The sequence below is a fragment of the Catharus ustulatus genome, chromosome 2 (genome assembly GCF_009819885.2).
Source record: "Catharus ustulatus isolate bCatUst1 chromosome 2, bCatUst1.pri.v2, whole genome shotgun sequence".
Taxonomy (NCBI): Eukaryota; Metazoa; Chordata; class Aves; order Passeriformes; family Turdidae; genus Catharus; species Catharus ustulatus.
Genome location: NC_046222.1, coordinates 109,069,354 through 109,570,346, shown reverse-complemented (window position 1 = coordinate 109,570,346; position 500,993 = coordinate 109,069,354). Strand labels below are relative to the sequence as shown.

At 39.8% G+C, this 500,993-nt stretch overlaps 5 protein-coding genes across 14 annotated transcripts; 4 read left to right on the top strand and 1 right to left on the bottom strand.

The window, feature by feature from the left end:
- Positions 1-21,051: 21,051 nt before the first annotated feature.
- Positions 21,052-102,813, top strand: MAP7D2 (MAP7 domain containing 2). Of its 6 annotated transcripts, none has more exons than XM_033051068.1 (17): positions 21,052-21,136; positions 66,437-66,514; positions 69,687-69,850; positions 76,627-76,741; positions 77,653-77,751; positions 79,656-79,766; positions 84,048-84,172; positions 85,242-85,369; positions 93,013-93,245; positions 93,614-93,740; positions 94,962-95,166; positions 95,826-95,930; positions 97,101-97,154; positions 97,772-97,850; positions 98,524-98,710; positions 100,352-100,631; positions 101,195-102,813. In XM_033051068.1, exons 1-16 carry the CDS (start codon positions 21,094-21,096, stop codon positions 100,599-100,601), a joined length of 2,103 nt encoding a protein of 700 aa, XP_032906959.1. In that variant the 5' UTR covers positions 21,052-21,093; the 3' UTR covers positions 100,602-100,631; positions 101,195-102,813. The 6 variants fall into 6 exon arrangements, with proteins under 6 accessions (XP_032906959.1, XP_032906958.1, XP_032906961.1 ...); XM_033051067.1 differs by having other exon boundaries at positions 84,024-84,172; XM_033051070.1 differs by lacking the exon at positions 77,653-77,751.
- Positions 102,814-112,175: 9,362 nt separating this feature from the next.
- On the top strand, positions 112,176-150,460 carry BCLAF3 (BCLAF1 and THRAP3 family member 3). Its single transcript, XM_033052261.1, has 12 exons — positions 112,176-112,203; positions 126,588-126,659; positions 129,334-129,912; positions 130,256-130,918; positions 133,204-133,382; positions 134,067-134,181; positions 134,371-134,434; positions 135,281-135,399; positions 137,100-137,214; positions 140,856-140,951; positions 145,270-145,425; positions 147,156-150,460. Exons 2-12 carry the CDS (start codon positions 126,619-126,621, stop codon positions 147,183-147,185), a joined length of 2,157 nt encoding a protein of 718 aa, XP_032908152.1. The 5' UTR covers positions 112,176-112,203; positions 126,588-126,618; the 3' UTR covers positions 147,186-150,460.
- A 2,748-nt stretch (positions 150,461-153,208) lies between these two features.
- On the top strand, positions 153,209-365,799 carry SH3KBP1 (SH3 domain containing kinase binding protein 1). 4 transcript variants are annotated; one of them, XR_004416976.1, is made up of 19 exons: positions 153,209-153,584; positions 176,746-176,903; positions 230,093-230,216; positions 258,941-259,047; positions 266,753-266,876; positions 272,081-272,155; positions 282,019-282,215; positions 304,334-304,409; positions 311,169-311,263; positions 328,310-328,411; positions 332,794-332,845; positions 336,620-336,700; positions 339,093-339,255; positions 343,874-343,959; positions 354,866-354,975; positions 356,274-356,399; positions 359,378-359,649; positions 360,266-360,486; positions 361,035-361,098. XR_004416976.1 is itself a non-coding variant. In XM_033051162.1 (19 exons), the coding sequence occupies exons 1-19, from the start codon at positions 153,581-153,583 to the stop codon at positions 363,264-363,266; spliced, it is 2,058 nt and encodes a 685-aa protein (XP_032907053.1). In that variant the 5' UTR covers positions 153,210-153,580; the 3' UTR covers positions 363,267-365,799. The 4 variants fall into 4 exon arrangements, 3 of the variants coding, with proteins under 3 accessions (XP_032907053.1, XP_032907054.1, XP_032907055.1); XM_033051162.1 differs by lacking the exon at positions 360,266-360,486 and adding an exon at positions 363,225-365,799 and having other exon boundaries at positions 153,210-153,584; XM_033051164.2 differs by lacking the exons at positions 153,209-153,584; positions 360,266-360,486 and adding exons at positions 154,438-154,697; positions 363,225-365,799 and having other exon boundaries at positions 176,746-176,877.
- Positions 365,800-379,233: 13,434 nt separating this feature from the next.
- Positions 379,234-465,678, top strand: MAP3K15 (mitogen-activated protein kinase kinase kinase 15). Its single transcript, XM_033052336.1, has 29 exons — positions 379,234-379,549; positions 407,862-408,001; positions 411,342-411,365; positions 420,080-420,273; positions 422,394-422,562; positions 423,844-423,950; positions 432,272-432,442; positions 433,304-433,416; positions 434,425-434,584; positions 435,190-435,340; positions 435,722-435,829; positions 437,182-437,231; positions 439,724-439,819; positions 441,187-441,274; positions 445,386-445,519; positions 447,680-447,807; positions 449,487-449,617; positions 449,911-450,016; positions 452,412-452,569; positions 455,750-455,933; positions 458,371-458,548; positions 459,202-459,376; positions 461,075-461,260; positions 461,665-461,770; positions 462,937-463,147; positions 463,971-464,083; positions 464,245-464,342; positions 464,446-464,522; positions 464,987-465,678. Exons 1-29 carry the CDS (start codon positions 379,234-379,236, stop codon positions 465,099-465,101), a joined length of 3,987 nt encoding a protein of 1,328 aa, XP_032908227.1. The 3' UTR covers positions 465,102-465,678.
- PDHA1 (pyruvate dehydrogenase E1 subunit alpha 1) lies at positions 465,607-480,406 on the bottom strand. 2 transcript variants are annotated; one of them, XM_033052337.1, is made up of 12 exons: positions 480,233-480,401; positions 479,001-479,015; positions 477,528-477,596; positions 476,012-476,185; positions 475,258-475,384; positions 470,358-470,449; positions 469,914-470,006; positions 468,575-468,730; positions 468,321-468,392; positions 467,601-467,668; positions 466,678-466,786; positions 465,607-466,040 (listed from the first exon to the last, which is right to left on the bottom strand). In XM_033052337.1, the coding sequence occupies exons 1-12, from the start codon at positions 480,296-480,298 to the stop codon at positions 465,876-465,878; spliced, it is 1,206 nt and encodes a 401-aa protein (XP_032908228.1). In that variant the 5' UTR covers positions 480,299-480,401; the 3' UTR covers positions 465,607-465,875. The 2 variants fall into 2 exon arrangements, with proteins under 2 accessions (XP_032908228.1, XP_032908229.1); XM_033052338.1 differs by lacking the exon at positions 479,001-479,015 and having other exon boundaries at positions 480,233-480,406.
- Between the last annotated feature and the right edge of the window lie 20,587 nt (positions 480,407-500,993).

The following is a 500,993-nucleotide window of genomic DNA, read 5'->3' as shown; positions in this document are numbered from 1 at the left end:
CATCCCTCTTGACTCTTCCCTTTGGGGCAGCTTGCACAAGAAGCTGTCTTTCCCATGTCTCCTTCAAATAACAGTGGTAAAACAGCAGCTGCCAGCTAAAGCATTGCAAGGTTGCTGACTCTAAAGCTATGAAAGGTGCTCCATCTGTAAAAGTGTTTCCTAGATAAATTTTTAATTATTCTTGTGTAACTGTGAGAATTGCTGCTGGCTTTTTCCTTAGAGTGCAGAATTGAAAGCAAGGATACAAAAATTAATCTCCCACAACTAAAATACAAACTTTGTGTTCTCTGTTTCCCACTTCAAGGTTTTTTCTGTGATTAACATTTTGAAAAATTATTTTTGTCCATTGTTCTAAATCTTCTCTCTTCACCTTACAGTAGGGGCAACTGTGCATTTGCTTGGACATCCCTAATGTTTTTCCACCCTAATCCTTAGATACAGTCCAGGCACAGCGACTGAAAAAACGTGTGTGAGAAACACCTCTTGCTTCCTTCTCAAGAGGAGGAGCTGGTAACCCATGACTGCTGAGCTCTGTGCCATTTATTTGTTACTGCTGATAGGTTGTGTCATGGCTGTGCTTTGCATGTGCCAGCATGCACGTCTGAAGTACTGTATGCTAGTGCCATACAGATATGTGATACATGCCATAAATCTTATATGTGGTACCATATTATACACACACACACTTAAATCAGAGTATACATAGAACCTGCAGAGGTTAGGCTGGCACAGGGGTTGCTGTGTCCTCTGGGTGATGTCCATGAATGTCAGTGTGCTGATGACCAAGGCTGGCAGGTTGCTCTGTGTGGTATCCAGCCACGCTCCCACCAGGTTCTTCATAATAAACTGGTAGGACTGGTGGCATATCTGTGTGTGAAATAATGCTGGACTGCTGCTCCCTGAGACCCTTTGGCCATAAGGTAAGTCCTGCTCTCAGGTGAATTGGGATGTCAGCAAGCTCCAGTCTAATCCATAATTATTTGCTGGATATGAATATCAGAGTTCTCCTATGGTTTCCTGGAGGACTCAAACCTAGCTTTTCATCTGTGGACACTGCTATCCTATAGGCAGGTTGACGGCTTCATAGAAGACATAAAATTATATGTAGCTTATTAAAAGATATGTAAGAAGAGGGAAGTATTATCTGAAATAATTTTGCATTTGTTCATTTAAACTTGAAGCCCATGGGTGGCTCTTCTGCAGGTACCTGTTGGCAGTGCTTTCTCATTTTGTTGCAAAAATGAGTCTTCAGAACTTATTTCTCAGGCTGTGATTGCCCTTCCTTTTGGAGAAGGAGAGAGAAGTAAGGAAGCCTTGGCTTCATTATATTTTTAATCACAGCAAGCAAGAGTCAGAGTTCCCATTGATTAATTCAGGTTATAGCTTGTGGTATCTTGCCCATCAGATTGAATGCCAGAGCTCAACACTGATTATAAAATGCAATCACAAAAATTATATTTGCAATTGCAAATAAAGAGGCAAAGTGAGAACTGAGTTACTTTCATATAGTAATTGCAGCTGTTTAGTGGGACAAAAAATACTTTTAAAAAATGCACAGATGAGACTTGTTTGACGTATGAGCTGTTCTTCATGGTTTTTTCTGTGTTTGTAGAGAGGACACTTGCACAGCAGTTTTATTTATATCCAGGCTGCCGGCTCAAGGAAGGAAAGCTTCAGCAGAAGCTGACAGTCTTGGGGCCTCTTACTGCATCACTCACTTAGCAATGCATTCTCTTTTGAAGCCTTCTCACTGTGTTTTGTAGGCACTCGTTTTTCCCTCCTGCGAAAGTGGGTGGCTTGTCATTGCGTGCCTAGGCTGTGGTAGTGTAGGAGTCTGTTCTGGCACCATCACCTCTATTCCTTAACCAGCCCTACTCTTCGTTATGGTTAAATTAATGAATTTTATTCCCAGTTGAGGAAAATGATCAGCTAAATGCTTATGTGTGCTTGGCCTCTGGAGGGAGCAGACAAACAAAAAACCAAACAGGATCAAGCAGGGTGCCTCAGCATCTCAGTAGGAAGTTTCTAGTCCTGGTTTTCAGGGACTCTGAGGTGCTCATGTCTGCAATAAGTATTAGTATTGCCAGCAATGGAAATACTTGAGCTTTTTTTAGGGTTTTCAAAGAAGGTCACCTTCTTCCTAAAGAAGCAGCTGATTGAAACGTGTTCATATGAGCTTAAGGTGCACCTCTGGCACTGGCAGCAGCACACGATGGATGCTGCTGTTTCCAGCTGGAGTAAATACAGCGAACAGCAGCAGAAATACTGAAGGATCCCCATGGGACACCCAGAACTGTATAGCTTATATGTGTTCCACTGTCAGTGGTGCTGGCTGTCAGGGAGGATTCAGCCCTGTGCCAGTCCTCAAGACAGTGACAGGACACTGTGGGGACTGTGTTTAGCCTCTGTACTTGGAGAGGAAAGCCAAGTGCTGCACAGGGCTTGAGGAAACAGCTTCTGACTTACAAGACTTTGAAACTAACCGTAGGAGACAGTGGTGAAGGGTGGAGAAAGGAGCATTAACGAGGTCTCTGAGAAGAATTTTAGTCTTTTGCTTCCTGACCCAGTAGAAAAATCCACCCTGCTCATGAAGATATATAAAGAAACTACAGTGATTAAAGCTGTAGTCTTGAAGACTTGTCAAGAAGCCCAAGACCCTGAAAAGGTGTAGAAGACCTTGCTGCCTTTTTACCCACTGGACAGTTACTGTCCCAGCTTGCCTTGGCAGGTTGCTCTGGAACACATTGGGATGTTAATAATGAGCTGTTGCAGCAGGTGCCTGGCCAGAGGGAGTCTTGCAGCAGCTCTGACACAGGGACCTTTTTGTCTTGAAGAAGTGACAATATGCAGCTAGATCATAAGCTTTGCTGAAAATGGCAGAAGGAGCTGGTGCTAAGTAACTGTGTGATGGAATATAAAGAGATGGATCTTCAGATCTGATTCTGGCAGCTGTGTTAGTTGAAAGTATCTTAAAAGATGTCCTAAGACCCCTTGGTGTGTTGTCCAGCCTTACTGTATTCCTCTTGAGTGACTGGGTCAGAAGGAATGGGCACCTGTGGTTGTCGGCCACATCCCCTTACCAGCAGCTATACAACTTCCAGCCTAGTAATGTGTCTGGATTGCTGCTGTTAACCAGATTATGGGCAAATGAGCAGAAATCTTCCCAAAACAGGCACCAATTTCACAAAGGTGTTGGAAATGTGCAACAGCCTAGGAACTGTTTTGTTAAAAATGTGAGTGTGCCACCTGTAAGTGGAACAAATACTGTTACTGGTGTATTGCTATACTAGTGAAACAGTTGCTGAAAAGTGGAAAAAGCCAGTATTAGCTTGTGCTTTTTTGTATTAAATTATGCTTTCATCCTCAACAACTCCCATCTCTGCCCCTCCTCTCCCCAGTTTGAATTGATGCTATCATATTGCCAGAGGTATGCTTTGTCCACAAATGTAGAAGGAGGGGGCTTCATGAAAGGTTTTAAACTAAACTGATGTAAAGCTACTGTTAAGGATTACAAAGTCTAGGTTAACTGTAATATTAATATTTAGTGTAGGATAATACAGAAAAAATGGTTTCAAAGAAAGAGAGCATAATATAGCTACCAGTAGCTGATCGTGTGTGTTTACAGGCAGTTTAGGTTAACCTATCAGTAGTTACATAAGCAGATGTTAGAGAATCAAGAAACACTGAAGATCTGTGTCTGGTCTAGGACATGGGGAGGCACTTAGAGGAAACAGTTTGAGTGCCAAGTGGCCAATAACTTCATATTGAGAAGACAGCATGAGTGTTTCTGATTGCTTGTGTAGATTGACATCTAAATCAATTACAAAAATAACAGGGGGAAGGAAGAAGAGTATGACACCTAATAGTTTCCTTCTTTATTACCAAGCCTTCCTTATTAATGGTTTTCAAAATATTATTTACTCTTGAACAGGTTTTGTGGATTTGTTTTGATGTGTACATGCCTAAAGAGGGTAAGTTGTAAACCACTGAGCATTCCCCAAACAAGAATTTTGAGAAATTTAAACTTTCAAGGTAATTTGGGAGTTACCACTAATCCTCAGAACAAACTGAAGAGCACAGTATGTGAGGAGAAATGAGATCCAGTGGAGATCTATCAGTCAAATTCAGATTAGGGGCTCCTTCCTGTTTACATATTCTGTAATGTTCTTCAGTGTAACAATAATGAATGCACCTAGCTTGCACAGCTGAAGTACTATATCTATGTGATCTCTTCAGCAGATATTATTATATTGTACTATTTACTATTCAATAAAAAGAAATCAGAAGCTGCAGAAACCTTTTTCTCTCTTGGCCTAAGCTGATTTAACAGTAACCTGGGAATCTTTGCAACAAATTTCACCACCCTAATTCTTCTGTGAAATTAGTGCTTTAAAGATACTGAAGTTAGTTTTATGTTTATTGGTATAGAGTTGGTACTGACCCTGGGAAGTCAGTACTTGTGTTACTCTATTTCTCTCTGGTTGTGTTGGCAGAATAATATTGCATTGGTATAAATGGCAGAGAAAAAGATGAAACTGACATTTATTAAAACAGGAGAATTTCTGAAACTGTAAACATTTTAACAGTGATCACTGGCAAGACAATAAATTCAGATAAATGATCTTTAGGTCCTTCCCTGGTCAATACTCATTTTGAACTTCTGCCACAGTGTGTACAATACAAGTCTGTGCAGCACAGCCTGAACAGCCTGAGCCATCTCAGGGCAGTTTAGTTGTTTAGTTACTAAAGAAAACTCTTTTTTCTGCTTTTTTTTTTTTTTCTTTTTTTGCAAACCTCTTTTTAATCTGGGTCACTTCACTGCTCCATTTGTGTTAGTGCCAGCCAAGCTGAAGGAAAATTGCACTGAGAAGAGCAGGAGCTGGTATAGCCTCTGGGGGCTTTGAGGAAATCCTGGCCTCAAACAGCTGTTTGACTCACAGAATTGCATAGGTTGGAAGGGACCCCTGGGGGTTGCAAGTCCACTGTTCTGTGCAAAGCAGGTCGAGTTAGAGCAGGTTGCTCGTGGCTTTGTCCTTTTGCCTTTTTAGTGTTTTCAAGGTTAGCGGTTCCACAGCCTTTCCGGGAAATCTGTTCCTGAGTTTGAAAACAAATAACTTCCTTGCATCTCATTGGAATGTCCTGTGCCCTGAGTTGTGTCCATTGCCTCTTGTTCACCCATGATGTGCAGCCAAGAAGAGTCTGGCTCTCTCTTCCCCTCCACCTTAATTATGTAGTTGCAGAAAAGAACAAAATTTTCCCTCATCATTCTTTTCTCCAGGCCAGGCTAGTCCCAAAGTATGAATGTCTCCCAGTATCATGCTCCAGTTCCATCAGGAATCTTGTTAGTCATCTGCTGCTTATTTTTCTCCTCTTGGGGAGCCCCAAAATGGACACAGTGCTTTGGACCAGTGTCAGCATTGCAGTGTTCTTCATTGCTGAGGAAAATGAAACTCACATCTGAACCAGGCATCTGGTGTGTGATTTTTTTTTGTCCACTGCTGAGCTGTTGAAGCACTTGATCTGAATCACAAGATTTGAACTTGACTCCAAGGATCTGAGAACTCCTGACTCACCTCCCTGTTAGAGAAGATAACTCAGCTATTGACTGAGCAGAAATGGAAAAATACAATAGGGAAGTGTCGCATAAAAAATGTAGAGGTACTCTTTTTTCATTTTCTTTTTGAATTAGCTTATATCTTCAGCACAATTAGAAGTGCCTGTAACTACTGAAAACTGCACCACAGATTATGGTACTTGTTACTGTCATAACCACAAATAGATAGATCTCAAAGTGTTTAGAAATCTTGGAGCTAAGCTTCAAAGGTGTGACTTATATCTACTGAATCCCAGCTCAGAAAAAGTAAATTCTGCTATAGAGAATAGGACATATTTCTCATACCAGAAGGACTTTCAAAGGTGTACTTGCCTGAGCTGTGATGTTCTGGGGTTATTTTTAAGTTCATGTTTAAACAAAGTATTTTTCTTAAGCCTATAATCAGTCTGAGTGTTCATTCTCTAGGATCACTTGTTCATCCTTTAATTTAATTAAGGCAGCCTTTCTTCTAGGGAGGTGCTTTCTGAGGAAATAAGTGCAACCGCTGGAATAATTTAATTGTTGTTATTCTGAGACTCTCTCTGTCCCAGCCCTGTTTTAAACTCCCTCTCTGTGTCTATATGGATTTGATGGGTGGATTATTTGTGGATGAGAAATTGGTTGGATGGTCACATCTAGAGGGCAGTGTTCAGTGGCTCAGTGCCCAGATGGAGAACGATGTCAAGGGCTGTCTCTCAGTACTGGGACCAGCTAACATCTACCTTGATGATACAGTGGGGTCAAGTGCACCCTCGGTGAGTTTGCAAGCTGAGTGGTGTTGTTGCCACACCTGAAGGATGGGATGGCCACCAGAGGGACCTGGACAAGCTCAAGGAGCGGCCATGGGAATCTCATGAGGTTTAACAAGACCAAATGCAAAGAGCTGCGCCTGGACTGAAGCAACCCTGGTGTCAACAGAGGCTGGGGATGAACAGATTGAGAGTAGCCCTGCTGAGAAGGACTTGAGAATACTTGTGGATGGAAATCTGGATGTAAATGGGCAATGTACAGCTTGCAGCTCAGAAAAACAGTCCTGTCCTAGGTGGAATGCAAAAGCAGTGGGGGGCAGAGAGAACTTTACCCCCTCTACTTTGCTCTGTGAGACCCCACCTGGAGCACTGTATTCTGCTCTGGGGTCCTCAGTGCGGGAAAGGCATGAATCTGTTGGGCCATGGGAGAGCCATGACTACAATCCCAGGGCTGAAGTACCTCTCCTTATGAATAAAGGTTGAGTTTGGGGTGTTCAGCCTGGAGAAGAGAAGGCTATGAGGACACTTTCTGGCAGCCTTCTGCTTTTAAAAGGGACTTAAGAGAAAGATAGAGATGAACTTTTTGGCAGAGTGTGTTGCAATAGGACAAGGGATAAGGGTTCTCAGTTGAAAGAACTTAGTTTTAAACTAGCTATATAGCTGAAGTTTTTTACGATGTGAGTGATGAAACACTGAACAGTTTGCTCAGAGAGGTGTTGGATATTTCATCCCTGGAAACATTCCAGATCAGGTCAGACAGGGCTCTGAGCAACCTGGCCTAGCTGAGAGTGTCTCTGCTTAGTGGGGGGTGTGGAAGGGTGGGTTTGAAATAGACTATTTTAAAGTTCTTTTCTAATTCAAACTACCACCTAATCCAAAGGTCTATTTATTTGCCTTGGTGTCAGCAGCCCCTAAAGTCATGGTTTTCTATCTGCAATACTTAAGACCAAAGATTCTTCACCTCAATATTCTAAGTGAACAGAATTGAAGAGCCCTTCCATGGCCAAGCACCCACTGTCACAGACAGGTGAGTGGGAGCAACAGTCACTAGTGGTTCAAACAGCACCAGCTCTTACTGAACTACTGGATTAGGTATTGCATGAGACAAGGTAAAGGGAGATTTCTACTGCTTGGACTTCAACAAAAGAATAAAGGAGATCAGACAATGTTTCAGTCCATCCTCAGGTACTTCACTTTTTCTCCCCAGGTGCAGGAGTCGGCATTTTCCTTTCTTGAACTTTACAAGGATTTTGTTGGCCGATTTCTCCAGTTAGAGTCCCTTTGAATGGCAACACACTCATCAGATGTATCACCTACTCCACCCACTTTTGTGTCATCTGCAAAGGGTGCAGTCTGTCTCATCATCCAGGCCATTAATGAAGTAGTATTAGCACAGTATTAACTCCAGGGTTACACCACAAGTGTCTGACCTCAATCTTGAGCTCATGCCTGAGATCACAACCCTTTGAATACAGCAGTTCAGTCAGTATTCAGTCCATCCCACCATCCATTGATTTTGTACATGTTTTATCACTTCTCTACAAGGAAGTTATGAGAGACAGCATTGAAAGCCAACACAGATAACACCTACTGTTCTCCCTTCCTCCACCAAGTCACTTGCATGATCTCATCACAGGGGAGGCATAAGCTCCACTTTGTAAGTCAATCCTCACTACTCCCCAACATCTTGGTCTCCTTCATGTGTTTAGAAATCATTCACAACGTCACTTCCCCAGGGTCTGAGGTGCCCTGTAGGTTCTTGGATCCTCCTTTTCACTCCTCTTGAAGAAAGCAGTGACATTTGCTTTTTTTCCCCAGTCCTAAGGAACCTCCCATGATCACTGACACCTTTTAGAGATTAATGAGGGTGACCTCACAATAGCATCACCCAGCTCTATGCTGTTATAACTTACATAATTTAAATCTACAAGAAGCAAGACATTCCATGAACTGCAGGATGGAAAAAAAACTCATCCTTAGTTGCACTTGATAGTGAACTTTCACCTTTACAATTAAGGTTAGTTAATATTTGATTAATATGTTTACTCAAGTTTTTACATATATGACATACCTAAATGCAGCTCTGTGAAACTTCTCTAAAGTTAGGTTATCTTCCATGTCACTTAGGTGCAGTCCATCAGATACATTCTGCTTTTAATTTCTCCAGGTATGGCTGCTCTGCTCCTCCCATTTAGATACAGCATGTCCTACCATTTATCCACTGAAACTTGGAATACTGGACCCAAATCAAATCCACAATACAAGAAGTAATTCCGATGTATGGCATGTATGAATCTATACTACCCACTGAGAATGAGGGGAAAAGATTCACAGTTCTAAGTAAAAGACAAGCAGGTTACTGCTCCCCCAAAAAAACCAAGTTCTCTTGGTTGTGGGATCACTCTGGGAATCTACTGGTCCGAGATGTTATGGAATCCATATAGTTCACTACAGAATGTGTCTATATAAAATAATTTTCTACAGAACAAAGAAGTTAGATACTGCTTTGATAACAGAAGGCCAGAGAGAGGCTAATTACTTTTAGTTTCAGACATGTTGGAAGGAGCAGCTGAGCTTATATTCATATTTTAATGTGGAAGAGGTCTAACTCAACTAAGTTGGAAGGGCAAATGAGTGCCAGGGCAAGGGGATATGGAGCAAAAGTGTGACTTGAAAGCCTTTCCTTAGTGGAAGTCTTGCTACATAAAGTAGGTTGGTGAGAGATGTTACCACAGTTAGGCAACTCACCAAGGTGTTTCCCTTATACTGAGTCCTCTCTTTCCAAACAGGCTAGGTGACAATCTTTTATTACCACTCATGAAACCAAACAAGTTAATAAATAGATTATTAAAATAATAGGCTTCATTAATAGGATGTGCAAACCTGAGACCTGCTGTGAGATCATCAAAATATTAGCTGAAAGGTACCTCTGTAGGCTGTTTTTTCAGTTGGACCAGGCCAGCACTAGACTATGTCAATCTTGGCTTTGCCCGAGTCTTGAAAAGCCTCAGTGAGAGAGATTCCTCTGCTCTTCTGGACAGCCTGTTCTACTGCCCAGCTACTCCTTGATTTTATTCCCTGATGCTCAGTCTGAACCTCCCAAGCTGTAAACTGTGGTAATCGCTCTGTCAGACCAGCTGGCAGTGATAAGAAGAGTTCAGCTCTGACATTTGTCTAATGATCCTTCAAGCACTTGTAGGCTGGCGCTACATTACTTCATAGCTGCTTTTCTATCAGCTAAGTCCAGCACCTTCAGCCTCTCCTCAGTAATTTTCTTATCAGTCCTCTGCTGAACATGCTTTAATCTTGCTCTGTCTCTCTTGATCAGAGGTATCCAAAACTATTTCAGGCATGGCTTCACCAGCACCCAGCAGAGATTATCAGTAAATTCCCTGTGACATGCTGGCCATGTCTCTAATGCTCCCCAGTGAGAGCCTCCTTCCAGAAGAGCCATAGGTTGCAATGGATACAGCTGGTATCATCACCAGTCCTTTATTTGGAAGCTCTACATGCCTTCCTCTCTTAATGAGCTTCTTACCTTACAACTCTCACTCCTCCTCTTATTGACCTCTCTCAGGTAACTCTGACTCCTTTTCTTATAGGCAGCTTCACACAGTACTGATTCCTTGTCTTACAGGCAGTTCCACATAGCTCTGACTCCTTCTCTCCTCTCTGCATGACTGGCTAAACCCAAGCTGTCCCTTTCCCAGCCACCTAACCCTGACTGTCCTTCACACAACATCTCATCATGGCTGTCTTTTGCACAACTGCATGCGCCTTACCTGCTCACACCCAGCAGACTCTGAACCTCAAGCCCCAACCCAAACTGCAAATGCTTGTAGCTAGTAGTAAGCTAACCCTCTTTTATATCCCCCAAACTGATTGAGCAGGCACAGACGTTTCCACTCCTTGGTAATCATTTCAGCTGCAAGTCATTGGGAAAGATTCCCTCCTGCACTATCCTTTCAACCTGGCTACCCATAGGTTCCTGTTCACCCTGGTGTATGCTATAACCCACAGGGTTGTAACCTTGCCAGCCACTTCCCACTCTGTACCCATACATGAGGCAATTCCAGTGGTTCCAGGGGCAGAACTTCATACTTCTTATAAGAATCATGACATTTCCATAATCCTTAAGCTTTTCAGGTACCTTCTGGTTCAGCAACCTGAGTTTAACCAACAACTGCTCCCCAACCTCAGTCTTACCTGCTCAGAATGAGCTCTGCATTGCAGCCAGGTTGTTGATGAAGGCGCTGGATATGGGTGCCAGTATTGAGCCCAGGCTGCTCTGCTGATTACCAATCAAATATTGAGTCAGTGATTGCTATCCTTACAGCTTCCAATTCATCTAAACAGGTGGTTTGTCCAGTCCATGCTTCTGCTGTTTCCAGAGGGGAAGTGGGGGAAGTTTTTGTCAAAAGCCATAATCAAACCAAGGTATGTTGCAGCCACCACTCTGCCCTTGCCCACAGGCCCAGACATTTCATCACTGCAGGCACTCAGCAGGTCAAACATTGTTTGCCTTCCTAGGCTGACTCTGCTGATTATGTGCTCCAGATCTTTCCACTGACTGAGATGTGGCTGGCCCATCCAGAGGGCAACCCTCCAATCCTCAACCCCTTCCAACCCAAACCATCCTGTGATTCTATGATTCCCATCTTCCTTCTTGCCTTTTTTTAAGGATGAGGATTGATAGTGGCTTCAAAGTCAGGCCCACAAGGTCTCCCAGTAAGCTTGGGGTGGTTCCCATCCAGCCCAGTGCGTCTGAGAGATTCTCTAACCTCTTACTCCTCTGTTGCTGGCTGCCCAATTCCCTCCCCAGCTGTGTCTGTACAGGCAGGAGTTGAGGAGCTGGCTTTGGCTCTGAGGACAGAGAAAAAAAGCATCGAGTTCATCAGCTTTTTTGTCAATACCTGTTGTCACAAGGCCTCTGTCTAGAAGTTCATTTTCCCTGAACTTGCTTCTCCAATTAGCAATCTCCAGAATTTGCTTAATTCCAACCAGTGCCCCTTGGCAGTCTCAGCTCCAGCTGGGCTTTGGCATTCCTGGTTTTGACACTAAGTGCCTCACACTGTAGTTGTTTTTGTGTCTGTCAAGTGGTAGTGATTTACTTGGGACATTAAAGTACTTTTTTTTTTAAGTTTGGCTAATCAAAATCACATAGAAGAGATGGTCATTCTGACTCCTGCACGCTTTTGTTCCGATAGGTCAAGATTTATTTATGAACATGGAAAAATTGCTCCAACTGCAGAAGCAATTGGCAGCTAGCAGGAAGACAGGAAAAAAATGTCTGAAATTATAACCTAATTAAATGTGATTAATACAATATCAGTAAAAATGAGTGGGATTCCTTTGTTTTTTAAAGAAGAAAGGTGCAATTTGCTAGGGAAGACCAACAGATGACCTGTAGGAAGGCTTAGGGTTGGTCTGCCATTGGAAAACATTCTTGGAAGAAGATCATACACACACACACACACACAGAGTAGTTTGAGGTCTGGGCTGGGATCAAGGCTAATTTGATTGATGAAAGCTTAAATTTTAAAGTAGGGAACAAAGCTGGAAAAGGTTCATTTAATCTGCATGATGATAATGTCGTAAGAAAGGAATATCAAAAGGTCAGAGGAATGAAAGTGCCAATACTGATACATGGAGTGGGAAACTACTGGGTAAAAATCAGCCTCTTGTGGTGGCCAGCATGAAGGTATTGGATTGGTAAAACAAAACAGAAGATCCAAAACTACTGTGTCAGAACGCAAAACTTGCTAACACAGATACATATGGATGATTAGCAATTGTAGCTGGAATAATAGGCTGGAATTACATGCATAATTTAGGAAAGATGGAGCAGGAAAAAAGATGGTGAAACAGCATTATACATTAATGACTTCAGAGAAAGGAAAGGGATGGTGTGAATAGCAGAAGTCACTTTTAAGTAAAGATTGTTTAGAAAAAGTTAGAAAAAGTACTGTACTGTACTGGAGTATCAGAGAGCCTGCAATATCCAAGAGAGCCTGGGAGTTGCATTTAGATAAGGGTGTAGATGTCTGTCATGTCAATTGGAAAAGAAAATAAGTACCTTTAGTTTCTCTATAAATATGGAGAAATAACATTGTAAGAGCTGTTTCTGAAAGTGCTAATAGTGCTACACTGCAGTGAGAAGATATGCAAGAGTGCTATGAAAACTTTGCTATAGTTTTCATATTTGTTGAAGAAATTTGTAGAATTATTGAATATTTTTAACTACAAGAAAGTAATTTCCATTACTTCAATATGAAATTAAAAGAAATTCTGAAATGTCAGAATTCTCATTGAATAGAAATGCTGGGTTTAGCCATCATAATTTTCCAATTTTTCCCAATTAATTGTGATAGTTGGATTCAGTTGTATCTTCAAATTGAGCTTGAAGACAGAGTCATAAATATCACAAATTAATTTAAAAACAAACTTTGAACATTCTAATATGCAGTAAATATAAGAGGGAATTTAGAAAATACATGCTAATTCTGATTTTCATTGGGAGGTGAGGGAAAGCTAATGAGCTAGAATTAAGAAAATACACAAAATGGCTACAAAAACAGCAATTATACATTTTGGACCATCCTCAACACTATTTTCACAGAATCTCTCATGCCTATTTTTACTCAATAACTAGCTTTTTATTTTGGTCTCTCTTATGTTGTCAGCTACAGAGGTTTATAGACATGTACCAAAAACATACACTATATTTGCTGAGTTGTAATTCCTATAACATTCAAATCTAGAGGAAGCAGCCTGTTCCATGATTGGATTGGCAGTGAGGCAGAAAATGGATGCTTAATTATTTGTGAGAGTGATCTTTAACCTGTGGAATTAAGGTAAGCTAATGTTTGATTAATATCTGATGTTTATTCAAGTTTGGCACACATGACAACTATCTAAATGCATCTCCATGAGATTCTCTGAAGTTGTCATTTTATCTTTTTATCATATCGAGTTAGGATTTTTTATCAAATGTTTACACATTATAAACTAAAGTAACTGATTTTTCTCTTCAGAGACAGACTAATTTGTTATAGCTGTGTTGAAGACAGTGGAGCTCAGGCTGAAAATCCATTTCATTCTTGATGAGCAAGTTTTAACAATACACCCTCCCCTTTTGTGTTACAATGCTCAGTATAACATTTTATACTAATTGATTTCAGATTCAGCTCAACCATTTTTCAAACGCTGCTTGCTTAGAAATTATTGATCTAATTTTAATAACCAGGAGGCCTTCAGACTGTAACATCTCCAGGCACAGCCTGATTTATCATGCTTTGAAGCAGCCACAGAATGACTGGGACCAGCATTGCTTCCTCTATGTCTGAGCGTGCCAAGTCACATGGCACACTCCTTGTCTGTGGAATTTAAGGAAGAATGAAAAACTGATTATAAGAGTAAATAAAATCCTCATCTTTTACAAACTTGCTCTCTTTCAATAAAAGCAATCAGAATCTGACTTCTACTTGTGTATGCTGGACAGGTATTAACTATTTTCTTTAATTACATCATAGATTCCTAAATGGTAAAAATTCATGAATGATTATGATTTTTAAAATCATTGAAAATTAGTTATGAAAGCAGACAGACTTCTCTCCTAGAATTATCATGTCACTCCCAGAGTAGATAGTGGATAGTGGATAGTGCTCAGAGAGGCTGAGGCACTGACCTTACCAGGCATGGAGGAAGTGGTGAGCACAGAGCATCCGAATGGTCTCACTGTGAATGTGAGGCAACCTGGCTGTGCAAATGCAGTGCATTATGTAATCTCAAGACCACATGACTTTTTGGGCTACCTGATCTATATATTGCAGAGGTTTTGCATCCCCAGGTGCTCTGGTTTAGGGAAAATTTGGGAGGAAACTTCCAAAGGGGTCCCTCCAGAAAGAAGATTCAAGCAGCCCTTCCCTGTACTGGTTCAGGAAAATATTTCCTTGGAGAAAAGTGGAAGAAAACTGTTTATTTAACAAGCAAAGTATTCACAAGCACAAAAAAATGAATAATATGAATCAATAAAACCTCTTGTTGTTCTGAAGAGATGGCAAATTCAGAAAGTAATTTTCATGGAGTGTAGCTCAGTTTGCTCAGTCTCTCTCAGTCCCTCCTGCTGGAAAATGCCACATCTCTGCCCTGGTGGGACACAGATGTGAGCTCCCCATGCTTTTCTGGGTTTGTGGTCCAGAGCAGGGCTGATCAATCCCAAGAAAAAGAAAAGCCAGAGTCTAGGGAACTTCTCTGCCTCAGCTAGCTAAAAAAATACTAACTGAAAGTAAAGGAGAGCTCTCTCCTGCTGTCCGTGCTGCAGACAACACACCGAGAGAGAGCTGAAGCTCTTATCTCTGCTTTTGAACACAGCCGTGAAAAAATCCACCGCCTTCCCTTCTCCCCCACTTTGATCTCAGATCTAGTTTTTAAGGTGGAAAACTTATTTCTGAGCTAAACAGATGAATGGGGATACAATTCAGCATCATTAAGTTACCCCAGGACACCAGGGTAGTCATGATTTCCCTTCTCTTCAGAGTGACTGAATTGATCATACTTGGGATGCTAGTTTAACCAAAGAAAGTGAAAAACTCATTCTCTACTGACTGACTGACATTTGATGCAGTACAATTATTATTCAATTATAACTAAACTAATTAGTTTAATTCTATTTTAGGCATTCAATCAGGATAGAAACATCTTAAGATTTGATATTCCATAAACTTGAGAACAGTTCATTGTCAATCTGAGGTAGGAACATTCCAGTCCATGCCTCTCTCCTATACAACTAAATCCTTTCCTGCATATTTATTTGAGGTACTGCTGAGGGAATATTCCACTTCCCGGCAAAGTATCCTAGTGCAGTTAAACAAAAATAGTACAAATAACTGCAAATCCTTCAGGCAAATATCAATCACTTCAGCAGGTGCTGAAGAGAAACAGAAAAATATTTCTATGGCTGCAGGGCAGACATTCTTCCTTTCCAAAGCAAGACCTATCTCCTGCCTCTCCCAGTAAAACTAAGACTGTGTCACATCCTCTTAAAGCATGAAAAGCTGACAGAGCTTTTGCCTTTTCTTTGCCTAATACTGCAGTAAATAACCTTTAGTTGCTTCCCAGAATCAAAAGCAATCAAGAACTCATTAAAATCTAACTTGTTCATATTCCCCAATGATGCCTGCCCACAAATCTGCAAAGAAATTAGTAACACAGCTTTTAGGATTCATGGCTCACAAGGTTTTGAATCTGGAGGAGAATAGCAGGTATTTGATGGCAAATATTTAAGGACTTATTTACAGGAGAAATAATATATATCACTCTTTCAATGAAGTATTGATAACAAAGTATTCAGTTTAAATCAATGTGAAATAGGTTTATGCTGCATTCCACTACTGTTTATCCCATTATCATGCTCAGCAAAGCAGGGTGTGTATACAGGGCTATGTTTGTACATGACTTAAAATGCCTCTGCTGTCAGTAAATAACAAAGGACAAGGTGATGAGAGAGTTCCTCTCTTGCTCTATTTTCCCTTGTTTTTGTGAAGATCAACCCTGTTAATGCCAACCTTTTCCAAATCAAATAGCTATGACTGAACTTCAAAGGATGAAAGTATGAGACAAGTGAAAATATGCCCCTAGTTCAAGGCTTTTGGGGAGTACAAAAAAAATCACATATGGCATAGGATATTGGAGTATGTTATTTAACAATTTAACATTTAAAAATGTTTTTTAAAATCTACTTTCACATGAAGGATAAATAATATACTTTTCACATGTCAAATAACAAATACAAAAGCAATCCATTATGATTCATCCTAAAAAATATTTTAACACTAGGCTGATATTATTCACTGAATGACAGTTCTTAGATATGGAAATACACAAAAATAAAGCAGACAGATGTAGTTCAGGTTTTTCTGGACTGAGTTGCACATTGTTCCTGCTCTTCCATCAGGGACCCTAAAAAGGCAAGTTTAATTTCTGTGGGTATCTGTGGCTTCTTGAACTGTGACAAACAGAAATTGAAGCCATTTCACCTGGGCAAATTAACTATTTTTTATAAAAGTATTTTTGACTAACAAGTAGAAGTCCTTCATAAATACAACCATGAGTTCTGATTTCAAAACTGTGGTTTTGAGACAGAGCAGCATTTTGCTGTTGGTATCTACCTTCAAGACTGCTACCATCACCATGTTCTATAGAAAGTCTCAAGCTACTGGAAAAAAAAATTTTCTTTGTTATCACAATGATCCTCACTTTATTGACTCAGTACTCATTATTTTTTAAAGGTTGATCTTTTGTCACAGAGATTTCTTATCATCAATTACTCCATGACTGTTTCTGTTATTTCATAAAACCATAGAATTTGAGTTGGAAGTGACCTTTTAGAGCTCATCTAGTCCAACCCCCTTGTGATGAGCAGGGGCACCTTCCACTAGCCTGGGTTGCTCAAATCTCCAACTTGGCCTTGAGCATTTCCAGGGACAGGACATCTACAGCTTCTCTGGGCAATGTGTCCATGTACCTTACCACCCACCCTTCCAATAAAGAATTTCTTCCTGATACCTAATCTAAACCTGCCCTCTTTCAGTTTAAAGCCGTTGCCCCTTGTCTTACCCCTCTGTTCCCTTGTAATCTATTTTAGAGGAATGCTTAAGATGCTGAGTTAATTATTTCAACAATCAGGAACAACTATATTTAGTTATACTCACCACCTTTCTTCAGTTTCTGGTACATGTGCTAAAACACTCTTTCTAGCTTCTGAGTCATGTTCTGTTTATCTCAAAGAACACAAACTTACCTGATGGAGTCCTCTTCAGATGACTTTGCACTGCATGTAAAAATACTTTGGTCTGAGCACTGAATTTCATCCAGAGGTTGTGAGGCACTGGACTTCCAAGAGTTTCAGAAAATGAAGGATGATTTTGAAATTAAAGCAGACAAATAGTGCCTAGGAGATGTGAATTTACCATCTCTGACACACAGTGTTTGCATGACACTGTACCAGCTGCTCCAACTGAAATACCCCAGGCAGCCATTCTACTTGCCTCACTTTTTTTGGGTACTCAAATTCTCAGCTATTGATTCAAAATGGCAAAATACAGCAAAAACTGTGGACAAACATAGACTTATAACATTGTAAATTTGGCTAGTTTGCTCAGGACTGACTGTTCTGTTTTCCTTCAGAAGCATTCCTAGGATGAGATGGCTTTGGTTGCATAGATACCACCATCTCAAAAACACTGAGAAAAGAAGCCAAGATTTTCAAAATTAGTTTACACTTTTGACAGTTTTTATTTGAATGTCTGGTGGCAAAAGGTGGCAAAATTATCAGTCTCTCCAGCTTTTTTCTGTTTGCATCTTGAGTTGACTATAAGAATTTACTACTCTGCAGATTTACCTCTGAGCTTCTCATAGGCTTAGGTTGACCACCATCTACTATAGCTCATTTGCACAGACCTATTTAAATACAGCATCTCCTGAAAATGTGTGGTAAGAGAGGAAAAATGTTTTCCACAAAAGAAGTCCAAAGTGGTGTTAATTTTAACAGTGCATGACACACCTTAAAAGAAAGAACAATGCTTCAAAATACAATGTAGAACAAGTGTTATCAGAGCTTCATTCATAGCAGGAAAAATGGGGCTTCAGATGAAGAAAGCAGAATAACCAAAGTGTCTGCAATAAACACTTTCCCGAATGGAGTGCTCAGTGTGATGTGCCTTACAGAGATTAAGTTGTGTGTTGGGAAAATTCCTGTGCTGCTTTATAATTTTTGCCAGAGAGCTGCTGATCAGACTGGCAATGCCCACCAAACACACAACTTCTCCCTGCTGCCTCATTGCCCTTGCAGGCACTGCTGTGATAATTCACACTCTTAGCCCAGGAGGTGAGGAGAAACTTTCCAATCCCATCTCTCAGCAACCAAAGGCTATAGGACTGTGTAAAAGTTGTGTAATCCTTCCCCTATCACTCAAAAGTGGACCCTCCCATTGCTCCTGGTGCTGTGCAACCTCTAGGATGCTTTTCTTCTGCTGATAGGAAAGGAGATTAAAGGAAGGTGGGCCGTGAAGAGCTCGGGAGGAACATGGTAACATCTCCAAATCTAAGCATGCAGACAGCGGGGAAAGCCCTTTTTGTTGCTACAGTCAGGAAAATAATCTTGTTCTGTGAACTCTGGGCAAAATTAAACTGCTCATAACTTCCTTTTAAAAGGTTGAATATTAAAAAAATTCCCGGGGTTCCTCTGTCATAAGGAAGGATACACAGACATGCCTGAAATTAGCTCCTGATTCCCAGGTGTAAGTGCATATCAAAGCTTTGTAGATTGTAAGTAACCCACTACATCTAGTGCTTAAAGATCTATAAAGTATTTACAGTCAAACCTGAGCAAGAGCAGTTATGATTTTGTTTCTGAGGTGCTGGTGGATGCACACTGTATTAAATCCACTATTCCCTGCTTTGAAACAACCTACCAGCCTCCACAACATAAAAGAATTTACAAACCACTACAGACAACTCCAGACACATTACCTTCCGTTAGCTCTTCCTTGTGTGGAAAATATGATAATAGTACTACTTCAACTTAGAAGGCTGTTAGAAAGTTAAATTTATGAATGTTTTGAAGGAGTTATGAGACTACCACAGGAAAGTCATCACGGAAGTTAATTAACCTGCCTTCAAGGCAGGGTTTGAAGAATGCACAGAGAATATGACATGAAAGATTCCACTTTACATGATGAAAATGAGGACAAACGTTCAAGAACTATACATTAATTAAAGACAATCTTGTATTGAATGAGGCGGGAGTCTTGTGGAAAAAAACACTCTGCAAAGGTAATTTAAAAACTGATTCATATCACAAACAACATACAACATTGTAGGGGAGGGTTTTGGCTTCAGAGCTCTCATGTTTTCTGTATAGTTCCCTTAAGTTTATTTTAAAATACCTTTTTTTTCCTTCCACTGCATGACTCCCAGTCTGAATGCTGTGAACCAACTATCAGAGGAGATGACAGTTGTAGGAGAGCAGTTCTTTCTCCATGTGACATGCTGTGCTTATGGGCTTCATGACCATTTGAGAGCCAGCACTGGTGGGCTCATGTTCCTTGGGGCAGATTCTCCAGTGCCCTCATCCATCCCTCTCCTGTCACTGGCTACTGCCTGAACACCCACCCTGCAGATACCCTCATTCCCCTTTCTCCAGCTTCTGCTATAATCCTCCACTTTTTCATACCCCACGTCCATTCTGTGCTGTCCTATTTCCCAGCCCTGGAAATTCACCCTCTCAGTTTCCTTTTCCTCATAACTATGCCCATGTATCTTGCACTGAGACCAGCTGTTCTTTCCCTTGTGTTCGTCAGACAGCAATGGGCTAAAGATTAATTAATATTACAGGAGATTCCTCCTTTTTTTGGTTTGTTGCCAAAGGAGCCCCTGGAAATTAGGAGAGACAGCTAGAGTAAGACAGGTGGGAATTTTCTTCTGTAATATGACCAAAACTTTAGACAGGTAGAATAAAAAGTGGAGCCCCTTGATGTAGGGTTAGCAGGAAAAACAGCTGAAATGAAAACATCACTTGACACTTTTTTGGCAGAGTTTTAAACAATGCAAATTGAGTATTTAATTGATAAAGCAACACTAGGAATAATTATTGCTATGTGCACCAGAAACCCTAAATCTGTGTAGAAAAACTTCTATTGGGGTGTGTGAATCCAAACATGAGAAAACCACTTGAATGTGTAGATGGAAGTATTGCTTCCCAGCACCCCAATAGAATAATTGCCACTTAGAAATAATGATCTACTAGGAGACACATTAGGAATATCAAAGTAAATGCTGTCCTCCTCCTTCTTCTCATATTGACTATGCTCTATACTTGCAGATAAAGAATATAATGTAATGTAACGTAATTGCTTGGCAAAAAGAAGAAAACAAAAGGAGTAAGAATGTAAAGTGGAAGGATTAACTATATCTTACATTTAAATTTTGGTAAATTGGCAGTGAAGATGGGTCAATAAGGTTTTTGGCATCTAACACCAGTTCTGGCAACGTTTTGAGCAGGAGCTGCCCCAAAGCCAGACGCGCTGGGGCCGTGTGCGCTCCGGCAGCACTGCTGTGTCCCAGCACGGCCCGGAAACAGCAGAACCAGGGATGGGGGAGCAGAAGTACACAAGGTGCGTCTTAAAATTTTGGGGAGGGCAGTTCAACCACTAGTACGTGAGTGACGAGGAGAAACAAGGATTATGCTAATTTCTCCCCTTCTAAAACCGAGGACAAAGCGGTCCTGCCGCTGCAGGGCCAGCCCGGCCCGAAGGGACCCCGACCGCAGCTGAGAGGGAAGGACACGGCTGTGCCTCTCGCCGGTGCCAGCGACTCATCCGGGGCCGCACGAGGCTGCAGACAGCGGCGCAAACACCTGCATGGAAAAATCTGGGAGAACGGCCGGATCCGTCCAGAAAGCCGGAGGGCGCGGGCTGTTCGGCTCTCGGGGATAACCCGACTGAACGCGGCCGGGCACCGAAGCGCCGGCCGGCCCGAGCGCGGCCCAGGCGGAGCGCTGAGGGCGGGGCGCGGCCCCACCTGGGCAGCGGGCCCGCCCCGCCGTGCGGGCCCGGCCGCGTCCCGCCCCTGCCGTCCCCTCCCCTCGCGCGCCGTCAGGTGCCGGGGCGGGCACTGCGCCTGTGCGGCGGCCGCGGGCACAGCCAGCCCAGCCGGCCCCGGCGGGACGCGGCGGCGGCACCGGCGGGGAAGATGGCGGAGCCGGGGGCTGCGCGCAGCCACCCGCGGGCCACAGGTAAGGGATGGGGCCGCGACCCCCGGGGTGCCGGCGGACGGCGGCTCTCCCGCCCGCATCCCGCGGCTCTCCCCGGCGCCGTCCCGTCCCGTCCCTCGCCTCCCTCGCCGGCGCTCCCCGAGCCCCGGGGAGGGTCAGGCGGGGGTCGCTCCCTGGCAGGTGCCTCCCGGTCCGGCCGCCATCTCCAGGGATGGGGCGGCCGCTGCCGGCCGGAGCCGCGGCGGTGCCGGCGCCGGGCGGCCGCTCCCGGGGGGACGCGGAGCGGGTCCAGCCCGCGGCGCCCGGCTCGCCCCGTCCTTGCCCTTTGTGGTGCGGGAGGTGTTTGCCATGAGGTGGCTTTTGTGCCGCCGCGATTTCCCCGGCCGCCGGCGCTGCTGCCGGGGCGGGCGGGCGGCAGCTCGGCTGTGCCCCGAAGTGCAGAGCGGGGAGGCAGCGATTTGGAAAGCTCGCTCTCGGCGGTGCCTGGGCCTGCCTGTGCCGGTGCTGCCCAGCCCGGGCAGCAAACTGGTTGAGCGGGTATCGGGCGTGAACACCGCACGCCGAGCCCTTATATAGGCACGGCTCCTGGTTAAGGTCCCTCCTCGCTGCTCAGCGAACATAACTTTTAATTTCCGAGGGTGAGAAGGGTGTGTGAGATGCGGTGAAGGTTGTGCTGTATGTGCGGAGCAGCACCTGGCATGGGATCCATTCCCCCAGCACCGTGAGATGTTGGGGCCAAGGCTGGTGGTCGTGACCTTGGCTCTTGGCTTCACATGGAGGTGTTAGGGTGGGTCTGGCTGCTCCTTCTTCACATGACTTCCCCTGGGCTCGAGTAGGAGATGAGCAGTGATTAAGGTGTTATGCAGGTGCTCATTACACTTTTACCTTAACTATCTGGTGTGGAACCTCTTGTTTGTGGATGGTAAACCATCTAAACCTGGTGCATAAGAGGGAATTAATTTCCCCGTTTGTCCTAAGCCGCTGTAGTGACTAAAAGTAGCTTTACAATTGTTTGGGAGATAAAGAAGGATTACTCTCCCCAGTTTATGGAGAGGGAATCTGAGACTTTGACTTCTCTTAGGTAATACAGTGTGAGGAGCCAAGGAAGGAGTGGGAACACCTGTGTTTGCTGTTCCTCACCCTTCTCCACACGCTCAGCAGTTGCACGGCTTTTGCTGTAACACTGTTGCTGTTGAGCAGTCAGGCACTTCTAGGGCTTGGGGGTCTCAATTTTTTAGTATTTCACATGGAAGACGGGAGGAATTTATATTGTGAGGAATTTTTTTCACCTCTTTTCTAAAGCATAAGGAATTCTCCCCAATGTTCACTTGTTCTCTTCCTAGGCATGTTTATTTTTGTGGGTTTTTTTTTTTTAGTTTATACATTCTAACTTCAGAAATAAATGTTGCAAATAACCTTGTCTTTTTATTGACCAGTACATAATCTATTTTTCACCCTGTATGAGACTGGGAAATCCATAGAAAAAGGTAGCATGTACTATGATTAAAGATGGTAACAAATGGGTTATGTGTTGTAGGGCATGGACAGGCACAGACAGATGTAATTACTTGTGGTCAAGCATTGACATTTGAACACTAATGCCCAAGGAGGGCAGCACAGAGTGGTCTTGGCCAAATTCTTTATTTTAATTGTCTGCTGGAAGATAATACATGATATAGTGTAAAAGATTGTGCGTGTGTGGTATGTTAGAGAGCAGTATGGATGGGATTTGGATTTCCTGCAGCAAAGAATGAGGCTCTTTTTTTTGTGAGACTTGGCAATTTTGTAACAACCTCAACAGCTACTAATGTGGAAAATGATGCTCTCTTAATTCACGTTTGTATGTATGTCTTGGTCCTGGAATCCTTGTCTTGGGATAGGAAGAATCTTACCTCTCTGTTCCAGAGTAAAATGCTCCTTCCTACAGTGCTGTCCCCCAAAGGGGTGCTGCCCCAACAACAGGCAGTGACTGTAGCTACTGTTCCCCTTCCCAAACCTTGTGGTTCTCTGGCAGCATCTGAATTTTGACCTGTAGGATCCTTGTAGTGCTGGGGGAATTGCTTGGATGGGAGTGCAAGCAGAGCAAGGCACTTCAAACGTCTGCCCAGACCAAACTGTAACAAACAAGCCTGCAACACGGGGATTTTTTTTTCATCTCTTGATTACTAGGGGAGAGACTATTGTTAAATTGTTTATAATTCTGCAGACAAGGAGCAAAATTCTGTGGCACAAGAAAATAATATTTACAGAGCTCGATTATATATCCCTTTGCCAAAAATCAAAGGCGTGAGGCAAACAATAGCCTGAGAAGGCACTGTAGGAATCTTTTTGTCAGGGAGAGTGTTAGGTGACCAAAATGTAGGCATTATTGCTGCTGCTGTCTATAGTAAAGGTAATGACTAAAGATCATTTGAAGGACAAGTGGCTCAGTATTGAATCTCTCATCTTCCTTTTTACTGTCTGGTGAGTTTTGCTTAATGTATGTGCTAGGAGGTTAAATACTGCACACTTTGAGTTTCAGAGTAAAATGTGTTTGTTGGTTGGTTTTTTTTTTCCTTATAGAAAATATGATCATGCCTAAAAGAATTTAAGGGGAAAAAATGATGTATTGTGCTGTCTTAGACTATATATTGTAAAACCAGTCTGTGTGAAAGGAATTAATGTGTGGATTCCTTTATAAATTCTGTGTTGGTTTTTTTTCTTGATCTCATTGCTTTTCCAAGTGATTTCTTATATGCCAAAATGATTTAAAAAATGTATACTTACAGTCTTCTTTTTGTACTGTACTGTTTTCTCTCATATATGGACACTCACAGTTGTTCATCCCCAAGGTTCATGTACTGCTTTTCATGTGATGTTACCGTTTGCAAATCTTGGCTTTAGTTCAGGGCAGTTTAGTACACTACATCCTCTCGAGGTTACTGTTTTGGTATTTTAAGTATTGTAACATTGGCTTTGTCCTTAAAAAAGGAAAAGTCAAACCACTCTCCAATAAAGTTCATTAAACTGCAGTGAAGAAAAATGTCTTGTCTTTGAATTCCAGGACTGCCAAAGTAAAAGGAAGGTGTATCACTTGAAATGCACAGGTTAGGAAAGTGAAGCATCTGAAAACTTTAGTGTTTATAGGACAGCTTTGTGTAGTGTCACATACCTCCATTTCCTTTGGCAGCTGTGTATCCATAGCAGTGGAAAGGCATCAGGAATATTTTTTTAACATTAGATAATTATTTCTAGATGTGCTAATTGAAGAAGCATGTATATATTTCATGTAAATGAAGCTATATATCCTGTGTGATGATACTCTATGAAGATTTATGTAGCAAGGCTTTTTAAAGTGCCATGAATAAATAAAATACAATTATAACTTTATTGGTTATCAGTCATTCAGTGTACGTGGACCAAAGCTGACAGGGGAAAGTCTTGAAAAATCGTATGTCTGTCATTCACTTACAAATGCTTTCTGAGGCTACAGAATAGAGCAAGGCTTTAAATTCTGTTCAATTCTGGTGATTGGGAAAAAAAAAATCTTATTTCCTTCTTGTGTGTTTCACCTTTTCAGGAAGGTCCCAGTGTCAGGATTATCGAGTAGCTTGTTTGACTTTTCATTTTAGTTATCTTGACCACTCCTCACGAAATCAGGTTTTTGCACCAGGGCATTGCAGCTTCCAACCCTTTGTTTGTGACTGGCTCAAACTGTTGAGCAGATCCTAGAAACAGTAATCCTCAGTTTAGATTCTACATCAATTATATGATACTTTTTTGGTTTTTTAAAGATAGTTTTATGAATTTTTTATAAGTAACTGGAATGTACAGGTTGGAGAGAGATGAAACTGATCAGGAAGCTAATGCAAATTTTGGGAATGTTAACTGCATCTAGTTACTTGTATTACACACTCAGATTTAACTTTCTTGTAACCTCTACTAGTTGAGAGGGAAAAATCTAGATTATATCCTTAAATAGTGGAAGGAGTAGTAATGCTCAGCCAAGGTTATTGGAGTAATCAAAAGCAAAGTTCAGTACTGTAACAAGGTTTATTTTAATCTGCTTGTCTTAGGTAATTTTATGGAATTTCTGAGTTATTTTGCTGTAATTGACTCGTGTTTGGTATTGTCATCACTTGAATACATAACTTGATACATTACTGGTGTATTTCCTATGCCTGGAATTACCCTGTGTAGGAACAAGGTATGTATCAGTTTTGCCAATATACCTGTGTTCAAACAGCTTGCCCAGTGAAAAAAGGGGCTTGAAATCTTGGGTAGTCACATTACCCTGGACTGACTTTAGATAAGATATTTAGAAATACCTTTCGCTGTGTCTTATCTCCACAGTGATTAATGATGATGGTGTGTCGTTGTGTAAAGATAAGAGATAAGTGGGTTTCACAAAGTGGAAATCTATCTAACCATTAAAATGGGGAAAAATCCCTCGAGATTATCATTGTGTTGTTTAGAAGACTGCAATGCATCAACCAGATTTTGTCATTCAAATAATGCACTATTGTTTTTCTTCATTTGTGTTGTGAAGCTGTCAAGATCCTAAAAACCCCTAGCACTCTATGTGGGTCTGAACGTTCTAAGAATCTTAGTAAAGTACTTTTTGTTGTAGTTAAATAGTAATCCAAATGTTTCATATAGAATTACTTCTGGCTTTGAGTTGTCCTGTATGTATGTACGTATGTAATGCACGTGCATTTCAGGCTTTTTGCAGTTGTAATGAACTAATATATTCAAATGCTTGTTGGTCACATCCTTAGTTTTCTAATTTTCTCCTTGTAACTCCTACATGCATTATCCACAGCAGTTGCACTTTCATGTAACTATTTAATATCTATGCCCTCTGTGATCTGAAGTTTTGTGAAGTATTGTGCTTTTCATTTAATGTATTATTTGTGTGCATGTCATCTTTGTTTGCCAAATTCCAGATCAAACTGTTTTGCCCTACATTCTGGGACGTCAATTTTGCTTTTGCACTTGAATGTCTGAAGGTTTTTGCTACTTCTTTCATGTGTTTGTGTCTGCTTTCCTTTGATCGAGGGGGAGCTGATTACTCTTATAGTATTGAGGTGCTGCAGACAAACGTCTACTTTGCTGAGATTGATAAAGCAGTTCTGTGATCTTTGCATAAAATTCACTTACACAGCAGGTGTTTGTTTTTATAGCAGCTTTTCAGTGAGAAGGTCCAAAGCAGTGATGAATAGAAGAAGTTCCTGATGTTGTGCGGGGTTTGCACAGTTGTGTTGTGGTAGCTGTTTGCTTAGGCATGAGCTTGCTTTAAACTGTTATTCTGCTTGCCAAAGTTTGTTTTTTCTCTGTGTTTTCATGTTGCTTTTCTTGACATAAAGTTGCCAGTAGCAAACTTCTGGTATTAATGTTTCACTTACACATATTTGTTTCTTTACAATGTGTAAAAAAACCACCTTTGGTGTTCCAGTGTTACATGTATGTGCTTTTTGATTGCACCAGTCAGAAAAGCAACTTTGAATTCAATTTCTACTAATGATTTAACAGAAGAGTTGATTCCTGTGCATCATGTAATATTATAACTTTTTGAGCTCTGTTTTTCCTTACAAGAGTGAATGCACATTTGATGCAGTGTTGGACATTCAAATCTTTTTCTAGTTTGTGAGAAATCTAGAAACTAATTTTTCTGTATTTTGAGTAGAGAAATAGTTGAAATTATCCAAGTTTTCTAAGTCAACCCCTTCAGTAGTAATTATATGTGTAGATTTGTATTCCTGTGTACTTGCATTTGCCTTCCAAGAGGAAGTCAATGGAATGTGTCTTAACTTGGTGTGATATGATGATCATTTTAGTCTGGAGTGTCTTCTGCATTGTTACTTCATGCCAGAGCCAGTGGCATTGTTGGCTTTGTGCATGGCAATACATGTGCTTGCACAAAAAGGAAAATGGATTTTATGCCCTATAACCTTACCACCATCACAGGTGTGTTGTACATTCAACCAGTTTAGAAGAAATTATATGAAGCTCCATAAATCTAGTCTTCTTTGCTAAATACTTTCTCTCAGACACTTCTTTCTCCTAGTAGTGATTTCAATAAATGAGTGAGAATTTATTGCTTCAACCTGAGATTTTGATAGCATGGGAATGGGTGTGTTAGATAAAAATACATGATACCATGTATCAGTTTGTGGATGCCAGTGTAAAAGTATCACAAAAAATCATCTAGAAAATAGTAGTAACACTATTACAGTTAGTACAGTTTTGTCTGTTTTGATGCCAGATGCTGGAGGATGCGTTGTGGTTTTGTTTCATTTGGGAAGATCTGCATGTATGCCTTGCTCAATCCATGTGAATTATCAAATTACTTGTCTTGTGCCAAGCAGAAGCCATCAAGGCTCTGCTTTATTTCAGAAAAAAATGCTCATTCAAATATTCATAGCTTGAAATTAATTTTGCTTGTGGGTGTGGAATACTGAAATTCTTCATGTGGCTAGGATCAAAAGAGAAAGATAGAAACTTTCCAAAGGTGCTGTGGCATGCCTGGGTTTGTAACCACAGCAGGAGTGCTGAAGGGGTGCAGGCAGAGCTCTGCTGCCTTCTCACTTAAACAATAGGTCAGGTGAGAGCTGGAAGAATATTCCAATTTGAATAAACTAGCCTTGATTGTTGATTTGGAATAAACTTTCGATATCCAGTTATACTGGGAGTAAAATAAACTTAATTTTGAAAAAACTCCAGTCATGTGAAACAATTTTTTTTGAATGCTCCTAAGTTTGCTGCATGACAAATCACCCAAGAAAGGCGTTTCCTTTTCTCTCAGAAGGGAAAATAGGACAATATTGCATTGCTTATCCACACATCGTTATTGTGATTTTTTACATATTTTAACAGATTTAGTTTCCCTTCCCTTGGGAGGGTGGTATCAACAAATGGCAAGTGCTTTTCTTTTCCTATTGCTGGTGACTTACCTGCATCTTGCCAGTTTTCATTCCCTTGTTTGTGTTGAATGTGGCATCTGTGTGTGCAGACCCACTCTGTGTCGGGGGAAAGATACCTCAGGGGGAGAACTGGAATGTGCTGTTGGGCCTCTTAAAATGTTGATAAATAGTGAGCAAATTTTGGCTTCCAAAATAAATAGTGGATGAGCTAGTTCTCCTTTCCCTCTCCTGAAGGGAAGGGAGAGAGTAGGGCTTTACTTTTGTGCTAGTTTCTTGACTTTTGATATCATACATCAGCCACAGGGCATATTTTCCCCATATGCATTATGGTCTATTAATAGATGTAAGTATTTCCATTATGTTTCCTGGATTTAGTGGCGCTAAGTGCTGTGGTTACAAGTAAACGTGGCACTCTTCAATAGTCAGAGGAAGTGGTTTTAATGGTGCAGTGAAACAAGAGCGTGACCTTCCGTTGGCACAAATGAGTTTTTGATGAGGTTCTGGATGTGGGTGCTGTGTTGCAGGGTTGTGGGCCAGGATGTGTTTCATGGTTTATTGAGGCCAGGTTATGGCACTGAATCAAAATATTTGAGTGCTGCATAGGGAAGAAATTGTTTAGAGAAAGTATTATGGAGAAAGGTTGCTTTTTTATGGCATTATCAAGTTACAGAATGAAAGAAAATTTAAAACAAATAACTGCACAGATTGAGGCATTTACAGATAATGGAAATAACTTGATTTTCATAATAATTTTTATATTCTGTGGGCAGTTTTGCATCTCTTTTGTGCCTTGCAGTATGTTTTCCCTGGTTTGGGTTGGGTTTTTTTTGTCTCTGAGGTTTTTGTTATCCGTGTTCTTATAACTGTCACTGCCTTTATGCAGTCTTCCTTTAAGTCTCCTGCAGACAAAGGATGTCATAAAAAGATTAAGTAGCCTTTCTTTGAATTTTAATATATTTAATCTGTGATGAAGTTGTCCAAATCATGTGTTAATGGAACTGAAAGTCATGTTACACAGTACAAGCACATCCACTTTCAGATGCAATTTTTGTCATGACTGGTCTGTTTGAAGTGCTGAAGATGGACTGAATACTCTAAGGGAAGTCTTCATGCAACCTCCTTGTAGTGAGTGCTCCCTAAAGCATAGTGACAAGCTTACAGCCCATGTAGCAACTGAAAAGGTGTTTAAAATAGCACGGTCATGCTCCTGGAAGATCACTAAATTCTGTTGCTAAAACCCCTGCACTGTGCTATTGATAAAATGATACCCTACTAGGATAACTCTTAAGATTTTAGAAGTTTTTTTTTTTTTTCTCTCTCTCTAATGGTGTTTTCTTCCTTCCCTATTGTCATCCACTCACTCCTGCCAACAAGGTCATAAGGGTTGACCACCTTAGTGAGAGAAACAGTGTCTCTCTCGCTGCTGTCCTCTCTGATGCCTAGAAAAAGGTGTTAAGGGTGGGGGGTAAGATCACAACAAGCATCCAGTATGCTCCTAGAGTCCCTCAAATTATGGTGACAGGACTTAGATGTGTATCCAGAAGACTTGCCTATATCTTCTGTATATACATATTGCCATGCTCTAGTCTGCTTCTTGCTCCAATTCCATAATAACACTCAATACAGTAATTCTTGCTCTTGGTGCCCCAGCAGAGCCCACCCCATTCCATTCAGCCTAGGAAGTGGAGAGAGAGAAAAGTGTGGTGGAGGAGACTGAGCTCCTCAGATGGGCTCCACTAGGAACTGACCTCTCACCAGCCCACCTGCCTCCTGCAGTGGGACCCCAGAGGGCTGAAGCAACTCTGAAATTTTTCTTGTGGCAGCTGCAGGGGAGTCAAAGAGACTATGAATAGGAGAAAGGTGGAAAGGAAAAGAAAATGCATTCCATGGTATTTAACCTCTGCTTCAGGCATAACTGTTCAGAAATAGAGAATCACCATATCAAAGAGTTCTTTGAAAATCAAAGGTAACAAAAACAAATAGGTTGAGGAATGTTTTCCTAGTCTTCACAGCAGCTCTTGGTAAACTGTTGGAGTGTGATGTATTTCCTTAAGTTATAGACTTGGAGAAGTAGAGGGGCAAAAGTCCTCAAGATGGTTTGCTAATGGCTATTTTGCACTGAAATAAATCCAGGTATCTCCTGGTGATGCACACATCTTGAGAAATTCTGGTCAAAACTTCCATGGTATAAAGTAGTACTTGGAATCTGTAATTTTCCTATTCTGACCTTCATCTCCAATGGCTGATTCTGAGCAGCAATGTTTCAAGCTGATTATATTATACAGTCCTTCATAAATTTGTACAACTGAAAAGCCCCAAGAAAAAACATTCTTAAAGGATTATGGAAAACTGCTCAGCAGGTAAAAGCTAGCTTTAATTCCAGCATTTTATATCTGAAAGCATTCGGCCACCCCTGTATGTTTCCAGCTGTGTAATCTAGTCCATTACTTCATACCTTGACAGAATAAACCAGATTTGTTCTTCTTGGGTATCATTCAGTAAAAAAATATAGTTTCACCATTGTCTGACAGATGCCAAGGGCTGTTATTGGGGAACAGTGAAATAAATAAATATGCATATTTATTTGTAGGTAGAGTGACATTCTTTGTGTATATAGTTTGGGGTCTTTAGGAATTTCCTGTGTCAAAGTTTACACAAACTGGTAAGAATTGAGGGTGTCAGGTTTGTAGAGGAAAAGATTTTCAGTGTGCATCATCTAACTCTGCTTTGAGGTGGTGATACAGGATTTGGCTTTTGGTTCTGGATTTAATGAAGCATGTTACACTGAAGTAATATGCCCCTGAGTCTTCAAATGTTTTATCAGGAACAATCTCTTCATCTTCTGCTGCTAACCAACTGCCTCCTTTTGATTCAGAAATGTTTGGTGCATCAATAAAAAAGTACTAAATACAAAGACAAAAATATTTCTTTCTTACCAGTTAGATGGTCCTCTTGCCTATGCACAGGAGCAATACCAAAATGTTTGCTTGCTTGTTTGGGAGAAGTTAATTTCAAATCTTATTTGTGTTCTGAGGTTAATAAGTTTGGGTGCTGATCTACTGAAACAAAAGCGGGATTTTTTTATTAGTTTTATTTTGGTTTTTGTTTATTGCATTAATCCTCATTGAGGTAGAGAAGGTGGGTATAGCTGGCTGCTTGTGATGGTACACTTGTAATTTTCCTTGTCCCATTGCCTGTTAGCCCAGATGAATCCATTCTTCCTTCTACTGTCAGCTGAGGCTTAGAGAGCAACCTTCTTGTGTGTGTGTAGACCTGTGCTTCCTTCTTCCCAACTTTCTTCTAACACACACAGGGATGTGGCTTTTGCCTCATCTGACTCTTCCTGCCCTCTTCCAAAATATTTACAGATTTCTATTTCTTCAGCCAAGTCAACCTACTCACACCTCTCCTTTTTTTCCCTTGCCATGGGTAGGCAGGTTTTTCAAGCCCTGACTCTGTATCTTTTGATTTGTATCTACATGTGAAACAAAATTCTACAGAAGAGTGCAGGATTCCTGTGTAAGTGCTGACTTTTAGGCTGAGTATTGGTGACATGGAGCTCCATATTCTGCACAGCTACTTTCTGTTACTTTCCTTGTACAGGTGTGTCCTGAACTTTGCTCTGCCCACAGTTATTCCATGTCTAATCAGCCCTGGCAAGGAGCTCTACAGTCAGCTGCCTTTGCTGAGAATCCTACCATGAATGTGTCTTTCCAGTGAGGCAAAGGTTGTGGACAGATAACTTCTTCTTATTAGACCAACCAAATACAATCCAAGCAAACAAGATTCCCTGCCCGTGAGTCTGAAGAAGGAGCAGCTTGGTTCATGATACGTGGAAGTGGAGAGGAGAAAAGATAAGATAAATGGATCCCTAAGCACTGAGGTTCTGAGGCAGCAGCTGGTTCCTGCTCTTACAGACACGCAGGATGTTGTGGCCCAGCCTTGTATACTGTGATCTTTTACTCTGCTCTAGCTGTGCTGTAGGGTGGCAACCACTGCTCAAGGTAGTTCTGGTCAGCTCAGTTCAGCTTCTAGAGAAGCACTAGACAAGAGGGTGGGAATTAAAGTTCAAATGTCTAATTTACTGTGGAAAGTATTCTAGTGTGGTTCCTGGCTTTGCTGGGTGAATATTTGCTATTATGTTTCAAGAACTGGCTAGATGAAGTTAAGACACATCTCTTGGGGTTTAGAAGAGTGTAGAACCCATTGGTGGGTTTTGGTTTTTCTGTGCTTATATCCAAAACTACTTTCACCTAATGAAGCAACCCTGCTGAGTCATTTTATTAACTAGAGTTGTAATGGCGGAATTCCAGATTAGCAAAGCGAAACAAAACTGGTGTAAAAAATAATTAAATCAAAAAACCCAACCCAAACAAAAATCCCTCTTTGACATACCTTTCATATTTAGATATATACTTAATGATTTTTAAAAGTAACTTAACGAAGAGAGAATTGCTGACGTGTATCATCATTGTATGCAGTTTTCAGATTCCTTGTAAATGCTGGAGATAGCAATCTTTTGAATGCACTCTTGCAATAATTGCTAAATATTAATCAATTTCTAAGTCTAGTAAGTTCATTTAAATAGGCAGGCAAGGCTCTTTTTTCATGTACTGCTGTTAATTTTTTCCTACATTTTTCACCTAGGTTTGCACTGTATAGTAAAGATAAATAGCACTACTGGTTAGCTTGCATGGAAAAACATGATGCAGTCTCCACTCTCCTTGTTTCAGACCTTCCTTTGTCAAGGAAAAATGTCAGATGAAAGCTTGCTGGAAGAAGTAAAAATGTCAGCCATAGCACTTAGCCAGCTTAGGTTTTTTTGTTCTTGATATGGTGGGATTTATGGCACCAGGCTGTGGGCACATCTGGAGCTAAATGAGCAGGCAAGCACGTTGCTGTGGCTCTGTTTGCAGGAACTCTGCTGTTACAGGCTTCTGCCATTTCTTTAGTAAAAAGGAATTTAACTGTGTCAAGCGTATTTGTATCACTAAAGCAGTGGCAGCTTTGCTGTTTTTCTCTAAGATTTTTCTGGAGGATGCCAGAGTTTAGGAGAGAGTAAGAGATCCTGCTGCCACCTACAGCATCAGCAAATACCAGATCTGTTCTGAGCACATACATGATGTCCTTCAGTGTTTCAGGATTTAAGTTACCAAGATAGTTAGGGTTATGCAGTAGTTTTCTGGAAAAACACCTTTTCTTTTACTTTGAGCTGTGCTTCTCACTGGGAGCTATAACTGGAACCCACCATCAGAACCTTGCATGCCCAAGGGCAGATTTTTTTCAGCAAATTTGAGGGGAAGAGAATTTGAGGCCAAGTACAACTGCTTAGTTTCAGATTAAGAGCTTTCAAAGTAATTATAAAAATGTTCTTGTTATTTAGCATTGTTTTATTTGACTTGACAAAGTTCAATACAATATAAATAAGGGAGGGGAATAAGGTCATGTTTTGAGTGTTATGTAAAATATCATTAAGTTTTTTGCCTTTGAAAATAGGATATACTTTAGACTCCTATACAGATTGCCTGCTAAGTATAGAGAGCTATCAGCTCTTAACACTTTGCTTGTAGCATGAGGGTGTTGGCTTTTTAAAATGGCTGGCAGAACAAATTGCAGACAGGAGGAGTGAGGGGTTTTTTGTCTATGGTATAGACATGTAGGAGATAGTTAAATTTTGGAACAGAAAACTGTTGAGAAAGGTGGAGATTTCCCTTACTGTTTTCATGTCTCATATTTTATCATATAGCGAGATGAAAGGTGTTGTAGTTTCATTTGACTGACAGAATGAGAGTAGTAGTTAAATAGTTTGGGGAGAGGAGGTTTTTAAACTGTCCTCATACAAGTGTGTGGAGACAGCGGGTGTCTGCAGAGCAGTGTGTGTCGGCAGGGATAGTATGAACAGCCCACTTTATTTTAGGAAGAGTTGGAAGGAGAAGGTATGAAACAACTTTTTTTGAGAAGGAACACGAAGCTGAAGGTAACTGAATGCTTAGAGAAGGTGATAAGGGAAGAAACAGTAACCTCAACAAAGGCAAATCTACTTGATTTCAGGAAGGTGAGGAGGTGTGAGGTCTCCACAGTTCAAAACTGAGACACTGAACATCCACATGTCTTGTGATGGACCTTGTGTTGGTGTATAGGCAGCTGCAAGGCTGCATGGGTTTAGCCTCAACTTATTATAAAGATGGAAAGCCTTCAGTTTCAAAAACCTGCATTTGAAATACATCATGAAAACATTAGTAATCTGATTTTTAAGCCTTTGTTAACACTACTGTAGACTGTCTTAAAACATGACTGACATGAACCAGAATTGAGATAGCATGCCGAGGACTGACAGCTCCAATGCCAGTAGTCAGGAAAGAATCCAGTTTTTCTTTCTTTTTTCCTGTAGAAGCTTCTAGGTTCTTCTGAAAACAAACAAGGTCTCCACGTATACTTGAGTAAGTTCTGGCAAGTTATCCAGTGATTTTTCTGGGCAACTGCCTGTTCTCTGAAGAACATTGTCAATGAGGGGAAAATAGTAGGAAACTCACACTGATGTCTTGTGTGGGAGCAACAGAAAAGTGTATTATTTGGTGCTACTTATGTGTAGTATGTTCCTTTGGTAGCTGATGCTACTAAGACATGGCTGTGGTTATGTTTATGTTAACAATAATGAGCAATTGGTGTTGTTTTCCTTAATCCTTTTTATGATGCATTGATTTTTTTTTTTCTGCAGTCTTGAGTATCTACTGTAAAAAATCTGTATTAGTTGAAGTCACTAACTCATGACATTCGTTCTGATGTTTCCCTTTCTGCTTAGCTTACTTATTGAGGTTTGAGTTTTGTGAGGAACACACATTTGCTGATCAGCAACCTCTTCAATCACTTGAATTTTAAAAAGACAAAAAAAAAGGAGTTGGGAAGAGGAGACGAGACATTGGAAAAAGGTTGGGTATGTTGTTTTGTTTTCAGAGATGCTGACTTAAAAACAAGAATGAAGCTCATTTTAGTGTTGAAGCTCTGTAAAACTATGCAGAATAAATAATAAGACGCAAAAGTGAGCAAACCCATGCTTAATGAAGAATGACATACATTAATTAAACAATAAACAGGGTCCATATACATTCTCAATCTGTGAAGAAATGTTATTATTAGAGAGTAACTCATCAATTTTCATTGTAGTCCTGTTATATATTTATTTATAAATGTAGAAATGTAAGGAGTTTGTGTATTGATTTTTGTCTTTCCTTTAGTCAAATCCCTGCTTTTATGAAAGGATCTTTTAAAAGGAGCATCCTGCTGCTGTTAGGTGATCCTGGAAAAGGAAATAGATGTATGAGGTTACATACCAAAGCATCTACTAGATGCATTGACTTGGTAATCTTTAAATCCTGCATATAAACAGAGAGAAAAATGCTGTTCAGTAAAACTATTTTTTCGTACTCTTTGTAATTTTTCATCTTCTGGTAATAGATTTAACTTCTGCAGTTTTTATGTGCACACACACATATATATATTTATTTGTACTTGGAATTCCTCTACACAGATTCACAGGAAAGAAAATGGTGTGCATCCCTTTGGTTCAGTGGGATTTATTGTCGTGATGGGAAAAAGAATAATGGGATTAAGATTAAATAAAGGTTTCAGAATTTTATGTTGGCATTACTGCACTACTGTTGTTTCCTTGTGACCTTTTGCAAGAATTGCTCTTGCTGTGCTTTCATTAAACTACAGAAATTCTGAACTCTCTTTGAGTTTGTTTCTTATCTCTGAGGTTAACAGGGCATGAGTGCTGTATATTTCATGCTGCTCTGAGCATTCATCTTGAGCAAGTGCTGAACCTGAAAGTGTATATTGGAAAACTGGTACTATTACTGTGTTAATGAAACTCTGCTAAACAGTACCTGCTAATGAACATTTACACAGATTTGTCACAGGTGAAGAAGATATTGTCAAGTGGAGATTTGTCAGTGTTACATCAGGAACTGGGTTCACTTCATCTATTTTAGGCATTCTGCTTAAATATTTCAGTTCTGATGAAATCAGTTTTGAGGTTGTTTTATATCTTTAGCAGTCCAAGGAGCTAATTAAGAAATTAAATACCAAATATGTCAGTTCCTTTGCTAAGATGCTTTAGCTAGTTTCTTCCATTCTTCTCAGTCTTTTCTGTCCTTTCATTTCCTTGAGGTCTGTTTCTGACAGTGCAGAATTGCTGCCTTCATTCAGGAACCCAAAGTCTGATGGTGCTATGTAGAGTAATGTGCAATGGAATTGACAAATATGAGCTTTAGATAGTCTAATTGTTAGAAGTCCTGATTTTAGAGCTCTTTTATCCCTAGCTGACAATTCATCATGAAATGTTCCTTCCCTGAAGGGATCTATGTTCAGCTGCTTAATGTTCTTCATTTGTCATCAATAAAAACAGAGTTTTGAGAGTCCACTCCTCCCCAAAAGAAGTTTAAATAAAAACTTCCTCCTTTGCAGTGTCTGCACTGCCATTTTTCAGCTGTTAATAAACAGGCAAATGAGGATGGTTGGTATTTTGAAAATTCCTGTAGAAAATCCTGCCATTCCCTGTACATGGCCAAATGTCTCACTGTCGGGAGAGTGCACAAATTACATTAGTGTGCACAATTAGGTTCTCTGCAGGAATTCAGCTGACATCTGTCTACCCTGGTTGTCTTGGGCTCCCTTTGAGTAGAGTAGAATAGGCACTTCTAAATTCCTCCCTCAGGAGGAGGTGACAGGTCTGAGAAGTGCCCCAGCTCTCTGTAGAGTGAGTTAGAGGGAAGCTGAGAGCTGCTGGGGCTCAGAGGTGAGCATCTGTTTACTTAGGCAGCTGAAGTTAGGCTGAATCTCACCCTTCCTGGTACACTCGAGGTGCTGTACCTATCCTAATGTAAATGAGGATACAATTTGTGCCCGCCATCCACTTCATGATATGCTGACAGCTGTAGCAACTGCTTTACTCTGCACTGCTCAGGCTTTGAGAATGCTCAAGAGGCACAGGAGGGCTGGTTATGGCCCCTCGTGCACTGGTGAAGCTGCTGCCTTCGAGCCCAGAGGCAGGAAGACGGGTGCTGCATACGAGTCAGGTTTGCCATTTTTGTTGCAAAGCTGAAGTGCCAGTCTGCTCTGACATTTTCCCCTCTGTAGCAGTGTGTTGCTACTGGTTGGCAATTCGTGGAGCCACAGCTCAGCCAGGGCCTTTCTCAGAACTCTTTTGTTGACTCACAAAGATGTAGTCAGTTGGGCTTTTGCGTGGCAGCACTTTGTTCCAAGCTGCTGTCTTACTTGGTACACCTATGGCCTTCCCTGGTGAGTGACTTGAAACGCCCCATGTAGGCAAGGGAAAGCTACTTGTGATCTGTGTGACTTGTACGATGGGCAGGATGTGGCCAGGCTGTTGGTTTGGTACCACTGAGCTGATTGTTGATAATCATTCAAACCACTTACCACTTCATTTAAATCTCTTCTTCATTTAAGAAGGCAGGCAAATTTCATAGGATGTTCTCTTTCAATTATAGATGTGTTGATTGTCATGAAGATATGTCAGGCTCTTGCTTCTCTGGCTCTGAAAGCTTATTTTAATCATCAAAAGAATTACTGTTCCATATATACTGTATATCACTATAACCTTTGACCATTGAGGTTACAACACGCGCCACTTAAGCAAACACTGTGGTGTTTTAGCTTTTTGCAATATAGTAATTAAATAGAAATGTGGGATAGAGGTTATGAGAATTGCCAGTCCCTGTTTTAGAAAACTGTGTAAGGTAAACCCATATATACACAGATTCCCGTGAAGTCTGTCATTCAGCGAAGCATTTGGGATGAGGTTTGAAAGTATTTTTTAAAAACTCCAAAAATCATCAAGCTTCAGGCTTTTTATTTGAGTTTTATCTTGATTATACAAATTGTTTATCTGTGTAGGGTATTGGTCGTCATGAAGACTTAGACTTAACATACTGTATTAATTCTGTTTATTGGACCTTGATATTGGGTTCATATTTTGCTTATTATGTGCTTCCTGGTGAATGTAAGATTACTTTCCAGATAGAACTAGAAGGCCACAGAATTAGCAAGCTGTGTAGCCCTCTGCTTTGGAGATGAAGCCATTACTGATGCTCCAAAACTGAATAAATGAAACCTCTTTCTGCATAATTTGCTAAATACAAGTAGTATTTAATCTTTGACCACTTTTCCTGCCTGAGCTGCCTTATGTAATTTTTAATACCTTATTATTATAGCTGTAATCACTGGGGAACAGGGACTGCTTTTTATCTTGTGCTTCTATTGCATAATGCAATTCTTAGCCAAATATTAAAGACTCTGAGCATTTTTTTCCTACAATAAAAAATAATTTTTTTCCTCACAAAGGAAAAACAAAGTCTATCAAAATAGTATTTTGTTTGAATCCTTAAAATATGGTTAAATGACAGAGTAAAGGAGTATACTGAAAATAAGGGAACAAGGGGGAAAAATATCCAAACAAGACCATGGAAGAGAGGGTAATGTCTGGAAAGTTTAAAAAAAATTAAAATTGCAAGGCAAATATTTTTGAGGAGCAAACTGGCAAAGACATAAAAAGAACAGTGAACATGTCACCCTTCATACAGACCTTGCCAGACTTTGGTAGATTGCTAAATAGTCCATGTGTGAAGGGAACAGTCAAGAAACATAAGGCTGTATCACTGAAGCTTAGTTACTTGCTTTAGTGTTGTGTGTGGAGAGCTTAGGGGTGTTTCTTGTCCAAGTCTTTCTTAAAATGGAATATACCCAGATCTCTTGTTTAAATTATATTTGATGCTAAAGGAAATTAGCCTTAATACAAAGGTTTAAAAACTCTAGAGAAGTGAAGAATGAAAAATGAAAGTTTTCAAACATAAAACTGAGTAGGCAAAATATGATACACTGGGAAGAGCCTATGAACTTTCTGTAAGGGAATGTATTTTGTACAACTGGGCTTCTCACAAGAGGTCAGCAACTAGGCAAGGTAGAGTGATCCAGAAGAAGGAGTATGCTTGGCTTTTCTGAAAAATGTTTGTAGAAACCTTAATCAAAGACGCTAAAGATCTTGAAAGCTCTTTACTGTCTGGTGATTTCATGATTGAGGTGAAAAAATGTGTGAATACTGTGATAGGGTTTTCTGTTGATAAGGTTCTAAGAATAGTCATGTAAAGAGTAGTCACTAAGGTTTGTTAGAAAAATGAGTACCAAGTGACTGAGCAGTAAATGGCAGATAAATTTCAGTGTCCATTGGTACAGATAGGTGTCAGGAGTAATGCCTGTGGGAGACAATTTATAAACAATGAGGGGTTTTGAATTACCCAGTAACATTGGGGAAGGCAGTCTCGGAGTGGGGACAGTTTGGGGGGGGGTGACAGCCTTCCCTGCAGAAAGTTCCTGAGCTTGTGAGGATGGATTTGGCTGGGATCTTCTCAGATCCTGTGTCCTCACACTTAGTGAAGCTGCCTATAGCTGAGAAAAGTCTATTGTTTTAAGTAGTATTAATGATCATTCAGAAGCTGATTTTCTGTGGAGGTTTTCTATGCAATACATCTGCATGAAAGTCTTTTTTTAAAACCAGTAATTAAGGGTTTGTGATAGAAGTATTTCCTAAATATGATGTATTATTCATTTTTAGAGATAAGGTTTATCAGTCATGTTAGAATTATTGATGTCAATTTTAAATAATTTAAAAAATTGATCTCTCTACAGAATTCGGCATGTGTGAAAAGATGCCCATTATAAATGCCTTTAGCCATTGTTTACACTGTGAAGTCTCAAATCTATTTGAAAGGTAATTTTCTGCTGAATATATGCAGCAAGGAAAACTTTATGAATCCTGCCTCTTGTAAAATCGACAGGTCTACTCTGTAATTCTGCTTTTTTTCTTGCACAGATTAAACATCCCATTTCATCAATATATAACCATAGTGTACCCTTGCAGAGATTTTCTATTATCTGTTAAAGCTAGGAGTAATTTTGAGAATGAAAATTTAATTTATAGAGAGTATTGCCTTGTTTCTTTATTCAGTATTTTCTGTTTTATTCAGATATAAATGTAATCCTCTATACCAAAATGAATTCATTCTTAATGGTTTATGTTCAAAGAGACAAACCAAAGGGACTTCTAAAGATGCCCTTTAAAATCCTAGGGTGGATTTAATCAAGACTAAAAAACTTTTTTTCTTTTCTTTTTTTTAAAGATTATGTTATTAGTAGTAGTTTGTCTCAAAACATCTGCAGTAATGCTGTTTCTAGAACATATATTGTCTGGTGCTACTGAGCAGAAAAGCATGCTGTTTGTCCTGTAGATAATCAGATGATCTTGCAATTGTGTAGTGGTATAAAGTCAAGTCAGAGTTCTTGGGTCTTGTTTTTCGCTTTAGAAGGCTATTTATTCTTACTGTGTTGACATTTTAAATAAAGCAAATGGTGTTTCTGATGGAGTTCAAGTATCATGACTTTTACTGTAAATGAGCTAGTTCTTAATGAAGTTCCAAGATAAATGGAGCTAATGTATTGAAGACTTAGCACAGTCCAACATTTCCATTTTCCATTCTTGATTCTCCCCCACATCAGTTTCCTGCATGTAAATTTGCACGCATGACCTAATATGCTTTTTCTTCTGTCTCTCACCTTTAGAAATGCAATCATGTATTCTATTTGCTTGTTTTTCATCCTTGTCAAAATTACCACATCTTTATCTCCTCTCTGTACTCTTATGTATGTCCTGGTTGTCCGGAACTGGTCTCTGCAAAGGAAAGCAATCCATGCATGTCGCTTCTGTGCTTGGCTCGACTGGTTTCAAGTTCAAATCAAGAGCATAGCTTGGCTGTGCTACAAATCTACATGCTCTCTTTAAACTTTGAACTGTGTTTTATGAAGCAGTATCTTATTGAAATCTCATTCTTACGTGCCTATTAGATGGGTATCTTATTTTTTCTTCAAATAGTCCTGTACAGAAGAGTACAGAAGTTAGCTTCTAATTCTTACATCAGTCGAATGAGATCGGAACATTGTGTTAAGTACTGGCATCCCTGATTGCATTTTTGCTTGTTTTGTGAATGCCTGTTCTGTCAAGACAAGGAGAAAGGGAGATCCCTTCCCTGCTTTGCCCCCTCCAGGTGGTGTATTTCATTTGTCTCCCTATGCTGCCCTGAGACAGCCTTTTGCCTAGCCCTGGTTCCTTGAGCTTGGCTATTAGCCCATTTTTTTTACTAACCTTAGCCTGAAGCTGTACAGTGTGCTTTAAGTTTGGCTCATTTCATGATGATGCAAACTATTTCTCGTACTTTTCTTTGTTGACCCACAGAAGAATTACTGTTAACAACATGCAAGAGTACATTGATATCAAAGAACTGAAGTTTTGACCCTTGAAAAGGGGCACAGTGCTCTGAACCCCTCTAGGCCTCTAGGATGTGCACATTAAGGGAATATTCACTGGATTACTCTAAAAGATTGACTGGCTTTGTAAGGTATTCTGAACTAGGATTTCAGTGACTGCAGAAAATACAAGCTAGAAGAGCATGTAGTTAAATCCTCGTAATACACTAACTTGGTCTTCCCACATATACTATTTGCTGCTGTTTTTCTTTGAAAAAGCTTTTTTTGCCTCTGGAGGCTTTCAAAATTATGCCCTTTCTTCCTATGTTCCATATGCCAAAATAGTTAGCTTGGTCTGGATTTTTTTTGCGCACAGATGATGGGGGATGTTGCTGCTTTATTACATGCTCCTCAGTGTTCTCAAACAAATAAGATAAATAAGTAAAATTAAATGTCTCAGTTGCTCCAAGTGAAAGCCCTTCCTCATTTTCCTGTAGAGCCAACTGTGCCCTTGATTTTGATTCACACAATGATGTTCTTAAGCAAAGACCAGGGCAGTGATTGTCCCTCTGTACACTGACGAGGTTGCACCTCAATGGTTGCGCCATTTCCAGACCCAGCACTACATGAAAGATGTTGAGGGGCTGGAGCATGTCCAGAGAAGAGCAGCAGACCTGGGGAGGGGTCTGAAGAGAAAGCCAGTGAGTAGCAGCTGGGTCTCTTTAGCCTGCAGGAAAGGGGGCTCAGGGGAGACTTTATCACTCTCTAAAGGTACCTCAAAGGAGACTGTAGCCCGGTGGGGGTTGGACTCTTCTGGCAGGCAACCAGTGACAGGAGTAGAGGAAATGATTTCAAGTTGTGTCAGGGGAGGTTCAGGTTAGATATTAGGAAGAATTTCTTCACTGAAGGGGTTGTCAAGCACTGGAATGGGCTACCTCATGAAGTAGTGGAGTCATCACTCCTGGATGTGTTCAAGAAATGACTGCTTTAGTAACAGGGTAGTGTTCTGTCAAAGATTGGACTCAGTGATCTTGAAGTCTTTTCCAACCTGAACAATTTTATGATTCAATGAAAAGGACATACATTTGGATGGATAAAGTTAAAATACTGCAACAGATTAAATAGTCTAAAAAAAAAAAGTCGTATTCAGGCATAGCATTGTATTTAAGTGTATGATTAATCAGGCACATCAGGTTGTGTGGCTTAGGTGTGAAGTTCCCTTATTTAGGCAGGTCAACACTTAGCTCCTAGCTTTAAAGAGCTGTGATGTCACTTCCCTCCCATGTGTCAGACAGCTGCCTGCTCCAGCTGTAACCTGCCAAACCACTCCAAGGCAGAGGTGATGGTGCAGAAGTGCTGTAGTGTTGGGTGTGCTGCTTGGGGTCCTTACTTTCCTTACACTAGCAGTGCACAGGGTGGCCCTCCCACACCTCTCTGCCTTGCTCAGGCAGGGTGCCGTCACCTTTCCAGGGCAGGCAAGGAGGTGAGGGATCTGCTGTCTTTGTGCAAACGTAAAACAGAAATCCCCAAATAGGATCTGCTGCTTGCAGGCTTGAGCTATTTTGGTTAGGCACACTCTGGATTGCGTGTACCTACACACAATTCAGTAATTCTGTTCCCAAGGCCAAATATTTCTACTTGAAGCTATTTTGGTACAGTGAGTAGGATGAAGATTTTCTTACTAAGCTTTAAAAAAATAGTCAGAAAACAACCTAGTATTTTCAAATACCACACTTGAGTGTGTGACAGACTGGCTGGGTGAGTAATCTACATAAGTTATCCACAGAGTACTCATCACCTTGGTATTGGAGTACTAAATCATGTGTGCTGTAGATTCAGTCTCTGTAGGGACTCTATTGGCTTGTTTGCCTCTCGGGTGCCAGCAGCCCTGCAGTGTAGCTGCACACTGCTGTGCCATTATATTGAGTAGGTAATTCTTCCAAATAGATTTCAGAGGGGCAGTCTGAACACGAGCCTTGCTGCAGCAGTGTGGAGGTTTTTCCAGCTGTCAAAGGCAGCAAGCTGTCCTCTTGGAGACACAACTGTGCAGGTGGCCATTAATGGATCTCTGCACCAGCACAGAACCTTCCTGATTGGGGCTGGGGAAATCTAGCTGTACAGATGCAGTGCAGAAAACAGGCACATCTACAGACCTCCCTCACTCCTGGAGCACACCTGACATGTCAGGTCTACAGTAAGTCTATTTTTGCTGTAGAAGTTTAAAAGCAGAGCTCTTATACTTCAGGCTGCAACTACTTACAAAATCCCATAACTATGTCTTGGCATGGTAATGTCTTAATTTCTTTTAAATAAATTGACTCCCCAGGAAAAGCTGTTATACTGAGAATGAGCTTCATTTGTCATTTACAAATAAGTGAATTTCATAACAGCTTGAATGCCTTATGTTGAGCTGTTTATTTCTGATTTAATGAAAGAAATGGAAGACATTTCGTGGTGGGTTTTTTGTTTTGTTTTTTAGTTGCATAATTTGATAAACTAAATATATTTTAATAATTATGAAGTCAGAGACAAGCTCCTGTTGCCCAAATCAGTATCCCACATGTTGTGAAACAAATAGGTGTGATCCACACTTCCTCAAGCCTGTTGACTAGGCCATGAATATAAAATTAAGATCCATTCCACTTGCAAAAAATTGGGTATTTTTGTATGGAAATTAGATTCTGAGCACCAGAAGGCAGTTATCAAAAATATCATTTGCTCTGCTGCCGTAAGCTGGCCCAGTTCCTCTCCTGTGGCTTGGATCTTGAAATGGAAGTAATACAGTTCTTCTCACAGTGCTGTGGTTCCAATCAGATATGTAGTTATGCCAATTATCACTACTTAAATGTGCCTGGTTTTGATTGCCCTATTGCCCTAGGAAAATAATGCCCCAGTATGTTGGTTATTTTTGTTACTGAATTTGAAGCCACTGTAGCATAGAAGCAATAGCATCCAAATTATCTCCTCTGCTATAATTATGTGTAGTAGATGAGAGCCTAGTACTACTCACTGCAAAAGGGAATTTGTTCTGAAATTTACTGTAAAGTGCTATGAAAACATTCCTTTAGCAAAGAGGCAATTTTCTTTTTCAAGGACTGTGTGCAGGCTCACTCCAAATTAGCTGCATTAAGGTAATCACAATACTCACCAAGTAAAAACAGTGTATGTTTTGTGACAGATGCTCAAGGGCATCCTTTTGTATTGAAATGATGGCTGCCGAACTAGTGACTGAAAGAACACTTTTGTTGTGGGTGGGTTTTTGGTATGGGTTTTTGGTTTTTAAAACATTTTTATTCTGATGTTATTTATAAAGGAACAGATCTGCAAAGCTGAGTGTGTTCCTTCATCTTGCTTTCAGTGATGTAATGCAATAATGTGAAGCTTTTAATTGGCCTGTAAGTTGGGACTGTGCTACGTGTGTTAGCTCCTTTTGCTCGATGAACCAGTAATAATCTCCCTAAATTGTTCTGCTCACTCAGTTCTCCCAGCTGACAAGGAGAGCCTGCAGAGCCTGCAGCCTGCCCGCAAGGACCCCCGAGCCAGAGCCATTCCCCTCTCCTGATCCCATTTATCAGGGGAAAGTTTTTTTACATCTTTACAAAGCTTTTCTACTCCAGCAAGCCTGTCGCTCTCAGTTTCCGAGCATTGCATTGAAGTGGCTTTGGTATCCAAAGACTTACTTTGAAAAGTGGTGTATGGAGTAGAAATTATGGTTGTTTTGTTTGTGTAGCATGACAAGATATTGTTTAGAAGGTGGCAAATAAGGCTTTAAAGCTTGAAAGCAGAGATTTGAGGACTCAGAAACGGTAGCTTCATAGAATTAAATGTCTTTGCAGATGAGTATAGGTGGAGTGAAAAATGGAAGAAATATTGGTAAAGGGGGTTCAGAGACTGTCAAGTCAAAACAGCTTTAGCCAAGGGTGAGAAAGTGAGATGATTTTCCAGTTATAAACTCCATAGTTATAAACTTACTGATGTGCTATATCTGAATGATGTAATAGTTTCCATTTATAATCTCAAAGTTATTATCAATGATTTTTGTATTTTATGACATACAAAACACTTTAGAAAGAAATACACATTGGACTCACTGGCTGTATAAGTAGAAACAAACTGAGAATTCTGCCCAAGGAGGCAAACTTGAGAAGATCCATTTGATGTTAAGGTTATAGTTCTTCCACTTTAAAAAGTCATCTGTACCTTTCTACCTCTCATGGGAAACATAAAACCAGAGAGAGTTGGGATTCTGACTAATGCCACAAGATAAGCCACCTTTAGTCATAATAAAAGGGATGCCCAGTACATCATCTATGTATCCTTTAATCCTTTTAGATAAAAACATACTAATGTTTTAGTTTGGGTCAGGTCATTGCAAGGATATTCAGATATGCCAAATACTTGCAGATTACTTCAATATCATGTTGGGGTGTGTGTTAAATTTTAAGAACTAATCAGAAGTACCTTGTAAAAACTAATTCAGTCTTTGCTTTAAGGTAGTTCTTGTGTACTGACATTGCTTTCTAATGTTTTAAACTTCATTTTTGCCATTTCCTTGTTCCTTAAGCAAATATCAATGCTTATATACACCTGAAGTGTAAGGCAAGGCTTGCAGAAAACACTTCAAATTAAATTTCACTTGTTTTTCTGATAACCACATTTTTTCAGTCATAACATTTCAATTGATCTTGAAGAGATGGTGTTAATATTCCCTTTTAATAGCTTTAACTGTTATAGTTACAAGAGAATTATTTCTTGAAGAGTGTTTAGCTAGGTATAACAAATTAATGTTGTTTCAAATATCCTCCTATATACATTTTGATGAAGGTATGACTTGGAAGTTTAAAAATAGAGACGTATGCATATTTTAGAATCCGATAGAACTTGATTTTATGGAAGTGTGATATTGGTGTGCACTTTTTATACTGGAAATCATGTAATCTAGAATTTTGAGGCTTAAAATTCAACAGATGGTTTCTAAAATCCCTATATGATTTAGGATCAGTTTGGATTTTAATTTTGTAGCTGAATAATAATCCCCGAGTGAAGTTTGAATAATGGAGGGATCATAAGGAGAATTCTTAAACATAAAGTAAGAACAGTTTTTCACTTGAGGATTTATATCCCATTTCTAAACTTAAGCTATTTTTATTGAATATTTTATTATTGAAGTAGTACTGAAAGCTCTATATTGACATCTGGATACTGATTAATAACTGACATTTTTTCATCAAATATTTCTGGACTAATTTGGTTCAAAAAGAAAAATAAACCTATTTTCCCAGTCAGTTGAGTACAAAACATGTTTCTGATTCTTGTTAGGGAGCATCTAGATAAAGTTCTGTAAAACATGAGCTTTGAAATATTTATATTTTAATACTGTATAATTCATTTGTTTGATTGATTCTCTATTTTCTTCTGTTGGAAAACAAGTGTCGGGTGTACTGGAGAAAATTATGCTTGCACTTCTCTTAAATAAAATTGACAATAGTACCTAATCTAGTCAGCTACTGTAAGGAAACAAGTGTTCTTTTCTACTGGGGTTTTAAGTCTGTCCTGTCTTAATGCACACTGATGAAAAAACCAGCAGTGTGCTTTTGTGTTGTGTTCCAAACATGCAAAAATACAAGAATTCTTTCTTCTAATTAGCACAACTGGCTCAGATGATTTTGATGCTCCTGACTAGCTGCTGTCCTGCTTACAATACTCCAGGACCCTGCTGCAGGTCTGTTACTGGAGTTTTAAGGAAGAACATCCACTCTTGTTTCTGCCCTTTTAATCTGTGCTGCAGCCTGGTCTTCTGCTCCCATCCTTCTTTTGCCCCAGTGGGTATCAGCAGGCACTTGTTTTAATTTTTCTGTTCTTTCTGTTGGACACCGAGCATTTAACCCGGAGAAGGCTCAGGAGGACCTCATCACCATATTCCAGTACTTAAAGGATGGCTACAAAGAGAAGGGCAGCTCTGTCTTCTCAAGTAGCTACCTGTAGAAAGCAAAAAGGAATGGTACCAAGAGAGGCTTTGTGTTGATAAAAGAATTTTTTTTTATATAGTGACAACAATAATCACTGTAACAAGCTCCTGAGGGACATTGTGGAGGCCCTGTCACTGGATGTTTTCAAGACTGGATTGGACAGGATGTTAGATAATCTCATCTGGGCTCCCTCTCTCATGGAATATTGGACTAGATGATTTTTTTGGCAATGCTGTGATTGTATGAACCTACAACCCTTCAGAACACAAATTCTAAAAAGCAACAAGCCAATTACCTATTTGCAGTACCAAAACTGAAGTTTTGGAGTAAGAGCTGACGTGTGATTTTTGTAAGGAAAGCCCATGTATGGTTTCTCTGGGAGGCCTGGAGCTTCTCTGGACCAGCCTCGTGGCTGGCAGAAGTTGTGGCAAAGCCCATGGACGTGTCCAAACCACCTTCCCTTGTGAATGGAGTGGTTGGGTGTGAGGGAGAGACTTCGTGATCCTGAAAAATGTCTCTCTTTCTGGCTTCAGGCTTCTCAAGCTTCCCAAAACAGCGAGCACGTGTGGGGTGTGTGGGTTTGCTTGCAGCTGGTGTGCTGGAGTGTGCCAGCCTCCTCTGACAGCAGAGTGCTGCTGGCACTGCTACTGCCCTGCCAAGGATGTCACATCAGCTCCCTCGGGAGCTTCCTGGGGCAGTTTGTGAGTCAGGGGAGGGGTGTGGGATGCTGGGGTGCAGGACAGTTGTGCTGAAAGCTACAGGGGCTGCAGGAGCAGTGTGCTGGATGTGGCAGATGGCATTGTGTTTGAGGAGTAAGGTTTTGAGGGGAGGCAGGAGCTCAGGCAGATTTGTGCTGAGAAGTGGGAAGGTGTGAGGCATGCTAGAGAAAGGGTGTAATGCATAAGCAGAGCCTGAAGGCAGGGAGCTCGTTTTGATGTAACTTGAATTATTTCAAAAAGAAGGGGAAAGGTAGGGAGAGGACATCTTTATCTATGTCTTGTTCTCTCTTTAATCATAAGAGAGGAAAACTGCTTAGAATGAGGAGAAACTGCAGAACTCAGCATACTGGTACTCTACAACCAAACTCCATGAAGGTGGAAACAGGTAATGATCCCAGTAACACTGAAGTGTCTTCTCAGAGGCATTGTGTGTATATATATATATTTCTCAGGTGTATATAAATACAACTCGTTTTCTTTGATAAATAAAGTCTAAAAATAAGCATAGTGTAACACTCACCACAACTAAGCTTAATGTGTGTATTGTTCTTTACACATTAAAATTCTTAAGGGGGCTACACCACGCTCAGTGCTGCCCATTTGGCCAATTCCCCATCTGCCATGTGCAAGGAGATTGTGGCAATGGTTTTTCCATTGATACTTGAGAGAACTTTCCTACCCTTAAGACTATTTCCAAGCCAGGATGCTCATGATTTTCAAGGTTAAATAAGCCTGCCATGAGATCTACAATGAATGAACAAACACAAGAGGTGTTTGAAAAGATAGATGTTCACACAGCACTGCTATTTATCACTCTGCTTATAGAAAACTCTTCCAGTTTTCATGGTTTTTGTTTTTCAATTTCTGTCCTCCCCCTTCAACCATATATATGTATGTGGGAGGAATCTTATTTATCTAGTCGCACATAAATCTTTCTCTAAATCTTACTATTTACTCTTCATGCTGTAAATCAATCTAAAATGGCTGAGTAAGAGCTAATCCAGCGTCTTTGGCTCTTCATATAACAGTCAACATTTCTGACAGAATTCTGCCATCAAGAAAAGTAATCTTAATTTAATTATGTGCTTACTATATAAGGTGTATATATATTTTTTCCTAGAAAGACAGTAGGTACAGGGTGCTGCTCACTGATTATTCTGTAGAAGTTAGCTTTGTATAAATCAATGTAATCGATCTATTAATTTTTCACAAAGTGTGGAAAGTGCTTAGAAAAAAACCTGCATCCACTTCCAGTGAGAGAAAGGAAGCTCAGTTGCCAGCATCACTATCTGCAGATGTATTTGTCTGAAGTAATTTTGAATGCAACTGAATAGCCTCTATTCACACATTTTTTATATTCATGAGAGGAGGGAAACATACATGATCTCTTCAAATAGTGTTTAGGAATGTTGTCTTTGAGATTATCATGCTATTTGCTTAAGTGGTTTTCAGAAACATCCTTAAGAGCTCCTCTTCAAGTGAGAGAAGGAAATCATTGTGACTTGTCTGCAGCAGTTATAGACAAGACTCAGGAGAGGCTGTACTTTACTTTTTATTCAAAATAAACCCTGCAGAGTGTTTTCTGAAAACAACTGTATTACAGTTGAAAAGAAGAATTATTTTGTTTCCCTGCTGTTGTTTTTCTCAGCTGCACTGTGCAGGATATTGTCTCCCATCTGCCTAGATCTTTATGATATTAATAATGAGAGTTGTTTGCAAAGCAGGCTGATTTCATTTTCATGTTGAATGCTTCTTTTCAAACTGAAACCTTTCATATTTCCTCCTGGCTCTACATTTATCAATTTCAAAACTTGCTGTGTTTGTATGGGGTTGTCCTGTTTTGCTTTCATTAATATGTGTATCTTTAACTGGGTTTTGATAGACCTATCACCTTGGACTTTTACAGCTGCAGATTTTATAAGGCAGGTAGCCCATATCTTTTAGCTGAACTGCCATGATGGATTACATGGGGTAGGAATCCACCCTTCAGCAGATGACTGTTCAAAACACCCTTCATCCTAAGTCTTGCTTTTTAAAGTGGCAAAATAAAAATACTTCTAAAACCTAATTATTCTCATTGACCTTCCAACCTTCCCCCGTTTGAGGAAATGTTGATGAGGAGTATGTCCAAAAACTTAGGAAGAAGGTGAGAGGTTAATACAAAGCAAGGTGGGGGAACCCAAAACCTAGCTGTGTAGGTTTAACATTTTCTTTCCCCTGAAATTGTTTTTATCTGATCAGCTCTCACACATGAAGCAGGAGTGGCAGCTGGTTTCTTGGGATGTGCATTGTGGAGCAGAAGAACTTTTCCTTCCCTTCTTTTAGCAGCTGGTGGCCGCTGTGCAGTGAGTGAATGGATGGTTTGCTGGCTTCTGGTTACCTGTGCACCAGCAGCCATTTCTGTGTGTTAAAATTGTTTATTTATAAACCTCTTTGATGTGTAAAGTATTTGACCCAGCAGGATCATAGGCATGGGTTGTGGGCATGTGTTAACTTATTAAGATAGAAATAGAGGAATGTAATAATACCAGTTTAAACAGTTTTATTTTCTGTCAAAAGTACTTCACACTTTATAATCTTCTTTAAAAAAGACGAGAGAGAATTAAATGTAATGATATACAAAAACAAAATCTTGTTTTGTTTTAAACCAATTCACATAACAGTTGGACTTGATGAGACATTTATGTTCAGAAATACCTGAGACCTGGTACACTACTTACTATTGACATGGCTATTGTTTTACCCGGTGGTTATCTAGTGGTCAGACTAGTTATCACCCTATTACCTTTTTTTTTTTGTTGTTGTTGTTAATTGTTTTTTTGTGTGGTGGAAAATCATCCTATTTTATGTCAGTGATTCTAGGAAGCCAGAAGGTGGAAAAGAACATGGAGGTTTCTGTTGTAGTAAAAAGGATGAGGCATAAAAAGGAGCCTGGGAGAAAGTCCGTGTTTGCTGGTCCTGTGGTTTTACAGGGCTGTTCAGTGATGGTGTGCAGCCTGAGCTCTCCGTGTACAATGAAGGAGGTCCTGGGCTGTGAGCATCAGAGATGTGGAGCTGGGCACTTCGATGCTTCTCTCATGTGAAACAAAGGAGTAATTCAGAGTTTTGTGCATTGGCAATAATGCAGCACAGTTTCTGTTTCTCCTCTAGCACTGCAGAGTGGGCATAGCAGTGCCATGCCAGTAGGGTGATCAGCTGAATCCAGGGACCCAGCTGGGATGGGCTGGAGATGGGGCTACCAGCAATGTAGCCCGGAGGGACAACCAGTCTGCAACTTCAGTTTGGATCCATCCATATGGCATTGGCCCCTTTTCCGTGTCTTCAAGGGGATGGTGTCCTGTGTAAAACGTTTTTAATAAAAGAGCTCATATGGAGGGCATATGGGTGCAAGGTAATTTCAGTGTCTACCCAAAACTCTCAGGCAGTCCAGCAGATCTGTTACTGGGTGGGTGGTCAGGGTGCTTGGACCCTGGCTTTTGCAGGGACTTCTGAGACTGTGGTGTGTTTTAGTTTTTGTTTTGTTTGCAAATTCCTTTGGATTAACCCCTTCAGTTGTCCAGTGTCTGTGCAGTTTGTAAACAGTATAAATTTATAGTTAAGGGGTTACCAAGTAGTTTTTCAATACCTTGAGCAATTATTTATCACTTAGTAATTTAGTTTACTTTGCATAATTCATGGGAAATTATTTCAGTCAATCATATCAAACTTACCTGCTACAGCCCATTTATTTCGGAGGTAGAACATAGCAAAAGGACATGTTTATATGTTGTAAATCCTAAATAACTATATTGCAAACAGAAAAAAAAAAAAAAAGCCAGCGATTAAAAAAGTCTAACTCGAATAAACTTGATAGATTGCTGGAAGATAAAAAAGTTAGTTAATTGGTAATTGTATAGTATTTCCACAATTATGTTGCAGATTTGCACAGGTTTATCCCTGAGGAATAGCTGAGAAGATATTATTTAAATAAAAACTTATTTAGTTTTGTAGGATCCAGAATAGAAATTGTTTTAAATAATTGATGAGGTTCTTGGCACGAGGAAAGTGTGTGTCTCTCCTGTGTAGTTGTAATGCCAGCTCTGGCAGCCCAAAAGGTGAACAGTCTCACTGGAAATCACATTAGCGACATTAAGGGAAAATATAAGCAGTAACTTATAAATAGATACTTAGACACTGAATTACTGAACATGTAAGATTTAATGGTGCAAATGTCAGGAACTGAAGTACTATATAAAACTAGAACTTTCTTAACTGGTTTTATGACATGAAAAGAAAAATAGCAAAGAGCATAGTTTGTGATTTAGTATTGATATTGGGGCAGGGAAAAGTGATGAGATAGGTCATTACAAGAATTAAAACAGGATTATTTTACTATTTTTTGGTGCAAAGTTTTAAGCTTTTAAGCATAAAGCCCTACGTTTTGGTGCCAAATAAAGCTACATTTGTTTTATTTGCAGGATCAGTCAGGTTAAATTTTTTGCCAGTAATTGTTTTATTAAAACCACAACTGCAACACATCAGGAAAGACAGAGAGGGAGGAACAAAGAATAAGAGAAAATTAAAAAGTAAATTTTAAATAGAAAATACCAGCTAACCCATATACAGGCTAATTGTAGACTTACAAAGTCTAAACACACATTAGAAGGAATTAAGCCAGCTAGTCTCCAAAATGTATAATTACGTTGTATTACAAGTAGATAATTTAATTGCTAAATCATTATTCAAGTGTTTTCAAAAGGAATTAGACAAAGTATTGCCTGCCAAGCGTATGCAACCTTCAATTCCTTGCATTCATCATGCATTTATCTCTATTGAAGAGCTTTCTTTTTATCCCCATGAACTCATCCACACCACGTGTTACTAGACTATGTCATAGAATTAAATAAATCTGTGTGCCAAAAAAGAGTCAGGCTGTGTGATTAGATTTGGTGGATTCAGTGTGGCATCTCATACAGGAGAAGGATGAGTGGAAATTCAGTCATCTTCAACCTTAAGACATTTATGCTACCGTTCACTTGTGCAAATAATTATCTTTGTATCCTTTTAGAGCTCGATATGTTTCCTGCTAATATTTTTTTCAAACTCATCTGTCAACCTCCACTTTTTTAGCTATACAGTGATGTTTTGATAAACTGCAAGCACTCAGTTTCTCATTCTGCTTTTTATACATATCCCAAAAGACATTGCCACTGAAAATTATTCTGCCATTATTATTGGTCAGTTTATCTTGTCAGTTTAACATTGTGACACTGGATTAAGCTTCTTTTACAATTCCTGTCTTATATGTTGTCTTTCTTTAAGCCTATCAGCTTAAATGTCAGGCAGTTAATTAGATGAATATCAGTATAGCATAACATCATGTCTTTTTCCTGAAATATTTAAACTGTGTGTTTAAATTTTTTTTGCTTATTTTTATTGTTACCTTTATTCTAGGTGAGTTATTCAGAAAATGTGCAGAAGAAACTAGAGATTTTTCTCTGAACAATTAGGTTATCAAAAAACATAAAATGCAGATTTCTGTATTTGTTCTTTTTAGAAACTTCCATGAGTTTTAATAGATTTTTTTTTTTTTGAGTTCTTGTGGATTTTCTTTTTACCCAAGGCCGTCATGTTGTGAATAGCTAGGGCCTTGAAGACAGAAAGCCTTTATTGATGTAGGGCATTGTATACTTAATATGCTGTATTTCTGGAGGCATGCAAATGAATAAGGATTTTGATGCAGGTTTTAAGTGTCTTGTTACAGTTTCAAGAACTCAGTTGTCTTTATTTCTTCAAAAAGAAATTAAATTTAGAGGATCACACCTATTTGTCCATCCTTCTTTCTTCTTACCAATAATTAACTTTTGAAACCATCAGTCAACTGCAACCAAATTTGTCCTAAAAGACACTCTAAAGGGTACTATGTTCCTGCAAAGATGATAAAACCAGGTGATGCCACAGAATGCAGTAAAAGCTCACCCCTATATTACGTGGCCTAAAATTCACCACTTCCAGGAGAGAATTGTTTATGAATGACCTCTCACCTCTGAGAACACTTCAGTAGAGAATCTGGTGTCAAGGCACAGCCCTGTAAGAAGTAAGGTTTTTCAGTGCCTTGTAGAGGCTTTTTTTGAAGTCATTTGTTTGAAGAATATAAATTTCCAGAAAAATAAAAATCTGTGGGCCACATTTCTAACTCTGCCCTTATTTATAAGTGAGAACAGAAATTTGCTTTGCAGGCTGCTACCAAATCATGTGCAAGAGTATACAGAGGCAGAACGAATAAAGTAATAAAAAAATTTTACCTTTGAACCAAATAGCTTTTCTTATACTGTGAGACATACCCATGAGGACTTCTTAATGGACGTCTGTCATTTTGGACAAATATAAACAATATTTTTTTCTTAAAACATTTAAAATCATGTTCTGCTTGTTTTGTGCCCAGAAAGCATCTGGACACTGATGTTGAATTACAGTAATTTCACGACTATAAGGCGCACCCTTTTGGCTAAAATTTTGGTCTGAACCTGGCAGTGGCCTTATTGACCGGTGCACCTTATATAATGTACAAAGCTGTGAAATTTGCCAATGTGGAACTGCGAGCCATGAGCCGAGCTGCGAGGGGGAGTGGTGCCATGGGAGAGCTGAGCCACAAGGCGGGGCAGGAGCGGGTGGCCGCGGCCGGCAGGAACCACGCGGGGTGGGCGGGACTGGGCAGCGCCTGGCCAGCAGGAGCCACGCGGGGAGAGAGGGAGAGATTGGCCCCCCGCCACCCTGAGCCGTGGGCAGTCCCAAGCCGCCCCAAGCCCGGCGCGGGGGGCGGCGGCGAGGCCAATCTGAGCCTGCATCGCCCCGGCAGGGGAAAAGCGGGGCCGATCTGAGTTTACCTGGCCCTGGCAGGGGAAAAACAGAGCTGATCCGAGCCTGCACGGCCCCAGCGGGGGAAAAGCAGGACCCATCCAAGCCCGCACGGTCCCGAACCACCTGCGGTCCTAAGCTGCCCCGAGCCGTGGGCGGCCCTGAGCCACCCTGAACTGCAGCAACCCCAGGGTGTGAGTCGCGGCAGCCCCGAGCCACCCTGAGCCCTGCCTTGCCAGCTGGGGGCTGGCGGGAGTGGTGGGCCCTGCGCATGGGGAGGGTGCTTGGGGCTGCGTTTAAAGGCTACACCAATCTGTTAAAATGTTTCCAAAATCGCGGCATTCCATTACTAATTTGTTACTTTGTTGCGCGTGGCACGGATCTTCGCGGCCAAAAAAAAGTGCACCTTATAGTCCGGTGCGCCTTATGGTCGTGAAATTACTGTACTGACTCTAGCACTTACATGACAGCTTTGGACTTTGTCCTGAATCAAGTCAGTCTTCTCTAGATGGCTGAAGAACAACAGAAGTACTCCAAGAAATGTTGTTCTATAAGTACCTGTATCTTCTTAAAAAAATACGTGCTGGGCTGGTGTGCCTGGTCTTTGAAATGACTTCAGGTAACAGTGAAAAGAAAACACTGTGCTTATAGAGTGTCTGTGTATGTGCAAGGGCCTGTTTGTGTCTAAAGACTCCAAAATGCTCGTGCCTTGGGAACCAGCTGAGTCTCCATAGTTCTCCCTGGTGCCTGCAGTGCCTGCTCCTGCTCAGAACTTCCCTGAGCAAGGGCAGAGGCAGAGTTGTCACAGCAGGGAAAGCTGCATGTTGTTGACAGGAATATTAATTTTATCTCTTGTCTTGTTCCTCTGTGGGCCCTGAAGGTCACAAAAGAAGGTAGGATACACCAATGCAAACTGGAGTTTTCTTTCATCCTGTGTAGTGTTGCCACATATCACTGCAAAAGTTTAGATGAACTTTGACAGAAAATACTGAATACAGGATCTGATCTCTGTGTTAAGCACTCCTTACTGCAAAGCTTAGTGACCCATTATGTTTTAATTGGCCTCTCCTTTGGCCTAAGTGTGCTTTCAGGCCTGTATTCAGTGTATGTTTTTATCTTTGCATATAATTTAGGAACTTTGCATACAGTTTAGTCACTTTATGTTCTGATTTATCCTTTATTTTTATAGATTTTTGTAAACCTTTGTAAATGCTCCAAATTCTTACCCAGGAAAAACCTCAATCTTCCTTTTGAGACTTGAAAAATCAGTGGATGTATAATCCACTCACCTTTCTTGTGTGGAAAGTTTGAGTTTGGTAAATTATCTTTATTATTCTATAGATTAAGAGCTCCATGAATAATGTGCTTTGTGTTCTGAGTTTGCATAAGCAACTAATGCAATTTATGGCTCGAACTCAGTGAATAATCCTCTGGGAAATGACAGATTAAACAAAGATTTATCTTCTGCAGCGGTAAAAAGGCAAACTTAGTCTTTTTTACATTTGTTAAGGTATTGAATCTCCAAATAAATTCCACTTAGGAACATTGGTTCATCTAACTCTTTCAAGGGATGCAGAAATGTTCAGCCTTATTTATGTATCAATCCATCTCCATGCTGTCTCTTGCTCTTGAAAAATAATCTTCCAAGTACTAACCTAATAAGCCCAAGGTCTTCCGTTCCCATAAAATGCAAACATTGTCAGAAGGGAGCAGGGTTTAGACCTGGGGGATGGGACCCAACACGTCTCAGTTCCACTGTTCCCTCACTGACCAGGACTCCTTCAACAGGCTGCACCAGCCCCATGCATAAATGAGGTTGCCTGGGTCAGTGTTAAGGCAGTCTCTACTTTGGGATATTTCCTAGACTTCTAGAAGCTCCAAGTAATTCAGACCCTTTAATATAATTCAAGGGTAAGGAGTTGAAAGAGGTTCATTTTGGAGCCTTGCCTTTCAGGAGACTTGAATGGTTTCTAACAGAGGCAATTAACATTTTCTTTGCAATATTAAATTGTAGGACCAAGAACAGTCATAATAAATGATCGTACAGAGATGCATACATTATGTACAAAAGGATGTATTTAAATGTAATATTTTTTGCTCTCTGGGGCAGAGAGGTTGCCAGCACATGGTCAGGTCTCAGCAGCATCTTGCAGGTGAACTTTCATGCACTGAAAGCTTCGTGCTTGGAATTCCTTGAGCGTCAGAAGCTCACAGCTAAAGCCCAAGTAGAAAAGTAAGCAGAAGTCCCAACAAGGACATGTTGGCTCTTGATGGTAAATCTAGAATAATTAGATTCTCAGATGAGACTGAATGTATAAATTCCAGAGGGAAAAGTTAATGTTCTGGATTTAAAACGGTATTTGGATCCCACCATTAAATTATGTGCTTTATTAAGAATTACATATATGGGCCAAGACTGGCAAAACCAGGAGCTGTGTGGGATACACTTTGATGAATTGGCATTGACCATAAATATAGTTAAAACTGTATGTTCATACATGAAATTATAAATATGAACTATGTTGTAGTTCTACTAAAATGCAAGAAAAACCTTTAAAGCAAACATTTAATTGTTGAAACTTTTCTTCCCTATGAGGATTTACTGTGCGTGTTCATAGAATAAATTGTTTTGATTTTAATAGTCAATTTTGATAGGTGTTCTCCCTGAAATAAATTACTGGGAAATATAATTAGTGTGAAGCACAACAAAAGCAAGATTGTAACTGTTGGTCCTGAAAATAGCCAAGTCCACAGAGGATGAAGTTCACTCAATCACGTGTGCTGTGGATTAATCAGCTTTGCTTCTTTTTATTTTGGAAACTTTTGCCAAATCACAGGGAAAATGTGCTTTCTACATCTGATGCTGGTAGCTGCTTCTATCTGGAATACACTGTTTCAGCCATGCCCAAGGAGTGGGTAGAGCAGAGTGGAGGGTATTTAGGATAGTCCTTGATAGCTGCGTGTCATGTTAGTAAGTTGTCAACACTTTGATAGAGATATATATATAAATGGCAAGTTGCAGATTAATTCTTCTTTTGTTAAGTGCTTTATATTCACTTTGCTCACCACAAAGAACAGAACAGAAACATCCTGAAGCTTTCCCCAAATCTCCACTAATGGAAGACAGAGTATAGTGGTAGATGAAGGTAATGTTAAAACTTAATTCTACTATGTAGGGAAAAAACATGGTAATAAAGGACATGCTGGCAACACCTCATGCCTCCCTAAGCATTGTTAGGGGCCAAGTGTGTTGTCTTGGTTCTCTAACTGTATCTTTGTTGCAACTCAGAGCAAATCCCAAAGCACCAGTGTCTCTTTCGCAGTCTCTATTAAGTTAGACTTGAAATGAAAACGCTAGTAAAAGGGGTCTGCAGAACCATCCCTGTACATACAAGTGCAGTGGACTGTGCTGTACAAATTGCCACCTCTGAGATGCTCATTCACTAAACCTCTGTTGCCCAAGTGTGAGCCTTTTAGAGTGTTTTATCATTTCTTCTGTGATTAGTCTTAACAATTTTAAGGACAGTTTGTGAAAGCATACTGACAAATCCCTGTCATTTTCACTTCAGACTCGAAAAGAAAACTTTCTGGCTGAAGTTGGTTTAGAAGCAAGCTGTGATTTTTTTTTTTTTTTTTTTTTTTTTTTTTTTTTTTTTTGACATGCTTTTGTTTGGGTACCTAGACGTGGAGGTTAATTAACATTTTGATTGTAGGATTTTTAAAAAATCTTTATTGGCTGCCCCATCTGCAGGCAGTCACTTTGCTGCAGAGATCCATGGCCTACAAAAAGGCCACAGTGGAAGGCAAGATGCACAGGGACTGCTGAGGCTTCCTCCAAAATGCTGTCCTGTGACCCTGAGTCAGCTGAAGTTAGAGATTTGCAGCTGCTGTGGGCTGGTGCTGTGAGAAGGAGCTCTGGCAGCACAATAATGGCCTTCAGCAGTGCACTTCAGTGCCTTGACCTGGGCAGGTTGACATGTTCCAGTGGGAAAATCATTCCAACTTCCCTCTTCTCCGTGAAGCAAATTTTAATGCTGGATGGCTTTGGGGGTGTCTGGCCTATCTGGAGGCAGGACAGCCACCCAGTGCAGAAAGAAAGGTGACTGGGGTTGCATGGCCAAAGAGCCTGAGCACGAAGACAGGAGCTCAGCCCAGTCTGCTCTAAGTTACCTGGGTGCTCAGCTGGGAAGCTCTCTGTTTTCTACAGGTAATATTTGCAAGTACTGGCTCCTGCACCTCTTGGTTTTAGATGTGCAGCTGGGGGCACTGCTGCAAAGTTTGATTAAGTGTTCAGCAGGAAAATGAACTGTGCTGCACCTCAGCCGCAGGTCAGCTCCTGCCTGAGGGCTGTGCAAGGCTTCTGCTAAAGCTCTTCCTACCTGGACACAGGAAAGCAGCTCAGTGCTCCCTTTGCTTTTGCTGTCTTTGTGCACTTCAGCTGTCACTGGAGAGTGCAACACAGTGGTGACATTTGAAAAGCCACCAAAGCATGAGATCACTATTCAGTGCCACACACCAGCAAAGCCAATTAATTTGAACAGGAAGTGGGGTTTAATGTGCATTTGGGGATTAGAAGCTAGCTGGAGGTGGGAGAAATGGATACTTACAGTTCCCATCTGGTCTGCTCATGCTAAAAATATCAGAATTTCCCAGTGTGATGCTAGTGTTTCACTAAGCTTTGGTTATCTAATACCTGATAATCAATATACAACATCAGCAGATGTTGATACATAGATGTGTATTGTCAATTCAGAAACACAGTTAGAATTTAATTGAGCTAGATTACACTATAGACGTGAATACAGCTATAATTTTTCATGTGTGTTAAATCTGGGAGAAAGACACTGTCAAGCACTGGTTAACCTCTGGACTCTTTTCTGCCTGGCAGATTACAGAAGCCCATAAATTAAACATCAGTGTAGAACACACAGTGGACACAGTGCTGCTGACTACATCTATGCACTATAGATTGAAAACTTTTTTCTTGTTCATTTTGGTAACAAAAATTGTTACCAGTAAATGGAATTTCTTTCATTTTGATGTATATGTTCCTAAAATGAAGCCTGAAGTTCAGGTTGAATTTACTGTGATGGTAAAACAAATTTATCTGATCCTAAAAAGTTTCCTTTAGATCATTTAGGCAAAGTAACTGTGAGTTGAGGTTTATTGTCTTACACTGAGGCATTTTATTGCAAAGTAAAGTGAACCAGGCAAGCAGTGTCTGCAGCATTTATAACTCCTCTCCTTCCAAAAAATGAATTTTCCATTCAATTTGGTAGTGCATGAGCGATAAGAACTTTTTTTTTTTTTCCCCAGACTTGGGTGGGGTTAGCATGGGTTTCCTGATCCTAACAAGGTATTTCCATATTTTCTGTTTCAACACAGTCATTTTGCTGAAGTCAGTGAAACTAGTCTGTGCAAGTTTATCAATGCATAAATTGTAAATACAAGTTGGGGCTATTCCTGATTCAGGAGATAGGTAGTAAGTAAATGAAAGAAGAGAAATATTTCAGTCATGTGGGGAAAAAAGTGTATTTGAAATGTTTATAGCTTTGGGGTTCACAGGTTTGCTTGTTGTTTTAGTATAAAATTTCCAACTAGTGCTACCTGGGCAAGCCCTAAAAGTTTCAAAATGTTAACTGTGAATTGGAAACAATATTTTTGGTTTTTTTGGTTTTTTTATCTTTTCCTTCTAGAAAGTTGCTGGACAGGCTATAGAAGGGAAGATCCTACCTATAGATGCCAAATGGGTCTGGGGTCTAGTGGTGTTTGAAAAATACAGCTGTGAATGTTCATGTGTGTTAGATCTGTAAGACACTATCAAACACTGCTTAAGCTTCTGGACTCCTTTCTGCCTGAGAGGTTACAGAAGCACATGAATAAAACATCAGTGTAGAAAATGTGGACACAAATGCTACTGCTGGGTATGGACTATGTGGGGGGCTGTCTAGCAGGGACCTGTTCAGTAAACTAAATAAATAATAACACTAGATTAATTATCTAGTGTTTTCATAAGTAAAAATGTTTTGCTAATGTATCTTACTATTCTCTTGAGTGCTGTTGAGGTGCATCTGCTGTGTCTGCTTGATGCTGAAGTCTCCTTTGGGGCACTATTAGGGCTGCACACACATTTGTACACAATCCCATGGAGCTGATTAGGTGTCTGTGGACTCATGCAAAACTAAAAAATCTGCATTACTATTTTAGCAATTTTTTTCTCCCCATGCAGTAATTAGGTTATTTCTGTTAATATATGTGATCACAAAATGACCTGTATATACTCTATGTACCATTTCAAGATTATTTGGCCAGTATTTTGGAGCAATTTCACCCTAAACTTAAATAAACATACCAGTAGGATATATTTTGATACTGCAGTTTTTGTGTAAGTATGTTTTACAGCTGAAGTTCTTGATTCAAATGGATAATCTGAAAATCCAGGGTGGGGAGCAGGAGCATAAGGCAGGTGTCCTAGTTGTTTAACCAGAGTGTACAGTCCCTGAGAGTGTCTCTGTTCTATCTGCCAGGCCACCTCTCAGACAATTAGCCTGGGGTTCTGAAATGTCACTGTGTTTGGAACTGTTTGCCTTTAATTACTTCATCCACTTAACATCTTTATAACAACAAATAGCCATCCTGGTATTTTAATTAGATACAATGGAAAATGCTCCTTTTTCTTTTCTGGTTGTGTTTGAAATCCAGCCTGGCAAATATAAAAATAAAATTAAGTATCTGAAACTGGGGAAATTCTGATTCTTTGTATTAAATTTTTTGAATGCAATAGAATAGAGGACTTTTTTAATTTTAAAAAAATTGCCAAAAAGATAATTATCAAAAAGGAGAACTATCCACTATCTTACTGAACCTACCTGCAAAGCTCTTGTGGTGTTTGCATTTTACCTCTACCTGAATGCCACTCAGCTATATAATACTTAAAATTTAGGAAAAGTGCCTTTTGGCCATAGAAACTGCCATTCAGGTACAACCACATGCAGCTTTGTGAGTATTTCCCCCTCAAAGTACAGTTAATAGCTGAAAAATTGATCATTTCTTTGTTCAGAAATACCTAGATGGAAACAGTGGCAAGTGGAAAACGTCTGTTCGTTATTGTCTCAAAGAACAGTCCCAAGGGACACAAAGCAGGTTTTAGGGAGCAAAACGTCAGTTTTATAGATGATTATGTTATTTGAAACAGAGTTTGCCAGCAGAACAATGGGTGTGAGTAGAGATATCTCAGGCTCATCTGGTCCTAGGCAAGGCCACCCTTTGGCAGAACAGCATCCAAACCGGGAATTTCACTAATTCAGCAGCATCAATGTGAGATGACATACTGTGGCAAAGGTCTAAAAGTGTTAGACAATGTCAGGATAGAATGCACAAAAGTCTGAATGTGTTGCATGTGGTCATGCAGGATGGCCAAAGGTCTCAGTGTGTGAAGCACTGTTACACAGAGCTGGTTTCAGATGCCCAGGTGACTTTTCTTCTGTCAGGGTGCCCGACAAGGGCTTTGATATCTGCTATGTATAAATATATTGTGAAACCAAATGCCATGGGGTATTAGAGAGGACAGATGGGGGGGTAGGTTCAATGACAAACTGGAAAAAGTCAAAATGAATAGAGACCTTACCTACTGACAATTATTCAGGTGTGAATTTCAGGAGAGGAGGTGCCCAAGCAGCCCATTTGTCCTTTTGAAATGTAGTCTCAGCTTCCAATAACCTAACTGTCCTGCTTGAGTACTTGCTTTCTCACTGAAAACAGGATATGGTTTCAAAAGACAGCGCTTGCCTTGTGTCTCATCAGGAGAGGACAGCCTTCCCCTGTCGTGGGCAACCTGCAAGAGGCTTTCACAAGCAGTATGTAGAGCAGAACAGTGTGTGTGGACATATTCTGGTGCTGTTTCATCAGTCTAAATAGGTTTGCCTTGCCCATAAAAAAGGGTTGAAGCAATGATTAACATGTTGGGTTTTACTTCTGTGATTATTTATTTTCAAGTAACGTAGAAGTATTGAAGGAATCCTGCAGCATTAGCTGTCACCTTATTGCTGCAGGTGTGCTGCTGACATTCAGACTGGTTCTACATTATGGTCTTTTTCTTTAGAAATGCTCATTGTAGCAAAGTCCTGATGAGCAGCTGGCCCTCCTCAATCAAAAAAGAGGCACAATCACAAGGAATTAGCCCAGTGCCTAAGTGCATGCCTTTCAGATTGGGGACTGTGCAGGGGGGACTTTTGGGGTGGGGGGCTGGGAGATAGAGTAAGAAGTAGAAGCAATTAGTGTGTGTGCATTTCCTGAGAGTAAAATCTTTGATGTTATTATTTGAGCAGTTTCCTTATTCCTCTGCAAGTCCGGGAATAAATGTTTATTAGGAAATTTTCTGCCACTATCCCCTTGTATTCATTACTCTGGTTGGCAGAAGAACCAGCCTGCATTTACGTCCTGACTCTTAAACACGTTGTTAGCTGTTCCCTGCCTCTCCAAGTGAGGGATCAGAGGCTTAGCTGTAAATATGAGGAAGGCTCAGGATAAAGCTGCGGATACAGACTTAACCCGAGGTCACAGCTCAGGGAGGGCGATTTGGCCGCGGGTTTTGCTGTTCGCGCAGACCTTCTCCTGCCCTCTGCCGGCAGTTCCGTGTCACGGGACACTGTGCAGGGTCGGAACTCTCTGTGCCAGCCTGCTGCCCTCAGCCTGCTGCCTTCAACCTGCTTTGCCAAACGGAATTGCCATTCCTGTAATTAATGAATTCATTGCCACAGGTAACTGCTGTGCCCACTGCATTTATAATGTTATATGAAGATACATAAAGTATGGCAGTTTTGGCTATTGAAAATCATCCCGGGGTACAAGCTATCACCCAGGGATCAGTTTTTCTGTCCTTCAAAACTATATTTATTTTCTGAAGGCAAGCAAGTTTCTGACTTTTGGCAGGTATGCTGATTTACAAAGTCAATTACTTTAGTTAAGAAATGCCAGCACTGAGGATGTCTGTGCTATTTTAATGCTACTCTTGCCATCTTGTGTTTGATGCCTGTATGTATTAGAATGCAGTTTTCCTCCACTGGTTTTTTTGGTGAGGTTTTTTTTTTATGTTGGTGTATTGCATATGTAATAAATAGTCATTCCATGTATTTGTAGTTTCACCTGTGACATAGCCAAGTGTGGAGTGCTGTTCTCCAAACAGCCTTCCAGTATTATTTTGTCTGCTTTTCAGTTTCAGAAGAAATGAAGCAAGAAGCACTGATATCTTTGAATTTGGTTCGACTTTCATGAACTGAATGAATAAGCAAAGGGACCTAACAGGAAAAAAATGTAATTGTAAGAACAGGCGCAATAAAGATTGTACAGACTGTTTCAATTTGGATACATTCTCGTTTATTAAATATGTGATTTTACAGCCTTGATCATCTTTCAGTATTTTCAGAATTGGGTTGAGATATTGAAATGCTTGAGAAAGCCAACTTGAAAAATAGTGCATCAACTTTGGGTAGCAATGGGGTTGTAAGCAAGGCTTTGAGATCCATTTCTACCAGTTGTGTTTGTGAAGCAATCTAAGCAGAGATGAGTTAGCTGTAATTGTATTGATAGGCATAATGGGATGCATTTTTGCTGGCGGGTTTCTGAGGTAGTTACTGTAAGCAAGGAGAGTGATGAGAATCAGTGCAGGATTTTGTGAACACAGTTCATGGACATGAACTCTCTTGCTGTTCCTCTCCATCCCTCCATTTATCCCCATTCTAGTTTCTGTACATCTCTCCATCTGAGTTACATCCTGTGCCACAGAAGACTTTAACTCATGCTTTTGCTTGTTTCTTTCCCTTTCTCCAGCCTCCTTGTTCCCAAGCTCAGTCTTCCATCTTTGGGCTCTTGATCCGTCTGAATTTCACATCCCTCTGTTGCCTCTAGCCTGAGTTGTAGGTTTCATGTTTGTTTGACTTTAAGACCACTGAAAGCCTTTCCACTGGAGCTGTAAAATACCTAGGCTGATTCACCTTCTTGGCTGCTTACTGTAGGCCCCTTCAAAGCAGTTACAAACCTTTGCCGTGGTTGCTTTACTGAGCTGCACTTCTTGTCTCTTTCCTTGTCAAATCTGAAAATAAATGTCAGCCAAGCAAGCAAACAAGTGGACTAGTATGGAAGTAAGATGAGTCCTTGGTAATAAATAAATAAATAAATATGTATTTGACCCACAAATTTAGTTGTAATTAACCAGCTGGGAGCTATAATCACATTTTCCAGGGGCCTGGCTGCCTTCAGGTAGTCACAGTCTGTGTGTGCTGAGGATTAGAGATGGTCTTTGAAGGTGCTGCTTGGGGAAAAATCAAGCTGTTATTGTAATGGGGGACAGCTGAGACCCTACCTTTGTCACCAGGGGTCACTGAGGCTGGTTTTCAGCCTTCTTACAGAACTGTGCATTTTATAGAAAGGTGCTTCCTATGCAAAATCCTTGCTCCCGCAGACAGGATGCCTTTGGAAAGGAACCTGCAAGTGTGACTTTTCAGGAAGGTAGTTGGGGTTACAGTCTATGTAATTTTTTCATTCCTGTTTATCTGATAAAAATAACAAGTGCAGTTTTCAGAAGAAAAATGAAGGGGACTTAATTAGAATTCAGTAACTCAGTAGGAAGCCCAGATAATGATTGCAAATGATGTAAACTGTGGTGTGAGATGCCATGCCTGTTTGCACTGCAGCACTGCTCAGACCTCAGGAGATGCTGAGAAGGGAGGCCACTGGAGGCCCTGTCAGATGTTTTAAGAGGATGCTATCCCCTGGATGGTCTATCAAGGCACTCGGTGGCCTTACTCCTGCTGTTGCAGAAGGTCCATCTTAGTTCCCTTTGGTGCTTGTTGCAGGGCATGCAGGCAGGTGACCCCAAGGCACCTGATGTGTCACACTCTGCCTTCTTCCTTCCTTAAACTGGGCTTTTCAGCTGCTCATGCTGTGCAAAGAACTGGGGTGTCTGGATCCAGGTACAAAACATCCTTAGGCAACCTCCTCCCAAACAAGTATCCTACTTTTAGATACCAACTCCAGGAGTAAACAAAGTTTTTCCTGCCTGGGAAAGAGGGCAGCTTCTGTAGCCTCATCCAGCAGTAATTGCTGGTTGTTGAAATGCTGAGTGAGCAAGGGAACTGGTGGGCTGTGGTCAGCCATAAATATGAAGGCTGGGATTCCTCATAGCTGCTTACAGCTTTTCTCTTTCTAGACAAAAAATTTAAAATGAGCTTATTAACAAAGATAAATGCATGTTAATTGCATCCTTACGGCTTTTCCCAAGGAAGTTTCAAATTTTGAAACAAGCACTAACAACATGCTTGTTTGCTCTGAGAAGAGGAGTCAGGGATTTGCACTGAGGAGCTGTGCTTGGAGTTCAGCAGTAGGTGGGAGATTGTGCTCAAGAGGTACCCAAATCCCTTGTTAACCCGCCTGCAAACAAGAGCAAAATTGTTTTTGTTATTGGAGTTGTTAAATGCAGCAGTTATGATTTTTTTTTATGGATTATTCTAATTTCTTTTGGATCTTCTTTAGTTGTGCTAACAGCTTTTAAAGGCTTTTTGTTTTCCCTCCCTCTCTCCTCAGCTATTGATGGATTTCTAAAAACTGATGAAAGACAAAGACTGGCAAAGGAAAGAAGAGAAGAAAGGGAGAAATACCTTGGTAAGTTGGCGGGAGGTATATGTATTATTTATAGATACATTTTAATAGGCTTAACTAACTAACACAGCATTTTTTTGTTCTGAATTTCAATCTTGTTGTTCAGTCTGTTCCTGGTCTTTATCATTTCTTTTAACTTAAAAGATAATAAATAATCTGTCTTTCTGCATTTCCAGTCAAATATTTAATATTTTATATTTACAAGTTGACTTGTAAATGTCAAAAAAATGATCCTGGTGAAAATACCAAATAAACCTTGAATATGACTCAAAATAATATGTAGGATGATTTGGTAAAGCAACCTCCATTTTAATCTGTTCAGTTTTAGCCATATTGAAATATGTAATAGAGTTGTTAAGTACAGCATTAAAACATGTACTTTTCTCTAAGTTGAAAAATGGTAATCTTTCAGAATGATAAAAAACGTTATTCAGTTCCTGAATAATGAGCAATTTTGTTTCAGATTTTGTTTTAAACAATCAGTTATTTTTAATCTATTAATATGACCAGGGAAATGTTGAGAGAATTGTAAAATACATACATAACAAGTATAAATATATATTTAAGGGGAGTGGGTGTATACACAATTGAAATATACACACACAGATATATATATGTTTCATAAGTGAAATTTTCTGTTCAGCATTGATTTGGACTTCCTATATCTCTCTCTGTATATAAAAATGTGTTAAACAGTTAACTTCACTTTTCCTCGTTGTAATGAGAAAGGTCCGTAGCACTGTTCCTGGAGGGTACCTGACAATAGCTAGCAGAAGGAATTGTCAGTGTTTTATGATTTTTGTAAAATTTAAGATAAACATGTATTTTGAGGAAATGTCAACTAAACAAGTATGGGCAGCTGTCAAAGAATCATAGAAAAATACTGGTTTTCTTGCATTAAACAAACTGTTGACCATTTCTTTGCAAAGTCTGGGGCTTGAGACCACAGACTCAACATTTTTAATTACCATGGGCTTGATCAGTGTGATTCCTTTTGGTAGTTCTGGTGAAAATCTACTGCTCTTTAGTACTTAATTTTGCCTGAGCTTCTGTCTGTCTGGGACTTACTTCTCTTCCAGATACGCTCAGTCTAAGCTATCTCTTCTTTCCCCCTGATAATCCATTCTTTTCTGGTTCCCAAGAAAGTGATATGATGATTAGATTGGAGTAGAAGAGATGAGAAGGAAACTGAAACCTGGAGATTTTGGGAGTGGTTGGCCCAGGGGATTTGGAAGGGGGTGTCTGCAATTTTCTCCCAGGCATCATATATGCCTCCTGGAAACATATTCCTTTAGAGTTAAGACCATTTCTGTAATGGGGAGCTTTGGATTTTGGTCACAGTTTGACTGTGAGAATTTTCTTTTAGAAGTTCAGAAAAAAGCAGCATGTTCCCCCAAGGGTCAGATCTTTAAGCAGCCAACAGGTACTATATAGCAATATGAAGGAACTTTTTCACTCAAGCCAAAATTCATTAATCAGTGGTTTATCCTCCCTAAATTAAGCAACAAGAATTGTACTTGTGTCCATGATGACAGAATTGTTTACTTCTCTGTCCAGAATCAGTCCCAGGTTTCACCTACTTACTCAGAAGGTAATCTTAGCACAATCTCTAGACACCTCACATTATTTGTGCTTTTTATGAACTCCAGCATGCTTTTTTCACCTATTCTACCTGACTAGCAGTTGGAATAAATAATGCCTGGTCACTTCTTATCCACTGTCTCTGAGGTGACTTTTTCTGTTGACAAGTCTCAACTTCATGCATTCAATCCAGGTTCACTGCATCACTGACACTCCCCTCATACTTACATACTTGTCTTGAGTGAGGACAGTGAGTGGATTTTCATAAGAAAAAAGGGGAAGACAACATCAACTGTAATTCTAACAAGAATAAGCTAGAAAAGCAGTGTTCTGGCAAGCAGGCTGAATTTGAGGAAGAATTGTTGTAGAAGGATTCTGTATTCAGGGGAAAGAAATGGAATGGTGGTAAAGGATCTGGGTGTTGGGAGGGCTCTGGCTTTCACCCAAAGGAGTGAGGATGGAGTGAGGCTGAGAGGGACTGGAAGTCACAGGTGTGGTTAAAGAGCCTGGGGGCAGGAGCTGAGGAGGGAAGGCTGATCTGAGAAGTGGCATTTGGGATGGCTGGACAAGAGCACAGAACAATGGGAAAATATGAGAGAGTTAGAAGGGTGATCACATGCTGCACAAGGAAATAGGAAATGAAGAAACACGGGCTGAATAAGTGAACAGGAAGGACTAGCTCTTGTATAAGCAGTGTTAATTCTGGCTTTCCCTGACTTTCGAGTTCTTAGCTTGGCAATATTCCTCCTTTGATATTGGTTGTATGTGTGTTGGTATGTGACACTACAGGCTTGTGTGTATATAGGCATGCTTACTGAACTCCTCTTTCCTGCTTTTTTATGGAATACACTTGCATGGGAAATGGATTTTTCCTCTCAGTTTGTCACATTAATTCCTGTTACTTGTTCTCCTTTATACACCTGAAGCAACAGTCCAGTGTGTGTTGTTGCAGTCTGAGTTTATGAAACATCAGGGTAATGTCCCATGAAGATTATTGCTCCAGCTGGAAAAAACAGCTGGGCAAAACCTCAGTAACAGAAGTAATATTTTTTTCATGTGAAGAGGCAGAAGTGGGTAAAGATGTAGCACTAAACCATGAGCTGAAAGATATATTTTCAAAACTTCATAGAAAACTTAGTGTCTGTTGTTTACATGTGACTATGTTAAAGGCAGCTCCATAACAAGAAGCACAGTTTTAAAGACGTTCTAAGGGCTTCTGCTTCAACATATACAGCTGATTTTCTTCAAATCTTACTAGGAGCAGTATGTCTGGAAAAATAATATGGCTTTAAGCTTCAGAGGGGTTGAAAGCAAAATATTAAAAAATTGCCAAACTGTTCTGTACACTGTTTTTACATAGGTACGGGATACAAGCTGGCACCTTGTGTACAAGGGCCTCCCTATTTATTTATTGAACAAATTGCTTAGATTTACTAATAATTTCAGCACTTCTGGGCACTATATGTTTAATCTTAATGGACTAGACCCCTGTGTACTTGTATTTGTGTTTTACACTGTTGTTTAATCTTACAAAATAATTTTAAAATAGAAGAAAATTTGCATGATGTGAAATGCACCTTTTTCTCTGCACAAGCTGCTAGGGAGCAGCAGATACTGGAGAAGGAGAGAAGAGCAAAACTTCAGTATGAAAAGCAAATAGAGGAGCGCTGGAGAAGACTGGAGGAACAGAGGCAGAGAGAGGAGCAGAAGAGAGCAGCTGTTGAAGAAAAGCGGAGACAAAAGCTTAAGGAGGAGGAGGTGAGGTCCACTGGGAGATGTATGGCAGCACTGAACATGGCTGAATATTGACACGCATTAAATGACTGGGGGTGGGGGCAGGACAGGAGACATGTGAGCAATTACTGCAGGAACTGCAGACCACATCGCCACAGCTGTAAGTAGTCTACTACTGTACATCAAAAACACTTTCCAAAACAATTTTTAAAAAATTTTTATCTGATCTTCTGGAATAGTTATCTACTATTGCTAACATATCTGGGACTCTGATTGTCAAATATAAAGCACTAGCTTTCTAGAAGGAAGACTTTAAAGATGAGTGTTTCCAAAAAGGGAAAGATTCTTCTTACTGTTCTGCTTACTGTCCAGGAAATAGAAATGTTTGTGAAAAAGATGTTCTTCCATTTTTCCTCAGTGACAGAAACTCAGAAATTTGTACTTAAAGCAGTGAAGAATCTAGGCTGTTTTCAAATTCTAACTTAAAACAGAATCACATATTTTGAACCATCTTCATGCCCTTCTTCTTTTCTATGCTCCCTGCTGAGATCATTTAAGGTTCTTTTTTTGCTCTAGTGAGTCCAATTTCTGGTACAGCTCTCTGAATGCAGGGTGTGTGTGTACATCTCTGCATGACATTATGTGGAGAACACTAGCACTGCTACCCACAACTGATAAAGAATTAATGACTTTTGGAAAAGGGGGCAGTGGTTTAAAAAGAAAAAAAAGCCAGAAGAAAATATTTCCTCAATTCCTAGGTAAAAAAAGCTTTAGAAATCCACAGTTCTTAACCTCTATTTTTCTGCTCCTGTCCTTTCATCAAAATAACTTTGCAAAACAGGTAAAACACTTGTGCATGATTTCACAATAACATACAGCTGTTCACTGAATTTTTTGATTTTTCACTTTGCTTGAAGAGAAGATTGTATGTCATTCATTATTCAACTTAAACCTACTCATTATGGTTTCTATGTAACGGCTGAGAATTAATTTTAAAATATTTTGTTAAGTGGTTTGTTTCAAGTTCTTTTAAGAAAAAGAGAAAGCAGAAACAAAGGGTGGGAGGTCTCTTGCTCATGGTAACAGCATTGAAGTCATGTGCTCCTTCCCCAGCATTTCCTGCTGTAATAACCTTTTGCAACTAAGCAAAATCGATTCCCTTTGTGAGGGCTGTAAAGGAAAGGGGCAAGTACAAAAACATCCAAAACTCTGTCCTTAAAATTTTCAGCAGAGCAGGTCAGAAAGGTGGAGAGGTGCAGGAAGAGCACATATCTGCCATCTTTCCCTGCATTCATGGTTTGCCTTCGCTGAAGAAATGAGAGCAGAGTTACTGGATGTGAGAGACTCTGACAGGTCAGAGTCAAAGCAACTGTTTAGTAGAGGCTGACCCTCTCCAGTTTTAACACCAGTTTACACTGACTGGGTACTAGAGTACCTATTGTACTTGCTCATCAGATGTCTGAAATGACAAGAGGGATTTTCTTCCTTGCTCTCTGCCATACTGGTAGTATTTTATATTTTCCTTGAAATATTTTCCTTGTTTTTGAACAGAGCAGAAAGTAGTGCACTTTCATGATAGGAAGAGGTTATATAAATCTCTCTCTACAAAATATTGTTGTTGCATCTGAAAGAGTCTGAGAGGAATAGATCTTAGCAAACTTATGGGGATTTGCTGGTTCCTGTATCCTCTGCTTGACTGTTTTGCTTGCAAAGGGCTTCTTAAAGAGGTGACTAAAATTTATTTTGCTTACTTTTCCCCCTCTACAATGCCAGATAAGAGATTATCGTTTTAAAATCTGTCTTGGTAGGAATCAAGGTATTCTATCAGAATTCTTTGGGGCAGCTGGAGCTTGTTGCAGAGTACAGTGGAAGTGTCAGATTCTTCAGAAGGAACTCAATAAATAATGTTTACAAGTTATTCTGTGTACATTGACTGCATCTTTCTTATCTACAGAGGTCTTCAGTATCACTGCCCTTCCCTTTGTATTACTTTCAAAGCTGCCCACTTCTTTTAGTAAAAGCAGTCTTTGAGCCTTGAGGAAAGCAGAGTGTTGTTCTACAGAAGTGCTTTTAAAGTTTATTTTAACAGGGAATTGGACAAAAGTAAAGCTAGTCCTTTTTAAATTGAAATAATTTTTCCCTTCTCCTGTCTTAAACTTCCATGTGACTTGGAAATACCCTGTAAATAGATGTCTAGCCTAACATGTTATTGGGAAGTGATTGCTGTGGTGCATTTGCACTATTTGTTACATTTGTAAAAAGTATGTGCTTAGACACAAGAGAGTGAAAATCTCTCAAGATGTTGTAGCTTTAATTACTTACTGTACTCCACTCCAAAGATGAAGCCAGCTGATAACGTCAGGAAACAGCTACTTACATATAGTGCTTATATAAAGTGAGGAGGAAGAGATGGTTTGGGGCTCTTTCAGATGTTTGTCTTGCAGATATAAGGAGATTGCTTTAGAATCATTTGCAGAAATTATTTTAAGTCCTAATACTTGAAACAATTTTTTCCTTGTGTCCTAGTTTGGAGGACAGGTGTCTGCTAAGAAAGGCAGGAGGCTCTCTTTGAAAATGGAGAATGTAAACCCCCCTCCCTCCAAATTATAATTTTGAAATCAAAGGACTCTCAGGCAAAAATATGAGAATTAGGAATAACAGTTCTTTACTAGGGAAATTAAAATAGAAATACAGTACTACAAAGAAACAGACCCCAAGCCCTGACAAAGAGTACAACCTGACACCCTGTCAGGCAGGGTGTTGGTAGCAGTCCCATTAAATGGTGGCTGCATCCTCCTGCAGTGACAGATGTGATTCAGTTGGAGCAGTGCTCCTGTAGAAGGTGCAGTTTCCTTCTGGAGGCACAGTGGTGATGTGGAGAAATCCGGTTTTCCTCTGGAGTCTAGTGGAGAAAGGGGCTCCCTTAGTGTCCCCCACACCTCTGTTTTTATCTTGGTAAGAAATGTTGGGCTCTTCCCCCTGGCTGGAGCAACTTCCAATGGGATGCAGTAATTTTATCAGTCACACAGTGGGACTCAATGGCCATGAGCAGAAAATGACTCCCTGGAGGAAGGATGAGTTGTGAAAAGATAAAGAACGATGCCCCCTTGGTTTCAATGGATGGGCCATTAGCATAATATTTGCCACGGAAATAAGGATCGCTGCCCCCACCCTCAACAGATGGTGATAGAATAGATACCTTTGATCACACCCTGTATTGTAACCCAAGACACCTTGTCATGTCTGTGTTATATTTACACAGAGAAAAGGAAAGAACTTAGTTGTGAGAAAACAAGCCATTTGACTCAGTTTTGAGAGACGGGTTTTTGTTTTTCATTCGGACAGTACAAGTGCTTATTCTATTGCTGAGGCTGAGGAAAACTTGAGTAATTGCATTTTGGAAAGCAATGTATATTTTAGATGCTAGCAGTAGATGGCTCTCTCTTATGGTTTTTTTCCATTCTTAGTTTAATCTACATGCAGTTCTTGTGCCTTATAGGGCTTTTTGTCCGAAAACTCAGTATACCTTGACAGCAGACGTTGTTTCCTCTGTCTGTAGCTGTTAGAGTTTCCAAATGAGATCACATGCATAGTCTGATATATTGTCAAGAAGGTGCTTCATATGTGATGTGGACTGGAAGGGTTTTCCACATTGTTTGCTGATGAAGGAAAGCTTTGTCTTGTGGTTTAGTTTTCATCATGGAACAATTATTAATGTATGAGTTGTTTATGCTATGCTTGCTTATGTCTTATTTTCTTTAACTTTTTAGTTTTGTGCCAACTTAAAATGTTTTTTTAATAATTATCCTTTCTTTGCAAAAAGCAGCCTTCGTATTGTTCTTTATCAAACCTATATCTGCAGAGGTTTTGTGAGTTTTAATTATGTTCTGTAGGCTCTAATGAAAGGCTCTTTGCAAATGAAAATGAATAATCCTCTCCAAATAATGTAACTGAAGATTTTAACCTCAGATTGTAGGTAGCATGGGCTTTCAAATGTGTATGAAATGTCATTTAATGTCTTTAATCTATTTCAGCATGCATTTTATTCTTGAAACAATATTTTGATAGTAGGTGGTATAAGTGTATTCTGTGGTTTACTTATTCAAAGCATCATTAAAAAACCCCAAACAAGACAGCAAACAGAAATAATTGAAACATGACTGCTTTAATCTTATCTTTTTTGATTAATGGATAACAATATTAATTAGAAATGGAAAAAAAGATTCTGTGTATGAGTATGCTTTAATGAGAAAGAAATGGGGGGGGTGATTTTCCTTGGTAAAGAGTGTGGGGAGAAAGATAGATTGGGGCAAGCTGCATAGTAGAAGAAAGTGGTGAAAAGAAGCACACTGCAGAGAACTGGTGATGAAATAAGTGAGGTTTGGAAAGACTAAGAAAAGGGAATCAAACAGAATTAAGTTAGAGAGGTGGGAAGCTAAAAGTAAAAAACACAAACTTGTAATGCAGAACCTGCACACACAGGATGTGAAATTTGTATCATCAAGTAGTAAGAGAAGAAATAAAGACTAGCAAACTAAAGCAGAGGGCTGACTTCAGATTCGAGAGAGTGGAAGATTGTTTCCTTTTCTCAGGCAGGGTGTGTGCAAGAAGCAAATGGGGTATTCAGGGCTGGGGGAGGTTTCTGTGCTCTTGCAGAAGAGGCTGCGCTTGAGCCTTGTGATGCGTCTTCATTTGCTCTATAGGGAGAAGGAAAGAGGCAGAGCTCTCATTTTCATGCCTGCCTGGACACTGATGGCACTGAGTAGACAGAGGAGGGGGATAAAGGGGAGAGGGGGGCAGGGAAGCAGCTGCCTGCTCTCAGTGATCTTTGAATGATGTTACCTGATAGAGCGTGAGCTCACAACACAACTGAAAGATCTTCCTGGAGACAGCAGCAGAAATTGTAACAGCAGGGTGGGTCACCTGGCCAAAAGTAACAGGGACAGGAGAGCTGGGACGCAAGAATTTCCTTTTTTTTCACCAGATTAGAGTGAAAATTAGAGGATAATAGAATATTTTATAGCACAAGGGATTTGTAATACTATTAGAACAGAGCTTAAAGATTAAAAGGTAGTGGCTTGCTGTTGATACTGATGGGTAACTGCTAACAAGGTTGGATGAGGTGGAAGAAATGAGCTCAGAAATACATTACTGCAAGTCAGGGTGGTAGAAGAGATTCTTCAAACATGTGGAAGAGGCAAAAGTATATTTTAGATAACCAGAAGATGATGAGGGGACATCTGGCAATGTAGAAAGTCAATCACCAGGGTCAGAAGTCCAGGAAGGTAAGACAAAGTTTACGTGTATAAGAGTATGGAGATGACTGGAGGTGCCTGATGTTAGGTTCTGGTGTGCTGAAGGAGCTCCATCAGAGACAGTTGACTCACCACCAGTGCAAAACCTGAAGGAAACACACTTGAACAAAAACTGAAATTTTTTTTGTAAAATACCTCAGGAAAGCCAGACAAAAGGCATTAATCAGTGAGAGAAAGTAATCTGGCCAAGAGATGTATGAAGGGTTTTTCACACAACTTATCTGAGCTGCCAAAAGATGTTGGAGTTAGGGCAGGGGATTGATAAAAATCAAGATGGGTATGATGTAATCACAGAAGCCTGCAGGATCCAGCTTGAAGTGGGTAAGAGTAGGAGTTTTATGCTAAACTGAAAGGACATGGCAAAGGTAATGAGGAATAGCACCAAAAATACTAATAGGATCAAAAGGCTAAAACTCGCTGGGGCAGGAGCTGGAGGCAGCAAGAGTAGATTTATCTTTCACAGTAGGGGTTGGGCTGCTGAAATGTGAGGGTGAGGAGGTTGCCAGATGCAATGAGGTACTGGGAGGAGGTAAGGAAGAGGCTGTTAGATGATGGAATTGTGGGTGGGGAAGAAGCACATTTTATCTGCTTGAAAGGAGGAAAAGAAAAGGTGCAGGGATCATTGCCACTACAATAAATCACTGAGAAACTAGCAGAGGGAGGAGGTGGGAATGAAACTCAGTGGAGGTCTTTGAGAGTCAAGAGGTGATGGAGAGGGAATAAAGTGACCATACTTAGCTGTAACTTAAAGGTCGAGCAAGATTTTGGGAGAGAAAAAATTAATTTCATTCTTTCCCCTGTGAAAATCCTAACTCATGGAGAGGAACATGGGGGTGGCAGGGGGAGAAAAAATAAGTCTTGGAGCAGTAAGATGTAGGCATGCACTAAAATAAATACACAGAAGAAAAAAAAAATCAGAACGTCTTAAATGCCTAGACTTAAGGAACATAATAGAAGAAAGGAGGGAGTTTTTGTAAAAATAAATAAATAAGTAGGGCATCCTACAAAGTAACCTACTTTGGGTTTGAAGTGATCATTTATCTGAGTGACTAGGTGGAGCCACTGGCATTGCAGCAATTTAACCGTGCTCAGAAAGGGATGGGAAAGAATCCTGATGTCTGCATAGACAAGAAGGAGTTAATGCTTGTCGAGCATTATTCTTATACAAATTAAGTCCAGAGCACAGCAGCAGCCTCACCAGCAGGAGCAGATGCTAGGCAGTGATGCAACCTGTGTTATTTACTTAGGCCTCTGTAGTGACCTCAGTGGCTTGCAGACAAAGGATACACATATCTGGAGGTAAGTAGCATGCTGATACCTTCTTTATTCAGGTCTTTTTCTTTTATTGTGAGCAAGCTCCTGTAATCATCTTGTGTGGAGCAACAGGGGGACTGTGTATTTTTAGCGTGGTTTCAGAAGGCGGGGGAAGGAAGCCCCCAAAGAACTGACTGAGATTTGTGTCTGGGTTTGTACCCAAATTACCAGGAACGTTTAGAAGCCATGATGCGCCGGTCCCTCGAACGCAGCCAGCAGCTGGAACAGAAGCAGAAGCGATGGTCGTGGGGAGGAGCACTGGCTGCAGGCTCAGGAGGCAGAGATGGTAAGTGAAACAGGCTGCCTGCATTGCAGATCTGGAAGTGCAAAATGCATGAGACTGTGGAGATAGTAAGTATGATGGGTTTGTAGTTAGGGTGGTGCTGCCTTGGGGCGTGAATAAGTGCTTTGTAATTGCTTGCCGGGCTTCCTCTCCCTACCTTCAGTGGAGACAGGTTCCTCCTAACTTTAGGAATACAGATTATTTTAATAGAGTAACCAGAATCTGTTTAGAGGTTACTAAATGCTAAAATTAAAATTGATGCACTGTCTCCCTTATAAGCTTCTTCCACATTGTCTTCCCGCGCACACAGTTAGCAAATGTAATATTCACCAAAGGACTGAGTGCTGTCTAAGGCTTGCAGAAGATGATCTGTTTTTGTTTGGTACTTCTAAAAACCTGATGGGAATGTCTAGATGACTATGCAGCATGTGCAGTTTAAAATAGTTTGGTTTTTTTCCCCACGTACATTCTGTTACTGCTATTTTTGCTTTGGCTTCAGAGGAAATTCTTTTTATTACATAATGAGTCATGTGCTGCTTTTGTATTTCAGAAAGATGTGTGTTTTCTCTTTTAAATCATACAATTTATTTGAATTTGTCAGGTTTGAATAAACTAATGTTATAGGGAAAAACATCCATGTTTGGGTGTTGATGAAATACGACAATTACTCTCTTTTAAACAGTGTGTAAGTATACTTAACTTGAAAAAGACAAACTCTGTTTCATATCATAGTTTTCATGATACATCATTTAAAAAGCTAGGAAATTAAATTATTATAATAATAAGAGAAGTCTCTTATGCTTTGAGAAAGAAACCAGTTTTCTTTGTGATGCAGTTTGTGCTTAATTCCAGCTCCCCCAACTTATTCAGTAATTTCTTTCACCTCTTTTTGCTCTGATTTCTCTGCTGTATAGGTGAATCAGAAAATACCCCACCCCCTGTTCTAGGTTTAGCTGCCAACACCCTTCCTCCAGACCCTGTGACCTCTACTGCTCCTGCTGATTCCTTCAATGGTATTTCAGAGAATCACAGTACCATCGTGTCTCGTTTATAACTGTTCTAATCACTGTAATCCATCCACTGATCTTGTTCTCCCTAACCACTGTTTTCTTATCATTTCAGTCTGGTACTCTACAGCATTACCCTTAGTGATGTAGACCAGTGTCTTTTAATTTCCTTTTAATTTTGCCATGATGGAGCAGTGCATGCCTCACATTCCAGCACAGTAGAGGCATTTCATGGTTTTCTCCGTAACTGTGGACTTCTGTTGCTCAGATTCTCATGTTTGTTAATTCTGCCGGGTGCTCTCTGTATGTGTGTATAATTGCACATATATTTGACAGTTCTAATGGATGTGCACAGGTGCTATTGAGAAAAATTTCAGTTGCACAGTAAGAAAATGTGTTACAAAAACCATGTTTCATCAATACAGCCCTCTTTTCCCATCTCAAGGGCCTTTTTCTGCAGTATTTTAAGACCAAATAATTTTGGTATAAACAGCCATGTTATGTTTTCAGCCTTCTGAAATGAATTTTGGCCAAGCTGGTATTTGTAGCAAACTCAAGTGGTTGACTTTGTTTAAGTAATCATGCTTTATATTGTTCAGTTATCTTTTTTTTGCAGGGTTTTATTTGTGGTTTGTTGGGGTTTTTTAAATTATTATTCCCGTAAAAGGACTCTGAAGTAGATGAGTCCTCTAAAATTACAAATGGATTGCATATAGGATTTCTAATCTTGGTTGCAAATGTACTTGGGATTTTGAAAAGAAAACACAGCCTGTGCTTTTGAGAAGTAGGTTCCTTCTGTCCTTCACAGGAGGAATTGAGCTTGGCTATTGCTCCTGCAGAATTTACAGTAAGTGTTCTGCCTATGATTTCACAGAACTATTATTTCTGTGCAAACAGATTCAATTTTTTTCCTAACTGTTGTTCATGTGCAAAGGTATTTACCTGTGCAACTGACATTTTGCAACATACCAGCATCATATGTGCCTTTTTAAAAAAGCAAATGTAGTGAATTGTATTGTTTACTGTAGTGATGGAGGCAAATTTTGGAAGCCCCGGTAAGGCAAAGATTAGATGGACATAATAGGGAATGCAGTGACTTAGAAGGTGCAGAGTTAGGGCCACATGCATGTCTCTAACTGAAAATATTTTTGGTTTTGAAAGAAATAAAATTCAAATGTAGGGGACAAAGCATCTGTGCTTTTAGCTTCTGCGTATCAGATAGTGATCATCATGTACTAGTACTGTGTAGTAATACCTAAGTAACATTTCTCTTTCATTCACTTGAATAAATGCCAACATAGGAAATGGGTATTGAGCTCAAACAGACTTTGTCATATGGTATTTCAGAAGAGCAGGAGTCTGTTTTTTTTTTTAATTCTTCATGAGCACAAAAAGATAAAACCAAATGGCTGATACCAGCTCAGTCATTAAAACAGCGAGGTCTCATACAGATACACAAATGTTGGTTATTTCACTTTCTTATTAGAGTAATATCTGATGTGAACCCTAGCTCTTCTAGACTGAAGTTAGAGGGGAGGGGGAATGAAGTTGAGTTCAGAGCTGTCATGTGTGCAGATTGTTTTCTTTGGGTAACTTCATGCTTGTTCTGGTATTGAGTGTCTTGTATCAGAATAGTTTCACTCGTTCAGACCTGATATATAATTATTTATCAGTGTCAGTATTAAAAATAGGCTGTTGTGAAACTGGAATGTTAAATTCACAAGCAGAAATGTTGCATGCCCAGAGCATGTGTCGTAGGGTTTTGGTCCTAAGTGTCAGAAAGGGCTCATCTCATGCCAGTTCAGTTCTGTGATCAGTGCAAGGGCCACAAGTACAAATGCAAGGTTAATTTTTGGAGTTTATCAGCACTGTGGTGTGAATACAAATATCTTCAATGCGTTTCTCTGCAGCATGTGACAAACTTTCAGCTTCTACAATGAATCTGCCAAAGCAAATGGAGTCGCCAATCAGTAAACGCCTCTCGTCCTCCACAGCGGCCATAACACATTCCCCTGACAGAGGCAAGTGAACGTGCTGGTCTGCTGCCAGCATAAACTCCTTCTGCTTAAAGCACTTCTGTCCATAGAGCTTTGTGGTTTGCTTGTTCTGTTATTCAAAGGAACTCAAACATCTGAGAGATTCTGTATTAATAACATGGTTCTGCAGCCTGTCCCAAGGCTGTGCTGCTGTGCTGGAGATCATAGTCCAGCAACAAATGCCGTGGGCTTTTCCTTTCCAAATTTTGACACTCCAGCAAACAGGGTTGTGCAAGCTGCAACTGTACCAATTTGCTATAACTGTACTGCTTGTGACCTTCTAGCAAAATAAGGGAAAAAAAGCAAACCAAAGGGGTGGCCTAGCAGTAGATGTGGGATGTTCCATAGGCAGAGGCTCTTCTCCCAGATGAGTCACCTGGGAGATTTCAATCTGGTGACCAGAGTTGTAGAGCCCGTTAATTTCTTATGAAACTGATCCTCAAGAGACTCTGCAAAAGATGATAATCTTGTAGGATTAGTGATTGCTAAACACTACAAAGAGGACTGAAGGGTTTATCTCACTGTGAACTCTTTGGATTTCTTTAGGTTTATTTTGTGTTTGCTTTTTTTCCTTCTATCCCACTTTTTTGAAAAGTCTAATGGGAAAAAATTATTTACTGAAACAAATTACTATGAAGGCTTGTTTCTAGAATGAAAGAGAAGGTAAATTTATTTTAATTTTTGAATTGCTTAAGCTTATCAGTAGCTTTGAGGTTATTATGACAGATAGCTATATATACATGCAGTAGGAACATCTATAAATATGTCTTATATAGTTGACACTTACATTTATGGAGTAGGAAGTAATGCAGGCATATTGTATAAATAAGACTTACGTAACATGGTGAGATGGCAGATTTCAAATGCAGTCCCAGCATGGGTGGCACATTAGTGAGCAGCTGCACTGTTCTACCAAGTGTTTTACCTTTCCTACTGGGGAAGAAGACAAGCCTTTTTTGTGCTGAGTCATGAAAGCAACCATTTTGCAGAATGGACCATGCCTCTGAGTAAAAACAAAATACAACATAATTTTAACCTAATTGTGTGTAATGTGTGAGTGGGAAACTTAAAACAATGGAGAAATTAGGAAGTTCTTTTCAGAGAGAATGAAAATTATCTTCAAGTATTTTAAATCTCAAAAAGTTTAGGTTTTTTTGGTCATTTCATTAACCATTTCATCATTTTGTTTCAGTTATTTTAATTGTAACATTGTTTTATTTCTTTGCATTTTAAATTTTATTTTATTTGCTCCCATCCTTCAGCTCACCGCATGCATCTTAGTCCAATGGAAAACTTTATTGTTTCTCGACTGCTGACTCCCACACAGTCATCTTTAGCCAGAAGCAGAAGTACATTAATGCTTTCTGAGCAGTACAATACTCCAGGTAAAAATGTGACTTCCTGACTTTGAATCCACTGAGCTATGTTGTCAGCTGCATTTATGTAGCTGCTGGAAGAAACAGAGTACTGTGAAACAAATGACAATTTACAGGGTAGTACAAAATCAATTATGAACTAAGCTGTCTCAGATAGCGGTGTATTTAAAATCTTTGAAAAGCAGTTATCTTGTCTGTGCTATTCTGAATATATATCTGTTTTAGAAAAAAAAATTAAAACTGCAGACTGTCAAAAAAATGAATATATTAATTTAAGAAACAAGATTTTAGACAAGGATGTGACAATTCTCAGAGGCTTTGATTGATTTATTAATGTCAGCCCTGTCATACCCAAATAGTATGTAGAAGAAAAATCCCAGTGCACCACTGAGTCTTAATTATTTTTACCAGGGTTCCAGTTTCTATCTGTTCAATATCTTTTTTTGCCTTTAACTGTGTGACTGTGTGTATGTGACACCTATCTATATATAGGTGTACATATACATATGAAAAAACAGATAGGAAGGTGTCAGTTCCAGAAATTATTGATCTTTAAGGGATGATAGCTACCATTCCTATGTGCAAAGGAAATACTAATAAAACCATTATTTTGCAAACATCTACAAAAATAATGTTTCCAGTCCTGCTAATACTTAGGCAAGTGCCTGACTTTGAGTAGTTTCTGCTTATAAAGGCGTACCTGGTCATAGCATTGGCTGAAACAAGACAAAAGTTTAACAGCCCTTTTTACTTTTAATAGAACAATCAAACAAAAAAAGCACCCCAAAGTGTGCAGCCAAATGCCTGTCTGTGAAAGGGAACACTTTTCCAAGATTACACTATTTAGATGATAAAAGACATCATCTTTACAATGAGTGTTTTCACACATCTCGGTTAAAATAGGTTTAAGTTCTGCATCTGTGCTTTTCATGCAAAGCTATTTTAAAGTGAATTGCTAAGTAAACCTACTTTGCCTTTTGTGTTACTTTTCTGTTCAGTGCATAGGGACACTGATATTGAATGCCTCTAAAAGTGCTTCCCTTGTTTACATTAAAAACAGTCTCTACTGGAAGCAGAAATGTGCTCGTGTAGTACTTGAGAAAGTTCCCAGTTTGCTTTCTGCTCAGGGACCAACTGCCAAGAGTGAGCAAAACCCAACTCAAAATTAGATCAGTACATTCTGCTTAAGATTTTGAGCCGAATTGCTGAGGCCACCTATGTGGCCTGTCTTGTGTTTGACATCAAAGAAATCGAAAAGGATGACTTTTGTCCTTTGTCACTCATTTTGTTTGTAAACTCTCAGGTTTATCTCTTCATCACAAGGTCATTAAAGTAACATGCTGACATGTCTGACAAGGGTGCAATTTGTTCTGCAAACTGCTTTTTCGTTGTGCTGAAACAGGGCAGCTGATTTTGGGAACAGCTTTTTGAACAAGCATCCTCTTGTCATTTCCCCGACGAGGCAATCAGGCTGTAGCACAGGTTGCAAACGACAACCTCGGAGGCATTGACATTTTGTCAGTAATTGCCAGAAAATAGTTGAGGGAGATCTCCCATTTGTCATATACTTCTCACCATAGAAGCAGCTTTGTGAACAGGGAAGAGAGATCTTCCTTTCCAAGAGCTCATACTATGCCTCCTGTCGTTATGCTGGGGTCAAAATTGCTCTGCTACTGCATTTTCTGTAAGCTTAGAAATGAGGACCCTCAGTTTCAGACTCTGCAGCAACACATTATTAAGGTCACTCAAAGTCAAGGTATTAAAGCAAACAGTTTTACTGGATGCATAATTAATTCTTTCAACGGTTGAAGCAAAAACATTTATCTTAGACACCTTTTATGTTTCTGAACATTTTTGTTAATATACAGTGACCTTATGCCAGTTGGCTGGAGAGTGGGTCAAAGAATACAACGGTCCAGTTAAATTTCAAAGCATTCACAAAGGCTCCATAAAAAATTTATTAGGGCTGCCTCCAATAAAAAAATTTCAAATGTGACTCTCTTTACAATAGTGCATAATTACTGCTTTTTCAAAGTCAATATCCCTCTTGACTTTCGTTAACTAAAATTGGAAACACCCTATCACTTGATTGCAATTAGTGTCTGTCTTATTGATAAAACATGTACTCTGTTGATTGTTCTATATGTATGTGAAAGTTTCATCTTAGAAGGCAATATGAACAAAATCAGGAGTAAAATATCCCATTTTAAAAAGTCTTGTTCATATTGCATATAAAAAAAAAGTTGCCCTGTAAGCTGTAATGCATGTATCACACTCAAATTGATGTCTCCCTCAAATAACAATAACTGAAATACCTACAGAAGTATTTAGTTTAAGTTTGTATTGGGGTTTTTTTTTTGGTTTTTTTTTTGTTTTGGTGAGGTTTTTTTGTTTATTTTTTGTTAGTTTTTCTGGTTAAATATTATTTGGGAAAGTAACTAATGTATTTAGGAGCCTTTGCATGTGTAGGCTTTAAAAAGGATAAAAAATCCCAGTGCTTCTGTCACCTTTCCTGTTTTGCAGTATGTGTTCAAAAGTCACCCAACTAGCATTACCTGGTTACTCTTTTTATCATATGCAAAGGAAGGTGGACCTCTTAGAAGAAAATACAGTTACAGTATTAGGTGATTCAAAAGGTATATGAGTAAAAGAACAATATTTTAGAGATAATTTCTTCCTATGAAATGTTTCAGTTGAGACATTTTTAATAAATATGGGATCGTGTTGAATTTATTATATGTGATATTGTAAAACACTAAAAAAACCACCTTTGAACGTTTAACATAAAAGTGTGCTGTTTTCTCCCTCCTTTACTTCCTCTATCTGTGCTCCCTTTTGCTCTTGCTATTGTACTATAACTCTTTAGTATTCCATATCTGTCCTCGTGTAGCACCAGCTAGTCCTCTTAAATCTCCCTACAAGCCTTCCCCCACCCGAAGCACCGACAGGAAGAAGGCAACTTCACCCTCCACTGCCAATGCCATGAAAGGGGCACCTGCAGCTGAAGTTACTCAGGTGAGTTTGTAATGGTTTTGATTTCACTGCTGGGTAAATTGATGCACCTTCTGCTTGTTATCTTTCCCTTTACATGAATACAAATGAAGTTGTTCCCTGCTACATGAAACAGCAGTAGAAAAGTAATCCCTGCCAACACCTGTTCCCTTTGTGCTCCTCTTAAGCAGCATTTCAATATTTTTGTCCTTATGGGAATCAGTGTTAAGTGCTGGTATTGGAACACCAACACCCCTGTTTTCAGAGAACTGAGGCACTGAAGTGTATGTTTTTGGACTTGCTTGTAACTTCTGGGAATGTGGATGATAAATAATATTCCCCCCTGAGTATGACTATCCAGTCTTGCTGGTTAATGAGTCAGTTTCATATATTTTAGAAACTCCCCAAGTGTATTCATAATGCCTCTGTTTTACAGCAATTGCTTTAACTCTTTCTGTGGACATTTTTAATGCTGTTTGCTTAAAAGATGCGTTATCGATCCACTGTACTTTCCAGAAAAGAAAAGGCAAGTCACTCACTTCACTGAGTCTACATAGTTTAAGGCTTGCTTTAAAAAAAGTCTGTGTTAGGGCTTTAATATTCACATAAAGTCCTGTATCTAGTAATACTAAATGATAGGGGGATTCATGCCATCTAAATTAGCTGCAAGTGAGAGAAGCAAAGATTTGTGTAGTGTCATTCTTAGGTATGATTCAGTGCTACATGCAGCAACATTTCTGTGAGATGCCTGTTTGCACTGCTGATCATGTCTAAGCAGGGGCATATGGATGATTTTGAAGATACTATCCAGTGCCACCACCCCTCCCAAGCACTCTTGCAGAGGCTCTGATGTGTATTACTTATCTGAAATTCGCGTGCCCTGCACACACAAGACAGGAGTGGGTGTGTGCTATGTCTGTGTAAAATAAAAAACTATAAATAGCACCTCAGTTGTGAGCTGCTGTTTAAAAGGCTTTTACAAGTGTGCCACACAAATCTCTTTATATGCCATCTTGCTAATAAACAAACAATCAAATGCATTTTTTGATTTATTGATCCTAATTATGGAAATTAAAATGAACTGTGCTTCTAGACTGAGAAGATAAAGAAGGAGAAGCGACCTGCAACACCTGGTTCATCATCTGGTATGGGATCTCCTCTGAGAAGGTCTGATTCTCCTGCTGCCATGTCCAGAAGATCTGCTTCCCCTGCAACACCTAAGTATGCCTTTCTTATTAGTGGACTAATATCCTGTGAATTTCTCATTATCTGTAAATAAGGCATAGATTCTTGAGGAACTTCCTTTGAAGTGTTGTATAAAATCTAGTTAATGTTACTGACACACTCATACACAGATGGGCAAGAGGAGAGGTGTAGATGACAAATCTGGTATCTGTAATATTGTGTTAGTACCCACTAGAGACAGTTCTCTCTACTTTTCCTCAGTCTTGAGATTACAGTGCATTTCATTATTCATATGAAATTTTACTTCACATTTATTTTTAAATATGCTTTTTTGTTGTTTGATTTTGAAGAAACTGCCTACTGTGAAGAAATGCCCTCATCAAAAATGCTAACTAGAAATTCCAGCATTTAATATATGCATTTCCTATTGTTGGCATGACCATCTGGTGCCATAAATACACTTAACTATGTGTCATCTAAACCATTGGTTTTAACCTTTGCTCATTTGCAGACCTCTGTGGTTTTGTTGCTTATTTTTAATTTTATTTTTTAAAGCAGAGCTGTGCATCTCTAGCATATCTGGGTTTACTGGCAGCAGACCTGCTTTACTTGATTGTCTTTTGCTGAAAACTGTATTATGTGTACCACAACTTGAAACTCAAGTCTAAGCAAATGGGTCTCCAGGTTTCTTAGAACAGAGTATTAAGTCTGGCTCTAATGTACGAGTATGCTAACGTAGTCCTGGTCTACAGTACTTGTCTAATTTATTTGGCTGGTTGATTGGTTTGGGTTTTTCCCCCTAGACCCTGTTTGTGGGTGCCACTTCTGTCTTGAAAATTGTCTTATTTATTTATCTTTTTAAATCTGAAGCTGGCCGTATTTTGAACTAGGCTTGATGATCCCCTTTCTGACAAATTTCTTCTGCTTGAAAAACCAGCTGGTGTTCCTTTTCTGTTTCAGCTCTGAGGGCATAGCCCTTTAGTGGGGTATGATTTTGTGTGTGAATCTGATGTTAGACAACATAAGGAAACCATCTGACTCTCAGTATTCTTTCTGGTTTAGACATCCCCTTGCATGTAACTGGAACTGCAGTTCTTGGTTTGTCTTTATAAGGCTACAAATTCTCAAACTTCCAATATTGTATATTTAATATCATCAGGTTCTTGGTATGAACTGCATCCATTCTGTGAAAAACTGAATGAAATGCAACGTTAATGACAATCAGCTTTCTTATTGCAATGTTGAGCAGATCATTGTCTAGTGGCACTTTGCAATGTAAAGTAAAACAAAAGTTTGAGCTCTAAGACTGTATATCATTCTGCAAGTACTAATACTCCCTGTTCAGAATGCATTTTTCAATTTGATCAGCCACTATAAGAGACAAACCAAAACACACACCAAGAGACACATTTAGTTAAGCAAAATAATTGGTGGGAAATTAATTAGCTGAGAGTCAAGTGTTTCTTGCTGGGCAGACGAAGGTTAGTGTAGACCATCAGAGAGATGAGAGATGTCCAGTGGTTAAAAGAAAAAGTTCTTAGGAGACAGCTCTTTAGTGCTTCATGAGAAAGGTATGCCCAGTCTTAATTTGTAGCACTAATTTCCATAAAAGATTAGGAAATTATGGAGAATTTTTTTTTCCCAGAGGTGCGTATTATGATAACCTTTGTACACTAAAATGTTCTCATGCCTATAAGGAATACTGTTTTTAGAAGAAGCAGCAGACGCTGCATGAAGGAATTAAGAAACCTGCTGGTGTGTTTCTTTATGATTGTGAGCCACAGCAGTGATTCCTCTTTTTTTCCCCCTCCTTCTTTCTCAAGGGAATCTGATTCTGACCACGGTTAGAAATGTTATTACTGAGCATTTAATCTTAACGTGGCCCAATTAGAACACCCATCTTGACCTTATGAGAGATACAGTAAATAGAGCTTAAATCCATGTTTATTACTGATTGCAGAAAGAGAGTTCTGCTTCAGCACTTTCAAAACTTCCCCTCATAATTCTGAAATAAAAAAGTGCCCTAATGACCATATTGTGTTATTATATATAGACGATAATAGTGATAATATATGCATTTTTTCATGCAGCTCAAATTGCACTGGTAATTTTCATTGAGGAGATAAGATTATACAGTCTAAAGGAAGGTTCCAAAAGCCTTACTGCCTGTATTAAAATCCACTGTCCAGCAAGATCATTATCTGACATTTAAGTATTATTTAAGTATAGGTATACAAATACTCATTCTCCTTGCAAACCTAACGGTCTTTTATACATTTAATCTTTCTCCTTCTAGCACACTATATGACTGAAAAAATACCTTGGAAGAAATAAGAATATGTATTGTACAGCATTAGTAGTTAGTGATCCTGCATAGCACCTTAACCTCTAAAGCTGTTGAAGAAAGGATCAAGTATGACCAGTGATTTACATGGCAATTAGGCAATTTTCTAAAGAGTATGTGACTTGACATTCAAATTTTCTTGGTATTGTTGTAGTTACTAGTTCTTCACAGTTGTCATCTTGGTTTCTGAGTGGCAGTAGTTTGTCTTCTGAATATGTTATTTCATTATTTATTAAATAAAAAGCTCTTTTTTATCATGGTAAAGTAACTGAAATGGGCTCAAACACGGCAATAAAACTTCAGCCTAAGGAGACACAGTGATTAATGGCAGAAGAGAGTTGTAGTAATTACATAAATAAAATACTAATCTTTTGAATGGGCAAATTTTACCAAGAAAGCAAAAAAGGTCAGCCCAAAAACATAACAGCTGAGATGAATGAACAGACATAGATGTAAAAAGGAAAAAAGGGGAAAAAACTAAAAATATGCTGAACGATAACTAAAAGTGGGGAAGGAATTCAAAACTTGATGTTATTTGGAAAAGTAAATATATCAAAAACTGTCATAGAAATAAATGCAAAACTATTGTTTTGAATCTTTGTGGATCTGAGTAAGCTGACTAAGATGAAAGTTAATGGATTAGAGAATTTAAACAATTGAAAAATTCTTTAATTTTTTTCAATTGTTATTGGATATTGATGGTGTAAAGTACTCCTTTTCTTGAGATCTTTTACAAGATCAATAATAACAGGATGAGGGGTTTGGGTAATTTTTTGTTTCATGCTTAATCTTCAAAGATCTATATATTAATCGGTTTATTCTTCCAGTATCCCTCAGAGAATAGGTAAGTGTGCTTTCTTATGGATCAGGAAGGCAATAAAGCCAATGTCCTTCACGTGTCTTTGGGTAAATAGTCCCTAAATAAATCAATGGCACCTGACTGAATCAAGGAAGTAGGATTTAGTTGTAAGTGTCTTCAGATGAACAATAGCATAAGCCAGTGAATAAAAATCGAAAGCTGTGACAAGCCTCTCTGTCACATTCTTTTGCCAAAGCATAACCTCATGAGAGAAGGAGAAAGGGTGAGGGGCAAGGTGACTGCTGAGTCGTGCTGCTGATGGGTGGTGGTTCATGTTTCCTTTCTGGATCCCAGGCTGGGCATTTTCTTGCTCATGGTTTCACTAACTGAACCCCTCACCTGGTGGTTCTATTGGGTGACAGCCCCCTGTAGCCTGGGGGAAACATTTTTGACATCAGAAATGTTCATACTCAGTCAAATTGCAGGATACTGATGGAATATGAACATAGACTAGTACAAAAAAAGTGCCTCCCAAACTCATAAAATGTTTTAAAATGAGTTATTGGAAAGGTGTCTGTGGTGAATGCCCCACAGAAGTAGCTTCTGTCCTGCAGGACCCATTTTAGATTTTATTTTGTATGTACTACATTTACTACTCTTGGTTTTTCTTTTGACTTGTAAAGATTAAAACAATGGATAGAATGTTGCATCAAGAGTATTTGAGGGATTTTTCAGTAGTTAGCTAGATAACCGGCCAGTTCACCATTTTGAAGCATCTGTAATAATGCAGCTATTCAAAAAACTATTCTACAGACCTATACTGAATTTCTTCTCTTTTAAGAAATGTGAAAGAGAAATCAATTTGGCTTTTGCTACAAAACATCAAAACTAAGGGTGAAAAAAACCTCTTTTGAGAAAGTGTCACAGAGCAGAAATGTCGGAACCCAGAAATAGCTTGTGATCAGAGCGATGTCAGAAAGTAGGCTTGAGAACATGCAGGTCCTTGGTGTGGTTTCAGCAGAGTTTTGTTGAATTAATGGAGAGAAAGTGGAAAAATAATGCAGCTCTGGCATTGCTGAAGATTTCTGATTTGCAGTCAGCCTCATAACCAGTGACCTGCCATGTCAGTGCTTTTCAGGAGACCATGCTGTTCTCTGCCCTGCTGTTTATGGCCAGAGCTGGATGTGACCTCTGATTTGTGTGCTACATGTGTTTTATTTTCTCTGCTTAGCAAAAAAGTAAGCTCAGAACCCCTCATATGCTTTTTCTGAGACATTTTTCTGCAGAATGGACTATCCCTTTTGCAATGACATAGGAGCTATTGTAATTAAGAATCAGTGGATTCTCACACTGATAGATGTTCTAGCAGTGCATGTTGTAGCTTCTTTCATGCTGCCCCCATGTCAGCTCAGGGCAGTTAGGTGAGAAAACTAATGTCTTCTTGGAGAGAGGAAGGTGCTTCTGTACTCCCCTGTAAAATCCAGTTACTGAGAATGAGTATGGTGTCTGACAACTGACATGTACCACTTCTTGGATTTTAGTGATTTGCCATCTTAGTTCTCTAATCCTTATCAGGCATAGTTCTGTGTTTCCCACTTTCTTATCATGGTTTAAACCTAAACAGGCCCCTATACAAGTGATTATAAGGGGTTTTTTTTCTTAATAATTCCTTTTTTCTGCCTTCTCAATCAAGTTTGGCTCTTTCTGGTGTTCAGCAGCATAACTTAAATACTATTTAGAAGGAGTGTTTTTCCAGTAACAGTTCTGCCTGTGACAAGGAATGTTAAAGATGCTAAGTTGAGAGTATGTTTTAAACACAATGGGGAAAACAATAATACTTTCTACTGGTATCCAGTAAAGGATATAAAAATTCTGAAAAAAATATTCTTATTCCTGATGGACTTCCTCAGCTTTGCACTCCACACGCTGCACTATTCTCATCCTTGCAGTATCAGCCTTTTCTATTTTTCTCACTTTTAGCTACTTCATATGAAACTCTACTATTTTCTTGTTGTTCTCATCTAAGAGCCTGTAGCAGTTTTGGTAAAAAAAAAAAATAACATTACTATATGTCTAGAAGTTCAAAGATGCTGTACCTAAGTAACACATTCAGCACATGTTTCTAATCCACCAGCTGAGTTGTACAGCCAGTCTGCTCTAATGCCTATGCAGTGCAAGATATGTGGCTCCCATGACTAGACTCCTTCCTACTGATCTCTTTGATTGTCATGTCTTTATTAGAGAACAATTACTTCTTTACTAATACTGAGAATGACTCAGCCTTGGTTATTAGACTTTTTTGCTCCTTCTGTCACAACAAGTAACATCAAAAGCATTGCAAGGAGCATGTGGTAAAGTTGGAAATGTGAACCAAAGCAAGAAGGGACTCTGCTTTGAAGAAGTGTCTAATTAGCAAGAAGCACCCTCTGTGCTGCAGAAAAACATGAGGAAAGCGTTTTCTCTTTATTTATGTTTTTATGAAATGCAGTTGGAAGTGACTGCAATGATGAGACACCTGTGAGATGTACCACGTGTAGGTGGGGCCTTGAAATCTGCCTTTGCTTTCAGAAGGACCTGGAAATCCATTTATGTCCTGAAGAGGAATCTAAGACAATGCTAAAACCAGATTTGGTCAACACAACCAAACTCATTGGCTTCTCCCATTGCTGTTTTTTTCAAGAACTCAATCAGACTTGCCTGTTCACCTCTTCCAAAGCCTGTTTCTGCCATGGAACAGCAGGAATCATGGGTGGCAGCAGGATAGGAAAGGATAGGGACCTTGCCCACAGCACCACATCCCACAGCAGGCAAAATAAGTGACCAGGATCAACCAAGAGCCCAGCAACAAAGGCCTTACTGAGGCAAGTCCAAGGGCAAGCCAGGACATCATGTCAGGATCAGCAGGTTAGGAAGCCAAGAGGAACAGGCTTACCTACAGCTGAGCTCAGCCAAGGACCAAGGGCGAGGACCTGAGCTGACAGGGAGCTCCTGTGCCTATGGGCTGGGGGTACCCGAGGTGAACTTCCAATTTACTTGAGTGCTATTGCCCCTACAGCCTGAGGGCTTTTGGAGTGGTGGCTTTTTCTGTGGTTGCTCTTCAGTGGGAGTAAGAAAGCAGGGATGGTGCAATACTCTGCAGTGTTTTCCTCACCACAAACCAGGCAGCTCTGAGTGAGCTCCTTGTATTCTCATGTCTCAGCCTCTTTCAAATGCAGTCTAATATGGTAGAAAAGAACCCTTTTTACTACAGAATTCATGAGTTTGGGGAGAAGTTGAAAGTTGAAAGATGTGTTATTTTTATTGTCTGCTCTGTAATGCAAATGCTGTTCTGGTTGTAATAGTCTCTGACCACACAATACTATAGTTAGATCTATACAAAACTTGCCACTCCAGTCCATTCATTTTCTGCTGTTTTTCATGCTTGTGGTCTGCCAGAATGAGTGTATAGTCCAGAAAGCATGTTATAGTATATGAAACTCTATATTGTGTAGATGAAAAAAGTGATAAGGGATAATACGTGTTTATCATAATTGCATATCCAGGAAGAAGGTTAGAAATACATGTGTAATGTTCACTTTAATGTAAGATAATTTATTCTAATGAGACTCACATAAATCATTATTTTAAGATTGTAATCTCTTTATTCTTATACTACTTAGTCACACATCCTAGTCTTTCTTAACGTTACAAGTGCTAGTTACCGGTGTTACATAAATAATGAAAAGTGTTTGTGTGTAGTTTTATGTTTCCTGGTGATCTGTTTTCTTTGTATGCACCAATTTTCAGTGAATATCAGGTATCTTTACCCTTCTACTTCCCCAGAACTGACTTCAGGGTTATCACTTCTCCTGAAGTGTGCAACAGCCTGATGAGCAGTAGCTGCATTGCTGCTGTGCATTGCCATCACCAAAAGTGCAGTTTGTGAAAGGCTGCAGAGGCTGAGTTTGGAGTTGTATTGGTGCTGAAAAAAGCACTAACTCAAACAGTGTTGCTGACAATATAATGGTTTGATTAGTTCTGTTTCTTTCTGTAGTACCCAGCCTTACCTTTCTATATACTGGTATTTGGTGCTTTTTTGGAAAATCAGATACTATTAGAAAAAGACCACAGCTTGGAAGGTGGTATTCATATGAAAGCAGCACTCTGTAGCTCATTGTAATTTTTATAGACAGAGAACAGTCGTAGCTTTGGTTTACATGTTGAGAAGGACTGTAGAAACAGTAAAGTTAATGGAATTTTTTTGAAATGGATGACTAAAATCATTGGTTTAGGTAGTCCACAATTTTCTTCTCTCACCCAGACCTTAGATAGTGTTATTGGTTTATTTTAATGAGAATTTCCTGTAATTGTGTGAACTTCCATGTCAGTTCCATGCATTTTCATTTCTGAATGTATCCAAGTGGTTCTTTTCAGTATTGAGCAAAACAGCTGATACTCCTCTATAACCAGAGACAAGAAAAAATGAGAAATGTGAAGATGCAATTTGACTCCAAGCTGTGTAACATCTGGCCTTGATTTTTTGTTTTCCTTCATCAGGACAGTTGCAAAGACTTACCCTCAGTCTCCTAAAAACACCAAACAATATCCAGCTTCTCCTATAAAGCATCGTGCCACTTCCAGTCTCAGCCAGGAAACACCTAAAAAGAAAGCAGATAAGGAGAAGGAAAATGCCAGTCACCTGAAGTCCCCAGGAGCACGGGCTGATGATGTGGGCCAGGTGGCTCCTGAGAAGCACGTGCCTTCTGCTGGAAAATCTGAGAACAGTGAAGGTGAGCCTTATTGCAAGATGTTAGTGCTAGATACCATGGGTTCCTGAGACTTTAAACAGTGATGAGCTGTTCCTTTAATGAAGCTGCTCAGTCACAGGCTTATGAGAATGTGTAAAGATACCCACTGGAAGCTGTGACTACAGTTTCCACTAATGTACCAAAAGCACTTGTTAATGAGGATGTGAAAATGCTGACATCCAGGGATGCCCTTAGCTATTCCATCTTTGCTGAAAATGCTGAAGTGTGCTTTTAAAAAGGTGTCTTACTCCTCTGAGCCAGGCCCATTTCAACCTTTGTACTAACCTGGAATTGCTGGGCCCTCTCTTTTGTTCCCTGCCTGACTTTCCACCCTTGGTGTCTTCTTCTAGGGAAGATCACAGCAGGAACCAGTGATGCAGAAGAAGCTGCAAAAATTCTAGCTGAAAAAAGACGACAAGCCCGCCTGCAAAAAGAACAAGAGGAAAGGGAGAGACAGGAAAGAGAAGAACGAGAAAGGTCTCTCTATTGCTTTGTGAAAGTTATTACCTAATAATTTAACCTGTACCACTGAACATGCTTGAAACTGTGGTAGTTTTGGAATCATGTGGGAGCTTATGTGTATTTGTTAAATTCTTTAATCTCAGACTCATATTTCATTAGTGTCTTTTGCATTCAGTATAATTAGTGAAGTTAGAAAATAGTGATTTGGCCTCTTCAAGAACCCTGAATAAACTCTTGCTTTTCCAAATACTTCAAGCATGTCCATGCTGAAGTGCACACTGCAGTCTGGACATACCTGAAGTATTTTATGTTCTGAAAAAATATTTGAGATGGCTTTAAATGAGCAAGATCACATAGCAGAAACAGTCTTGCAGCAACAGGATATGCACTAAATGGCAAAGCTCGAATCATTCATAATTAACCTGAAGTTCATCTTCCTGCCCAACTCTGCTGCAGGCATTGAGGGCTCTGAGTGTGGGCAGAATGAAGGTTGCTGTGTCTGAGCAGTGAAGTTCTGGCTCTGTTTTGGGAGCCGGGTTTAAGGTGGTTTTCCACATGGGATGCTGGTTGCAAGTGCCAGCAAACCGTGCACTCCCTTCAACCCCCTAATAGTAAATCACTAATTCTGCATGTCTAGATTCTGCTTTGGGTTTTCTTATTAAAAACCCAGAGTGGGTGGGGTGAGAGTGGAATGATCAGCTCCTGCCACTTACAAAATGCTTCTTAAGGAGCATGATGTCCCTGAGTGGGCCAGGGAACAACGCAGGCGGAATTTAGACCCACTCCTTCCAGTATTCCACTGTGTTTTGGGACATTTACTGCTACTGATCCCACCTGTTTATCTTCAGATGAAGCAAAGGATAAAAGACCTTGCTTGTTCATAGATACCAGCATTCTGGATGTCAAGTACAGGGGAAGGAGGTTGTCTTTGTTTGTGAAACTTAATTTTATTATTGACACTCTAATTGAAATTGGAACAGAAATGTTGACTTTGATCACACGTTTTTCAATGGAAATTGTAACTTTTATGAAATATTTTAGGCATTAAAAGTAAGATTGGAGTGAAAGCTTGATAGCAACCTGAATTCTGAGCGTGTGCTCAATGCCTTCACTGTATCCTGGCATCTTTCATGAAAATATGTGCTGATGTATGTGTTATCAGTTACTGATGTACATACAAAAGGATTCATGCTAAACATGATGAAGCCTTTTAAACCTTCTGTTAATTTTTTGCAGGCTTGAAAGAGAAGAGCAGAAAAGAAAGGCAGAAGAAGAAAGACTTCGTCTGGAAGAAGAAGCTCGTAAGAAGGAGGAGGAAAGAAAACGCGAAGAAGAGGCAGCTAGAAAAAAGGCAGAAGAGGAAGCCAGGAGAAGAGCTGAGGAAGAGCAAATGCTAAAGGAAAAGCAAGAAAAAGAGCTCCAAGCCAAACTTGAGAAACAGGTATAATCTCAAACAGAAATGTGAAATTTTTATACATGCAAAAAATTTACTTAATATTTGGTAGTCTGCCTGAAATAATGGCCTGTCGAGATTTTAGTGGGTCTGGGTCTTCAAAGAGACAAGAGCAGTTGTTGGTTGCTGTGAAGTTGTTTGTTGCATGAATACATCAGTCGCGAAGGCAAAGAGTTCAGAGTATTAAAGTCTAAAAGTTTTCTGGCATAGAGTCCCAAGCAGAAGCAGCAGCTAAAAACACAATTCTAAAACAATCTTCCTACACTTCTCAGAACTTAATTCTAAAGCACAAAAGTAGTGTCCTTACGCACAATTTATGCATATAGTGCTCTCTGTTCACGTAAATGGTTCTGTTTTATCTAGAAATGCAAGCAATGTTCTACTGTTTTCATTTTGTCTGGAGCTAAGTTACTGAACTTTAAACTAGGTTTCAGGGCTTTTTACTCTCTTAAGGCACTTAGAGTATATTCCTACTTACTTAAACCTAAAACTTACACTTCTACTTCATGTCTGTGTGACTTAATAGATTTTCATTTCTCTAAAGGCTTTAATTCAATCCCTGCATTCTTCTCTCTCTCTGAGGGACTCAGGCTTCTATTTTATACACTCCAACAATGGCCCTAACATATTTTACACATTTTGATTAGAGGGAAGAAGCAGAAATCAAAGCCCGTGAAGCAGCTGAACAGCTTCGTCTTGAAAGGGAGCAAATCATGCAGCAAATTGAGCAAGAAAGGCTGGAGCGGAAGAAGGTGGGTATTTGCATCTCAGGATAATGATTTCATTTCTTGTTTAAATACATAACCCAGGAAGCACCCAGTAGTATCTACTAACAATAATCTGGAGGGATTAGAGGTGAATAGTTACGGAAAATTTAGTATTTGTTACTTGCCTGTTAGGGGAACATGGACATCAAAATTCGTACAAAGTGGAATTGCCTGAGGCAAATGACTTTCTACAAGGCACTGAGCAAACAAAGAGTCAGCCTCTACCTGAAAAGTTAAATGCCTGACAAACAAGGCATGACAAGGCAAATGTCAGTTGCTGCCCAAACCAGGACATCACTAACTACTGAGAAATATGAGTGACCTTGTTTAAAACTTTCTCAACAAAACCTCTGTGTCATTAATTGAGAAAGTTTGTGATGAACAGACAGTTTTCCCCCACCTGGCTGTCTCTGGTTGCATTATGCAAAGGAGCAGGATTGTCTGGCCAGTGCTGTGCACAGAAATGGCTGAAGCTGCATAAATTAACTTTGTTTACAGCTGTGTGGCAGGAAAGAGAACAGCTGCAGAACCCTTGTCTGATTACAAAAGGTCATCTATCCATGTATGTTATTCCAATATGTTCTAAATTGTTCACCACTGAACTGGAAGCATGTTGCAGTTGCAGATTAGAATATCAAACCAAAGTGTTTTGCATTTCAAATAATCTCCTTTTTAATGAAGAAAGAAGGAAAACAAAAGTATTTTAGGGTAATACCCTAAACATTTCCAGCAAGAATAACTTCAGATAGTTAATTTTGCTCTTCTATTCCAAAAATGCTACCTATTTTAAAACGAACTGTTTGGAAATAGTCAGAAAAGCAACTAGATTAAAATAACCACTATTGGTTTTAAACAAATGCCTTGTTCCAGAACTGAGCATAACTCATAACTGCAAACACCTGGTATTAAAATACTTGTTTCTAAAGTGCATCTGCTGAGAAAGTCATGTTCTCTAAGATCTGATAGGTTAAAGCCAGCTTCAAGATGTTTTCTATCTTTAATTTTTTAAAATTTTCTTATTTGTTCTCCCTTTTCCAAGATAGGCAGAGGGGATGTCATGACTGTAAAGAAAAGGTTCTTTGTCCTTTTTTCCCCTTTCTCTTGTGTTACATATTCTGTCTGCCATCTCATCCTCAAATTTATTTTGATTTATAGAGAATAGATGAAATAATGAAGAGAACAAGGAAGAGTGAAACCCCAGAAATAAAGGTATGAAACAGTGTGTGGTTGCAGGATTTTTTTGTTTTGTTTTATTATCATATGTAGAAATTAAATTCTAGGGTAGTTCCATGATAGTAAGTGTACTTAGGTACATTCTAGACCCAAATTTTAGATGCATTTCAAACTGAGAGTGACTGTTGCTGGTGGCACAGTCACAGCTTTTATACAGCCTTTGCAGGTAGGATAATTGTCCCCCTCACTACCTAGCAAAGAGCAATAGCCCATTCCTGCATGCTGGAGCTGCAGTGTTTGCTGCTGTTGATGCATCTTCTTGCTTTGTACCAGCCAGTGAATTAGTTACTGAGCTCTCTTTGTTATGCCTGTCAGGAATGTGGGTTTGAAAAGAAGGCAGTTGTGTCCAACTAAGAAGTGACAGGTTCTAATCTGCTGAGGAAACTGTTTGTTCAGTTACTTACAGAGAATGTTTTCTTTTTTAATTAAAAAAAAAAAGCTATGCCTAACTAAAAAGGAAAAAAAAAGCCCTGTCTTGCTGTTGGTGTTTGTCACCCTCTGGCCCTGGGCAGTCTCACAAGTTTTGAGTCCAATCAGTTCCGTGAAGGTTACAGTCCTCCCTCTAATACAGCTGAATCATTGCTTGATTTCAGAAGGAAGAGCCAAAACTGGAGATCCCCTCAACTTTGAATGTGGAAAAGCAACCAAAGGCCCTTGTTCTCAACCAGCCAGGTAAAAAATGCCATATTTTTCTGACCTATTTTCACAGTTGAATCTCTTCAGATTTTTTTGATCTGAGGCAGAGCACTGTGTATTATCATAAGTTCTTTGCTTTCATCTCATAAAGAACAGCTCCATTTGCATCAGTGACAAATGTTAGAAACTGCAGACAGCTTTGCTTTGCCACTTAAGCAAAAGCAGAATAAAGTTTCTCCTCCATTTTAGTACCTGATGTAACATTTTTGTCAATTAAATGTTCTAATCTGCCAATGTTTGATTGCTGCAGCCTACCTTCAAATTCTGTAGGTAGAAAATTCTTGCACATAACCAAGTTTTTTATAGTATGACTCTAAATCTTACATTTAATTAGACATAATAAAAAAGAATATGTATCTAGAGGACTATTAAATAAAATTTGCATATCTGACATTTATCTATATTTTGCTTACTTCCCCAGGCTAAGGTTTTCAGTATATGACATAAAACATTCTCTTCCTTTTTCCTCTAATTTAAAAGATGTATCATAAAGAGCAGTTTTGGAGTGGAATAGAGGGATGACAGTATAGTATGATGAGTAATGGACTAAAGCAAGTCTACTGCATTGTCAGTCTCTACTCAATCTATAACTTACACCTATTTAAATAACAAAGTTTCTACTGTCATAATTTCTAACTTTCTTTTGTAGAGATCAATGGATTGGCAACCTGCCTGAAAAATAAAAGCTTAGAAAGTGCTGCTTCTGTAATCCCTTCCCAAGATGTAGTTGCTAATGGACTGAAGTCAGTTTCAGGACTTATTCAGCTGGAAGCTGTTGATGGAAAATCTAACAGCATGGAAGATTCAGCAGATGAGGTTCAGTCCATGGATGTGAGGTACAGACTGGATCTACCAGCAGGATTGTGGAATTCCTATGAGATGTGGGATTTTGAGGGTTTTTTTTGTTAATACTCTACTGCTTTCCTTCTCATGTCCCCCCACAGGCAGCTGAGTGTGCATTGGGTGTTCTGATCCTGCCAGGAAGCTCCTGGCTGTTTGATACAAGAGCCACAGAACCTTATCTCACTCTCACATATCTGGGGGAGGGAACTCTGAAATCCTTCCACAGTCCTTACTTATGAATGCCATACAAGTTTGCCCAAATCTTTCAGTTTTGTGAAAGCAACCACTGCAGATATACTGTTCTGATGTCACCATTTTTTAATTTGGCTGCATAGCTGTGATGCATGAGCATTTCTGCCTCCATACAACAGAATAAAGAAAATAATGGATGTAGAATTTTAATTACTTTACAAGTAGAAATGTATGGAAATCAGTAAAGAACTCTGGTTTCAAATACTCTCACATTTTGATGGAAGGACATGCAGAAAAGAAGGATTTTTAATTTTTAATTTTTTTTATTTACATGTTTATATATATGTATAGGCAGTTAATTTAAGGCTGCTAAGTCAAAGCTAGGTCTGAATTTTTATACTGTGCTCCCTTAATCAGTAAGCCAGCTGAACCTCTCATACTGTCTCAGTATTTCCAGAAAATATACATAAATATCTAGAAAATGTCCTGCTGGCACTGACCAGAAGACTGTAGCCCATTATTTGGTCTCAGAGAGTGTCAGTAAGAAGAACTAATGAGGGAGAGCACCAGAGCCTACCACTTTCTGGAATCCAAGATCACTATAGTGTAGCCTTAGGGATATTGAGGGTACAAGTTTGCCTTGGCCTTTTAAGTGGCCACTGGTTAACATGTTTGTTGCCCATGAGTTTATCCAACCCTGTTTTTTTTTACCGGCTGATGTTTGTGTCTAGGACCTCACCTGGCAGCAGTCTGTACAGTACAGTCTCACTGGGTAGAATGTGTTCTTTGATCCCTGTTAAACCCAGTTTCTTACTGGGGACGTTGGACACCCCTTATATTTTCTGTTGTAGGATTTAATGCACAATAGTTTTGCCCTCAACTCATCCACCACCACATCATGGTTTTAGAAATGTCTGTGAAAGCATTCCTCTGCCTTCTGTTCTCCAAACTAAAGAAGTGAAGCAGCTGGTTGGTTGCAGCATTTCAAAGTTTAATTAGGGGATTTCTATCTCTGAAGTATATCATAATGTCCTAGGACATGACTTTTTATTTTAGTTTTGAGATGTATGTGCTTTGAGTAAGTGTTTGCAGGATCAGGACAATAATGTGAAATATGCAATAAACATTTAGGTAAAGGAATGGTGCAGGGGCTGAAATAATGATCTGTAAACTCAGTTCGGTAAACAGGAAATGAGTGTTCATGTCACACAGCTACCACAAACCCTAATCATTAAGGGATATAGGTTAGGTATGGCCTTCCATCCTGAACATGGCAATATCTTTTTTCTTTGGATTAGGACATTCTCTAGGTAAAAGCTTTTGCTGCAGCTGCCTTAAGATAAGTGGTAATTTCTGAACAGTCAGAGGTTTAATTTGATTGTTGCTTAATGAAAAGTTATACCCTCTTAATCTGTGTCTTTCTTCCTTTGTGTTTTGTGTAGCCCAGTTTCAAAAGAAGAACTTATCTCTATCCCTGAATATTCACCCATGAATGAACTCATGCCAGGTGTTTCTTTGGACCAAAATGGGACGAGTAATGCCAAGGCTCTTGAAGACCTCTTGGATTTCACAGGCCAAGCTACCTACTCCAAGATGTCCAGTGATACCCTTAGCCTAGATGACTGTAACAAAAACTTGATTGAGGGATTTAACAGCCCGGGACAGGAAAATACACTTAATTCTATCTGTTGACAGCCTCGCTTTTCAGCAGAACAGATACAGGTACAGTATTGTGATAAACATCTTAGGTATGATAAATTGTGATTGCTTGCTAGCTTCCTAGAATATTGCAGCAGTTGTACACAGCAGTGTGGAGAGAGAAAGAAAGCTGTTCTCCTAGGTATTTAAATTCAACATAATCTTTGAGATTTGCAGCTGCCTGTAAATTGGCATCATATGCAAACTGACTGTATCATAGCAACCACAAGTATCTGGTAAATGGAAACATTTCCTTTAGGCATCCAGAATTTCTTTATTAATACAGTACATTTCCTGTATATCTTTGGAGCCTATTTGCATTAAGAAAACTGTTAAAAGTGGGGCCAGTCTAGGCCATGGTAGTTATTGCTGCTGCTTACTCTTTTCTGCTGCTGTAAAACTTGCAGTGTAGAATCACATACCCTGAAAAGCCAGCATAGTAAAAAAACATAGTAGGCTTCAGTGACAGTTTCAAAGTACAAAACCATAGTCAGGTTTTTTGGAAGAGTATATTCTCTAAAATACAAAACTGAGGTAATGTAACTTGCATAACTGACTTAATATTCTTCTCTCTTTTTAATTGACAGAGGTTACAATTTCTGGAGGATATATATCCCTGTGATGCTACTGGCAGTAAAATATGAGCTTGTCACTTGAAAAAGCTTCTGCAGTCCTTGAACACTGGATTTCAAATAATCAGAGCTGAATATAACTTGTCTTCCTAGGGAATATATTGAATAACCGGCTGCTTTTGGTAGAAACCAATGATGTAGAGCCTTGATGTTTCAGGGAAGACAGAGTGTGCATTAGAATTTGAGCTTTAGCTGCTAATAAAGCACTTATTTCTTCTTTAATTTAAAATTCATCTCAACACTTCACTGTGATTTTTACCTGTGCATTTTATTTTTAAATAATTCTTTCCTAAGATTGATCATACATCCATTTAGACATCTTTTTCTTGTAAATAATGATGGGGTTTGCCCACAGTGCATTGAAACAAAATAATATAATGTACTTTAGTTTTGTGCCTATCTTTTTTTGTCTTTAATAAGGAGTTATTGGCAACTTTTATGAGGTGTGTAATTCAAAACTGTAGCTGAAGAGGCTTGAAAAACATAGCTGCTGGAATCAAAAGAGCCTTCTTATTGACTGTGGAGTGTGGGAACTATCCCTTTATGATGATGTTGACACTTTTAGTCACTAGTGGCACTTACTGGTTAATATTAATTAGTCTGGGAGCAACTATCAACTGTGTTTAAAATCGTATTTGTGTAACACTTGTAAGCAAAGTAGGCAAAATGCCAAGTGTAACCCCTTAATATATATGTAGTATAGCTGTAGTAGATCCGAGTGAGTGATCAGGAGGGTGGCACATTAACCTTTGAATATGCAGACACTTGATTGATACCAGCAGGCTTTCTATCACACAGAGAAGTATTTTGTCTTCCTGTAGGCTCAACAAAATGGGATTTGGTCAGCAGCAAAACAATATGTGAGTGTCAGAAACACAAAGGCCAAAATGCATGCCAGGAACAGTGGGGGCCCTTAACGTTCTGTAAACATCTGTGTGGAACAGTCCACATCAAGATGGACAAGGTCAGGACGTCATGTGCCATACAGTGTTAACTTTATTTCTGTTGGTGAACCTTTATGCTAGATCAAATGCTGCTTTGAGGACATTATGTCCAGTCCCTTATAAGAATAAATTATAAATACAACTCTCTTTGGACACTAACACAAAAGACGTGAAAACTTGGGGGGAAGGAGGTGTTTTTCTTTTTTGTTTTTCTTTTTTTTTCCCCACATGTAAGAGTTCATATAGCATAGATTGACCTCAGTTGTAGCACCATTCTTGTGCTCTTAAAAGTCAGCAGTGGGAAAGTAATCAGTGACATGATGTACAATGCCTAAAAAAAATCCTACCTACAACAACCCAGCTCTATTTATGTTCGTGTACTTCAAAGAAATATTTTCTTTTGACTGTGCAGTAAGCTGTAGCATGGTACTGTGTCTTCCAAATTAGTCCTTCATCTATTTCCTAAATAATAAACAAACAGAAACAGTTTGTTTTGCTGTAATACATTGTGTTTGACAAATGTCATATTATATTTTATTATGGTGTCATTGTATAACCTGTAGATTTCTGTATTTGCATGACCTGTATAGCATGTATAAAGGTGAAATACATTTTCATTTATGACTCTAACTTGTTTCTTAGCACTTTTTATTCCCACAACAGTATGACTGATTTAAAAATACATGTGTTTTAATTTGTTCTGAGGTATTTTCTGAAGGAGTACCCCAGGATATTTCGCCATTGTTCCCACTGCCATACATCCATTTGCTTTCTGAGGTCCTGCCAATACACTGAGGAAGTGCAGGCTGGTGGCCAAAGAGCCTTAAGATGAGGACTCCAAACTGTGGCATCCAAAGGGCTAGTGACAGTATAGGGGCCAGTTTGCAGCCCCAGCCTCTGCTCTCTGGCAAAGAAAATAAGCAAAAGAAAACTTGAGAGCTGTGGTAAGTAGACATTGTTTTGTTAATGTGCAAGAGCTGTTCTGTAAGGGTACCAGTAACAAAATGCTGAACTTCACTTAAAGTTACATGTACACACTGCTACTTGGAAAGTAACCAGCCTGGAGCTGCTGTTAGTTCTCTAGTGAAATGCTGAGGGGAAGTTTTTTTAATACATTTTTTTAAATCATCACTTCAGTCAAAATTGCAAATGAGACAATCTGGTTTTATGATGAAGTATATCAGTGCTTTCTATGGTGACAGTTCATTTCACTTGAATTGATGCCTGAAACATTCATGTTATTTGTCCACTCAATTATTTACTAAGATTGAAGGAAACAAGATGAGTATTTGTGAAGAAATTGCATATTTACCTTAATATTCACTTTCAAATGTAACTTTTCAAATTTGGCTGAAAGGTACTCTCAACTGAGGGGTTAAATTGGTTCTTTTTGCTTTTGATGATGTAACTTCTTCATAGCAGCACCATCCCAGTGTTTGCTGCTGTGAATCAAGACTGTGCAATGACCTTTACTTTGAATTTGTCAGTGCTCTGCAACTGCAGCGAATGATCACTAGTGATTCACACAAGTCCTTGATAGAGCTTTTCTGCTGTTATTTTGTATAACTATTAGTAAGTTTACAAAAGATAAATAACACCTCTGAGGTAATTGGGCATCACAGTTTTCTGATCAGGTTCAACACTTTCCTTGGTGTTGCCCTGGGAAATGGCATCCAGAGCTTGCCTTGGGCCACTGTGAAGGCTCTGAACAGGCCTCTTGTCTTCCCAGGGATTTAATTTCAAAATAAAATTGGGTTGGTGAGGGGGGGATCTGGGCCCCCGGGTTGTATTTTCGTCTGGTGATAAACAGCTAGAAGCAGGGGGAATCATCCTCTCTCCTTTAATTGTACAAATGAGATATGTGCAGAAAGCTGCAGAAATAGCACAAATGGCTATTTTGGCTGTCAGGGTGGGAATCTTCCCTCAGACATAAAGACAGCAGAACCTTTCCCTGCTTCCCACATCACCTCAGTCCCAACTTGACAGCATCTACAGCTGAGGTGCCCCTGCCACCACCCTGCTCCTGCTCCATGCATTGTCAGTGTGGCACTACAGCTCTCCTACTGCAAGGTAGCACAGTGGCTTTCAGCATTGATCATGCTGGTGGGAGAAGCCTGAGATTCCAGGATAACTGGGCTTCAGTGCTGTACAGCAGCCTGGAAACCCTAGAAGAAGATATCCTTCCCATTAAGGTTTAAACTGTATTAAAATGTAGGTAGTTCAATATTCAAGAGCTGAAATCTAGACTGAGGTTTATATCCTGTTTTCTCTAAGCCTGCCTGTGTCCTGCACAAGAGGGAGACTGTCCTGTAAGCAGCACAAATGAAGCTGGTAATATGCCACCCTTTTTCCTGATTTAGTGACCGCTGGGACTTCTGCCTTACCTCTCTTCTCCCTCCCTATTCAAGAACAAGGTGGACACTAAAAAAAGTCTCTTCATTTGTTTTCATTTCAGGATAATGTTGTTCAGGTATTGGTTGCCTCCAAAACCAGCATGAAGAGTGATGCTTCACCTATGCTGCCACTGTTTATGGGTGCACAAAGAGACCTAAAGGGCATTTATCTGACATTGGGGATGTTGATTTTCAGTATCAATATTAAATTCTGAAAAGTGTCTTATTACTGCTGAGCCGCTATGCTAAAATCTGGAAAATATATTGTATGTTGTGACTGAATGCAATTTTCTCTGGATTTTCTTTTTGATCTTCAGTAAAGCAGGTTTTAAATTCAATCTCTCCAGGATACATACACTTTAAAATAACAAAACTTAAAATACTCAGACACATTTTTGCTAGTACAATAAGACCAGTCCAGAACACCGGACTGAGCCAGAATGTTTATTTCTCCCCCACTTTTTTATCACATCAATCATCTATCTTACCCATGTGATGTCCTACAGCTGAAGAGTAGATGATGTTGTTCACTCCAATTGAACGTGTCTGTTGAAGCATGTGAAGTGGAAAAGTCCTCAAAATTGCAGGCAGAAACTCTAAGAGAAATTATATTTAAGCTTTTAAAATTATTACCTGAAGTATAAGAAAATGGTTTCTTGATCACCGGAATTTAGATACTTGTTTTCTCCCCAGTAGCCTTGTTTCCTCTGCAGCTTGTATATGATTTACAGCATTTTGATTATTCAAGACTGAGCTTAGTAATGTTTTTAAACTAACAGATTTGGTAATTACCTGAGGCCTGCAATTTTCAGGATCAAAACAGAGGCTCTGGAAGATAGCATGTCATGTTCACTTGGGAGTTTTACAAAAATAGATGTGTATCCTTGGTATTATCAAGCCTTCATGATTTCCAGAGAAAAACCAACTATGATGCAGGAGAGATCTGACTAATAGAAAGAGCAGTAAGCAATGAACTGTGTGCTCTAGGAAGTCCTTTCTTTAAGAATAAGTTTTTTAATTGTTACATAAATAGCTTAAAATAATGCCTTGGGCATTAGCTTTTATATTTTCAGCAGCTTTGCATACTACTTTAGATCTTGCTGTGCCTATAAGGAATAACTTGAAGTCCACTGTAATTGTAGGTGATTGACATTGTACAACAAAGGAACCAAGGACATAAAACTGCATAACTGAAGAAAAAAATTAATATGTGTAAGAGATATTCAGAGTCAATGAAATTACTCTGTCAATATCTTATGTTTTTTTTTCTAATAGCCCCTCTCACCAAATTCAGTGAGCAGCACAGTATGCAGGATCAGGGCAATACCTGTAGAACCGTATTAACATGCACACATGTCCCTTTTCAGAGTAACCTCTCTTTTAAAATACAGATGGCAGCATTGTCTGAAATACAATTTTTAGCACCTTAAATATGCAGAGCTGTGGGGGTTTATACCACTAAATTCTATGGAGTACTTCTAATTTTGCTGGTGTGAAATCTCAATCAGGAATAATTTTTACTTTTTTTTTTTTCTCTTTCATATCAGTTTAAATACAGAAATTCAAAATGATACAAATTCTGCCCATTGCCTGCTGAAATGGGCTTGTTCTCTGAGTTCCTGGACAAAGACTGCCCACACCACAGCTGGCAGAGAACCAGAAGTCCAAGGAGTCTTTCAAAGACTAATTGTGTGCACTGGTGTGTCAGGGACAGCACTGAAACCCTTCTGGCATTGGCAGCAGGTACAGTCCTGGTCAGATATGGCTGAAACTTCCCCAGCTGAAGACTGGTTCAGAAGTTCTTCCCTTTTGGCAAGCAACATTTGTATTTCTAACCTACAGTTTTATAAGCTTAATTTATGCCAATTTTCTTGGGCCAGTGTTGGGCTTTGGGGCAGGTGTCCTGTAGCAAATGAAATTGCTGGTGGATTTAGCAAATAAATGAGCTGATGAATGGGTGGAGGTCACAGTCACTGAAGAATGCTAAGACACTGCACATATTTACTACCACATAATTACTATTGCAATCAGTATCAGTCATGCCCACAATGTTGTCTCAAGCTGGACATTTTGAAATTTTCTCCTCAGTGAAACTTTCATCCTGCTGTTTTACTGCAATTTCTCCTGTCACCTTTTCAAGACCTGACTCTTGCACAAGCAAAGCATTGCAGCCTTTTTGTGCCTCTGCCTTCCTCCTCAAATTCACCTGCTGTGGTCTCTTGGATGATAAGCTCAAAGCCTTTGTTTTTAAAATCCTCTTACTGCACTTATGTCACGCATTGGTATTAGTTCATTCACCGAGATTGTTTTCACTGGTATTTTGCCAAAACCCTACCAAGTTCACACGGGCTGTATGCCCAGCAGCAATGGCACATTTTCATGTGTTGTTGCAGGAAAGCCAGGATAACTTTATAAATAAAACACTGGCTTTGTTACGTCATGAGAGCCCAGGCTTGCTGGAGGCTCTCTTTGAAGAGTAATGTGGTGATGCTATCGGAGCCAAGTCATGCAGTTAGTCATCCTCTCACATTCCTTCAGGTTCTAATTAAACAATTACTTTCCAGCTTTCCTTAAATTTCAAGGTTAAAGAATGTACGATGTATTTCCTCAAAGAAGAGCGAGTTAATATTTGTTGCTTTGAGCCTAAACTGAAAAAAGTATCATAGTTCCACAGGATACCGTAAAGAAAGTCCTTATGACTGAATATGGGGGTTATTGCTTTGTTCTGGATCAAATTCTTTTCTTGTCTGCAAAAGGTGTTACAGATTTGAAGTTCCTTTGACAAATAACCTCAGGAATTTACTTAAACCCCAGTGTCTAATTTTTTTATAAATTGAGAGAGAGCTGATGCTCCTTTGCTGGGGATTTAGAGGTTTAGCTAATTTTGTTCCACCAAATGATAGAAATATTTTTTATTACTATCATTAGAAGAAGCAAATGACTAACATGCCTGCAAAGAATTAGGCAGCTCACGCATTTCATAACAGGAGATGCACTTTGTGGTTTGGTGAAAGCATTTTGAGAAAAAAGTGCCTGATTGCACTAAGGGCTAGGGATGGGTGAGAGGAGGAAGAAGAAAGTATTAATGTGAAACTCCCTCAAAAGCAGAGATCCAAGTTAATGAAGCCATGCAAACCTAATTAGGAGGCATAACAAGATAGTGAAGTACAAAAGAAAACATTTCCCTTTAGGTATTATGAGAGGTTGCCTGTAAAATCATAATTTAACCTTAGACAGCAGTTCTCGATGGTGGATCAAGATCATCTTGTGGGTGTTGACTCCACCAGACCCTCTATCACTGCTCCATGATGCCTTTTTGCTTTCAACTATTACCATCTACAGGCTCTGTGTGCAGACACCAAAACGAATTGTGTATGACAACCAAGCCAAACCACTCCTACTACAAGATTTTAATGTCATTTATCTGGTGCACCTCAGTGGAGAGCAGGTGTTCAGCAGCAGCTGCTGTGGTGGTCAGCCCTGGCATTGTAGGGAAGTCAGGTGATGCTCCCCAGCACAGCCTGGGGAGCACATTCCTTGTTCTCTGCCTGCTTCTGTGCCTGACCTTGCCAGCAATCAAGGAGGTTTTTTGTTTTTGTTTTTTTTTTTTAATTAGCATAATATGGTTCAACAAAGGTCAGTGCCAAGAGTAACATTTTACATGGAAAATGAAATACCTCCCTGAAAGAACAGATCCATAGGATCAGTCTGCTGTCAAGGGCTAGTTCCTGCTTTTAAATTTTCGGTAACTTCCATTCATCATTTCCAAGTATTTAGCATGCAAACCACAGCTGTGCTCTTTCCAAAGGGAATGTTTACTAAATTAAGCATTAAAGGAATATGAAAGTGATTCTCTATTCTAATGATACTTAATTAGAAATAAAACATGGAAATAGATTGAAATAATTAGTCTTAATAAGCAGTAATTGCCAAGTCTTGTGCAATAGAATAGCCTTCCCAATTTAGAGGTGGAGAATAATGATGCTGTGGAGCTACTAATAGACACTGATTTAAATATTAATTTAACTTGTAAAGTATGTGTGAGTTGTTTTTTACTTATACTACATGGTCCTAACCACTGAGATCCTCATGTATCCATCAGGATAGTATCTATCCTGCTATCCATAAATAGCAGGGTCAAGACCATCTGAGGCAACATCAAGTAAATAGGTTGATAATGGAATTTGATAATTTATTTTATGTTATGTAGAAGTTCACCCTGTACACACAGAGGCTGTCTGACTGTACTGAGAGCTCAGTTTTTGTTTCAAGTCTGCTTAGTTTTAAGTCTCGGTGCAGAGATAGCCCTCTACATGTAGAAGTCAGGCAAACCATTACACTAGCTGCAGTAGCAAATAATACCAAATCTTTTTGACTGTTAGCTCAACTTTCTGAATCTTGATAATGAAAGCGATGCCTGGAAAGGCTGACCTGGAACAGAGGCTAGACAGAGCAAAAGGGATAAAATAGGTATTTATTGAAAGGATACACCTTGGGCAGTGCAAGAGCCTGGCCGGGGCTACACCCAAATCAAATCCAAGATGGATCCTGGTCCCAAGTCTTTTATAAGTTTTGGTTCATTCTACATATTGGGGTCAATTATCCAACCATAGCCCCAGGCTATGAAGTATCAGCCCCCTGGCTTGCCCCTTTCCCTCGTCATTGTTTCTACTTTTTGGGTATCAGTTGTCCTTGATTCTCTAGCTAGAAAGGGATGGTTTTGTCTAACTATCTTGTGAAGAGAACTTACTAACAACTAATATGAAGTTTCAGAGTTATACACCAAGCAGCAGAGATTCTGAAAAATATAAAAGCTATTACCCCCCAAGGCATCAAAAGGGTGGCTGCCTATACAGTGATTAACCCACATATTGCCCTATATGTCAAACTGGGACTGCACCTTATCTGTCTGAGCCACACTGGCTGGACCAGGTTTTTTGGCAAAGTGCAGATCAGTGGCATCTCTCTCCTCCAGTCTCACTTTCTCCATCTAAAGCTGATTGAGCCACTCATCCTGAACTTCTATTAACAAAAAATCCAGTACAGCCAAGAGGAAGCAAGTATTGTTTGGTGCAGCTTGCCACTGTAATTCTGTGCCCTATAGATCAGTAAATTTTCTGCAGTCCATTGTAACTGGGAAAATGCTACAACTGAATTTTTAAAATAAGCTTATAATTTTGTATGAGAATTTCAAAGTGTTTTGGTGAATGTAAGAAATTCATTTATACAGCAGTCATGTGGGGCTCCTTGTATTTGAGTCCACAGAGAACTGAGCAGGGTCTTGCAGACAAAGACAGCAAATGGATTGATAGCTGTGACAAGGGATCCCTCAGTCCCACCTACAGCTTCTAGGCTTGAGAAGACAGAAAATTGAAGATAATGCACTGCTGAAAGATCAGTCCTATAAAGGAGAACAGGGAGACATCAGCAGCTGAAAGTCCAAAGGACAGCCAAAGTCGGCAGCTCACACTGACCTTCAGACTGTAAAGAAATTGAGACCATACCTTTGAGGGGACCAAGAGTAAGTAACTCTTTCCCTCCACACTATATTCAGTGAATATAACGTAACTCTGGTTAGGGAATGGCATGATGACAGAATAAATGCAATACTATGGCTCTCAGCTGGATCAAAAAGGTCAAGACTGTGTAACACAGAGTGATGAGTCTGGTTCTTTTCTTGGCTTAAATTAAATTGTTAAAAAAAAAAATGTTGACAAGGTTAACTTGGTAAACATTACACCAGATCAGATATCGCCTGCCTTTGCAATTGTAATGATAGTGTATCAGGTATCACCCATCTTCCTCTAGCTACTGTAAAAATACAAAACCAACATCAAAACCATGCTTGGGCGAAAACAAAACTGTGTGCCTGCATCTGTGCTGAATCAAATTTATGTTAATGAGTTGATCTGACACTGCACCAAAGTAGTATTCGAGATCCTTGACCAACAGCCTTGGATGCCAATGCAATCTAGATAATATCAGTGTCTCCTTGGTTTTTGTGAGCTATAAATCTACTTCTGAGTGGTTTTCAGCCATAAGAAGACACTTTGTTTTGAAAGGGTTACATGTTCAGTGTGTGAGTCTGTTGTTTATAGCACCTGAAGGAAAAACTGACACAAACCTGTTGGGCCTGCTGGCTATCAGGACTGGCAATCGAGAATTAATGCATCCCAGCAGCCTAAAGAGCCTTCACACCACTGGGACCAATCTGATCCCAGGCAAGGAGAGTGCTGCCATCCTGTAGTGCGTGTTCTGACAGGAACTCCAGGAACTTGTAAAAAGTCTTGGAGAGCACTATCTGACACCTTGTGGGGTGCCTTGACCCTCCCAGCAGCAGCAGCCTGGGACAAGGGAGCCATGGCTGCCTCCCCTGCGGGCTGGGGGCCGCACCACGGTGGGTGCAGCTGCAGGGCCAGACCTCTTTGCTCCCACCTCTCCTGCCTGACCCAGGACAGTGCAGCCAAGAGCAGTGAAAGGGCCAGGACTGAGACGGCTGCCCACAGCTCCTTGGGGCCTGCCCCACTCCAGCCATCCCTGGCCCTGCACAGGAGCTGCCAGCTGCTCCTTGGACCCAAGGGGCAGTGAGAAGTGTCCCAGAACCACAGAATGTTCTGAGCTGGAAGAGACCCAGAAGAACTGAGTCTAACTCTTAGCCCTGCACAGGACAGCCTCAACCATCACACCATGTGCCTGAGATCATTGTCCACACGCTTCTTGGACTCTGTGAGGCTTGGTGCTGTGACCACTGTCCTGGGGAGCCTGTTCCAGTGCCCACTTATGCTCTGGGTGAAGAACCTTTTCCTGGTATCCAACTTAAACCTCCCCTGACAGAGCTTCAGGCCATTCCTGTCACTGGGCACCACAGAGAGGAGATCAGTGCCTGCCTCTCCTCATCCCCTCACGAGGAACTTGCAGGCCACAAGGAGGTTTCGTCCAGCCTGAACAACCCAAGTGACCTCAGCCACTTTTTAAATAGTTTTCTCCTCTAGACCCTTTGACATCTTTGTAGGCCTTCTCTGGACACTCTCTGATTGCTTTATATCTTTCTAATACTATGGTGCCCAAAACTGCCCCCAGCACTCGAGGTGAGGCCGCCCCTGTGCAGAGCAGAGCAGAGCAGGACAATCCCCTCCCTTGCCCGGCTGGCGATGCTGTCCCTGATGCGCCCAAGACACGGCTAATCCTCCGGGCTGCCCGTGTCACGGAAGGGCTCTGCTTCCCGCAGGGCATTCCAGGCGAGGGGCTGCTCAGAATTCAACACCCGCAAAGGGCCAGGGCACGCTGTCCCCTGCGCGACCGCTGGCCGCGAATCAACGGCTGGGACGGAGCTGGGCAGCGCCCACCCAAACAGCGCAGCGCGGCTCACGGCAGCTCCCCAGCGCTCCGAGTAAGGGGCCCCGGTGCGAGAGCGGCGGTCAGGGGGCGGTGCCGGAGCCGCCCCCGCCCGGCCCCGCCCGGCCCTCCCCTTCCGGGCCGCCCCCCGCCCGCCCTTTCTCTCCGCCGCGCCCGTGCGGAGCAGCCGCGGCCGGCGCGGCCGCCGGGACCCGCCCCGCCGGCTCGCCGGGCACCTGCTCGGGGCGGAGCGGCGGCGGCCGGAGGAGCGGCGGGAGCGGCGCCGCAGGCGGTGAGTGCTGCGCTGGCGGCGGCACCACGGCCGCGGCGGGGCCTGGTGAGGCCCGGCGAGGGGGCGGGGGCCGGTGCCGCGGGCAGGGGGAGCCGGGGCTGCCGTGGTCATTGTCCCCGTCAGCGCCGCTGCGGGCCGGGGTACTCGGGGCTCCGCCTCGCCCGCCGAGGGCCGGCGGTCGGCGCGGCCCGGCCGGCCCTGGGGAGGTGAGTCGCAGTTGCCGCCCTCGCTCCCCACTCTGGCCCGGGCGCTGCTGGCCGGTGGCAGCGGAGCTGCGGGGACGGGAGCTCGGCGGGGGTTGTGCTGCGCCCATCCGTGACGGGTCTGCCGACGGAGGGGAAGCCCGGAGCAGCGGCAGCCGGAGCCGCCTCGCCCCGCGTGTGTGCATGTATGTAGAGAGCGTGTGTGCTCGGGGGCCGTCAGGAGGTTTGGGAGGGCCGGGAACAAAGCCTAGGGCAGGGACGCACACCCAAGTCGCCGCGGGGCTGTCGGCCGTGCCCCGAGCCGTGACTGTTCCAGAACACCCGTGTTGCTGCGAGCCCTGTGGGCCAGCAGCACCGCAGAGCTGAGGTCGCTGCTCACTGGTACTGTAAGGACACCTTCGAGATTAGCAATGCATAAATACCAGAAGAGGTTAGCAGTGCATAAATACCAACACTCTCTGTTTCCAGTAATTTATATGTTGTCACACGCAGAACCACACCAGTTAAAGTCTTCATAAAAACTTAGAACGGTACAGATTTTGTATAGCAGTCGTAGCTCAGTTTCAGTATATCTTTGGTTTAGCTTAATGCGTTTTCCAGATTGAATCAAGCCAAAGCGAGATGAATTGGTGCTGATTTGAACAAATCTGTGGCTTTTTTGAGACTTCTTTAAGTGATTAGTTGCTTATGCACATTTTTTCCATCCATATCTGAGTGGGCGGTTGTGTCTCATAAAGAGTTGGTGATAGCAGTCTCCTCACTTGGCTCAACTCCACCTAAACCAGCAACGCCTAATTTCTGCTGCCATTCTTAAATGCCCCAAGTCACTTATAAATATAGTTTAGATTCCTGAGTTATAAGGGTTTAAAACAAAGGCTGCTCAAATTGCTGGGAGATTTTAATTACCTGCTTTGTGTGTTTGTGGACCTGAAGGAAAAGTGAATCTTCTGTGAAAGTCTTGCTGGGTGTGGATGGCTGGAGGAAGAACAGGGAAGAGGAAGCCAGGAAGGGAGGGGAAGAAATATGCAAAAGACATGGAAGGATCTTAGGTGAAGGATGTTGAGTTGTGGCAGCCTGATACAGGGCTGGACAGAGATGGGCCCTGTCTTTCCCTTTGAGGGTTTTTCTGATTTTTTTTTTTTTGCTTTAAATGTTGGTGTTGATGAGGTGAAATGAAATTAATTAACTTCCTTTAGTGACACACCCTGTTATCCTGATAAACTGCTGTCTATCTTGAGTGTCCATGCACTCCTCCACATCTGCCTTCAGCAAAAGAACTGGTATTTCTGCCACTGCTTTTGTAAGAGTCATCAAACTCACTCTCCTTGTGCCTGTGCTGGGACAAGATGGGCTTGATTTTGGTGCAGTCTTGGCTTGTGGGTGTTCACCTGTCAGGAGGTAACATAGGCTGGGTTGGTGTTGCAGGCAAGCTGGTGAGGGATGTGGCTGCACACAGTTAGGTTTGCTTTTCCTCTCGGGTGGCAGCAGGTGCTTGCTGTTTGCAGGGAAAGAAGGAAACATGCCAGAGTCTTCCAGCAAAGATGCATTTCTGTGGTGTGACTGGGGAAGGCAGCCTGGACTTCCCAGCCTCCTGGCAATGCTGCTCTGTAGCACTACTGATACTGAATAAAGAAGAGTGTTATTTTGGTTTTCTGGTGGTTTTGTGTCAGTGGTGTCTCAGGAGCTCGAGACAACCACCTGTGTAGTTTAAAAGTCTCTGTTACCCAGCCCGAGAACCAGAGAAAGAGTCAGGAGTCGTGTTCTGTAGTTTCCAGAGGTTGTTTATTTTATCTTATCTAGCAAATTCTTTCTCTGACCAGCTGAGGTCTGTTCAGCAGGTCAGTCCAAGGCACACTACAAACTATGTGAACATTATTTACAGTTATCTTCCAATACCTATCACCTATATTGTACAGTCTAGTTCTACTCTAAACCAATCTAGAAGTGCCAACATCACCCAGAAGATGGATGCCAAGAAGGAGAAAAAAGGACAGAACGTGCCCAAATTCCTCCATCTTGACCCTGGACCCCTATTCTAAAAAATCTTAAAAATTTACTTTTTTGCCTTGTAATAAAGTAATTTATGCTCTTCTTATTTTTTGTGTCTTGGAACTGTTCATGCAAAGGTGGGAATTTTTTCCAGGGGTTGAAATCAAAGGCACAGGGGTCTTGGGCTCTGTGCCAAGGCTTCTGAGCCCCCTGCCAGGGTCTCAAGCCATCCAGGGCAGCTATAGAGATGTCCTGGGTTCCCACAGTTTTGTGACACCAAGGTGTAAAAGCAGAGATTTCTATCATGGTTTGTATGTTTTGGAGAGCTCTCAGTAGGCTGGAAGTTATGGTCCATCTCTAGGGCTAGCACAACCAGATTTAACATGCTTCTGTTGTTCCCTCAGAAACTGGTTTGGCAGATGTGGCTGGGTACAGTGCTGTCACATTTCAAGCTCTGTACTGAACAGATGTTAAAGGCCTCTAATTCAACACATTATAGAAATGGCTCGCTAATATATTTATGGGTTGAGTTTTCTTTGTGTAAAAAAAGAAGTTTGAGAGTGAAATACCTTATTTATTATGTGATACAGATTTATCCTGCTCAGTCTTTCCAAGTTGGCATTCTCATCTGTTCTTTTGCAAAGGTGAGGCATTGCCTGCTAATTAGTGTAATTAAGTGGGTCAGTTTTAAATGAGAACTCTCTGAAAAGTTTTATATGCTCTGTAGACCTACTCAGTTATTTTTATTCCTTTGCTCAAATATGCAAGCACAGGAAAATGAATATTTTCCGTGTGTTTCAAACAATTACAGTAATTTCATGAATACAAGCCGCAGCAATTTGACAAAAATTTTGGTGGAAACCTGGAAGTGCGGCTAATAGTCGGGTGCGGCTAATATGTGAATAATTTTCTGACATTTACAACCCCAGACGTGCCAGCCAGGGCGCCGAGCCAAGCACCTGCCAGTAAAAGCCGCCATTCGGCGATTGTTACAGTGTTACTGTGTTGCCTTGGCTCCCTGCAGGCAGCACGGGGGGCGGGGAGAGAGGCGGGAGAGCTCTCTTCTTCCCTCCTCTGCTACAGCCCAGGGGAGGACGGGTGGGGGGGCGCCGCCATTGCTGCGACCCGGGGAGCCGACGGGGGCCCTGCGCCATCATTGCCGCGGCCCGGGGAGGACGGGGGGAGTGCACGCCGCCATTGCCACGGCCCGGGGAGGCGGGTGGAAGCGCGCGCCACCATTGCCGCGGCTCGGGGAGCCGACGGGAGCCCCGCGCAGCCATTGCCGCGGCTCGGGGAGGAGGCGGTGTGCTTTGTCCCCGCCCGCCGCCGGCGCCACGGGCGCGGGAAAGCTCCGTCCCCGCCCGCCGCCGGCGCCACGGGCGCGGGAAAGCTCCGTCCTCGCCCGCCGCCGCTGCCGTAGGAGCGAGGGAAGCTCCGTCCCTGCCTGCCACCGCGGGGCAGCACCGACCCGGGATGACCAAGCCCAGTGGCAGCGGCGGGTGGCCCCAAGCGGCAGCACCGGGCTGGGCCACCTGGCCCCGTCGGCAGCCCCTAGCAGCCGAGCCTGCACAGCCTTAGCTCAGCCAGTAAACCCCGCCCTCCCGCGGTTCTGTTACTAATTGCACGCGGGTCCTCGCTGCGAACGACAGAGCGGCTTATATTCGGGTGCGGCTTATCTATGGACAAAAACCGAAATATTTGCCAACACCCAGAGATGCGGCTTATACTCAGTGCGGCTTGTATTCGTGAATTTACTGTACTTGAATTTGTTAGGTGGCCTACTAAGAAATGCTGTATGTTTAAGCTAGGCCTGTACTTTCTGTAGAAGGCTTTCATCCTACTGTGAGTGTGAAGGGGAACAGTAATTTTTTTAATCTCCATTTGTGTAGCAAGCAGAGGAGAGTGATGCCCACATGCCTCACTAGCATGAGGCCTGGTTGTCTGTTAACAGTCCTTGGCACTGGGATGCAACCTGTGTCAAGCCTGCTTTCCCCAGCTCGTGCCAAAGAAAAAGGACAAAGCTGAGTAGGAGGACAACTTCTAAAGCCACAGTCGATGTGGTTTTGGTAGGTTGAAGGGATGCTTCTGCTGCTGGGGAGAGCCAGTCTCTCAGAGTATTGGAGCTGCTCTCCTAGAGAGAGCAAGGAGTGCACACATTCAGCAGGAGTGGTGCTGCCTCCTGCCATTGCTGCCCTCCATTCCCAGCTGCTCTGCCGCAGCTGCTTGGGGAGGTGCTGTGAACCAGATCTGGAAACTTCTTAAATATAGCATGCCATGAGAAGTGAAGGGGGGAAAAATGGATTATCTCTCTGATGTTGGTGATGGCTGTGAGGCTGCAGTGACCTCAGACCTGCCACAAAATATTGTGGAGATGCAAAACATACCTGTGGAGATGTGGAAGATGTTCCAAGAGTGATTAAAGCCCAGGAGAAGGAATCTGTCATCATAAGGAGCCATTGTTGAATATCAGAGGAATGTGAGAGAGCTGAGTATGGAAATTTGGCTCTCAGTCATTTGCATTGATCTGTTACCTGCTGAGTTGTCTAAAAGAAGGAATGGTTTAGAAATCACTCAGCCAAGTTCCATTTGTCTCAGCCAGGTGTGTACCCTTGACTTAAACTTAGCTGTTCTAGCTCATAGCTTTCAAAGCTGTCACATGTCCTTCCCTGAGGTGGTGTGCCTTGAGATGGGAGTCACCTCCATGTGCTGGCAGAGATAACAGTGGAGATAGTACTGAAGCCTGTCTAGGAAGCATTGACTACAGGAATCCTGTTGCAGGTTTGGAAACATTGAGACTGGTTTGCTGGGAGGTGTTTCTCTGCTTATATACTTTTTTCCTGGCCATTTGGTATTAGAGGTAATAAGATTTGCCTTGAAGATGAATGGGCATGTGAGGCTTGTGTTCTGCTTGGATAGTGGCTGGAATGGGCACTGCATGGGACAACCTTTGAATCAGCTCTTACAACCTACACAGTGGAGAAGTTGCCAATTCTATACTTTTCATTTATCAATTGTGTAAATGACTTTCCATATTGCAGACCTAAAAAAAAAAGAAGTCTAAATTGCAGCTGAGCTGAGCTTTTAATTTGATTGTATTTCTGACAAATACTTAGTTATTCTGGTATTGAGAGTCTCAATTCCTGGCTTTTCTTTCTTGACAGACACTGCAGTGTCTTGGGTTGCAATACAGGATGTAACCAAAAGTATGTATTCTATCACCATCTGTTAAAACAGGTGGGGCAGTGTTCTTTATCTTTTCCACAACCCATCCTTCCTTCAGGGAGTTATCTTCTGTTAACAGCCCATCGAGTCCCACTGCATGACTGATAAAATTACATCATCCTATTGTAAGATGCTCCACCCAGGGGGAGGAGTCAGGCATTTCCTAACTAGCTAAAAATCTGAAATTTGGAACATCAGAGCAGCCTTTTTCCACTGGATTCCAGAGGAAAACCAGACCCTTCTACATCATTACTGGACCTTTGGAGGAAAACTGCACCTTCTACAGGAGCACTGCTCCAACAGAACCACATCTGCCACTCCAGGGGGACTGCAGCCACCATTTAATGGGACTGCTACCAGCACCCTGACTGACAGGGTGTCAGGTTGTATTCTGACTCTGTCAGTGTTTTGTTGTTTTGTATTACTGTACTTTTATTTTAATTTTCCTGGTAAAGAACTGTTATTCCTATTCCCATGTCTTTGCCTGAGAGCTCCTTAATCTCAAAATTATAATAATTTGGAGGGAGGAGTTTTACATTTTCCATTTCAAGAGAGGCTCTTACCTTCCTTAGCAGACACCTGTCTTTCAACTCAAAACAGATTTTGGTGCTCAATGTGGGGCTCAAGGGCATCAAGAGCATCAAGAGAAAAAAGGAGTAACAGTTCTTGAGTAACCCAGTTTTTGTGTGCTGGATGTAGAAACCTCATTAGGCAGCACCATGTGGTCTAGCTTACCCTGGTTTGGGTGGCATGTGGTTGTAGCTGTATTTCTCCCATTTGCAGGCCCTTATCTAAACATGGCTAAAATCAAAACTGTGACTGTTACCCAGTTTGCTTTATGGGGTAATAAGGTGAGGAATTAATGAATTTTTAACTTTCTCTGGAAGGTGGACACATGGATTCATAGCTATCACACTAACTGTATGGTTTTGGTACCTGTTGTGAGGAAATGACACCGGGGAAAATTTTCTTCCAACTCTTCACCCAGCTTTTTGTGTCTACCCCACCAGTTTTTGAAGGGTTCAAATCTTCTCTAAATGCTAATGATATCATACTGATGTTGCTGACATGCCTGTTCTATTTAGCATTCAGAGATAAGGAAGGATTGGCTTGGATAACCACCCTGATACCTACCCCAGGAAATAAGGATGCTGCTGCAGAGCCTGACACTACCCCAGAGACTAGGGACCCTGCCCCACAGCCCACCCCAGAAATAAACCACCTGGAGTGGATGGGGGTAAGGGAGGAGAAGATATGCCAGGTGCTGAAGGAATACACCCCCCCAGGTGGGGAACTCTCCCCCTACCTTGAAGAGGGACAGTCTGATGGTGCAGCAGTGGAACCTACAGACGTTATAACCGTCCAGGTTCCAGCTGAACTGCAAAGGCACTCACAGCCAGCAACAGTCACCCCTGTGGAAACTAAGAAGTCTATTTAAAGCACCTAGTTAATAAGGATAAGAAAGGAGGGCCCTTGCAACCAGCAGGGGAGCGAGTCCCTGTCTTATGAAAGTCTCCATAATCTGCAAAAAGACATTGTACAATGGGGCTGTGAGACTTTTGTGACTTGGCTACTTCGGGTCTGGGAGCTTATGGGAACAGGTGTGCAACTGGATGGTACTGAGGCGAGGAATTTGGGACCTTGACTCAGGTGTGGATCAGGTATTTGTAAGAGAACCAGGGCCCCTTTCCCTCTGGGAGTGGCTTTTAATGAGCATGAGAGAGAGAGGTTTGTCCACAGAGAGAGAATGCAAGAGCACCACCATAGAATGCATTGGAAGATCCTTGAGAAAAGGATCCAACAGCTGAGAGAAGTGGCAGTATTGGAGGTACTCTTTGGGAGGGATGGACAGCATGACAATGACCCTGACAAGGTCAGATGCACAGGGCGGTTGCTGTGGAATCTGGCAAACCTGGGATCATCTCAATACACCACCTTCATTGCAATGATTAATGCTGATAACAGCTAAGAGATGGTGGGCTCTGTCACCAGCAAGCTTAGGAATTACAAGAGTATGATCAATGGCCCCATGCAGGCTCATGTCTCTGCTGTGGTTAAGGAACTCAAAGAGAAGTTTAAAGAGGAGATGAGGGAGGAGATGAGGAAGATTGGTGCAGCACCAGTGTGAGTTACACACCCCAAAGTCAGAGCCCAATGTCCCCCAGCTAGGGAGAGAGGGTACACCCCACGAGCTCACCTGTGGTTCTTTTTGCATGACCATGGGGAAGACATGGGAAAAGGGGATGGGAAACCCACTTCTGTCCTGGCAGCAGGGGTGTGTCAACTCAGGGAGGGAAACACTAACCAAAGGAGTTCTACTAAAGTGAAGGTAGCCTCAACCTCCCATAATCAGGGTATTACAGAAGGGAGGATAATCTGTCAGAACCACTTGAAAGAACCTCTGCTATTTATGCCCAGGAAGGAAATAATAACCAGGGCTAGAGGGGCCCTGCCTGTAGCCGGGAAGAGGCGTGGGATAACAGGGTCTGTTGGACAGTGTGGGTCTGATGGCCTGGCACATCAGAACCATAAGAATACAGGGTATTAGCTGATACTGGTTCACAATGCACCCTAATACCATCAGAACATGTGGGGGAAGAGCGTGTTTCCATTGCTGGGGTGACGGGGGGATCACAGGAATTGTCTTTGCTGGAAGCTGAGGTGAGCCTGACAGGGGAGGGGTGGCAGAAACATCCGATTGTGACTGGCCCAGAGGCTCCGCACATTCTAGGCATAGACTTTCTCCGGAGAGGCTATTACAAAGACCCAAAGGGATACAGATGGGCTTTTGGAATAGCTGCTGTAGTGGCAGAGGGCATTAAGCAGTTGAACACCTTGCCTGGACTGTCAGAAAACCCATCTGCAGTGGGACTCCTGAAGGTGGAAGAGCAACAAGTGCCAATTGCCACCTCAACAGTGCACCGCCGGCAGTACCGGACGAATCGAGATGCCGTGATCCCCATCCACAAGATGATTCATGAGCTGGAGAGCCAAGGGGTGGTCAGCAAAACCCACTCACCCTTCAACAGCCCCATCTGGCCCGTGTGCAAGTCTGATGGAGAATGGAGATTGACTGTGGACTATCGTGCGTTGAACGAAGTGACTCCACCGCTGAGCGCTGCCGTGCCGGACATGCTGGAACTCCAGTACGAGTTGGAGTCCAAGGCAGCAAGGTTGTATGCCACCACTGACATTGCCAACGCATTTTTCTCCATTCCTCTGGTAGCAGAGTACAGGCCTCAGTTTGCCTTCACCTGGAGGGGTGTGCAGTACATGTGGAATCGTCTGCTCCAGGGGTGGAAACACAGCCCCACCATCTGTCATGGACTGATCCAGGCTGCACTGGAAAAGGGTGAGGCTTCAGAACACCTGCAATACATCAATGACATCATTGTGTGGGGGAACAAGGCTGTGGAGGTATTTGAGAAAGGAGAAAAGATCATCCAGATTCTGCTGGGAGCTGGCTTCACCATCAAGAAAAGCAAAGTCAAAGGACCTTTTCCTGGGGATAAAGTGGCAAATTGGATGGTGTCAGATCCCCACTGAGGTCATCGATAAGATCACCGCGATGTCTGCACCAACCAACAAGAAAGAAACACAAGCTTTCCTAAGTGCCATAGGCTTTTGGAGAATGCACATTCCTGACTACAGTCAGATTGTGAGCCCTCTCTACGTGGTCACCCGTAAGAAGAACGATTTCCACTGGGATGCTGAGCAGCAGCAAGCCTTTGCCCAGATCAAGCAGGAGATCGCTCATACGGTAGCCCTTGGCCCAGTCAGGACGGGACCAGAGGTAAAGAATGTGCTTTATTCTGCAGCCAGGAACCATGGCCTGTCCTGGAGCCTTTGGCAGAAGGTGCCTGGGGAGACTCGAGGCCGACCTCTGGGATTCTGGAGCCGGAGCTACAGAGGGTCTGAAGCCAACTACACTCCCACAGAGAAGGAGATCTTGGCTGCCTGTGAAGGAGTCCAAGCTGCCTCAGAGGTGATTGGGACGGAAGCACAGCTCCTCCTGGCACCCCGACTACCAGTGCTGGGGTGGATGTTCAAAGGAAAGGTTCCCTCTACCCACCACGCCACCAACACCACATGGAGCAAGTGGATTGCCCTCATCACACAATGCGCCCGTATTGGAAACCCGAATCGCCTTGGGATTTTGGAGATAATTACAGACTGTCCAGAAGGTGAAAATTGTGGTCTCACTGACGAAGAGGAGCAGGAGCAAGTGACCCGGGCCGAAGAAGCCCTGCTGTACAATCAACTGCCAGCAGAAGAAACACACTATGCTAATGTAGTGGTTTGTATAAATTTCCTGAAATAACTCCCTGTCATGACCTGGGCAGCCTCCTTTGGACCTGGCAAGGACCGGTTGGTGTCTGATTTTAAATATTGACCCATTGTTGCACCAATGAGAAAGTTTATTTAAGTTGTATTCTGACTGTCAGTGTTTTGTTTTTTTGTATTACTATGTTTTTATTTTTATTTTCCTAGTAAATAACTCTTATTCCTATTCCCATATCTTTGCCTGAGAACTTCTTAATTTCAAAATTATAATAATTTGCAGGGAGGGGCTTTACATTTTTCATTTCAAGAGAGGCTCTTACCTTCCTTAGCAGACACCTGTCTTTCTGTTCTGGAGTGACTTTTGTCATGTTGAATTGTATCCCCATTCATCTGTTTAGCCCAGAAATAAGTTTTGTACCTTTAAAGGCTGGATTTGGGAGTGAAGGGGGTGGGGGAAGGAAAAGTGGTGGAATGTCTGAGGTGGTTGTTTTCAAAACATAGAGATAGGAGTTCCATCGCTTCATCTCTGGGACTGTGTTGCTGTAATGGACAGTGGGAGAGAGCTCTCCTTTGCTTTTAGTTAGTGTTTGACTAACTGAAGCAAAGAAGTTCCCCGGACAGTTTTTTTTTTTCTTCCTGGAATTATTTGAACCTGCTCTGGACTGGGGACCTGGTGGAGCACTGGGAGCTCACACCTGTGGCCACCAGGGCCTGGCCTGGGCAACAGCATTTTCCAGCACCAGAGGGATTGATAACAGACTGAGCTGAGCTCCCAGCCACAGGAGAGAGACTTTCTGAAGTTGTCATCTCTTCAGAGTGGCGAGAGGTTTTGTTGTTTGGTATTGTTAATATTTTTGTGCTGGGCAGTGCTTTGCCTGTTGAATAAACAGGCTTTTTCCACTTCTCTCTGAGGAAATTTCTTCCTGAACTGTTTGGGGGAGTTTGCTTCCTGGGGGCAAACCTCCTTTGAAGGTTTTCTCCCAAATTTACCCTAAACCAGGACACAAGACATACGGCAATACAGACTTTGGCGTGTCTCATGCAGCTTCTGATTGATCCCCACCTAGAAGGCAGTCACTGAAAAGCTTGGAATTGCTTCTTATGTTTTTTGGGGACAGTGAGAGGGAGAATAGTGATGTGGGTAGTTTTTACAGTAGGAGTCTATCTGTCTTCCTGTTGACTGTGGGACCCAGCCTATGAGACCTGCTTGTCCCTCTCTCCTCTGAAAGGTTTGTGGTGGTGGTGGTTAGGCAATCCCTCTGAAAGGGGTGGCAGATGACATCTCCTTCACTGCAGGTGAAAGGCACTGAAGGGCACCTCCCTGTTGATGAGCACTATCAATATTGATTTGCTCTTTGTGTGTTTCTTCCATGATCTGTTCCATGAAATGATGGAAAGGCGCTAAAAAGTCATGTAAAGCAGTCCATGCATTTGTGGTCTGTTCCAGGAGAGTTAACTGCTGCTATTCAATCTGTGCTGTTACCTGCAGGGTTTTAGCTGTTTGGGGCTTACTGATTTTGGGTACCCTGCATTAGAAAGAGCTCCAGTTCCCTTCTGTGCAGCTAGATGATTGCAATAATTTGTGGTTTCTTGTTTCATGCTGGAGAAAGTCAAGAGATAGATGATTGTTCTGTTCAGGAGAGCAAGTAGTTAAAAATCTGTGGCCTTTCTGAAAGAACATGTGTTCAAGTTGGCACATCCCATACAATTTCTGGTCATTTTTGAGTTACTTGTTTCAAGATACTCCTTTCAGGTTTGTAAAATAATTTTGTACTTGTCAAAACACTAATATCCCAAGGGTGGAATCAGAGGAGAGCTAGTAGCAGGCTTGAGGCCATTTCTCCCAAGAGGGAAGTTGTCTGAGTCAAGTTCCAAAAGTCAAGGGAAAGAAAATAAAAGGTGTGAATCCCATTAATATTTAAAAACTATCTAAGCACAGTTACTGGTAATTCTTCCACTGAGTCACTTATTGTTGTAATGTAACAAACACTAGCAGCACTCCGAACCTAATAATGCTACTTAGTTAAAAAATAGTTCTTCATGTTTTCATAGTGACAGTGTCTCCCAAAGTACAGCTGAGCATCTTGGAGAAATTCAGAGCCCAGAGCAGCCAGGTCTTGGCACCTCTGCTCCATCATGACCTGCATTTTCAGAGGCACCTGGATGCCTGACTTGGAAACTGTAGGGCCTTTACTTGATTCAAGTAATTCTGCTACAGGCAGGCTTGCTGCCTGATACCATCCTACAAAAAACTTGCTTTTGGTATGGAACCATATTGCTGGTCTAGCTGAGGTGACTTAAACCTGGATTTAGTAATGTTTACAAATTCTCTGTAGATTAATTGGTGTTAACAGTGGGAGTCTTGTTGGGGGGAGTGTCTGCTGCCTTTATATGATGTGTTTCTCTGTGAGGAAATCGTATTGCGTGGGTCATTTTTAGGAGGTGTGTTAGGTGAGCACTTCTTTCCACTAAACAAAAGGAATGTCATCATTGGAAATTACAGCAGTCCTCCTTATCCTAAGGCAAGATCCTAGGACATACTGTCAGAGTCTTTCTCACGCTTTTAGGCATGATTGTTTAGCCAGTCTCAGAAAGAAGAAGGAATTGGTTGTTATTTTGCTCAGTTTCTGCCTTTATCAGTCTGGCAGATCAAGTTCTGTATGGATGATTGGGTGGAGTTTAATGGTACTTTTGTCTTTTTGGAGTTTACATACTCATTTGAAAATTAGGAATCAAGTTCAGAACTGAAGGGAAGGTTGGAAGAAAGAATTTGGTCAGCATTTAAAACACTGTCACTTCTGAAAGTTTACCACAAGAGATGGTGGTAGTGAATCTTTGAAGCTTGTTGGAGATGTATCACATTTTTAAAAGTGTTACCCACGGATTACAGTTTTGTGTTTTATTTTCTGTTTGTTTGTTTGTTTCTGAAATACTGCTTTGTAAAGCATATTTTAATGGGTGAAATACAGGAAATTATTTTGATCACAATATTACTTTTATTTGAAAAATAATGAATACTGGCATTGGAGCATGATATCTAATTTTGGCTAGTATGACTTTCAAGTAAGCAGAGGGCTTGAAGTCAATTCATGCTATCTAGTCCTTGAATATATGTCTTTAGGATCTAAGAGCCAGTGATAACTTCATATTTGAGAGTTAAGAGAACAAATGCTTTGTCTTGTCCTTGGGGTACTTTGGTATTGGATTCTTGTTGCTTTGCTATCCCTTGCAGCAATTACAACTTCATGCTTTGTTACATGAAAAGATTGTGGAGCAAAAAAAAAATTTTAGAGGTTTTTCTTCAGAACTCAGCTGTTGCTACATCTTGCAAATAAATGTCTGGTCAGCTTACGGTGCAACTTAATGAGCAGTTTCTAGTTTAGAAGATGGCTTGACTAATGCCTGCCTGTGGGGTAGGCAGCAGAAGTGTGCTGTGATACTTTGAGCAACCAGTGTGACTGGGGGGTGCGGGGTGCTGGGTCAGGCATGTGGGTACACACTACTTCAGGTCATGCCTTAAAGCTTGTGTGGTTTTCTCCCTTTTCAATTTCAGTTCATTAGGCAAAGGATACAGTTAAAGGAATTTTTTGAGCACTGGGAGTGTCAAAAAGGCCATAGTTTGCTAGCTCAGACTGGTTTTCTATCTCTGAGTGTCTGAACAAATAATTACAGAAAATACCATAGCATATATAGAATGGCATTGACCTGGGTGTATTCTTTCAGTTTCAAGTGGTTGGTTGTTCAGTAACTTTAGAGCTGTTGATAGATCTGTTTTTGCATCTATATTTCTGACCTTTAAAGCATTTTGGGATAATTAAAAGCTGTAGGCATGAGTATGTGGTCCAAACTTCAGTTTTAACCCAGTAATCATTGTGTTTAATCATTTGTGTTTGCTAAATAATGAACAATCATTTAATTCCTGTTCACCATTCACATTACTGGTGCGTTTGTATATACTTACATCACTTTTTTTAAAGGTCCTAGGTATTTTTTTTTTCTTTCATAGCTTTTATGAGAAGGGTTGCCAGGAGCTTTTTCATAGTGCATTCAATTTATATTTAATGTGTGTCTAGTTAGTGGGTTATTAACAGGTGAAGTACAACAATGAAAAAAAGTGATCTTTTGTATCTGGTTTGGTTTGCATGGAGTATGTGATGACCTAGCAGTTGTGATGGAGTAGTTAGCTTGCAAGAAGTCTGCAACCATGTAAAAATTTTGGTGTATATGACAAATTTGAAGTTCTGTGTATATGAACCTCAGGATATATAAATTGATGCAAAACCATTTTCCTTTAGAAACTGTATTTTTAAAGCTGTCTGTTTCTCCCCTCTATCAATCTACATCATTCGGCACATACTAATTCATCTTTCATTGCTGCAGCTTGCTTATGAGTTTATTAGCATTTGATAGCAAGTTAAATAGACAGCATTACAAAATGGAAAGAAAAATGAAACAATGATCAAATATTTAAATCTTTATAAAGAAAACATACTGCGTTTTAAGATCAGCAACTAGAGAAAAAAGGTTGTTTACCTTAAAATTGGTATTAGAAGTTTACCTTTGAAGCAAAACATGCTAAGAATAGACTTCACCCTAACTTTGAAGCTTCTAGTACTAACTACACTTGTTAAAAAAACTTCCTGTTGCAATTTGTAATCAGACTAGTAAATGATATAATTTTTACAGCTTCAAGAAACTCATAAACACAGGAGAGAAGATGACAAGATCTAGATCGAGATCACCACGATGGAAACCAAGGTAAATATCTACAGCTTGTGTTCTGAAATGTAGCTCTATATAAGGGTTTATAATTAATACCTAAAACCTGCATTAAAGAAAGAAAATTGCATGCAGAATAGCAATTTGTGAAGTGTGTTTTGTAATCTGTAGTTTGTTGTACAAGCTGAGCAACTACCATTTTTTTCCCAATTTAAGATTTTATTACAATTTCTCTTAAGCTGGAGGTGTTCAGTTTTTGCAGTCTGCCAAGAACCTTGTTCACCTTTTGTATTTTGGGATTTATGACTACCTTAAGCAAAAAAATCCATGCTCCTAACTAGTTAAGGTTACTTTTACTCAAGCAGCACCTTGTGCACTGAATATCTGTAACTCACTTTTGTTTCGCTTCTTGGCTTACAGGGAGGAGCTGTAAAAAAAATCACCTAGTTGTTGTTTTTTTTAAAAAAAAAGCTTCCTAGTTCTAACACTTCGGACTTTCTGAGGTTTGGGGCTGATCTGTAAATTGATCTTTAGCACAGTTAGACATGCCTTGCAGCATAACACAGAGTGAAAACATGTGGAAATGTGGGAGTTGTTGCCCTTCTCCTTGGACATTAGCCTAGTAGCGTGTCTTTGACATTTGTCACCAGCATAACATCCAGCTTACTTCATGCTGGGAGTTACCTGCCTCATTTTTAAGACTTGCAGTGTAAATTTGAGGTGCTAAAACCAGGAGGGTGGAATATGATATCAAGTGAAATTACTGCTGGTTTTGGGCATCTCTTCAAAACAGACTAAGCTGTGATAATCAAGACCAAGGAAGTTTGAATAACTCAAAAATGTGTGGGTTTTTTTTATTTACTTCTTTTGTTTTTAAAAAGAGAAATCCTAACTATGTCCACTAGACTGATAGCTGTGAATGTCATTTGAGTAAGGGCAGCCCCAACTCTCATTAAAATGCAAACCCTAACCAGACCAACATGGGATGGCAACCGCAGTGTGGGTGCTGTTGGAAATTGGCCATCATGGTTTTAGGAACATCTGTGGTTCTCAGTTTGAACTCATTTGCAGAAACGGAGTAAATAGTTGTGCCAAACTGTTCATTTGCAAGACATGCACAAAGGAAGTGGCTTATTTCAACTTGTTTTTTGTTTGGGGTTGTTATGGGTTTGTATCTTCAGAAGAGCAAAGCAGTTGTTAGTTGCTGTGAAGTTGTTTATTGTAAAGGCACAGCAGTCTCAAATGGCAGAGAGTCCCAAGTGTTACAGTTTATGCTAAAAGCTTTTGGCATAGAGTCCTGATTAGAAGTAGAAGCTGCAGCCTGATACAGAGTCTTGAGAGGCAGATGCTCCCTGGTCTGTCTTCTGTTCTTTTCTTCTTTGATAGTAGTGATGATGATGATGGTGGAGGAAGAGAGCGAACAAGAGAGGAGAGGGTCTCTCCCCAGTGCACGACTTCTTATTTACAAATTACCCAATGGACTAAAAACACAAATCTGAAGCATTTCTTCTAAACCCATTAGAATTCTGGTTCTATAATATGAAAGTTTGTGTATAATTTGTGCATATAGCCTATCTGTTCTGTCTGAAGAATGTAAGCAATATTCTTACTATATTTTTATTATGTCCAGAGCTATGTTATTGAGCTCTCACTGCAGCTTGTTTTTGAAACTTATTTTTTGCACTAGATTCTAAGGCTTTTGCCCTTTAAGACACTTAAAACACATACTTGCTTAAGTTTACACCTCTATTTCATATGAGTGGCTTAATATAATTTAATTTCTCTAAAATCTTTAATTCAATTTCTGCATACTGTTCTCTCTCTGAGAGACTCAGAGAGGCCTCTGTTTTTCACACTCCAACAGTTTTTTGTATTTTATATGAAAGAGTGTGTCAAGAATAGTGCAGTGAATACCTGAATACAAACAGAACTGTTACAATTGGGATTACTTTCTGGTTCTTGTTACTGGCCTGTGTTGGTTTTTCTTTATTTTAAGGAGATTTTTGCTAAAAATAAGAGACTGCCATCATTTTTTGTAACTGTAGATGAAAATGCAGAGCTGAGTGATGCAATTGAATTATTAATTGCAAAAGCTGCAGTAAGTGTGGAACTGTGTGTGTATACATGTGTGAACATGTACATACAATTATCCAAAAGGCTAAAGCATCTTTCTGAAACTTGTTTTTTTCTGCAGGAAAAAGCCTACCTGTATGACAATTTAAATATATTTTGTAATGTTTCAGTCTTTCAGTTTTGAAGGTTGTTTTAGCATGCAAAGAAAACCTGAAAAGGCATTTCCTCCCCTTTTAAATTTCTTTATACCTTTTTCCCTTCCCTTTTTCCTCTTCACACTGAAAAAGATGGGGAATGCTTGAGAAGTGTAAAAATATGTATAACAGTTGTTCTCAATGTAGTGGAAACTTCATGTATATGAAATTATTTTTAGTTTTAAGTAAAAAACTTCAAAGAGACAAAAATGATTGAGTTACTACAATTTCAAGTGGGTATTTTTACTATGAAAACTTTCTACAGTCTAAAAAGTATGCCTGGTACTCAGCCAGAAAAATGCCACTTTGATATCTTGATGTTAGTTTTTTTACAAGCTGATTAAAATTATGTACTAAACTCTACTTCCTTAGGAAATAGATGTTCTCATTAAGAAATTGATTTAATTTTATGGAACTACTCAAAGTGGATTTTATTTTTGCTTTAGGTCCTTATCTCCAGCTTTTAGAACTCCAGAGCACCATAGGCAAAGGCATGCTCACGTTAATTATGACTGCGAATATAAAAGCTTTCGTAAGGACCCCAAAAAGTCTATGTCTTGGAGAACAGAGGATGAAAAGTATGGACAAAGCAATTCCAGGTTTGCACCTCATGGAAATAACCACCAGAGAATGTATGAACGTAGGTCACCTTCACCAAACCTGAAAAGAATTCCCGTGGAAGATGCTTACAGTCATAAGCCCTACAGAACACATTCATCTGAAAGGACTGAAAACAATAGGAGATGCCAGTTACCACCAAAATACTCGGAAATGCCTTATAAAGAGCATGATCGTCCATTTTACCAGCACAAAATGGAGGACAGATACATGTTTGATCATTACAAAGTCACTGGAAATGAAAAAGGAATGAAACCTTTTCATAGACCATTAGGGGGTTCATGCAAACTTGAAAGAAAATGGCATGAAGATGACTTGAGGCACCAGAGGTTACATGAAGAGAAGTATGGTCAGTCACCCAGAAGAGTTTCTGATGAATTTACGGCAAGGAGCTCTTTACAGAAGAGGTATAGGAATAAAATAATTAAACCCTGGGTATTGTGGTGTAAAGCCTCAAGTGAAAGTCTGTTTTCATTATAGTTGAAGATAACCACCTTGAAACACCTTGGCCACTTTGTAGTTTAATTATGGGCGACTGGTAATAGTGAAGTATTTGTCTTTTAAGTAAATCGTATTGCTGGCTAGAGTATGAAAGGATAATATTTCCCTCTTAAGAGCCCCTGCACATCTGTACCTTGGCGCGAGGGATTATGGGTTAACTTGCCACGCATTCTGCTGTCCAACATTCTGCACATATAAGTTCTCACTTTCTTCTCTAGTGCAAGTGTAAATTGCTTTATGTCAACACAGGTATCCTGAAGATCACGATTACAGAGAATATGGGCACGCGTCTAAAAGGGCTAAGGAAATGGAGAGGTATGACGGTGGAGATGTAGCAAGGAATTCCAAGTGGAAGCAAGAACGTTCTTTTCCACCCTGCCAAGAAAAGGAGGAGCAAAGATACCCGGGTGTGCAGTCCCACCGGTCAGCCGAGAGGGAATACTTGGGGGGGTCTGTCCCAAAGATAGCCTATGAGTACAGTCACAAACGGCGCAGGCATCCGGACGGGGACAAGGCTTTTCCAGACGACAGAGCTCAGAAGTACGTGAAGCAGGAAGAGCAGAAGTACAGCTCTTCCAAGAGTGCCCGGAACAGCAAAGAGCTGGATTACTTCAGTGGTGGCAGAGCGAGGCGGACTGAACGGCACATTGAAGAACCTGTTAAATACAGTTCAAAGAAGGGCTGCAATGCTTGTGTTAACTCTTCCAAAGCAGATGTTGAGCTGAGATCTTTTAAAAACAAACTGAATGAAAGAGTGAGGAAAGATGGGGAATTGAGGAAAAACGTAGATTCCTCCAGTAGCCAGCGTGATGCAAATCATACTGTTTCAGATGTGAAAATGTCAGATGCCAACTGTATGAGAGAACATCTCACAGTCAAAGTGGATATGAAGAAGATGGTGACCAAGTACAGGTATTGGTTTTCTTTCACCTCTGCTTTCTTCCTGTCTCTTTACAGTTTATGAGCATTGGAGGGAAGCATTGTTTCTTTAGGATGTAACCAGGACAAACTATGATTGTACCTTTTTAGTTTTATTTCTTTTAAAATGGCAACTTTTCTGTCTGGGCAAGTTAACTGTTTAACTCCTATTAAAATAAACAAAACCAACTAACCAACCAAAAGCAACATTTTATGCAGATGTAGGAAGTAGAAAGAGTAGATATGCCCAATATCTGTAGTTAGTAGTTGGTTGTGATAAGTAAACGTGTTATTTTTATTTAAAAACAAAACCCTCAAAAAAACAGAAACCTAAATGCAGAAAAGCCCAGTCCAGTGCTTTAATCTGAAATACGATGGCATTTTTTAAACTGTCTTCCCATCTTTTTTCTAAAAATCAGCTAACCTTTAAATGCATAAATCTCAAGCACATATTCAGATATTAAAGGTATCGAGTTCAGTAAAACTGCCACAAATGAGAGATCTCTGGGTTGTCATTTATTGTTATAACAAAGTGGCAACCTGTTGAGGCATCAGAGCTGAAAAGCAGTACAGTCTGCTTACAAATGTATTCTGTGTAATACTTGTGTTTGCATTTAGCATTCCTAGTGCTGGCTGCAATGGAATAAAAAGTGGCAGTACTGTGAAATTTTAGATGGCAAGTACATGATAGGGAGCAAGCAGCTTGGTTTTGAGAGGTTCTTGCAGGGTTTTCTGGTTTGTTGTCTTGCTGTTAGAGGCCAGAATATCTTGTATTAGTAGTAATTGCTTTTGGAAGAGATTACCTTGCTTTCCAAAGTGATCAGCCTTCATTTTAAAGGTATTCTGCCTCTTGTCCCAAGTAAAACATCTATATAAATTTCCTTCTCTTTGCAGTATTTCAAAAATACGTAATACAGCAGAGAGTTACAAAGACAAATTACTGCACCTAAGGGGCTCATATTAAAGACTGAGCAAAGAGAGGTGGAGTAATGCCCATTACCCACAATTGGGCTAGGATGAGGGTTTGACTTCCTGAATGGTAATATAAGGAAAGTTGTGGGGTTTTGTTGCAAACCCAAAGGATGTTTCCTCTATCTAGGAGCCTCTTGCTGCTGTTTTTGTGAAGGTCATGCACAATGGACATAATAGCTGTTTGCAGACCAAAGAAACTACTGCATTGATTACAGCTAATTTAATGTATGGACAGTTTGCTTGTGCAGCCAAAAGTGCTACATATTTTATTTTTTCAAATATAAGAACACTAATTTTACGGAAGCTGGTGATTTGGAATACTCATGCTGCTTACTTTAGGCATTTAAGAAACACCTGACTTGAAATGACTCAGCTAAGAAGAATAGTTTCTTTATAAACCTGGGGAGCAGGTAGATAATTCAAATATCTTAGCCCGAGGTTGCTGGATTCCTTCTTGCATGCATTTATTCCCATTTTTCTAGGGGAAAATAGATGATTTCTGCTACAGGCTATTTCTGATACAATTCTTGTATGAAATTCTAGTCCTGTATGCTTCTAATACAGCATGGCTAGGCACAAAATCACTTTGCAGAATGAACAATTGAAAGTCTTCATCCTAAAAGCTTTTACATGAGCTCTTAGAGTCCTTAATTTGTCTTTTGGAATGACAAGCATTTTCCTTGCAGCAAGAACAGTAGGGTTGTTGAAGTGTTGGCTTTCTTGTCAAAATAATTTTTGAGCAGCAGTGCAACCATTTGGGGTGTAAACTTATTTAGAATGAGTAAAAATTTGCAAAAAGATGGTAAGCACGTTCTTGAGTTCACACACTACTACTGAAGCAGTTTCACTGCTGTTTCACTAGGCTGAAGTGATGATTCAGTTCCAAAGATGTGAGACTTTTTTTCTTATTTCTGAACTGTTCTTGAAAATTACCTGGTAACTCCTTATAAACAAAACACAGGCATAATTGCCTTTTAGAATTCTAAAGAAGTCTATCAGGATTATAATTTTATCTAGATTTGATAACCTAGTTGAATTAAATTTAAAATTCACAAATTTTGTATTGCATACTTCACAGAAACAAAGATTCCTGAGAGTGAAATTCTCTTCATATTTTATTATAGATTTTCTTCCTTGTGGCCTTACAAGTTTTTTAATTTAAAAAAGGAACAAAATGAGACTTTGGCTTTTAATCCCATTTATTTCCTAGCATGAACTTCTTATTTGTTTTGTTCTACTAGTCTCTTTCAAGTTTTCAGATTTAAATATTTGCTTTAGAGTAAACTGTACTTTTTTTTTTATTCCAGGACTGCTTCTAGTCACACTACAGAAAGACAGATGTCCCATGATCTGGTTGCTGTTGGTAGAAAAAATGAAAATTTTCATCCAGTCTTTGAACACATGGAATCTGTAACACAAAATGTTGAGAACGACCCATCAAAAGAATTTACTCAGGAAATAATCACAATTATTCATCAAGTTAAAGGTGGCTGTAATATTTGGAGTATATGTATCTGCTTTTATATATATATTACATATATAAATATACATTGTGTATTACAAACATAGATTACTAAACCCAAAGCTGATGGTTTGGCTATGATGTCCCTGTAAATCTCAGGTGTTTGCCATTGGTTTAATTTGTATTTTGGCTCCCTTTTGTATTGTTTAAGGAAAATGTAGGTTCAGGATTTAAAGTAGTTGTGACTGCAGGAAGGTCTCAGGGCATAACTGAGGCAGTATTGTGAAGATTAAAGATCAAAATGATTTTATGCTTGTATGGTAGAATAACCTGCTTGTTTTAGTAAACATGACAGGAAGAAAGGGGCTTTGCTGTAATCACAGCTCTCTAGTATAGTTCCTTTAAATTTTCAGATTAGTGTTAGGCAGCTGCATTATGTTCAGTGTTGAACTTTATAGATTCAAGTAATTTGAGTACTACTATGGTAGAGCTGACAATTGAGTTTAATCTTATAAAAAAAGGTTGTCTAAGTTGGCTGGCCTAATCTTTCATTTGTGAATATTAAACGGCAAGTGGAAATAGTTTGAAATTTCATTTCAGTAGAGTTGTCATGGTATCCTTAAGAGTTAATCTTATAAAAGATAGATTTTCCCACTGTGCATTTCAAGTACTGCAAATAACATTCTTGTATTTAATATCTCTTCACAGCAAATTATTTTACATCTTCTGACATAACTCTGCATGAGCGGTTCTCAAAAATTCAGGATAAATCAAGTGCAAATACAAATGAAGTTAAAATGCATTTGGATCCAGAAATTCACAGGTAACTGAACTTTTGGTCTTAATTTATTTGCATTGAGGTAATTAATCTTCAGTACACTTTACACAGTGTGAGGTTTTTATTCATTATTTTTACGTGCCTGTCGTCTTTAAAATGTTCTGTGGCCTGGTCAAGAATACTTTGCTTTTATAGTGATGGCATTTCTTTTTATGCAGTATTTTTGTGTTCCAGGAGGATTGACATGTCTCTAGCAGAACTTCAGAACAAACGAACTGTGCCATCTGAATCTTTCCAGGTACCTTGATTGCTTAAATTTTGGCAAGCAGTAAGTTATTATTATAGATACATTATAGATGTAAGCAATGTTTTCCCCTTGCTATTGGAACATAATTTTTACATGCTGTGAAGACCAGCAGTAATTCTGAGTATTTGGGAAAAAATGCACACCTGAGCATATTTACAGATACCACAGTGATGCAAGTGTACTGTGTTCACTGAGCAGTAAAATGCAGATGTGTTCCCAAGAGCAGCTGGAGTGTGATTATTCATGCTGCTTGAACCCCCGTTTTAAAATAATGTAACTACTGAGTCCCTGACTGATATGTGGCTCTTGGTTTTCCTCTGAAGTTACAAAAAACCGTAATGTTTCTTCTACCCTAATGTTACAATGACTCAAAGTCCACATAATTCCTCAGAATGCTATTTTATCCATGCTTTCATCGGGGTCATAAGATTTTCTATTTTCCCCTTTGATCTGCTTGCTGTGATTTAGTTACCATGTCTTTTCTATAGTACAGGTACGTGGAGATTCTCCTTGATTAAGCATGGTAGAACTTCTTAAGATTTACTGAAACTTTAATGAGTATTTCTGCCTTGGCAACTCCATGCAGAATTCTAGTGCTCTGTTCACTGCTATTTGGAAACTTGTAAAAAGGCAGATGGTGCAAGGAAGGATAATTGCTTAGGACCACTTTTTATTGCTTTAGATTTTAGATCCTTGGGTTGATGTGAACCTGTCCTATGTGCAGACAGCTGAACTATGTTAACAGGTTATGTACAGGATGCTGCCCCTGAAGGACAGAATCAGGTTGGTGTTCAGTTCTTAGCAGCTAACTTGGCTTCAACCCTTCCTTTTAACTAGAACATTGTAAGAGTGTTAGAAGATCCAAATGATCTACGGTATGATATAGAAAGGAGAAGAAAAGAGAGATTGAAGAATGAAGATGAGAGAGTGTTTCATGTAGATGATGTAACTCCAAGGTAATGAGCAAATAATCTTGTTGGCCCAAGCCTTAAGTTCCCCTGTGTGTTCATTTTTGGGCCCTTCCACAGTAACGTTCACATTTGTGGTGATTCTTTTCCACAGTTAGCTCTTAAAAGTTTGACTGGGCCTGAAATTCAACTGACATACCTTGCAAACTACTCTGTCATGAGGTATTACCTTGAAAGAGATTAAACTGCAGTGGGCAAAAATGAAAAGCAAGCACAAATTGTAGTTCTGAATGAGAAGAGAGGACAAAGACAGTTTGGAAAAGTTTTTAAGTATTTTTAAACTCCTCAGTGTGCCATGTAACAACATTCTCCTTCATTTTGCAGTTAAAAGCATTCTAGGATTATTATATTGTTTTGTTGCCCTACTGGTGTGGTAATGTGGAATATCAGCAAATAACTGGAGTTTTTCTGATTCTTGGAGAATTTGCAAACTTAGATTTTTGGAATAGTGTTTTACTCCTATGGATTCCTCCAACAGGTTTGTTAAAGGCTTTTGCCCCAAAGGTGTTTGCTAACCTCAGTCATCTTGTTCCAGTTTTGCTGTTGTGAGGTCAGTTGATTAGAGAGGGACTGCTGGTAGAAATGTTGATTAATGAATTTCCAGAGTGTAATAAAATGTATCCACACAGCAATCATAGTTTCTTATGCAGATTGTTCTTCGTGTGCTGCTCTTTGTTCATTTTAAATGAAGTCTGGCATTAACAGCAGCTAATGGCAATACACACATTTGGTAAAACAGACTTGTGAAACTGTAGAAGAAATTTCTTGTATTTGAGATTCTTGAAAAAAAAAAAAGGTTAACGAGTGGGGAAAACAATCCCTGGACTTGCTTCTATCTATTGTGAGAAATGTGAATTTCCCTACCAAATATGGCTCTCGTGGAGTTTGTTGTCAGGGATTCCACTGTCAGGGAAATGTGGGCTGAGGGCAGTAATGGCATGAATGATATGTAGAATTTTCCTGAGGTTGAGAGGCTGTAGTAGCTCACATGAGATACTGGCAGTGCCTCTGAGCTTATTATAAGTGCATTGTTGTTTTTTCCTTTATTTTGCAGCTATGAAAAGTGTTTCTGTGTATTTTGTAAAACACACATTCTGACTTCTGGTGGTTACTTCGCATGGTTAATGTTTTATTTAGAAGTTTGTGAATGCATCTGTATTAGCAATATTCTTGGTAAAAAACCAAACAATAAAATCTAACAAAACAACCAAAAGCATAAAAACAAGCAAGCAAAGCCCAAAGCCAGAATCAACTGCTTGCTGAGGATGAAACTGGAGGATGTAGCTGTCCATCTAGAGCTTCTGTGGGGTGGGGAATGTCGTGGAAGGACAAGTTCAGTTCAACTTTCAGCGGTAGTTGGGAGTGCTCGGGCGCAGGAAGCGTTTCCACCATCGGAGGGCAGCAGTGACCGGCGCTGGGCTGGGCTGGGCGAGCCTGGCTCCACAGCCGGGATTCCAGGAGCAGTCTCTGCTCCTTTATCATTGCATAAGAGAATACAGATTGCTATGGAATTCTGTGCAGTTTCAGCTTGGACTAGGAACTTGTTGATTTTCCGAGGAAAATTTACTTACAAGCTGTCACTTTGCACTTGTGATACAGATGCTAGAATAAGCTACTTTAAAATGCAGGGTGTTGATATGCTGTTGCTTTAGATATTAATTATTCTCACTTTCTCTCTCACACATCAGGAATCAGCAAAGCTGCAGTCTTTCAAAGTTACAAACATCTCAAGTTGATGGTTTCCAAAAGCCTATGAAGTTCATTAAGCCACCTTTCAGGAAATTTATTGGGAGACCTCAGCTGGTAAGCCTAAAAGTAGAAATAGTAACTCTTGCACTGTTAATGTATAATTCATATTTTGCTGCATTGTCTGTGCCGATGTAAATTTAACAATCTGTGATGGTTTGCCCTTTTAAATTTTGAGTGAGGCTTTTTTATCTTCTGTCTGTGCTCAACAATAAAACTACTCATAATTTCACAGTTCTAGTGCAAGAGGACTGCCTTGGGTATTTTTTGAAGCAAAGATGAGTACATCTGAGCTAAAACTGCTTTGATACCACTCCTTTTCATAAAGGAAGTTTGTGTCTAATATCATATTTCTTCTACATAATGGTGTAATTACCTAAATGATAAAATAGAAGGCCTTGTTATTGAGCAGATAATCTGAGCTAAGTAGTTTGAGAAAAATAATACTCTCCTGCTTTCTAGTTGTCAGTGGTATGAAGGGAAGGCCTGATTCTTGTGTAGGTGGTATTGTTATTGAAACAGTGTTTCTTTTCTCTTCATTATGATAAAAGTTCTGAAAACCACTTATTTAAAATAAAAATGAGGAGCAAATCACAGAAATAACAAGAAATATCTGGAAAATGTTCCTGAGGATGAAAGTTAAACAATGGAATATCACATCTCTTGAGTATTGCATTTATGAAACCTAGTTTTGGACAATTATTCTTTAGGCTCTCTTTCTGTGGTGTACTTCAATACTGAAGTGGGCAAGACAATGTTAGGTCCAGTAGAAATAAATTTGTTTCTTGTGGAAAGTTCTTTCTGAAGAATTGTAGTCAATTCTAGGTGTTTGCGCTTGTTTAACCTGGGGAACTGGTGAGACCAGAAGAGCTTTTTTAATGTGTGCAGTATAATTCTAAACCACTTTTTTTTTCCTGACAACTGCAAAATAAGGAGGAGACTAACAAAAGTTACCATTCTTTTTACACTGTAACTAATGCCCCATGGGAGAGGGTTCCAGGAGCCCAAGAAACTTCCCTGAGCTCCATCAAAAGTAGCTTTCGTGTAGTCACTTCTCAAATGTAGCTGCTTTGCCTTCAGTATAAAGGAACAGAAGTTTTTAATGGTAAAAAATAGTACTTACTCGAGACTAAGATTCAGGTCTCCCAAAGCAAGTAATGGCTTGTTGAGTAACTGCATTGGATCTGGCTGAGATGGAGTTCATTTTCCATAGCAGCCCTCACAGTGCTATGCTTTGTGTTGGTGGCCAGAGAGGTGCTGCTGACAGCCAGTGTTTGGCTACTGCTGGGCATCACAGGTGCCTCTCCCACCTTTCCACCCCACACCCACTAGGCTGGGGGTGGGCAAGATCTTGGGAGGGGACATAGCCAGCACAGCTGACCAAAACTGACCATATGATCTCATCTGCTCAGCTAAGAGAAAGGAAATAATAATAATAAAAACTCAGAAAGAAAGGAGAGTGTGGGAGGTAATTGGTTGTTGTGATGTTTGTCTTCTGGAGCAACCACTGTGTACTGAAGCCTGGCTTCCTGGGAGGTGGCTGGACATTGCCTGCTGGTGGGAAGTAGAGAAGAAATCTTACATTTTCCTTTGCTTCTGTGTGCTGTCTTTGCTTTTGCTTTATTAAACTGCCTTTTTGTCTTGACCCATGTGGTTTTTTAAATTTTATTTTCTCACTCCCAGCCCTGCTGAGGAAGGGAGTGGTAGAGCTGATTGGTGGGTCAACTCACCACAGTAATACTGTAACTGCAAATAGAAAGGAGGTTGATTTGAAAAAGACACTGAGTTGTTGTTAGATGTGGTGAAGATTCAGGAAGATTGAATTTTCATATTTAAAAGTGAACTTCAAATATGCAGCTTTTAGGAAGTCCTGCATTGCAGTAAGGAGTAATTCCTTTGGAACAACTGTAGCTGTGAAGGCATGGGTATTGAAAATGCAAGGCATCCTAAAGAAGGAATGGTCTTCATGGTCTGCCTTACAGAAGCTGGTTTGCAGACAAGTAGAAAAATCAAAAACTTTCGTTAAATAATCAAATATAATATTTATGATGTTAATATTCAGTAATTTGCATCAAGTAGTTCTAATGTTAATATTTCTGGGAGTGTACTTTAGCCTGAAGAAAGGTAGGGATAGGGAGGGCTGTATCTGGAGTTAATTAAGACAAGCTTTGTTTTCATTCCTAGAGGTTTATTTTGAACTATAATGGGAAATTTTCCTAAACTTTTTTTCATCTTGCTGGATTCCCAGCTTAAAGGAAAAGTGTACTTCAGCTGGGAGCTTCATGATTTAATTATATTGTATGTGGAAAGTTAATTTGATTTTCTGGAGTGTTTTTATTTTCTTAGAATAAGAAGGGAGCTGGGGAAGTTCCTGGGGTTTTTTGGTTTTTTGTTTTTTTGTTTTTTTGGGTTTTTTTGGAAAAGCCATTTTGATCTCAATAAAATCTTTCTTTCTCTCTTTTTGTTCTTTGAATATCTTCTTGTCAAGGCATTGCAAGAAGCTGAATAGCTGACTTGTAGGCAGTAATATAGTATAAAAAGAAAAAAGAAGGCTAACTTAAATCCTAGTTAAAAGTTATCTTGGGTTCTAGCATCATTCCACTATGTTTATAGCCCCTTCTCTGTCCACATCATTATTAACAGTTTTGCCAGAAAGGTTTGGTAGTTTGTTAGAGGACAGAAATTCTGGGAATAGCAAAGTTACATTTGCGTTTATTATTAAATATTAGTATATATAAAATACTTCAGGAGAGTTCTCTTCTTTTTAAAATATATTTCAAGCTGATGCAATTTCCTTTATGAAAACAGAGTTCAACAGCATTGGAATGCTTCTGTGGTTATTCAAGAGTGGACCATAAACAAATTTATTTGATTGCTAAGAGTTCATTAGCATGTTCATTCTGTCTGCATAGAGGACTATAATGTAATACATGCAAGTCTATGCCAGTGCTTCTGTAAATATTGGTGATCCTATGCAATGAGGGATGAGAATGGCATCCTTTAGCTATCATAGGGGAAGTTGGAAAAGAGCCAAAATGTGCAGGTAGGTCGGTGGCTGGAGGAGTGCTCTGTTTTAGGCAACCACAGCTGTTTGATTGCAGCTGTTCAGTGTGTTGACACAAGTTCAATACTATTTGTCTATGTGACTTGCTTTTGAAATTGTGCTGCTGTGGCAGTCAAGCAATTCTTAAATGCTTTCTTGAAATAAGGAGTTAAAAGTAGCATTTTCTAAGGACCTCAATGTGCTGCAGATTGTTTGTTTGCTGTGGAGGTGTGTCTGTGCTACACTAACCTGTGATGGCCATGTGCTAGCCAGGAGGTGCAGAGTACCAATCTTGTTGCCCTTGTTCCTGAGGCAGACCATGACTGCTGTAGCAGCCTGTGTGCTACACTTGATACATGCAAGTGCAGGCATCTGGGAGGGAGGGAGGGAGGGATGGAGAACCTTTATTGGGCTGTTAGCTGTTTAGATCTCTCCAAGAGGATGACATTCCAGGAGGAGGTCTGTATCTTCTTTAGCTTCTGGGAGCTCTGCTGTCCCTTCAGCCAATGCTCCTGCTACTCCTGGTCCTTCAAATAGTGACATTGTGTCAAACACTACAAGACTGAAAGTGTTGCAATATTTGTTAGCATAACCTGAACAATTTTTTTTTCTTGAATAATTTAGTAACATGAAGCTATAACTGTTTTCCTACTAGAATTCTTACTATTCTTCAAGACCAAGTGACACTTACCCCCACAGACGTATTAGAGGACACCTTGAAAATGCAGGACCCATCAGAAGGCACTTTAAGGTACAGATCACTTTTTATAGGGTGTTTGTTATATAAAATTGTTGTTGAACCTGTTGAGTTGGGTAACTCAAGACATGCTTTTGAAGGTATGAAGTGCCAGGAAATAGTGTCAAAGCCTGGTTGTTTCTGTTGGATTAATGGGAGGCTTAGCTTTTAGTAGGTAAGAGGGCTGGCAGTGGATTGAGCAGGCTTGTCCAGTGTTGTCTGCAAGCAGTTGAAATAAATAGGTTACTGCAGAGTCAGGAGTAAGAATTGCAGGAATTGCACAATGACTAGAAAACTCATCTGTCTAAAACCCAAGCTGCTGAACTTTTTTCCTTCACGTGACAGAAGCCTGAACTTTTTCCAAAGACAGGAAGACATGAGTTGTGTTACTTTCAAAACTGTATTACTGTTACTTTATTAACCTTTTCATGTAGGGATTTCTGAGGAAATAATGTCTTGTGAATACCCTGCATACTGCTAACTATGTATCAAAAAATTTGAAAGAAGTGAGGATTTATTCTTGGGGCCTCAAGAGGGTAAAGAGATGGCAATTGTTTCTTTCTCAGGTAGGGCAGTGGCCTCTTAATGCCTTCTAATTGTAAAATATATCCTGGGTTCAGCAAAAAACCAAATTTTTTTTTTTTTTGCTGACAGTGACATGCTGTGCATGGGTCCAGTTAGAGCTGTTGAAGTGAGAAAAGTATTAATCAAATCTAAAACAACTTAAACTAATTTTCTACCTTGAAATTGCCCCTACATTTTTAACATCCATTCCTAAGAGTAAAGTAATATGCAGAATAGTCACCTTTCCTGTTTTTCAGATAGTGAGGTAAAATTTTAATGGCTAATTAGCTGAAACTTTGAAAGGTGAGGAAGTGTAGATGTGGGTTGTGGGGTTTTTTTCCCTTCTTCCTCCCACCCCCACCAAAACATAAGAATTGTTGGATAAAAAGACTTTGTTCAACTTAAGTGTGCTTTACCACCCAACCTTGTCACATAGCTGAGCTAACACCAACAAAATCTTCTGTCTTTATTCTGCTGGAGAAAGTCTCTTTCTAGGTTAAAACAGTTCAAAGTGTTCAAAGCCCGATACAACTATTTCAACACTTCAGAAGATTGAAGCCTGTTATTCTGTATCCTCTTTGTATTGTCAGCCTCCAGGTGATGGAGAAATCTAGCACTGGCTGCTAGATCCCTGGGGCATTGTTGGTAATAGATGCTCCTTTCATTTACATCATTCTGCAGTTCTGCTGATTCTACAAGCAGGAGAGTGTCCATTTAAGTTGTCACCTCACGTATATATGAATGTTGCAGTACCAGTGATCTGGCCCCTGGCTTTAATATTTATAGGGAAAATGGCATATGCACTTGTACTGCAGTTTGCTTATGTGTATAGCACTTCTGTCATTGCCATGGAAACAGTGGTGTTGATTTGACTTAATTTCTTTAAGTTTTTACATTTAAATTCCTCTTGCACAACAGAGTTCTTATCTTGCTGTGCTGTTGGTGCAATGGAGATGACTTGGCTATCTTCTACATTCAGAACTTTCTTGGCTAATAATTTAAAAGAACAACAACATGTAAAGAAACAAAAACCTCACCCAAAAACCCATATGGAATTCAATTCTGTCTTCCCCTCTCCCAAAAAAATCAAGCCCCACACAATTTTTTCTTGCTATATAAAATGGGCATATTTAAACTTAATAAGCAAAAAGTGATGACTACTAAGTGTTTTAAAAAAACATATGGTCTGCACTATGTTAAACTTTTTGGGAAAAGAAAAAACTGCTATTCTAAAATATCTTATAAAGCATCTGGAGAAGTCTTACAAAATTTAAAAGGTCTTTTTTGTAATGACCCTTTACCTTGAATCATTAATCAGCCTTTAAGTAAGTAAATGCAAAATAATCTTTAAAACTAAACTGCATTTAGTGCTTAAAAAAAGTCCAGTGTGTTATTGGCTGTGGTGGGTTCACCCCTGCCAGCAGCTTAGCACCACACATCTGCTGCTCACCCTCCCCTCAGCTCCCTTCCTTTCCCTGCAGGATGGGATGGAAAATACAGAGAGCAAAAGTGGGAGAACTCATGAGTTGAGATGAAGACATTTTTAAATAGTGAAGAAAAAAGTGATGCAGTCACTCACCACCTGTCACAAGGTGACTGATGCCCAGCTGGTCCTCAAGCCATGGCTGCTTGCTCCAAAACCCCCTTCCCTCAGTTTCTGTTGCTTAGGAGGAGATCATGTGGTGTGTAGCATCCCTGTGCTCAACTTGGGCCACCTGTCCTGGTTGTGTCCCCTTCCAGCTTCTTGCCCACCCTGGTGTCTTTGCTGAGCAGCAGCATAAGGGAAGAGAAGAAATTGTTGGTGCTGTGCAGGTACTGCTGGGCAATAGCCAAAACACTGGTGTTTTGCCAGTGCAGTTTTAGTCACAAATCCAGAACACAACACCATGCATGCTTCTGTGAAGAAAATTAACTCCATCCCTGTCACACTCAGTGCAGCCATATGTGTTTGCTCATAGAGCTTCAGGCTCCTTAGGGATTGTCATTAACATCATTTATAAAACAGTCCTAATGTAAAACTAGATGCCACTTTAGCAGACTCCTTTCTTATTTCTAGACCAGAAGTTATTGATGTTTTCCACATACTTTAGATTATCTTGTTTTGCTATAATCTGTGTGTGACTGAGGTGTCTGTATGCCAAATGTATATATAATCTGTTAGTTTTGTCTACAACTGATGCTGTTCTACATTAATATTACTGCTGTGTCCTTCCCTCCCCACTTACAGAACATGTAGGTGCTTGAGTTGAAACTTCTAAACTGTTTGTAAGGCAGTTTTCCATATCTTGCACCTTCTCCCCATCCCTTACTTGTTCTGGTCCCTTGTTTATTGTCATACATTTGCAGTGGCAGACCACCAAGTGTTCTTTCCAGTCAATGAACTCAAAGGGAACCATAGCAGGAGTAGGGAAAAGGGAACTTTTAATTCTGTGTTCAGGGCATTAATCCAGCATTAAAGTGCCCTTCAGTTTTCCCTGTGGTAGGCATAGACCCACTTAATACAACCTAGTGCAAGGAAATTCTTTGTGCCTGCACTGATACTTTTCAGAAAAGTGATTGGCATTGAATAGGCTCTTGCAAGTGTCCTCCATCAGAGTAATCCTGGGGAAATGATGAGGCCATCTAAGCTTCTCACTTGTCTCCTGCAAAGTAGGTGGGTGAAATGATTTGGGAAATAACAGAACCTCTGCATTTGCATAAAGAAACCTCTGTTCTCTACAGTTCTTTCTTTATTGTTCACCACCCACACAGTGGAAAACACAATGGAAAAAGTGGTACTAAAGTTATTGCAACCTCAGAGCATGTGATTTTTCATGAAGTGATCCTTACTCTGTCAAAAGGAGACAGATTTCACCAAATGAATTTTGTCATGCTCAAGAAGGGCTATTTCTGTGACATACTTTGTTTTCTCCTACCCTTCAAAGGTGTTTGTAAAAGATAGGAAGAATTTATATGATCAAAAGGTTTTCTCTGGTTTTAGATGAAAACCCATTATTTAAATTTGGAGTGGCTGTTCAAAAACTTAAAATGGCAGTGCTGGAAAAATATGGAAAATTATAACAAATAAGTATTTTATTACTCTAAAGATTTATACTGCCTATTTTATTGGTGATCTGAGTGCCTAGGGATGAAAATATTTTTTAAACTTTAGCTGCTGTGATCAGTGTTGATCTTGCTATGTTCCTTCTGTGTGTTTATAATGTCTTTCACCCTTAAGTCTTCTGATACCTCTTGGCCTCTGCTCCTAGTCCCACACTAGGTTACTCTGCAGTATTCCAGTGTGGAGGTATCAAAGGCATAGAGAATGCCTGTGTGTTCAGACTGTCAGACATTAAAGCTCTAGGAAAAACATATGTACTGACTTGTGTTAGTGTGACTCTGTAGACTCAATGTGTCCCCACTGCAGGCTTGGCATTGCTGAATTTGATAGTGGCAGTGAGGTGTTGTCTGAAAGTTTTTAGTTGATGCAGTGTGCCTCATTAACAGTTGAAAAATAAGTTAAAATGTTGTACATTACATTTTTTCCTACAAGGAAGATAATGTCAGATGTTTTAAACAGCAAGTGCAGTACACCAGTTCTTTGAGCCACATGGTCTGAGGAATGATACATGGATGAGGTATCATGGATAATGATAAATGAAGAGGGTGTGCACTTGTGCTTGCTTCTGTCATTGTGTACTGAAAGTTTTACATGTGCTGTAAATATGAACTTTTGAGTTTTGGTGCCCTCATTCTGCACATCTTTTTCTTCTTTTCCCCACCCTAACAGAGCAACTTTGCAGACGGCCGTTTGCAATCCCATTATAAATCAGGCTTAGTGCAGAAGGGTTTATATATTCAGGCTAAGTACCAGCGGTTGCGATCTGTTGGTGTAAGGGGATTTGCCACTAATAAATTCAGAGATGGATTTTTGAGGAAAGAAAAGGTAAGTTGCATTGATTTATTTTTCATTTAAGCCATTTGTAAAATATGCATATTCATAAGATACATTGATTTTCTGGGATGTTGGCTCTTTGTACTTCACTGGCAAACTTGACTGCACACTCCTGTTTCCTCCCTGTTTATTCTATGGAAACTTGCTGAAATTTCCTTTGGGTAAATCAAAGGTGCCCTCTCAGATTCTGTGGTTGCTTCTGTTTCAGTATTTTTTCCTCAAGCTCAGCTGATTACTCTTCCTACTGACAGGACCAGAAATTGTCCCTTTGTAGAATAAAATATTCTGTCCTGTTAAATCTAAGAGAAGGATATTAATAATTTTTTTAATGCATCTGTGTGCTTCTCCTTTTTGTTATGTTACCATAATTATGTGCTTTAAAGTATGCGCTGGGGTGCTGCTCTGAACGAAACTTCCTGCACAACATAATGTCTTGTGAAAAATGGTTTGATAAGCTTAAACTGAAATAAGCACATCTGGTTTATGGTGTTTTGATTTGCAGAGTGTATGGGCCAACAATAATCTTGAACTGCTTCAGAACTTTTGAACCATATAAAATGTTGCAGCTTTTGTGAGGATCAGTAGTTAAAACTAAGTAAATCCTTTATTAGAATTGATCAAAGTAGTATGAAGTTACTTGTGACATCAGGGAATTGGATTAGATGACCTACACAGTTTACACAGGCCCTTTGCAGTTCTGTGCTCTGTGTGTGTTTTTGTTTTGTAACTCTGTGTCCATCCAGCTACAAGTAAATACACTTGAATACATAAGTATTTGTAGTGGGATTAGAGTTTAGCTCTTGGAGCCCAGAAGCACCTTTAAAGCACAGGTTCTTACAGCTGTTTGCAAAACTCCTCAAGTTTACAGCCCAGTGGGCAGAAGAAAAAGCCCCTAAACGCCTTAGGGAAACGCACATGTAAAAACCAAACCAAAAAAACAAACAATAAAAACCCAAACATCAGAAAGAAAACCAAGCACTTGAAACAGGGTAAAGACATCACTTGTTACTGAAGTAGTTGGGCAAACATCTCTTATATTTGCGTGGGCTCTGAGAAGTATTATCTCTGAAGGCTAAATTGAATTGGAATTAGTGGAAAATAGAAGGAGAAAAATATTCCCCCTGAAAAAAATAAAACTATGGCCCTGTAAAATGGGTATAGAAGTGTTACAATTTTGTTGTAGTGAGCTATTCCCAATAATTTCCAGTTTTCTGTAACTAGCTGTTAACATTCTTGTCTGGAGCCTATAAAGCATACATAAAACATTCTGGCTACTAGATATTATGATTTGAATCAGAGAATCAATCACTGAGTTCTTTTTTTTTTTTTTTTGGCCTGATGAATTTGTGTCTGAGTTCAAGTGAAATAAATCCTGAAAAATAAGTATGATAGCCATTTTCTTAATAGCATACTCTGTTTGCTGGTTGGCTAATTCCTGAAAACCAAAACTTCCTGAAATTGTAGCCTTTTGCCCATCATTTTGTCTGTTGTAATGATAAAACTTGTCAAGATCTGTTAAACAGGTCTGAACATCTTTATTTCACTTTATTTAATTTGAAATAATAATGCTGCTTATGTATCTTCTAAGGTACAGTTTTTATAATTGTGCTGTTTGAATCCATAATTGAGTCTTGCATTTTACGTACAGTACTTAGGAAGTTTGGGAGGGTTTTTCTGCTATTAAAACTGACAGTAATGGTTTGTTTTTTTTCTCTGTGTAGGGAAATCTAAATATTGCAACAGAAACCTGAACTGAGCTGAGATCCTGAAGTTGAAACAGATAACACAGCAAAGGGAGCATCTGTTTGGTTTTTGACAACTTTCTCAAGACTTAAAATAGGATAAAGGAACTAACGCTGTAACTTTCTTGATTACAAAATAACTTTATTTTGAATGCTGCAGAACTTTTTTACAGTTTTAATAATTGCTTTTAAAGTACAGTATTCAAATGAAACATTGTATTATGTACCTTTTAGTTCTGTTTGCATACCAGTCTCAAGTAAGGAAGTCATTGAAGGGAGTCTTATTTGTTGAATACTTTTTCTCTAAGCATGATGTTACAGATGGAACTTGAGTTGTAATACCCAGAGGTTTATATGTTGAAAGTTTATTGCTAATGTAATAATAAAAAGAAAAAAAAAAAAGTGCCTGAATTGTTTGGTAATAGCACATTAGCTCAGGATTTTCCAATTAATGACCTTTAGGTTGTGCAATAGATTTTACACCTCTGTTCAGTCATTTCCATAAAACAGTATTTTGTATTACTTTGGATTAATAATATACTTGGGTTTCAGATGTGTATATACATTTCTAAATTGTTAGAATGTTGGGACAACTTTCAACATTTGATTAAAATTAGTGGTAACAGGCAGGTATGTAAAGTACTGTAGCAGTAGCTTATAACTGCACTGGAAGCATGCTTGGGTTTGTTAGAAGATTAGTTGGTCTGTATTCAAAATTATTCTGTCCTGTTATATTTTGGTGTATGAGATTCTTGACCAAACCACATGTTCTCTAAACTTTTTTGTCAGAAATGATTTGGTAATTTTCTGAATTCTAAAATTGAGGCCTGAATTATTAAATTACAAGAAAAACCAAAAAAGTAAGTTTCTGAAAGCATGTCTTGTAACAAAAAAATTGTTCATAATTGAAACTGCTTTAAATGCAGATAGCTGGTGATTTTGTTCAGAATGATTCTCTGAAGTTTAATGAGCTGCAGTATTGTTAGGCTGTGTGCAAAACTCGAATAGGCAGACCTGTTTCATAAGCAGCTATAAACAGTATTCTGCTTATTTCCTGTTTATAGCCTTTGCCTTAATTCATTATCTATAGTAGGGTTGTGTGTATGTATTGCAGATTGTTCAAACTTCTTATTGACTGTAAATTCAAGATACATAGCACGTAGTCTTAAGAGATGTTCTTTTTCAAGAAAAGTTGTTCACAATACCCTCAATACATATGCAGACAGATGTATTTCCATATAGAATGCAGGCTAGTCTCTGTTGTGGCTGGTAGACCAGAATTCCAGTTCTAGGTTAGAGGTATGTTCACGAAAAAGGAAATTTGTTTTTTTGGGTGGAAAGCCAGGATGTGATTTCTGCATGCTTTTTTGTAATGTTTTTTTTCTAAAATGCCTTCAGTAGAGAGACTGTTGGAAAATGTAGTTATGGTTCACAACATCTAAAATTACTGTGACTTGAGCTCTTCAGTTCATGGGTGTTCTGCTTAGCATTCATAGGGAATGAGTCAGGAAGTGTGCAACGTTCATTGATGTCATGGTCATTCAATGATAACAGATGGTTTGTTTCTAAAACACAGGTTTTCAGTTTAAATAACAATCATTAATAATTTAACTAGCTTTTCAGTAATTTTGACATGCATGACAAAATGGGAAGTGGAAGGGAAGGAACTCCCTGAACAAATAGAGGCAAGCAACCTTCTGCAGATAAGAAAGTGGTTTTTTACTTAATGCTGTCAGTGATGAATCTGGTAGAGTCATCCTGTGTAGATTTACTGAGAGATAAAAATAAGGAACTGAAACAACAGGTTAAATGAGTCAACCCAAAGCAACTGTGGAGTAGCTGCAGTTCTGATCAGGCTGCTGGGAGTGCTGCACATACCCTGCAGAGGGGGGCAGGTTTGCCCTGAAGCCAGCAAGTCCTTCACACTGCTCTGAACATGCACTGTGAAAGATGTGAGAAATGAAACTATATATGATACAGGACAAACTACTGAGGCTATATTGTCTTATTCAACAGGATACTACTGTGTCTGTAAGCTTCTTGCAATGTTCTTACTGAATTCTGGAAGAGAACTCGTTTTTGAGCAAATGGGAAAAGTGGATACATGAAGAAACTTCTGACATGGTAGTTTTGCTAACACTGTTTGGAAGTAATGCTGGAGTAGTCAGACTTCAGTCAGTCAATGCTGCTTTAACCTGGTTTCAACATATGACTGACTCCTGATTTTGTGCTTTATTTTATCTGTTTGTGATTAGATTTATCTAATTTGTTTTGAACTTTACAGTTGAGCTTTGTGTTTATTTCTACAACCGTGAGCAACATATTGCAAAGAAGTTTGTGGTTTTTTGGCTTGTTTGCTATCTTTGGTCCCTCCCACCCCTTGGTCCTAAGATGAATGTCATATGAAGTGTAGTCACTGTTTCAATTGGTTTTATCTTTTGCATGATCCCATTTGTTCAAATCATATTCTTTATCGATAATTTTACTTAAATAATTTTGGATTGTCATGATAAAACCTCTCACATTCTAAAAAATGCCCACAGAAATAATGAATTTTATAAGCATTCATGGCTTAGGTGCTAGAAGCACCTACTCTTATGATACAATGTGAGACATTGCTATGTAGATTTATCTTTGTGAATTACAGACTTGTGTGTATATACTCATACCCAATTCAGCTTTTTTATTGTTTTAATACTGGAACACAATGTTTGGTTGAAAGCAATGTATTGAAGTTACTGTTCGGGTTGTGAAGGCACAAGAGAAAGTGTTAAGTAGAAGAAAGGTCAATTTACTTGAATAACCTGGTGCCTTTTGGTATTGTGACTGCATTGTAGAAAACATGTACAAAGACTTAAGTACATTGCATTCTTTTTAGTGGGAGCATGGACTGATAACAGTTCTTGTTAAAATAACTGTTTACTTTAAATAGGTGTGTAAGCCTCTGTAGGAAAACAGTGACTCTTTTATTAGTAAAGTCTGTCACTGTTTGCATTGGAAGGGCAAGTTAAAAATGTGATTGTCTTAAGAGCTTTCTAGCTGTTTTATACTCTGAAAATACAAATGTGAATTGCCTTTGTTTTGTTTAGCTTGAAATGGCTGTTAAATGCTGTCATTTTCAGTTGTTCACGTGTGAAATTTTGTTTTAAATTGCTATCCAAAATGCAACGGGTTTTATATGACTAGAGTCTTCCTTTTAAGTGTCTGATATACTGAGTTACTATGATGTTAGCATTTATATTGCTGATCCATTTGACTTCTGCATAAATTGATTGGAGTACTTATTTTAAATTTGTGATGATTGAATTCACAAGTTTAAGAAAATTCTAGGGCTAGTAAGAAGCAACACACTGCAGGGTTTCTATGAGCCTACCTTAACTCTAATAATTACATGTTTGAAGTCTTTTTACCTGATGGATATAGATGGTTTTGAGACCTGAACATAACCGTCTCAACTCAGGCAACTGATAGCAGAGGATAGGAGTAAATCCAGCTGATCAATCACCTACTGTGTAATGTTTACCTGCTCCCATCTTCCCTAGAGCCCCAGGCTGAAATTCTGAGTTTTCTTTAAATTAACTCAGTTGCTTTAAAAACAGAACCAAACCCCAAGATTATGCTTTTGTGGTATTAAGGCAGAGTTCTTGAAACTTGCTTGTTATACATCAGAAGGTCGTTTCTGCCATGTCTGTGAAATGGATAATGAGAGTCGCTTGAAGAAGATGATAAAAGATCATAACAAAGAGGGACTGATTTCTCAGTGTTTGCCTTAGAAGACTGTAAATAGAGGGATTTCTTTAATTTCCTTGCTTTCCTAAAGGAAATCTTTTCCCATAGTGTGTTGGAACCCACCTCTTGCCTTTCTTTCAGCATCTGAACAGCATTCTACAAAGTCCTTTATGGGAGAGCCCTCTAAAAGACAGACTTCAGACTTGCATCCTAATGAATCTGAAAAGATGTTTCTGCACATAACTCTGACCCTTGACAGACTTCATTCCATTGCTGCAGAATTTGAAGATAAGAAGTTCTTCAGCCTCCTTATGAAGGAAAGAAAGAATAAAAGCCATTTCAAGATCTTTGAAAGCCTCCTTGTGACACTTGACTCCCTAACAGACCTTAAGGATAGCCATGAACATTTAAATGTGTTCTGTTTTGAGCTTTGTGAGCGTTACTTTTCAGTGTCAAGATCAGAGAAAACTCTTGTCAAAACACCTGCCCCTTCCTTCCATGCCTGGTGGTTTTTGTTGAAGAGATTTTGAGTAGGTATTTAGCCACATGGTTAAGAGCCTGCCACTTTTAATGCGGTTTTCTTCCGTTCACTGTTCATTGGTCTGAATTTTGTCTAAGTAGTCTAAATCTCATGTTGTCTTTTTAATATTTCATTTTCTGTAAATAATGTAGTAGATGGCTTTCATTTTGTGACTGGCTTCTCATGTCTTTAGTATTGAGGGGAAGAGGCAGTGGAATCAGTTGTTGTTCGAGTATGTTCTTCAAGGAATAAAAAAGCCTCATTGTTTGGTTTTAAGAATAGCAGTAATTTTTTACTCGCAGTTGAATGAGGGGTATTAATGTCCACTTCGAAGGAATAGATTGTTGATGTTATTTATACTGTAGTTTCTCAAGGACTGTCTAATGTGTGTATGTGTACATGTATGTGCACATGGAAACACACTGTTAGAGAAGCCTTTAATGTATTATTTGTAAGTGTGGATAAGAAATTACATTTTTAAACTACTGAAGCTGGAGTTAAATGCAAATGCATTTTAAGTCTGTAGTCTTTGAATCCACAACGGTGCTTTTGACAATGTTACCCTGTATCTAAAAGCCTCGTTCATAAGGATATATAGTAAGATGTAGGTATGTTTATATGTATGTTTAACATAGTTTATATAAAATAAATGTAAATTTTGTTTCTACAAACAATAAATGTTTTCACGAAATTTTTACTTTTAAATAATTCAGTGATTTGATTGAGTAATTATTGTTTGGTGTAATTTTCAGGGTAAAAAAAAAAAAAAGCTTTTCTTCAAAATTTCTTGTGCAGGGAATGGAAAAGTACAAAAATATTATATTTTGTTAGTGGCAGTTTTCTGTTTTCTTATACAAATTAACTACCTGAGATTAGAACAGGCTGGTTTTGCTTTTATCAATAGTCAAGGTGCTCGTGCTGTAAAATGTTATCTATACTTTATCTGTAATACCAGCTTTGTTTTATTTATTTATTTTTTTAATCTGCGCTTCTGTCTCCTCTGCTGCTATTGTAGGTTTTATCCCAAGGGTCTTTACCTGTGGGAAGACGTGCCTGTGCAGAAGCCTCCCCAGCCTCCTGTGCCTTTCTATCCAGACACGTTACTGATCTGTGCACACTGTGACTGTAGCGGGGGTTTCGCGTCTTCCTGCGGTACGAACAATCCGTGCGCCTGTGCGACGCTGCTCTTTTTAGTGAAAACACCAACACTAGCCCAAAGGCACTCCTCATCTTCCCTTTTTGTCCTTCCTTCCCTCGCTGCTCCTAACCCCAAGCCTTCAGCGGTGTGTGCGGGAAGGTGTGCCGGGCACAGACGCGGGGCTCCTGCGGCGCTGCCGCTGCAGTTCGCAGTCGCTCCGAAAGCGGAGCCCCGGGGGCAGGGCAGGGCAGGGCGGGCACGGCTGCCGGGCCGTGCGCGGACGGGGCAGGTGCGGGGCACCAAGGCGCGGTTCGGTGCCGGTCCCGCCGCCCGGGAGCGCTCTCCCTCCTCCCCCAGCGCCCAGCGAGGACGCGCCCCGTCCCCTCCCTGTGCCCGAGCCCTGCCCCGAGAGGGAGGGAGCCAGCCCGCTGCCCGCCGAGGCTCCGCTCCCCTCCGCCCCTGCCCCCGCCGGGACCGAGCGCGGCTCCGCTTCCTGCCGCCCTCCCCGCCCTCCTCTCCCGCCGGCCCGAGGCGGCGCAGCGGCTCTGGCGCAGTCTCGCGACACTTCCCGCAGCGCGGAGCCGGAGCCGCCGCTCGCCCCGGCAGCAGCAGCGGCGGTCGCTGCCCGCGCTTGGGAGCCCGAGCCGCTCCCGCCCCGCCGCGCTCACCGCCCGCCCCTCCCGCGGCTCGGCTGCACAGGCTCCTCCGGGCGCTTTCGCCCTGGGCTGCTTTTCCCAGGTGGCTGCAGGAGCTGAAGGCTGAGCCCCTTCCCTCGCCTGATTTCTGTCTATTTCCTTTTTCTCGCACACGCTGAGGGAGCCGCGGCGCAGGACGCAGGATGCAGCCCGGCTGCGGCGGGTGCTGAGCGCGGCGGCCGCCGGAGGAGGGAGCGGCTCTGTCAGCGCCTCCGCTCCGCGCGGCGGCTCGGGCGGTCCCTCGCCCCCTTCCTTCGCCGTGGCCACACGCCCCAAACTTTCAGCCTGTTGTCGCTGCCAGGCGAAGCCCAGCTCGACATAAATGGGTGAGTTCAGGCCGCCGAGGTGGCGGTGCCAGAGGCCAGCTGGGGCTCCCGGTTTGGCCGGTGGGGTGCATGTGCCACTGGGGGCGGCGGGAGGGAGGTGGCCGCCACCGGCCTCCGCTCCTTCGCCTCACGGCTTTTAACTTCTCCTCCCCTCCCCCGGCCGAGGCAGTAATTGTTTTCATGTGACAGGCGGAGAGATCGGGGTTGGCGGCGGGGCGACGGCCGGGTGCTCCTCGGGGCTGCCGCCGTGGCTGCTTCCGAGCGGGGCTGGCACGGCTCCGAACCCTCTCGAGCATCGGCTGCCCGGCCTCGCCGCCTTCCCGCCGGGCACAGCCTCCCCGGCCGGTCTGGGGTGTGGTGGCCCCGGGCCGGGAGGAGAGCAGAGGAGAGGGACCTCGGCGCCGGGCGCGCAGGTTGCGCTCCGAGGGCTGCGGCGGGGAGAGCCGCGGAGGGCGCGGACGGCCAAGGGATGCACTGCGCTGCCCCGCATTGCCCCGCACCGCCCGTCACTGCCCCGCCGGGCGGGGGCGGCCGCTGCCGGGGTCGTTGGAGCCGGGGGCGGCCGCGCTCGGCTGCCGCTGCCCGTGAGGTGTCACCCGCGGACTTCGGGAAGAGGCCGCGCTTGGATGCCCGGCCCGGGCAGGGCAGCGCCCGTTACCTGTGCCGGGGGAGGGAGGGAGGATGGCGATGAATTGTCCCATTATGCGGCGGCAGCGGCGGTGCCAGGCGCGGGCTGGCTGAGCGCTGCGCCCGGGGCGTCGCTGGAGCGGCTGCTCGGCTCGCTCTGCCCAGCGCGGTGCCCGGCGGAAAATGAGGGATAGGCGGGAACAAAAGAAGCGGCAGCTGTCGGTGGCAGCCGTGGTGCACACACCGGTCTGGAGACAGCAGCGAACGGGGCTCCGAAACAGCGGCTCTTGGATGTCGCCAGGCCCCCGCTGCCTCCTTCGCTAAAGCGGCGGAAATGCGGTCGGGCAGTGGGGGACCTTTCAGAATCACCAAACAGACTGAATAGAATGCCTTATGTGGGAAGACATTTTACACAATCTCACCTGTTGTAATACCGTGACGTTGGCGACACAGTAGGAACTAAATCGTCCCTTTGTTCTTTGAGAGGTTAGTTTGCGGGGTGCTGCGGGAGCGATGCGCAGCTGCTCTACCTGTACATTAGCAGATGAAGCACAAGCTTTTCGCTATCGGCTTTCAGTCAGCTCTCCCGATCGGGCTGAGCTGGGCTCATCCCCGTGCAGCTCGTTCGGCCCCATCGATCCGGCTGAACTCCCCCGCTGCTGACAGCAGCCGGCATCCCGAGCTGCCAAGTTCCTTGGGGGCATTGTCGGAGTTCTCTTAGGGCTGCTGTGCCGGCTCACTCTCAACTTCTGTCTTCTGTCACAACAGATAAGATTTTAAACACGATGTTGTATTGAGCGGTAGGGTTTGTAACTGCTGAACGGAGCAGAACCTGCACTCAGTAGGGCATGCCATATCAAATAATTTTAGAAAATATTTTTTTGGGTTTCTTATCCTCTTCCCACGTATTTATTTCCTACTAACTTTGTATTGTGATACAATAAGACTTTTCTGTTTTCCATTTACTCCATAGTCCGAATATTAGCCTTCACGGTTCAGAAGATTAAGTAAAGCAATATAGAACCAACCAAGTAATTTGCATTAATAGAGCTCTAGGAAGGTTTTTAATGCAGTAACTTGCTAGTAAAGGTTATCTCCTTCTCTTTTCCCCCACCCATCCCTCTGCTGGGCAGTGATCCTACACATGTAGCTTCTTTAAAACTCATTTGGATGATGACTTTCCCAAATCATCATGATTCAGTCATGGAGTAGAGGAAAGGTAGATATGATTTAATTGTTGTATGTATCTTTAAATGGTAATTCTCATAGTTTACAAACGAATAAAAAAACTGTGCAAGGAAGTGAAGATATGCACATTATGAAAGTAAAATCTTTCTAGGAGATATCAAATGAAAGCAGTTTTATTAAAAACATTTTTAACATAGTTGGCATTTTTGTAAGGTATCTCAGATGCAGAAGAGAGTAGGTGAATTCTTGTTGTACTATACTGTTAAGATTCTTAATGTTTTATTTCTAGATTACTTGTATGCCTTCTTATATTAACCATTTCTGTTTTTTGTGTGGCACTGCAGAGTGTTTTAGCCCAACCCTGTGCATGTGCATATTTGGGTGTATGTTATATACACCTGTATACTGAGATTCAGTGCTTTTTTACAGCACACACCCCAACCCTTACAAGAAATACTTTCTGCAGTTCATGTTTTATGAGCTCTTCTATGACATTACAGACAGAGTACATTAAAATTAATTCATTTACACTTGGAATGGACTTCTCAGGAGAGTTGAGTGAAATAATGGTGTTAGTTCTCTACAGCATAAGAGGCGTAACACAAAGATCTTAAAGGTAATCATGAATGCAGTGAAACAAGCTTGGTTCCCCTCCTTAAATGTTTGAGAAATGAAGATGTGATGTTTTGTGGGGACTTGTGTGTGGGAGGGTTGTTTGTTTGTTGTTGTTTTTGGGTTTGTTTTGCTCTGTTTTTATTTTGAAACTGCTTAGACTCTGGTTTGGTCAGGGAACTCAGTCTCAACTGCAAAAGCATGAGGTGCCTACACATCAGACTGTCCTCCAGAAGTTGAGGGTGCAGAAAACAAAGCAGATATGGGAAAACCTGGTTTGAAATGTACTGCCTATCAAATTTAGAAAATACAAGATTAGAGGTGTGATTCCAGAGAGCAGCATTTAACTGCCATCATCGTGAAGCAGCTGTGCAGCTCCTTCTGTCAGTCGAGACACATCTCCCAACTTCTGCAGTAAATGAAGGAAAATCCTTTCTTGGGCTGTGCAGTCTTTGCTCATGTTCGAAGCACAGCCACTTTAGTGCATTAAATGAGGTGTGGGTCCTGTATAATAACATTGCAATAAAGCTATGCAGCTGAAACCTTCATCACAGTGCTTAAAAATTTTCTTCATCAATATTTTTCATCTAAATGTGTTTCAAGGTATTGTTAAAGTGCTGCTCTTTGGAAAGGGGAAGAGAGGAAAAGCTGCTTTTGTGTGAAATCACATCGATCTCCTCTGCTGCCACCATAGGTGGGAATTTGGATCCAGAGTCTTGTGCCCTTTGAACCAGTTAGATTACTTACACTGGCAGACAGCTGTTGTCTGGGTGGTTTTACATAATTGGTTAAAAAAGGTGCTTTGCTGTGCAATACTGCAGCTAGTTTGTACACACCAAAGGAATGTTAGACCAAGAAGTAATGCAATCAAAAAAATTCAGTCTATGTGACAGTCGTGTGATTATTCTGTACTAGTTGCAATCCCTTTTTCTGTTTTTACCTTTCTTATTTTTTTTTCATTTTCTAAATTCTCCTCTACCCCCTGCCCTCAACTTTCCCCCTTCTCTGTTTCTCTTTACACATTTCAGAGATGTTGCTTCCTCTGCCTTCCCCTCTCTTATCGCAGCATCAACAGAGGGAGCGCTCTGAGCACATTTCCTGCCTGTGGGGCCAGGCTGACCTCCAGCACCAGAGCTGTGCCTGCATCCAAACTTCAGCTTGGCCCCGTGGTGACACCTGGAGAGTGCTCAGTGCAGCAGGAGCCCTGGGGAGTGCAGCTGGTGAACTCCAGCAACTCTATGCTCCCATCTAAAATGACGAATTTTGGAGTCCTGAGCTTAGCAGAAGTTGTACACATCACTCAGAGAAGGTGATAGGTGTACTTGTGGTTGCCTTTCCAAAATGGGGGAGATATTGGAGGCTTTCAGTAAAATAGCTGCAAGATTTTCCAACTACAAACAGTATTTGTCATTCTAGTCATCCTTGAAGGCAGTTGAACAATTTCAGCTGAGTAAGAAAAAGTAAAAAGAAAGATGATTAGCATGACTTTTTTCACCTGGATTTCTTTTTAAAAATAAGGTGTAAAATGGCTTTATAGGGAAATTTTTGTGTAAGAATCTTTCCCAACTCGTAAAAAGTCTTTATTCTCCTCATAGGGAGATGAGATTTTAATTATTTTTTAATTATTTTGTGGTTGTTGGTAGGTTTGTTTCTCACAAGAAGGCAGCTACATTGGAGCTGTTCAGGATCAGATGTCCAGTGGTTTGGTGACATTATACAGTCTGTGAATGACTTATGGTCTGAGTTGGAGTGGAGTTTTCACAAACTGTAATAAAATATTTCCAGTAATCTGTATGAAGTTTCATCTAAAAATATCTGGCACAAAGCTTTCTCTTCCTAGAAATCAAGAGAGAATGGCATTCCTGTCATAAAAGGTTGTCAGAGCTGCCTTCTGAATGGATCAAGGTTGGGGTTGGAAATCAAGAAACACAAAATATGTGAATATCCATGTAAATGTAAAAGATTATAAAAATAATTTCTGATTGCGGCATCTCTTCTGCTTGCTCCTTTGCAGTAGCTCTTCCTTCCTCAGACTCTCCATTAGAGTTGGTTTTTTATATTAACTGTTGCTTTTAGTAAGTGTGATAAAGAACATAATGCTTAAAATAGATGGTTTCTTAAAAGAGCAGAATTCTTGCTTGTTTTTGTGCTAATCAAAGATTCATGTGTAGAAAATTACAATAGAACTGCTAGAAAAGGTTTGTTCTTTTCTGCTTGGATTTAAGGAAGCAATGTAACGAGCATGTAATAATAACAATGTAATGTAATAAAACACTTTATTGAGAAGCAGTTTTCTTTTGATATGAATGCTGAGTGTGTACATATTTACGTTTAAACTGCTACTAATGTAATATATACAATTTATCTCAGTTTATCTCTGATGTTATTATGTTTTTTGTAATTGTTATTCACTGGATGTTAGAGAATGTTTTAAGTATACTGCTGATATATCAGAATTTGTATAGAAGATCACTGCTGACCTTGTAGGTAATGCATTGACTCCTTTCCTGCTTGTAGGGGAAGGTTCGCATGTGTTAGGAGGAGAAAAAGGAGAGCTTGGAAATGTGAAATGAGCAGCTGAAATTTCAGTGTTAGAGGTCACTGACGTGCTGCAAGCAGGTTAGCCCTGATGAGATCAAAGGAATGGAAACAGCCGCAGAGATGGTATCTGTTGTTTTACTCTGATCCTGCTGGTATAGAGCAAGCTTATAAAAAATGATGATGGATTTTGTATGGCTCCTATCTGTGTGGTTTTTAAAATCCTGGACCAGGGAGCGGATGTTTTCCCTTGATGCAAAAGCAGGAAGTAGCTTCAGGGCATATCTACATTCTGTACACTGAGGAATGATGAAAGAATATATTAGGGGGAGGGGAATGAGAGAGGAGGTGAGTATCAAGATTCAGTAATTCAGCTAATGTAATTGCTGACAGTCTGCTTCACACTGAAAGACAATAAAAGGTTGAAGTCCCTATGTGTGAGAGAATATGCAAATAATGCAGTTCAGTAGTCATGGATTGTATTATCAAATGAAGTTGTCTTTCCCCTCCTTTTTATTACTGATATCTGAGAAGCATCTGTAGAAAGAAACTCTTGAGAATGCAGTGGTAAATCCACATAAAAGCTGTCTGGTGAGATGACTTGCAAGGTCTTGGCTATGCTTTGTTCCTAACATAACTTTGCCTTAGAGAATGGAACATCCTGGAGGACAAGCAGTGGAAGAGGAAAGGATGTCTTTGTTCCCAGTCTTACAGCAGTTTGTGTAAAAGTGGGAGTGTTGCTGAGAATTTGTGCTTCTGATTTAGTGTGAAGAATTGTGTAGAGTTGTGGATCAGAAATTATGTCTGTGCTGAAAAAATCTCTTTAGCAATGAAGATAATGTATTATAGAAAGCTGAGCATTTATACAAGGAGAATATCCCTAACTTCTGATTAATCTGTAGTGTCACTATAAGAGGTATCTTTTGAACTCTGCCTTTGAATTTCATTAGGAGTATTGTATAGAAGGAAAAAGTTCCTCTTTATCTCGTTCTGTTTTTCATACTGTGCAGCTAAATCACTTCTGACAATTGAAACCCACTCACACCAAAACCAGTGTAAGTCTATTCATTTATTTGAAGATCAAAGTCAGCATTGGTGCACAGCTCCCCAGGGAGCTAATGCTTTTTGAAAATGTCAATATAGATTCATTGCATGTGTTGCAAGTCAAGGCCCAATTAGACTAGATCTAGATCTTTAAAGGTCCCTCCCAACCCAAAGCATTCAAAATGATCTATCAATATTTAATTAGCTGTCAGTGGTCACACTGCTTGTATTTAAAAATTAAGTGGTTTGTGTCCCACAGGTAATTTGGAATTAATGAATTTGTGACTTATATTAAAAAAAAAACCAAAACAACAACTCACTTAAAACGAGCAAACAAAAAACCCACTCCTGCAAAATAGGAAGCCTCATAACATGTTGTATTGTCTATGTGTAATTTCCAGGAGCTCTCTTGTTACCTTAGAAAGCAACATACTAGTGCTTTCTATTGATAATGAGGTCTCAAAACAAATGCATACACAAGTCACTTCAGAGTGTTTTCCTGCTTGTTTTAGGTTGGTTTTGTGAGAAGTTCTTTGAGGTCAGTGCAAGTGCTGGTGCTGTATGGACTACTAGTGTCAGCCTGGCTGTCTTTGTATGTAGCCCTGTCTTTCCCCATGAGCTGGATTTATAAAGGTTTTCATTAAAGGTAGCAGCACTATCAGAGTGTAACTGTACACATCCAGAACTTTTCATTTTTGAGCCAATTGTAAAGCTATTCTTTGAGAACTTTCATGTCAAGTTTAAGTTAAGTATGTTCTCTATCTGTGGCTGCTGATTCATCCTCACCACTGGTAAAAATAATTTTTCATACTCTGGTAACTTGTCAGAGTGGATTTTTTTCTTCCTGATAGGCTTGTGCAGCATTGAAAATTTTCTGTCCTGGTGACAGATATAAAACTGGCAAGCAGCAAGACCCCAGCTTAATTTTTCAGTGTTTTTGTCATTCCTGCTGTTCTTTCTGTGAGGTCTCACTGAGCTCTTATTGAGCTGTTAGTGCTCCTCTATTTCCCACTGTCAAAGGGCACACCAGAGATTCCAGACTGTGCCCAGAAAAAGATGCCTTTATTTAGAGGTTTTGTTATGGTGGTTTAGCTTTGGCCTTGTGTTTCCAAATGTAAGGATTAGTGACTTGCTTTGGAATAGTGGTGATGCTTATTTGTAAACAGTATTTGAATGTTTTGTTAATGAAGATTGGCTAGTGCAGTACTTTTCTTTTTCATTATTCATTTCTTATGAACATGTCTTTATTGTCATTAACAGCTTTATTGAAAAATATCCTATCAAAACCTTTCACTCTAACCAAGACCACCTTAATTTCCCATGGAATAGCCCGATATTAAAGTTAATTGAAATTGCAGAACTGCCATTTTCATTGAATACAAACATCCAACTTTTCTGCTTAAACTATCACATAAAAGAAACCCTCAAAAACCTGCACAAGGCAGCCAAAATACCTCAAACAATTCCTACCAAAAAATTCCTAACCCTAGAGGAACCTGACTCTGTTCCCATCAGACTTTAAATGGGCTGGGCAAAAGGAGGGGATGGAAAAATGAGTGCAGAGAGTGAAAGCCTTCCAGTAAATGCTGAGCTTGAGAGCCTTGCCTTGGGTGCACAGTCCAGCAGTTTGTGACATGGGAATTCCTGAACACCTGAGAGTGAGCAGCAGCGCTTCCAGGCAGGTCCTGCTAGCAGGGAAGGCAAAATCACACCATGTGAAGGCAAGCCTAGTAGTAAGAACTTGTAGCCTCACTTGCTAATACAGTAAAAAATCAATTTCTGGGAGAGTAAAAAATCCTCATGATATTAAATATTTTTTTGATGGCATGTGCTGCACCTTATTTGATTTTAATTTTTGTTCAGGGAAACATCGGGGTGCCAACAGTTGTGGAGAACACCAGCTTGGTAGCTTAAAAGTTTTTCTTTTCAAATATCTGTAGTTTTAGATTTCATGTGGGAAAGAAAAGGTTAATCACTATGCAATCTTGAAATCTAGATTTGGTTCAGACTTAAATATTGATATTGGAGTCAAACAGTTAAACCTCTTCAACTAGTAGATTTGAAGTTTGATACACTTCTGTGCTTTTGTTGCATTTTAAAAATGAAAATGGCAACATTTGTTTCATCTCATTTTAAGATTCTAAACCATTTGCTGAACTGAGATGATCATGTAACTAGTACAGTTGTTAATCTCAGTCTGATACTAGATTACTGTTAATCTTGATTCCTTGTTAATTGCTGCATCCTTCATGTCAGAAATGTGTTCTTTGTAGCTACTTTTGTTAGTGACTTGAACAACAATGTTAATTTTCCATGTGACAAAAAAAAAGGTATTTTGTGGATTTTGTTGGCTTTTAACTAGTTAGTTTATAGATTTGACCAGCTCCTCAGTTGCTTCTTTCTTTGTAAGTCTGGCAGATCACAGAGGGTCAAGTTTATCTATCTGTATAGAACTGCTCCTACATCATAGAGGTAACATGTGGTTAATCAAGGGATTTGGGTGTTATAGGTAATCCAGGCTGGTTAACTGCTATTTTATTGATGGGAGGTTTGCTTAATAAGCAAAATCCTTCTCTGACTTCTTCCGTGCTTGACTAAGTGTGTGATGAAAAGAGATTTACCCTTGAACAGCCAACTAATTTGTACGAGTAAGATCAGCTCTTTCTGTTGCAAGAAACAACCTTTCAGCTGGAAGGGAGAGAAATCTTCCTGCTGCTGTTGCTCTCATCTTTTACAATTGTTTTTGATGTTCATCTTCCTGGACAGCTGCTATTTCCTCCCCCATCCAGCAATCTCTTTTAAAATGGGAAAGATCTTTATTTTCTTTGAAACTTAATACAAAAGTTCCTTGTATCTGCTGATCATTTCATTCATCAAATACCTTTATTTAGCTTCATTTGAAAACAGTAGAAATACACTTGTCAGTTTTACTTTGACCACAGAGGGCAGTTTGAATGGTCTTTGTTCTGTCAGCTCTTACAGCCCTTCAGAACTGCTCACTTTGATTTGCATTAACCATGCTACTTATTTTAAAGGCTACGATTCCTGTGTGTGAAGCACCTATAAATAGTGCTTTTGATTAGCTGACATCTCAGTTATTATCTGACTGTGGTTTGTGGAAGATTAAGATAAGATACAGTCTAGTTCATGATGAACTATCTTCTGACAATCCAAAATTGTCTGCACTGGTTCTGGAATCATGAGACATCTATTAATATATTTGATAGTGTATTTGATAGTTTGTTCACAGTTGTGAAGAAAACATTCTTGTTTGTTCCTGTGTGTTTCTCATTCCTTCACCTCATTCTGTCAGAAAACAGTTGCACCTCTTCTTATCACTTACAGAAGGACATGTATCTTCTTTCCCTTTGTAATCTGCTTTGTTTCATTGCTTTGGGTTCATGATTGTTGGGGTGAGGCTTTTTTTCCTTTTAAAATAAATCTACATTACAGCGTCTTGACTGTTTCTCAGGAAAGATGCTCTTTAGACATTTTTTTTTATCTGTTCACATTCCTGATTTTCTGTCATCCCATTTTTTCATATGCACTTCCTTCAAATTCATCTTTCCTTCTCTTTGACCTGTCTTTCAAATGTACTGCTTCTCTTTTTAGAAAGCTTTCTTATATATTTCACTTACAGACTCTCAAAATTCCCAAAATTAAGATGCAAAGATATACAGAACTCTGAAGGCAATCTGGTGTAGAATACAGCACAATTGTAGGTGATCCTTTATGCATTTTATTTGAAATTAGGGACAGAAGAAACCTTTGGCTGGATTCCCATAAATATGATGTCAGGAAGGAAAGGGATTGACTGTCTTTTGGCAACTATTGCTTTAATCTGCAAAGCTTTTTCAGACTTGAAATTGGTACCCTGGGATAATGCTGAGCTGTGTGTTGCACATTGTGTTTTGCCAGCCACATTTTTGATATTTTCTTGTGGAAGAGTGATGCCTCTGGTATGTAGAGTAAAACAGGTTGTGGAAGTTGGCAAAGCCAAATACTGAAGTTCCAATGTTTTTTTAATTTGGAGAACTTAAAAGCAGGATGTTGCTATTTTAAGTAGAATTTCAGTTCCTGTCTGTTCAAGTCTGTCAGTGTCTCTCTTGAACCAAAACCAAGGAGCTGATGTAAATGCAGCCTTTTAGGCAGAGAAATTGAATGTAAGAAAGACTCTTTGCCTTTCCAGACCCTCTGAAATCTACATTTAGTTTTACCTTCTGATTTCCTTAACTTGTACAGCTCAAAACCAGGGAAGGCCATTAGAAGATTCTTTAAGGGGATGGAGTTCAGGAACCTTTTTCTTGGATGGAAAAGCAGAGCTTTCTCCTCAGCCTTGGAAGAAGTGCTCAAGGTGGAAATAATTCAGTGACCACCTTATTTCTGTCCTCTCTAGCTCTCTTGGTTGCATGGTTTAACCTGCCTGTTGCCTCCTGGATGCTGTAGAAAGATTCTGTGCCAGCACCTGAGGAAATTCTGCTTGTCCTGGGGAGAATCTTTCTTGTTGTTACTTCCTTTGCCACACACTTTGTTCTGTCCCAGACAGTACCAGTGCTGGTTACTGGGGGTGGATGAGAGGAGGAGGTTGTCAGAAGAATAACTGCTTATAAAACAATAGGGCTCATTGCCTCTGTTTGTTGGCTTGGGTTCCACAAAGCTCCATCCTGCTGCTTTCCCCCTTTTCCCCCATCCTCAGTGCAGCAATGGGCTCTTCTGTCTAAATGCTGCCTGTTGTTTATGCTTTCACTCTGTGTGCAGCTCGGCTGAGCATTCCCATTCAACCAGCACAGAGTGGCTCAGATTCCCTTTTGGAACAGCGCTGTCATCAGGTCACAAGCTGTTCTGGCTCACAATGAAAGTCAGGGATGAGCTTTCAGATGTTCCTCTTTGGCTTCCATCAGGTTTTGCTTCCAGGATTATTCTTCGAAGGAGGAGCTCTGTGTAGTGTCTCCCTTTTGGAGGTTTGTTCTCATCATAAGAGTTCAAGAGGATCCCTTGGAAGGAAGAGAGTGTGTTTTCAGGTGGAGGAGACTTCTTGAGACCTTTAACCTGCTACAGAGATACCTGTTCAAAGAGCTGTGTCTTCTACTTGCAGCATAATCTCTGCTTTCTGAAAGGCTTTCCCTTGTTCAAAATCAAGATAATTTCTCAAAGAGAAAATAAAACTAAAATGTGTTAATACAAGTGCCCCTCATTGCCCAGGCCTATGAATGACTCATGGGATTTTGAAAAGCACCATTAAAACAAAACAGCAGCTAATGCTCAGATGTGGATTGCCTTTTGTTCATTAAAAAAAAAAGTGTTACTTTGTGAATTCCATTTATTGTGACATCCAGAACACATTACCTGCAGAAACTGATTTGAGCTGAGAACACAGAGGTATTAAAGATACCATCAAAAACTTATTTCTCCAGAACTGCATCTTGAAACCTAAAATTGAAATTTAAAAGTTTTTTTTAATGGACGGAAGCTGACACATGTTATCTGAGGTAATAGGGAAGTTTATTTGCCCAAGGATTGTCTGGAACTTGTGAATTCATATATGCAGTAATTTTTAAAACAGCATTTTGCTCAGTCCTATTGTTCTTACCACAGTTTGAAGGAGAATAAAAGAATCTGATGTTAAAAGAAGTTGCTAAGGGTCGTGAGCAGCAGTTTTATGAGATTTCTTTATTAATCAAGAAAATATTATATTCATAGGTGGTAAAGGTGTTCTTTTAATCACATGTGTTCTTTCTCCAAACATTCCCACCCTACCTTCCATTGATGCTCACAAAATTGAGGAAGTTTGGTGGTTTTAGTACCTTAGGTGGTTGTTGGCTTTTCTTTCGGTGTGGTGTCAAGGTTTAGTGGAGATGGCTCAATGCTAGCATGTAAATGTTGTGTGGGACCATAGTGATGAAATGCAAATTTCCCATCATTTGAGCTCTTGTACTTAGGGCTGCGAGCCCCAGTACACACACACAGAAGTTAAAGCTCCTGTAATGCCCAACAGTCCGTTGTACATGAAACCATAATAATTGTGTCCTTTAATTTAGCTTATAAATTATGAAACTGCTGAGAAGTTCCATACTGGGCCTGACCTTTCTCTGAATGTGAAGTTTTGTAGCTTGAAGTGCTTGGATTTATATAAGAGGCTAGAAAGAAAAAAGCTGATTATTTCTTTTCTCCATCCAGCCCAGCTTCTCGCTGTTGTACAGCGCATATCTTTGTGACAATTTATAATGCATTGGTTAAAACACAACACTCTAGTTCTAGCATTTGACAGTTTATAATGCATCATATTGATCAGTTTATAATGCATCAGTCAAAACACAACACTGGTTTGTAGTCCTAGCATTTGACAGGTGGAATCAGAAAAGTTGCTGCTGGGGTAAATGTTTTGCAACTGCTGTATTTAAAATGATAGAATTCCATTAAACTGAGGGAAAACAACATAACTTTGAAATTGTTATAAGACACTGTCTGTAGCTGGCATCACACAGCAAAGGGCTGTAGCATAGTCTGAGGATTTTGGCTATGTCAGGCTACTGCTGCCAGCAATCTCTTCTTGCAGAAATTGCCACTTCCAAAAGCAAGAATACCTCAACAGGATGTTTCTGTGCACCACTTTTCAGTCTGGTTACTTAATGTAACACCATTTTTATGAGCACTTCAAGCAAATGTGGCTAAGATGCAGAGGAGTATGTTGTATTCTCTCCATCCTCCTCCTGTGCAAAAGGGTTGCTACTTTTGGCAAAGACGTGTGGTGATAGTAACAGCTTAGGCATCTAGCGAAATCCTCCAAGCTCCTCTGAGATCATATTCATAATTACATTCATGCTTCTAGTCTGATTTCAATGAGACAAGGTGAATGCTGCCAGTTTAGAAGCTCAGGGTTTTAACAAATGCTATGCATTACATAATATGAAGGCTGTGAACCATTTGTTGACCACAACCTCTGCTCATCTTCCTGAGGGTTATATAGATACAGAGCATAGATGATGCTACATCATCTATGAAAAGGTGGTTGTTCCTTGTCTTTTCCTCAGTACCTCAGTACCATCCATCGGTATCTATAAGTTTTATCAAGGCAACTTTGGGACTGAAATACTGGGCTAGTACTTCTGAGTAATTTAACACAACACTTTTATTTTCACAGCATCAGCTTTTCTATCCTACTTACTTTTTATGGTGATACATTAATTTGGTAGCAGTTCTCATTAATTTAGCCAAATTGTATTTTTAGAAAGTTCTGGATGTATTTAGTTGTTATCTCTCTCCCTTTTGTTCTGAAGAAGTAACTTACATCCTTCCTATATCCTCTCAGTTATCTGAGAATGAGATTTAGAAACTGCAAGAGTAGAGGAGCATTACTAACCAGTGTGTATGAATATATAGTTTGTCAAATGGGACTTATTTGTCTTTGTTTACCTTAAGTTACAGTACTCTACTCCTTTTCTGTTTTTCTCAGCAATGGGTATCATAATTCACACTCCTCAGAACTTTGAATTGTTTTTATGGATATTGGAGGTGGCAGGAACTCATGTTAAGATGATGATGTTAAATGTTTTCCTCTGAATCTAATGTCTTTCATTTCTTCTGAATGAGTCCTTTTGTGCATTAGTTTCTGAGAGGAAGAACAATTCTGAAGGTGAACAGCTCTCAAGACAATTTTGCCTCTGAGAAGCACTGTATAGTTACAGGTTGATACAGTGCACGTTGTCTGCAAACTTGACAATGTGAATTTAAAGTAGGTTTGTTTGTACATGCTGTACACTGCTAGTATCTGCTGTAGTTGAGAGGCACTCTGGTTGATAGAAACAATGGATTACAGTAAAATTAGTCTCTTTCAGTAGCAGCAATGTGATTTGAGTAGTTTGTTGTCCAAGGCAGAAGGACCACTTTGCCTGCAGGAAAAGATCAATTAATTCATGGAATAGAAGTGCTTCCTCTGACTGACAGCCACATGAATGCCAAAGATTATTTATGAAATCTCAGTCTTTCTAAACAGTTAAGGAGATTCATCCCAATAAAATCTAACATGTATTGTTGGATCCAAAGTGGTACTAAGGGGGAATATAGATGTAACTGCTGCCACCTGGAACTATCAGAGTGATCTTTCCTTGTTTAGTTACATGTGCATGGAGGTTTCTGGTGTTTATATGTGCTTTGGCATATTGCATAAAAAGTTTGTGTGACACAATAAATTCACTTAGAGGCCACTACTATGGTAGGCTTAAGAAAAAAATTAAATCCATAGTTGTAGGAAAATAGGTTGAAAGGACAGTACAGAAGGCAATCTCTCCTGATGACTTACAGCTGTACTGATTACTGAGGAGTGGAAACATCTGTGCCTGCCCAATGAGTTTGGGTGCCATAAAAGAGTGGGTTAGCTGGCCACTAGTTACAGGTTGAGTTAGAGCTTGAGATCAAGAGTTTGCTGCAGTTTGGGATGGAGCCTGCTGGCTGTGCTGTGAGGAGAAAGGGACATTTGTTGTGCAAAGGACAAACAAGGTAAGAAGATGCTGTGGGGTTCAATGGCTGGGTAAAGGACAGGTGGGGTTTAGCCAGTCATGCAGAGAGGAGAGAAGGAGTCAGAGCTGTGGGGAGCTGCCTGTAAGAAAAGGAGTTAATGCTGTGTGAAACTGCCTATGAGAGAAGGAGTCAGAGTTATTGGAAAGAAGTACACTGAAAGAAGGCATGAGAAGTTTTCTAATAAAGGACTGGTGGTGATGCCAGTCCATCTCGACATAATTGCAACACATAATGTTTCTTAGAAATACCTACCTGAAGTTGTTTACCACAGACTTGGTATAGGATGTGCATTTTATGGGGAAGCACCCCATATAAAAACAAAAATACAGACACACTGACTTAATGTTGTTCTTTAACTGACTGTAAATTTGGGATTTCTTTTTTCCAATGGACTGTGGTCATACCAAGTGCCTTAGTTGGAATATAAAGTATTTCTTGTCCTACTGGGTGATTTCCACTCTAATAACTGCATGTTTGTGTGTTTTACAAACTAGAATCAAGCATACCTCTGAAAACCAGAAAACTAGCTCTCTTCTGGGAGCTCAGGTGTTCTGTCAGCTGGAGTGGCTGCGGCTCTGCTGCTGCCAGAGAAGAGTCACATCAGGACAGCCCCAGGCCAAGTGTTCACTGGCCTCCAGATTAGGATTTGGTTGGGGTTCTCTGCACAGCTCCTCTGTTTCTGTGCCTGTGTGTACCTGTGAATTCACACCACTTTGGGGGGGCTTCCCAGTGCCCCAAGTGCTCTGTGGCTGCCTGTGCTGTCCGCAGGCTACAGACTGGGTGAGGATTTGGGGCCACTGGCACTGTGACAAGAAAAGGACCCTGGGCAATGTGATTTAGGTGGCCCTTTCTGTGTCAGCTCTGCTTGTTGGGGGAGTGATGCACTGAAGGTGCTATCCTAGGACTATGACCTTTAGCTCCCCCCCATTGTTTGCAAAGGGGAAATAGGAAAATATAATGTAAACTGAAGGTTGTCTAAGTGGAGGAGTTGCTGTTTATCATGGAGCATGGATTTAATGTCTTGAAGATTAAATAGTACTGCTGTTCCTTCTGATATTGTTTTTCCTTCCCTTACAGTCTTCCTTTTTCATGAAGTTAAATCCTTGCAAATACTTCTAGCAGGGAGTGTTATTCCTGATAGTGTTGCAAAGGAAAAATGTTAAAAATTGAGCAAAATTTGGAATTAATTTTTCAAGGAAATTATGAATTTTGTTTGCAATCAAGTAGGTACAAAATGTTGAATTTATTTTTTTGTGCCACAGACATAATACAAAACTAACAGCTGAAGCTTTCTTAAAAATCCCAGTTGTAATTTACATTTAAGCAGTAAAGTTAGTGGTATGTTGTTATTTAATAAAATTTTTTAATGAGGTATTTCCATTTTGGTAGAATGATGACTCTAAGGCCTATTCAGTGACTCATTCCTTCATCTCATGCTGTCAAGTGTAATGGCATTGAGAGAGTTGAGTCTTTATAAACTACAGATAATTTTGTCCTCTGATAGAAGAGCCCTATCAGACTTCATATGAATCTGTCTTCCTTCTCTTCTCTCAATCCTATTTGTACCACAGCATCCTTCATGTGATTGGCCTGCCAGCTGCTCAGTGTTTTTGGAGTGAAGAAAACAGTGGCCTTCTAGTTCATATTTGATCTTCAGGCCTCCTGAACCTCCAGGTCTGGTTTAGGAAACCAGCATTATTGCATGTGATGTAGTTTGGATTTTGGTGGGGGTTTGTTACGTTTTTGTGTGTGGTTTTTTAATTTTAGGTTTTTAAAAAATCTAAGTTCAGATTGTAATTAAGTCATGCTTTGCTCTTTGGTCTAATTAAAAGGTATTGATTTTTTTTTCACCTGGTGGTTCCTAATATTTCATTTAGAGTTTTCTTGCAACGTCATATAGCAAAAATAATGTGGGGGTTTATTAAAGTATACCCATAAGCTCTGAAAGTGTGCTAGGCTCACCAGTTTGTACCCAGGTGTCTTACAGTAGCACATTTGAAGACCTTATCTGTGAAACTGAGGCAGATGGAATTCAGTGGTCAGATTTCTAACCTGTTATAAGATATTATCTTTTTGCAAAAGGATGATGCACTCTCTTCTGAGGAAATGTAATTTGAGTTTTAACTGAAAGATTGAATGCAGAATATTTGCAGGTAGTCTGTCTGGTTTCTGTTCTGGTTTTTTTGGGTAATCCAATGTAACGAGCATATTTATCCTTCACATGAAGCTGAATTACTTACAAAGGCAAAAACATAAAACTTACAACTCTTAACTCCTTGACTGCCATGCCTGACTGTATTTACTCACTTTAATGTCTACATTTGAGTGTGAAACCACACTGCTGCAGAAGGTGGTGTTGCCATATGGATGCTGTTACTTGGGTGGAATAGTGCCAAAGAGGTTAATAACATTTCCATTGTGTGTAGGCACAATGTCTCACAAGAAACTGATTTAATAACATAGTTTTTGTTGCACAGTAGCAAATCTGTTTCTTTTCTTTACTATTTCGTGCTTGGAAAGGCACTGTACAATAAGTGATAATAGAATAAACAGATGTTTCTATCTTCAAGTATTGGTAGCATTATTAAAGAAGTTCTGACTAGGTCAGTTTAAGAGATTAGATTTTACTTGAAATTTAAAATGTGGCAAAGAAACAAACTTAAAAATAAGAAAAATATTTGAGATTATCAACAAAATCATTTCACCTGTAAGTGCAAGACTAATTTGGGGGATGAATGGTAGGGCTAGTTAAACTTTTAATCAACAGGTTCTTTTTCAAATGTGCTTTTAAAAATACAGCTGTCAGGTAACATTTCAGTGCCTGGTTCATATCATTAGCAATTCAAATTGTGTATTTTAAATCCAAACCACTAAGCATTAAATTAAAAAAAAATCTTTGTCCCTGACATTGCAGTAATGAGTTGTACTGTGCCAGTCTCCAGCAGGGCTCTTAATAACTAGCTTTGATTCTATTTCGTGAGTTTTTGTTACAATTTGGATTGATGGCAATGTAAGAGTAGGAATAGCTGATTTTGTTGGCATGAGAATAAATGTTCTCCTTGCAGATCAAAATAACTCGAATAGCTTTTGATATTGGATTTCAATCCTAATGTACAAAATGCCTTTTACTAACAGAAAGAGTAGAGTAGCTAGAGTTTGCAGGCTAGGGCAGGTTTGACTTTCAGGCATCATGAGGCAATATTTTGAAAAAAAACTCTTAAAAAGAGAAACCAGATCTGCTTGTCCCAATTTTTTTCTCCCTCTTGGCTTAAAAGGGATTTGAGTTTTGGCTGTTAATGAAACAATCTGTTTACCTTGGCAGAGCGGGGCCAAAGACCAATCTTTGTTGGTTAACAAATAAAATTAGTTTGAGCTCACTCTCTGTGGAGTGTTTTCTCATATCATAAATCATTGTGTGAGCTGGGACACAGTTTTAGTCCAGTTCCTGAGGAGAAATCTAGCACAACACTTCAGGAATCGGGTAGGTGGTATTCACAGATGTGAAGCACAAATCTGATTTAATTTTTCGTAATAACCTGGATCAGTGTTGTCTCTGGTATCAATCCAGCTTCCATGAACACTAAGTTTCACCTCAAAAGAAGCAAAAAACATTGTTTGGCAGAATGAATTTTTCAAAACAGTTTGTGGAGGTGCTGTGATTTAGCACGCTTTAGAAAATGAGTTTGATTTAAAAACTGCAACTGCGAGAACCTATAAATTGCAGAGCACTTTTGACTGTCATACACTCTTCAAACTATGATAAATGAGAATTTTGAGTGATCTCAGAAGAACCTTCCCATGAATTTGTCACAGTTCTGCACATTTGTTAGGTGTACTGCTATTTCTCTTTCCAAACTGTGCTTTTGGTTTCCTTTGAAGAGTTTATAAACATCTCAATTGTGTGGTCCTATTTTAGTGACTCATGTCTCTGACAGCTTACACACACTTATGTTGCAGTAATCAAATTCTCTGAGAGGAGGCAGCTTTTAAAAATATTTATATGTGTTTTTTAATAAGTGGAAACTTTTATGGACAGAGAAAAGCCTGAACAGTAAAGGGTTGGGGTTTTCTGTTTGTTTAAACAAACCTTCAGTAAAACAAAAGTGATTGTACAGTTGCAGCTGTCTGTATGTGAATTAGTGCAAGCCAGACAAACGTCAGGGAGTTAACTCCAGTGCCTCCAGCTTACCCAAACCACTGTAGAGTCAGGTCAATGATCCTATTCCACCTTTTGGTACCTCAGCTAAAGAGAGTGCATAATTAATAAGGAAACTGTTAATAATTGTATCATTTTTGCAACCTTCTTAAGGAGAAACTGCAAGAACAGCGACAGAGTCTAGAACTCTTGGAAAATATGGGATTTAGAGTGGGAGAGTTGTTTGTCTTCCTTCATTATGTCTTGCTGCAGTCTGAATGTTGAGGAGTGTTTGAAGAATCAGTAGCTGGAGCCAGCCTGAATCCCTGCTGCATTGCCATCTCCCCCTCACAGCTCTCTGCCCACCTCCTAGTTGCTTAGGAAGAGCAAAGCAGTATGTAATTGCACTCATTGCAAAATCAAAATAGGGTTTTAAAGCTTCCTAAGTAGAGAGGAGAAATGACTTGACATACGCTAAAAGCTTTGAATCCTGAAAGCAAGTACATCCTAGCAGGCTGCTTAAAAATGAAGATACAGGACCTTGCTTTCAAAAGATCTTTCCAGGGGTTCAACCAAACTGGAACTACCCTGCTAAACAGTCTAAATTTTACCTTTTCTGAGTGACAGTGCTGTTGTGTTCTATGGAGATAAAAATTTTCTTTGATGTGTGTACCTTGATGCCACTGCTTGAATTCAGTAGTCTTTGGAGAGCTGTTGTGTAAATACAACTTCTGATCCAGATGCACTGGCTGGTCTGGGTAAACTGTATGTGTGTGTGTGTATATATGTATTTATAGATAATATTGATGCTGCTTTAAGGACTCCAGTTCATATATATGTGTAAAAATTTGTTAGCTGGCTGGACTCAGGGGATTGGGCTTTCCACATCTTCAGGCCCCTGAGGTTTCAAGAGCCCAAACTCACAACTTTCCTGAATGAAGGGCAGATGCAATATGTGTCTCTTAGGATGGTTTTAGAGACTCTCAGAATGGCAAGTCTGAAAACCTGAAGTTTACAACTTCTGATGCCAGAGAAAGGCTCCTGCTCCACTTCCCGAGATCTGCAATAAGAGAACAGATTCAATGTTTTTGTAAGTGATGGGGATGTGGGTGCTCAGTCCAGTAAAGCACTTAAGCTGGTAAATCTGAGCCATGCAGAAGCACCAGGAGAAAGTGGGAAGTGGTAACAGTAGGGAAATTCCCTGCTGCAGTGTTGGAGACTCCCATCTGCTGACCTGGCCTTGTTGCCTGCCAGGATCTGGAGCACTGTGGTAAGACTGCCAAAGCAGTCTGGCTTCAGACTGCTGCTCCCTGCTGCTCTCCCACGTAGGGTTCAGTGGTACCACCAGAAGGGATCTGAAATTATCAGCTGTGGCTGTATGCTCTGGGGTGATGACCAAGAGTGTGGGAGCCTGGGAGGAATCTCCCTGATCCTTTGGGGGAGAGCAAAGCACATTAAGATCAGCGGAGAGTTCCTGTGGTGTGGGTAAGGTGGTTGCATAGCTGGTGTCAGCTGCAGAATTATAGTTCTATGATCATGAGGATCTTCTTGAGGATTGCTTGGAAAAGATGGGATTCACCTGACTAGGGCAAAAGCATCTCTGCTAACTATCTTATGAGCAACTGGTGGACCAGGTTAGCAAACAAAATGTAATACAAACAATGGGGACCTGTAATAAAAAAAAAAAACAGGACTGAAGGCAGCCTTTCTCAAGTATACCCACATAAACAAGGAAGTGTTTTTCAGAATTACAGGGGAAACTCTGCTACTCTTTCTGGGAATCCAGCACAGTTGGCTGCTGCTCTGAAATATCCGTGTTCTCATGCAGACACCATGGAATGGAAAGCAAGGAATTAAATGTCTGCATGCAGCTTCAGAGTTAGGATTTCATTAGGGGCGTGAAGATATGACAGGACAGCTCATATTCAATCAGCCTTATATCTACTGCAGGGATAGTGTAGCTTGTTTGTGTGCTGGGTTGGGTGTGAGCAGTTCAGGAGGTTTCTGGAGTGTGTTGTCCGCTGGATCTCACATCTGCAAACAAAGAACTGTTTAGAGATCCGAAGGATGAGGGCAGCTTTGGTGGCATTGGCTGGGAAATGATAAAGTTCAGGATCCAGAGAGGAGGGGGGGTAGGCAGAAAGCAGGATTGCAAGCCTGGACTTGAAGAGGAAAGACTTTGACCTGTTCAGGACTCTGAAACCAGTAGGAAAGCCCAGGGCAAGGTAAACCTTCCTTCAGTGGAAGAGAATCAGGATAGGGAATATTTAAACAAACTGGTCAGCCATGGCCCTGGTGTGGTATGTGCTGAGGGAGCTGATAGTGAGAGGTCTCTCTTGATGGTCTTCAAAAAGTCACTGTTATTAGGGTTTTTTGGTAAAAGCAGAAGAATGTACCTCCTGTCTTCAGGAAGAGCAAAATGCCTCTTTCATTATGCTAAAAACTATAAGCTGGTCAGCCCCTTGTGAACCATTGGAAGATGATGGAAAAAATAATCCTGGAGGCGGTTTCCAAAGTTATGAAGGACAAGATGATGTCTGGGAGTAGTCTGTGGGGATTTATGAAAGGGAAGTCATGTCTGAGCCATCTGTTAGTCTTCCACTGTAAGATAACTGATTTGGTGGAGTGAATGTTATGTTGACTTCAGCAAAGCTTTTTCAAAGGGACCTGAATCTGGAGGAGCTCTGATTGTCTAGCTTGGAGGAGAGAAATAACAGCCTTAAAGGTACTTACAAGTAGGTTATCAATAAGATGGAGTTACTGCACAGCAGTGCACAGTGGGGTAACAAGACTAGTGGGTGAAAGCTGATACAGGAAAGGCTCAGTAGACTGTAGAGAGAGAACCTTCTTACCTGTCAAGCAGTGGAGCAGATTCTCCTGGATGCCCTGCCTGCCTCTGTAGGAGGAGGTTGGAGGATTTCAAGAGCCATGTGGGCAAAGCCTTGAGTAACCTGGTTTAACCTCAGAACTGGTCCTGCTTTGAACAGAAAGCTGAACTAGAGTTGTGAATTCCCTCTCAGCCTGAATGGCTCCAATTTTTCAGTCAAGTTTCACTGATAAATTTTTCATGTTCTGTTTGTATGTCAGCTTATAGTGTGTGGTGCCGCTCTTTCTCTTTTGCTGTTCATTATGTAGTTTAGTAGACCTGTTGTAAACTTGCTTTACAATGGCTTTTGACTTCACAGAAGAAGTAATAGAGGAATATTAGAAACCATAAACTTGTGGCTGGTACGTATCCCGAAGTCAGAACACTGCTTTAGCTATGACTTGCAGGCTCTGGAGGAGGGGTGGAGATATTCAGCATTGTGACTATGTGACATTTTGGGGGTGGAAAGAAGAAACTCTGCTTTCCTGTCAACTTAATTCAGTTTAGTATGCAGGGTTTGTTATTCAGGCAGAACCTTTTTGCTGCCTGTGGTGTAATGGCTGGCTTTGCTTTGTGAGCTGGTATTGCCTGTTTGCAGGCTAGAGCTTGCAGCGTTTACAGGCACAGTCATTTGTGCAGAAAGCAGATGCTTGTTACTCTTTCTCACTTTGTGTTTCAATGGTTGAAGTGCTAAATGTTTGGTGGAAGGTCTTGGGACAAGCTTTTCCACTGAAGAAAACAGGAATAAGGTTAAAGATATGGCTGTCCCAGACGTTGCCAGTCTGACCAGTAAATATCTGATGAACTACTAAATATAAACATGACTTCAATATTGAGTACCCCAGGTGCATTACTTTTGATTCTCTGAAAGAATTTTTCTGTCTTTATGACTTCTTTAATTCTCTTAAGACACTTTCTTGTTAGTAAGGTTTCAAGGGTTGGAGAGACCTCTTGGAAAAGATAGACATAAAATGGTAGCAAACTTATACAACCCTGGCAACAGACATTCAGAGCAGTAGAAGTATTTAATCTTAGATGCATAATCACAAGTGAAAGTAAATCTTCTCTCTTTGATGAAACCCTGTGAGGGCATGTTCATGCAGCAAAGCTTTGCATTTCTATATAGACAACAGTGAAAGTCATCATGATGAAAAAAATTCTTGTTAAATAATTTTTAGGCTGATAATAATGTATTTAGCAGAGTAGTTGCAGTGGCTTGGGATGCTTATGAATTTGAGAACTTCTCCATATTTATTTCTATATAAAATAAAATGCTTTGTAAGCCCTGTGAACAAAAGGTAAAACTGTCCACGAAATAAAAATAAACTTTGTAATGGTGCCAGAAAAAATATTGCTGATGCATCACAAATTGATTTCCTTTAAAAAATAAAGAAAAATGCATGTTGTTTTAACCATGATGGGCTTTCTTGTGTTTTTTCACTTTGACCTCTCTTTTAGTATTTACCCACAGAACACTGCCATTGCATGTTGCTCTTTGATGTACTCTGTTGGTTAAGCTGAACATATTATTTTCACTGAGAATATATGATTACATTGGTGTTTTCTTATGCCTTTGGAAGGCAGGAAAACTTAAATGTAGTCAATAATGGTGCATATGTGTGTTTCTCTTTTAGTGGAGGCGATAGTGGAGTTTGACTACAAAGCTCAACACGATGATGAGCTGACAATCACTGTAGGTGACATAATCACCAATATCAAGAAAGATGATGGAGGCTGGTGGGAAGGACAGCTCAAAGGCAGAAGAGGTTTGTTCCCTGACAACTTTGTAAGAGTGAGTACAAAGTGGAACTGTTCTTGTGTTGTGTGTACAAGCTTCATGTACTGTGCTGCTCAGGCTAAATATTGGCCTTTCTATCATAATATCTCTTATATCTAAATCCATAGTATATTTTATATACACATATATTGCACATATACAATATGCTGCATGTATATAATGCAATGTTCTGTTGAGATAATGTTACAAAGAAAAGACAAGCTTCAAAATGAAAGAAGCTGCCCCTGTATTTCTCTGCTGTTCAGTGAAAATATTTGACTTTATGGTCTGAGAACAAAGTGGCAATTCTAGAACAATTTATAGACCATTGCATTTTAAATATTTTGTCTTCTCTGTAACAGATTGTGCTTTTCCAGAATGTTTTCTTAGGTTTTATAGAAGCTTTTTTTGGTAAATATTTTTGCCTGGCTAAACTAGTTGAGAATAATTAGATTTTTCCATAAAGTTGCCTATAAAAACTTTTTTAAAAAACATTAATTTGTATTCACGTAATATACCAAATAACTTGTAGTAATCCTTGTTTTAGGACAACCATTCAGAGGTTTAGAATGAAATGCTTTTTTTACTGGGCATCTGTGTTTGCACACATATGTCTGCACATATGAAGCCAGCTATTAGTGCCTCTGGGCCTCCTTGATTTGTCATTGCAGACCTAGGCTGCTAATTTCCATAAATCTCCATAAACCTGGCTCTCCACTATGGAAAAGAAACCAAGAACTACAATAAATTACATAAATAGATTATATGTTAACCTTTTAGTAAAGCTTCCAAAGAGCTTTGTTACTTTCCCTAAATAAGGGTATAAGTGTCTTTTTTTTTTTTTTAAACTTCTAACTGTGTAAGCCTGTTGTGTGTTTAGGCATATGGGGACATAATGAAGTAATTTCATTTTCTTCCATAGTGCTGCATATGTTGAGGTAACTGGGGAAGTGGTCTGGTTGTGAGTTGAGCCAGCCCATAGCAGGGGGTGTGGGGGTGGACACGGGAGCCTCAGGTGTTTCTGTGGGGGTGAGCACACACCTGATCCTTACTCCTGCCGTTGGCAAGGAGAAAGAGCATCTCTCTATGTGTCAGGCAGCAAAAATTAGGAGCAAGCCAGGGCCTCAATGAGATGAGGGCATGGTGGAGGACAATGAGCAATTGTTTTTTTGCTTGTATCTGAAAATACACACTTTGAGCTAAGGGAAAGAAACTGCTTTGATATTCATTGTGTATTGGTAATATTTTTCTGCTTGAACTCTGAACTGAACTGTGGGACAAATGCAGACTTCCTCTAGGCTTTTTCCTGACTGGTATTTTAAATCTGCTGCTGATTTTAGGAGGTGATGGATTTAGTGTTCTAAACAAATGCAGCCTATGAATGTCTGTATGGGAATATAATAATCTGAGATTTGCAAGCTGACACCATTAGTACCTAATTTTAAGGCCTCATCTTTCCAAAATGACTTCAAACTGTGGCATCCTGTCACATAATTGAAATATAAATAGCTTTTTCTCCATAGAAAGTTCTAAAACAGTCGATTGTTTAGATTTTGTCTTCTCATGAAATACCACTCCCTGCTCTTTCCTTCCTGCCTTTTTCTTTTTTTAATTGGCAACCAAGGCTGTTTTCTAAATAACTAAAAACCACATTGTGTTCAAGCTGAAAATGAGGAAGAATTTAAAGTCAAAAATATTTTTCTTAGCCAAGCATTTTCTCTCTAAACTAGGTAAGGTGGAATAGAAGATGTGTACGTACTTAGAATTAGTTTATTAATCTCTTGAGTGAAACCTTTCATTTTTCTGGTGTAATTCTCCTGTATGGAGAGCTATAGTCAAAACATCAGTCCCATTAGAAAGCTTGTTGAGCATAATCACTCTGCCCAGTAAGATTATAAGTAATTGTGAACTTTCTCTTGATTATGGAAATCTTTTCACAAGTGAATGCAGTGTTGGGATCACCAGCAGTCAGTTCATGCCCCATTGGCAAAGCGTGTGTCAACAAAGTAATTGAAGAGCAGGCAAAAAGGGATGCAACGAACAAGCAGTGGACTTGAATGAGACTCCAAATTCCTCTTTGTGATCAAAATTGATTCTAAGAGTAGTTGAAGTTATTCAAAGGTTAAAAATGACAAATTAAATTCTTGAGGTACTTTGCATTCTGCCTTCAAGAGGTAGGATTAATTTCTTATGGAGAAGCGCTTTTCCTTCCTGTGATTTTTCTTTTCTTTGGAGTAAATTAATGATGATGTTCCAAATAAACTGTTGGGGTTTTCAAAAATTGAATGTTTGGGCTGAAATGAGGTCATGGAATTAATACTGTAAAGGGTATTGAATGGTTTCTGTTACTGTTTCTGCACAGATTCTGGAAGTTGAGTTTGGAAGAAAAGAAATGAAAATCAGAAATGGAAAAATTAGGGAAATGCAATATATTGGAATGTTTATGAAAAGACACCAATCTGTAATGTTACTTAAGAAATAAATCCCCCATATTTTTCCTATTTATTTTTCCCCAATTGTGAAATAGGTTATGAATGTGTAAAAGACTTTAGGAGTTGCCTGTAGTGCAAGTGTAAGTAAAAGCAAATTTCTTTGAATAGATACAAAGTAGGAGACCATTGAAGAGGAGTTGCCTGAAGACAGATGAGACGGAAAGAGGAAAGGGAGGTAGCAATGATATACGTGGAGTACATACGCAGTTACTTTTTTTCAAGGGACTTTCTCTACGAAGTTGTAGCAGAGGTGCTTCCTGTTCTTGAATCTACAAAACAACTGCTCTGAATTTTTTGTATATTTATACATATAGGGACGAAAAAGACGGATTCATACTCTTCTTGTGCTCTGAAATTCAATATGCAAGGCTTAACAGAAAAGGTATTTGAAATTTGTTTTCTGTTTCTTTTTTCATTGCTTTGTAGTCTGTGGCTATGGCTGCTCGGAAGATCTTGAAGTTTGTTTAAATATGAGAAAATTCTTTGGTCTCTCTTTAAGTTCTAACTTAGCTCTGTCAACACTTGAAGATACCTCTAACAAAAGTAGGTAATGGTGCTGAAATGGTGTATGAAAGTTTATCTGGTTGTCGTCTTCTGTTTTCTTTCAATTTTTCAGGCAGAGAAATAGAATACGAATGGAGAATTATGTACTGTCCCTGGTGTCTGTTTTAATTCTCAGCTATGCAGCTGACAAAGAGGAGGTATCAGGTGTGATTGCAGTGTTGTTCGTTTGTGTGATATAAAGTTGGTTTTCGATATTTTTCTGGCTTGAAAACTTCAACTTGAAATCCGTGCTCTACAGTGTAAAACTGTTTGTCAGTGTGACAGCATCTGAGACCGATTTTGCTGATAGCAGATGAAGATGTAGAAAGCAGGAAACTGGTGGAGCGCCATGCTTGCTGGCTTTAATTTTCAAAGTCAATTCTATGTGGGATTGAATATACTGGTAAACTGAATCTGCTGCATGCAACAACCTGAAAGCTTCTCTGTGCTCCAGAGGACTTGCCAGTATTGCTAACAGAATTGGAGAGGTAAATTTATCTTAACCAAGAAGTGTAGTGTAGTTGTTTTTCTGGTGTATAGCTTGTTTTAGAACCAGTGAAAAGGGGCAGGGATTTCTGTAACTACTGCTGCCTTGGGTCAGAAAAGCAATCTGGATTTCTTGCTATGCAAGCAGAATACAGTCTTTAAATAGTGCACATTAGTTGTAGGATGCCAAAGATATTCATGCTGAATCACAGGTACATGGTCCAGGTCCTTATCTGTTACTTGTCACTTAAATTTCTTCCCTGTATGGTTTATTTGTATTTATCACAACCAGCCAGAGGTTGCAGAGGTACTGTGAGTGACTTCTTGCTGAGACCCCTGTGCTTGTTACACACCCCTGTCTCTGTTCATGCTTTCATAAAACATAAAGGGCCCCTGCACATGCACAGGACCTTTTTGCAGCTGAAGTTTGGCTGCTGGGCAGGAAAACAGAATATTTCCCATGTATGAGAACACTTTGGATCCTGCAGTGTTTTCTGCTTCCCCAGCTGCTGCTTGGTACCTGCCAGGGCTGCCAGCTGACCAGCTCCTGTTGTCCTTCCCTGCTGCTTTGCCACAGCCTTTTGCAGTCTCTGGCACCTCTGTGACTTCCTGCCTTTGCTCTGGGGTTTGTAGGTTCTTGGGCCCTTCACTCAGCAGTCTGAGTACTGTCAATTAAGGGATGTCTGGGTCAGCTTTGCTTCTGCCACTTGTCATGGGTTCAGTCCCCATACACTTGAGTGAGTGACCTCTCACTCAAGAGTTGGACTTGATCCTTGTGGGTTCCTTCCAACTCAGAATATTCCATGATTCTGGGAAAGTTGGGGAATTAACAGAGGCACTGAGGTTGTATGCACACTAGGGAAAGTATTTCTGTCTGTACCTGAAAAGATAAAGACAACTTACTTTATGGGTCAGTGAATTGTTATGCTGGGATACTTTTGATTTGGAGGGTTTTTTTAGTTTTGTAACACTTTGGCAGTAATTTGCAACTCAATAATTGAGCTTTTTCTTTTGTTGTTTTTGGAAATCTTACTAGATATTTATTTTCAGGAATAGTTTTAGACTGTGGGATCCTAACTGAATGAGAGTCGGGAGTAATAGCTTCTTATTCCAAGTTTTGGTATGGCCATTCAACTTGTTATGCTTACGGTAAAATGCAAGAGAATATAATCATGTGAAAATGTTGTCTCTGAGATTTTGTTCCTGTTAACAACAATAAAGATTTTCTGAGGGGAAATGTAACATTACAAGCTGTTAAGATTTATTATTGCTGTTATTACTCTGATAATGGTGAAAGCAGAACTTGTAAAACAAAATCCTTCTCCCTCTTCCAGCCCATCTCCTCACAGACACAGATTGACCAAGATTGTCTTGTGGCAGTCATTAGTCTGTGACTTGGCTGTGTCACTCCTGTAGGGGAATTGAGCACAGAGCAGTGACAGCACTCTGGGCTGTCCTGGACGCCCAAGGCTGATTGCAGAGGATGTCACACCTCAACCTGTTCATCTGCATTCAGAGGAGCTGAGGAGCTCCAGCGAGGCAGCTGCCCTGTGTGTTTGGCCTGGAAGTGATTTGACACTCGCTGGCAGTGAGGGAGGCTCTTTGCCATCCCCTGTCACAGGGAACTGGAGCTGTTCCCAGGGCTGGAAGCGCGCCACGCTCGTTGCAGCCAGCAGGATGGATCCCGTATGTCCATCATGGGATGGGAGCAAGCAGGAGTTGGCTGTCCTGTGCTGACCAGTTTGGTGGATATGTTTTGGGGGAAGGGGTTACTCAGGGGAGTGTGGGGGTGTGGAAAAGAGGAAAAATGGTGGGGCTTTGGGTCTGTCAGCTGTTGGATGTTTTGTGGGAATTGGCTGTAAACATTTAAGGAAATATGTGAAAGTAAGAGGACGTGCAGCAGTAGTGCAGTGAGCACACAGCACTTCACTAAAGCTTCAGTGTTGAAGTGTTTACTCCTTGTTGGTGACTAGTACATTATATTGCATAAAGGAGCCTTCTGGAAAGACAGTGGCTTACTTGTAATTATATACTGATAGGACTGATGGAAATTCTGCCATGGATCCAGCTCTTCCCATAGCAGAGGGGTTTGACCTAAATAATCTTTAGGGTTCCTTCTATCCTCTAAACAGTCTGTGGTTGTTATGGAATCTATGGATTTGAAAAATGTATTGTTTTACTTTCTTTATGCAATGTAAGTGCTGAGTGTAAAACCATTCTTATTTAAATACACATAATACTGCTTACTGATAGAGTTAATGTAGGTCAATTTATTTTTATATATAAAGAAAACTCAATTATTTCCTCTTTTTGCCTAGGTTGGTTTTGGTAGTCTTAAGAAAACCTCAGTAGAGCATTCCAGTTTAAAGTATGCTGTTGTTTAAATTGTAAGTTACAAAAACTTTAATTTGGGCTAAAAGGGAAACAAATACATTTTTTTATTTCTTCCCTTCCTGAAGCTCCAAGTCATGAGGAGAATCTGATCAGGGATGGCACAAGAACCCAATGTGCCATCTAGAAGTCATCTTTTCAAATATATAATTTCTTTGGAGCTATAATAATTTTTAAGGTAGTTTCAATTTATTCAGAGCTTAGTTATTATTTGAAGTGTGTGTTAGATAAATAATTCAATGTGGTTTTGGCTGTAGCCTCTTGAAGTAGTCATAAGGATTTATAGAGTTGGCAGGATTAGATGGTTCACAGCATTTCTCCAACCTAGTCCTAAAAGCTTTTGGGGCAAAGAGAAGGTGTCCTAAACTTATATTGTGTCTTCCCTGAAATTAGTTTTCTTTGCTTTTTAAAAAAAAATTTTTATTTTCCCCTCTGGCAACCTTACAAGCTCCGGATGTTTTTATTTTCTCTCTAGATTGTGTGTGGGTGGATATGTTAGCAATCCATGTATTTTGGTCTGATTCATTTTCACACTTGGCCTGGCAATTGTTTTACTGTTGGAGGAGGCTGCTGTGAGAAACTCTTCTCTGTAGGTAAAATCTGTAGAGGTTCTTGGCAATATTTGCATACAAATGTCTTGCAAAACATACTTCTACAGTTTTGGATTTGAAGAGAGTACAGCTGTGTATCTGTGTTTTTTGGGGTGCTTTTTTTGTTTTTTGGTTTTTTTTTCCCACTGACAGGACCAAAAACCTCATTAAAATTCTTAAAACACAAACTCCTAGAAATTGAATTGCAGCTCAGTCTCACTGCTGTTTGAAGTGAATGTGAGAATACTTGTCAATATTTCCACCTTCTTTGCAGTTTAGTTACAAAACCCTCAGATGGATTCCCTCAAGTTTAGGGAATATTTTCTGATTTTAATGGTTTTAATATTTGTTTGTAAAAAAAGGTATAAGAGAAGCAGTATTTTGAAAGCCTGTGGAGTACCTACAGTGTTTAATAACCAAAATGGTGAAAGGTTGTGCTTCAACCTTAGTCTGCCAAAAAGTCCATTTACCTAGAGCAATACAGCCTGTATCCAGACTTCATCTATTGATTGTCTTTAAGTTTATATTACTCAAGTGTTAACAGTAACAGTAAGTAAGAATGAAGATGAGAGCAACAGGGACATGTAGGGGAAAAAAAAAAGCTATCAGAGATTGCTACTCTAGCTGCTGCTGCCATGACTTAGTGTAATTCTGATCAAATACTTTAATTTATTAACAGTAAATATGTGTGCATACGTGGGGTTGGTTTAGTGATGTTGATTTTTAATTTCTTTGGATTTTTGCTGTTGTATTTAGGGTTTACTTCTATGTACAGAAGTGCTGTTTTTTTCTGAAGTATTATGTGCAGACCATGTAAAAGTTTTCATGTTTTTATGAAGTGAATACCAACTGGAATGACAAACTACTTGCATTATTTGCTGTTGGATGTAGTATTTGACTAATTAGGCATCTTTGTATTCTGTTCCTGTAAGTGCTGCAATTTCCTCCTAGAATCTTTTGGGACCTGTTTGGGAAGCTGGTGGTGAAGACAGTACTTAAAGGGTCTGCCATTTCCTGCTGTCACCTAATTATGTACTCTACTAGAATTTCATTGGCACTGTTAGTACAAAATAAAATTATAATATGACAGTATATTAGAGCAGTTTACGTTTATGAGCAGAGAACATGTTGTTCTCTTCAGAGCTGGAAAGAGCCAAGTATATGTGAGTCTCTAAACCCTCATTTTTTGGCTTTGTTATAGCCATATGAAATATATCATTGTTTATATATATATCTAGACACTAGTTATTCAGTTACCATGGAAAAAGTCAAAGGTATGGGTAAATGATCATCATGTAATGGGATGAGTTATTTACTTACTCTGACTTCAGACTTTTTCAGTGATGGATACTTAGTGCCAGTGGTTGTGATGGGAGGTGGTGAGGGATGGAGGGAAAACAAGTGGAGCATACATTTTAAAAAACAACATCGCTACTTCCCACCCAGGGAGAAGGAATAAGGCAAACTTTTTATTTTTACAGAAGGTGGTAATAACTTTTGCTTTTAATGAATTATTTTTTAAAATTTAATGGGAATATTGAGAGAAGCAAACGTGTCACAAGTCACTCAAAAATCTGTAAGGTGTTGAGTGTATCTATCTGGTGCTTCACAAAACCTTAATTTGTCCATTTCCCGCTTGGTGAGGATCACTGTGCCTTTTGAAAGATTGTTCTTCCAGAGGGCTTGCATTTGCCTTCCCAGAGGCAATAGACATTACTATCAAAATCCCTGATTAAAAAATACCCTTCCAACAGATACTGTCTCTAAACCAGTAACTTCTTTCATAATTTTCATGACTGCTTCATGCTACTGCTATTATTTTGGCTGGTTTCTCACAGCCAGCTTAGCTAAGCCTTGGTTTCCCTTTTAAACATGCTTTAGTGTGTTTAGGCTGCCTGATTTATCTGTCAGTATTTACTTATTAATTGTTTAAAAAAAACAAATGGAAATCTCTTATTGTTTTGGCTGAAAATTATTTTCTTCCTACTTGGAGCCAAGAGCATTACATCATTCAGCTTTGCTTTTGCCACCTCTGTTTATCAGCTTTTTGATTGCTTGAAGGAACTTTTAATTTTTGTTCCCTCACCCCAAGCTTGCCAGCAGGTGAGCAGACTGCCTGTCCTCGTGCATGGTGCTGTCATGTTGTCTGCATGGCACAGAGACGTGGCTCTTACACTGTCATCAGCCACTGCCAGATCACTGGCCCAATGAATGCCTAATAATCCAAGGTGGAAGAAAGTAAGATGCAAATCTTCATGTTTCCTTTATGCTTCCCCCATGTCCCATGGCTCAGTTTTATTGTGCTACCAAAATGCAATCTGTTCCTCTTTTAAAAGTCCCTCTAAGCTGACTTATTTTCTTTCCAGAATTGAATTAGAGAAATAGGGATGGAAAAATGCCTGTAATTCAGATCTACCACATTATCTATCTTGAATAAAAAATAGCTGAAATTCACCCACCAAAAAATCTGCATGCATGTCTCAATGTAGCTTTCAACAATTTTTAAAATTTTCTTTTGTTTTAGAGGAGTCTAATTCTAAAATTTAGTTCAATAGTTGCTATATAATGTATTTCCTGAAACAAACCACTTTTAAGTAGAACTATCTGAAATGTAGTGGTGTGCAGGTACAGAAGGATGTATGCCCAGGTTTTTACTTTTGTCCCCACACAACCTATGAATTTTGGGACCTTTAGTTGATTTGTAATGCTATGTGGTGGAATTGCTGTATTTGCCTTTCTTTGACTCTGTCCTTTCAAACTGAGACAACCTGAAGGCCTGTAGTTGTGAATTTGAGTTCACAGATTACACAATCACAGAATATTCCAATTTTGAAGGGACCTGCAAGGATCATGATGTCCAACTCTTGAGTGAATTGCTCATATGGGCATTGAATCCACAACATTGGCATTATTAGCTCTCATGAACAGATTGTCAAAATTACTGATAGTTAATTCAAAAGCAAAAACTGGTTTATTGCTGATGCTTTGTAAAAGTACAGAATGCTAAAGTTAAAGTGAAATCCTGGAAGGAATCAGGATTTGAGTTACCGTACTGTGAGACATCACCAGGTTTTCTCTGCAGAAGAAAAAAATACATACTTTGAAACCTTTCAGTGGTTCACTGAAATTGATAGAATTACGACAGTGCTTGTGGGACTGAGGACTGCATTTCATAATTCTTAATTGCTCTGTGGCTCTACATGGAAGACTTTGTAATTTCTGTATTATTAGCCCACATGTTTTTACTAGGTTGTTTGAACTTCTGCAGCCTGTCATTCAATGTGAAATCTTTTTAGTGACTAGTCAAACTGGTGGACATCAGAGGAAAAAGTTGAGTAAGTGGAAGGAGAAGAATGACTCATTAAACTGTAAAATAAAACTCTTTCTCAAACTGTAATCCCTTTCCAGGTGTTTTCAGAAATCCATATATGTGTGTCCATGATCTGTGTGTTGTATGCAGAAATAAACACTGGGTCTAAAACCACAACATAGAACTTAAGGAATAGGAAATTTTTAAAATAAGTTTTATTTTACGAAATAAAGAAATGAAAGTTGTCCTCTGGTATCCATTAATTCAACCTTTTTTACTCCAGTAAGCAATTGTATAAGGTGGGGTTTTTTTCCATATGAGTGTTTGCACAAGGAAATAGTATGTGTTGCTCACCCTTCTGAACCCTGGTGACACTTGCTGTGACATTGTAATATTGACCCCATTTCTTTTTGCTGGGATTTTTGCCATTGCATTGTTTCCTTAGTGAACATTCAGGTATTTAGAAAAAGGTAGTTTTTGGTCTCTGAGTATACTGTAGTCCCAGTAGGTTTTTTTTTTTAAGACTCAGGTGTTTCCATTAGAAGCTGCCCTTCTCTTCTCACTTTCCCACCCCACAGCTTCTGTGTGGGTTTTATTTTCTCACGAAGCTGAATCTGGGAATACAAGTTCCAGGTCTGAAGAACTCCTTCAGGGCTTCCTTGCTCGTGCCTGGAGTTACTTGTAAGGTATTGGTAACCTCCCTCTCCAGTCCCGGCACCGTGTCCTGCTGCTGCCAAATCTCAGCCCCATGACACTGAGCACTGTGAAGAATGAGAGAAGATATTAATTACAGCTGTGTTAGAGAGGTTTTTGTTTGAAGACTGTTATATTAGTAGAGGCTTTCTCAGTCATGCTTTTGAGCTCGTCTGTACTAAAATGATTTTCAAGTCCTACCATTGAAGAATATATCTGGAAGGACAGACAGGGAGATGGGATTTGAGTTTTGACAACCAGCAGTACCAGCATTTGCTAATGAATGCTAACAGATGTATTTGTTTTCTATGGATGTTTCCAGACATTCATGAAGTGAAAACAGGATTTACAGGGAGAGGCCAAATTACTATCTCTTACTAGATTATGTTGTTGGAAAAATTGACTAGGCTCCCACACTCAGTATCCCCTCATCAGATTTGGCAACAAGCAATGAAATTAAAGTTAAATGCTGGCTACAGGCAATTGCTTTTAGTTAAAGCCAAATAATATTAGCTACTTAGACTGCTTGAGAGAAAAGGGAAGTTTACATCACTAGAGCATAATATGGAGTAGCAGGGGCAGAGGTGAACTTGAAATGGCATTTTTGATAATGTGCTGCTATTATAGTGACACTATCATTTTATTGGACTTCATGTCAAAGTAGTAAGATTTTGCATTCCTGCTACTGTCAGGGAATTGCATGTAAACAGGACTTGTGGAAAGGTGTCACATGGAATGATTCAGAGACAATAGAAGTGGTTTTCTAGATGTGCAAAAAAGTTATGCCAACATAATTGTCTGGTGAAGACCCTTTGGTAGTACAAACAGAGCTCGTTGATTTTTTTTTTTTAAGTGTTAACAGTAACAACTTGAAATATTTTTTCTTTTTTTTGAATGTGTGTGCTTTTTGATGAGGAGCAAAAAGCATAAAATAATAGAAAACCAAATTGTTCTTTGTGAACATTATGGATGAGCAGCCTCACGTGTGATAGGAATTTGTATCTCCTGCTCTTCTGTTCTTTCATAGTTTTAAAGTTGTTAGTGTTTAGAATTGCCAGGGAGCTTCTGCTGTGCAGCAACTCTACAGCAAAGCTTTGCTTCAGGACTATCTAGTAAAACCTTGCACTGCAAACTTGCACTCACAGGCTGTACCTGTGAAAGCTCAATCAGCTAAACCAGTTCTGCTACTTTAAGTCACTGGCAGGGGCTTCTGCTGGTTCAATTGCTAGTCACCTCCTGGTCTTCCTGCTTCACCTATGCTGGCAGAAGTTTGCAGATAGGTACCACTTCAGGAAATTCCACTTTGGTTGTTTGACATGTATAGCACACTGTTGCATTGTAGTATTTTGCTTCCCTCCCCCCCCCCCCTTTTTTTTTTGTCTCTTTTTCCTCATCTCCAAAGAATTTTTAACGATGCCTCTTAGTTATATGTACCTGCTCTTGGATGTGATTAACCCCCTGCCTCTCTTGGAAGAAAGAAGTTTAAGGTTTGAATTCTGTGACTGGAAAAGAGTAGTTAACATTCAGGTTTTATTCTCCTGTGAAAGTGCTAGAATGAATAACAATAGCTGTGGAAGATACTTGGACAACATTTCATATCCAAATAAGTACTGCTTTTTTTATAAAACATTAGCATTAACTTCTGGTTTTGAATTCAACCATTAGTAGATGAGACAACTGGAAAGGAGTGACTGAACAGTTTTTCTAGCATTTTTTAAAATAAAAAGGATACCTGCAGGGTATCTGGAAAAGCTTCTTTAAGATGAACCCATAGTAAGCTAACTGCGCTGTACAAATCATTACAGGAAATGCAGCTAAAGCACCAAATTACATTGTTTGAAATGTTAATGAAGCATTTTTGTGCACTGCAGAAACCATAGCTATGCTAGCACAAAACCAAAGTTGTTTTCAGTGGTGTGTTGCCTTGCAAGTTCTCTGCTGGGTGCACAAAATCTTGTGTGCAGAGAGAAAGTCTCTATAGCTTGTACTGTGTTAGGCTGCTTCCATGCAAGTGGTAACGATGGTGTGACTAAGCAAAGCTTGAAGAAACACATTTGATCAGGAAAGAAAAAGCATAAGTGGGAAAAACATTGAAAAATGGGCACAGGACAAGCTATGCAAATTCAGGCATTTCTGAAAAAGCAGTGCTCTAATAGCTCCCCACAGGAAACATGGATGCTTTATTTATATAATATATGGTAATTTTAAAAATTGTAGCTACTGAGTTATATATATGTTCTAAAAATTACATTTTCGTCTCAAAGGTGGTGGTTTAGTAATCATGACTGTGTGACAATGAATATTAGAATTTCTTGAATAGTTATGTCTTACATGGCTTCATTTATCCTTGCGCTCACATGAATGCTTAGTCTTTATTTAGTTTTTACTACAAAAGTATAGATAACTTTATTTGCAGTGTTTTGGGTCTGGGAGACCTATTTTATTCTATGAAATGTCATTCAGTAACTCTAGGTCATATTTGCTTCCACAGTACAAAGCATTCTCTCCTCTCTCTAAAATCCTGCAACCCAGTTTGATATCTGAAAAAGAAGTATTATTTTCATTCATACATCACAAAGATCGTGTAGACAGATCCGTTATAATGCCTCATCCAGAAGAAAATCTCAGAGGAAACTAAAGTGAGACAGAAAAATGATTTTTTCAGAAAGAACCTTGAAGGAGGCTCCCAGGGAGTAGCAGAAAGTAAAAGCTGATCATCTTTTCAAGAAAGAAAAGAAGGAGAATTTGGGGAACTCAAGCCTCATGTTTACCTCCTGGAGACCATTTCCAAACATATGAAGGACGAGAAGATGGCTGGGAGTAGTCAGTGTGGATTTATGGAAGGGAAGTCATATCTGAACCATCTGTTAGTCTTCTCCGTAAGATCACTGACTTGGCAGAGTGAATGTTGTTCATGTTGACTTCAGCAAAGCTTTTGTCTCTGTCTCCCATAACTTGAAAAAATGATGAGGTGGGTAGAAAACACTGGCTGAAATGCCAACTCAAAGGGCAGCACAAGGTGCAGCTGCAGGCTGACCACTGGCAGTGGTGCCACAGGGATGGGCAATGGGGCTGGTACAGCTCAGTGGCTGCACTGATGACCAGGGCAGAGAGGGCTCTGACAAGTTGGCAGGTGCTGCAGAACTGGCAAGTGTTGGACTCCCCAGAGGGTCATGCTCCCATTCCCAGAGAGCTCAAGAGGTTGGAGAAAAAGGGGCTGACAGGGTGCTCATGAGCAGAGGGCAATGCTAAGTCTGCAGCTGGAGAGGAATAACCCCAGGAACGAGTCCAGGCTGTGCCTGAGTGTCTGGAAAGCAGCTTTGTGGAGAAGGGCCCAGGTGGACATGAAGGCATGGACATGAGCAGGAGGCAGCAGCATGTGCTTGTGGGAGGGGCAGCTCCTGGCTCCCTGGGCTGTTTTAGACAGTGCTGGGAGCAGGAGGAAGTATGTGATCCTTCTGCCCTTGTCCTTTCTGCTGAGCACCACTGGAGTTCTGTGTCCAGTTCTGGGTTCTCAGGTACAAGGGAGAGATGGAGAGAGTGGAGTGAGTCCTCTGCAGGGCCATGAAGGTGGCTGGGGTATTGGAGCCTGTGACATCTGGGAAGAGTCTGAAAGACTCTCAGTCAGGAGAAGATTGGAGAAGAGAAGGCTCAGGCTGATGTTATTGTCTGATTACATGATGTGTTAAAGTCCAGAAAGTGGAGCCAGAGTACTCCTGGCAGTAGACAGTGAAAGGAGGAGAGACAGTGGGTATGAACTGAAGTACAGGAAAATCATTTAAACATAAGAAAAAATGTTTGAGGTTGGCCAAACACTGGAACAGGTTGTCCAAGGATATTGTGGAACCTTCATCTTTGAATGAATTACCAGCCAGCTGAGCACAGCCTTGAGTGTCCTGCTGTCACTGACCCTGCTCCAGTAGGTTGGACTAAACAGTCTGCAGAGCTGCCTTGCTGCCTTGGCCATTCTGTGAGCCTATAAAAGGAATTAGCTGGATCACAGTACTTTGGCTCAATAGGAATCACTCAACTATGGAATAGTAAACAGGAGAGTTAGTAGAAGTACAAGACACCTAGGGGGTGTTCTCTTCCTGAATAGAACAAAATAGGTGTTGCCTATTCTTGAGAATAAGCAATGCCTTTTCTGTGTAATCAAGTTAAGTGTTGGTTATAGTTTCCACTTCTAATTATAACTACATATTTTTCTTTCAATGAGCAACATTTTTCACACTGCAATTAAAAGTATGCCTACACACACATGCACTTATGTCAGGAATGAAGAAGATTATAGTAACATTATGAAATTATGATTCTTAAAGCATTTGAATAGGCTGAGTGAACTGTGCCTTTAGGTGATTATTTTTTTTAAACAACGCCTGGTTTTCTTGAGGCTATACTTTTATGTGCATCCCTTTCTCTCCCTCATTATTTCTTCCATATGCCACAAGTTCTCAAGTGACCTTTAACTGTGAAGAGGTGAGTTGTTAATTTATTACAAGCCATAAGAAGCCCTTCATGAAAATAGGCATCTACAGAGAGTATCCATGTTCTGTGAAAGGCAGCAATACCAATTCAGGACTTGTCTGATGTAAAATAGTCTAGGGGGAGAAGAGTGGTTAGAGATAGTTGCTGAGAAAACTTGCAAAGAAACAAAAATATCAGAATATTAATGAATATGTTACTCTGAGTACCTTCAAATTACTCAGAGGTGAGGGATGAGGTAACTGCTTAATGTGTGTGTGTATGTATGGGTTGGTGTGGGAATGAGAGAGCAAGGGCATGGGATGAGTTTGGAAAACATGTCTTAGATCATCCCCTAACTCTTGTAGGCTCCATGTTTCACATTTATGAAGATTCATTGGGTTGTTGCTGTGCCCAGCAAGTGCTGCTGGAGAATCTCTTTGCTCTCAGGGTTAGAAATGTTCCTTTGTATATTCCTTGTTCTGTTAATTGTTCTTCGTCTTGTGAGTTAAGATGGCTTTTTAGGTTCTTTCCCCCATGGTGTTTCATCAATCCTGTTTGCTCTTTGTCCTTAAACAGACTTGGAAACCTTCTCTGTGCTAGAGACAGTGTGTAAGGTAGGCTTTTGTTCTCTTGAGAATACCAGCAGCACTTCTCTGAGTTTTATTCTACAGCACATGCTAGACAGACACGACAGGATAAAGAGTGATACACAGTAACCCAGAACAAACTTCAGTATTGCACTCTATATTGAGCTTGACTCATCCTTTATCCATTTAATAGTTTTTTCTCTTATTTTCAGTGACCTGTGAATCAATTCATGGGCCTGTATTTGTCAAATGGATTCAAGATTATATGAGAAGCAAAGTCTGCGTGGCCTTTTAAAAATCACAGGAATTTTTAATATCTTTCTCTAGCTACTCAGAATTGCTATAACTCTGAAACTCGTGATAAGATTAGAGGTTTTTTGAGTTGTACACTAATGATTGGTTTGAGTTTTTTCATGTCATTGGGATTGCTTTTCTCTCCTTAGCTGCTACACATGCAGTTTGACCTTTTCTTCAGAATTGCTTTTTACTAGCTTGCCTGTGGGTAAGTGTGTGTGTTAATGTGTGGACTTCATCTGTCCGCCAGAGAACCACCTGTGTGCTGTCTGGTAAGCAGGATGATGACTGGGATGAGTATTGTTGAATAAGTTATGCATCAAATGAGTGTTGGGTTTTTCACTTACCTGAAATAGCCTCCATTTCAGAGTTCCTGTAGAGCCATCTCTTCCCTACAACTCTTTCTTTTACTGCTAATTATAACCTTCTCTTATGAGTTCTTACAACCATAGAATTCCCAAACTGTAACTGGGGAAAGAAGGATTTAATAATTCAGAGAAAAAATGATTGAGTGAAAAGGAAAAGAAAAATTATTGTGGAAAAAAGAAAGAAAGTTGTGATGTATATGGGGCTTTATATGCCATTGTGGAACTATTTAAATAATTTAACTGCCAAATGAATCACACTTCTCTTCTGTCATTCATGAAGGGCTCTGCTAAGACAGAAGCTTTTTGTGAACAAGATGTTTTCAGAATAGGGTATTTGAGCAGCCCATTCTGTCTTGAAGTAAAAATTATTTTTAGCAGGCATATTCTATACACATTGTACCTGTGTGAGAGAAGTACAAAAAGCATAATACGTTGCAGTAGAATTTTGTGCCTGAGGTCAGTAACACTTGGCAGAGGCCAGCCAAAATAGAAAATAGCTAGATTACATTTAGAAATAGAATATTTGCCTCTCTAAGACAAACTGGTGAGAAACTGCTATTAGGTTGGTATTAGACTTAAGTTAGGAAAATAGAGGAACAGTGAAATTATGATAAAGCAGTTAAAGAAGATGATTGTAATGGCTGGGGCATGTTTGCTGTTCTGAACTGTGAAAACAGATAAAAATAAAAAAAATAAAATTTTGGAAAAGAACAGTGTCCACAGTAAAAGTTTCTGTTTAATTGCTAACAAGGGCTAAATTTAAGAATGTTGATTCAAAGGGAGTGAATTTGTGGGTTGGAGTTAAAAGGATTGGATAGGGCACTGTAACCCAGGGTAATGTGTTGAAAAATGTAAATGCAGTTAAAAAAGCCCCAGACTACACTAAGATGAAAGTGCACTGGAGGAAATGCAGAGTAATGTTCAACTGTAGCATACCAACTCTGCTGTGTTTCCTTTGGAGTTTTTTGGGTTTGTTTTTTTTGGGTGGGAGGGTTGTTATTTTTCTTTTTTTAGGTGTTTTTTCCTCCATTTTCTTTCTCAGTTATCATCCTGCTACTAAGCATGCCCCCGTGGCTTTCTCTGCAGACCATAAACACTGTCTGCAAATCATTTCTACTGCACCTCTTTCACAGAGGTTTGGTGTGAAGATGACGGAAGGCAAGTAAAAGTTGATGGAATGCCTGGGAAGTTAAGAAGTGGAACCCTGAGGTGGAGCAGGGTGGCTCTTTGGAGACACCCCCATAGGGTTCTGTCTGTTTGTACTGAGATTACCAAGGTTTAATACAAGCACTGATGAGTACTTGGTTTTAAAAATCCTGTGACAATGTCTACTGGCAAAGAGATACATCTGTGTTTGTAATGAATTTTTTCTTGTGGTGTTTTCAAATGTACCATGGTGACTTTATATTGATTGACCCCAGTTAGCCTCCTTTAAAACTGCAGTAAACTGTGTAATCAAAATCAATTTCTCCAATTTTGTTTTTGGTTTTGAAGCTTCACTTTTGATGAATCCTGGCAGTTACAGTAATTTCACGACCATAAGGTGCACTGGACTGTAAGGCGCACTTTTTTTTGCAGCGAGGCTCTGCCCCCAGCTCCTCCTGTGCAGTTGCTGGCCGAGGCCCCGCCTCAGCCCGGCAACCATTGACCCCTGGGCCCGCCCAGACCTGACAGGGGCGGTGCCGCGGGCCCCTGGGCCCGCCTCCACCCGGCTACCACGGCACTGCCGGCTCCCCTCATGGCTCACACTTCCGGGGTGGCAAATGTCGCAACTTTGTACATCATATGAGGCGCACCAGACTATAAGGTGCACCCCCTGGGAGTCGGCAAACTTCGCAACTTTGTAGATCATATAAGGCGCACCGGACTATAAGGCGCACTTTTTTTTTGCCGCGCGCGACAAAGTAACGAATTAGTAACGGAAACCCTCGATCTTGGAGTTTATGGCAGGGGCTCAATTTGGAAACATTTTTCACAGAGCAGTGTAGGTTTTCAAAGGCAGCCCCAGGCGCCCTCCCCGTGCAGTGGGCCCTGGCACTCCTGCCTGCCCCCAGTGCCGGCTGGCGCAGCCGCGGGGCCGCCTCCCCCTTGCAGCTCCCCGCTACTGCGGTGCTGTTGCCCCTCGTGGCTCCGCAGAGCCGCCATGCCGTTCGCTCGCTCGGCGCTCCTGCTATGCCGCATGTGCCTCACTGGGCTTGGCGCCGCTGCCATGCCGCCCGTCCCTCGCTCGGCTCGGAGCTCCGGCTGTGCCGTTCCCCCTCGCGGCTCCGTTGTGCCGCCATGCTGTTCCCCCTCGTGGCTCTGCGGAGCAGCCCTGCTGCCTGTCCCTCGCTCGGCTCAGCAGCCCAGCCGCCCTACCGCATGTCCCTCGCTCGACTCGGCGCACTGCGGCCCCACCTGCCCTTATCAGCTGTGTCCCCGCTGGCCGCAGCCCCGCTGGCCGTGCCGGCCCCTATCGGCTGTGGCCCCTCGGCTCAGGCTGCCACACACAACAAAGTAATGAAGTAGTAACGCCTCCCTGCCTGCACTGCTCCTGAGGCCGCCCGAGGCCTCCCCCTCCCTTCCTGCCCATGCTGCTCTCGGTGCCTGGGGCCGCCCATGGCTGCCCCCGCATCGTTCCTTGGCGCTCCCATGGCGCCACCCCCCCTCGCGGCTCTCACTTCCAGGGTGGCAAATGTCGCAACTTTGTCCATCAGATAAGGCGCACTTCTGGGTTTGGGAAAAAATTTTAGTCAAAAGGGTGCACCTTATAGTCATGAAATTACTGTACTTTGCATAACTTTGTTTTATGAAATCTTTCCTTTGGGTGGTTTGCAGTGCTACCTTAATGGATTTGATCCAAAGCTCATGTAGTCTATTGTATGACTCCCTTTGGATTGCACTGCCTATTGTTAATAATAAGGTGTATATTCTTCAATTTACATAGTTGTTTGAATATTTTAATATTTAACTCTGCACGTGTGTGTGTCTTATATATCTCCAAAATACTTTGAGTTTTTTCATAGTCTTTAAGGAGAAGCAGAGAACACTGCAAACTGCATGGACCAATGTTGTCACTTAAAATTACACCACTATGGAGCTGGCTTATTGCCTTTTTCTTTCTTGAAACCTCACTCTCTTAAATGGTATTAATAAGAAATAATTGTCTAGGAACCAAACCTCAAGAGTTGAGTTGGGTAGATTGCTTTGTTGTATTAAGGTGAGGTAGCAGAAGGTAGCCCTTGCATCTATTACCTTTGCAGAGGCTGAGTGTGATCCTGAAGTCTCTTTTCCTCTTTATGGTATTTAGACCATCTTTCTTGGTTGCATCTAAAGATCAGAGCCAGCTATGATTTCTTATGTTTGGGATCTCTGCAAACCATTCCCCTGGAACGTATGGGAGGCAGTTCTTGTTCGTGCTGATCAATTTCTGCTAGAGCAGCTCAGCATGTCTTCATTCTACAGCTAATTATAATAACTTCAGGCCTTAGGGCTGTAAGTACTCAGCATGTTAGGAACTGAACACCTGCATGAACCTACCTTTCTTTCTCCTGAATACCTGGTTAATATCTAATTAGTGACCATATTATTTAAAATTGCTCATGTGTTTATGTCCCTTTGCCTGTAAAACACTTCAGTGACACCTCTAATATTTGCTCACAGTAAAATAGGTCTGAACATCCAAGAAGAACATGCACTCTGAACTTCTGTAAGCTCTATAATGGCTGCTGTCATGTCTTCTCTGACACCAGCACTTAACCAGTCTCATTAATACTGTTTGGGGACACTTTGAGCATAAACAATGCTAAATAAAGCTTAATGTTTTGCAGTACAACACTGCTAGTGCAGATGGCAAACAACAGTTTCATTTTTTGTGAAGTTGGACCACTTACACAATGTTTGCATAAATTCAAGCATGATCTGATGCAAGGACGATGTGTTTCTGCTTTGAGCTTCAGGTATACATTTTTTTCTGATTCAAATAACAGCATCTTTGCATGAACCTAATGTCCCTAAAACGATTATGCAAGAAATGTGGTCAGAGGGTTCTGTTAGCTTTGTGGAGCTTGAGGGTGAACTAGAACTTCTGGCGATGTACTGCTTAATATGGAAGTTATTTCACCCTTTAAAGCAGAATTGCATCAGTTGGAATTTACCAATAACTATGAAGACACTGAATCTGAGTTCTGACACAATTAAAAAGAAGAGGTACTGTCATAATTTTGCTGCCTTCTTGCAAACCTTGTAACAAGAAGCACAGGAGGAAGTGACATGACTGTCTTCTTTTAATGAGAAGATGCTGACAGAAGCAACAAGGTTGAGCTAAAGGCTGTATAGTTTATTGTAGAAGCTGTTTCTACATAGTTTTATAGCTATTCTGCTGATATTGGAAGAGTTATTATTGTTGTAGTTGACTGTCACAAATAACCCAACCTTGAGGACTTTTAGAGCACAAAAAATGCCACATAATATAATGAGAACTTGTAACTCTTGAGGTAAGAGTCGTCATATAGCATGAAAATTATCATCTTGAATGATTTTCTGTAGGAGTTTTTAGAAGTGACCTTTTGTCAAGAGCAAAGCTTCTTTCTGTACTTATTAATTTCTTGTCAGGAAGTAAGGAGTTTCCACGTTCCTGAGTGGATTGACCACCTGATTCACAAGGGCATGAAACCTTTGCCATGTTTATTCAAATATGATAGCCTATCATATCAAACACTTTTTTTCCCCCGCAGTGTATTTCTACTTTAAAAGATCTTAAATAATGAATTTTTAATTTTTAAGAAATTATAGGATTCATGGAGAAAATTATCTACTTGCTCTTTAAAAACAGAATACATTTGGAATAGATGAATTGACATCACTAAAGCCCAAGGCATAAGTTTAATTAGTTACTGGAATAGCTTCCACTACAGCTATTATGCAGTACATACCTCAGGGAATGTTTGTCTCAATGGATTTATACTGTCTTATGCTGCATGGATTTTTCTTGCCAATGTTGAAAGAAATGAGTGGAAGCATTAGGAAAACTTTTTCATTAATTCCTGAAATGTTGTTAGACTTTTAAAACCTATAACAGTGTATCATTGTCTTAATATTTTTTTTTTTTGCACTTTCTGGAATGAGTTTTTGAATCTTTGCAGAGACACTAGGAATTTATTATATTTCTTGCACAAAATCCTTCTCAGGTACCAGTGCAGTTGTTTTGTTTTGTTTTGTTTTTCCAGAGAAAGTATCTGCCTGTTTTAGCAGGAATGCAGCATGGGTACAAAGCAGGAATCTGGATTTCTGTTGTTTTTAACAGTGAACCTGAATTTTTTGTAGTTATTAAAGAAAATGTTCATTTTTATGAAGTTTATCCCCCTTGCAAAATGGCAGCAAGTTACCCTTGGACTTTTTTGGATCTGATTTTTTTTTTGTTCCAGGTCTCCAGGGGGTGCCTGGGAATTTGTTCCAAAACCAGGCTTAGCAGCCTGACTCATGGTCCTGTTCCTGATCACTGTGGGAGGTGCTGGGCACTGGGCTGTATCTGGGAGTCTGTCAGCCCTTTCCAGGGCTCCTTCTTGTGTGGAGCCACAGGATCTTTTCTGCACCTGCACTCTGAGGAGTCTGGCCACCAATGGTACTGGAGGAACAGATTCTCTAATGGGCACTGCTTTATCAGACCTGGGAAGCAGTTGCTGGTGTTCAGACTTCTGGAAGGATTACATTTCTAGCCCAAAAATTATAAAGAAACTTTGTGTGTTTGCGCACTATGGTACTGTCCTAAAACGGGAAGCTGTAATTTCAGGTCATGCCTTCAATGCCAACTTTAACACATGAGAAACCAGGTATAAAGTTTTTTATCCCTGGGACAAAGGGAGATGAGATTCTGATGGAGAGGCCTGTAGTTCATAATGAACCAATTAGAAGGAATCACTGAAGTAGAATATCCTCTCCCTTCTGATTTGGTAGAGCATGGGAAATTACTAGTAATTAGCATGCAGTATTGTGGATTTACTTTTCCTTGTTTTGAAACTGGCTGTGAAAAAAACATCTTGAAATGTACAGTTTTGGAGGTTTTGTGCTACTTCTACTGTTTATGAAATTGCCCTTACAAATTGAGAAACATCATGAACTCTAGATGTCACCTGTTTGCCAGTTCCTACTTCTGGACTGTTGGGGTTACACAGAAGTGGAAAACATATGAGAGTCTTCAGCTACTCATGTGTCAGAGACCATGTCAAAATCCAGGTGTAAGATGTGTTATTAACTCCTTGGGTGGACACAACCCATTCAGGATCCTGGACACCTCATACAATTTTGGTGGCTGCATTAATCTGTGTTCCAGGAGCTCAGGCAGTTACTTTGTTCGTTTGACACTTCTTTTTTTTTGACTCCCAAGCAGCAGCTGATGGAGTCAGAGTTGTACGTTTCTTGTTTTTAAATGACTGTTCTCTTACTCGTTTTCAAGCTGAAGCTCCTCTTCAGAGATCTGGTTGGAGACACAGATGAATCATCCTCCTCTCCCTCTGCAGTGCCACAGAAAGTCCCTGTAGCTGATGACTGAGCTCCTGAGACTAAAGGGGAGCAATGGAAAGGCAGCTGGAGAAGGCTGTATTGTAGAAATTATCAGAGTACTGAAGTTTTACATCAATGAAAATAACTTAGGAAAAACTATATTTTTAATGAATCATCTGTTGCAAGCCACATCTTTAGAGCATAGAAGGGCTGGGGAATAATTGTTCAAGTCTGGAGATTTAGTACTAAGGAAGATAGTGTCTAATTTTGGTCTGTGAAATTGTTAGAAAATATTTCCAGCTCGGGAAACTACTACTTAATATCATGGCTGCAATCCTGAGGCTCTAGAGAGGGGCAAGCCTGTATTTCATCAAGCTGTGCAAATGTGCACGATCACATCATTCAATGAAAGGTTGATTGTTTTAAAATAATTGTCAACAGCCCTATGACCTCATCCTTTGGTGTGAAGGAAGCCAAGAGATTTCTTTGTATTATTCACTGTTTTTCTCTAAATGCATATCAAACGAACTGCTAATCCTTCAACAAAAAGGTGGAAAAAGAGATACTAAAGAGTCAAACAAATGATAAACACATGGAAGATAAAAGTAGAAATAAAAATAGTCTTGCCTGTTGGCTGGCTTTTAATGCCAGTTCTGTCTAATGTGTGCCATGGTGGAAGCAAGAGGAAAGAGAAGGGTAATCTGTGGATGTCTCAAGGAATCCTCAAAGAATATGATGTCAAGAATATGAGTATTATAGAACCATACTTGTGACAACTGGTCTTTGGGGTGGAATTTGCTCTAAGAAATGCTTTTGCCTGGTTTCTGTACATTAACCACATACTGAAATAAACACAACAGCTTAAGCTGTACAAGCATCTTTGTAAAATGGTCATCCATGCTGTGTGGGGTTGGTACAAATGGGACTCCTTGACTAGCCTTTTGTAATTTACAGCTGATGAATGAGGTCCTTGCAAGAAGAGTACCTTTTCTCTCTGGCATTTAGGGAAATAACATGCATTTAAGAGTGGCAGGATAGGGATCTAGTTGCAATGGGGTGTTTTGAAGGTCTGAGGGATTCCAGGAAGCTCAGACAGCATGTCTGAATGATGCCACAGGAAATCTAACTTGGATTTCAGTATTTAAATGGACATGGCTTGGATCCTGCCAGCCACAGATGCTGCCCGCCTGCATCTATGTGTCCAGGGCAGTGTTCTCAAAGATACAGTGCTGCAGCTGTGGTGGTAGGCAGAGAATAAGTGTGCTTGGAGAGTTCCTGTCCTTCTGTTTCCTTACTTGAAGTTATGACCCTGAGCTTTGCTTTATGGTGACCCTGGTGGGGTGGTGGGAGCACTGCCTGCTGTGTTTACTTGACCCCTCAGCATGGTACTTCTGGATTCACTGACGTTTCTTAAGGTTGCTTCAGAAGTTTGTAGAAACTTTCTGAGAGCGTTATCATTACATTCACTACCCTGAGAGCTCTTTGTCTTTGCTTCTTCCCTTTCTCACTTCCTCCTCCCTCTCCCTCTCTTCTGCTCTAGAGAAACCACTCCATTGAGCAACAGCCTGTAGCCTGCTCAGAGTGGTTACCCCCAGATAGCTCGTGCTCAGTGTGAGCTGCCATCAGCTCTAAACCCAGAGCAGTTTGAATCAAACTCATAGTGAGAAAACGAAAATACAGGCTTATGTTTATCACAGAAGAGATGGAATGCTTGAATGCTGCTTTGTGTTACGGCAAATAGCTGTACAAGAGGGAAAACTCTGGTTCTCACAGAATGTGAATGTAATATGTGATTTTTAATTTTCTATTATTAATTTACCTACATGGTACATATTTTCACAGTTTCTTAAAAAGCAGTGCAGCAGTAAGGAGGTAACACAGACAAGGATAAATCTACAATTAAGTTTGAAACTTTCAGCTGTGTTTTAAACTGAACTGTACTTTTTATAAAGGCATGATTTCTATTTTTTCTTGCCATAATATAAAAACTCAAAGTAATTTTATTGATGTGGGGAAGTATGTCTTGATAATAAGTTTGAATGTACTTGTTTCTCAGCATTTACTGGAGGAAAAGGATGTGTTGTAACATTTGATTGTGTTAATTCCATCTGGGTTTGTTTGTTTGTTTTTGTTGTTTTGGGGTGTTTTTTCTTCCACATTTTTGAAGAGAAGAAGCTATATTAAAACCTGGGCAATGGTGTCCTACAACAACTGGGAAATAATGATCTAAAACAAAAAAGATGTGGGGGAAGCCAACAACCAATGATTATTTTAGGCAGCCATGTCTTTTAGCATGGGAATGGTTTTCAGAAAGTGAGGATAGAGAAACAGACAGTACATGCCAAAGAATTCTTGCTGGGGCATAGGATCATGTGGTGCAATTTGAAGGATTTAATCACTTTTGGAATGTTTGGAGTCCTTTCACTGTGACTGTATATTCTTATTCAGGCACTTCCACTGTTGGTACTGATCTGGTTTCAGAGGGCTCATGCCAGAGGTGGAAGCTGCCCTGTGAGAGAGGATGTCTTTCTGTGTGTCCTGGCCTCCTGCATCCTCCCACTGTCACCCTGTGTGGAAGAATGGGGAGTGTGATGTATGGGAAGGATTTCAACATCAGTGAAAGTTAGTGTTGACCTATGGCAAAGATCTGAGTTTGGAGTAGCCTCTGTCACTGTTCCTGTATGTGCAGGTGGGCAAAACAACGGGTTAAGGGAGGGTCATGCTTTCAGAATACTCTTTGCAGTAGAAAGAGAGGAATAATGAGTTTTGGAAAAAAAAAAAAACCTCTGATGTGTGGGTATGATCAGAGCTGAAGCTCTTTGTGGTTGCAGGACATCTGTAAGCAATGTGACTCTAACAGGAAATATTTTTATTTTACACATAAATAGAAAAAATATCCTGGGTGTCAAGAGTTAGGGCAAAAAGGATTATAGATATGTGAGTGGCCTGGAGTCTGCTTGTGTTGGGAGATGGATTAGCTGGAGTTTTTTACCTGCATTTAAATATTTATTAGAGGTCCTATAAAGAAGACCTTTTGAAAGTAATTATACAAACTAAAAGTGTTCATTACTGTCCTACCCACAAAATGCCAGACTTTGTGCCTTTTTTCACTAGAAGTGTGCCCAGGAACTACTGAATGAAACACACAATTAACCAGTTGTTTTGTGGAGTTCTCTGTTGTGGGGCCAATGTGTCTTTTTCCTCATAGCAAACAAATGATGAATCTCTTGTAGTTAATTTCTAGATAATTTTGCTTAAGGGAAGTCTAGTTGTTTTGGAACCACTTTTGTTAAGTAAAAATGAAATGTTTTCAGTTGTGGTATACTGTACCATTTTTTTCTCCTGAATGGAAAGATTAAACAATTGTAACTACTGCATTCTGTAGTTCCAGGGTAAATGTTTTGTCTGGAGTAAAATTCTGGTCTCCACTCAATACTATGATTCCTATTTAATTTATTGGAAACAGGGCTTCACCCTTAAGTATGAGTAGATCTACTCAAAATGTGAGTGGGATGCTGATTAAATAGCAGTTAAAAAGAGAACAAAACCTCTTGTCAAAGTAGATGATGTGAGTGTGTGTTACATATTATTACACTGTATCCTAGAATAGACCCAGAACTCATCTTCCAGTGTACCGGTCTTTCAGTAGAATACATTTCTATATTGCAAAAAAAGGAAAAACAAAACAAAAAATCATTCCTTTAATGCTGCTTTCCTTCAGCTGTGGCAGAGTTATACACAGAGGTCAGAAAAGCATTACAGACGTTTCAAAGTCAGGCAGAGGACAGAGCTTAAAAACAAAACAAAATGCTGTCTTTGTGTGCTGTCTCAGTAAACCATGTTTTGCTGGCTCCCTGCTTTTGGCTGTAGCCATTGGAAATTAAGAGGCTAAAAGCAAAGCTGGCAGAGAGCAGAACCACGTGTGATTTTTGAGTGGAGCACGTTACAAGCTCTGGTGCTGTTTGGGGGGAGAAGAAGGGCAGCCCCAGCTTAGAACCCTGTAGGGCAGAGCCTCCAGGTGAGTTTTCTGCTGCTCTTGCACAGCTCAGAGCTCATCTCATCAGTACAGCAAGTTCCACTCTGAAAGACTGACGGGTGTTGGTGGAGGGATTTTTTTTTTTTAGGGAGGGAGGGTTTTGTCTTGTTAGCTTAACACAGCTTTGAGGGTTTTGTGCATCTAAAAAAAGTCACGTTATTTTTCTTCTTTTTGGATGTTATTGAAGATAGTGCTCTTATGATTTAAAAAAACAAGTCCCAGCCAAGCAAAAAAAAAACCAAACAAACCACCAAAAACCCAACTACAAATAACTTCCTCAGTTGTTTAGCATAAAATTATTCCTGGGAGATCTTAGCTCATTTATTCTCATGACTTATATTTCTGATTAAAATGTTCCTTCTCTTCCTGTTATTTTACTATTCCTTCCTCTCTGATGTATTTTTAGAAAATAATCACACTTATTTTCAATGTATCAAACAGGCCAAGCTCTTTTGATTTCCCCTTTCAAGTGTCCTTTCCACTGATTGATCCAGCCCTTGCTTTGCCTCCACAAGTGTGCTTGGTCCTTTACTGCAGAGCTGTGTGCAGCACATCAGGAAAGCCATCATACTCGGTTACTTACATGGTAGCAGACTATTTTTTACAAGGCTCCTGCCTTTCTTCAGCCTCTTCAATTTTCTTATTCAGACTCCTTATCTGTTTCAGCTGCTTTCCCTCCCTTCCTCCTTGCTCTTCTACTCTTGATCTTCAGCCCTTCCCGTGTGTTCCCTTCGTTGTCAGGTATGACTGCTCCTTCCTCCCTCCCACCTCTGGGATTTCTTAAGCTTGTCATATTTCTTCCAGCCATGCCAGGCCTCCTCCTCTTTCCCCTGGCTCTGTGTTTCCTTTTCCTCTCCCTGAGGGAGATTTTATCACCTCAGGTTATCCCATTGAATTTGCTCTGCCTCACCCGTTTTCCTTCCCTGGCATGTTTTTGATCCAGGTCCTTACTTCAATATAAATGCTTTTCCTTCCTCAGTCCTTTGCTCCTCCAGTGTGATCTTAGGCAATTCCCTCTTGCTGTGGTGCTACTGGGGCTGTGGCAGCACAGGGCTTGGTCTTGGAGCCAATTTCTGCACCTGGCACAACCAAGGGCTTTTGTGAGAGGGAATTTCTGCCCTCCTGCTCACAGCCTTCAGGGAGTACACTTGAGCATCCAGCATGTGTGGCAGTAGTGAGAAACAAATCCATGGAGATCCTAGCAACTACTACTACTAAATCAGTTATGTATTTTTTTTAATTTTAAAATTATTATTTTTTTACCATATTTGTGAGATTTTTTTTTTTATACCACAAAGCAAATTCCTTGTAATATTTAAAGGTATGATATGTTAAAACTTATGTTTTTTAAAAGTTTAGGCTTTTAGGATAGTTAAAGCTACTTTGTCCTAAGCTTTCCTCCCCACCAGAAGTAGGTTCTTGTTAGAAATAAAAGAAGGAGATCTTGACGTTTCTTTTTTAAGATATCAAATATTTTGCAATATAGATTTAAAAAAGAATTGTCAAGATAATACCTAGATAAATGCTGGTTTTATAATAGGAAATTATTTGCAGTAATGGAGAGTACTTCAGGGATCCTGTGAAATTTGTACAGTGTAAGTTACATTTTCAAAAGGACAAAAGTAGGTCAGTTTTGGTGTTGAACTTGTAACTTAAAGCACAGCTTTAAGCAAATCGAACCAAAGGAAGTATGTTTTTGTACAAAATAAACATTTCCCTATTTTTAATTTGAGCAAGCTATTAAAAAGCCATAAAATTGTAACTGCTACCTCAGCCAAATTTTATAGCTTTGTTTTCATCCAAGATGCTTGAAATAAATATCAACAAACAATGAAAGAGAAATTGGATTTCTAGCTGAATACTTCATTTATCTGGTATAAAACTTGTTAGTGAGAGGCATAGTTACCTCTATGATTTGTGTGCATGTGCCAAAGAGTACCATGTAGCTGATTAATAATTATTTGCTCTACATTTGATTCATCTTATATTTGTACAGTTGGCTGATGTGAATTAAAGCCTAGTTTCCTGAAAATACTGTACTACTTGTCATGTTCATAATGTAGTTTTTTTTTCCCTGTGGTTTGTGCAGCCTCATGTATTTATTAAACTGTTAGCTCTTGAATATGAGGGCTCCAGCTTGAAATGCAAATGTTGTTAGTGCTGGGTTACATTTTTTTCCTGGAAGAAAATTCACAAAAAGCAGAGTGTATTTCCATACATTTCATTAAAAAAAAAAAAATCTCCTGAGGCAACAGATAGATACAGTATTGACTGAAATATCTAATATCTTCTCATTACTTGGTAGAGATAGTACTGAGCCACCCTTACAAAATCAGCACTGTTCCAGAGCCCACTAAATAGATTTAGAAGCAAACAACTTATGAGGGAAGTAATTGCATTACAAATATCCTGCTTGAATTTATTCCTTGGTGCAGACAGTTTAAAGATGCTATGAATAGTAGAAAAAACAATGAAAGCTAAAATCAGGAGTTTTTGTGTGCTCTGGTAGTTGTTCTCTATTATGAACTAAATATTTTTAATTTCAAATAAAAAAAAAGTTGTATGTGTTAAAGGTTGTTAAAGGTAATCAAAAAGTAAACATACTTGAGTGCACAGTTGAAATATTTCTTTCCACTTTTGACAGTATTGTGATTTGTTTTTTGTTTCTCACAAGTGTGGAATCTAATACAAGGATTCACCTATTTGAGCACATCATGAGTGCTGTGGAAAGGGGACATAGGGATCATTCTAAGCCTTTTCATTATGAGGGCTTCCTCTTGGGAAATGAAGGGACATTTTTATTTTTAATATTCTTTTCCTCTCCAGCTGACATGCTGTCTGACCTGGCCATAGCAAGGTCCTGAGGGGTGTAGAATTGTCACTGCTGGATCTTTCAGCTGGGCTTGGAATGGGCTCCCTCTGAAAACCTCTGCATGTTATTACAACAAAATGGTGCAAAGTACTTGGGGTGAGGAGGTGGGAATTGATTCTCTTGGCTGGTGGTGATAGGATGCTTGTTTTTCCCTTGAGCTGGTGAATGGGTCTGAATCACCATAAGGAAGTGCTTCAGGGCTGTTTCACAGTCTGTGGTTGCTCTCTTACTGCTCATGAAAACACACATTATTGTTGTTTCCATGTTCTTACAATTTCTCTCAGGAGCTTGGGAATGCATTTGTCGTCTCCTACAGTCCTGTGTCCCCCTCCCCCCTTTATTTGGTTCTAAGACAAAAGAGATCTAAATTCCCCGTGTTTCTTTAGTCCTTCTTCAATGGCCTGTGTCACCGTGTTTTGCCATTTAAAACAGGGCATGCAGACTCCTCTAGAGAGTGCTCAGCATAGGGAATGGAAAATGTGGGTCTGGGAGGGAGAGGAGTTCCTCTCACCATAGCCCAGCTGAGAGCTGAGGTGTGGTCTGGTGAAGCATCTCAGTAAGGACGGAGACTTAAGCAAAAATATTTTGTATCTATATGGAATCTTAGCTTACCACTTCAATTGGAAAAAATCAAACCCAAGGTAACTGTGTCAGCACTGCATCTTTTGAGTGAAATAGACTGGTGTTATGACTTAGTAGGGTAATTCTACTGTATACTACTAGGTAGAGGGGCATTTACAGTGTATTTAAAAATAAAACAACCTGTAACCTAAGTTGTAAAATAGCAATATCAAGTGTTATTACATTATGTGCATGTAACTGAAAGAATTAGGATGTGCCTTTATTCTTCATTCTATGGAGGAATTCTATATCCGATTCTCCTCACTGTGGTGGGGCTGGAAGGACAGATGAGGCTTTTTTTTTTTCTTTTTTTAATATATTCAGATTCATGTGGCAAAGCCAAAGCTAATATGAAGAAAGAAACAGCTAATGTGAACATGACACACATGCTAATCACTTTTAGTAAAACTTTGCTTCTACTCTCACTGTTATTTGGAAGGGGGTGTCTGTGCAAAAGGCAGAAGTTTATTTGGCCCCAAACCAGTTTGTTAGCAGCTCACAGGGAACTGCTATCTCTGTGCAATCAGTGTTTGACAAAATGATTGCTGCCCTGGCTCTCAGTCCCATTCCTGCAGCGCTGGGGCGGCGTGGGAGCCTCTGCACAGATCCTGGTGCGTACTGGGGTGAAGGCATGGGGAAGCTGTGCCACACATCTGCATTTGTGTGCTGGGCATGTTGGAGTGGGTACTGTGCTAGCATGTGGTGTGTTTTTTGTCCTACTAGAATGAAGAATTCGTGGCTGTGGTTGTAAAGGAGCAGTGATAGTGCAGAACTTGTAGTAGGGAAAAGAGAAACTAAAGCTGTATCACTTTTCCTTATTTCTTTTGTAGTCTAGGCACAAAATACCGCATTCATATCACCTCTTTTGAATTTATATCACCTCTCTATTCCTGAATAAAAAAACCCCTTTGTAGTAATGAAATGTACTTTTAGATATCTTAGCTGGTCTTAAGAAACCTGTTTTCATAATTTTTGCCTAAAATGTGAAAATTTCTTTTGGACTTGTCTGTTTACTTAACTAAGATGGATTACTCTGAAGAAAATTATTTTGCCGTCTTTGAGAGCATGTAGAAAGAATCTGTGATTCACCTATTAGGCATACTGTATGGTATTTCTGAAAATAATTTAAAAGGAGGAGGAGGTGGAGGAGGCCATCCTGAAGCAGCCTAATGTTAACTGCAAAGGTCTCAGAAGTGATGTAGCTGAGCAGGATCTGTCAAAGTTGTGATGAGTTAATAGTGAAGAACATTAGTGATGAAATGCATTTTCTGTTGGTTGACCTTTTAAATTATTTGATATTTCTTCTTGTGTTATTTTTACATGAGCCTTTCTTGAAAATATGGTGCCAGTATCTTTTTTCACTTTGTTTAACTCCACCATTTTTAGTTTTAGCTCCCCTCTCTCCACCTTTTTTATTTTATTGAAGCATTTGTCAGATGTGCTGGCAGGAGTGTGAAGCAGAGGCAGTGAGATGTCCCTTTCTGTGCCTCAGAAATATTTGAAGTAGAATAATTGGGGGTCTGGGTATGGAAAAAACTGGAGATAATATCCTGAAATAGCTCTTAAGAACTGAAAGGATGGCCCATAACTTTGATATCTTCTGTGCTTGTTTTGAAAGGGTTATGAAAAGTCCATATAGTTAAGCTGCAGATGAGTGTCCATATGAGATTCCTCTTCTGCCACACAAGTTTTTCCTTTCTCTGTAACTAATTAACTCTATAGCTGGTTCTATGCACAGTGGTGTTTAGAGCCAGCAGAGTTAAACCCCAGTTAGTAACCACGGCAGCTCACAATGATCCCGGGTGTCTGGCAGCCTTTCACCAATTCAGCACATTTTTTAAGCTGTAGGATTGGGTTCCTGGGTCTGTGTTAGCAGTTTGATTGTCTCTTCAGCTCCATTCCTAGTGCAGTAGGAAAGCTTAGAGTGCATTTCCTGGTGGATTTAGAATTTTTTGGTATGTGGAATCTAAACCTCCATACCTAGTAATAAAGATTTAAAAAAATACTCCCAAAAAACTCCTGTGTGGACAAAGCCTAGACTACTCCTGCAAACTTCTTGCTTGAGCGGTTGGGTCTTATGGATACCTTGAAGACCAGCAGAAGAACTTATGGAATATTGCTTCCTCCATATTGCAACCAATAAAGTATGGAGATTCCTTCTTCAGACACATGGCTTGGTTTGGGCCTTGAGGAACATTCCAATTAGTACCTTGTGGAAGAGAGAAGGGCAGGGCTGTCCCATTGACTTATACATGCATGCTTTAAGAGCTTTGGCATGATGGAATAAGAAATCAATCTGCAGATTTTGAAAGGAAGCCTAAAAATGTATGTCCTGGTTTATGGCTTAGATGTCACCTGTTGTGTTGCTTAAGCAACTGGAAAAGTTAACAGCCCTTTAAATCTAAATTCAAAAATTTTATTTAAAAATGCATTTTTTTTCCTTTCTTGTGCCAATTTAAGTTCCTTTTTATGTGTAATGAAAGGGATTGTTTCTCTTCCATGTAGCATGGTAATTTTAGTTCTCGTTTCTGTCACACTCACTTTGTAAAGCAGAGGGCCTTTTAAAGGGCCATAGCAAAATAATTGTAAATACTCAGATAATAACTGCATTTTTGCATTAGGGAGATAATGAAACAGCACTGCAAGACTTGGTCTTCTGCAGCTAACCAAAAAAAGCACGGGCTGCTTGCCTCAAATCAGTGCATGTTGGTGGAAGTACATCCTCCCTGCGTGGAGACAGAGGTTACACTTCTAAATGAAGGAGTTGCTGTAGTCCTGGTGTGCCCTCTTCCCAGCACTCAGCAGTAATCAATAGCTGAGAAGGACAGGCTATTCTGAATTAACCCTTCAATGTTGTGTTTCTTGTTACTTCTCAAAATGGGAGCATAAAACTGCCATTAAACCGTTTTTGTTTTCTGTATGATGCTGCATATAACCTGCCAGCTCTGGGCTTGATGCTTTGAATGTTGAAATATTTTGAGTATCTACTTCCAGTGCCCATCTTGCTCTTTATTATAGCCTGTAATTGCATTTTTTGAGTAGATAAATGTCATTTCTTCCATATACTTGTATGAAAATTGGCTTGTTATCTAATGTTGGTGACTCCTTACTTGATCTCTTTTGCTCAGGAAAAATCATTATGGATTTTTGAGAAAAGAAAGTCCAACCTCCTCTGCCTTATTCAAATTGCCTGTTTTCTTTCTTAAATTAGATCTCCAGCTAAGCTGTCACTTATAATTTAAATGTGACAGAGGAGGTGGCTGAGTTGCATTTAGTTTTTTACCTTGAAAAACTGTAGGACAAACCAAAGCTATAGCAATGCTCCATAGAGTGCAGAAGGACAGGGTCACATTATACCTTTTTTTTCCCAAAGCAGGTAACTAATTGTGACTAAGTGTGCAATATATGCCAGTAGAAGAAATTTTCACCTAAAAGTAAAAAAGATAAAAGTTTACTGTATAGGTGATTGGTACTTGTCCTGCTAGGAAGTAATCTATGCAGCTCACTATACTTCTTAACTCCCTGTACCTTTGTTTTCACAAGTAATATCTTGCAGAATTTATCTACACATCAGACTGAGAATATTGTGTGTGTAACCCTAGGAGAGGAATGCTATGAATATGCCCCTCCTGCTCATTGCAGTACTGTGCTGTAATAGAGTTATCTTTCCTGTATTTACACTCAGCATCTGCAACTTTGTACATATGGATTATAACTATTTTTCACAAGAAAATAGAGGTGCTAACTTTAACTTGCTGCTTTCACACAGTGCTGTAAATGCTGTCTTTGATGAGCAGGGATCTCAGGAAAGTGGCTAGATGTAAAATACTTTGTCCTTATGAAGCAATTTGTCTCATATGATATTTTTTTCTTTTTGTTTAAATTTACCTATCTATATTAGGGAAAAAGTAATTTGCAAATCCACTCCCTTCCCTTTTGAGTGTTGTAAACAATAGACTGGGTTTTAGACTACCAGTGCCTGCTGATTTATGTGTTCCTGCTGTTCTAGACCCAGTGCCTGGTTTGCCAGACTTCCGGCTCTGTTGGGGCATGTTTTGTATTTAGCAGCTTAATCCATGAACTGGCTTGATTTTCAAGGCAGGGAGTTTTGCTTTCCACAGCCAGATCTCTGACTGGAGCTGATGCCCAGCTTGCTGAGTTATTAATACTTTGTTCAAAATGTCCAGTTCATTTTTAATTTCTTGAGTTCCCCACTTTCACTCCTCTTTTAAGTCTTGGTTGTTATAGGAATACTGAGTTTTGGTGACAAACTCTGTTTCTTCTCAAATACCACATAAAATAAGATGAAACTTGCTAGCAGGAAGTGTTACTATTTACTGTAGACACCTGTAATTGTAGAATTTGTATTTTTCCCCCTTTAAACAGCACAACCTCCTATTATTTTAATGCATACTTACAGGCTGTAAGGGAGCTGTTATAATAAAAGGTGTTTACAGGACTCTGATGTAGTCTAAGGAAATTCAGAGAGGCTGTTTTGCAGCCTGTCCCAATCCCCAGCCTCTCTGGAAGCTTTCTTGCATAGTTACTCTAGCTTTGAATTTACAGCATTACCTCAACACACCAGGGAAAAATCTGACGGGCTTCATTGGATAAAAGATGAATACTACTTTGTGCAAATGTTGTGGTGTTTAGAGTATTTCTTCCCAGTCTCAGACATTTTCAGTAGGTCTTGGTTCTAATTCAGCATATGTGCTTCCTTGTAGAAATAAGCAGGATTGGTTTTATGTTCTTACCCAGTATCTTCTATAGTTTCTGAGGGTGGAAGGCAGAATGCTGTGTGGGAAGGCAGAATACATTGATGCTGAAGGGCTCTTTACCTGCACTACAGGCTGCTAAGTTTCCTTTCCCCCTCATTTATCTTCATTCCTGTGCCCTATCCCACACCCATTTTGAGGATTCCTCGGCTTTTTTTTGCATCTTAACTAAAACCTTTCAGGGTTTGATAGCTGTTCAGTTAGCAGAGCTGATTTCACTTCCTTTAGGGTATCTAACACTAAGAGCTTCACATTTCGTTTTTCTTCTGTCCCCAAGCAAATGGAATAGGAAGAAAATAAAGTTTGATTGTGTACAGGCTTTGGAGTGTTTCTAATATATTTCAGTTTTAATTTTGACCTGTTTGTTATAAAAACCTGCTTTAAAAAATGATCATCAGCTTGATACAGTTATATGGAGAATAAAACCTGCATCTTCAAACCTGTATATTAGTTTTTGAGGCTCTAGTGGTACAGAATTTTATGGTAGTTTTAGTGCTTTCCCTCCTGACATTCAGTGTTAAGCTGGATACACATGCAGCATAAAAGGTTATAAAGGTAATGAGTTCAGAATATTACAGTGGCAAAGGTGACATCACTGCAACAGGCAAAGTGACATATGGCTGTGGTCAGATACAGGTGCTCTTGGGTTTTGGATTGTTTGTTTCTCTGACATGTGGATAGTGCAACACTGAGATTTTTTTTTCCTCTGAAGAACAGAAAGTCACGTCAAGTACACTTTTCTGCTATGAATGTCCTTACAAATATATAAAGCTGGCTTTTCATGTGTAAAGTGACAGGATGGAAGTGACCAAGCAGTTTTTCTTGTGCTGTTAAACTCTGTTGAATCATTGCTCTCTGCCCTGCAAATCGAAGGCTTCTCAACACCTTCAGCCAGGTCCTGGCTGTTGTTACTGCCTGGGCAGTCACAGGTGATGCTCATGATGTCAGTGTTACTACTTCTGCTTCAGACTGGACCACATAAGCATGGAATTGAGTTCAACATGCTAAAATCTAAATAAAATCTTTCATGTTTAGTAGCATTTAAATGGGATAGCTTTTTCAAGAAGATGATGTGAAAAAGTCTGGACACCTTCCACAATTGTCATGAATCAGCTAGATTTGCTAGCTTTCTCTTACAATCCATTTGGGCGGAATTTCTACTGCTGATGATGATCATTTTCTAATGTATCCAACAGACACCTATTTAGGCAGTGACTGGGGAATAGAATCAAAACAATCAGTGTTCTTTTTTAAATAATTGCATTAAAGCATCCACTTAACTGGATAATATTAGATTTATGAAATAAAGCTCACAGAATTAAACAGAGTATAAATGAGTGTCAATTTACTACACTCTTGCCTTACAGATCCTCAAAAGGATTTTACATATACTATGGCAATTTAGAATTTTTTATATAAACAGAACAATTTTGGTATTCATTTACACAAAATAATGTCCTAAGATGCTATTCACTGTAGAATAGCAGAGTGCAGAAATTATTTTGGAACAAAATAGTCTTCAGGGCGTCTTTTCTTTTGGACATCTTATATTGTTAAAATAAGGAAAGAAGTTTAAAAACATGATGTGAGAAGTAAAATTTAGCTGTCCCCTCCAGAGGATGCTTTAAAAGTTAATGAATTTTAGAAATAAGCTGTGGCAATTGAGTCTGATTTTTCTGTGTTTATTTTTTTCTCTTAACCTTATTGTGTATGAGATATGTGTGTTTGAACTAAGAATGCAAATTGGAATGATAGTTCTTATTTAATAGATTTTCCCCCCTTCTATTAAAAATGCTGTAAATTTTGAACAGCTGGTAAAAGTATTTGGCCAAAGATTCTTACTGAATTCAGAGTTAGCAATGTTTTTATAATACTTAGTGGAAAAATGTATTTTGTGGCGAACTGCCCCAGAGTTTGAGTGAATGAAAATAAATATCCAAAGACAAGGACAGAGTTGTGACTTTGTGAGAAGGGAATAGTATGCTTTTCCAGTTTTCCTTGTGCATTTCAGAAATTTGGGTAAATATTTTGACATGACCAGGAAACCTGAGCAACTAAATGAAAGAGTCTTATTTTCTGGCCTTAAAAGCATCTTTGTATAGAAAATTAGCTTTGAAATTCTAACTCTGAGTAAGAAGAACTTAAGAGCTAAATGAAGACAAATAAGTAGATATGTAGGATTTCCCTGAGAATTGCATGTCTATATCTTGTGAATAGATTTGAATAAGAAACTTTGGAAGTATGAGAGGGAATTTCATGTTATTGAAAACCAAACTGCTTTATTTTTCATACTGTCATCTGAAGGCAGTGTTATGAGGTACAGGAGAAGAAAATATTGTGCTGTGGGATAAAGAGGGAGAAAGGAAGCTGAAATACTTGTTTTGATTACCTGTGTCTCCAACCTTTGTTTTCTAAATGACAAATAAATTACTTCCTATTAAATTGTCAATGGTGTTAATGTTAAGGTGTGGTTGGTTCTGTTTAAGGATTTGTGTAAATAAATGGAGGCCAGACCATTTATTATGATCTGTGTGTGTATTTAATAAATATTTGAAATACAGGAAATATGGAATTGACATGTACTTGGCCAGCATAGTCCTTATTATACTGAAACTTCCTTTTTGCCTTTTTAAATTACTTTTTCCAGTTATTGAATGTTTATTTGTATGGGCTTGGCCACAGTGAATGTGAGATAAAGCTTATTTAAATGAGGAAGCAATTGATTTTTTACAAAAATACATACTAAGTAAGAAAGATAAACATGATTTTTAAGGATTTATAGTGTTTAAATTGTTGGTTTAGGAGAGCTTCTTGTAGCTGCTTGAATATCTGGCCTTAGCAGATTAATTAGTAATTATCAAATATGTTTGACCAGACTAGTTACTTGCCTCTCCCCTTTATAGGTGAAGGTTCTTTCTCCAGCACTTCAGCTGTTCAGTGGACTCAGTGACTCTTGTCATTGTTCACACCCTGTGCAGTACTTCATAAAAAATTAGGTCCAAAGCAAACAAACTCTTTCCTCGTGCCTTGTAGTCTGTGCCAACTTAAATTTAGTGTTAGTATTGATGGTAGATAATGAAAAGTCTTGAAAATGCCTAGGTCTGAAAATACCTGTAAATACTCACAAATTCAATGTAGTAGTCACTGACTGTGCAGCACTTGCATGACAGAGGGACAGAAGATGGATGAAAAGTGACTAAATGAAGGATTGGCTCATTCTCTTCAGATGAGTGAAGGCTAAATGGAGGAATGTATGAGGTTCATCTCCCTAAATGGATACTTGCTACAGCTACCTGCTTCCATCACTAGCAGGGGCAGGGATGCTCTGAGACACTGCTCACCTTTCACACCTCTGCATCTCCCCTGCCTGCAGTGAGCACCAGCTCTGCCCCAGCCCTGGTGTGCTGTGTGGAGCAGTGCAGACACATCCAAAACACTTCACAGCTGTGCTGCACCTCCTCAGCCCTGGGTGCCCTTGGATCTAATGTTTGCTGCTTGCTTGCTCTGTATTCACCTTCCTCTTCCTCTAGCAGAACATCCTTAATGGGCCTTGTTTCTTCCCAGTTTTATATTGGGATTAAAAGTGTCTTCCACACTTTTCAGTGCAGTATGATGTGTGTTCAACTCAGTTTCCTTTTCAGAGCTATCTGTTCCCAGGCCACCACTCCCATGAATTCTGGGGACACGTCTACCACAGCCCTTGTTTAGAGTGGTTAATGACTTTCCTGAAGGAGTCTGTTAGTTGATTTGGGACTAAAACTAAACTGTTTACAAAGTAGAACACACCTATGTTTTGGGTGTTTCTTTAAACCACTCCTGTGTGGGTGTTCCTAGATAACTTTTAAATTTTTTTTAATATTCCCCCATGTAGTGGATCACAGAGGGGAGGAGCAGTGTATACACAGTGTAAAAAGTACTGACAGGTATGGGGTTTTGTTTTTCCTGAGGAATAGGCCTAAAAACTTTATTTCTTGATAAGACCTGTTAAAATCAGTAGAACTACCTGAGTGTAAGTGTACTCCTTGACCTGCAGTAAATGTGTCAAGGATATCTCCCAATGGAAATAAAGGAAACAAGTGGCTTATGCTCTGTGTTGTCAAAATTAAGATTGTAAAGATAAAAAAACCCTACATCTGAACTTAAAGCATTTTACAGTAAAGGCAGTTAAATATAAATGCCTGTAGAATATCCTGTAATTTCCAGAAGATATTGGAGTATCTAGAAGGAGTTTTGTTTTTGCCTTCTCAGTAAGAAATACAGTTCAGGGGAGGGTGGATAGAGAGTGCTCTTGTGAGCTGTCTGGCAAATTACTCTGTGTTGCCTGCAACTTCCTGACTTCAGTATTTAAATGGAAGGATACTCCCTTCTGCTAAGTGTGATTTCTCCCTGTTCTTTTCAAGAGATATTTGTTTTTATATTAATTATTCAATGATTGGTGTAATTTTCTATGATTTGTATTGTGCAAACACGTTTATCTTTTAGAGCAGGGAGCTACTTTCAAGGTAGACTGTTCTTGGGGCACAAAAGCAAAGTAATATATTGTCATTTTTCCTGCCATCCTGAGAACTGTGTAAGTCAGCATTTAGAATTTCAAGGCAAAGATTGCATATATATAATTGGAGGCGTAGCAGTCTAACAGTTATGTAATAGTTATATGCAGTAAGGTTTACTTGAAATGTAGGTGACTCCTCTTCAACACAGAGGAATAACACTCAGTGTCTACCCTCAGCCTACAGTATTCAGACCAGGAATGTATCAAATATTCAAAATGAATGATCTTTCCTTGATAAATTGGAGAGTAAAAAGAATTGCTAATGCTTAGATCAAAAAATAGGTCTTTGTTCTATGTATGGCATGTGCAACTTTTTCTTCTTGATTCTTGTTTAAAGGTAAAAATGAAAAGCAAGTATGAAGTTTTATAATTGAAAAGTGCTTAAAGGCAATTTCCCTGGCTGTTTGCAGCTGCTGAAATCTTGTTTCTGCTTGCTGAATCAGTCTCTATCATCTGCATCATCATACAGTGATGCTCAGCAAGGCAAGTTCAGAGGACTCAGTCCTGAAGTTCCAGTGTACCTTTATATATGGTCAAACCACCGTTTCATCATCCTTGATGACTCCTGTGCACCTGCTGTCTGCTTTCTTTAACTCTCATCTTTAAACTTTCATTTCCCCTCAGCAGAACTGCATAATCAGTACTTTTCTTTTACCTCTATCTTATTTACAATATCAGTGAACCTCAAGCATTTTTGTACCATACAGTATGTTGGGAGAAACCATAAAATAGCTGTCCCTGCTTGGAAGGAGACTTATCCAAACAGAGATCATACTTTCTCATGCAACTCATCTGTGAACAGGAAACTTGCTGAGTGTGCTAAGCAGATACACATCATTTTTTCTCATGTGGACTTGACCATAAGTCCTATACTGTTTTGTTGGTTTTTTTTTTTGTAATACAAGCCAATGAGTCTGTGTGGCTCTGATAGCCATGAATGTTTGTTTAAAGTTTCATGCTGGCTGAATAAACACTAGGTTGAGAAACTGCAAAGGTAGTTTCAGTATGATGCATTACTTCAAAGGTAGCATGCCAATCTCTTTTGCAAACATTGAGTAATTATGGTATTGAGTAATCTGAGGTGAGGATTGTGGTCACCAAAACTTCTCCCATCTGTGATGCCAGGCTGCACCTCTCCTACACATTCCATTGGTATATCAAACTCTCTCAGGCAGTTGTAGCACCCATCACACATTTTTTAGTCTTGAGCAACACTCTTTGCTGTTTTGGATCAGTGTTGAGCATGGGTATTTCCTCTATTTGCATTCTTTATACTTCTTTTTCCTTGGATAAAACCAAGATCTAGAAGGTTGTTTTGCTAGAATAGATTGACTGATAAATCTTCTTTTCCCTGCTTGTTCCTTTTTCACAGCTGTAAAAGAGCAGACAGAACATGCGAAGAGCCTAGAAAATTCTACCATGAAAAGCTTTGTCCAGAGACCTTCATTTTGCTAAGAGAAAGCAGTCTCAAGGGTAGAGGACAGCTGTTGTATTTCTAGGGACTTTTGAGACCTTGTTTAAGGTTTGGGTCTATTTTCCCAACTATTAAGACTTTATGAATAGGGCTATCTTTTCTAAGTATCAAATCTTTAGAATTAAGTCTAATACCTCTAAAGAAACATGTGACCTACATTTTATAAAGGGATTTCCGTGGTTCCAGGACATCTTTTAATGGGGATTATTAAAATTGCTGTTCTCAATATGTTCTGTTTCATACCTTTTTTTCACCTCCCCCCCCGCCCCCCCAAGAAATTTACTCTGGGTTTGAGCATATCAGCAATGTGCTGGAACTCAGTTGGCTATACCAGACAAAAAGGAATCCATAAGATATATGGCCCCATTCCCAAACTCACATCAATTAACCTGTACCTGCTGTAATGTTGGTAGGAAGAAAGGTCAGAATAAGATACCAAATAATTAAATAACAAATTTTGCTGGACAGCTGCAAGAGCTGAGGAACTTGAGGAGCATGACAGTCAGAACTGCTTCTGCCATCAGCTACCTCTTGAAATTGTTGGTGCTTAGCACCAAGAAAAGTTGGAATCATAATACATTGTCTTGTGAAGCTGTGGCAGGTGGATGCCAGCAATATTTATAGAGAGACCTCTAGCCCTAAACTATAAGACTGCAGAAGGAAGAGTGTTAAATTCTAATTTCTGATTAACAAGTCTGGCAGCACGTACTATTCACATGGTGTGTGATTTGAATAATGATGTGTCTCCTCCTGATCTCATTAACCCTGATTTAATCCAGGATCTTATTTCATTAATTCCTGCAAGCTTTCATACAACTGGTTACACAAACAAACAAAGCCCTAAAAATCCTGTAACGCTGTAACTATCTTTCCCTCTAAATATTTTCCTGATACCTTTTTTTTTATATTGAAAAAAGTCTCTGTCTTTCAAAACAGTGATGCATCTTCAAGAATCTCAGTTTTAGTTTTACATGCAGTGGAACTACCTGACACTTGCCCTCCCCAGAGTTCAATGGACTTCTCTGCATAACCTTCATAGCTGTATGCTGCAGAGGGCTGAGCAATTGTGTTGGTTCAATAGAGTATTTGGTGAGAGGTCTACCACAGAACAATAGCATTGTCTGTAATTTGCCCTAACCTTTTTATGGCATGGGTCTTCATTCTATAATGCAGAATTATGGGATTGAAGACCTGTAGAAATTTGTACAAGTTTTTTTAATACTTTCCAGTTGGTTAGAAAAATGGCAGCTTGGACCATCACCAAGGTTTTTTAAAGTATGGTTGAAATGAAAATTTTGAAATTCTGTACAGCTGTATTTCATGTATTTTTTGTGTAGCACAATTACTTCCTTTCAGTTTGTATTGTTTGTTTTTAGTTGTTGTTTCTTTTTCACTGTACACCATCATTTAGAAAAGATAAACCCTTTCTTAAAAACCTTCCATGTGATTTTAAACAGAGAATGCAAGATACTGGGTGAGTCAGTTAATGTTCTCATTAGAAAATCCTGCTGTTAAAAGATCATCTGGTTTGTGATAGGATTTTGCATAAATGATTTATGTTACTTTGTCTCTCTCTGTCTGTGTCACAGAGATAGCTTATCTACTTTTCTAACAAGTTACAATTTGTGATAATGTCTCCCAGCACTTTTTTTTTTTTCCTAAGAGTGCATGTTGTTGCTTTTTTCTCTTTTGACCATCTCTTCAAATTGGTGTGGTTGTGAGAAGGAACATAAATACAGCAGAAGTTTCTTGTATGTACTGTAAGTTTCTTATATATATGTGTGTGTGCTAATATGCACAGGGTGTTTTTAATACTGACAGCAGAAATATTTTTGCTACATGAAATATCCATTTTTCACCTTTGAAACTGTAGTCTGTTACATTTTTTAATAAGGCCAGGTGCCTTTGGGGATAAACTCTGAGCATGCTAAATTCTGGCATATCCCATTCTCTACTCAAAGAAATGAGGAATGACATTGCAAGCAAAGTCAACAGTGCTTCTAATGGATGGGTGAAGATAGAACCTTAGTGAGAAGAAATTTATTTTTATTTGAAACCGTTTGAGTAATTTGATTCTGCAGGAGGTGGACTGGGAGGAGGATGGCTGAGAAGCATTTTTGTGCCTTCCCACAGTACCTCCCTTCAGTATTCAAAGGTGCAGGGAGGAGCACATGTGTGTTTGAGCACCTGCACAGGTGTGTGTGTGTACATGTGCTGAACATACTGGGCAGCTGAAATGCACACAGATGTACTGTGCTATTGCCAGACACAGGTGAAAGGCAGGACTTCCAGCTGATAAAAGCCTGGCTGGCCATCCAATGTCATGAAGGTTATAGAGGTGGGGGAAGAAATTGCCAGTTAGAGAGTCTGGCTGCTGAGCATCTTCTCCATGGCAATCCCTGCTGCAGCAGTGCCTTTTGCCCTTAATCCTGCTATTCACACGTATTGCCTAAATATGTAAAGCAAAACAGATTCCCAGCCCTAGATTAAAACTGGGAAGGAGTGTTACTGCAGAGGAAGGAGGGAGACAACACCACAGCAGTGTGAAATCAGGAAGTTGCTTCCAGTTCATCTCAGGTTGTGAAACCTTCTGCAGTTGTACAGTGCGATTCTCTGGGAAGTTTCTGAAATACAAGGTCCTTGTCAACTCTGCAACTTGCCCACTCTGAATCTTAGAGTCTCTGGGTGATCATCTCCCAAATGTCTAATTCCTGGATGGTGTGTCCCCCTGTTCTAGTGACAAGGTGACAGGTTTGGTTTTCCTCACCTTTTTAATAAATTTATAACAAACTTCTGCTTTTGTATTTCTCACCTACTTTGGGTAACCTGCACATAAAGATCAACAAATGTACTCACTGTTTTTCAAAGTCTTCCTTGGCGGTGTCTTGTCACAGTGTGTATGAAATGCTAAAGTGCTTGTGCACCCGGGCTGTGCCAATCACTTCTGCTTCTTCGTGCTTCCTGCCATCTGCTGTGTCTGTTCATCAGTTATGCTTTTGCTTACACCTACTTTGTGAGGCCTCAGAGAGAGGTACTGTTGTTTGAAAAAAATGGGTCAGGATGAATTGAGTGGCTTGGAGTGGCATCCAGGACCCAGCACACAGTGATTTCCTTATTTCCCTTTTTTTTATTGCTCCAATTATAATTTTAATGTCTTTCTATAATTTTAATGTGTGTTAAGTGCATTAAGGTGTAATGAATTGCTTCTTCTGGTGGTAGTGAAGCTGATCACTGATGTAACCAAGCACATCTCCAAAACCCAAACCACAAAGTGCAAAATATGTATTCTTTTTTCTTCCTGGCTTTCTCTGAGACAGGTGGTGTTTTGTGATTGTTTGTTTTTAAATGTGCTCTCCACTTTTCTTACTGTTGTATTCCTTGCTGTTTCTCATAGTCTCCATCTCCCTTTCCCCTCCACCTCCTCCATGTTTCTTTAATATTTTCTGGTAATTAAAAAAAAAAACACAGTAAACTAATTGCTATAGGTGAATATGAGCCTTGATTATATTCCTTTTGAAATGAAGTACAAAGTGTGAGGCTAAGGGATGGAACAAGATTTTCCTGAGCTAAGTGAATGAAGAAGCACACACTCATGTTCACAGCTGAAAAATTGCATAATACTCAACAAATCTAAGAGTTTTGTTAATTTTATTATAAAACACGTACTCATCTCTCTAGAAGTACAAGGCTTTCTGCATATGTAAGAGTGTAAATCCCATCCAGAACATCTTCACGTATCAGAAGGATGTACAAAAGACATAACAAATAACATAACAACCCTCTATCAATGTGGAGATTCTTTACAAGAGGAACTCGAGTTTGCTGTAGGAATCACTGATGTCAAGAAGAGGAGCAGAGGATTTAGGTGTGACACAGTGTGGCCTCCTGTGTTATGGGGGGCATTTCTGCTTGGGCATCTCAGGCTGGGATGAACAGGAGAGTTCAGACGTGGATATCACAGAGAGGTACCAGCAGTTTAGGCAGGAGCAGGTTGCACTGTGCCTTCAGTGCACAGTACTTCTGTGGTTAATGTGGAATACACTGGATGCAGGAGTTAATTTTTTCATAGCAACTGTTGGTTTGTCAGTTTATAGTAAATGTATCTGTTGCCAGTTGTTTGCATTAAATCTGACCTATTAATTTTTTTACATTGGTGTTTTCAATTGCCCCACTATTGTCTCAAATGTCTGAGGGATGACCTTTTTTATAAGTAATGTTTATAAATAAGATGAATACCAAAATTAGTATTTAGATGGTCTAAGAACAATTCTCATGACAGATGGCTATAGAAGCCTTCTCTTATGGCTTTTAAATGAATTTATGATTGTGCAGGCTGGTTCTAGGTGTACAATAGATAGTGGAGCAGTGTCCTGACATGAAGCTTTGCATTGTTCATAAGGCCCTTCTATCTGAGAAGCAAGGGTGGCACTATGGGCTTACCTGAGCAGCCATGAAAGCAGCAATTCTGGCTGTGTTCAAGTCTGTATTTGTGCTGGGAGAGAGCAAATTAGTGCATCTGTTTTATGTAACACAACAAGAAAAACAAAGGAGGATAAAGCAGGTCAGAGTCCTCACCCTAAGGTAGCTTTTCTGCTGGAGTAGATACGCTTTCAGTATGCAAATCTTGGTGAACAAATAGCACTTTTCTCTATCAAACTGCAAATCAAATAGAAGTCATGTGAGCCACAGAAATAGACTTGATTTTAAAGATACAGAAACCAAAGAGAGGCCATGGTCAGAAATAACACCAGAGCTAGGCAGTACTAGCACAAGCCAGGAGGCTCATGAACTGTAACCCGTTTGTTTTTGTTTTTTGGGGTTTTTTTTGTCACATACCTGACAGACAGCTGGGAGCATGTTTTCTATAAATTTGGGATAAGCTGATAGTGACAGAAGGAGAGAGGGTGTGGAATCCTCAGCAGTGAAACAAGAGCATAGCTGTTGTCATGGGCTCAGAGGATGTGTGCGGTCACAGTTTGGGATCTTGTGCCTCTGTTAGAAGCTGGGGGTCACTGCTACAGTAGCACAATCTCCAAACCATCCTTCCCCCTCTGCTTGGTGACAAAGCCACTGGTGTATCCTCTCACAGCCAGCTGATGGGGACATCTGAGTCTTGATCACAGTGCTTGAAGGTCCCATGTCCTCCCTCTGTGTCTTGGACCTGGTATTTGTCGTCCTAAAAAGGGGAACGTAAAAGTTAGTGATGCAGAAGCCAGGAAAATAAAAACCAGGTGGTTTCTTATTTCTCCCTGAAATGTTCTCATTTTGCTTTTTACAAAATGCAAAGCTCATGCTATGAAAGTATACTGGAGTTTAGTGCAGGCAACATCTTTCTGGTTGAACATAATTTTTGTCTTGATTCTAGTTTAGTTGCTGGGAAATTTTGTTCCAACCTTACTTCAGGATACATTGTTTATTTATATTAGAACTACAAGGTTCTTGAAAATCAGAGTTACATTTCTAACTAAGCACATTTATAATTATTCAATAACCCTTAACTAGTTTTAGTGAAAATGTCACAGGAAATTACTTAGGAGGACTAAATATTAAATTGATGTACTGTGCAGCAGAGTTTTATTTTGAGTTATTTAATATAAGTGGATAATTCAACTCATGTATTGTTTGAAGTTACAGACGCTGCTTGAAGGAAATCATGGTGGCAGTGGTCTCTTGAAATGTACAGCATGGATTTTGACAAAAGGGATTGAAGGAAGCACATTCTATATCTCAAAGGGGTCAAAATGCTCCTGACATTTCCATTGTCATCTTTTGAAAATTCAAATGTGTTGCATTGTTTCCTCTTTGCTGTATATGATTCCAAGCTCTTATTCCTGCTCCCATATTTGACTTCAAGCAGGGCACATACTATAGATTTTTGAACTGTGAAAGACTCATTATTTCTCAGCTTTCAACTCTTTCATTATGCATGTGTCCTTTTTTCAAAAGCTTTGGTTTTGATTTAATCTCTTGCTCCCAGGATGCAAGGACTGTTGTTCCCTTCATGTTGAAGCCACAGATAAATCACCTTATAGTCTGATAGTGATTTTATAATTTTTCATGTCTCCCAACAGTTTTGAGGAATGAGGCGTTGGCTTTAGGATTTTGTACCTGCACCAGCACAAAAAAGCATTTTGTTGCATTTAGAGTCATTGAAAAGGTTGCAGCAATTTCCTCAAATGTTTTCAGCTGAGTTTCCTGTAAAGGCCAGAAATGCTATAGTAAAAAACTTGAAACTTCAGTGTAGTGGAAATGGCAGAAGTTCTTGTACTTTCCTAACTGTAACTTTTGTGGCTGACCTAGTTCAACATTTGCTCTAAATTCAAGGAAGCTTTTTGACAGAGGGGCGGAAACTTCAGCAGGTAAAGACACAGAAAGAGAAGAAACTTTTTTCTTGAAATCTAATAAATGATTCAATTCTAAGAAAAAAAGCTAGTTCTTGCAAACAGCAGTATAAAAACTGTTTTCACTTTGAAAACTATTAACTGTTCTTTTTGTCTCCCTTCAGATTGACAAAGCACGTGTAATTTCAATGAGTAGCAGTTTTTTACTTACAAAAGATAAAGTGCTTAATTTATAAATTTTATATTTGGAAATAACCATTTAATAGGGTACAGGTATACTTGAATATATTGTATGTGATGCACTTTCATCACACTCTGTAATTTATTATTATTTGAAGTTTTGCCACATTGTGAAGCTGACAAGCTTAGGGATAGCATCTTTCAAATTTCCTGTGGCTTATACTGATGTAGGATAGGATTAGAGAAGATCCAAATAAAAACAGCTCAGGTAGTGTTAAGGATTTTGTGTTTCTTTGGAAGAACTATATTTCAAAATTTTCTAGAAGAAAAGAAGCTTCCCACAATGGTTTGGCTGTTGGTATCTATGCAGTGTGGTTGAATCCTAATTACAAAAAGTAGTATTTTTTTAATGTATTAAAAGGGTGTACAAATTATAAGGGTCTTTATGCCCCCATAATATCTTTGAAGTTGTGATATTTAATGGAATGAAGCTTAGTTTATTTTTAAAGTTCACAATTACTTTTTTTTCAGTATTTCTCAGGTTGAGGATGCTTCTTCCGAGTAAGAACTGCTTATCATATTGGAATCACACTGAAACCCACGTAGATGGGAGGTGGAAGCTGTCTTAAGATTTTTGGCATCAAGAGAGCATCTTCTAGGTTTAGTGGTTGAAATGCAAGGTTACTTACTTAAGGGCTGGGTTCCTGAGGCATAGCCTCTTGAAAATGATCTGCTATTAACCTGAACCTGCAGTTATCTCTGTGTGGGCTAGGCAAGAAGTGCATCATTTAGAGCCATGAAATTTATCCCAGGCAGTGCTCCAAAATCAAGAATCAAATAGTCCCAAAGATTAGGTTTAGAGATATTTTTGAAGCTGTTAGCACACTGAAAGCCTACCTCTTTGCAAGTGGGTTGTGTGAGAGAGACAGCTGCTCATTCTGCAGAAACATCTCACAGGAATAGAGAGGTAAAGAGCCGAGCACTGCACTCAGGATCTCTCTGAGCTCCTTTTCCTGAGGTTCTGTGTGGGGTTCCCATTGACATCTGTCTTGTGAATTTGGTTCTGGGAGGGGCTCTCTAGGTCGTTGAGCCTGTTCCGGACAGTGTCACCACAGGGATTCCTGGTACAGGTTCTCACACTGTGTCCCTTAGAGGAGGCTCAGATGTCTGGCTGTACCAGTCCACCCACCCTGTTCTCCTCAAGGGCAGATTGGCCCACAGTGAGTGGTGGCTGTATCTGATTAGGGTGTGAATATATCTACTGTAGCCAAAATAAAGCCAGAAACCAGTGCTGAAGTCCTGCTCAGGAGGTGCACAGATGTCCTTGCTGGGCAGGTTGATCTTTTCCCAGTATTTTAGGGCAATATAATGTAGTCAAATATCTTACCTGTCTAGTTTCTCCTCTTTCATCACACAAGCTTATTTTTCATGACACAGCAGTCTCTGAACTGGACTATTAGTTTCTATTCATCCTCCTTTACCATTTAAATTTAGCTGTTCTTGAACTACTTATGGCAGATTGAGGACTTCTATCCTAACTGAAAGCTTGCTTTCTACCTATTGGTGTATATGGAATTTCCTCTTTAAAAAAGATAATACCTGCAAACTTCAACTTGAAATCAGAACTAGAAGTAGATTTTGTTACACACTGGGGAAAGTTCCCACAAGCCACCTTTGATATGCATGGGTTTGCAAACTCATTTGCCTACTCTTTCCTCATGTGGTAGGCTTCAATTCCTTGCAGATCTGGAAGGACTGGGTTATGTAGAGAGATTTCTATAACTGATGAAGCACCAAGCTTTTAGGGCCATTGTAGTTCATTTACCAAATATGCAAGGTAGTCATGTTCAGTATATTTTTTGCAGTAAAATAAAGTGAGCTGACTTGGTATACTTATTTGGTCAGAGTTGTTTGTGTTTCCTTTCACTTAGTTTTTCAAGAAGAAATGCAATTTTGAGTAAGGCATTATGGTGTTTTAGAGTAATAATCTATTTTTTATAGCAGGTTAGAGTGGGGATAGATGTAGAGGGCTATGTCAATATTTCTGAATTTAATAGCACCAAGGGTCCCTCTGGCTGGAGGATAAGGGTGCCTGGCTCTGTTTGAGCCACAGCTGAAGAAAAGGTTTAAAATCCTAAATTCCTCAAGGGTAAGCACTACAGAAGAGAAGACAGCAAGGCAGCAGAAGCAATGTACTGGAGAGAGGAGAGAGAGGCTGTAATGTCAGCATCAGTGTTTGCTGCAGGCTACACTGGTGGGGCTGCTGAAGGCTAGGGCATTTGTTTGGTTTTGTTTGTAAGTTTTGAGTCTTATGTTGTAGACTAAGACCGGGAATTTAAAAGATGGGCAAAGGTCTTAAAGCTGGCATTGCTTACTGCAGAATGTGTGCTAAGCCACTTAGATATGGGCTTCCCATAGGGTATGAATATGTTTTTTATAAGATTTTAGCTTAGAAGGGCTGGATTGGCCTTTATTTCTGTTTAATTATTTAGGCAATTCTCCACTTTTCCTACCAATTCCCTCCAGGATCTGTAATTTCAAGCTGTTGGGGTTGGTCATGTCATGTTACTCTGGGCAGTAGCTATGAAAGATTACAGCCCTTCTTATGAGCATCAAAGGTAACAGTAATGGAAAGTAGCTCAAACAAGTGTTAGAAAGGCACACATAAAAAGAAATCCTTTGAAAATTTTGGTGACTGCAAGGTGCTGAACCTTCTGTATGAATTTCAGCTTAGTGGACACTTGGCACGTGTGTCTTCTTTTCATGAATAGTGGATGAGAAAGAAGTGCAAGACTTCTCACCCTACAAACAAATGCCTGTTTGGGAGTTGTCTTGTATTCCTTTGATTTTTTTCAGGAGCCAAACAAGGCTTTTTCACAAAGCTGTCAGCAGCAGCAAAGGCACCAGTGTCATTCATCTGGAGAATAAAGGGTACAGCATTGTTTTCTGTTATAGCAGACAATTTTCTCTGTCAGTTTTGAAGTTGCAAAAGGACTTTTTAAAATTAAAAAATATTGTACTGCTGTTGCAGAATTTGTGAATTGAGGATCTAATTACATTCTGACAAAGAATGAAAAATAGCACAATAATGACACACAGGAAGCAAGTTCTGGCAAGATGGGGTCTTTCCTAGGACGTCTTGTGGTCTTGTTCACATGAGATTGCTGTTTGACTCACAAGTTCTGTTTAAACGGCTGATAATTTTTTTAATACACAGCGAGTTTGTCACCTAGCTACAAAATAAAGGTCTGGTGATGTCATTGATTATAAATTTTCTTTTTTAAAGCTGTGAAAAAGAAGCTTTTGGAATAATGTATGTGTTAAGTCTAGTCCACTTCTTTTAGAAAGTGACATTTTCTTCTAAATGCATACAGTGTTCTTAAATTCTCACATGGTTCATTTTTTTACCAGAACTATGCACAATATTTATTCTAACAACAGCAGCATCTATCACACAGATATCACACAACTTTCATACATATATTCGCATTTGTTATTCCAGTTATTATGGGTACTGAGGAGTTGTCTTTTAAATACTATTTGAGCTGTGTAATGGCAGTAGATACAGGATTTACTGTACCTTCCATAGGCAGTAACTTAGAAAACTTTTATCTCTGCTGATGTATTGATACACAGAAAATGCTTTGGACAGATGTAGAAGACTATTAATGTTGTATAGCTAATAGGTTAGCTCTGAAATAACAATGGGTTTGGGGAAATAAAATGTTAAAAAATAATTACGAGATTGAGGTTTAAGGTGTGTCTTACAGAGAATAACTTGGAAAATCTTGCTTTTCTTGATGCTGTTCACAGATGACAACTTCAGAAACTTCAAATAGAAATGTATATTCTAAACTTTATTGCTCATGTCTGATAATCTAAATAAGATCTACAGTATTTCCTGTGTACGGTACAATGCTGTGGAGTGGTGGAAGTTGATTGTGCACTGGCATGTAGAAAGAGGACAGTGAATGTAAGAGAGGTGAGAGGAGAGGAGGTAGAGGTTTTTGTAATGGGAAGAGCTCATCCAAAGCCATCACCTGTCTCTGATGCCTGTTTAATGTAGATCTCCTCCAATTTGCAGATGACATCAAACTGGGGGAGCAGGTGATGTGCTTGAAGGCAGGGCTGCTCTTCAGAGGGCCCCAGACAGGAACACTATGGAATCCAGCAAGGACAAATACCAGTTCTTGCCCTGGCAAGGAGGAATGGTGGCAGGAATCCTCCTTTACCTGGCACTCAATCCACATCCAGAATACAGCATCCCATTTTGTGGATGGGATGAGAATTTAGCATAAAGGGAAGATATTGATGAGCTGAAGCAAGTTCTGTGCCTATGGAAGCTGGAGCACATGGTCCCTAAGGAGATGCTAAGGGAGCTGTGGGCTTGTTCAGCCTGAAAACAGGGTTTTTGGGGGGACCTTCTGTTGCATCAGAATTGTCATCCAGGAGATAGAGACACACCCTTCACAGTGATGCCTGGTGGGCAGGACAGGAGAGAGCACATGGGACTTAAGAAGGAAGTTCCAGGCAAGATGTAAGGAAAATTTTTGTCACCAGAAAATCAGTCAAGCAGTGGGCTTCTGCAGCCTCTGTCCTTTGATGTTTTCAAGACCCAGCTGCTCAAACAGCCTTGAAAAGCCTGGTCTAACCTCAGAGGTGACCCTGCTTTGAACTGAATTGGAGTAGGGACCTTCAGAGTTCTCTCACACCCTGAGTGGTTGTTTGGCTCTAGGACAAAGCTTGGAGCCAAAACTCTTTTTTGTTTCCACTTTTTTGGGACATGGTTGTAAGCAAGTGTTTCAGTGGTGTGTCAGTTACTCGTCTAGAAAGTGGAGGTTTGCTGTTAGTTTCCTTCAGTGATGTTTCAAGACAAGATATATGAAAAGTGATGATGTTTTGGATGCTTTGTCAAAGTGGGTATAGGCAGCAACAAGGTTAGGCTTTTAAAGTGTGCCTAAGAAGCGGAGAGAGAGGGTACTGAACATCTCTAGTAGTAACTGTGAAGCTGTTTTCTGGGGATTTACTTTAGTGAAACCCCCACCATATACATTTTCAATATATATTGTCAATCACCTTAAAAGGTAGTGAGCAGCAAAACGTGTCAGTGTTAGCAGCAGCTCTGACAGCAGTCTTGCTGTATGCTTCTACCAATTATGGTAGCATTTGTCATATTTTCCTAGTTAATAGCTTTTTTCCTGCTATGGGGGTTGTTTCTGTGGGCTTCTCATCAGAGGGGAAGCAGACTCAGCTGCCTTTACTTCAGGAGCACTGGTTCTGCCCTGTGTATCAAATGTGCAGCTCACAGCTTGATAAACTGAGATATCTATTTTTCTTCCCCCTCCCCTCACACCTTTCAGCTTTGGTGATCTTTACTAAGAGATTTCTAAAGCTGCCCTATAATTTTCACACAAAAATAAGGAGTTATTTTTAAAATAAAAACAATAGTGCCCATTGGAAAAGGTTACTGAAAATTGCTTTCTTTTTGTGACATTTCAACTTCATGACAGCCTTTGAGGTAACGTTAGAGCAGGCAGAGGCATGTTCATGGAAGTTTTAAGAAATCTTGAGAGTTTGGTATTTAGAATATTCTGTAATACCTTTTTTTAAATTGGTTGTTTTGTTTTCTTTTCCCTTTCTACCTTTCTTCTACAGGAAATAAAGAAAGACATGAAGAAAGAAAATATTGCCAACAAACCACCAGAGAAGCCTATAAATGAAGTTTCCAATGGAAGCCCTTTACTGTTGTCTGAGACAATTATTAGAACCAACAAAAAAGGTAAAGTATATGGACATTAAATGCAGATTAAATTCAGGCCTTCCAAAGAACAAAATGTAAACATTCTTTGTTTCTAGAAATAAAACTAGAGTCTATTTAACTGAAAAGATATAGCAGGAATAATAACAGTAAAAAAGTCTTTGTCCTCTTGGACTGGCATATATGGATGCGTGTCTAATATTTCCACATTAATTTGCACAGGCATCCCTTTCTTTTTAAGGAAATCCCTCCTCCGTACATTTAATTAAGGAAAGCTGTGTGAGGAGATTGCTAAAGCTTATTAAAATAAGGATGTGGCAGCTTGCATATATGGAGGGTTTTGCACAGGGATGTCAGTCTACATTCACATATTCATGCTTTATCTGGGACACAGAGCCCTAAAAAGGGGGTAAAAAGTGGAAAACATACAGCTTAATGCAGTAGTTTCTTGGGAAGTGTCTTTCACTGTCTTTCATTTGAGAGTGGAATGTGTGCTCTTCATGTCTGGCTTGACTCCCAATGCAGATTCTCATGTAGGGTTTTGGGTTGCTATAATGAAAGCCTCCAAATCTTCTGTGTCATTCCCTAGTTCCCAGCCTTACTTTCAGAAATATCAGAACAAAACAAAAAATTTGCAATATATGGGCAGTATTCTACTTTAGGTTATGTTTATGCTCATATTTGTTGGTGGGAGGACAACTGGGTCTGTGCAAGAGATAAACTGTAATTTTTTCTGGAGGATTCACTCGACAGTTTCTTACTTGCTGTTTTATACAGAATAATCTGCTGTTATTAATCATTGCCTTAATGTAATTTCCATTTTGGCATATCTTCTATACTGTTAGGACTGTTATGGATTTTTCCTCTTATGTATTATCAGCTAACATTTTATTTCAGCTGCAGTTTTTGAAAATTGTATGACTTACTTTAAAATGTGAAGCAGACTATTCTTTGTCTTTTGAGCTTGCAATGTCATCTTGAATCTGGAGACATGTCCAACATTTCTACTTTGGGTCATAGGTTTTTCAATAGCAGAATTAAATTACTAAGAGTTATTATTTTTCATGGCTCCTATACAGAACCATGTGAGTAGTTGGGAAATTATCTAGGGACAAAGTTTGTTCCACATTGCTTCAGCTGCTATTTGGAGAAGGCTAATAGCTGTGGCAGATGCAGAGATTTGGTTCAGTCACAAAGGGATAGCACTCCAAATATGATTCTTAGAGCACTTTCTCCCCCTCTTTCTTCCTTCTGGCTAGACGCATTAAAGGATTCAGGAGTGAAAGATTTTTCTGTCTCTAGCTGAAGAATACAAACCCTCGTATTTACTAAAAGGAGAAAAGCAAAGTCTGACATGAAGATCTGCAAGTTGAGGTAGGGTTTAGATTTGGAAGTAGCAGATTTCATATTAGGATGTTATTTCATTGGACTTGTTGGTGGGAATTCCACTTCTCATGGCCACCTGTACATCATGGCACAGTTGGTGCACTGTTCGTGTTGGCTGCTTCCCCACAGCCATTTCCATTGCTGCAGACAACACACAAAGCACAAGGCCAAGAGAGCTTCCCCTCATTTTTCCTGGGATCAGTTCAAGCATGGTGCCACAGTAGCCTTGTTTAAGTATGGACAGCTGAGCAGATAGTTACTGCTGTGTTCAGAAAGAGTTTTCTGAGATCTGTGTGACCAATCTCATTGTTGCCATATCATACTGAAGAGGGAGCCCTAAATGCCATGGGTGTTATTTTCTTCAAGTGCTCTTTCCTATGATTTTTATTAAATCCTAACTCAGTTTGTTTACTGATTACAGAATGTCACCTGGAAGACATGAAAGAGGGTACAGGGTGTTTGTATTTCATTCGTTGGTTGGTTTGTTTTCTTCTCTTTGTTGTTAGGAAGTGAGGAGGACAGGGATGCATCTAGAGATCTTTAGCCACTGTTCAGCAGTGAAAATGGAAGACAGTATGATTTATTTGCTTGGGCAGTGTAATCCTGGACAATGTAATCCTGCTGTTTACAACTTCAGAGCAGATCCAGTGACGTGGGAGTGAAGCATTCTGTGCTGCTGCATTGTTTTTATTACCAAGATGATGATAAGTGCTAGTCTACTGTTATAGTGTTGTATTGTGTAGTTTTACTACTTAACTTGGTTGGCCTAATTTAAGTGTCAGCACTTTAGCAAGCATTTACATTTTGAGGAGAAGGTTCTTGGGCTTCTGGCTTGTAGAGAGTTTTTCCTTGAAAAATATTGACAAATGTCCAACAGTGGTATTCAAGGAAAATAGCTAAGTTATTTGTAAGAAACATCTAAGTAACTAAGAGGAAAAGAATTAATTTCTGAACTAAAATGGTTTTTAGGAGCCAACTTCATATCCTGTTTTCTTGTGCTAAATATTTTCAAGTACAGTATTGAAATTAGGGGTTCTAAGAATAAAATCAGTGTAAATTGAAATAAGTGGCTGCATAATATTTATTTGCTGACAGGAGTTAAACCACAACAGTAATGGGTGTTACTACTTTGGATTACATATGTAGCATAGGAACAAATTGAAGTTGGTGTAACTCCACCAGCAGTAGCCTGCCTGGGTTATTACTTCCATTACGTAGTGAGGGTTACAACTGGTTGTCGCCATTTGTGAATCACTCAGGTTTTTGTTACAAAGGCCAAGAGGAGATGGAAGGATTTTATTTTTTTTTTTTTTGCTTTTCACTGTGGGCAGTAAAACCAGAATATGTCTCATCCTTTAATGTTTCTTGTTGACCACAAATATTAGTGACCTAATGAAATGAGCAGTAGTGACCACTGCTGTGGTGGACGTAATTTAGGAAATGCTGTTACACCTGGCCTTGATGTATTTGTGTAGTTATTTCCTCTCTTTACAGGATTATAAATATGGTCTAGAAGTCAGGGCTACGCGTAAGAAATAATGGGGTTATTTTCTAGATTTGCCACAGAGTTGCTGTGGAACTTTTGCTAAACCACTTAAACTGTTGGCCAAATTACCACAGCTACCTTCCTAGGTCAGATATTTTAATCTGTATTGATTTTTCAGATGGGCAGGGCTTTATCTTTTCTGATTTATTGCAGTGACATATCCAGATTTACGAGTAACTTCCACGTATTTCAGGTGTCTCTGCCTTAGGCTGCCTATTGGCAAAACCTGGTTTGTACTTGCCTCATTAAGATGATGAGATCTGTTCCAGCATGGTAATGATGGCAATTAACATGCAGGAAACTGAGCATTTTAATTTAGCACTGCAGAGGGTTCATGCTTCTCCTCTGTAAGGCTCAGGAGAGGAGCATTTGCTGGAGTGCAGGGATGGGGCTGGGGAAGCATGATGTGCTTCCCTGGCTGTTCCCAGGGCTGCAGCAGCTGTCTAGGGAAAAAGGCACCTCTCTGAAGCTGTGGGAATGTCAGATGTTGGTTGGCTTGCATATTCATTGCCAGAAACTGGGAGGGATCATTCTTTTGCTTCTTCCTATAGCTCATAAGCCAAGAAAATCGTTTCCTCACTATGAGTGGGTCTTTAAGTATAGCTTTTCCCTGCTTCAGACTTTTTTTTGTCAGGCATATAGAACTATTGTTCTAAAACTTTTATAAAACTGATATTTAAAAAAAAAATTAAAATAGCTCTTTTTCTATTAAGAATTGGCATTGTTGCACTTTGGTAATAGCAGGGTGCAAAGGCCTTTCCTTCCCTGAGAACGTTTTCAGATTGTTTGAAAAAAAGCATAATTATTGGTATTGTTGCAATTATTTAATAACATAAGAAAATTACAACTAGGACTTGGAACAGAAAAACACTGAAAGATATACATATTTTTTCCTAATATGCTTTTCCAACGTGGTGAAACTCCATCTCTTCCATGTTAACTTTCAAAATTTGAAAACAGATCCAAATTTGGGCAATTGTTTGAGATCTGTCTTAAATTCAGTGTGATCTTCATTCAGGTATGAGGGGTCATAATGGAAACTTGCCTTCCATAAGCTTTAAGTGTTAAATGGGCATAGCTTATTTTAGACTAGTATTGTTCTGATTTTTGAGTACCCTATTTTTAAGTATCTTATTCATTGTGCTGTCTTGTGTGTCTGGGAACAAGAGCCCACTTGTTTAGGTCAAGTTGCAAAACTGGAACTGATAGACTGTATTTTGTAAGTAAACTAACAACAATTGTTATATGAGTAAACATGTTTGAGGCAAAGATATATTGCCTTGTCAGATGTATTTGTTTTCTATAAACTGTAATTGAAGGCTGCATTGAGCCAGCAAATCTGGAACAGTTTATCACGTGTTACATGTTCTTAATCAAAGCCAAATACTGAAAGCAAGGAAAGTTTTTTCTAGTTCTCTTGAGAATTATTTAATTTACCTTCCAGCTTACATTTAAATAACAGAGAGCATTTGCATGCAACGCTAAAAGGGAAATTTTCTGTAAATAGGTCTGATGATATAATAGGTTTAATTTAGGAATAAATAACAAGTCTGTTGTATGCAAAACTGTAACTTAAGCCCATTTTTGTAAATTAGAAAAATGGGAAAAGTATTTTGCAAGAAAGATACTTCATCATTTTGTTATATTTTTAAAATTATTTGGATGTAAAAAGGCACCCCATTTATTAGAAACACAAGCTGTTGGCTTCTCAGCATATGAATGTGTTGACTCTGAATCTTATATTAAATTATCTATGTAAGCTATGATTCTGGTCATATTTTTCAACAGAAAGGGAAACTTCAAAATCCTTTTCATAAAATATTTTATTACCAAGAAGTGCAAGTAACTGCCTTTATTGTACTTGATGAGGTGTCTGACCCTCAGTATGCTCAGCTTTGGTTTTCCCTTCAAACACAGTAAGTTTGAAGGCATTGATCTTTCCAGACAGGCTTTGGTGTTCCCTTGCAAATAGTGCCAGCTTCAGAGAAATTATTGCTAGCAGGAAAAAAAAATCCCTTTCATTTTTAAGATCAGCTAATTGGTGTATAATCAGTATACAGTTTACACAAATATGCACAAGAACATACTGCTCAGCCTATTAAGGTTAAAATATGCAAGCAACATATGACACCAACCCAAAACGAGACATAAAAAATTAATGGCACAGGAAACTTGAATGTGCAAAATATTTATTCTTTGAGTTTAAATACTATATCTGCATATGTAGAGTCTCAGATAAAACACATTTCCTTTAAAAGTACTGTTTTTCTTAAATAAGGGTGGAAATTACCTCAGTATTTAGGTAAGCTGCACTGCCCCGGAAGTCAATGCTTTCAGTTTAGAGAGGCAGGAAAAGACACCAGTCTGTGCTGGACATGTGGTTGTGTCATTGACATGAGGTTTTTTGGTTTTTTATTTTTTACTGGAAGGAACATCTCAGTGCTGTCTTCTTGGCAAGAGTGGACTGGGTGCTCAGTCATTCTTTTCAAGCACATCTTGCTTATTAGTTCAATTTAAATAATGACTTGAGGTATATAAAATCTAAATTTCTTCTGTGTTATGGTCATTTGCTGCCCTGGTATTCAGTTAATCTATCCAGATTCCAGTATCTTGTTCCAGGGAATAATTTCTTTTCTTGCTATTTACTCTGCAGTGCCCCCTCATCTTTTTTTAATCCTAATTGCTTACCCTTTCTTTTCAATTACTCCTTTCTTATAGTCTTCAAAATGCATGAATGCTGAGCCCTGACTTAGTTTCTGCAATTTTGCGTAGTTGGATCTCTCCACTGGTGTGGCATGCTGGTATCATGAGGCTCCGTGCAGGAACAGCCTGTAGAAACAAGAAGTAAAAATCACTGTGGGTTTGAAGTGAAATTCCAGGTTAATTCTGTCCTCTGGACATCTGTTTGCCTCAGTGACTCTCTTGGGTGTCATAATATTTAGCTCTAGGAATCCCATTTAGTGAGCGAAAACACAACCACTGCATCAAGGAGCTGACTATATATGCACCTGTGTGTGTGTGTATATTATATATGAAACAAGGTAACAGATAACTAAAAAATTAAAAGAGTAATGTAAGACGATGCAATATTTGGGCAGTTGCTAGCAGGATGTTTTCAGGTTTCTTGTAGTCAGAGCACACTTTTTAAAATAAAATATTTAGATCTGGATCTGCATTTGGAAACTGGGAAGTCAGTATGGAGAAAATTGGAACAATGGTTTTGAATTTAATTTTGTCCTGTTGAATGCTGAACAGGAGACAGAAGAGGCAGAACATGACCTTTTTGATATGGAGCCTAAAGAGATGAGGGAGAACAGTCACTGCTGAGCATTCTTAGCAGCTTCCAGATGAAACAGAGGGAGGTAGTTATGGAAACAGATGTTTGTTGGTTATTTTTATTTAAGCTAGGCCAAGAATTATATTTGTATCAATAAAAATTCTTAAGAAGAGAGTGAGAGTGAACAAGTGAAGTGGTGGAACAAGGCTACAGGGGGCATTGAAAGAATAAGGAGAAGAAAGTACATTTGTAAGTGATTTGTGTTTGTGCACATACCCAAAAATGATGCAAAAATGCTGTTGGGGAGCTGTTTAGAGAGTGGCAGCTCCTCTTTCATGAACACTGAAAAATTTTTGTCTAATCAGTTAAAGGATTTCTTTTGTTTCTAAAAGCTTTGCAATACATTTTACATGCCTGAAGTATAAAATTGTCAGGTATATAATTTATCATTTGTATGAGCCATTTGTGAGCTCACTTTTATCACAGTATGTGATAACTGTCCACAAGGTACTAGTCAAGAGCAAACATGTTGTGAAACTCAGGTGCAAAATGTTTTTCTATTCAAATTTATGTTGAAATCTCCTTTAGAGAATGCAAAACCCAATAAAATATGCTGGTTGTTGAGGTAACAACAGCAATGAAACCTCCTCTTGTCTCAAAACTATGTTTCCCCATCATAAAAGTGACTGTTGATTTTTCCACAAGGTTCTGCAGAGGGAAGTGTCCCTGCTGCCAGCAGTTCTCTCCTTCTCGGTGCTGTTGGACAAGTCACTTGGCACCCAGCAAGGCCTTGGTGCCCTTGAGGTCTGTCCCTGACCTTTTACCTCTAGACTGAGCTGTCTGTGTCTGTCTCCTTTAGCCTTTCATCTGGGTGGTGTGGGATTTTGGAGGAAAAAGTGGCTAACTTGATTTGAAAATCAGGAGATCAGCCTTTCTCCCCTGTCCCTTCTCTCCTGTAATTAAGGAATAACAGAGGATCAGCAGGGTGGTTCACCTGATGCTGAGCCTTCAAGCAAGATTTTGGGATCTCTGTATATTTCTCAGTGCCAAGACACATCTGGCAGCTGTGATAGGAGAGTTGGATACTGTTGTGGAATATAGAACACAACTCTATCCAGACTGAAAATTTGGGGTCAAGAGAATATACTTTGACTATGCAAGGTAATATATTTTCCACAAGCTCTGAAACTTCACAGGTGTACATTAAACTGACTCAATAACACTTTTCTTGTTGTTCCTCCAGTTAATCTGGATGAATTTGTAGCTGCTAAGTTAAATATGTCCCTGTAAACACAAAGTAAATATGATATTGTATAAATAAGCCCCTGCAAGCACACAGTCCAGAGCTCCTTTACCTTTGCTTGATTGGGTGGTAGCTGGGATGGTGCTGTGTGGATTTTGAGGAGGTGGGAACTGATGTTAGCCTTTCCTGTGGACTGGAACTGGGGCTGTGCAGCTGTTTACATCCTTCCCCCATGGCCTGTAGATAAGAGTAAGCTGTGCTATGGAAGTTGCAGCACTAATCAGCATCCTGAGGTAGTTGAAGGTTTCTGGCTCCTGGACAACCACAAAATCCTTTGAATGATTTCTGGGGTTGTAGGTGAGAAGTAGGACCTGTCAACAACTCCCTTGGGTGTCCTTCAAATTGCAGTGTCATGAATTGAAGGCCTAAATAATTTGGATAAGTAATTGGTATTGGAATTTTTTCTTTAACCCATTAACCTTTTTCTGTATACAAGATTTTTGGTTGTAGGTGAAAGTTTAATGTAAACATATGCCTTTGTACCTTTTAAAAAAAAAAGGTCCATACTTGTGCTCTCTGCATTGGCATCAAGTGACTGACTCTGCTGCTGTTGAGTCACTTCAGTGTAGGAAAACTCTTGATTTCTGTCTACTTGGACCAGAAGGAAATTACAATTATTATTCAAGACCTTCTTCTTCTGATGGAATGGCGTTTATAAACCTAAGTTGGAACAAGCTTCTGCAGCAAGTGGCTAGAATGTGCATAGCAAAAAGGAACTGTGGCTGCTGGTAGGAAGGAGCCATCACTGTTTGGGTGGTTTAGGAGAGCTGAGCAGAGCTCTGCTCAGAAGGATGCTGTCCTAGGGACCTCTGCCAGCCAGCTTCTTGTGGGGGTTTGGATAGCAGTGTGTGTCTGGGGAGGGGCTTTAACACTGAATGCATTTTGCAGAGGTATTTTTCACCTCTTTCCATGCTCTTGCCCTGCTCCCTTTCCCATGTGCACGGAATGTGGATGTACATGCAATCTCTAGAGTGGTTTAAGCAAAACTTTGCTGTTCTCTGCAAATGGCAACAAATTGTGTGAAAGCAATGCCCATAAGGCACACTGTTTGGGCTCTTTTATGATGTATGATAGATTCCATGAAACATTTTACCTTTAGGAATTGATACATGCTTTAAAAACAGTCTTCTGATAAGGCGCTGTGCCTGGAATAAACTTGTCACTGCATTCATTTTAATTACTTTTTGCACACTATGTGAAATACTTTGGTTCATTGGGTTAAAAGCCCCTGAAATTAGGAAATTGCTTTGCTGTAACTAGATTTGAAAAACACATGGAGGTATCAGGCAGTGTTGATGATGGATTATTCTGAGTAAGATGGCATTTTTAGCTATTTAGACTGTCAGTTTTCAAATTCCTGTATTATGTAGGTGCAGTAACTTGAATAACAAGATAATTTGCCTGCAAAGGTGTATTTCTTGTTTCCACTGGTATGAAGTTTCCTAAAATTAATTTAATCTTATTTCAGAATTTTCTTCTTTGCAGTCTACCCTACCATTATCAAGGTGCACACAGCATGGGACATTGTGCTGTTATTAGTTGTGTGCTGTGATGTATAGTACTGTTTACCCTATTTTTTATGGTTATGTCACTGTTCTCTAATGTTATTTCACAGTTAAAATGCACCAGTCGTTTGCATTAGTTCCTATTCTGTATCTTTTTGCATTCCCTTTTCAATTATAAATACATGTTTGTGCCTGTTCCTTTCTTGCTGTTAATTTGTAGAATCATCCTCTATAAAAATTCAAAGCATGTTGCTGATGGTAGTTAGTCTCCAAGCTCATTGGTAGGGTGGTTGTGCTTGACAAGGGAGTGAAATGTGGAAGTGCTGACAAGTGGCTGATGGCTTATTCTTGGCCCCAGGCACAGGATTGCGATATGAAAGATTATTATTATCTGTCACACAGCAAGAGCTGTTATTTCCTAACTTCGGCGCCGACTTTATTTAGAAACAGCAGTGGAGGCTGGGCAGAGTTCCTCATGGTGAGAAGCAGCTCCCTGCAGATGCCCAAATTAGCTGGGAATGGTTGTTGAAGGCAGCAGGGGTGCAGTGCCACTGGCATGGTCCTGTGTCTGGCTGCATTGCTCTGGTGGAGGCCCTCATGCTGTTGCTGCAGCATCTTCTGAGGCTGCATGTTTGTTCATCTGCCACTCTGTTCCACAGACTTGCAGAGAGCACTGGCACCACTGTGACAGCCCAGGATGTGTCTGCTTCCCCCAAGAAATGTTTGGCTGCTCCAGAATCTGTTTCTGATAGTGTTATGTCTAGGGACCAGATTTTACCAGCTCTCTACCCAGAGAGTGCTCAGCCTAGCTCTGAAAATATTCTACTTTGGCAATTCACAGATTAATACCGCACTGTTTTGACTTTCCGTGAACCCTATTCATCTCAATACTGTTATTTAAAGCACTATTTGTTAATGTTTTATTTCATTATATTATGATAATAATTTTATTGGTGATGTGTCCAAACCTGATGCCATTGTTAAGACTTCTTTAAGGATTTCAAACATTTAGTTTGTATTTCCAAGCTGGTTGTCTTGTTCTGTACTAACACGTTTCATTATGCATTTAGTAGCAGATGTACCTTGTGCTGGCTTCTGTTAGGCTCCTGCTGGATTCCAGATGTCCCTGATCTACAGAGTCTGGTATCTAGCTCTGCAAAAGCTGCAAGATGCAGTGTCAGCCATTTTTGCTTCATTTTGCAACTGCAATGATAAGATCTGGTGTTTTTCAGACCTAGGAATTCTCTGTTAGACTACTGACTCAGCACAGTATTATCCTAAATTACAAGGATCATAGTTACTTCTGGGAATTCATAAGAGGTCAGGAAGTCTCAAGGAAATTATTTTATTAAGAAAAGGTCCCGTGACCTTAGGAAAACCAAAAGATTCAGTAACGTGCGTGGCAGTTATGGAGCAAATAGAGTAGTGAGAAACAAAAGTAACAAACATTGAAATGTTAGCCTGAGGCTGTAGTTTCATGAAGATGTTTGGCTTGCATTGCCACCAAAAAAAGAGCCATTTTTCTTTTTTTTTATTCTTCCTATTTCTGGTAAAAATATTTGGCTACATGGTGGGCCCGATGAGGAGGATAATCATGGTTAGCGTTAAACTAGCAAGAGAAAAGCTTATTTTTAATAGCAGGTCTGTTCCTTGCCTACCTCCTCATACTACTTCACAAGCACTTGACCTGACAGGATGGTAAGGAGTGTTGCAGGACCTGCAGGGGCAGAGGGATCAGCAGCACTGCCTTTTATTTGGTTGCAGGTGAAAATAATTCCTAAAGTTCTATGAGAGAATGATGGTTTTAAATTTTTTTTTAAAGTTGGTTCATAGTTATTCAATTAAATCAATGGCTAAAGAAAATTGCTTTCTTGTTAGTTTCCATTGTGAATGTTACTCTTCACTTTTCTCTTGTGTTGGGAAGGTACAAGCATTGGCCATTGTCCAGAGAAACCATCATTGCAGTTGCACAGAGAATTCTTATGCAGACGCTTTCTCGCCTGCCAGTTCTACATCTTAAAACCACAGAACTGTTTTGGAGATGGATCTCATTACTGACACAGCTGATTTGAACCAGAGGCCTATTTATTCACAGCTTTTAAGTTTGAGGAAGTAACTTCTCATTCATGTAGCAGGACTAATGGAAAAGACAAGAGGAACTTAACAGTTATTTTTAGGAAAAGATTGTGTTTAACTCAGCAAAACTGAAAATGTTGTTGAGACATTACAAACTTGAAACCTAGACAGTTGTGGTTTTGTTCTTCCATAATTATTTTAATGTGAAGGAATTTCTCTTAATGCGTACTCTCTAGCCCTGTCAGCTTCAGTAGTCCTCCACATACATTTTTATATCTAGGCAAAATAGTATTTTCCTATGTGGTGTATGAAAAAAAATCACTAAAAAGCTGAAAATCAATAACGCTAGAAGAACAGTAAACTTGATAATGTGCTTTCAAGTGCACAGAGAACATTCTGAGCACTTTCACAAATAAAACTAATATTATCGAACAAATGCATCAGCATAAGAGCTATCAATACTTGTAGCAGACTGTATGATTCAGAAGAAGGTAGTGAACGGGGTACAGATGACATTAAAAAGGCTACTGAAGTGGTAAGGTATGAAACCAGCCTTGCCTGGCATCTGGAAAGTGTGGAAATCTCCTGTCTAAGGAAAACAGAACAAAAAATGAAAGGGACAGTAAACTGTAAGGAATTGCTTGGCTCAACATGGAGAACTCTAGCACTTTGCTTAACATGATGCTAAGGAATCTTAGGCAGAGCTCTGGTGTAAATTTTGGGTGGTGGCCAAGTGCTGTGACCTGAGGATGGAAGTAGCTTGTGTAATGCTGCTGTGGAGGGAGAAAAGACAAAAATTAAGGGAAGTTTTGGTGGCAGGGTCAGTAGATGATGTTATGTGCAGTTGCATCCTTGGATAGAATTAGGAGAACTGTGCAGCTGGGTTCCAGGGGTTTGTTAATTTGGCAGGAAGTTTCATCCTTGCACAGATCAGAACTGACATGAAGTCATCCCTGCTCACAGTGTGTTCTCAGAAGTGGAAATGGTTGTGGCCCTAGAGGCAGAGCCAAGGGGTATTGAGGTAAAGAGTCATGCAAGTATGACATGCCCAGATGTATCGTGGAGTAGGGAAATCTGGACTGCATGAGGCACTTGCAGCAAACAAAGCAGCAGTGTTTTTTGACATGAAGTTCTGTACATCTTAGGAGTTGGCATTTAGCACAGTGTATTAAGACTGGATTACTTCTGTACAGAAGCCTTTCAGTGTCTAATTTAAAATCCATGAAAACTAGCAAAAAGCTGAAAACACAAAGTAAGTAAACATCACTAGAAAGGTGGTTCACAATAGATCCCTTGAACAGGAAACATAATGTTTAGTTTGTTCATCACTTGCTATTTTGAGAATTATGGGAGTTAAAAGGCAGACAAGCTTTTATTATAAAGACTGCAAACCCAAGCAGCACATGTTCTGCAGTCAGGATGTAGGAAATTCTGTGCCAAAAACTGGGTAAACAAGTGTGAACTGACCATTTCCAAAAGTGGGCAGCGTGGTTAAAATCCAGCACATGGGTTTGTTTGAACTACGCCTTTGCTGTGCTCTGGGGCTTCCCCACCATTTGTGTTGTGAAATTCAATGCTTGATGCAAGAGTGGTGCACTGCTCAAGTGGTTATTTGAAGTTAATGTTTAGAAATATAAGGTACATTGGTTTTGGGACCAAAAAGTATTTATTGTGGAACTGGTCCACTTTCTGGCAATCAGCAGTGTAAAGGAGACAGATCTTTAGCAGCTATTTCATTATGTAAGGTATTAAAAATTGTATTAGATTTTCAGCTTTTCGATGTAAGCACTGGACCTAACAGAGAAACTACTACTACACTGAAGAGTATTGTTTTCAATAAGCAAACAACTGATTAGTATACAACATAGAAAACTATGAGGATTTTATTTTCTTCCTTACTCTTGTTTTTTAAATCCAAAAATTTAGTATTGTAGAGAGAACTGCTTTTGAAATAAAAATTTAGCTAAGACCTTGAAGAGGAAAAGACAAACTTGCCATAAAGAGATTCTTCATAAATGCCCTATAGCTTCATGAAAACTGAATTGTTACGGTCCTGTAGGAAATCTATTATAAACCTCATTTCATGATATGAAGGCTCTGATGTCGTTTTCTGAATGCACAAATACTGGTTTGCATATGAGAGAAGAGTCCTTGAAATCATAACAGCAAAGACACTGTTGTCCTGTGATGTTCTGGAGGCCTTTGCTACTAGGAGTTTTATTCTAATTTCCTAATGGAACAAATACTTTTTTAAGAGCATCTGTTTATTTGCCCTATTGCCCTGGATTTTTCTGTACCCTCTGCATGACACCAGCTAGAGTTGGCAAAAGACTAGAGGTCTTTAAAGGCGTTTATAGGAACCATAGTAGCTCTTTTAAACTGAAAGCTGAATTAGTGCTTCTAACTGAATGAAAAACCTCAGTTCTGAGAGGCAGCAGGCAGTGACCACACTGCACAGGTGTGCTGGCCAGTCAGTCATTACCTGTGCTGCTCCAAAGCAGTCCCAGCATCTGCTGTCATTTTGCCAACTGTGCAGGTGTGGGATACAAATGGAAGCTGGGGCAGGATGTGGTGGGAGCAGATTGGGGTGATTAGAAGGTACTGGGTGCAAATCCATGGCTCTCCAAGCTTCATTAATTCTGCTGCTCATGAAAGAACTATTAGATGTCCTTGGATGCCATGTTCCTCATACAAAGATGAAATAATCTGTTAACATGGAGGTGTACATAGAAGTTTCACATATTTCTAGGCAGACAAAACAATTTTTTCACTCACCTTATGTCACCTTTATCAAAATAAAATGAGGAGCAAAAATGAGGAAGATTATCTTCCTGTTTTCTCTTTGAGGATAAAAGTAAACATTAGATCTGGAATATTTTTATTGCGATGATGGTTTCATGATACCTTGTATTTCAGCAGCCTTAACAGAAGTCTTGCCAGTTAAGAAGAAAGAGAAAAATGAGTAGTGCTAAAGAAAGGCTGTCTGCATCTCCCTAGTGAAATGCCAATCCTCATAGTTACAGTTCCAGTACTTGTTTTCTAATCCCAAGTGGCATTTGCTGCAGATGAGATCCTAAGGGAGTTTGGCTCAGCCTGGCAAGCTGAAGGATGGGTTATACTAACACGTGGTTTGTAAACAAGGAGAGGCATCAAATATATGAAATTGGATTTCTGTGGGTTTGCTGACAGCTCTCACCTGGTTGCAGTAATAAACTCTACTCTGGGCATCTTTAACTGTCACAGGCTAGCTCAGAGGAAGGAGAATACCTTGGAGAAAGTTGGGAAGCTTGGTTGGACTTCAGCAATAAAGCTGTAGACAAGGAAGATTAATGACAGAGAAATAATAGAGTAATGAGGCATATGGATTTTAAAGAATAGCCTTAAAATAGGATGGCAGCATTGCTCAGGCTGGAAGGCACCACTGGAAATTGTCGGGGTCAGCCCTCTGCTCAAGCAGGGACAGCTAAAGCCACATGCCCAGGATCAGACTTCTGCCAAGGACAGAGACTCCACACCTCTCTGGGCAACCTGCACCAGTGTTTGATAACCCATGCAGTAAGAAAACCTAAACAAAACAACAGCAACAAAATGTAAGAAAAATGTTAGCTATATTTCATTATCTAGAGATCCTGGTCCAGTCCTAGTCCATCAAAATCACTGCTTTCCTGCTCTTCTGTCTGTTGACCAAATAGAAAGATACTGTACAGAAAGAAGCTTGTAGTCTTGAATACTCAGGCTACAAGGGATAAACTATTGCAGATTGAAGCCACAGTGTGTCCCAGGCTAGTTTCTTGAAATGTGAACTTACTACTCTATATTTACTAAAAATGTCACTGCAACTGGAGAGAAAAAAAAGGACAGGATAAGAGGATATCAGGAAAGGCTGAGGGGAATGTGTTGTGGATGGGGTGACAGCACAGGTGAAAAGATTAGCAGGAATAAATGTTGCCCATAGAGTCCATTAGCCCATGCCAGAAGACTCGAAGGTCCAAGCTGTGTTGTTATATTGCAGTGTCAAGCACTGCTGTAGTGTGTCTTCCTCTCCTGTCAGTGCTCTCTATTACAGGAGCAATTCAAGCACAGGTAGCTCAGGTCACTGTCCTGGGCTGGCCTCAGGAATGCATTGCATCCTTTAACTGGTAACTTCAAACACAGAAGCTTTTAGAGCTTTATGTGCATTTCTTTTGACACCACACAGCTCCAAATTTACTTGGGTGGCTGTGCTAGCAGTCCTTTATTTCTCACTTTTATAGCACAATTGTCATTTAAAACAGAGGACATATATGTGGTGAGAAATCTGAATATGTGCAGGGAAACTAAGAGGTAAATCCAGCCCTGGAAATAAGGGCAGGTGGCATGAGTAGAAGAAAAAAACTCAACATATATTTAAAATTGGAAGATAACAATGATGTCTTTTATGAAGAAGCTGTTCCTGTATCATTTGAAATCAGCAGAGAATCAGTCAGAGGAGAGAAGGCAGATGATAAATGATTCATTTGCTTGCCTCCTCCTTGAGATTTTTCTTTGCCAGCTTGAGTTAACAGATGTCTTAAAGATTATGAATTCACAGGAAAATAATGCAAGACAATGGGCAGCCAAGACAGTATTCTGATAGTCTAAATATTTTGTTCTTCATATTTTGTTAGCTATTGAATCTCAAAATCTAGAAAAGCTCTTGTATTAAAGAAGGACTTTGCTTACAAACACTTTGGTTCAATGAGGCTTTGGATGAGAAGTGGTTCTTCTTGAGCAATAATGTCTTCTGTTCATTGTGATCCAACCTTTGTCTACAGGCAAGTCAGCTGGGCCTGGGGACATGTGAAGACTGATTTTCTGTTGTGCTGTACATCAAATAAAGTCTTTTTGCAGAACTTCAGTGAGAATGAAATTCAAAGGACACTTCTTTTAATTGTATGCAATCTTTCAAGGTCAATTCAGTGCAGTTTGTTTTCAGCTTCAGTAGGGGACCATTTCTCTGCAGACACTGTTCACTAGGTGGGATTCTTGCCTTCATGTGCTAATCCCTTTAGGGATTGGGAATTTCATCACCCAGGTCTGTATTGAAGATGCCAAAGAATACTTTAAGAATACTGAGACTTGTACAACAAAACTTTTGCAACCCAAAACAAACATGACAGTGGATTCGTTGTGGGTTTCTACATTGGAAATACACTGTATTTAAAGTCCCAGAACAGAATAAGATGTGAAGTAATTATTCTGATGCAAAAGGGGTTATTGATGTACTCCCTCTTTAAGAAAAAGGCTAGATAACTGGTAAATATTTTATCATTTATGAGTATCTCTGTGCTAACTGAAGTGAAAACTGAAGGGCTGAGGCCTCTCAAGTGGCTGCCAAAAATGTGCACGGTAGAAGTACCAAGGGGCTGCAGAGTCACTCTCTGTCTGCAAGCAAATGTGTCACCAAAAAGCGCTAAGTTCTATACTGCAGTGCTGCTCTGCAGTTAGATGGACTCTCTGTCTTCCTGTTTCCACACACAAATTTGGCTTTGTTCACTAAGCCATGTGGAGTTCAGAGGTCTTCTACATGCATACATATCCATTGCAAATTGATTTACAAGAGCATGTTTACACTCAGAGTGAAGGCCAAATGGTCATCAGATTTACTGTCATTCCAGCTCCGGGTTAAACTTCATCTGTTGGAAAAGGATATGAAGTAGTGCTGTGTTTGCTTTAGCCTGTTGCTACAGAGCCATCATCCTACCTTAGTGCACTGTTTTTTAAGTATAAATGCTTTCTTTGTCCTTACAAAAAGTTGTTTAAATTGCAGTTTTAGTGCAGGCTTCATCTCTCTTACTGGGTTGTAAGATACTGAACATTTGATCACTACAAAATAATAAAACAAGTGAAGTGGTCTAAGAGCACTTTTTACTTCAAGAAAAAAAGAAAAATAAAGTTAAGTAATAAGTTACTTAAAGGGCTATTTCTGTAAATAAAATAGTATGAATCATCTCAAATGCAACTGAGTTATCAGATATTTTGCTTGCTTCATCATGTCTTCAAAGGCAAAAGATGAATTACACAAAACCTTTAAAAATATTTATATCAATCTTTCCTTGCAGCATAAAGATAGCAAGTATCTTTTGTGAGGTGCTTGATTTGAAATTTTGTCTGAGATATGGAGTCATAGCTTTGCTTTTATTTTTTCCTCTTAGGTGTTGCTAGATGCTTAAATTAAATTTTCTATATTACTGGATTTCGTTGCTTGCTGGATTTCAATAATGTAAGCAGCACACACTTTATGAGAATAGGCAGTATTCATAGTAGTTCCCAGGTGTTGGCTTTTGTGGACATATTTAGGCTGATATTGGTAGATGACTTAATATTTACAGATGACTGTATCAGGATGTGGTGTAGCTCGTTGTAGCTCTATAAGCAAACATGCTGCTGCTATTCACAGCATGCAAAATAATTCTAGCCTTGAGGACAAATATGAGCATTAGCCTGGAAGTGGAAGTTGTCTGTGGCTGCAGCTGTGCTGTGGGAATGCAGCTGAATGCAAGGCATGGCTGGGAGGTGGCTGGGAAAAGTCAGTTGAAATTCCCTGATCATTCAAGGGCTTCCTATGGAAGCTGCATATTTCACCTGTTGCCCTTCTCCAAACAGCACCATAGATTAATCAGTAAGAAGCTGATTAGTCTTTGATCTTTTTAAAGCAAGATTTTAGTGGATATTTGTACCCAAAGTAGCGATGAACAGCACATGATGAAAGGGCTGTAAAAAGTGTTGATCCCATAGTACTGCTGGAGTCACTGACTGCTGTCTTACCTGTTAGCATGTCATTTCAATTGCTTTTCTGCTCAGGGGCTTTCCTGTTTCCCTTTATGCTATGGAGCTTCCTTGAGTACGGCTGTTTCTAGTATTGTAGTTTCAACATCTGAAGAGGGGTGTGGTGATACCAGAGTGTGTATTTGGACCTCTAGATAAGAGTGAACACATATTGAGACATGGCAGTACTTCCAGTGACTAATGGAGCAATTAAAAAGTTTGACTATTGCATTTTGTGTAATAAATATGAAAGTCTTTAAAGTCATGAATGATCAGTGGGCTGAGATGGCAGCAAGGTTTTTAGAAAAGCTTATGTGTGCATAGTGCTCAAATGAAAAGCATCTCTCAATCTACTTTCAAATTGATGGAATAGGATTGTAAGCTGATTATGCATATCTGTGACCGTATACACAGCTGGAAAATAAGGTTAAATCTATGACTGTTGTTAATTTGTATACTGAATAATATTAATACAGAACAGGAAATAGTTACTAGAAAAGTATGTAGTAGTTGTAAATCTTGTGGATAAGAATATATAGGAATATATTTAAAAAAATGGTATGCATTTATTTTTCCATACCTTAATAGTGATTGCTTTTAGTTATGGAGAAGTTACAGGAGAATGTTTTCTTGTATCAATCACAGTGCTTTAAAATGTCAGTACATGTATCCCTCAAACTCCCTCCTGTAATTTCCTGCCCTGATAAACAGACTGTATCTGCAAAAGACATCCAAGCATCCTTGTTGTTCTAAACTGGCTTATTTCATTATTGTAAAGACAAAAATGCATTGCTGCAGGATTTAAGGAGCTTTTTTGTTTGGGCAGGAAAACAGAATAGTTAAGGAAGTGATGAGAAGTGATGGGCAAGCAGGTTGTTGTATAGCTGTGAAAAAGTGTTGGAGTTGAGCATGTTGGACCCATTATTGGGCCACTTTGGACCAGTATCTTTTCCTGAGATTCTAAAATGCTCCATGGTTTTGGTTTTCCATTTATGCTGAATTCATGCTGTTTAGCATTAATGATTGCAGTCAAGGAAATCCCTTACACTCAGGGCTATAAACCTCTGAATGTTCTTAGGAGCAGAGGTATAAAGCCTGAGAACTAAAGCTACAAGGCAGTGGTGATGGAATTGACTGTTGTACCTTTTGGCATTTTTGATTAAACACCCTTCTTCATAAATTACAGCTTTTTGAATGCATTAAAATCTTTTGAAAAAAAGTAAAAGGAAGAAGACCAAAAGAAGATGATTTGTTTGTGGCATCCTTTGGAAATGACACCATATTAAAAAACTAAATTGCTGGCAACCTCCTTACTTATTTAAGAGCCATCACTCTTAATGTTTCATTAGTTTAGTAAAAATGAATGCTTATAAATGTCACAGAGACTTGTTTAACTGATGAGAGCAACTAAAAATATATGGAAAAATTTCTGTGCATTCAGAGTTTCTCATGACCAAAAAACTAAAGATGCTGCAGAGGTGACTAGATGCAGGTATTGCAAAACTCTGCCTCCTCTTCTTTCTCCAACCTTGCCTGAGGTGACTTTTTCTCTCCCTGCACTGTATATGTAGGCTGACTTGTCAAAATAGCCTTTTGTTTATTTTTTCCATTTGTTGCTCAATTTTGCAGGATAATGATACACATCTGATCTGCTTGATGCAGAAATATTTCTCATCCCCCTGTGGAGGGAACTATCCTGTGTGGATCCTGTGCCAATGTTAATTTTTGAAGCTGTGGGACAAAGAATATTTCACTTTCATTACTGAGATACTTTTCAGGAAACCTACCTTCTGCTCAGCCATCACAGAGCTAATGGTGCCTGGGGTGGTAAGGCCAGCAGCAGCAAGAAAAATTCATTTATTTCAATTTATCATATTTGCTTATTGCTGTTCTGCACATGTATTCCTGCATTCTTGTGCAACCCTCAAATGCTAAAGTGTAGCATAACATGCCCTTTAAGACAGCAGGCTATTTTGGATTATAGCATTTTTATGATGGTAGCTGAGAAATAATAACAAATCTTAACAGGAGGAGAGCAGCTGACTGCTCCTCCTGGGGCTTTTTCCTCTTAGCAGAGCTGAAGGACAGGTAGTTGTGTAACCCTGCACGCTGGGCTGGAGCATGTCAGCAGCCAGACAGGAGTCCTGCCAAGGCTCTGCTCTCCACAAGGGTTTGAAATGTCATGGCTTAATTGCCATGGGAGACACATGGCTGAGTGCTCCTGCCCCAGCAGTCTCTGTGTGTGTGTGTGGCAGAACCAGACCCTTGGCCCCAGACTGGGAGAATCATTTTCCCAGTTGACCAGGGCATCTCTTAGCCTTCCTGGTGTTAGCTTTCTAGAGTTTAGGATTTGTCTGGGATTATATTTCAAGGCAAATTTGATGTAATTTCCTGGGAGCACTGCTGAACTGGAAAGTGAAGTGTCTGTTGTTTGTGGATGTGTTACTAATTTTTGTTTAATTTTGTTGCCTTTAATGGCAAAATGAACAGATTGTACAGATGTTCTAGAGGAAAACAAAATTCTGGATTAAAAATATAACTGATGTCCTAGATGCCAAGTATGAAAAAGAGTTTTGGGTTTTGTTAAGAGTTGTTGATTTATTGCATGTGTTCATTTTGTAATAGCTCTCATGAGTACATTTTTTGCAAAGCAGAAAACTCAATGCTATATTTTTTGCATCTTTTCAGCATTTCTTGACACATTTGTTTAATGTATGTTGTTACCTGTTGGAGTGAAAATAAAATGTTGACAATGATGGCTTTTTTTCCCCTGCTAAGAGAGAATTATTTGAAACTGATCTAGCAGAGGTCAGAGTAAGACCTGCAACATAATGTCGTTACAGAGATTGAAAATCTGTTGAAAAGCATGGATACTCTGGTGTCTTAAAATGAAGTAGCTCAGTTGTTAGCAGTCTTTAAGAAAAAGTCATGCTTTTTAAAGGTGTTTGTGAATTGTGCTCTTTAGTTAAGTTGGTTGAAGTCAACTTCAAGATAGCAAGCTGGCAGTATAAAAACAATGCTTTTGGAGATTAGGAATCTATGTGGTTTAATCTAAGTGCCTTTGTTATAGTGGGAACATTAAAAAAACTGAATATGCATAGTGTTTTTGCAATTTAGAGCTATTTTATTTCCTTTACTGTATGTTTGAAGTGCTAATGTGCACAGGCAGTTTAACCTATGAGAATTATATGATAGAACATACAGGAAGTGGCAAAGATGCAACAGTAACTCATATTTGCTTTTGGTTTATTCAAATATTTTCTCTAGAGATCAATATAAAAATGTGGTAATGACCCAAGTAGTTGTCTCAGAATTTAGCTAAGGGGATAAATTTTTTGGGATCATCCCATGCAATGAGAATTGAAAGAGAAAAGGTCTGTTTGGAAGTCTTGTTGTGTTTCTGTTCTTGCATTTTTAAACTTGGTCTGTCAACCAAGAAAGAATATTTCAGGTTTGTGTATTTCTTCTTGTTCTTTAGAAAAACTAATTCATTGCTACATATATCTATTGTCTGCAGTATTTTTAAAGCTTCTTATACAGTCATTTTGTAAGAACTTTACACTAACCAGTGTAACAAACATTCTGTAATGTTTCCTCCCAAGTGTTCTGAATATGAGAAAAGAAACCAAAGGTAGAGGTAAGTACAAGACCTTGTGTTGGATAATGGATCCCCTGATGTCCACAGGTGTGAGTTACATAAGGAACAGTGGGGAACACAGTGCCAGGCAGTGGGACCTAGTGCATGTGACAGTAAACAAAGTCCCAAAGAGTCACAGGTGACAGGGGAAGCCACCAGCTGAAATGTGCCTTGGCTTGCCCAGCTGTGCAGTGAGGACAGAAGCATTTCTTGGAATGCACTGCTGTGAAAGGCAGTACATGAGAGCCACAAATTGTTATTGTTGAGAATGGGCAAGAGAATGTGTAACCTGGGAAAAGCTGTTAGCTGCTGTAAAAATATCCCTTGCTGCTACAAAATATTTTTGCATCTCTGCAAACAGGTTGGAAGCTGAGTGTGCTTGTCCAGTATTTACCAGGACTGTGTAACTGCTTTTAAAATACAGTTTGAAGAGCCTGTTTGAAACCCTGTCACTAAGTTCCAATTTTTATCTTATGATGGATTATTTCTCCAGTACTGCTAATCCAAAATAGTTATTTACATGATGAAGGTTAGGAGATACAGGTACTAGAATTAGTAGATTTGATAAACAATCACATTTTCAGTTCTGCATGTGGTTGAGTTTAACGTGTAGTTTAACACTGTATTTTATAACTCCTTTCTAAAAGGTAGATTACAAAGTATGTAACTTCTAACACTGAATTTTATAATTCCTTTCTAAAAGGTAGATTACAAAGTATGTAACTTGTATGCAAAGTCCTGGGGTTCCTATTAGAGTTTGGAGTTGCTTTGTTTAATTTGCTGGTGATTATTTAATTGCATTCTTCATTAAGTTTCTATTCAATTTATTTGCATTTTAAAACTTTCAGATCGAGAAAAAAATTGGCAGTGTATGGTTAAACTATGGAAGTGTCTTTTGAGTTTATTTACAGTTATTTATCTAATGTTTCCTTCTGCTTTGGGTTAGGCTTAAGTGATGATCTCAGCCTCACTAGTGTTGCAGTTCTGCCTGTCACACGCACAAGCCTGGCTCCAGCTGTGGCATATGGAATTAACTTCTTAGTTAATTTATTATTTTCTCCTAAAAGCTTTTGACCACTGGTACTACATTTTTGCTGTAAGTTGATTCAGTTAATTACTGCTGTTATGCAAAAGAATTATACCCATTAAAAGGCCTGATTACTGCTGCATGTTCTTAACAAAAGAATACATTAATTGGACAATGAGGCTTGCTGTTATTCTGACAGTGCCTATGTGTCAAAATGCAATGGTGTTAAAAAAAGGTGTCTTCCAGGCTTTCAGGTTCCTCACAGACAAATCTTGGCCATAAAATCCAGAGCAGCAGCCAGATAGCTGAAGCTTGGAAGTGTTGCTGTGGAGTCTAGCAAGAGAAAACACTCCTGGGTAACAGTAGAACATTAACACACTCAGAGTAATACATTACTAGCAGTGATGCCATACTGCATTGTGGCTTAATTGTGCTTAATGGAGTCCTGCAGTCTCTGTGATTTAGCTGCACATGTCAAAGCAGGACAATTCCCAGTTCATCAGCCTGTAGAAAAACACAGCAGCTTTACATAACCCATTTGAGAGAGTACTGGAAGCACCTCAGATATTCTGTCTCCCCTCACCTCCTTCAGCTTATCTTTCTCCTCTCTGGTATATTAATGTCACAAATTCAAACCAGACCAAAAAACCCAAACTAAACAGCCCCCTCCCACAAACATATCTTCACCCCCAATATATATTTCCCCACCCAATATTCCCTCCCATCTTAGTTGTGTTTTTTGCTAGATGGGGAAGAGACCTCAGCAGGTGTTTTTGTCATCCATCCAAAGCCATTCAACTTATAACAGCTTGTGGGTGATGAGAGAACTGGAATTGACATGTCAAATCCCAGGTCAGAATTACACTGCCAAAGCCCTCCAGGAAAAGAAGGAAATTAGAACTTGACCATTCTAGTGCCTTCTAAGATCAGAAATACGTTTTTGCTAGTGGGTGGGTAAAAGAGGATGGAGTCCTTGTGTTGTGGAAGATAGTGACAGAGTCCACATTAGAATTTAGTATGACTAAGACTCTATCTGAAGTCTTATAACTCTCTCTTCAATACATTTAAAGCAATTTAAAAAGTTAACATTTTTAGTACTGTTTGCTCCTAATTAGGTAGTTTTCTCAAAAGCATCTAACTTTTGGAAGGAAATTTTTAGTGCTGTCTTTTTACTTAACATGTGCATTTTGATACAAGTGTCATGGATAACTCATATTTTGCTTCTGCTTATTGGTGGAAAGAAATTGGTTAAAACAAAAAGGGAAAACTCATTTTAGAGTGTTCCCCTTTAAATTGTCTTCAGCCAAGACAAAAATTCAATGATTTAAAAAAACAGAAAGGTGATACAGTAACCACCAAGGCTGGCTGTGCAAAACAGCTGTACCATCAAAATCTATACACCTATAAGTATATAAGTCATCCTCAGTTATGCACTAGTTGCCTTTTGTCTTTTTGCACATTAAATTTAGAACTGGCTTCTGGCTGAATTGTATCACAGCTCAGCTTGTCTAGCCAGGAGACACTGAACTGAACCAGCTTCCCCCAGTTCCAGATCGAGCTTTAAAGATGGAAGAATTGAAAATCAGTCTGAGACTGATGGGCAGATGATGCCATGTGCAGGAAAATCTGAAACAGAAGACAGGAAATTTCTTCAACTTGTCTTTTTTTCCTAATAGAGCGACAGGATAGACTACAAAGACATTGTCATCAGTGAAAATTAGACTCTACAGAAACCACCATAACCCACTCACACGTGCATACGTTTATATAAAAGTCTGTTTCATGACAGAAGTTTTAAGGTTTGGTTTTTTTTAAAAAAAAAGGTAGTTTGGATTAGAGAATTCTAGTTAACTTTGAAATAGTTTACTTCCTATTTATTTTGCTGCTGCTGCTGTGCTTTTCAGCTAATCATGAGCTGTCAGTTTGTGACCATTCCTAGGTCTGATGGCAGCAGGTAAGTGCCGGTGTGATTTTTTGTGTAGCATTGCCTCAGTTTTTGATGCCCCTTAAAAAGGTAGGCATTCAACACTGATCTGTTGTCATTGCTCCTTTTTTGCCTTTGTTGCTAATGCCAGAGGAGCATTTAAATGTATGGAAATTATAGTCTGTCTTGCATGTTAGCTGGAGGTAACCCCTTTGTGGTCTGCTGACAGAGGCAAAAACACCATTTTAAGGATCTGAACAAACACCACTTTGAAACAAATTAGATTTGTGCCCTCAAAGACTTATTTATTTGCCTCTTTGTTTGAAACTTCTAAGTACAAGCTATTTCCTTTTTCCATTTAACCTACCTTTAAACCTTTTAAAGTTAGCTTGTTCTTGCCACACCAGTAGAAAAAGAGCTGTAGAGCTCTTCACACATCTCATGTTCCTCTCAAGTGCACCAAGCATTAGCATTCACACAGGGACCATCAACCCCTTCTCCTTAAAACCAAAGATATTCACTCCTGGGTCTGTTGTCTTGCATTAGATCAGGCAACTAATTGGTACATAGAATCTGTGTCTCTTGCTGGCTAGCTACCCCTCATTTAGTTATTTCTTTAGATAAAGATTTGGAAGGAGAGGGGAGAGCAGTGAGACAACCATGAGACTAATGGAGATAAATGCAGACTTTCACTAGATTTTGTATACAGTAATAAAATAACTTTATGGATTGGGAGGGGAAGGATTCATACAGTTGCATTATTAACATCCAGAATTGTGTTTATATCTTACTCTCAAAAATATTCTCCAAAGTGTCACACAATATTCATTATTAAGTAGGATGATAACTCTCATCTGTTACATCAGGCAACATCAGCAACATCAGTTGCTACTTGATGTCAGAAACTATAGTGGGAATGCTATTTTTATGGGAAATAGCCACCCTCTCTTGCACAACGAAAGAAGTCCTCAATATGGAGGGTATTTATTACATTTAAGTTGTTTAGAATGCAGCTGGGTAAAGTTGTCAGTTTAAGACTGTTTTAGTTCAGATGGTGAAGAATGAGCACAGGCATCTCTAGGTGAGGAAGAAAGAGCCAATTTGGGTGAGTTTGGTTACACTGCATTAAGGTATTCATTTTAACATTCAAAAATCTGCCACTCATGCAGGATTGTAGTAGCTGTGAAAAATATTGTCAGAAAGCTAAAAGTGGATTCCTTTCTACCTTCTGTCTTTAGCTTCAGATTAGGAAATAAATAGGAAATAATAGATTAAGAAAAAAAATCACTATTCACTCTAGGATTATCAAGAGATGTTGCAGAACAAAAAATGCACTCACCATAAAATCTACTTCTGTAATTTAATTTCAGATTGAGACTGTGCTTAGAAAATGTTTACACTTTCAACTTGGGTATATATTGAGAGTGTTTTACAGTTAAGAGAAATAGCATAAGAGAAAGTACATTTACTTGTGTAGAGTACCTGTATGTATTTGTGTGGATACATGCATATAAATTATATGAAATAGCATGGTTTGTACAATGCACAGCTTCTAGGCAAGAGAGAATAGTCAGGAAATTCTGTGTTTTGGATAAATTCTCTCTTCCTACCTTCTGGTCCTCTGCATAATTCCAACACAGTCATGATTCAAATCAGCAAGTTGTACTTCAGCTAACAGAGGCTAAGCAGCCAGCTTAGCAACTTAATTTAGGGAAGCTCTCTCATGTCATACAACTATAATTACATGTAAGCCAGGAGATCTGGCAAATGAACCTCTGGAACAGAGTATTTTCACTTATCGCTCTTAAAACTCTGAAGTGGCAAGTAAGGGGTCTTACTCAAAGCTATGGATTCACTGCCCGGACATCCAAATCAGAAGAGAAAGATTTCTGTTGAAATCTGGTTGATGATCAAAATTAGTCTGTCTTAACCTTTTCTAACCCAATTGCAGTGGTTTTCCTTCTATTTTCTTTAACCTAACATTACTGCATCTTACAAATACATGTGTGCACACACATATTGTGTATAGACACACACATGTATATCTGCATGGGTATAAATGTGAGTTCCTGCCTGGTTCACCAAGGAGTATCTCTGTGACTGCCCCACCTCCCTGGTGCCTTGGCATAATGGGTGTGAGGCTCTGCAAGTGGAGCTGAACAGTGGGGACGATGGCTCATTGCCATGGAAATGTCACCAAGGTGATGTCAGCCCTGTGTCCAAACTGCTACCATAAAGAAAAAAAGGCAGGTCTTTACTGTGGCAGACTGTCCTCTGGAGGGAACAGAAGGCCTGATATGCCAACAGGACTCACTTCTTTGGGAACTCTGCAGTCTCCCTGGGGCCTGGGTTGAAGGTGTGGATGGAAAGGTTCCTACCCTGGTGCAGCCCTCAGATTATTGTCCAGTATTGATTTCTCAGGTAGGCAGCAATAAAATTGCAGCTAGCAGACTGAGGGCAATCAAGAGATTGATTCTTCAGGGCCTTGGGATGTCTGCTTAAGGGATCAGGAGCACAAGCAGTATTCTTTTCTGTCCTTCCAGTCACAGGGAATGAGGATGCAAGAAGACACATGAGCCAGCAGATCAATGCCTTGCTCTGAGCCCTTCCCAACAAGAAAGACATTGAGGTGCTGGAGCATGTCCAGGGTCTGGAGCACAAATGCAATGAGGAGCAGATGAGGGACATGAGATTGATTAGCTTGGAGAAAAGGAGTCTGAGGAGGGCCTTCAACACACTACAATCACCTGAAAGCTGTTTGTAGTGAGGTAGGATTTCACACTCTTAGGTGATAAGTGACAGGATAAGAGAAAATGGCCTCAAGTTGTGGCAAGGGACATTTAGATTGGATATTAGGAAAAAAATTCTTCATAGAAGGTATTGTCAAGCATTGGAGCAGATTGCCCAGGGAAGTTGTGTAGTCACCATTCCTGGAGGTATTTAGAGGAATGTAGATGTGGAGTTTAGGGATATGGTTTAGGGGTGGACTTGGGAGTGCTGTGTTAGCAGTTGAACTAAACAGTCTTAAAGGTCTTTCCCAACCGAAGCAATTCTATGATTCTATGTGAAAACAATATGAAGAATGGCTAATGAATTATTTGTACACCTGTGAAAGAATTGTGGACAAAAAAAATACAGCTGAGAGCTTATTTCCTTATAAGCTTTGGATCCCTTCCTCATCCCTCCAGTTTCTGGATTTGCCTACACCACATGTATAGAGCATTAACCTAGAAGAGAAATTGTAGTGAATGCACCTGGAAAGATCCTTTGGGTGAATTTTGTCCATCCTGTCATTAGGAAGCCAAATTAGTTAAATTTTGGCTCCTTTTGTAAGTTAGATCTAGGTAGATAGACTAAGTATTGCTGTTGGAGTATGTAAGTCAAGAGTGTCTCTGAATTCTTCAGAGAGAAATCATAGTGCAGGGATTGAATTAAAACCTTTTGGTGGATTGAAGTATATTAAACCACTCACACATAAAGTAGAGGTGTAAATTAAGTTTTAGAATAAGTAAGAATAAGTTTTAAGTCCTTTTAGAGAGTAAAGGTCTCAGATGCCAGAGTAGAAGTGCAAGATCTAGTGAAGGTTGAAAAACATAGTCCTAGGTACTAGTGTTTCTGTGGAGGCTCCAGGAATGTAGTTTTTAGACATAATAGAGCTCTAGTAAGAATATTACTTACATTTTTCAGCTAGAACAAGATAGACCACATGCATAGTTTATACATAAGCTGGCGTGCTGAGAAACTAGAACTCTAATAGGTTAAGTAGTAGTGGTTCGAGTTTGTGTCTTTAGCTTGTTGGGTAGTTTCTGTATGAGAATCCATTCATTGGGAAGAGCTTTGCTCTTTGCCTTTTGCTTTAGCTTTTGCCTTTTGCTTTTGTTCCTGCTCTCCTCACCACCATCATCGCCCACAGAAGACAGGAGCTGCCGCAGCAACATCGACCCTGCTGGGACCATCAGGAGCAGCTTCTGCTTCTATTTGGGACTAAACCAAAACTTAGCAAGGCCTTTAACACTTGTGACTCTGTCTTTTGAGACTGATGTGCCTTTGCAATAAACAACTTAATAGCAGCTATTAGCTGCTTGGCTTTTTAAAGAAAACAACCACAACCCAACAAATGGTGCCTTGAGCATTGGAGAATTAACCCACATATTACAAACACTCAGATTCTGATAACAATACTCAAGTAATAATTTTTCATCTTTAATAATTTCTTCTGGCTTGTGTATGGCATGGAGTTTTATTTTACAATTTCCCTATTTCCTTCATTTCCCTCAGGAGAGAGAAACAGAAGAAGGAGATGTCAGGTGGCTTTCAGTTACATGCCTCAAAATGAAGATGAATTGGAATTAAAAGTTGGTGACATCATTGAAGTTGTGGGAGAGGTGAGCACATCTCTAATTGAATATACACACATGCATTTCTGACATGTCCTTGTGCATGCTAAGCTCCTCATACATAATTTAAACCAGACATTTTTCGTCTCTGCTGTACTGACCTGTCTGCTTTGGGTTACTGTTGGGGATTAGGGGATGTTGGTTATTTTGTTATGGATTTTGTGACTTTTTTTGCCCCCTGTAGCATTTCTGCTAGGTTTACATCAGTTAATGTTTCAGAGATCTGTTCAGGGAAAGAGCTCTAAGTTTGTGTTACAGACCTCTTTAGTTTTTGTCTATGAAGAACCAAAGATTATAGCAAAAGAAACTTTTCATAGTTTTGTAAGCTAGCCACAGGGAAAAACTTCCTTTGCAAAGTTTAACACATTTAAGAAATTTACTTTAATCTCTACTGGAGTTAATATTTTGTCATCTTCGGCAGCAAATTTTAAGAATTTTATTTTGGCTTTAATCAGTTTTAAAAAGTCCTTAAAACCAAATAAACACCCCCCAAAAATATTTAGAGACTCAAGATGCACTTATTTTGCTTAGAACTGGATGTGGAAAATTAACTACATGAAATGGGAACAAATTATGCAAGCTTGGACAGAGAGACAGAGATTTTCTTTGCATGGGTGACTCTGGCTGCAGGATCAAGAAATGGTGCCTGCTCCCAATACCCTCAGCATTCCATTAGAGAATTTACAAATATCTTCTGAAGCTTAATAGCATGAGGACCAAAGTCAAAATGATAACATGCATCCTTTAAGTAGTATGCATTTTAACTCATTTATTCTTATTTACTTAGCTTTAAAAATCAGACCTTGGTATGCTCAGGCAGCCAATATAATGTGTGTTGCAGTTTGTATCATTTATTTGTAGGATTTTTTTCCTCTGCCATGACTCAGCAGTTAGTAATTCAACATTTATTTTCTGGATATATAGTGTGTATGTATATACATATATAATTTACTTTTTCCTACATCTGTCACTTAAACTATCAATTCAAAAAGAATATAAATTCTGCTGTAATCTACGTGGCATTCAACATTTTCTTCTAAGAGATTAAATTCTCTGACTGTAAGAAGCTTAGTGATGACTGGTTTTGCTCTAACCTAGCTGTGCATGCCAGCTCTGCACATCATTCTTCCCCTGAATCAGACATGATGTGTCACTTAAGCGACCTTATTCTGTCTGTGAGCAGTTTTGTAATGAGGGAATTCAAGGTTGTAAGAGCGTATTTTGAATATATTGTAAACTCCACATTATAATGAGTTTCATGACATCACATGAACTGTTTTGATTGGGCAATTTGAGGTATATTTGACCTCACATGACCATGCCAATACTACTTAAAAATTTTAAGTCTGTGTCTTTTAAGAGTAAATTGATGGAATAAAACCTCTTCCTAGTATCCTGCCAACAAATTAATTCTACTGAATGAATTATTTGATTAAATAATTTAGATTACACACTAGGCATCATTTATGGAATGTATCTCGTCTTTTTTAAAATTTGAAAAACTAATACATAACTTATTTATTAATATCTCAAAGAGACTGAAAATGTCTGCATTAAAATAGAAAAATGTAGAACTTTGAAAGTGAAACATTTCATGTACTTGTATGTGTGTGCTTATAGTTAAGGGCATATTTTTGAAACCCACTTGGATTGCGCTTTTGGATGAAAGTAGATTATTAGCTGGTAGAACAGGGAAAATAGGAAATTTAAAAAAATTCTCAGTGTTTTAGGAAGTATTGTTGTGGGACCTTTATTATGTTTGATACCAAGCAGTTGATGCTGAACACTTGTTGTAACTTCCTCTTCTGCTTTTATAATAGTGTTGATTCCTCGAAAATGTAGAACAGAATATTTCTTTTGAAATAGGAACTTGATTTGATGCAGAAAATTGCACCAATGAATGTGCTAATTTAATTGTTAACCCTTCTGCTTTTAGGTAATGCCACATAAAGGCATCGTGTGGAAATGCAATTCACAGTGGTTTTATCATTATACAATGCTTCTTATTTCAAATGATAAATATTTGATGTGAGTGACTTATTGCTTAAAAAATATGTCTTCCTCAGTGGTGAAAGTTGAGGGATTTTTTTTTTGCAAGGGCCAAAATCATGCTGAGTTATTGTACAAACCTCCCGCCAAAGAACCAGAAAAAGCCTTTCCACACAGGCAACAATTTGAGATAATTCTTGTAAAATACAGGTTTTGCTCATCATTACTAAGGATTAAAAACTGGATGATATCTTTCATATTATTTAGAGCAGTTCAGTACTTGGAACATTAATGATCATTCACTTTCCATTTCCAGTTGCTCTTTTCTCTTATGCCATCTTTTTGTTCATGAATAGGTCTCAGATTCCCACAGATAGTATTTTATTGTATCTTCCTAATAAAGTTGTATCAATTGAATGCATTGGTTTACTTGACTTGAATTAATATTTTGAAATCTCCATGGATTTCTGTTTAGTTGAAAATGAATCAATTTCCTAACTGAGTTACAGTGAACTAAAACTGGTATTTAGATCAAAATACTGAATACTGACAACTCATTAAAATTTCCTGTTGAAAAGAAAATCTGATTGGACTTCATTCCTAAAGAAATGTGTTCTGCTCCTCCTCAAGTCTGTTCAAGATCACTGCCCCCAGCACAGGGCTGAGAGAAGGGAACACAAGTCTCAGCTGCCTCCAGCAGCATCCAAGTGTGTTTCCCCAGATTCCCAGGTTGCACTGACACCACAGAGGGATGTGCTGAGCATGAGGATGTCTTCCCTTCTCCCACCTCTGCGTATGTTATGGCACCCAAAGCTGCCCAGACTCTCCTTTCTGGTGCCAGCAGATGGGATAAGGTGTTTTGAAAGGGGTTTTATGTCTATAGTAGTGATAGGTTTAATGGGAAATTCCTGCTGTGGCAGAAGTGATTTGGGGCTGTAGAGTGCATTGAAACAACAGCAAGTGTGAGTTTTGAACTTGTCAGGAGATGGATATCACAGAGGTTGTATGTGTTCAGAATTCACAGTGCCTTCCTGTTTGTCCTAAATAGTTTGAAATTAATTATAATAAGATCAAATGTTCAACACAATAGATAAAATGCTTGTCATTAAAATAGGTTTCCATAACTACAGAGACACTGATACCCATGAGACATTAATTAACAGACTTAAATTAAAAGTACATTTAAAACTAACAAGAGAAGCATTTTCATCATTGTTTATGTTCATGTTTATTGTGTGATTGATACCTTTCTGCTTGTCATTTTCCTACTTCATTAGCTCTAACTCTAATTACAGTTGTTCCAAAGCACAACTGTAACTAATTGTCTTATTAAATGCAGATATCTGAATTCCAATTATGTTTCACCCTTACACTTTCACGGGATGCCAGATAATTAACCCATAGCATGAGGGTAAGGACATTTGGCATGTCATTCAAGAGTTCTGAGGCTGCTTGCTTTGGGATTACTCTGTCACTGTACTGCTGTGTATGTTTTGGCCTCTTCCTGCTGAGAAGTCAGCTTCTTGCCAATGTCTAGTGCATGGAGTTAAGCTCACAATTCTTTAACTGAGACTTCTCTAATCCCACTGAGCTTATTCTTTGACTTTTAGGTAGCATTGCTATGTACTACATGATGAAAACTGAATTTTGACAAACCTGTTGCCTCTTATTTGCAAGATTAGTGGATGGGGTTTTTTTTCCTCTTGTTATCAGATAAAGTAATAAAACCCATGCCCAAGAAGAGGATAAACTGGGGATTGAGCTAGACTTTTCTTGTAGTGACTTATTTTGGCATCTATAGAGTTGAAAGGGGAATGAATATTTAAGTGTAATGAGGGGATGGTTTGTGCCACAAATATAGAACTGTATAAATGGCAAGAAAACAGCTGGGAGTGAATACTGGAGTTTCACATCCCTCAGTTACTTTTCTGTGGAATGCCGTGGTAGTTTTTCCAGATTCTCTTCTAAAAGCTTGTTCATGAGGCCTTCTATGACTACTTCTTATTTGGTTAGTTCATGTGGTAGGGGACTTTTTTTGGGGAAATGAGGGTGCAAGTACCACCCAGTCCATATAGGGTCATCCAAGTTCTACGTGATTGCTTTCACAGTCCCTCAGTTTCTTGTTTAGAAGATGATGTTAAAAAAACCCAACAAAAACCCAAAGCACAAAATCAAACAAATAAAAATTCCCGAAAGAACCCTGAAGCTGAAAAGATTCCCTAGTACAAAGTACTTGTGCAGTTTTTAATTTTTACCTTCTGTACCCAAGTTATCAAACAGCTTCCAGATATATTCTGCTGTACCCGAATCCCAAGGAATGGCTGACACCTCAGGGGCATGGCTCTCTCTGAATGCACTCCCAGAATAAGCCATCAAGTGGCACTGTAGGCACCATCTTCTCTTGAGGTCTTGTTTCCAAAATTTATTTTCCCATTGGCAGTGGATGTGTTTTGTTTATTGTGCCTCTTGAGAATCTATGTTTTTAATTTCCTTTCAACGTGTGATTGCTTTTGTCCTTTGAGCTCAGTGTTTTCTATTAGAATTAATAAACTAAGGGAGTTTTTTTTCCTTTGCTTTCTGTCCTCTAGTTTTCTCAAAGCAAAAGAAAATCTATTGGCCTTGAGCTTCTCTCTCTCCTGTTGCCTGCCTCTGGCATTGCTTTTATTCTTGGGGCTGTGTTTTAGTTCCAACAGCCCAAAAAGACTGTTATGATCCAGGATGGCTTTCTTCCTTTTGAAACCTTTCCTGACTCAGAGCTTCCCTCATTTGCCTTAGCTAAGCTGGGAGTATCTCAGCCTAATCTGTCAGTCCAATAGGCAAAGCTGCAGGTCATAGAACATCTTGTGGAACAGGCCAATATAGGAATTTATTGGAAATACGCTTTAGGTCTGTGATTCCAAAGAGCTGAGCATTTTAATCATTTAACAACTTCAGCCGATTAATTATATAGCAAGGTGCAAGCAAGCAGCTGTGGCAGCCCTAGATTTTCTGGCAAGCAGCTGCTGGTAGAACTTCTTTTCCAGCACAGGCACATGGATTGCAAAATGAAGCCCTCCTCTTTTTGGGTTGTTTGGTTCAACACACACATGCTGAGCATAAATCAGGACATAAATATATAAATTCTGAAAGCACTTTGTTTTAATAGCATAGTAACACATTTTATTGAGCTTGTGCCTCCAGATGGATTACCCCCCATGAATAATGGATTTTCATTTGTAAGGTTATATTGGCTATGAATTATTGCAACTTTTCAAACCATATGGTAATGGACTGCCCCAGTTTGGGATAACTAAACCCTGGAGGTATTCATTGTCTTATATTGTGTGGATTCATCTCTAGCTGGTGTGTTTTGAGGCTTAAGAACACGTAGCAGGAAGCTTTACTCTTTAAAATGCTTAAAGCCTTTGATAATTTTGATGAAAATTTCCTAATAAATCTTTGGGAGGCCCAGTTTGACCTCAATCTCTAATGTCTTGCTAACATGATTCTGCATTTTCCTTGCGGAAAAAACACCCCCCTGCGTTTTGCTTTGGATTTTTTTTCAGTATTTGTAGCATTATTGAATACAACATGGTATTTTTAGACAATTAATTTTTCAGTCAACTGAAAGACGCTAATAAATTATCTGAATATATTAATACACAGTCTAGATTTAGCTGTATAAAGATATCTTTGTGTGTGTGTAGATATATATACATATAGATAGATACTTCTATAAATATGGATAGAGACCCATAGAGCAAAACATCACATAAAGAGTTAATATAATGTGTTAGTACATAATGTGTTAACAGGAAGAAAACTCTGAAATGTTCCTCTGGAAGAAGTAAGCAAGCAAAAATTACTTGAGGAAAAGATGGAACTGAATAATATTGGTCACATTATTTGTCAAGTAATCTCACCATCTTGCAAAGCAGGATCTTGGGAACTGTGTAAATCCTCTGATTAATCTTCTGGTCAATCAGCTAATGCAGTTATGGTTTAATATGTAGCTCCAATCAATATAACCACCTGGGAATACTGCATTAGAAAAATGGAAATATTTTATAGCTCCAAGAGTCTTGGCCATTTTGTGTATTTTCTATGTAACAGTATATTTTGATACGGAATATAACAGTTATATCAAATCATCTTTAGAGATACAATTTTTAGAGTCTGAGTGCTGGGTGTCAGTTTCAATTTTTCATATTGCTTTTTATTAGTCTGGAGAGAGAGAAAAAAGCAAATATTACGTTTTAGAGACTCTGATACTGTAATGTGAAAAACCTCCACCTCACTGAAGTGATTGAGTGGTATGTATGCATTCTATCTCCTGAAGTAGCAGCAGGATAGTAAGAAGAGCAAGATAATTCCCAGAGATTTGCTGGAGCTCACCAGTACTACTGAGGCATTGGAGAAGGGGGCAAGTTTTATCAGAGACACATATTGAGATTAAATGAAAGTCTGGTCTGAACCACTTTCAACTTAAAACAAAAATTCAGCTAATGAGATCAAGAAATGTGGGGGTTTTACTCAAAGCTAAGTTGAAACAAACGCATATATTCCTCTATATTTTGAGGAAATATTTGGTTGTATTATTATGAGATTTCTTTTCTAAGGACTCAAGTTTTTCACAGATAAATGAAAAGACTTTTCACAGACTTTTTTCTGTAATAATTATCTAGCTTCATTTAAAGTGTGGGGTTGTTTTTTAACAGTGAAGTTAATTTCTCTTTTCATAACATGGGGGAGGGTAGGCAGGAAAGAGATGAGTCAAACATTATTGGATACTGATGTGTCACAGATTTACACTGTCCTCCCCTGTCATATTTTTAGTGAAGGGACAGTGTCTGACTGATGAAAAACATCTATCTATCAAGGGTGTGTTTAGCTGATGCATATAATCAGTCATTCCTTGCTGTGCCATTATAACCTAAAGGCATTTCTAAGGGCTGTCATTTCACTGCCTGACACCACCATTCAATCCTGAACGGGTTACAAAGGAGGGAGTTTGCAATTTTAAAGTGATAATTTCTCTTGGGTTTTGGCTAGGTAGTGTCCCTCCTCCTGATACATCATTATCATGTATTTCAGTACCTCTTTGTAAATCTTGAATCAAATATGCATTAGGACTGTTCTTTGTTCTCTACAGGTTTCTTACATTTACACAGGAATAATGTAGCAGCATTCTTAATTTTCAAAATCCAAAAAAAAATATTCTGATTTTGATGGGCAAGGATGTTCACATTGTATTGATATCTAAATTAGATTCTCTGAGTAGCCCTTTGTAGGTGTTTCTCTTTCATTATTGATTGCTTGTAGAATTCAAACAGAATCTGCAAATCACATCTATTAAAATGGTGTTGAATAGCCACAGAGTGTGCCCCGAAAATTTACTGATTGAATGGATATCCATAAAAATTGAAATGTGGAGACACCGTGTGCTTTTTAGTTGCTCTTTTGTCCTTTTATTTAATGCTCATCTGTGCATCTGACTGCTGTCAGCACTGCTGACATTTACAGATGGGTTCAAGCATCTCTCTTGTTTTCACTTATGAAGAAACAAAGAGAGGTGTTCTGGCTTGGAGCCTATGCCATGTGCTCCTTACACCTGAAATTAATTATTATAAACTATTCAGAGTTATTACTGTCATTTATTAAATATATCTAATGGTACTCAGTAAAGTGTTGCTTATGTAAAACCCCCTTTTTTGTCTCGGTGCAGGTGGAAGAGGGCTGGTGGGAAGGCATACTTAATGGAAAGACTGGCATGTTTCCTTCCAACTTCATAAAGGAACTCTCTGATTCTGATGATGTTGGAATAGCACAGGAGGAGCAAATAAAGTCAAGTAAGGAAAAACTTATTGTTGATGTTCTGTATGTGTGTCTGTGTCTTTAGCTCATAACACATTGATATGATATCACATTCTTATCTCTTCCTTGGAAGTGTTTTTGAATGCTATGTTCTTAATTTATGCTGAAAGGATCAGATGATGATGATTTACATATACCTGCAGTGCTACCTGAGTTGCAACATTGTCAGTGCTCTCTGAGCTGTGCAAGACTTGCTGAGCCACAACAAACTAAGAAAAGAGAAGGAGATGATGTCTGCATTTATTTTGTCTTTAGACATGGAAAGTAACCAGACATCTACAAAGTGGTTTGTTTAAAGTGGAGGAATTGAAGTGCCATACTTTCTGTAACAACTCCAATAGCTGTAAGGATTCATAATTACTGGTGTGGGACATGCAGCACTTTTTCCCTCCAGGTGCTGAGCATGTTTCTATCACCTCCGACACCCACTGCCCCAGCAGCCAAAGGGAAAAAGGCCAGAACTGGGACATGGACTTGGTTCTCTCATTTACAGTGGGCCAGTACTGCTGCAGGTGAAAAGCATGTTTGGTAACTAAGTTCACAGTAGTAAAAGCATGGGACTGGGTTGTCCTATTTATAACTTCTCGTGGAGAATAACCTGAACAAAAAGTGTGCTGTTACATGAAATGGAAAGCTGTTGGTCTTCATGGTTCCTGTGCTCTTCACGCAGATATTTCTTTTTTTCCCCCGAATTCAGTGATCAAATCTGAATCTTCAGAGAAAAAAAAAAAAAAGAAGTCAATTCTATTTGCATATTTCAGGCAAATTCCATACTTGCCAAGGTCTTCCTATTTTTAGCACTACAGATGTTCATTGCTATGTAGTGTTCTCCTGAGATCTCTGAATAAGCAGAAGTCAAAGGACTACCAAGAGCTTTGTAAGCTGATTTCAGCTGAAATTTACAAAAACCTTTATACTCTGTCAATAAGAGGTAGAAAATTATAACGCTTTCTTCTTTTTCCTCATTTTTCCACTTAAGGCAAATTTGTCACTCTTGTTCCATACCACAGAAATAAGATTCTGAAAACCCTAACTTTTACAATGATGAAAATCTTTTCTATTGTTTTGTAATGGAGTACAATTTCTTGTGAGAATGTGTACTGGTGACCTAGTCTCATGGTCAGTGCTGTTCAAGGTATTTAAATGTAATATTCCTTCAGGCTGGAATCAACATATTTTAAACTTTAAAATTTTAATGTGATGGAGAACGAGAAAGATCATTAAGTGAAGATGTATGTTTCAGTGAGATTGCAAACTACTTTCTGTAACCTGTATATGCTATCATGAATTATGTTCAGTATAAACACAGTGAGTCTTGGAAGAACTAATTGTGTAGAGTAATTTCAGCTCTGGAGTCTGTAGTGTTTGGTACTATATAAGTGAACAAGGTAGGTGATACTGTTCAGGATGGAATATCCCAATTTTTTCTATATGAATGAATGAATATTCTTTCCCCAGGTAATTTGGTAATATATACTTAATAATAAGCATCCTAAAATGGCTTTTAACAAAAACATACACTGAAGTGTGCAAAAGCAGCCACAAAGCATTAACTCTTGATGTCCATTATGGTCCATGCTTTGTTCAGACTTGGGTTTGTGAGCTGGTTCTGACTGTCAGTGGAACCCAAACCTGAGATACTTGTATGGAGAAGACAGCAGTAACATAAATACAGTTTTTGTGTCTTTAAATATATTGAAGGTAACTGTAGGTGGAAAATGGGTTTCCTACTTTCTTGTGTTTAATTCATTGGAGGTGCTTTGTGGCTATCTAAGATGAGGAGCTATTAGATATACCTATAGAACAAAAGAACGCTGTAAATCTCCTGAGAGACAGACAGTGACTCAAGGAATGCTGAGATTTTTATGGGGATTTTAATTATTTTTTTTTTCCTTCAAGTAAAACTATCAATGTAAGAATTGCATTCCCTTAGGAGAGCAATGGGCAATATACATCAATTCAATTTTTTCTATATATGGTTTATGCGAATGATACAGCTCCTGCTTTCTAACTCGTAGTGCTTCATGAGGATCTATTCAGGCACATTGCATATCTGGATTTGAAATCCAGACTGCAAAAATATCAACAAGTTTACACAACTGACTAGGAATGATAATCTCATTCCATGTTTAGTCTGAAAACAGCAAAAAAAAAAAAAAAAGAGCAAGTAAACCCTGGAAGATTTGGCCATCAGGTTAGTAGTACAGTTGAAATGCTCTAGGTTGCATCTCAAAAAGGTGTGTGCTCATGCTTCTAGATCAGCTCCTTCCTCTATGGCAAAATGTGGCAGCACTTTAAATCTTCAGTAACTCCTTTTTGTTTGTCTGGAAGCTTTGAATACATCTGTATCACAGGGCTTTGCAAGGTGGAAACCTTGAATATGAATTCTAGATTATGAAGCTGGCACTTGGGTGAGGAGTTGTACCCAGGCGTTGAACTCAGACCTTGGGCAGCCACTGAGGTTCTGCTCAGCATTTAGGGGAGCTTAGAAAGGGTTGGGGTTTGGCTCTGCAATCTTGAGCAGCAGCCTTGAACTGTTCAGCCCAACTTGTAAAATAGATGAGGTAATACTTGGCAGATTTACTGTGAGACCTGGGAAAGTAGCATGGGATATGTGGATAACCATGCAAACACACGAGTATTTTTAAGTTAATAATTTAATTTAATGTCTTGGTTAAATTTAGTTTGTTTGATTTTTAAATCACATTTTACTGACCAACTATAATGAGAATTTTTGAAAGGCAAATGTAATTTTAGTGAACTCAAAGTGAAAGAAGTACAGAAGAGAAAAATTACATAACTTGACTTTTTAGGAATAAAGTTGATAAAACCCCATATTTCTCTGTCCTTCTGTTACAATCTACACCAACCCCAATGGAGAGAAAAATGTTGTCTGATTTTATTGGTTCTGTCGTGTCCATGTAAATTTTATGGCAGATCAGAGTAAACAACCAGAAGAAATTATCTGGGTTTCCTTTAATGTTCTGCAATAGACTAACCTCAGAAGCTTGTTCAGAGCAAAAATTTCTTTTTTTGAAAATGTCTGGGGCTAGTTTTGGGAGGGTAAAATATTTCTGAATGCTGACTGTGGGACTTAAATTTCCCCTTATTTGGAAAGGGTTGGGAACGTGTTCCTCCCTTTCATGGTGAGTGCTCAGCAGTCTGGAAAGCAAGAGTGCTGCAAAATCAAAATATTTGGAGGGTTCTTTGATTGATTTTAAAGTATCTATCCCAGCTGTGATTGCCAAATTTCTTGTCTTCAAAGGTGCGTTTTGGAATGTAAGTACAGACAGGATCAGATACTCTTAGAGTAAACAGAGTTCCTTGTTCTTTAAAGCATGCTCTTAAACGAAAATGTTGCTTTTCTTGGCCCAACTGTTACAGAATGAACAGGTAGTATGCATTATCAGTTTGTTACTATATTAGATAGATGGTTTATAGGATTATTTTCCATATTTCTCAGAGATACAGTATTAATTTTAAGACTATTTTCAATACCACTTCTAGTCAATACGACCTGTTGAGAAGCAAAATGTTGACACATAGTCAAAAAAATTCTATTTGAGATAATCACAATTTAACACTGAGGAGGTTATTTCAAAAAGCATTTAGCATATTCACAGCAGTGTCATGAGAGCATTGAAAGGTGGCCTTTTGTACCTTGCTGTCTGATGTGTGTTCTGGCCTCATGGTATCCCATCAACTGTTTTTAGAACCTGTTAGTGATGACCCAGGAAAAGTCCTGGCTGCTGGAGTTAGAACTGATGATAGACTCATCAGCTGATGCTTCAGTCAGGCAACCTCCTCTGTTCTGAGTTCTTAAAACTTTAGATTTCCATTACTGTCTCTCTGACTCTCCGCAGTGTCATGAAACTTACTTTACTCTTCTCTTAGCAGTGGGTTGATGTTTGACTGTTTTAATAGCACTCTTTTAATGGTACCTTGTAAAAACAAAGTGTAAAGATGGATTCGTAGCAATTTTACTTTCTCATTAAATAAAACTAAGGTAATGAAAACATTTTGTTATTAATTAAACTGCAAGAACAAAAAAAATCAACCTTTTATAATATGTAAATTAGTATAGTTTTTTATTGTCTGAAAGTCCAACAGAATGATATGCAGGAGAAAAAATTCTTGGCACCAAACCGGGTGTGATTCTTTGTTGGAACAATTCACATATGCTGGCTATTTTACTATAAAATTTTATCAAATACATTAATTTTTGTGATGGCATACTAGGGGAGATTGGGAACAAGCTGGCATTGGTATATTCTTGGGCTTGCCTCGGTTTTTGAACTTGACACACAAAACACTTCAGCTGCTCATGCCTTTACCTTCACTTGAATTTCATGTCCTAAATATCAGTGCATGAGCTATCTCACTAGCAATGGGGAAAAAAAAAAAAAATAATAGATTCTGTAATAAAAATATTATCTTAAATATCTAAGATGGGAAATGGGATTTGTTTCTGTTGTTTTGCTTCTTCCCTCTTAATTTTAGAATTTTGCTTTTGTTAATGACAATGCCAAGTCACACCTGATTAAGCTTTTAGCTGAAAAATCAATTTATTCAGGTTTTAATATCTTATCCTTTCTACTAAGCACTGTTTAAGACCAGTTCCCATGTCAAAAATATTTCTAATAAGTCATCTTGGAAAGATGCAGTATTTCTGATGCTCACAGGATCCTGGTACATTAAAGAGATGTATTATTCTCCTGTTTGGATGTCAGCTGTGCTTGTTCAAGTGCACTGTATCTGCATTAGAAATGTTGAGCCACAGTGAGTACATCATTGCAGAAATAATATTTTTTCAGGATTCCCCTGTGCAAGGCTGCATAAAGCAGACAAATAATTTTATTTGCAAGTCTCACAACTTGATGGACAACAGACCAAACCTAAGAAGAATGCATTCTGTTGGACATTGTAAATAACAGCTTTAGCAAAATCATGAGATTCTGTTATCTGACATACATGCAGTAAGAATATTTTAGCTTCATGTACAATCAGATATGTTTGTTAATGTTCTCGTCATTTTGCTAATGAGGCTTTTAAATATCACTGACTGAAAATACAGATTAAAACTTCTTCCTTTCCCTTCTTTTTACCATCATTCGATCTCTTTACCCCCACCCTGCCCCTTTTCTTTTTTTTTGTCTTTCCTTCTCTTTCCTGCTGTCAGGAAAATCTGCCTTTGAGGGGACAATTCTGTACAGAGTGGCACCGGCAAAGATTGACAGCTACAGACGTTATAACAGTGAGTGTGTTTCAAAATCATCAAGCAACAGCTTCAGTCCTCTGAACTGGTTTGATTTATCTACACTTGTAAATTGTGCCACTGCTACCCACTTATGGCTACTCTACGTGCACATACCTGTCTGTAAGCTGAAGTCAGTTTGCTGCTGATGAACTGCCCAGCCTTAATGCAATGAGAATGCATCTGTTCCTCCCCTGCATGTGTGTGTTCTGTGTCCATCCAATGTGTGTGTATGAGCCCACCATAAATTGTGAATTACATTGGATGTTTTGGTCTCACCTATGGATTGAATCTAAGACTGTTTAGTCCCATCACTTGCCCCCTGAAACGAGAATATAGTTGATAATCACCATTAATCTTTGAATTAAAAGTCCATCTGCTCTAAAAGTAAAGTTGCCATTGTGATTGTTGAACTCATAAAGTATGCTTTGCTTTTCTTAAAAGATATTTTGGGTTTTGATTTGTTCAAAGTTTTCTTTTTTTGGTGACTTTTTAAAATTTATTTTTACTTCACTGCATGCTCTTCATTTGGCATTCTGTCTTTGACAGTTATTACTCACAGCATTCTGGCTGATATGTTTTTTCTGCCAAGGAGAGTAAAAGATATAAAGCTATTTTCATTTCATGTTCAGGTTTTTGGCTTCTGCTTTTTAAAAGAAGGGCACATCTTGCTTTTCATGTTCTTTTACTGCCCTGGTAATACAGAAAAAGAGAGAATGGTTGCATCAGATGCAAGACAGAGGAAGCAAGGAAGACAGAAATCTGTCCTTCCACCTGTTTCCTCATGGAGAAATCCAGCTAAAAGATTCACATTTGGTGTGACTAAGTGCAAAGTGTTCAGTCCTGTCTTCCGATGAACAGGATGTTGTGCTGGCTTAGGCATCTGCTTTTGCCCCAGACAGCTTTTCCTTGAGAGGATCTATGCTGTGCTGCCCTTCTTCCTCCTTTATGGGTTGGACTGTTTGGTCTTCTACCTCTGAGGACTTCTGTTTTATGCATGTTGACAGCAAAGGGTGAAGCAGTCAAACTGGCATTATTCTATTCCCATGTTTGCCCTTACACCTTTTTGTTTGTTTGTTTGTTTGTTTTTTAACAAATCTGATCCTTTTTTTGAACAAAAAAACGTTATGAATGTGTGCAGCTCTGAGTATTTCCTCATGGAAAATTATCACCCTGTCTATCAGAATTAATTTTGCAGCTTGTTGCAAGCTCCAAGCCCCTGCTCTGACTAGAGCAGACCATGTGGCTGGTGGTCTTCAAATTTTTGTGCTGCTTCTCAGCTTATATCTCCATGACTGCTTGTCAGTCACTCAAATTTCATGCTTCTTGCAGAGTTCTTAGACCATCATGTCCTCTAATCCACCCATCTGATGAGCATAATAAAAATTTATGAAGTTAATTTCCAGTGTGCTTGACTTCGGACTTTAGGATGAAGCATCAAATCAGATGCAAAGTCTGCCTTTGGAGCCTTTAATTTCACAATCTTACTGGGTAGTGCTGCCCTAACATCACATTTCAAAGTTTTCCAAAAGCCTGCTTTTCATTAAGGGCTAAATCATTCTTCCCCTCTTCTCAAGTCATCTAAAGTGAGCATAACTGAAGAATTCAGTCACCTTCCCAGTTGTGCTAGAGCTCTGCATTTAGTTCTTGTTAATCACACTGGCCCATGGTTGTGCCATGTCACAGACAGGAAATTCCATCAAACTGATTTCAGTGTACAGGGAATCAGTGTCTAGATGGGTATCTAGAGGAAAGCTTGATAACTAGCTGCAAAAAGACAGTTTAACCCACAGTAGATTGTTTCACATTGCTCTGGGCAAACACCCATCTAAACTTTGTTTTTAAAGTTGATAAAAGATATCTGTTTATATTACCTGGAGTTGGTTTACCTGGAGATTTAATTCTGCCTCCCTTGGCATTTGGTTGAGACTTGCATGTTTTTTCATGCTGCAGAAGAGCATTACTTTCTCCATAAATCTGCATCTCAGAAGGTCAGATACCCAACTACACTTACAACCTGTTGCTTTTTTGGGCTGGAACCGGGACTGAGGAATGGGTAATACACAAAATCAGGTCACACGGGGAAGTCTGAAACAAAACAATGGTTTGCACTGCTGCTGTCAGAGATGCTCTTGCCTAAACTAATGCACAAAAAGGAGGGTCCCTTACCCTCCCTGCTCCATCTATTTGCAGCTGACTTCCTGCAAACTTCCTCATTGTGCTCTTCCTGAAGGAGCTGACTGATGGTGCAGCCAGTTCCTTCCATTTCACATCCTCTGTGGTCCATTTTTGTAGGCAAATATCCATGAGCTTATGTCCAGTGAAAACGATTTGGAGACATTCCACAGAATTGTTTTCATTCAGGGTTGTCTGGTTAGCACAACTCATAGCTGCTCTAGTTTCAGCTTGCTGATTTCTCCCTAAATCAAGCTGGAGTCAATTCATAACTTCAGATTAGTTATGCCAAGGCAGTGCTTGGATTCACCTGTATCACGTTGCATGAAGTGTTGCTCAATTTAGTAATCTAGCTGAGAGCTTTTTCTTCACAAACACGTGCTCAGCGCTGAATACTTTTATTTTGAAAGCCATTTTCCAGCTGCTGTTTAAAAGAAGTTTTCTTACTTAACCAAGACTTGTAATAGCTGTTGAATTAGTTGCTGCTTCTAGAGATACCTTCCACTGAAATATGCAAGATTATCTCCTGCAGAAACACCCAGCCTTGCTTTTATATGCTGACATGGCTTTCTTGGTCATGAGCTATGCCAGGCTCTGCTCAGCAACAATTCCAGCTCCTTTGGCATCCTGCTCATCAACCTGCTGTCAGAAAATATTTGCTACTGCATATGCTGGGTGAAGAGAGATACACAGCAACAAAAAACTTGTGATTTTGTTGATCACAGCCCTCTTTTCTCTCATCCTGCAACTTTCTTGCACTTCCACAAACAACGCTTCTTGGATCTCTAATTTTTGAATTTTTACTGATTTATTTTCTCTTTCTTGCTTCGCTTTCTTTTTCTTCAAAGATGCAATAAGAGGAATAGTGCAGATAAAATGCTTGATTTGACAAATATTTGCCTCTCTTTCCTTATATGTGGATCCACAATGCTGTCAGTAATAGCTATTAGATATAATGGAAGAAGATCAGGATCGTTGAAACAGAAACATTCGTGAGTAACCTCAATTGTGTTTTGTGTTTTCTATTGTTCCACAACCTTTTTTTATCCTATTTTTTTGTTGTTGTTTTTGTTCCTCTCCCCTTAATTCTTGAAGAATTATGGCTGGTCAGAGTTCTAAGAAATCAATATGGCTGATATATTTATGTTGTAAATCTCATTTAGGAGTGTTGGAATGTGAGCAAAGTTAAATGAGAAAGCTGAATGTGGATTTTAACAGTTCTGAAGAGAGGACAGTTACAACTTTGTATTTCCCCTCACCTTGTTACAACTTGCTTGCAAAAAAGAGCTTGTATCAAATACACAGCTACTACAGATGCTGCAATGAAAAATTACATCGGAGAAAGAAAAACTATAAAATTGGGAGAGGGAAATTTTTATGATTAAAAATAAGATTCGTGTTTGCTGGAGAACAAATATACTGATGACATGGGATCAGGGGGCTATGTATGGAAAAATTATATTGACTGGGGTGAAATGTTAAATCCTTCTGTTGATTTGGATTCCCACTACCAAATGGTTTTCCATGAGTTTCACACAACTCTGGTGCTTGGTGAGTGGCAGGTAAAGAACCCTGCTGGCTGCAGCTGCTTACCTCTCCTTCCACATGTAATAACGTGCCTGTACTGGTGAGGGGGGTGACAAAAGTCCCCAGATGAAGAGGACAATGGCTATCTACAGTTGTAGAGTTCCTGAACGAAGGATTGCTCCTGTTTGCTCTTACAGTACTCGGGGAGGTGGCTGGGGAGGTGGGGAAGCCACCAAGTTCTGTACTGATGGCTCTGTGCTCGTGATGCTGCTGAAGATGCTTGTGCTGCATTGCCCTCAATGCATGCTGCTACATGGGGCTGGGCACTGCTCCCCTTCCCCTTGCATGACCACTTGGGCAAGCACAGAAATCTTGGGGCATTTCTTTTGTGGTGAGAACTGTTATGCAAAGGAAAATGAATATGTTGAAAGCAAATGACAAAATGTTTAGCTGACGCAGTTACAGTTTTTCAAGGAATGACTGAGAATAACAAATAATTACTAATGTTGAGATAGTCTGCCTCAGTTATTTGTAGGTGCATAATCACTCTTGGTAAAGAAGCATAAATTTGTGTTTTGAAAGCATGAATTTATTAATCTTTAAGAAGAATCAACATGTCTTTCTTCTACAGTACTATTTAGAATCCAATTTCATTTTCTGGTTTTGATTTTTTTTATGACACTGGAACGTTGTTGGGGATGGCTTCAACAAAATAGAGGATTTTGATGTAAAGTAAGCTCAAGACTAATACCTTATAGGATATGGGTATTTGTTCTGTGTTTACCAGTATGTGAGGAAAAGGAAGAAGGACAGTTCTTGTCTCATCTACTGCAGTTACCATATATAATTTCACCACCTTTGTCATTCAGATTGGTCACCCAGGCATTCCATGCTATCATTCTCTAAATAGAAGGAATTTACTTATTTCCACTTGCTTTCCTTCCCTTCCATGAGAGTAAAAAATCTCAATAAGCTTCGTTTACAAATTTCTTTATTCTATTAAACACAGTTGACAGTGTTTCTCTCTGGCTGCCATACCAAATCAGGAGATCCTTTGCATTGTCTCAGGTGTATGCCTCTGAACAGCTGACCCTTCCATCACTTAAAAGAGCTGAGAAGTGCTTAGAGGGCCAGAACACCACTGGCCTTTACTGTGTCAGTGGTCCATCTTTTACTCAGGGACATTAATTATCAGCAGAGAGAACAATCCAGAATAAAGAACACAAATTAAATTGCCAAATAATAGCTCAAAATAGAAAGCTGTGTAAACTTGGAATGTATTTCCTTTTATCTGCCCACCCCCACACACCCCATTTTGAGCTATTCAGAAACAATTTGTTTCCTGCTTTGAATGGAGTTAATTTTACCACAGCTGTTTATTTTTGTTTTAACAGCTTTAGTTACACAGCCCTTTATCATCCCTAACTATCTTTCTGATTTAGAACCCTGGTTTGATGCCAACACAGCTCTGAGAGGCCGTTGCTGAATTAAGTCTGATGTTGTGGTCTCTTTTTAATCCCTGTTTGAGCTAATCTGTTTTGGTACATTTCAGAATGTTGCTCTCCAAAGACCTGTAACTGCTATAGCAGGAGTGTGGTGTGTTTGAAATGTCTTGAGGAAGCGAATCTCTCTTATATATCCATAGAGGAAAAAAATGTGTGAAGTGTGAAATTCCTCCAGACAGTTTTGAGAAAATTTAATCTTCATGAATACTAAATGAGCTTGCATTTGTAAGGAACATGAATCAATAAAGAATCAAAATTCAAAATCCCTAGATCCATATCTTGTTCCACCCAAAAGCTGGGAACAGACAGCCCCTGGGAATTTTACCTTCCTGCTGGTGATAGTGCCATTGTTCAGACGTCAAGGAACTTACTAGAAAAATGCCACCAGTGCTTAGATTTGAGCTCTACCTTGTGGTGCTACAGATGATTCAGCAGCAATAAATCTCTGTAAAAGAATAGCAGTTTTGCTTATAGAGCCAGAAATTTGAAGTGACACTCCCAAAAGACTTAAGAAATAAGTCTGAGAAATATTAAAGTTCTGAAAAACTTCCCTGCTATGAAGACTGATGTGATAGTAAGCATGTTAGTGAGCACCTTATTGATGTTATGTTCTTGGTTTGTCAGCTCTCCAAATGTTGACAGAGAGCTGACAGATTCTAGAGAAGTTGCTGATAAAAACAAAAAAAAAAGTAGCAAAAGTAGTGAGAGGCCTGACTACTGTAGCTTCTATTCTATACTGGCTTTATTTGAAGTACTTAATAGCTGGCTTATAATAAGAGCAAGATGTTCTCAGAGTTTCTGAGGACAGCAGTTTGCTGACCTGCTGGCCTCACCCTTGTGCTCAAGTCCATCGCTGTGGTAGACCACAGCTGTTTCAGTGGGTGTGCTGGTCACCAGAGAGGGGGACTGGGACCACTGAAATTCACTCCAGTTTTTAATTACATTAATAATTAATTCAATTAATAATTAATTTAATTAATATTTTTTTATTTAGCAACCTGACCTCCCTGATAGCTGTAGCTCTTCATGAAGAAAATTTCATGCTCAATATTTATAATGTGACAGTCTCACTCAGGTTCCTGTTTAGATCCCAGCTGTGTCCGTGGGTTATGTTTATCTTTTGGAGAAGCTATTCAGCCAGCTGTGTTCTGCCACTAAGCTATTTGCAGTAGCGGCAAAAAATTCCATGAAAATCTGAACTGAAGAGGAAAGATGACCTGAGCCAGGTTGCAGGTGCACCAAGAGGATTGGTGATAGATATATACTAATACATATACACACACACACATATGTATGACACACATATATATATATTTATATGCATCTATATTTTTATACACACACATATATATGTGTATCAGGGAACTACCAATGAAAAAATAAATGAGGAGAAAATTTATCAGGCAGAGGTGGGCAAAGTGTTGCAAATCCTTGCTTCCAAGTTCTTTATCTGTCCAAATCAGAAGAGTGTATCTCATGTACCTGGACAGGAAGGTCCATTAGTAAGAGCATGTTAGATTGTTTTCTGCAGGACTGTTTTGTTCTCAAGCAACAGGTTGTTCTTTCTTAATGTTACTGCAGATCCTCACTTTATCTGATTTGTTCTGCAGTTTCCTCTGCATACAGTTTTTCTCTTTTGTCCCCTTTGTCTCTAGACCCCAGTCATGTTGTGATAAGAGTAAAAGCAGGGCTTTTATTCTTACTGATTTAGTTAAGTACAAAGAATTCCTCAGTTTGAGTCAGTCAAAAATAATTAGGTCGTTTTCCCAGTTGATCTGGAATAACTGTTTTTAACTTTAACTGAAGGAGCTTTGTATCTGATCACTCAAATGCAATTTAGTTTGGACAGGTCATTTCACTTCAGTCCATTCTGTCCCTTTAAAAAAAAAAAAAAAAGACAGAAAAAGAGGCAGTGGTGTTATTTCCTATGTTGCTTTCATTTTGAGAGCTGTTTACTGAGACATCTCTGTGGCAGTGTAGAGAATTAATAACTCTTGGATTATCATCAAGCACAGATGGGTGATGTTTGGGAAATCTGTTGTGAGGCTGAGGTGAGGCTTCTGACACAAAGTGTGAAGTCTCATCACAGAAGTATGGTCATAAAAGCTGAAAATGCTGTAATGAGAAACAAGTGATGACACAAAAAGAAACAAAAGCTTTATTCTTGTTGGATCCACTTGAGGTTTCTGATCTTTCTTTCATATCAACTTCAAAGATCTGAAGTCCATGTGAGACCTGTTGAATAATTCTCACAATTACTTTCATATTTTAATTCCATCCACTAACCAAAATCCAGAACCTCTTCTTCCACAATTAGGGAATAAAACTTATTTTAATAACCTATTTTAAAGATAGCTTCTCTATTAATTTCAGGAAGTGGCTAAGAGCAGTCATGGATTCTAATCAGTTACCTCTGGAGGGAGGTATCATCACGTCTTCCCTCCATCACAGAATGGTTTGAGATTTTGGCAAGGATGACAGTAGAAACCTTTGCCATAATTTTCCATGCCAAGATATTTTGTTCAGCTAAAAGATGATGATCACTACAATTTGTTGAGTTTTTTGAGTTGTGGATGCTTTATACTCAGTATAGTAAATTGCTGACCATTGTCTTTGCAGTTAGAAGTGGTAAATAAAGTTGGTTCTAGCTTCTATTTCAGCCAGGACCCCAGTGATTGATAATCTGCAAAGCTGGAGAAGGTCCAGCTGGTAGAACTTAGAGTGGCTTCAGTTACTGCCCAAGTCAGAGCAAGGGGAGGGAACAAGAAAGGGGCAGTGACTTTGCCACACTGCCCAAGGAGATTTTTACCTGTCTGGCTTAATTTACCCTTGCATCTCCAAGTGCTTCAGCTGGAAACTGTGCGATGGCTCTGCTATGGATAACCACTCCTCTCCTGCCCTCCAGAGCACCAAGCAGCATCATAGTCAATGCTGAAATTCCCTGGTTACTGATTTCCTGAGGTCTGGAAGAGAAGTAGTGCACAGGATTTACTTTACTGAGTTACTTAGATGCTACCATTCTAACTACCATAATAAATACGATAATTAACCAGATGTGAGGTTGTCTCCCAGGCCCTTCTTAGAAAAAAAAAATGTAAAGAAATCAATACTTTTTCATATTTAAGAAAAGTATTGTAATATAATTATGTAATATTCATTTAAATTGCAGTCCTGTACAGCTTCTGGAACAAATAATTTTTTCAGTGTTATTAGAATTGAATTGAATATCTGAAGAAATAGAAGTGTTGCTGATGTTCAACAACAGGTGTGGCAGCAACTCAGAAGGTTAGAAGGCCAAAGTATTTTGCTTAGTCTGTAGTCATTCTGTTTGTTTATGATTGGGAACTTTCTCTAATTCTGCATTTATACTCGTTTCTTGTTAAAGATACAGAAAATCTCAGGGTGGCATATCACAGCTTTTCTGGTTTTGACTAAAAGTCCTGATCTGACACACAATTCCTGATTTCATTTCCTAGCAGCACCTTGGTGCTCATTTAACAGATGAGCCTCTCGTGTCCTGGATCATGAAGTTGTACCTGGAGACCTTAGGGCTGCTTTCTGTGGTTCATCTGTACTCTCAGCCTTTTATTATGAAAATCAATTGCCATAATTTTGTTCACCTTGATATAAAAGTAATTAAGAAGAAAAGCTTATCTGAAATTCTTCTTTCTTTGACTTGTAAGAGCCATGACTATGACGTCATGAATTGCTTGTAAGGGAAATGTGAGGATTTGAGCTTCTATTGTTAGGTAGAACTAGTGCTGTAGTAGCAGCAATCGCTGTGGTTTTCCTGGAAGCAGTTAATGTAGGGAGGCAGATTTGAGTGGTCTAGTGAAGGACACTTCGGTGGGTCGCTTTTGCTGCCAGTGGCTGTTTGACCTGGTGCTGCACCCTCCTGTAAAGTGGCTGAAGCATCACCTTATTGCAGCTTTGGCCTCTGCTATTCGGGCAGCTGATATTTTCAGATAAATGCAGATATTTTTCCTATTCACTGAAAGAAGTAATGCAAATCAGAACGTCAGTTTTGATTTGTTATATTCCTAGAGGAAAGTGTGCATGGTTGCTTTTCTTATGAGGCTGTCTATGCTGCAAAGAGGTTTAATTTTCAGCAGGGAACACATTATGCAGCTTATTTGATTGCAAATTTGTTTGAACAGCTTTCAGCTTTATATTTCCCAGTTAGGTAATGTAGCTTTAGATACTAATTGCATAATTGGCTTGAGTCACACAGATTTAAGGTACAGCGTGCCTGATCTGACTGCTTGTTAGCTTAACGCGGCTTTATACAATAGGTGCCTCACAACTGAATTTAACTCTTTCTTTTATTGAGGTCTCTTCTAAAGAGTTTTTGCCCGAGGAATAAGGATTTTCTTGGTACTCAAGGAATCGCCATCCTCATTTGTGAAGTTTTGACACTGAAGTATGCATGTTTTGTGGATCTGTGGATTGGTGTAATTTCTAACCAGTACACTAATGTGATGAAATAAAGTCATTTTTCAAAGTCAAAAATGAGTGCATGGCACAGAGAGCATCTTCTCTACCTGTTTCTCATGGTGTTATTTTCCTGGAGAGGATGGTGGGAGGGATCATTTTCCAGTCACAATCTGATCTGAAAACAATGAGCTTCACACCTTCTTCCATCCCTCCTTTTCACAGGCCTAAAAGATGCTACAGGCTCTGAGAGTGATGGTGGTGACTCTTGCAGTACAAAATCAGAAGGAGCCAATGGAGGCACGACAATCCAACCCAAAAAGGTCAAAGGTGTTGGCTTTGGAGATATCTTCAAAGACAAACCCATAAAGCTACGACCAAGGTCAATAGAAGTTGAAAATGACTTCCTCCCAGTAGATAAGGTATGTGTCATTCCTTAATTGTCTCTTGGTGCTGGTTTAAAGAAGTTTTCCTCTTAAAGTTTTATGTTCTGGCCAAAACTTGAAGCTTTATAGTCATTATTTCCTAATCTTTCTGTAGAGGAGGTTCTGTTTTTTTAATTTTTGCCTCAGACCAGAAAATGCATTCCAGTGAGGTTAGCTGCATGCTAAACTTAAAAAAAAAAAAAAAAAAAAAGTAAAAATTGATTGTTCCCAAGTATGCTGTTTAGGGAAACAAACAAAAAAAAGCTGATGGTTTCAAATGAAGTCATGACTTAAAAAAAAATAAATCTGTGAAATCCTTCCTTTAAGTGAACAGTCAGATTTGCATAGAATTCCTGATGTGGGAAGTGTTAGGAGGCTTCCACAGCCTCCAGTAATGCTATGGGCATAGTTACATGATGGATTTTCTTTGCCCCCAGAGGTGATTTTAGGAAGCTTCTGGGCTCTTGATACCTGTTGTAGCAACTTCTCAGCTTTTGATTCATGCTTGTCCACTTGTCTGTAGAAACAGGCACTACAGCAATTTTTTGGCCTGCAAGGTTTTATTTCAACCTAGATCATTTCAGTGATCTGATTTATAGCACAGCACCTACTCCCATGTCCACCCTGAGGTACAGTAGTACAGGAGAAGAGGAGGTCCTGCAGAGAGAGATGAAATAAATTATGTTGAGGGACATTTGATTAATATTTTGCAGGTGACCATTTTTCACTTAGTATAAAGAAGGTAGGGAAGACCTGGAATAATCTAAATGAAGGAAAAACCTAGATGAAGGAAAAACCTAGACTGTATTACTGCTTGACCATTGCTGACTTCTTCAAGGCCTGCATGGGTCCCTGGTTGCCTTCTGTTTCTGGGTGGACTTCCTAACTCACATGTGGGGCTTTGCAGAACCATTTATTTTCATTTGAGTCTTTGAAAAATCCTTATGAAGTGGCCTTCATTCCTTGGAGGAAAATCTTACTCCACTTTATAATAACGTGAAGTCTTACTGTTGTTTTGCACAAACAACTAACAGGTTTTTTACCCACCCAAAAATGGAATATACAATTTTCAGGAAACTTATAACACAGAACTTGCTTCCTATGTCTGCAGGTTCTCCTGAAATTGGCATGATTAGTAGAAAACAATGGCTTGATTTTGTAAACACAATCCATCATTTGTGTTTGAAATGTGTAGATTACTAAAGGCAACACTGCTTTGCTGTTGATGCTTTTTTCCTGTCTAGGATTAGCTTAACCTTTGAGAGGTGCCATTCAGAGGCTTCAACACTGAGGTCTTTGCCTACTACCAGCACCAAAAAATGAATCAGTGACACATCTGTTAGGACTGCAGACCATGAACCTCCCTAAACACTTGTTTCCTGGCTGTGAGAAATTCCTTCCTTGTCATTGACATGTTATTTACCATTTCATGCTGAGTGTAAGAGAATCCTGCATTAAGTTGGCCATCCCAGGCAAGGTCCAGTTTAGCCTGAAAGCTCTGCATACTGGTTGAAAGTAAAGAGTTCCAAATGAGGAGTTGGATGAAGAGTTCCAAATCAGACCATATTTTTCTCAAGCAATGTAGTTTTTAAAGGGATCTTTGCCCTGTTATATGTATTTCTCATTTACAAGTAGCCTTAGCTTTTCAATAACTTCTAAACTTTTGAAGGAGAAAAATGCTTTCCTCTATTCCCTCTTTTTAAATTTTTTTAAAATGCTTTCTGAAGTTTGGAGATCCTAAAACTCTTTCTATTGCTTCTTCTTGATAGAGTTATTGATGAAATATTACTGTAATGATAGTTTTAACTTTTTTGATAATATTTCCTAACAACTGTGTTTTTTTAAAAAAGCATAAGTAAGCTACTGTGAGGATTTTATAATGTGGCATTATTTATAACATGATAGTTTCCATGTAAAATGTGAGTCCCACTTACAAAAGAATCAGCAGGGTCTTACTTTGGTGTTATCACTTTGAGTTCTAATATGTTTTCAATTTTATGAATCATAAGGTTAGATCATATTTCACACAGAATTACCCGGGTGTTAAAAAGGCTTTTACACAAATATTGGCAGGAACATGAAGGCAGAAAGGTTTGCTGCCAGCTGAGCAGAAGCAGATGCCATTAGGCTCTCCTGTAAATCACCAGGCAGTTTAATGTGCTTCAAGTATTTGCTCAATGGCAACAATGTGGGGCATAATTGCCTTTGTCTTTTTAGGTGATCAATAAACTCTCAATAAAAGGCAAGGCTGAGGAATTGTGTGAAACCCCATTGGTTTTATTGGTGTGCAGAATTCATTGCTTAGCTGTTATTTGTTCAAAAAAATCACAGAGGCAGATTATCCTAGGGAAATTAATGATGCAGTTGTGAGAGCTTAGTTTGAGCAGTGCTATCAGAGCTCTGCTCTTTTAGAAAAATTGAAGAATCAAATACTTATGCTTTGTGGTCCATTTCATTGCCTGTTGGTGCTGATGAGTCAACCACTGGCCATGTATAAGCAGAGTCAGATTCCTGAGGCTTGGCTCTGACAAATTTCCATTACTGATAAATGTAAGTGAACTCTTTCACAATGCTACACATGCCTGATGTCACATGCAGTCATAGTCAAGACTCACCAAAGATGAGTTTTGAGAAGAAATACAGTATGCATACAGACAGGTTGTTTCTCCTGGGAGAATTCAGGGAAACACTCCTGAAGCAGCACAATGTTTATGGTCAAATAGAAATGCCTGTCTCATACATCTCTCTTCTGCTCCGAAGCTTCAACACATTTAAACAGGTGCTTATGCTTGCTTGTTTTTTTTCTTTTTCACTTTGTAGTAGCTTATCTAAAGCTTCTGTTGCTTGGTTGAACTTCCTTCCAGTACAATCTGTATGTGCTTCCATTGTTCTAAGGAGCTGTCATTTTTAACTCTCCTGTATCTAAGAAGAAACCTCTACAAGCAGAGGAAAATTAATTCAACCGATGCATTCCTTAGTCTGAGTTAACTGTATTGGGTTGATTCATAAGTCAAGGCTTCAGCTTGGAAATGCTGAAGGCCATGATAGGTGAATATAGAATAAAAGGTCTTCAAAAGCTATTTTCATCTTTCTGAAAACTGTCCTTACTTCAGAAGAGACTACTGAGAGTATTTTTTGCATTTTCCACTTGAGATATATTTGTAACTTTCTTCAGGCAAAACTTTCACAGCTGGCTAGCAGTGGGGGATTTGAGCAGAGAACATCCTTTGATGAGATCACAGTACTGTTGGCCAAAACTTAGTGTAAATTATATACAGTAATTTCACGATTACAAGCCGCACTGACTATAGGCCGCATCTCCGGGTGTTGGCAAACATTTCGTTCTTTGTCCATACACAAGCTGCACCCAATTATAAGCTGCTCTGTCGTTTGCAGCAAGGACCCGCGTGCAACAAAGTTGCCAATTTGTAACAGAATCGCGACATGGCGGGGTTTACTGGCTCGGCTCGGACTGTGAGGGCTCGGGGCTGCCGACGGGACCAGGTGACCCAGCTCAGCACTGCCGCTCAGCAGGGCCACTCGGGGCCAGCTGCCGCTGGGCTCACTCGCCCCGGCTCGGCGCTGCGCCGCGGTGGCAGGGGGGCACGGAGCCTGCCGGCACCTGCGGCAGTGGTGGGAGGCGGGGATGGAGCCCGCTGGCACCCACGGCAGCGGCGGCAGGAGGGGATGGGAGCCCCCCCCGCTCCTGTGGTGGTGGCAGGAGGGGAAGGAGCCCCCCTGCCTCCCCCGGGCTGCGCTGCCTGAAGGAGGGAGCTCCCCTGCCTTTCCCACCCCCCGCGCTGCCGGCACGGAGTCAGGCTCCACCTGCTGTGAAACACAGTAACCAATTTGAAACAATTGCGTAAAGCCGAGTTTTACTGGCAGGTGCTCGACTCGGCACCTCGGTTTGCACTTCTGGGGTTGGAAATGTCATAAAATTATTCACATATTAGCCACTCCTGAGTGTAAGCCGCATTTCTGGGGTGGGAGCAAAATTTTAGTCAAAACGGTGTGGCTTGTAATCGTGAAATTACTGTACTCAGCCATCAACCCAGGGAGAATTGCAGACACTGTAATGATTTAATATAAAGGGGCAGGCTGTCATGGCTCTAGAGTCAGCAACTTGTAAGATCTAGTTAACTAGATTTAGGGATCCTTAGTGCAAAGCACTGAATTAATACAGAAATTTTTTTTTAGATATATTTGATATGGTTTGGAGAGGAGAAATGGAGCACTAATGGAAGTAGATACAAGGGCTAGAAAGGTTAGAAACTCTTGTCAATTATTAAGTCTACTTGTCCTTCATTATAAGATAAACGTTTATAAACTCTGAGACTGAAAGCCTGCAAGGTCTGAGTTTCTGTTTTGAGCTGGCAAGCTGGGAACCCAGAAACTATGGTGAGAATCTGTCTTTGCACACCTGTTCTGCCAGTTCCTGCCTGCTTGCTTGCAGAAAATATTTTTACCCCTTACTTTTCAGTTGTCATTTAAAGAGAAGTCTTTGAGTGACACAAGTTGGAGGCTCCTCCTGATGTTTCTAAGCCAGCTGATCATGTGCCTGAGCTCTGCCAGCCCTGCCCTGTGGCACCTGTGCCACGTGTGTCTGCATCTCGTGGCTCACTGTCTCTTGCTTTGTCTCTCCAACACCTTTGGAAGTGCTTGCTCCCCTAATAGAAATGTTGGATTCAGTGCTCAGAATCCTGAGATTAAAAATGGATGCAAGCAAATCCAGCTGGTACTGACTAGAAACACTATTAAAAGCACCTGCTGAGGCAGAGAGCACACAGTGGGAGCACCGAGTGCGTGTGCAGCACTTTGCACTTGAAAGCACAGGTTTCTGGCATTCCTTTCTTCAGAGACAGCCAGCGGCAGCAGCAGACGCGCCAAGCATCAGCAGTTTGTTGAATTCCGTGTAGGAACAGAGAGGCACTCATCTGTTCAAGCTACATTCATGTTCTGCTTTGAAGTTTCTGTCTGCTACAGTCTGGCATCCCCGTCCCAACCATTTATTCTAGTGCCATCTTGTGAGGAAAGCTGCAGGGGAAGAGGGACCCTGGCCCTTCTGCAGCTGTTGTGAGAGCAGGGCTGCCTGCAGAGGGGTCTCACTCCTTCCCATTTCTTGAGTTCACTGTGGAAACATGATTTATGTGTTACTTTCATTATGTGAAAAAATAACACAGGTTTGCAAATGGTGGCTGATGTTCATGAGACATCATAAAGAAATACCTTAGAAGATTTATTTATTATCCTATTCTGGAGGAATAAGAAGGAGGGGTAGGGGAATTTGGATGGACAGGAGAGAGTTGAAAAGGAGCTTGCCCCATTTTGGGGAGGCAGACTCAAAGCAGGACCTAGGACTAAGGGAATAGAATGGGAAATGCAAAATGAAGTTTAAAGAGAGGTATGAATTTGGTCAGTTTGGGTGGCAGTGACTCTCTGCTGAGTCATTGAACTGTGCAATGTGAGTACAGAGTGACTCCTGATCTCCTGTATGCCTCCCTTCCTTCCGTGCTATCACATCTGTGCCGTCGTGTTCTGTCTGTTTGGTTCGAGCTGTCTGAACAGAGTTGTCCAGGTATCACTGACATGGTTCAGCTTACACATCAGCCTGCACTACTGTTTCTCGGCAGAGGATGTTACCCACACGTTGGTTTGTGCTGCCTGTGATGTTTTATTAGGATTTTTTTTAAATTAAAGCAGCTATTTGACTCTAAATAATTGCAAGTTAGTTGTATTCCATGCCACAAGACTTTATATATATACAGTTGGACTTTATTCAGAAAAAAATTAGTCAGTGTGGAAAAAACACACCAAACATATGCATGAAAATATTTTCAAGTAATGTTTCTGACTCAAGCTGCTGGAAGAACATCTTAAATTAGAAGCAGAGTAGTGTAAGAAGTATTGGTAGTACTACAAGTTATTCCTAAAAGCAATGTGGAAGGTCTGATCTGTTCTCCTGGGGCACAACACTGGGCTTCTGCCAGATTGAGTTCTCCTGGAGGAGTGCTCTGTGGGAAGGAAAACTCCTGTTATTTCAGTCATGGTTTTGATTAGGAAATCTTAGGATGCTCCGGTCAGAAAAACAGGATGTGTAGGTTTAAGCTAATGCAATTCTATTTCATAATAGGATGGCAATAAAAGTCTGTATGTTTTAAGTTGCTCTGAATCCAGATGGTGATCATTAGCTTACAAGTCACTGTAAATCTCTAAATTTCAGCTGAGTCTGTACCATTACCAGAACTTTACCCCAACAGGCATTCTAAAAGAAAGATTGTTAAAAACCCCAAAATGCTTTGCTTACATAGATTGAAATAAAGCTGATTTCCTGAGTTTCAGAGGTACCTGATGGAGACATAAACTGAATTTATAGGAATGTTTGCCTCATGTTTCAATAGTAGAGAGAAAATGCTTCAGAAAGTAACAGTACTGATGTGCAAACTACCTTAGTTACTGTCTGATGAGCTTCAAGAGCACTGAATCAATATGGTATGTTTATTAACAGCAATAAAATCTACCTAAGCAAAATTAATGCATATACAGTGATATGAAAATATTTAAATTAGTGTAATCAAGAGTATAGGAATAAAGAGTTTTATAAACTGTCCTAGTGTTTCTCAGTAAAATGTATTTGTATTTCTTGCTCCATTTGGATTTTGTTAGATGATATAACTGATTTTTAATTTCTACATCTGAGTTGTTAAATTTTATAACTTTGACAAGATTATAAAGAAATTCTAATGAAATAACTTCTCATATTCTTAGCACACATTAACTTTGAAAATTGAAGAAATAGTTATGCAAAAAATTACCTGCCTTGAAATTTATTTACAGCACTTTGAAAATTATGTAAATAAAAAGGCTGATGAACATAAACCAAACTGAATATTTTATTTAAAGTGAAATCTATGCCCTCATCTTTTGTTGTCCATTTAGCATTATTAACTTGTGGATTTTTTCTGGAATGTTTTCTTTCTTTATATTTCTCCTAGTTGAGGATTATTTTTTAATAGTCAAATAGAAATAAGAGTATATAGTATCTTGTGGCTTGCTTAAATATAAGTCTTTAATTTCTTCCAAATCATCTGTGTCTTTCTCTCCCCTACCCTCATTCAGACATTTTAAAGTTGAATGTTTGTAGGGAGGCAGCATTAAGATTTTATAAGATTTTAATGGAACAGAGCATCACGTTAATGATATTTCAGCTTCTTGAACCTTTTTCTTTATAAACAAAAGCCAAAACAAAGACATAAGTTACACGAAGTTTCAACCCTTTTGTTCCCCCCACCAGAAAGGCCAGAATTTGCATAAGCTCATCTGCCAATAGAGTTCTTTGCAAAATTTACTGCCTGGGCTTTTCACAAAAGTTCTGTAAATTGTAACTCACATCCTTGCTTGTCTTAGCTGGTGGTCTCAAGGAGTCAGGAAAGTCTGAGCTGGAAAGGAGAGGAAACTTCTCGCTGTGAGTGAGCAGAGGTAGGAAAAGGTCCAGATTTCCTGTGAAACAAACAAGTGGAACTTTTGTTTCCTGGGGATGGCCCGGCCTGTGAGTCAGTGTCAGGGCTGGGCTCCCGCTCGCGCTGAGCTGAGCTCATGCAAGGAAGGGGCAGGACTCCAGGATCTTCTTAGACATTTCCAGCTGCTGAAAGGCAGCTTGGCTTCACAATGGGAGAGGAGGTATTTATTTTACAATTAGTTGGGGTTTTCTTTCTGTGGCTGTTTAAAACTGTATGGTAATATATACTCTGCATAGCACAGGTTTCACCTGTACGGTTCTCTGGTTCTTCTGCACACTTTGGAAATGCTAGGTAGGTAAAAGCAAAGGAGGAAAAAGAGTTCTGAGGATCCTGAAGTCCATTCCTGCTATGGAGGTCCGTTTTAGAATAGGGGGTTACTTTTGTGTGAAAAGCATATTCTCTCCTGGATCTATTTATCTTGTGTTTTTTCCTTTTTGCCTGTTTGGCCATTAAACTTGCACACATGTTTTCTATTTCTATATGATGTGGTTTCAATCTTCTTACTCTAAAGAATAATACACATTTAGAGTTAAGCAAGGCAAGTTTTAAAGTCTTTAGGATGTGTTGCTCTTTCAAATGTTTGCTTAGTAAGTGAAAATTCACCACCCCCATCGCGTGTTTTTTCCTTCCTAAATACACTAACAAAACTGTACTTGCAGAAAAAAAGAGGAAGAGCTTTACTAATTCCTCTTCTGTGTGAGATGCCATTTGTCCAAGTGAGGAAAATTGATATGAATGAGTGTTTTAGAAAACTATATTGCAGTAATAAACTTACATGGAAATTATCTTTTCTTTTCCTCTCAAGAAAAAAGCAACTAGAATGAACTATTGCTTGTAAAATTTTATAGAAAGCTGAATGGAGAGATACCTAGAAAACTGTTTAATTATTTGTAGATGCTTTGGGAGCTCTTACTACAAAAATGTAAATTTCCCTCAACTTTGGCTTTTCACAGCTAAAGTCAGTAAGTTGTGTGCAGATTTGAAGCAACAAGTTTTTTGAGTTGCCTTTTCTCCTAAAATGTGCTGTGTCTTTCTTGTTTTCTGCCTTAAATAAAGAGGAAAGGAGGAGTGTGGAAGGATCATAGATCAGCCAGGCACTTGGTAAGATAAAAAAATCTATAGGCCAGTTTCTAAGAAGCCTTTTTAATGCTTTGTGTGCATTTCTATAGGAGGTTCTTGGCATTCTGTGTTTCTAAAATAGTCCTTAAATACTAGAGATGTGAGCTCATGTTATTACATTAGTTGGCTAAGTGCTTTATAAAAACTTCCCAGTAAAAGCCGGGGAGAGGGGCGAGGGGCTGGGAGGAAGTCCTGATGCAGCAGGGACTGTGAAGCAGTGAGCAGTAGCCAGGCAGGGGCTGCTGGTGGCTGCTGGGCTCCTTGCCATGCATTGGCCACACAAAGAGCAGAGTCCTCCCCCTGGACAGCTGATGCTTTCTTCTGCAGCAGTCATGGTACCTAAAGCACTTGCTGGAAAGAAAAGCTGAAACACATGGTAAAAGTTGTTTTCCATTTGTGTTTTGAGTCACTTGTTGTTCTGCAGTCTTCCCTGTAAGTGTTTAAAATAAAAATATCTCCCTATTCTTCCTCAGTAACTTCTGATTTCAGTGATTTAAGGTGAAGGGAAAACCCCTAAATCTTAAAAATTATAACTTTCATTCTCTTAATCTGAGGAGAAAAGAAGTATAATTCTAAAATGGAAGAAATAATTGTTGTCAGCACAAAATCTAGGATAATCTGCATGACAGTATGAGTTTGTTCCTTTGTTTATAATAACTGAATTTGAAAAATATCATTGAACAGCTACTTGTCAGTTTGTTGGCAACATCATAACTTTCACAAAAAAGCAAAGAAGTATTGTTGCCACTTTAAAGAGGAAGATAATAAAGAAGGGACATTCCCTGCTTACTCTTCTCATATAATTTTTTTATTCTTCTCAGAGATGGAAGTAGCTGCACTGCTTTCCTTAATGCTGCAAAAGGAAGTGGAGATTAATGTAGCAGTTGTAAGGTTCAATAATTGTTGTAAAAGAGGGAGGTTTTATAACTGTGGTTTCTAAGCTGGATGGTGCAGTTTGGATCATGCCAAGTTACCAGCTGCAATCTAGACAGGCATGGTTCTCCTGGGAGAGTAGGAAGGAATTTCATTCACTCACTGCAGATTGACTAAAGTATTTTTCCTAGAAGAGACAGAAATTAATTGTGAGTGGCAACCAGCAAATGGTAAAATTCATGACAAAGACAGCAAGGGCGTTTTCCATTATTTTTGATTCTCCTTTTTTACTTTCCTTTACATTTATGTCAAGGAAAGTAAAAAAGGAGAATGAAAAATAAAGCAGGGAAGAAAGAATTTTTCTGTTTAAAAAAAGTACTTTTGATACAAAAGCACCTTCTAGCATTACAAATCTGCAGCTTGAGGAAAAAAGAAAATGAGCTTGTTCATCATGCTCATTTTGATGTGCATGCTTCCAGAGCTTTGAGATCAGGCAGCTGGGAGTGTGCTGTGTGGGTTTCATTCTGTGTTTGCCTTTTATTTCATTTACTAAAGTGTTTTTACTCATCAGTGGTTCTAATATGTCTCGTTCCATTTGTTTCAGCAGCATCTAACGTACACTCTATGTTCACTTTCTCACCATTAACCTTTTAGGAAGGCAGATTTTTAGTTCATTAATGATTTGAAACTGACAGCTTGATAGCATCAAATGTCAGGAGTCCAAATTTTACAGAAATACTGATGTTTTAATGCATGCAAGTTAAGATATATAAGTTTCTCTCCTGTCCAACACATCAAGTGTGTTGGTAGGAAAAAAAGCTTCTCCAGTCCCCTCCCTGGTCCCCTCCGTTATTTCAAATTCTAAAATCTTGTCAAAATATGAAGTTACAACAGCTTTAGAGTCTGAACTTATGGGCTGGTAGAACAGGTTTTACTGTGGAGAACACTGCAAAAGCAATATGTGCACTGCTCTGCTCTCCAAGCAACCCAGAGTTTTAATGGCAATGATGTTTCACTGCTCATGGTTCTGTTTCTACCCCCTTTTCCATCCAAGAGGTTAAACCAAAAATATTGCATTGCATGCTTTGCCTACTTATTAATTTGAATGTTATTTCAGATAGCACAGATTTCTCTGGTGCGTTGCATAATGCTAATGAAGATATTCTTCATCAGTGGTTTGAAGACTGATGGTCTCCTAAATACCTGGTAGTTTTAGTGCTTGGGTAGCTGGATGAGATATTTGGTGCTGGCTCAGGTCATTTCTAAATGGAGCTCAACAGCTGGAAACAGGAACAGAAGTAATTTTCCATTTAAGCAGTTCTGAAATTGCTGAAGAGATGTTTTGTCAGTGCAAATGGGAAGTTAGGAGTCTGTGAAGCAGCCTGTCTAATTAGAAGTCTTCCCCATTAAGGAGGTTTGAGACTCCTTTAAATGCAGAAGTATAAATTACACGAACGTGGACAACACAAACAGTTCAGCATAAATATCAATTTCATCACTGAGGGAACAGTTCGTATTCATACTTTGAAATATTGTGCATCTCAAGATGTCTTAAATCTCTAGAGTTCCTCAGCAAAAGCTGGTAACAGCCAAAGCCCTTCCAGACAGCTTGACTGGAAATAAATTGGAGTTTATTCAGGAGGTTGGTAAGTTGTACAAGGTTTCACTTTGTAGTGTTCTGATGAGCCCAATCCACCTTACAGGTCAAAACCTGTTTGAGGTGTCTAAAGAGGAAATGTAAATATGCATTTCTGCCCTGTGGATTTGTCTTTTTCATTGCAATAGCTGACTGTCAATCCAGTATTTGATTTTTCTAATCTTTTAGATTCATAATGGGTTTTTCACTTCTGTGGCAGTTACAAAAGATGGCCCAGGACATACCATAAAACATTCCCTAGTTTTGAAATTTTTCCATTGAAAATTTCTACAGTGTCCTATCAGAGGACTGTATAATTTTGAAGGCTTTTCTAATTATTTTCTCCATATATCTTTCTTCTCTCTATCATTTTGCTTTCTTTCTAACTGAAGAATTTAGTGTGTTTGATAATATTTGGAGATAGGAGTTAGAGTAATCCTTTGAAGTTTCCCTTAAGTTATCACTTTGGTTTTATATCACTTGGCTTCATTTAAATTTACTTTCTGAAGAGTCCTGTATTCAATATTTCATTTCCATATGTTAAAGAATGATATTTCCTAGAAATTGGAAGCTCCTGGGAAATCTGTAGTTCAGATTAGAACTGTGTCTCCACGAGAGGTCAATACTGGAAGCCTGGAGAAGACTGTTGGAAAGGTTGCACAAAGAAAGAAATTCCTGTGGGGAGTCTTAACAGCCTTCTAATAATTTTGATATTTGTATTAATGACTACAATGGATTTTTGTTCTTGAAAAATTGAGTAGTCACATTTTCATTGCACGTAACATTTTAGTACCTGTGAAGGCATTCCAGTCTGCTGGCTCACACACTGTGGGAAGGAGTTACCTCCCTCTGTTTTGAGTGTGGCACCTGCTAATTTCATCTGATAGCCCTTAATTTTTATTACTGGAATAGTTAATGAGTGACTCCTTCCTATCTACATTCTCTCCTGATTTTCATAGACCTGTGTATATCTTTTTCCCCCAGAATGAGGGATCTTTTCCATATTTTTGATCATTCTTGATGACTTTCTGTCTTTTTCAGTCCCTTTGGGAACTCAGGTGGTTTGTGTGTGAGGACAAAAGGAGGGGGGAACCACACACAATGGCCAAGGTGCTGGATGAATTTATGCAGTGTTTTGATAGCACTTTCCATTGCTCTTTATTGCTTCCCAAAATATTAACAACTATGGGTTCCAAAGCCTGTCACTTCTGTCTTAAGATAGCATTTTTCCTCCAAATGTGTTATTTTTTTTTTACCTGAACTTAATTTGTCTTTCTCTTTTGGTGGGTCATCTGTGAAGGTGTGGAAAACAAGAGCCTTGATCTAGATCCCTGGCACACTGATCACCACTGTGAAATCCTACTCTTTGTTTTCCATCTTTTAATAAGTTACTTATCCAAGTTAATATCTTTTTTTTTGAGGATGAACAGTAAACTCCTAATCTCAGTTTTAATTTTGAGTGAGCAGTGAGGTTACAATTTCAATCTTCCTCAGGAGTCAGAACCAGCAACTTTTAAAATTTGTGTATTTTAATGAAAATTGCTGTGAATTGGCTATGCAAAATAGAAAATATAATACAGGACTTTGTATAAAGACAACTGTATGCCACAACATCATTATTTAGTTATTAGGTAGCTGGATTTATAGATTTATTGCTAAACTGTAGTTATATAGATCCAGACAGATAAGGACAGATCTTTAGATAGATTACCTGGATGCTGTTCTGGCAGGTAACATGCATGGGCTACACAACAAAGATATTTAAAAATAGCAACTATCATGGGCTTCTGGTGATTGAATTTAGATGTCTGTGATGTTGCTTGTAGACAGCAAGCAGTCTTTCTTCACAGCCTGTGGACTAAAAAGCATTATTAGGACAGGAGTTTTCTTTATCCCAAAGATGAATTACCTGCTAAAAGGACTGTTTTACCTCCAGTGACAAAAGGGAAGCCTGCAGTGACTGGCACCTGGCTCACAGTTGGTGTTTGAATGGAATTAACTCCATCTTGAATAACCACATCAGAACACTAAATCTTGTCTCTTTACATCTCAGTGACAAAGCCAGCTGAATGTCATTATACTAAGAAGCATAAGCAGATTACATGTAAACTGTGAGGCTCATGTAGTCACAACAGAGCAAGGGGCAGTATGAAACTTTACACTTTAAGATTTCTTAGCTTTTCAGTGGTTAAGTAAGGAATCATGCTAAATATCACTAAAATAATAAGTAATGCTGAGTAACATATATGGTGAGTAGATAAAAATGTAGTAATAATGGTGAGTAGATAAAATTTGATTCATACAAGATCAAAGCAATAAAGTAAGTTTAACTGCAGGACCTAGTGCCTTCTCCTAAAGAAAATGCACACATGGAAAATCTACCAAAGAACTTAGTCTCATATTTAGTTTTGGAGTAACAGACTCTGAGCCAATAGGGAGTGTCAACACATACTGATTAAATCATCCTGGCCTTCCTTTCTCCCTCCTTTTCCTTTTGTATGTAATCCTTGGTATGCCAAAGGTAGTACAGGCTTGTCATTTTGTCTTTATTTTGCCATAAGCATTGAGAATCACACAGATAATTCCTTGTCTGTCCAGCAGGTGATTTTCAAGGACTTCCCTTTATGTGATTTTCAAATACTTTTTGATGTAATTAAGTAAAACACCAGTAACTTCTTTTATTAAATATTTCAGAAGTTACATTTATTTTGAAAAATAAAATAGTTTCTTATTTAAAAGAAGATGACTATTCCTTAAGCATTCAAAGAATATAGTCTTAGGTTTGATGTAGTTTAAGTAGTTTAACCAGTGAGTAGAGGTTGTTTTGCTTCTTGTCAGCTGTAAGAAAGAATTATATCAGAAGAATAAATGTCAGTGAAGAATCAAGGAAAAAAGTCCCAGAAAAGTCATGTTGTGTTCTAAAATTTCCCTTGTCTGGGGACCTCAGTTCAGTTTCCTTTGCTTTGTTTACTTGCTTGCGTGTCTGCCTGGATTCCAGGGCTGTGACAGTGGATGACAGATGCAGTAATTGTAAGATGCTCTGACAATCAGTGCTGTATTTCTAGGGCACCAAGTGAACTAAGGCTGGTGTAATGTAATCACAACCTGTTTATCATTCTCTGCAATGGGTGTTGTAGTAGGATTTAGACTGACATGCTGTTTTTATACACACCTTGTCTTTTCTTTCTTTTTCTTTCTTTGTATTCGAGGACTAACCCCTAAATTGAACACTAGAAAGCACTTTCCCCCCAGATACCTTTAGTTTTTCTGCATATGCATGCTAATTCCAAAAGCCTTTAAGATTCAAGCAGCATATTTTTTGTTGACTGCTTGAATATTGCTTTCCTCTAAAGCACTGGTGGTATTGTAGTTCTCAGTGGACTAATGTACGTGAGCATTTATAGGGCCTTCACTTCTTCACTCCTGACTTGTCTGCTTTGTCCAGACTTGTTAATTGTGGTAAGAGTATGCTGGTGGCTGAAATTGTGTTCATTTCCAAGGAGCTCCAGTGGGATGAAGACTTCAGTCTTTTGCTTTGGAATAACAGGATGTTTATTTGGAAGATCATCTTTTATTTAGAGATTGTTGATTTTGTCTAGACAGAGAGAATTGAGATGCTAGCAGTTCATATGCCTTTCAGAACATCTTAAATATAGGGGTTTGCAATCTTGCTGCAGAAGGCTAAAGCCTTTCATAGGTAAAATCTTGTTTGAAATTTTAAAAATTACTTATTTCTTTACAAAGATATGCTGTTAATCAGAAGGCCTATGTTCATTCAAGTCCAAGACTCATCTAATATGGACATCAGTTGGAAAAAACTGCACTTAAATCTGCTGCAATATGGATGAAGTGTGAAAATGCACCTTTGTCAGGTGGAAGAAATTATAGTGTGACTATGTGAAAAGAAACTGTAATATGAAGCTTAAAATACTTTAATTGCTTTGTTATCTGCATTCTGTGGAATATTTACCAAACATCCCACTTAAAAGCTCTGAGTGTGTGCTAGATCTGATGCTGTGGTTTAGGGGGACCATTCTTTAGGGAAGCATCATCTGGTATTTAGAACTGAGGGATATTCATGTTTCAACTTGTTCTCTTAGTTTGAAAGAGGTAGCTGCTAACAAAGGCAGGAGCCTCTCTTTGAAATGGAGAATGTAAACCCCCTCCCTCCAAATTATTATAATTTTGAAATTAAGGGGCTCTCAGGCAAAGATATGGGAATTAGGAATAACAGTTCTTTACTAGGGAAATTAAAATAGAAATACACTACTACAAAGAAACAAACTCCAAACCCTGACAAAGTCAGAGTACAACCTGGCACCCTGTCAGGCAGGGTGTTGGTAGCAGTCCCATTAAATGGTGGCTGCATCCTCCTGCAGTGACAGATGTGGTTCTGTTGGAGCAGTGCTCCTGTACAAGGTGCAGTTTTCCTCCAAAGGTCCAGTGATGATGTGGAAAGGTTCGATTTTCCTCTGTAATCCAGTGGGAAAACAAGGACACTTTGGTGTTTCAAATCCCAGTTTTTATCTTGGTAGGAAATGCTTGGCTCCTCCCCCTGGATGGAGCATCTCCCAGTGGGATGATATAATTTTTATCAGTCATGCAGTGGGATTTAAAGGGCCATTAACAGAAGATATCTCCCTGGAGAAAGGATGGGTTTTGGAAAAGATAAAGAGCACTGCCCTACCTGGTTTCAATGGATGATGATAGAATACATCCTTCTGGTTACATCCTGCATTGCAACCTAAGACACTTGTGAATGATGTAAAGGCAAGAACTACTAAAGTAGAGTTTGGACCCTGTGTTTGAGGCAGAGTTGATTTATTTTTAAGCTCAAGCTGGGTGCCTCTGGACAAAGAAATCCCTGGGCCTTTAAACCCTAACAGTCTGTGCACGAGTTGTTCCACATGCACCTCTTGGTCCAGTGGTGAATTATCATCTGAGGTCCTCCAGAATCTCACTGTATTCTTTCTCCACATCTATGTGGGCAGGCCATTAGCTTCTCATTAACAGCTTGAGACCCTCCAGGGTCTCAGCCCTTGTCTGAAGGAATCCAGTCTTTGTTTCCTCTTGTGCTGAGCCAAGGGAAGTTCACCTGCACCAGGCTTTGAGCAGGGCGCACTCATGCTAAGCTGTCAGTAGAAATGTGTGCAGTTCCAGCAGCTGAGTCTCTCTGTATTAGCTGGGAGTGTGCATTGGGCAGATGTACCTAACTGGTTGCTGTTAAAAACCACAAATAATTGTACATGCACGTGGAATGGTCTTTCTAGCAAAGCAAAGCTGTAGAAAGTAGTCACAGAGGAAGAAACTATTGTAGATGACTGAGGCAATCAAATGTGTAGACAGGTGCTTAGTTCACTTTCTTCAAGAATTTTTGTTCCCTTCATAAAAGTTTCTTAAAATTCCCATTACCCTCTTTGAAGTCTCATGTGGTGACCCTTCAGAAAAGTGTTAACTCTGTCCTTTTGGGAAACCTCAGGATAGCAATACTTGATCATGCTGTCACAGGAAGGATTTTATGTGGAGCTGAATGCTGGTAGCATGGGGAAAAAATGAAATTTTGGACATTTATTTTGTTTCTGAAAGAGTGAAAGCATTTTGACATCTGAAAGTCTTTGGGGTTTTTATATTTTGGCTATTTTTTAGATTTTAAGACAGAACAGATAGGAGGGATAGAGGACTTGATGACATTCCTTAAGCACTTGATACATATTTGAAAAAAAAAAATTTGGCTGCTCCCTCACAACACCAGCATTATACATAGTTAGTGAGAAGATCGTTTATGCTCCTGTTAATCCAGAGCTATAAGAGTCTAATAATAATTTCTGCTTCTTTGTGAACAAATGTTCTCAGTTACAAAATGGAGTATAAAGACACATTAAAGAATACAGCTTTTATACTCTCACTAGTATGGCCCTGGATTTGCATATTAACCCATACATTAGAAAATTCTCATGCATATAAGCCACATATAAATATACTGGTTGAATGTTAAGAGGAAGTGGTCAGAGAAACATGACACAGTTTTTTCCTCTGACCGAGTCATTGAGGTTTTCTGAAATTCTAAAAGTTCAAAAGATGTGTGACTGTCTTTTCCTCCCTTGTATAAAGCACATTGTTATATTTTCACTATTCAAACTGACAAACTATGTTAAGCTTAATGCTTTCAGCTCATACAGCCCCTTTTATGAATTCTTTAATGTCTGATGTATTCCTTAAGAATATCTCCATAGAGCTATATTCCAAGTAGCAGTTCCAAAATATTTTATCAAGGATAAAGACCTCAATACACTTTCCAAAATAAATAATGATGCTGAGTAAATCCTTTTTTCCTTATTCCTGAGTAAATAAGGTATTGCTTCAAGAAGCCTGTATTGTAAAAGGAGCCTCAATGGATAAATATGTTACTTTGGTGCAAAGCATAACCCAATCTTCTGTATGGATCTATCTGTGCACAATTGACAATTCAATTAGAATTTTCAGATTAAATGTTCTAGACACACTAGAGCTGAATAATGAAAGTAAGAAAGTTTTCAACCACAAGAGAAAACCCTGAAGTACAATGCTAAAATATCCTGAAGGAAGAAACTTGGTCACAGATCTACTTTTCTCCCCCTGGTCAGAACTCAGTAGTTGTAGGGAACAACCACAGTACCTTTAGGCAAGAAAAACTCACTTGTGTACTGAACATTTAGTGTTCAGTTCTCTTGTGTTGTTCCCTGCTGTTATAGGGATCGAAGTTGAGACAAAATATATAAATGAAAGAAAATGAGACTTTTCAGATTGTACCATGACCTCATTTACCTGACTTTGTATGCCACCTCAACCATTTTTGCAATCACTGTTAATTCACCATCAGAGAATCCTGGTCTGCAGTGGTACAGATTTGCAGTGTACCAAAATGCCATTGAAGCTCACAGAACTGGTTATTCAGTGCTGGACTGTCCTTCCATTGGCTTCATTGACCCAAGCATCAATACTGCCAGGTTGTGCTAAATCTGTCTTGTCCCTCTGAATATCTGTATGCCAGATCATGGTGATTATTCATGCTTTTATCAGCTGTTTCTACAGCAATAGGGCACTTCATCCCTTTTCATCTTTAGGATTTGCTTGTCAGAAGATTAGTGAAATTAGCGTCTGAGTGCTAAATAATCTAATTATACTCACCTTGCAGAAATAATGGGATTAAGATTCTGCCCAGTTTGTTGAATATATTCTGTTGTGTTGGGAGTCAACCTGGGCTTGGAGTCAGAAAACACAAACTGTTTCCACCATGTTTTTCTTGTTTGAAAGGACTAAGCAAGTCAGAGTGATATCTACAGAGAGATGCAAGTGGAACAAGGCTCACTGCCACCACCTAGAAAAGAGATTTATGATAATCAGCATGCTGGAGGAAGAAACTAATACAGTAGTCTTTAGGAGTGTCTCTGTAGCACCAGGCTAGAGATACAAAGGCACAGAGTGATATGCTGCCCTTCTTGCTGGTGATGAAATTAGTTTTGCAACCAAGAATCCAAGATACAGCTTTAGAGAGAAAATGCAGAACTTCACTTGTCTTTGCAGCCTGGTATTTAGGTCAGTGCTGGGAGATGCCATTATGGGCATTCTGGTTCATGCTGCATTTGACTTTTAATTGCAAACATTACTGACAAAAGGATAGATTTAGGTAAATGGAGTGAGACAGTTTATTCTGGGAGCTGGCAGGGATTGCTGACAGGATGAGGATCCTGTTATCGAGTTTGGAATGTCTAAATTCCCAAAAAGTTCTTCAAGTTCTAAGTCTTGTTTTGTGTCTGTGTCCCAAAGGGGTAAGATGTGCTTGCTTCTTAGGAATACTGAGCCTGATAGGTAGGAATGAATCAGGTAAAATACTAACAGCAAACTAGGGTTGTGTATCAGTATTTGGTAGCATAGATCAATGTCTAGAAGGGCTTGGACCATCCTCTTATGTAAAGGAAGAACAGAGGAGGAGAAAGAATTATATTGAAATCTTCAGTTCAACCCGTCAAGTGTTCTTTGCTCCCATGTTTCCTTTTTTTAGAAGTGAAAGTTTTGATAAATTGCACTGAGCCTTCAACTGAAGAAGACAACAAAATATCCTGTAGTAATTGTTCTTGAAATGAAAATTCTATGTCATGCAGATGTGTATTGGATTAGCAATAATTTAGGTTGGGCTTCCTTTGTTCTCCTCACCACTAATAAAGTTGGTAGATATTTGACCTGTATGGGACTATGAGTGACATAGAACAGTTGGAGGGACAGCAGGAAAGTTTCTGGCTTATATGGGAGATGTCACTGTCTCCCATTTTTGTTTTCTTGTCAGGAAATTTGGTAGCTCTGATAATAATGCTTAGTCTGGAACTGCCAGCACACAAATCTTAGCTATACTTGAGGTTTTAGCCTATTATAGCAGAGCCATCACACTTACAAGATCACAGAGGATTCAGCATCTCTTAGAGTGAGGAAAATTTATCTTGGGTGCTTCCTAGTGAACAAATAAATATTATATTAAGTTTCATGGAGGTGTTTTCAGAAAGTGGTGACACATTTTCCATGCAAATGTAGACCAATTGGAAACATAAAGAAATAATTTTTAAAACCCCACCTTCTTACAGGATGAGTAAAACATCTTGGCAGTTCAGGTCCACTTGAAACCAGATTTGCATGACTTATGAATTTTTATCCCCTTTTCCTGTCAGTGATGCTTGTTTCACCCCTAGAAATCCCAGAGTGCAGTCCCCTCCCAATTAAAGAATAGCAGTTCCACTTATCTTCTCCTCTCCCTGTTCACAACAAATTCAGATATCCTTTCTCACTGGAGTGGGTCCTATGCAATTCTCAGAAAAATTATTTCAATTATTCCTCTTAGCTCCTAATAAAAGAGCAGTCTTGTTTGGATAGTATTCCATTTTCTGTTCACAAGTTGGTTCCCAACATTGATTTATCACCTGCACATGCATTTGTTCTGAATGAACAGATGAATTAATGTTTTCAAGCATTGCTCTTGCATCTGCTTCTATACATTAGGAAATTACTTTGCATAATGGATTTTCCACTAGAAGAAACAAATATCTTCCTTTTTGCCCATGATTCTTTTGTTGTTATCTGTAGCTTGTTAAATTTTAGCCTGTTGTGGGTTTCTATGGTTTGGTTTCATGGCATAAAATTAATGATTCATGTACAGTAAAGCAATTACTAAAATATTTCCTTTAATTAATTGGTCTTGCATAATAATTTAATCTTTAAAAAAACCAAAACCTCCCCTAATTTAAAGGGTTTTCATATTCCTTCAGTGAGCATGTCTTTATGAGCCAAACTGCAATGCAGCTTATAGCATCTCCTTTTGTCATTTTCCTGAACAATTTCATGAAGCAGCAATGTGAATAAAGGTTTGATCATGACTGAGCATGTACTGTGATGTGCAGCTATCTTGAACTGCCCTGTTTGCCTCTGAACCAGTCTCACTTTCATCTTGAAAGCATTCTGTACTTTTGTCTGTGTAAATGCAAATTCCTGATAACTTAAAACTCTTCATTATAACTCTTTTGGTACAATTTGCACTGCTTTGCAGATAGATATCAGGTTTATCATCATCCTTCTTGTCTTTAAACTTCTCCAGCACAACCAGGTCATGCACTTTTCTTACTTTTTCTTATCTTTCATTCCCAATATCATTCACTTTCCCTTGAGAAAAGAATTTGAGAGGTTCTATAGAGTTTTGTTGTTTATTTCTCTTTCTATTTAACAAACTCTGGATTCTGAGTAGAGTTATAAGCTTATCAGAAGGTCAGGATGTTTCTGCTCCCATCTGCAAATTATGTTGCAACAGGATACTTTTGGGTATTGCAATCTGTGGTCTGCATTGCTGTCAGCATGGATTTGATGACTATCTTGTGCACAATTCTCAGAACTATCTGTCTTCCCTACTTGCTCTTTTTACCAGTCTGAAATCCCTGTGTGTATTTGAGTCCTTTTCATAGGTACATTATGGCACACTATTACATATTGTTAACATGGAACTCTCAGTATTCTTTATATACCTTGGAATTTTTCAGCTACTCGAGGAGCTCTACTACTTTTGCTTCTTATATGGTGCTCAGTAGTTCCAAGACTAGATCTCAGCACTTTGGTCTCTAAGCTTTTACTGAGGAGGTCATGAAAGCACGGAGGGACTTTGTGGTGTTTATGCAGACCTCGCCAGGAAAGGATGTTGAATGGCAGCTAGGGCTTTTCAGAAACAATTACAATTATTTTCTCATCTACACATTGCTAAGATTTTAAAGATAGAAAGCTTTCTTCATAGGGAGACAAGCTGAGACAGAGAGGGTATAGCATGCATATAATAATAGGAGAAGATACATAAAGATGAATATCACTGATTTTATTCAATTTTATTTTGGTGGGGGCACATAGTATTTGTTTACTGTCTGAGGCAGGTTATTGTTTATTATAGTAGTCCACTGTAAATTAGTTACTTTTGCTAAAAAGAAATAAAATAAGAAAGAGATGTTGTATATATAAAAGTCACACTCAATCAAGAATTACTCAAATGAATAACCCTTGTTGGAACAGAAGTCATGTGAGTTCCTCCCTGCTGCTTCTTTCAGCTTTACTTTTGGTACTGAATAACACCTTTCCCTGAATAATTTAATTGACTGCTTAATAGCAATCTACCAGTGAAACTTCTGTGAGTCTTCCCTGAAACTCAGGGAAGTGTTATGGGGTTATAATTTCAAAATATTAGTAAATATTAGTAAAGGGAAATTGGAGGATCACATTTCACAAATTCTTTATGATTTTAAAAAAAGTAAACCCCCAGTAACAAACATAAGTATAGGTTATAATTTGCCTCTTTTTCTTTACTGTCCCTTTTCTACTACTATATTTTGTGTTTCCATCACTATTTTTTATGTTGTCCAACTTTTAACTGAACCTGCAAATTTTAAAGAAGAATAATTATTTTTTTTCAGAGTGTTGGGAAGAAATTACCTCCAGCCACAGCAACTCAGGAGCCAACAAAAATAGAAGTGGACAGCAGAACAAAAAGTAGGTTTCATAGGTTTTTCTTTTTTGCACTTTGTGCTATTAAAAGCAAGCTGAATGCTTTTCTCTGGTTTTGGTTGAAAGAGTGACCTGTATATAAAAAAAGTGAGGATGCAGATAGATATATTTAGGATAAACTTTGAGTAGGTAGTACCTAGACAAAATGCTTTGTTTCACAGAATCCCCTGAATTGTTTCTGCTCTGGTGACCCTGCATCAAGTTTTCTGCCACCAAACATCAAATTAAATTCAGCCTTGAGGATACTTTGGAATTACAATAATTTCACGATTATAAACCGCACCATTTTGACTAACATTTTGGTTCGAACCCGGAAGTGCGGCTTATAATCAGGTGCGGCTTATATATGGACAAAGAACGAAAAGTTGCTGTTTTAGTTTGGAGGACAGGTGTCTGCTAAGAAAGGCAGGAGCCTCTCTTTGAAATGGAGAATGTAAACCCCCTCCCTCCGAATTATTATAATTTTGAAATCAAACGGCTCTCAGGCAAAGATATAGGAATTAGGAATAACAGTTATTTACTAGGGAAATTAAAATAGAAATACAGCACTACAAAGAAACAAACTCCAAACTCTGACAGTCAGAGTATAACCTGACACCCTGTCAGGCAGGGTGTTGGTAGCAGTCCCATTAAATGGTGGCTGCATCCTCCTGCAGTGACAGATGTGATTCAGTTGGAGCAGTGCTCCTGTAGAAGGTGCAGTTTCCCTCCGGGGGTCCAGTGGTGATGTGGAGAAATCCGGTTTTCCTCTGGAGTCCAGTGGAGAAAGGGGCTACCTTAGTGTCTCAAAACCTCTGGTTTTATTTTGGTAAGAAATGTTGGGCTCTTCCCCCTGGCTGGAGCAACTTCCAATGGGATGAAGTCATTTCATCAGTCACACAGTGGGACTCAATGGCCATGAGCAGAAAATGACTGGCTGGAGGAAGGATGGGTTGTGAAAAGGTAAAGAACAATGCCCTGCCTGGTTTCAATGGATGGCCCATTAGCAGAATATCTCCCACGGAGATAAGGATCCCTGCCCCCACCCTCAACAGATGGTGATAGAATAGATACCTTTTATCACACTCTGTACTGTAACCCGAGACAGTTGCCGACACCTGGACGTGCAGCTTATAATCAGGTGCAGCTTATAATCGTGAAATTACTGTAATCAGAGTTGAATAAGATCCAAATTTGAGTTATAACTTGTAGGTAGGTCATAGAAAAATTTCTCACATTGCCAATGTTCTTGCCTTTTTCTTTTTCTTTTAAAAATTATTTTATTTCTATTTCTTTATATAGCAGAAATCAACTGTATGCATGGTATAGTTTGTATGGGAAATCAGAAGAGAAGGCTCTGGGGAGACATTCCAGCAGCCTTCCAGTACCTGAAGGAGACCTACAAGAGAGCTGAATTTTTACAAGGGATTGTAGTGACAGGACAAGGAGAAATGACATTAAACAGAGAGAGGGCAGGTTTAGATTAGATGTTACAGATTTGTTGCTGTGAGGGTGGTGAGACACTGGCACAGAGTGCTCGGAGAAGCTGTGGATGCTCCATGCCTGGCAGTGTTCAAAACCAGACTGGATGGGGCTCTGAGCAACCTGGTCTAGTGAAAGGTAACCTTGCCGATGGCAGGGGGCATTGGGACTAGATAATGCTAAAGTTTCTTTCCAACCCAAACTATTCTCTGATTCTTGACCTTCAGGTCTTTTTTCATCATTTCAGTGCTTAGCAATGAAAAAGTAATGATTAAATCTTTCAGGTATGTCTCTCTGCTGTTCTAGGGAAGCACATGTAACTAACTTACCAAATAACATACATATAAATTCCTCTTATTTTGATTTTATTTATGTAAAGTTACAACTAAATGTTACATATTTTGGTGGAAAAGAATAAGAGGGAAGAGAGCCTAACCATAGCTTAGAAAATAAGCTGAATATAACAGAGTTGTTTTTCTTTAAATCTTGCACAGTTCTTTTTCCCTGATGTGTTTATCCTTTTAGATAGTGCATAACATTTTTTCTCAGAACTGAAACACATAGAGACATGCAGGAAAGCATCTGGATCAGCAGAGCAGGGTCTGTCTGAGGAAAGTGTGTGGTTACAAACTGGTTTGTACAGGCTTTCAGCTCAGAGTTGCAGAAGCAGCTTAAAAGAGCTTTTAGTGAGTTATTGTCCATTAGCTCCCCCACAATCATTGACTTGCTGCATCTCTTGTGCCCCCATGCCAGCAGGCTCTGATGGGAAATACTGCAAGAATTCAATTACCCTGAGGAAGTGAAAACTTGAAATACTGAAAAATATGTGAACTGGTGATGCAGAAGAGGGCTCCTGGTGTTTTGGAATTACCTTTGCCAGCCTGCAGGCTGAGCAGTTCAAGCTGACCCAAGTGCAGGTGCCATCAGAAGGGGTGGTCCAAGTACCTGCAGCATTAACCCTTTGTGGGAAGCCAGGCTGCTCCTTTCCACATCAGCTCATACTTCTCACAGCTGAAACTGCTCCCTAAATTCCATCCCAGGATATGGGAGGTTCAAACTTTCACATTTATAAACTGACTATGAAAACCTTCTGCCCAGTGTTTAGAAAACTGTATCTTCTACTGTGACCCATTGAGCTCTAGCTGACAGAGACACTTTCCCATCAACACTTTTGGTCTCTGGGTGGTCCTTCTTTCACTACTTTGTTATTTCCCTCAGACACACCTTTTTCCCTTTTTGGCCAGAAAAATTCTTCTTCTTCTTCTGTCGCTGTCTTCATTCAACATCCATTTTACCAGAGTTGGTGAGAAGGGCGGGCTACTTATTTGCACAATATCTTGCTGAATTTTAATTAAACTGCATTATTTATTATTTTATCTTTCCTGGAATCTCTAGGGTCTCAGTAGAATTCTTGGCATCTCTCTTCATGCTTGGGAAAGGGAAGCACATCTATAGGAAGATCTGATGTAATGTAATTATATATAATTTTCTTAGCCTCAAATGACATCATTGATGACATATTTCATTCAGTTGTCCTTCACTTAAATTGAAAACCTTTCAGTGCAAATGAAACATGCTTCAGTCTGGTTTGGTGTTTAATATAGGCAGAGGAATAATTTCTTCATAATAAAGTTAATGTCTGATAGTCAGAAATTAGGAGTATGACCAGAATCTGGAATAGGACTATAATCTGTCTAGAATTTGTCATTTCTCAAAAATTCAATTTTTGCTTTTTACCACAAGCAAGTTTGTAAAAGCATTCAGTCCAAGGAAGTTTGCAGTCTCAGAAAACTGGTGAATGTTCCAATTGCTGTGTTCAGCACAAAAATATCATTCTAGCTTGGACCTCAAGTACTTTCACTTTTGCCTGGGATGGCAGTGTCCCAGTCTTGAGCTGCTGAACAAAACAGATACTGTGCCATCCTCCAAGGAATGAGACTTACTTCCTGATCATCAACTGGTATTTCAGATGCTGAAACCACACCCCTCTCTCCATTCTTGTCTATCTGGGTCTTCCGCCTGAAAGACAATTCGAATACCCAGTCTTCAAATAGCAAGTGAGACCTGAGGGAGGCTTATCTGTTTTAGGACTTAGGATACCCAAGCCCTTTGCTATCCAAAGCATTTTTAACCTGAAACACATGGGATTCATCCACACCTTGAGCGGAAGCTGCACTGCAGATATCCTGTCAGAGTGATGCTGTAGTGGCTGTTTGCAGTTTTTTAGCTGTACTTTGTCTTGGCTTCCCAGTTAACCTTGAGTTGATGCTGTTATTGAATGGAGGATCAGTGGATATGTCTGAGAACGGATGTTCTGGAATGATCCTTCTTGGGCTCAGGTGTTGTTTACCTCTGAGAATCCAGTCAGTTCTGTATCCCAAAAAAGAAATGCTAAGCCTGTTCCCATCAACTAGAGACTTGCCTGAGTGTGAAGCACACAGCTTCTTTAGTGCAGTATTACATTTACGTCAACTCTGGACTAATTCACTGATCTATTATTTAGCACAGCTGCTTTTCAGAGTCTGGATATAGTCAGAATGGGAAAAAAGCCCCAAGATGGTAATTTAAGGTAGCATGTCACTGAAGTGTAAAATGTGCTGAATCTCATATTTATTATCTACATGCTGCTTTGCATCCACCTAAGTTAGTGTGTGTCAGCTTTCTATCAGCTTTTACATAAAATGTTATATTGTCTCAAAGACAATGTAGTGAGCAGGTGCAACATCCTAGCCAAGTGCACAAGGAGACATCCCAACCCTTGCTCAGAATCCAGTAAAGCAGGAGTTAGACACCCCATTCATCCTCTGAATCTGAGTTGTCACCTGGTGGTTCTCACATGCCCAGTGTTTTGGACAAGCCATCAGATGTTTGTTTCGTAGTGTTCTCTGCTTTCAGAACAGTGAAAATGTTTTTTTTTATCTTGCTCACTTCTTTTCCCTCAAAACTTTGGTTCATTGTCTTAATCTGAATTTTGTTTCTTCAGAGAGAAAGTGTGGTAAGTTGACCCCAGACAGCAGCTGTGCTCAACCCCGTCACTTGCTCCCCATAGGAGAGAGAGCAGAGCAAGAAAAAGCAAGAAAATTCATGAATAGACAGTTTGATAAACAAATGAAAGGGAAATAAAGAGAGGCAAAACAAATGCAACCACCATTCAGTAGGTCAATTCATTCACCACCTACAGTGGATCAATGTCCAGCCAGTCTCCAAGGAATGGAAACGTCCTAGACCAACACCCCCAAGGCCTACCCATTTTTATTGGTGAGCAGGAGCCTTATGGCACAGAATATCCCTTTACTCATCTTGGGTCAGATGCTGTGTCCCCTCCAGCTTCTTGCCCACCCTGGCCTACTTGGGGGATAGAAAAGAGGGGGGAAAAAAGAAACGTGTATATGTATGCTGGCAATAGCCAAAGCACCAGTGCAGTTTTAGTGGCAAATCCAAAGTGCAGCACCATATGGGCGGCTGTGTAGAAAATTAACTCTATCTCAGTCAGACCTAATACAGGGCATGGCCAGAAAACCAATTGCAGTTGTCATGGGTAAATTCAAACATTCATGTTCAGAATAAGAGATGTGTGAAGCTGAAGAAATTAATGTTTTCTTGAACCAATGACACATAAAATTTATCCTGTTTCTGAGTGACAGAACTGAAGAAGAGCTTTCCTGTTCCCTTCTAGCACTATCTAATCTCTCAAGCTGATAGTGCTAACAGAGAGCAAACTTTCAGATGCACATTTCTGGGCTGCTTCTTTATGACTGATATTCCTCTCACTAAACTTTAGAAGTTTGGATGGAGCTGTCAGAGCCCTAAGTTTGGGTTATAATTATGAGTTTGGTATCTGAACTTTTGGGAGGGGTGGTCCCACTGGAGATCTGTCACTGCTGTCCAGGGAGTTCAAATCATGGCTCAGCTAATCAAATGTAGGTGTCTGCTCTTGGAGTCGGGAGGGGCTCTCAAGGCTTCGCTGATTTTAGTGACTTCATCCCCATCAACTGTAGTGCACTGACCAGGTTGGTTTCTAACATCAGATGCCTGAATCTAAATTCAGACACAAGGCCAAAGCTTGGGGGCTGAAATCAGTAGCCTGCATCTGGAGCTGTTTGAGATACCCCCAGGGTATTTTGTTTTGACCTGCCTCCAGCTGTCAGGCCAGAGGGACCTGGCAATTCCATCGGTGCAGCCGTACTATGCATGTGTCTTACATACCCATGAGTGTATGAAAAGGCACTTTGTGTCTGGGCAGCTGCACTGACCCCCTGGTGGAGCCTCAGATACCCTCAAGTGTGATAATGCAGGTTCTCATTATAGTAAGTATAAAAAAATAAGTCATGTTTCAAATGAATTTGTGTTTCTGTGGCTTGCCAGTACTTCTCTGCATTGAATATGGAAGTTGACTAGATATAGAGGTCATCAAAACTGAGACAGTTAAAGTGAGGTGAGCATTTCTACAAAATCACGTCTTCTACAAACAGGCAAGCAGTTTACTTGGTCCTTTTAGACCTGCTGTCTTAGAGTATCACATATCTTTATGTATAGTTTCACAGCTGTGAAACATATTCCCTTTTTATTTGTAAGGCACATTGACATACTCATCTGTTGCACAGCAACATGTGAGTAACTGCTTTTCATGAAAACTGCTTTTTATGATTTCTGAGTAGGAGTGCTGGCTTCTGTATTTTCCAGATGAAAGTTGAGATAATGCCCTTATTTATAGACAGTAAAGGAAAAAGGGTCAAGGAAACTTCAGAGTAATACTCAAAACTCTTACACTGAGTGTACAGGTGGTTTAGTAATTAATGCATTAGCATTTATTAATGTATTATTTATTGTTGTACCATCTTTATAGATTCATAAATATCTTTTTTCTTGCACACAAGGGGATAGATAAACTATGTCAACCTACTGCATCCTTTATACTTCCAGTTTATGTGGTCTAGTGAGAGGCCATACCAGTGGAACTATGGAAAGAAGTGTCAGATACAGACTTACTCTAAGGGAAAGACTTTGTGGCAGGTTGCTGTCTGGAGCAGTTTCACTTGAGATGATGGTTCTAAGGGCTACAGAGCTGACTCCCTGGATGACGTGTGTGGGAATGCTTATCAGCATGCAGTTTTTTAAATATTTCATATTGCTTATGAAGGTCTGAAATACAAAGAGAAAGATGGCAAGGAAATAAGGCAGCACAAAGAGACACTAATGGAATATTTTATGAAGATTATTCACCCTTGAATAAGCAGTTGGTATAAAGTGATAATTTATCACAGTGAATGTTCTTCCTTTCAGACAAGGAGTATTGCAAAGTGATATTTCCATACGAAGCACAGAACGATGATGAACTCACAATCCGGGAAGGTGATGTTGTCACACTTATCAGTAAGGTAAAAGCAATATTTTTCTCCTGTAAGCAGTGATGCAGTTTTTTTAATTGACATAAGTTAATTGCCATAAAATTAGTATTTGTGCCTATAGTATTGTTGCTAAACCAATGCCAGTTTGACAGTGAAACATTACACAGACTTCAGAGCCCTACATCTCCCTTCCTCTTGTGCTTTAGAGCCTTCCCCTGATAATGAATGTTAAGCAAAGAGCAGCCAATGTGTACTCTTGAGTCTACAAATTTATACAATTAATTTTAATTTGAATCTGCTGGCAGATCAACATAAATTGAGCCCTGTAACATAATGGCTTAGAGAATAAACTGGAAGATTCAGGAAAGCAGCAGCTTTGAATATCTCTCTTTGGTGCACAAGTTAGTTTTCTTGAAGGAATTGCGAATTAGATTTTTGTGTTAGATTGAGGCAATGTAACTTGCTGAATAAAACATTTAAAATTTAGCCACCCTTTACATTCTGGTAAAGCAGAAAAGGATGACAGAACAGAAAAGAAATAGTGTTAGATCTATGTTTTTTCTAAAATTATGTGAAATTATTCAAGATTAGAAATGAAAAAACAGTGCCAGGATTTTTGATAAATCTTCAAAAGCCATAGAGTGAGATGGTGAGTAAACAGTTGATTTTCCTTTAGAAGAGCTGTGCACCATGTTATAAAGAGCAGATTATAATTTAGGTGCACTTAATTTCCTGATCCTGTTTAAAGACTTTGCCATTTGTTTAAAAGTTTTTGATTGCTGGACATAAATAAACACTAGAAAAGGCTGTGGATTTTCCATGAGGAAGATGAATCATAACAATGTACACAATACTGCTGCTCTTGTTTGTGCTTTCATGAAAGTAAAAGAATTAATTCTATAATTGATGTGTTATTAAAAATTGTTACTTGACTGAACAATTTGGCACTGGGTGAAAAAACCCCAAAATCTTGGAAAGTACATCTAGGGCAGTGTTTACCACATACTAAACTGTTTTCAATCCTAAAGGACATCTTCTTTGTTCTGAACAATATGCATGTAACCAAAGAAAAGTAATCAGACATTTGGTAGGAAGATAAACTGCAAATGTAAAAATAAATTGTGTACATTAAATATCCTTTAATGAGTTCCCTCATTGACTTTTGTTTGGCTGTTTGTAGAGCTGTGTAGCTTTGCCTGATTTAGAATGTTCTCATGTGAGTATTTAACAGTGTTTCTGATCATGAAAATGGCTTTTAAGATGTTGCTCCTGTCCACTTCATGCTTTATTGACCAGAATGATTTAATTTCCCAAGATGGCTGGTCTCTGGGTGGAGCTGTGTTCATCAGCAAGCATAGATAAAAAGACAAGTACATTACTGAGGTTTCTATGTGAGATTTCATTTGCTTGCTTTTTCCCATTTTCTTCTTCCCTCTGCCTCTGACCTCACAGTGGAAGGATATTTATCTTTTATAATAACTACGCTGATGACTTGACCATATTGATCAGTTTTCCAAATACAGAGAGAATGGTTTGGAATAGTAAATGCACTGTTCTCTAGCCCTGTCCTTCTACTCTCCAGTGATATCAAGCCACTGCAGACATTTTATTTAATTTTCTGTTCTTTTCTGTGTCATGCCACATCTATGAACACTTACATAAACCCATGCCTCTAGAGAGTGGGGGATCTCAATGCACAAAAGCCTGGAGTTTCTTTATGGATGCTTTTTTATGCAGTGTCTGAACTGATCTGAGCCACCGAAGAAACGGTGCTTAACAAGCAGTCACTTTTGTGCTTTGCAGAGCTCATTGCAGTCAGACTTGTGGGGTTTCTTCATCTGTTTTTAACACAATTAAAAAATAAAATTCAGGCTATGTGGAGTCAGGGTCTTTGCTGCAGAGTTCTGAAAACAGTGAGGTTTCCTTTATGCTCTACCACACAATGCAGTAACTTTATTTTAGTCCAGATCTTCTGAAGCAGATGTCTGTAGTCATCTTTCTTTTAGTCAGCAATAACAAAGTCAGCTTCACCCTTTTGCCCACCGATGGCTTCTGCTAGAGAGTTGCCTGGAGTTCAAATTCCCAGGCTTACATGACCAATTAGTGAGCCCTGCTAAGAGGCATCAAAGAGAAACATATGGAATGCTTCAGAAATTATTATCATTGCTTTGCTTTGCTTTGCTTTGCTATCAGATTACAGAGTTTCTTTTAATTTATTTGTAATGATTTGTTTTACAGGTTATGCTTTCTATGCTGGAGAGCATTAGACAGCACTTATTCTTCCCAATTATCTAGATTCAAAGAGAGAAGATTGGTACTTTTAAGGAAACAGATGGGTGTCACAGTACTTCCTACAACCACAGATGCATTATTGTAAAATAATGTATTTTGTTGAAATCACTGAAACCAAAAAGTGATATAGATTCCCAACATAAAAAGTCTGCCACTAGACTAGTCTGTTTTTCCACAGTTAGATCCATAGGAGTGTTAAAGACTCATATTTTTAATTCATGCTGAATTTGCTTTTAATTGAAAACAACAGCATTGATGAGAATGTGTGGGAGTGGCTGAAGTAATGAGTGAGTGACAGAAGAATGGGAGAGAAATCTCATGAAAAGAATGTAAAATGCATTACAATAATCTTAAAAGAACAAAGATGAGATAGCACTTGAGAGGTGCTAAGACAAAATGGGATGTACCAAATGGGGAACTTCCTACAAGAGACAGTGTACAGGTGCACACAGTGTGACAGTGGGTATGTGAGGAAGCTGTTAGTCTAATATTTGTCTTAAAATGCTAGGACCTAATTTTATGAAAAGGTGTAGAATCAGTAAATACAGAATTCAGTCTTGCCATATTCACAGTATCCACAGATAAAAGGGATAAGAGCAGATTTCTCTCTTATTCAGTTGCATTAGTTATAAAAGTCTCTTTGTCAAGATCATAAAATCAAGATCATGAAATAGCTTTGTAATATAAAGAGCAAACTTTTTGTGTGTGTGTGTGATGGCCTTTGCAGACTCTTTTTCAAGTTCTCACTGTTTTGATGGATGTTGAGATCTCGAATCACAAGTTGGTCAGAACTTGTCAGTAGGTCTCTGTGATAAGAGAATTTGGATATCTGTGGTTTTTTTGAAATAGCTAAAGAGTGCTTTGAACGGATTTGCTGAATCACAAGTGATCTCCCTAATCACATACAGAATGTGCTGGAAAGGTTTATTAAAGTGCTGAAGAAAGTCAGAAAAGATCAGTCAGAAAGATCACCTACAGGTCAGAATGGTCTGTATTTGGGGAGATACAGAGGGAAGGATGACATTATGCAAAAAACTGATAACCAAAATTAATTGCCAATTATTTAGAAAATATACACCATGAGATAAAGTCCAAACATATCTTAGTTAAAATGTCCCTAAAAGACTGAAGAAAAGGAGAAACTTCACATATATCCATTCCTTTTTTCTTTTTTTCTTTTCTTCTTTTCCCTAGTGAAGTAAATACACTTGTAAATACCTAGAAAAGTTTTTATTTATTAATAGGTGAAATTAGAAGTGGGCAAATGGTAGTCTTTTAATTCCTTCATGCGGAATAATGTAAAAAGCCTGAAAATATTGGTCAGAATGTTAACAGAAGGTAAAAAACTTTATCTTACAAGGCAATAAACTAATAGACCTTTCTGCTTTGCAAAAAAGGAGTCTTAAGAAAAATGCACCTTTGAAAGAAAGAGAATAAAAAGCAAAATACAGTAATTTTACTTGAACAGTTAAGGTGATGGTTGTGCATTTTGATGATTAGATATTTTAATAAGATTAAAATTATGAATTGTAACAGGCCATGAGATTGACAATGTAGATTATTTTTGTATTGTCAAACATTTGTGTTCCTTAGGTATCTTTTTTTGGTGTCATCAAAATATTCCTGACAGCATTTGGGTATGGGCAAGAACACTGGTAATAACTACACCCTGCAGCTGAAGGACAGTGAGGACAGTGGCAAACAGGTCTTCTATCATGGTCAAATATTCATTTTGAAGATTGTATTTGTAATAAATTCTGTTTCTTCTAAGCAGCAGAAGATTCATGTGACATTTTCAATTGTCATAATGAAAATTTTACAGGACTTTTTATTGCAGCCTTCTTAGATGTAGCTATTGTAAGCTACTTTTCTACAAATTTATTATAACACTGATAAATTATGACAAAATGCATAGAATTCTAAAGACTTCACTGGCACACAGAAAATGACCTGTGTGAAGAATCAATAGAAATAGCTACATAATTTCAAAGCAAATAAGTCAAGCACACACTGGCAGCTGTGCACTCATTCAAAGGCAGTTTTACTTGCAAGGATGTAAACAAGATTTCATTTTAGTGCATCAATCTACCTGAGCTGTAGGCAGTAAGAGACCACTTTTTTCCCAGGAGTAAAAATGGTCTGGACAAATAAAATTATCTGCTTCAAAAATAATTGCAGATTTGAAAAGCTGGCAGCAATAGAAAGATATCCTCATCTGAACCCTTATTATCAATGGACAGCACTGATATCAGCAGCAATTCTGCTAATTCTGAATTTAGAAGGTGGTTTTGCCAATGCTATTCAATTAGTACTGGTAAAGTTACTGCATTGGTATCATGACAGGCACAGCAGGATAATTACTAGTGAAAAACTTACATGACCATTTATCTGGTCTAGATATTTAATGGGATATTTAATGGCAATTTGTAGAGCTAAATTTTGTGCTGGGGGGCAAAGAGCCACAAACCTAGTTTTAAAAATCAGCATAACAGCAATCACTTTTTACAAAGCTCCTATTTGCTTTTGGTGTTGTTGTTAATAATTTATTGTGAGATATGCAAGTTTTGTGGTTCAAAATGCAGCACATTTAGCCACTTCCTGCCCTGAAGCATATGCAGTCGAGTGATAAGAGAGACTCGTAAGTATAGGTGAGTAGAAGAGTATAAAGAACCAATTCAATGAGATTCAGTCTTGACAGTCTCTTTCATCATGTCCTTTGCTCACTGCTGCAGTGTTGCTCTGTGTTTTTGTCCCTGTAAGAGCACAGAATCCGGTCTTATGCGGAGTGTTCAACACTTCCCAATCCTCAGGGTAGCCACAAGACAGTTAATTTAACCCTGTATTTATAGGCAGTCACTGGAGCGTGGCCCTTTTGCCAAAACAATTCTACTGCTTTTCTCTCTCACAACATCTTTAAATGCTCATCCTGGTGCAGGAGGTAACTGTCCAGAGCACTTTCTTTAGCTGAGCCATTGGCAAGGCAAACTCATCTGGGCAGGGTTGTGAAGGAAAACAGCTGCTCTGACGGATGCAGGAGGCTCCTAAAGGGATAAAATAGTAAGTGCTATGTTAAAGAATCTTGCCAGGGAGTTGAGGCCATGAGCAGGGGAAGGAGGAGGACACAGACAGTGGGATAGAGAAGGACACTTGCTGATACTTAGTCGAACATTTCGCTGTCCTGGAAAGTCACTAGGTTTTCCAGAATTTTTTTTCTGTGGGGTTTTATTAATTGCTGAATTTTTCTGTACACTTTTAATTACAAACAGCACACACATTTTACAAACCTTGGCTATAGAAATATGTGAAGGAATTAAAAATTTTAAGTTTTTCTTTAAATATGGAGTAATGGGTAGGTATCACTAATTCTTCTTTATTAAGATAAAATCTTCACCATTTTCCCATCTATGGGTAAAAACAAACCAACAGAGTGATAATATTTGAGGTCATTAAAAGTGCACCTAATTGGCAAGAAGACAGAATTTTTCTGTCAGCTAAAGAAGGTATCTTTCAAAATCAAGTTTAAGATTGTCTCTTTCTTCCTTTGAAAGAAAGGAAAAAATAAGTCACATTTCATGATAGTCAGGTAATTTTGTTTTTCCTTGATAGACAACTAAAATTAGCTTTAAGCTCAATTTTAGAAATAAGTTTACTAATATAACCATGCAAAAAATTTAGGCTATGCAGGGGAAAGTGTGATCTGATTTAATAAAATAAAAATACATCTTTCTGTCAGAGCAACACAATGGACTTTTGTTGACACTTAATATTTGGTCATGCAGATGCCCCTTTTTGGGGTTTTAATGCAAGATATATTGCACATTTGTAACTTCTGCAGCAATCTTGCATGCAGAAGGAATACAGTAAGTAAGCATTTAATAATGCCCAGCTTTAAGAAGGCTTTTATGATAGCTTTAAGAATGCTTTTATGGCGCTTTGTGTTTAAAGAGAAGCATGTAAGCAATAAAGGCACTTACTTCTTGCTTCTGGAAATAAATAGGTATTTCCCTCAGAAAGAACAATACCATAAAGGCTCCTGAGATATCCATGAATTATTCATCATTGGCCAGACCTAATAGCCGTACCTAATCTGCTTTTTGTGTTGCTTGTCCCCTACCCTTCACTACTTCCCTTGGCACCAGTTTTTCCCCCAGGACATCCTGCCTCCTCCTCTGATTGGGAAACCTGCTTGTATCACCCTGCTGATTCCATACAAGAAATTATTTTCACGTTGTGCATGCTGAGGGTGCAGTTTTACATGATGGATGGAAGGCTGCTAAAAGGGATGGTTCTGCTGCCCTTTCACCTTGCAGCTGGCAACCACAGGACAGGCAGGGGGCTGTGAGCAGAGATGGTGATGGAGGATGGGGCTGTCCCAGCAGCTTGCTGAGAGGTTGGTGTAGCAGTAGGGTCGCTTTTCCCTGACCTGAAACTTTCCTCTGTAGGTCTTGACTAATAGGAATCAGAAGGTTTGGAATCTTTCTGGGTTTCAAGCCATGGTGCCACGAGGGATGGCAGCTGGGGTAGGTCTTGCAAAACGAGCCCTGTTTGACATACCTCCAATGTGTACAGCAAGTGCCTGGGTAAAACTTGTGTCATTGCACAGAAGCATGAGTGTTTCCTCAAGTGAGTGGTATCAAGCAGTTACATAAAACTTGGGGGCACACTGATGATCGAGTAAATAAATGTTCATTTTCTGAAATTGTTATATACTCAGTAAATCATGGGAAATAGACTCTGAGTAGTTCCTCTTGCTTGAGCCTTGTCCTTGGCCAAGACTTTTAAACATTTATAAATAATTTTGTAACATTTATTCGTATCTTCCAGTATTTCTTGACTGCTGTGATTAGCACTGGGGCATTAAGGTCTCTGTAGAGACAAAGCTTGACAATGTTTATTCAGGAACCAGGTGCAGCTGACTTTTCATTGGTACCTATAGAAATATTACTGCAACATACATATTTGAGCTAAGCACTTAAATAAGCTGTTAAATCTGTGATTAGCCCAAGGAGAGTGCAACAGCCAGCACTCAAATGCTGATCTCATTAGTACATTAAAATATTTTTTAAGTACACACTGCAGTTCTCTTTTCCTGTTCTTGTTACCACCAACTGTGGTGCTACGGCAGTGACTTCAAAAGAAGGGGATTCTTTTGTTCGTGGGAAGTCCCCAGTTTGAATTTTGACAAACACAAGTTTTTCACCAAGCTATGTAGGTGAAGTGGCAGGATCCCTCACGCATGCAATGCTTCAAGATTCACATCATTTGAAAGGCATTTTGTTTGTAAGTATGTGTAACACAGCCAAGCTAATCTAAAAAGGTGACATATTTTGAGATAAAAAAGGAAAGCTTTTTTTCTGCTTAGAAAAGATATTGCTGAAATGCTGAGGTGTCTGGAAAACTGTGATTATTGCTCACAGTGTGGGCTTTAGAATCACTGCTTAGCTTCATCCTTCCTTTTATTCTGAGTGTTGGGCTCACCTGCTGGTTTGATGGTATTATCTGAAGTCCAGCCTTTTCAGGGCAGGGAAAGCTCTTTCAAGGGGAAGTAAAAATGCACATACAGTGCCAAGTAATTAGTAATTGTAATTAGGAAGCTAGTCCTAAGATGTCTTCAATCTAAGTAGTAATAGCATTAAATAATCTTTCAAATGTTCTGTTCAAGGTTTTTATAATCTTTCTAAATACGGAAATTGTAATTACGTAAATATTTTATCTTGGTTCATCAGAGGCATAAATTATGTCTGTTACTAGCACCACCTTTCATGTTTGTGTTGGCTAATTTAGTTTTAATTTGAGTATTGGAGTGTTAGAGTTTTATGATGTGGAACATATTTATTTCTCCACGATAATTCTGCTGACTGAACATTGTAAATGAAGTGAATCCTCAGAAGAGATTGTTTTGTTCAATAAGCAACTTCATTCTTCCTGTTTGTACAAATATTTCATCAAAGCTTTTTAGCCTCATTACTGATTAAACTATTTAGTCACAGAATGTAAAGTCAAAAGATTAGACCTAGCCTGAAACAGATTTAACAGAAAAAAAAATACATCTACTCTATTAGACCCTCTGCTCTAATGTCCTGGGTATTGCAGGTCATTCATTATTCTCAGCCAGTTTCTTTTTTGCAGGGTTCAATAACCTGGGCCAAATGTTGAACAGACTTTGTCATCTGGAGAGGTGTCTTCTTGCTGTGCCTTCCAGTAAAAACTACAGCCAGGAAAGAGCAGTGTAACCAGAGCTGAAATATGTCTAATTTCTGACTATCTCTCCTGTTTCCTTCCATACAGGGTTGACAGGAGGATTTCTTAGTAGAGTCTTGGGAGCTTGGGGATAAATAAAAATTTTACTGTTTGACTCCGTAAGCTTTGAAAGATGCAACTGGCATTATCAGATGTGAGGTTCTGTATGGCTTGGGCATGAGAGCTGGCAGGAGCTGGGAAGGATCCATGCAGGACTTGGGACTTTTGGGATGCGTTAAGAATTTGAGCAGGACAAACCTCTGGGTTAGGGGCCAGACTGGGAGGTTTCCTTTAATGCTTTTCTTTCAATATTTCATAATCTACGTGTATTTGCAAGGAGTGTGTTAAGGGAAAATGGATTTTCTCCAGGACTGCTTCAGAAGACAAATTCAGGCTGTCTCTTTTATCTAAATTATCTCATATTAGGTAGTTGTTAAGACATTCATTCTGTCTTTTGACAGATTTTAAAATCATGTTTCTGCCAAAGAGTACTTGATTAGTAACCAGATTCTCTAAATCATAACCATTTTCTTTAACAGAATTTTAAAAATTTTGCCCTTTATTGTACTGCAAGTCTCAATCCCAGTAACTGAGCTTATAGTTAGTAACAAACCTTGATCATTTGGAGAAGTCCTAGGTAGCACAATGTGAATGTAATGTAAGAGATACTTTCCTTCATTCATTGATAGTTTATCAAATTTAATGAGAATTGATGAAGATTCTAAAATCAATTATTTTCTAACTCTTAAAATAAACTTGGATTTTGAGAATGATCCGTCTTGGTTTCAGCACTATGACACTGAATGTAGCAAGAATTTCTAAAGAAGCATATTTTAATATTATTAAAATGTTTTTTTCACCCTGATTTAACATGATTTTGTTGTTTCCCCTAAATGCTGAGTTGTATTAATGAAGATCTGATGTGGTTTTAATGATGGTTTGAAAATCACAGAGCCCATCCAGTGCCCTTCTCTGGTGTCTGTGAGGGTTGGGACTCCTTTGCCCCAGAGCTGCAGTGAAGCCTGGAGGCCCCACAGGTGCCCTGTGAGGGTGGGCAGAGGACTTGTCCTCCAGGTTTGTCTTTCTATGAGGCCTTTAATCCTCAAATTCAGAAATCTTTATATGTTGCATGTATCTCTTTGTGTATTATGGCTGATGTCTTAAAAACTTCAATAGACACATTTTGTTTGCATTAAAGGTGGTTTGTTTTTCTTTAAATGATGATGTTGGCTAGCTGTTGTCAAATTCTTCTGGAGAGATGCTTACAATGGGATTAGCAGTAACTTAATGGGGGGCTGCCAGCACAGCAGAGCTGACACATGAAAGCTCCCAGTGCAAGCATAAGAGGGATTCATGACTTTCTGAATAATGTGGCTTTTCCATCTCACATTCTTCTTGGTGAGAACCAGCTTTAGAAGAGCAGAAGGAAAGCAGAGATTTAATGAATACAAATGCCAGCTGCTGGGATTGATTTTTATTATTTTGTAAGGAAATATGTCTTCTAATAGAGATTTGCAGAAAAATAATACTTTCTTAAACCCTGCACCATTATGGTGTATCTCAGAACAGGTACTACAGTACCTGGGGGCCTGTTTTTTCTTGTTCTTAGTGTTGCTTTGTATCTTGGCTGTAATGATGAAATCTGTGTGATTGAATGTTTCTGAATGAAAAGCTTTTGATCAAAGACCTGAAAAACCCCAGTTGTGGGTTGTCTAAACTATAGCTTCACATTTTAGCAGTATTGCAAAGTACCATCATGTTCAGAGGACCAGACTATGCAGCTCCCTCAGAAAAACAGAAGTCCTATTTACAGATGAGAAGATTGGCCTTTTCCAGATGTACTTCTTCAAGAGTTTACACAGCTGCAGTTCAAGTCATGGATAGGAGAGAAGATAATTACATAACTTATTACTAATTTTGTGACCTTGGGGAATATAAAAAAATCTCTCATTTACTTATACTGACAAAAGCCTTCCTCTTCACTAGCTCACTAGGGGCAGCTTGGAAGGTAGATTAGGGAGGGGAGAGATGAACTTGGGTAGGGCACTCCCTGAAGTTGTCAGTCCTTCCAGTTGTCAGAGGAGGGGAGTGGGTGCTGCCTTGAAGGCCTGGCTGCTTTGGAGGAAAAGGCAGGAAACATCTTTGCCCCTAAAATTAAATGGAAAGCATGGCTCCAGCCATGGATGCCTGCTTCCTCTCAGGCTTCCTTGTATTTTGGTAAAGCTGCAGAAATTGCTCAGCTGTTCAGGTAGATTCCCAGTATCAGATGGCTGTTAATGCTGGCCAGAGCAATCTTGATGCACTTGCGGCTGGCTGCAGTGGTGATTGTGATACAAGTCCAGTGGGCTTCTGAACACATTATAATAGAGCCAAGTAGCTACAGGTTTTTATTTAAGTGTTTAAGAACAGTCTCGTAGCATACAGTAACTCTCCTGTAAATGGTTTCAAGAAAAAAAAGAGTGGAAAAAAAAAAGCGTAGAATAATACATAGTACTTGGAAGAAAGTCTGGAGCATGTCTGACATTTAAATTATAGTAATCTTGCATGCTTTATTGACTCTTGGTAAAATAATTTAAAAAAACCTCCAAATAGTAGAGTTTTATTATAATTATATTCACAACCAGAAGTGCTGCTTTGCATTTTCAGCAAAAATACTGGTTTGCTTCATGTTCCTTTTATCTGGCTCAGGCCTAGAGTGCAAATAGCAGTGTGGGCTAGAAATAAACCCATCTTTAATATCCAAGTCTATTTTCTCGAGAGAGCTTTATATGAAATAAGAACCCTTCTGTCCTCCTGCCTCCTTGGAGCAGAGGGAGAGGCTGGGAAGCTCTAAGAATTTCCATCAGGGAGAGTTCAGTCATGTTTGCATAGTGGGTAATCAGTCACCACCAGGCTTGTAGCTGGGACACAGCTTGGCATGAGAGACATGTCACCTGCCGAGTATGAACTTGAGTCTTTTGGTTTCATGGTCTTGAATGTGGTATCAGGTACTAAAGGGGACTGACAGCTCTGCCTTATCCTCCTCCACTGTCACCTCTTTTACCATCCAATAAAACAAGGATGGTGTTTGACTGAAGGGAAGTTTGTGTTCTTGGCTGGTGAGCAGCTGCACTCCTGCACTAGGGAGGAGACATGGGCCAGGGTTGTGTCAGTGGTGTCTGTCTGGGTACAGCTGCTTCTGTGCAGAGTGTGCAGTATTTGTCAGACTGCAGAGCACAAGGTGCTTTATGCTGGGCTTTTTGTTCAATCTCCACCATCTTCTGCTTTTTTCCTGTTGAAGGGAAGGAACAGCGCAGTGTGTGCTCTAATACAGAGCAGTAGTTTTGCTGCTAAGAAATCTTTGAATGTAAGATACTGTGTGCATAAGAGACCAAGCAATGTCATGATTCTTTCACCCAGAAGAGGAGCAAGTATCACTCTACTGTTTTATGACTTGACTTCATCAGTTTGAGAGTGGCTGCAGGATCACTGCAGTTGCTGAAAGGTGACTAAGCCATGATCTTATGCTGTCAACCTTACTGCTGTATCTCACTGTATTTCAGTTCCTTTCAGTAACAGTGTGAGAAATCTGGTGCTCCAAATGGAAACTTTCTTTGTCCATGTTTGTGGGAACCCAAGACATCCTTCTGGCTTCCCTGGACAGCTCGAGACCCTGGCAGGGGGCTCAGGAACCTTGGCATAGTGCCCAGAACCCCTGTGCCTTTGATTTCTCTCCCTGGGAAAAACTACCATGAAGAATTACAAGTCACAAAAAATAAGCAGAGTGTAAGTTAGATTATTACAAGGTGAAAAAGTAGGTTTTTAAGATTGTTTATAATAAGGGTGTGGGGTCAAGATGAAGGAATTTGGGTGTGTTCTGTCCTTATTTCTCCTTCTTCCTAGCATCCATCTTCTGGGTGATGTTGGCATTTTTAGATTGGTTTAGAGTAGAACTAGACTGTACAATATAAGTGATAGGTATTGGAAGATAATTGTAAATAATGTTTATGTAGTTTATAGTATAAAAAGATAATTCTGTCCCGGAGTGGGCAGTGTGGCTGAGGCTGACTAGCTGGAAGGACTATGGCTAGTCAGGGAAAGAACTTCTAGATGAGATAAAAGAAACCACCTCTGGAAACAACTGAAGACGTCTCCCGACTCTTTCTTCAGTGCTCAGGCTGGAACACAGAGACTCTAAAACAACACAGGTGGCTGGCTCAGGCTCCAGAGACACCACCGACCACACATGTTAAAATATCTCCGCGTGGCTTTTGGCTGATCTCTCTACTCATGGATCTCTCTCTCCCTCCTCTGTCCCTACTCTTTTAGTCACCACAGACATGAGTTTCAGAGTAGAACTATGGTTTTGCCTTTCTTGTTTTACCATTGGTTTGGGTTTGTATTTTATTTTCTGTTTTGATGCTCCCTTCTGACAAAAAAGTTTGTTTTCTCCAGATGATTCTCTCTTCCAATTTTATTCACAACTTGCATGTCTCACTGCTAATTCCATGAAGAATAGTTCTTATTCTTCACATCAAGAAATGACCTGATGTATTTTAGTTCATGTTTGTGTATACTCATACAATTCCTGGCAACATGTTGACAAAAGGTAGCTATATTCTGATTTTCTAGTAGTTTCCATTTCTCCCAAATTTTCCCTTTCCTCTGACTTATGTAAGTGTTCCAGCCCAGCCTGACATTTTAGTACCTTATATTTTGTGTAATATTTATTTCTTACAAAGTTTAAACATCTCAAAAATTCCTCAACACTTTAGTCTTTCCCTTTGCTATGTTTTGTCCAATTTTTGCCCAAATATTTAGCTCTAAATGAGTGTTGCTAGTAAATCCAGTGTATTCAGTGTTTTATCCTTTATTTGGGAACTGCTAAGCTTGGAATTAGAATGGTTGTTGAATGGATGTGACAGCTGGAATCACACCCTGCCTTCCCTGGGGCTGGCCCAGCAGGCAGACAGGCTGCATGACATGGAGAATTCCCTGTCCTCGCTCTGCCCGGCTGAAGTGACTGAAGGGACAGGGACAGTGGCAGCAGGTTCCTGCCCAGCACAGCAGGAGCATCTCCTCTGTGACTGTCCCACCTGTCCAGGTGCCCTGGCACACTCGGTGTGAGGCTCTCCCAAGTTACAAACCATAGGCCTTGAGCTGTGCCAGAGGAGTTTCAGAATAGATACTAGGAAAAATTTTGTCACCAAGGTCTTGTCAAGCACTTGTCAGGAACTGCCCAAGGAATGGCTGAGTCTCCATCCCTGGAGGTATTTAGAAGACAGGTAGATGTGGCCCTTAAGGACAAAATTTAGAGGTGGACTTGGCAGTGCTGGGATAACAGATGGATTTGGTGATCTTAGAGGTCATTTTCATCCTAAACTGTTTTATGATTTTACTTCACTAGAAATGAGGATAAAACCAAGATTTATATTTTAATGAGAAAATACCAAAATCTCCCTGAAGATAATTTTAATTTTTCTGTTTCATGAATCTGCCTTTGCTTGAACAATCCAAGTTCCAAGTGGGGAAATTGTTTAGTTCAGCAACACCTGCTTGGCAATGTGAACCAGCAGATTTCTCTAAGGTCTTTGATGGCACTGTCACTGCCATGAGAACATGTGTATACTCTCCAAAATAAGCTTTGGTAGGAGCTGATTTTTACAGTAGCTAAATGTTGATCCAGCTACCACTTAACTTGATGAATTTCAGTACTTGGAGTATCTTTTTTGCCATGTGTTAGTCCTTCAGTTTTGTAAATATTTTGTGAGGTTTTTTTCCTTAAAGGAAACCAAAATGCATTTCTAGTACTTGGAATACATTTTCTTCTTTGAACTTTGGGGATATTTCATCATCTGATTTTTGTTTGCTTGTTATATGAGTCTGACAGGATAACATGGAGATAAAGCAGAGATCCATTTGGTTTGTTAATAATTTTTGAGTTATTAATAAAGATTTGTCAGTCTTGATGCTGGATTGTTTGACAGCTTTTCTATAAAATTAGCATTTTGAAATTACAGCCATTTTGCTGTACTGGAACACATGAACACAAAATATGTTAAAAAGACAATATGGTTAAGATTGCATGGCTGATGGCAATCTGGAAGAATTGGAGTGGTTTTTGCTCTATGTTCACAAGCAGACACATTGCTTTAATCACACTGCCTTGATTGTGCTTCATAGCTCTGCCCTTTGTCAGTACTTGTGGAAGCTTGTGCAGCTGTAACTCAGGTGTGCTTGTGTGCTGCTCTGTCCCACAATTAAGACCTCACTTCTGCCAGCACCTTGGGTTGGCGTCCGGAGGTTGCTGGGGCATGGCAAGCCTGCAGTTGTGGGGAGCAGGAGAGGGCACCACCACGGAGATTCTTCATCAGATTGCATCAGTAGCTTTTAACTTCCAAAATCTCTTTATTTTTTTCTCAGTGACCCATAAGCCTCCTCTTGCAAGTGAAGTAAATGAGAAAATTAAAGAGAAAAACTGCCTAAAGAGATTTACTTACTGTATGAAAATCTGCTGTGGTGATTGGCTGTATAAGCCTGAGTGACAAGCTGGAGAGAGAGAAAAAGCAAACCTGCAGCTATTTGGGATTTATGAATGTGTGACACAGCAGCTTCATGAAAAAAACTGAGCTTTAAAAAAAGCATCAAGGAAAAAATTCACATGTGTTAATAAAATGAAGAAGTAGGAGTAATATTTGTGTTTCCTAAGAGCATAAAAAATCTTACCTAAAAAGCATATATGTGATGTCTTGTGCTGTTCAGTCAGGATTATTACCTAGTGCTAAGCTGTGCAATCAGTTGAAGCACAAGCTTTTCGTCTCTGGATCCTTGAATTATTCTTAATATTTTTCAAAATTTAAATTGGGTCATAAATGTTTAGGCAATTTCAGATTAGTGGCGTAGAGGGTGGAGGGCATTATAAAACACACCATGTGATGGAACACTTGAGTGCACTGATTATTAGGCTGTGCAAGTAGACAGAGCCAAGTGGGAGAGCACCTTCACACCAGGAATGAGGGGTGCTGGCTCTGCAGCAAGAGGAGAACCCTGCACAGTGCCTGCCCATGCCAGGCATGACTGGCTGGTTATCTTGGTCCTCCATGGAGCCCTTGACAGCCCTGTAGGCACTCAGCAGATGTTTTGAAAACATCAGCTGGTCAAGAATCAGCCCTGGTTATCAACAAAGGTCTTACAGAGCTGATAAATACCTCCTAAAGCAAAGATCAGGCATGAGAAAAGATTATTTAAAAAAGCATGAAAGGATTGTTTTGTGCCTGCATTACATCAGAGAAAAATACTGAGATAGGAGTGGGGGAAAAAGCCAAATGCACCAAAACAGACATGATGTAAGAATCCAGGCTCTTCAGCTGCTGTGTTTAGTTAGCACATACTCAGGAGACCAGGAGGACTAAATAAGCTAAATAAAGAGTCTAGAAAAGAGAAGTAACAAAACCCACCCCCAAAGCATAAAAGCAATCTCTAATGCTAGTCTGTTTTCTCTCAGATATCATCCAGTGTTTGTCTATTGTAACTTACAGAAAAATACCAACAGGCACTGTTATTGTGAGCAATGTTTTTAAGACTTGCTATTAAGTACACCTCACTAAGTTAACCTGCATTGTTCTGTTGTCCGTTTAGCAGCTGAAATAAAAGATTTTATGTAAATCAGGAAAGGTTGGCCAGCCTGATGTTGAGCCAACTGCAAAAATTGGCTGAAGTGGTTTTAAGATTGAGCAGACAATGGGTGACTTTCCTGTAATTGTGTTTTGGAAAACAGCTGAGCTGTTTCAGCTTGAGCTTTCAGGAAAAAAGAATGTGGAAAATCTCAACAGGAAATGTTCTATGTAGCAAACACACACACACACACAAAACTGAATATGGAGCACTGAGGACTTAGGGAAAAATTTTAACCTTCTCTAAAATGTTGTGGCTTCTGTTAATATTATTATTTATAACAAAAATAACTATTTTTTATCATTTAGACTTACTGATGTTACTTATTCACTTATCTGTACATTGTTTTGCTATACTCTCTGCATTGTACTGCTTAGAAATGCTGCAGAAAAAGGTGATTCTGATATTAATCAGGTGTATGAGGACTTACTGGAGTGAGATGGAATTCAATAATTCCAATGTGCCAAGCTTTTTTTGAAAGTATAGTAGATAAGTATGGGAAAGTGTGGGAATCTTTTAATCTTCTGTTGTATGATGTTTAATTAAGTTATTGTCTTTCTGCAGAATGAAGTCAGAGACATAAGGTCATGCGAGCTCAAAATGCTGACTTGTTTAATAGATCAAATGGTGAACTAGCATTTTGTTTTAGAAACAGACAAGGTCTTGAGCTCTTACAGCATGTTAATTGTTCTTTCCTAGCTGCTCCATGTGATAATGGAATGCAGGGTGGTTATTGAAGTTTTTGTCTGATAGATTACCCTGTTAACCTGGCACTCCAAATTGTCATAATCTAGCAAACAGGCAGGACATTATGCAAGAGAGTACTTTGCTCAAAAATCTTTTTCGTGCACAAGCACACTGTGGTTTTCATTTTATTTTACTGTTTTGTAGGATTGCATTGATGTGGGTTGGTGGGAAGGAGAACTCAATGGCAGACGAGGTGTTTTTCCAGATAACTTTGTCAAGCTACTCCCTTCAGATTTTGAAAAAGAGGTAAGCAATACATTCTTTCATGTTCATTTGAAAATTCAGAATGAAAGTAGAGCTGAAAGATATCCTCTTTCAGGTAAGTGATTTTGACAAAGTTGTACTTCTCATCTAATAACATAAAAACATAAAGGAAAAAATGTTAAATGGGTTACAAAGCATCCATGAAAAGGATGTGTGGTACTCAAAGTCATATTATGGAGTGTCCTTGAAGGGTTTGATTTGCCCATCCAGTCGCCCCACCTCCACTATGCTGCTCTGAAAGCCCTCTGTCCTGTGTGCTACAAGTTGGAGAGAGAGAAGAACTGAACTGGAGGTCCCAGGACTGAGTTGTGATACAATGATATCCAGAATTCTTAAATCTTCTCCGTTTTTTTATGGTGGAATATGAAAAGTTAGAGTATCACCTGCATGCTGAGGGACAGTAGTCAAGCACTGTTCCAGAACAAAAAGGGTGAAATTTCAACTGTGAACTTTAAAAAATAATAAGCTTTTGGTATCTTACAGGCATGTTTCTTTACCTCTCAGAATTACTAAAAAAGAAGGTATAAAACCAATGAAGAAGTTTTTTCAACTCCTATTTATTTGAAAAGAATGGTATTGTTACTTGCCAGAAAATATTTAGAAATCTTGTGGCTTCCTGGCATAAAGTAATGGATTACTTCCCCCAAAAGTCCATTCCATTTTTAGGAGCCTTTTGAGTCATCAATGGGATATTACAAGCTTGCAGTCAGGCTTTTGATGAGTATTTCACAGTGACAGTGTAAGCTTTCTGTGATAAAACCGAAACTTACTGACGCCCAGCTTCACTCTTTGGCAATAAAATTGGATGCCGACGGCAAAAATTAAATAACTTGGAAAGCTTAATAAAGCAACTATTAAACAACTCACAGAGGCTAACAAGATAATTATTGAAAAGGAAAGGAGAAGAGCAGCAAAAACTGTGGGAGATGAAAAGGCAATTCCACAGCAGTTCATATCCTGGCTTTAGGCCTAAAAAATAAAAGAAGGTGATTTCTAGGAGAGGAAGAAATGAAAACCCTGAAGACAGGGTGAGCCTATTATGAAAGAAAAAAAATCTTTACTGGTATCCACTCTTGTAGTGTAATTATTCAGTCTTTTTGAACTTAAAAATTATGTATCTTTAAAGGGATTTTTAGAATACAATTGAATATTAACTTGTAGAGTAAATTAGATATTCAGACACTTGGAAATTACAACTAGGCTTGCCCTAACTGTGGAGAATAAAATTTTATTAATTTTTGAAATGCCACAGATCTGTCCACTTGAGTAACTGGTAGCAGTATAGACTGTCTGTCTTTGCTTGAATCAGTGCTAAAAGGGAAGGAGATAAATACTTTACCAGTGATTTTGTCAGGTATTTTCTGATGTGATCCAGAAACCTTGGATTCCATCCCATGGTTGGAAAGTATTTGTTGCAGTAGTTCTTCTCTCTGTTTAACAAAAGCTCAGGATCTTTTGCCATCTCCTTGTTCAGTCCCCAATTCTCCAAGCCTGACTTTTCCACACATGCCTACTTGTTCCAGGCCTTTTGTATTCACTCCCTAGTCCCAATCTCCACCTCTCAGGTGGTCTCCATTACAGGATTTTCCCCTGAGCTCACTACCTGAGTCCAAATCACCATCTGGATTTACTTTCTGTCCCTATACCAAATTTCTCTATAAAGCTTTTTTTCATCTCCCCTTTTACTTTTTGTCCCTGCTCTGTAGTTCTATTTTCTTCTTGTCCAACCAGTCCTGGTTTCCTTTCTGTTGGCTTAATTTCTAGTCTGCCTCCATCACCTTCTTGGTTATCTCATTCAGCCACAGCCCCTTGTAAATCCTTCCAGCTTCTCCAGGTTTCCCTAAGGAGTCTTTTAAGGCTCTTTCACACTACACCCTTTCTGACCTTGGTCTGTCCTTTTGAAACAATATATTTCCCTCTTCAGCTTTCAATTAAAGCCCCTTTGTCAAATGAACCATAGGACCCTTTTTCCTTTGTGTATGACTGCATAAGTGCTTTGGTTCAATCGGGAGTGACTGTAGTGTACCTGTCACTTGTCCATCTGCACTTGTTATGCTTTGGAAGACACATCTCAGGGGACATAACTTAGACCCCTTACAGGAGAGAACCAAGGCAAAAGATGTGCTAAGGGAGTGCTGCTGATGTGTGATCAGTCTCACACCACTCCACAATAAAACCCCAAATGCCTGTATTGTACTGTTGAATCCTCAACATCAACTATTTCACTCTGCAGCCTTTATCAGCAGAACTCCTAATGCCTATCACAGGACATTCACTATCTCTGTGTTGTTTCCTTTCCAATTTTTTCTTTTTTTTATTTCTTTCTGCATTTAAACCTTAAACCATGCTGTCCAAATTCTTGTAGAAGTGTCTGTGAGAGTTTAAGGGACTCTATGGACAATGGCCTATGGCAGCCAGGCTGCGGAAGATCATTCTGATCTCCTGAGTTCTTGGCCACAGCTTTCTCAGGTTGATGACAGGAGGTGATCTGGTCGGGGTAAGATGGTAGGAAACTTGAAGGTTGTCGGATGACAACTTTGAGATTCAGGACATTAGACTCACGCTGTCTGTCGCGGCAGTGAGCAGTGGTGGAGTGCCGTGACCTTCTGAGGAAGTGTCCTCAGGCACAGGCATGTCCTCGCTCCCGGGGGAAGTGAGCAGCTCTTTTGTGAGGCCCCGCTTCGGCCAACGCAGGAGAGAGGGACGGGAGCCACGTATGGAGTTCCAATGCAAAGGTTTATTGGTCTTCTTCCTCAGAGGGTTCCTGGGATGAACTAGCTCAAGGGATATGAGGGAGTAGGGTTTATATAGGGGAGAAAGGGAGCGGGGTAGAGCAACTGGCAAATGAACTGAGGGCACAGGGGCGGTACAAAGGGGGAAGGGCCAATAGGGTACAACCGATTAACATATAACAGAGGGGCATACTGGGAATGACTTTTCCATAACCACTAAGAAGAGGGAGTGCTTAAGGGCATTCCCTCCAGGTGAGGGGGGGCAAGTTCTGTGCCAGGTGGGCCATCAACCTCCACACCTGTCTGTGCAAAAACTGGTGTTTTTTTTTTCTCCAGAGATGCATACATTTGCTAGATTTGAGAAAGATCTCTTGGAAGAGTATGTGGCAAGCACTCAGCCTTCAAAACAAACCTGCCCTCTTTCAACACTTAAACCAAGATTTGAGAGTTCTAGGGCAGACACTGAACTAATTACTGCAAGTGAACAAAGCAATTGATCTTTCTCAAAAGCTTCGGCAGATAGATAGAAAATAATTGGGGGCAGAGCAGGGATCAATAAGAGTTTGAGAGAAAATACCAGCCTAAATGGCTGATGGAAGTTTGGCAAAGCTGTGCATATCTGGAAAAATAATTTTATTCCACATTTGTTCTGCAACACAATATACATTGCTACATAGCCAGCAATGTAGTGAAAATGGTTGTGATCAATCTGTAGCAAAGGAAAGAAGGCCTTTCTCAGAAAAAAAAGGATGAACATATGGGAAAAAAATTTCTTTTGCTTAGAATTTCTTTTCTTTATCAATAATCTTGATAGTTTGTTGGGGTTTTTTTAATGTGAGAGATAAAGTATGTCATTTGATCTAGCATGATGCTCCTCTTGGTTTTGTTCTCATTCATGTGGTGACTGCCAGTGTGCTGTGCATGCATTCACACACATCAGCACAGAAGAAAAGCCATCAGTCCCAGCCTGCAGGTGAAGACAAATTGTTCTGGTACTGCCAGAGCCATTGGTGGTCATCAGTCCTACCATTACAGATCTATTAGGAAAATCATCATAACATAGAAGGCAGAAGTATAAAAACAACAGTTTAGTTGGAATAATTTGTTTCATTTCACCACACATCTAAAATTCTGATCATACACAAGTGGAGCTCTAAATATATCCTAGTAAGTGAATAAAGGGTAACCTTTGCTGTATTTCCTGGGTTCTGCATTTGTGGGTCTGAAAATACCTCAGGTTTTGCCACATGTACCTTGGAGTTTATTTGGCTGGTTGGTTTTTTCCCAAAATGGGTAGGAATATTTGCAAGGTTAAATTTTAAAGAAATAGACTTCTTCATTAGATCAAAGGTCATGTAGTCCTCCAGTCTTAGGGTGCATAAAATGAACTTTTTTAACCCCTCAGCACAACATCCAATTGCAAATATAAAAATAATATTTTATTTGTCAGTGCTGTTTTCTCTCTCAAATTTATTTTAATGAAGTTATTTCAGGAGAAATATGTGACAGATCTGTAGTCTCATGACTTGTAATTATTAATGTTGAGCACTTTATGATTAACTTCAACCTCTGTATGAATGAGATTTACAGGCCTTTTGAAGCAACCTGTTTTCTTCTGTTATTAAATTTCAGAGACCGAAGAAACCACCACCTCCATCAGCTCCTGTCATCAAACAAGGATCAGGTAAAGTGCAGTTGATTTTTTACAGCACATCAGTGAGCACATCTCAATCTAAATTAAGTGTATTCAAATTTATCTAGAATTCATCTGTATCAAAATTGACAAGCAGATGTCTAGACAACAACTAATAAATCACAATCAGAATGCAAATAGTTGGTAACCCTGAAAGACTGTGGTGAGCTTTAAATGTATTGCAGTCACCATCTATACCATTTCAAAATAATCTGTTCTGCCTCTTAATCATGTTAAATCAGAGTAAGTCTGATACTTCAGTTTTTCAACATTTTTTGGTTTTGTTCCCTGACAGAAGTCAATTGTGTGCATATTCTTGCAGTACAGACAGAGCATGTGGAGTCTGATAATACCTGCAGGAGGGAACTGCATTCACTACAGATCTGGTTTATTCTGGAGACACAGGGCTTTATAGAATATCTATAAAATAGTGTCATACAGTGGTCTCCTCTGAGTTGCAGTCTAAGTTTTTCAGATCTGCATGAATGCTGGCTGCTCCAGGTTACAGGCCCTAGATTCTTGGTTTTCAATACTTTTATAGCTCTAAGTATGAAACTAAAAGGAGTTACCCTGAATGGTTATGTAGAGAAAGGTGTTGCAAATGTAACAATGGGCTGATTCTGTTTTCCAAACAGATGAGTGCTAGCAAAACTGATTTTGTAATATGTTATACTGAACTGTGTGTAGATACTGAGAGCTAAACATACTTCTATTTGTAATTTTAAAACGACCTCTCCATAATAATTTTTGAAAATGCCTGCATGATTTATTTTCATCATGAAATTTAGAAACAGTTAAAGAATCCACGCACTTGACAGTCCTCAACTCGGAAACCAAATTCCATTTTCATTCATGTAGAAATAAAAATCACAAGGCAGGGGATGCTCTCAGTTTTCATTCCTATTGCAGTTGTGGTGGAAACATAACTGTGGCTAGAATTCCTTAATCCCCTAAGTCCAGTCAGTTTGTAAATACTCTGCAACAGCACTACTGCTTCCCCCACTGCAGGCACACATTAAAAACCAAAACAAATATGTCCAATCTCCAGGTAGTTTTCTTGTTACTGTAGTGTGTTCCAGCTTTTGGTGTTTTAAAAAGTAAATTTTCCTCTCTTACAGACTCAAACTGTTAGTAGAAATGCAACTTGAGCCAATATACAATTGGTGAATCAATATGCTATAATTTAACTAGTCTGAAATTGTCATGCAGTTCTTTGAATACAGAATCATGACCATAAATATTTGTGTTTCTTATTGACATCCCTGGTTTGTTCTTCACTCTGTCTTGAGACTCAAGGAAACATAGATTTGATTTTAAATCAGTAATAGTGTCCAATGAGAGCAGTATGACTTTGCCATCTAGTGGCAGTTGTCTAACAACGATATATTGGTGACCACTGAGGCTAAAGCCTGATATGTTTTGTAAGAACACTATAAAACTTTTTATTGATTTCAATTTATACTGCTAAAATTAGAGCATAACACTTTTAATAGGTACCTGCTTGCATACAATGCTTTCACTGTGTCACCATAGCAGGATAATGTGCCCATCTTCAGAAGGAAAAATTATTGCAAAAAGGATGCAGACAATTTGATTAAGGTTGTCTAAGCCTATGTCAAAGACAAGACTACTGTAGTTCTTTCTTTTCATACTCAGTCTTTGACAACTCCAAGCTGTTCAGCCATGGGAATATCTTCTGATACATATTTAGAGCTGAAAATCATCTGTTTATTACCATCCTGACATCCTCTACTTTATCAAATTATATCTTAATTGAGATTATACTGTATTTTACCACATCTCCACATCAGGTCTTACTGTTGATAGTAGGTAACAGCTTTAATAATGCTTCTGCATATTTGACCAGTCACAGTGTGATGAATAAATTTAAAACTGTCAGTTGCAGCCTAAATAATTACATGTCAGCATCTTCTATGCAGAGCATAAAATCAAAGCAGAGAATTAGAACTTGTCTTTGTAGGACAAGTGGCATATGTTTAAAGAGGTGTCTGTATTATAGTAGAGATAGAAATTTGTAATCTCCACAACAGTAAACTGCCAGGGCCATCTGTGCTGCACTACTTTACAATGCAAGGTGAAAACTGGAGAGCTGAATTTAGGAGCATGAGTTCCTTACATATGGTCATTGCAAAGCTGTAGGCATTTCACAGGGTAGCAAGGGTAAGCAACACAACTGTGTCCAGACCAAAGGGTGGGATTCCTCTTGAGTTCCTCTGGGAGCTGATACAGAGCTTCTCAAAGCTTCTTGAAGGTGACTGTCACCTGGGAGCCAAGGTAGGATCATGATGCCTGCCTGGGCGCTGATTAATTTGGGGGTGACAATCCAAGTAGGAACAACTGAGTCTGGGAGTTCCTCAGTGGCTGTAGGCTCCTTGTTCTAGACTTGGCCTGAGAATGTCCCTCTGTGTGTTAATAATGACTGTTACTCATACTGTAATTAGGTATAGAGACCTGTGTCTTTCTTTATGAACACACTAGTGTGTGCAAGATTATCAACATGTGGATTGGTGCTTTGCATAGCTTGTGTTTTGAAAGGCTTTAATTGCTTTGGAGCGACAGCTTCTCTTCTCAGGAGTGAAGTCTTTTTCATAGAATCATTTTTGTTGGGAAAGACCTTTAAGATTATTGAATCCAACCATAAATGAGAATTTAGTATTATTTATTGACATGATACGTGGTACTATTGCCTGTCCAACAGCACACTTGGGTAAAGAAACAATGGCTGGTGATCACCACTGATGAGTACTGATTTCTAAGAACCAGCTGCAGAAGGGAGTTGCAACAGCACAGTCAGAAAATGCAAATGGACTTGAGAACTGCATATAATAGAGCAGATTGAAACAAAAAATTGCCTTATGCTCCTTGCCTGCCTCCTCTGCTTTTCTTGGATTTCACCTACTGTAATTTTTATTGAAATGCTAATAGTGTTACCTAAAGTGGTTTTCAACACTACTGAGTTGAAATGGCATTAGTCCTAGCGGTTAGCCAATGCAGCAATGCCAATATCCAATAAAGTGCTTCTTATAACATGGGGATTAGAAGATTCCTGTGCCAGGAAAATTTTTGCAAAATCTTCCCGTTGTTGGTGCCACAAGTTCCCATATTTCTTGGTGGAACAGGAGTCTATATGTCAGGGCCTCTAGTACAGATGCAGAAGAAGCCAGGGGCTTACACCTCCAGGCCAAAAGCTGTCAATTAAAATAGTTGCGAAAATAGTCATGCAGGATGCTGCCAGCACTGCTCTTCTCCTCCTTCTAATATGTGGAAGTGAGCAGCTACTAGTAGTGGAGAAAAAGGGGAGGGATGTGTTAATTTAATGTAAAATAACTTATGTATATTCAGCTCTATCACATATTCTCTTGACATTGCTCAATTAATTGATTTATTCCCAATGCTTCTGCACACTCTTGAGTTGCTCTTCATTTACACCTGTAATGATAATGGATTTGTCTGCATTTTAAAATCTGCAGTTCTCAATTTTTTTCTCCTATACAATAGTCTGTAAATGTCTATTCTTTGGGAGTGCACACTTTGGAAACTGTGAACTTGATTATAAAGACATAAATATCCAATTGCTTTTTTGTCATTATGGTACAGGTGAATATTTGATATAAATTTATGTTCAGTTTTAGCAAGACGTTTTCAAATTGAAGAATATAAAAAGCCTAAAAAATTGCAGAATTAAATCTTACATCACTGTTTTGTTGGCTTGGTCAGAATTCCAAGTTTTTCTGTCTTTGACAGGGACCACAGATCGAAAGCATGAAATCAAGAAGATACCCCCTGAAAGGCCAGAATGTCTTCCGAATCGAACAGAAGAAAAAGGTATGAAATGTGCTTTCCTGCCTGTTCTCTGCAGAGGGATAGGGGAAATATAACCAGTGCACATCCTCAATTTCCCACTCTCTGTTTCCATGAAGTATATAGTTTGGATGTTTGTTTTCCACTCTGATAGACTGTGATGATAGGCATTTTGGAAAGACTTTCTTTGTTGCTTATGGAATAAATTTGGGGTGTTCAATTGTACCCATCCAGAGCTGTTGAGGACATGCAGCCACAACTGAAGTCAAGGTGAGATTTGTTCTCAATACAAGAAATGCTGTATAAAGCCCAGTGCTCTGTAAAACCCAGGTGTTCGATCGAGTAAAATCCCCCAGATTAGTATGTACTTTTTTCCTAACATCTGTCTGCTTTGGTTCTCCAGTTGAAAGCTGGGTTGGTGGTTTTCCTGCATCACAAAGGAATTTTGTGGAGATATAGTCGTTAATGCTTATGAATCACCCCATTATCATAGCCACAAAAGTCCCAGGGAAGGCAGCAAAGAAATGAAAAAATTCTTCAAAGCCGTGTTTGAACATTGTGAGAAATGGGACACAGTACCACACAGAGCAGGGACAAGCAAATTAAACCTTTAATGGTTTCATTGTGTTCATTGTGAATGGTGAATAGTCTCAGGAAAATAGTTACATCTATTCTCTAATTGAAAATGGCGTCAAGTTTCATATGTTGTGGACTATTAGATTGTACGAACAAGTTTGTTTATGGGATTTCTTAATGTCTAAGTATTTGAACTTGCAGCCTTTTAAAAGGCACGTGTATGCACATGACTAAATGCACAATATGCAGTGACATAACCTTCAGACTTTGCACCAAGATCTGTTTCTGGATAAACATCTTAGCAGTCTGACAGGTGTTTTAACTGTTTCCTCTACATAAGTTTACTTTTGGTTATGTGTGCTGCTTCTCGTGGTTATCTTAGCAGTAAAACCCTTTGCTTTCCCTTTTTAGATTTACAAAGCCAACTGCTAAAACAGCAGAGCAAATTTAAATATGATACTCTCCTGGGCTAAGAATATCTGTAACTTTTCTAAACGTTGGAAAGAGACTGTAGGAGTTGTGCCTAATTTCAGGAGTACCAGGGCGTGGCAGGAATTGCTCATGTGGTGTGGCAGCAGGGGTGGCACAGGAACATCCTTTGGGCTGTGTGTTGGCACACTGCCCAGCCTGTCCCTCACACAATTTAGATTCTTGGACACTGATGCAGTATGAATTGTCATAGGATTAAGTGTGTAAAAATGACACAGTATGTTGGAAAAGCTTCAGTGTTGCTGAGGACCCAATGACAGCATCTGCTCCAAGCATACTGCCCGTGAACAACAGTCACTAACTAGACTATTCCAAACATAAAGTGCATTTTGTTTCTGGGGATTTATTCCATGATCCTCTCATTAATGGGCTCGCATTAAGAACCATTAAGCAATATCCTCTAACATTCCTCATACCTCTTATATGTATACAGAGGTGTAACATTCATGGCATATCATAGGCAGCATTGTCAAGGGAGGTGGAGTGTTGAAATAGCAGGATATAGAGAGCAGAATTTTAGTTTCTTGGAGAGTTTTGTACTTTTTTTAAGAAAAATCAGGCCTTCTCTGGCGTGGCAAGCATTCTTGTTTTGTATTAGGAATTTAGAGCATATTATTTAGAAGAGTTATTAATGTGTGTATTGTATTTTATAAATGCATGTTTGGCATTGGACATTAGCATGATGGCACTCCCTAACTATGCATAATCAGTTCTGCAAACGATCTAGGTTTTCATTGTCAAGCTGAAAAATTCAGCATATAAGCCTGTGCTTAAAACCTAAATAATAAGTCTGATTTTTCTGAGGGGTTTAGATCCTGCAAGACATTGTTAAATTTTTGTGCTTGTATTTTATTTTCACTTAACTGCAATTCACTTGAAACATGCTTTTTTCCCCCGAAAAAATGACATTTCTCTGTTTGTCCAAGAGATGTTAAGAATATCCAGCATAATTATTTTTGTGACCTTCTAAATTAATATTGTTTCATATTAAAATGTAATATAAGTCATGCTCATGGGAAATTGTACCATATGGTGTGTAATTTCTCGCCGTTCTTGTACTTTGCAGTCAGAAACCAGTAAGTTACTAAAATAAAAAATAGTATTCCCATTGAGATGCTGCACACATGTTTTGGCTGAGGAGCTGCAAGCAGAACAACCAGGCAGGTTGAACAACTGATTTGTGGCAAATATATCAAATAAAGAATTATTTAGAACAGAAGTGGAAAGGTTTTTCTTTGTATGCAGTCTACCTACAGTTGAATATTTCTTCTTTGAATGTCGACTTGTGAGTGCAAGTGAATTCCACTTAATAGTATCCCTGTTCTTTTTTCTTGAAATTATTGATTTAAAGAAAGATTAGAGAGAGAGCAAAAACAGGTAGACTTGCAGAAGCCTTCAGTTCCAGCTATACCTCCGAAGAAACCTCGGCCACCCAAAGCCAACGCTGTGAACAGACCTGGCACCTTGCCCCCAAGACGACCAGAGAGACCAGTTGTGCCTGTGACTCATTCAAGGTACTGCTTTTCTTCCATGCCATAGTTTGGGATTAGTGGAAAAAACACACATTTAAATCATTTAGGTTTTGAAGTTTATGTCCCAATTTATTTCACAGTAAGCTGTATTAAAAGAATAACAAAAGAAAATTCTGATAGTCATCTGACTGGATCATAACTATCTTCTCAATAGTAGCAGTCTTAGATTGTTCATGACTAATTTCTACTGATGCAATTCTACTGTTACTGCAACAGTGCAGAATGTGTGGGAAATAGCTGCATCAGAATGTTACTCTGATCTTGACTTAGTTTACCTCAAATTATTGCATCTTAGCTTGGGCACTAAGTCAGTGCAAAAGCTTGGATTGTGCTTAGGAATAGCATTAGGCAATGCATGTTTCAAATACTGTCAGCCTGGTTTCAGTCTGCTTTCTTTGATCATTTTTAATCAATCTTTAGCAAAATACACATCTTCAATGCTTTTTTAGCATTGAATAATGCTGTCAAGTATTTATGCTCTAATGTTGATTGTCACTCTGCAGCTACATGATGCTTTTTATCAAAGGTGGTTACAATCTTTGAGGAGCATTGAGAAATTGGACTTGCCAACACAAGTCCATTTATTCTCTGCTAGAGTGAAGGCTGCAGAAATCAGAGGCCTCACTGTAGGCCTAATCAAGTCTAGGTGGCTACATTTGAGTCATCAGCCTCTGGGTTTTGCACTGTAGATTTCCTTTATGCATAGTGAAAATAGTTAGATGAAAATCAGAATAAAAGCAGTTGCCTAAAATGCGCAAGTTATGCATCTTTCAGGAAAACTAGAATATAGGCATGGAAATATTTTTACTATGGTACTGTTAGGAAAATCAGCAGCCATTGAACTTCTGGAATCAAGTATAGTAATAGTGAATTAAATATCGGAATAGAATACAAGTTAGAATAGAGTAAAATGCTGTACATTGATTCCCTTCATTCCTCCACATATGGTTAAATTAAAAAATGCTCTTAGTGAGAAATCTGGGGCAAAGGAAAAGAAAAAAAAGTCACCTGCTGCTTGCCCAGTTGCTCCAAAATACAATCCATACCTCGTGATCACCTGCCCATACTTGGAAATAGAAGTATCTTCAGATTTAACTCTGTGATGTCTTGGAAAGACCAATACATACCCTAGTGATCAGTTCACTGGTGAGGCATGCAGTGGAGTAGCTGTTGTTTTGTTCTATCCTTTGCCTGAAATATTTTAAGCATATTATAAAATTTTAGCATTTATAATTTTAGAAGGGTATTTTGCTGCTCTTGTGTTTTCCTCTTGTTTTCTAAGTACAAAACTGTATGAAGTAACCATGTATTTTTTAAGATATTTTAATTTTCATGTTATCGAAGGCAAAAGGCAGACTTAAACAGTTAACTTTTTATGTTCTTAATTGACCAAACTTTGCTATGTCTAGCACAGAAAAAATGGAAAATACTTTGACTTGCTTAGATAATTAAGAAATACAAAACTTCAAGTGGAAGCAGTCGATAGAATAAAGGCGTTTTGTTTTTAAATCCATTCTGTTTAATAAGATACTAATTATTTTAAGACCTACTGGTATCCATTTCCAAAATCTGAAAAACCTAAAGCAATTAGAATAAAAATTGAATAAGCAGAACTTTTGCTGACCTGTTGTAGCTTAACCCTGGTGGGCAGCTGAGCCCCCTGCAGACACTCGCTCACTTCTCCACAGTGGGTTGGTGTGAGAATCAGAAGGGCAAAAGTAAAAACACTTGTGGGTGGAGATAAAGACAGTTTAACAGGAAAAGCAAATTATGTATGTACAAGCAAACAAATAATATTGCTACTTCTCATGTGCAGGCAGGTGTTCTGCTATCCCCTGGAAAGTTGGGCTTCATCACCTGCAGTGGTAACTTGGGCAGACAAATGCCATAACTCCAAACGTTCCCCAGTTCTTTCTTTCATCACCTCTAAATGCTGACTATGATGTCATGACATCCCTCTGTCAGCTGGGGTCAGCTGTGTCCCCACCCAACTCCTTGTCCACCCGCACCCCTCCTCACTGGTGGGATGACAGGAGAAGCAGCAAAGGCCATGACTGTGCAAGCACAGCTCAGTGATACTGAAAACACCTCTGTTATCTATGCTGTTTTCAGCACAAATCCAAAACATTGCACCATGCGAGCTGCTATAAAGAAAATTAACTCTATCCCAGCCAAAACCAGTGCATGATCCTTAGGGGAAAATTGCTGTAGTTACAAAGTGAGTCCCGTGAGATTTCCATGGCAGCTGCTAAGCCAAAGAGGGTTTTCTTCTGTCCCAAGTGGCTTGCATCTTATGCATCTCACTGACCTTTTCTAGTGATGATTGTTTTTCCATTTAAATATAATCCTCCTTCACTGGATGCAATAGGACAGATGAAAACCATGTGGGACAGTGAATAGTTGTCAGATTGTTCCAAAGGCTTCATAGCTTACTTAGGCATACCATGATTATACAATTTACAGAAAAGTCAATTCTCTGGAGTGGGCAAGCAATAAACATCTATATAAGGTGCATCTTTACAATCAGTTTAAACCAACCCATGTCCATACCACTGCTAACAGGGCTCCTTGTTCTGGCACCCCATTCCCTCTGCCTTCCTTCTGTTTAGCACCAGCATTTGTGCAGCTGTGCATCCATATGGGTCAGGGAGTTGCTCCAGATGGCAATTAATCAGTTTGCAGTGGGACTTCTATTAGTGTGGGGTTTCTCTCAGGCTGATCATCTGTCTGGTCAAGCTGACAGCCTTTCTGTATGGGCACGAGCAGAGAGGGACACACTGTGAATGAGAAGGGAGGACTCCACTCCTTTCACACCAGTATGAATGCAGAGTGCATAATAACCCTGTTGATTCTTCTGACAACAGGGTTGGGATTTTTTTTTTGTGGGCTGTTGCCATATATCCTGGTATCTTTAGTAGGCAAATAGTAAATGTTGTGACTTTCAGCCCTAAATCATGGCATTCTAAGAGTCTTTCCAAAGCCATACTCACACATTTTCTAGAGTGCTTCCAACTCACATTGTGCTCTCAGATTGCTGGGAAATATATGTGTGCAAAACAGAGTATGCAGTCAGATGCTCATTGCTCTTTCAGCCAAGAAACTATGTTGCTTCTTATAGGCTTGCAAATATATAAGCAATATCAGAAAAAGTTAAAGACTGAAAAATTAGAAAACTAATTGTTCAGGTAGATCACTCAGAAATATCCTTATTTATCATCCTGCCAATTAATACATTTTTCTATGCATGTGTTAAATTTCTTCTGTGTCCTTCCTGGTGCAGACTGCCTGTCATATTGAGAGCTGTGGAGGACTAGTTTGCTTTTAACCTGATTGTCTATTTTTTTGTTCACTTGTCACCCTATCACATGGTTTAATGGGATATATATTCACTTAATCTATGACTTCCTCTGGTTTTAGTAAAAATTTTCACAACCTTCCTGAAGTCAGAAATAGGGTTTCCAACTTCTTTGTGTTTTGCTGCCATGAGTTGAGGTTCAGGCCATCTGTCATCAGCTTATGGTACCAAAAGTAGAGACTAGTGAAAAAATCAACAAGATTTGTGAGCCCACTACATATTTTATTGTCAACAGCTAATTATTGCTAATTATTGCACTGTATAGTATACATCTGCCTGTGGTTCTTTTGGGGCAGATCTATATCTTTATCCCTAAATCTGGATACCTTACACGTGTTATAATTTTTATAGTGTTACACTGGGAATAGTCATTGTGGAAAAACTTCTGTATTTATCAAGTGACCTGGTAATAATGGCAACTACAATGTATTGCATTAACTGAACAGTTGCTATCACAGTAAATATCAGAGATTTGAGTGATCTGTGCAATACTGAGTTACTTGCTTACCACTGGTTTTTTTAAAAATATTGTTTCAATAGGTAGAGTATTTTAGTAAACTCAAGTACTTTTGGGATAGAATGTTCTCCAAAGCAGGAATAATTTTGTTGCTTTTGTTTGATCTCCTGTTTGATTTTAAAATAGCTCCTCTCTATAAAGTATCATGGCTCCTGACACTTTACTATCCAAAAGATATTTCTGAAAAATTAGGTGATCTTGATTCTTTGGACTGTGGAAACCAGGATTCATAGTCTAGTCTCATAAGAAAAGTGCAAAAACATGTTGAAGGAGTTGCATTTATGAGTAGATACTTGGAGCTGCTGAAATGCACAATGAGGTTGAGCATTTGAGGTTCTCTCGCTTTCTGCAGCATTCCAGGTAGTCCATTGCTGTAGTTTGTGCAAGCCAATTAATTAGAAAACACTCCAAAGTAGATGTTGGAGTGTGTCCCTTTGCCCTTATGTTTCCTCTGTGCTGAGATGCTGTGAACATCTGAAGAATTACTCCGGACACTAGGGTGTCTAAAACAGGCTTTTTTGACAGGTGTTAAGGAGAAATGGGATAAGGTTAATCCACACAGCATGTCGACTTGCTAGAGATTGCTCTCGCTGACATTGCTATTACTCTGGTGCTGCAAAGGAAGAATACTTTGCTCTCTCAATATTAATTGCAACTTAGCTATCAATTTACTGTAACCCACACAAAAACTCTCAATAAAACATCTCCTCTTCTTGATCCAAATGCAGGAGTGATAGTCCAAAAGTGGAATTAGTGGGCAGTACAGTATCCGGCGCTCTAGAGAAAGACTCCTCTGAAAGAAGCAATGACATCGGTAAGTTATAATGCTTTCTACACTTTGTGTTTCTACAATTTATGGTGCAAGTTTCTGCTTTTTAGTGACCTTTGTATGATTCAAAAGGCAGATTGAGGGTTTGGCAATGAATGTGAGTGCTTTTATATCAAATTTTAATTGCAGGATTAAAGGATCATTTCTACTTTACTTAAAATAGTTTTGTTGGGGTTTTCTGTTTAAAAAAAGTTAAAAGCTAGTATGGAATAGTGAGCTATTTTGAATAGGAAGGCTCTTGTTATTTTTGTTTAAAAATCTGAAACAAGTGAGAAGGCCAAAAATAATAAGGCATATTTGTTTAACTGATGTAATAGTGCTGCCATGGTTTTACTACTGCAAAAGATTGTGGGTTTGGTGCAGTTAGTAATCTTTACACTTTCTAATACAAATGAACAGAAAGCCAGTTCACATAAATTTTACTAAATTTTACTGCATACACCAATTGAAAGCAGTCTAAATTTCTAGTGTAAACAACTTGTGTTCCTGACCCATGAACCATTTAATAAGGAAGTCACCTGGAAAGGAGCAACAAGAGGTTATTATTCGGTCTTCTCTCACCCTCCTTCCTCCTCAGGCTGGCAAAGCAGGAGCGATGGTGTTTGCTGGGTGGGTGCTGCAGTGCATGGCTCTTGGTGAGCAAGGTGCTGTGGGTGCTGTCCCAGGGCAGTGGGCATGAGCCCCAGAGCCATCTTCTGCCTCTGCTCAGCAAGCCCAGCAGCTGCTGCCGTCACTCTCCGTGCTCACAGCTGTGCCCGCACAGCCCCGTGTTTGTCACAGGCAGAGCTCAGGATCCTGCCTGTGTAAGCATTGCTGCCTTTCACTGGGGCATGAAATGCCATTTTGGTGTGGTGGTGTCTACCCAGACTGCTTTATTAGTACAGCATTTCTGTACAATAGCATCCTTTCAACAGCCAAACGTGCCTTTTCCTCAGATTTGGAAGCAGAACTTTAGTTTATAAACAAATTGTTATTGCAACATAACAACAGAACACTAAATGCATTTCACATAGGTCTATGAGCTTGCCAGCATGCATATACCTGCTTTTTGTAAAGCTTCTGCTGTTGCTATGGTTCTTCTGGAGTAGCAGGTAGTATGTTTTTACCAGGTTTTCATTTGGCTTAAAAAATGGAAAGCTAGAAGTTTGTGATAAATTGCATGAACACTTTTATTATCAAGATTATTAGAAAGGAATGGTATGGAAGTATAGACAAATTGTACAACTTAGTGTTCTTTAACTATGTTTATAAATTTGTTTCAAAACACAAAAGCCTCTGGTTGCTTGAAAGTTATGAGTGCAGGTAGCATATGCTATCTGTGTGTGATGGAAGTAAACTTTTTTATTCCTTGTTCTAGTTTCCTTGGAATCACTATTGGGATAAAAGCCTAGAATATTTTGTAATTTTTAGCCTTGGTGGTTATAGTTTTCTTTTGTTTTGTTCTTAACATATTAGGCAGGAAATCTTATTTATAGGAATTCTTGGTCATTTCCAGAACATGGAGGGGGAGAGGAGGGTAGCAGAGGGAGGAATTTGGGTTGTTTTGGGGGTTTTCTTTAGATGCAGAATAGGATCCAACAAGAATTCATAATCCAAACCACAACACGTTGCAAAGGGTTTAGCTGATATCTTCCTGTTACCACTTACACAGAGAACCTATTGAGCTCAAGGATAAAATAGTGTGAATACTTAAATAAGTATAACTTGATAGGGTCAAACCAGAATGGCATTTACAAGGGCAAATCATGTCATTCTAGCCTGTTAGACAACTTGTTAAAAGAAGAAAATAAATAAATTATGGTTTTGAATTGAAAGGGGATCCAGAGAGCAGAACTGTTATAAATTTTCAGGCTATTTTTGACAGCTTGTGTAAAATATTGTCAAATAAATAAAAGGCTTTTTAAGAGAGGGCAAAGTAATAAATCAAGGTTTAATAAGGAAAACCAATTCAGAGTGGATTAATGTCTTTTCCTATGAGGAGAGGTTTGGAGTTCAGAGCAGTTTATGGTGCAATGTAAATGTATTTATGGTAAGTGTATGATTTTGTTTAATTTATTTACAAAGAGAACAATGGGTTGGAGAAGTCTTGCGGCTACATGAGTTATTAGAAAAGATGATGGATGTGTAAGTGGAATTGCCCAATGTATTCCAAAACTATGGTGGATCTGGCTGTGTGAGTCCAGATAATATTTAACAGTGACATGTCTTACTGTTTTTGCCCCTATGTCATGTGTTCTGTAGGAAGGACAACCTCAGCTTCTCTGAGGCTCATCCATCCTGTCAAAATGGATTTCATTAAATCTACCATTTGGTGTCTTTTCAGAGATCCAAATTTACCCAACAAGCTCTACCCAACATAGACCTATGTGACAGACAAGGTGTGACTTAGCAGTAGCCTTTGAGGACAATTGAAGTTAAATGGCTTTTGTAGCAGTTTGGATGCATGACCATTCTGGTTACTGGGTTCCTGTTTATTGTTCCATTAGTCCAATGCCACTCCCAGTCACTCAGGGAGAACAGGGGGAAAAGCAACAATCACTTGCAAGTTGCCTCACCCTCTTTCATGCTTATGCTAAGTACTGGTGGTGAATTGTGCACAGAAAATGAATACCACAGCACCTCCTGCCTACTTTGCACTAGAGATCTTAAGCTGGGTAGTGGCTGTCACTGTTAGTCCTGTAGCCAGTCTAAAGTTCTTGTTCCATTTATGCAGAGCAGAGAGATGGAGAAAAATAATGGAGAGACAGTTTTGGTTACTAAAGCAAACCAAACGAATGCTGGATGGTGAACAGTTCTTTGTTCTGTGAAACCTATTTTAAGGATTTCTAAGTTGGTTCCTTTTCTTTACTAAGATGAGACCAAAACCAATGTGATAGGGGAGGAGAAGATACAGGGTTCTTCCATATGCCATCTCTCAAAAAGCAAACAAGTGATCATCAACAACGAAATCAGTAATGCCATCAACAACTGAGCATCAATATGCCAAGTTGAATTGAGAATTCAGATTCAAATTTTGCATTTTGTGTCTAGGTCCCTTGGAAATGGCTCTTTCCTGTTTATTTTCTGAGGAATGTTCTACCAGTGGATCAGTGTTGTCTAGCCAGAAAACCCCACACCATTAAACACATTCTCCCCCCACTTTACCAATTGGGAAAATCACAAATGCCTGAGCAATTTTGAGGTGATAAGTAATACAGTTAGTAATGTTCTGTGAGTTGCATGACTTGGTTTCCTTAACATGTTCAGCAGAACTGTGACTTCACATGTCAATTTCTTGATGATAATTCAGTACTAATTACAATTTTCCAAACTGCACTGACAAGAGAATATTCTGCTTAGCAACATCACTGCTGGTTGTAGGTATGATGGTAGCTCTTATTTCTGTTGTTTGTGCATTTACTTCTTTTCACAATCTTTACAAAAACCATTGGAAAAACTAGCCTTCAGAAGTTGTTATTTAAGAGGAACCATTCCCCATTCCTCCTCACTTTCTTTTTGTTTTCTTTTCCCCTGTTTTCAGCGATGTCTTTGCTTTCCTTTCCACACACCTTGCATTCAACTTTTCTTACTTACATCTTTTTGCCATGGCTAACTCTTCTTCATTTCATGAGGGTAAGACTTTTTTTCCCCCATTTCTTTTCTATCCTGTTTGGTTTAGTTCACAATGCATAACAGGCAAATACAAAAAGAAGCATTTTGTAGAATGCCAAAGTTTACATGGATATTACAGATTTTTTTTTTTTTTTAATTACAAATTGAACTTGAACTTACTGGGACAGAAAATCTTCTATCATATTATTGAAATGAGAAATCATTATCATTTAATGTATCATAAGAAATTTTAGTGACAAAAATTACTTGCAGTTTACATGTGGTGTTTGTCAGTGCTCTGGATTCATTAACCTATTTTTGCAGACAGGTTTTGTCATCACAAAGTGTAATGTGTATACTTCATTGTGCAAAAGCATTTAGAAACATACTAGTATGGCTTTCTAGTCTGAAAGAGGAAAACAAGAGGAAAAAAATCGCAACAAACCTACAGTAAAAATTTGAAGAGTGTTCAGGGGCATGTACTCAAGGCTGTGGTAAAATCACAGTGGTTACTTACATCTGTTGGTACATCTCTACCAACAGGTGGTCTGGATTGGCAGTGGCTTTTTGAACTTTTAAAATACTTCTAAAGCAACATAAGCTACACTGACAATAAACCCTGCTCTACAAACTGTTAGTCCTACATAGAACTACATTGATTTCAACACTTTCAATTCATGCCGTATGACATAACTTGATCTTTCTTTAGGTATTGTGTTTCTTTTTAATTTCATAAAGAATTTTGTTTATGACAGCCAGTGTGATGACAGAAACATCTAGCACATATAATAGTGGTGTAGTGGGTTGAGCACTGGCCAAACACCAGGGTACCTACCAAAACAGTTGATTAAAAAAAAATGCTTTCCAAAAAATGGTATTGAGTTATTTCTGCAAGTCAGGATCAATCCTAAGTCTTCTAACTACACACACACACACACACTTTGGAATCCTGGCATTCTGAAACAAGTCTTGTCTATCCAAAGCAGGGTTACTTTGGCATCATCTAATACTTAAAACCATATGGATTTAAGCTAAGGGATTTAAAGAATAAGCCACAAAGAATTAAAAATAATGTATGTACTGTGAAAATGATCAGTTAATCCCCACAAGAAGCAGTTTCTGTGCTTTGCAGAAAGACTGAATTGCACAGAGCCAAGCGGACACATCTTTCCAATATTTTTCCTGGCTCTTTATACATTTTGCTTAGTATTTATGAAAGCAGTTAATAATCTTCACCAATGCTAAGATAAGGCATATGCCTTCATTGATTCCTACTGAAACATCTAATGATGGTATGAAATATTCTAAGAGCTTCCCTGGGAGCTGGTTAGTGCAAATCTGCTTTTTACCATTTCCTCAGACTTTTATCTGCAGAGTATTTACTGGTGGATCATGGAGTACTGGCCAAAGCCATGTGATTATCCATTCTTTTTTTTTCTGTCCCTCCCTATAACACTGGTGCTAGCTTGCCTGAAAGAGTATTTAAAAATACCCTCTTGAAAATATCTGATAAACAAAAAAATATTGAGTATATCATGTTTCCTTGAACTGCATATGCAGTTGTTCTAGAGCTGTACTTGTCAGGAGAGGTGATCACTGTGCATCTCTGACTACAAGAAAAAGTGATCTAATAAGATTTGGCCCACACTAGGGAAAAAGATGGAGAATATTTCTGGTAAAAGGTTGTAGAATGGGGCAGGTTTCTCTTTAAATCACAGGCTGTTTGCTGTGGGATGTTATACTTATTTTGTCTGAAAATACAGAATAAAAGTTGGAAAATCAGAAAATACTGGTAAATATAAGGGTTGGAGGACAAAATTTGACTCATATAATGAAGATCAGAATCTGCCTAAATCTCTTTTTATGCGGCTATTCATGCTCATTTTAATAGGGCAAAGCAAAGGAACAGAATTAACCGACTGGTTTAAGTTGTAATATTTACATCATTGAGTCAAAATCCCCCATAAACATAATTCTGGACTGTAAATATTGTAATCAGGAATATGGCAATGGTCCTTTATATAAATTAAATAGGACTCTTGCCCTGAGGGGTCCAGAGAAAAGCAGTGAACTAGAAATTTTAATTGGTCACCATGTGTATCAAGTTGAGGTGCCTGAAAACAGCATATCCATTTCTTCTAGCTGCTCAGTTTTCTTGACCTTTCAGTTCTTTCTTGGCATGTTCCGAATTGTTAAAAATAAAATCCTTATGAGGGCACTGGCAAGTGGTTAGCAAAGCTCATTATGGCAGCTTTCTACATTCAGCTATTAAAGTGATAAAAGTCAGGATTGAAATGGGAGAAGATAATTGGATGCTTTAGGAAAAGTTGTCCTAAAGTCACAGCTGTCCAGTGACTGTCCTGGGAAGCCAGGTGAGCTCCCTTGTTTCACTCCAAAGCACAGAACAGCGTGGGCAGACCTTCCTGGCACATCACCGTTGCACTCCTGAACAAAGGAACCTTGCGGCCAGGGAGCTCTCCTCCTAAAACTGCATTGCCCAAATGTTAAAAAACTGTCAGTGATTCATTGTGGGGGAGATTTGCTGCCTGGACCCTGGCTGGAAGTATGGCTGTACTCCTCAAAGGATACGATGCTGTTCAGCATGGAGGGGGTAGCAGAATCAGGATGCTTGAAGTAGTTAAAATAATTGTAGTCTTCTGAAAATTCCCACTAACATTCAGATTATTGAGTTCTTTTTAATTTCTACTATATATTGAATGGGCACTAATGCAGAAGATTTTGTCTGCAGTGTGTGTCTCATTTGACAGCTTTAAGAATTATTGCATTTAAAGACAGTATATATGCTATTTCAGATGCCTGTTGCTATCCTGTTAAATGTATTGTAGTTGATTATGAAATGAAATCCACCTCTGGCTTTTGTGACATAATCTTCAAATGACCTGAATGCCAAATTTACCTCATTTCCTTCATCCCTGCTGTGTTTCTGTTCTGTGGAACTTCACCATTAGTATTTTGAAAGTATTGATTCTCTTATATATCACTTCCCATTTCAGATTTTTCAAGGTGAAATCTCTTCACTAATTCAAAAAACTTTCTGTCATCATTATGTATAAATGACTTGGCCCAAGTACTAAAAAACCTAAATGGAAGGTAAAGCCTAGCCACATTTTTATGCCAGAATAGTAAATGCAGGGGATAAAAGGGGTAAGGAAGGAAGCATAACCACTTAACTTTTTATTTCTGGGGTCTTTTGTGGGGCAGGAACTGAAGGTCATTTTCTAGGAAGGTACAAGGCTAATGAGTTTAGAACTTCTTCTCTAAATAATTGTTTTCCTGTATCTGGGCATATTTTTAAAAATACCATCATCATTCTTTAAATAACCATGTCTCCAAATGACCATAGCAATGGGGAGAAATATTCTATTATTAAGTGGCTTGGAAGGATACCAGGGATAATTCTTGCACAGCTAGCATTTTTTTCATATTCATGAAATATGGTTGCTCAATAAGCCAGACTGTATGTACTACACTGATATATTAAAATTATTCTGGTGCCTTTCTCCCAATCTCATTAATTACTTCATGGATTACCAGCTTCATCGGTGAGACAGTAATAATGCTGAATGCATCAGTTTAACAAATATCATCAGTAGAAAAAATATCAGCTATTTTTAATTAGGGAGTAATTAATGGGTACATGTTCTACATGTTTAATAGAATCTTCCTTACAGTTTGCTATAGCCAGACAAAGAAAAAGCTGGACCAGTGCAGAGTCCAGGTCTGCTGGATGCTGATGTTGCTGTACTGGCAATTAATGTGGCTGTGAATAGAGTAGACTGGACCTTTTCTTGAATGACATTCCATTTGAGGCCTGTCAGGAAGGCTGTACATTTTGCTTAGTATGTAAATTTAAGCTCCCAAATTCTGATAGCTGCAGAAATACAAACTAAAATTAAATCTGTGCATTTAATGACCTCAGTGAGTTTAATGCAGTCAGAACCATTATAGCCTTGCTTTCTACCAGCAAAAAATAATCAAATAACCAGCACAAGTGAATGGCTGAATGCACAGCAAATATGACAGCATGGCAGAAGTTTTGTGAGTGGCTCTGTTGCTCATTAGTTACCAGTTCACTGGATAGGAATTTTCTTGAATTAGTATCTCCAGAGGTGATGATTGTGGAAGGTGGTGATAGCCTTAGATGCAGAGCAGATTTGGGAACATCTGAAAAAGGAGGACAAATTAAGAGAAAAAGGGCATGTAAGAGTGCTGGAAGTGGATTTACTGTTTTATTGTTGTATCAAGTGTTGTCCATTACACTTTAATAGAATTTCATTAAGAGTATCAAGTGAATGGCAGCAGATACTACCTGTGGAACCTTTATAGTCTCTGTTCTACTCACTTTAAAATTCAGTGCAGGTATAGCTATCAAATATGCCTTCAGAAGTGGAAAAAGTGTAGGATTCCCAATGTTTCTTGATAATAGAAGCTTTGCACATAAATGTTCATCTTTCATGGTGTTTATAAAATGCAGGGAGCACATTATATCTGCAAATGCTTATGGGTCTCAAGGATGCAAATTCATACATTTTCTGTTTATCAATACATCTTACAATTTAAACCTGAGTATTTTATTGTTCTGATCAAATATAGAACTCTAGGTATTTACTAGTTTATTTAAGTCAAAGAAACACATTGAATCAATTTTTTCATTAAACTATTTTTTCATTAATTGTTTTCCATGAGTGTAGATACCTTTTGTAAGAGCAGAGAAAGGGACAGTGGGCACTTACAGAATCTTTAAAGCTGGAAAAGACCTCTAAGATAAAGTCCAATCATTAACCCAGCACTGCCAAATCCACTACTAAAGCATCTCTCTAAACACCACATTTACATATTTTTGAATACCTTGAGAAGCAATGACTCTGCCACTTCCCAGGGCAACCTGTTCCAATGCTTGACCACACTTTCAATGAAGAAATTTTTCCTAGTATCCAATCTCAAACCTCCCCAAACTCAACTTCAAGGCACAACTTGAGGCTGTTTCCTCCTCTCTTGTCACTTGTTACCTGGCAAAAGAGACTGAGTCCCACCTCACTCAATCTTCTTTCCTATTCTGCGTAGATCACAAAAACAGAAACTGGAGAGAGGGAATTCAGACACTGGAGCTTTCCTAGGCAAAATAACTTGAGCCAATTTCCTGCCCCCCCCCCCCAAAGCAGAAGTCTGCTGTTCCCCTGAGTTTTAGCAGCTTGAATCAGTCCTGTGGTACTGGTAACTGATCCTTCCTTCAGTGCAAGTATTGGCACAGCTTGGCACATGCCATTGAAAAATGAGCCGGATTAAGGCTTGCTCAGGGAAAAAAATAAAAAAAACAGTAAAAACAGTAAAGTGGGAGAGAGTGTCTGAGGCAAATGGAAGGATTGCTTCAGCTTCCATTTCTGCTCGTGTGTGTGAGTATCACCCTTTTAGATGGGAGTGTGTATTTTTGATGGTATTACTTTTTTGCTGTGCAATTTAGCAAAGTAACTCAGTATTGAAAACTAGACAATATGTTAATATATTGATTACTGATTTGCTTTGTCATCTTTTGGCTGTCTTATGGGTCAGCTTTAAACTGGATATTAATAGAAACCAACTCTTACACTTGTTTGCATTTTCTTTTCCCAGAAAACAAATTTTTCCTTCTTTTTCTGCTCTCCTGAAACCCTGAAGTTCTATAGGACTCCAGATAGCTTTTGTGCAATCTGCTAAAATTAACTCATTTTAACTTTCAAAGCACTGTGGCCTCACCTAACATGTTGGGTAAAACTGAGGCTTCAGATTGCCAAAATCCCACTGACAGACTGTCAGTGGTGGGTGGGTGACCTACCTCTACCTTTGCACACAGGCTGCAACAGTCAATGAAAAGAGCAATGACAAAAATACATGGTAGAGGACAGTGGGGTCACTGGTTATATATAGGAAGAGTCACTCCAAAAATAGAGTGGTATTTGGAGGTGAATAACCTTAGACTATTTCAGGGCTATTGAAAGAGCGGTTTTTTGTTTGGTTGTTTTTTGTTTTTTGGGTTTTTTTTAATCTCCTGGGGATGGAAGGTTATTGCTGAGTAAGGAATCTCCAAACAAATCATACTTGGAATCAATTCAAATTTAAATGTCCTTCAGTGCATATAGTTTATTGCACAGGCCCATTAATTAATCTGTTTTCCCGTAATTTTTTTCAATGGTAGGTTGTAATATGACAACAAAACTGGATCTTCAGAGATTAATCGTTCTATCATACTTTGGAAAATTAAGTGCCTATTATATAGAACTATTAACTTAGCTACTTTTTCCTACATGTGTGCAATGAAAAGTAGTCTCTGAATAATGAGTATCATTCCTGTATTTGATTCATATCTGAAAGTAATTTTGAAGAGTTTTGATTTATCTTGTCTAAAGTACCTCTTGTGTGTTTTCTGACTCCTTCCTGCTCAACATATGCTGTAGGGCATTTTGAAATGAAGGTGAGTGAAACTGATACAACCCATAAAAATAGATGAATGGTATTAAGCCATTTGATTTATCCATGTAATCATGAGCTGTGGTACTCCTTGAGCCTCCACATGGTTCTTTCACATAAACATGTTACCCTGTGGCTGGATTCAGTAAACACTTCCCCAAAGCTTTTCACTGGCTGTGGAGATGGTACAGCATTCAAGCAGACCAGCTTTCCCTGGACTCTGTACAGCTTCAGGAGCCTATTGCAGCTTTTACTTACCATAGCCTCTGGACTACTGGAGGGAGATAGTCCTCTCACCTGGAAACCATGGTGCCTCCAGCTGCAGGTGTCTGGGAACCTGCAGATCACTTCCAGATTGATCATTTTCATTCTGCACTCTCCTGAGCAATTACTGCAATGCAGAGCTGACAGTACAGTTCCTGAGACAATGTGTGCACAGTCTTATGTCTCCAGTTATTCAGGAAAAAAAATAATTACTAACCCCTTCAGTAGCCAGATGGAAATTTTGAAACTGTTTATTCCATGCCATAGAATCCATGATGTCATTTAGCTTTCACTATGCTGAAAACAAAGCCAAAGGCTCCTCTACACGTTCCCCCTCTGCTTTATTGTGTTTGAGATGGAAGGGTAATTGTTCTTGGCAAGGGTGACTGGATTACAGCTGCCTTTGACTTCCAGGTTTTTTTAGCACCATCATGGTGGCTAAATACGTGCAGAACACTGTGACACAGTGGGGAAAATGGGATTTCATTTCTTTGAAATTAGAAAAAAATGTGATTCTTTCCCTTTGAAGACAATTGCCAGAAAACCAAATCAATTCTATTTTATTTTTAAGACTTGGAAGGTTTTGATTCTGTAATACCAATTGCTGAGAAGCTTAATCATCCAACTACAACCAGACCAAAAGCTACTGGCAGGCGACCACCCTCCCAGTCTCTCACATCTGTAAGTTAATTTTCCTTTTCTTTAAAAACTATTTTAAAAAATATTTTTTCTGAATTCCCCCCCTCCTACTTGTGTTCCTTGGTGTTTTTATTACTTTTACCCAGCCATTCCTTCACACGTACAATGAGGCAGAGAGATGCAGATCAGGAAAATTACTGTCAGAAGGCTGCCAGTGTTTTGAATACTGATGTTTAAAACATTCCCTTCCTTCTAAGGTTTATACCCCCTTATTTGGGTGCTGCCAGCAGCAGTTCCTTGCCAGCCATGACTGAGCCCAGAAAAATCCATTATAAAAATCTTTGGATAGACTAATTTGTGCAAAGTATTGAGGATTTTGAAAGTGTTTCCCGAAAGAAGCATTTCTCTTGGTTTCTTGCGGACATTTACCAGATTTTGAGGACAAATAGACCATTCAGTCTTCAACAGCCCTCCTTGAGCTATCATGTGTTTCTTCTCATTAAGGTCACAGTTGTAAATACAAGGGTGATTTAAATTTCACTCTCTAATATCTATCTTTAGACAAGTTGGTCTCATAAACCATACTTTGGAAACCACTGCTTAACTTTTCAAGGTCTTCTTCTTTGGGGTTTGGGGTTTGCTTGTTCCATGCTTTTTGCATTCTGGAATATCAGAATGAGAGCAATTACTGATGGTTACCTGGGTCTGTGTTGCTGAAGAAAAATTAAGTGGAAGGAGGCAAAAAGGATTATTGCGAAACTAATAGAACTCAAAAAAGAGAATGCTTTTAAAACAGACTGCTGTGATAAATATAGAAATATCAAAGAGCAGTATAGAGGTTTTCCTTCCCCTGTCACATCTATGAGGAAAGGATCGGGGTGGAAAGAACCTTCCCTTTTCGTGCCTGTACCAAGAGGCCATGCACAGGGCAGCCCTGCAGAGCCAGCACCGTGCCCTGGTGCTGGATGGGGCCTCTGGAGAGCAGCAGGGTGAGAGCTGCTCTGAGCAGAGCCTCAGCAGAGCACCCTGGTGACAGAGCTGGCATCCCCATGGCACAGCTCTCAGCGTCCTGCCTGGGACAGGAGGCTGCTTTCATCTTGGGATAGCATGCAGTGCAAAGCTGTAAATTAATGTTGAATTCAACTCTCAAGCATATCTTATTTGTTGAATGCTTTGAAAGCAATCTAGCTTTAAAAATAAGATGCCAAAAAGGGGAAGTAGGGGGTCAAAGTGTCCTGATTTTAAGTGTTATTACTTGGAAAATGGTAGCTAAAACAGTTCTTGTACAATGAAAATATCTGTGCTTTTCTTCTTCTTTTGTGGTGCGTGTTTGTCTACAGTCATCCCTTTCAAGCCCTGATTTCTTTGACTCACCAAGTCCTGAAGATGAGAAGGAAGAACATGTTTCCATTACTCACAAAACCCTTGAAGCGTCAAGGAAATCAAGAACTGTTACAATATCACAAGTAAGTTAACTGGAATGCCTCTGCTTAACCTTATCACATGCATCTTCTTTTTTTAGAGCAGTACTGAAATATTTAAAATTTAATTCAACATTCACCTGATAACTGCCCACTTAAAGAAGCTTAAAATGATAAAGGGTACTAAAGATTGTTCTGTGCTTGAAAGGCAAATCTTAAGTGACTTGGACAGTTAAAATGTCTCACATAACCATACTGTGAAAAAAATCCTTCTAGTGTAAATGCATTTCACAGAATCAGAGGCTGGGAAATAAATTTTAGAAACAAAGACCCTATCTTTTTGCAACTTTAAATTGATTTTACATTAGAAGAGTCTGTGAGCAGAGTAAATACAACTTTTTGACACACTGTAATAGTATGTGAATTGCAAATATAATCACTTTTTATACTGGTATAATTGTATTCCTTTTATAGGCTTGTACCATTTTTACTGTGTATTGGTAGATTACTATAGCAGAATCAAATATTACAAAAGGAATATGTAGGTCAGGCTTTAAAGCTGGAACTATTTTTTAATACATAAGGATATCCTTAATAGTAAAAATACTACATTCTAATAGTTCAACAAGTACTTGAAAGATTGAAGTCATGCATTTCTGTGATCAAGTTATAAGGAGAATGTTTTGCTATGTAGCTCCCTCTTCTGGGAGCACTTGCACCAAGGAATACTGCTGGGCCAACACTTGTAAGTTATATGACAAAACTGTAGATGTTGTTCCTGTGAAATGAGATGGCTGCTATTAGAAAGCAGCTGCTTGAGGCTTTAATGCTGATAGCCAGTTAAGCTCTGGAATAAGATGCTCAGATCAATGACTCCAGTTGTGCCTTTCTTGCCTGATCCTGATTTGAACTCAGCCTGAAATCTCTTTTCTGAAAGAAACTTGCCCCTACTGATAACATGGGGCTATTATCCATGAAATATCTGGTTATAGGTACACATTACTCACACCCCACTCTCTGCTGGTGAGACCCCACCTGCTGTGCTGCATCCAGCTCTGGGGTCTCCAGCACAGGAAGGACATGGACCTGCTGGACTGAGTCCAGAGGAGCCACTGCGATGATCAGAGGGATGGAGTACCTCTCCTGTAAGGAAAGGCTGAGAGAACTGGGTTTGTTTGCTTGGAAAAAGGAAGGTTTTGAGGTGACCTAACTGTGGCCTTCCAGTACCTGAAATGAGCTGACAAGAAAGGTGAAGATAGACTATTTACAAGAGCACAGAGTGATAGGAGAGGATGATGGAATGGTTTCAAACTGATAGAGAGTAAGTTTAGATAAGATATTAGGAAAAAAAATTCTTTTCCATGAGAGTGGCAAGGCACTGGAAAGGGTGCCAAAACAGAGAAGTTGTATATGCCCCATCCCTGGAAATGTTTAAGACCAGGTTGGATGGGGCATGGAGAAACCTGGTCTAGTGAAAGGTGCCCCTTCCCATGGCAGGGAGATTGGAACTAGATGACCTTTAAGGTCCCTTCCAACCCAGATACACAAAAAAATTAATAAAATGCTAAAAGAATATTATTCAGGTCATTGAGTCAAGTTTTTAAGGCACTACAGTGATTCAGCTTTCTTGTGATTATCATGCCATTTTTATATATATTTATGGTCAGACATTTTTTGTGCAGAACAGTTCTTGAATTCAGTGTTTTCACAGATCAGGTTCTGTGCTCAGTCATGGTTGTATATTAGGGAAGGCTGTTTTTCACAGAACTTGGTGGATCCTGCTCTTCTCTCCCCATCATATTTTTTCATTGTTTTCATCTCATCACTAACTTTTCTCTGTTACTTTTTTCAGCTAATGCCACCCTGCCCCTCACTTACAGTGTCCCCTTCCATTTCCATACCATTTATTCTCAGTATTTTGCCCTATTTGCCATTCAGCTTCAATATCTCTTTTCCAAAGAGAGTTGGAAGGTTGCCTAGTGCTTTTTCTTACCCTTGTCCAAATCAGATTTTCAAACATGCCTTGGTAGCTGTCATATAATGCACACACAGCACTGCCAAATAACAGTGCAAAGATTCCCCTTACTTGTCATTCTGTAACTGTACTTGTACACAGTTCCCTGTATGCAATGAAGTAGTTGGTCATGTATGGTTGGTAAACTTCAGATTTTCTAATTGTCTAATAAGTATAAAATGTTATATTACATTATATTGTATTATATACATGTATTACACTATGTAGCACATATGAGTAGAGACTTATCTAATAAGTAGAGCACTGGGTTGCAGTTAAGAATGGAATCCTTTTTAGCTAACCACATGATTCCAGGATTATAGGTTAATGGTGTGTTTTTTCTGTCAAGTTCCTGGAAGAAGAAAGAGCTATTGGTAGTTATGGGGATTCATGGAAGCTTTGATTAACAGAGGACTATATTGATTTATTATTAATAATGCACTACATTTATTTATTAATAATATATTATAATTTTGAAACCATGTGATTTTTTTCTATATATATCATACCAACATGCAAACCTAATTAATATTTTTCTATTTTCATAATGCTTGAAGGAACTTGTAATATGTTTTTTAATTTTTGAAATTTCTTGGAAGATTCCTTCAATATTGGTGGGAAATTATAAATTCAATTTTAAAAAAAAATACGACTTGGATTCTTGGCCATGTAGTTTTGTGCTCTGTGGGAGACATCCGTGGATGTAGGGATGTTCTCACAAACATCTGAGAGAAACACTGAGCATCTGTCCCTGGTTTGATTCACTGCTAGGTCTGAGATCTTGGAAATGCTGTTGCTGAACTTTTGCATCACAACTAGATGCCCTCTGATGTACAGTTATAAAGATGATGACTAATCACTATATTTATTATGCTTTTGCCATGATTGTCCATGTTTGACTGTTGGAATTTTAGCATTACTGAAGGGCAGCTAAATACTTAGCATTGGTTAGAGGTTTGATTTTCATAAAGCTTTCTGCAGACATTAAATGTTACTCTTTTTGTTACAGGTGTCTGATAACAAAACTTCCTTGCCTCCAAAACCAGGAGGTCTGGCTAGTGGCAGTAATGTACAACCATCACTATCCCCTTCACCATCACCTGGATTTCACTCAATTGCTATGGGAACCACAGGCCACAGGTCAAATTCCCCGTCCCTGTTTGGTACTGAAGGAAAGCCAAAGACTGAGCACTTGAGCCAAGGTCAGACTGCCCTGGAAGAGCTGAGAACACAAATTAGGGAGCTAAGAACCATCATTGAAACCATGAAAGACCAGCAAAAGTAAGTACTGCAAATCACAACTGTAGGTGGGATGGATCCTTTCAATGCATAGTGGTGGCAGTTTCTGATTGAGTTTGCCTTCATGGATGTTACTCTGCATAGCTGGCCTATGTGTTTGTGAGTGATTTTCGTGTGACAGAACATATTCAGGGGTGAGAACTCCGCAAAAAAAACCTACTTTTTTCCTCTGTGTTACAACACAAGTAGATGTTTACAGGGTGTTAGAAAAGTTAAGTTGCAAGCTATAAGCAGTGAATGTTGTTTTATTTGTCAATAACTATTTGAAAACTCATATGCATTGATCATAATTAAAAGGGTGCATTTGTTATAGTTGTATTACAACTACAAGCTCCTAAAGTTATTAAATTAATTTGTTATTTAACCGTTAGCACATTTTCCCAGAAAACTCATGCTGCAAAACTAGTAATTGAATTGTGACTAGGTCATCTGAAGGCGTTTGTGTTTATGGCCCTGAATTCTTACTATTTTAGCTTTGGGCACCTTTGTTTTCTTTAAATTGCTCATTTCTTAGGAGAAACTGGGGCTGGCATGTAACTTGTGATGTTCCTGAGAATATTTAATGCTTTGGAAGCTAAACCTTCCCTTACATTGTCAGTTGTGTGTAGCCCAGGCAGGAAAAAGAAAAGGGCAAGCAGCGTGCAGAGACTGTGGCGGAACAGAGGTGTGCGGAGTTTGGGAGAAGATGCGGGAGGGCATGGTTCAAGCTGGATGTAGCCAGCAAGCCCCACGGCCTCGCCTCTTAGGCTGACCCTGCTCCTCTGGTCTCCCCGGCCCTTCTTGCAAGGGCAGCTTCCACCTACTGGTATCTGTCCTAAGGTGAGATCACTCAGTGGGAACATGAGAACATGTCTGCTCCTCATAGCTATGTTCCCTTTCCCAACAAAGAAGGATGACAGAAAATCCATATTTGGGATCGTGGAGTCTTATAAATGAAGTTGAAGGTCACATTGTATTGCTGGCATAAACAGCTTTTAAGTGGCTTAAGTATGTGATAGGATGGGCAGGATTTGTGTTACCAGTTCCTGTAACCCACCAACAGTCAATACATCTACATTTTGTATGGAAAAAGACAACTGGGTGCTGATGTGGTGCTGATACAGCTAGGCCAGAGCAGAGCCTGTGGATGCAGGGCTGTGAGGAGGCATTTGTCATTAGCCATGTGGGATGGGGCGGGTGCTGTCCCATAGTGAGTTTTGCTTCTCTCTACTATGGCCTAGAGTATACAAGAGTATGCTGACTTCAGTTAGATGTTCAGAGGAAAAAATTAACTAGTGAAGTGGGATAAATATGTCTCCAAGAGATAATCTTGTATTTTACTAGTGTGGTCATTTCCATCCCAAGCTTCTTTTGCATTCTTTTAACAGAAAAGAGATTAAACAGTTGCTCTCTGAATTGGATGAAGAGAAGAAGATCCGTCTACGATTGCAGGTACTTAAATTATTTTTAATGTTGGGGATGTGTAGGCAGGTTAGATTTAGCCTGACATGTGACATAAAACTCTGCTAAGATACTTAGATTCCAGTGAATCAAAAACTACCAGTATTTCTGAAAGGGATATACCTATTTCGTTCATAGCATTGCAAGTTTGTGTCATATATATTGCAATATTGGGTTTTTACTGAAAACCTGAGAACTATCCAAAAATTTATCAGCACAAGCAGACAATTTTTTTAAAATCAAATACAAGATGCAAATTCTGATTTTTTCATCTAAGTTCTGTTTGATTTTGTCACAAATGAAACCATGCTTAAGTTACTTGCTTTCTGCCAAAGCTCTGTATTTTGTAATAGGCTTGTCTCAGTGTTAATATGCTTGGAATATTATTTCATATAGCAAGATTTTAATGTCTGCTTTACAGGCTGACTTAGATTGTCTTCACTAAAGCATCCTGAACAATATGAAAGAAGGGGGTCTGATTAAGAACCCAGTTACTGCCACCATTACAGTACAGTTATTACAGTACCTCACAGTTCTAGATGTTGTTGTGCTGCCTTAGTCATTTGCCAGGTATCCTGCTGCCCTTCTTGTGGGGTTCATGGAGCTCATCCTTTGCTGGAATCATTAACAATGCTGCTTTGATGTGAAATGACATTGAAACTGCTTTTTGGGGGTTTTGGAGAGTGATTTCAACAATGCCCTTAATGATGTGTTTAAACTTGGTCAGGCAGATGAACTAAAGGGTCATTATAGGCCCCTTCCAAACAAAATTATTCTATTCTAATCTATGCTATGCTATACTCTTCTATTCCATGTACTTGGTTGGTACTGATTAAATATTGGTTGGTATTGATTAAATATATTTTTTATGGTATAGGGCAACTGTACTTCGAACTAGGGATAGAAAATCAAATTGTAATTTCACTGGACTGCTCCCTCTGTGAAGCACTTGGGCAAAGGGTGGCAGAACTGCAGATATTCCATGTCTGTGGTCCAGAGCTGCCTCTATGCTCCAGGACTTTATGTGTCCAACCATATAGCAACATGGCTTCTAATAATACACATTTCTTGTTCAGCTAAAATTGAAATTTATTCAGATAAAACCCAGTGAATATTTTTATTTATTTTATGTATGTATGTATTTATTTATTTATTTATTTATTTATTTATTTATTTATTTTAAATCCATTGTGGATTTAGTATAACAGGCCACACTATTCAGATTTATCCAGAGATAACTTTACATCTTTATGCAGAGACCTGCACTGCTGGGTTTAAAATTATGCTCTTAAAGTTGAATGCTTTCACTCCAGTTCAAATGTTGCTTATACTGGTAAATGTTCATATGCTAGCCAAGATGTCATTGTTAGCTGTATATGAAGATAAGTTAATAACAAAAAGTAGCATTAGTTTCAGAATGCTTTGATAGACATGAAGTAGCACAGCTCTCAGCCCATGTATTAAAGAAGACTGTCTTGATGATGGGGCAGTTCAACACAGGTTGGAATATGTGGGTTTGAATAAATCTAGGACCCCTGCCTTAGGGTTTTCAGTTCTGTCAGAGGGACCAAGTGTACAGCTGGGGCTGCTGATGGTTTCAGCCACATCCTTTTAAGCATGGCACCATCAGAGCCTTTAAGGTGCCTGGGTACAGGCTTGATGCTTGCAGAAGGCAACCACCATTCCTACAGCAAGAACCCTCCCTGTAGGAGAGAGACAATGGGTTTTGTTCCTCAGCTACCTGTGCCCATTGCCAGCAGTGCTGTTTATTGTACTGGCTGTAAGTGCAGCTGCTGGTGCATAGGTGCTCATTCTGCAGTAATGCCTGGCAGTGAGCTGTGTGGCATATAAAAGTTGTAATTTAAACAGACTGAAAGGTCTTGCAGTACATTCAATCACTATACTTATCATGGTCTGAGGGAGGAAGCTGTGAATGGTCATTTTACACTGTTAAGAAGCACCTCAGTTTGTGAAATCTGTGGAAATAAGAGTGATATAAAACCTGTAACTGACACCTATGGACAAGAAGGAATGTGCTTTTCAAGTGGCACCAACTGTGCCTCAGTTTGCCAAAGCATCTAATTTAATCAAATACTTTTTCTTCTGTTTGTTTTTAGATGGAAGTTAATGACATAAAGAAAGCTCTTCAATCAAAGTGAATACTTGATAGGTGGAATGTTGCATTATTCTTCATGACTGAGACTCAAATTTATGCCCCAGCCAAAATAACTTTGTGCCAAATGATTTAAGAATTGCCTCAACATCCCTTTATTTGAAGGATTAGCACAACAGTTTTTGATAGCACAACAAAAATACCAACAAGAACAAAATTTCTACCCAAAGCCGTGCTGCGCGGCACTAGTTGTGACTGAAATTGATCTTGTGCTAAAGGCTCTCTACTTCAAGATCCTAGGTGAAATGAAAACTCAGGCAGTTTAGTCCATAGTGGTACTATTTTGATGATATTTTTCCATAAATAAAGTGTATTTCAGATTATCTGTTTACAAGCTTTATGATTTTGACTTTTGGTTTTTAATTGTCTTTTGTCACAGATTTTAAAATGTTTGTACTTCATATAGCCAGGAATGAATGTTAATGTTGGGGCTGGAGGGATTATTTTTGCTTCGAGATTGAACAGCCTACTTTTCGTTACGGTTTTGAGTTCTGTTAAATATGCAATTTTATGTCCCCAAATCCCCTACTACTTAACCTTACATTGTGTACAGTAATGTATTTACAAGAAGGAAACAAACCAACAGAAGTCTGGTCTTTGCAATGATTTGTGCCTTTCTTTGCCACACACTGACTGGAGCCGGTTGAGGCCAGGTCTCCTATGTAGCTACCACGACGCCTCCTGTCCCCGGTGTCCGGCGGAGGTCACCTTCCCAGGGCTCAGCTGCTCAGTCAGGAGAGCACGTTTGTGCCAGGTGACAGGACAAAAGGGCACAGCTGAGAGCAGCTTTGTCTTGAGCAGCTGTGACTTTTTAGCTTTCCTGGTTTGGATAGGCCTCTCCCTCAACCTGAATGTTCATCTCCGCTTGATTTTCATTAGATGATTTAAACACCCACCTCTGTCCCCAATTTTGCACAGAGTGAACAGAATATGCATTATTAAAGCAAAATTAAATAAAAGTAATCTATAAAACATGAATAAAAAGTTGTATTATTTCATGTACAAGGATCTCTGTTGTGTGACAGTTTCATTTGCTGTTGACATGGTATTGTTTGCTATATAATATTGCACACTTACGGACTGATACACTTCATAATCCTACTTTTGCAGCAGGACTGTCTTCTTAACATTTTGTTGAACCTGATGCTTACTTCAGTTTTTCTGTTTGCTTTCATTCTTTCAGAATTTCACATTTTCCTGGTTTCATGTGTTCTTAACTAACCACACAGTATCTTGTCAGCAATATATTTTAAGTTTATAAAGCGTTTAAATAACAGATATTTTTGCATAGCATGGAGTGAGTGGGCAAGTGATGTTGGTGATACTCCCAAATAATAAAACTCCACACACAAAGGATCTCCTTGTCATCCTATCAAATGCTAGAGCTGGCTCCAGCAGCACACCCTAAACCAACATGAACCACCCTGCCTGCCAGGAGCTGGATGAGATGTAGTATGCAGTTGGCTGGTCACATTCACATATGGTTGGCAGAGTTCCCATAATCTTTTTGATGTGCACAAATATATAAAATACACACTCCACCATACCCAAATCTGGCTTTATGGGTCTCAACTGGCAGTACAGAACCTTACTGTTGGGAAGGTATTTTCTTCCAGAGCATTTGCTTCTGTTGTAACAGTGGTGTCTGAGATTTAAAGATTGGGTAGTGAAACTTGAGAAGTTTTTTCAAAATCCCAATACACTGCTCAAGGTACTCAAACAGAAACACTAATAAAATATTTTGTCACTGAAATGCTCTTACGTAACATTTCTAAATTGCTACATTAAAATATTTTTGTATAAAGAATGAAAGTCCTGCCATAGCTTTCCAGCAATAAGGATTTCTACATTACTTCCATGATTTTTGTAAAGTTAGTAGCAGAGTTAGGAGAACAGAAGGAAATGAGAGGATAAGGAATAAGAATTCTGCTTGGGTTTGTAGTTACATATTTGCCATATTTACCCAGAAATTAACTGCTCTGGATTCCTAATTCTCTGGAAAGAGATAGACTACTGTAACTGTTAAATAAAGTATTGATTCCTGAGCTGTACCTCAGAAATACATCAGACATCTCAGAAAGGTTCCATCTTTTGAAAACAAAAGTCTTAATTTGGAACTAGATTCTAAAAGAAAAAAGAAATTACATTTGGGGTTTTTTTCTCCTGTTGAGATGATAACTTGTCGTTTTGTAAATCTAACTTAGAAGTCCCACAAACCATGCTTTGTAGAAGATGGTTAAATAAGTTTTTGTGAAAATGCTTTGCTTTGCAAGTTGGCTTTTCTGGAAGAGGACGCTAGAAATACAAGCTCTTTTTGCTGCATTTCGTTATAATAATACAAAGTTTTTCACATAAAACATGGATTTTCCCTTTCTAAAGAATATCAAATATGCATTAAATGTGTGGCTATATACTGCTGCTTCTAAAAATGTTTGGTTTTATATTTGAAGAAAATCAGAAAACACTGGTGAGGTACGAAGTGATTTTGTTGTGAAAATGATTAAATTTTGTTGTTTGAAGAGTTGTGTAAAATGACTTTTCATTAACATGCACACACCAGTCCTGTAGCAGACTTCTCTTTATGTGTAGAAGTCGGGTGTGGAATATCAGGCTTATACCTTTGGATGATAATATCCAAATTCTTGATTCAGTAAATTTTTGGTTATTAAGAAAACAGTTTTATATTGTCTTTTTGTTCTTCTTTCAATTCTAAAAGGAGCAAGTATTTCTTAATGTGAGATCATAGCACTTAAAACGTTAAAGGGAGTTCTATGTGGAAGAAAGATGGCAAATACTTAAAGGTGTATTTTAAATTTCGTCTTCTGTGGTTTTCTTAATTAATTTGTGAATGAGCAAAAGGTCCAGATGAATTTTTTGTTATGCTAAGAGGTCAAAGGACTGAAGAAAACTCTATGCAGTAATTTTTATGGGCTAGTTTGTGTGTGAAATATCCATGAGCACCATGCTTTGTGACAGCCAGGACTGAAATTCGCACATATGAAACAAGGTGAGGCAGTGCTGTAAAACACCCTCAGAAGTTCACGCTCTGCTGAACTTACAGAATCCTTTCCCTCCTCTTCTTGTGGAGCTGCCGGGGGTGTGAGCAGGCCCCATGTCCCCTCCTGCCAGGATGTCCGGCTGCTGCTTCCCTGCACACCCCGTGCGTGGGGCTGTGGCACAGGCTGGGTTTGCTGCAGCAGGGCTGGCGTGGCTGAAGGTGTCTGCTGCTCCTGTGCTTTCCTTGGCCAGGCCACATCACAACTGTGCTGACACTTTTAGCCTCTGACTGAGATGTTTATGCTCCAGGGGCCTGCCTTGGTTTGAGGCTCTGCGGTTCATGGGTCCCACAAATACCAGGCACCACAAGCCAAGGAAAGAGCATGGCTGGGTGGAGGTCAGTGTTCCTGCTTGCAGGAATGATCAGCAGTCTCTACAGGGCCAGGAAGAGGTGTGAGCTCTCCAGTGTCTGCTTCTCTGAATAAGGACCCTGTGGCTGGAAACTGGACAGAGATGCATTGATGAGGAAAATATGAAGGCTGGTGAGAAAGATACCTTCCATACAGGAGAGCTGTGGTTCGAAAGCAGGCAGGAGTTGTGTTTAAAGTAGAAACAGTGTTATAAATGAGAAGCAAAAAGTCTCGATATTCAGCAAAATTTAGATTGCTTTATTTTCTGTAGAGCAAAGCAGCACTGGGGAGGCATGAGGGGTCGCTGCCCACTCCACATTCTGTCGAACCTTGGTTTGCAGCCCCTTCTTATATCATGGTCCCTCGTAATCAACAATTTTTGGTTTTTGCTGTCATAATTTTGCCAGGCAAGCAGTGGTGGCTGAAATAAACATCCGTGTGAAAGTCCCTGGGAGTCAGTCTCGTAGATAATCATCTGGTCTTGGTAGATATAACTGGCAGAAATTGTGAAGTTCTGGTCTTTGTACATAGGCAGTCATTGATAAAGGCAGGAAGTCTGATTTTGCAAAATCTATTGGACTATTTAAAAGTCTGATTTTACAAACTGGTAGTAGATACAAATTATTTAGAAACACAATATTCATAACGGGGGGATTTAAAACAGAATGATTTAATCACATTTTCCTCTATCAAGTGTTACTTCAGACCTTAATATTCTGGTTTATACAAACCTCAATATTTTTATGATTAACGCGAATCTTTTATCAATTATCACAACAGCTACTTTACAACTTGGCACTGAGGAGGCTTTTCAGCTGTGTGGGGGTGGCAGCGCTGCTGGGCACCAGCAATTCCCATAGGCTTTGTGAGGACAGGGTCCTCCAAGCACTGACTTCTATTCATGGCAATCCTTAAGTTTAAAAAGAGCCAGAAAAGGTGGAGCTGAATTCCCCCCACAAAACACTGGGTAATTGCATCCATGTTCATTAGTACCCTTCAGCCAGAACTTAGTTTTTGCTTGGCACCTTTAGCCTCAGCTGATTCTGGAGCTGGCCTAGGGATTAGCAGCTGGCTGTGTGTGACCCGGCCCATTCACTCCGGCTTCCTCCTCAGCTGGAGCCTGCCCACTCCAGCCATTCCCTGCCTTTGGAAAATTACCGGCTTCTTTAGGTCACCACACCTGAAGGTGAGAGGGAGCCAGCGCTTTCCAGCCTGGAAAGGAGCAACCAAGGGAGGAAAAGACACCATTTAAAAGCTGTCAGGAAGCAGCAGGGCCATGTGGGTGCCAGGGAATGAGCAGCCTCCTGCCACTACGGAAATGGCCCTGGGCCATCCCCTCTCTGCTTTTGCTCAGGAACAAAGGTTAGTGCATCCACTCCACACGTTGCTGTCTTTTAATGAAGATGATTTCCAGTCCAATGCAGACACGAACTTTTAGAGGCAGTGAGTGTAAATCACAGACAACCTCAGGAGAGACACTTAAGAGACTTTGCAGCCTCCGTCAGGCTCTTCTGGAGCCAGTGGTGCAGCTGAGTTCCCCTTGAAGTGCTCACAGTTCCACTATTGAACAGTGTGGGGGGCTGGAGGGCAAACAGCTGAACTAACAAAATAGCTTAATGCTCCTGTGAACATTTATTTAAAGTATTAGAAATTGAATCATATTTTTAAATGTGTTAGCACTGTAGGATGAAAATTTTAATATGCAAATTATTTTTATTGAATTGTTACCCTGCATACTGGAGTGATTAGTACAGTAATTTCACGATTATTAGCCGCACCATTTTGACTAAAATTTTGGTCTGAACCTGGATGTGTGGCTTATAATCAGGTGTGGCTTATATATGGATAAAGAACGAAAAGTTGCTGTTTTAGTTTGGAGGACAGGTGTCTGCTGAGAAAGGCAGGAACTTCTCTTTGAAATGGAGAATGTAAACCCCCTCCCTCCAAATTATTATAATTTTGAAATCAAAGGGCTTTCAGGCAAAGATATGGGAATGAGGAATAACAGTTCTTTACTAGGGAAATTAAAATAGAAATACAATACTACAAAGAAAAAAACCCCAAACCCTGACAAAGTCAGAGTACAACCTGACACCCTGTCAGGCAGGGTGTTGGTAGCAGTCCCATTAAATGGTGGCTGCATCCTCCTGCAGTGACAGATGTGGCTCAGTTGGAGCAGTGCTCCTGTAGAAGGTGCAGTTTCCCTCCGGAGCTCCAGTGGTGATGTGGAGAAATCCGGTTTCCCTCTGGAGTCCAGTGGAGAAAGGGGCTCCCTTAGTGTCCCAAAACCTCTGTTTTTATCTTGGTAAGAAATGTTGGGCTCTTCCCCCTGGCTGGAGCAACTTCCAATGGGATGCAGTAATTTTATCAGTCACACAGTGGGACTCAATGGGCCATTAGCAGACAATGACTTCCTGGAGGAAGGATGGGTTGTGAAAAGATAAAGAACAATGCCCTGCCAGGTTTCAATGGCTGGCCCATTAGCAGAATATCTGCCGTTGAGATAAGGATCACTGCCCCCACCCTCAACAGGTGGTAATAGAATAGATACCTTTTATCACATTGTGTATTGTAACCCAAGGCAGTTGTCCTGACACCTGGATGTGTGGCTTATAATCCGGTGCAGTTTATAATAGTGTAATTACTATATATTTTAGCACGATAATAAACTATGATTCTAGACAAATCACTAGATTCATGAGAATCATTGTCCTGACACATTGTAAAGGTTAGAGAGGCAGGGCCTGCCAATTTCTCTCAGCCCCCTCAGATAAGTAGGTTTTGAACTCGGCTATCTTGCTTTTTTTCATGTAGGAAAAGCAACTGGAGAATATCGCTGATGATAATCACAGGAAAAACAAAATTGGCATTTATCCGTATGATCCTAAAACATCTAATAGGCTGTCTCTTGAAGGAGAAAACTTGAAAATTAGAACACTGAAGCAAATTAAATAAGAATGAGCAGACTTCAAAACCAATTTTAAATACCAGGACATTAAAGTAGCATCTGTTCTCAAAATTGTCTTTGGTAAAACCCCTTCACTTCACTGAGCCCAGAGCCAGCTTTTTCATTTGGCATGGGAGATCTTGTTCCTCAGTACAGCAAGCCCTTCCCAATGTCCTTCATCACAGCTACTGAACATCAAACATCCTTTTAGCAAAGGGGCCCATCAGGCTGCTCTTCGCCTCCTCGGGTAACAGCAATTGAAGAGTTTGGGATTTTGTGGAAGCACTTCTTGGGCTTATCTTAGAGCTAGTGAAAACTAAGCTGGGCAGCTGTCCCTGCCACAGGATAACCCATTACCTGGGTTTACCCCCTTCTGGGGATGGTTTTCATTGCAAAGGGCACACCAAGTAAAAGAGAGCTCAATCACACAATGTGTGTCCCATGTTCTTTCTCCTAGAACAGACCAATCAGAGAACAACAGCTAATGCAGGGTAAGTAGAAAAGAAGGTGCACCTGCATGGTAATTGCTACTGCTAGATAGTTTGGTTGCTCTGGATTCAAAGAGCCAAATCTACTGAGCTCAGCCAAATTTACTGTTGGAAGTACAGATGCAGCTAGTTAGCAAATAGAAGTACTAGGTAGGGAGAGACAAAATGTAAATTTTGTGAGCCCAGCAAAAGCAGTGGTGGCTGGAGAAAGCTACCTCATATATGTTTGGCATGTTTCTTGTGGAAGGTGGAGGTTTTTTTGCTGTGATTACATAGTTGTGCCTGGTGTGTCACTGATCTCAGGGGAATGGAAATGATGCTCTAACCTGAAGAACCATTTCACCTCAGAAATAAGCTCTGTAAGCTGTGCTTGGGGAGCTTTTAACACAAGAAGGATGTCACATTACTGCAATAACTACAGGCTTCAATATTGGACTCGATCTAATTGAGACATATTAAAGTCAATAAAGCAGATTCTGTCTAAGTGCTGATTCAGAGCTCCCAGATGTCACCAGTGTGCTCTCTCCAGCTGGGTGCAAGTCTGGGGTAAGCCTGAATTCTCCTATCCCCATTTTCCTTCACCTTCTGTGTGCCCTGACTCAGGCCTCATGCTTCCTCAGCCTTCCCCTGCAAAAATTATAAAAAGCAGCAATCTCAGACTCTAAATTTCCTCTGTCCCAAATCTGACAGCTTCCTGCTCTAGAAATGTATGTCCCAGTACCCCAGTGACACAGAGGAAAAGGACTGCCCACCTAAGGATGCAGCTCACAACTTCTGCCTAAATGAAGGTGCTGATGCTGCTCAGGTAAGCTAGTTGCCGTTTGCAGCTCTGGCTGGCATCATTTTGTAGGCTGGGCCAAGATGTTGCTGTGCCTCTGTTAAACAGAACAGCAAATGGGACTCTCCTCAGGTTAGTTTCACACTGCAGCAGTGTGTCTATGCCCATATGGAAATCTGCAACCTTTACTCTTTCCATTTGGGGATGTAAAAAAGAGTATCTGATGTTTGTCCTACGTGTCTGTGTGTGCCAAAGTACTGATCTGATCTTCTACTTCTTTGTTGCTGTTTGAATAGCTGAGAATTCTCCAGAGCAATACTGAAATAATTCACAATTTTACAATTTAAACTTCTAGAGGAAACAAGGCTGTCAGGTAACAAAAAGGATACCTTTTACTACTGCTTCTGGAAATCTTACTGCTATCACCAATTCAACTCTTTTCCTCAAACAGCTGTTACTTGGAATTTCCCAACTAAAAAGAAGAGGTAGGTGTTTCCATTACAAGGTTATTAGCAAAGAATGTATTGGTTCCTACAAAAACGGTCAGGAATGCTCATTGCTTTCTAGATGTGTTGGATTAGAACAGGAAGCAGGTTATTATTTAACTTGCTTTTAAGTATAAAGAGCAGGAAGAAATTCTTTGGCATTTTGACAGAAACGTGATTTGACACAGTGATGGGCTGAAGGTCTCGCTTATGGCATTTTAAAACTTTTCTGGAATGATTCCTACCATTCTGGCAGATAAATGTCTGAAAAGGGACTGCATTTGAGTGACAATGTGTCTGGCCATTAAATTTTCAAACTGTACAGGAGTGACGTGTAGTTTGGCAGCAGCTTTAATAATCTCAAGCATGTGACACTGCTCTAGCAAAGAATAACTGTAATACAAGTTGACAAAGCAGAGAAGACAAAGTGTCTGGCATCACAAAGGTCTCACTGTGTAACCAGGAGAGCTTCAGGACCAGACAGCTGAGTGTTACACACATTTGGATTCCACCAATAAAAATATTGAGAACTCCACCTAGCCAAGCCCAAATATTAAAGGCAGACCCAATGCTAATGACTTTACACCTTCAGAGCATGAGCATCATGCAAGCTGAGAAAATAGCTGCCAGAAATTTCAAGACAGGCTGATGTTGCTCTCTGTCTTGCTAGGTGCCTTAGCTGTGCTCCTGCATATTACTGCCAGTTTTTCCCATGAATTTTCACACTGCTACTTCAGTAGGTGAATTACTTAATAGTACTTTTTTCTGTCAACATAATCAATAACTTTTTTTATTTGTCACTATAGCGTAGTTCTTGCCTCCTCAGAGCTCCTTTAGTGTTCACAGTCTCAACTGGTAACAGCAAAACCATTGTGCTTACAAATATTTAAAATATTTTCAAACAGCCCTGACAGCTTTGCTTTTGCCAGGCTTCTAAGCCCATGAATTCTCATGTCAATAAAAATGAACCACATATTCTAGTCCTCTCCATTGTTTTTACAATAGGAGCGTAACCAGGTTGTCTTCCCTGCCATAGACACAATTTTGCTGGGCTTTCATTAATCTGTAGACACAACTGCTTGACTGGAATAAAAATTAATAGGTAGTCTTTACCTTGAATGTTTCCTCAGTGAGAAACAACTTGAGAACAGCTAAAAGTGACAATATTTTCTTAAAATTGTATGAGCCATGAAACATGATGAAGTCAAGATACATTGATGAAGCTGAAAAAAAAAAATATTGCTCCTGGTAAGAATATTTAATCTTCTGCCCATGCAAACATTTTAAACACAACCTCTTGAAGCTGCTGCTTGTAAGCAGCTGCTTATTATTCCATAGGGAAATGAGTATTTCCTATCCTCAGGACCTGCTGGATTAGAGAGGACTGCAGAGGAGAAAACATCTATCATGCCAAGATGTTTCTCTCACACTAGTCATCTTAGTAAAGGTTCAGAAATTTCAGAGTCCAAGGGAGGTCTTTCTGAATGGGGGCCCGGCTTGGTTTTCTCCCATCTGAAATATAAATAAGAAGTTCCAGTAATTTCACGAATACAAGCCACAGCAATTAGACAAAAATTTTGGTGGAAACCCGGAAGTGCGGCTAATATTTGGGTGCGGCTAATTTATGAACAAAAATGTGATATCTGCCCTTACCTAGTATCATACCAGTCCAGTCCTGAGTTTGAAATCCATGGTTTCCCGTTGTTCCGACGATGAACCAATCAGAGAACAGCTTATTGCCTGCCTGTGGATGGCGGCGTTACTGAGGGGCGGGGGTTGTTATCGGGGTGAGTTACCTCGGCGAGTTACCTCGGCAGTTCGATAAAAGTGTGTGATATTTCTCTGTACTTTTTAAAGTGTTTTCAGTCTTGTGCGGCTGCGGGGCTGGCTGGGCTCGCAGGGAGAGGGCTGGGGGAGCCTCTCTCCCCGCAGGGAGAGGGCTACAACAGCCGCTCCCCCCACGGGGCTGCGAGGGCTACAACGACCGCTCCTGTGCCAGCACGGAGATGTGGCTCCGCTCGGAGCTCAGCTGCCTGCCCGCATGGCTGAGCGGCTGTTTAAAGGCAACGCGGATCCATTGGGAATGCTCGCAAAATGACCACACTATTGTTCCTGTCTTTTTCGGCTTGTAAATAAAGGGTGTGTCTTTTTTCACTTGGAAACAATGTTTCCAAGGTCGGCAGTAAGCCAGTAAGCCCCAGCGATCCCGCGATTGTGTTACTAAATGACGACTTTGTGAAAGTTCGCGGCGAACTAAAGTGCGGCTAATATTCTGGGTGCGGCTTATTTATTGACAAAGACATCAATGTTGCCAACACACCGGATATGCGGCTTATACTCCGTGCGGCTTGTATTCGTGAATTTACTGTATATTAAATATGTTGAAAACTAGAGATAAGGGGTTTTCTGTTTGACTAATTGATTAAAAACTGTATTTTAGAGAATTTCAGTTAACTTCTGGCTCTAAGCCGGCTTTTTGCTTCTCAGTTCATGAACTGTGAGAAAGTCAAGAGAGCCATAGGTACCAAAATCAGAATAAAGTTTTTAAGCAGATTTTATAAATGCATGTGACCAAGTCTTGTGTCATTGACACGATCTAGCTGTCTGATAGAAAGAAATGCCAACTATCAGTACAGAAAGTGTGAGTTCTGCTTTGACAGAGATTCAGGAAAGTTTGAGTGGATTTTTATTCCTTCACTTTTCTATGTTATTTACTGGTGGTTTAAATATTTTATTATTTCAAATGTAGGCATTCCTCTCTAAGTGAAATTCCACTTTTATGGAAGCTATTGAGAATACCTGCATACTTTTTTCACTGCTACCTTGCTTTCCTTAGTCATCCCTGCTTCCAAAGTACTCAAAATCCAAAGGCAAGAATTTTTGATTAGGGTGCCAGATGTACTGAAAACTAGAGAAGGTTAGGAATTTGGAGTCAGAGCCAATTTTGAATTGATGACACTTTGCTCTGTATGCATGTGAGCGCACAAGGTGTATCTATAAAGTTACTATTCTCCAAGGCAGGTGGAGAGCAAAGAAGGAGAATGATCTCCCTTTGACTAGCCTTGTCTGTCCCACAGGATGTCACTCTGTCCCTCATGTGCAAGGGGTGCTGAGGAGCAGATGCTGTGTGCAATGTGCTTCTCTGTGCACAACAGTGAGTCTGAGCAGAAAGCTGTGCAAGGGATTATATTCCTAACCCAGCAGTCACTTTCTTTGCCTTCATTCTTTATCAGGCCAAATAAGCTTGTGAGGTTTCACACTGTCCACTGAAGTAAAAAGCAAGAGGAATCCCTGAGATCTTTGAACCCGTTCCAGTGATATTCTGGTAGCTAAGGTGTTTTAACTTCACATGACTCTGAGACATCCAAGTTTCCCCCTTGCAAAAGAAGTGTGCTTTGCTGCAAGTCAACTTTTAAAGCATTATAGCATTTTTAAGTCATCCTCATTTTTTCTTCAATAATTATCCCTATTGCTTAGATTCCATTTATACAGAATTAGTATTTTTAATCTCACTTTTGAATAAATCTAAGCAATTTATTAGGGAGAACTAGTCTTGGGGAGAATTCACAGAATTTTATTTAAAAGCTAGTAAAGTTAATGCATAATGACTTTGAAAAAAAAACCCCCATCTTTTGTCTGGATTCATAGTTCAGAAAAAAAACAAACTTCCTGTTTAGTAAAAAAATTAACTCTTTTCCTTGTCATCATGTGACAGCAGTATCTCTAGGGTTACCTGGAGACCTGCTAACTGTGATTGAAAATAAATGGGGTAGGACACTAGCAGCAGTAACACAAAAAGATCCATTAACAAAATGTTTGTTTGGAATAGTTTAAACACCACAAATTGCTTTATCTTGGGGAGAGTTGGTATAGGCGCTTGCCAGGAAATAAACTAGACATCCAAATATTTTCCCTAATGCCTGATATTCACAATACAGGAAAAAAAAATCTCACATCTAGGGTATAGAATTCAGGCTTTTTGGATGCATATTCATGCAAGGCATCTGTCATTATGACAGAGTTCTTTGGGGAAGTTTGTCCAGGATGCTGCTGCTTGTCTGAGCTATAGCTCTCCATGGGACACAAGGACACAAGGGCAGGGGAGATGTAGACATGGATAAGGATGTGCCCATAACTGAGGTGGTCAGTGCCAAGTGCCTGTGGATGCACTCCTAGGCACCTGTGCACTGGGTGTGATGGGTGCCCTGGACACTGTGCTGGTGAGCATCCGCCACCAAATACTGCCAGGGCATGGCCAGGTGGATTTGCACCTCGGTGGAACAGCTCAAATCTGCATGTTCCCCATGGACCTCAATGTCTTCTGGTTTATTTTCTACTTACCTGAGCCAAGAGAGCTTGGCTTTCCCTGATGCTGCATAAAATGGGAGGAGCCTCTTTAAAGGTGAAAATGTCAGAGAGCAATGAAATTGCAGACTGGTCTTTATGATAGTTCTAGTCTGTGTTTTCTTTTTTTAAAAAAAGGAAGCTGTAGCTGTATGTGCTTTAGAGGAAAAGGTGGCACATTTGCCTGTGGGGTCAAACTTTAGATAAATTTACAGTTTGAAATTGATATACCTTTACAGTTTGAACTGAAAGTTTTTACCCCTGGGAAAGAAAGGAAGAGTGGGCTACTTCCCTTAGCACAGTTGCTCATGGATTTACAAAATGAAAAAAAAAAAAAGGTGGTTTCAAGGACATCTATTTTCTTTGCAGAAGTGGTAATTAATATTCTGCACTAAGTGGATTTGACAGGTGCAAAGTGCTGACTGAGAAAATTGTGCCATCATCTTTACAGTTCTGTACAAGAGCAAATTTTGAATTTACAAATTGTGCTTGGTTTTCTTATGCTGGGTTCCATGTAAAGGCAGAATGTCTTGGAAAATGATACACAAGCTGAATATTTCCTTCTTGCCTGGACTTTTAAATGGGCAACCCTAGATGCAGAGCGGCTCTTTTTATAACCTCACTCTTGGACCACTTTTCCAAAAAGAGGAAAGAGTGTTGCATGACTCACCTTTTTTTCTTCTACATTAACACTTTTTGGTTTGCACAGAAACAGCTCGAATACCCTAAAGTCTGAGTCTCCTATTTGTTCTCACTCAGGCGACTTGCAAGATCTGAAGATACTGTTGCTCGCTGGAAATGTCAGGCATGCCAGCACTGAGCCACAGTTTCTGAAGACAGTTACAGCGTATAAAATGAAGCTTCTTCATTTAAAAATGGTCCTTGTTTCTAGCTTGAAAGCAAGCATACAAACTCTGAACAAGTTGCATCAGGTTAAACTTCCTAAAATGAATGATAGATTGTTATGAGAAATGTCCAAGGAATAGTGAGGATTGTTTGAAAGACAAATACAATTAACAAAAGGGGAAAATATCCTTTTCTTATTTATCATCATTTAAAATATCTAATAATAGACTATCACTCTGTTTCAACACCAAGAGACAGAGCTCTCAACTAGTAATTTTTAAAAGTAACAGATGATAAAAACTACAAAATGAAACCTGAAGACATGTCTTAGACCTATAACAACCTAATTTTTTATAATCTCTGGAAGACACAAAGGGCTTATTTAAAGGGCATCCCATTAAGCAATCCCAGCCTATTTGTTGAAAATTGACGCTAAAACAATTTTCAAGATTACAAAAAAACCACCACACTATGCATATATTGTTCTAAACACATTGAATGGCAATTTGGGGGTTTTTGCATATTAGTTGCTAAAAGCCTGAGAATGTTCTTGAATAAGAGAAAGCTTTCCTGTGCAAATAATGCCTTAACTTTGCACTGTACTTTTTAGTTTTTAATAACAGTTGTTCAACTAAACTTTTTTTATAATTCAAAAAGTACAAAGTAGGATTGGTTTTGGGGAGAATCATGTGCTAAGTACTTTTTATTGATGAAAGGCTCAGTGTGCACACTATCTTCTAAATGCAGACGTCGATTTTTCTCCTATTATGTCAGGTGCATTACTGGATCAAGGCTAAAAGACTTGGTGTGTCATACAATAGCTTACTTTTGCCCAGAGGGGAAAGCTGCCAGGAATGGGGGGGATGTCTGGTGGCCATGTCATTCCTCCAAAGTCTCCTATTCTAGTGCTTCTGCCAAAAGCACACATCCCCAAACTGTGGACCAAGCCAAAGGTTTATTTGCCCCAAACTTTCCAAACTGAGAAATCCCTGTGCCTTCAGTCTGTGCACAAAATCTTCATGTGCCCTATGTGCACCTTTTGATCCAATAGAAATTTATGGTCTAGGAATCTTCCAACACCTCATTGGATTCTTCATCCATGTCCACATGGACAGGCCATTAACTGCTCTTATCTTCTGGCTTGGTGCAGCCTTGGGACCCTCTTTTGTGTTACTGGGTATCAAGGTCTCAGCCCTCATCTGAAAGTTTCCTCCTCTGTTTCCTCCCATGCTGAGCCAGCCATGCTGACAAAGGGAGCTCATTTCAAGTTCACCTGTAGTGCTTTGTGCAGGGCCTATTCGTGCTCGTTTGAAAGCAAGTTATGATTAAACTTAAGCCTATGCATTGCTCATATTTGGAAAGTAAATTAATTTTAATCCCAAACAGAAAGACGCCCAGAGAGGAGAATACCATGCTGTAAGCCTTTTTTGCTTTTGTTATATTACTTCAATGAAAGGAGGCATTTTTATAGGCTGTCCAGGGTAGTGGTTGAGTCACCATCCCTGGAGGTGTTCACACGGGGGTGTGGCACTCGGGGATATGGTTTAGTGCTGAACATGGTGGTGCTGGGTTAACAGTTGGACTCGATGACCTTAGAGGTCTTTTCCAACCTCAACAGTTCTCTGTTTCTATGATTACAGCATGAGGTAAAATCATTGACACTGATAGCCACACAGACTTCACACTGCAGCAAAAGGTGAAGATACTCTCTGTTTAAAACCTCATCTGTCACTGTGAGTGGAAAACAAAATGAAAAATCTTTCCAGATAGGTTTACTACTTCAAACACAAATTTGCAGGACTGTGTGTTTTCACTGTTCCCTTGATCGCTAGCTGGTTGTGGTCTCTGTAGGGTGACTTTTGACAGCAGGGGTATCAGGCTGAGATGTGAAGTTATCCAGGCACAGTGCCTGGACCAGTAGCAGTGCCAAACCCCAGGCTGCCATCACCAGTGTAGCTAGTAAGAAAAATGTGTTAGAAAATAAAAAATTATTTTGTTCTTATAAAGAAGCCAGGAGTTGCTACAGAGTAACTAGAAGCTGCTTTAGTCATGATCGTGGGAGATTATTAAAGAGGAGAAGTAATTTAAAGATGAATTATTACCCAAACTTCTGACAGTCTAAATGTGGTCAAAGTCGTGTAAACAACCGGACAGGGGACTCAGTATGGGAGAAGTTGCGCTGGAGCAGAGGGAAGACAAACGGGCAGCAGCTGCCTTCGCTCCGCGGGAGCCGCGGGCGGTGCGCGGGGGCGCTGCTGCGGGCGAGGGGCGGGCAGGGCGAGTGATAAACGGGGCGCGATCGCCCCGACGGCGCCGCTCCCTCTCAGAGCCGCCGAGGTCGCGGACGGGAGCGGGCGCATTGCCCCGGGAAGGCACGGCGGGGTGGAGCCGGACTCTGCGCTGGGCTCCCCGGGCTGCCTCGTCCGGGGAGGGCGGTGCCCAGCTGAGCTGAGCCCCGCTCCGTGCCGGCCGCCTGCAACTCGCCTCGTCCCGTGTCCGTGCCCGCTCGGGAACGGAGAGAAGCGCAGGCAGAAGAGCCGGAGGCAGGGAGGAGGGAGGGAGCCGCCTCGCCGGGGGTTGCCCAGCTGCTCGCGATGGGACGCGGCCCCGCCTGAGCACCTGCCGGCAGCCCCCTGACCCCTCACCCTCGGCGCCGCTATGGAGAGCCCCGCGGGCGGCAGCGCGGCCGCCGAGCCGGCGCCCCCCGGAGCAGAGCCGGAGCCGGCGGCCGGGGGCTCGGCGGAGGCGGCGGAGGCGGAGGTGGGCTCGGCAGCCCCGCGGCCGCGCTGCCTGCGGGCCGTGTACGTGCTCAACGACCCGCCCAAGGCGGGCGCCGGGGCGCGGAGCCCCCAGGCCGGGGCGCGGCAGTGCCTGCTGCGGGCCTGCGAGGCCGAGGGAGCCCAGCTCAGCACCGTCAACTTCGGCGAGCTGGACTTCGGCGAGACGGCGGTGCTGGACGCCTTCTACGACGCGGGTGAGCGGGCTGGGCTGAGGCGGGACGCGGGGCGGGCGCTGAGGCTCGGCGGGCGCCGCCTGCCCGGGTCGTGCGGGGACGCGGCCGGCAGGGACGGGGAGCGCTCCGAGAAGGGGATGCTGGAGAGAGGGGCAGCGGAGCTCTTGGAGAGGGGTGTGGGCACAGGGAGATGGGTGCGAAGGGGTCCTCGTGTAATACTTCCAGCACGGGGGCAGGACAAGGTGAGAGGAAAAAGTTGAGGCTCTTACGGCTGCTCATAGAGTCGCCACGGTGCGCTGCCCCAGCAGGACTGTGGATGCTACAGTACCAGCCCAGTCTTAAGGAATAGCAGAGTTCCCCCTGGGCTGGTTTGCTATGAACCCTCTTCCAGCTCCCAGCCTGATGGGGAGCTTAGAGCGAGACACAAAATAAAGACACACTGGGCTCTGATCTGGCTCCACCAGAGGCTTCATGTTCACCACTCTCACTCCAGACTGGACAGTGAAATTGGTTTGTGTGTGAACAAAGTGATCCTGTATTGCTCTGAACAAGGGCCCTGAGGAAGACTTGTGGGTATTTCCCACACTGTTCAGGGTCCAGCTGGTGACAGGTGTCTGTCTGATGGTTCCAAAGAAAGCTGCTGTCCCTTCTCTACTCAAAAACACCTGGCAGAGAGCTGTGGGGTTTTTGAGCACACACTGGAATCCTCTGAGCCAGTAGGTATTATAAACTAATCGAGTACGAGGATATTTTGATGGCATATAGACATACTTTTATTCTCCTATCTGTATGAGCCAGCATAAGGAAATGCCGGAAATTCACAGACTCCAAAGATGGAAAGTACACTTTTAAGTCTATGTTGATGTTCATCTTTTACAAGAACTTTGTTTGCTCATCAGATGTGTTAAAGAATATTTCCTATCACTTCAGTCTTGTTTTAAATTCTCATGTGATTTTGAGTCCATTCCATCTAATAAGTCACCCAAATACTGAGGAACCTCACATCCTTTTTTGTCTGTTTTTTCCCAATCAGAGATTTTTGTTGTGTCTCTGCTATCAAGGTTGACAAATATGTAATATATTCTTTGTGTGTCTTAGTACACAAACACAACCTAGCAATCTGTTTTATAGCCCTTCTGAAGGTAAGCATAATAATGTACTCATCAACACAAAATTATTCCTCCATTTCCGCTAATAGTGTTATTAATGTATTAGACACACACCTGCTGTGTATTGTGTTGAGAGTCTGAAACAGCTATTTAAAAGGGGTTCTTAAATTACTGCTTTCTGAAGTGAGTGCCTCTTCTCTAGCAATGTGCCCCAACTTTTGAATGTGCAGACTTTTGATTAGAGTCATCTTATCGAAACAAGATAATTTTATCACTGATTAATACCACTTTGTAATAGTAAAGTGCTTTTTTAGGGGACACACCTTCAACTCTTATATTCTTCAACTCATACTCTAATATATTTTTTTTGTTAATTAAAAACTAATTGAATAGTCCATAGTCTGGAATTGTTCCAAAGGAGACTGTTAAAAATAGACTTTTTGTGGATCTCTTTCCCGTAGCAACAATTTGAGATCAGCCGTGGGGACAATGTCTTTGTTTGTGTAATGTATGCCTGGGATTGCTGGCATCTATTCAGTTCTTAAGAGAACACCATTAAGAATAAGTTTTAATGTGAACACTCCTAAGGCTCATGATGAACTTTGTGTTAGGACGTTCCCGTGTGTTTACTTTAAAAAGAAAAAAATCTAAAGTTTTATTGCTACCTGGGTGAGATATGAAGCAGGTGTTTCCCATACTGAAGATATCTCTTACAGTGTGTATTTACTTTCTGTAGGGGAAGGGCAGAACCTTGAAAAGCAATTTCTCTTGCTGTGTGGTGGGGTCTCTAAGAGGTACTTGCCTGTTGGCATCTCTTGGTTTACTAGTGGAACATTTACCATCTACAATGCTTAATGACTGAGCAGCAAAGACCAAAAGGCCATCTCATTGTAGTAGTATTGATGGCTCTTTGTTAAAAATGTTATCCATGAGCCTTTTTCCCTGACCGTGCCTGGAACTGTAGCCTTTACTCAGCCATTAGACAACCCTCTTCAGAGAAAATTTTTTTACCTTACTTAGTATGAATCTATAAGTACTTTTTGTGACAAAATCAGCAAACTTTAGAACAGAGTGCAAAGAAAAGTTTCAACAGAAGCCTTGTTCCTGTCTGCAGGCAGGTTTTCTGGTAGATGGTTTCTTAGTAGAACTCTGAGAAAAGTGCTGCAAACCCACTTAAATTCTATAATCAGAGTATATATGTGTTTTTCCTTGAGTGTAGTCATTACTAACTTCCCATTTGAAATCTTATTGTGAATGGAAGCGTGACTTAGGCATTTGGTTAGGTATTGCAGACCTACAGGTAATGCAGGATGACACTGATCTTAAGAAATCCCTTTCTAAGGTTTTACTTTGCTAAAGGAGAACTACAGCATTTGTGAGAGCAAACTTACAACTCATGGAGTAAGAACTTGGTAAAAGAAAACTAAGATTTCTTTGCTCAGTGTGTGCTAGAAACAAGCTGTCAGCAAAGTAATTTATGTTTTTCAAAAATGGGTAATGATACCTACCTAATAGAGGAGCAACAAGGATGCTTGCTTGCATTGGCTGTATCTCTGGGTAGAAAGAAGGGTGATATTTTAGACTAAAACTGGGCACAGGGCAGTAGTGTGAAGCTTTTTTGCAGAAAATAAAATCAATTTTCCTTTGGAACAGTGAGCCTAGGAGCTAACTGAGAATTTTTAGAATTCTTCAGAATTATCCCATGAAGAAAATCAAACTATAGGCACTGTAGTGCATTCATAAACAGCTTGAGAGACACAGTGAAAAGGTGAGTGGGACTTGGCTATAGTGATGTTACAGGTAGAATGATTCACAGCTGCAAAGGATCTTTCTGTTCTGAATGTACTAGGAAAGCAAACATAATGTCAAAGTCAAATGTCTGACTTCTACCTCTGGAAGGGTGATGTTAGATAGAAACAATGTCGCTTTTCCTTGTCTATTCAAAACTTTATCAAATCTTAGTGCCTGAAGTGCCAGACAATAACGTTTGGCTACAGTGTGAAGTGAAGGAGTGTACAAAGTATGGTTATGCAGCTTTTGCATGTTCCCATTTTGGTTTATGAAATCCTGTCTCTGTAGCTGATCATACTTTTCCCTCATGAGGGATGTGCAACAATCTGTTTTGAGGCTTGGAATATTTCTTTTACCATTTGACTACAGCATTTAGAAATTATACAGTCAGCAGGAGGAAAATCGGCTGAAAGGCAGACAAGCTAGAGAGAGAATGGTGTAGTGAGAAATAGAGCTAAATGCTGACCTGAGATAAATGAGTATTTCTCTGGCAATCCAGGAAACTGTCAGATAATTTGTGAGTATAGGGGAATAGTTTGGAATCTGTTTCTGCTGTTTTGCTCTATATGAACTTCTCCAAACAGTATCCTGTGTGATCAGGCAGCCCCAAAATGCATGATTTGATACCTGTCCCTACAGACCTGTCTTCATCCAGAGCTAAGACTTGGGAGTGAGCCCAAACAGAGAGTGAAACATGGATTCTCCTTACTTCTGTACTATAGTTGAACCACTCTTAACCCTAATTTCTTGTCCCTGAAAGTCTTTTTCTTCATGTTATGCTGTGAAAAGGGAAGGAGGAAATACATTTGCTGGATCCTAATTTTCAGGCTCTGGCACCTGCTGGAGTATTGCTGCCTGTCCCCCACCTGCCGTCCTGAAACCCTCTGCCCTCAGAAGGCCAGTGTCCCCACTTCAGAACTGGCAGGGATGCTTCTACTTCTTCAGCCTGAAGGCTGAGTGTGTCAGTAAACACTTGTCACTGCTTTAGGATAATATACAGTGTGGTAACTGGTGTAGCTTAGCTGGAGGCACAGCTTCCCTTGCTGACTCTGCTGCAGGGAGTGCAAGTCTCTGACAGGAATGACATTTGAGGGCAATAATTTCTTAAACTTCCTCATACCTGCTGCAGTTTCTTTGCCTTTGGGTATGACAGTGAGCAGTGGTGAAGTTAAGGATTACTGCTCTGATGCTTACTTCAGCAGGCAGAGTTTGCTCTTTTTCTGAGGAGTACTTAAAATCTTTTCTTTCTTTTCCCATGCAGGTCACTCAATGGCTAGGGGTGTATTTGCTTTAAATCTCGGGATATATATACCATAGAATACAAAAGTACAAAGGGAAGCAAGCCAACCATCTTAAGAACAGGAAGATGGTGGATGAGAGGCTGGGCTGGATATTATGCTGCTTCAGTAACATGCCAGAGCTGTTGGGACCTGATCTTTCATCTCTGTGTGGTGCTGTACATCTAGAGTGACTTCAGGTGTCTACAGCAAAACTCTGCATTGTGACATCCAACCAAATATTCTGAAAACAAAACGCTTTAATATACCAGTATTGTAGTCCTTTAATATACAAGTGTGTGAGACCAGTTTTAAATGACAGTAACAAGTCTGATGCAATCCATCGAGTCTATATGTTACTGTCATGAAACAGTTTAGGTTGGTAGGAACCTTGAAGATCATCCAGTTTCTACCCCTCTGACATGGGCAGAGACACCTTCCACTAAACCAGGTTGCTCAAAGCCCTGTCCAGACTGGCTTTGAACGCTTCCAGGGATGGGGTAGCCACCACCTCTCTGCATAACCTGCTTCAGTGTCTTACTATGCTCACAGTAATCTAAATCCCCCTTTCACCTTACAGCCATTCCCCCTTGCCCTATCACTACAGGCCTCTGTAAAAGGTCCTTCTCCATGTCTCTTTTAGCCCCCTTCAGGTACTTCAAGGTGCTAAAAGGTCTCCCCAGAGCCTTTTCTTCTCCAGGCTAAACAACCCCAACCCTCTCAGCTCATCTTCCTGGGAAAGGTGTGGCAGCCCTCTGATCTTCTTCCTCTTGAACCTCTCAAACAGGTCCCCACCCTTCTTATGCTGGAAACCCCAAAGCTGGATGCAGCGCTCCAGGTGAGATCTCACAAAAGCAGATGGAAAGAATCCCTTCCCTTGACCTGCCAGCCATGCTGCTTTTGGTGAAGTACAGGACTCAGTTGGATTGATGATCTCAGAGGTGTTTTCCAACCTAATTAATCAATTCTTTGATTGATTCTGTGTTTCATGCGCCTTCATCTTCCTTAGATGGCTTCAGACCTCATGTTCTGCAGTGGGCAGTTCTTCATTCTTCCAGTCCCTATCTTTGCCTTCTGTGACTCTGGTAGTGTTGCTGCAGCACCTGCTAGTGAAGACTAAGGCAAAAAATTTACTGAGTACCTCAGTGTTTCCCATGTCCTGGGTAACCAGGTATCCTGTTTCCTTCTGGAGAGAGCCCATGTCTTCCTTTTATCACCAACATACCTATAGAAGCTTTTCTTGTTGCCCTTATGTCCCTGGCCAGATTTAATTCTGTCAGGGCTTTAGCTTTCCTGACCTGATCCCTGGTTGCTTGGACAATCTCTCTGTGTTCCTCCCAGACTACCCATCCTTGCTTCACCCTCCATAGGCTTTGTTTTTGTTATTATACATCTCAGGTGCTGTGACATGTGATGTATTCAAGAGGTGTATTTTGTTCCTATATAAGCTGGGGTCAATTTCCAACATTTTTTTCAGAAATGCTTATTTGCATTCAGAGATTTGCATGGTTTTGTTTAACAGTGGAGAGAATTATTTTCATAACCAGAATTATAGAAAGGTTTAAGGCTGGAGAGACCTTAAAGATTATCTGCTCCACCCTGCCCTGCCATGTGCAGGGATGCTATTTGCTGGATCAGGTTGCTCAAGGTCCTGTCCAGCCTGGCTCTGAACACTTTAGGGGTGGAGTATCCACAACTTCTCTGGACAACCTATTCCAGTGTCTCACCACCCTCCAAGAAAAGAATTTCTCTGTAACCTTTAACTTAAACCTGCCCTTTTTCAGTTTAAAAGCATTGCCCCTTGACCTGTCCATTGCAGTCAACATCTCCCAAGTCTGTCAGCTGTGGAAAAATGGCTTTGAGTCAACCCTTTTGCTTTTCCTGTGTGTTACCTGAAATTCGTCTTGCATATGTTCTGTGAAGTAGCTCCTTTAGTGTCAGCTGAACAGCCTTAGAAACCTGCAAATAAATAACCATAAGTAGGTTAGGTGGAATTCATTAACTTTTCTGTGGCATGTTACCATGGGGAAGATACTAAGAACAAGAAGAGCAAATGGAGAATATCTATCTGATGGAGAGTGTTTCTGTTTTATTACTTCTCCTTTTGGAACATCTCTTTTTAGCTGTGATGGGTCACATGGAAAGAGATACCAACAATCCAAACCCAGTATGAGTCCTACCTTTTAATAAAGCTTTGAATGAAGTTGTTTGCATTTCTAAAAATCTGATGTTAGTTTGCAAATTCGGACTCCCTTCCATTGTTCCAAGGTGAGATTATGAATCGATGCATGTACTGTCTATGGGAAGTGACTAATTTCTGTGCCATAACTTTTGGATAAATGAAAAAGTAAAAAGAATGCAATTCTTTTTTTGTACGTTTTCTCTGCATGAAACTTCCTTGCATGAGAAAGCCCCAACAAAACCATGTAACAACCTAGCCTACAGTTGTCCATTTTCTCTTCCTGTCTTTCATTCTTCTTGTGCTTAAATACTAAATTTGAGAAGGCTTTTCAGAATTTGACTGTGAATTCTGTGACTGGGTTTTGTAGCCAGAAGCATGTCAGATGATTTCTAGGTGTTGAATCATCTAACAAGGAATCATCTCTCTAAATACAACATAAACGGTGTGTTTCTGTTTAGTTTTGACTTACTCTGCAAGTAATATTTTTCACTGTGTGATTAGAAGTCTTATTAGAACTCTTATTGAGTCTCATTAAATAGACTTAGGAGCTTTTACACCCATTACCACCATTACAAATGACTTCAAAAATTTGAACACATAAGATTATTCTGTAGAGAGAAACAATTGCATCTACTGAACTGCCTTAGTTCTGAAGACCAATTATTGTCACATGGCCCTTGAAAACACTGCAGTTAAGTGAGGTTTGGTTGTTTGTTTTTAGTATTGTTTAATTGCAGCATTTTCTGGAATTATTCATATCAGTGAATGTTGTTATGATACACTTTTTTTTCTCTGATAGGAGGAAAGAACTGTGCTGGCTGTGCATACCAGTTGCAAATTCTAAAGGTCACTTTTTTTTTTTAAGAATTATATGCAAACACATTTTTCATATAATTCCTGATTTGCTCTGAAGGAATTTACTGTGCTGTTTGACTGTGAGATGTTGGCAAGTAGATCTCCAGTTCTGCCTTTTTGCATTTCTGGTTGACTTTCAGTGAGTCCCAGTCACTCATCTCCTTTGCAGTGATTGCGTGCTTGCTCAGTTGTGCTGCACTGTGTGTAGCATATTCTTCATAAGTTTAAGAATTGTTTCTCTTAGACCTGAAGTCACAAAATTAGGTCAAAGAAAAATAAAGGAAGTGTTTGCTTATGTGGGTTAATTACATTGCTTTAATATCCATTCCCCCATAAAACAAATTATGGTAGATATGTGGTAGCTTCTTTTATGTTCTGCAGTCATGCTCCTCTTTTGTCAGTGTAAACATACATTGCTTTTTTTAATTGTTAAATTACACTTGCACATGCTAGTTAAAAAGTAACTAATGTTTCTGGTTTACCTTGAGCTAAAGCTCTTCTGACTTGTAAGGACTTGTGCAAAACGTAGTCAAGAACTCGAGATGTTCTGGTTTCCTCAGGGTGGTCTTGGGTCACAGTAGTTAAGAGAAGGCTCTTAGCCAGGAGCAAGAAGTAGGATACAGTGATTATGTGCATGATTATTATTTGATTTATTGCTAATTCAATATCTAAATACTGCTCTAATTCAGTATGCAAATAACTCTATCATCTATTAAAACAAATAATAGTGCAATAGGGTCATGGTGTCTTCAGTTATGAGCTTCAGTGAGACCCCCTTGCTTTCTAAACTCAGAGAAGTTTAGGTGTGGATAGGTCCACCTAGTCTCAGATTTGGTGAACAGTTTATGTCTAAAGGCTTATAATATAAGCAAGTTTGGCTAGAAAAGTACAAGTTAACAGTCTTTAGCCTTGGAGAGTTCACCACCAAAGCAACAAAGCACCTGTATAGCTGCTTTTGGATTTTATCTCCACATGTGACCAGATCTTAGTGTTTTTCAGTCACTGTCAAAAAGTCAATGTTTCCTACCTTTAGGCTGCAAGCTTCCATGCTGGGAAGGGGCTCCACCTGGAAGCTGCTTGCAACACCATGAGACCAGCTGGCCCAGTCTCTACCAGCATTTTATACTCTTCTGCAGGCCAACGTGCACCAAAGTCAATCCTGAATATATTGTGTCCCCCATCTCTGGAGTGCATTAATTATACATTCAGTTCCTCCTGCAACACTCACCTGGTGTTCCAGTCCTAGGGACAAGGCTCATTGCCATCAGGTACTGCAAAAAGGGAGAGGGTGTGGGGCTGTGTGTAGAGGTCACATGCAGTGACACAACTGACTTTTGTCAGCATCACAAGTCTCAAATTCAAACTCTGACTGCAAACCTTTGTTCTGGAGATACTTAGGGTATACTGCTGCTTCCATGCATGTGGAAGAGCAGCTGCAAAGGTGTAATGTGGCTAAAATTTGGCAGTTGAGATGGGTGTAGGGTCTTTCTTAGGAGGGCCTCAATGTGGTTTGCCACTTGCAGGTGAAATCTGTGAACATAGGAGGCTCTGGTTGCCATGCACTTCAGGAGGGCTGTGAATTGCTTTAGCCTCAGGCTACCTTTGAACAGCAACATGGGGGCCTGAGGCTGAGCCAAGAGAGGGCTTGCAGCTGTTGCTTTATCCTGTGCCTTGGCACAGGCTGGATATAAACAGCATAGCTCCTGTCTGACTGAGGTCAGGGCGCCTCAACAGGCAGCCAGTGGGTCAAACGTGTCTTACAGCATAACTTCACCCCACCTGTCTTCTTTCAGAGGTGCTGCAAATACCTTCACTTTTTCCTGGGAAGTTGGGCTGGTTATAGAAACATGCCAGGAGCAAATATTGCATCACTGTAGTCTGCAAGGAGGAGACATGAATTCTGACTCAAGTACTGGATTGCTGTGTCATGGGAAACCACTCCTGCTTTTTTTATCCTTCGTAGTACTCAACCTGTTGAGGTCAATGATTCTGCTGTGGTGTTCAAGGTGGTAGAATTGGAATGACTCGGGTACTCTTTGGTAATGCTTTGGAGCATTTAAAGTTTTGTTTAAGTCAGAAGTTCAACAGCTATTTTGTCTTGGAACACAAAGCCCAACAGGATTCACAACTTTAAAACGTGTACCCTAGCTTTTATTACATTGAAGGTATGTGATCCCAGCCTGGTTGGCATAATCTTTCTGTAACTGGAGTGGGGTCTGATGACAGCCAGAAATCTGAAATGTAATGAAACAGTAATGACACACTTATGACTACATCCCTAGCCTTCTGCTGATGTGGTATAGCACAGCTAAATCCATTAGTAAGAGAGGTACTCCAGTTTATTACAGCAGAGCTTGTGCACATATAGCTCTGTCTATTCTAATATATACTGCTTTTATGCTTAAATTATGTTTTAGAAGTCCTCAATATCCCTTTAAAGCAAAGCACAGGGAGAATAATCTTGAAGTGCTTTTTTAATCGTGTTTCAGTATATATATATTTTTTGTGTGTGTCATGTTATGGAGGGAAATGTGTCTTGGTTCTTTGCATTTTGTGGGCTTTTTTTCTGTTCAGGAAAACAAGCCTTTATGCACAGAACTGTAGCTCAAACACCGGTACTTGAGGGCCTCTCACAATTTGAAAAGTGTTTATCACATGATAAGTGTTTATCACATGATTTCTAAAGCTTTTGAAGTGTATGCCAAAAATACATTAGTTCTGGAAAACAAACAAACTTCCATGTAAATCAGCATGATAATGAGCTTCTTTAAAATGCTTGTTTCCTACTGGTGCTGGCTGTACTTTCCGTGAATAGTGGTACTTTAATGCCTCCAGGCAAGTCAAAACCAGTGGTAGATTCTATGAAACTGATTGTGGGGAAAATAACAGGAAAGTTACTTTTTTAAACTTGTGGTAGTGAATTATTTGCCACTTGATTGCTGTCCTTTCTCCCCCCTTCCCTTTAAATTTGTTACAACTATTTAGTAGCTAGATCAGCCACAAGAAACTGTGCTGAATCGAGTGTCTTTGCCTTAGTCACAGAAACTGCAGGTTTTTTCTATTGCAGAAAAATATCTGCCCATAATAATTTCACTCAGTTGTAGACTAGCTGTATTAACTCTACTGTTGCTGCGTTTCACTCACAGAAGCTGAAGAGAAATTTCTTTCTGCTAATTTGTGTGTTGAGGGAGACAGTTTTGCCTTTGCTTGGAGAGTGACAAAGTGAAACTGGGGTTGGGAAGTGGTAAATGAAAGCAGTGCAAGGCTGTATTCTGTCTGTGTGTTGCTTTCTAACAGTGCTAGATCAGTCATTGCTGTTGTGCTAATCTTAGTAGATAATAAAAATTTGTGGGAGAAAAGCTAATGTTTACAATGGTGTTGCTGTTTGGTACTGGGCTGCCTCACTTAGCAGAGTTTCTGTGTGCACAATCCTGTTTCACACAGTAACTGTCAGCTTTTATCAGCATCAACTCTGCCTTCTGTGGAACTGAAATATTTCTATCAGATAATTTCTTTGCCAATGGATGTTTGGTGTGCTTCAGTCTTTTTAAACCCAGTTTGAAAAGAGGACATGATTACCAAGCTCAAAGCCAGGCACTGTTTTAACTACTGTTGTTTATGGGGCTTAAGATAACTGACAAGTTATAGGTTGTTGTCAGTTGGAGGAAGTATTCAAATCAGAATGAAGTCTGAAAATTATTGAGATGGATTTCTTGTTTTCATGATAATTAAATTGTGGAACTGATAAACTTAGCTTTTTGCTTATTATAATAACAAAACTAGGTAAGTCTTCATATTGTTTTGGGAAAACCAGAAACTGCCTTGACTTTCTGGCTTGTGATCAAATAAAAAAAAAAAAAAAGCTTGAAGCTTTTTGTGTTTTTTTTACACTTTAATGCCTTTTCAGATTCCTAGTCTTGCAGTAGTGCCTCTGTGATGGTATAATAGAAATTCTGAGAAGAATAACAAGTTAATTTTCATAAATTTGGGTGTTTCAGGCAGTTTTAAAGATGAATATTCAGAATTCAGCATCTTAAATCTAAACTTTCTTGCATACTCTTACCATGACAAGGTACAGATTAGCCTGGGGATGTTGGTGGATGAACTTGACATGTCCCAGCACCCCAGAGAGCCCAGGGATGCACCCTGGGCTGCATCCAGTGCAGCGTGGCCAGCAGGGAGAGGGAGGGGATTCTCTCTCTCTGCTGTGATGAGACCCCACCTGCAGCTCTGGGTGCCCCAACATAGGAGGGATGTGGATATAGTGAAGCCAGCTCAGGAGGCTGTGAAGATGATCAGAGGGCTGGAGCACCTCTCCCACGAAGACAGACTGAGAGCTGGGGCTGTTTAAGAAGAAGAAAAGGCTCTGGGAAGACCTTTTAGCACCCTGCAGTACCTAAAGGGGGCTAAAAGAGACATGGAGAGGGACCTTTTACAAAGGCCTGTAGTGATAGGGCAAGGGGGAATGGCTGTAAGGTGAAAGGGGGATTACTGTGAGCATAGTAAGACACTGAAGCAGGTTATGCATGCAGAAAGGTGGTGGCTGCCCCATCCCTGGAAGCATTCAAAGCCAGTCTGGACAGGGCTTTGAGCAACCTGGTTTAGTGGAAGGTGTCTCTGCCCATGTCAGAGAGGTTGAAACTGGATGATCTTTAAGGTTCCTGCCAACCTAAACCATTCCATGTTTTTGAGGTGACACATCCTGCTAAATGCTGGATGCCATGTTTAGAGGTTTGTTGTAAAATCACGATTTCTTGTGATTCATTTTGTCTGAATCACCATTTGGAAGTACAGTAATTTAATGAGTATAAGACGCACTGGAGTATAAGGTGCACTTCTGGATTCGGACCAAAGTTTAGTCGAAAGGGTGCGCCTTATATGTGTGAAATTACTGTACTAATATTCCTCTGACTCTATAGAGATCTTGGGGAATAGGTTCCCCTGTGGTAAGTCTGTGTTCGTGCTTAATATTCTCTCTCTGCATGCTGAAGGTGTGCTGTATTTACGGGATAAACACTAAGTAGATAATGGCTATGACTCTAGAAAGACCAGCTTCTAGTAAAATTCTAGATTTTCTTGATCTCTGCATAGTGTCTTGAAATAGATTTCTCTCATTTTTCATGGAAGCTGCCCATTTTTAAAATGACAGCGTTGAGTGGTACATAAGGATTTTTTCAGTAGTACATGCAATCTTTTAGACTGGCACATAAAGTTTGTGCTGTTTACAGGAAAAATAAAAATAGCAGAGTGAATCCACATCTGCCCAGCATCCTGAATATTCTATCAAGGACTCTGTGAGTGCAAGTCTCTTGGCTCACAGATGGTGCCCTGGCTTTATGTAAACGTTACCTGCATTTGCACTTTAATAATACTGCCTTTCTTCAATTAACATTTTTTCTATGCATGACTTACTGTGCTTTATATGGGTCCTAAAGGACATTATGGGAGTCCATCAACATAAAGAGAAAATCTATAATATAGTTATGAAGTGGGATACCTCACTTTGGTACATAAAACTTCCCAGTGCTGATGATGGAGATGTCTCTTGATATTTTTTTAAGAAGCATATTTGGGAAAAAATAAGAGATTCAGACTAAGAAAGACTCACTTATTTTTATATGCTGTGTTTTTAAATAAAGAAAGAAATAAAGGTCTCAGTTTAACCCAGACTTATGAGCTTTCGTGTACTGAAATATTTTTCTATATTAGTTCATTGTATTTTGATTACTTTTCATGTATTCCTTTGATAAGAAGATAAAGGTCAGCATAATGTTGCTTCTCTATTTTTTTTTAATATATGTTGTTGGCTGATGTGTGACTGTGGGAGATGTGCAGATTTGGCAGATTTTTTATATTCCCCAGCCAAGGTATTCAACGTTAAGTGATGGGTGACTCTCAAATGGTTTAGTTTGGATAAATGTCTGAAAGGCTGAAGCTTTTCTAACCTCCCTGGCCTAAAAATTGATTTGACTGCAGCTGGGAAGAAAGGGACAACGTTCCTTGTTGAATTTCATACTCTCTTTAATTTTACTTAGGCCAGGTTATCCAATTATGTAACCCTTTTTTTTTTTTCTGTACTTCATTCCCTTTGATTGCCTTTGATAACCCAGTGTAGGAAGTGCAGAGGGGCAGGAAAAGTTAAATAAAGTTCACCTTTCTCATTCTCCATACCCACCCCCCTCCAATTACAGACAAGGTTCAAATTAGGTTCAGGATAGGGGTGTTTTTCTGCATGCTCTCAATGGCTGGCTCCACTCTAGTGCACTGCAGTGGAAATGGTTCTCATGTGAGCCTTGGCACACTGCTAGTGCAGCAGGCAAGTGTGAACCACCTGCTTTTAATTTACTCTGATGTTTATTTTCTTCTCTGATACTAAAGAGGGCCAAAAAATGTCCTGTAGAATTAATAGGTTCTTTAGCTCACAGAAAAAAAAATGGGAAATGATGTTATTCCTAATGACTCGACATAGTGAAAAGAATGTATGCTGTGAAACAGTCACTCATTATGTCTGTCTAGCATCTGTATCAAAACTTCTAATATATTGAGAGTATATAAACAGGGAAAATTATTGAACAAATGTCTTCAGATCATCTGGACTGATAACTGTTTAAGTGTTCAGGATACATAGTTTTAAAGCAAGAAATAGCAACTTCTGGAATCGTCCTTTGTCTAACATCTGTGAACAAAATAAAAGGAGACAAATGTGGATTATTTAAATACTCTTAGAAGTTTAAAATGTTGCTTCTTTACTATTCATTTACATCTAAAGGTTGAATGAAAAATGGAAATATCTGTATTTTTGGGATAGGAATGAAACATACTGATTGCTCGGTAGATGCTTAGCTATTTTGCCAGTGGAAAACTGCAGATACTGAATCAGAGACTATCCAAGTTCTAACTCATACTAAGGTACAATAGCATGATAGAAATTAATCACTTAGGTAAAATATTAGGAATTTTCTTCTCTCTGAAGTAATTTGGTTTGTTACAAAGAGCCTTTAAAATAGGGCTCTGTTTCTCAAAGTCACTGTTTCTGTTTCAGTGGGGTTTTTTTTCCTTCTGAGACTCAGAATCTTAATAACTGCATGGTCAACAAGTCCCTCTCTGAAATCCCAGTTTATGTGACTAGGCTAGCATCACACAGCAGCTGTGAGGTAGGAAGAAGCAGATGTAGAATTCACTTTCACAGGCAAGCATTCAGCGGCTCAAGCCATGATATAATGCCCTTTTTATTCCTGCAGTGTTGTCAGCCTCTGTCATGGTGTCATTGCTCAACTCAGCAGCCATTGAGGCTGATGGGAACTGCTCTGTTCCCCGCATACCCCACAGTCACTGGTCTGCTCTAAGCAGTTCTCATGGGGTAATCCCAGCAGGCAGCTAAACACCACTCACTCCCTCCATCACCAGCAAGGTTGGAGAGAGAAGTGGAAGAGTAAAAGTGAAACAACATGTGGGTTGAGAATAGGACAGTTTAATATAAGTCAAAAGCTGTGTTGTGTTATTTGTCACCAAGACCAGCTCAGGTTGGGTCACTGCTGCTCTTGCACTGTTTCTTGCAAGGCTTCTCCTCCAGTGGTTCCTGCTATAAACGGTTTTTATGACATGTAACTCAAATCGTGGCTGTAACCATGTAAAAGTGTATCTATTAAAGTCTGCACCCCTGCTCCCTTTGGACAAGACCATGGGGTTTAAAATGGCAATTAAAAAAGAAAAAGAAAATTTATCTCAGCCAAATCCAGCACAACTGTGTTTTAAAAAGTTTATTAGAATATTAAGATTCTTCAGTGTATTTTAACAATAGTTGGGTAGCCAGTACCACTACCTATCTATCAGTCTGTGGCAGAGTATTTCACAGTATATATAAAGGAAGGATTGTTTATCCTTGCAGTGATTAATAGTTGAAACTTGTAGTGGATAGTAGATTTTGCTTTTTACGCTGTACATGGTCAAGTGATGGATGTCAACCTGAAATAGCAAATTGCTTTGGTCCTTTTCCCATTTTACTTCTGATGGGTGCATGTTTACAAGGTTTAAATAACAGTAATTTTAAATGTAAGTACTTTGTTTTGAAAGGGATTATAGGATTATAATTCAGTGTGGATGATTATAAGAGGTGTGTACCATCACAACCCAGAGTCTTTTTGAGTATTTGCAGAATTGGATTTTTTAAATTGTAGATGCAAATGTCTTTTGTTATATGATATGTAAAAAGTGAGTTTTCCTGAAATTAAGTTTCTATCCTTTATTTCTTTCAATAGTTGTTGAGTTTAACAGTTTCTTAAAGTACAGTAAATTCACGAATACAAGCCGCACTGAGTATAAGCCGCATTGCTGAGTGTTGGCAAACATTTCGTTCTTTGTCCATAAATAAGCCACACCTGAGTATAAGCTGCTCTGTCGTTCGCAGGGAGGACCGCGTGCAACAAAGTTGTCAATTAGTAACAGAATCGCGGCAGGGTGGGGTTTACTGGCTCGGCTCGGACCATGAGGGCTCGGGGCTGCCGACAGGGCTGGATGGCCCAGCTCGGCGCTGCCACTCGGCGGGGATGCTTGGGGCCGGCCGCCGCCACCGCTGGGCTCGGTCGCCCCGGCCCGGCGCTGCCCTGCGGTGGCAGCGGGGGCACTGAGCCTGCCAGCGCCCGTGGCGGTGGTGGGAGGCAGGGATGGAACCTGCCTGCTCCTGCGGCGGTGGCACACAGGGATGGGAGGCCCCCAAGCCGCGGGGCCAGCAGCACAGAGCCCCCTGCCTCCCCCCGAACCGCGGGGCCCGCAGGAGGGAGCTGCCCTGCCTTCCCCACCCCCTGTGCTGCCTGCACGGAGCAGCTCCACCCGCCGCACAACAGAGTAACCAATTTGTAACAACTGCGTAAATGCAGGGTTTTACTGGCAGGTGCTCAACTTTGCAGTTTGCACTGACTTGGTTTGCACTCCCGGGGTTGAAAATGTCAGAAAATTATTCACATATTGGCCGCTCCTGAGTATTAGCCGCATTTCCGGTTTGGGAACAAAATTTTGGTCAAAACGGTGCGGCTTGTATTCGTGAAATTACTGTACTTTTCCAGGACAACAGTGTGAAGATGGTAGCTGATACCACTCCCAGGACTGATTAGCTACAGTGACAGAGTTTCTGTCTGCTACTCTGCTAGCACTGAGTTAGCCAGAAATCGCCAAGTTAAATATAGGTTGGTGAATAAGGGGAGAACAATGGGTGAGAAACTCAGAGACAGTGGATCGTGTGAAAGAGGTAGGAGTTGCAGGCAGCCGTAACATTCACCTGCCTGAGCCACAAAACCATTGAAAAGGCTAAGATGCAAGCAATGAAATATCTCTCAGTCCCTTAGCTGGGAGCTTGAACAGTGTAATTTTACAAAGAAATAGTATAAATATTGATCTCTTGTACATGACACACCTTTTATAATTCATTTATTACTAGTGTGTAGATCTTGGCAGGATCCATCTGATACTATTGTGGTTGGTAACTAAACATCTTTGACGGTGGTCCAAAAATGGGTAAATTTTTACAATTCTTCCTCAAGGAGGGGAGGCTGTGTAAAGGAGTCTGTACTGTGTGAGTTTCCAGAGACTGAGTGTGGACATCATCTTTTTGACTTTGACCACTCACACTACTGTGACTTAAATCCCTCAGGCTTGGGGGTGTGTTGTTCCTCAGACCTCACAAGCTATGGTATGAAAAGAAAAAAGATTGAAATAGATGGTAAAGTCTGTTACTAACTTTTATATGAATGGCTTTGTCTTCCAGGGAAATGTAATGCTTATATTTGGCTTGAAGGTATTTTTTCTGAAAATTTAGCTCATGTATGTATAAACTTTATCCATAGGCTGGGAAGTTATAGTCAATGCTTCAATGTAATTAAACAGTCAAGTTATAGGAGTGAAAGAAAAGGCCCTGGGCTGAGATAGTACATGCAAAAACACCTCTTAAAGAATAGTCATCCCCACAGTTGTATAGTAATGAGTGCCAAAACAAACAACATTGTAAACTAGGACTCACAAATGAACTCCCCATTTATGGAAAACTTAAGCAAGAGTTAGGTGTTTGAGAGATCCCTGGAAATCTCAGGTGAGGGCTTGAATTGTGACAGTCCTTCCTCTCTCAGAGGTAGAGAGAATGTGAATAAAGCACTGATGAGAAAGATCTATAGTCCTTCTCCATTGGCCATTTTGTTGGTTAACTGCTGGGAACACATCCAGGAAAGCATCTGCTGAGATTATATAATTCATATAATTCTTGACTGAAATGCCTTAATGGTTAATGAAATTCTTCAAGGCAGGGCTGTGAGGCTCTGTGGAAGGAATGTTGTGGCACTGAACACCTTCAGTGAGGGTGGCTGCAGTTTCCTGGACTCCCCTCATAGGTAGTGTAGAGAAACAGGCACATCTGGGCTATAGTTCATCTCCTGAAGGAGGCTTCTAATAGCTCAGAGAAATGGGACTCTAAAAGTGCTTTTCTATGATAGTTATGATGGTAACATATATATGTTTATTTTTAGAAGTTTTTTATAATGGTGTTAGGTTTAGTTAACTAGATAATTTTTTTTAATTTTTAAATATTTTTTATTCTGAGTTTGGTTATATTTTTTGTAGTTGTTGTATGGAGGTAACCACTTTATTGTGTTTTTTGTTGTGTTTTGGTTTTTTTTTTCTGCCAGAGTCAGAATTAAAAGCTGGAGAGATGGTATTTTGTGTTCGGACTCAGATGTTTATTAATTCTTATTTATGTTACAGTTAGTGCTACAGCACTTTTAGCTAACAAGCTAAAAATGATAATGTATTTTTTTTTTTTGTTACAAGGTCTTTTAAGCTTAAACTAATTGAGAATGGAGTATCCATTCTTAATGATTTTTTACTTTAAACCTAATAACTAAACACCTGTGACTTGAAATGTGAAATTTTCTATCTAATTACAAAAGTACCTCTTAGACTCATGAAGAAGAAGGTTAAGAAGAAAGAAACTTTTGCCCTAATACCTCCGTCTTTCCTTTTATACATTGCTACATTTTAAAATCTCAAATTCTAAATTTTTCACCATTTGATATTACACACTTCTATTCAAACTACACACCTGTGATTTTAGTTCTATTATTCAATTTTGGAAGCTTTTTCCACAGCTTCAGGTCAAAAGCAGTATTTTCTTGAAGGTCAGCACAGAAAGTCTAAAATTCTCAGTATCCAGGGTTCCAACAGTTTTCCTCCTCTGTGTTGACAATGAAGGCAGTGATGACAAGCTCATCTCCCTCGTGACTCTGCCCAGCTCACTGCTGATAACTTCACTTTGGAACCAGCAGCACTTCATGAGGCTAAGAGGAGTTACTTCCAGACAGCCTCACCCATCTGGTTTGGTGCTTGATAGCAGTAAGTCTTCTGGATTTGGCATGAGGGGATGTTTAACAGTGGCCAGAAAAAAAAGTTCTCCAATGCAGTCTCAAAATTACTTGAGTTGGTTTTAATTACATCTCTTAAAAAGAAAAAAGAAACAAACAAAACCTAACAACCTGAAGCAAAGACTGGCAAAGTTAAAAAGGACTGAAAGCAAAGCTTTGTCATGGAAAATATGAAGCAATTTCTAAGCCTAGGCATGCACTGTTTACAGTGAATTATATATTTCCTAACTTCTGCAATTCAATATTTCAGGAAGAGTTCTTTGAGGATTAGTTCTTTGTTTCCTTCTTTCCTTAAACTGCTAACTGTAAGAAAAAAAAAAATAAAAAAAAAGACTAAAAAAAATCACAAATTGTGCTATCTTTTGAAAGAGGTTATTTTCAGGTGTTTCCAATAATACAATATTTTTCCTCTTCATACTTGTGCAAAAGCATTAAAAACACATTCTGAGCTTGGATGCCCTCTGTATTACATTAGCTGCATTACTTTTCTTCTCGTGCCAGTTTTGTGGGTGCTGATTGTATTCTGATTTGGCAGAGTCTGAAAGGCTCTCCCTGAAGATCAGTTTAAAAAATAATCAGCATAGGCATACTCTTGGCACAATTTTTGCTTTTCTAGATCTGTAGAATTGCCCTGTTATTTTAATACACCATCTTGCCCTGTTAGAAAATGTTTTACTGTAAATTTAATTGTAATTAAGAAGCATCTAAAATGTTTCTTAAAGCCTTTTCTGTCAAAGGTTTTTGGAACAGTCCTTGCTTCCATTTAACGAAATAGTTCCTAATATGCAATTTCAGGGCCAAGAATGAAAAGCTTCAGATGACATATCTAATGAATAAGAAACCCCCAAAACATAAAAAGAAAAGAGAACTCAGGTTACAGGTCGTCCTAGTTGCTCACCTGCTGTAATTTGTTCTGTTCCTTTCAACTAAAGTGCAATTTCTTGGGTGATGTAATTTTTGGAACAGACATTTAGATATTGAGGAATATGTATTAATCATGAATACAGCACAAGTACTTTGTCATGGTTTAGAAAAATGAGTTGTTTTAGATACTAATTTCTCCTGAAGCATGCATTTCTCACTGAAGCATGAAAAGTATGTCTAATTCTATTTTTAGTGTGTGTTCCATGTAGCAGAGGACAGATAAAAGAGGCAGTATCTGTAAAGTAACACCACAGCACTAACATGATTACTGGCTCTGATGTTCAGGTCTGAATGTAGCCCTATTGTGGAGTTGTTTGTATGGAAAGGCAATCTGGTACAGAATTACAAAAGTCAGAGATGAGCAGTCTTGTCTGTTCTATTGTCTTGGATGGTTGTCTGATTTTCACAGTCAAGGGTTGATTATCTGAGGGTTGATTTTGTTGGATAGGAATTGCCAGTGAGTGTTATAATATCATACATGGCTAGGATAGCCTCAGACTAAGATTTCCAAATGTTGCCAAAGCTTGTGTTTGAAATCAAAAGGATGAAAGATTACAGGTGAGAACTGGTCTCAAGAACAAGAAGTTTCTCTCTAGTTATGACTCAATGAAATACTTAAAATAAATACAGGTTTTGTATTCTTTACCTACATTAAAATGCTGTCAGGCTCTGTGTACATGGTGCTGTGCTGGTTGCATTAATCACTAGTTTCACTCCAGCCACATGTGCCTCTGTTTTTGATACACTGGGTTATTCTGTTGTCTGCTTCTTTTCACATTTCATCACCTGCAGTATGACTGTCCAAAAAGTGCTCATACCTTTGCCATTTTAGGCTGCTGGGGGTTCTCCCAGGGCTTTCACTGGAAGCTGTATGAGGCACTTCTGATTGTAAATCAGACTGTAAGTACTACAACTTTTGTTGGTAAGTTTTAACCATTCTGGTAGTCTAAAACTTGCATTATTTCACCCTGGCAGCTGAGAGGATTGAGTTTAAGTGTTCCAAACTTTTCGTGTGTGTAGGAAGGAGGAACTGCCTTGCTGGGTCACATGAAAGAACTTTCTAACACCACCCAAATGCTATGGTTAGAAACACATTCAGTTGTCACCTGTTCCTCCTTCTCCTCTTCCTCCTCCTTTACATGGATGTATCTGCTTTCCACTGGGCCATTTTGCTTAGCACAGCTGTTCACACAATTGTCTCTGGAGGTGGGACATTGCCATTGTTGATACGTGTTTATAAGTTGTGTTAAGTGGAGCAAAGCAATCATTTGAATTGCTACAGTTAGTAATGCTTCTGGGTGGTGGAAAGGCTCATCTGAAAAATTAAAATTTTTTTTTTGTTTCCTGGTAATGGCAGAGCTCAGGATTTGTCTGGTCCTTTCAGGAAACTTATTTAACAGCAAACCTTCCTTAGTCGAGAGTGCTGCTGCTGCTCAGTTAATACGTAGTTCATCTTCAACATTCACTGAGCAGAGTGTTTCCACAGAGAAGGATGTGAAACTGGTTTTCAGAGCAAGATTTGACACACAGAAAGGAGGAAATGCAAAAGAAAGGTCTGACTTTGCACCCTGTGTTTGTGATTCTAAGAATGCTGGCTTTTTTAATTGTTAGGCACTATGTGGTTGCCTTCCATTTTACTTGGTGGGATATGTGACACATTTTGGGATGTGGTGACATTTCTCTTTGGTAATTCACTTTATAACTTAAAATCTGTGGCGGATGTAATGCCACAACTAAGTAAAAGGCAAGCAACTAAATAAAAGGCAAAAGCTCAGTCTGAGAACAAAGATTAGAGGTGTTGCTCTGTTTTTATAAAACAGCACAAGTCTGAAATTGCCACTTTAAAGCAGTTCTTTTGTTTTCCTGAGCAAACAGACAAACCATAGAAATGTGCCTTTAAAAATTTTGGCCACTTGATGCCCAAGTTTTCCAAATTCCTAAAACACTTAACAAATCCATCAGAGATGCCAAAGGTAAGCTATAACTAAGTTTAGATTTTGCTTAATTTTATAGTATATGGATGATTTGTTTCATTTTATGTATCTGGATAATGTACTAGAATTAGAGTTTTCTCTGTTATCTTCTCAAGATACTAATAATTTTAAAATAGTGAATTAAAAATTATTTGGCAGTGTTAAAGCTTTCTTCTTTCTCCAATTTTTAGTTGGTGTCATTAATAAAACCTGATAATGTCACTTTTTTTCAGTGCTTACTTTGTGTGAACAGAAAGAAATCTTTTTTCCCACACTAATATGAGGATTCATACCTAATTTAATTCTTATTTTTCCTGTCCTTTGAATCACTTCCTTTTGCCTGTGAACTAAACGCCCTTTCTAAAGGAAGTGCCCTCCATGCATCAAAAGCTTTCAGACATTCAGTGTGCATGCTTGTGTTTCTTTTTCTGAGGTAGGCAGTAGGCTGGAATTTGTAGTCAAGGCTTCAGCCACTCCAGGACTCTTTTGCAAACGTTGATTGCAGCTTATAAAACAATCTTCTTCTTAAAGGTGCTTTGTAAGCAATTTCTGAGCTATTACAGTTAATTTTCATTTTAGGTATTTATATAGAACTACAGCACTTGGTTTTAATCTACAAGAAGATAAGTATAGTCTGAAATATATGACGTTGTTTTTAAAATGCAGTTTAATGTGATTTTAACGTATATAAATCTATATCACAGGACAAATCATTATGGAATCATTGTTGTTTTTTTTAAATTAACAATACTGGACCTGTAGCAAACCAGTGATGTTAGCAAAGTTCATTCTAAAATATTGCAAACTTGAAAAGGTTGAATTGAAATACCAGAAATTTCAAAATTAAAAAAAAGAGCTTTATCTTTGTCTCCTGGGTCTTTCGGCTTCTAAGGCACTATCTGGGTTTAATTCAATGCTTTAGATGTAATTGGAACAATATCTTTTCTGAAAAAAGTAAGCGTATTTTTACAGGATACCATGATTATAAAGCAGTAAGATTTAAATGAAACTTGATTCATTATGAAAACGATAATATCATCAGAAATGTTGACCGTATTTTTACACTAACATTGTCTTATGCCTAGGATCTGATGGAGGGCAATGACAGTTTGCTAGTATAACAAACTGTGCTGAAAAATCACCTCAGGACTCTGTTGGTTGTTGTTACAAATGGGCTTTACTACCTTGAGCTTCCCAGTTTCTGGGAATATGGGGTGTATTAAAGTTGAGAGTGCTGTGCCTTTTGTTTTAACTCAAGTGAAAGCTGCAAAGGGATCCTTGTTTTTAAATACACCAAGTTTTATCATTGTTTCCCTGTAAAAACTTTGGTAGTGTCTTCTTTAAAGGGCTCTCCAAAATCAAAATTAATATGTATCCTGAAGTTGAGGATTTTTTATTTTTCTTTAGAAGTATTGTTTTCCTTCTGAAGAATTTGGCAGTTTTCTTCAGTGGTTTACAAGGAATTTCACGATTATAAGCCGTACCATTTTGACTAAAATTTTGGTCCGAACCCAAAGTGCAGCTTATAATCAGGTGCAGCTTATATATGGACAAAGAACAAAAAGTTGCTGTTTTGGTTTGGAGGACAGGTGTCTGCTGAGAAAGGCAGGAGCTTCTCTTTGAAATGGAGAATGTAAACCCCCTCCCTCCAAATTATTATAATTTTGAAATCAAGGGGCTTTCAGGCAAAAATATGGGAATTAAGAATAACAGTTCTTTTCTAGGGAAATTAAAATAGAAATACAGTATTACAAAGAAACCCCAAACCCTGACAAAGTCAGAGTACAACCTGACACCCTATCAGTCAGTCAGGGTGTTGGTAGCAGTCCCGTTAAGTGGTGGCTGCATCCTCCTGCAGTGACAGATGTGATTCAGTTGAAGCAGTGCTCCTGTAGAAGGTGCAGTTTCCCTCCGGAGGTCCAGTGGTGGTGTGGAGAAAACCAGTTTTCCTCGGAGTCCAGTGGAGAAAGGGACTCCCTTAGTGTCCCAAAACCTCTGTTTTTATCTTGGTAAGAAGTGTTGGGCTCTTCCCCCTGGCTGGAGCAACTTCCAATGGATGAAGTAATTTTACCAGTCACACAGTGGGACTCAATGGCCATTAGCAGAAAATGACTCCCTGGAGGAAGGATGGGTTGTGAAAAGATAAAGAACAATGCCCTGTCTGGTTTCAATGGATGGCCCATTAGCAGCATATCTCTCGTGGAGATCAGGATCACTGCCCCCACCCTCAACAGATGGTGATAGAATAGATACCTTTTATCACACTCTGTATTGTAACATGCGGCTTATAATCAGGTGCAGCTTATATATGGACAAAGAACAAAAATTTGCTGACACCCGGAAGTGCGGATCATATTCAGGTGCGGCTTATAATCGTGAAATTACTGTCTGATGCAAATAGTCAATGAACTGAAGCAATACTAATGTAAAGGTTCTTAATTTGCAGGGTGCTAGTGAATAGCAAATGGCTAAGTTCTGCCTTTTCCTCCAATAAGATTTCTATTACCATGTTAAGTTTGGGAGGGTTTTTGAAATCTGTTATGTATAGAAAGGTTCCAAATGCTGAAAAATAATGAATCCAAAATAATGGAGCTCTTGCTCTGCACATGGATAAGACTGGATGGAGGTGAGTCTTAGAAGTTGAAAGCAGTGCAGACTTTTTTTGACCTTTTTCTTCTATTAGGCTTCCTAGATTCTATTCAACTATCAGCAAATTTCAGGCTATTTCCTAATTTTTGTCTGTTTATTATTTTAACTTACAGATTCTAAAGCTGATGCCAGAATTGTCCTTTTGATTTCACTAACTATGTAATAAATCATAAAAAAGTCATGTGAAGACTTGTGATTTACTTAGATCATTAAATTATATGATGTCTTCAGGTGCATTTCAAATAGAGAAATAAATCCTCTGGTCTTAACCTGTTTAACAATGTTGAATTATTTATTAGTTTCATAGTCTCTTATTTTACTACAGTTAATGATTTCTAACCTTCATTTCAATTGTCACAATTATTTGTATCTTCTCTGTCTGCCCTTGTAAGATGCACTAGTGTTAAAATATGTAAACTGTAGTATAAGAAATTAATTACGTGCCATCTGCTGCAACAAGGCAGAGACCTAATCAAGACTCTAGAAGCAATAGTGCTGAATTACCTTAATGCACTACAAATATAGACATACCATAATCATTTTATAGTGGAAACAAAACTCTAGAAAATGAACTGCAATTACATAATAAATTGCGATCGGTGTTTGGGTTATGACAAAAATGGACTATTTTCAGGATGAAAATAATTTCATGGGCAACTACTAGAGAACAAAAGGAGCTGAAAATATATGCTGTGCTTAAGAAGCAATGAGGGAGAACATGTTTTATGGGTATGCTCTTTTGAACATGAGTTACTACTGTAGAAAAGGAGCCATGAGTTTAAACATTCTGTTCCAGAGCCACTCAAAATTGATCATATGCAACATTAAGCACATCCCCACCCCTCCTCTGCATCTAGTGGATGCATTGTACAGATTTTCACTTTGAAGCCTTCTGTCTTTCCAGAGGGACTGTACCTTCCCCTGCTCTCTTTCCTTCTGAACATAGAAAACCCTCTCCATTAGTCATTTAGATCTGTGTGAAATATTTCATTATTACATAAAATTTCTCATGAGTAATAAGATTTGATAAAAATTGCCAATGGCTTTTGCTTCACCCCTGCCTGTAATGAAGGTCGAACCTAAATTTGTCAAGGGAAGTCCAGAAGTACGTTTGGCTGACCAGGCTCTTTTGTTACAGAGGGTGGGAGTTGAGAATGAACTGTGATTGACTTATGTTTCTATTCATAAATCAAGATTTGCAAAGCACATACTAGTGTTGAAGTTGTTTCTTCTAATGTGTCTCTAGAAGTTTAAGGAAATCCTTATTTCTCTTATCAACCATTCTAAATGCATGGTTGAAGTGCAGGGCCCCATGCCTTGTTTTTAAAGAACCGTAAATGAAGAATTTTAGTGTAAATCATGATAAAAATATAAGATAACTGAAAGAGAAGTATTTGTAGTGTCACATCCTAGCTTTGTTCATTACATGACTCATAAAACTCCCTTACTCTGAGAAGAGAGATGTACCCCTGAAAACAGTAGTTCTGGAGAGTGTGCTTAGAGCCAGCCATGAGCAACACTGAGCTCTGCACTCTCAGCACCTCATTCACTGGGTGCAGCTCAGGGTTCTACTGCTTTTGTAAGTGTTTACTATTAATTTCTCCACCCAAAATGCATTAATTTCACGGACCCTCTGTGCTCATGCTGCATTTCACTAGCACATTAGCAAAGCTGCTTTGTAAGTAGATCTTTTTCCTCCCTGCTCCAAGCCTGCTGCTGTTACTCCTGGAGGAAGGCTTGTAGAGCTCCAGAGGAATGCAGCTTCTCATCTCTGCTCTAGCCCACAGCCAGGAACACTTTGAATGCTCTGCCTCTGTCTGCTGTCATTTACTTCTGTGCCATTCCTTGGCTCCAGTTATCTTCCTGGGGCTTTTAAAAAAAATTGTATGCATATTTTTGATACATCTTAATCTCTGCTGCTCTTAATTTTGTTTTATTTTTATCTTATTCGTGCCTGTGTCTGTGAAGTGTGAATAAGCAAGGAAAACCCGTTCTCATAGACCTATTAATCACGTGTCATTTAATATCTAAGGGATGAATAACTACCCTTTTAAATGGAGGTGCTTACTACTGTGCTTATGTCCATTTCATGTGGTTTTGATGCCACTTACATTACTATGGAGCAGCAGTCAACAGAATACAAATTTCAGATGCAGGCCAGATGTGGCGATGAGCTGTGTGTAGCCTCGTTTCAATGAGCTCTGTTACAAATCATTGCTCACATTGTATTGTAAAATGCAATATCTGTACACTATGAGAATGCATTATCTGAATTCTCTTACCAGGAAGATGATTTTGATTTCACAGTACTCTGATTCCCCGAAAACACTCTTATGCAAGCGCTAAAAACCATCCAAGCTCCTATTTTTTTTTCCCCTAGATGGTATTAGATTCTCAGTCTGCTTGTTAGTTTCTCTTAAATTTATTCTATAGATAATTTGTGTTTTCCAAAAGGATTTTGCAATATTTAGGTAATCTAGATTCTGTTGAGTTTATGGAGCTGGGGTTTACTCTTCATCTCTCTCAGTTTACATAACACTACAGTGTGCAATACACTAGGAATTTTGTCCATGCTGTAGACAGTTGGCTAAACATTGGAACGGGAAAGATGGTGCAGGATTTGAGTTTTATGTGAATAAGGGGATTTTCTTATGCTGTGACTTTGTGCTGGGATTTTGTTTCTTTGGTGGGGGAGGGAGGTGCAGTTGGATTTTTTTTTGTGTGTTTTGTTGGGGTTTGGGGTATTTTGTGGTTTGGGGGGTTTTGTGTTTGTTTAGTTTTTCTCTTGAACAGTGATATTTTGGTCTTGAAGCAGGTCTTCAGACTCAAAATGTTCTTTGTACTTTAACAGGAGTCTCATAGTAATCTGAGGGATTGGCTGACCTCCATGTGGTGTGTCAGAACAGGCTGATGGAATTGTACAGGAACATATATTTATTGCAGGTTTTTCCAAGAAACTGCATACTAAGTATGGAGTATTGATTCTTGTGATGTGTAACCTTGGTGTGACCAAGGTTAACTGACTGCTGCATTTGAATTGCAGCCATCAGACCTGCTTTTAGATTTCTTATTTACTAATAGCTTGCCCTTCTGTCTTTCCCCACATGTACCATGCACTGTCTGTTACCCCTTCAGAGATGCAGAATTTACTGCCCAGCTGCACTGAGTCTCTAGAATCTGGTTTGAACCTCAGACTTTCCTGTGGTTTCAATGCCAAGGTTCTATTCTTATAAAAACTTTGGGTTTCAATTAATCCATCTATCCCAAAGTAGTGAAAGCAGACAGACAAATAGATACAGACCTCTAAAAGGCTTTAAAGTAAAATTTTCTTAGGAATGTATAGGATATAAGGATCAAGAAATAAAACTCAGCATTATGTGTCCTCCAGTTGCCCCTTCTTCCTGCATTACTGTTTAGGTCTATATGAGAACGAAATGGTGAACTCAGAATCTTTTCTCTGTATCTCAACTGTTCTGCATAATATGGGATATTTGTCTTTAGCTCTCTGTATGGCTCATCTTGCACAGATGTAAATGCTTTTACTTGTGTTTCTGACTTTCATTTCTGACTGGAACACTAAACAAGAGCAGTGGAATTCTTGCTTTGGCTACCTGTGATTGAATTCCCTCATTGCTGCACTGCCATCTCGAACATTTTACCTGTAGCTATTAAGAGTCAATTTTCAGAGTAATTTCTTTTTCTACTCTTTAGGAATTTCCTATCCTTCAAACCTCAACCTCTTCAAATAAACTTGGTCTCACAGTTTTACCTATTTTTCTAATTTACATTATTTTTAGCGGTTCCATCCTGAATATCTGAAACTTCTGTCCTGTGGGTATTCATGCTGCCAGGGAACAAGTGCAAAATTGCTTTTTTACTGGAGGCATTCTTGATGCTGTGGTTTCAAAGCCTCAAGCATGATTGGTAAACCTCAGCCTCCCAGTTAATATAACGCTGTGATAATTTCATGAGTGGCTCTTATCTTTTATATGAAGGGTAAAATTTACTTCTCTTATGAGAAAATGATCCTTATTTGAAAATGTTGACTTTGTCTGTCCAGTGTGTGTGTGTAATTTCAGGATTGGTTTTAAATCCCATGTAAGAATAAAATTGGCTTTAAGTTCATTATTTTTTTAGCATTCTCTCTTCTTTTCCACTTCTCTCATTTCAGATGTTGCAGTTGTGGACATGAGTGATATTTCCAAGCAACCATCACTGTTCTACCACCTTGGCGTGCGTGAAAGCTTTGACATGGCCAATAATGTTATTCTTTACCATGATACTGATGCTGACACTGCTCAGTCTCTCAAAGTAAGGTTCTCACTTCACAATCTGGTTCATTTCAGAAATATCTTTAAATACCCGATCCTACAGATGCTTGTGTTTTTCTGAAACTTGTATTTAATGTAATTTCTTGATAGCTATATAATTAAATCCTGATAAGAAAAAGCAACTATTAGTGAAAACAGTAATGATAGAATAAATAAATGCTTTTTTTGTAAGAAAAGATCCATAGTGTGGTACTAATTTTGCTTCAGATGGTTAGACTTGGAATTGAGAGTGCAGGTCTGATTTTTTTCCTTCCTTCCCCTCTTTTAATTAGAGTACATGTAAGAAAAAAGTATGGCCTGTATAATAAGGACACTTGAGCAAGGACTGTATTGCAGCCTACTCCTATGCAAGCACTTCTTGTCAGATGAAGTTTGTATTCCCTAGATGATGACTAGCTAAGACTACTAGAATCTCCTTTTTATTGCTGTTTGAAGATAGGAAAAGACATCCTCACCAAATCTTTTTATAGGGCTTTATTGTTCATTGTTCTTCATATTTTGTGCATTTTTATAGTAGAATAATACATGCTATACACTTAAGTCCTGAAATTACTGTTCTGGATGCAAATCATATATTGTGGACGTTTCTGCCTTTTTTCAGTGCAGATTCTCTTTATTTTACATCACATTTAGACTTTGTCCTCCTCTGTATCATTTGCTACTTTTAATATCATCCATTTTCTTGTATCTTCACTGAGAGAAGCATTGTTCATATTTTGTTGTTTTTTCCTCATTTTGAGTTATGGCCCCTTGATACTTTGCTTTTTTTTCACACCATTAGTGTCCAAAAATAATTTTTGGAGTTCTCCATCCTCTCTTGATCCTGTAAGAATGTTAAGCTTCCTTTTTCCCCAGAAGATCTCTGTTCAGTCACAGCTTCTCATTCCTCTTCTCTGCTCTCAATGTCTTTGATTTTACTCTCATGTGTCTATAACCTATGCTTCCCTTTCTTCATGTCCACATATGCACTCACATTCCATGTGAGTCCCAAGAGCTCAAAGCTGGAGCCTGTCACACTCTTTGCTCAGTGGAATGATCTGTATAGATACACGCTAAGGTATTACTGCCATGCCCTCCTTTCCTTCATCTACCTAATCAGGGTGAGCAAGCATACAGCTTTTCATCCACTTCTGGTAATATACCTGACTGCCATGAAATACTACATGAAATTTTTATTTTTCATTTGCACATTTTTATCTTCCTTTTTGCTGTCACTTGGACATTCTGAACCAACTTGGTTCTGCCAAGGATGTGCCTGAGTCTGGGAAGCACAGGCCAGTTGCTTTCTATTTGTTGCTGCCCAATGAGAATATTGGCTTTGATTTCTGCACTTCATGCCAAGCTCATACTCATGCCCCTGTTCCATAACTGGAGTGTTGAAGAATCTTCAGGATTACATCCATCTGTGGTTGGATGTTCAGACTGGTTGTTGCCAGAACTAGCAAGATTTTGCACAGTCAGTTCTAAGCCTTTTTTTTCTAATAATGTAAAGTTCAAGTCTAGGGACTGAGGAACACCAGAATGGGTCTAGGTCACTTAAGGCTAGAAAAACTATGATCTGCCTAATATCTTTCTTCTTCTAGGAACTGTCAGTGGCACTGATATCTTACTCATTTCTCAGTTGTTTGCATAACCTCCTTGGCCTAAATAAGCCCACAGCATATCTTAGATGTGATCACAAGACTTGATTTAAGTTGCTGGAACCAACCTCTGTATCAAATGGTTTAAGCTGGCACTGAGCCAGGGTTCAGTCCTCCTCTTGTCATTGGTTTCTTTTCAGCAATTGAGCTCCAGTTTAGTGTTGGATAGCATTCAAATATGCTAATACACCTTTCTAAGGAATACTTCAGAAGGCAGGCAGGGACTGTTCATGGCATATTTCAGCAAAGAGCAACTCATGACACATTTACATCATAGGTACTGGATAGTTTCAGAAGAGTTAATTTCTCCCTATTGAGAAAGATATTTAACTGCAGTAGATAAAGCTTTATTGGAGATACTTGCTTGGCTAGGTAGACATTAATTTTCAGATATGTAATATTTCAGATGTCTAAGCCTTCCATCACTTTTGTTATGAAGTATTGTATTGAGCTTAAGGAGTTTAGGCTAATTAGAAATTCTATTTAAGTTTTAGTACCTTTTTGACCCTCCGATTATTTCTTTCTTTATTCTAAAGTTTATGGGTAATTTGACCAGGGTTTTTTCACTTCCCTTCGGAATTGTATTAGTTTACTTGGACCTAGGTTACTGTGCACGTTCTTAAAAGTGGTGCACAGCCTGAGTGTTATAAAGGCAGTATTGATGTTACTGCTGTTACTTCTGCTGAAGAGCTGAGAAGTTCTGGAAACCTGACTTTATAGAGTTTATCTCTTAGGAGCCATCCTGAAATTGTCACCAGAGTTGTCTCTTCAGTTTCACCAACTTTCTTTCAACAACAACCTGGTTCTGAGGATATAAAAGAATATGTAATCTGGGTTTCAAGAGAGTCATATTTACTTCTTAAATGCGCCCTGATATTTTTACCTGCTGTTGAGGAAATGGGTGCATGAGCATGATCATTGTGTGTGGTGTCCAAGTGGATTTCAGGCTGTCAGATATGAAGTTGCTCAAGCAGAATCATCTCAGGTTGCCTGAGCACATTTAATTCAATTATATTGACAACCCTGATTAGAGACAAGTCTGTGTCTAATATTTGTAGCATGGCTTACCTAGAGAACCTTTAGTTTGACCAATCAGTGTTCATTGAACGTGTAATCCATCACCTAAGAGAAGAGAAGGTTGCTTAACAGCATCTGGAAGTCTCTGAGGTCTGATGCCCATTTGTTTATCATCTTCTTCATTGTTTCATTATCTCTTGTTAGATTTTGAGGTGAGAAGAATTAAGGTGTAGAAGGAATATTTTGCTGTAAGAAAGGGGCTTAGGTATCTGAAGGATACTCTTTCAGAGAGAAAAAACCCTCCAGCTTTGAATGCTTTTGTCTCACAGATGCTCAGAGTCTGACTGGGTGTGCCCAGTCTGAGAAACTCCAGTTACAACTTCCTTCATTTTCTGAATGCTTCTTTAAGTAGGTTTATTCACTGAATTGTTGATTTTTTTCCTTACATGAACTCTGAGATTCTTCTTCATGTTGTTCTGTCCCTTTGCTGGGAATTTACTGTGGCAGGAAATCTGGATTATGCTGTGAAGAACACGTGTGTGTGTGTGTGTATGTATGTATGTATGTATGTATGCATGTATAGCAGTGATTTTTTATTGGAAATAACAATTACCAGTACAAACAAATAAACATTTCTATTATCTGGTTTTTTTCCCCCCACAGGATATGGTATCTCAGAAAAACACAGTAAGTATTAAATCCACATTCATTTTAAAACACAAAGTGAAGATCCTACATTTGAAGCAACTCTAATACCAAAGCTGCCAAGCTTACATATACTCTGTATGATTAATGGCAGTTGTTTTACCTTATCTATAATTCAAACTTTTGGAAAATTTGTCAACACTCCAAAGTAACGCTAGATTTTAAAGTTACTTTTCCTTACCAATTCCTTTCTAAGTTGTAGAAAAGTGCCAGTAAATCTAAGTTTTATTTGTAGATTGGCACACTAATATATCAAGTCAGAAATTTGACGTCTCTTTTCCCCTCTACCACTATCACCCATTTGTGCAAATGTAGATGTTCATGATGCTTAATGGGTTTACTTTTGTACCTCAAACAGCTTTGGATTCTGTATGCCTGTCCTCTAACTTACAAATTTACTTAGAAATTATTATTTCTTAGAAAAGCTTATTTCCCAAAGTAAAAGTATTCTTAAACTTAATGCAAGTAGAGCCAAACAAGTTGGGAACAAGATAGAATGTAGGAGTTATTATGGTTTTTTGAAATATGCCACAGTATCTTATATAGTTGTGTATTTTGCCACAGTTCACACCATACCAGTGGTTATTTTCATTAAATCCTCTGCACTGTTGTTTTTAATTTACAAACCTTTTACATTTCCATTTATCCTTTCTTTTTCCTCCCATTCACCATTTTTATTTTCTTTTAAACAGTATTGAGCAGGATTAAAATAATGAAGTGGTCTTTGAGTTTGATAGTAATTTTAAAGAGAACTAGAAGAAAAAATGCATTGGTCACAGCAGTTTATTTTGAGCTGCTGTTTTGACTTGGCCCCAGTGTTCCACACAGGCTAAAGATAGATCAGTTTTAGCACATATAAATGCAGATCATCCTTCTTGGCTGCCGCAGGGATCTTTGAACCCACAAGTTTGACTTGTGTGGTGGGAACTCTCTGGCTCTGTGAAGGTGGACTCAAATTGTGGCAGATTTGCTTGTGAATGCTACTATCCATCAACTAGTGGATGACCAAGATTTCAGGAGCATGTGTTCTCCCTTCCAGAGCAAGAGGGAGAATTGTGAATGAGCCATTTGGTGGTAATACCAGAAATAGAGTAAAGGACAAAGGGGAGGGTGGCAAACTCAACCCAGTGCAATCAGACTAGCAGCCTACCGTGTTTTCTTTAGGCAGATTCTTTCTCAGAAAGGCAGGTATTTCTCTTCACACTGAAGAGAGGAAAAGATTTAAGATAAAGAAAGAAAAGATAAAGAAAAAATTACAGAATATACTGAGTTGGAAGAGACCCACCAGGATCATTGAGTCCAACTCCTCACAGGACATCCCCAAGTCACACTATGTGCTGAGAAAATTGTCCAAACAATTTTGCCTTCTGGAACTCCATTAGGCAGTTGCTGTGACCACTTCCCTGGGGGAACTGTTCCAGTGCCCAACCACCCTGTGGGTGAAAAACATTTCCCTGATATCCAACCTAAACCTCTCCTGTCTCAGCTTCATACCTTTGGTTCTTGTGACATGGTTTTTATGGTGGGGTCTGGAATTGGACTTGTAAACACCTTGTGGCTAGCAGAAGGAACAGGGAGACATCCCTAAACTAGGATCCTGATTCCTCCTTTAAAAGGAGAGATTGTCTAACCCACTTGCTTCAAGTGCTTAAATTAGGAAATAAAATGTGAGTAAAATACAGTGAGGTAAAAAATGAATGACTTTAAATACCAAGTATGGATTCTTGACTTCTTTGTATTATTTGAAGTTATTCATACCTTCTTTTATTAGATAAATGTGCTTCCATATTTCTTTCTTTTATCAGTATTTTTTATTCAAAAATTAGAACAAACTCACAAGCAAGCTAAATAATTAATAGGATAAAACTATGGTTTTTTAAGTCAAAGTTGACTTCAAATAGACAATTGCCTTTCCCTCCTTTCAAATCCAGTGCCTTGTGATGAGAGGTTTGCAATTTACCACTGATCCAATAAGGTACCACTGCTTCATTGCTTGGTTAAATATCTTACAACTGTATGGACAATGTTTGAAGAGAATTGCTGATCAGGGTTGCTGTGCTTGTTAAGTAGGTACATAATTGGCATGAATTTATTGTGTCCAGTCAAATATATAGGTAGATAACCATTCCAGTTTAATTGCTGGATATTAGATGCAACAGTTAATTCTCCTGTAGTAGAGCTTTGTGTTTTCCTTTCACTTGTCCTAAGTGAAAAATGTGGGTATGCCTCTGCCATAACTGTGGAATAGCAGAGCTTAAATACACTTTTTATCAGGGGCTGGAGGCATGGTGGAAAGAGGACTGTGTACATAGATATCTCCTAAGCCTTCCTGCAGCCCAGTGGTAACCACAGGAATATCATCGCAGGAGAAGTCCTCTCCATGTTTTACAGGCTCTGTGTCCATGTGTCTGCAGGGTATGTAAGGAAAGGGGAACAACTCAGATTGTTGCCAGACACAGCACATCTTTGTTCCAGCAGCAAGAGTGGAACTTTCTGGACTGGCTGCTTAGAGCTTTCCCTGAGGTTTCCCTGCCCTCACCTTTCCTATTTATTCTACAAATCTCACATCATCTACAAAGGTGCAGAAAAATTGTAGCATAGAACAGATGTGGAGCCATGTTGAAGTTGCAGAGCAGGTAAATGTCTAGTGTGTCATTGGGGTGATTTGCTTTGTGTATCACAAGACAGCCTTGAAGAGAATGGTTATTTTCCTTGTAGAGAAAACATCATTCTAATTCAGCATTGAGGAGGAGGCAAGAGCAAGGAAACTGGACATGAAGCTGAAAACAATGCAGAGAAAAAAAGTCAGCAATTCAACTGAGAGTTGGCCTGAGTATAGCTGATCTAACAGTGAAAATTATACAGCAGCAAGCTGCAGTGGTGTGAGCCTGAGAAATTTAATAGCTTACTGTCTGACAAAAGAGTGTGAGTAGAACTTCCTTCCACCATCCAGGAATGCGTTTTCACAGATAAGATGAAGGAATGTGATTCAGTTCTACTTGACTTCCCCTAACAAGTAGTTGAAATTCTGTATTGATAATTTATTGCATACTTGGATGTGAAAGGAAAGAATTATTGGCTATGGGAGTTCAGTTCCCAAGGAAGAATTTCCCTGGCATGAAATTCAAGACCACGATTCTGTGTCCCATCAGTTAGATTTCCTTCTGTAGAGCTCCTCTGAGCTTTAAGGACCTTTCTGTTAGTTTTAATAAAGATTGCACAGCTTCCTAGTTTCTGTCAAAATGTTTATCAATAAAATAAATAGCAAATATACAGTCTTGCAGAACAGGTGCCATTATGGAAAAATGGACTGAAGGGCAGAGGAAAGAAAATTACCTATGGAGAATGCTTGTGCTTTGGAGTTTCTTTAGATGTCAAATAAACATTGATTTACTGGATTAATGATATTTCAAGGATTTTCAAAAGCAAAATATGCTTAAAAAATAATCCTTTCCCAAACCAATGCAATAGACAAAATTCATTGGGAAGTTTTTCTGTTTTGATTCAAAATTTTTTTTGCCATCCTTGATTTTTTTTTTAAGAAAGGAAATTTCATCTGCTGCTACATGATCTTAGGAAATTGTATTAAAAAAAAAAAGTTCAAGATTGAGTGAACAAGGGGCTTTAGAAAACTTCTGGAGTCAGGAAGCAAAATGTGCAGTCCTTTGTGCAATAGCTCTAGGATTGGTTGCACATAGTTTGAGATGCACACTTTGATCCATTCAATTTATTTGAATGAGGCATTGAAAATACAAACTAGAACTTTCCACTATGGAAAAATTATTATACCAAGTACAGAACATAAGGGGAAACTCTAGTTAGTGGTTCTTTAATTTATAATATGCCTAAAGAAATTTTATTAAGCCTGTTAATTTCATTTAGGGAAAGTATTTAAAGAAAAGTAGACTGGTTATTAAACCAAAAGGTTTATTATCATTGTATACTTAGGCCTGTGGGCCTGATGAAGTATTTTTACAGATTTAAATAGTTATTTTTCATGAAATCCTGTAGCAGCTCTTATAGTAAGCAGTGAATAATGGCTGGGCCATGGAGGAGTCATTAGCAAAAATTCCCCTTGATCTAAAGGGAACTAGATTGCAATTTATCCTTCCCACAAGGAATTTTTATGTTGAAAAATCATTTTTTTATTGTAATTGGCAGAAAGTTTCTTCAGAGGTTTCAGTAGCTGTGTAAATTAGACTGCATATTCTGTTTCAAGGCAGTGAACATTTAAGAAAACTAAATAGAAATATTTGGCATTTGGACACATATACTCCAGTTAAATAGCCCCAGTGGATTGAAATAAGAGCCAAGACTATGAAGTGTGATTACATTATATGAACTTAATAATCCAAAGAAGTATTTTTGCAGAGTAACTTTCTATTTTTTATTTTCTGATTATTTTTTCAATATATAAAAGTTTAAATGATACAGTCTTTTAATGATAAATTTCTTAAGAGGTAGCAGAAGAGTTAAAAGATATTGTAAAAGGGCAGAGAAAGAAAGAGCAGGGACATCTTGAATTAGTAATTTTTTTGGGGTGGATAATAATACAAAGGCAATGGGGTAACTGAGTAAATGCTACTTTAAATGCTTTTAATAATGAAATATGGCACTGTTACTTTAGATAGTGAAAACTAAGGTTTTTAAAATTTTTGTGTGAAAGTTTTTATGGAAATGTTACCATCTCAGGCAATATGTAGTGGTTGGATTATAGTTAACTAATCAGATAACAAATCTGACAGATTCATAAAAATAAGACCTGGAAACATCTTAATGATGACACAAGGAGATGTATAGATATATAAATCATGTAAATAAGAGAAATACAAAGGATAAGCTAGATAAGAGAAATGCCAAAGTTTTGAACTGTTTTCTTTGCCTTGTAAATATAGTATTGCTGTAAATATCTATATTCATTTTCTGTTGTTTCTTTCTTTAATTATTTCTTTATTCATGTGTCATGTGTGTCGTCTTATGGTGTTTTGTGGTGGTGTTTTCCTCTTTGTTGTTTTATTTCAATTTGGAGTAGGTTGCCAACCTCAAAGCTTTTCTTCGTGTTCAAGTACCTCCTGAATACCACAGTGGTAATCTAATAGGCAAAGTATGTATCACTTTAAATCTGCTTTTGTTGAATAGATATGCCATTCTTTCCCTGTGTTTCTGGATGTGTAAAAATGAATAAGAATGATTTAAGAATAGTGCTTGGCAGGGTCTTTCCTTCAAGGTGATTGGAGTACTCACTCCTTGCAAGCTAGATCCCGGAAATTTAAAGTGTTTGTCTTGTGATAATCTCTCTTCACAGTCTTTACATAAAAATACCACATTTATTCAACTTTAGAAGAGGAAGTATTTTTTTTTAAGTTTATAGTATCTTAGTCACTGTAGTGGGTTGACCCTGGCTTGATGCCAGGCACCCACCAGAGCCACTCTCTCACTCCCCTTTGCAGCCAGACGAGGGGAGAGAAAATATAACAAAGTTATTTTAAAAAAAAAAAAAGTTATAAAAAGTTAAAGACTGGGAGAGATCAATCAGCAAATACCATTATAGGCAATTCAGGCTTGAATTAGAGATGTTAATTGAATTTATTAGTTACAAAATCAGAGCAGGATAGTAAGTAAAATAAGACTTTAAAAACACCTTACCCTCAGCCCTCTCTCCTTCCAAACTCCACTTCCTATCCCAGCAATACAGGGAGACAGGGAATGGGGTTATGGCAGTTGATCACAGGTTGTTTCTCCCACTGCTGAGCAAGAGGAGTCGTTTCCCTGCTCCACTGTGGGGTCCCTCCCATGGGAGCTAGTTCTGCATGAGCTTCACAAATGTGAGTCCATTCCTCAAGCAGCGGTTCACAAACTGCTGCAGCATGGGTCGTTCTTCCGTGGGGTGCAGTCCTTCAGGCACAGCCTGCTCCAGTGTGAGTCCCTCATGGGGTCACAAGTCCTACCAGGAAACCTCCTCCAGTTTGGACTCCTCTATCTATGGCTCTGCAAAGTCCTTTCCAGGACCCCACACCAGCACAGGATTCAAATGACATCACAGTCTCTTCTCAGACATCCATTTGCTGTGGTGTGGGGCTCCTCCAAGGGCTATGGGTGGATCTCTGCATCCTTGTGGATCCCCATGGGCTGGGGGTGGATCTCTGCATCCCTGTGCCCTCCATGGGCTGTGGGTGGATCTCTGCATCCCCATGGATCCCCATGGGCTGTGGGTGGATCTCTGCATCCCCCATGGATCCCCATGGGCTGTGGGTGGATCTCTGCATCCCTATGGATCCCCATGGGCTGTGGGTGGATCTCTGCATCCCCCATGGATCCCCATGGGCTGTGGGTGGATCTCTGCATCCCCATGGATCCCCATGGGCTGTGGGTGGATCTCTGCATCCCCATGGATCCCATGGGCTGTGGGTGGATCTCTGCATCCCTGTGGATCCCCATGGGCTACAGGGCATAGCTGCTCCACCATGGTCTCACCACAGCCTGCAGAGGAATCTCAGCTCCAGCGTCTGGGCACCTCCTGCCCTTCCCTCTGCACTGACCTTGGTGTCTCCTCTCATACAGTCTCACACCATTCTTCTGTGACTGCAGTTATATCTGTGCAATAACTTTTTACCATTTTCTTAAATCTGTTGTCACAGAGGAGTTACCATCATTTTTAATTGACCCAGCCGTGGCCAGCAGCACCTCTGTCTTGGAGCTGGCTGCCATTGGCTCTGCTGGACATGGAAAAAGTTTCCAGCAGCTTCTCACAGAAGCCACCCCTGTAGCCCCCAAGGCCTCCCACTACCACAACCTGGCCATACATGCCCATATGGCAAGATGGATAGGAATGTGATGTCACAGAATTCAACAGTGAAAACCATAATACTTAAGACCACAGTGAGTTAAACTCCCTGAACACTCAGGAGCTTGTGATGACTTGGAGTGAATGCAGTTCCTTTACTATCATTTTAGTATTTTCCTTCTAACTGCTTAGTGAGAGGGCGTAAGCATTCCTGGTACTTGAGCAAGTGGCAAAATTAATAGCATGACTCAAGTAAAACAATTGTTTTTATTTTAGGCTTCAAGGAATCTAAGTAAAATAGATGATATGTTGGCTGGATAACAATACAATGTCTGAGGATAAGATTAATACAGTGTTTCACATGTGTAATTGTTTTTTTTCTGAAAATGTAATTGGTTCTTCAATTTATAACTTTGCGTCTCAAGATACTTCGCCTTTTCAAATTGGATGGGCCTTTTTCATTGCAGCTAATCTGCTGTTACAGGTTTAAGAATAGAGTTTATAGACAAGCAGCTTTGGTGTTGCAGTGAACTTACTGTTTATTTGAATAAACCTGAGACCAAACTGTGCTACCATATTGGTGCTTGGGTTGCAGTTTTTCTGAGATTTTGGTAAGAAGTAAACATAACAATCCAACATATAATTATATTGTTACAACAGGGATAATGTAACTTAGGGTTTGTAAGGAAGGAATAGTACTCGATCTTTATCTGTTAGAAATAATTTAAAATTCTAAACCCTCACTCAGATCAACAGCAGGCTGTACTGACACAGGGGGTTTTTATCTGTAGTTTTAGTAACTGCATGCTCTCCCCTATGTTTTTAACTTCCCATGAACAATCTGTTTCTCCTGTCTAGTTTACTGATACATTCAAAACTGTGCCATCTTCATATCCATTCTTTTCATCATCTCAGCATTTTCCCATTGTTGAAGGTGACTGTAATGGCTATGGCTTTTCTACATGTTAAGATGATATGAAAAAATGACAGGTATGATTTTTCTGTCCATGTTCAGTGCCAGGGTATCTCCAAGTGGTAGTTTGTCATGGCAGGTGTATCATGTTGATCTATGCCTCAGCGCTCCCATCTAGTTACCCTCAAGTATAAAGTTCACCTTCCTTTTAAACAGCAGAGAATTGTCATAGCTTGAACGGGATACAGGTGCTTCTCCCAACTGTGGAAACCTTCCCAGTGGTCTGATTTCTGGAGCTGAAATCAGGACTGAAAGCTCTGAACTTGCTGGTTTTGGGCTCTGAAGGGCATTTCTTGTGTCCTCACCTATTTCAGCACCTTGATTGTATTTAATAATTTTGTGGGGCATAGTAAGTTTTTTGGGTTTTACTTCTGGAATTTTATGTTACAAGTCCTACATCTGTTACAAAACATTTCAAAGTTTTAGGGTTAGGTTGATTAGGTTTTTGATGGCAGCATGCTGCAGATGTTTCATAGGCTCCTCTGGATTAAACATCTCTATAAAATCCTTCCAGGGTCTGTGTTTCTGTATTTCTCTCATTGTGGGGAGCTCTGTATCATATCTTTCGTAGCACAGGGCAAGCTTAGAGGATGCAAGCACATCTCTGAAGCCAAAAATTTGAGAACAGAACATTAGTTGGTAACTGTCAGACCCTACTATGGTCCGTGCATTACATCAAAAGGAAAAATTGAGCACCTTGGTTGCATAGTTACTTAGCAGACCTGAATCCTTATTCATCAGCTTTGTTAATATTTGTAACTTTTCCACACAAATTTCCTTGAATTTAGTGCATGCAAATCTTGTGTTAAACAGTGCACTAAAACTTCCTACACACCAGCACTACTCTATCTGTTTTTTCTGTCTTCAAACGTTTCTTTATATTCACAAGTATATTTCTACTTTCACTTGTTTTCTAAACTCTGCCTATTTTTATTTTAGGCTTCAAGTGGCAATTATTATTTTATTCCATACATTGTCACACCTTGTGCTGACTACTTTTGCTGTGAAAGTGATGCCCAACGAAGAGCCTCTGAGTACATGCAGCCCAGCTGGGACAATATCCTGGGGCCATTTTGTGTCCCACTGGTGGACAAGTTTCTCAGCCTTCTCAAGGATGTCCATGTTACATCATGGTAATGTTGCAACACATACAGTTCCAGAACTTTAATAGTCTCTTTTTGATATTATGAAAAAAAGGTGATGTGGAATTTCTAGTAGCATTGATTTGTAATTTCTATTTCACTGCACTTAATATAGTGTTAAAAGAAGCTGTGAGTTTTACTGTTTTTTATATTCCTGACCTGCAGTTGTTGCAGATAACTAAACATATTGTTCTAGAATTTGCTTTATAGTTACTTTCCAGAAAGCAAGGGCAGTCCATGGGTAAGATAAAGTGCTTAAGTTTAAATTGCAGTGCATGAGATCATAATAGGAGCTAAGCTCAGAGTTTCTTCATAGAGTTCAAAGCCAAAAACTGTCCTTTCCTGTCCTCAGATAAAATATATACATGGTAGCAGTGGGCATCCAGTTGTGATTTTCATGATTTGTTTTAATTTTTAAATACTAACCTTCTGGTATCACTTAAAAAACATGATAGTGCTTAGCCATACTGCTGGAGTTTTGAGGATTGGGGCTGGAGAAGGAGGTCTTTCCTTCTCAGTTACTCACTGTTATTATGTAGCTGTTTTGTATGTATTTCTGGAAAACACTCAGACTGAGTTTCTGGTTTTTAGTTTTCCTAATGTCTGAAGCATGAGGTAGCACCTAGGACCCTCAGATTTCTTTGTTTCCCCATTCCCATCCCATTCAAGTGAAAGGCTTGCCTAAAAAACTGCTTTTCTTTTGTGGTCCCATCTTTGCAATGGGGAGAATTGCAATCCCAGAATCATCCCATCCCATGGATGACCCTCCTGTGACATCCTACCCTGAAGGGGAAGGGAGCACCCAAGATTCCTGGATGCTCATGGTTGAAAGGAATGACAAAAGTCAGAGGGTCTGCAAAAGTTTGCAAAGTTTTATTAGTAAACTTGGCATGGAAATTGGTGTTTTAGTCCCTGACCTCCTAGGGTAAGGCACAGCAGAGGGTTTTGCATAAAGGGCATAGGGTGAAAGGAAAGAGAGAAAGAGAGAGCAATCCTGGGATGCATATGAGAGCAAGCACACTGGAATTTTTTGGGTTACCTTTTTTATAGAGAAGTTTTTCCCCTACCCTGGAGATCAGTTTCTCACTGTCTATGCAAATTAGTTACATCTTGTAGATGTAGAAAGATCTTGTAGATCTTTCTGGAAATGGGTTTGTGGTTTTTGGGGGCTATTGGGTGGTCTTGATCCCACCTTACAGTCCATGCCTGCTTCTGCACTTGCACTGTATGAGGCTGTGCTTGCCAGTAGTGCTTACTGTGACCTTGCTGCTTTGATTATAATGTGTATGAGACAGAGAACTTAATTTTCTTTGCTATATGTAGGGCTTATGCTAAGCAAGGTTTAATATTTGGAAAGACTCCCTTGTAAACAAGAAAGGAATTTTATGCACTGGAGTATCTATCAGGTGACACCTGCTAAGTTCCAAACTCCGAAGAGACTCCATAACCTGCTCCAGGATAAATTTGCCCCTAAGCAGCTGGTTCAGGCCATTCATACGTGTCATGCTGGCAATATATATATTATTTTTCAATTTACAAAAGTGCTGATGTTGGATTATGCACTGATACTAGTGTAAATAAGTTGCACTCACTGGAGGCTTTTACAGACGTCCTGCCCACATTATGTATTATGTTCATCAAGGAGATTGCATCTAAATCAGCTTTTATTGGCTTGTTTTTGTTTTAGTTTCTGTGCTTGAAAGTCTCCTTCCAACTTCCATGATAAAATAATATACCTTCTCTCTACATCACACTGTGTTTCTTCTCAATGTCACTTTATTATCCCAGATGCTGCCTTCTTTATGATACAAAGTACCACATTTGTCAGGGTCGGTAATGGGGCAAAGAAGTGCTCCAGTTTTCATGTGTTGGTAAAATTGCCTCATAATCCTGATTATAAGCATATTGATACATAACCCTACAGTCTGAGGTGGGACAGGTGTAATATTTGTAAGTAGTTATTGAAAAACATGGAAACATTTGATGTGAACCTCGCTCTGAGGAAATGATACTTTTTATTAGAAATTATACTTTTTATTGGAAGCATAGTCATGTTTCTTTAAAAATGTCTAACAGTCTTCTTCCCCTGTGTCTAACTTTTATTTCTTTAGTGCCTACTATAAAGAAACACTGCTAAATGACATTAGAAAAGCTCGAGAGAAGTACCAAGGAGATGAACTGGCTAAGGAGCTGGCCAGGATTAAGCTTCGTATGGATAATACTGAAGTGCTGACCTCTGACATTATCATAAACCTGCTTCTTTCTTACAGAGATATTCAGGTATGTGCTTAAAGACTAAGGTGGGTTATTTTACCGTGCAATTTTGGCTCTTGTTTGTTCTCCTGTGCTTCATTGTTTGTTAAGCAGTGATTCAAAACTGACTTTAAATGGGTGCAATTGTTCCATTGTTTGTTTGGCTTGTCTGTTGGACAGTTTAAAGGGATGTAGACTCTTATTTACTTTTCCTGTGAACAAGAGACTCAGATTAGGTGACTTCCCGAGTCTCTCTCTTTGTTTTTAATAATTTTTAACTTCCTTAAAAAGAAAAAAGGCAAAAATCCCTACTGAATCTAGATGCTTGCCTTGCCCTCCTCTCTCCTAGCTTTTTTCTCTCCCCCACATAAATTTAAATATATTTAGAAATTAAGAAAGTGCATTTGTTATGATCATTATATTGGCTAGACATGCCCAAATTATGAACTGTAATTTAAAAAAAAAACATTAATTTGCATTTTAAATATAACCATAGCTTTTTTTCTTAATTTTTTAAAGTAAGTACTGCTTTTGCTAAAACACAACCTGTGTGCTGTCTTTGCAGATTGACAGTCTGTGTGTTTAACATCCATTTTCAAATATAATTTCAACCATTCTATAGAATTTTTTCCCATCAGGAGCTAAGTTGGTTATTTCTTGTGTATGAATGGACTGTGAGAGCAATGGGTGACCACACCATCTTTCATTACCAAACTTTCCACTCTGAAATGCATGTCTTCCTTCAGCACTTTCTCCAACTTCATTTGCATCAGCTCTGGTGATCATGAAAGGTCTCCCTTGAGAAATGTACTTGTCCCAAAACGTGTTTTGAACAAAAAGATTAAGATTAACACAAGGGCCTTTGAAATGTCTGTAAGATGGCCTCTTCAGCTCTATAGATGTGAGTTACCCCTGAGAAACCAAAATGAGTGCACAAGCGGCTGATGTACTTCAGAGACAGCTGTGGTCGAGTCCATGGTGACCTGGTGAGGTGTCATTCATCAGAAGATCTTAATAAGGCCTGAAAAAGCCAGACTGGCATCTCTTCTGGTTCTGGAAGTGTAACTATTGATCAAACTGGCTGCAGGGATTCTGTAGTTTGGGCATGGTGTTGAGGAAGAGGCAAGCACTGACATGGATAGACAAAATCCCTGTCTGTTCCTGCACAGCCTTTCTCTGACTCTTAGGAACAGGCACCTGAGAAACTGTCTAGTGATCATGATACATTTTAGCTTGGTGATACTTTCCTCCTTTCACTTTATTGTATTTCAATCCCTTTTTTTTTTTATTTTTTTTTTTCCATACCAGGATTATGATGCTATGGTGAAGCTGGTAGAAACACTAGAGATGCTTCCTACCTGTGATCTGGCTGATCAACACAACATTAAGTTTCATTATGCTTTTGCATTGAATCGGTAAGGATGATTGATTGAAGTTGTTTCATTTTATTGCTGTTCCATATGGGCTTATATATAAATTTATAGTGCAGATAATATCAAATTCCCTTCTCTTTCTGCACACATTGATACTCATCACAATCATCTCTCCTTAATCCCATGCTTACTGTGCACCAGGACAGTTTGTAACTTTTAAAATTGTTTTTCAACAATCATTGTTTTGTCAACAACCAGGAGTTAGTGAATCGGTTCCAAAGGCCACCAGATTAACTGCAAAAGACTCCGGTGGGTTCTTGGTCAGTCTGAGATGGTTTAATCTGAGTCACTGAATGTCTTCAAAAGTTTAGTGTGATAGAGGTATGAGTGATCTATTAAAGTAATAGGTAACAAGCACTGCTTGATCCATAAGTACACATTCATGATAGAGTTTCCTTGGAAGGCTGGATGGTCATCAGGACCTGCAGACACATCATTACTTTAGGAAACACTGAAATATTATTGAACTCCTCTAGTTAGGTACAGATTTATTATATAGTTATGTATAATAATTACTCAATTTCTAAAGAATTTGCATGAATATTGTCAGAAAAAGTAGTTCTTATGCAAATGAAATCACATGTAATGATAAATGTAACTGACTAGATGCAATCCACATACTATTAAAGATTGTGACCTACAAACTAACTGAAAATTGACATTGGACAACACTAGGATGGCATAAATCAAAGAGTTCAAGAACTTAATAATAGATCTGGAAAAGCAGCTTCTATGGCATTTTCTGGAAAATGATAAGTCTGGTCCTATCTAACAGTTTCATCAGACACAAGAGTAAACATTAAACTATTGCTCAGAAAAATACTGCAGATGGAGTTAGCCCAATTTTTCAGAACTTTAAAAAATTATTTCAGGAATTTGAATCAAAATGTTTAAATTTACCAGTAAGGATCATGCCTTGTCCTTAGGTAATGTCTTCATATAATCAGTTTTTAAACTTTTTCATTTAGATGTGCATAACAAAGTTGGCAAAGTCCTTTACTGTCTCGGTCTTCAGATTCTTTGTATTTTGAGCAGCATGTGAAATCCATACCATTAAATCTTCCATTTTGACAATGCCAATAGCACCCTTGTAAGACAAGATAAAATTAATTGCTCATGAACTTGCCTTCCCTGTCAACAGCTTTCATTAAATAGATTGTAAGCCCAAACCAGCATGACTCTCCTTGTTTTCTTCTGGGAACAATTTAAACATTTCTATAGAAAAGGTTTTTCAGAAATAAATTACTGGTTTTTCATTGGTAAGAATGCAGAATTTAGCTTCTACAGATTTTTTGGCTTTCTTCAAACAAAATGATAGACAAAACTCAAAAGCTAAGACTTAAACATTTTTTGAGCAAGTTCACTTAGCTCAAAATGACCTCTAAAATGTTGCATTTAGCATATTAGTTCCATGAAATTTTTGAATCCCTAATTTTGTCTGTTTTAAAACCAAATTATTTTTAGCGATTTCTGTCAGAACCTATCTTTAAAAATAAAGAGCTATATTTTCAGTTCATATTCTATTAATTTCAACATACACTATTAATGTGCCCTGGTACAACTGATTGAGCCCACCAGGAAAAAAATATATCATACGCAGAACAGAATTAGCAGCTGTAAAAATATCTGACCCTGCAGAATGGTAATGTGTGCTTAATTTCATAAAAAAGTATACTAGAACTGTGTTCCAGAGAGAGTAATTAGTTTGCTTCCTCTTGGTGTGGATGATACCATTCCTCCAAAGCCATCTTCTCCTGACCCCTGGAACTTAGTATAACTGATAAGGTCTCCTAGATACCAAGGCTGAGCCAAATTCCTTAAGAATTCGGTCACTCTCTTAACACCTTGGAAGATAATTGGTTAGAAATTAGTTTGTGTAATTGGTCAGCTCCCCTTTACAACTTTTGACTTAGATTGGATGTTGTTTTTTGTATAAACTTTTTATTGGCTGTAGTTTGAATCCCCCTTGAACCTATAAATATGACTGTCTCCCCTTTGTCTCTGGGGATGCTGCTTGGCCACCCTTTGCATGAAATAAAAATTCTTGTGGAATGTGTCAAGTAAGGCCTCTTGTCTTTCTCTGCTGGCTAATGTAAGCTTCTGAGAGATGGCTGATCGATATCAGCACTCTCAGGTCCTGGTAAAACAACTACCAGAGACAAAAAGAAAGCTTACATCTTGGACTCTGTAACTGAGTTCTCTCGGCCTTTAGTGTCACTTGCATTGTCAAGTCAGAGTTATTCTGGTGCTGCAGAGACCCAGCACTGTGGCAGGAGGGGCTGCAGGGCTGTTTCTGGGCATCTCAGGGCTCTGCTGCTTCAGCAGGTGGGCACAAGCCCAGTCTGAAGCACAGTTGTGTGTAGGTCCAGGTTAACAAGTTAGGCTAGCAATGGATGTTTGCAATGACAGGCTTGTGCTTGTTTCCAAGCCTGGGCAATCTGAATACATCACCATCCCAGATGCTTGTTTAGAAGTCCTAGGGGGCAAAGGGCTGTTGCTTTTCCAGTGTCTTAAGCTAAGTAATTTGGATGTAACTTAGGAACAGAGCAGAGAGTACTCTCTTCTGTATGGGCTGGTTTAAGACATTGCTCCTCGTTACCTCCTAGCTGAGATGTAAGTCTAATTGTATCTTAATTTAGACATCTTTAGATATAAATTCAGTCCAAATGTACAACATGAGTATTTTCAATATTTGTATTCGCAGCTGTGGTATGAAGTAAGATGCTGTGCAATTGAGGACTGGGTGTTCCAGGTGTGGATGGCTGTTTGTTTCAGTCCAAGGGTACACCTTGCCTGGGAGGCAAGCACTTTGTAAGGACAATTTTCTAATTGGTCTATTTGCCAGGGCTGGAGTTATATTATCCTGAAAGCTTACAAAGAGGCCCAAGGGTATGCCAAATTCTGTTCAAAACAGAGTAGACTTTAAAACCAAACCCAGTCCTGGCATGAGGCCAGAGCTGTGAAAATGTCCGTCTCTATCCAGGGCACTTCTATCTCCCTTTATACTGAAGATGAGGACAGCTGCAGTCACTATTATTTAACTCAGCATGCTGTGTTTTAACAAGCAACATATTCCAGTACCATAATAAAAGAAGGCAATTAACAAGTGAAGGGTGTAATAGGGTGCAAGTAGAAAATCACTAGTAATTGTGAATAATACCAGTAATTGTGAATAGTAGTAGCCACAGGAAATTGTTCCCATTGATAAGCACTGGGGTATTTAAAATGTTCTGTTCCGTGATTACTCAAATTTGGTAAAAAAACATGTTGTAGGCCTCCTCATTTTGTATGCCTGGCTTTCATGAAGTACCTGCAGTGTATATGAGGAGGGGAAAAAGCTGGTTTTTTTCTATGTCATATCTGCCTGGAGGTCTGCAAATTTAATTCTTGTCAAAACCTGATTTAGGGTCCTGTTTTCCTCATTTACTGTTTCAAGTATGAAAGATTCTAAAGCATATTACATCCGCAGTGAAATGTATCTTTACTCCAAAATTAGTTTCTGGTTTTAAGTGAGAATACAAGTGTACTAATTCTAATTTAAATGAATTCCCTTATTTCTTAGTAATTAAGAATTTTTAAAAATGTTTTCGCTGTAGGTGTCTGTACAGTCAGTAGTAGATCAGATCTGCTGTGGAGTAATTAAGACATGAAATGAAAAGGAAACCAAATGTGGATTCCCTTGAGAAAATACATTCCATTAATACAAGAGTTTTTTGACATATATAGTTTTCTCCATCTATCTAGAGGGAAACAAACCATGCAGAAGATGATGTGAACAAAAAGCTGAGGAAAAAGAAGGATTACACCAACTGTTACCTACAGAGTGAGCTAATTCTTGTCTCATTGAAATTTGTGCTGTTCCTGTTAACTTTGTTGGACAAAGGTCTGGTTCACTGAGTGTAGTTCTGGCTCTGTAACCATACCAATTCGTTAAAGCTGGTAAAACCAGTCTGTGAAGTAGGAAGTTTTTTTTTGGTTTAGGAATATTTAAAACTATGCCTCCTTATAAAACTGGAGTGTAGAGAAGGATTCACCGTCAAGGGATAGATTTGGTGAGCAAGAAAGGAGCTGTGATATCAAAGAGAAAGGGGGAAAAAACCCACTTTTTTTAAACTGTATTCCAAGTATTATTCCAGGTGAGATGGTGTGATGGTGTGATGGTGTGGTCTGTTGCCCTACAGAGTAATTCAGAGAGGTAAAGGAGGAGTGGATAGTTGGGTAAGACAGGGAGACAGATGCAAGAGGCTTGTGCAGACCAGGGAAGACCAGAAGGCTGCTGCTGTGATTGAAGAAGCGTGGTAGGGTCGGCAGACAGATAAATCATGTGGCAAAACTGCAGTGAGCAAGCTAGCAAATTGGCAGGTGAAGCAGCCAGCAGTTTCTGGAGGATACAAGCTGTCAGGCAAAACTAAACTGACAGCAGAACACTGGCACGAATTTCAAGGAAGTGATTAGAGGGTATAAAGGTGCCCTGTAGGACAACTTTTGATTTAAGAAAAAGAATTTCTATGTAGCCATTTCTGTCTGAAAAACCTTAGTTTATTGAAGATTTTTTTGTACAGAAACTATTCCATGTAATTAATCGTTCCCTTAATTTGAATTTTTTTCCTCTAGTCCTAATAGTTTAGTTTCCTTTTAAAATAAAGCTTAAAACTGTACACAGTACTGAAGATTAATGTGTCGGGCATTTGTAAAAGACACCATGATTTTTGTTTTTAGTTTTTATTCCTTTTTAATTTCCTTTTAATTCCTAGCATTGTGCTTGGGGAGACTTGGCAGTGTTATATTGAGCACTAGGATATTTTCATAATTGCCCTAGTTTTTGGAAGTAAATCACAGATCTCTTTCTTAACTGGCAGCAGTTTCTGCTGTTGTTGTGTTCAGATAATGTAGATTGATTTTCTCTGTTTAGTTTCTCTGCAAGTTTTCACCCGTTAAGGTTTGCAATAAGAGGATTAAAATGTGCTATCAAAGAAACCAGTAAGGGAAAAAATGGCTTTATGAAACACTTTCCAAGGCCTGTGGGAATTTTTTTTAACACAGTTTCCAAATAAATTGTAGTTGTACACATTTTTTCTTACCTCACTGATCATTAAAACTGTATTCTGAAAGAATTTTCAGATTGTGAGTAGTGATTTTAAAAACTGTGCCCCTCAAACCCAGAAAAAACATGCAGAGTAGCTCATATTTTCACTGGGTATGTATGCAAGCTTCTTTAAGGTAGGACATATTTTCTCCCAGATGTGGAGAGTTTAACAGATTGTGTATTGAAGAACACCATTGAAAAATGCCTATTTCAAAATTCTCTTTCATTCCTAAAATTGACTTGTTCATGTGATGCCATGAGGGACATTTGTATTTCAGTGCAAGATGGCCTGTAACCACCAAGGAGCAGTAAAATGACCAGGTAGGCTCCTCTTCATAGCAGCCTATTGGGATTCTGCTCTGGCTTACAAAACTTCATATGCAGGGGATATACTTTGCATATCTCACCTGGTGCACCAAGTTAATCCATAAAAAAAAATTTTCTGCCTTTCTTCTCATGGCTGTGCATCATTATATGCAGTATTCCAGCTTTCACTGAAATACTTTCAGTTCAGAGAGGCTGTGGCATCTCCGCCCCAGGAGGTTTAATAGATTCAGCTTTTCAGAGACAGCCAGGGCTGCCATGGTCTAGTGCTGGGCTATGGACCTGCTGTGAGAGGGAGATTCTTTTAGATGACCTCCAGCAGTCCTTTATGACATGGGTTTTTTGTGATTGTTCTTGTGTGGCTATAAGTGGGGGCTGGGGAGCATGGGGAAGTTAACAGCTGAGATTGATTTAAAAAAAAAAATAGAAGTCAGTGCTAAGCCTTAAGGATTTAAGGTAATCTCTTCTGCTCTATTGATAACACCACAGACCTGTTTCAAGGCACCTTGAACAAATTATGAGCTGTCAGGCATGCAGACCTGAGAAAGTGTGGGATTTGAAACAAGAATTGAAAATCTGTCTCGGTCAAGCATAACAGGTTCTGCATATTATCCAACAGAATATTTTCATACTGACTTCAGAGAACTTGCTTGTAGCTTATGTGATCTTTCAGGCTGTTTGGGTTTTTTTCTTTGTTTACCCTTTCCTTTTGGGATTTAGAAGCTGATAACTTCCTAAATTGGTACATTATTGTAATTGGTGTGTGGGTTTTGTATTATCCAATGGGCATTGAATTCTGCTGCAGTGGAAAACAGGGTCTATATATAAAGATACCTAAACTGATTATTGTTTATCCTGTTAGACGAGTGTATACTTGTCATGTGTTAAATTTTGTTGAATTTAATTATTTTTAACAATAATTTTTCCTTATGTTATAAGAGAGAGACATCTTTCATTTCAAGTTCTCTAGTACAGTATTTATTTAGGGCTTGGTCCTTTGTAATGCTCTTCCATTGTTGTATTTGGTGTGCACAGGTTCATCCTTTGATGACCAGAAATGTTAATCTGCACAATATCCCATTTTAAGCAGTGTCTTGCTTTGTTCATTGTGTTTTTTCTTTGGTTACACTTTTTTTTTTTTCAATCAGTACCTAACACCTCTTTATGTTAACATTAATAAATAACCTGTTTTCACACAATGCAGACTTGTGAAAGCAGTGATTTTTAGATTTTCTATTTCCATGTGAAGTGCTCTATGTTGGCTTCTAGTTGTGCATCTCTGTGTTTTCAGAAAGAGTTCAGAACACATTCCAACTTTGTGATCACAATATACAAATCCAGGGAACTACTGGACTTTAATTTTAGGGCCTAATTTTGTTCTAAGCTCTGTTTACTCCATTTTCTATGCTTTAATGTTAACAGCGGTGAAACTTGGGTACTCCTAGTGGAAAAGTCTGTTTTGTTCAGAAGTGGTTTGGTTAGAGCATGCTGACCTGTGCAATGGATTTACCCCACAGTTTTTACCTCCTGTTTATTTCTTATAAAACTGAAAAAAGATACTAACTTTCTCCTTGTGTGATCATTAGAGAAGATCAATATTTATTTCAGAGCAGTTAATCTGAGGGAAAAAATGCTTTAAAAATATTCAAGTACTTGTGGTGAAAGTTTTTGCTCTGCCAGTGCAGACATCAAAGTCAAGATAAAGCCTTTACAACCAGCTACAAATCTGTTTAATCTCATTAGATGTTCTCCATCACCTAACATGGACAGAAACCTGAATTTTGCTACAGATGTGTGTTGTTACTGGTCATATTGCATTAGCTGGTTACCTAAGGAGCAGAGCCCCTTTACACTAAATCCTAATCCTTTTGGGGTATGGAAGTAATAAATTTACCAGAAACCATTATATGCTACTGGTATTGCTGACAAAGTAGTCATAGTCCTTGTGGGCCTGTTCATGGATAGCTAGGTGGGGACTGGAAAATTATAAACAATTCCAAAAAGAGGTTGGCAAACATTTTAAATCTCTCTGGTGATGAAAAAAAGTGTTGAAGAGGCTATTAAACTCTTAAACTGTGTTTGCATTACTTTTGCAAATAGATGTTGTTTATTCTAAGTGACTTTTTGCAGTAAATATTGATTTATAAACTTAGAAAAACAGCAAGGTAAATGGAGGCAAAAATTCTGATTGTTTAATAATAATAATAAGGAATAGAAATGTTATTTAATCAGTGTTTTCTTATTAGCACAACTGTTAAATATTTGTCAATGCCATATCACAGCTGGTTTTTGTCTAAATCTTCTAATCTGAAGAATTTTAATTAAGAAATGCAGCTCAATTTTTCCCTTTTATTCTTGTTGCTGTTCAAAGGCTCTATAATAAGCTCTGTCATTCTTTTGGGTAAGATTGGATTGACCTGGCTTCTCCTGCAATTAATTGTTTTTTTCCTGGTATTGTTTCTGGATCCTCTGGATTCACGTTTACAATTCATGGACATAGCTGAATGATCTGTCACACTGCATGCTGAAAATGGCAATTTAAGTGTTGTCAGGAATGAACACTAAACAAGCACTTTTTTCTCATTGCAGGATGGGCAGAGTGTATTTGTACACACAGGAAGGAATCAAGTTAAATGGCAGATTTTTATCATGGAGGAGTTCTGGTTTTGCATCATTTATGTGAGCTACATGATAGCTACACCAATGATAGGAAAGTGAATTTGGGTTTTAGCAGTCATCCAGCAATCATGCATCAGTCTAAAAAATGTCAAGTGTGTGTTTATATTATGATGGATGGATTGTGGGATAGATGAGAGATACTGTTGTTCTCTCATTTTGCAGTTACTGTTTCAGGTCTGAACTAGTTTATTTTATTCTCTGCATTTGATTTCAGAAGAAATAATGCAGGTGACAGAGAGAAGGCACTACAAGTTATGCTTCAAGTCCTGCAGACATGTGATCACCCTGCTCCAGACATGTTTTGCTTATGTGGGAGGATCTACAAGGATATGTTTCTTGATTCTGACTGTAAAGATACCAACAGTCGAGATCATTCCATTGAATGGTAACAGAAAAAAAAACAAAAAAAAAAAAACCAAAACCAAAAAACCACCAAAAATCTGTCTCAAAATGTTTTCAGACTTTTTACTTCTGGATATGAAAAGTAGGGCCATAAGAGTTAGATCAGTTGTTCTACATATCTCTATTTTTCAGGGTCCTGTTTGAATAAGTGGTTTACTGAACAGCAGATCTTTGTATATGTGTTTCCTTGGTTCTCTTTATAAACTCTCTTGGAAATTGAATGATGCACTTTATTGGGAGGAATGTTGATTAACCTCTGTCTTTGCTGAGGAAATATCTAATTAATGTGTCTCAAAATGAAATACAAGTGAGATCAGTCCTCTCTGGAAGGATGGTTTCCATGCTGGATCCCCAGGAAACAATGATCTTCTGTATATAAGGAAAAATAGTGATAAGCTGTGTTATAAATTTTCTTAATACATTAAGGCGTGCATATGCACATAGGCTCTCACTGACATACTGTTTGTATAGATATGCCTGTATAATCATACTTCTGAGTACAATAATTTTAGCAATGGGGGTTTGAACTGTGAATTGTGAAATATTCTCCCCCACCACCTCTCTTTTCCCCCCCATGAAACATGGATGGGTAGCAGTGAACTTGTAGGCTTCAGGAGGATCTCTTGATCCTGCACCAGCTAGTGGCAGGCATTCAGCTTGTGTCAGCTGTGTCTCAGTTACCTTTAGTGAATATGAAACCTTAAAACAAAGGGTTTGGGACCATTGGTGCCAACTAGCCATATAATCCTTTGAGTAAATCAATAGCTTGAAATACCTACCAAAACTTTGGAATATTTCAGTTCTTCTAAACAATGAGATGTGAGTTCTTGACTCTTCTCCGCAGGTATCGCAAAGGATTTGAACTCCAACCAACTCTATATTCTGGAATTAACCTTGCAGTTTTGCTGCTTGTTGCAGGACAACAGTTTGAGAGCTCAATGGAACTGAGAAAAATAGGTAAATAGCCACACATAGTGTCACAGACAAGTTTTCTGCCTCTGTCCCCATGAAGAAAACAAAATAGCTTCAGTGATGGGTTGCATAGACAGAAAGGGGGTTCAGGCGTTTTTGTGGTGGGCCCTGGATGGCAGTCTGAAGCACAGGGATCTCAAAGGCACATTTTCCTTCTGGCTGCCCTGGAGCAGTTTTCAGGTAGCATGGCCCATGTAAAGGGCCCCAGAGATGGGAGAAAAACAGAGGACCAACTTCAGCACCATCTGTAAATTGCCTTTACTGCACCACAGAGATCATCCCATTGCAGAGCCAGCAGGGCACAAAGACAGGAAGAGACATTGTGGCCCAGTTCTTCTCAGGAAGGCCAGGAAAGGATCCAAAGTTGTCACTGAGTTGAGAGATCCACAAGAAGTAGAAGGATCTATCAGTTATTTGTTGTCTACCTAGAGTCAGTCGCATCTTCCATGTATGTGCTAAATAAAACACATCACTTTACATTTACAACAAAATAGAAACAGACATGCAGGTCTTCCTAGGAAGATGATAGCTGAACATTGTCTTTGCAATCTGGTCTTGTCTGAAATGTGTATTTGGGCCGTAAATGTTAAGAATGCAAAGGTGGCTTTCAATCATTCTTCTGCCCCTGCTCTGGGATGGATGTGTGAACCTCTAGCCATGGATCTCTTGCAGTAAATGCAGAGGAGGACACAGGTTTGTGCATCTTACATGGAGAATCAGTGTAGGTAGATAGCCCAACAGGAAGCAAAAGAGGTTTTTCAGCACTGTGTAGTAAGAGTTCTGGCTTTCTGAAGTGTACTGGGGGTGTGATTTGCAGATCCTGCCTCTGTATTGTGCAATGTTGTTTTCTAGGGGAAACTTATTCCTCTTTATTTTCATCAGCAATGCTTAATCAAGTCTTAAATTGTCATTTACTGGTCAACTTACCAGTAAAAAAACACAAAAGAGTGTTTTACTGATAGAAAATTGTGGTTTCTAATTGAAATTTTACAGGTGTACGTTTAAACAGTTTATTGGGAAGAAAAGGAAGCCTAGAAAAAATGAACAATTACTGGGATGTGGGACAGTTCTTCAGTGTGAGCATGCTGGCAAATGATGTTGGTAAAGCAGTACAAGCAGCAGAGAAGCTTTTTAAGCTGAAACCCCCAGTGTGGTATGTGGTAGAAGGCTGTTGCTCAAGTACTAAACTATGGGGAAATACACCAATTTAAAAAATCACGTGGATAACTTAACTGGAAATTTCCATCATAGAGTATTTGCAACTTTGACTTTATCCTCTGTTCTTTTGTTATGAGAAGGAAGTGGGGAGGTGAAAAATTAAGTTATCCAACATTGTCAGGTTATATCCCGTTGAAGCACGTATTTTATAAGAAGGAATTTGGATATTAGTAATGATTCCTTGTGAAGCAATTGTAAAAAGATTGTGAAACCATTGTTTTCAGAGTTTAGCTAGCTGCTGCTTCCCTCCCCCACCATCTTCTAGCTCATCATATCCTGTCTAATCCCCATGTAACTACTTGTGTAACTATACCCATTTGCAAAGAGCTATTGTTCATGAACATCCATGTGAGCTTATGACTTCAGGCTTTGTCTTAACTTGCTATTCTTTCCAGAAATCCATAAAAATCAGCACTACCATTTCTACTGTGGTAGCTTTTAAAGCACGTCTTGTTTTGGATGTCTAAGTCAGTTAAGCGGTTTTAGAATCTGGTCAAATTTTATTTCTCTCTGTTAACTCACTAATTCAATACATTCTAGGTACTTGAAATCATTAGTTCAGAATCTGATGTTAATTCAGCGTTTCAAGAAACTCAACATAGAACATTCTCCTAAACAAGAAAGATTGACTTTCTGGCTAGATATAATTTTTGAGGCAACGAAAGAAACAACTAATGGACTGAGATTTCCAGTAAGATGTTATGTCCAAACAAGTTCTGTATGTTTTATGTTTCTGGATAGGATATTACAAGAATTGGAAGACTCTAAACATAAAAACGTAACCGCCTGTTATTTCACTGCATGAACCAAACCCCTGTACTCTCTTAATCTTTATACTATAAAAAAATTAACCCACCAACCTAAAAGCTTGTGAGTCTCCTATAACAAGTGATAATGCTGTTCTGTCGTTCATTAGAACACAGACTTTTTCTGCCTTGTCTTGCCCTCCTGTCTCCCTTGAAAATTTTTTAGACCTTACTTCAAAATTACCTTTTGTCTGTATGTGAGCATCTGAAGATACTGTAGTGTATTAGCTACTGGTTTATTAAGGTAAAATGCTCTCTGTCTTCAGGTTTTGGTGATAGAACCAACTAAAGTCTACCAGCCTGCCTACGTTTCAATAAACAGCGAAGCAGATGAGAGCTCTCTGTCTTTGTGGCATGTCTCTCCCCCTGAAATGGTAAAACTGTCAGCAAGTGTTTTAAATGAACTGATTCACTGTACATAAAGTAATTTTTTACATGTAGATTTTGGAGCACTTTACAATAATTTAGTATTTGCTACTTTTGTGCAGATATGAAAGTTGATATTTTACAGAGGAAGTAAAGGAATGCCTGATTAGAAATCAAGTGGTTTTGATGTCATTCAGATTTAACTTACCTTGACCATGTCTCTTAGAAGTTATTTCTGTGGGATTATTTGGTCTGCTCATAATATTTCTCTTTAGAATTCTGTGATTTTAGTTAAGATGCAGGTCAAAGATTAAAAGCACAGATAAAGCCCAGTATTGTGTTCAATGTTTTAGGCCTTTTAAACTTTTATAATTGTAATATTAGAAACTAGCAAAAATTGAAACCTGTGACAAGTGTCAAGAAATAAAATATTTAGTGTCTTGGTTTATTGGATAAGGCACAGTGGATTAAGAAAGGAGTAGGCACAGTTATGGAGAGTGTCAGCTCTTAAAAATGAGAAATAGTTTCAGTTTCACATTGAAAGACTTGAAATCTGCAGTGTATTTTACCACACTTTCTCAATATTAGAACAACATAGATGGAGAATAGACTAAAATGTAGAGAGACAAAGTGTGGAAAACAAGTATGTTGGAGAAGGACAAGACCACATAATTACCTGGATCCCTGAATGATTTTTCCAGTACTATGTTCTACTTAGATTCAGGTGAATGTGTCTGACACAACTTTGCTTCATGGAACAAATTTTGGTGCATATCTGACGTTGCTAGATAAGATTCAGCTCTTAGCTATAATTAGATTTATGGAGGGCTGCAGTCCTAGACACAGGCTGTCCTTCCTGTGTTTTGCCTCCAGTGTATTCCCTGGGCCAAAGCTGTTGGCTCAAGACCTCTTAGGGAGACAGGTGAATTTGCCTTTCCCTATGAGTCTAGATAAGAGTAGGGCATAGTCTGCTGCATGTTTAATGTAAAATATAGAGGTATTTACATCAAAACATAATAATGTTTGGTAAATCGTACTGCACAATTTATTCTTCAATTTTAATTTACATGAGAAAATTACATGAGGAAATTTACAATGTGGCCTTTGCTTCCAACCTGTGCCATTTATATTATTTTTTCTCAAGTGAGTAAAATAGCAATGTATGTAATAAGTTCTTTACGCATGTATTAATCTTATTTCAAAATGTGAGAGGGGAAGAAAGAAAGAAAGAGAGAAAGAAAGAAAGAAAAAGAAAGAGACAAGTTGGAAAATCTTTATTTTGCTTACCATGCTGTGGCTTTGTTTTCAATATTAAGTCAAGGTTAAACGGTGGTTGATTTTATCCCTTTGTTCTTTACAGAAACAGATTCATGAATGGAATTTTGCAGCTTCTTCCATTAGGGGAATAAGGTTGGTTTGTCAGTAAACAGTACAGTGTCTTTATGTGTATGTTTTATATTTTCCTTAAGTGGGAAATCTACGTTAAATTTCTCTCTTTCAATGGCCTGTTATAAAAACTTGTTCTGTCCAACCTACCGTGAAATGTCACAGAAGAGTTTGCCTTTCCCTGCATGGGCAGAGCTGTGCATTTCTTATAGGAACACTCAGATCTGAGAGGAGAAATGGGTGTCTGTATTCTCTGGTAGACTTCTTTTAACTATTTTTGTAGATTTTTCTAGATGTTTCATTGAAGTTATTGCCATCTCTGCATTTAAAAACATGGAGGGCAGAAGGATGGAAGAGCCCTTAGCGCTTCCTGCTTCCTTCCATAAGTGAAAGAAGACTTTGTTTTCCTTCAAGTGAAGGAAACCATGGTGTCTGTTTTCTGTTTGGAATCCAGAAATGCTTCTGATATGGTTTTATTTAAACACCTACTAGCTAAAACTTGAATTATTAGAGAACTAATAATTGAGGAATAAATGTAGTTTTTGCTAAGGACAGAAAAGAATTCTTAAGCTGGATGTGGATGACTAGTGGAGTTTCTCAAGGACTAACCTTTAAATAGTTAAGACAGTTCCGTTTTGTGATGCTTAGATTAATGAGAACACTAGTCACAAGTAAATGGATCAAAATATTAGTACCAAAATCAGAATGTTATAAAAAGATTATAGAATATATTATAGACTATTATCAGAAAGAACAGGAGGGTTCTGAAAACTGAAAGGATAAAAAATATTCACGTTTGATGTTAATAATTGCAAAATGCATTACTACATTAAAGTAGATTATGTATGTTAAGTTGGGCTGCGTTGCTGCCAGAAGGGTGAGAGACAGAACACCAGGAGAGGAAAAAAAGTTAAACCTGAATTTTGCAGGCTGCAGCTAAGCACTAGAGGAACTGTAAGTGCAGGGAACACCAGGTGGCTTTTGCCTTCTCTTTGGGCTCCTGAGTCCACTGGTGGATCTGACCTTTCTAGGACATAAGTGACTGTTGTCTGGGGCCACTTGTGTGACTGCATGAATTTAAGTGCTTGACAAACCTTCTGATTCAAGCACAAGAGGAAATTCAGATACCTGATGGGTTCTCTACTTCTGAAAGGAGAGGGCTTCTAGGCTTTGATCTTGACTCAGAGTGCCTAAAGTTTTAGGTCCCAGATTTGCCTTCCCTGAACATGTATGAATTGCTTAAGCAAGTAAGCTCAGAGAAGTATTTCTCTGACTAATGTGAGTAGTGGTTGAAAACCTAAGACTGTGGATTTCGACATAGATTCTATCACAATTTCAGTATTTTCTTCTCAAAAAATGCAAGCTTTGGTTTAAATGAATTTTACATGGTATTTTGTTCTATTACTCCAATGCAATGTGAATTACTGAAGTCTGTGGAACTGATTGAGAATAATTCCGCATAAAGTTTCTGTACCACATTAATTACCTTCAGTCAACACCATGCACAGAAATTAATCTTTCAGAAAGATAACTTTAATCAAAAGGAAGCAAGCAATTAATTTCATTTGCTTTGATTTTTAATCACCGCTGAGTGATTAAAAAATCACTGCATTACAAAGCTCGAAGAGGCAATCTTTTTTAAATTTAGTGGAGTTAGATGTTTGCTTTGTATGTGACAACTTTAAATTGCTATACTTTTGAAATTGCATTTGGTTAAAAAAAATGTGATAGAGTGGTTAAAATACACTCTATCAAAACTCTTAAACTGTACTTATACTAACCAGTTCAACTTATATACCCCATACATGACAATGTTTGTAATGCAGTATTGTTGCTTAGATACTGGCTTGTTTATTCTGTATCTATATCTGGAAGAATCACCTTGCTTTGCCTTTTAGTTCTCATGTCAGATAATGTGCTCATCTGAGTTGTTAGACTAGAAATTGCTATCCTAAATGAAACTAAAGAATGACATAATGTTATATTCACATATTTCTGATTTTTTGGAACATTTTCCATGTAACCCTTAATGATACTCCAGGATCTGTTACACTGTTGGTATTTTCCAGGTCAGCTTTATTGTAGGGACAGTGGAATTATAAGAACCTGAAGTGCTTTTCAGTCTTTAAGGAAAGGTTTTCTAGATAGCTAAATTAGTGTCAGAGCAATTCACTTTCCATTGAGCTGTCATCAAGTACCAAGGAGTCGAATGGAATTGTGTAAAAGTAGAATTGGAGGTGAACAACAAACCAACCTCTGTACACCTCAGATAAACTAGTATTTTACCAGAGAAAGCAGCAGCTTATCACACTGGAGATAGCATTATAGAATATATAAATAAGCTAAAAACTCCCAGTTATAAGGAAAATATATATAGTTACATACTGCTTCTCTGAGGTAATTAACTGTGAAAAAGATGTTTCTTAAGTGTTCCTAATTAAAAAAAACCTCCTCATTGCCCTATTTTTTACAATAGTTATATCCAAAATAATGCTTTCCTAATGTGAACTTTACAGCATTTCCAAGTTTGATGAACGATGTTGTTTTCTTTATGTCCATGACAACTATGATGACTTCCAAATCTACTTTTCTACAGAAAACCAGTGTAGTAGGTGAGTTCAGTTTGTGTGGGTGTTGCATGCCTCATCTATATCCTAAATAAATTTGGTTTCATAAAGATTGAAAATCAATATTTTTGCATGAGAAACAGATTATTTATTTCTTCACTTATTTTTTCTTCATGAAGAAGCAATGTAAACTCAGTGATGCTTAAGGTGGTCTTATGTCTGAAAAAGGCTTAACCAGCCTAATATAAATTACAGCTCTTTTCTTATTTTTATCTTAGTCATGTAATGTAAGGTGCTACATTGTTTCAGGTTCCCTTGTGTGTCTGCTCAGTTTGATTTAAATAGGAGTATCTAAGTATAACAAGAAATTCTAGCTTACATGTGTTACAGATCCATGTTATTGATTGTACCTGTAGTTAAGTATTTTCTGATGATCTGTTGTCTCTAAAAAATAAGCAGGCTAACTGAATTTTAGGCCTAAATCTTTACAGACCAAATTCTGGTTTGTGACCGGTAGTTGCAAATACACCTGAATGATGTAGGAGGGAGTTGTTAGTACGCTTAGGTTTGGTATATTCACTATTTCTTGCAATAATTACTACTAATGTATTATATGGAGTAAACTCAGATTAAAGAAAATTACTAGCTTTGCAGAGTGCATTGCATAAAAGGTAGGAAACGCTAAAATTTATGTTACCTCTTCAGCCTTAATTTGGCAGTGCAATTTGTGTGTCATGAAACATGGTCACATTTTTCATGCTGTATTCAATGTGCTGCAAGAGTCAGTTCAAGAGATGTGTCTCTGTTATTTAATGGAGGAGATGAATGAAATGAAATTTTTTTTAATATTTTTTATTACCCATTTATTTTAAATTGTTACCCATTTCTTACAGAATTTAGAAAACAATTAGTGGCTCAGGCAGGGAACTACAGGAAAAAATGTTCTTCTACTTAAATATCTCCATCCCAGAAAACTAGAAGTTACTTAAAACTCTGTTCTTCTAGTCACATTATTACTTTCATACTTTTGGCTTTCTGAATGCCTGACAAAAAGCTGTAACATCTGATTTTCTGATATACTGAGTAGTCACACTTGCAGCCAAGCATGTATTGAAAAAGTATTTGAGTTGAATCTAAGAAGATTTTACTATGCAGTTGTGATAACAAGTAACTATTGGGTTCTGCTATAGCAAATAAAATAATGTTATAAATAATGAGGCTTTTCAGTGTGTGTTTGATGTTCCTCATCATTTAAAATGGGATAAATATGGAAAAAGTCAGTAATGAAAAAAGCTGTGAACGTGCTAGTCCGTTTATCAGCTTGAAAGCAATGCCCAACTTTCAAGAATCTGTTTAGTCTGCTTCCGAAGGGGTATTCTTCTTTGATCTTGTGCTATGTAATTCTTTTTTAGATTCTGTGGTTTGGTAAAAGAAATTTTGTCTGAGGCAGTCGGCAGTACTTTGGAACTAGAAGGAGAAATAGATGGAGACACATTAGAGGTATGTCGAGGATGAAAAGATCTAAGAAATCTGAAACTTGTTCTCAGTCTTCTCTGCACTTTCCTATCAATATAGTAGGAAGATAAATAGCATTTAAACTCCTTGATTGTATATGAAATTCAAATTCTTTCAAAATTATTTGTACATGAGATTTGCATTCATTTGAAAAAAGTGAAAAAATGCACATGTTTGACGAAGTGGGCCTGTTACTACTGTAAACTGTATAAATCCCTAATGAAATGTGTTACTGTGTTTGTATTCTCTTGCAAACAATGTATAGATAAGAATCAAGTGTTATCAACTGGTTGAAGTGGATAAAAAAGATAAAATATTAAATAAATGCTAAGAAAATGCCATTTACACAGGTACAGTAATTTCATGATTATAAACCGCACCATTTTGACTAAAATTTTGATCCGAACCCAAAGTGCGGCTCATAATCAGGTGCAGCTTATATATGGACAAAGAACAGAAAGTTGCTGTTTTAGTTTGGAGGACAGGTGTCTGCTGAGAAAGGCAGGAACTTCTCTTTGAAATGGAGAATGTAAACCCCTTCCCTCCAAATTATTATAATTTTGAAATCAAGGGACTTTCAGGCAAAGATATGGGAATTAGGAATAACAGTTCTTTACTAGGGAAATTAAACTAAAAATACAGTACTACAAAGAAACAAACTCCAAACCCTGACAAAGTCAGAGTACAACCTGACACCCCGTCAGGCAGGGTGTTGGCAGCAGTCCCATTCCATGGTGGCTGCATCCTCCTGCAGTGACAGATGTGGCTCAGCTGGAGCAGTGCTCCTGTACAAGGTGCAGTTTCCCTCCAGAGGTCCAGTGGTGATGTGGAGAAATCCGGTTTTCCTCTGGAGTCCAGTGGAGAAAGGGACTCCCTTAGTGTCCCAAAACCTTTAGTTTTTCTACCTGGTAGCTGATACCATTACTACTCCAGGTAATTTAATTTGACAGGCTTCTGTCCCAGAGAATATTGTAGGTATTTAGGATCAGGTTAATACACTGAGCTTTTTTCTTATCACTGTAACATTCATGTTAGGAATCCAGTAGCTGTAGGTTTTCTTTATAATTAGTACAGAGAGGAAAAAAGGAAAAACCACCAACTTGGAAGGGGTTATTCACATCTCATGTGACCTCAGGTTGGGATAGGTGAATCCATGTCTTCATAAGAGATACATATCCTGTATTTATTATTCTTCATTTTTTTTGTTATGAATTCTGAAAAGCCACCATGGAAGGTAGGTTGTAAGTTTTATTTGTGGACAAGCAAATTTAATCAATCTAATTAATGAGCATGAAAACCCTCCTGTGGCTTGTTTGACCTGGGCGTCTTTCTGACTGTGTCTCATTCCAGCAATTCTCTTAGGCTGACAATTCCAAGCAGCTCTTCATGGTACTGAGCTTTTGTAGGACTTGAGGCTTCAGGGGAGGAAAAAGAAAATATAGAGAGCTGAGAACTGTTAAATGTAGTTGCATATAGTGAGAAAAATGAGTTTTTGCACTGGAGTTTGTTTGGCCACAGAATTTGCACATCTGTTAAGCCCAGTTTAATACATCCATCTGTGGTCTTGACACAGCTTCAGGGCTCTGCCTTGGTACAGACAGGGTATTAGCTATAGCTGCAGATCTTTATATTACATAATGATGTACTCAGCTAATAGCAGGACTACCTCCACACCATACAGTCTGTTCAGCTGTATAACAGTCTCTCAGAGGATGTGAGCTCATCATGGCTTAAGCCTTTTAAAAACTAAACTGAAAAAATCACTCGACAGGAAGCAATCCTGCATGAATGAATGACACGTGGAGATGAGACTATAGAAATGTATTTAAAATCTTTGAGCTGTATCATTCTACCTGTCTTGAAGTTTTCAGAGTTGTCACCTTGTACTTATTGTCTTAGGTTAGAACACTAAAACAGAAATCAGGATTTCTGAAGGAGAGAAATAATTAGTTTAGTGCAGAAATGAAAGAAGACACTTAATGCCTTTCTGCAGCTTGAGATCTCACATTTAAGAAGTGAAAATGAAGAGAATGCAGCTTTGTGTGGTCTTGATGGGCTCCACTAGTACAGAGAAAACAGTTCTTAATAAAACAGCTGTTTGTATTTGAGGAAGAGGTAGAAATAACCTCCTGTAAAGTCTGGAGGAAAAAAATCTGATTTCAGTCAGAATCTCTATGAGAATGTTGTCACAACGGGTTGTATATTTTATGTATAAACTGCAGTCTAATTTTACAGTTAGCAAGTGTTGTGAAGGAGTGTGAATGTTGCAGTTCCTTCAGCCTTGGGGTATTCACTTCCATATATTGATATGAAGATGTTCCTATCACTTTAAGACTACCTGCTATACCCCAAATAGGATATTCTGGAGAACACTCTGCCCTACAGAAGGTCAGATATGAACACTTGTTTATTTGTACCTACTGACTGGATTTCACAGACAGTGGTCACTTACTCAGATTTTTGGCAACCAACAGTGGTTTATTCAATATTTGTAGCCGTTGGGATGAGAAGAGGCAAATGTAAAGTGACTTAAAGTATATACAAGTCTATTAAACTGTCTACTAACGAGCACTGAACTCTAAATCCCAACAATTTTCACGTATCATGGGACCCAGTCTGAAGAGCATAGGTTTCTCCACGGTAATTAAAGGGTTGGCTCAGGACCAGTGTGTTGCAGATGGGTTTGCTGTCAATCTTAAATTCTGCAATGTGACTGCTATCTTTTTTCTGCAGTTTTGTGTCATATGATAGCTGTGAAAGCTGGATGTGCTCCTACCAAGGAACCTGACAAGTTTTGCATATGGCGTTTTGGGTCAGTTATACCTATCACGTAACGAGATTATGTTGTGAACTGTGAAGTGCTAAAAAGTGGTAAATGGAGCTGTGCTAAAGCTGTGCTTGCTCCAGTTTAGTTCCACAGAGCAGAATATGCTGTTAGGATAAGCGACAGACAGGTTTCCTTTAGCACATTCCATACAGCAGCATGGAACTTGCTGTCTTTGCCGAGGTGAGGAGGGGAAGTGTCAGTGACACACAGACACTGCAGCAGCAGGGCTGCAATGTGAACTGGAAAGGCACGTGAAAAAAATACTGCAAGGCTGCATTCTGTGTCAGAGGGTCACATTGGACAATGCAGAAAAAGTCATCATTGACAGAAAAGTCAGTACTTATGGCCATTTTAAAAAGTTTTGTTGTTTCTTTTAACAGTAGGGAAATCACATGAGGCCACAGAGAATATCCTGCAGTTTTCCCATGTGGGACATCCTCTTGGATGTGGAAAGTTACTAAGGGAAATCTGTGTACTCCTGACAATACCTGAGACTATTAAATTGTCCAACTCCTTTCATCCTTTATAAGTTGCCTGATTTGAATCATGGGTGTGCTATTCAACCCAACTTTTCCCTAAGAAGTTTGGTTTTATATAGTGTCTGGGGTACACTTCCATTAAGCATCATTCACTATTTAGAGTAGGAAAGTTCTGTCACAAGGTCACTGTATGAGGTGGTGTAAATTAGTGTAGCTTTACTGAAGTCAGTGAACCAGCACTGAGTTATTCAGCTGGAAGTATGGCCCAGCACATTTCAGCAGCAGTAGAAACCACATTGTATTTAATAATTTTTTGACAAGATTAGTACTATTTTCTGCCCTTTGGAAAAATCTAGTAATGAGAGGGGATGTCCTGGGGTGACTGTATGATCTGGTTACTTTTATCTATCCATGAAACCACTGGTTTCAAAATTTTAGCTTATGTTCCATATATTTACATGTTCTGAAGGCTCTGTCAGCAGTTCTTAGAGATGATGCATGAATGGGTTCTTTTGACAGCACTGTTTCATTGAATTTGGTTTATTGGCTTGTTCCTTGTTTGGATAAATGGATCTTTCTCAAAGTTGGTTAAGGAAGTTTGCAAAAAGCAAAGTAAGAGGGAAATTTTAGAAGTTGTGTAAAGCACCAGTCTGGTGGGTAAGCTGCTGTCCTGCAGCTGCACTACAGCAACCCCTCTGTGCTGTGCTAAACTGGGGTTAAGGCTCTCTGTCATGTCAAATGTTAATGATAACCATTTCTGTGCTGCTCTGTTTATCTTTTCTGCTTGCAGTATGAATATGATTATGATGAGAATGGTGAGAGAGTAGTTCTAGGGAAAGGCACTTATGGAATAGTTTATGCTGGAAGAGACCTTAGCAACCAGGTCCGAATAGCCATCAAAGAAATACCTGAGAGAGACAGCAGGTAAGACCTAGTTCATTGCTACAGACACACTGTGAACAAAAATACAGTTGTTTTTTGAAAACTTGGCCCTTCGTAGCATGTGTTTCTGTGTGATTAGTTTATAAAATCCCAACATACTGAAATTTAATTACAGTAATTTCACGACTATAAGGCGCACCCTTTTGACTAAAATTTTCTCCCAAAACCGGAAGTGCGCCTTATAGTCCAGTGCGCCTTATCTGATGGACAAAGTGGCAAAATTTGCCGAACCAGAAGTGCAAGCCGCGAGGGGAGTGGCTCCGCAGCAGGGCTGGGCTGTGAGGGGGAGTGGCCCCACGGGGCCGTGCAGGGCTGTGAGGGGGAGTGGCCTGGCGGGGCCGTGCCGGGCTGTGAGGGGGGAAGGGCCCCGCGGGGCCGTGCCGGGCTGTGAGGGGGGAAGGGCCCCGTGGGGCCGTGCCTGGCTGTGAGAGGGAGTGGCCCTGCGGGGCCGTGCCGGGCTGTGAGGGGGAGTGGCCTGGCGGGGCCATGCCAGGCTGTGAGGAGGGAACAGCCCCGCGGGGCTGTGCCTGGCTGTGAGGGGAGAGGTGTCCTGTAGCAGCGTCAGGATGTGAGGGGAGAGGCGCTCCGCGTGGGGGGGCCTACTAGCATCAGCGTGGCCGCCGCGCAGGGTGGGAAAGCCTCTGGAATCAGGGCAGTGGCAGCGCGGGGCAAGCCCGCCGACATGGGGGCACCCGGAGCACCAGGGAACTCCCGGAGCAGCGGGGCCCTGGGGACGCCGCACGGAGCGGCAGCAGGCGTTCCCCGGCCCTGGGGACACCGCACGGAGCGGCGGAGGGCTTTCTCCGGCCCCGGGGACGCCACACAGAGCGGCGGCGGGCATTTTCCAGCCCCAGGTACGCTGCACGGAGCGGCGGCAGGCGTTCCCTGGCCCCGGGGACGCCGCACGGAGCGGCGGCGGGCATTTTCCGGCTCCGGGGACGCCGCACGGAGCGGCGGCGGGCATTTTCCGGCGCCGGGGACGCCGCACGGAGCGGTGGCGGGCATTTTCCAGCCCCGGGGACGCCGCACGGAGCGGCGGCGGGCATTTTCCAGCCCCGGGGACGCCGCACGGAGCGGCGGCGGGCATTTTCCAGCCCCAGGTACGCTGCACGGAGCTGCGGCAGGCGTTCCCTGGCCCCGGGGACGCCGCACGGAGCGGCGGCGGGCATTTTCCGGCACCGGGGACACCGCACGGAGCGGCGGCGGGCATTTTCCGGCGCCGGGGACGTCGCACGGTGCGGCGGCGGGCATTTTCCGGCGCCGGGGACGTCGCACGGAGCGGCGGCGGGCATTTTCTGGTGCCGGGGACGCCGCACGGAGCGGTGGCGGGCATTTTCTGGCACCGACGACGCCCTCGGAGCGGCGGCGGGCATTTTCCAGCCCCGGGGATGCCGCACGGAATGGCAGATACAGGCAGGCCCGGGGGCCAATGGCTGCCGGGTTGGGGCGGGGCCTTGGCCAGCAACCGCGTGGGGGGAGCTGGGGGCGGAGCCTCGCTTAAAAAAAAAAAAAAAAAAAAAAAAGTGCGCCTTATAGTCCGGTGCGCCTTATCTGATCTGCAAAGTTGCAAAATTTGCCAACTCCCGGGGGGTGCGCATTATAGTCCGGTGCGCCTTATGGTCGTGAAATTACTGTACTATTTCCTCCTACTAAGCAAAAGTACCTTTTTGAGAATAACGACTTTCTGTTTTTGGGGAAAATATATGTTATATATCATAAATATGACAGTTTAATAATCTGTATGTATATCTTTGGTTTTAGGTTGCAGTTGTATCTCATTTGTATTCTTTTTGGGGAGGGTAAAAAGCATGAGAGGAGCTCTGGAGTCAAAGACAGGGCTATGTATTGGTACAGAAAACACACATATAAATTCTTGGAGGGTATGTTTCTGCACCAGGCTTCCTCTGAGATCTGTCTCTGTACTTTTTTACTTTTTTGGAATAGGTCATGAATCATGCTGCATTTTAAGGTCATGGACAAGGTGTTTGCTGAGAATTGGAGTGCTATCCCTAAAATCTGTTTTGTTGTCAAACTACCATTTAAGCATAGCCTAGAACTTTTTTCTGCATGATGAAATAGTCCCTGGTTCTTATTATTATTATTATTATTATTATTATTATTATTATTATTATTATTTAATAGGTATTCTCAACCTCTTCATGAAGAGATAGCACTGCACAAATATTTAAAGCATCGGAACATTGTCCAGTATCTTGGATCTGTTTCAGAAAATGGATACATTAAGATTTTTATGGAGCAGGTACCAGGAGGTTTGTATCATGCTGAGTTTGGTCTGCCAAAGAAAAAGCATTTGGGACTCCAAACTGACTGAAAGTCAATGGATAGGCACTTAATGTGTCTGTGCACTCTGTATGGCTTTTCTGTTGGGATGTTAATGTGTAAGTCACTTTTATCATAGAAATAGTAAATTTAAAGAGTATAGGTCCCAGTACCCTCTCCCCTTTCTGTAATAATTCTAGACCTAGAGAGAAGTCATTAAAAGTATTTGGTTTCAAATACTCATGTGTTATAAAATAGTGGAGTTAGAGCTGTATAGTCCATTGAGCTTAAGTGACTGAATGATGAACTTTCAGTGGAAGTTTCTCTTTGAGCAGTAACACTGATAGAACAATTAAGTAGTATTTTAAATGCTACGTACAAAGGACTGCTAATCCCTAGGTAGATTAGAGATAAGAGTGAGATGCGTTCCTTACTCATAATTTCCAGTTTCACTCCTCCAGGATTCTCTGCTGGAGGAAGAGGATGTGAAATCTCTTTGTAACCTCTCTATAGTATTTCCATCTTCATTTTGCTATTTACCTTTCAGTGTCAAGGATGTGACAGAATGGGTGTTAAATTTTGCTTTAATTTAATTTGCAAAGTAAAAACAGAAATAAGAAAAATGGGAGGGAAAGTTCAGGTTTTCTAACAAAGGTCCAGACAAACATTCAAAGTGTAATTACTAATATATCCAGTGCATTTAGGGATGTAGGGAAATTACTTAGTTTTTGAATCCTTGTGACCTTCTCACCTGACAACTGAGACATTTTGACCTGCATGATATATGCAGATGTTATAAAATTATACCAACACTTCCACTTGGTTTCCCACACTTGTTAACAGTGTCAGCTGGTGTTTCCTGTTCATATATGCACAGTAAAGTGTGCTGTGATTAGTTCCTAATGGTGAGATATTACTGAACCAATTTAGATATTTTAAACTCTGTTGTCAGTCTTAAAAAGGAACCAGCCGTTCAGATTTTGCAAAATTCTTTGAGGAAACTTTACTTTAGAAAGCTGTTGAGTGAACTAGTTCCTTTAGCTGAATTTTTCTGGCCATAAGTAGACCTACTGTACTTAGTTTATTTTGTGCAGAATAGCTTTATTTTGCCTCATGATTTAAATATTTGTGTTATTTAAAGATTAGTTTTATTAGAATCAGGGATGTGTAGATGGCCTACTCTGAACATTTCTTCAGGAGGTTTATTCAGGAGATTTCATTACTGTCTCTGAATATTGCCAGAAGTTGATCCCATATTTGTAAAGAAAAGGCTCTTTCTGTTTTAGATTCTACCCTCCCTGCCTCAAGAAAATCAGCTTGTCTTTGCCCATACCTGTGGTTCATGAAGTACAGTGTATAACACACACAATGTTATCTTTAGTCCTTGTTTTATTACAGTGCTACCTTCGGTCCTTGTTTCATTAAGGGCTACATGGGTGCAGGGTGTAGTCTCAGCAGTTGTTACAGTGAAGTGAGGGATCCAGCTCTGTCAGGACATTTATTCTTGTTGTGGGAGTAGAACCTGACCTGGCAAATAAGAAATAACCTGTCCAGAGCAGCAGCAAGTTATTTGCTGTGAGTGATCTGTTGAGCAAAGGCTTCATTCAGACTTACCTGTTAATTTTGGGATTTCTCTGTCTTGATACTCTTTCTTCTTAAACTCCTGTAGGCAGCCTCTCAGCTCTCTTAAGATCTAAGTGGGGCCCAATGAAAGAACCTACAATTAAATTTTACACCAAGCAGATTCTGGAAGGACTCAAGTATCTCCATGAGAACCAGATTGTACACAGAGATATAAAGGTAACTTTGCCTTTTCTGTGCCTTGTTTGATTTGCTTTTTATCTTTACTCCAGGTAGTTCTGCTCTAGTCTGAAGTAAAATTTTTAATAGGATTTCATGGAAGCTGAAAACAAAAGGAAAGCATAAACCAACTCCTCCTCCTGGTGCTCCTGGAATATTGTTTTGTAGAAAGGTGTATTACAAAGATAAGTGTGAATTGGAAGGAGTATTGAGATTGAGAATCTGTATTTATCTGTCTCCCCTCCCTGTTCACTGCCTCCCTCCCCTCCTTCCCTCTCCTGTCCAAACCACAGGGGGACAATGTTCTGGTGAACACCTACAGTGGCGTGGTTAAAATATCGGATTTTGGCACTTCCAAACGGCTGGCAGGAATCAATCCATGCACTGAAACATTTACAGGTAAGATTAATCTAGCAGAGTTTATAAGGGTTTTCTTGACAGGTTTAGCATTTGAGCCAAGAGACTCTCTGGCTTAATGATGAACACTGTTGGGTCTCTGTTTGCAGGGGAGAGTAAATGTCAATGTGATCACCATAAACATAGGCTTGGTGGCTTTCATGACTGTTTTTTTTTAAATGTGTCTTCCATTTTACTTTTTGGGGGTAAAAGTTTTTCTTCAAAATGTTTATTAGGTAGCAATTGATTGTTGCAATTACACCTGGAAATACCTGAATTTAGCAAATTTTTCATTTAACAATCTTGATATTAGTAGCTTACACATGCATACTTTCTAGACGTATGTTTGAAAGTGCAGAGGATCAAACTCAAACTTATGAACACTTTCAGTTTTGAGGTACTAATTATAAAACCCAACCAACTGGCTAACAACAGTGAAAACAACAGTTTACAGGAAAACTTTAGGCTGATATGTTACAGAACTGCTTTCAATACAACAAGGTTTTAAAGATGTGTAATATTCAGGGAAAACAAAAATCACTGAGCAAAAGGGGACACTCTACATGAAAATACAAAATGTAGTCACATATGTGGGTGACTTGTCTTGAAGTTTGTGCTTGTTATATGGCCTTAGGCAAAGGCTGATATCACAAGCTTCTTACTTGCCTGCACTTTAAATAAATGGTACACAAAACCATTAGTCGTGAATGGCTTCTGAGTGGAAGACAAAAAGATAACAACTTTCACTTAAGTAAAAATCAAGTCTTCCCTTTACCTCTCTGGTGGTGAGTCTGCAGTTCCTCCAGCTTTCTTACAAAGGAAACCATGAAAATAAAATTAAGGTTCTGAAGTAACTTGCCTTTCTCAGTTATTTTTACTCATTGTATCATTATTACTCAGTATAATTCTCTTTGCCTGTATTTTATATACTCCTCAGTGACTTTTTAGCAACTGATTGTCAGTAGGGATGATATATGGAGAAATTATATCTTCAGAAAAGTCACCATACTGTAATAAAAGGAAGTAACTCTCCTTGTGCCCTTCTTCTTTGTTCTTGGAATTTTTCAGCCCTGTTTGTGCCTTTGAGATGTAATTTGCCACGTGAATAAATGCCTAAGTTATCATTTTGGATTTAAATCAGTAAGCAGGTAGCTATACCCCAGAGGACCCTAAAAGGTCTCTAGCAGTTTGGTTTTGTTTTATAACTCGGTACATAAACCCTGAAATTTAAACATTATGTAATAAAATCACATGGTTTGAAGAGTCAGACTTCTGGTGGTTTAAACATTACATCCCTCCATTCAAGACACACAGCCTGAGGGCAAAGCTATGGCTTGAACTTCTATTCTGCAGCTGTCACACTCAATGAACATATGATACCCTTTTATCTTCACCATATGTCCATTACTTGATAGTTCACAGCTCTACTGCAGTGTAGTTTTATTGCATTCCTAAGAAGAAAAATACTTTAAATTAAAGATGTCATAACAGAGCTGATACAAATTCAGATGGAGAAAGAACTGTAGTGTTCAAAACACTCTGAACATGCAGAGGTTTCTGCTGGTGGTGGTGTGGGCTCTTCCTGTAAAGACCTCGTTAGCTGTGTTAGTTAATGATTCAATAACAGTGATACCCAATTGACCATCTTTTATTTAATTTTTTTCTGTACCGTTCTTTATCAGTATTATTACTAGTATTACACTCAGATTATCTATAAGTAGGATCTTATCTTGTCAATATGTATAACTTCAGAAATTTTAACTGTTTCATTTGTTGGGTTGGGTTTTTTTGGTGGGTTTTTTGTTGCTGTTTGGTTGTTTTTTTGTTGGTTTTTTGTTTTTGTCTTTGGTTTTTGTGGTTTTTTGCTAACCTTGGATATCAGAAATCCCAAGCACATCCAAGACATCCTGGAATTCTAGACAAACTATGATGGATTGCCTTATTTATTGCCCTATATTTGCAAAAATAGCTTTTTTTCAAACTGTTTGAAATTCCCTTTCATTAGTGTTCTCTTTATTGGGGTTAAATATGAAAAATTATTCTCATGAAGACTATCTGTCACTTCTTAGATTTTGCCATCTCTTACATGCATAATCTTTAAAAGTTGGTGTCTGCAAAAATTTGATATAATTTTGTTTCCTGGGGAAGCTACTGGATTATGTGGCAAATAGACTTTCAGCAGTTTGAAATCTCGTGTTAGAAAGAGGGGACAAAAAGAAGTTTGTAAAAAAAGATGCTATTACATAAGTTTGTGTCTAGTTTTCAGTGATGGTATGGGAGATAAGGTATTTGGCTATACAGGTTGCATTTGAAAATTTTTGACTTGGTGAGTGTTGTGTTAATCCTCCATAATAAGAATGAAGAATATACACTTGCCTGCTCTTTTTGTCCTGAGCAGGAACCTTGCAGTACATGGCTCCAGAAATCATTGATAAAGGACCACGAGGATATGGTGCTCCAGCTGACATCTGGTCCCTGGGCTGTACCATTATTGAGATGGCAACAGGCAAACCTCCATTCCATGAGCTGGGAGAGCCTCAAGCTGCAATGTTTAAAGTAAACACAACGTTTTTGCTTTAGAGTTGGTGAATTTTCAAATATAGCATAATTTCATAATATTAATTGGTAATAACATTGTGTTACATGGGGTGTTTTTGCACAAAGCCATAGTCTGACCTGTGCTTTTAACTCTCGCTGAAAGATCCTTCCCTTCTCAAAGCTGTATTGCTCTAGGGGGTGATCAGTTATTTTTGTGCTGGAAATAGGTCATGACTCAGAGCAGCAACCTTTAAAAATGAGTGAAGACTTATGAAACTAATATCCTCTGTGTTACTTTTTTAATCTACTGCTCCTGGTTTTTGATTTCCTTCTTGTAACCAGTCTCCCCAATAATGACAAACAAGTTATTTCTGCTCCTTTAAGCAATTTTTGTAAGCTTCCTTCCCAAAGGAAAACCTTTTAAAGGCTCAGTCTCTGCAACATGGATGCAGAAAGATGTGGAAAAGGGCAGGGGAATAACTTTCCAGGATTTCCAGTATATATTACAGAAGTAAAATACTCTGTATTTTGCATTGCAAGTCCTTCGGGTCCTCCTTAGTAAGCTGTTGTCTCTATTACATTGTTTCTCTTGGTGTATCTGTTTTCAATGCAATAATTAACACTTGAGAATTCTTCAGATAGTTTTGATAATAAAAGCTTTTTAAAGTTACTTGTTTTACCTCTGTAACTAACAGGAGTGTAACAACTGTGATACAACAAATAAGTAGATTGAAAATTTTTGGTTCTTCCATTGGCTTGCAGTAGACCTTTAGTAAAGCACTTTAGTTTTCAGTTATGCTTGAGAATTCTCATTCTTATAGAGAGGAGAATATCTCATCCATAACCCAGCAAACTGCTTTAAATTAGCAGTGTTGTAAGTTTTTCACGTATCTTGTTGAAAGCCACTATTTGAGCATTTGTGTCATCATTAATTTGACCATGGTGGCAAAATCAGGTCTTTATCAATAGGTATGGAAATCTGGGCTCAGTTCAGCATGACTTGTAATGCAATATGTCACACTAGGCCTACGAGTTATCCCACTGCTAAAAGGCAAGCAAAGGGATGATTATGAGTTTTGATACAGTTATTTCAGAGGTATAATAGGTCACCTTGGTGCTGTCAGCTTGTGGCATACCTCAGAAGAAGCTGCCTGAGTGAATGTGGTTTGGCTCACTAATGCTTTCCTGAGGGAGCCATGGAAAAAGACTGTTTTCCACATCACTGTAAATGTCAGATACAATTCTGGTGGCAGATGCCTTTTCATCTTATGTACCTGGCATGTAGTTGAACTGTTCAGTGAGTTACACATCTTATTTTAAAGCACAGTTTGTTGGAAGTTTTTAGCATTCTTATTGCAGGCTGTGTTAATGTACTACTGTCAGGCATTTGGTTTTCTTTCCTGTTTCTTGGCTCTGCTGGGACCTGTTTGGAACTGTGTCTTGCTAGGCACCATAGGTTAAAAACCATCTTTTCTTTTTCTGTGTAATGAAAGTAAGCAAGCTGAAAGCTGGATTTGAACCCTTCAAAACTGGATTTGGCTGGCTGGGCAAGCATGTAAAAAGAAGTCTGGAAAACTTGGAATATCAAACTTTTCAGGTCCCCACCCCTACACATGAATGCTCTGTTGTGCATAGGACAGGTGAGGAGAGGGAAGGTCTAAGTGTCCCTGTGCAGTCACTTTAGAAATTGCAAATGAACAGACTTCTACAAAGTAGAGAAAAGGGGCTATAGCAAACCAGGAACTGGATAGGTCTTGGCTGGATGTGCATTGCATGGTATTTATTCTAGGAGCTCAGAAGGTGTGCTTCTGTGTCTGTGTGAAAGAGTACAAACAAATGGCATTCATTGGAGGCAAAGTACACTGATGTTGCCACAGAATTTGCAGGTGGTTGTGACGAAACTTGTTCCCCTTGAGCAACAGAGATTGAGATAAGATCAGAGACAAGCTTTCAAGCTTACTGGTCCTGGTTTGGAATTTTCCTACACTTTTGCTTAGTGCATAAGGATGAAACCTGGCACCAGAGTGCTGCCAGTTTGTGACACTGAGTCTTGAATGTGCTTAGGGTCATGGTTTGGAAGGCCTTAAAGCCCTATTAGCATTTTATTACTGCCCTGTCATTCAAACTGGAACAGGACTGCTCAGCGTTTTTTGCCTCAGCTTGTATTGAAGCTGAACCAGTGTTGTGAGTGCCTAATAGTGCCACATTGTGTTAATGCAGCTCTGTAATGAGATTATTTGAAAGCAGATGGCACTTGTTTAACTGCTGGGCTACTGTCTCCCTTTTGGGCACTATCTTTGTGCTTGTTCTCCCGGATGTGTTTTGTGTGAAGATGCTGAGACTACAAACCATAATCTCTCCAGACATGTACATACAGGTTATACAGCTCTGGCTTCCAAATAGTTCCACCAGACTGACATTAGAGAATAAGAAGGCGGAGAGGAACTGGAAAAATCACTGGGGGGAGCAACCTTTAGAAGCACATTTTTCATTACTTAAAGACAGAGTCTTAAAAGAGACTCTTTTAAGTAATGGCTTAAAATAAGAGTAATTACTTAAAGAATGATTTAATAAGGATCTTGTTAAACCTTTGGACATCATGTGATTTTCAATTAAATAACACTGAAAGACTAGGGAAGACATCTGTCCTGAGAGCGGGGGTGGTGACAAGGTCTGGCAAGGTCATTGTGCTTATTTGTGCAAGGAAATTTGGCAGTGGCAGGAGCAGAACAGGTGCAGCCCCAGGCTGTCGGTGCTAGAGGAGGAAATTATTGCTGTTCTTGGGCACAAATGTGCTGGAGGAATCAGCAACTGAGAGACACAGCTCTGAGCAGAGGTGATGGGAAACTTGTGCAATAGCTGGAGGGGTTTGTGGCTGGTCAAAGGAGCAATATTTGAAGCACTTGGTATCAATAATGCCCAGATCCCAAGATTGCCTGAAAACAGGTGATTAGATACATCCATACCCTGACATTTATTTAATTTCACATTGATATTTGCACCATGATTGCCATGAAATAAAACCATGAATAAAAAGGATTAGAACTTTGTCACTTCACTGCTTTATGTGGGTACCTGGATCCCTCCTTTTCTATGAGAGTCAGGAGAAGTGTGAGTGACTGTATTGTAAGAGATTTGGCCTATGGTCTCCTTGAAGTTGTTTCATAAAAACAATTAGTATTTGTGTTTTACTTGCAGGTTGGGATGTTTAAGATTCATCCTGAAATTCCAGAATCAGTGTCTGCTGAAACAAAGGCCTTTGTTTTGCTCTGTTTTGAACCTGATCCTAGCAAACGTGTTACAGCATCTGATTTGCTCAGAGATTCTTTCCTGAAGCAAGTGAACAAGGGCAAGAAAAGCAAAATTGCATTCAAGCCTTCAGGTAAAGAATTATCAGCCAAATCCAACTCAACATCATCATTAAGTGTTACATAAAAGATTGGAATCATTAAGCACTTTCTTTTACAAAGGACATTTCTGCCAGGAAAACAGCAGGAACTCAGCTATTGAAAATGCCTGTGATTTGTGATTATACATATTTAAATTTAATGATTCCCAGAAAATAAAGTGCCTTGATTATTTTTTATTTTGCTTACTGAAACCTCCCAAGGTAATTTTTCTTCTCCCCAGAAATAAATGCCTCATTTGCACTAAATTAATATTAGAAAAGTGACATTTGATGAGGACTTTCCAAAGTAGTTCTGCATTAGATTCACAATTATATACACTTCAGAGGTCTTAGTTTCATAGAGTAAGTGTTTGATACCTGAAAGGTCTATTAGGTATTTGGGTCAGCATTTTCAAACTTGGTATGTAACACTGAAATTTGGCACAAAGGTTGCTGGAATAGCTGTCTAGTGGGTTATTTTGTTTTATCTGCATAGCATGTTTCTTCTTCCCTCCCCCCAAAATGTATCAGCCACTTGCTCAGTGATAAGATAAGGAGCCTTAATATAGACCTGCCAAATTAATCATATGAAGGAACTGTCTGTTTCAAAACAGGAAAAGCCACTGGTCTTGCTGCTTCTTTCGCCTGTCTGCACACACACACACTCCCAATGCAAGCTGAAGCTCTTCCTATTTGAGCTTTTCCCCTCTCAACAAATAACCTTTGAAATAATGGAATTCTGCAGGGAACAAGTGGGAAGGAATTTATACCATCTAGCTGAATGTTTCATCAAGGAAATGGGCATCACCAGTTGTCCTGAGGGTCTCTGAGAACTGAACTCCAGCCCCTGCAGTGACACTGGGATAATAGGAGAGCTCCTACTGCTCAGCCAGGGCAGTGGCAAGCAGGAGCTGTTGGCATGCTGTAGCTTTCTGTCCCACAGCAGTCATCTTCTCTTGTGGTCTTTCTGTTCTTTCTTGAGGATGTCTTCCTGGATAAGTTGCACGATGTTGCAAAGTGTGGAGCTTGCCTTGTTAGCAGCCTCAGGAGCAACAGGTTCTTTGTCAAATGTCAGGGGAGGTGCACCCCTCCCTCCTCCTGCCTTCCTCCTTTCTTCCCTTCTCCCCCTCATTGGTGAGGTTATGGAGCTGGTGCTGCAGGGAGTGAGCTCAATGCTGGCCATGGACTTGAGCAGAGGGAGCAAATGTGAGAACTGTGCTTTGGGTGAGGAGAGGGAGAGGCACCTGGTGGCAACTGAGGGTGTGATTCTGCATGCCAGAGCTGGGGAGAGCTGTGCTGGCTGCTGCAGCCATGCCCAGGGGCAGTTTGGTTGCCCAAGGCAGGTCCTGGCACAACAGTTCCCACAGTCCCAGCTATACCAGTTCACCATCTTCTTCCTCTATTGCTTCTTTCACCTCAAATTTCTTCAGCTTTGGCCCCATCTTTCCATTCCATCTCTATCTCTTTTTTCTTTCCAATAATAAAGGCAGCCCAGAACAAATCTCAGCCCTTACTCTTGGGACAGCAGCTCTCAATTTTCTGTCCTGCTGAGATGCCTTGCACCAGGTTTTGTGAGGTGACATATATTGTTTCATTTCTGTGACTGTTTGACTCAACCATTTGAGTATCAGTCATGTGCCATGGAGTATGTCAGAGCTTTCTGAACAACTTTCAACTTCTGTCTCTCTTCCTCACCTCCAAGAATTTGGAGTGACAAGCATCAAAAACTTTTGTCATATTTTAGCTTCATAAGTATGTTCATCTTGGGTTAAGAGAACTTCTTTACCTTTCCTGCCACACAGCTGCAAAATAGCAATCAGGATTACAGCAAACTCTCGACATCTCTGTTGGTTTGGTTTTTTGGTTTGGTTTGGTTTTTTGGGTTTTTAATCTTTTTTTTTTTCTTACTTTCAAAATGAATTGGAAAGGGACAAGATATTTCCTTCAGGCTAGTGCTGAGAGAGTCCTTGCTAAGGGCAGGATCACATATGAGTGAGACAGATATCTCAGGTATGGAGAGTGCAATTTGATGCCCATTAACACTAAGGTGAGGAGGGCGCAGTAGAGTGCTCTCTGCTTAGAGAGAGGGCTGGGGTGGAGCAGCAATTGAACCTCTAGGTTCTTTAAACTGCTCATCTCCATTTCAGCCACTTTGTGAGACCAGCATCAAGGGGGATTATGTGTATGTGTGAGAGAAGGTAACAAAATGGCATTTCCTGTATCTGTGATGTCTTTGGGTTTAGCAGTTAACTTGTTAAAGTCTTTTGTTGCTTATGCATGCAATGATTTTGGATTGTGTTACTGCTTTTCATCAACAAGGGTATCAGCCATTTTGCGAAATGAGGTATCAGTGAAGATGATCACAGCTGTTAAAAGCATGTTGCCCTTTTTGGCTGAGTTCTGTCACACATTTTGCTGTGTCTGTTCCTAGATTATAATCGGACCACATCCCTCCCACTGCCAATCCATGGGGAGCAGGCTGGCAGTAGCAGCAGTGAGCACGGCTCTGTTTCACCAGACTCTGATGTACAGCATGATGTGTTTTTCGAAAGGCCAAGAAGATCCATTTCAGAGATTCAGACAAAGCATCCCATTTCTCATTTACTAAGGTAAATTATTTGCTTCTCACTTGACAACCTTGAGGGATTCTCTGGATTTAATTCACATTTTATTTTATCTGAGGGCAATATTTTCGCATAATTGTTAGGTAAGCATATGTGTTAATCACTCATTTGCATAGATTACCAGTTAATGTAAATATTGTCTGTATTTAATAATGAACAATCATCCTCTCCTTTAAGGTTTCTATGTACTTATACACTTTCCTTCCTCCTGTGAGTAAATGTCAGTGGTCTTACTGATTGAGTAGATACAGATTTAGAAGTTAAATGAGGGTTTGACCCTTCCATGTGCTCATGACAAAATGGAGGAAAGGGAAAGCATAAATACAGTTCTCCCAAAGTACAAAGCAATACTTTCAAATTAGTATGTCACAGTATGGGTCCAGAAAGAAATTAGTAGTTTCAGCTTTCCTCCCCAAAGCTGACATTAATGTCAGCTTCTTAGCAGGGGAAATCAGCCATGTGGGTTTTGAGTCAGCAAAGGATCTGAACCATCTTCTGTCTCAAAATTAGCATTTACTGGTCTGATCAATCTGCTGCTGAGTTTTTAACCCCAGAAGAATCCTTACTCCCTTCTGGCAGTCCTGGTGCCTTGCTAATGCTGAGGTTTCTCTTGTGCCTGTGCTGGGTGGCTGTCACAGTGTCCCTGATGAGGGCTCAGTCTCGGAGGACAGGAACACCTTGCCTTCTGTGGAGGATAAGGATTCCGGGCTGTTCCTGCTGCGCAAGGACAGTGAGCGCCGAGCAATCCTCTATAAAATCCTTAAGGAAGAACAGGATAAAGTTGCTTCCAATCTACAGGAATGTATTGCACAGGTAATTTCACTTCAGCTCACCTTTTCCCATGTTAAAGGGAAAATAATGAGCCAAGTCAAATTATTTCTTTTCTGAAAATGAATAAATGAAGATGCTTGGATTGTTCCTTCTGAGTATCTTTAATCTTTGGGACCTGTTATTGTGTGAGCTGTTTGCTGTTGTGTGAATGGGTAGCAAACACCACCTGCTAATGGGCTCTTGGTTTTATATGAAGGAGAGGTTTGGGCATTTGATGTGAGATTGTGGAGGGCTGAGGTTAGTGTGTTGGGTGGTTTTGATACTGTCTTTTCTTTTGGCTTTTAAGGATGTGGAGCTAGAACACCACATAGTAAGAGGTATATTCTGCTTTAAAGGTAGAGACCTGATTAACAATTTTTAATAAAACCTTTATTAACTAGGTGCCAAGATTGCAGTACATGAATCTTAATAAAAGCTAAGATAGATATTCTGAAGAGGGGAAGGTTGGTTGGAAAGGTTTAGTTACTGTGAAGAGGAGCAAGAAAAAAAATCATAGGATGGTTAATGCACAGTCAAACATTGCCACACAGATGTAATGGCCTTTTCTTAATGTCCACTTCTGATGTGCCTCTCTGTGGTGAATCTGACTTTTGCTCATCCTCGTCGGTGATTTTTGGGCATCCAGCACACTCGTTTGTGGCACTCTCCCATCATTTATTCTTACTAAAGCTTTGGTTTTTCACTTGGACTGCACTCCCATGAAGGGGACCGTGCTGACTCATGGTATGCTGTCCCCAGCCAACTGTTGACATTTGTGGCTCGGCTGTCAAGCCCTGCTGCTCCATGGTCAGCTCCGCACAGCCCAGGGTTTGCTGCTCCCTGTGCCTCCTTCCCTGGCAAACTGCACCACAGGGACTCCTGTAGGGCTCTACAGACCACAAACTCAGGCTGGGGAAGCAACTGGGGTACATTTCTGCTCTGAGCTTAAACTGCAAAACAGCTGATGGCCTTACAAACAATTAAAATTCAGAGTCAGAAATTATCAGGGCTCCAAGTATATTCCTCAATGAAGGATTATTTAGTAGCAGCAAGTCCTGGTTCAGTCTCCAGCTGTTTTGCAGCACTGCTGTAATCATCTCTTTTCCATAATTTATGTAATACTCCCTTTACCTTTTAATTACAGAGGTTGTTCTTACAGACATTTGGATGGCTTTAATGATGGGGGTTATGGACTGAAAACCATGGAATAAACACAGTCAATTATTGTGTCATTTTAGACCTTTTCTTTACTTGGGATAAATGCATATATAAACTTATTTTTTTCCCTAAGGAAGTCAAATATCTCCATTATTAGAAAGAAGTCCAGATTCAGCTTATTGAAAGGAGAGCATCTAAAAATTTGGATCTCTTAGCGACTCATTTTGCTGTTTTTATGGAGGAGAGCTGCCCTCTGCAGTACATTGCAGGAATGTGTAGATATAATTTGGAACCTCTTCCCTTTGTGACAGCCACAGTAGCAATAGATTTACAGTTTTCTTTTGAAAACAGAAATTGTTCTTTAATTTTTTTTAAGAAAATATAAAAACTAGAGACTTTGCAGAAACAAAAGTTTTGTGATTCTGTTCATCAATGAGAAATATACATAAGCAAAGCTATGTAATTCTAAGAATATTAATGCCACTAAATAGATGTTTAATTACTCTGAATTCATTTGATCTACATTCATTATCTTTTCTCCAGAGCTCTGAAAAACTGCAGCTTTCAGTGGACCACATCAAGCAGATTATTGGGATTTTAAGGGACTTCATACACTCTCCTGAGCAGAGAGTGATGGCTTCTACAATATCCAAGTTAAAAATGGATTTGGACTTTGACAGCACTTCCATCAATCAGATTCATCTGGTGCTGTTTGGATTCCAGGATGCAGTGAGTTCCTTTCCTGATGCAGGGGCAGAGGAGTTTTTTGAAGCATCACAATGGTTTAGGTTGGAAGGGAGCTTAAAGATCATCTATTGCCAACCCTCCTTCCATGGGCAGGGACACCTTTCAGGTTGCTCCTGAGCAAAGCTTATCCCAGGGGTTTGCAGCTTCCCCACTGTTCCTCACTCCTCTCCCTCCTTGTACTGTAGAAGACTTTGAATGTCACAGTCTGGTTTGAAATGGTTTGAAAGCTGTAGCCTAAAACTGTCAAAGCTGTTGTTTAGACTTTGAAAGGTGGGAGGCTTTCAGTGCTGCATGCAGTTTTTACCTTGCAAAGCTTACTATGACTTGGAAAACATGATTCTCTTTTCTAAGGTGTGAGCAAATGGTGTTTACTGCTACTTTTACAGGTGAACAAAGTATTAAGGAATCATTTAATAAGACCCCATTGGATGTTTGCAATGGATAACATCATCCGCCGTGCAGTCCAAGCAGCAGTCACTATCCTTATTCCAGGTAAATCAAAGCAGCTGAAAATAATCCCTTTTTAAAAAAAAAAGTTTTCCACATATCAAAGAGCTGTAGCAAATGGAACAGTTCAGATGTTTACTCTTTCAGCATGCCATTAACTGCACCCCATGTGCCACTCATCAAAAGACATGGGGTCAGAGTGTTGCAGAGAAAGAAGTGTTGATCTGGAGGATTAATGCTGTACTTGCAGTACAAAAGCACATAATGAGGAGATAACCAGCGGTGCTGCACCCCCAGCATGGTCCAACCATGACACAAAAAGGCAAATTAAATTCAGTCCAAGCTGGAGATTTTCCAGTAAGAAAGAAAATTACTCTGTACATATTAATGACATCCAGGGTGGGTAACACTGCACAGGTCTGATTATGTGTTCTGAAAAATTATTAATGAGCTATGGAACTGATGTGTAGAAGGGAGTGCATTAATATGAGGAAGAGGATGATTCTGGCCCATAGATGGACAATAGGGAAAACTACCAGGGGGAGGAAGATAAATGTCTAAGTACACTAGGAATGAGTTAAGTTGGAAATATGCAAGTAGTTTTGTAACTGTTTAAAATGCTGAGCACCCCTTCCAGTATAGGAATGTTCTGAGACACTTAGTGACAGTGAGCCCTTTCAGTCCAAAGTTGCCATGGCTTTTAAAGATAAATTGGCCAAATTTTTTAGGACTTTTTTTGTATGAGAGAGTTCGCAACCGTTCTTTGGTAATAAGGGTGGCCACCTGCAGCAAGTTCTGAGAAATGGGGCTAGAAATTCTCCCTGGAGAAGAGGAATGCTTTGTACACTCTTTGGCCAGGGGCATTAGGGAAAAGCACCCATTTGTTTTCCTGCCATTTAGGAAAGATGCAAGCTTTCAGGGATTTCTCCTTAACCTGTTTTATTGACTGTCTTATTACTCGTATATGATATTTGTCCCCACTTCAACTATGATCTACAGCTCTACCTCTGCTGCTCATTCTTAAATCAGTTGGCATTGCGCACCTGTGCTCCAGCTCACACGAGGTTTCATTACTCCCACTGCTCAGTGCTGCAATAAAGCACATTATGCAGTCTCCCTCACCCACAGTAGCGAAGAACAAACTACACAAACTCTGAAGACAGAATTACCAAAAAATCTGATTCTTCCCCTTTCCTTTTTCCTTTTACCAGAGCTTCGCACTCACTTTGAGCCAGCATCAGAAACTGAATGTGGGGACAAGGATGCTGATGAAGTGGAGGAGAGTTTCCAGCCCTCTGAACAAAATGGGGCTGAGGACGCTGCCATCACATCCGGGGTCAGCACCCTCAGTTTTGTGGTGTCACAAAAGGCTCAGCAGCAGCTCAGCCAGGAGCTGGGCAGACTTAAACATGACACCTTAAGGTAACCCTCCTGTAAAGACTCTGGATGTATGTTCAGGCAGTCTTTGTCAAGCTCTCAGACCATGCTTTCTACACTGATGGGTAATACTTAACCACAGTACTGCTCCCCGATTGCTTTGTGATAAAGCCTTCCAGGAACACGAGTGGATTTGGAATGCACTGGCAGTGCAGTATGGCAACTGGATATCCTTCAGTACAGCTTTTGTTTCTGTGTAATTAATCTGTTAATTGCAGAACGTCACATTGGATTTCCATGGTAATTAGCTTTGTGCAACTGTGCCAGTTTCCTTCCTACTCCTTGCATCTGCCCCAGCTCAGTGTCAGTGCCTCAAAGCTGTTCCTGCAAGGAAAGGCCAGAGCAGCTCTGTCCTGGCTCCTGGGACAGGCTGCCCACTAATGAGCACTACCAGAGCCCTGCCCTGTTTCTTATGGGTTACAAGAGTAGGCTGCTGCCAGCGTGTTAACAGCTGAAGTTCCCATTCTTCTTTATGGATGTGATGTAAATCCATGATCAGAAAGTCACTGGTAAAACATCAGTGTTACATTGTTCAGTAGTAAATTACAGTATAAAGGCAGCAACTCTGCCCAGGGTGGCTGCAAAACAGCAGGAACAGCATTTCTGAGCTATTTACTAAATTCTGCCGGTAAAAACCTTCAAGTGGCACCCATGAGTCTCAGATGACCAAAGAAATCTTTAAAACCATTAGAGATGTTAGTTAAGACAGTACTTCACAAATGCCTCTGTCCTGTGGTACTCATTAAAAATGATAATTCCTTTTCAGTGAGATTAATTCTCAGTGTGGTTGTGTTTGATCTCTCATAAGGCTTTTGGAAAACCTCGTTCAGAAGGAGAGAGAGTATCAGACCCTCTTACGACAATCTTTGGAACAGAAGACTCAGGAATTACATTTGCTTCAATTAAAACTTAAACCCAAAGGTATGAGGTACTGCAGAATTAATATACTAGTTACACAAAAATATATGGGATCGTGTGTTTGTTGAAAGGATGCAAAACCATACAGCTTAAGCTTCAGTTACCTGAAAACAACCACTTTTGCCCTAGTTTTTAAGTGTATTAACCCTTTTTTTCTGTCAAAGATTCCCAGTGGTCTGCAGCAACTTTTAGAGATAATGCAGACCATGAGCTCATGAACTGGCTGAAACAACAAGGAGCAGACTTGGATACCATTAAGAGGGTAAAAATAAAAATCACATTTTGAAAACCCCATAATTTTAGTCATAATTAGCAGTTTGGTTTCAAAGAATGAATATTTATTTATAAACAAATTTGCCTTTTAGTTTGCTGAAGAAGATTACACACTAAGTGCTGTCCTTAATGATATCACCAAAGATGACTTGTGGTATCTTCAGCTGCGGTGAGAAAAACGTTTTTAGTTCATTGTTAGGAGCTTAATTAACATATTTTAAAAACCTTTTAAAGTTTGGTTATTCCAATATGACAGTGACAATTCAGAGGCAACTGTCATCAGCTTTATCTCAGGTTTTCTGATAAAAATTTTCACATCTTAACTGACACTGAGATGCTTTGAGCCATCTGCTTTAGCATTTACCAAGGTTGGGACCTTTTTCTGCACCCTTCACAATGATGGAATCATATGTAAAACAGGCATAAAGAATTTATTTTTCCTACCCATTGATTTGGGTCCTTTTATCATCATTCTGTTAATCCCTGGCTGACCTGGAAGAAGTTTTAGGTATAAACATAAAAAAGTGTAGCTTAACCTGTCTGTCCTTGGGATTTCTAGCTTTTACTTCCTGCTCACTTTAAGGCAATGCTGACAAGGGTGTTTTCCCTAACTGTTCCTTTCCCTTCATGCAGGGGTGGTCTTCGCTGCAGAATCTGGAATGCAATCCTAAACCACCGGCAAACATCTGGCAAGACCTCAGCACAGGTCAATGCTTTGGGAGAACACGAACCGGGAATAAGCAAATGAAATACATTCCCAGCACTTAAATTATTAGATGTATATATTTATATGTACAGTGGCCCTGCAGCTTTTGCACAGTTTTGTAGCTTGTTTGACCATCAGTGTAATACACAGTGAATAGTAACAGCTTTTAAGTCAGTGTCAATGCATTTAAGTTATTTATGATGAGACTAATGCATACAATGCCTGTCAATGTAGTAAAACATTAGCTGAGAAAAGAAGACCCACCTGAATTGGCTTCAGCATTATGAAAACTGTGAGCTTAAAATGTGTTACAGTTCTGCTGGCTGATGGTTTGAGCAGGGAGGGGATATGCCAGAGGATGGCACCTCGTTGTAGATGGATTTATCCAGCTTTTTGTATTAAAGCTACTCTCACTGAACTACTGAGAACACCTGGTGTGATGTTTTCTATTAGTGACTTTTCTGCAGCAAAACCAGAGCATGCAAATGACATTTTTGGTGGGGTTTCTGGGAAAGAGTTCATGAAGCAAAGCAAACAGACCATTAGATAAAGGTTGGTAGAGTTTAATTTTTATTTTTCTTTTTACACTGTACATAACACATACAGTGATCCAAAGAAAGTCAGTAAAGCAAATATATAGCACTTTAAATAAACAACTTTATCTCGACTTAGCTTCTTCTGAAACATTCAGCTTGGTTAAGAAATTCCATACTCAGATGGATTTCCTCTTTTGAAAGAGCTCTTAAATAAGCTTATACAGTTCCTGTAAATGCATTCACTTATTCTTAGGAATAAGTTACACCAATAAAAAGGCCTTTAGCTGACAGACTTGTACTTTATCCACTGATTTGGGCCACGCACTTCAAAGGGTGGCTCATTGAAGTAGATGTGGTGACCCAGTTCTTCCAGGGGAGGCTCTGGGTCAGTGGTAGCAAACTGAGCAGCTTCCTCGATCTCCTTCCTTACTGCCACATCAATTTCCTAAACCAGAAACGCATGCTCATTAGAAGACAGCACAGAAAAAGCATCATAATTTTGAATGTAATTGCTATGATAAAGTATCAGTCAGAATTAGTTAACAATTACTAGAAATATAAAATTAAAAACCTTTAAAAATTCCTTCCCTACTAAACTACATAATTTTAGGTGGTACTGGTACTTACTGACAGAGGAACATGACCCCACTGAGCCTCTATATTTTCTACTCTGATTATGTGAAATACTGTGTCTGTCAGTGACATTATTTTTTTTTTTTTCAACATTACAACATTTGCTTAGAGGGTTTCTCACTCCTTCACTAGGACTCTTCACTATTGGTAACTTCCCTTTCCAAGACTCACCCCCTTCCTTGGGAGTCAAGAAAGCCCAGGTAATTTTGATTTCTGTTAGCTAATGACACCCCCCCCAGCCTTACTGAGCACACAAAAGCAAAAGGCCTTTCCAGCAGAACACAACTTCAGCAGCTGCTCTGCAACAAAACTTCACCTATAAAAGTGATGTTAAAGCAAACGTTAAAGAACTTTAAAGAAAGCCCTGCATGCTGCTAGTGAAGTGCTTTCTGGAGATCATCAGTGTGTGACTGCTCAAGAGCTTCCTTACATAGCAACTAAAACCATACCTTTAGTTCTTCAACACTAGCAAGGTTGTTGTTGACCATTCTGTCCTTCAGCAAAGTAATGGGATCACTTTTGCTTCTCACTTCCTGAATTTCCTCTCTAGTACGATAGCTAGGAACAAGACAGGCAAAGACATGAACCCTGGAGCAGAGCTCTGGAGCAGTTCTGGACACAGCTCACTTTTAGAAAAAGAGTCCAAAGAGTTGTCAGGGATGCAATAACAACACAGAACATTCATCACCCAAAGGATGACACAGCAACAGCCAGAGGCCTCTGGAGACAGATCTGGAAATGCCAACTGGGCAGAAGCAACTCCAGACTCAAGGGAAAGGAAAGCAAACACAACCTGAGACAGTTATCCTGAAGGGCCATATTTCCTCCTAATCCCTGCCCCCAGGGAGGGTGCTGCAGGACTGGAACATGCTACCAAGTCACTGCAAGTTTCCAGTGATGCCCTGGGATACACCTCTACTTCATGCAGACATATTCAGCTTTGCAGTTGGAGCAATGCCCAAATTTCTCTAGCACCTGGCTGTATTTTTAGGAGGTGTTCCACTTGTCTGGGCAGTCTAAACTCTTCTGTAACTTCACCTTACAGGATTTTAATTCTCTTAAAACCCCAGAAAAGCATGATCCTTTTCAGCCAAAACGTCATTAGTACATACCGTAAGGTCACACTGAAAGCAGAGTTCATTAATAGAGCGCATAGAAGTTTAACTGACTTTGTGCTTGTTCTAAACACACATCTTTTAATTCTGCACTAAAACAAGTGTGTTATATGGCCACAAATTACCAGCTGAACAAGATGAATGAGCAGGCTGCATCTGACATTTGATTTAAACACTGAATTTCAGTTTAATCTCTTACAATTTGACCATCAATATTTCTTCTCAGTGAAAAGAAAAAAGGAAGAATGCAACAGTACCTTATTCCAGGGTCACTCATACTGTGGCCATGGTAACGATATGTCTGTAACTCCATCACAAGAGGACCCTTGAAATGAAAAGCAATACGGAGTGTTTCCACCATGAGTGACCAACTTGTTACAGCAGCAACTATTTGCTAGAGCTGAACTACACCAGTGATCAATTATTTTTATTCAATAGGTTTTTCTCAGTTTAATTTACATAATATTAGCACATATAGTTTAACACAGTAAAATGGTACCTAATTCTTTTCAAATGAAAGCACATGCTGATATTGTAAGCATTTATTTCATGTTCTGATTCAGCAGCTTTACAATTTCCTTCCTTCCACCATTACTCAGAATATTTCAAATCACCCACTGTTTCTCACAGAACCTTCCTTACTTCAAGGATTAAAAATTTTCAAAACCAGTGTTAGCATATTTGGGTGACACACCCTAATATTTACTCACAAAACCTTAATTTCACTTTCCATTTCTTGCCAATATAGAATGATTATTACCTTCCTTGATGCTTCCCCTAACTAAACATAAAGATCACAACTGTCTGACAGTCGTAACAGCTTTCACAACAGAGTGTAACTATGGTAGAAATGGGAAAAATGACAGTATAAATAATAAATATTACATGTTTGGTTAATACAAATTGAGAAACTACTTATGCAGCAATAGCTTGGAAGAATTCCACCCATGGAGAAGGAATGCCAATTACAGACTTACATTTCCAGCTCTACAGTAGTCAGCTGCAAACTTTACTGCTTCTCGGACACAGAGAATATCCATGCCATCCACCTGATGAGAAAAGACACATTAAGGCAAAAAAATCACAGCCTCCAAACTTCCAATCTCAGTATTTCCTCAAGTGGAATAGAATTCAGCTTCAAGTAAATATATGTAGAAATAAAAGAAATACCTATGTATGCACTGTGTAGTATGTGCACACACATTCCCCATCAAAAAACACCTGTACTCACTCTGAGCCCTGGAATGAAGTATCCTCTTTTGTAGTAGTCAGTGCTGGCTGCAGCTCTTTCAACTGATGTTCCCATTCCATAACGATTGTTCTCACAGACAAAAATACAAGGCAACTTCCATAAGGCAGCCATGTTGTATGTTTCAAATATCTGGCCCTGAAAGAAAATTAAGGTAGTCTCATTAGGGAGCTCAGCATTCAAACATTAGGTTCTACTGAAAATCCTTCAGTTGCAGAGATGTAGAAATGTTAATACTAAAAGTGATCTGAAACCAGCCATTTGCTATAGCTCAGAAGGAATAAAAGTGATGCTACACTATAAAAGGTAACTTTCATCTCAGCCAGTGGCTTATAGAAGTTAATTTTTAAGCCTGAATCAGTATCTGTGTTAGGGTAGCACAAAACCTTCAACTTTAACTTAGGTATTTCTGCAAAAGTCATAAAAAAAACTCTTGACAATTGAGTAACCTGGCAAGATGCTGCTACAGCAAAAGTTAAGTTTGACAGCAGTGACTGCATCAGCCTTGTTGCTCCGAGTCAAATTTAGGGAAAACCACAAACTGAGATCTCCACCTGTGCTTTCAAAGTGTGAAACTATCAATGGTGCACTCTAAATCACCAACTGCTTATCTGGTTTATTGTCTCAGCTGATAACATGAAGAGACTGGCTGGAATGTCAACAGTAACTGGCTCTGCCAGAATGCTCTGTCCTCCTCTCCTGTCTTAAGAAACTTGATTTTTACATCTCTCCCTATCCAGCAGCACTGTCATCTTCAATGCCATCCTTCAGAGCTATCCTTACAACACAGACACTTCAGTGTATCACACTTAGGTGAGCTGTGCACTACTGGAAAGAGAATGAAGAGTAACTGAGAACCCCTCCTCCCAAGACTCGTGTACCATTCACATAATTAACCATTAGCCTCACTCACTCCCTGAGTATGCAGAGTGCTCCAGAACAGAAGAAGCCAAAAAGCTTTGGGAAAGGACATATGTATACACAAGTCCAAAATATGATAAAAAACTGCAGGCACATGCTACATTCCTGACGTATAAAGACCACCTAGCAATTAACTTCTTAACTGTTCACCTGAATCACCCCTCTGAGGACTACACAATTGTTGGAACACATCCCTGCTCAAACACCTAAGACAACTCAAATAAGAGGTGGCCATGTCCAAAATCTGCAACATGCCTGGTCACCTCCATGGAGTTCATCAACACTGCCCGGGTTGCAGGTACATAGGGAGGGCAAAATGTGCTCTTCCACCCCTTGGAGTAAAGGCAGAGCTCACAGAGCACAGAAGGAAAATTCACTCCCCCCAGCCATACTCCCTTACCTGATTGGCTGCACCATCCCCATACAAGGCCACGCAGATTTCGTTTTTACCGAAGTATTTACAGGCCAGAGCAACCCCAGCTCCAAGAGGAACCTGCCACAGAGTACAGGACAAAACATTTTTGAACAACATTTAAAGGAGTTGAAGATAGGCAGCCTGTGAACTTTAAGGAGACATTTAGGGTGACAGAGACCTGCTCAACAAACAAGCTGTTACCCACCCCCCTTTTTTACAAATGTTATTGCAGCCAAACATGAACAGAATTCTCAATTTGAATTATTTTTGCTACAGCTGACAAAATGGCGAGCACTCCAGAATAAGGCATACCAGCAATGGTATCTGCATACAAGCTCACACACCACAAAAACTGAGAGGAAACACTGAGAGGCCACAGGACACGAGCTAAATTCTGCTTGTGCTTTATAACAGAAGTCACATATATACCTGAGCACCAACAATACCATTGCCGCCGTAAAAGTTTTTGGTATACATATGCATTGATCCTCCTTTTCCCTTTGCACATCCTCCTTTTCGACCTGAAACATGAATAACAAGCAATTTATTCTTTGGAAGAAAAACACTATACAAATGGAAACATCTAATTCAGTTCCTAAAGGTAATAACACTAAGATGATGATGTGTGTGGAGTTAGGACATGATGGCCTCTCTCATAAGAAAAGGGCAGAAAACAGAACAATAAAGAAAGCATAATTCTGGAAATATGGATGAGATTCAGAAATTTCAAAACTAACCAAAAGCACTTTCAGATAAATATGGGGGTGTTTTTTTAAAAGACAACAAGGTCTCATATAAGTAATCTGCAAGAAGTATATTATTACTTTTGGCTTCTGCAACAAAAGTAAGAATAATGTTCCAAATTACAGTAATTTCACGACCATAAGGCGCACCGGACTATAAGGCGCACCCCCCGGGAGTCAGCAAAATTTGCAACTTTGTAGATCAGATAAGGCGCACCGGACTATAAGGCGCACTTTTTTTTTGCCGCAAAGATACGAGCCATGCGCAACAAAGTAACGAATTAGTAACGGAAACCCGAGATCGTGGAGTTTACTGGAAGGAGCACAATTTAGAAACATTTTTCACAGAGTGTAGGCTTTCAAAGGCAGCCCCAGGCGCCCTCCTCGTGCACTGGGCCCTGGCACTCCCGCCTGCCCCTGGTGCCGGCAGGCGTGGCTTGGCGCAGCCGCGGGGCCGCCTCTTCCTCACGGCTCCGTGCTGCCGCGATGCTGTTTCCCCTCGCGGCTCTGCGGAGCCACTGTGCCGTTCCCTCGCTCGGCTCGGTGCTCCTGCCGTGCCGTTCCTTCGCTCGGCTTGACGCTCCTGCCGTGTTGTTCCCCCTCGACGCTCCGCGGAGCCACCCCCGCGCCCGTCCCCGCTCGGCAAGGCAGCGCAGCCGCCCCAGCGCCCGTCCCCGCTTGGCTCGGCGGCACAGCCTCCCTGGCGCCCGTCCTCTCGGGGCACGGTGGCGTGGGCGCCATGGCGTCTATCCTCTCCGGGCACGGCAGTGCGGCCGCCCCAGCGCCTGTCCCCTGCTCAGCACGGCGGTGCAGCTACCCCGGCGCCTGTCCCCACTTGGCAAGGCGGCGCGTCCACCCTTTCGCCCTTCCCCGCTCGGCTCGGCGGTGCAACCGCCCCAGCGCCTGTCCCCGCTCGGCTCGGCCGCGCAGCCTCCCTGGAGCCCGTCCTCTCGGGGCACGGTGGCGTGGGCGCCATGGCGTCTGTCCTCTCCGGGCACGGCAGTGCGGCCGCCCCAGCGCCTGTCCCCTGCTCAGCACGGCGGTGCAGCCGCCCGGCCGCCTGTCCCTGCTCGGAAAGGCGGCGCCGCTGTCTCGGTGCCTGTCCCCGTTCGGCACAGCTGCGCGACCACCCCGGCGCCTGTCCCCGTTCAGCAAGGCATCACAGCCGCCCCAGTGCCCGTCCCCGCTCGGCTCGGCCGCGCAGCCTCCCTGGAGCCCGTCCTCTCTGGGCACGGTGGCGTGGGCGCCATGGCGTCTGTCCTCTCCGGGCACGGCAGTGCAGCCGCCCGGCCGCCTGTCCCTGCTCGGAAAAGCGGCGCAGCTGTCTCGGTGCCTGTCCCCGTTCGGCACAGCTGCGCGACCACCCCGGCGCCTGTCCCCGTTCAGCAAGGCATCACAGCCGCCCCAGTGCCCATCCCCGCTCGGCTCGCCGGCACAGCCTCCCTGGAGCCCGTCCTCTCGGGGCACGGTGGCGTGGGCGCCATGGCGTCTGTCCTCTCCGGGCACGGCAGTGCGGCCACCCCAGCGCCTGTCCCCTGCTCAGCACGGCGGTGCAGCTGCCCCGGCGCCTGTCCCCGCTCGGCAAGGCGGCGCGTCCACCCTTTCGCCATTCCCCGCTCGGCTCGGCGGTGCAACCGCCCCAGCGCCCGTCCCCGCTCGGCTCGGTGGTGCAGCCGCACCAGCGCCCGTCCTCTCGGGGCACGGTGGCGTGGGCGCCATGGCGTCTGTCTTCTCGGCGGCCGCGGGGGCTCGGCCGTCGCCGCTTCTCGGCGGCCGTGGGGGCTCCGGCGGCGCCGCTTCTCGGCGGCCGTGGGGGCTCCGGCGGCGCCGCTTCTCGGCGGCCGCAAGGGGCTTCCCTGCCGCCGCTTCTCGGCGGCTGCGGGGGCTCAGCCGCCGCCGCTTCTCGGCGGCCGCGGGGGCTCCGGCGGCGCTGCTTCTCCGCGGCCGCAAGGGGCTCCGGCGGCGCCGCTTCTCGGCGGCCGCAAGGGATTTCCCCGTCGCTGCTTCTCGGCGGCCGCGGGGGCTCTGGCGGCGCCGCGATTCGGCGGCCGCGGGGGCTCCGGCCGCGCCGCTTCTTGGCGGCCGCGGGGGCTTCCCCGATGCCGCGATCCACCGGCCGCTGGGGCTTCGCCGCCGCCGCTTTATGGCGGCCGCAGCGGCTCGGCCGGCGTCGCCTTTTGGCGGCCGCAGGGGCTTCACTGCCGCTGCTCCGATGCCGCCGCCGGGCGGGCTCTGCTCAGGGCTGTTGCGGGCTCGCACTTCTTGTTCCCTCCGCGCCCGGGTCAGGGCCACCCGGGTTCTTGTTTCCCCCTCGCCCGGGCCAGGGCCGGCGCCGCCCGGCTTCTCGTTCCCCCAGCGCCCATGGTGGCGCCACCCAGCTCCTTGTTCCGCCCAGGCCAGGACTGGCGTTGGCTCCCTCCCTCCCCTCTTGGCTCCTGCCGGCTGTGGCCGCCCGCTCCCGCCCCCGCTTGCGACACGGTGCTCCCGCGGCACCGCCCCCCCATTGCGGTTTGCACTTCCGGTTTGGCAAATTTCGCAACTTTGTCCCTCAGATAAGGCGCACCGGACTATAAGGCGCACTTCCGGGTTCAGGGAAAAAATTTAGTCAAAAAGGTGCGCCTTATAGTCGTGAAATTACTGTAATTGCAATAATTTAGACTTGTCTTCCCTTTGACAACAACCATATGTAAAAATCACCAACAGGACACCAAAAAACCCCCCAACAGCTAGTAATTTCCCATTCCACCACAATATAAACACTAGTCACCCAGCCCAGCTTTATTCAAGGTGCAGTTTGAAGATAACCACTGACCCATGAACCATTACAACAAACCCTATTTAAATAAGCCCATCTAAGAACACGGAATTTCTCATCAGCCCATTCCATTTCCTATTCTTATGTCTCGTTACCATTCACAGAAGATTGCATTTTATTTCTAAAAAGCACACCTTGTCTCGTTTTTTTACATTAGCCTTAGTGTTTATTTCAGAAGTGAGTCTCTTTCTGAAATTTGTACTTCTCTTTCTTACTTTACAGTGATCTTTTTTATTGTTGATATTTATCATATCTTTCCTATGTTTACGAATTGGTTTTGTGGGAGCTGCTACAGATTCTGCCAGCTATGATCAAAGAAGATAAGAAGAACAGTTTTATGAATAAGTGCAATTTACCTTTAGTAGGCTCCCTCCACTTTTTGTACAGTCACTTCTTGTATTTATAATGTATTTAAGAACTCCTGATTAACCAATGCTACTTTTTGCTACCTTTTCTATTTTTCTTAGAACACAAACTCATTTCTCAAGAAATTGTCAATTCTCCTGAAACGTCCTTTTCTAAAGCTTCCTATAGGAATGTTTTCCTATGTTTCCTATAGGATCTTACCTACTGGTTTTATTTTGGATGACTATGCTTCCTTCTCCTTCAAAGATTTTTTAATTCTGTCATTTCCTGGTCATTGTAACTCATGCTGTCTTTCACTCTGGCACTTGTATTCAAGATCTTTCTTTGGAAGAATGGGCTCTAGCAGCAGTTCTCTCTAAGAAATTTCCCCAAGTGTCATTTTTCTGGAATAACAGTCTCTTTACTGCAGCTGCTCCTTCTCAATTAAAAGAGGCCCAATAAAGTCAAGCATAATGTTATAGAAAATTATGTGTGTCATGAAATCAAAAAAAAATAAAAATCCCACCATATTATCACTCGTATTTGTAGTTTCAGGGCCCATAGTTGGCTTCAGTCATGACAATCTCCCCATTTACTTTCTGACTTACCAGTATCCAGTGACACTTGCAAATCAGACACCACTGGATCCTGGTTTTGTGCACATTACAGATATGCATTCTTAGCACACACAATTCTTAGTTTACAAAATCACACTGCTTGTCAACCCCCAAACAGACTTTCCTATACTAACATTTTACAGACTTTCCTATACTAACATTTTAAGCATGCAGGTTCTCAGATCAAGTCTTTATTATACCAGTGATTCATAAAGGTCTTCAAGCTCCTTGCTCATTTTTCACTTCTGGCATCTGTTCATAGATCTCGTGAGTTCATCAGGCTGATCCTCTCTTCCCTGCACCATCCTCAACTCTACTGTGGTCAACCATCTCTCCTTTCTGCAAAATCTCCATCTCAATTATTATTTAATACTCTTGTTACAGTCAAATTTTCCCAAACCAGTCAGTTTATCATTATAGACAACGTTTACCTGTCTTCCTAAAACTTCATCAGCACAATTCTGAAAATCAAGGTCTGTCTACTAGGGAGGATAATGTCCTGTCCCACTGAGAGCAAACGCCTACCATCAGCAAGTTCAAAACTGCTGCAGCACAATGAATACAGCATATGGTACCAAGAAAAATCTCATGAAATTGTGCTTTAGAAGCACCAGCACTTGAATATTCCTTATTTGTAAATTTTCACAGTAAAAATCACTGATTCACAAAATTGAAACAACTGATCCATTCTGCTGTGTCACTAAACTGCTCCTGAAGGCCCAGTATACTCTGTGTATCAGCATCACTTTGAGCAAAAAATTCTGACACAAGCACAGCAGCAAGTGATCCTCACTCCACTGAGCACAAACCTGTAAGCTCCGCAAGAATCTCCCGGACAGACACTCCTCGGGTGAAGGTGAAGCCGTGGGCTCTGTACGCTGTTATCACATGGTCTGTGGGATTTATTGCAGCCTCAATTCCCACACAGCAAGCCTCCTGTAACACAGGACAAGCAAGTTTAGCAATGAAGAAAAACACACAGCTGCCACAGTCAGCACTGTGGCACACTGCTGATCCCACACACATCAAATACTGTCAGGTCACATGAAGAGCAGAGATACAGGGGACTGACTTAAATCCCAAGAGCTGGTGACAGGCCTGGAGCTACAATAGCCTTGGGCTCCCAATTCCAACCTGACTGACTAGCAAAGACACATAGAAGGGGAACAAGAATCTGCAAAAATCTGAAGAATTCTCCCCTCTCAGTGAAGTATCTCAACAACCACAATTCAAAAACAGACAGCAAAGTTTCAGTCAGTTCATGAAGTCTCTTATCCTGGCTGTTGCTTTTCAGTGGGCACATGATCCATGAGATACAGAAACAAATGCCATCAATGAAACTTGAGGGGGAAAATGTTGCTCTTCCAATGTGTTCATTCCTCACATTCAGCTGATCTTCAGCTGCACTGTGCTCTTCCCCATCTTTGCGTCTCTCCTCCCTCCTCTCTGTCCCTCTCCTCTCAAAATGCACACAGATACTCAGTTCTACATCCTCCACTCTATTAAAATCCCTACATTAAATAAGGTAAGACAATATAAAATCTCCCGGCCAAAGGTTCTTACTTGACCATCATATAAGTGGCAGAAGCCACGAATAATCTTCTGCTTGTAGAGCTGGTCAGACTTGAGCTCCATGCGCCGGATGGTCTGCATGGTCTTGTAGTACTGGAGCCCCTCCTCTCGAGTCATCACTGCCGTGGTGCCGGGCCCTTTCTCCAGCCGATGGAGGTCACACGGCTGCAAGGTTAAACAAGTCAGTATTTCCTGAAAATCATCTGTCCTATTTATTACTTAAGTTTTTATGATCTGCATTTTCAAATTCAGAGTGTAATTCCTTTTAAAAAAACCAGCAAAACCTAAACTCATAGGTCAGAACAACTGTGCACTGTTTCAAAATTTAGGGAAATAAAACCCTTACTTTTAATAGACAGATTTCTACTCACAAAATAAAGCCTCGTTATTCCTACAACCAGAAGATGAAACTAAAGTCCTCTGGAAATATGGCAAAAAGCACACTTTCAGGGTTGTTGCACACCAAATATTTGGTAAGAGCTACAGAGGCTTAGTGAAGAGGTACGAAAGATCAAGAGTTTCCTCTGCTAAAGTCTGTAAGATCTGGCCCTAAGACTGGCCCTCACCTCTGCTACCTCTGTTATAAATAAACAGCAAGTTCAGTGAAGAGACTAAACAAATTGTTCTGTCCATGCAGATTAAATGGTTAAAATATTTCTATATAGGTTAAAGATAGTTTACCTCAAAGGAAAAGTCACTCCAGAGCAAATCCACTGACACCTAAATAAAATGGACATAACACCTGGGGACACTACTCAATGTAACTCTGCTTCAAAGTTCACAGAACAACAGAAACTCTGGAGTCTTTTCAGAAACACAGGACCAAACATTAAACCTTGTATCTATTCAAAAAATACTTTTCATATAAACATACATTCCTTCCCTTCCACCTGAAACAATTTTCATACTTTGCAGGCACAGCCACACAGGAAGAGGGGTAGAAAACAGTCCAAATTATTTCTTTCAGATTTTCTTTCATCACTTTCTGAATGAAACACCCGCACAAAAGCTACTGCCAATAGAAACATCGCTTTTTCCTAAGACCCAGCCATACTGGAAAGTAGGCAGAGTATAAAACACATTTTCTGAGCTGCACCAAGTCAAGCATTGAAAGGATGCCATATTTTTTCCTCAAAAAACCCATACAGACCTCAACCAGCTGCATGTTGGGCAGCAAATGCCTAATTGTCTGAAAAGCATGAAGGAAACAACAGAACGAAACAGAAAAGGTTCTTTAGCTCCTTTCTGACTCTGTTCTCACAGCTGCATTGCAATACCACAGCTGCAAAAAATCACAACTTCACATTCTTAAGAAACAAGTAACGTTAGCACATGCGGCCAACACAGTATTTCCAGCTGCTCTTAGTAATCAGGTCAGATAGTGAGGGGTTTGGTTCTGGAAATTCAAACAGTATTTTCTAAGAAAGAGATATGGGGACCAGTCCATCAGGTTAAGATCTATAACAAATGCTTACAAAGAATATCAGTATTAAGTGCTCTTCTTTACCTTAATCTCAAATGTAGCTTCACTTGCAAAGTCTCCATAGTTACGTGATGCTACCATTACTCGAGCAGCCTTAAAAAAAAAAAGACAAAACCAAAGCATGAGAAATGTTTAAACGTAATTATCAAGTAAAAGTTTGTGACTTTTCAAGTAGTTTCTAAGAGTACTCCCAAACTGAAATAACCTAGAAATTAGACTCACCAGGGGCATATCCCACAAGACTAGGGAACTTTTATTCTGTATGCCAAACTCCTTTAAAATCCAGTATTTAAAATTAAGAATAGAAAAATATAATTTAAACTGGCAATACCGTTGATTATCTAAGATAAATGCAGTAGGTTTCAAAACACTGAAGAGCCACAAAAATAACTGTTTATCCCTTCACATGCCAGGCTGACAATATAAGGAGAGACAGCCAATGCAGACTTTGATTGCTGACTCTCTGTGCTGACTGGAATTTTGCCTTGATAGAACAAAAACAAACAAACAAACAAACAAACAAAAAACCCTAAAAACAAGCCAACAAAAAGAATCCAGCAGATATCTGAAATATAAGCTACTCTCACTTTTTCTTTCCAATAGGAAGAGAAATTGGGGGTATTCAAAGCCATAACAATGGAGAGAGCATAATTTCAGTAATGCAGAAGCACAGAAGGTACCTGAGGATACAAGAAACACAGAACAACAGAAAGGGTGACATGGTAGGGGAGAGACAGGAAGGATATTTAAAAACATTACTGGTTTCTCTTAAAGAATGAACACATGCTATTGACTAATGAATGGTGGTGATCTTAGATGACTTTAGCAAGTTTCACTGCAGCATCAGATGGGATGGGCCCATGTCCATGCATGCTCTGTGGCCACAGTGTAAGGAACTACATCTTTAGTGGCAAGACTGTACTGCTAATTAACTTACACAAAAACTTCAGCAGCTCCTGCAGCGAGGGAATTCATACACATTTAGCTGAAGGTACATTCCACCAAAATTTTGAGAATGTTCAGTTCACCATCTCCAAAAAAGGTCTGATTGACATGTGTGAAGCTTGGGACAAAATTCTCAACCCATCCTGGTTTTACCTCCTCTGTTGCATATTGATTGGATTTATCAGTAACACCGCCCTCATTCACCCTGTCCTGTTATCAGATCAAATATTTAGAGTTCTAATTTAATCCAAGTTTCTACACTATTTACCACAATGCATCAGTATTATGGGTGAAGACAAGCTATTTTACTTCTAGAGCTGGAAGTAAATCCGCAGTTTGGATTCGGGGTATCACGGCATGGCTGGGGTTGGGAGGGAACTCTTTAGGCCACCTGGTTAAACTCTCTGCCTTGAACAGGACATAACAGCACACTGACAAGTCTGAACAAAAGCCCTGGTACATGGGTCACCTATCAAAATGGGCCCTGGTACATGGGCCACCTATGGTACACCTATCAAGAGTAAACCTTGACAAGACTGATTGAGGTCTTACCTCACTAACGGCTCCCTAGGTTAGCAGCATTTGGAAGGGAAAAAAAAAAAAAAAAAAAAAAAAAAAGGAAGAAGAGTAAGTAGCTGCACCAAATAACGAGGGCAGAAGTCAACAAATTATTATCCAACTAGAACAGAACACTGCACTATGGTTGTTTCCATACACAGAAATCCATCTGTACACTCTGGAAAATCCTCAAAGCATATATGAGATACTGCTTTATGGATTAAGTCTACCTGTATTTATTTGGTAATTTATGCCTTCACTACAGAGGCATAGGAACAATTCAAGACAAATATTTACATATTTGGTAAGCAGTAGGGTCTGAACCAGATCTACTTTGGCATTCCAGGAAAGCACAGGATGTCCAGAGTAGGCCAAGTACTTGTAGTAGGGGACTAATTTTAGGCACCCATATTTGCAAAATTTAATCTAGAGATTTTATTTGTGAATTAGGAAACACTCCTAGATATACAGCCCCAAGACAGATAGGAAGGGCTTCCAGTAAATGTTCTCCCTTGTGTTATTCTGATGGATCCAGACATCCAGAAGCAGTGAATGCTTCAGAACGGAGGTACAGCAACACATCTGCTCTCCATGGCAAAAAGGCAGCTGATTGCTAGTGACCAATAAGCACCTTTTAACATTTTTTAGCAGGGTTTATTTTTCCTCATGGCCACAGTCATTACAGTGGAATAAGCAGAATGAAGTGGTAAAAGTACGATTTTTCACACAAGAGAGATAAAATACAACAAATGACTCACACTAATAACAAAATTTACAAACTTTGAAAGAAAATTCATGCAGAGACTGAAAGGGGCTGTGGGCTGAGCAAAGGGATGTCAAGCAGTTTAGCCAGACGCTGAACTGCAACCGGGCCGAGGAGATCCCCCCGAGGGCCCTGACCTGTGCGGTTCAAGTGTACAAAAATAACACCGATCAAAGCCCTGCGCCATTATCGCTTTAAAAAGCGAGCTCCCGCACCCGGCGACCATTTTACTGTCACTCGGGATCGGGATCGTCACGCAGAGTGGGGGACAGAAAAACCACGCTGTTTCTTTTTTTCTTTAATTTTTCTTCAGTTTTCCTGTTTTTAGCCCCCGGAGCCACGCTGCCGTTGGGCTGTTCCCAGCTCCGCCCGTGCCCCGCGCGCCCCTCCCACACCGCACACGGCGGGGCGCGCACCGGCACCGGCCGGGCCGGCAGCGCCCGCGCTCAGCGGCTGCACTCACCGTCCTCCCGGCGGCCGCCGGGCCCTGCAGCACCCGGGAGAGCGCGGCCAGCAGCATCTTGCGCATGGAGCGGGGAGGGTCGGCAGCGCCTGGCGCGGAACCCCGTCCTCGGCTCTCCTTCAGCCGCCGCCGCCTCGGCCGCAACCGGCGCCTGCCCTGCCTCCCCCGCCCTGCGCATGCGCGGGCCTGCGCTGCGGCGGCGGCTCGGGCAACGCCCCCTGCCGGGCGCCAGAGCCAGAATGTCATTAAAGGTCATTAAAGGTCATTAAATGTGGGAAAGATCGGATTTCCCGCAAAACCTCGGAGTGCGGCGAGCACCGAACCTCGGGGCTCCTGCGCACCTTGCGCAGCCTAGACACTAGGAAGAATTTTGGATATTCGGAGGAATTTCTCCTCAGGAAGCGTGAATAGGCAGTGAAGTGGGCTGGCCCGGGGGCTGGTGGAGTGACCGTCCCGGGAGGGAATTCCTGTTTGAGGAAGGATGTGGCGCTCAGTGGCGTGGTGTCAGGTCATGGGTTGGGCTTGATAATATCAGAGGTCTTTTCCAACCTCATTGATTCTGTGACTCAGGTTTGATAATGTGCAGCTACGCGAGGGCTGCTCCGCGTGAGCGCGTTCCCTGTTTTTTATATGCATGAGGTAAATGTTGAAACGGTTTCCTTTTAAGGTTCCCTTGAGAAATGCACAGCAAAGTTAAAATATAAGTTAATGTTGCGGATTTCCCCCACCCTATCACACCCCCTGATGTCCCCAGCCAAGCTCCCTTCCCCTGCCCCGGCTCCAGGGCAGGCCGGGGTGGACACGGGTTCTGTGCAGTGCCCGGTCCCGCTGAGCCCCCATGCTGCTGTCCTGGCTCCTCCGCTCTGCCCTGCCCTGCCCTGTGCTGATATGGGCACAGCCCTGCGGGTGGACACGGGTTTTGTGCAGTGCCCGGTCCCGCTGAGCCCCGTGCTGCTGTCCTGGCTCCTCCGCTCTGCCCTGTGCTGACATGGGCACAGCCCTGCGGGTGGACACGGGCTCTGTGCAGTGCCCGGTCCCACTGAGCCCCCGTGCTGCTGTCCTGGCTCCTCCGCTCTGCCCTGGCCTGTGCTGACATCGGCACAACCCTGCGGGTGGACACGGAGGAGACGCAGCTGATGGGCTGGGACTTCTCCCCTGTTCCTCGCCAGAGAAACACGGAAAGTAAATCCTGTTCACAAGTGCTTGTGTCTGCTGAGTCCTGCGGGTTGCACAAAGCTCAAATGCAGTGCAAGTGATTGAGGCATAATTTCCAGTGAAAATATGCCTCTCAAACTGCACTACCATCAGAGAGGACTGAAAGTGCCATCCGTTTCCAAAATACAGCCTCATCTGAATCCCCACTGTACTGTTCACCTCCATCCTTGGCTTTCTCCCTGTTCCATTAATAAGGACACTTGTGGCTAATGTGATTTCTTCCTCACCTTGTCACAGAGTAGGAAGAGAGGTAGCCATCTCTCATCCCATAAAGATTTTGAGAAGAAGCCTAACTTTTCATGTATTTGGTTAGTTCTTGTTCAGAAAAACAAACCCAGGCTTGGTATCAGCTTGGAGGACTGAAAATTAACCAAACTTTCTCCAAGTGATGGTGTTCAGCATCCTACCTTTGTGTTGCTGCCCTGCAGGTTCCTTGCCATATGCTTTACCTTCAAATAGGCTGGGATATATAAAAGAAGCAAAATAATGCTGCTGCTTTTCACATCTAAGAAAAAAAGTCTGAAAATATTACCACTTTTGCAATCATGAAATCCATCCGGGAGTAGCCAGATAGTTCTGTTTCCAGTGTGCCAAGGGTAAAGCAGTTCTTGCTCACAAACTCGTAAAGGCAAGTCTCTACAGGAGTCTCTTGTGGAATCTTTTGTGTCATGTAACTTGTTGGAAATTTTTATTTTGTAAGTCAGTTCTACATTACTAAGCAGATTTAGGCTTCCTTCATGAGGCAGCAACAGCAGCAACAGCAGCTGACCTCCAGGAAAATAAAGGGCAAAGTGAAAACATTGATCAGTTGTCTCAAAAGGCTTTTTTCCTAGGATATCTTTAGTCCATAGTACTTCACTGCTTGGAAAGCAAATACTTGGCAGTTTCCAGCAGACTTGCTGGAGATGTTGTTCTGCAGGCAGGGAGTGGCTCTGCAGCTAAAGAAAACATTATCCTGAAGGACTGTGTGTTATTTTCCCCAGGGCCTCCAAGGTGCTGTAACACCCCCAGAGGTCCAGGACACTTCTGAATAGTGTAGCCATCTGTCTGGAAGTTTTTATCAGCCAGTCTGCACATTCCTGGAGAGATTACTGATGGATTAATGCACACTGATGGTGCTCATGCATACCTGTTACATCTGTGAGGCTCATGAAGCACGCATAGGACTGTCCTCCTGCCCAACTCAGGTTTATAGCAAGGCCAAGTGGCACCTGGGCTGCGATGACTTGCTCATGGGAGGCTGTCGGAATTTCCTGCAGTGCACAGTAAAACAAGGATTCACTTTCTGCTTTTAGTAGTTTTCACATTCTGCAAATGAAGTTAATCCAAAAAATTAAGTGTACTGGCATCTGTATGTAAGACAGGAATCTTCTGGTAAACTCACATGCCAACTTCACAAGCAACACTATGAAATAAAGGTTTCAAGAGATCACTGAACAATTTTTAACTGGACAATTGCTCCTGCTCAGAGGAAACTTAGTCGCAGTAGTAGTAGTAGTAGTAGTAGTAGTACAAAAGAACGCAGTCAAGATAATTTCAAGTTTAGTGTCATGACCTATTCCTTCTCCTAATGAAAGAAAAAAGAGCAATTTTTATAGTTACACAATTATAGATAGATGTTATCAACACTTCTAATAGTCACTGGAAAGTTATTTAGATAGAAAATGATCCATTTTTGTCTTCCCTGGAAATACAGTAAAGCATTGATTTATATTACCCCTGCCAATTTTTTACCTTTCATGGTATTTAATCAATAGTAATATATGTTCTTAAAACATCCTGATATTATTAAGTTGTCCTACAGAAAACTAATGCAGAAAGCTAATTCATGAATGAGGTAAACAATGAAGAGGAAAACATAATAAAATCATAAGCAGAGAATGACACTAGAAAATAATTTAATGAAAGATGATTATGTAAGATTTCATAATGGAGTACCTTGCCATGTGTGACTTTAGTATTACATCAAGGGTGTGTTGCATGGCAGTTGGCCAAAACTCATTGTGTTCTATTGTTCTGGGTGTGATCCTAAAATGTTATTTTTCGGGTTGCAGCTGCTGTTACAAATGTCTGCTGGGTCTGTTGAGCTGAAAGCAGAGGGGAGCATCTGGGACTCCCCCAGCTCACTGTCTGCATCCACGCAAAAGCAATCCCCACCTCATTCCAGGAGTCAGAAGTTTGCTGCATGATTTTTCTTCCTCCTGTGCCACCATAGCTCTAACTCAGCAGGCAGCCGGGGTGGCTGGCAAGGAACAGCTTGTGGCCACATTGCTTCAGTCTCATTTCCCGTGGGAGGATCTGTGCCCTGACACGCTTCCCCAGGTCTGGGTGGCACCATATGGTGGCCCCTTAAATTGTAATCTCTGTTCTTCATGTTCATTTAATTCAAATGCCTGAAGTAAGCTGAGGCCATGCAGCAGCCCTTCTGAGTGGCATTTGAAAGCCAGTACAGAGGGTCTCTGCTGCGTGCTCTGCGGCGTGACAATCTCTGTGGTGGATGGTGAGCTGGCTCCGTTCATTTTGGAGGGCAGGCTGGGGAGGATGGTGTCATAGTCTTATCTGTGCTGGTCTCACAGCAGCCTCCAGGTCCCTGCCCTGACTTCTTGGTGTGAAGCAGTCAATTAACTCTGAGTGAGAACACACAAGTGGATGAATATATTCAGATGTGAATGACAAGAGACCAAATCTGGGACTGGGCTGAAGAATTTAGTTATCAAACAGAACAGATGTAGTCTTAGTTCCTCTTCCATATTTAAAACCTAAATCACCAGCTTCATTCCAGATGCATCCTCCCATTCTAAATATAAATACACTATACTCTGTTTTAAACTGCTCAGGAACAGCAGGAACGATATTTTCTCTCATTATTCTTTGTTTCGTGTTCCCATTTGTTTATCTTCCCCCATTTTTCTTCCTGTCCTCCCCACTCTCATTCAATTTTCTGATCCAAACATTTCTTTTATCAGTATTCCTCTGTCCTTTTCTCAGGTCCGCATTTCTCACTGAAAATGTCTATTTTGATCTATGTCTCCCACCCCTTCTGACTAATTCCCATTCAGTCCCACATGTTCTAGTATTGCCAGCTTTAGACAGCAACACAGATGGGGGAATTAGAACACTTAATTGTATTATCAAAATCCTTCAAATGAATTGTGTCCTTTGGAATCACTGGAGTTTGGAAGAGAGGCAATTTTCTAGGATCTTCTAGATGTTTTGCTTCTATTAGGGATAGAAAAATGGATTAAGAAATTATAATTTCTATACCTCATTCTGATTGCTTTTCTGCGTTATTATTTGGAAAACACCAACGTCTTGAAGAGAAGGATGATAATGAAGTTATAATGTCATTTTTCATGCTTGAAGTTTTTACCTTTTATGCTTCTGTGCTTCTCTTTATGTTAAGTTTCTAGGGTTTTTAGTCTCAGGAACAATTAGTATTACAACATACAGAGAAGCACTGCTGTAGAAGAGGTTCTATCAATTTACATACTAAAACCCATGGGAAAATAGATGCAACTTAACTCTTCTGTGTAAGCCCAGCTACTGTAGAGGTATTTCAATGTAATATTGATCAGCTTGAAAACTGTGAGCAAAAGAAACCAGTGATATTTTCTGTTGTTGCTGGATCTCACTGAAAATTATGTTTGAAGTTCAGCTCAGTCCTCCTGCATTTTGATATTTTCATGTATGCCTTTCAGGTATATACAAATATATAGTTTTCAAAATTGAGATCTTAGGCTTTGTGTCTAGAAGGCTCAGGCAAATGCAAACAAACGTTTGTGAAACCCAAGTTCATGGAAAGCTTTGTAAAGAAACCAACTATTTCTACTTAACGTTTTTTACACAGGCATTCCTCTTCTGCTGTGTTATATTTCCCAGAACCTTAGAGATAACATTTCTGTTGATAAAGCTCTCTGTACCACCTTCCTTTTTCAGTGTGCCAGAATATTTTTGAACAACACTCCCTTGTGAGCCACTTCAGTGCAAATTCTTTCCCGCAGGATTTTTGCCAGCTCCATTGCTCACTGCCTTTGCTGGGTTCTGCTCTCTACAACTAGCTATAAACCACTGATTTACATCCTGTCTTTCAGACCACTCTTCCAATTTTACAAATAACCGAGTTCTGATCCTCTTCCCTTCTCAGGTTTGTGTCTCTCCCGAACTAAATGGGAGATTCTGTGCTGCCTTGTATGTCCTAATAATTTAATTGAGTAGAAAAGGCACAGTTTGTCAGAATTGTGTTACCAACAGAATCATAGATCACTATTCTTTGATTGTGGGCTTTTTGGTGTTTTGGAGGGCGGAAAGGAGAGCAGTGTAGCAGAAGTGCCGTGGGGCGGCAGTGTAGCCCAGGGATGGAAGCGCATCCGCACTTTTCTCCTGCGGTGGAAGTGCCTCTGCGCTTCCCCCTCCAGTCAGTAGAGAGCCATTCCAGCAGTGAGGCGCTGGAGCTTGCCTCGTTACTTGGGGAAGTCATGTTAACATAACATTAAGGGAACAAACTGAAAATAAACTGGTTACACTAGAATGGGTGTGACCACTTGGTGTTGCTTCCCCGGTTGTGCCCATGGTGTTTATTTCCTTTCCCTGAGCACAAGGAAGGGGATGTCTCAGTACCTGATGTGTTGCTATTGCCCCCAGTACCCTTGCTCCCTCAGGGGAAAGAATGCCAAGTTTAGATTTATCCTTTAATAATTTTGATGTTTATCTGGTTTGAATGAAGCTCATACATCTGAGTGGAATCAAATATATTCTGCCCTCTTCCCTGCACCAGAGAAACACAGCAGGGCTGGTTGCAAAGTTTTTTAACTTCTGCAAAATCCAAGCCAGTGCTGTGGTGTACAGAAAGGGTCATGTACCACAAAATCCCCACCCTGAGGGATGTGTCATGACCATTCTATACCAAACTCTTATGATATAAAGCTGTTTTGCACTAAGCCACATTGATCCTGACAGCCCTTAGCGAACTGTGAATCATCCCTTCCTTCCTCTAGTTTGGGATGATATGATGCCACTTGCTTTAGCATGTGTGCATCTGGATCCGTGTGCAGAAACCCTGCAAATAATTATAGGAGAGAACACTTATGAAAGCAGATTAATCAAATTACAGAATTGAGGACATTCTTTAATTTGATTTCCTGAGTTTTGTCCTAAAATATCCTCTTACCCCTATGTAGAGGACTGTGGAAGAAGACTTGTCTCTCTAATCTCACACTTTCAGAAATTCTTTTCTTCCATGTGATTAAGGACGTTCAAAATTGTCTTCAATTATGCAAAATAAGACTGCTCTAAATGCATTCAAATAGAATGGGGAATAGAATTTTAAAAAACCAACCAAACAAAAAAAAACCTCAGAGAGGTGAAGAGTAGTCCCCTCAGCCTGACAACCTTCCATCCAGGTTTTTTTCTTTTCTTGAGGAAAGTTTAAAATATTTAAATGTAAAGATTTGTTAAGGGAGCATGGCTAACTTTCACCAGACTGCTGAATCTCTTCTGGTAATCTGTGTAGAGTAGAATACACCCTGTATTATTATTTTGTTCCTAGGTTTTAAAATTAAGTACAGCTTTGTTAGAGCTGAATTCAGTGTCACCTGGTCCTGAGCATTACAGGGAAATGGCTACTGGCTACACCATTTTTTCTGAATGTTATTCTCTTGGTATTAAACAGGCTCTTCCATGTAGTTTTGTCCTAAAAAAGTCAGAATATTTTAAGTGTATTATTGCTTTACATTCAGATATTAGATTTTTCTTGGTTTGCTGTCAGTCAAACTCCTGAAGGAGAAATCAAAGGTAGTGATGGGCCAAAACTCCTCAGGAGTTTTGGGGAGGCTGAGCTGCCTAAGCAAAGTTTGGAGCTGTGTCCTGGGCCAGGATGGAGTGGGGAGAGCTATAAAACTGTGAGGAGAGCTGTGTGGAGCTGGGTTTGTGGCTCCTGAGGCCTGGGTGGAGATGGGGAGCACAGACACTGTGATTGCCTGAGCAGTGCTACAGCCCCAGGGACCTCTCCGGAAGCAGCAGCAACCAGCAGAACTTCCCAGGGACCTTTCCAGTCAAAGTAAGCAGTAGGGCCATCATACTTTTGTTGCCTCTCTAGGAAAATCCCAGCTTTGCCCATGGTTCTAGCTGACCCTTCACAGACATGATTTTTATTCCAGCTGTCTATCTCCTTGATGTGTTTATCTCGCCTGCAGAACCTAGGAGTCTGCCTGGAGGGCCAGGGTGTGCTGTAAACACAGACTTGATCACAAAAATATTTGCAGAAGAGTAGTTCACTCTAAAGCCACAGGAGAAAGAGGGGAATGTGTCTCCAGAAAGCAGCTGGTGGAGGCTAGGAAGGGTTGCCTGTGTATTTACCATTTTGATGAGAACAAGATTTATCCTGCTGGTTTTCAGATCACTGGTCTTCTCCAGACTCAATCAAAATCAATGAGAAGCTTCCTATTGTTTCTGTAGGTTTACAGTCAACCCCATTGTGTATTAGCTTTCAAATATATAAATATGTGCATATTTGCAGTCAAAAATACAAGCCTATAGTACTTTGAAAGAAAACTTTGAAAGAAAAATCATTAAAATATTTGAAGATTGTGTATCCTATGTTCAGAGCTTGGAAGGATGATTAACTTCAGCTGCACTTAAACAGTGAGTAAACATGAGGAAGAGTTCATGTTTGGAACTATTTTTAAGCATTCATTAATTTTACAGTCTCTGCCAAGTAAGGCAGAATTTATTTACTTTTGTCTCACTAACTTTAACTGCTTTAGAGTCCCATAAATTTAATACAACAATTACATCTTGGGGTTTTTTTACTGTGTGATCCCACCTCCCTTTGCTGTCTTTTAATCATCTGTCTCCTGTTTCATATGACAAGCAGTGTTCTCCCAGATCCCCCACCAGCTAGAATCCAGCATTCTCTAGCTGATGCTGTATAATTGCAATTGACAGCAAATTTTCTTTTCTGTTGGAAACCTCAATAGTCAAAATTCAAATTATGTTTCTTGGGGTGTTTCCTTATTTTTTTGCAGGTGGCTATATTTTTTAAGTCCTCAAACAAAGCTACTACATCACATGAGTCAACTATTCCAATGTATATGTTAGGCAATCTAAACAAACTGGCAAAATTCTGCTAGCCCATTTACCTGAAGCGAGTACATTTTGCTGAGGAAGGGCATGGTGTAAGTTGGATGGAATGAGTACAGATAAGGAAAATTCATGTGTTACATTTTATACCACCATCCAACAGTCCAGTAATTTCACGATTACAAACCGCACTGACTATAAGCCGCATCTCCGGGTGTTGGCAAACATTTCTTTCTTTGTCCACAAATAAGCCACACCTCATTATAAGCCGCTCTGTTATTCGCAGCGAGGACCCGCATGCAAAAGTTGCCAAGTAGTAACAGAATCACAGGATCGTGGGGTTTACTGGCTTGGCTGGGGCCGTGCGGGCTCAGCCCGCTCGGGGCTGCTGACGGGGCCAGGTGGCCCAACTCAGCGCTGCCGCTTAGCGGGGCCACTTGGGGCCGGCTGCCGCCGCTGCTGGGCTCGCTTGCCCCGCCCGGTGCTGCCCCACGGTGGCAGGAGGGGACGGAGCCTGCCGGCACCCGTGGCGGTGGTGGCAGCAGGCGGGGATGGAGCTCCCTGCCCCTGCGGCGGCAGGCAGGGGTGGGAAACCCCTGCCTCTCGCCCGGGCCGCGGGGCTGGCAGCACGGAGACCCCGTCTCTCCCCCGGGCTGCACTGCCTGAAGGAGGGAGCCCCCGCCTCCCCGCCCCCCGCACTGCCGGCACGGAGCCCACCTCCACCTGCCATGCAACAGAGTAACCAATTTGTAACAATCACGCAATCCCAGGTTTTACTGGCAGGTGCTCGGCTTGGCACCTCGACTGCACTTCCAGGGTTGGAAATTTCAGAAAATTATTCACATATTAGCTGCTCCTGAGTGTAAGTCGCATTTCCAGGGTGGGAGCAAAATTTTAGTCAAATTGGTGCGGCTTGTAATCGTGAACTTACTGTAATTTTCAACAAGATTTATAGCAATTTGTTTTAGTTTCTTGTGAAATGAGTTCTCTTTTTGCATTGATTTTTAAATTTTTCAGTAGACTATCTGATTTCCACAAAGGCTGGAATAGATATTTTTAAGATTGTGGGGTGGCTGGATAGATACATTTTGCTTGTTTTTTACATACACCTTATATGTTTTTGTTCTTCTTCAGAGTTTTACTCCTAAAATATTTTAAGTCATTCTAATTGCAACATATAGTGAGCTATTTCACTATTCAGTTTGATCAATGCTTCAAAGAACCTGAAGGTCTATGTTGGAAAAAAGAATTGGGTAAGCCCATTTCAGAACCATTATTACTGCACATCGATTTCCACTACTAATATTTTTCCAGAGAGAATTCTAAGAGGGAAAACTCAGTGATGGTAGTCATGGGTGTTTGTGAGAAGTAGGAAGCCATGAAACCAAGGGATGCACAATATTAAAATATTATTTTTACCTTTTTTCGCTTGGACAGCAGGCCTGGGAAGATGGACAAATAGAATTTGTGAGAGAACATTTCTCAATGCCTGGAAAAGTGTTTGAAACAAGTGACCCAGCTGGCTGACCCAAAGTGGTATGAATGTTGAAGATTTCCAGAGTGGACTTTTTAATAGCTCTTTTAGGAGAAGCTTAGTTGAAGGAACAGAACAGAAAATAGAAGCAAATGAAATTTGAGCCAGTGTGAGTTTTCCTGTTATTTTTCCAAACTTTTTTGAACACGTACCTTCAGTCAGCTAAAGAACTCCCTCATTTGTCCTGCCTATTTCTTTCCACTTGTACAGCAGAGGAAAGGCCAGATTTTGAAATACAAAATGGTGGTGCTTTAGGCAGCTACATTCAACTGATTTTCTTGTTGGTTTGCCTTAATATGGTACTGATTTTAGTAATTTTATTATGCACTTGCTCTACCTATAACTGAAATATTTATAAAGTCTTATATACTCTGAAGTTTTTTGTTAGCTATATGTTAAAGAATTTCAAGAGCATAAATGGAAGGAAATGGAATAAAGTACAAATTGCTTCTAGATTGAATTTTCCTGGACACTAGATAGGAATAACTTCTTCATTTCTCCCAGTGCATGTAGTTTTGACTCAGCCATGCCTCTGATGCAGGTTGCCCATGCCAGTAAAAGATGTATCACTAGGAAGACCAAAACATTTTACAGGAAACAGTATGCTTTGAGTCAAATGAAATGTTTGACATTAAAGGTACCATCATGCCCTCATAAGTGTAAATAATTTTCTTGTTAATATATAAGAACTAATGTAAGTCTCACAATGACACTGAAATGAGCATTTGAGCTATTTTTACTGAGCACTTGAGCTATTGTAACACTTTATGTTTAAGAACTGATTTTATGCTTTTAAAAAAGAAAACACTAGCCCCATGAAAACCAGAATGGAACATTGTCACCTTCTTAGGCTCACTGATGCTTTGATCAGGGCTTCTTAATAGTTTAGTGGGACAGATGCCGCTTTTGGGCGCTTCTGTGTCCATTTGTGCTACTCTCTCAATTCGGATGGAATTATTGCTGATCAAAGAAATCCCCAAGCATTTGCAATCATAGTAGAAGTTTGAACCATCAGAGGCTGAGTAAAATCATCCCCCAGGCTGCCAGCTCCTTTCTCTGGTCTAGGCTGTTATCTGGTACTATTTCTTACCAGACCTCATTTCTGCAAGGCTTGAAATTATTCCTTCTATAGCTGGAAAACTGCTGCACTGAATGGAAGAGGAAAGATTCCTGTTAACCAGACTATCATTCAGCATTAGGGAAGTTGCAGTTAATTGCAACCTTTTGTAGTACCAGATCACCAATCTTAGAATATAATGAATCTCAAGGCCCTCAAAAGGAGAGTTTCTGACAATACTTCTATGCAGGCCATTGTTACAAGGACATTAATTCTGAAAACAAAGGCTTGCATCCTCTTTTTGCATGCACAAAGCTGCATTGTTACCAGTGGGGTGTTTATAAGCAAAAAAAGCTGTGGAACTGTCAGCCTGCCCTGAAGGCTTCTTGAAAAATATCTAGGCAGCCAGTTGATTAGGTACTTAATGAATTAGAACATTTAATGTTGTCAAACTAAAATTTTACTTAATTAAAAGCAATTTTAAAAGTGACCATGCATGTTTAGGAAAGCCATAATCATGTAGTAATATTAGTGCAAACAGCCCTATTGCAATTAAGGCCATAATGATGCTAATTTGATCTGTTCTAGGAGAAATGAATACCTGGGGAAGTAAAAGCAGCATATACCCAAATCCACATATTTCAGAGAGTGGGGAGAAACTCTGATCTTAATGAAAATTGATTTTGAGATTACTGCCTTTTTTAAGATGTTCTTTCTTTTAGTGGTTTCACATCTGTCAAATTTCATTCAGGGGAATGCTTTTTGACTTTTGCTAGTGGGAATAAGTGTTTTGAAATTTTATAGAGGTAATGCTGGCATGTCTTGATTGATATTGTTCCTTCAAATGGAGATCCATTAAGAATAATTTAGAAAATCCATATTTTGAATAGATTTTTAAAAAATATCTTCTGTCATGGAAAAGCAGCATCATGTAGAGATACTGAGCTAAGGTTACATCAAGTTGTCTGCATGCCAGAAGAAATTCAGATGTGATAATATGGTTCTCTGTCTTGCTTGTTTGAGCTAGCCTGGGCATTTTTGCATAGCAGCTGTGCTTTATTTGTGTGTACAAGTGTGTGTACATAAAGTGGTTCACAAACAGTATAAACCTCTCTCTAACAAATTAAGTTTGAAGGTGTCATTATGTTATTAATTAAATAATGATGACTTTCCAACATTTGTAAACAAACTTTCTCAAAGAAGTATCCAATGCAGACAAAAATAGAAAAAGGAGACAAGAACAGGGTCCTATTCAGACAGAGCATAAATTCAGAGCAAAAGCACAGGGAGAACAGGCTTCTACTAGAAGTATTAGATATTAGTATTGGTATTAGAAGTATTAGATACACCTACAAAATCTGCCTCAAGAGAAACATGCACATGAGATGCTGCACTGCCAGACAGCAGTGTGCAGAACATACAGTGCATGAAATCAGAGAACACCTCTAAGGACAAAAGGTTAACAGTGATGGTATGTTCTTTTCTTGGGGGTCATTCTGTGACCACAGCCATCCACTATGGACAGTAAAAGCCTGTGATTTCATGCAGAAGCCCATCCTAGAACTAAGATTTAAATGGGTGTGAAATACAAAATAAAATCAAAATTACTTATGGAAAGCAATTTAAGAATATAAACTAAATGCATGCATATGAGAAATCAGAATAATAAGATCAAGTGAAAGGATTCAGAGGTTTACCTGAAAAATGGTGGGGTCATCTTTCATAGTTTCATTTATAGGAGGTGAGACAGAGAAGTCAGTCATGCTCACTATTTAGAGCTCATTGCTTAGACTTCATGGCCACTGAAGATAGGTAAACAATCCTACAGAATTATCACCAGTAAAATAAATGGACCTGTGGAAAAAATTGTCTTTGAACATGTACTTTTTCTGAAACAGCCACATGTAGGTGAGAAGAATCACATGTAACAATGAAGACAAGAAGAATAAATCAGCAAATATTAGAGACACCTTCTCAATCATGCAAAAAAAATCTTCAAATCAATTCATGCTTACTATGCATCTAGAATTAGATGCCAGTTCAGAGCAAAGAAAGTTTAGTTGGGGGGATTTCAGAATCATGGAATGGTTTGAGCTTAAAGGACCTTAAAGATCATCTAATTCCAAATTCTTGCCATGGGCAGGGAACCTTCCAGTAGACCAGGTTGCTCAAAATCCATCCAACCTGGCCTTAACACTTTCAAGGATGTGGCATTCACAATTTCTTTGGGCAACCTGTCCCAGCACTTCCCCACCCTCAATTCATTGGTGCATTTGGACCCATCAGAGTTTCAGAGTATATTGCATTTTTTGCTGTCAATTTCTTTTTCATTTAAGAAGAAATAGAAGCAGAAAACTAATCCTGAAATTTGGTGATACTGATCTTTTACCTCTTCTAACAGCTCCTGAAATCTCATTTTCATTACCTTTTCCATAGCTCCTATTAAACAAGCAAAACCTACAACAACTTTTTAACTGCACTCCAAATGGATTTCAGAGATTATTTTTCTTTGGTGTGGCCGGTGCTGAAATAATGCAGATAGCTCTAGTGGATTTTTTTAACACACGCTAAAAAGGAGGGGAATTTTGCCACCTCTTCCTGCTCTGACCCTGCCAAATGCTACAAGGGTTGAAATTTGTACAAGAGTTTGGTTTAGTTTTTAGGCATATGGAAATCTTGTTCATTCTGTATTATAATTACAAATACTACTGAAATTATCCTCCATACCCAACCCATAATGGAAAATAGATCTATGGAAGGCTGACCTAAGGTAATCTTTGTTCCCTGGACTTATGTGCACTGCTTTTGAAACAGTCTCTTTTCCCTGTAGCCTAGGGCAAGAATCTACATTTATCTCCAACTTGTTGCTTTTATTTTGCACTTTGCAGTAGAGTTATTCTTGAAGTACCTTTTACAACGTGTAGGTTTCCCTCTCCAAAATAAATACATTGGGTCACTGTTATTCTGGCAACTCTCCTGTTTGGAATCTGGACCTGACTCCTTAGGCTTGTACTTTGTGAAATAAAGTCATTTCAGTCACAGCAAGAGATCAGGATATGTCTGGTTCATGGCTTTCCAATTTGATGAAGCTATGCTACCAGCATTTTTTAACTGATGATTACACCATTAAAAAAAATCAGTACATTTCCAGCCTCTGGTAGGTAGGAAGTATAAAGGAAATCATTGCAAAGTTTTCTACTTGCCAGTCAAACTGTCCTCAATCCTGCAAATACTTTTGCTGGGGTTGGTTAGGCTTTATGTACAGCAAAGCAGACCATTAAAAGCCTGGTCGTTTTAGCCAAACCAAGGGTATGTCTGGTGAGTGCACAGTTGCAGGGAAGGAGAGAGGCGGGATGAAAAGAAATCCTAAATTGGTTCAGTCCCCTTCACAGAGTCATTTACAAATTGGTTTGGAGGGATCTTTTCATGTGTCATATGGGCTAATTTGCAACAGGACGGATTTCATCAACACCTCCAAGAAGTCCTGTTTGTTCTACATGTGTGGATTGGCACAAGGGAACATTCTCTAAGGAACTCCTTGCATTTGGTGTTCTTACCTGAAAGAAGTTGTGTACAATTGGAGGGCTCCCATCTAGTTATGATTTGGTGTTCATTTTTTGATACAAGCCAGCTGTCCTTTTGAACAGGTAACATCCTGCCTTTTGTAAAAGAAAATTCAGAAACTGGTACAGAATGAGCTCAAGCATCATCTTGGATGACTGAGAGGAACTGTGGCAATATCTAGTATTTTGTAGCTTGTCAAAACTTTAAGTCAGATTTTTAAACCACTTCCTAGAAGCAAAGAAATTTGCAAAACCAATGTCCAGACTTGGAACTACTATTAGAAAATTGTGATTCTCGCAAATTTTGTAGTTCAGGGCAGTAACCTTGAAGGTTTGAGTGAGGTTTCATTCATCAAAGTGGAAATACAGGTGAGCATTATGAAATATGATAATCCATGCTTGTATAAAATGGGAAGTAGTGTGAAGAATCAGGGAAATTATTTTATTTTTGTTTATAATGTAGATACTGGAATACTGTATACTGTTCTGAAACCCTTTTGTAGAAAGTGAAAACACAAGTATCTCAAAATGGTTATAATGAAGTCATAAATCTAAAGAGTACAACCTTTTTATATGCACAAAATAAGCTTTTCATACATAAAATATCATCCTTGATACTTTCACCCCAGGAAATCTCATACAGAAAAACATAATAAGAACAATGGCCAGAAAATTTGCGCTGCTAGAAAAATATCGCATATACTTACTAGTGGTGATAATGATGCCCTAAATTACCAAGAGAAGTAGGGGGCTCTCCATCTTTAAACTGAAACTGTCAGAAGTGCTTCCAGAGCTGAGCACAAGTTGTTCAACTCAATATATGAGTTTCCGGATGCCATTTCCCAGGTGGCATTATGCAGGAAATCAGTCTGGTAGTGCAATAATTTTACTAATCTATGAATCGAAAAAATTTTATTGGCTGACCTCTGCTATTCCTGAGTACCTCCTTGCAGACTTCAGTACCATTATTAATATTTATCAAAGTCACAGGAAAAAATTGCAAATTATTTTCCACCCTTTAGCATTATGTATTGTCTGTTGTAGAAGAGAAGGCAAAGTGATCACTGCTTGTCATGTTCTGAGCAACTGTTCTACGTGTGAGTGTTGATGAATCATAGTTTGTTAGGGTGGCCCCTGTAAGACTGCTTGAAAATATTATTGTGATTTCTGTGGTTGCAATTTGCCCATTAGTGGTAGGATAAAAATAAGCTTCATAGCTGTCAAGATTTGAAGTAGCATGTGAAAATATATCTGGAGAGAAGGGAGGGCATCAGAAAATGAGATCAAGCAGTTATTTGAAACTGAGAACAAAAATATATCCTGACCAATTTATTTCTAACTCTGATATCTCCCATAAACCTTTAGTAAGCTTCACTGTTAAGGGAATAAATGTATTTGGTTATTTAGATTTATTATAAGGAAGTTACAGCTTAATTTCAAGATATCTATAATAAATGTTTTTAGGGAAACGTTGAAAGAAAATAGCATTAAATCATATTATGGAAAGAAATTCCAACAAGAAAGAATTATTAAATTACTGATAATTAATGTGTTGTATTTATTGGGACAAACGTGACAGGTTACATTTGGGGGTTACCAGCCTGTGGTTGGAGTTCCACAAAAATGTTTTTTAAAGCAGATGACATAATAGCTATGATGCAAAGTAAGCTCTCATCCTGTTCTCAGAAAAAAATGTCCAAAGCAGCTTTGACTGCACAGACAATTACACTGCTGAAAAAATAATCCATTCTTAGGTTTTCTCTGGTTGCTGATTTATGAATCTGGACAATGTAACACTGCTTTAAAACAAAAATCTAAAATTCATCCAACTCTCTTCACAGGCTGATAACCTCAAATATATCTTATTAAATGCACTAGGTTAATAATTCATTTAATCTTAGGCATTTCTGCGATCTGCTGTTTGGAATATATAGTAATTTCACGACCATAAGGCGCACTGGACTATAAGGCGCACCCCCTGGGAGTCGGCAACTTTCGCAACTTTGTAGATCATATAAGGCGCACCGGACTATAAGGCGCACTTTTTTTTTTTGCAGCGAGGCTCCGCCCCCACCTCCCCCCGCACGGTTGCTGACCAAGGCCCCGCCTCAACCCGGCAGCCATTGGCCCCTGGGCCCGCCTCCAGCCGGCTGTCGTGGCACTGCCGGCTCCCCCCATGGCTCACAGCTCACACTTCTGGTTTGGCAAATTTCACAACTTTGTACATCATATAAGGCGCACTGGACTATAAGGCGCACTTCTGGGTTCGAGGGAAAATTTTAGTCAAAAGGGTGCACCTTATAGTCGTGAAATTACTGTAATTTGAATTTACTTCTCATCAAATTTGCCTTTCTAATTAATGGTTTGATTCCCTGAAAATCACATGAAGAAATACATTTGGTTCTATCAATGTCTACTGTTTTTCATACAGCATAAACAGAAGCAGCTTATCCAATGAAAAGTTTTGACTTTCTGCATCTGCAGCAGTGTAATTCTCAGTGCAATCAAAATTTCTCTGATGCTGGTTTTATATTGACTGAAGGAGACTCACTTCACACAGTAGGTATTATATATCAGTGAATTTCATACATACATATCAGTGAATTTCAATGTTTTATGAGTTCTTGACCTTCTGTAGTTTTCCACGGGGAAGACAGATACTGGGATAGTGAATTTAAATTGTAATGCCATTAGTCTTGTGTTCTTTAGTCCCATTTGAAGGACCTTTCAGAAGCAGTCAGCAAATCCCCAGGGGTCTGTGGGACACAGTGTGGGAATCACTGCACCAAAGGAAATATCTGCCAGCCTCCACTGTGTGCAATGGAAATCTGCGTGTGTCCTGCAGGGCACTGAACAGCCTCAGCTTCAGCTCCCTCCTCCCCATTGCTGTAGTCACACTGCAAGACCAGGATTCCCAATCCACCACAAGGCATAACTAAAGTCCTTATACTTAAAAATACGTGGAAGGGGAAGAAATGTGTTTTTGGACAGTGTCTTATTTCCAGTCTGACCACAACACACCATTTTAGAGCCTATTTCCAAAGCAGTGTGCTTCTCTCCAGTGCAGGCGTTGACTCATGCTAAGGAATGTATTCCATTACAGCTTTGCTGGCTTGCTCTGTAACTTCATGTAGAACCAGTTAGTTGCTAAGGTGACAGCAACCAACAAACAGAAAAAAATCATGAACTCTTTCAGAACTGGTCAGAGCAGCTTAATGACAGCATCCATGCTTAAAAGTGTAAAACTGTCTTGTTTTGCTCTCATTCCAAAGGAGATTTAAGGTGTAATATCATCTTAAGACCATTTATGTTTCCTGCTGTGATATTAAATTTTTGAAGCCATAGAGACTGTAATCTAAAGCCATTCTTTAAAAAAAATCTAGAGTTTATCTCCCTGATAACAAACTGATCCACAGTTAAACTTGGTGAAATCCCACTGTCTTTTGGAGAGGTATGTGAAGACGGAATCTGAGTTTGTTGATGTGGATAATTAATACCCATCTAGTGCTGAAATCTGTACAATACTTTTTTAACCTGAAATTTAATATAACATTCAATGGGGTTGTTTGAAAAATACTATAGGATAAATATAGCATTGCAATATGTTCACAGAGGTACAACTCAGTGAAAAGTCATAAAAAATAAAACCATAACTATCTTCATTATTGCTGTAATATTTGATCTTATTAACAATTTCAAGAAAGACAGAGTGTGGGATGCTGTCTATGAGAAGTGGAGAAATTTTTTTTAAAGAGAAAAAAGTATTTTACAAGTCCATTATTCAGTTTTGACTTTGGTAATGTTTAGATCTGCATATACCATCCTGTGACAATGAGATGGATATAAAGCTACTGCAAGGATGCTGAGCTGTTATGTGGTCTGTGTCAAAGGAGATGGAACTTGGGGGAAAAGGTAATTTAGGGCTCTTGTAGAAAAGGAGGAGTTTGTGTATCAGGAGGAGATTATTGTATTCTCTTCCCTCAGATTACTTTGCTCAGTTTGAGGAATGAAGAACCAAGAGAAAGATCTACAGGGTAGTTTGGCCTTTTTGTTCAATCCACTCACCAACTATAGGGGCTGCTAAAATCTGGCAATACGGATTTGTCCATTGCACTGTGACAGAACAAGTTTCTCTTAATGCATTTTGGTTTAGAAGGCTGTTGTAGTTAAAGCTGTTCAAGTAAAACTCTTCCTGGCTGTGGGACTTCCAGATCTCCTGGAAGTGTCAGGAGAACTCAAGCAGATTTCCTGCCAAACTACAGAACCACAGCACAGCCCAGGCTAAAAAGAACCTTGAAAGGTCATCTGGCCCAATCTTTCCTGGGAGAGGGAGCCCAGATGAGATTGTGTAGCACCCTGTCCAATTGCATGTTAAAACCCTCCATTTATGGGTACTTCATCCGGTCCCTAGGGAGGCTGTTCCAGGGATTGATAGTTCTCACTATGAAAAGTTGGTTTTTTCCTAATTGAAGATGGAGCCTCTGCTGGAACATCTTTTGTGTCCCATCCCTTCCCCCCACCCCCATCTTTTCCATGTATCACCTTATGAAATGAGAGCCACTGTCCTGTTTCCAACAGGAAAATGTTCAGCCTAAAATGGTGCAATTCCCTTATTTCATCAACCCACTACTGAAGCATTCAGAGAGGCTCTTTGGTTTCTGCCTGCTTGCAGGAGCAGCTGTGGAGGGGGCTCTGGGTAACCCCTCAGAGCAGCCAGCAACACATGGTCATCAAATGCTCAGGGGCTCATCTGAATGTCCTGCCATGTCAGTGCCAGCCCAGAGAGATGGCAGAGGGCTCTTCCTGTGCCACTCTGCTCCATCTGCAGGGAGGACATCTGGGATTAGTGGGCCACCTGAGCCCAGACAGAACACAAAAACAGGAATATGGGGTACCTTCGTGCAGGTACTCACTGAGAATTAGGTGATGCCTGGGCTCACCCTCCTCAGAGCAGAGTGGCTGTTGCAGCATGTGGACACTGTTATGGTTGTGCATAGATCTGGCACTATACATCCATGTTGTTATTCTCACTCATTGCCATTTTAATGGCCTGTCAGATCCATGTGCCATGAAAAACGGTGCATGTAAAAATCAGTGTGGAAAAAACAGACTTGCTATGGTATGAGCTGGGGAGTTTGGCTCAGAAGTGATACCTGTGCATATATGTGCCTGCAAGGATGTATATTTATATGCATGTGTGTGTCTGTGTATTTCATTAAATAGATGTTGTATTATTGCTATAGTTAGGTAATTCTCAGCCCATTACTTTTATTGCTAAATTTGTTAATTTGCCACATATCCTCAAGGGACTATATTGACATTGGCAGGACAAGCCTAATGGCTGTTGTGATGTCTAGACAAAAGGAATTAAAGACAGCAGAAATACTTACTCAATATTTTCCTTCTGTGGGAAGTTTCTGTCTCACTCTTAGGAGCCTTTTAATGTAACTTTATTAGCGATTTAATATAATAACAAATGTGTGCTGTAATGGAATATGTGTAAGCATTTTACATGTATTTACAGTTGGCTGGGCACTCTCCCTGCCTAACATCAAAGCCAATTTAATATTGTGGATTTGAAATTAAACTAGGAGTGTTAAGTCTCTAGGAATTTTCACTGCCAATGAAAAAAAATCCCATCAGTTAGACTGGTACTATGGAAATCCTGCACTATTTTGAAAGGAAGAGAAGGCAAACCCACTCTTTGAACAACAGAAAAAGAACAAAGCAAAAACTTGGATTATCTCTGTGTGGGCAACATAATCCAGGCTCCCTTGGATTATGCATAATAAGCCCCTGAGCATTTATGCATCCAGGGATGCACAAATTCTAGGTCAGAGAACAACCATTATAGTAAAAGTCTTGAGTTCCTACCAAACCACCAGACAAAACATCCTGCTGCATCACTCCCACCAAAACTACTGCAACCAGAGAATTAATGGGGGGAGTGCTGACAGCTCTCTTGTCAAACTTGTGTCTGGATTTTTCTTCTCTCACATCTTTGAAGTTATTACATCAAGATGTCTTCTGTGAAGAAGATCTGAGATTTGTGAATGAGGTCTGGTTAAGTCAGAAGATTTTAATGGGAAAACATCAAGAGAAAAGAATAGATGATTAAAGGGCAGTTCAAAGAGAGGAGAAGGGATATATTAGTGAAGAAGTCCAGAAGAGAGTGATGTAGAAAAGTTATATATATATGGATATATATCAGTAGATAAAGAGGTTTTGAAAAGTTTCCGTACTTATGAAGACTGAGCTGAGTGAAACTCGTCTGAGTCACCAACAAGTAACTTTGTCAAGATATTCAGTGTTGGC

Excerpts from the sequence above, each read along its gene's own strand:
- BCLAF3 (XM_033052261.1), top strand. The coding sequence starts at position 126,619 with ATGACAAGATCTAGATCGAGATCACCACGATGGAAACCAAG. Across the intron at positions 129,913-130,255 it reads AGGAGCTCTTTACAGAAGAG|GTATCCTGAAGATCACGATT; the intron begins GTATAGGAATAA and ends ATGTCAACACAG. Across the intron at positions 134,182-134,370 it reads TTGGATCCAGAAATTCACAG|GAGGATTGACATGTCTCTAG; the intron begins GTAACTGAACTT and ends TTTGTGTTCCAG.
- PDHA1 (XM_033052337.1), bottom strand. The coding sequence starts at position 480,298 with ATGCGCAAGATGCTGCTGGCCGCGCTCTCCCGGGTGCTGCAGGGCCCG. Across the intron at positions 468,731-469,913 it reads GGGATGGTGCAGCCAATCAG|GGCCAGATATTTGAAACATA; the intron begins GTAAGGGAGTAT and ends ATTTTCTTTCAG. Across the intron at positions 467,669-468,320 it reads ACTACTGTAGAGCTGGAAAT|GGTCCTCTTGTGATGGAGTT; the intron begins GTAAGTCTGTAA and ends TTTCATTTCAAG.
- SH3KBP1 (XM_033051162.1), top strand. Across the intron at positions 304,410-311,168 it reads AGTGGACAGCAGAACAAAAA|ACAAGGAGTATTGCAAAGTG; the intron begins GTAGGTTTCATA and ends TCTTCCTTTCAG. Across the intron at positions 311,264-328,309 it reads TTGTCACACTTATCAGTAAG|GATTGCATTGATGTGGGTTG; the intron begins GTAAAAGCAATA and ends ACTGTTTTGTAG.
- MAP7D2 (XM_033051067.1), top strand. The coding sequence starts at position 21,094 with ATGGCGGAGCCGGGGGCTGCGCGCAGCCACCCGCGGGCCACAG. Across the intron at positions 66,515-69,686 it reads AGAAAGGGAGAAATACCTTG|CTGCTAGGGAGCAGCAGATA; the intron begins GTAAGTTGGCGG and ends TCTCTGCACAAG. Across the intron at positions 97,851-98,523 it reads CCTTGTTCTCAACCAGCCAG|AGATCAATGGATTGGCAACC; the intron begins GTAAAAAATGCC and ends TTTCTTTTGTAG.
- MAP3K15 (XM_033052336.1), top strand. The coding sequence starts at position 379,234 with ATGGAGAGCCCCGCGGGCGGCAGCGCGGCCGCCGAGCCGGCGCCCCCC. Across the intron at positions 432,443-433,303 it reads CGAGATCATTCCATTGAATG|GTATCGCAAAGGATTTGAAC; the intron begins GTAACAGAAAAA and ends TCTTCTCCGCAG. Across the intron at positions 452,570-455,749 it reads CTCAAGCTGCAATGTTTAAA|GTTGGGATGTTTAAGATTCA; the intron begins GTAAACACAACG and ends TTTTACTTGCAG.